The sequence below is a fragment of the Urocitellus parryii genome, chromosome 11 (assembly GCF_045843805.1).
Source record: "Urocitellus parryii isolate mUroPar1 chromosome 11, mUroPar1.hap1, whole genome shotgun sequence".
Lineage (NCBI taxonomy): Eukaryota > Metazoa > Chordata > Mammalia > Rodentia > Sciuridae > Urocitellus > Urocitellus parryii.
Genome location: NC_135541.1, coordinates 113,951,463 through 114,487,284, shown reverse-complemented (window position 1 = coordinate 114,487,284; position 535,822 = coordinate 113,951,463). Strand labels below are relative to the sequence as shown.

The 535,822-nt window shown below is 39.7% G+C and overlaps 6 protein-coding genes and 4 pseudogenes across 8 annotated transcripts; 6 read left to right on the top strand and 4 right to left on the bottom strand.

The window, feature by feature from the left end:
- The first annotated feature begins 51,554 nt into the window (after positions 1 to 51,554).
- Positions 51,555 to 343,431, top strand: Nos1ap (nitric oxide synthase 1 adaptor protein). Of its 2 annotated transcripts, none has more exons than XM_026412681.2 (10): positions 51,555 to 51,659; positions 130,227 to 130,298; positions 265,390 to 265,482; positions 276,959 to 277,017; positions 302,683 to 302,791; positions 315,015 to 315,156; positions 330,595 to 330,761; positions 333,817 to 333,996; positions 341,319 to 341,484; positions 343,016 to 343,431. In XM_026412681.2, the coding sequence occupies exons 1-10, from the start codon at positions 51,555 to 51,557 to the stop codon at positions 343,429 to 343,431; spliced, it is 1,509 nt and encodes a 502-aa protein (XP_026268466.1). The 2 variants fall into 2 exon arrangements, with proteins under 2 accessions (XP_026268466.1, XP_026268465.1); XM_026412680.2 differs by having other exon boundaries at positions 276,944 to 277,017.
- Positions 98,892 to 99,043, bottom strand: LOC144249414 (large ribosomal subunit protein eL39-like; annotated as a pseudogene).
- On the bottom strand, positions 223,023 to 223,274 carry LOC113199632 (ATP synthase F(0) complex subunit f, mitochondrial pseudogene; annotated as a pseudogene).
- On the top strand, positions 343,098 to 359,907 carry C11H1orf226 (chromosome 11 C1orf226 homolog). Its single transcript, XM_026412682.2, has 3 exons — positions 343,098 to 343,168; positions 357,814 to 358,141; positions 359,138 to 359,907. Exons 2-3 carry the CDS (start codon positions 357,825 to 357,827, stop codon positions 359,625 to 359,627), a joined length of 807 nt encoding a protein of 268 aa, XP_026268467.2. The 5' UTR covers positions 343,098 to 343,168; positions 357,814 to 357,824; the 3' UTR covers positions 359,628 to 359,907.
- On the bottom strand, positions 349,857 to 352,852 carry Spata46 (spermatogenesis associated 46). 2 transcript variants are annotated; one of them, XM_026412683.2, is made up of 3 exons: positions 352,750 to 352,852; positions 351,036 to 351,149; positions 349,857 to 350,383 (listed from the first exon to the last, which is right to left on the bottom strand). In XM_026412683.2, exons 1-3 carry the CDS (start codon positions 352,850 to 352,852, stop codon positions 349,857 to 349,859), a joined length of 744 nt encoding a protein of 247 aa, XP_026268468.2. The 2 variants fall into 2 exon arrangements, with proteins under 2 accessions (XP_026268468.2, XP_026268469.2); XM_026412684.2 differs by lacking the exon at positions 351,036 to 351,149.
- Positions 359,908 to 374,181: 14,274 nt separating the features above from the next.
- Sh2d1b (SH2 domain containing 1B) lies at positions 374,182 to 398,690 on the bottom strand. The gene is made up of 4 exons (XM_026412688.1): positions 398,557 to 398,690; positions 376,729 to 376,792; positions 375,665 to 375,821; positions 374,182 to 374,219 (listed from the first exon to the last, which is right to left on the bottom strand). The coding sequence occupies exons 1-4, from the start codon at positions 398,688 to 398,690 to the stop codon at positions 374,182 to 374,184; spliced, it is 393 nt and encodes a 130-aa protein (XP_026268473.1).
- A 39,057-nt stretch (positions 398,691 to 437,747) lies between these two features.
- On the top strand, positions 437,748 to 439,416 carry LOC113199622 (transcription factor E3 pseudogene; annotated as a pseudogene).
- Positions 439,417 to 444,600: 5,184 nt separating this feature from the next.
- On the top strand, positions 444,601 to 465,585 carry Uhmk1 (U2AF homology motif kinase 1). Its single transcript, XM_026412673.2, has 8 exons — positions 444,601 to 445,059; positions 446,306 to 446,598; positions 447,467 to 447,658; positions 449,685 to 449,779; positions 456,418 to 456,494; positions 456,583 to 456,681; positions 458,517 to 458,605; positions 459,159 to 465,585. The coding sequence occupies exons 1-8, from the start codon at positions 444,792 to 444,794 to the stop codon at positions 459,303 to 459,305; spliced, it is 1,260 nt and encodes a 419-aa protein (XP_026268458.1). The 5' UTR covers positions 444,601 to 444,791; the 3' UTR covers positions 459,306 to 465,585.
- LOC113199625 (large ribosomal subunit protein eL43 pseudogene) lies at positions 461,479 to 474,115 on the top strand (annotated as a pseudogene).
- Positions 474,116 to 498,542: 24,427 nt separating this feature from the next.
- Uap1 (UDP-N-acetylglucosamine pyrophosphorylase 1) lies at positions 498,543 to 535,577 on the top strand. The gene is made up of 11 exons (XM_026412685.2): positions 498,543 to 498,783; positions 504,772 to 505,108; positions 515,010 to 515,214; positions 517,855 to 518,030; positions 519,586 to 519,758; positions 525,991 to 526,184; positions 528,909 to 529,049; positions 529,874 to 530,062; positions 531,131 to 531,178; positions 533,757 to 533,823; positions 535,018 to 535,577. The coding sequence occupies exons 1-11, from the start codon at positions 498,691 to 498,693 to the stop codon at positions 535,108 to 535,110; spliced, it is 1,716 nt and encodes a 571-aa protein (XP_026268470.1). The 5' UTR covers positions 498,543 to 498,690; the 3' UTR covers positions 535,111 to 535,577.
- The last annotated feature ends 245 nt before the right edge of the window (positions 535,578 to 535,822 follow it).

Here is a 535,822-nt window from a genome sequence, read left to right as displayed (position 1 = left end):
GGCTCAGAGGTAAAATGCTTGCCTAGCATGTGTGAGGCACTGGTTTTGATCCTCAGTACCACATTAAAATAAGGATATTGTGTCTGCCTATAACTAAAAAATAAATATTTTTTAAAAAACCTTACAACCTCACCTTAAGCTTGTTCCAATTAATTTTGGAAGTCCCTTCATTTCTAAACTTCCTTCTCCTTGTTGATTTTACCTGGGTTTCTTTTATTCTCTCTTCTCTCCTCACTTCTTGCAAGAAAAAAAAAATATTTGGAACTCTATTTTCTGAAAATGGTAGGTGTGTTTCTAAACAGCTGTGTGCTGTTCGAATTCTCCATTCTTTCACAAGAGTTTTTAGTGTCTTACTCTCACTTCTTAGAGTTATATGCCTAGAACCACACTGCTTTTTTGTGCCTTCAGAGGGGACCCTTCAAGATGAATTGTGTCCCCTGGGGTTAATGAAGCTTTGCAGACCTCATATGGTCCCTTCTGAGCATTCTATTTCATTTCACAATCATCCTGCAGTGCAGATACTGTTAACCTCAGACTGCAGATGAGGAGACTGAGGCAGAAAGCTGCACTTGACAAAGGACAAGACTAAGCAACTGGAAAGTCGTAGGCAAAATTGAAAAAACAAACAAGAATGTTTATAACCACAGGGAGGTAGTGGTGCAACTAGCAACTCAGAAAGCTAAGGCAGGAGGATTATAAGTTGGAAGTCAGTTTGGGAAACCTAGTGAGATCCTCAGCAACTTAGCAAGACTCTGTCTCAAAAAAATAAAATAAAATAAAATAAAAACAAAAAGGGCTGAAGATGTAGCTCAGTGGTAGAGCATACCTGTGGTCAATCCTCAGTACCCCAACAAAAACAACAAATACATACATATATATGCTTTATTTGTAACAACTCCAAACTGGAAGCAATACGAATATATATGAATTGGAGAACAGATTTTTTAAAAAATTGATATATTCAAGTAACAGAATACACAGTAAAAAAGGTACTAATTAACTATGGATACATGCAATAACAGAAATAAAAGTAGAAAGTACTGCACTGAGCTAAAAAAAAATAGACAAATCACCATATACTCTTTGAGGCTGTAATATGTAAAAAACAAGAATATATAAAACTAATGTATGGTGCTAGAAATTGGAATAGGTGTCTCTTTGGAAATGTTGGTATTGACTGGGAAGGAACAGAAGAAAATTTTCTGGGTTTAGGAACATTGTGTATTGTGATATGGGTGGTGTTTACACAAAGTACATCTAGCTAGAAATTAACAGGCTTAAGACTTTTGCATCTTGCTGTGTGTAATTTATCCCTTATAATGTTTGAAAGAGTTTAATTTTGCTGTCAAGTGCCCCTCTAAAAATCTTATAGTAACCTAAGGCTTTTATTGATGTATTTTCCCCACTTTGGTACCAGGGATGGAACTCAGGGGCACCTGACCACTGAGCCACATCCCCAGCCCTATGTTGTATTTTATTTAGATACAGGATCTCACTGAGTTGCTTAGTGCCTAGCTTTTGCTGAGGCTGGCTTTGAATTCTCGATCCTCCTGCCTCAGCCTCCCGAGCCACTAGGATTACAGGCGTGTGCCACCGCACCCAGCTTATTGATGTATTTTGCTGTTGACATTCTGCAAGTCTGTGGGCTCAAAGACCCTCAGAAACTCACTATTCAGGCAGGTGCACCCAACACCAGATTCCTGATTTAAGTTCTGCTCAGATTTGCTGTTATAGTTTGGATGTAGAATGTTCCTCAAAGGCCTATATGTTGAAGCTTGTGACCAGGCACCATGGGGAGGTGGTGGAACCTTTAAGAGCTGAGGCCTAGTGGGAGGTCTTCAGGTCATTGGGAGCATGCCCTTGAAAGGGATAATAAAAACCTGTCCTTTCCTCTTCCCTTCTTCTGAGTTCTGGCCATGAGGTAAATGGTTTTGCTCTACTGTATGTTCCTGCCGAGATGTGCTGTGCTCCCTGCAACCAGAGGCCTAAAACCAATGGGTCCCCATAATCATGGACTGGAATCTTCAAAACTGTGAAGTTTTGAATAATTAAATAAAAGAAACATTTCTCTCTATAAGTTGATTTTCTAAGGCATTTGTCACAGTGGGACAAGACTGAGTGATACAGACACTGTGATTCCACAGACTACTTCTCTTTCTAAACTAAGCTGCACCCATGAGGTGTGTATGGATCTGCTAAACAGTAAGAATTGTAGCACTTGGTACTTAGTCCCTGCCCCCACCCCTGTCCGGTACTGGTGATTGAGCCCAGGGTGCTCTGACACTGGGCTACATCCCCAGCCGTTTTAAATTTTCATTTTGAGACAAGGCCTTACTAAGATTTGAGGCTGGCCTTGAATCATCCTTCTGCCCCAGCCTCCTGAGCTGCTGGGATTATAGGCATGTGCCAGCACACGTGGCTCTAGTATTGTGTTTTAATTCGTGGCTTATTATTTTTGGTTTGTCTATTATTTTTATTTTGGGGTTGTCATGAGGTTTACAAGAAAAGTGCCTTTTTGATTATGCCTAAATGATAACAAGCTATTTTGAAATGATAGCAACATTAGATGATCATAAAAACAAGGAACACAGAAAGAGATAAATAATAAAAAACTGTATGTGCACTCTATTTATCCTCATGTTTTGAATTTTTGGTGGGTTTTTTTTTTTTTTTTTTTGTATTTTTCTATCTTACCCATCTCTCAAGCTAACTTTGATTCCAGGTCTATCTTATCCTAAGTTTATGCTGTTTATCACATCCTATCCTGGAACATTTAGACTTTTAAAACCTAACTTTAGCCTGGCATAGGAGCACACACCTGTAATCCCAGAGACTTGGGAGGTGCAGGAGGATCACAAGTTCAAGGCCAGCCTCAGCAACTTAGTGAGATTCTGTCTCAAAATAAAAAATAAAAAGGGCTGAGATGTAGCTCAGTAGAACACTCTGGGAGAGAGAGAGAGAGAGAGAGAGAGAGAGAGAGAGAGAGAGAGAGAGAGAGAGAGAGAGAGAGAGAGAGAGAGAGAATGAGAGAAAGAGAGAAAGAGAAAGAAAGACCCTGAATTTAGCTCCTTACCCACATACCTTCTCTCTAAAATTCTGGACTTAAGGTTCTTTAACCACTACATGCAAGGGGCAAAATTATGCAAAAAATAACAAACTGCAAAAGCAGTGGGTAGTGAGCTGTCCCAGTCTAGGAGACCTGGCACCTGGCCTCACCACTGCCACTACAGCTGTGTGTACTTGGGAAGCTACTGGCCTCTTTGGGAAGACAGAGGCCTCAATTTTGTCTATTTGCCAAGAAAATTGGTTATACCCAGTGCTTTCCAGGGTGGTCCCCTTCAACCCTAAGATTTTGAATTCTTGGGTAAAACCAAGTAATTTGATTTATTGGTCCTTCTGTTGTATGAGCTGGAATACAGCTGGCTTGAATGCAGCTTTCCACAAAAATCACTTGTTTTGTACATTTCTGTAAGGCCAACAGTCCCTATAGGAAATGTTGAATATTTGAGATATGAGAAAAGTAGGCATTTTGTGGTTTTCATGACACATTCCCCCACACCTGTGCATCCTGTGTTTCCTTAAATTATAACATAGTGACTACATAGCCAACTTGTGCCACCTACAGCTTGAAGGCAGGTGGGAGAGAAGAGAGGAGCAGGAGGGCTGCCCCAAGGTCTGCTGCCAGAATTTACTGGTCTCGTCAAAATCAAGCTGGTTGTGGTGGTACATTACTGTAATCCCAGAGATTTGGGAGGCTGAGGCAGGAGGATTGCAAGTTCAAGGCCAGTTTGGGCAATTTAGCAAGACCCTGTCTCAAAATAAAAAATAAAGAGGGCTGGGATATTGCAGAGTGGTAAAGTACCTCTAGGTTAAATCCTCAGTACCATGAGTTTAGCGTCCCCCAAATCAAAAATCTTTAAAAGCCCCAAGGACTGGTTTTTCAATCATGGAACTTCAGAGCACAGAGCTCAGAGCTCCTAGCGAGCCACAGACAATATGGAATAGCTAACACATCTCAAGTCTCTAGTGCTTGTGGAGCTTCTGTGCCAGCCCTGCAGGATAAGGGAAGTCAAGACAGGATCCTGACAAGAGATGGCAGTGGACACAGCTTAGTGCGATCCTTTGGTAGCTGTGGCTGCTTTGCGATTTTCATAGTAGGAGTATAGTGACACCTGGTGTCTGGTGCCATTTTTTAAACTCAACAAGTTCCAATTTGAGTTTATCATTTCCATCCCCAAACCAGCTTCTCCTCTTCCCCATCATGCCTCTGTTTGGGTGTTTGGGTGCAAACAACCACCAGGTAGGAAAACTGACACACATCATGAATAACTTATTCTCGCTGCTCTCCTTTGCCAAGGTCTATCAGTACGATCGGCATCAGTTTCATATATCTTGTCTCTACTTGCTGCTGCCTCTTTTGGACTCATGAGCTCATCTTTCCTGGTATAAAAACTTTAAGTTTCGCTGTAGTTTGAATGTCCCCACCAGAACTTGTATTGAAATTTAATCTCCCTTGTGAGGTATTAGAAGTGGGAGCAGGTGGGACATTAAAGAGGGTTCTGCCCTCCTGAGTGGATTAATCCATTAGTGGTTTGTTATAAAAGATGCTGCTCTTGCCATGTGATACCATGTGCCCTCATGGGGTTCTGCAGAGAGTCCCTACAGCAAGAAGTTCTTTACCATATGTTGCTGCTTGACCTTGGACCTCCCATTCTCCAGAACTGTGAGCTGAATAAACTTTTATTCTTTGTACATTCCCTGGTCTGTGGTATTCAGGTATAGCAAGAAAAAAATGGACCAAGTCTGTTCTCATCGGCACACTGCTATCTGATTAATAAACTGCATTCCAATGGATCACTTCCCTGCCAGAGGTCAGTAGCTCCCCATGACTTTCAGGTCAAAGTTCAACACCCCAGCTTGCCCATGATTTGCCCCACACCACCTTCAGTCACTCTCTTCCATCCCTGTCTGTATTCTTCAGTCATGCTCCAGGCTTTCTTGAAACTCAGCAGCTTCTACCTGTATGGATCATTCTTTCAGGAGTTTGGGTTATGAAGAGATATGGGATAAAGAGCAAATGGTGCTAGGCATGATGGGGCATGCCTGTAATCCCAGCTACTCAGGAGGCTGAGCAGGAGGATGACAAGTTCGAGGCCAGCCTGGGCAACTTACTGAGACAGTGTCTCAGAATGAAATTTTAAAAGGCTTTGTGGTATAACTCCATGGTAGGGTGCTTGTCTAGCATGGTGAGGTCTTGTGTTCAAGTCCCAGCATGGCAAAAAGAAAAAAAAAAAAAAGCAAATGGTAAAGGAGGTGAGAATTTGTTTCTAAAGACAGAAGTGACTTCAGCATGATCTGAGACAGAAATTAAAGAGCCCACTGGTGGGGAGGTTAAAGATACATACAGACACTCATTGAACAACTTCTCAAGGTCAGTGACTAGATTTTTTTTTTTTTACAAGGAATAGCTCATGTATTCCCCTAGACCCTACAAAGTAAGTCCTTTTGTTGTTCCCATTTTACACATAGGTAACTATTTTTTTTTTTTGTACCAAGTATTGAACCCGGGGTGCTTAACCACTGAGTCACATCCCCAGTTTATTTTTAATTTTGAGACAGGGTCTCACTAAGTTTCTTAGGACCTCATTAAATTGCTGAGGCTGGCTTTGAACTTGCAATTCTCCTGCCTCAGCCTCCCAAGCCCCTGGGATTACAGGTATGCAACATTGCACCTGGCCACTTAGGTAAATTAAAACAAACTCCAGAAAGGGGTAATATTCATGTCACAGCTAGGAGGAAGCAGAGTGGAGATTTGAGTCCAACTGTCCACGTCAAGACTGCTCTCTTAACCACTTCACGTAAGAGAAAGGAAATACCAAGCAGAGCAAAGTCCAGCAAGAGGTCAAATGAGGCATGATTCCAAGCACAAGGTGGGGTGGTTATCCATCCCTTCCACCTCTTCTGTGAGCTGGAGAGAAGCAGGGTGGATGAGGGCTATGCAGTTAGGCTCACATGTTCTTTGGACAACCTAAGAGTTCTCAATAAGAATTAGGGGAAGAATGGGAGTAGGGAAGGTGCAGAGGGTCTAAAATAGTTGCCATGTGGGAAGGATAGACTTGTAAGGACCTAGAGAAAATCTGCCTCATATTGAAGCTTTGCTCAGCTGAGGTTATAGACAATGGATTTGTAAAATACTCTGCCCCAAAGCTGTGTGACCTCTTTTGTCTCTTATGTACTAATTCTAGTATCACACATACTTTGTATCCTTCATGGAAACTTCCCTGATCCCTTTTGCTAGGTGTAGATTTTTCTTTAAGTCCCACATATTTTTTTCTTCCATTTTTCAGCACTGGGTATTGAACCCAAGGGTGATCTACCACTGAGCTACATCCCTAGCCCTTCTTATTTTTAAACAGTCTCCCTAAGTTGCTGAGGGCCTTGCTAAATTGCCCAGGCTGATTTTGAACTTGCTATCCTCCTGCCTCAGCCTCCTAAGTCACTGGGATTACAGGAATGTGCCATTGTACCTGAAATTCCCATATCATTTGGACCCTTTTATTTGGCCCTTACATCAATAAACCCTAAATTTTCGTTAGGCTTGTACATTCCTCTCTTCCTACATTGAAGGCTCGCTATGGAAGGACAAGGTTCTACCTGTTTTCTTTCCTTCACCAGGATCTAGTATATTACATTGTATTACAATTGTTCATTAATTGATTGATATTTATTGGTTGACATTTCCCTTCCAGATAGAGCTGTTTCTTTCTATTTATTCCCTCTTTTTTTTTTAAAGAATGGAGATGAATTTACTTTTTAAATTTAACCAAACGCCTATCTCAATTATTTTTTTTAAAGAGAGAGAGAGAGATTTTAATATTTATTTATTTAGTTAGTTTTCAGTGGACACAACATCTTTGTTTGTATGTGGTGCTGAGGATCGAACCCAGGCCGCACGCATGCCAGGCGAGCGCGCTACAGCTTGAGCCACATCCCCAGCCCCTATTCCCTCTTTTATCTCTTACTGCCTGTCTGTGTCTCAGAATCTTCTTTTTTGCTTTATGTACCTTTTCTGTGTTCTTAAGCTCTTAGGTCATTACTTGTGGCTCTGGGCATTGCCTTGCCAATATGGGTTCTCTTGAGGCTAAGAGGCTATCCAGCACAGTTCTACAATAAATGAAGCTTACATAATGAGTAGAGAAAGTAGTGTCATCTGTACACCCTCGGATATATGTCAATGTACTTGCAGAAATAGGGAAACCTTGACTAGTGTGAGCCTCAAGCAGACAAAAATAAAAAAAGCTTTACTTACTAGAGAGAATAAGTATTCAATTTAATACTGGTACAGGGGGCCCTTAAAAATACATTTTCCTACTTAGTCCATTTTTTATGGGCTTTAGTTGTTATCCTCAAAATGCTACAATATGCCCAGAAAACTTGTTGTACAAAATTCAGCAGTAATTGCGGAAATGTGCATAGATATGATGTAATATGTGGTAGGCTGAAAAATGCCCCCCATATCTAAATACTAATCTCTGGAACCCATAAATGTTATCTTATTTGGAAAAAGAGTCTTTGCAGCCATGATTCAAGATCTTGAGATTTTTCCTGAATTATCCAGATGGACCTTCAATTTTATCACAAATGTCTTTATAGGAAAGAGAGAAAGATTTGCTACAGAGAAGAAAGCAATGTGAAGAAGGAATCTAGAGATTTAGCCAGGCATGGTGGCACAGGCCTGAAATCCCAGCAACTCAGGAGGTTGAGGCAGGAGAATTGCAAATTAAGGGCAGCCTCAGCAAGTTAATGAGATTCTATCTCGAAATAAAAATTTAACAGGATTAGGATGTAGCTCGGCGGCACAGCTCCCTTGGGTTCAACTCCTCTTCCCGCTCCCCCCATCAAAAAACAAGCAGAGAGAAAGATTTGAAGATGCTAGTGAGAATTAGAGAAAACCAAGTGAGACAGCGCCTGCCTGTAATCCCAGTGGCTCAGGAGGCTGAGGTAAGAGGATCACAGTTCAAAGCCAGCGTCAGCAACTTAGTGAGACCCTTTCTCAAAAATATAGAAAGGACTGGAGATGTGGCTCAGTGTTTAAGTGCCCCTGGGTTCAATCCCTGGTTAAAGAAAGAAAGAAGGGGAGAGAGGAAGAGGGAGGGAGAAAGGGAGGAAAGGAGGGAGGGAGGGAGGAGTGAGAGAGAGTGAAATAACATTCATTTTAGTTCAGTGAAACTGATTTTGGACTTTTTGCCTCCAAAATCAGGGGAGAAGAAATTTTCATTGTTTAAAGTTACCAGGTAGATGGGTGCAGACATGCACACCTGTAATCCCAGCATCTCAGGAGGCTGAAGCAGAAAGATTGCAAGTTTGAGACCAACCTCAGCAACTTAGTGAGGCCCTAAGAACTTAGCAAGACCTGTCTCAAAATAAAACATAAAAATAAGGGCTATGAATGGGGCTCAGTGGTTAAGCAACCCCGGGTTTAATCCCCAGTACAAAGAAAAAGAAGGAAGGAAGGAAGGAAGGAAGGAAGGAAGGAAGGAAGGAAGGAAGGAAGGAAGGAAGGAAGTTAGTTACCAGGTACGGTACGTGGTACTTTGTTATTGTAGCCACAGGAAACTAATATGCCACATCACACAAAAAAAGACAAGCCATTTCCTGATGGCAGGCAACCGCCGGGAGGTATTTTATGGAACATGTTGGAAGAAAGAGAAATCTCATTTTTATTTTAGTTGTTAAAAACCCCATAGTAGGCTTCTTCAGAGAAACAAAATCCCAAAGACATATAGTCATGCATTACTTAACAAAGAGAAATATGTTACACAATTTCATCATTGTGCAAACTTTATCAGATGTGCTGGCACAAACCTAATCACTGGTTGCAGCCTCTTGATAAAATCAAGACAGCAACATGAGATATCTGAGGTCGCTGCTGGTGTAACATGGCAAACTGTTTCATAGTAATTTCTTTTATAGGTGAGCGGGTACACTCTAAAACAATAAGTGTAATATGTCCTGGCATGATGGTGCACACCTTCAGTCACGGCTACATGGGAGGGTGAGGCAGGAGGATTTCAAATTCAAGGCCAGCCTGGGCAACTTAGTGAAATCCTGTCAAAAAATAAAAAAATAAAAAGGGCTGCAGATCTGGCTCAGTGATAAAGCACTTCTGGGTTCAATCTCCAGAACAGTGAGAGGAGTGCAGTACATATATAAACTTGTACTTCATTTATTATAATTCTCAAATATGTGCTGTATATGTTATATGTGCTATGCTTTTATATGTCTGACAATAGGACGTTTATTTATATCAACATCATTATGAGCATGTCAGTAATGCATTGCACAATGACATTACGATGACTTAAGATGTCACTAAGCAATGGGACTTTTTTTTTTTCAATGTTGAGAATCAAACCCAGGGCCTTGTACATGCTATGCAAGACTCTACCACTGAGCTGCATCTCAGCCCTGAGATAGGAATTTTTTAGGTCTATTATAATTTTATGGTACCACCATTGTATATTTTCTTTATCATTGATTAAAATATTAGTTGCACATGATTTAGAGAAATCTGAGAGGGGATTTATTATGGAATTGGCTCACACATTATGGAAACTGAGAAGTCCCATGCTATCACATCTCTAAGCTGGAGAACAAGGGGAGCTGGTATTAACAGCTCTGTCCTAGGTCAAAGGCCTGAAAACCTGGGGTGCAACTTTTGGAGTCCAAGGGTCCTAGGACACTTTTGCAATCAGGACACCCAGATCACAAAGATTTCTATTCTGGACCCAACTCAGAATTGGCAGTTTTTCAAAGTTACTCAATAAAGGGCCAGAATAACACACTCAGATAGGAGTGTGCTACTCCAAAATCCAAATAAGCCCACTAGACATTGTGCCTCATTCTTTGTTGTAGGAGAAACAGATGCAAGGACTTATCCTTCACCTCAGAAGTGGTATCTCAATATGCCCCACACTGCTGCACCTCCTAGATATTTCACTGTGTTAGAGGTACCTGAATTTTAATCTGATATATTTCTAACACTCTGCCACACAAATGTTTTTCCAGTAATTCAAGAGAATTTGCTTACCAGGTTCAATCAGCATAATGTCATAAACCATTATGATACATTGTGGGGAGGAAAGGCAATTAAGATCCCTTAAGATTTCAATTATGACACAGGGCTAGAGAGTTATATCCTGAGATAGGACAGTGACGGTGTATTACTGGTCATGACAGCTACAAACAAATGCTTCTGGTGAGTCCTGTGGACAGATATGGAGGAAAAGCCATTTGCTAGACCAATAGCTGGTTACCAGGTGCCAGGAAATGTGTTAAATTGCTTAAGCAATGAAGTCACATCTGATATACCAGCTGCAGTTAGATTCAGCACTTGGTTAAGCTTATGATAATCCATTGTTATTCTCCAAGATTTGTCTTCCACATAGGCCAATGGGAGAGTTGGAGGAGGATATGGTGGGAATTACCACCCCTGAATTTTTCAAGTTGTTGTTGTTGTTTGGTGGTGTTGGGGATTGAACCCAGGGCCTTGTGCATGTTAACTGAGCTATATCCCCAGCCCCTCAAGTTCTTGAGAGTGGCTCTGTAATCTCTCCAAGGATGTGACACTGCTTTTTATTTACTATTTTGCTAGATAGAGGCAGCTCTAATGGCTTCCATATAGCTTTTCCTATATGTCTCTCATTCCACAGGTTAGGGAACAAATATGAATGTTCTGCCAGCTGCTAAGTATGTCTATTCCAGTTAAACACTTCAGAACTGGAGGAATTACCATAGGATGGTTTTAGGGGCCTCCTGGACTCACTGTAAATTGAACCTTAGCTACTACTCCATTGATCCCCTGACTTCCATAGGCCTCTATACTGACTGGATGATTGGGGTTTTCTGGATTCAATGTCAGCTCAAAGCCAGTGTCCAGGAGTACTTGAAAGGTCTCATTATTTCCTTTCACCCAACACTGTCACACCTGGTAACCCCTAAGTTCCTTTGGGGAAGACTGAAAGGAAGATTAACAGAATAGATTTTTTTTTTTTGGTAGTATACTTGGGTCCTTCCTTAAGGGGACCTGGCATTCCTGTCATTCAAAGTGTTCTGTATCTGTAAATTGATTCAAGTCTGGAGATTGGTCAAGGGACCATGACTTACTGTTTCTATGATTTAAATTATTTTTTTTTTCTCAAGTGAGAATTAAATTTCAGCTCAAGTAGCTAAAAACTTTCTGTTGATACAGATCAAATAAGAATTTAGTAGGCTCATTGGGTGAAGTGGTACATGCCTCTCATCTCAGTTACTAGGAAGGCTGAGGCAGGAAGATGGCAGGTTCAAGGCCAGCCTGGGAAACTTTGTGAGAGCCTGTCTCAAAATAATGAATACAAAGGTTCCTGGGTTCAATTTCCAGTACCACAGAAGGTTGGTTTGTTTGTTTGTTGCAACCTCTTGGCAATGTGCCTTCTTTGTTAGCCTGCATAAAAACAGGCCAAACAAAGGAAAATGGCGGGGGGTGCAGTTCTGAAGCTGGGGGCTGGTTGGGCAATGCTGCTGCCTCCATTCAAAATGTCCATTCCCACACCATTTGTTTAGTAGGCTTTCTATCTATTTCACCCCTAAAAATACCAAGGTCAACTAGCCAACGCCATCATCTGACAGATTATTCTGATTATTGCTTTGCCTCTGCTGTCCATTATGATAACAATGCCCACCTAAGCTTGAAAGGCTTAATACCATGCCACCCCATGGTCCAATTACTCTTGTTGCCTTTAAGTTTTCCAATCCAGTGATCATAGTTCCCAATAAAGGTCTAGCCTACACAGAAGATCATCACAGGAAAGCTGGGTTCCCCTCACAAATCGATTTCTCAAAGTGTTGATGAAAGGTATGTCTTCTGGACCCTCCCAGGGTAGGTGAGTGAGTTGGTCTTAAGTGACAAATCCTCTCTCCTATTCCAGTATCCCTGAGGTTTTGAATCCCTTGCTCTACATTAAGCCAGGGGAGATCAGGAATCTCCAGTTTGTTCTTCATGATCATCTTCTGATCACACTTCAATCAACCAAACAAACCGTGGGAGGATTTTCTTTCTTTCTTTTCTCTTTTCTCCCCAAGTTTTGGGGATTGAACTCAAGGATGCTTTACCACTGAACTATATCCCCAGCCCATTGTGTTTTTTATTTTGAGACTATGTCTTGCTAAATTTCGGATACTGGACTTAAACTAGTGATCAGCTGCCTCAACCTCCTGAGTTGCTGGATTTACAGGCATGCACCACCATGTCCAGCCCTGTGGGAGACCTTTCTAACTTCCTGAGATGCAGCACTAAATGTAGAATCTCTCTGCTCAGCGGGCCCATCTCAATAACCTTGCTCTGATTAACTTTGTTCCTTCTGTTATTGTTCAGAATATCCATTTAAAATATCCATCCCCACACATTTCCCAGATTTCTGCTTTCTTTTGTTGTTGTTTGTTTTATTTTATTTTATTTTTTGTTTTAAAAAAACTGGGGATTGAATTCAGGGACAATCTACCACTGAGCTACATCCCTGTCCATTTTATTCTTTATTTTGAGATAAGGGGGTGGGGTGGGCAGTACAGAGGGCAGCTGGGGATGTGGCTCAGTAGTAGAGTACTTGCCTGGCATACATAAGCCATGTTGGGCAGGTCCAAGATGACTGTAATTAGGCTCCAGCCAGCTGTGTTTTAATATGTAGTCAAGGTCATAAACACCCTGATTCAGTGTTTTATACTCAAGGTCATAAACATTTGTTTGTGAGCATGTATTCACTTATGCAACCTCTTGGCAATGTGCCTTCTTTGTTTGGTCTGCAATAAACAGGGTCTATGAAAATGGCTGGGGGTGCAGGGCTGAAGCTGGGGGCTGGTTGAGCAATGCTGCTGCCTCCAAATAAAACCTGTCTACTCTCCCGACTGTGCCTTGCATCTTCTTATAACGGCAGGAGCCTCAAACCTTACTGCCTGGGTCCGAGCCCCCCACAACACCCCAGCACCACAAACAATTTTTAAAAATTTAAAAACAAAAGAGACAGGCTCTTGATGAATTTGAGATCCTTCTGCCTCAGCCCTCAGTCCTAGGTTTCTGCTCTATCAGTGTTTTCTCTCATTTAATTATTTGATTCTTAACTCAAATTACAAGATTCAATTCTTTCCCAGTCCATGCCTTCACTGAAAGGCTGAGAGTTCAACTTTCATTCTAATTCATGCAATCACATGATGAAGTCTTGTGCTTGATTTTCAACAGTTTCAACCCTGTGGCTATGGGACATAAGATTATCCCTCAGGGCTTATCTAGAAATTTTTAGCTCATAAATGTATTGCCTGAGCCCAGGAATACAAATCCTTGGGCTCATCTTTTTCTTTCATCACTTTGTTCAATACCATTAGAAGCAACCAACCCACATCATTATATTCCTTAGTCTCTCACAAATGTTCAAAAGTATCACATGTAGTCTCTAAACTCTTTGACTCTTTTTTTTTTTTTTTTTTGGTACTGGGGATTGAACCCAGAGGGGCTTAACCACTGAGCAACATCCCCAGCCCTTTTTTAAAAAAAAAATATTTTATTTAGCGATAGGGTCTTGCTCAGTTGCTTAGGACCTCACTAAGTTGATGAGGCTGGCTTTGAACTCACAATCTTCCTGCCTCAGCCTCCCAGGATGCTGGGATTACAGGTGTGTACCACTGCATGCAGCTAGCTCCTTGACTTTTATAAGTGGTCAATTAGGAGTATCTGCTAGGGTTTGAATGTGTCTTCCAAAGATCATGTATCGGGAACTTAATCCCTAATGCAGCAATGTTGAGAGGTGGGAACTATAACAGATTATTAGGTCATAAGAGCTCTGCCTTCATGAATGGAGGAATGTCATTACTGGGAACGAGTTGGTTACTGTAAGAGAGGATTTATTACAAAGAAATATTTTGCCCTCTCTTGCTCTTTCATCATGTGATATCTTTCACCATGTGATAATGCAGCAAAAAAAGGCCCTCACCAAGTTCAACCCTTTATCTGGGACTTCCCAGACAGCAGAACTATGAGACAAAAAATGTTTTACTGTTTGTAAATTGCCCAGTCTATGGTATTATGTTATAGGGACACAAAGCTGACTTAAGGTTTAGCGACTCAGCGAGACCCTGTCTCTAATAAAATACAAAATAGGGCTGAGGATATGGCTCAGTGGTCAAGTGCTCCTGAGTTCAATCCCCTGTACCCCACCAGAAAAACTGACTTAAGATAGGATTCAATGCAGATATTTTGTGGATCTCTATAAGTAGTTCATGCAATGGACTATCATTGCTCTCTGTATTATTGGAAATAAAGTTCTAGAAATTTTAAATCTAATCAGATTAGGGAACCAGTTCCAGAAAACTTAACACCAATTTAAGAAACTCATTTTTGCTCGGCGTGGTGATGCACGTCTGTAATCCCAGCAGCTCCGGAGGCTGAGACAAGAGAATCGCAAGTTCAAAGCCAGCCTCAGCAAAAGTGAGGTGCTAGGCAACTCATTGAGACCCTGTTGCTAAATAAAAAAAGAAAAAAATAGGCCTGAGGGTGTGGTTCAGTGATTGAGTGCCCCTGAGTTCAATCCCTGGTACCAAACAACAACAACAACAACAACAACAAATACAAAACAACCCCCTCTCATTTTTATAATTCTATTTTTTTTCATTTTATTAGTGCATTATAATTGTTCATATTGATGGGATTTTTGCTACATATTTGTATATGCACAGAATATAATTTGGCCTATATCACTCCCCAGCATTTTCCCCTTCCTCCTTATCTCCTACCCCTTGGTCCCTTTCCTCTAATGATCTACCTTTGATATTTAGGAGATCCATCTCCATCTCTGTTTTTGTTTTTCCTTGCTAGCTTCTGTATAAGAGAGGAAACATATGACCTTTAACCTTCTGAGTTTGACTTATTTAATGTGATAGTATCTAGCTCCATCCATTTTCCTGCAAATGACATAATTTCATTTTTCTTTATGGCTGAATAAAATTCCTTTGTATACCACATTTTCTTTATTCATTCGTTTGTTGATGGACACCTATGCTGGTTCCCTAGTTTGGTTATAATGATGCTGTTATAATGTGCTGTTATAAACATGGGTATGCATGTATCACTGTGATAAGATGACTTTAATTCTTCAGGGTAATTACTGAGAAGTGGAATAGCTGGGTCATAGGATGGTTCCATGCCTAGTCTTTTGAAATGCCTTCATATTGATATCCCTAGCAGTTGTATGAATTTAAAGTCCCACCAACAGAGTGAAAGTATTCCTTTTTCTGCACATCCTTTCCAGCATTTTTTATTATTTGCATTCTTGATAACTGCCATTCTGACCGGTGTGAGACGACAAATCTCAGTGTAGTTTTGATTTGCATTCCCTAATTGCTAATAATGTTGAACATTTTTCCATGTATTTGTTAGCCATTTTGTATTTCGTCTTTTGAGAAGTGTCTGGTTATTTCATTTGCCCATTTATTAATTGTGCTATTCAATTTTTTGGTGTAAAGTTTTTTGAGTTCTTTATATATTCCAGATATGAACCTCTGTCAGCTAAATAGCTAGCAAAGGTTTTCTCTTATTCTGTAGGTTCTCTCTTCATATTCCTAATTATTTCCTTTGCTGAGCAGAAGCTTTTTAATTTGTTGCTGTTCCATTAACTTTTTAAAAAATATCTTTGTTTATTAATTTATTTTTATGTGGGGCTGAGGATCAAACCCAGTGCCTCACACATGCAAGGCAAGCACTCTACCACTGAACTATAGCCCCAGCCCTGTTCCATTAACTTTTGGCATTATTTCCTGAGCTTAGGGGTCCTACTGAGAAAGTCAATGTCTGTGCCTAAAAGCTGGAGGGTTGACCCTACTTTTTCTTCTAGGAGTTGCATTGTTTCTGGTCTAATTCTGAGGGCTTTGATCCATTTTGAGTTGATTTTTTTGTGCAGGGTGAGAGATAAGGGTCTAATTTCATTCTTTTACATATGGATAGCCAGTTGTCCCAAGCACCATTTATTAAAGAGGCTGTATTTTCTCCAATGTGTGTTTTTGGCACCTTTGTCAAGGGTCAGATGACTGTAGATGTGAGGGTTGTTTCTGGGTCTTCTATTATGTACCATTGGTCTATTTGTCTGTTTTTATGCCAGTACCATGCAGTTTTTGTTACTCTAGCTTTGTAGTATAATTTGAAGTCAGGTATTGTGATGCTTTTTTGGTTCAAAATTGCTTTGGGTATTCTGAGTCTTGTATTTTTTCAAATGAATCTTATGACTATTCTTTCTAGTTCTATGAAGAATGTCATTGATGTTTTGCTTATAATTCTAATCTTCAGAACGATTCCTGGTACCAAAATCAGGGTTTTCTAGCAAAACAAATAGATAGATAGATAGATGGGTAGATAGATAGATAGATGAATAGATAGATGAGACGGGATTCATTGGGGGAATTTGCTTATATGATTATAGTGGCTAAGAAGTCCCACGATATGTCATCTACAATTTATGGAACAGGGGAAGTCCAAAAACTTGAGAACCAAAGGATTGATGGTGTCACTTTTTTTTTTTTTTAAATTGAGGATTGAACCCAGGGACACTCTACTGTTGAGCTACATCCCCAGCCCTTTTTATTTTGAGACAGGGTCTCACTGAGTTTCTCAAGCTGGCATTGAACTTGAGATTCACCTGCCTCAGACTCTTGGATCATTGGGATTACAGATGTGCAATACCACACCTGGCATGATGGTATAACTTTCGGTCTGAGGCCAAAGGTCTGAGAACCTGGGGTTCTAATAATGTATGCCAGCTCTAAATGTGAGAGAAAATTCTCCTTTCTTCTGCTTTTTGCTCTATCCCTGCCCTAGTATGATTAGATAGTGTCACATTGCATGAGAGAAGGTCTTCCTTACTCATTCACTGATTCAAATGCTAGCATCTTAGAGGATAGGAAAGGCAGCAGAATACAACAGACACTAGTATGGCAATATGTAAAACAGTGGATGTGTAACCGATGTAATTCTGCAATCTGTATACGGGGTAAAAATGGAGTTCATAACCCACTTGAATCAAAGTGTGAAATAAGATATTTCAAGAACTATGTAATGTTTTGAACAACCAACAATAAAAATTAAAAAAAAAATGCTAGCATCTTTGGGAAACACGCTTACAAACACACTCACAAGTCGTGCTTTACAGCTATGTTGGTATCCCTTAACCCAGTCAAGTTGACACTTAAAATTAACCACACAAGACTGGACATGTAGCTCAGTTGTGAAGCACTTGCCAATATGTGCAAAGCTCTGGATTAGATTCTCAGGTAGAGAAGGGAAAACACTTTAACCATTACAGACCCTGATTTTCCAAGCAATTTCCGTTTAGGATGAAAAAAAAAAAAGATAGTCATGCATTGGGTAAGAAAGGCACTGGTAAGCAGGGCATGGTGGCAAACTTCTGCAATCCCAGCAGCTCAAGAGGCTGAGGCAGGAGAATCACAAGCTCAAACCCAGCCTCAGCAATTTAGTGAGGCCTTAAGCAACTTAGAAAGACCCTGTCTCTAAATAAAAATGATAATTAAGGCGGGGTGGGGGGGGCTGGGGACATGGCTTAGTGATGCTGGGTTCAATCTCTGATATAAAAAAAAAAAGTAACTGATAAATAGATAACTTTCTCCCAGTACAGGCTTATGAATCAATAATGACTTGAGAAAAAAAATGTCATGGGACATTCAGAAAATCTGCCAACCCCAGAAAATGAAAAAAAAAAAAAAAAAGGAAAAATCTTAATTGTTCTAGAATAAACTTGGGCTTTTAGGCATACTTGGCTAAATATTTTCCCCATTTCTTTATAAGGAAGAATTTGAAGTCAATATTTTTAAAAATCTACTGACCCAATGCATAGCTCAGTGGTGGAGCACTTGCTACCGCATGGCAAGGTGTCAAATTCCATCCTCAGCACTGCAAAAGCAAAACCAAAAAAACCATTTGTCATTTTATGTTTAACGTGTCACAAATTGTAGCTTATTCTTATTTGTTGATAATGAGTTCAGTTACTATCAATTAACCCTTACATTGTTTCTTAATTCCCTGAGGTAGAGAATATTGTTATCCAGATATTGTTATGGATAATTCTGGATCCAATGAACCCTATATGGATATATCAGTCAAGGTTCTGTTATCAGAGAGAGTAATCTGATATGAATGGCTCCTCTTTCAGATTACTCCCCCACCCCCAATGGTAACAGGGGTTGAACCCAGCGGTACTCTACCACTGAGTCACACCTCAGTCCTGTTTGTTTTATTTTGAGATGAGTCTCCCTAAATTGCCCAGACTGGTATCAAACTTGAGATCCTCCTTTATGGAAAGCTTAGTCTTTATCCCCAGTGCCAAGCCAATAATGAGGACATGGTTTTGAGAAAAAGGAAAAGAAGTTTTATTGCTTTCTTAGCAAAGGAGAAGCAGAGGGGACTCCTGTCCCAGAGGCTGTGATTCTCCCAATCAGGGAAGAATAGGGAGAGTTTAAAGAGAATTGGCAGCAGGAACAAGAACTGAGCTTTTGGTAACACTCTCATGAGAAAACTGGCCAAAGTATATGAGACAATTATTTCAGACACTGCACAACAGGGAGAGCCGAACTATGATCCCCCAAAGACAGGAAATAAACAAGGTGAGACCTACAAGGATCTCCAGGAGGACGTTGTAGGAATGTGATGCAGGGAAAATCCAAGACCATAGCAGTCTCGCTGAATTGGGGAGACAGACATCAGAATTCAGGAAGGCCAAAGGAGCTTGAAAGGACAAGGTAGCAAGGAAGCATGACAGAAAGAAGGGAGGCACCTAAGGTTTCCTTTTTGTTTTTTCTTCAGTCCTGGGAAACTGAACCCAGGACCCTGCACATGCTAAGCAAGTGCTGTACCACTGAGCTACATCCCAGCCCATAAGCTTTTCTCCCGAATCCTTAACTGAACACTAAGCTGTACATATGTAAACTGAAACTCCATGAAAGCTGTAAAGCATCTAATAAAAAATTAAACATATGAAAAATCAAGAAATGCAGCTGATCATCCAAAGGAAAAAAAAATCTGTCAATAGAGAAACTGACCTAGGTGGAATTAGAAGAGAAAAATTTAAAACACATAAATATGGTCAAGATTTAATTGAAAACTATTGTCACATTAAATAAACAGACAAATGAAGTGAATCTTTAAAAGGTTCAATGTATCTAATGTTTCAAAGAGGTCATTGTTTTCTTCTAAACTCCTACACTAGGCCCCAGGAGACTAGGCTAAAAGTAAAAATGCAGTCCTTCCTGCTAAACTAAGTTGTTTATCTAAACTTTCTAGAAACCAGGATTAGAGGTTTATAGTCAAATTTCCTAAATAGGCCAGTTTTAATTTATTTTATGATGAAATTCCTTCTGCCTTCTTACATAACAAACTTAATCTGATGTTATAACTAATTAATTATTTTGGTATTGTTCTGTCTCTCTGTCCCTACCTTACTAGGAAAAATAACTTAGAAATAACTAATCTGCTGAGCCATGCCCCAACCCTTTTTCTCTTTTATTTTGAGACAGGATCTCACTAAATCTCCCAGGCTGTGCTCAAATTTGCAACCCTCTTGCCTTAGCCTTCAGAGTCACTGGGATTATAGGCATGTGCCATCATCAAACCTGGCCAATCTGCTTTTTAAAAATAAATTAATTTATGTATAATATGTCAAAAATACACTCTACTGTCATGTATATCTAAAAAGACAAAAATATTATTTATTTAGGTGCCAGGGTTGAACACAGGGCCACAGGCTACCACTGAACTACACTGCAGCTCTTCAATCTGCATTTTTGTTTTTGCTTTCTTCAGCTCTTTTCTATCTGTAAATCCAAGTTATTTCCCTTGTCAAAACACTAATTCTATTTTTTAAAAAATATTTTTTAGCTGTAGTTGTACACAATACCTTTATTTTATTTATTTATATGTGGTGCTGAGGATCAAACCCAGGGCCTCGAAAGTGCTAGGTGAGTGCTCAATCCCTGAGCCACAACCCCAGCCCCTAATTCTATTTTAAAGAATAAAATTGAAAATAAAGCCAATGGAGGTGTTTAAATTAGGCTGGTACAGTGGCTCACACCTGTAATCCCAGTGACTCAGGAGGCTGAGGCAGGAGGACCTTGAGTTTGAGGCCAACCTGGGCAACTTAGTGACCCTGTCTCAAAATAACATTTAAAAAAGGGCTGGCGAATGTCTTCTCTGATATAATGAGGGTGACTCAAAATGGGGTAGGGAGGAAGACCATGAGAAGAAGATTACCTCTAGATAGGGAAGAGAGGTGGGAGGGAAAGGAAGGAAGAAAGGGAATTGCATGGAAGATGGAAGGAGACCCTCATCGTTATACAGAATACACGTATGAAGATGTGAGGGGAAAAAAAAAAAGAACTGCGTCACCTTAGATTGAATAGAAAGAAGTGATGGGAGGGGAGGGGAGGGGAGGGGGGGAAAGGAAGGACTGTAGAATGAAATAGACATTATTATTGCTGTGGGTATATACGTGACTGCATGACCAATGTGATTCTGCAACCTGTACACTCAGAATAATGAGAAATTATATCCCATCTGATTCAAATGCATGATGTGTCAAGGTCTTTGTACTGTCATGTATAACTAATTAAAAAAAAACAAACAAACTGAATTTTGTCCTCTGACAGATGGAAATATGAATATGAGAAAAGAAAAGAAACAAAAAATAAATAAAATGAATTTCTAGCACTTAAAAATACAGTGACTGAAGCCAAGTGCAGTTGTGCACCCATGTAATCCCTGCAACTCAAGAGGCAGGAGGATTGCAAGTTCAAGGCCAGCCGGGACAACTTAGTGAGACTTGTTTCAAAATACAAAATACAAAGAACTGGGGATGTAACTCAGTGGTAGAGCACTCCGTAGTTTAATCCCCAGTAATGTAGTAAATAAATAAATAAACAAATAAACAGTATCTGAAGTGAACAATGTGTTGAGTGGTTTTAGCAATTAGAAACTATAGAAAAAATTAGTCAATTTGAAGACAACAATAGAAACTATTTAAAATGAGCATCAGACAGAGAAAAAACATGGAAAAACCTAATATACTGTGCCACACACAGTGACTTGTGGGACATCAAGAGGCTGAATTGGAGTCAAGGCTGGGGGAAGAAAATACCTCAAACTATAATAACTGAAATTTTTCCATTTCAATGAAAATTATAAATTCAATCATCTAAGGACCTAAATGAGCTCCTATTGGAATGAACACACACACACACACACACACACACACACACACACACGTAAAATAATTAAATTGATGACAATCAGTACCAAAGAGAAAATCTTAAAAGCAAAAACAACAAAAAAGATTTTATATACAGTCATTCAAAGATAAGAATTCTTAACTTCTTATCAGAAATGATGCAAACCAGGAGATAATGGCATAACTATTTTAAAGTGCTGAAAGAAAAAAAAGAAGCCTATCAATGTATGATTCTATATTGGCAAAACTATTTTTCAGAGATAAGGCAAAATCAAGACATTTTTAGATAAGCAGAAGCTGAGAAAAATTTGTCATCAGCAGACCTGCTCTAAAATAAATGTTAAAGGAAGTTCTTCAGACTGAAGAAAAATAAAGACAGATGGACAGTAAAGATAGACAAAAAAGGAATTAAGAGACCAAGACATGGTAAACATTTGGAAATATATGACACTTTCCCCTTCATTTAAAAATCTCTCTAAATAGAATTGTTTATGGCAAAAACTTGAAAAAATACAATGTATGCCAGTGTTTATGATGTGTTATGGTTTGGATATGGTTTGTTCCCTGAGAATTCATGAGTTGAATGCTTGGTTTCAGTGTGGCAATATAAGAGGTGGTGAGACCTTTAAGAAGTGGGGCCCGTGGGAGGCGGTTAGGTCACTGGGGACTGCCCTTGGAAGTATGAAAGTAGTTTCTGTGGGACACCTGAGTTATCATGAGATTTTATTTAATAAAAAAAAAAAGGAGGCTGGGCGCCACCCAAATCTGTGCCTTCCTGTCTTACTGTGTGATCATTCCCTCTTGCATGCATTCCTGCCAATATAGTGCTGTCCGCCATGAAGTGATGCAGCCTAGTGGTGTCCTCACCAGAGCTGACACTATGCTGTTCGGACTGTCAGTCTCTAAAACTGTGAGCTACATAAATCTCTTCCCTTTATGGGTACCCAGTCTCAGGTATTTCAGTATACTAATGAAAAAACACATATTTATATGTACACATACACACACACACACACACACACACACGCATGCATGTCAGTAGAAATTACAAGAATACAAAGAATTGGAGTGGGGATTTTAAGTATACTGTTACATCTTTTTTTAGATTATTTCTGAAGTTGCATATTTTGAAAGTAGACTATGATATGGCTATATTCCTGTAGTATGCTGATTTTAAGTCTTTGGGTATAGACTGAGGAGAGGGATAGCTGGGTCAAATGGTGGTTCCATTCCCAGATTTCCAAGTAATCCCCATACTGCTTTCCATATTTGCAGTCCCACCAGCAATGTATGACTGTACCTTTTTCCCCACATCCTCGCCGACACTTATTGTTGTTTGCCTTCATAATAGCTGCCATTCTGACTGGAATGAGATGATATCTAAGAGTAGTTTTGATTTGCATTTCTCTGATTGCTAGAGATGATGAACATTTTTTCATGTTTGTTGATTAATTGTATATCCTCTTTTGAGAATTATCTATTCAGGTCCCTGGCCTATTTATTGATTGGGTTATTTGTGGTTTTTTTTGGTGCTTAGCTTTTTTAGTTCTTTATATACCCTAGAGATTAGTGCTCTATCTGATGTGTGAGGGGTAAAACTTTGCTTCCAGGATGTAGGCTCTCTGTTCACCTCACATATTGTTTATTTTGCTGAGAAGAAACTTTTTAGTTTAGCAGCACAATTCACAATAGCTAAACTGTGGAGCCAACCTAGATGCCCTTCATTAGATGAATGGATAAAAAAAATGTGGCATATATGCACAACGGAATTTTACTCAGCAATTAAAGAGAATAAAATCATGGCATTTGCAGGTAAATGGATGGCATTGGAGAAGATAATGCTAAGTGAAGTTAGCCAATCCCAAAGAAACAAATGCTGAATATTTTCTCTGATATAAAGAGGCTGATTCATAGTGGGATAGGGAGGAGGAGCATGGGAGGAACAGATGAACTCTAGATAGTCCAGAGGGGTGGGAAGGTAAGGGAGAGGGCAGGGGGTTAGCAAGGATGCTGAAATCTGATAGACATCATTATCCAAAGTACATGCATGAAGACACGAATTGGTGTCCCCATACTTTATATACAACCAGAGATATGAAAAATTGTGCTGTATATGTGTAATAAGAATTGTAATGCATTCCACTGTCATTTATTTTAAAAAAAGAAAGTAGACCATGATGAATTTAAAATGTTATGAACCCTAAAAAGTAAGACCAAGAGATAAAACTAATATCTTAGCTTCCTAGAGCTGCCCTACAAGTTATCACAACTGGGTGGCTCAGACAGCAGAAATTTATCCTTTTAGAGTTTTAAAAGCTAGAAACCTGCAGTCAAAGTGTTAGCAGAGTCAAGCAAATCCAAAGGTCTAGGAAAGAATCCTCCTTTCTAGCTTCTGGTTTTTGCCAGCAATCTTTGGCATTCCCTGGTTTATGGATGCATCACTCCAATCTCTGCCTCCCTCTCGTGGCATTCTATGTCTGTTTTCTCTTCTGACAAGTACACTAGTCAGTGGATTAGGCCCCATTCAAATCCAGTATGACCTCATTTTAACTAATTATATCTACAAAGACCTTATTTTAGAATAAAATCACGTTCTGAGTTTCTGCAATTATGAATTTTGGGAAATGCGATTTTCTTTTTTCTTGATTACAGTGATTCATCTTTGCCCAAGTGGCTCATCAGATAGTAACCCCGTCCACTGCTCAGAGTGATCTATTTAAATCACTTGCAGTGCTCCTGTTTCCTTGCGTGTCATTTGTGTAGGTGTGAGCATGTAATAATGCTATCCTCACTAATGAAATATGGTAGATGCTACTGAGATTTCTCTAGGGTAAGGTTTTCTTACTCCAAGAAATATACACTAGGAGGAACCATTCCTTTTCTGTGTCAGAAAATCATGTTTGAGGGTCATGCTTAAAATTCTTGCAGGTGTCTTGCTAGCAGCAGAACCACAGAGAAGTGTTGAATCTGGTGCACCACACATGGAACTTCTGGACATCTTATTACAGGAAAAAACACAGTTCTTTTTGTTAAAGACAAAACAAGTGAGGATTTTCTGTTACCTGCTGTTAAAAGTATTCTAATCAATGAAATGAATCTGCACAAGGTCTAGGTGAATGAGCCCAGATTTTTATTAATCACAACTGTATAAATGAGTCATGCATCCCAATCTAGGACTATTTAATCTTTTTTTTAAGAGAGAGAGAGAGAGAGAGAGAGAGATTTTATATATATATATTTATTTTTTAGTTTTTGGCAGACACAACATCTTTGTATGTGGTGCTTAGGATCGAACCTGGGCCGCACGCATGCCGCGCGCTACCGCTTGAGCCACATTCCCAGCCCCCAATCTAGGACGATAATTGTGTATTTTTCAAGGACCAAGAATGGCGCCTGCTTATAATCCCAGGTATTCGGGAGTCTGAGGCAGGAGGATCACAAGTTCAAGACCATCCTGGGCAACTCGGTGGAATCCTATCTCAAAATAAAAAGTAAAAAGGGCTGGGGATATAGCTCAGTGGTAGAGTGCTTGCCACACTTGCCTCCTATATGTGGCCCCCACACCTTAAGAAGAAAAATGAAATGATCCAGAAAATTTCTACTGACATAAATTGCAGATTGTCTACATTTAATTAATATTATCTAGCAGAACTGATCTCTAGCTGTGATTTTCTATATTAATTTTCTTTTTCTTGGTTACATACTGAGCCTATACCTTATCTATAATGCTGGTGAATGTATTAATCATACATATTAGTGTATAAATGTCTTACCAAAACATCCTACAAATGATCATCCTATACATAAATACATGTATATGTGAAAGAGTAAGATGAGTGTAACTCTGACAGTGTAATAATATTGATGTGATGTTAAGGAAAAATTCAATCACATTTAAATCTCTCCATCAGAATTTTTCATCTTGGAAATATTCTACATCAAAAATAAGGTATTTAATTTGAAAATTGAATTTGAAAAAAAGTGTTTTAATTTGAAAACATTATAAGTCAGATAAAAAGTCTTTAACTTGAAAATATTCTTACGTCAGATATAAGGTATTCTAGGACATATGGAAGGAATACTATTGTGAGATTTCAGGACTCACATTTACACGTGAGCTTATGATTGTGTTGGTACCTAGTGATATCCCAAGTGATAGTACTTGCTTTTTAACATATTGGTAGTAAAGTCTGACATGTCCTAATGATAAAATGACAATTGACCCATGGCTATTATTATAATCATATTGAATTATTTTAATTGTTTAAGGATAACATTTTTCTTTTGCATTAATAATTCATGCCGAAATATCATTTAGCTTTACTTAAGCCTGGATTCATTACACACACACACACACACACACACACACTTTTTTTGTACGTTTTTTGAGTATTGGCAAGTGCTTTACCACCGAGCTACATCTCTAGTTCTTTTTATTTTATTTTTGAGGTAGGGTCTTGGTAAATTCCCAGGTTGGAAGCATACTTTCAATCCTCCTGCCTCAGCTTCTCGAGTAGCTGAGATTGCAAGCCTGGCTCCTTATTGATATTTTTAAAGAAATGAAGCTTCTGAATATAATATTGATGCTAAAGTACAGATTATTTTGAGTTCAATATGCCTGTGCTACTGCAGGTCCCATTTTTCTCTATTTGAACTACTAAGAAAAGGACTGAAACCATGTTGGATTCCACTTGGTTCATATGTAGATGCAAATGCAGAGATAAAGCTTGAAATATCTGACAGTATTTGGTTATGGTTGTTGCTCCAGATAATTACAAGTACTTTTTTTTTTATTATCACATATCTTTCTTGTAAAGTGAAAAAAAAAAAAAAGCTCAGAAATGTTAAACAATTTTCCAAAGTCACATATATACTAGGCAGCAAACCATACTTGGAATGTATTTTGGTTCCCACTGTACCAGTATTTCCCAAGCTAGTTTGCATACCACTGATGATATATCTAATCATATTAGATGACAAACAGACAAACACTTTAATTTTAGCAGGAGTCTAGTTAAAAATGTATGTTAGAAAATCTAATTAATTATACATCAAAACTTTGGTTTCTCAGATTTTTGCACAGGGCAGAGCTAAAGTAGATAGTGCCTTAAAAATTCATCTTAGGACATATAAAACAGGATATAGTCAGATAAGTATATGAATTGTTCCAAATTCCAATAGCTGAACCTTCTGTTATATAAAATCATTGATGTAAAGGATGGATCAGTTATATGACTTCTCGTACTCTGAATGCCTTTATTCTTTTCACTAACATATTGAAGATTTTCTTTCATAAGTTCCCAGTTATTTTCAAGATCAATAACAAGACTCATTGCTGGCCCACCAGCCCTTGTGCGCATGCTCTTCTGCCCAGGGAGGGAGAGCAGCCGTCAAGGAGAACGCTGTGCCTTCTGGGCCAGAAAAGAAAGGCCCTGAAAGTCCAGGAGCGCAGCAGGCGGCTGCAGGATCCCTGGTGGAGCTCACCCCAACCCCCAGCGGCCTGGCTTTGATGAGCCCCTATCACACCCACTGGGTCAGGGACCCCTTAGACCTCATGGCGCTCGCAGAGCAGGTGCAGAAGGAACGCAGGATGCTGGAGTTAGGGGGTCATGGAGACTTCCATCAAGATTTCAAAGGAAGGCCTGGGAGACCAGGCAAAATGCAGCAGGCTCAAGTCTCTGTGGGTGACCCCTGAGAGGGCGATGCATGGAGATGTGAGGAGGAAGCCAATGCTGCAGTGGAGACACCCCAAATTTAAGAAATGTCAGTACCATGAAATGTCCCGAGGAAGGCTACAGGAATTGTACAGGCAAGTCAACAGAAAGGCCTCTTGGGCTGCAACCAACAAGGTCATGAGGCCGAGCTACACAAGCCCTTTGACCAGAACATCACCATGCCATGTGCCCCAGATGCCGGACTTGTTTGCCCAGCTGGATTTCAGTCTTATTTTGGTTCCATCCCTTCTTTCTATGCTCCTGTTTTTCAGAACAGAAATTTTTACTCTGTGCCTTTCTATATTGGATACTTGTAAATTGCTTTTGACATTATTATATATATTAGTTATAGGTGGACAGAGTATCTTTATTGTAATGTGATTCTGAGGATTGAACCCAGTGCCTCATGCATGCTAGGCAAGCACTCTACCTCAGAGCCACAACCCCAGCCCTGCTCTTGATTTTGACAAGAGCTTACAATGTGAGGTTGCCCTGAGTCTCACAGGAGACTATGGACTTGAACTTTTGAGTGATCTTGGAACTGTTGAGACAATGGGAACTCTGGGAAACGGATAAAATGTATTTTGCATTGGAGATGGTCATAAGCTTTAGGGGGCCAGCGACAGAATATTATGGTTTGGATATGAAGCGGCCCCCTAAAGCTCACGTATGGGACGATGCAAGAAGGTTTAGAAGAGACATGATTGTATTATGAGAGCCTTCCCCCAATCAGTGAATTATTCCCCTGACAGGATTAACTGAGCAGTAACTAAAGGCAAGTAGAGTGTGGCTGGAGGAGGCAGGCACTGGTGATGTGTCTTTAGGGTATATATTTTGTATCTGGTAAGTGGAGTCTCTCTGCTTGCCAATCATCATGTGAACTGCTTCCCTCTGCCACACTCTTCCACCATGATGTTGTACTTCACATTGAGCCTTGAGGAATGGAGCCTGCTCTTTGTGGATTGAGACCCCGGGAACTATGAGCCCCCAAATAAACTTTTCCTTGACTACAAAAAAAAAAAAAAAGACTCATTGCTCATATAAAGTCTATTGCAGTGATAAGTAAAATTTACTTGCTAATATGAATACAGGGAAGTCCTTTCCACCCAAGTATTATGTGAATATTTAACAAATCTATTAAAATTGTCAATCACATTATTAGAAGTAGGCCAAGAAATTCTTGACCTTATTTCCTCAGATGATGACCAGAAGCAATATTTGTTCCATACTTAGTTCAGTGGCTTTCATTAAAAGAATAAAAAGAAGCCCCCCCTCTTTTATACTGAGGAATGTAACTTTGATGAAATACAAATCCTGAACTAAAACAAATGGATAGATTTGCAATTATGAGCAATGAACAACTTTGTTTGGGTATTTGCTGGTGTTAAGTAATTAAGAGGAGATCAAACTGAATTACAATTGACCTTAAATACATAGTTGGTGTCCTTGTAAGAAAAGGAGATGACACACAGAGAGACATGGAGAAAAGACAAGAGAAAGCAAAGACAGAGATTCGGGTGGTACATCAACAAACCGAGGAACACCAATAACTGCTGGTGGTCACCAGAAGCTAGGAGACAGGCATGAGACAGATTTTCCCTTAGGGTGCCCAAAAGAAATCACTGCAGCTGGACACCTTTGTTTTGTACTTCTGGCCACTTGAACTGTGAGAAAATAAACCTCTGTTTTTCACTACCTGCTTTGTGTTCATTTGTTAGATCAGTTCTAGGAAACCAATACAATACTTGCTGATATGATTAAATTTATAATGTGGTGTTTAATTTTATGAATCAACTTGACTAGGTGATGGAATGCCCAAATAGCTGGCAAAGCATTATTTTTGGGATTGTCTGTAAAGGTTTCTAGAAGAGATTAGCATTTGAATCAGTAGACTGAGCAAAAGAAGTTTTCCTGACATCATCCAAGAAAGGCTGTCTCTTTTCTATTCAATTTGCAAGAACTTCAGGACTCCCAGAAGGAACTCTGCAAAATCGTGGACATGACTGAGATTGATTGTGCAAACGAACTTATTTCACAAGTATATTTATTTATCAAAAATATTTATTTATTTTCTCTTCAAGAGAGTTTTATGAAAATATACCATGTGTTAGAGACAGGTGTGATGGCACATGCCTATGATCCCAGCAACTTGGGAGAATGATGATCACAAGTTCTGAAGAGGGAAATATTATTTTATAGCTATGGTCTTACTTTTCTTGTTTATATACTTGTTCAAATTGTAACATTTCTATGGTAGGTTTGAATAACAGCTCTTAGGAGTGTAAGTTTGCAGTTATCTTTAGAAACTCCTGCCTGTGATAAAGGCCACTTCCCCATATCACTTGCAGACTTTTCTTTGCCTTTGTTCAGCTTCAATAAACTGCTTATGGCAAGAATTCCCACTCATGGCCCTTGATCACATGGGTTTGCTACCGAAAAATAAAAAATAAATACTTTTTGAAAAATCCAAAAAAAAAAAGAATTCAGACCCACCAATGCTGTAATGGTTAAGAAATGATGTCAAATTTCCTACAAAAGTCCTGTGTAATATCAGCTTGGGGCCCAAAACTTTAGAAAACTAGTTCATCTGGGCCCACCAGTGTAAATAAACCTGAATTCTCCAACTCTCAGTGGTGCTTGGTCTCTTGCTGAACGTGATTTCCACAACAACTGAAGGTCAGCTTTAGCAACTTAGTGTGACCTTGTCTCAAAATAAAAAATAAAAAGAGATGGGGAAGTAGCTTAATGGTAAAGTACCTATGGGTTGAATCCCTAGTACAGAAACACACACACACACACACACACACACACACATATACACACACACACCATATGCAAATCTAAGAGAACACAATTCTTATGGTATATGTGGCCTCAGATTTGTCTTGTTATCTAAGTTGCCTGGCTATTCTTTGGATTTCTTTTCTTTCTTTCTTTTCCTTTATTTTTTTGTTCTTTTTAGTTACACATGACAGTAGAATTAATTTTGATATAATTTCATTTTGATACAAGCATGGGATATATCCTATTCTAATTAAGACCCTATTCTTACGAATGTGCACGATGGTGGGTTTACTATGGTGCATTCATATATATGTACGTAGGGAAATATTCTTTGTATTTCTGAGGTTACCCATACCATTGTTTCTTCTTGTGCTTTCTGCATGTGTATTTACCTTGTATCCTGTGGCTTGGGGTGCCCATTTATTGTAATAGTTAAGAAATGATGTCAAATTTCCTATAAAAACCCCACGTAATATCAGCTTGGGGACCAAAAATTATTAAAATTATTAATCACAATTTTAATTGTCAATCACAATAAACTCATTTATTTCTCCAGGACTTTTAATGTAAGTGATCGCATTGTCTGCAAATGAAGACAGTTTTACTTCTTCCTTTCTAATCTCTCTTTTTCCGGTCTCATTGCATTCCTGTGTGGAAAGGAAGTGAGAGTGGACTTGTTCCCAATCTTAGGGAGAAAAGCACTCAGATTTTCACCATATAAATAAGGTAAGCTGAAGTTTTTCATAGATTTCTGTGTGTGTGTGTGTGTGTGTGTGTGTGTGTGTGTGCACGCGCTCGCGGGCGCTATTTCAACTCTCCCATTAAGTCTCATGTTTAGGTAGAATTAGCCCCATTTACAGATAAGGATATTGAGGCTTAAAGACATCATGTAAATTGCCCACAATCGTGTAGCTAGCAAGAGGCAGTCAAGACCTGGGTGCCTCTGAGTTTGTCAGGATGAACCAAACTACTGTATGTCATCATAAAGATCTCAAAAAAGGACCCCAGTGCCAGTGTTCTTTAAACCCTATCAATGATCCAGTTAGGTACCTTTTATTTTATTTAAATAATTTATTTAGCAAACAATTATTAAGCTCATATTGTGTGCTATGCTTTGCAAGTGCAAAGCACTGAACCAAAATTATTTGTATTAATAATAGTTTAAAAATTGAGGGCTGAGCCCTCAATGGCAGAGTTCATGGTCTCACATCTGTGAGACCCTGGATTAAATCCCAGCACTGAGGAAAGGGAGGGAGGGAGGGGGAGAGAGAGAGAACCCATGTAAACTTTCAAGAAGAGTTTGCAAGAGGTTCTGTATAAATTACTTTGAAAGATAAGAGGAAGTTCCTTTACTGATGATAGTAATATTCAATGGCACATCCCATTACGCATCAAAGAGATGCTGCATTTTAGTTCTTAAAGCATAAGTTTTTGTCTCCAAAGACAATTTGTGACAACTGTGTATTTGATACCTCTATTTATCTGTATCAAAGAGCACATTAATTATGCCTTAAATATACGTTATTCTTATGGAATAGCATCATTGGTTTGGTAATTGATATTATCTTCTTTAAGAATTATATCAGAGAATATTCTTTCTTTCTGAATTTTTGGGAGCTAATTTATTCATTATTTTAAGCATTTTAGATAAGGGCATTTTAATTTTAGGTTTAGTTTTTTTTTTATCTTTGAACATTTACATGTTCTAATCCATTCATTCCAAATTAAGGGATAATTTACAATGTGAAAATCAGCTCATTTTTTTTTCTGTGGGTTATGACTAATATGAAGGTTTGCTGGGCACTGTGATGCATGCCTGTAATCCCAGCTACTTGGGAGGCTGAGAAAAGAGGGTTGCAAGTTCGAGGCCATTAGCCAGACTCTGTCTTCAAGTAAAAGGTAAAAAGAGTTGGTAATGTGGCTCAGTGGTAGAACACCTGTGGGTTCAATTCCTAGTACTGAAAAAAATTTTTTTTCAAGATTAATACTGAAAAAGACTGTGGTTGAGGGGTGACATTGATTAAATTATGTTATGTGTATATAAAAATATGGCATAATAAATCCCACTATTATGTATACTATTATGTATAATTATCATTATCATATACCAATAAAAAGTTAACAATAAATACAGAAAGAAAGAGAAAAAGAGAAGGAGGGAGGTAGAGGGGAGAGAGGGAGAGAGAGAGAGAGAGAGAGAGAGAGAGAGAGAGAGAGAGAGAGAGAGAGAGGGAGAGAGATGCACCACGGCAACAACCTTTATCTTTTTTTTTTTTTTTTTTTGGTACTGAGAATTGAACCCAAGGGCACTTTATCACCAGACTACATCACCAGCCTTTTATATTTTGAGACAGGGCCTCAGGAAGTTGCTTAGGGTCTCTCTAAGGTCTTAAGTTGCTGTGGGTGGTCTTGAACTTTGGATCCTCTGGCTCTGCCTCCCAATTCACAGGCAACCTTAACCATTTTACAGGTGAGGAAATTGAAGCCAAGAAAATTTAAACCACATGTCTAAGATTATACAGCTGCTGTCCAAGTGGCAAAACTGGAACTAAACACAGGTCTTATGTCTTCAAGTTCTACAGATTTTTTTCCTCCCTCAGGCTGACACATATCAGAGAATGACTCAAATAGTTTGCTAAAACTATCAACTCAGAGAATCTTTTGTTATTTTATTCTGTTATATGTAGAATTTTCTCATTCATGGGTAGGCTAATATTTGGATTATTTCATGCTAATCTTCATAAATAAATATTTCAAATTGAAAACAGCAGTAAAAAAATGACCAACTTAATTAGAATCATCACTGCCTTGGAATCAAAAATATTCAGAATTCATACATTTCCTGTAGTTGCACAGAACAATTTGGTATAACACTTTGTATTTTACAGGATTAGTGGTTGTCCTTCCTCCACCAAAAAGGAGCCATAATTTTCCTGCCTTGTTAGAGACATTCCCCTGCAATGACTCCATTTATCTGTGCCTAAATTAACAACTCAACATTCAGCATTCACAAGACACAAAGTCAGTCTGAAAAAATACAAAAGCTCACTTCTTTAAAACACAATATTTGCATTGCCAAAATTGAAATATACATATTCAATTTTTGAAAGCTCCATGGTAAGAGTGTGAGAAGTAACAAGAATATTTTCCTTTTAGGAAAAAAAAAAGAAATTTTAATTTTTCTTGGATGGTACTAGAAATTATTTTATTTCTATCAAACCCACAAGATTGTAGATTCTCAACCCACAATTGTTTTCAACTATATTCCCAGCACATACTTTAGAATTACCTGGTCATGGGCCAGATGTGGTGGCCCACACTTGTAATCTCAGCAACTTAGAGGCTGAGGCAGGAGAATTGCAAATCTGAAGCCAGCCTCCGCAACTTAGAAAGACTCTAAGTAACTTAGACCCTGTCTCACAATTAAATAAAAAAATAACAAGGGCTGGGAATGTAGCTCAGTGGTAAATTGCCCCTGGGTCAAATCTCCAGTAGAAAAACAAAACAAAACAAAATAAAACAGAATTACCTGGTCATGATTTTTTTTTTAATTTTGTTTGATCTTACTTAAAAAAAAAATGCAGGTCTCATCTTGTCTCAGACTACTTTTCCAGTTGGGACCCTGGAAATTAGCATCTTTTTTTTAATATTTATTTTTTTAGTTTTTGGTGGACACAACATCTTTGTTTGTATGTGGTGCTGAGGATCGAACCTGGGCCGCACGCATGCCAGGTGAGCATACTACCGTTTGAGCCACATCCCCAGCCCCGAAATTATCATCTTAAATATGCTTTCCTCCCCACTCCTAGGATGATTCTTATGTGCACTGCTTGAATCATTGGCTCAGAAGACAGGAAAAGTGTCATCTTGTTGTTCAGAGCAGTTTTAAGTGTAAATAACTGCTGAGAGCCATAGCTAAGTAAGAATGACGCATGGCAATTTCCTTGTCAGCCTACCCCATGTTGCTTAGAGGGAGGACTCTCCATTGTGGAAATAGGCTTGCCTTGGACCCAGGTCATTTGCAGTGACATTGCATGTATGTTTGAGTAAGGTGACTCTGCTCAAGGACCAGGGCGGAACCGGGTTTAGGGAGGATCCTGCTGGATTAGGGTGGGTCCAGGTTTAGGGTGTATCCTGCTGGGAATAGGGAGTATCCTGCTCCTTGGGTTTAGGGTGGTTCCAGGTTTAAGGTGGACCCTGCTGGGAATAGGGCGTATCCTGCTGCTTCAGGCCCCCTCCCGCTCCTTGAGTTGCCTTGAGTTCTCGCGGGATTCAGAGAGTATTTTTGGGATGCAGAGCCCAGTGGAAGTGTGGATTTTCCCCAGAACGTGCATGTAGAGTGCCGGTGAGAGTTCGGGAATAAAGAATTGCTGTTTGAATCTACAAGGCTCGTGATTTTGTGCCCAGCCAGACTGCGGCAAATAACAAAACCTGGAAATAAATACAGTGTTCTTCAATATGTTCTTCAATGGCTCAACAACCTGTGGTACATCCACACAATGGAGTACTATATAGCAATAAAGGAAAAGAGCTATATGTAACAACTTGGATGATATTAAAATTGTTGAACAGAACATTCATTCTCAAAGTATCACTAAGCCAGGTGCAGTGGTGCATGCCTGTAATCCCAGCTACGTGTGAGGCTGAGGCAGGAGGATCATAAATTTAAAGACAGCCTGGGCAATTGGGTGAGAGCCTCTCTGAAAATTTAAAAAAGTGCTAGGGGTGTAACTTGGTGGCAAAGTGCCTCCGGATTCAATCCCTAGTGTACCATAAAAAGTCACATATTAAATGATTTCTTACGTGTGTGTGTGTGTGTGTTTCAGTGTTGGGGACCAAACCCAGGGCCTTCTGCATGCTAGGAAAATAATCTACCAGTGAGCCACAATACAGCCCTATGGAATATTCTTGAAATGTCAAAATTACAGAGAAGAAGAATAGAATAGTGGCTTCCAGGATTTAGAGATGAAACTGGGGATGGGATGTGGCTCAAGCTAGTAGCGTGCTTGCCTGGCATGTGTGCGGCCCGGGTTCGATCCTCAGCACCACATACAGACAAAGATGTTGTGTCTGCCAAAAACTAACAAATAAATATTAAAAATTCTCTCTCTCTCTCTCTCTCTCTCTTAAAAAATAAAAGAGAGAGAGAGCTCTGTGGTGATGCATGATTTTTGTTTTGTCTTTCTTTTTTTATAGTACTAGGGATTGAACCTAGGAGCACTTTACCACTGAGTACATCCCTAGTCCTATTTATTGACTGATTGATTGATAGGTAGAATCCTGACAAATTGCCCAGGCTGGCCTCAAACTTGCAATCTTGCCTTAGCCTTTCAAGTCACTGGGATTATTGGTGTGCACCATCATGCTTAGTGAGAACTATGTCCTTTTTATTCTTAGTTTGAACACCGTTAATCACATGAGTCACTTTATACTGCATACTTTGATGACAATGTAGTGCTTACCAATTCCTTTGTGGCTAGACTACTTGTCCCTACTTATAGGCTCTCCTCCACCTAGGTTCCTGGATTAGTCTTGTACTTATTCACAGAGTATATATATACTGGTCAGTGTTCAACATTTTGCATCAGGAGAGATGACACTGTGACAGTGATATCTGTTCTGGGGGCTGGGGATATAGTTTAGTGGTAGAGTACTTGCCTGGCATGCACGAAACCCTGGGTTCAATTCTCATCACAAGGGGGAAATCTGTCTTGTTCTTCTCTCTATCCCTCACCCTCTTTGATTTCGGTAGCTCTGGGAAAGGAAACATGCTGGATGATCCCCCTTACCTCGAGGGGGTCCCAACTTCTCACATGCTTGGTTGGTTCATTTCCTAAAGCTTATCTGAAATCCTGCAAACTGAGCCTTCCCTTTTATTCTTATTCCAAGCTCCACAGTAAAGGGCTGGTAGGGCAGGATTTTAGGCTTGGGAAATATTTATAACGATGATTTGGTGCAATAGTGAAGTATTATTCATTTTACCCAAAACAGACTGTTTGGAGTCTTGTATCCAGAGATATCTCTAAATTTTAATTTTGCTGAATGCAGTGGTGCACAACTATAATTCCATCTACTTGGGAGACTGAGGCAGGAGGACCACAAGTTCAAAACCAGCCTGGGCGACTTAGTGAGACCCCCATCTCAAAATTAAAAACAAAAAGTGCTGGGTTGTAGCTCAGTGGTAGAGCGCCCCTAGGCTCAATCCCCAGTACCACAAAAGAAAAGAAAGGAGACAGTCTTCTTCCCAGGGGACAACACAAAAGGGTTCTTTGCCTTTCCCATCAAGCAAGACTTCCTTTCAGTTTGCAGTCCGTCTTGAAGGGCAATTGGATCCACCCTCTCTCTCCTTATGTGTAACATCTGTTATAGCTCCAACTTGATGTTATAGCAGTTCTGTGGAGATTCTGGGAGGGGTATAGAGACTCCTTGGGGCTCTTTCTTCCTTCTTTCCTTCCTTCCTTTCTTTCTTTATTTTCCTTTGGAATATTGGGGATTGAACCCAGGGCCACTCTATCACTGAACTATATCCCTACTATATCACTAAGGTGCTGAGGCTGGCCTCAAGCTTCTCATTCTCCTGCCTCAGCCTCCCAAGTTGCTGGGATTACAAGTGTGTGCCTCTGCACCCAGGTGCACTGACAATTCTTGTAATTTCTTTACAAAGTATATCCAGATGTTTCCCATACTAGGAAAAGATTGCTTTCCGCATTTTGCAGAATATAGTATTTACCTGACAACCTTTTGATTTCTTTATCACAGCAGAACTTTAGTATCTAATTATCCTAAAAGACTCTTTTGGCATAGATTACTACACCAAAAACTTGTGCTTCTCTCTAAGATGAAGAATCACTGCTGGCAAGCTGTTACCCAGCAAGGGAACTCCAGTCTCAGGTTCTGATACATGTGGGAAGGATCATGTAACTAGTCCTTGTCAAAAAATCTTAAACAGAGGTGAGGTGTGTCATCTCTGGGCTGAGGTGGGTAAGTTCCAGGTACCTGGCCTTCCATCTCTGTCATCTGGATGAATTCAGAGGATCCAGTGGAGATGACAAGGAGGACTTGGGAAGAGTGAAGCTAAAACATAAGAAGGACTTGGATCCTGAGTTGTCATCTCTTTGGCTTCTTTACTAGGAGCATCCCCTGCAAATTTGTGTGAGTGAGAAACTTTTATTGTGTTAAATTACTGGGACATGGGATTATTTGTTATAGCAGCTAGAATTAATTATTCTGACTAATACAACTATCTTCCTACAACATTCTAATGAGGATAAGACTTTTGAAAAAAGACCAAAGAGTGTAAAGAGAGGCCTGTCTCCATGGGTCACGTATATAAGAACACCACATAGAACTAGGAACCCAAGTGCCTAGAATTCCATACTTCACAAATGGAATCAGGATCTCTGATATGTCCTACCCCCAAATACCATACTTTAATCTAATAGTAATCAAGTTTCACTATGCTGCAGTACAGGGAATTTAAAGACAAATGAGACAGGCTCCCTTAAGTCTCTTGTGACAGCATAGTGCCTGCTAAAGAGAAGCACTTGATCCATGTTTGTCAGATTGTATAGTTTGAGTGTCAGATATAAAACAAAATACCAATGTCCAAACAGGGCTACAGTAATCTACAACTGAACAATTAATTTTGCTCGCAGATAGAATATGTCAGTTGTTAGTAGAAAGAGGGCCATAGTTTCTGGATGTCTCTCCTGCCCAAGGTGCAGGCAGCCCACAAATCCCACTGCTTGGACCTCACCTCCTGTCACTGCTGCTCTGGGAAATTCCAGGGCTTCTTGACTCCTCTCCAGTGGTCTTTCCCATTCAGATTCCTCTTTACTGATTCCCGTTTCCCCTTCCTATCCATAGCCTTGCAGCATCTTCCCACTTGCCTCCTCTGTTCTAGGGAAGCCCTGATTTCTGATCACCACCAGGAAAACGTTCTTGCCTGTTTCCCCCAGTAGATTATCAGTCCCCACTGTGCACCCAGGGCCTCGTGTTCCCAGTACTAATCTTCTCCATTCTATGATGAGAAGTCAGCATAGTGGCTTTTAAATGGCCAAGAGAGAGGACACCAGTGCCTTGTTATCCAGGTGAGGGTCACCCCCACTCTCCCCTCATGCTTACACACTTAGTTCAGGTTCTGGAGAGGCCCTTTGGGGAAGAGGCACTTGGTCTGGCCTTGTGGGCTCCCTGGTTCTCACAGTGTTCCAGGGTCTGGTCTGGTTTACATTTTTGAGAGCATTAGAAGCCGTGTGTGTCCCCAATATATTCTGATAAACTTAAATATGTTTCAGGATCTTTAAAGTAAAAAGGTGAGTGCAAAGCATTCTGTGAGATTGTGCTGGGAGAGTGGGTCAGAGGAAGCTTCATTTTACAGGCTGCTTCTGGAGCTTAACTTTGTCACTATTCAATTCTGCCCCTTGAGGGCACCAGAGACTGCTTTGCCATCCAAAGAACATGCTGAAAGGGAAACCAGATCACAGTCAGCTGCGGGAAGGAAGAACAGAGTGTTGGGCCAGCCCAGGAAGCCCTACCATGGGCATAACTCTGCAGAGTTCTGCATGGCTTGTAAATAGTAGCCAGTAGTTAGTGAGGTGATGACAGGTCCCAAAAGCCTGAGTTGTAGCTTCGGTTCTGCTATCAGCTAGCTGCGTTGCCTTTCAAGTGACTTAACTTCTCTCAGCTTCAGCTTCTTCCTATTTAAAAGGATGCAGGAGGGCTGGGGATGTGGCTCAAACGGTAGCGCGCTTGTCTAGCATGCGTGCGGCCCGGGTTCGATCCTCAGCACCACATACAAACAAAGATGTTATGTCCGTCGAGAACTGAAAAATAAACATTAAAAAAATTCTCTCTCTCTCTCTCTCTCTCTCTCTCTCTCTCTCTCTTTAAAAAAAAAAATAAAATAAAATAAAATAAAAGGATGCAGGAAGCCAGGCATGGTGGCACAAGCCTGGAATTTCAGGGAATTGGGAGGCTAAGGCAGGAGGTCACAAATCTGAGGCCAGCCTTAGCAATCTAGTGAGACTCAGTCTCAAAATAAAAAAGGCTCGAGATGTAGCTCAGTGGTAGAGTGCCCCTGACTTAACCCCCAATACTTCAATAAATAAATAAATATATAAAATTAAAAAAATAAAAATAAAGACAGGTATGTTGGCTCAAGTCTGTAATCTCAGAGACTCAGGAAGCTGAGGCAGGGGGACTTTAAGGCCAGCCTGGGCAACTTGGTGAGACTCTATCTCAAATAAAAATAAAAAGGATGTGGCTCAGTGGTAGAGTACCCTTGGGTTCAATCCCCAATATTGGAAAAAAAAAAGTGTGTGGGCTATTGTTTCAATAGTGAGGCACAGGTGAGCTTTCCTTGTTAATTCATTTCCATACCTGAGCATGTATATATTTTAGCTAATGCCAACTCCTTGAGGTGGGAAGAGAAATTGCAGGTATGTAGCACTATTCTTAAATAAGTGAATAAATAAGTCAACAAATGAAAAAGCGAGTAAGTACAGAGTGGAGGTCTTGGCTGTTAAGACAGTAAAGGGAATTCTGGTGTAGACACCGCATGTAGAAAAAGGGGAAGTCTCTAATTCCTGAGTAGAGAGAACCTGGTAGCACAGCAGTGGGGTCTGGTTCACCATCCCAAATGGATTCAGACACCAGGATGTCACAAAGAACTCTAAAGGAATGTAGGGAATGGGAGTAAAGGTGGTCTTGTATGTTGTAAATGCCAGGGGACAGGTAGAGGCAGCAGGAGATGTTTTGAATGCTGGAGAAAGGTGGGAGGATGTAACTCCGTGGTAGAGTGCTTGCCTAGCATGCAGGAGGCCCCGGGTTCGATCCCCAGTACTGTAAAAACAAAAACAACAACAAAAGCTGAATGCTGAAGAAACCACTGTTTCCGTATGTTGAGGAAACATCAAATTTGGCTCTTTGTCTTGTTGGGATGACACATGGGATACGGATCAGTAAATCATGGTAGAAGTCTGGGGCAGAAGATTGCTCAGAGATGGATATCTAGGCAGTGGGATCCCTGGGAGCCCTTCTGAGAGGATATTGCTGTCCCAATTATACAGCTCACCACACTCTCCCAAGGAGCCATAATGAAGGCAAATTACCTTTGGTCTTGGCTTTATATACATGCCTCTTTGCAGAAAGCCCCTCCCTCAATGGTTTACATATTGCAGAAGTCAAGGACTAGAGAGCAGGAATGTCCCGAGTGGGTGGGGTAGGCATTTAGGGCTTGCCTTCCAGACTTTATGCCTGTGAGATCTTGGGGAAACCCCATAACTTCTCTAAGCCTCAGTTTCCTTGTTGACACAATGGGAATTAAGCTCACATCTCTCTCAGAAGGCTCTTAAAAGTATTAGATGAGATGATATGGTGTTTTGGGTCATCCCCGAGGTTTTGCTAGAACTATTTTTTTGGTACTAGGGATGGAACACAGGGTCTTATGACTACTAAGCAAGTGCTCTGCCACCGAGCTACATCCCTAGCTCTAAAAATATCAAGAGAGAGCTTACAAGGTGCCAGAAACTGGACTAAGCATTTATGCATCATGTATGATCTCAATTTTTGTTTGTTTTGTTTTCTTGGGGATTGAACCCAGGGATGTTTTACCACTGAACTAAATACTCAGTCCTTTTTATTTTTACTTTGAATAGGCTAAGTTAAGGCTAGCCTCAAACTTGGGATCCTCCTGCCTTAGCCTCCTGCATCACTGGGATTACAGGCATGTACCACCATGCCCCACAGAGCTTATTGTTTTAAAACTTTTATTTTTTAAATTAAATTAAGAATTTTTTGAACCCACAGGTACTTTACCACTAAGCTTTAGCCACAGTCCTTTAATTCATTCATTTATTTATTTTTTAAATTGCAAAGAGGGTCTTCCTAAGTTGCTGAGGGTCTTGATAAATTAATTACCCAGGCTGTCCTCCAACTTATGATCCTCCTGCCTAGGCCTCCCAAGTCACTGTGATTATAAACATGAGCTGTTGTGCCCAGCTTAGAACTGTTAATTTTTTCTATTATGATAAAATATTTATAACAAAATTTATCATAACCATTTTAAAGTATATAATTAAATGACATAAGTACATTTGCTATGTTGCACGACCATTACTACTATACATGTCCAGAACCTTTTCGTCATCCCAAAGCAGAAACTCTGTACCCAGTAAACTATAACTCTCCATTCCTTCTTCCTCTCAGTCCTTGGTAACTACTACTTAACTTTATTTTTTATTCTTTGCAATACTGGGGATTGGACACAGGGGTACTCTCTCACTTAGCTACTTCTGCCCTTTTTATTTTTTATTTTGAGACAGGGTTTCTCTAAGTTGCCTAGTCCGTTCTCCAACTTGTGATCCTCCTGTCTCAGCCTTCCAAGCAGTTGGGATTACAGGGATGCAAATCAGCACCTGATTTATGATAATATAATTCTTTTTTTTTTTTTTAGAGAGAGTGAGAGAGGAGAGAGAGAGAGAGAGAGAGAGAGAGAGAGAGAGAGAGAGAGAGAGAGAATTTTTTTATTTCTTTTTTTTTTTTTAAAGAACCCATATACTCTTTTTTTTTTTTAAGAGAGAGGGGGGAGAGAGAGAGAGAGAGAGAGAGAGAGAGAGAGAGAGAGAGAGAGAGAATTTTTAATATTTATTTTTTAGTATTTGGCGGACACAACATCTTTGTTTGTACGTGGTGCTGAGGATCGAACCCGGGCCGCACGCATGCCAGGCGAGCGCTCTATCGCTTGAGCCACATCCCCAGCCCGATAATATAATTCTTATCCCCTCCAGCAAACACTATATCCACGGTAGAGTTCCACTAACCAGAATATTTGACCAATTGGTCTACTCCATTCCACCATTAGACTTGGTAGTAATTTTTCCTAGAATACTGTATATGGTGGATGCACAATATTGTGTGTGTGATGGAGTGTTTTGTGTCCATCTCACAAATAGACACAGGTCCCCAGGAGACTGGATCACAATAGCTCAGAACACTAGTATGGACAATTAAATTTGCATTCTAGAAATCCTGCCCCATCTCCATCCTCACCTTGACCTCCTTGCTGTTCTAGTTGTTAGACTAGGCTGCTTTTCCAAAAAGGTACGAACATGAGGAACATTTGTTCTGAATTAAAGTTGGCTGCAGTTAAAGTGTTATCATACACTTGGAGCTCAAATTACAGAGGCTGCCTCTGGCCAGTGAATGGCACAGCACGGCTGCTCAGGGAGGTGGAAAATTCTGAGGCCCCTCTAGCACTATTGCAAGAAAAATGCTCCGAGTGGTGTGGAGAGGGGCCAGCTGGTGATGTCAAGGGATTTATAAAAGAGATTACAAGACCTTTTAAGGGAACGAGGCAGTTGCTAATGATGGAAAACTGCTAAAGCTGGATCTGGATAAGGCTTGAACACTTCATTTGCTAGTTATCCTGAAATGTCTGTAACTTTTTAAAAACATATTGTGCCGGTCCCTTTGTGTGGAGTTCAAAAGACAACATTAGAATATCTTGAGCAGAACCTGTTATTCTAGTCAAAGTCTGGGGAAACTGAGCTGAGCTCTCAGAACACAAAGCCCAAAGTTCAGAACTCTGAACTTGGCAGGGAGAATTCATGCCCAAACACACATGGGTGCACTGTGAGCATGGGTATTTTTCTTTCTTGCTTTATCATCATTATTATTATTTTGTAAAGAACCATGGCTTCAAGTATGCTAGGCAAGTTCTGTCACTAAGCTTTTATTTTGAGACAAGGCCTCACTAAATTGCCCAAGCTGGCCTTGAACTTGTGATCCTTCTACCTTAGCCTATTAGCTGGGATTACAGATGTGGGTCTCAGCTCTTGGCGTCTACCTTGTTTTTTTTTTTTTTTTTAAAGCCCCCAAGTGAAGAATCTGGAGGAACCCTTTTAATTTATATATATATATATATATATATATATATATATATATATATATATATATATCTCCCCCCATACCACTGGCCTTTTTTTTAGTACTGGAAATTGAACCCAGGGGCACTTTATCACTGAGCAATGTCAATGTCCCCAGAACCACTCCCCTCCCCACCCCCGCTTTAATTATTTTTTATTTTGAGAGCGAGTCTCACTAAATTGCTTAGATCCTCAATAAATTGTTGAGGTTGGCCTTCAATTTATGAAACTCCTGCCTCAGTCTCCCTTTTTTAAAGCATTGACAAATTGCCTAAAAGCTTTTTACCTCCAAAGAGAGATCTGAAAATCAAATGTTATATGCAATATTTATGTTGCATTTTCAATGGTTTCCATAGTATTTTTACAATCCTTGTGTCATCTTATCTTAAGAATGTGAGTTTTATAAAGAGGAACCAAGATCAATTACAATGACACAGGATAGATTTAGTTGAGCAGATAAGCACCAACATTCTAAATTTGACAGCTAGGCTTTCTTTGTGTTTTAAATAGATAACTGATGAAAATAGTCCCAGATTTATGAACAGAGATCTAAGTTTGGATGGGAAAGAGAGAAGGCCTTAAAATCAATTTTCAGTAGAGTAAACTAAAGGAAGTTATCCATCAAGTTTTTTCTTGTTATTGTGTGTTTGTGTGTGTTTTCCTATTATGAAGCACTAAAACACACCAAAGAACCAAATAAATAATACTCATGAGCTAGGGGTGTGGCTCAGTGGTAGAGTTCTTGCCTAGCATGTGCAAGGTCCTGAGTTTGATCCTTGGCACCCTTCCCCCAAAAACACCTTCAAATTGTCACCCAGTGAAAAGGGCCAAAGCTAAAATGGATTAGAAGCAAGTATTAAAAAGCATCTGGAAATGAGCAATGTAGAGGTAGGTTGTAGTTTTGTTTTCAATATCCTTTATTGTTGGACAGGACATCAGTACAAGGACTATCTGGTAAACTCACTATATAACCTTCTAATATGGAAAATCCAAGCATCCACTTTAATGCCAGACTTTTAAATTTTATTTTATTATGGCACTGGAGATGGTACCCAGGGACTCATTCATATTAGGCAAGTGCTCTATTTCTAAGCTACATCCCCAGCCCAGCATTTTTCAATTATAGCTTAAATAAAAAGGTCAGAGAACAGTCCAGTTCAAAAACTTCCCATGGAGCACAGTCATCTCAGCCAGGTGTTGAATGCCTCCCTGGCTGTCTCCAGGCTTTGTTGCCAGCTTTATCACCAAATGCTTCTGCCTGTGAGCTTATCTTCTCACTGTCCCCTAAGGAGATTTTGCAGATTACTGTCTCTAAAGACCCTGTCTCCATGTCTGCCCTCCTCTGTGGAGTTTTCTATCAAAATCCTTTCCTTTTTCAACTGCAAGTCAGGTCCGACCTTCATGAAACCTTTACTCACCATGCCAACCCAAAGATTTTCTCCTTTCCTTCCCTCCATGCTACTTAGGAATGAATGCCTCTCATTTTTATGTTTAGATCACATGTTACCTTCTCCATGTCAAAGTGCCTGTCTCATTAAAGGTGTAAACCTCTCATGTCCCCTGCTACCCTTGAGAAACCATTAAAACAGAAATACTTTTTAGATGTGCTTTTATTGTCTTCAACCAAAAGCAGTTCAATCAATAAATATTTCTTACCTGAAATATTAAGCAAGGCCATGAAACATAAACTTTACCTTAAAGAACAATCTTTTGAGTTAGAAAAAGCAAGGAATGATTATACCATCTAGGAGAGATTACTAGACAAACCTACATGAAAAAGGAAATTCAAACCCTGCCAGAATCCTAACTTTTTTCTTCAATTCAGAATTCTTATTTATTTATTTAGCAGAACTGGGGATTGAACCCAATGATGCTCTGCCACTGAAATACATCTCCAGCCTTTTAAATTTTTTATTTTGAGGCAGGGTCTCACTAAGTTGCTTAGGGCCTTTGCTACATTGTTGAGGCTGGCCTTGAACTTGAGATATTCCTGCATCAGCATCCAGAGTTGCTGGGATTATAGGTGGGTGCCAATGGACCCAGATTCAACTCAGAATTCTCTGCCCTTTTTCTTAAATCCTCACCACTATTCCAAGAGAAAAAAAAGTTGTTAGGTAGTTGGAAGACCCTCTGATAATGGCTTTGTGTGTGTGTGTGTGTGTGTGTGTGTGTGTGTGTGTGTGATACTAGGGATATAACCCAGGGGCAATATACTTCTGAGCTATATCCCCAGCCCTGTTTTTTAAATTTTTATGTGGAGACAGTGTCTCACTGAGTTGCAGAGGCTGACCTGGAATTTTAGATCCTCTGGCTTCAGAGGATCTAAAATAGAATAAAATAAATAGAATAGAATAGATCCTCATATTCCCACCATGGTGGGAATATGAGCCTGGGCCACCATGTCCAGCTACCATGGTACCATTTTTTATCTGACCATGTTTGGGCATAGAGTTGGGTATAATTAACCCACTATAAAGCATGGGAAAAGAATATTAAGTGATTTCTCTTTAACAAGAAAAAAATAGCACTATCACTAATGCTTTCTTTTTTTTTAATATTTATTTTTTAGTTCTCGGCGGACACAACATCTTTGTTGGTATGTGGTGCTGAGGATCGAACCCGGGCTGCACGCATGCCAGGCGAGCGCTCTACCTCTTGAGCCACATCCCCAGCCCTCACTAATGCTTTCTAATCCAGGTTTGATTTATTATAATCTCTTACTATGAAGCAATAAAGCAATAATTTGTGATGTTTTCCCCATAAGAAAGATTATTCTAAAAGGTGTCATATGCTATAAAGCTAGCCTGCATATTTTTCTCCTTAATTGAAGTTGACTCCACCCACTAATCCAAGAGCAAAGCATATTTCCCATTGAGTCATTTATTTTTGTTTTAAAAGTAAGTCTCTCTTTCTATAAATGTATACATATATATATTAAGCCAGTTGGCAACACATGTCTGTAATCCCAGCTTGGGAGGCTGAAGCAGGAGAATTGCAAATTCAAAGCCAGCCTCATCAATTTATGGAAGCCCTAAGCAATTTAGTGAGATTCTGTTTCAAAATAAAAATATAAAAACAACCGAGGATGTGGCTCAGTGGTTAAGCACCCTGGGTGTTCCCAGTACCAAAAAAAAAAAAAGTATGCATATTAAATTTTATAAATCTCTGCATGCCTATAATCCCAGTGATTCTAGAGGCTGAGACAGGAGGATCCTAAATTCAAATCTTGTCTCAAAAAAAAAAAAAAAAAGAAAAAGAAAAAAGAAAAGGGCTGGGGATGTAGCTCAGTGGTAAAATGACCCTGGTTTCAATTCCCAATACTAGAAAAAACAAGTAACAACAAAAAAACCCAAAACTCCAAATATTCTTTCAAATCTGTTTCCAGAAGAGAATGATTTTGGGTTCTAAGGTTCCTCAACAGCTAACCAATGGAGACATAATTAGAGGAGTGAAAGCAAGTTGAGTGGGAAGCAGTGCCTGGCTAGAGCTACTTCCTCCTGTAGCACTTTGTCCACATATCTCTGGACTTGAAAGCCAAGAAACCAATGTTTTGTATCAGAGATTTTGGCTGCTGGGTGTGATTCCTATAGTCCAGCTACTCAGGAGGCTGAGGCAGGAGGATTGCTTATTGCTTGAGTCTAGGAATTCAAGGTCAGCCTGGGCAACATAGTGAGTAGCACCACCGAGCTACATCCCTAGCCCTTTTTATTTTGAGACAAGGTCCAAATTGCTTAGGGCCTTGCTAAATTTCTGAGCTGGTTTTGAATTTGTGATCCTCCTGCCTCAGTCCCATGAGCCCCTGGGATTATAGGCATGTGTCACAGTGCACTGCTAATTTGAGATTTTTGAAGCTAAATGTTATCCAATAGTAGGAAATTATAGTGTGTTGTTCATGTTTAATATTTTATTGATACAAAGATTTTTGTGAGTTCTCTGCATATCTGAGCAAGCTGACATAATTTTCAATCTGTGCAAGCTGTATTCAGGCAAGGATTCCTAGACTTATTGCTTTATAACCTAAAAAATTCCTTCTCTCTCTCATCCTGTTTTCTCATGTAAAATGGAGATATGGATAGTAACTATGTCATATGGAAAAGTGAGACAATGCATATGCAGTGCTTTGTATGGCAAAGTAGGAATTAATGAGCAAAAGCAAATTAATTTTCTCAGTGCCAAATATGTACTAAAAGTAAAGTTTGCTGTCAATGCTCAACTCATTTATAATCTATCATTGTGTGATGAAAAGATTACTGAGGTAGGAGCTCTAGTCCATAGTTTTAACTAGACAAATTAATCTCTCTGAGATTCTGGCTCTTTTTCTTTATAATAAAGGAGGTAGGCGAAAACATCTCTGAACCTAGGGCATTGAGCATGCTAGGCAGCTACTCTACCACAGATCTACATCCCCAGATCTACAATTAAAATGTAAACAAAGTTAACATAGGAAGTATTATAGTATTATGTGACTGAAATCTATTTATATATGTATATTTTATTCATATATGTGTATGTATATATAATACACACATACACACACTTTTTTTTTATGGTACTGGGCATTGAACCCAGGGCCTTGCATATGCTAGGCAAGCGCTTTACCTTTGAGCTGTACCCTCAGCCCTTTTTATTTTATTTTGAGACAGAGTCTTACTAAATTGCCCAGGCTGACCTCCAATTTGTGATCTTTCTGCCTAAGCCTCCCCAGTACTTGGGATTACAGGCATATGCCACCATGCCTGGCAACAACTTATATTTTAATTAAATGCACTTTAAATTAAATTTTTATTATGCAATGTCTATACTACAAATAGATACAGAAAGTGTTATAGGTACCTGTCATTCACTATAAGAATACTCAATTCATTTTTTATGAATATGGAAGTTCTGAGGGTGAAGTTCAGCTATATTTAATGATGAAAGGCAAGATTGAAATCATAGCTAGGAAAAAAAAAGGAAAAGGAAATTACTTTGGATGTCCATTGTTTCTGGAAGATACACACATACCTTGTGCATTGACATTATATTAGCTGAAATCAAAGCAGAGAAAAGGCTTCTCCTTTTTGGAACATTTCATCTAACTGAAATATAATAAATATAATAGCTTAGCTTACAAAACACACCTAAATAAAATAGACCTTGAATTTGACTTCATTTTCAATATGAAGCTTGCCACAGCCATCCAGTTTCCACCTGTGGATATAGAATTGACTTGGATTAAAATCCTGACTCCTTTCCTTTGTAAGGGTGACCTTGGGCAAGTTATGCAAATTCCTCTGTGCTTTAGTTTCTTTGTAAAATGGAAGTTACTTTATGGTTGTTTTGAATATTAAATGAGATAATACCTATAGGATGCTAAGAACAATGCCTGATACAGAGAAAGTTAATGAGAATTAGTCATTATTATTATTTAGTTCTATAAATAATTTATTAGATGTCTATTATGTGGTAGTTTCTGTACCAAACCCTGAAATAGCTCTGGGACTCTACGTTTTTGTTTGTTTCTTGTCTATAAACAATGTGTTAAAGCTGGGCAGGTCAGAGCATACATATAATCCTAGCTACTCAGGAGACTGAGGTAGGAGGTTGACAAGTTCAGGACCAGCTTCAACAACTTGGTGACAGCCTGTCTCAAAATAAAAAACATAAAAAGGCTGGGCATGTAGTTCAGTGGTAGAGTGTGCTTGGATTTCATCCCCAGAAATGCAAACAAAACAAAACAAGTTAATCTAGAAAAAAATGTCACTTGGAGTCAGAGGACATTTTAATTTGGGAGGGGATATGAGATGTAAATGAAATTGTTACTTAAGGCTTTGCCTTTAAGTTGTTGAATTACTGTGCCAGGTTTTATAGAGTGCATTTCTGCATATTAAAACCACAGTGACATTCAAAGAGTCAAACATGGCTGATTAGACTTTTCTGTCCTGTATTTATAAAAAGGTTAGTGGTATACTTCCTCTCTATAAATTATTTTTGGTTCTTACTAATATTTACGGTTATAATAAAATCTACAGCACAATGCATATGATTAATTTGTAATTAGTTTGCTTTTGTTTAGGGAACTATTCCAGCAGTTACTACAACTTGACCACTGATTTCAGCAGATAGGGAATAGCAATAGACAGGAAAGGGCAGTTGTACTTTAGCTTTATGGGGCAAGATGAGAAATATAATTACCGTAATAATGTATTCTCTTATGTAAGTTTATCATGAAATGGTTCAGGAAGTTTCATCAGGATACTTCCTGGTGATTTTCCAGGCTGGCCTCGACAAAAAGTGATCAGTGATGTCTGGTCTATGAGTGGCCTTCAATGGATGTGCCCACAGGCATTAAAAGCAGGTTAACAGTTGCACATGGCAGTGGCACTCTCCTGTAATCCCAGCAATTTGGGAAGCTGAGATCGGAGAATCACAAGTTTTTGTTTTGTTTTGTTTTGTTTTTAAATTGTGATATTGAGGATTGAACCCAAGGACACTCTACCACTGGTTATATTCCAAGTTCTTTTTATTTTTTTACTTTGAGACAGGGTCTCACCAAGTTTCCCATCCTGGTCCCAACCTGGATGTGAATTTAAGATCCTCCTGTCTCAGCCTCTGGAGTCACTGGGATTACAGGAATGCAGAGATTTATAAAATTTAATATGCATACTTTATTTTTTTTTGGTATTGGGGACCCAGGGGTGCTTAACCACTGAGCCACATCCTCGGTTGTTTTTATATTTTTATTTTGAAACAGAATCTCCCTAAATTGCTTAGTCCTGTTTTAGTCTCCTGAGTGGTTGGGATTAGAGGTGTGTGCCATGGGCCCTGGCATGGAGAATCATAAATTTGAGGCCAGTCTGGGCTATTAAGTGAGACCCTGTCTCAGAATAAAATAAAAAGGATTAGGGATATAGCTTATTATTTGCCTAGTATATACAAGAACTTGGGTTCAACCCCTAGTAGCCAGTAGGGCTGGTGGGGGAAAGCAAGTTTATGGCAATTAATTCCATGAAAGAGTTGACTGAAGTTTCGTCTAAGTAATTCAGCTTTGGCTGGCTTGGGTACTGGTTTGATTGGTTATTTCTGGATTTATGGATTAATATTAAGCCACATATATTGTACCTGTTATATGTATCTACCTATGCTCTTTTGTCAGATACTTAATATTTGGTCATTAATGCCTCCTATGGGTCCATCATTTGCATAATTTACAGTTAGGAAACTGGACATTCATCTTATAATCCTTCCATTATCCAATCTCTTCTGAGATGGAAACAACTAGGCAAGTTTTCTGAAAAACTTTTGGTGTAAAGGAGAAAAATGAATAGCCCCTTCTTTACAATAGGCAAATCTAACAACTCAAGCATTGTTCAAGAAAGGAACAATAATATGCCAATCAGAGATAACCTGGAAGCTCATTTGGTCCAACCTAGTTATAGAAGGTTGTTTAAGGACATAAAAACATTCTGGATCCTTTGGTCCTTTGTACTCCTTTTCCGCCTACCCCATTTCCTCAAGGATGGTGATGACTTTTAAATATTTAAATTCTCTCTTTTTTTTTATTGTTGGTCGTTCAAAACGTTACATAGTTCTTAATACATCATATTTCACAGTTTGATTCAAGTGGGTTATGAACTCCCAATTTTACCCCGTATACAGATTGCTGTATCACATCAGTTACCCTTCCATTGATTGACAAATTGCCTTTCTAGTGTCTGATGTATTCTGCTGTCTGTCCTATTCTCTACTATCTCCCCTCCCCTCCCCTCCCCTTTTCTCTCTCTACCCATTCTACTGTAAATCATTTCTTCCATAAATTCTCCCCACAGGCACCCTACCTAAACTCCAAACACAAGTGACATATCGCTGCCCCGAGGGACAAAAAGTGCCTAAGACAACTGCTCCCCTTACCCCTACTCCTCCACTAGGAGCAGAACTGAGAATGAGTGGGACCCAGATTGGGATAGATGGGACAGGACATGGGCCTTCCTGGTCAAACAAAACCACACCACACTCGACACTCTCTAAAAACGAAGCAAAAGCAAAAACAAAAACAAACAAACAAACAAACAAAAACTTAGGCTACGTGGCTGATAACTACGCCCGGCTCAGAAATTGCCCGTAAAACGCGAAAACAGGGCTGAGCTGGCTTCCCGGCGGTCTGGGCCGGGCGAAGTTCCCGGGATCCCGGGGCCAGGCTCAACTGGCAGGACCCGGCGCTGCGCTCCGGGGACTTTCACCTGCTCCGCAGGCGGCGCGGGGCGCGCGGGGGCGGACCCGGCGGCGGGCGGGGCCTCGGCGCCCGGCGGGAGGAGTCGGCCCGGGCCCGCCCCGCAGGAGGAGCCGCTCGCTGGCGGCTGATCCGGCGTCTCCGTGACAGGCACCCCGCTCCGCCGCCGCCGCCACCGCCGCCGCCGCCACCACCGCCTTTTCTTCCTCGTCCCGGGCTGTCCGCGCCACTGATCTGGGGCCGGCGTCGCGCCCATTCCCGCTCTGGGCCGCGGGCCCACCGCTCCCTTTTCCGGGCCGGGGCGCCGCACCGCCCGCTCCCGCCACCGCCTCCCCCGCCGCCCTCCTCGCCAGCAGGAATAGCGCGGCCACAGCGCCGCTCGCGTCGCCCGCATCCGCGCCGCCCGCTGCCGCTTGGCCCTAGGCACAGCTCCGGGTCCCGGTTCCCGCTGCCGCCCAGCAGCCGCGCGGCCAGGGCGCTGCCCACCCCGCGCCCCGCGGTCCCCGCCAACGCCGCTTCATTCGGTCCCAATCTCTCCTCCTCGGGGTCTAGACAGCCCCTTCCTGCTGCCGTTGCAGCCAGCGTCGCCTCTGGAGGAGCGTGTCCATCGTGGGTCACCATGCCCAGCAAAACCAAGTACAACCTTGTGGACGATGGGCACGACCTGAGGATCCCTTTGCACAATGAGGACGCCTTCCAGCACGGCATCTGCTTTGAGGCCAAGGTGAGGGGGTTATGGGGAGGGTAGTGCCCAGGAGGGGTTATGTCTGAGTGGATGGGATGCACAACCATCCTGGACGCAGAGCAAGTGGGTTAGGCCAATTTGCGGACCTTTCTGTTAGGGAAGGTGACTCCCCCTTTTCAATATAAAATTCCACGGGCTCCCTCCCAGAACTGCCAAAGAGCAACTGCAAAGTTTGAGCGGCATGGCTTCACCCCCCACCCCTTCCACCTGCAGTCTCCCCCATCCTTGCCTGCCTAGGATTGGATTGAGTTACTTCGCAGAACCCTCCTTTGGAGGAGAGGCAGGTGAATGAGCGCAGCGTGGACACCTGGTTCTTTAGAATCGGTTTAAGGAAGCCCTGGTGTTATTTACCTGCTGGGCTCCCTTGGGAGGTGCTTTCAGGAATGTCTTTTAAAAGAGGAATGCTTGCTTCCCGATTGAGGAAGAGAATACAGTTTGTTTGTTTGTTTGTTTATGATTCCAGGTAAGCGTGTCGGGGTGGGTGTTGAGTGAGTTTCTAAATCATGACCAGTCATTGAATTGAGGGTGGCCTGGGGAGTGGGTGGGTGAAAGCTGTTTACTACCCTTGTTTGTAATGTTAAGTTTTAGCATCTACTGCCTAGGAATTTAGCTGGGATGATTAGAATTTTCAGCATCAGGGGAAAGTCCTAGGTCCATTTTTGGGGAGGGGTGGGGCCAAAGCCAATAATGGACCATCAGGTGTATATAAGGCTGGTCCCTGTGATGTACCTCCCTCAGTGCGGAGTTCTGATTTGTGAAATTGCAGTGGAGGATTCCACTGCTCATCACTGAGAAAGAGTGCTTTTCTGTTGAAAAAGGACTCTCTCCTCCTGCTTCATACCACTTGACTTCTCTGGTGACTTAAAGACTCAGAGACTTTCAGCGTCTACAATGTGCTGGTCACTAAATGAAATAAAGTATTGCCCCTCTAGGTAGGTTGAGTATTGATGGTTTTGAAAACAGTACTTTTTATGTGAAGACAGTTTTACTGTTCCCTTTTTCTCTTTCATGACTGTGCATACAGGAGGATAGCATCTCATGCAAGGATCATTTCAATCACAAAGCATTTTTTTAAGCATCTGATATGTGTTTAGTGTAGTCAATTATCTTAAGTTTTTTTTTTTTCATTTGTTAAGGAGATGAATTGGGGAATCTTAGTTTTCATTTTTTTCTGCCCTTAAAAATTCCCTCCAAACCATATTGGCTAGAGCTTAGGGGAGACATCCCACTTCTTAGTCACCAAACCCTGCCATGGAATGCAGAGCTGCATTACTGGGTATGGCTAAGACCTGAGTGGGGCTGCAAGCAGCAGCTTATCTCACTTCTCTCATCTCTTGAGTACATCTGATTCTAAGATAGGATATTTGGGTTAGTTTTTATTGTGGCTTGCTGGTTTGGTGAGCATTTTTATTTTGTTTTACTGGGGATTGAACCCAGAGCTTCATACATGCTAAGAAATCTCTTCACTTCTGAGCCACATCACCAGCTCTTTTATTTTTTATTTTGAGACAGGATCTCACCAAGTTGTCCAGAATCACCTCAGACTTTCTTTTTCTTTTTCTTTTTTCTTTTGGTACTGGTGATTAAACCCAGGGGCACTTAATAACTGAGTCACATCCCTAGCCCCCACCCCTTTACTTTTTAAAAAATATTTTATTTAGAGACAGAGTCTAGCTGAGTTACTTTGGGCCTCACCAAGTTGCTAAGGCTGGCTTTTGAACTCGTGATCTTCCTGCCTCAGCCTTTTGAGCCACTGGGATTACAGGCATGCGCCACCAAGCCCAGCTGGTGAACAGGTTTTTGATGTTAAAGTTTTCATCATAGTGATGATTTAATTTTTTTAGATATCCAGAAGTACATCAATCAGGAAGTTGGCTTTTATCTTGTTGGATTCACCAGTGCTCTCTTTTGTAAGAATTAGTATAAGAATGGAGGTCACACTTAAAGCGTCTTTAAGTCTTTTTATTCTTTTCTTACTGTCCTCTGTATTTGGTCTCAAATAGGTGTTAAAACTTGGTGTGCATAGGGCATTAAAAGGTCCAGTTCTTGCCATGTCCCAATTTTAATTTGATACATCTATGGGGAGCTAAGGAATGTGAGCCTTTAACAAGCATTCCAGGTGATTTCATGTGATTGCAACCAGACTTTGAGAAATACTGAACTTGGGGCTTGCCTCCAACTTGCTGGATCTTTTTCTTCCTTTCCCAGCACCAAACATACAGTTTCTTTTCTAAGCAAATGTCTGGGGGCTGTGTGATGTAGTTCCTATAGTAACTTCCCTGCATTGACAGACGGTGGTGGTCATTAAGAGGAGGCACAGCCGTAGTTGATCTTAGCTGTGTTCCTAACGCAGAGGCACGGGGACCAGTGATTCTGCTTTGAGAGGGGCAAGAGAGAGAAGAAAGGACAAGGGCACACAGTACAGGCAATGGTGGAGCTTCCTTGGGCAAAGGCTGATTGTGAGGACTTTGGGTCTTAACTCCCAGCTCTTTATAATTGATGTTGGACACTGGCACATTCATTGTGTCAGTCAAGACCCAAGTAGAGGTGGAAGAAGAAGCTTTTCTGTCCCACATGTACCTGGTAAGTGCTTCTTCTGGCTGGTTTTCATATCTCCTACAGAGCAGTGTCCATGAAACTTCCCAATCACTGGGATTTCAGAGTTGAATCCACACCACACTCTCCCCTTGCTGTGGGAAAACACAGGCTGTAAAATACAAATGTATCATCGCCTTGTCAGGTACCCTTGGAAAATGAGCCCAAGACTTCCTCTTTCAAGGGCTGGCAATTTTTCAGAATCAACATTGGATGGAGCGATTGTTTGGATGTATGCCTCTCATTTTCTGGGTCTGCAGAGACTGAAAGGTTCTTTTTTTGATTAAAAACAATTTTTTTTTGTACTGTGATTGGACCCAGGGGCACTTTACCACTAAGCTGTGTCCCCAGCCCTTTTCCTTTTTAATTTTGAGACAGAGGCTAAGTTGCTTCGAATTTGTGATCCTCCCATCTCAACCTCCTGAGTTGCTGGTATTACAGATGTGCACCACTGCACCCAGCTGAGGCTGAAAGGGTTGGGTTCTGTGCAGAGGTTCTGTGCATATATATATATATATATGTAATAATTAAGCAGAATCCTAGATGTTTTTCACCTTCAATACTTCATTTAATTCTCATTCACTTTTCTACGAGATGAGTCTCCATGTCTGTTATAAACTGGGAGATTGTTGCCTGTCTCATTGCTCACAGCTGTGTGCGCCAAAGCTAGTGTTTAAACTTAAGAGATTTGACTTCAGACTCCTAAATCCAGTGCTTGCTTATTCAATGATTTTTGTGGAGTATTCACTCTATGCCAGGCAGGGTTTGATTCATAGCTCTCTGGAGCAGTATCCTCAGGTTGCTGATCTCTAGGATTCTGATGTAGGAAATTATTCATAATTATTTGCATTTTTTTTTTTTTTGGTACTGGGGATTGAACCCAGAGACACTTTTTCACTGAGCTACACTCCTAGTCCTTTTTATTTTGAGACAGGATCTTGCTAAGTTGCTTAGGGCCCCACTAAGTTGCTGAGGTGGGCTTTGAACCTATGATCCTCCTGCCTCAGCCTCCTGGATTACTGGAATTATAGGTGTGTACCACCACACCTGGCAATTATTCACACTTTTAAGATGCTGGGCTGTTTCCAGATTTCCCCTTGGGCTAAGAGCTTCTTGTAAGGGATACCTGGGCTCTGTGTTCAGTATGGATACCTGGCTCACTGACCAATGCTGGGAGGTGGTCAGATCTCACATGGCTGAAATTTTGTGGCCCCTTAGAACCTGCCTCTTGATCTTTTTCTTTTTTAAATTTTTTATAGTTGTAGATGGACAGAATGTCTTTATTTATTAATTTTTGCTGAGGATCGAACCCAGTGCCTCACACATGCTAGGCAAGTGCTCTGCCACTGAGTTACAGCCCCAGCCCCCCTCTCCATCTTTTGATACAATTTCTTGGTGGCCAGTGCCATCAACTGGCTCTCTCTGTTTGCTTGGTGAAAAGGAGGCTTCTAAAGACAATGATGTAAAGAATAATAAAAGTATTAATAATATAGTTATATTTTGGATTTCTAGATGATTTTTGATTTTTATGAAGCTTTCACATACAAAGATGTTTTCATTTATAGAAGCAGATGAAAAAAACTGGGGATTAGAGAGATTAACTTGTCCAGAACCAAGGAACTGATTCGATTCATCAGATAATGATGATTTTTTATTGAGTGCTATGTGCCTGCATTGTTATAGTTGCTGCCTCTTTTGAGCCTCGCATTCCAGGTCTATAGCTCTCTTTCCGCTCCTGAAGTAGTGACTTGGATACTGAAGCAGTTTCTCCCTCTGAATTCCTAGCACTCGGGTTGCCTGGACTGTTCGCTGATATCCACATGAATGGTTCAGATTGTCAGAACTGCGAGGCACCTTAGCTCATCTGGTACAACCTCCTCATTTTACAGATGAGGAAATTGAGGTCCAGAGGGGAAATCGTTGACCTAAGATCACATAGCTACATAACAACATTGCCAGGATTCTCCCCTTGTTTTGGGACTTCAATTTCGTTTCAGGTATCTATTGCTGTAGAACAAACTACGTCAATACTCCGTAGCTTAAATTGACAGCTCTTTAGTTTGCTCATGATTTGTGCGTCAGAAACAGGTGAGGCTGTTGCATGTAGTGATCTTTCCCTTAGCTGCATTTACCTGTGTCTAGGCTGGAAAGTTCTAGAAGGCTTTGCTTATATGGTGAGTGACTTAGTGGTCCTCTGCATGTCTGTCTCCACTGGCTCCCTTGGGTTTCCTCATGGCCTCTTGGTGGTTTGTTTGGACATTGGCTCTCTTGAGCCAAGCAGGAAGGAGGAAGTTCTTAGGGTCTGGTCTTTTGAGTTATAGGGAAGCACTTCTGATACATTCTATTGATCAAAGCAGGCTATAAGGGAAAGAGGAACAATCCACTTCTTGATGAGGGAATGTCAAGGTCACATTGCAAAATTGTACCTGGGATGAGCTATTGCTGAAGCCATTTTCGGATCACTCTACCACAAAACTTTATGTTCTTTCCTCTCTGCCTATATCTTCTCTAATGATATAGAATGTATTTTAAGTATTTTGTCTCAGGTTTTTTTCTCTCTCTCTCCCCTTACTCAGGTCCCAATGATAGATACATACATAGTTGGCAGTAAAAAGTATTTGACAGGTAGAAGAAGTTACTTATTTGAAAGAGTCTGAAAGCAATAAATATATTGTCATGTAACGGAGTGATTTTGAGGTTTGTGAGTACTTGGTCTGATCAGAACTGAATTCTCTGGCCATATTTCCCTCCTTGCTAAATGACTTCATTGGTTAATGGTCTCCATGATGTGCATTTAGAGTTTCCAATAATCCACATGGCAGGCTACCCGTGGATGAATACCTCTTGACACACTGGCATGAGGGCGTACAGTTAAAGATGCTGTATGTGTTCATGCACCATAAATGGGATGTCCCTGAGACACCTGAGCTTCAGGGCATGGTAAAGAGTTCTCAGAGCCATTCTACTATCCCCTGGGTATTTATGCTTCATCCCTTCCCTTCACCCAGATTAAGGGTTCTATCTAGATTAGCAGCAATTAATAACCATCCAAATAAAAAGTATTGTGTCCATCTACAACTAAAAAAAAAAAGTTAAAAAAAGTGGAGGTTCATTTCACTTTCTTATTTGTCCAGATACTTTGAAAACATGTTTTTATCTTCTGCTCATAGCACTTCTGTTTATTTTTAAATGTTTAGTGGTACTGGGGATTGAACCCCAGGGTCTCCTGCTTGCTACGGAAGTGCTGTACCACTCAGGGACATCCCTATTCCTCAATAAAAATGACAATGAGTCTCAGAGATGGCACCTGTTATTATCATTATTTTTTTGATACTGGGGACTGAACCCAGAAGCACTTAACCACTCAGTCTCATCTCCAGTCCTTTTTGATTTTGAGACAGAGTCTTGTTAAATCCTTAAGTTGCTGAGGCTGGCCTTAAACTTGCAATCCTCCTGCTTCAGCCTCCCCTCTTGCTGGGATTACAGGTGTGTACGCTACTCAGTCCAGCATTTTTTACTGTGGAGCTACAGGGGAATCACAGCCAGGGCCTCATGCTTGGTAGACAATTGCTCCACCACTGAGCTACTTTCCCAGCCCCTTTAATGTGGGATTTTGGGGACACTTATTTTTATTTATCCTTACATTGCTCTCAGGTGTCTCAGCGTATTCCTCTATAGCTGATTTATTGGGATTTGATGAACAGATCTATTTCTCCCTTAGTCAATACATTTCATGATTTTATGGCATTCAGTCATGGCTCGTTTGCCTACAATATCCCGATACTTTTTAGTGATCAGAATCATGCAGCCACCTGTAATGATGCCCTCTGCCAGTCATCTATATCCAGGAACCTAATTGGACTTGACTCAGTGTGTATTATTGCTCACTCATAACGCTGCTACTTCCAAGAACTTGAAGAACTCCAGTGCTTTCTTTGTCTATAATTACCTGCCTCCTCTTGAGTTTTATTGCCTTCGGGCAGTCTGTAACTCCTCGGTGATCTTTAAACTGTCCTTATCCTGCTGGCCTGAGCAGCCGGTGACCCTGTCTGGACCTTTTACTTCCTTTCTGTTTTCCTGCCCTACACTGCAAACTAGAGCCCTACTACTTTGCTTCTTCCTACCTGATTTGGAAAAAGAGCTTCCTCGCTCCTGCCCTTTCTTCTTTCTAATAGCCTTATTGAGTTAGAATTCAGATATCACATAATTTACCCATTTAAAATGTATAATTCATTGGCTTTTAGTTTATTCACAGACATGTGTGATCACCACTCCCCTGTCAATTTTAGGACAGTTTCATCATCTCAAGAAGAAATCCTGGCTGGGTGCAGAGGTGCACACCTATAATCCCAGGGACTCGGGTGGCTGAAATAGGAGGATCTCAAGTTCTAGACCAATCTGGGCAAAATATAAAAAGGGCTGGAGAAGTAGCTCAATGGTAAAGCATCCCTGAATCCTGTGTACTCCAACAAACAAACAAAACAACCTCCTCTCCTGTACACTTTAGCTATCACTCCTTTGTATTCCTCTTTACTCCGGCCCTAGGCAACCACTAATTTAATTTCTGTTTCTAGATTTGCCTATTTTGGACATTTCATATAAATGTAATCATATAGTATGTGGTCTTTTGTATCTGACTTCTTTCACTTAGTGTAATGTTTATGTAATGTTATATATGTCAGTACTTTGTACCTTTTTATGGCTGTATAATATTCCATTGTACAGATATAAAACATTTTGGTCATCAGTTTGTGATATTTTGATTGCTTCCATTTTTTGGACTGTTATCAACAATGCTATAAATATTCCTGTACCAGTGTTTGTGCAGATATATGTTTTCATTTCTCCTGGGTGGGTAAGGAGTGAAATTGCTGGGTGATAACCAATGGTAAGTAACTATGTTTAACTATTTGTGAAACTGCTAACTTCTTTTCCAGTGTGGTACATAATTTTAGTTTTTCATTAGCTGCATGATTTCTCCAAATCCTCACCAACACTTATTATCTGAGATTTTTATTCTAGCTGGACTCATGGGTATGAAGTGGTATCTCATTGTGGTTCTGATTTGCATTTTTATGTTGAATAATGACATAAAACATCTTTTTCATGTTTTGGTGACCATTTGAGTCTCTTTGGAGAAATGTCTATTCAGATCCCCTGGACATTTAAAAATTGGATTGTCTATTATTATTATTATTATTATTATTATTATTAGTACAAGGGATTGAACCCAGGGGCCACATCCCCAGCCTTTTTATATTTTATTTTGTGGCAGGGTCTCACTAGTTTCCTTAAGGCCCTGCCAAGTTGCTGAGGCTGGCTTTGAACTTGTGATCCTCCTGTCTCAGCCTCTTGAGCTGCTTGGATTATAGGCATGCACCCCTAGTCCAGGCTCCTTTAATTGTTGAGTTCTGCGAGTTCCTTATATGTTCTGGCTTATATGGATTTACAAATATTTTTCACCCATTCTCTGAATAGTCTTTTCACTTTCTTGATATTGTTCTTTGAAATACAAAGGTGTGCAGTGGCACAGACCTGTAATCCTGGCTATTCCAGAGGCTGATGCGGGAGGATCACAAATCAACTCAAGAAAGAAAGAATGAAAGAAAAACCAAAAATGGCTGGGAATGGAGCACAGTGTTAGAGCACTTGCTTAGCATGTGCAAGGTCCTGAGTTCAATCCCCGGGTACTACAAAAATATTTTTAAAAAGATTACAGAGTTTTATAATTTTGACAAATTCTTTTTCTTTTTGCATTACTGGGTATTGAACCCACAAGTGCTCTCTCACTTAGCTACACCTGCAGGCCCTTGTATTTTTTTTTATTTTGAGATAAGTTCTCCCTAAGCCTAGACCTTGGCATCCTCCGGGCTCAGCCTTCTCAGTGGCTGGGAGTAAAGGCCTTCGCCATCAGGTTGGGGACTCTTCCTTCATTTGCCCTCCTTGCCAGGCTAGTCTGTCTTTGTTTTGTTAATTGGCTTAGTCCACGCCCCCACCCGCCCTCCTTGGCAGGTTTATATCTGCCTCCTACTGATTCACTGCTTTTTGCCCAAGAATATGCTGTGGCCTTCCCTCTCTGAAAAGTCTCTTTTCTCTGCCTCCTTCTATGTTGAAAGTATTGGCTCTCTTCCTTTCACAGTGGAGCCTCTTGAGACCATGGTCCACCTTCTGCAGTTTCTTGATTTATTCCCTTGGCTGTGCCCTGCTGACCTCTGTCCTGAGTACCATGTGGAAATTGTTCTGTTCTCACCTTCTCTGTCCTCAGTCTTTTTGCCTTTCCTTCCTGAGCATCCTGTCCTGTGATTCAGCTCTCCGCACCTGCTTGTGGGTGGTGAGGCTTTGCTGCTCTGACAGTACCTGCTCTACTTCCGTGTCTGCCTCTCTTTCTCCCGCTTTGGACCTCCTTCTCCTTTGGGTCACACCCATCCTCACCTCTTGTGGTGTCTGTTAGCTGGCTACCCTGACCTGTTGCCGATCCCATCACGCAACCAGCTGGAAATCAAATCTTTCTTCTGACTTTATCCTTCTTCTAACCACCCCACCATCTTGTTGGGTTTGCAGGGCTGACACTTTGGAGGATTGCTCAGATCCGGTTCAGTTAACTCTTCAGCGAGACTCTTGTCACCTTCTGAAGGCCTCCAGTTTTCCTCTTATCCCTTCCATCATAGAAACTTTTGCTCTAATCATGTTCCTCAAAATGAGTTGTCATCTTTCCACTCAAAACTGTAAAAGTTCCTAAACCTGCTGGATTAGTTTCAAGATTCTTAGCATGAAACTGAAGGCTTTCTGTTGTTGAACAGTTATTTAACCCTTCCAGAATGCTCACCATTCCTTAACCCTCTGTGAGATTTCCCCACCCAGTTCATGTCGCTCAGGAAGTGAATATCACTGTTCCCTCCTCTGAATTGGAGAGACTAACCAAACTCTACTTGTATTAGAGCTGCTTGGCTCTGTCCAGTTTCCATCCCTATGTGGTCATGATCCGGGTCCTTGTCTCTCCACCCCCTATGTCTTCTGTGGTGCTAAGTGGAGTGCCTTGCATATAGAAAATGCATTGTGCTTGCTTTTTTCCCTAGAGCCCAGAATTGAACCCAGGGCCTTGTGCACGCTGAGCAAATGTCTGCCGTGGAGCTCTGCCCCCATGCCAGGAAATTTATTTTTAAATTAGTGAATATAATTTCTAAAGTGTTGCCTGTAAGGATGGTCAGGGCCTTCCTGAGTCACCCATAGTGGAAGATACCTCAGTTGGCTCCAGTCTTCTCCTGACCATTTTTCTTGCTTTTATCCTGCAACTCTTAGCCTCTGGTGACCCAGTGCACTCAGCTGCCTTGTGCCTTTCTGATCTCTCTCCACCCCCACCTCACAGAGTGTGACTTCCTTCCCATAGAAGTGCCGAGTAAGCGTTTTTTCCCTAAATTAAATTCCAGTGATGAATGTCCAGTGAAATTAGAATCTGAGTTTAGAGCATATGCCCAATTTCAAGAGTAGGTAATTGTCATTTACTAATTGTCACTTATATGAAATACCTCTTTTCAACCTGTTGCATTCTCATTAATGAATTGATGCTATTTTTAAAGCTCAGGGCACTTTACCTCTCAGCTACATTCTCAGCCCCCATCCCCCTCCCTGTCTTCCCATCCCCCCTTTTCTTTTTGGTGCTAGGGATTGAACCCAGAGGCATTTAACCACTGAACCACATCCCCAGCCCTTTTTATTTTATTTTTATGTTTTTTAGTTGTTGATGAACCTTTATTTTATTCATTTATTTATTTGCAGTGCTGAGAATCAACCCCGGTGCCTCACACATGTCAGGCAAGTGCCCTACCACGGAGCCACAATCCCAGCCTCCCTTTTTATTTTTCATTTTGAGACAGGGTCTAGCTAAGTTTGCTTAGGACCTCACTAAATTGCTGATTTTGAACTTGTGACTTACTGCTCAGCCTCCTGAGCTGTTGGGATTACAGGCATGTGCCACCATGCCTGGCTGACCCTTTTTAAAAAACATGGTACAGGGGATTGAACTCAGAGCCTCATTTATGCTAGTAAGTGCTTTATCACTGAGCTATATCCCCAGCCCTTTTTAAGATTTTAGTTTTGACACAAGGCCTGGCTAAGTTGACCAGGATGGCCTTAGCTTCCCTTGTTGCTGAGATTACAGGCATGAGCCACGGCGCCGGACTGTTTTATAATTTTTATGACATGAATTTGGTTGGCAGCATAGGATAGCATAAATTCAGGGGCTACCATAATTGGGTTCACATCCTGGCTCTATCCCTTACATGTTATGTAACCTTGTTTGAATTACTTTAAATTTCTCCTATAGCAATCTCATTTAAAAAATAGGTTACAAACTTCACATACTTCCTAGGGTTAATGAGAGGATTCAATGAGTTATCCCTTAAGTGATGTAGCACAGTGCCTGGCACAGAGTGGGCTGCTATTTTTATTGTTGTATTTAATTGTACTTTGTTTCATCTGGGTATGGTTTTAATCTACAGAAGAGTCCTACACAGTGTTCTTTTATATGTCAGAGGTTTGGTAGTACATTATCTTCATTACACATGCCTGCTTAAAAAAATCTAGCTACAGCATTACTCTGATTCCTAAAGTTGCAAATCAGACAGCATGAATATTTTGTGATCTTAAAATAGTTGTCAGCCTCTTTGGAATGGAGTAAAAAGGGGTTAACTATGTTCTGGTGCATGCCCCAATTACATTTGTTCCAGCCTTTTAATCCTTGTTAGGATTAAAAATCACAGAATCTTAAGTACAGTGTGTCGTCTGTCTTCACATGTCTTGTCTGAATTTCTTGGATAAATATTTCTTTAAGCAGGGTAAGCTAAGCAGAAGGAATCTTGCATCATGGGATTAATTAATACCTTGTGATGCTTACATTTCCCTTTTCAATTTTTATGTTCAGCATCATGTTTATGTTTAAGTATTGGTGCAGCTGGCTTTCAAGTTATTTTAAAAGTCACTTCCAGCAAATTCAGTGTTCATAGAGTGCTGGGACATTTTAGAATCCTCTACCTGCCCCCACTGCATTTGTTTTTTTGCAGTGAGACTTGTGTGTCTTATATTCGTAACATCTGTCCATGAGAACTAAGGACAATAGCTACCTTCCACTTATTTATTTTGCAATAGTAGGGATAAGCAAATGCTCTACCACTGAAGTATACCCCTGGCCCTTTAAAACAAAAAAAATTTTTTTTTGAGATAGGGTCTTGCTAAGCTATTCAGGCTGACCTTGAACTTGCAATCATTTTGTCTCAGCCTCCTGAGTAGCTGGCATTACAGATGTGCACCAGTGTGCTTGGGAAATTAACAGCCTTGAATGTTGGATGAGATTGTGAATCCCTACCAAGGGGCCCTTAGGGGTAAGGTGGTGGTCAAGAAGGAGATACTCGCTACCCATTGTATTAGAACATTCTGCACTCTGTACCTTGTGTGTTTGTGTGTATGTGTGTGTTTGGGGGAGACAACTCAGAAAAGCTGTTCACATGCTTATGGAATTATGTGTGGCCTGTTGTGTGCTGTTCTTCCATGATTGTTCTATGTATGCATTTCTTGTCTTTCTATCCAGGCTACGAGCCCCTGAAAGGCTGAAAGACTCCCCGTGTACCTGCCCTGGCCACATCCTAGAAAACTAACATCATAATCATGCCATTTTGCCAGGCGCAGTGGTGCACGCCTGTAATCCCAGGGGCTTGGGAAGCTGAGGCAGGAGGATCATGAGTTCAAAGGCAGCCATAGCAATTTAGCGAGACTTGTCTCAAAGTAAAATATTAAAAGGGCTGGGGATGTGAGTCAGTGGTTAAGCACCCCTGGGTTCAATTCCTGGTACCAAAACCAAACAAACACAAACAAACCAAAACACAAGCCAATTAACAAACAAAACCACAAAATAATCATGCCATTTAAAAAGTACTTAATATGTTCCAGGCACTGTGGCAAGCCCTTTCCATGAAAGGATTAATTGAATTCTGCCAATAACCATTTAAGTTAAGGTACTTCATTGTCTGAGTTTTATAGGTGGGAAGCCAAGGCAGGATAGCTTGCTCAGCGCCCATATCTATTAACAGCTATGTCCCAGAGTCAACCCAGGCAGACTAGCTCAGGGTGTCCATTCTCCACTCCTGTGCTGTATATCTTTCAAAATACCAAGAGCTAACATTTGCCAGTCCACTCTGTGCCTTGTTTTTAGTATTCTAAAAGCAGCTAATCTCCATTGGCCCCATGAGGGTGTGTGTTAGTATTTTAGTTTTGCAGATGAGGATCCTGAGGCATATCTTCCAAGTTTGGATTGAAGGGTGAATGGTCTGTTAAAGGTAGTGGTTTTTAGTTCTTCCCACTGAGGTTTGTGACCCAGGGACTGGCCTGCTCTGCTAAGTAGCAATGGGTCACCTGAAAAGACACTTCCAGTGGAAATATTGGTGACATCTAGGTATAGGAATGGATATTCTTGAGTGATGGGACAGCTAGAGAGTGAGCAGTTTTGGAAGCCCTTCCTTCCCGGGGAGTGTTATGCTTTGCTGGGCTCCTTCCTGTGCACTTCCTGTCTAATGGTGGCATTCAGTCCCCCTCAACTTCCACATCCTCTTCCTTAACTTTCCCAGCTCCATTTCTGAGGCCTCAGGGGCCTTCCAGGAGAGTATAAATGCTGAAAAACTTTCATCCCAGGAAATACTGCCTTTTGAACTATGGAGATAGCCCACCATGCTATCTTGCCTATACTTTTCCTTTTCTGATTCGGCCTGTTTGAATAGAAGGCACTCATGGGGAAGTGTTTTTTTCTTTCTTTTCTTTTTTTTTTGCAGAGAGGAAGATTAATGTCTCCCACAGATCAAGTGACAGATAACATGATCTCGCTCCTATGCTATTTCCCATAGCCAGGCAAACCTATACCACAACTACGTTTTCAAACTGGCTCTTTGATGTGTATAATTTTCTTTTTCTTATTTTGGCAGCCCAGGTCAAACACACATTCTCGGCACCCATATCCAAAGTTTAGGGGGAACTGCCTCCTCCTTCAAGTTCACTTAAATGTAACTCTTTCCTTCTGGTTGAAAGTTTTTACTGTTTGTACAAATGAAGAGAATCACCTGCAGATGCCTTTGATTAAATAAGTAGTTGTTTTCAATTTTTGGCATAAATCAGAATCACCTGAAAACCAATAAAAAAATAAAGCTATCAGCCCAGGTTTGTTGAAGTAACATAGGGCCTGGATCACTGAGTCTTTTTTGAGTTTTTCAGATGCTACTGATAGACACATGGGTTTGAGACCCATGACCTTATAGCCCTGGTTCTCAGATACTCATTGAAATCTCTGGAAAGTTTAAAAAACTAAAACAAAGCAAGCTGGGCATGGTGGCACATGCCTGTAATTTCAGCAACTGGGGAGGCTGAGATAGGAGGATCAGAATTAACTTAGTGAAGCCCTAACCACCCTGTCTCAATATAAAAACTAAAAAGGGCTGGGGGTATAACTCAGTGGTTAAGCACCCCTAGGTTTAATTCCCAGCATCAAAACAAACAAACACCCCCCCCCCCCAAACAAAACAAAACGAAACACCACTGATGGCTGATGCCATATTTGGATCTTGACTGTTTGCCCCAAAGACCCACATGATGAAGGATTGGTCCCTAGCCTGTAGCACTGTTAGGAGGTGGGGGACCGTTTAGGAGATGGGGCCTGGTGGAATGAAGTTAATTCACTGGGGCTATGCCTTTAAGGGTATCTGGCCCCAGGAACCCCTTCCATCTGTGTTTGCTTCCTGGCTACCTGTTCCTGTTATGATGTGCTGAGCTGCCACAGACCAACAGCAACAGAACCAAGTGACCAGGGACTGAAATCTCTGAAAACATGAACCCAGTGAACCTTTCTTCCTTTTAAATTTATTATCTCAGGTATTTTGCCACAGTGGCACAAAGCTGACTAATATAGCTGAGTACTCGTAGTGATTTTGGTTCAACTAATATAGGCTGTAGCCTGGGCATTGTGACCTTTATAGCTCCTATTTCTTTGCTGAGACTTTATGTTTTCTCATTTGTTTCAAGAATATTCATAATAGCTCATGAAGCATTCTTATGAGGACTGTTTTAAAGTCTTTTTCAAGTAATTCTAATATATTTGCCATTTTGACATTGAATTGACATCTCTGTTGGTTGTCTTTTCTCATTAGTGATGAGATTTTGCTGGTTCTTGGGATGATGAATTCCATTTATTTATTTATTTATTTTTATTGAATCCCGGACATTTTGGGATTCAATAAAAATAAATAAATAAATGAAATTTATTTTTATTTATTTTTTATTTTTTTTGGTAGTGGGGATTGAACCCAGGAGCATTGTACCCACTGAATTAAACCCCCAGTTTTTTTTTTTTTTTTAATTTTGAAACATGGTCTTGCTGAGTTGCCCAGGCTGGCCTTGAACTTGAGATCCTTCTGCCTCAGCCTCTGGAGCTACTGAGATTGCAGGTGTGCTCCACTGTACCTGTCTGATACCAAATTGTAGTTCACCCCTCCCTTCTAGCAAGGTTCCTTTGCCAAGGCACTGGTGGGGGAGAAGAGGGGATTCCTGCCTAATTGCTTTCAGGTTGGGGTAGAAATCTAGGTTGCCCTCTGGGTTTCAGCTAATACCAACCACCCTGGTTGTCGGGAGCAGGGGTGTCTCATATCTGTTCCCCACATGGCTGCTACTGACACTGTGGCTTTGTTACCACTGGGTGGTGGTGAAAGTTCTGGACTCTGCACTAGGCCTCCTCTGGCACCCCAGCAAGGAGGTGTAGAGGCCTCTTTATTGCCACATGGTGTGGATATCCTGGCTTCCTGGTTGGCCTTCTCTCAAGCCACCAAGAAGGAGGTGAGGTTGGAGCATCTCACTGTGGCCTGCTGAGGGCAGAAACCTAGTTTCCCTACATGGTCAGCAGAGCTGAGGCCACAGGTTTTTTTATGGTTCTTGGCTGACAACAGTAGAGCTGTTGTCTAAAGGTTTCCTGCCGGGCAGGGCTGCCCCTGTGCTACAGGGGAAGGCCTTTTTCGGGCTTGTTTTGGTCTGTGTCTGTTGGCTTTCTGGGGCTCTGGCTTCTCTGCCAGCCAGTAGGATGATGAGGCCAAAAGAAAGCCCAGGGACTCACTTCCACATGTTGTCCCTCGGGTGCGGAGGTCCCCAGCTGGGCTTCCTTCTTCCGTCTTTCAGCTGTCCTTATACTTGTCATATGTATAAAATGTCTGGGGTTCGGGGTGGTGTTTAGCAGTAGGAAAAGGCAAAAATATGTTTATTCTGTATTCATGGAAGTGGGCGTTCCCCACACAGAGTTCCCTGGGGGAGTCTGATAAATCAGATCAAGCAGGGACATTTGAGATTCAGGGTGACAACACTGGGGCAGGCAGAAAGTGTTGGTGGGAAGACCAAGAGGACCTGGGTCCTCCCCAGGTGATGGTCTTCGTGAGTCAGAGCTTACTCCCTCACAGAGCCTTTTTCTCACTTATGTTCACTTTCCTCTTGCTTTTTTTAAAAGATTTTTTCCCCTCTCTTTTGCCCCTTTTGGACTTCTCAATATGTGTTCCTAAATGCAAGTGCAGAAATGGATTCCATCCCATAGGAAGCATTTATTGTGCTTCTACTGTGTCTAGGGCACAATGATTGATATTGAAGGCTACAGAGTAATGAGATAAAAGGGTGACTTGAAGAGACTCAGCTATCTGGGAAGATATTGGCACATGGAAAGACAGACACGTGATTTTTTTTTGGTGTGTGTGTATTTTTGTGTGTTCATGATGCACAGTTGTGCTGGGGTAGAGCTTATCCACCGAATATTCCTAAATTCTGCCCCAGACCCAGAGCAGATTTTTGAAGCAGCCATTGTTAGTGGTTTAGTCTGTGGCTTTGGAAGGGGTCATGAAGGGTTTGTTTGGTTTTTTTTTGGTGTTTTTGTGGTATTGGGAATTGAATCCAGGGCCTCATGCCCACTGATAGGGCTTTAAATGATTCTTGAGGTTTAAAAATACCTGTAGCAACCCTGTGGCAAGAGGATTGGAGGGGCAATAATAGACTCAGACTCTTGGAGTTCAGGATAGCAGTGGCTAGAATTAGGGTCTTCTTCCCATTGGAGTTTCCAAGAGGGAGAAAGAATTGAGAAGACCATATTTGTAAGTAAAGAAGGGAATGGATAGTTTTGTAAGAAAGCCAAAGGAGAAGAAGACTGGTCATGTGGCGTGGGTAGTATGAGAGGAGGTTTATATATAGGGCTTTTCTTATTTGTAAAGGGGAAAACATATAATAGGAAAGCCATACATAAATACTGTGGTTTGGATATGGGGTGTCCCTCCAAAGTTCCTGTGTTAATTAAATAATGTTGGGAGGTGAAGTGAGCTGTAAACTAATCAGTCCATCCCAGTTTGAGTGGACTGACTGGGTGTAGCTCTAAGCAGGTGGGGCATGGCTGGAGAAGGTAGGTCACTGAGGGTATGCCCTGGAAAAGTTCATCTTCCTTCCGCCATGATGGTCTGCCTCACCTAGGGCCCGGGTCAGTGGAGTTGGCCTACCATGGACTAAATCTTTGAAATCTGGAATCAAAAAAGCCTTTCCCTCCTCTTAAGTTGTTCTTGTCAGGTATTTGGTCATAGCAATGCAAAGCTGACTAACATAATCAAGGAGAAATAATGAAGAAGTAGGAAGACCTTATCCTAGGAGATTTTAAATATCAAGCTTGAGAGATGTGACTTAATCTTGTCAATAGTGGGGAACAAAAATGTGTGCTCATAGGAGATGATATATATTCACAGTAATGTGTTAGAGGAAATGGGTAAGAGCTGATGCAGAATTAGAGAAGAGCACTGAGAGAACTGGGTGCCATGGTGCATGCCTGTAATTCCAGTGACTTGGGAGGCTGAGGCAGGAGGATCACAGGTTTGAAGCCAGCCTCAGCAACTTAGGGAAAACCTGCCTCTAAATAAAAGTAAATAAATAAATAAATAAGAAGGGTTAGGGATGTAACTCAGTGGTACAGTGCCCCTGGGTTCAAGCCAATCCCTTGTACCACCTGGGGTTGGGGGAGGGGGAAGGAAAATAGCACTGAGGCCTAAGTTAAAATCCCAATGTGAGGACCTGAACCAGAATGATAATGGAGGTTTGGAAATGAAGGATGGATATAAGAGACACGGCAAAGAAAGGCTTGGCTACAGCTGCATATATTATATTCTTATGACCAGGCCATAGTTGGGAAGAAGAATCAGAAGTAGAAAAGGTATGGACTTAGTCTTTATCTGCAAGGAACTTGCATCTAAGTGAGTTGTTACAACTCATGTGACAGAGCTTTAAGTACCTTTCATTTGCAGGACACTCTAATATCTGAATGATATGAGCCCTGAAAGGCAGTTTAACTTATTTTATATCTGTCCTAAGTGGCTCATCATGTTACGTACTGGGTTCTTTTGAGAATTTTTTTCTTTTCAGTGGTTCTGGAGATGAAAACCGGGGTGCTCTACCATTGCACTACATCCCCAGCCCTCCACCCCCTTTTTGAGACAGGGTATCACTAAGTTGCTGAGGCTGACCTTGAATTTATAATCTTCCTCTTTATAAATTTATAATCTTCCTCTTACCTCAGTCTCCTGAGTTGCTGGGATGATAGTTGGGGCCACTATGTCCAGCTGTGAGAGCAGTCTTGATAGTTGAGCAAGCATATTATTGGACGGTTGAGATTGGACAGTTAAGGTCTGTGTAGCTGAAATGGTGAGATGGAGTACGTTTCTATGAACCCCTCTAGGATAAAAGGGCTGAGAGATACCAGAATAGACTTTAGGTGGATCATAGTCGTAACTAGCTAGGACTGGGAAGTCCCTTGCTCTGTCCCACTCTCTTGTTGTAAGAGGAAATTACTGAAATATGAAAACTTTAGGCAGGGATTCTCTAAGTCACTGGTGGCAAATCCATAATAGGTTTCTGAGGCTGATGAGATTGTTTGGGATATTAGATAGCAACTTCTTTTGTGTTCCTGGGCAGGCTGGCTAGCTTTCTTTTCCTTTCTTTCTTTCCAGAGGATCTTGCACATGCTGTGCAAGTGCTCTACCACTGAACTACATCATCAGCCCTGTTTTAAACTTTTAAAATTTTGAGACAGGGTGTCAAGTTGCCCAGGTTGGTTTTAAACTTGTGATCCTCCTGCTTCAGCCACCCAAGTAGCTGGGATTACAGGTGTGTGCTACTAAATCTGGCATCCCTAGACTTTTTAATACTTCCCTGCAAAATGATAGTTATTGGCTTCTACACCCTACCTCACCCTCAGTGGTTCCTTGTGGCCTGCAAGGTCCTGAAACAAACCATATCTAATGCACTTTTGAATATCTAGTGCATAGTACGCTGCCTAACATACTATAGGTGTGCTGTTGGTGATAAATGAGCAAAAGAATGAATGAAGTTGGTATCATTGACTGTACATATCTTCACTTCTCACCACATTACCTGGGTGCCTTTCCTGCAGTGGGATGCCCAGCATGTTTTTTTTTTTTGGGGGTGGGTGGGTGGGTAGTGGGGTTGAACTCGGGGGCACTCAACCACTGAGCCACATTAGAGACAGGGTCTCACTGAGTTTCTTAGCACCTTGCTTTTGTTGTGACTGGCTTTGAACTCACAATCCTCCTGCCTCAGACTTCTGAGCTGTCCCAGCCTGGTTTTTATGTAGTGTAATAATTCTGTTTCCTCTGTCTGGCTCAATTATAATCCAAAGCATGTTGGTTACATTTTTAAAAAGAGGTTTGTGGAGAGAATATGTTTAATGACTCTTCCCTCCCAGGCATTCCCTTGGCAAGATGATAAAGATTTTAGTGATGTGGGTCTCATTTTATTTTACTGAAGGTAAACTAGTTTGTATTCTGAATCTGGCTTTGAATTTGTAGGCCTGGGATGATGGGTACACTACCTCCATACTTATGAGGCTTAGCTCATCAAATTCTAGTTTCTCCCCTTCTCCCAACTAGTATACATTCTTTCTTGAGTTGGGAATGCAGCATTAGGTTTATAGTCTTAGAGTTACTTCTGTATGATAGGCCCATGAAAGGTGGTTGGAGGGCTGAAGATGTAGCTCAGTGGTAGAGCACTTACCTAGCATGTTCAAGGGCCTGGGTTTAATCCTCTATACTGAAAAAAATGTGGTTGAACTTTTGTATTTTCTCTAGTGTTGGTGCATAGTAGCTGCTCAGCAAAGACATGTAGGCATGGCTGGAATTCAGCAAGTGTTTGGTGACTGTTAGAGTGTGGCCCTACTTAAACCCCTGTGTATGTCAAGCCTCTTATGAAGTGATGCCTTTTAGTGATTATTTCCTCTTTCCAGCAGTAACTTAAAGTTATTTTTTATTAAAAATATGTCTGAAGCACCCACTTGTGGCTGCTGACTCACTTTCTCTAAGGGAGAAGTCTTGGTGGGCTGGATATGCCATGTGAGAGGGATGCAGTCACACTCCCAGCCCCTATTTCAATTTACTCTCTTTTCATTTCATAATGATTTAGTTGGTCTTTATTATCAGGGAGGTGGGGTGGGCTGGGCTGGGCTGAGGGACTGGAATGGGACGTGGAAGGTTCTAGACTGGCTGTAGTCCCCATCTTACCCTTTGTTGCACCAGCAGCCTTGAGCAAGTCCCTTTTATCTCTGTACTTCAATCCCTTCTTCTGAAAAAGGATGGAGCTGACTCAGAAATTAATTTTTTCCCCCAGGCCTGGGGATTAAACCCAGGGCCTTGCACATGTTAGGTGAGCACTTTACCACTGGACAACACCCCCAGCCTTTTTTACTTTATTTTGAGACAGGCTCTTGCTACATTGCTGAGGCTGTCCTCAAACTTGTGATTCCTGCCTCAGCCTTCCGACTTGCTGGATTACAGATGTGCACCACAGTGTCCGGCTCAGAGGCTCAATCTTGGAGATGTTCTCTAAGCTCCCTCCCAACTCCAATTTTGATTCTTCCCTGCAGGCCAGCTCCCTTGCCCAGAGAAGTCACCTCCCATTTACTTCATGCCCACATACTGGTTGACAGATCAATTAGAGCAAACAGCCAGAACCCAGCAAGGTTGCCCTGAGCTCCATGTGTTCCTGGGCTGTGGAAAGTGCCCTCTGCCTTTGAGGTGTGGGAGGAGGGAACTTGTGATCTTCCTTCCCGTTAGTGTTCATCAACATGTGGCTCAAATGTAAGTCCATGTAAGCAAAATTTATCCATTACTTGTTTTGTTCTTAAGTATTTATACCTTTTGCTGCTCCATGAAAAAAAAATTTTTAGTCCTTAGTCATTGATTTTGTCCTATTGCAGCCAAAAAAGAAGAGCATTGAAAAGCAGCAGAACTCTGTAGGGTCAAATTTTGTAGAAAAGCAAAGGAGAAAAAAGACTGAGCTATGATCTTGGATTTTGAGAAATAAAAGGAAGAAGAGGCGTATGTCTGTCTACTTGACAGCCCCAGGAGCAAGGGTCTTGGGTGGTGTTTGTTGCCTACTGTTCAAGGGCTTGACCTTAATCTTGTTGTTTCAGAAACCAAATCTTGTATAATAGTATTTGTAACCTAGCTGCAGCAGAGGGTCATCTGGGGAACTTTAAAAAATATGGATACCCACTGCCCCTTAGGGATTCTTATTTCATGTATCTGGCCTGAGGTCTTACCAACATTGTAATTTCAGAAGTTTCTGGGTGATTGCAGTGTGCAGCTAGTGTGCAGCTAGATAACTGGTGTACACACTGAGTAGGGACAATTATGGACAGACCCAGGTTATTCAGGTGGTCATATCTGACTTTTCAGACCAAAGAGCCTTTTTATGGACTTACAATGAGGTATGTAATTGAATGAAATACTGGATATATTTGTGGATGTAAAACCATCACTTGTCTCCCTGCAGGCAAGAGGATAATGGTTGGGAGGGGGACAGATCATTATTAGAAGGTCGCCTGTGGGCTGGGCATGGTGGTGCATACCTGTAATTTCAGCAACTCAGAAGGCTGAGGCAGGAGGATTACAAGTTCAAGGCCAGGCTGGGCAACTTAGTAAGACACTGTCTTAGAATGGAATTTTAAAAGGCCTGGGGATGTAGTTCAGTGGTATTGTGCTCCTGGGTTTAGTCCCTAGTACTGAAAAAGATAAAGGAAAAGAGGGTTGTTTGGGAATGTTTAATGGCAGAAGGCTGGAGGGGCTTGAAGATCCACCCAGGCAATGGTGATGGTTTCCCCATTGGAATCAGAATATTCAAAGTCTGTAGGTCAAAACTCTTCCCTTTGACAAAATTTTGATGGGATACTTGCCAGTGGTTGCCTCTATGTGTCGTGTGTGTGTGTGTGTGTGTGTGTGTGTGTGTCTGTAATCATGTTGCGATGGCACATTGAAATGTCTCCCTTTTAACCCCCACTTAGGCTTTTCTCTTCAACACTTGTATATTTAATAGTTACAACCAGAACTTAGATTCATGTCTGTACTCATTTTACCCATCCAGAGTTCTTCCCTACTATGTGTAGGAAGGGCTCATAGGCACAGTATTCGTGCCTCTCAAAAAAATTATTTGTGTCTGTGTGTTGGTTTTATCTCTGTTCTTCGTATGTGAAAGTTCAAGTCTGTTGGATATAAAATTCTTGGTTAACATTTTCGTTAATGTTGCTCCCTCTTCTTCTGGCATAAAGCTTGCTGTAAATTTCATGATCTAATTTTTCTTATAATCCATGTACTTTCAAAAACTCCAGTACCCATATTCTACCGGAGTATATCTTGATGTTTTTTGAGTCTGTATTTGGAGATATACAATATACTCTTTTAAGATAAGTGTTCAAATCTTTTTTTTTTTTTTTATTGTACCAGGGATTGAACCCAGAGATGCTTTACCACTGAGCTATATCCCCAGCTCTTTTGATCTGGCTTTGACCTTGTGATCTTTCTGCTTCAACCTCTGAATTGCTGGGATTATTGGCACGCATCACCATTGCTGGCTTCAAATAGTTTTCTTTTCAGACAGAGCTTTTACAAATTATTATCTTAAAAAGTCGGTTCCTTCAGTTTTGTTCTTCAGGAATCCCTCTTGTCCTTATGTTGGCTCTTCTTTGCCTGTCTTCAAATCTATCACTTTCAAATCCCTTTCTTCATTTTCTAGATTTCTTTTTTATTTTAAAAGATTACCTTAGTTTCAGGCATTAGGTTTGTTTTTTTCTTATATTCCTTCTGGTTAAATCTTCATTTCCTTTTTATTTTTTTGCAGCGCTGGGGATCGAACCTAGAACCTTGCAAGTTCTCTACCACTGAGCTTTGCTCCCAGCCCTTAATTTTCATATTTAAAATAACTTCCTTTTCTTACTTCTAGTTTTTTCTTGAGTTCTGTCACTTCATTTCTGAGATTTTCAGATTCTAATTTATGGTTTTCTTTTGTGCTTTGCATATGTAAAATACTTTTTTCAAAGTATGCTCTATTTTATGTGCTTTTAAAATGTATCTTTTTTGGCATGCTTTCATTGTTATATAATTAGGGTGTTATCTTGCCCCTTATTCTCTCTTTTTCTTATAGAAATGCCTATGAATTTGTTACTTGTTAGTTTATTACTGTTATTTTCTTTTTTTCTTTTGCAGTACTGAGGATTGAACCCGAGCTTTGCATATGCTAGGCAAGTGCTCTATCACTAAGTTATTGCCCCAGCCTGTTTATTTTGAGACAGGGGCTCCCTAAATTGTTCAGGCTGGCCTCTAATTTGTGATTTTCCTGCCTCAGCCTCCCGAGTTACTGGGCATACAGACCTGTACCTCTGTGCCTGGCTTATCTCTTCATTTTGATGATGTAAATTTAGTTTTTCTGAAGTTTAAAAAGGAGTATTGGTTTGGTAGCTTTTCTAAAACTTCACAGAGCCCCTTTCCAGTGTGACCCTGTTTCTTTCTCCCATTTTTTCCTGAACCTTTTCTCTCTCTTTTTTTTGTCTTTGTTGCCTGACTGGCTCAATTTTGATTCTGTTTCCTGCTGTCCCTCAGCAAGGGGTCCTGTCCTGGTGAGTCAATTCTAGAGCTTCTGTGGGCTAGCACTGTAGCCCCTCAGGACTTACAATTTCAGTTGCAGCTTAGTTCTCCCACCTAGCTCCTTTGGGGTTTTCCTCTTTTAGGTCTGTCATGTGCCCCATTATTTGTTTGTTGTTTATTTATTTATTTATTTTTGTGGCAATGGGGATTGAACCCAGGACTCAGTGCATGCTACCCAAGTGTTCTGCCACTGAGCTATACCCTCAGCCTCCTTTCTTTTCTTTTATCCCACATTGACACTAACATCATGCTGGTGATTTGTCCTCATCTTTTTGTAATTTGGGACATGTGGGAATACTTTGTCACCAAATTTTGTTATTGTCTATGACTTTTTAATTTTGCTATTTGGTTGCTTCATTTATTATTATTTGTAGGGACTACAGAAAATACACTGCCACCATTGCCACTGTTTTCCCACAGTTGGCATAGTGTTTATTTTCCCCACAATATGCAAATTGTTGACTTAGATTTTAAAAAATTTCTTTTCTCTTGAAGCAGCAGAAGGTGTAAATATTTGAGAACATAAGAGACAAGTAATGGATAAATTTTGCTTACATGGACTTACATTTGAGCCACATGTTGATGAACACTGAGGGGAAGGAAGATCACAAGTTCCCTCCTCCCCCACCTCAAAGGCAGAGGGCACTTTCCACAGCCCAGGAACACATGGAGCCCAGTGCAGTCTTGCTGGGTTCTGGCTGTTTTCCCTAATTGATCTGTCAACCAGTATGTGGGCATGAAGTAAATGGGAGGTGACTTCTCTGGGGAAAAGGGCTGGCCTGCAGCTTCCGTGGGAAGAATCAACTAGAGAAACACAGAGAATTGGAGTCGGAGGGAATCTCAGAAATCACCTTTAAGGTTTAGGTGGAGTCAACTCTGTTCCTTTTACAGAAGAGGGAATTGAAATCCATAGAAATGAAAGGAACATCCAGACTGTTGATGTAATAAGGGGTAGGATGGAGGCTGCCTGTGGCCTAGCACTCTTCCATGCCCCCTTCCAGGCTCTCAACTGCCAGCCTCCCTGTTGAGTCATGAGTAAACAGAACATTAAAAAGTGAAGAAGGCTTTTGCGGAGTAAATTAAAGGGTATCCACTCTTTTGTTTTAAGAAGTTCAGTTTCAGCTAGTGGATTTTCTTAAAATAGAGGCACGTGTAATATGGTGTTTGTGTGGAATAATTAAGGGGCAGAAAAGAGGATTTTATGAGTAGTGTTGCAACTCTCCTGTGGCAGAATCAAGAGTCTGGCTTTGTCAGTTCCACTGAACTTTCACTTCACCAAGTGATTAGTCTGGTGAAGACTGATCAACATTTCCAAGAAAGGGAAGTATTTCTCATTGAATAATAATTCATACAGATGACTTAATGAATTGATATTTTCGCATCTCAGCGTCTAATCTCTCCTAATGGTCTTCTTGTTTCTTTGGCCAGAGGTATATTAATTCATATTTGTGTACTCAATGCCTGCTACATGATTTTTGCTCAGTGTATACGCATTGAGTGAGCTTGTGTGGGGTCCTGGGTTCAATCCCCAGTACCACACACACACACACACACACACACACACACACACTATGTGTGTGTGTGTGTGTGTGTGTGTATGAGGTGTCTCCCAAAAGCTCTTATGCTAATGCAGGAAGTGAAATGATTAGATTATGAGAGCTGTAACCTAATTGGATTGTTTTGGTTTGAATAGACTAACTGGGTGGTAACTGTAGGCAGGTGGGGTATGGCTGAGAAGGTAAGTGACCAGAGCCTGCCCTAGAAGGGTTTCTCTTCTCTGTGGCTCCTTCCCTTTCCCCTTCCTCTCCCTGAGGTAAGCAGTGTTCTTTTGCCACACCCTTCAGCCATGATGTTCTGCCTCACCTTGGACCTGGTGGACTATGGTCTGAACCTGTGAAACTATGAGCCTAAAATAAACTGTTCCTCCTCTAAGTTGTTCTTGTTGGATATTTTGTTCACAGCAAAGAAAAGCTAACTAACACAATATGCATAAATAAATAAATTAAAAACACACCCACACATTGAGTGAATCTGTTTGGAGGAGTGGGATTAATACATGAAAAGGTGAACAAAGTCATCAGCCATGCATCACTGAGTACTAAATCATATGCCATAAATCCTAAGAAGATGATGCCATATGGGAAGCCTTTCTGGATGAAATGGTAAGGAGGATTTGAGTACTAATCCCTCTTCTCTTACACTTCCCAGCATAAGCCTTTATTCAGCTTCAGCTCTGTGATAGTGATATGAAGAAAGACTGTAGGAGAAGTGCATTTGCCATCAGAGAAAAATGGCTCTTTGGAGAGACAAGTGTTCAGCTGCTGTTTTCTCAACTTTTGCTTTCCTTACTCTCTTCCAGTCTATTTTCTTTTGTGATTTCTCAAATATTTTGATAACTATGTTTGATCTTTAGTTCCTTCATTTGAGAGAATTTTTACTATTTCCACTTACAGATTGGACTTAATTCTAGCTGCTAAATTTTATTTTGTTTTTGGTACTAGGGATTGAACCCAGGGGCACTGAGCCACATCCCCAGCACTTTTTCTTTCCTTCCCCCCACCCCATTTTTTTTTTGGAGACAGGGTGTTGCTAAGTGGCTTAGGGCTTTGCTAAATTGCTGAGACTGGCTTTGAACTTGCAATCTTCCTGCCTCAGGCTCAGCCTCCTGAGCTGCGGGATTACAGGCATGCGCCACCTCCTAGTTGCTAAATTTTATATTATCCCTAAGCTAGTGGAACAGGGACTCCAGAGCCCCTGGTATGTTACATGCTGCCTTTCACAGCTGGTTTTGATAAAAAATATGTCCCCCTTTTGAACAGAGGGTAAATGGAGATGTGTTAAAATAAGATGATGATTGTGGATGAGAATTTCATTCACATAATCAGTAATCAGTCAGTATTTACTTAGTATTGTGATAAGCCAGGTAGTGTGCTGGGTGTTGCAGACAGTGTTGTCTGCAAAGGTCATGTGATGTAGATGTGGCCTCATGCAAGGTTGGCATATCCTATGGACTTTTCAGAATCACCCCTGCAATATCCATGAGAATAGAGTACTTTTTCATGTGCAGATAGTCATTTTGGTGGAGAGGGTGTTAGGTAGTTACAAGTTAGTCATTTTGTCTCTCCCTCACACTATCAGATTGGTGAAAAGATACTGTAAGCTTTTTTTTTTTTTTTTTTGGTACTGGAGATTGAACTCAGAGTCAATTTACCACTGAACTACATTCAAGACCCTATTTATTTATTTTTGAGACAGAGTCTTGTTTAGTTGCTGTGGTTGACCTCAAACTTGTGATCCTCCTGCCTCAGCACATTCTGAGTCCCTGGGATTACAATCGTTCTCCACCACGCCTAGCCCATTGACATTCTTAAAAAAAATAAGCCACAGTCCAAAAAATTAGTCTACACAAATGGGATCGCAACATAACCTTCTGTCCAACAGGACTTCTGTTTCTGATGATTGCAGTCAAGAAGATGGATCCTGCCAGGTGTCTTAGCACATGCCTGTAATCCTAGAAGCTCTGGGGCTGAAGCAGGAGGATTGCAAGGTCGAGGCCAGCCTTAGCAATTTAGCAAGGCCCTAAGCAAGTTAGTGAGACTCTATCTTAGAATAAAAATAAAAAGAGCTGGGGATGTTGGTCAGTGCTTAAGAACCCCTGCGTTGAATTCCTGGTTAAAAAGACAAAACAAAATAAAACAAACAAACAAAAAACTGGGAAAATGTATTTGTCTGATGGAGTTGTCTTTATGGCATTGTAAACAGGGATGGTTCTCTCATCCTTCTTTCCCATATATATCATTCCATTGGTTCTAATCTCCCACCAGGGCAGCAGATGGCTTGGTGGGGAGTGTGATATTGACTTGTTTTGCAGACTGGTCTCATTTAAATGTTGATGGTGTGTGCAGAGTCAGACTTGGTAAACTCTTGCTTGATTTATTCTTCCCCTGAAGCCCACAAAATCCATGAAAGAGAATTAGATAACCAGCCCCTAATCATGCTTGTTAGGGTTAACCATAAACACAGTCTGGTTGATGGATGGATGGTTTAATAAACATCTGCTGAGTGTCTGAGCTGAGTCTGCAGGCATGTCCCAGGCCTGTCCTGAACCCGGCCAGGATGTGAACACATGGCAGATTCTTGGATATTTAAAGGCCATCTTTTTTTCTTTTTGACTTTACACTAACTGAAGCTCAGGCTTAAATAAGTTTGGTGATTTGTCCAAGATCACAATGGCTAGTTTAGGGTTGAGCATAGAGAGTGCAAGCCTTGACCTCTGTATGTCTCCTTCCACACTGTGGTCCAGCTGTCAAGGTGTGGGTGTGGGTGTAGGTGGCCAGGTATCTCATCCATTCCAGCTCTGAATCCAGCATCAGGAAGCCATGTGCCATCTGGACCAGGAACATGGATGGTCCAGTTGCTGGAGAGGGGTCTATGGGGTCATGTGTGGAGCAACTCTCTTTAACTCCATTTGTGCTCCACTGCAGGGGTTCTGCAGGGATTTTGCGTCATGAATGTGAATCTCACCTACATTCCCCCCCCCCCAGAGTCCAGTGCATGGAATTGCTAATAATTCCAGAGCTGGGTTATTATGTTTTCTTCAAATTCTTAGTGGAGAATTGATAAGGGACTTAGGGACAGGGTGTTATGGACTGAATGTTTATGACCTGGAAAATTTGTATGTTGAAGCCATAATCCCCAGTATTGCCATTAGGAGGTGGGACAATAATTAGGTCATGAGGGTGGGGCCTTCATGAATGGGATTAGTGTCCTTATGAAAAAAGAGAAAGAGGATCTCTGAGGATAGAGCAAGGTGTCCGTCAACAAGCCGAGAGGAGAGCCTTCACTGGGAATGGAATTGCTGACATCTTAGGTAGAACTGTGAGAAATAAATTTTGTTGCTTAAGACACTAAGTCTATAGTATTTTACCTTTAAAAACCCACGATGACAAAGATGTGGTCGTATGGATACTATATGGTATCAGAAGAGAGAGTTGAAGGAGGGGGCAAGAATGCAGTCATTGATGGCTAATTTAGAATGGTAAATTGTCTTCTGTCTTCAAGTTTTGTAGAGACTATTTTAGATTATTAACACACATATAAATGGGGTTCCCTTATCCTGTGAATGGAGTTACTTATGCCACATAGAAAGAGGGTGAAGTTTAGTGTCTGAAGATATATGTTTTAGAGCCAGCCTTGACCTTGATCATAAGATTTTGGGTGAGTCATTTAATCTTTTTCAACTTCAATTCCCTCCCTTCCTTCCTTCTCCCTGCTCCACTCCCTCTTTGGATGGAACCCTGGGTCTCATACATTGCTAGGCAAGGGCTCTACCATGAGCTACACCCTCAACCTCAGCTTCAGTTTCTTTATTGATGGAATTGAGTAAATCTATTCATCCCAGGATTACTGTGAATATTAAATGATACAAGTAAACTGCATAGTACTCTTCAAAGAAATTCGTGGGGGTTTATTGGAATAGTCTTTGGATTCAATATGGACGGTTTCTTGGCTAGCATTGCTTTTTTTCTTTTGTGGTCTCCTATCTTTGTATTCATCCTGTTTAATCCTTGCTGGTAATAAATTGTTACGAGGTGTTTGGGTTATCTTCTGTTCAATTTTCTACTGCTAGCATTTAAAGAGACCATTAGTTAATGTGCTTATAATTTCATTAGTCAAGTGTCTTCTAAGCGTAGACTATGCAGTAGAGATTTAATTGTAAATGGAACATTAATGGTCCTTTCCTCTGTAGCATCTTTTCTAGGAGGGCATCTGCTTCTGCCAAAATAGCTCCGGTGTCAGCAGCAAAACAGAATCCTCTTTCCATGTCATTTGTGTGTGTGCGTGCATGCGTGCGTGTTATAAGTACTGATGATTGAACCCAGGCGTGCTCAACTTCTGAACTTCAGGATCTCACTAAGTTGCTGAGGTTGACCTCCAATTTGCAGTCTTCCTGCCTCAGCCTCCTGAGTCGCTGGGATTTCAGATGTGCCCAGCTGAAATTGTGTACTTTCTTAGTTAAATTGTATGCACATTTTGTTGGATTGATTTGTAGGTGCCTTATAATTTTGGTTGCTACACTGGTGTCTTAAAAGATTATATTTTCCTTACTATTCAGGGTAAGTATTCTTTGCCTGTAATCTTCTCCCCATTCGGCCACCAGGAATACTTCCCATCTTCTCTATTTCACAGGTCTGTGTTCTCTCTTTCTTAGACTGTTCAATAATAGGCTCTTGAACTTAAAACTAGAAAATGAATTATTATCACAGGTGGCTCATAATCATATGAGAAGATGCTCAATTCAGTAATGCAGATTATATACAAAGATAGCGTTTCTCACTTACCAGATTGGCAATATTCCAAAAGTTTTACCACCTACTCTGTTGGCAAATTGCTCTGGGGTGAATGCAGAATAGCATAGTGCATGTCTGTGAGGGGGAATGGGTAACACCTAGTGCTATTACATATACAATTAATGCTTTGATCTCACAGTCCCACATGTTAGAATCCATTCCAAAGATTCACTGGCAAAAATATTTTTAAAAGTATGTATTTTGCTATTCATTGTCGCATTGTTTCTGTAACAAAAGACTGAACATGCCTGGGAGTGGTCGCTCAGTGCCTGTAATCCCTGCTACCTGCGAGGTTGAGACAGGAGGATTGTAAGCTTGAGGCTGCCTGGGCAATTTAGCAAGAAACTGTGTCAAAACAAAAAGAAGGGCTGATGATGGACCTCATGTGTGACATCCTGGGTTCAATCCCCAGTACCACCAGAAAAGTGAAGAAGGAAGTAGAAAGGGGGGAGGAAAAGAGGGAGTAAAGGAAAGAAAGAGGGAATATGCTTGTAGTATGTGATCTCTAGGAGATAGTAAGTGAAAAGGCAGGATATAATGAATCTAAGAAAGAAGAAATGTATGTATATGCTCACATTTTGCTTGTTTTTGAAAAAAAGAATAAACCATTAAATAGTAATAAAGTTTTTTCTTTAGGATTAAAGAGATTTTAGGCTGGAGTGAAAAGGAATAAGAAAGCCTTCTCTGAATATACCTTGTTTTGTTGGTTTAGGTGTGGAAACATCCAAAATTTTGACATAATTTGAAAATATAAACATCCCTGAGAAATCTAAATATAGCTGTATTGAGCTCGTTGGCATGACCCACAGAGAGGAAGAGAAAAGAACTCAGCTAACTGGCTTCAAAACACAGTGATTTGATTGTGCATTCCCAGTGGACATAGCATAAGGACACTGAAAGTGCAGAGAACATTCTAAACTGTGTTTCAATTATCATTGTCGGTGTTGGTGTTGGTTTTGTTTTTCTGAGATTCCCGTGTATTGTGGGATAGAGTAAACAACTAATTATATTGATGTGAGGAAGGAAATACTGACAATGAGTCCTTAAATTGCTGGCAGCCCTGAATTTGACTGGATGTACAATAGGAACTCATGAAGCATTTTATTATTTTTAAAAAGTATTCTAGCTCTGTCCACTGGCAAGGCCCAGAAACAATTCCAGAGCCAACAGTGGTGAGTGTTCCTTGGGCCTGGTTTGTGATTAAGGATAATTCCCCCCAGAAGAGAAATCACAGTTGTTTGGGGAAGTGGTTGCTTTCAAGGGTAGGACAGGAGATAACACAGGATGTTCCTGCAGCTTCTTGTCACACCAGAAAACAGGGAAGCCATTCAGGATTTCCAGGGTCATGTTGCTGAACGACTCAGGAGAAAACCTGGAGAGGCTTCGGCTGGTCAAATGGAGACGGTTTGGATATCATTAAGGATAATATAGCTGTGGATTAAAATATATCACACAATATTTATTTATTTATCTATCTATCTATCTATCTATCTATCTATTTATTTATTTATTTTCCAATACTAGGAATTGAACCCAGGGCCTTGTACATGATAGACAAGTACTCTACCACTGAGTTACACCCCCAGTCCTTTTTGTTTTTCATTTTGAGACAGAGTCTAACTAAGATGCTCAGGCTGACCTGGAACTTGCAATCTTCCTACCTAACCCTCCCAAGTCACTAGGATTATAGGCATGAGCCTATGCTTGGCTACACAGGTTTAAATACATGAGTTTAGAATGATATTCAAGAAAAAAAAAATTCACTTTTGTAGGATGCAAGGAAATTAACTCATTATTTTGAAAATTAGTAGATAAAGTAAAAGAAATAAGCATTTTACAAACAGTGCCTTTGGGATGACTAAAGAGCTGATGAAGGGAAGTTTCTTTTTATAGAAGTATTTTGGCTAAGAGATGAAAGGGGAAATGATAAAATCATTATCATTTTGTAATCCGTAACTAAATCTATGGATCTAGGCAATAATCAACAATGGATGCTAACTAACATCACAAGAGAGGAGACAATCAGACTTTATGAACTTCCTGATGTATCCTGGCCAAAAACATTGTCTAATTGGTGAGGATACATTAGGATTACAAATGTGCATCACTAGGCCCAGAAGATTTTACTATTTTAAAATAATGGACAGGACTCAACTTTCCAAACATGCCTGATTCACAGTGAGTTCTAAGTTGACATTAGTAGTAATTGTTACTCATTTGACAATGATGATGCTGAGCATGGTGACAACCTGGGCCATAAAATGAGGTGCTGCTGCCATCACCTAAGGATTTCATTTTAATATTTTCAACTTCTGCCAGAAGAAGGAGGCAGTGTTGCAAAGTAGAGATGGAAGTGTGGAGTCAGAAGACCCCGATTAGTTTCTCAGATAACAAGCCACTCAATCACTGATAATGGCAGGTGTGGTGAAGAGGAATGAATGAGATGGTACATTTTCGTGAAACACTTTCTAAGTTCTAAAGTATTTAATGCGTGAAATTATCAATATGAAAACTTTCTACCTAATGTGGCACATACCTGTGACCCCAGTGATTCAGGAGGCTGAAGCAGAAAGATTAGAAATTTGAGATCAGCCTTGGCAACTGAAAGCCTGACTCAAAATGAAAAATAAAAAAGGTTAAGGATGTAGTTTAGTGGTAGAGTGCCCCTGGGTTCAATCCCTAGTACCACAAAAAATAAAAATGAACTCTCATAAAAATCCTGTGGTATGCATATTAAAATTGCATTAACTGTATGACCTTGGGGAAGATGAAATATTTTTCCAGGGTCACAGCACTAATAAACAGCAGAGCCAGGATTTGAATCCAGGAATGTCTGATGCCAGAGTCAGAGTTACAGGCATGAACTCAACTGACATTCATTCAATTAACAGATATGTATCAAATATCTATTACTTCATGATAGGAATGTATGTGGTCTCAGGCACTGGGGTTACAGTTGTCAATGAGACAAACTTCCTTGTCCTTAAAAAATTTACAGTGAGGCAGACAGAAAACAAGATATTTTTAGGCAATGATGAGTGGTTTGAAGGAAATAATACTGGGTAATGTGACACAGTGTCTGGGATGTGTGACTGGGGTGCTCTTTCTGAACAGTTGGAACTTCTTTGAGGTTAGGCAGGACTCTAGTATGCTAGACAGAAGGAACAGGTAGAAATTAAAGGTCCTGTAGTGGGACAACAGGAAGACTGTAGGAGAGGATGTGGAAGCCATTGGAAAGGCAGGGGTTGCCCACCTGTAGTGAGGATAGATGTACAGTGAGCTTCCTGCATTCTCTGTCCCAGTCCCCTGTGGTACAGGCATGACTGAGGTGTGGAGGGCCACCTTTCACTTTGGAAAAGAGCTTGTGATGGTAGAAACACGCAAACAAACAAACAAACAAATGATCTATTTCTTTAAGACTGGTGACTCTCTAGTCTCAAAATCAGTAGAATGGGGGCTGAGATTGTGGCTCAGAAGTAGAGCGCTCGCCTAGCATGAGAGGGGCCCTGGGTTCAATCCTCAGCACCACATAAAAATAAATGAATGAAATAAAGGTATTGTGTCCAACTACAACTAAAAAAAAAAAAATCACTAGGATGGGTATAAGTAGTGGAGACCTGTCTCACTGGCATGTGTGGAAATAATTTTTAGTGTCTTAATGACAGCAAGCGGCAGCAATGTCAACAATGTGACTTGGTTGCCAAAAAAGTTACTGCAGTCAAAGGTTTTCCTGATTGATGATGTGCAGAGAGGTCAATGGCTGCCAAATGTAAGAAGAATGTTCCTGGCCAACAATGGAATGGGGATCTTTGGATGCTGTTTGTGTAGCTTTGTGGTTGTGGAGAAGCTGCGCTGCCCCTTGTTAGGAATGATGAGTCAAGCCTGACAGAAGTTGGGGCAGGAATTGCACAAGCTGATCTCTGTGGGTCTTCCTTCCTGTGGTCCTCAGCCTCATTGCCAAGACAGCAGTCCATGGATAATGGTGATTTTTGACAATTTACAAGAATTGAAGGATCGGATCCAAATCCAAGCTAGGTTCCCATCTGCCTTGCAGTTCAGGCTGGTGCTCTCTCACTCTGTGACTCTTCTCATTGTCCTGCAGCATAAGGTGACTGAGTTACCCTGGGAACCCTATTATTTTTAGTGGAACCTTATTTAATGCAGCTCTGGATTTTCTAGCTAAATGGCACCATCTGTCTGTAATCACACTTCTTAGAGTTCCCTCCTTATCATCAGCCTGCCTGCCTCTCTGATCGTTGGAAAGTAGTTGTATTCTCTGAAAACTTGCTGTTCTTTAAAACTTTTACTTAGTATGGCCTATAAAGGTACTGCATGTGACTATGGAAGCCAGCAAAACTTGGAAAGGAAGGTTTGAGCCAGGCATGGTGGTGCATATCTATAATCCCAGTGACTCTGGAGGCCAAAGCAGGAGAATCTCTAGTTCAAGGTCAGCGTGGGCAAGTTAGTGAGACCCTGTCTCAAAATAAATAAATAAATAAATAAATAAATAAAATAAAATAAAAAGGTCTGGGGACACTGGGTTTTTATTTTATTTTATTTTTTTGTGGTGCAGGGGATTGAACCCAAGGCCTTGTGCATGCAAGGCAAGCACTCTACCAACTGAACTATATCCCCAGCCCACACTGGGTTTTTGATTGAGAATCCCTGGCCACTTCTTTCTATCTCTTTGGGCTCTACCTTGTTTATCTCTAATCAAGTTGAAGGCATTAGATTAGAGGTTCTGGATGGCTTGTCCCAATCTCCGATCACTCAGGAGTGTTCTTTGTCTATGCTTTTTGCCATCAGGAACACATTTGGACTCTTAGGCTCTGATTTCTTAGATCTGCAATCTCAGACATTCTGACATGGATGAACATTTAGAAGATGGATGCCCTATACACTATTGAACAATTTTATCAGTGGTGTGATAAGGTTGTCAATTCTGGAAAAGGGATGTATGTGTGTGCTTGTGTTTTTTTTTTTTCTCCTCTCACTTTTACTACATAGGTTAAATCACTTTCTCTAAGAATTCCTTCAGATAAACTGGGTACAGTGATGCACACCTATAATCCCAGCTTCTTGGGAGGCTGAGGCAGGAAAATTGCAAGTTCAAGTCCAACTGGAACAACTTAGTGAGAGTCTGTCTCAAAAAATAAGGGTTGGGATTGTTAGAGTGTTTACCTAGCACATGTGAAGCACTGGGTTCACATAAACATAAGTAAACAAATAAGGGTATTGTGTCCCTCTACAACTAAAACAACAACAACAACAACAAAACAAAAGGCTAGGGCTGTAGCTCAGTGGTAGAGCACCCCTGGGTTCAATCCCCAGTTCTGGGGAAAAAAATCTCTTAATTGTAGGTATGTATGTATGTATATATGTATCACAGTATGTTGGCATCATTGTGTGTTAACATTATAAACACGTCAAAGACATAATAATATACCTTTTACATATATAACTCTATGGGATGAGTTTCGGTATAATCTCTAGTAAAAAGATGAGGGGATTCAGAGAGATAAAGTATCCTCCAGAAGATTCTGTGGCTCCTGCTTTGTGTTGACCTCAGTATCTGGTCTTTGTCAGTAGTTCTGGGCTGTACCTCTAAATGGGTGTAGCAGGTAGAAGATGGTGGGAGTAGAGACCAAGAAGAGGCAAGTTGACAGGATCAGAGATAAGGGTGAGGCTGTGCCTATACCGCCCATTTGGATAGTCCTGGGCAGGCAGAACTTAAGACTGGCAGTAGGCCTGTGGTGGGTGATCTTGGTTCCTGTAATGAGTACAGTTGCTTCTGTAGGAGCAGGACTGGCAGCAGTCCAGGTGTGACTTGGTTGGCAGGACATTCATGCATCAAGCCTGCAGAAGTGGGTCTGGTTGCTCAGTGGAGTCCTGCCAGCCCCACAGTGGGACATGGTGTGGGCCCTAGGCTGCCAAGGAGGATACCTCCTCATGTCTGTCCTCCTTTCACCTTCTAGGAGGGAGGACAGCAACAGTAGAACAGCTGCCTTTAGTTGTTCTTGTGCACCCTTTGTAGGTGAGACTATTCTAAATTTTTTTACGATTTTTAAAAAAGTTTTTATTTTTTGATTTTTAGCTACTGAGAATTGAACCCAGGGGTGTTTTGCCACTGAGCTACATCCCCCAGTATCTTTTGATTTGAGACAGGGTCTCACTAAGCTACTGTGGGTTTTGCTAAATTGTGCAGGTTGGCCTCCAACTTGTAATCCCCTTGACTCAGTCTCCCAAGGTTTAGAGGTATGTGCCACCATGCCTAGTTTACTTATTTGTATTTTCATTTAAGGTGGCACAGTGTTTGCATGTAAACTCTTAATTCATCTAGAAAGAACTGTGGTAGATTTCATCATAAATCCCTGGTGATGGAAGAGGTCATGCCATTCTGTAGCAGGACGTGAGCATCCTGCTTAGCTTGTATATTGGTTAGGGTTCAATCAGAGAAACAGACCATAGGAGACATCTATGAAGAGATTATTGCAAGGAGCTGGCTTATATGATTGTGGGAGCTATTAGACAAGTCCCAAAGGTTGGATTTGAACTCATGGACAGTACCTGAAGGTGCTGTCCATAAGTAGAGTTTCTTTTTCAGGGGATTCTCAGCTCTGCTTTTGAGGTCTTCTGATTGCCTGAATCAGCCATCCTGATTACCTTGGATAAGCTCCCTTACTTAAAGTCAACTCATTAGGGATTTTAATCACATCTACAAAATACCTTCTTAATAACACCAAGATAAGCATCTGATAGAATAACAGGGAATTGTATCTTCAGAAGTTGACTTAAAAATATCACATTTCAGGGCTGGGGTTGTGGCTCAGAGGTAGAGTGCTTGCCTTGCACCTGTGAGGCACTGGGTTCAATTCTCAGCACCATATAAAAAATAAATAAACAAAATAAAGTTAAAAAATAGGCCATATTTATTTTAAAAATTACATTTCATAATCTATCCAGTATGAAAATTAATTTTGGGAATCAGATTTATCATCTGCCTCAGTTACCTAACTCCCTGCTAGGACATATTTACAAGATCTAAAGTCATCTCACTGATCTCTCCTTGACCCTCCCACTCAAAGCATCATGTTCTGTCTTGACTTCACCCTATTCACTGTACTTCTGTGTCCTAAATAAGTTTAAGTCATCTTTTGTGTGTCCATGACTTCTACCCCTGACTGGGTTGGAAGTTTTTGTTGGGGTGAGATGTTTTTTTCTTCTTTTCTTTTTATGCTACTAGGGATTGAACGCAAAGGTGCTTTACCACTAAGTTACATCCCTAATCTTTTAATTTTTAAAAATTTTTTTAAAAATTTAAGACCAGTTGATCCTCCTGCTTCAGGTACTGTGATTAGAGGTGTGCACCACTGTACCCAGCTGTGGGATGGTTACATTCTGTTGCTTTTGTCCCCTGTTGGCCTGAGTCTGCTGCAGTGCTCTGTCGCTAGCCATCCATGGGCTGTGTGTGTGAGCTGTGTGCATTTGAGCACATGAGGGGACTGGCCTGATGATATTGCCTGATTGGGCTGGGTGACATTTGTGTGCCTTTCCTCTCTTTCTGTCTGCAATCCCACATAGCACCTGAGATGGGTGTGGCTTTCCAAGATGTCAGTCAATCTGCTGACCACAAGACATCAACAAGCAACACTCCACCCTTCAAAACCCAATCTCTTGCTTTATTTGGGTAGAAATTTCTTGAGTGTCTTTCCCCTAAATAAAAACAGGAGTTCGGGAGCTCTCTTGCTCCTTCCAGCACTGGAGCTGACCCTTGGGTCACGGAGCCGTCCTTACGTTTGTGTGCTGAATGGTTTCTTCGCTGTGTTCTTAGTTATTGATAACAGCCAGCTCCTTTGAACCTAGGTCAAATCACCAGTCTGGCCAGTTGGTGATAGTGCTCTAAATGGCTTCTCAGTAAACTGTGACTAATAATACTCATGACTTAACCCTAGCTCCTAGAATGCTCAAGTTCTTTTTTTTTAATGTTTATCAGAACAGAAGTATCTTATTTTTATTTTTTAGTTGATACATTAAAACATAAAAGTCACATATCCTAAATGTGGTACCTTGCAATGTTTGATACATGTATATATTATGTAATGTTTAAATCAAGTTAAACATATTTATCTCCTGAGTCATTTATCATTTCTTTATGGTGAAAACTTTAAAAAATTCTTTCTTCTAGCTTTCTGAACTGTACAGTACATTATTGTTATCTATAGTCACCATATTATGCAGTGGTACCCTGGTACTCGTTGATTTCTCCATCTCTCCCTACCTCGATACTCTCCCTTGTCTCTGGTAACCACCATTCTAGTCTCACCTTCTGTGAAATAATAAAAAATTTTTAGTTTCTGCATATAAGTGAGATCATGTAGTACTTGTCTTTCTGAGCCTGGCTTATTTCACTTAACATAATGATCTCTAGTTCCATCATCTTGTTGAAAGTAACATGATATCACAGGCTTTTAAAAATAGTTCCTTTCTTTTCTTTTTTCTTTCTTTCTTTCTTTTTTTTTTTTTGCATTACTGAGATGGGATTTTACTTTTTATTTTTTTGGCTGAGTCGTATTTCATTGTGTATAGGTACCATATTTTCTTTATCAGAATGGCCAAAAATTGTTGTTATATCTCCTTATGGAATAGGAAACAAATGATCCCTGTACTTTTGGAGCTCTATGAACTAGCATGGGTATCGGAAGTGAGGTAGAGGAAAAGGAGACTGATGATAAACAATTGTACAAATAAGATGAGCAAGTAATTAATTTCAGTTAGTGTTAAATGTGTTGAGGAAAATTAGGTAGTATACTGTGCCTCTAAATTTGGGTGCTACCTTCTAGCGTGTGGTGATGGGTAAATTAATTCACCTTTCTGAGCCTCAGTTGCTCTCTTAATAAAACAGAATAAGAGTTTCAGATGTTTGAGTTTGGGCCACCTGTGGTGGGAGCCATTGTAAGTTTTTGTGGAGGGGTCCCAGAAGGATGAACTGTCCAGAAATGTAGTTTTGAATGGCTAGTGCTTTACTTCTCAGAGTGTGGCTTGCAGAATAGTAGCAAGTATTACTGGAGAACTTATCAGAAATGCAGATTCTCTCTCTTTCTCACCATTTTTTTTTTTTTTTTTTGGTGTACATGTGTACATGTGTTGCTAGGGATGGAACCCAGTTTCTCATGCATGCTAGGCAAGTTCTGCCACTGAGCCACATGCCCTGTCTACAAATGCAGATTCTCAGACTCCATCCCAGACCCACTGAATCAAGTGTGAGTTTTGATTAGCTTAGTGGTAGAGGATCCTTGGGTATATCATTCTCCTTTACCTCCTGTACCATTCTTAAAAGTAATGTTTTCTTTAAGTCCGAATTTAGCCTTCTGGAGGTTGAGCCTCTGGCCTGTAAGTTATGGGCTCAGCTGTCACATCCATGTCATCGTCTCCAGAAGGTGGGAAACATTTGTGTGCAGGCCACCATCTTCCTTGGTAATTCCTTATGTTTTAGGTTGACTGCTTCTTTTTTTGGGGGTGGAGGAATACCTGGGATTGAACTCAAGACACTCGACCCCAGCCCTATTTTGTATTTTATTTAGAAACAGGGTCTCACTGAGTTGCTTAGCCCCTTGCTTTTGCTGAGGCTGGCTTTGAACTCAAGATCCTCCTGCCTCAGGGATTACAGGCATGAGCCATCATGCCCGGATGGTTGACTACTTCTCGATACCCTGTGGGAGAGCTTCCAGAACAGATTGCTTCCAGTAAATTTGCACAGACAGCTAATTCCACCCATGGGATGGAGTTTCTTGTGTGCTTCTGCCCTCAGAGGGTGACCCTTTTCCTCCTTGGATTTCTTCTTTTGTCTTTCTTGGGACCCATTACACCCCGAGATAATTATTTCATTCAATGGTTCCTTTGTGCCTTGTTTGTTCAGGTCCATTGTATTTATTCCCAACTACAGCTCAGAAAGATCTTGGATAATCTGGTAGCTTAATATGATAGGTTCATAATATATTACCTAGTTAGGGACTACTGTGGATGCCATGTTTCTTTCTTTCTTTTTCTTTTTTTTTTTTTTTAATGTATTTTTTATGCTCTGGAGAAGCCATTTAGGGAAAGGACAATGTGGAATGCAGAGGGTGGGCAGTTTCTGATTCATTGACTTTGGTGCAGAGTCAGGGTCAGAGATTGTCTTAGAGATTACTGTGGATGTGCCCATCCCCCACAGTAGTTTCCTTTCTAATTGGTACCATTTTCTCTGAGATCTTTCCCTTAAATTTTGTTTGCTGTTCCCGCATAAATCTGTGATCTGTTTGGGAGAGTAAGCATATATATCACCAACTTTGGAACAGGAGGAAGGCTTTTTTCCATTGTCTGAATCAAAATTAAACCCATTTCATTTCTTAAGTTACTTGAACTCTCATGAAGCTTCTTGCAGACAGAATATATACCATTGCACCAGGGAGTAAGAATGGAGTTAAAAGTGCCCCTGTGGACAGTATTAATCCATTTTCTGGGGCATAATCTAATAATCAGAAAATGCTGGCTTCAGATTCCTGGGGACAGGAGCTCATTTTATGCATTTTGTTCTGTTTGCATTGACTGTCTCTCCAGATAGTGCAGGATTCCATACATCGGTTTCATCTTTATCAGATTAATGTCGAGTAGTAGCAGCTAGATTTGTGTGTAGATTTACTTGCTGCTACTTAATGGATTGCAGCTTGTGTCTGACAGTTTAATGCTGGCTTCTTTGTAAGCACCAACCCCCACCCAATGGTGAATTCTTGCCAGATAATTTGCTATTAGTTTTTCTTTCTCTAGACAAGAGGCATGAATTCAGGTAGTCTAGCTATCATGCTCTTTGTTTGAGAGGAAGGGAGAAGGACATAGGGAAGGCAAAGGACAAATTATGGGCTCTGTCAATCAGACCCCAAGGGTTCCTAGGGATCCCTGCTACACCTCACTGGGATTGCTGGCTGCCCTTCCCTTTGCCATTCAGTCATGCTGTTGAGCCCACTGGTGAATGAATGTGTCGTCGTCGTGCTCCTTGAAATAAAAAGGGGCACTGGTGCTTTGTACCCTGTCAGGCTATAGCTGGAGTGTTAACTGTCTTTTCAGAAGAGTCCAACTGGAAGCAGTTATTGGGACTGTGTCCTGGCAGGAGCTCTTTTTGGAGGATCTGTGGAGGAAAATTGTGTGTGTGTGTGTGTGTGTTCACAAGCATGTGCATATGTGTGTATGACATAAGGGCCTTCCACTGTAGATCCTTCCTGGCTGCCAGCCATCTGATGATGAGAAAGTCCACCTATCCATCCTTTGTCTCCAGTTTCTTGCTGCACATCAGTTAGTGAGCACTTATTATATCTTCTAGGCATTCGGCACATCTCATTGTCTTCCTTTACAATGTTGTTATGGGAAGATCCCGATAAAAAGACTGTGAAATGTTCAGTCAATGTGAATTGCTTAACAAGTGCTTTGTCTGTTGGTATTTCCATCAACTCTTTTTTTAAAATATTTTTTTTAAAGAGAGAGAGATAATTTTTAAATATTTATTTTTCAGTTTTCGGTGGACATAACATCTTTATTTTATGTGGTGCTGAGGAACGAACCCAGCACCCCGCGCATGCGAGGCAAGCGCGTTACCGCTTGAGCCACATCCCCAGCCCTCCATCAGCTCTTAATGAAAAAAGAAAAAAAAATCCACACACTCTGTCCCTAGTTTTTCTTCATGATTAATCGTATTGGAAGATCCCGTATATATTCCATCATTTTTGAATAGATACTAGTCAATTTATATTTTATACTTGCTCCATATTTGCTGAATACCTAGTATGTGGCCAGGGCTGTGCAAGAGATTAAGGTTAGAGGTAGGGGTGAGTCAGACGTCTCCTCCAGGAGGATGCTGAATTCTTTTGACTCATGGACTCTGTGAAGATCTAATAAAAGCCTTTCTTTACAGAAAACTGCTTTTAAGCAGAGAACTTAGTATATCATTTCAGAGACCCAGGGACTCTATGAGAAAGTTCTTGGGGATTTCTAGAACACTATAATTTTCCATCATCTGCTGCATTTGGGGAAGTAGAGATAACTAGTTTCTGGGTCCCAGTAGGATATTTTGCTTTTAAAGAGGATCTAAAAACTGAAATGCTTTACTGTCAACTTGAATAGGGGCTACTCAGGGACCACGGATGAGAACTGTTCTAATAGTCCATAAGGTAGTGCAGTGAGATAGAAGTTGGGAGCGAGTGTGTGCAAGCATTTCAGAGAGGTCTTTGCCTTTCTAGCTTGCAAATGTGGTCTGGGGCCTCTGTGTCTCACACAGCCAGTATCTAACCTGATTAATGGGAAAGGATTTACTACTGACGTAACTATGCAGGCTTTGTTCCCTGAGAACTGTGTACAGGTGTCTCTGCCTTCAGCTTCTGTTTTGATAAAGCTGAAATCTCTTTTGGGTTTACTCCACATTCTACAAAAGACCCCAAACATCACAAACCAAAAATATAACAGTAAGCCAAGGCCTTGTATTGTCAATGTTTTTTTTTTTTACTTAAAAATTGTCCACATGGAAAATGTTTATTCAGTTTTAAAAATGAGTAAGAATCTCCTTGTGTGGCCATTTCTTAATTACAAATTACATGATCATTTCCATAATTCTTTACATAGCTTTAGCTTTCTCTTGAATCCTAGAGCACTTAATTATCAGGGCTGAGTCTCTGTCTTGTCTTTGTAAGATATTAAAGGATAGGCAAAGGTACTCTTTTTAGATAAGGGGAGTTAAGAGGCACTAGGAATTGCCTGGAATCATCCTCTGAAGGTTTGAAGGGTGAAACATATCTGGAATCCTTGGCTTGCGGTACAGGAAACGGGTGTGTGGAGGAGGCAGCAGCGATGGTGGCAGTCAGTATATGGCCAAAGTGACAAATGTGAACTGTTCCTGGGAATAGTAGGATGTCCTAGTACTTCTGATGGCAGTACAAATTGGAACAGCCTCTTAAAGGGATTTGATTTTGTGTGTGTGTGTGTGTGTATATATAAATATAAATATGTATAGGACGCATACATGTGTGCATATGTGTACAAATCAAGATACTTCCATGTTTCATCCTTTAACCAAATAGTTCTTTCATTTCAGGATCTATCCTAAAAAATGGGTAAAATATTTGGTAAAATAAAGTAAAATATTTGTGTCTTTCTATTCATCACTGTTTTTTATTGATGATAACGAAAAGTGGAAGGATGTGATGATATATTCAAAAGATGGAAATTTGTGCAGTCATCACACTTGTTGACAAATAGGAAAATGAGAAAAGCACTGGGAATCTGGTATAGAAAAGGGAAAGAGAATGCCTTCAGATTCCCCTTACACCTTTGGGCATGTACTTCTCCATATTATCCATATATAATTCTTTCTAGAATCATTCCTTTATCTCCCAACTCTCAACATCTTCCTCAGCAATCTGTTGCTACCCAGATACTTGCAAAGTGTTGATGCCTTTCTGCCTCTTTATCCTGAAGTCCTCTCTTTTGGATACAACTTCTTTTTTTTGGGGGGGGGTCTCCCTAAGTTGTCGAGGCTGACCTCAAACTTGTGGTCCTCCTGCCTCAATCTCCTGAATCACTGGGCTTGGATACAAGCTCTAAAAAGAGCACTATGCATTGTTATTTGTGTTTACCTATATATCTGCAGAAGTAGAGTTTCATATTTGGGTGTGTGTGTGTGTGTGTGTGTGTATATGGAAGATACCTTTCTTCTTAATAACTCAGTATGTTAGGACTTTTTTCATCTGAAGCACTGCTTTTGAGAGGGGTAGACTGACCAGTTCACAGAGTTTGAAAGCTAATTTACTCCAACCTCCTCATTTTGCAGGTGAGGAAATGAGGCCAACTGATGTGCCCCAAATCTCACAGTTGGTGGTGAGCAGTGTATCCTCTCCATTTTTCGGAGGAGCAAAGTGAAAAATGCTGGCCTTACCCTTTATGAGTTTTGTGACTTTGGGCAGATCATCTCCTAAAGTCTCAGTAGCTGAATTTGTTAACTGAGAAGACTATATGAGTTGCTTAGTTCCATGTCTGACACATTAACTGTTCAGTGAATGTGAACTATTGTAATCAATAGAAATAAAAATAATGAGATTACCAATAATTACTTTTTATTGCTTTTTCTTACTTTTTCTTACTCTTACTTCTGTAATTATTAGGATTGTCTCAGAAAGTAGAACCTTACCTCTTTAGATATGTGGTATAATTATTTAGATAATGTCCCTTCCTGGGGGATATAAAGCAATAATTGAATATTTGCACTTATGGCAGAATAACCTATTTCTACATAGTTAAGGTCCTTTGAAGCAAGCACATCAATCTAGTATTTAAAAGCTGGAATTTATCAACAGATAAATTAAGTGGTTAATTTAATTATAAAATGACCCCTCAATTTACAAAAGAATTAGCTTCAAGGTATATTTAATAGAGAAGCTTCTATTGAATGTTATAAGAGCATTCACTAATATACTCCCCATATAGTAATTAATGATGTGAAAATGGTACACCAAATGTGGTTGTACTGGTAGAATACTTGCCTGGCATGTATGAGGTGTTGTGTTCAATCCCTAGCATGCACCCCCATCATTGATGCAAAACAAGACCTGTGTAATCTGTTGTTGAGGTAAATTTATCTTCTAATGATGTAAATGTCCAGAAATAGAACTTTCAAATGTCATCAATGTTAGTCAGGAACTGTGGTATGTGTGTCCCATAGGCCCAGGTTCATGTTTATAATCTCAGTGGCTCAGGAGGCTGAGGAAGAAGGATCCCAAGTTCAGAGGCAGCCTCAGTGAGGCCTTAAGCATCTTGGTGATAGCCTATCTCAAAATAAATAAATAAATAGGGCTGGGGAATGTGGCTTAGTAGTCAAACACCTCTGGGTTCATTTCCTAGTATTTTAAGAAGGAGGAGGAGGAGAAGGGGAAGAGAAACAGGAAGAGGAAGAATAAGGGGGAGGGGGAGGGGGAGGGGGACAAGGAGCAGGGGAGGAGGGGGAATGAGAGGGAAGAAGGGGAAGAAGAGAAATTCCCAAAGCCAAAAAGTGCAGCAATATAGTGCTGGAGTTATAGCTCAGTACTTAGACATTGCCTAACATGTGAGAGGTTCTGGTTCAATCTCTAGAACTAGAAAGAAGAAAAAAAGTGCAGTACACTATCTGGTGCACATATGACAGAGTAAATAATATCATTTAAATTTTTATTCCACAAAAGGTTATCAATAAATAATTATTTTCAAGGTCATATTGTACAATGCAGAGTAGCAGGTACTTGGTGATATATTTTAAGGACTTTTTATTGTGAAAAACTATGAAGTATATATAAGCAGAGAGAATAGTAAACTCCCATATACTTATAAACAAAATTCAGTGTTTTTTAAGATTTTGCCATATTTACTTTATCTATTTATACTCTTCTTTTGTTGAAATTAATGTAGATCATGAGATCATGTTGTTTCACCATTGTTTGCTTGACAATACCTAAGAAAATTAACAGAAAATTTTATGCCCAGTCATTAGTTAAGTTTCCCTAGCTGTCTTCATATTGCCTTCTGTTACTTGGTTTGTTGGAATCAAGATTCAAATGCAGTCCATGTGTAGCACTGGGTGGTCCTGATGCAGGATTCTTATCTATAGGTGTGCTCCTAATACTCTGAACAAACTGGCTCAATTGTCTGCTAGGATATCCAACATTGTGGATTTGCCTTACCTTTTTTTTTCCCCCCCCCCGAGAATTATTATGTAATTAATATTGATGTAATCAACGTGTTTCTATAACTTTACAATTGTTTGTTATTAAAATGTTATGTTTAAAATTTTATTTTCACAGTACTGGGGATTGAACCCAGGGGTACTCGTACCACTGAGCTACAGCCCCAGGCCTTTTTATTTTTTATTTTGAAATAGGGTTTTTCTAATTTTCCCAGGCTGTCTTTGAACTTGACATCCTCCTGCCTTAGCCTCCCAATTTAATGGGATTATATGCATGGACCACCAAGCCTGGAAAACTTTTAAAATTTTATTTGCATGTATTTTTCCTTTATTGAAAATCTTTGTTCTTATCAATAGTATAATTAGTTATTTGTCTTATATGAAATAGCAAAATATCATCATTATTGCTTCCAAAGAAACCTAATAAATTTTAACTTATTGCCATTGTCTTTTTAGCATATGAAAAGACACTTTATTGTTATTATTTTACTATATATTGGTGAATATAGCAGATTGCATTTTCTTAAATGGCAAATGAGACACAAGGTAACATTTCACTTTGGTTCTCCCCAGGACCTCAGTAACATGTCTTTCAGAAGATTCAGTTTCTTACAATGTTTGTGATAGTGTATGTGAGGATTACCAATGATATTTGGTAGTAAAGGAGAATTTTGCCAAGCATTTTGCCAAGTTTTTCTATCATGGATCCTTGTTCAATGTGTTCACCCTTTTCTTCTAATCTGGTTTTTAGCACTTGACCCTGTTTTTCTTCATTTCTGTACAGAGGATCTGGTTGAGGGATAGGTTTTATGTGTTCATATGTAAGGTTCATAGAAGGGTGGTAGCATTCTATCATCCTGCCATCAATGTCAAAGTGAGCTCTACTTTGCAATTATAGTAATGTGGATGAGAAGAATATGTAGACTTATGACAAACATAAGATAAAACTCTGTTTTAGACTAGAAATAAATTCGTCAAGATAGTTCTCTTGATAAACACCCATTTTAATGCTGCTGCTGCCATGGTGTCATAAGATGATTATCAGGTGGTATAATAAAAAATGTTTTGAAGAGAAACTGCCTTTACAATCTGCTTCTGGGCATACCAATTTCATTCCATGAAACCTCCATGTTATCTTTGTCCATAGAATGTATTCCACAAAGTATTCCATAAAGTATTTACTGTCAAAATGCTGGGTTCTAAAGACACTGAAGTATTGATTTTCTATATATTCTCGTGTCATCAATTTGAGATATTTGTAGGCTCATTTGTTTTCACTTGTTTCCATTTTTTTTAGTGATTTTTGTTATTTTCTTTATTCAAATGTTTTACATATTTATTACTGAACTAGCCAAAACCAGTACTACAGCACCTTTGTAACTAAAGAGAGCTCACATTCCCAGTTAAATATTCTCAGTTGTTCAGATAGTGGTGACATTTTCAGCTTGAGGAGACAAGGTGGTTACATCCTTGATACAGCATAAATATGTGTGCCAGTTCATGTAATTCCTTATAGATCCACCTTGGTTCTCCTTCAGTGTCTCCTGAATTGTACCTGATTTTATTACCAGGTTTCATTCAAATCCTCTAGGGAATGGGATGCTTATGCTTTTGTTTCTTGGCCAGGAATCGCTTGATCCTGAAAGTCTTGTGAGAAGACATGGTGAGGAACAATCAAGCGCACATACCAAAATGGCTGGAAAAAGGCGAAGAGCTTTTTTTGAAATAGGGTCTTGGGGGCTCACTGTATTGCCCAGGCAGGCCTTGAATTCAAGATTATAAGCCTATCCCATTGTGCCTTGCTTCAATTTTTAGTGAGTTTTTAAACTGTAGTTTATTTTTTGAATATCTAAAATATATGGTTCCACCAACCCAGGTGTCCATGGATGGATGAATGGACAAAGGAAATGTGGTATATATACACGCTGGAGTTTTATTTATCCATAAAGAAGAATGAAATTATGTAACTTACAGGAAAATGGATGGAACTTGAGAACACTAAGTAAGCCAGATTCAGAAAGTGAAGGATCATATGTTTTCTCCAATACATAGTAGCTAGAGAGGAAAAAGGAAAAGAAAGGTAGAGGTAAGATTTCATGAAAATTGAAGGGAGAGCAGTAGAGGAAGGGGACCAGGGGGACGGAGGAGGGGTGGAAAAAAGAATGGGAATGATATTGGCCAAATTATATTGTTATATTGTGTGCCTGTATGAATTGTAACAACACACCCCACCATTATGCACAAGTATACACCAATAAAACCATGGAAAAATAAATGGCTTCAAATTGAAAGCTCTTAACATGGTATATTCAGCCATATACTCTCTACTTTGTGTCCTCTCTTGCCCTTGAGCTTTTCATTGTTTACATTTTACAAATGTATTTTCATTTTCTTCCTAGAGCTCTACATAGAGAACATACTATGTTCTCTATTCTGCATTTTTTTCCATATTTTGAATTCATTTCAAACATATAGAATAGTTGCAAAATAGGAAATATTCATGTTGTTTCCTACCGCAACCATGTACACTATTTATGTATGAAAATTTTTTTAAAATTAAAAGCATAGTGCAGTGAACATCTGTCTATAATAGTCACTATCTTGGCTCACCAGTTTTCTTTTCTTTCTTTCTTTTTTTTAGTTTTATTAATTTTATTCTTTTAAATACATGACAGCACAGTGCATTACAATTCTTATTATACATATGGAGTACAGTTTTTCATATCTTTGTATATACAGTATGTTCACACCAATTCATGCCTTTATTTATTTATTTTTTAAAAAGAGAGTGAGAGAGGAGAGAGAGAGAGAGAATTTTTAATATTTATTTTTTAGTTCTCGGCGGACACAATATCTTTGTTGGTATGTGGTGCTGAGGATCGAACCCGGGCCACACGCATGCCAGGCGAGCGCGCTACCGCTTGAGCCACATCCCCAGCCCCAATTCATGCCTTTATACATGTACTTTTTTGCATTACAATTCTTATTACACATGTATACTACAATTTTTCATATCTCTGTTTGTATATAAAGTATATTGACAGTCAATTCAAGTCTTCATACATGTTCTTTGGATAATGATGTCCATCATATTCCACTGTGTGGCATATATACCCAATGGAATTTTACTCAGCATTAAAAGAGAATAAAATCATGGCATATGCAGGTAAATGGATGGTGTTGGAGAAGATAATGCTAAGTGAAGTTAGCCAATCCCCAAAAAACAAATGCGGAATGTTTTCTCTGATATAAGGAGGCTGACTCATCAGTTTTCAATAAACTTGCCACATATGTGTTATCTCTTTACCCACATATACAATTTTGTTTTATATATAAATGCTGGAAATTATGGTACTTTATCAATCTTTTATGTCTAGATTTTGAAGCACAGCAAGATGTTTCTTACATGTAGGACGTAAAGGAAATTGACCATGTTTTCTATTAGTGCATAGGTGATTTTATTTGTTTTAAAAACTTTGCTTCAGATTTTTCATGTATCTGATATTTATCCTAACATATAATGTGAGGTACAAATTTTATAATTTTCTAAATGGCAATTCAGTTTTCCAAACACTATTTATTACGTTAATTTCCCTTCCACTTATTGGAAATACTGCCTTTATTATACACTACATTTCCGTATGCACTTGGATTTTTTTATACTTTCCATTATGTTGCATTATCTGTCCCTGGGGACATATTCATTCTTTTGAATTGTTATTTCAATTCACTCAAGAATCTCTGTTCTCCTGTGGCTTAATTCTGATCACTAAGTATTCATTCTTTGTACATATTTACAAAAAGTTCATCATGGCAGAATGAAATATTCAACATTATATTAAATATTAATAATTTTCTCCATCATTATTCAACACTTCTAATAAAAGAACTCCAAAATATTTGTATTCCAAAACTTATGTTTCTTTCTTAATCTTCTTTATTTAAATGAACTAGATTTTTCTACTTTTCCATTATCTTTTTTACTCTTCCTCTTCTTAGTCACAATATAGATATTTACATGTGTATTATTTTCAAGGTAATTTGTTCGCATATAACAGCATGTGAATTATATAAATGGGGATTTTTTTCCCCACAATTGACTCCTGTTTCCTTATTATTTTAGAATTTTCTGAACTGCCAGCAATCAGTTGCTGGCCTGTGAGGCCGACCTTGGACTTCACTGTCAGCTGATTAGTTTGATGGCTGTTGAGTCACTCAAGGGTGGGTCCTGATGAATCCCTTGTTTTTTTTTTTTTTTTTTTTTTTTTTAATAGCCTTAGGAGATTCTCATATGGCTGTGATAACCCTGGGTTAATTTCCCCTCTTCTCTGCACACACAGATTCACAAGGATTTGAAGGAATACATTTTCATATACTAAGTATACTGATTTTTTTGGGGGGGGCAGGGTGGGGAGATGGTTAACCAGGGATTGAACTCATGAGCACTTGACCACTGAGCCACATTCCCCAACCCTGTTTTGTATTTTATTTAGAGATAGATTCTCACCGAGTTGCTTAGTGCCTCGCTTTTGCTAAGGCTGGCTTTCAACTAGGGATTCTCCTGCCTCAGCCTCCCAGGCTGCTGGGATTACAGGTGTGCACACAGTACCTGGTTAGTATATCGATTTTTGTGAATGTTCTTGTTATCTCATGTCAAGGTGCTTTGAGTCCCCAGTGAAACTTGTTTCTCTTGTGTTGTCTACATTTTCTGTGTGTTCATGTCTCCCCTAAGACTGACTTTATAGCTTTGATCTGCCCATTCTAACTCCCTATGATCTCTCTCAGAATTTTCCTCTACTCATTTGACCCATGGTCACATATGCCTTGTGTTATTGTGTACCCATTTTCTATAGATCACCTTCCTTTAATTAAATAAGGCTGGTCTCTTTGCTACCCAACTTCATTTAAAAAAAAAATCCGAGGGCTGGGGATGTGGCTCAAGTGGTAGCGCGCTCACCTGGCATGCGTGCGGCCCGGGTTCGATCCTCAGCACCACATACCAACAAAGATGTTGTGTCCGCCGAGAACTAAAAAATAAAAAAAATTAAAAAAAAATCCTATATGACCCACTAGACTTTGGTATATTTCCTATTCTGCTCAGACCAGTGCAGTTATCACTGCTAGAAGTACACAGTATGGTTTCCCACATCTTTGCTTGTCATGTTTTCCCTCCCTTAATATCCTAATTGGCTCAGATCAAACACTGCATCTTCTGAAATCATCCCTGATCTCTGCTCCAAATTGTGCCATCCTTTTGGAGCCCTTAATATATTGATGCAGTTCTTCTTGAGTCTGTAAGCTCCTTTGAGGTTGGTGATTCTATTTTATTAAACAGCTCTGTTTCTTGGTGATCCTGGTGTTGGGTGCATGGCAGGCACTTACCATATGCTGAAAAAAAGAGTGAATCCAAATCTTTCCCAGCCACCAGAGCACTGCTGAATCTTGTTCCAACCCCATAAGGACTCTGCCTCCCTCCTTGTGACCTAGGCGGTGTATAGAAGTCTTATGTACAGCTGAACACAGTATCATGTTTACAGTGTCTGTGATTTTATTTATGCATATTGTCCTATCCAAATTGTATGTCCCTTGAGGACAGGGACCTAACTCACACATTAATGGTTAATGAATTGCTTGGGATTAACATACTAGTAGCTGAGTTGAAAATATAAACTTTTCATAGGGGATATGCTATGCAGACGTTATATCTCTCTTAGTATCAGATTTAATGCTGCATTGTAAAAATAATAACTGCTACCATCAATTGAGCTGCTTTTCTGGGGGTTTTACAGCTATTTCTGGTAATGGTTATAATAGCAATTGTCCTATGAGGAAGGTGGCATTTCTTCCATTTTGCAGATGAGAAAATAAAGGCACAGAGAAGGTTAAGAAACTTTAAGCCTATAAGTGGCAGAATGGTGATTTGAATTCAGGTTTTTCTTACTTTAGACACCACAGTGCTTAATAACAAATAGCAAGGGGAGTGAGTTTTTATTTCTCTTACAGAATTGCTTGTGGTACTTTGCACCTATTATATTTGTGTGTGTTTGTTGAGAGGGGTGTTCTGGGAATTGACCCCTGATAGACAAGTGCTCTGCTGAGATACATCCTTTGAGCCCTTTTTATTTTATTTTTGAGGCATGATATTTCTAAATTGCCCAGATTGACCTTGAACTTGTGATCCTCTTGCCTCAGCCTTCCAAGTACCTGGGATTTCTGGCATACACCACTGCACCTGGCTTACATCTAGAAGGTTCTTGTTGCTTACTCTTCAAGAGCTGCTTATCAGCTTTCGTACTGTAGGTATCGAGTGTTCAGCCACTCTGTGCCATTTCTCAGGCAGTATCTATGTCACTATTCTGACATTTGCTGAAATCTCTGTCACCTTGTCTTTGCCACCTCCAAAGACTGAGAGGAGCAGACAAATATGGTAGGCTGTCTCTGCTGTGGTTTATATTATAGTAAGACATTGAGCAAGGCAGGGAAGAGCTTTTCCAGAAGCTCCCTTTTTATAGAGCAGAATGAGACCCTTGAGAGATCAACTAGTCTAGTATCTCCAAATCTGACTCTGGGGTCAGCTTCATCAAGACAGGTGCCACATTGGTTGTATTAGAATAAAAACCATGCCCAGTATATGCCATACATTGTTTTGGTAATTGCTAATCATCAGAATCACCTAAGGGATTAACAAAAATAATACCAATTCTCAGGCTTCACTCTAGACCTAACAGATTAAGATTTTCTGAATTGGGATCAAATAGGTCCTGGGAGTCCAAATTTGTTATCTAAAATTTAATTCCCCTCCATCTTTTAATAAGAGAAAGTTTAGCTGGGCGTGATGGTGCACACCTGTAATCCCAGCAATTTGGGAAGCTGAGGCAGGAAGATTGCAAGTTGAAAGTCAGTCTGGGCAACTTAGTGAGACCCTGTCTCAACATACCAAATAAAAAGGTCTGGGGATGTAGCTCAGTGGTAAAACACCCCTGAGTTCAGTCCCCTGTACTGAGAGAGAGAGAGAGAGAGAGAGAGAGAGAGCGAGCGCAAGCAACACATACACAGACAGACAGACAGACTGACTAACAGGGAAACATTTGGATAAAACAGTTTTGAGTAAAGCAAAAATGCTTTCCTTTTTTTCTTACCATTTTCTGCAACTGGAGGAGTTTCTTCTTCGAACTTCTTGGGTGAGGGTTAGTGAATGAGTGGAAAGTGTGTGCTTTCAGGACTTGTGTGTATTTTGTATTTGAATGTTGAGTGCCTGCTGGTGTTCTATGCTAGGTGCTCAGTGTGGGGATTCAAGGCATCTCTTTTGTCTGCATTACTCCTTAATGCAGTAGGAAGCAAATACATAAGAAAATAATTTCATTAAAATGCACCTGATTCTGCAGCAAGTGACAGTGCACAGCGACATGAAGGGAGCATGGAAGAGATAGTAGGGTCTTCTACTTACTGTTGAGATAGGTGGGTCAGAAACAGGTCTGTGATCTCCCCTGGAAAGAGACTTCTTATTTCACTTGGTAAACAGAGTGATCCAGCAGTGTCCTTGCAGGGACACTTCCTTAGGAGATTGGAAAGTATTCAAAGGTGATTGGATTTATCTACAGTCTATGCTCAGCAGAACCAACCCTTATGTGGATTTCTTGGATCATTCTGCGGGCACCAGTGGTATCTGGTGGCATTTTTTTTTTTTTTATGTGATTAAAGTAAAAAGAAGAGGAAGAACGTTTTAGTTTTTGGATCACTTGAAACTGGGCGGACATCTACATTTCTCTAATCCTTAAACTTCTCAACCTGTGAAACAGGGGTGGCAGTGTTGTTCGCTTGTATCGTGGAATTGTCACCAGGATCAAATGAGATAATGCATGAGTATACTTGTGCTTTTTTTGTTGTTGTTTATTTATTTTTTTTGTGGTGCCGGGATTGAACCCAGGGCCTTGTGCATGCCAGGCAAGAACTCTACTAACTGGGCTATATCCCAAGCCCAATATACTTTAAAAAAATTCATTTATTTTTATGTGGTTCTGGGAATTGAACCCAGTGCCCCACATATGTTAGGCAAGCTCTCTACCACTGAGAACAGCCCCAACCCCTGCATGAATATACTTTGAAACTATAAACTGCACAAGAAAGTGTTCCCTAAGTGATTGCCAGTATTTCTAATTAGGTGGTAATGGCATATAGATCTCAGACACATGGTCCCCAGTTCTGTGTGGGAAGGCAGACTGAAACATGCTGATCCTGGAGGGGGATTATAGAAGTTTCAAAGTATACTTCCTAGAGGGTGAAGGTCATGGGGCACCTACTTCTGCCAAATACTAGCTGTACTACAACAAATGCAGTATTCCTTCTATTCAAAAGTGATGGTATCCTCAGACTTTTTGGGAAGGTGAAGCATATTGGAGAAAGAATAAGTCATTTATGCCTTCCTAGGTAAGAGAATCCAAGGGAGGCTTATGATGGGAGATTTATATCTGGGGAGATTAGGGTGGGTAGATGCAAAAGGATGCTAGTAGGTAATATATTTTATTTCCACCTCCGTGACATCAAGGGAAATATCTTGGTAGAAAGATGTGAAGAGAAAAAACATAGGTTCTTCCCTGAGCTCCAGGTGTGGTGGAACTCAGAAGAATTGCCTTTAGATACAATTACCAGATGAGGTGAGATCACACGAATGTGACAATTATTATTTAATGATAGCACTTAATAACTGTTCAACTTAATCTCAGTTCATTAAAGCAAAAGTGGTGGTAAACTTGTTCTGAAACTGTCACTGGTAGAAAATATTCTACTGATGACTTAATGGGAATCTAGAGCAGAGCTTCCCAGCCTACCTGTGTCCATATTGATTCCTTCAGTTCCATGAGGCTAATAGTGGCCTCACCTGGCCTCTGGATGCCTTCCGTTTATCTTGGTTAGCAGTGCTCTGAGCGCCATGACAGGAAAAGATGTGTTTCTAGAACCAAAATGAGTTTCCTCATTTCCCCTAATGTGCTCTGGTTTCTTGGTTTTTCTCCAACTCTTCTGTCTGAGCTATACACTTTTTTGTCTTTTCCTTTGTGATCTCTTTTGATTTTGCATCTAATTGGAACTTCGGTATTAACAAGGCCCAGTGTGATAGTAATCAATAGAATATTGCAATATCACATGTTGGCAGAGCTGTTTGGGTCCGTGGCTTCAGGTTCTTCTGAGTTCATTCTGCAGCAGACATTTACCTAAAATATTTTTCAGGTATGTGCTTATTGTATTAGTCCACTTAATTTGTATGTTTGTTCTTTGCCATTTGGAACTAAACTGTAATAGAAAAGGCAAGCCTTTGTCTTATAGATTCCCTATAATGATACACCTTCCTAACTTGCCCCAGAAGTCTTTTCAGTCTCACTGAACATTTTGTCATATTTAGTCCTCAGTTACCTCTTATCTACTTATCTATTGTGCACCCTGCCCCCTAGTACTGAGGATCAAACCCAGGGGTTGCTACCCCTGAATTATATACCAAACCCTTTTAAAAAAATTAATTTTGAGACAGGGTCTCCCTAATTTGCTGTGGCTGGCCTTGAACTTGTGTTCCTCTGCCTCAGCCTCCTGAATTGCTGGATTACAGGCATGTGCCACAGCGCCCAGTTTATCTATTCTTGACAAGAACCAATTCCAATATGTTTTACATCCCTCTTGTTTCCTATGGTATCCAAACCCAGAGACCATTTTCTATTAAAGTCTGTATATAGAGTCATACTATCTTGCTGTTTTATTGTTCTAAAAAGTGTGATATTTTATATGAACTAGGTCTTAGAACCATCTCTTCTTTTTATAATTTGTCAGTTGCATAAAATGTTGATGCTTATTACTCTTCTTTTATGTGATAGATTAATCTGTTCAATTTTTGTTTTTGGTTGAGTCATAGGTTGTTAGCATTCTGTTGTGGCATTGGGTGGTCTTTAGCATTTTATTGGACTATTTTATAAAATACCACCCAAGAAATATGTTGGAACTGGTATTTATTGTCTTAATCTTGTTGTCTGCATTGAGAAGTTTCTAACTAAATGTTTTCTCCAGCTTTTCCTTAATTGCAGTGTGGTTAATTCCTCTCAACTGCAGGAAGCCAAGGTATTTATAGATTGTTGTTATTATTTTTGTGGTCGGTAGAAGTAATCGGCATTCACTGAGTTCCAAGAACATGTTTGGCATGAAGGAGAACATAGAATTAAATCCAGTTCCCATCCTGTGAACTTGATGTGAGATGAGCTCAGTAGGGAGGAGGGAAGGAAGAGAATCAATTTTCACAAAATTATCTTTTCTAAAAAGGAGAGAAAATGAATTTTAGTTCAAAAGGACACTTTAGGAATTCAATTAAGTAGGATAAAACACAGGTGACAGTCATCAAGACAGCATTTATGCTAAATTACACAAATCTGAGGACTGAGTCATAACAAGCCCAGGTTTAATGGATCACTTACCTCAAAGCAAAACTGTAGAGGCTTAAGTGGGGGAGGAAAGCAAAGGGAGGAAAAAGTGGAAGGTTAAAGGAATCCTGAAACTCACCCTGGATTCATCTCTCTCCCTAATGACCACATCCAATCTGTTTTCCAGACTGTCCTGTGGCTTCCCAGCTCCCCCTGGTCCTGTCCCTGATTCTTTTGCTCTGGCTTGGGTCCTCCTTATCTCTTACTGGCCTCTCATCTTGCCTCCTCTGATCCATCTGCTGTGAAGCAGTTATATGCATCTGACCAAAGTTTGTTGCTCAGAATCCTTAAATGGCTGCCGGTCGCTTAGAGAGTGATACAAGACCCTCCTGGCTTGACCTCACCTGTTCACCTTCATCTCACCAGTTAGAGGCCTTGTAGCATCTGGACACACCAACAGGCTTTGCTGGATTACTCTCGTCTCTGTGCACACTTTGTTCCTGCCTAGAAGGATCACTTTCCTCTGTTTTCATCCAACAGCAACTACTCATTCTCCAAGTTCAAAAATCATCTCTACTGTGAACACTTCCAACCTGCACTCGAGTGAATTAGGTGTTTGTCCTTCTGTGCTTGTGCTGGACTTTGTAGGTATCACCTCATTACAGCAGTGACCATAGTGCATGGTCACTGTAGAATTGCACATCTGTCTTTCCTGTGTACTGTTAGTAATTAGGGGGCAGGTGATGTGTCTTTGTTCTATGTCCTCAGTGGTAATGATTGCTGGCTGAACTAAGGACTGGGTCATGACAGGCTGCCAGTTTCTCAAGGGCAGTGTGTATATATTGAGAATTTGTAAAGATTTTTGACTTTTATCTACTGCAAGGGGAAAGGACAGCTCTTGGAATTGTGGGAAGATGAATTTATTTCTCATTCTGGAAGGCTTCCAGTACTGGAGGACAGGAACAGTTGGTACAAATGTCCTGGATTTGTGGATATTATCTCAATGGGGAGACACCTGTTTCATCTTCAGAACTGGCATTTTCTTTGGACCCTGAGAAGTGGAAGCCTTCTGCATCTCCCAAGGGGGTGGCCAGGTCTATGCAGGGAGGTGGCAGACCCAGGTTTACTTTGTAATTCAATTACTGTCACCATCTGGGGATCTGCCTTAAAGCATAAAAATGTCTTGGACACTTCTGATCTCTGGAAACTCAGGGAGGATAACTGATTTCAAGACCAACAGTGGCAAACAAGCAGACCTACTTTTGAGAACACCAAAGACCTCACCCTAAATAAACTTCCTGCATGTAGTATACCACATTTCATTTGATTTGTTCATGTCACTTAAATATGTTTAGGAAATTATATGAATGGACTCTTTTTGAAATGGCAATTTTAAATACTTTTTAAAAAGTATTTCAAATTGGTATATACGATTTTTTTGTTTGTTTGTGTGTGTGTGTGTGTGTGTGTGTGTATGTGAAATACTGGAAATTGAACCCAGGGCCATTCTCCCACTGAACTACATCCAGAATCCTTTTTATTTTTTATTTTGAGACAAGGTCTCACTACATTGTTGAGGCTGGCCTCCAAGTTGTGATCTTTCTGCCTCAGCCTCCCGAGTTGCTAGGATTACAGACATTTGCCACTGTGCCTGGATACAACTGTTGTTAATTGCTATGGGGGATATGATGTAGTTATATAGTCTAATCTAAGATCCTAAGATTTTAGGAATCTATATAAGTTATATTACATGAACAAGTGACAACATGAAAACAAATCCAGGTTAGTACTATAAAGATAGTATCAATAAATGCTTTTGCTCTTTCTTTGGTGGAAGATACTTCTATGGGCTGGAGTGGTTAGGGTGTATTTATAGAGAAGAAAGTGAAAGTTGAGCTGGATCTTGAAGGTAGGTAGAATTTGAAGAGGTGAAATGAATATTAGAGGTAGGAAAGCAGCCAGTGAAATGGGGATCCTCCCCTTAATATATATATTTTTTCCCTAATTTATGACATAGATTTGACCAAATAAACCAAATAGGTTTATTTTTGCATAAACCTGGGCTCTTGATTTTTCCTACCCCTTTACCCTTCTCTAACTCTTCTATTCCTTGAATACTCACTGTATATCCAGTCCTATACTGGATACTAAAGAAATGTAATATGTCACCCTTTTCCTTATGGGGTTTCAACCTTGTAGATTGCCATATTCCATGGAAAAGCAGAGAGCAGGCAGCAGTTTTTGGAAATGAGAATGTAAATCAGAACTTCACATTCTGACCCGTAGTCTGATCCTCTGGGCTCTCTCATTTTCCCCACTGCTTTCCCAATGTGTTCTTTTTCTTTTCTTCTAGTTACAGAGATTGGTAAATGGCTCTTCTTTTACCTTTTACAGACAGGAAACTTGATATCAAGGTATTGACCAAAGTTCAAGGAGAAAAGTTGAGGCAGGGAATCATAGTAAGATAGATTTGTGAGAAATTGATAGTGGCTTCAAAGATCTGGGGATTGAACCTAGTGACCATACATGCATTCACTGGGGCCCTCTACCACTGAGCTACACACCAGATTTTTTAAAATTTTGAGACAGGGTCTTGTTGTATTTGCTAGACTGGTCCCAAAGTCATGATTCTCCTGCCTTAGCCTCCTAAGTCATAGAGCACCACCATGTCTGGCAAGGGGTGTGTGTGTATGTGTGTGTCTTTTTCTTTTCAATTGCTTCTTAGCTGGCCATAGCATTTAGGGAGCTTCCTTTGAGCAGACAGGAGAAGTACCTTTTGGCCTTTCCAGGATGAGTACTGCCCTTTCAAGCATGCCATGGAATTTTTGGCAGAGGTGGATGACATCAGGCCAACCAGGGTTCCGGTGGAGTACAGTAGCTGTGGGTCTGCTGCTGAGGAACTAATGACTCATATGTAAAGCACGTTGGATTTGCTCATGAAGTTTCTGAGATTCTGGTCAATCTGGTACTCGTTCTTGAATTTCCATTCTACCTTCAGAACTGAAGTGGACCTTGGTGTTATTGATGAGATTTGGAATCTGTTTTCCTTTGCCTCTTTGGCTTTGTCATTGATAGACACAGCCACTTGAGTAAATTAGTAGGCAAAGCATGATTCATACTTGCGCATAGCCTCTTGCAGCAAGGTCACTCACTTCCCGACATTTTTGATCCATTTATCTCCTCGTGATCAATTTCAGCCCTCAGTCACATTGATAAAACATTCAAATTCTGGACCATTCCTGCCACCCCCAGAGCTGTTTGTCTGTCCTCTGCACCTCTGCAACATTATTGATTTGCCATTTGCTTGCAGTTTAACTGGATTTGGGTTGGTGTGTGATTCTGGAAGCTTTTCTATCTATTGATCTGAGTTAATGGCACCCATCACTGTGGTTTCTAGGAGTGCTATAGGATTGGCACAGTGTGTCTTTTCTAACCTTTTTTTTTTGTATTGTTTTTATTGTTGTCATTTTGTTTTAAAGCTGAGGTGGTCCAGGAACTCAGAGGCATTTAGAAGTAAGCTTTAGAGCTGTGTTTCCCTTTTTCAAACATCTGTGTAAGAGGGCCTTTTCCTGCCCTTTTTTTGATTTCTAAACCCATTCTTCCCCAGATTCACACGCCTGATCCTCATTCTGCTGTCCCACAAATGAAAAACTCATGCCTCCTTCCTACTGTGGAAGGTCTTTCTTGTGCCTTCATGTACACATGTGTTTATACGTGCACATGTAATTGAGTGTTACTGTGTTATCACATACATAGACTGGTGCATTTCTCTTATGGTTGCTTATATGTATCTCCTTCCTATACCATTTATGAATCCATAGACAACACCCTCCTTAACTGAAAGCAAGAAAGATAGCTCAGTGGTAGAGTACCTGCCTAGCATGTGCAAGGTGTTAGGTTCATTTCCAGCACCAAAAGGGGGCTGGGACACGGACAGACACACTATATATTAGTGGCCAATTGCCTCAAAATTTAGCAGTTTAAAACAACCATGATCCACTTATAGCTTCTGTGGGTCAGTTTTTCAGGAGGAACTTAGCTGGGTGGTTTTTGCTTGAGGTCTCAGAAGATTGTAGTTCATCTGTCCTTTATTTGTGCTATGGGGAGGTGGTGATGATGGGGTATGTGGTTTTCCTTTGGTTTAGTTTTATAGATGTGTACACAGAAGATAAGGCTTTGTGGAAATGGGTGAGGGATTTACACTTCTTGGAATTTGTGCAAAAATAGATACATTGGTATTACTTTGTGGTTATTAATAAATTTTGTGTTACATTTTGAGTAGCATTTTGCTTTGTTCATTTGCCCCCCACCCCACTGCTATCCTGGGCAGAGGGTAGAGAGGGAAGAGCTGGCATGGTTGAGTGCCAGTTTCCAGAAGGCATCCTCCTGTCCCTGGTAAAATGGGGTCTGAGGCCTTGTGTTTGTTGTTATAACAAAATACCTAAGGTTGGGTAATTTATAAAGGAACGGTGGCTTATTCAACTCATGGTGCCAGCATCTCTTCAACATCTAGTAAGAGCCTTCTTGTTGGGTGATAACATGGCAGAGGCATCACATGAGACAGAGCAAACAAATCAGAGAGCTCATTCTTTAAACAAAGCCACTCTCATGATAATCCATTAATCCATTCATGTGGGCAGAGCCCTCGAAACCCAATCAACACCCTGAGAACCCAACTCCAACTCCCATCGACATATGATTTTGTTAACGCCCATAAATTCCCAACACATGATTTCAGGGAAATAAACACTCAAACCCAAGCACCTGAGATCCTGCCTGCCCAGGTCATCCCAAGGGGCTGATCCTACTCTCTCTATACTTGTTTCTTCCTTCCTTTTCCAGTGTAGAGGCTTTGAGAAGACCTGGGCCTAAGGGAGGGTGTATACTTAGCCGGCAAGGCTACCAGCAGCACCTATGGGAACTCCTGTTAGATCAGGGGTGTTTTACCATCTTGCTAGTGAAATTATTCAGGCTAGAGAGGAGAGGACCTGGATCAACTAACCAGAATCTGGGCTGCCTAGTACTGGCATGTAGGGCTTTTGGGTGCTAAAGTCAGGATGGTGTCAGGAAAGCTGAGATAGTTAGTCAACCTAACTGTACCTGAAGATACTCCTGACCCTAACTTCTGCCCCCACTTCTTGGGATTGAACCCAGGGATGCTTTATCACTGAGCCATATCCCTAACCCTTTTCATTTTTTATTTTGAGACAGGATCTCACTAAGTTGCCCAGGCTGGCCTAGGAACTTTTAGTCCTCCTACCTTAGTCTCCCAGTAGTGAGTAACTTGGATCATAGGGGTGTGCCCCCATGTCTGGCCCCTTGCTGTGGCTTGTTGACATCTCTCAGAATGGGAGTCAGGCAGTGTGGTTTGAGGCTCAGTCTTTAAGCTAGATTTGGCACAGTCTTTCTTTTATTTTCTAAACATTTCTTTGTGTCCTAGAAAAGACCTTTGCCTGCAACCTCTTCTGTCCTATCTGGGACTAATTCCTTTTCCCTTACCTGGCTCCTCTAGACATTCATTTCCAAATCTAGTTCTTTGCTAGGACAAAGCAGGGCATTCCTTATTATTTATATACACACACACACTTTTCTTTTAATAGTCTCTTCTTGATTCCTTGTCTTTGGCAAATAGAAAGTGCTCTGTAATTTTTTTTAATAAAGAAAGATGGATTTCAAATGTGATTCTACATGCTTTTCCGATCTGATCTCATTTAATTCCTATGGCATCCCTGCAGAGTTGCATTTCATGGACAACAAGCTGGAGTGCAGGATGTTGACCAGCTGGCTCACTTTCATAGAGCAGCTAAAAAGTGGAAGAGCTGGAATTGGAACCACAGGGCTTTTTCATTTGATTCTGTCATACTCTTATTTTTAGAGCCTTGGCTTTGAAGCCAGGACACCTGAGTTATAGTCTCACTTTGACTCTTATGAGCTGAGTGACCTTGAGCAAAACACTTGATCATTAGACATTAGTGTTGTGCCTTGCAAACCAAGAGAGGGACAGAGAGATGTCAGTTCTAATGTCTCTTGACTCTTTCTTTCCTTCTGGGGAAATTCATTGTTTTCTTTTTTGCCATACTGGTGATTAAACCCAGGGATGCTCTAAGCTACATCTCTAGCCCCTCCTTTATTTATTTATTTATTTTTTAAACCACTAAGCTACATCTCTAAACCCTCCTTTAAATTTTTTTTTTTTTAATTTTGAGACAGGGTCTTGCTAAATTGCTGAGGCTGGCCTTGAAGTTGCAATCCTCTTGCCTCAGCCTCCAGAGTAGCTAGGATCACAGGCATGTACCACTGCTCCAGGGGAAATCTATAATCACAGTGCATGTGTGCCCCTCATCTCTGCTTCCTTCCACTGGATACCCTGGTGTGCTCTTTTCTCTTTGACTGGACTTTCTTGATTATCCTCTTAGCTTGTCTTACCCTCTTTCTTTCCACTTTTAGTGATAAGAATTGTTGCCATGATGATTTTTCCCACTTCCTACCTCCTCTAACCTACTTAGCTTTATCTGAGAAATCGTTGCAAAAGTATTTGCTGCTTTGTGATGATGGTGATGTTAATGAGAAATGATTAATTCCTTGGCTATGAGGACTGTTGGGTGGGTCACCTGGGAAGTTGGGTAATAAGATGGAGTCTACTGTGTGGGAGGTGTGGAACTGCCTGAAGGCAAGAAAAAGAACCAGATAGCATCTTAGAGGTTCTGGCTTAAAAACAGGGAAAGCTACTGTTTGTCCTTTCATTTATATGGTGGGCCAGGCTTTGTACCAGGTGCTTATAATATAGTGGTGACAAGAGTGACACCTTGGAGTCATTGGTTAGGAGAGACACAGTTAATGTGAGAATCAATCAGATACCAACTCAACTCTGAGAAGCAGAACCAAGTACACAGGAGGGAGAACTAACCTAGACAGGGAGCTGATTGATGTAAATACCAAGCACTTTTATGTACATTATCTCATTTAATGTTTACAGTGACTCTTTAAAGAATATTCTTAAATTCTTGCCAGGTTGTAGAAGAAACTGAGCCTCAGATTTCAGTCCAGACCAGATTCCCAAACCCAGGTTTTTCCAGCTACACATCACAACCTCCCTCAAAAGAGTCTTTAATTCTAGTCCCTATAATTCTGTGTGCAGGGGCATCACTTAGCCAAGATAGATAGATGCTTCCATGCTGTAATTTGCAGGCTAAAGTTAATAGGCATCTCTGTCTTCAAATATCCACTAGACTGATCTGCTACTCAGTGCAGGAGACTCTGATGACCAATGAATAACCTCTGAGGATATTTGGTTTCTGTGACATGCAGTTAAGGAACAAAAGGCCTCAGATATTAGCTCTCTGTGTTGTCCTAGAGTGAAGTAGTCTGTCAAATTAGCTTCTCTCTGGAATGGAGGGAGGCTGTGGATTTAAACACAGGTCAGGGAACCATTAGTGGGGATAAGGAAGGGAAAAGGAAATTGTGCAGAGGATTAGCACTACATGGTGGGGATGGTTGAATCCAGGGTACCTGGAAAGGTGAGGGGTGGGACTAAAGCAAGAGGCCGACCACCAAAACAAACTTGGCCGTAGCTGGTCTTTTTTTTTTTTTTTTTTTTTTTTTTTTTTTTGGTTGTTTGGTTCTTTTTTTTTTTTTTTTTTTTTCGTAGCTGGTCTTGTTAACCACTTCTCTGCCTCTGCAGAGACAAGAAGTGTGTCTGTACTCAACTTTGAGAAAAAGGAACCAGTATCTGCTGTACCTATCCCATACAGTTTAAAAACCATGGCAAGCCAGGCATGGTGGCACACACCTGTAGTTCCAGCCCGTAAGGAGATTGAAGCAGGAGGATTCTAAGTTTGAGGCCTTCTTCAGCAATTTAGAGAGACCCTGTGTCAAAATAAAAAGGGCCAGGGATGTAGCTCAGTGGTAGAGTGCCCCTGGACTCAATCCCAGTATTGCAAACAAAAACAAAACAAAAACTCAGCCAGATGATACATTTGTCCCTTAACTGCGTATCACAGAAACCAAATATCCTCAGAGGCTAATTATTGGTCATCAGAGTTTCCTGCACTGAGTAGCAGGTCAGTCTAGTGGATATTTGAAGACGGAGATGCCTATTAACTTTAGCCTTCAAACTAACCAACCAACCAAAGATACCCCAAACCTAGAAAAGCCAGGCAGGCATGGTGGTGCATATTTCTAACTTCAGCCAACTCAGGAGGCAGAGGCAGGAGGACGGTAAGTTCAAAGCCAGCCTAGGCAATTTAGGTAGATCCTGTCTCAAGAGTAAAATTTTAAAAAGTGGCAGAGAGCACTTGCCTAATATGCACAATGCCCTGGGTTCCATCCCCAGAATTTAGAATCAGACAAACCAACAAACAAATAGATCACTTAGCAGAGTGGCTGAGCCAGAGTGGACTGACTCCTGTCTGCCCCTGAGTCCTTAAAAGGGTTGCCTTTCAGGGTTTGGTTGGCATCCAGGTGGAAGCTCAGCCTCTTGGGCTGTCTCTTGGCAGCTGGCCTTCTTGGGCATCTATAGTTCCTCCCTCTACTTTCTTTCTTCTGCTCATTTACTTTGTTTCTCTTCACTTTACCACAGCCCTGCTTGGCAGAGCTGGTTGCCCTGGAGACATGTTTTGGAAGAGAATAATGAAACCTTGTCCATAGTGTCTTTGAGTGTTAAAGATGAGAAGAGATATTACATGTAAAAGAGAAGGCTCATGGTGCCAGGGTGATGAGAAATAGCTTTATGCTTTATGTATTTGAGAAGAGAGTAGACTGAATCTTTCTTTCTTTTTTTTTTGTTATAGGGGATTGATCCCAGGGGTGCTCTACTGCTGAGCTACATATAAAATTTAAAAATTTTGAGTCAGGGTCTTGCTAAGTGACAGAGGCAGCTTGAACTAGCAAACCTCCTGCTTCAGGCTTCCAAGTCACTGGGATTACAGGTGTGTTCCTGGCTAGACTGAAACTTTACGGAGACAAAGGGAGGACTTTCTGACAGTCCTGTTGTCTGAGACAGTGATCTCTTCTTCAGTGGCAGTTCTTAAGTCTAGGTTAGTTAATGCCTTGGTATGGATTTATAAAGAGATTAACATTTCAGTTATGCAAGTGGAAGGGGAAGGGCCATAGACAACTGTTTAAGGTTCCTTCCAACCCTGAAATTCTACTTCCTTTTTAAAATCTTATCATGACATGACTCTTTTCCCTCCCTTTTAGTCACATTCTTTGAATACTTGGAATTTTTAAGTTGTAAGATGTGTAATGTATTTTTAAAATCTTTTTCTTGGTGTGTCTTTAAAAATGTGCTCCTGCCTAGAAGATTGGTGCTATTTGTATTTTGGGGTCACTCAGTAAAACTGGTTATCTATGAAGTTCCAGAAAAGGCATGGTAGTTGGACTGTTTGTTCTGGAAGCTTCAGCATGATGCAGAAATAGTCTCATTTGTGAGTTTCTGTCCTATTTTGCTGCATTGGAAGTAGGATTATGAAATGGAATTGCAATACTCTTATAATATGGAAGAAATCATGTTCTTAGGAAGAGGAAAAAAATATCTTCTAGAAGAGCTAAAATTTAGTATAATTATAGTTCATTTTTTTTCCCTGCCAGGAACTATGTACCTGGCAAACTCAAAACATCCAAGTGACAGTCAGCAGTGCAGAAAGGCAGATAAGAGATACTTGAGCAGCCAAAATGAATGGAGGCTTGTAGCCTTGCTTTGAAAGAGAGCCCTTCAGAGTCTCATGCAAAACCTAATTTGGTTATAGTTGTATTTTATAGTCTGCAGCAAACTGAAAGAGGGGACATTCTTATGTGAACATTTAATTTGCCCTCCTCCCCCTTTTGGCATTGGGGATTGAATCCAGGGGCACTGAGCTACACCACCAGCCATTTTTTATTTTTTATTTTGAGACAGAGTCTTGCTAAATTGCGAATGCTGTCCTGCCTCAGCCTCTGGAGTTGCTGGGATTACAGGTGTGTGCCACAACACCCAGCACATTTACCCTTTTAAGTGATCTCGTCCAGTGGTTTTTAGTACAGTCACATAACTGTGTGACCATAATTATATGACATAATTGTGTGGCATTGACTGTATAATTTTAGGACATTTTCATCATCCTCAAAAGAAAACCTGTACCATTAGTAGTCACTCCCCCAAACTCCTGGCAACTAGTAATCTACTTTCTGTTTTATGGATTTGCCTATTCTGGACATTTCCAATAAAGGGATCATCTAATATGAGATCTTTTGTGACTAGCTTCTTTCACTTAGCATGGTGTGGAGGTTTGTCTATATTTACTGTGGCTTGAATATGTCTGGCAAATGTTCAAAGGTTGAAATCTTAATTCAGTGCAGTGATATTGAGAGGTGATAGTGCTGTTAAGAGGGATTAATACAGTTCTTGTGGGATTGGATTAATCACCTTGAGAGCTGGTTATTAAAAAAGAGGCTGCTCCTCACGTTTTGCCTCTTTTGCACATGTTCAATTGTCCATCTTTTTCTGTCTTGAGTTAAAGCAGTGTAGACACTTGCTGGTAGTATGCTCTTAGACTTCCATGCTTCCAGAACTTTGAGCCAAAACAAACCTCTTTTCTTTATAAATTTCCTAGTTTCAATCAATCATTCTGTCATAGCAGCAGAAAAGACTTAGACCATGTTGTAGCATGTATCAATCAGTACTTTGTTCCTGACTTTTTTTTTTTTTTGCCAAATAACATTGTACTATATTGATTGCAACATTTTCTTTACTAATTTGTCCATTGATGGACAGTTGGATTTTGGCCATTATGAATAATGATGCTATGAACATTTGTTTGCAAGTTTTTGTGTAGCTGTCTGTCTTTATTTCTCCTGAGTATTTACCTAGGAGTAGAATTGCTGGTTCATATGTCAATTCTGTGTTTTTAACCTTTTGAGGATTTGCTAAACTGTTTTCCAAAGTAGCTGTACTATTTTCTACAGCAATGTATGAGTATTCTAATTTCTTCACATTCTTATCAACACTTGTGATTTTTTAATCTTTAAAAATCATCCTAGTGGAGCTGTGGCTGTGGCTTAGTGGTAGAGTACTTGTCTGGCATGTTGAGACACTGGGTTTGATTCTCAGCACCACAAAAATAAAGGTACTATGTCCACCTATAATTAAAAAATACATTAAAAAATCATCCTAGCGGATCCTAATGGATACGAAATGATATTTCATTATGTTTTTGATTTGCATTTACCAGAGACCAGTGCTGTTAAGCATCTTTTTATTTGTGTACCTTGCACAAATCTTGCCATTTGTGTATCTGTTTCGAGAAGTGTCTATTCAACCTTTGCCCACATTTTTTGAGTTGCTTATAATTTTATTGTTGCATTGTAAGAGTTACATGCTAGATGCAGGTCCCTCTCCCCCTCCCCCTCCTCCTCCGTTTTACTGGAGTTGGAACTGAGGGATGCTGCTGTATCATTGAGTTACACCCCCAGCCCCTGTTTTTTGAGACAGGGTCTTACTAAGTTGCTTAGGTGGGCCTTGAATTTGCAGTCCTCCTGCCTCAGCTTCCCAAGGATTGCAGGCATGTGCCATGGTGCCCAAGGTCTTTCTGCTTTCTTAAAGAACGCCTTTGAAGCACAAGTGTTTTTAATTTTGGTGAAGTTTAATTTGTCTGTTTTCTTCTTCTGTCATTTGTTCTTTTAGTATCATATGTAGGAAACCATTTCTTAAGCTAAGGTACTGTGTTTTCTTCTAAGAGTTTTATATTTAGGCGTATGATACATTTTGAGTTAGTTTTGGTATATGGTATGAGGTAGAAGTCCAGTTTCATTCTTTTACATGTAGCTATTCAGTTGTCCCAAGTACCAATGTTGGAAAGGCCATTCTTTCCCTGCTGAATAGTCTTGGTGCTCTTGTTAAAAATCAATTGATAATAAATGTAAGGGCTTATTTCTAGACTCTCAATATTATTCTATTAATCTATATGTCTAGCTTTGTTCAAGTACCACACTATTTTGATTAAATTATGCAGTAAGTTTTGGAAGTTAGCAAGTCTGAATTGTCCACCCTTGTTATTTTTCAAGATTGTTTTTGCTGTTCTAGGCCCCTTATATTTTCCACATAAAATTTTGAATTGGCTTGCCAATTTCTGCAAGAAAGGCAGGAGAGATTTTAATAGGGATTATGACGAATCTGTAGATCTGTGTGGAAAGTATTGCATTTTACAGTTTAAATTTCCTACTTTATGAACATGGGATGTCTTTCTACTGATTTATATCTTCTTGAATTTTTTTCAATTATGTTTTATAATTTTTCAGTGAAAAGTCTTCTGTTAAACTTCTTCCTAAGTATTTTATTCTTTAATAAATAGAATTATATCCTTAATTTTAATTCTGAATTACCACTGATTTTAGTTCAAATATTAAAGGATGTAATATATAATGATTTTTCTGAATCCTGAGCAAATACATTAAATTCTGGCTTATGGAGTCCCAATTTTCAGGGCAGTGTTTATTTATTTTAGGAAGACTTTTATTTGGGGTGGTACTGGGGATTGAACCCAGGGGTGCTCTACTACTGAGCTACACCCCAACTTTTCCTAAAATTTTTTCAGACACGGCCTCACTAAGTTGCCCAGGCTGTCCTGGAACTTGTGATCCTCCTGCCTCAGCCTCCTGAGTTGCTGAGATTACAGGTGTGAACCTCTGTACTCGGCAACTCCTTTATTCTTTATGTGAAGGATAAGAGATCCCCCTCCACTGGAGGCTTGCTCTAGTTCCTTTTTTCCTCTCCAATAGTGGGGTTATTTTTCCCTCTTTCACTGTCATTGCTCCATTTTCATTAATGAACACAATTGATTTCTTTTCCAAAGACTTTTGAATGAACCAAAGTAGGATTGCTTGTCTTCTCCTGCAAATCCCAGGACCCTGCATCTTTTCATTGGTTTGTTTTTGAATTTGCTACTATTTGGACATCTGTGCACAGGCATCCTCATGCAACTCAAGTTGAGTTCAGTGCAGTGAACCTGGCCTTCATGGGTGTGGCCCGTGTTCATCCTGACTGCTTGTTTCCTGTTGGGGTATGACTTTGACAGTGTTGGGGAGAGAGACCCACCCTGGTTCCGATTCTGCCACTCTCAAGTTATGTCTCCATTCTTTCTGAGCCTCAGTTCTCAATGAAAGGTTAGATGACTTGACATTTTAGGTCACTTAAGCCATGCCATTCGTCTGACCACCCTATTGATTTCATAGTGTTCTTTGTTCACGTCTCTGGTCCTGGTTTACCTGGCCGTTTTACAGGTGATTTCATTGTTCTTCAGCTTTTGTGAGTGTTCCTCTTCAGCACGCCTTGGACTTTCTCCCTTTCTTTTTTTCCCCATAGGATGAATAACTTCCTTGCCGAGGAAGCATCCCAGGTGGGCCAGCAAAAAGTGCTGCCTGTCCAGGATGCTGTCCTGGCTTCGCTCCACACCTGCCTCTGTGACACCAGCCAGAGATTTTTATCATGGAGCCCAAGCTTTCAGTCAGCAGCTGAGAGTTGGAAGGCCAGAACAGTTTCTCTGTCTTACTGTTCCCTCCCCCTTCACTGTATCCCTCAGATCCCCATAATAAAGAATAATAATCAGACCAACCCATCTAAGCCTTTGCTAATGGAGACCAAAAGAACCAAAAGACAGTCTCCCCATGGGCACCTTGGATGGTTCCATCCTACCCTCTGTCCCTTTTAGAGAATCACATGACATTAGCATAAAGACAAGTCTCCACAATTGTTTCGCACCCAGCCCCTTAATGTTGAGGAGCAGGAAGGATTCTGCGTGATCTCTGGCACATTCATCGGCCCTGCTGAGCTGCTGATCAGCAGTGACACAGTCGCATCAGATGGCCTTCAAATAGTACTTCCTTTTTTCAGAGGGGCTGGGAGAGAGAGGAAGAAACATAAGTGCTTCATTCCTCTTAGGCTACAAATAAATAAAGATGTGGTGTGCAGCTGCATTTCAAGCATTTTGGAAGCTTTTCTGGGTGTGTGTATGTGTGAGCAAGGGAGAGTGGGGCAAGGAATCCATACTGGGGCTTCTTTCTGGATTACATTGGATAAAGACGCTGTCAAATGACCATAAGGGTGTTTCCTGTCCCTACCCTATTTCCTTGAACCTTAGCACCTGGAGAGCACAAATCAGGCCTCAGAAGTGGGGGTGGGACATCCCAAGGCAACTTTTCTCTTTCTCCTCCCCTCCCCCCAGCATTCAGTAGAAGGTCATTTGCTGAGTATGTGCCCTGGAATCTGGGGCTGCTCCTGCCACTGCGGTTAATGCTGCTTTGTTTCATGCTAAATGAGGCGAGAACTTTCACCCAGGTCACATTCATAATCCTGCTTAGCAGGACACTCGGCTGTGCACAGAGCATTTCTATCGAAGAGAACAACTTTCCCTTTGGAGCAAGATCACTGGCCTAGAGTCCAAGTAGGTCTCTCAGTCCAGGTTCTGCCATGTCCTTGGGCAGGGCACTTAACTCCTATGGGCTGTGGTTCCTCTTCACTGATTCAGCAGATACTCGAGTCCTTCTCTCCCAGGCCCTGTTCTAATAGTGGGGAATACTGAATAAGAGAGCAAGGTCTCAGCTCTTTAGGGGCTCCCATTCTATAGGGGAAGACTGTCAGACCTCACTCTGGCAGAGCATGTTAAGTGCTAGGAAGAAAACAACAGAGTCAGGTCAAAAAGAGTGGCTGTGGATGGAATCATAGTAGTGAATGCTCATTAGTCCTGTCGGGATACCCACCTGTGCTAAATACTCTCCACAGATTGTTCTTTAACCCTTCTTCTGTAAATAACTTTGGACATGATTCCTATTTTGCATTTGAAGTCCTGTATGCCTGTGATTCTAAGGATCTGGAAGGTCTCATGACCTAGGTTAAGGGACTCACTGAGATGGGCATATCACAACTGGTAATTTCTAGACACAAGCAGGCTGTCAGATTTCTTTATGCTTGTGTGTGTTTTGGGGAGAGAACGTGGTATGGCCAGGAGACCACAGGAATATGAGGAGGTAGAGGAGACCAAAGGAACATGAGGAGGTGGGCAGAGTACAGAGAAGAAAGCAGATCCAGTTTGGGATTCCTAAGGAAGACAGGAGAATGCAGGGGATTGGGGGATAGTCCTGCTTCAGAAACTGGGAGCTTGGAAGGGATCTGGAGGCTTCTTTGCCTTTGGCTAACTGCTTTAAACTTCTGTCCTCTGTAAGGGGAGGAGGTTACACTTGTATCTTCTGTGGCAGATGCTGTGGACTGAAGCTATAGAACTAAGCAGTTTTCAGAGAGGAGATGAGAGCTGGGAATGCAGCAGCCCTGTGGACCTTCACATTATGCCCATTTATGGGGCTCTGGCTTCTCTGTGGTCCTGCCAGCGTTGGCCAGTCAGTTTTAACAAACCCACAGCAGAACATTCGGCTGTCCCCTTCTGAAGAGTATTTGCTTGTTATCAAAGGCAGTTGACTTGGCTGCACTTAAATCCTAGACCTGTCTTCCCTGAGGTGGGTAGCAGTTGAGATCCTCACTCAGTCTCCTTGTTCTTCTAGATGTGCTCTTCTGTTGGGCCCCTTGGAAATTTCTGTGAACAGGTGTAATTCAGAGTCTCCAAGAAACTGGCTGGGGTTTTCACAGATATTGGGGCTCCTCACTCTATAGATCCTTCCTGTCTAGGAGTTATCTGCCTCACTTTCAAGCTCCTCTGATTGTTCCAGTCTCTGATGTCCAAGGCCCCAGGCTGCCACACTGAGCTCTTCTGCCAGAACTCTAGCTAAGCTACTGTCCTTGTGGGACTGTGTTGTCTTTTGCCTAGGGCACTTCCCTTCATTCTAGTTGATTACCTGACAAACTCTGCCTATTTGGGGTCTCTAAGAGCATTCAGAATTATTACTCTACCACTGAGCGACATCCCCAATTCTTTTTACTTTATAAATTTTGAGTCAGCGTCTCACTAAGTTGCTGAGGCTGCCCTTGATTTTGAGATTGTCCTGACTCAGTCTTCAGAGTCACTGGGATTATAGATGTGCCCTACCACAGCTGGTTTGTATTGTACATTCTTGTTCATAGTTTATATTTGTTATTTGTGAGAGGTTTAATCTGATACCAGCTACTCTAGTCTTATCAGAAGCAGGATCATTTGATGTGTTTATCTTTGGTTGCTATCCAGATTTTTACCTTGTCTCTGGAAACACCTGATAGAAACATTGTAAATAAAGGAGTTCCCATAGAAATATGATGGCAGAAAGTCATAGAATCTGGGTGGTTATGGTATATTGGTGACTGCATCAAGCTGTTTTGTCTTTCTGCTTTTTGTGTTGTGATTCACATACCAGAAGGCCCTACAGTTCAGTTTATCATTGTCTTCAAAAGTTCATCTCCAGAAAATGATAAGGAAACAAGAAATGAACTCACTTCATGAGATTAGTTCTGAGACTGAGGTTGTCTACAAACTTTTAAAAATATTTGAGGCCCTTTGGTTAATTTTCTATGCAGTTAATTCATGCTTATCTAGAAAATGAAGCCACAAATAAAGCAGATACACATAATATCACATCTTGACTCCCCATACAATTTGTATCTTATATTTTGTTTCTTTCTGGGTACTAGGGAAAAAGTAGTAGTAAACTCTGATATTTTGAAAATTCCTTTTTTTTTTTTTTTTTTTAAAGAGAGAGTGAGAGAGGAGAGAGAGAGAGAGAGAATTTTTAATATTTATTTTTTAGTTCTCGGCGGACACAACATCTTTGTTGGTATGTGGTGCTGAGGATCGAACCCGGGTCGCACGCATGCCAGGCGAGCGCGCTACCGCTTGAGCCACATCCCCAGCCCCGAAAATTCCTTTATTCTGCCCCCACCCCCTTCAACTCTGTGGTAGATATTCTGAATAGAGGCCCTGTCTGATTTCTCACAGCAGAGATTCTTGGAATGCAGACACAGAAATGCTACAGATGTCTTACAGAATGCCAGGTGATTAAGCAGCCCACCAACAGAAAGGTTTCATTTACTACTATCTCTTGGTAAACCAGGAATTGCCTATGTATGCAGCTATAAGAATGCCTGGCTTAGATCCAGTTCAAGTACCTGAATAAAAGTCAGGCACATTTATAAAATCAAAACAGGATTATGGGGGGCGGGTCTGACTGGAAGAAGCAGGCAGAGTCCAAGGCTCAGCCCTCTCCTTTTGCCCCTTCTCAGAGTAGAGATTCTCCCAAGAGCATTTCTTGGAGGATTCCTATTAGTCAAACATGTTTTGAGCATCTCCTTTGTGCCTGGGTCTGTGTCAAACCAGTGATGAAAGCATGTATTTACCAAATGTTGGTGCTATAGAGGAGAATCATAGCAAGTTATGAAGCCCTCAGTATGGGCGTCACATTCCCTGGAAGTCCGGGAGGGAAGGTGGAGATTAAGAAGAACTGAAGAAGAGAGAGGGTAGAAGAGGAGTGTTATGGCACAGGCACAGGTAAGAGCATGTATGTAAGTCCTGTAATGTGAGGATATAAAGTCTGTTTTGAGCAGTTTGTGTCCTCCTACCTCCTATACTGGGGATTGAATCTGGGGTTCACATATCCTAGACAAGAGATCTACCACTGAGCTACCTCACCAGCAAGGAACTTTAAACTAATTGGAGAGCCACTGATGTGAGAGCATGCACACTGTGTAGGCGGTGCTGAGGATTTTGACTGTCATCCTTAGAGCAGATGGAAGCAAGCATGGGAGATTCTTAAGCAAGGCAGTAAAAGGATCTAATCTGCATTTTAAAGAGATCCTTCTGGAAGCCTTGTGGGGAGGGTCTTAGAGGCAGAGGAGAAGCCGGAGAGGAGGCCGTTGTGCAGATGAAGTGAGAGAGTAAGGTTTTCTGGGATCTGGTGGTGGCAATGTAGACAGAGAGGTGAAGTCACTGATAAACAGGTGGTTAAGGGAACAACCTTTCAAAGATGATACCCAGCTTTTAGGCTTGATACACAGGTGGGATTCCTGGGGGCTGATAATCAGGGCAAGGAAGCTAGGAGAGGAGCACGATGTGGGAGATGATTGGTCCAACTCACCTTATCCTAGGAGCACTTGATTCCCGTATTCTGAAGAAGGGGGAGATAAAGGAAGGGCCCTGTTTGAGTGAAACTTGCCATGGAGCTTCAGCTTTTGGCTGAAGGCAGGGAGTTGATTTTGCCTGATCCCTGGAGGCAGTGACAGAAATCTCCATTTCTGAAGGTTGTTAGCTCAGCTGGGGGATGAGCTTTAGTCCCAGGAACAACTTTCCAATCTAGAGAGTGAGGCTACTCTCATAGGTTTAGTTTACCACAGAAATGGTGGTGATATTGATCACCAAAGTTGAGTGATCTTAAGGATTTCCCTCCAGCAAGTGGGTCTAATTTCAGAGTGTCACTCAAATTTTGCTCAAGACAGAGGCTTAGGACTGAGTTTGATGGGCATCCCTGTAATCCTAGCTACTTAGGAGGCTGAGGTAGGAGGATTGCAAGTTGGAGGGCAGCTTCAGCAGTTTAGCAAGACCTGTATCAAAATAAAAAAATAAAAAAAGGGTAAGGATGTAGGTCATTGGTAGAGTGCCCATTGGTTTAAAGACAGAGGATTGGGGACAGACTAACATTAGTTGTGGATGTAATGGCTAGTTACTAGATAATTTTGGTTATAGTGTCATACACATAAAGAAAGGTATACTCACTTATCATACCCTCTGGGTTTTGCCCGGAGAAGTTGGCTTTCTAACCCTTTCTTGCTAAACTTGCATGTGGTTCTCTTTTTGATTCATGTTATTATTATTATTTTAGTAATAGGGATTGAATCCAGGGCTGCTTTACCACTGAGCTACATTCCCAGCCCCCCTTGTTTTTTATCTTGAGACAGACTCACTAAATTGTGGAGGATCTCACTAAGTTGCTGATGCTGGCCTTGAACTTGTGATCTTCCTGCCTCAGCTTCCTGAGTCACTGGGATTCCGGGCGTCTGTGCACCACTGCACCTGGCTTGATTAATGGATTTTTAGCTTTTGTCTAGGAGGTGTAAACATGATTCCTAGGTTGTATGTTCTTTTAGTCTCCTTGGATGATCTTAATGTGCACTTGAGTGGAGGTAGGTTATCTGCTTCATACACATTCTTAGAAGGGAAGATTCGTGATTGTCTACACAATTGGAAAGGAAGGAAGAAGAGTGAGTGTGATGTATTAGTGGGTGTGCAGTGTGAGGTGGGTGGGTGGCTTGGGAGATGTGTGAGCACATTACAGCAAGTGTGTGTGGAGGCGTGTGGTGTGTGTGCACATGTACCAGCTTGGGTGGGGGCTGATGGAGTGAGAGAGGCACTTGTCTAGCGAAGATGTTAGGCATCTTTAGTGTAAGTCCTTCACACACAGAGTTCTGTCCCCTTGTGAGGAAACCCAGAAGTCTCTTTCCCCTGTATCCTGACTGCTTCAGCTTTCCCTGTCTAGCAGCACCCTCCCTGAGGAGGGAGAGATGGGTTTGGGTGGGGCAGAGGGAGGGAATGGGTCCCCTGTGGGTGTTTGTGTTCAGGCTCAGTGGTGGATCTCACTGGGCAGCAACTTCTTTCCTGGGCTAGCAGGGATCAGTGTGGGAGGATGGTACCGTCTTCCGTGCTCCTCCATAACAGATGACCTTGCTCAGTCCTGAGGTCCTGACCCTCATGTGATGGCGGAGGGGAACACAAGCCCCTAAAGGCCCACGTTCCTGATTATACAGAGTTCAGGGCAGGAGAGATCAGCCATGTGGCATTCCAGAGAAGGAGTGTGGAAACTGCCCTCTGGACCTTTGAAGTTGGGCAATCACAAACCAGGGCCTCACGTCATTCCTGGCTGTGTGGGTCAGTGACATATTGACAGACCGCGTGGCCCCAGCAGAGCTCAGCGGGGAGAATGCCAGTCGTAGTTAAATCAGACCACACCACTGGATCTAGGGGCTGTCTTAACCCTGGTGAATTGTAAGGTCCTTTATCAATAAATGTGTCGCTCTCTGTGTGCCATGGTGGTGCTGTCCCCGGGGGCATGCTGCTTACCGGCCAGCTCACTGGCTGCTCAGAATCATGTTCTTTCCCGTATCAGCACAAACCACTGATCAATACTAGGGGAAATCCATTTGCAGTATTTAGTTTTTGAAACTCTCCTTACTGGCACCAGGTCTTAGCTCCAAATGTGGGGAGAAAACTTTATTTTTCCAAAATTACAGGAAATAACTTTCCTGCACACATGGCCCTCCTATTTTTTCTTGGCAGTACTAGGGATTGAATCCAGGGCAGCTCTATCCCTGAACTACATTCCCAGCCTTTTATTTTATTTTGAGATAAGCGTCTCACTAAGTTGTTCAGGCTGGCCTAGAACTTGTGATCCTCCTGCCTCAATCTCTCTAGTCACTGGGATTGCAATTGCAATGGTCCCCTGCGATGGTCCTATTCTTGCCTTTCCTATTAATGCAGTCTTTGCTTGGTAGACTTAAAGTTATTCTGAGGATGTTAATTTCTTGGATATCTCTTATACTATTTTTATGTGATTTGTATATAAACAAGAAAAGCAAATCTCACTGAATCTATATGCTTCATATGTGTCTATGTGTTGGAATGTCCCCTTTTTTGTTTCATCCTTATAAGGAATGATACCTAGAGATTATCTATACTTTTGATCCAGCAATCTCACTTCTAGGAATTCAGCCTAAAGAGCTACTTGGATGAGCTCAAAGAGGTATAGAAAAGGTGACATCATGGAAGCATAGTAGCATTGCCTTAAGGGCTTATCAGTAGGGAAACTATTACATGCATGAGATTGACCTGTATGCAGTGGTGTAGACAGATGCCCAGGTTATACTAAAAGTAAAAACAGAAACAAAAAACATGTTGGAGAACAGTATAATGTGAACCTTTTACATAGAATAAATCTCCCTTGTTTCTATGAATCTATGTTCTTCATATACAAAGAGAGAGGTACATCAATAACTATTGGGAGGGGGAACTTTAATGATTTGCTCTGCATATTTCTGTTACTTATTTGAATTGTTTATGGCAAGAAATATGTAATTTGATTTTGGTGGGGGTTCTTTTTTGTTTTTGTTTTTGTTTTTTTTTTGGTTTTTTTTGGAACTGGGGGTCTAACTCAGGGCTTTGCGAATGCAAGGCAGATGCTTTGCCACTGAGCTATATCCCAGCCCTGTAATTTGGTTTTAAAAATAAAAGTATAATCAGGTTAAATATTTTAATAAAAACTATTAAAGTCAGGTGTGGTGATGCATGGCTGAAAACCCAACTACTTGGGAGACTGAGCCAGGAGGATTGCAAGTTCTAAGCCATCCTGGACAACCCTGTCTTTAAATAAATAAGTAGGACCAAATGTAGTGGCACATGTGTATAATCCCAGCAACTCAGGAGGCTGAAGCAGGAGGACCATAAGTTCAAGGCACAGCAATTTAGCAATAAGATTCTATATCAAAAAAGAAAAAATGTGGTAGGGACAGGGATGTGGTTCAATGGTTGAATGTCCCTGGGTTCCATTCCCAGTATTGCAAAAATAAGTAAATGATAAACAAAAATTAAAAATGAAATAAAAAAGGGCTGGAAATATAGCTCAGTGGTTGAGTGCTTGCTAGCATGTAGGAGGCCCCTGTATTCAATCCCTAGTGCCACTAAAAAAGCAAACATTCTTTCCCTATGGTCAGGAACTTATTCAAATGTTATTAGGTCTCTAATATATCTAGGGCTCTGGGGCTCGCTTATAAAGTTCCATTAAGTAGCTTCTGTCTTATTTTCTTTGGCCGGGGGTGGGGGGGGAGTGCAGTGCTGGGGATTGAACCCAGGGCCTTTATAAGTGCAAAGCACATGCTCTACCACAGAGCTATAACCACAACCCATGTCCCTCTCCCTCATTAATATTTGTCAAGCATTTTTTTTTTTATAAGAGATTTTTAAAGCAGTTGAACTTTCAGGTGAAAAAATTGAGACAAAAGAGGTGAAATGCCTTGCCATAAGAATAGTGGTGAGAATCTTCACACTGGAGTCTTTCTGATTTGGAAGCCTGCTTGGCTAAACACAGTGCTCTACTGCATCTCTGATAAAAAAGGAAATAGAAATATCTGATTAGGTTGCTTTTTATAAAGTTAGAAAGAACCTGAAAATGAGTTGGGTGTGGTGGTACACCTGTAATCCTAGTGACTCAGGAGGCTGAGGCAGGAGGATTGCAAGTTTGAGGCCAGTCTGGGCAACTTAGCGAGACCTGGTCTCAAAAGTAAAAATTAAAAATGGCTGAGGATGTAGCTCAGAGGTAGAGCACCCCTGGGTTCAATCCCCAGTATTGGGGAAAAAAAAGTTCCCCCCAACAAAACACCCCTTTGGCTTTTAATTTTCTCATCTGTAAACTGGAGAGATGAGCTGGGTGACTTCCAAAGGGCTGTCCATCACGAACATTCTGTTGTTAGGGACACTTGCTCTTCCTCTTCTCACTGTGTGTTTGCTTCTTCCCGACAGTACGTAGGAAGCCTAGATGTGCCGAGACCCAACAGCAGGGTGGAGATCGTGGCTGCCATGAGACGAATACGGGTGAGTGGTTGGTGGTGGTGATGTGTGGAGCTAGAATTCAAGCACCTTAGCTTCTGTTCATTTCAGATGGTGCTGGAGGTGCCAGATTGGATGACTACACACTTGCAGGCCCCAGACCCCTTTCCCTATATCATCCAGGAAGTGATTCTGAATTAGGTCCTGATAAAAGGCTAAGGTTAAAATGGATGGATGTGCTGGCTGAGAGGTACCATCTTCCCTGGTGTGGCCTGCACGCTGTGATACACAGTGGTGGTTGGTCAGACAGCGAAGGAGAATGGTCAAGTGTTGCTCATATTGAAAGATTTTAGGGAAAGTAATTGGCTGGTAATCGACTCAAAATGTTTTTTGAAAAAAGGTAGTTTATGTGGCGTAGAATATGAGATTTGCTTGACTTTTTAAGAATAACTGAGATTTCAATCAAATTTCCTTGGTGCCTGCTCTGTGTGCATCTCTCCTGCCATTTTGTGTACTCTATTTGAAGAATTTGGTGTAAATTCCAACTAATAGCTTTCTGCCTCTGGTATACAGAGCAGAGATTGAATGAGAAGCAAATTGTCTTCTGTCCACCATGAAGGAAAGTTATCCATGTGCTCTGCACTGAAACAGGAGAAATTACCTTAGACCTGTGCAGTTTAAAGGTAGGTTTGGGATTAATCAAATGGATTAAGTTTTTTTTTTTTTTTTTTAAAGAAAATTAGTTTCAGAGGTGACTGACTGAGTCATCTCTGGATAGAGCCTGGTTTGAACTCATTGCTTGTTGTCCTTTAGAAAAATCTCCTCAACTAAAGAGGGTTGGACCTTTGTTTTGCTACCTTAGTTTTGTTTTCAGTCAGTTCTTCATCTGATCAACAGAAACTTCAACTCAATCACAGCAATGTTGGGAGTAAAAATAAGCCGTTCACCGCTATTTTTCTGAGCAGTTCGTGAGTCTAACAAAATAATTTTTTAGTGACTAAATCTTCCCATTTTTTTAAATTATGAAGTTAAATTCATTGAGACTAGTATTAACTATAACAATCCTGTTTTTCATGGACTTATGAGCAAGTAGCTTCAAAGCACTTCCACATGAGGAATTTCCTTTAATGCTCACAGCAAGCTGTGAAGTGGGGGGGATCGTGTCACCCTGATTTTCTAGGTTAACTAAGCTCAGAAAGGTATAGTGAGGTGTCACAGAGGTCCAGGAAGGGGCAGACACAGGGCCTGAATGCATTTCTTCACTTGGCCTCATCGGAACATGCTAATTTCCATCCTTTAGGTTGCAGGCTTGCTGCTCAGTATTTCCAGACCACTTCTTCTGTTCCTTTGCCTTCTGAGATAGAAATCATAGAGGCTTGCCAGGCTCAGTGGCACACACCTGTCTTCCAAGAGACTCTGGAGGTTGAGGCAGGAGGATTACAGGGCTGAGGCCAGTCTGAGCAACTTAGTGAGACCCTGTCTCAAAATGAAAATAAAAAGGATTGAGGATGTGGCTCAGTGGTAGAGTGCCCCAGAGTTTAATCCCCAGTATAAAATAAAATTTAAAATAATAATAATAATAAAATTGAAAAATTTTTAAATCTCAAAAGCCTTGTCTAGGGAATATTTGGGAGTGTTTCTACTGTTAGGATTGTTGCTGTTGTGATCAGAAGGGCTTGACCTGTAGCTGGCATGTCAATCAAATAAAGTCCTTCTTTTATTTGTGTTTGAGGATGGAATATGTTGCTAATATCACTCTCTTCATGAAAGTAATATGTCTACAAATAGTAGCTACTAGTAGTAATAGCTACTTATTATCAAGTGCTTTGCTAGGTGTTTTGATATTAAAACAATGTTTTATTATTTACTATTTGACTATATGGGGTGAGGCTATTATTATTACTTTTTAAATATTCTTGGTATTGGAGCTTTAACCTTGGGGCACTTTACCACTGAGCTACACCCCAGTGCTTTTTACTTTTTATGTTGAGACAAGGTCTCACTAAATTGCTTAAGGCCTTTGCTCAGTTGTTAAGGCTGACCTCAAACTTGTGATCCTCCTGCCTCAGCCTCCTGAATTGCTGGGATTTCAGGTGTGCACCACTGTACCCAGCTTATTTTTCGTTTTACAGATGAGGAAATGAAACCTTGGGAACGTTAAATAATCCATGCTGCTGTGAACAGGTATAGATGGGATTCACACCTAAGACTCCATGTCCCCTTTGAACTCCTGCTTGAGGCTCTTTGTGATACTGAATGAATCATGATACCAGCTGGAGAACCAAGAATTACGACATGGCAACTCTCCAAAAAGGGAGTCAGTGGCAGAAACACAACTTTGACTTTTTTGTTTGTTTGTTTGGTGGTGTTGGTGGGGATTGAACCCAGAGGTTCTCTACCACTGAGCCACTCCCCTACCCCCACCTTTTTCATTATCTATCTATCTATTTATTTTTGCAGTACTGGGAGTTAAACCCAGAGGGTCTTTACTATTGAGCCACACCCTGGCCCTTTTTGTTTTTATTTTGAGACTGGGTCTTGCTAAATTGCCCAGGCAGTCCTTGAACTTGTGATCCTCCTGATTCAGTGTCCTCATCAGCTGGGATTACAGGCATGTACTACTGTGCCCAGCTAGAAACACAACTTTTCAGAATAAACGGAAGCACAGGAAAACATCACCTGGAAGCAAGAGAAGACTGGACATGGGGTCTGGAGACATTTGGGACTGGACTGTGGCCTCTGTCTCCTCTTTGTTTATCACCTGCCAGTTCTTGCAGCCCATGTGCCTCTTCTTGTAGGCCCCTTCCCTAGAGCTGCTTCCAGCACTTAATGAGCAGCTCATTAAGTTAGAGGGAGAGATTAATTGGCCAGAAAGCTGTTTGGTCTGGCTGTCCGCTGTCCAGTCTTTTGTTTATACTGACCACCATTAACAGCAAGTGCTCTGATTGCATGTCTTAACCAAACCCTGCAATTCACTGCGAAGTCCAGGCTGTTAGTTTTTTTTCCCCTCTCTCTCTGTGTCTTTTTTCTTTCCCTTTCAAAAGCTGTTTGGGCTGTAATTACAGCTGTCAAGAACTAGGGCATGGAATTTCTGTGTAAAGGACTATTTCTGACGTGATCCTTTCATATCAAAGGGTGCCAGGGTAACATTGGGCAGGACACCGCTGGCTTTGGTTGCTGGGTGCATTTGTGGGCTCTGAAGCCACAGGCCTCAGAGCTTGGCCAGAGCCGTGGGTAGTCCTCCGAGATCAGCAGTTGTGATAGTCACAGAGAGTTATGTGTGAGCTGCGTGTGTCTTGTCATATTGTGTAGATGCTGGTCTCTCTGATCCTGACTGGAGCACGGTGCTGTGATGCAGCGTGAAGACCACCCCTGTTTTCCAGAGGTAGAAGCACTGAGAGGGCGAGGGCTTCTGCCTGAGGGTGTGCATATTCCTCCCTGGAGCCAGGGCTCTTGCAGCTTGATATATTTCTGCTCCTTCCTCTTCCTAGCACCCAGTGTGGACTCTGAGCTAAATACACGGACTGTGTTATTGACTGGTTCTTCTCCTTTCCCTTCTTCTTATTTTTCATTTGTTCTTTACCTTCTGGATATTCTGAAAGAATATTATCTGTCTTGGGAATAATTTCTTATATATATATATATTCATTCTTATATATGTATTTACACTGTTGTACTTTTTTCATCTTGTATAGCTGAAACTCTATACCCATTAAATATAATTCCCTCTCCCTTCCCCCAGCCCTTGAGAACCACCTTTCTACTTTCTATGATCTATTTTTTATTTTATGTTTTTGGTACTGGGGGTTGAAGCCCAAGGGTTCTGAGCTATATCCCCAGCCATTTTTATTATTATTTTGAAACGGTCTTGCTATGTTGCTGAGGCTGGCCTAGAACTTGCAATCCTCCTGCCCCAGCCTTCCAAATCACTGGGATTATAGCCATGTGCCAATGCTCATCTGGATTATTTATTTCTAGGATTTTCCATTTAATAGTTTTGGTTCATGGTGAGGGTAATAAAAAACACAGATAAGGAGGGACTACTGTATTCATATATATTTGTAATTCCCACATTCATGATGTTAAAAGTGTGTTTGCATATATTATTTCATTTTATCAGTCCAATGTGTTCCTATTTGTTAACTTACTTTATGAGAGATAGGCAGAGAGGGAAGAAAGGGCCTGGCTTACCCTCCATATAAATATATGTGTGTGTATGTGTGTGTGTGTGTGTGTGTGTGTTTTCAATCATGTGTCAGGTATCTTTGAGTTCTTGTTCCACGCTGTGCCCTGTTGGGAGCAGTACTCAGCATTCGAGACAGGCACATGAAGAGCTATGAATATTATTAGGACAAGGGCAAGCAGTAAAGAAAGTGTGCAACTGAGCTGCGTCCTTGTGCCTGTAACCCCTGCGTTCAATCAGTATCCCCCCCAAAAAACAAAGAAGAAAGAAGTATGTAACTGGAAGATCTAACTGAATTTTTGGGAGACTTGGAAGGCCTTGTGGGGGTACTAAGGAATGAAGTTGGTGATTAGTAGCTGCTCCAGCCAGGTAGCTCCTGAATGGGACTGTCACAGCTCAGGGAGGACCTGCTGCTTCTGGAAGGAGGAAATTGTTAGAGAAGCAGAAGTTAAAAAGGTCTAATTTGGGAAAAAAACAAAAAGCAGGGATAGAGTCTAGTTTGGGGTGGGGAAGGTACATTTTAAGAAGCTCTGATAAATTCATCCACTTAGTTTCTTCCTGGTACCACATAGCCATCTTGAATCTCTGGTGCCTAACAGAGTCCCTGACCTGTGTATGTCTTTGTTCCTAAATTTTGGATTGGGATTGGTAGCAGTACTGTGAATTGAACCCAGAGGTGCTCTACCACTGACCCACATTCTCAGACCTTTTTATTTCTTATTTTGGGGGATGGTTTCACTAAGTTGCCCAGGCTGGCTTTGATCTTGCGATCCTCCTGCCTCAGCCTTCTGAGTCATCGGGATTATAGAAGTGTGCCACCACACATGGCCTGTTCCCAGGTTTTAATACCAGCTGCTGTCATTTCACTTCTCAGCTTCCTTGGGAAGGCTGTGCTGTGTCATCAGAAGAGCTGGCAGTGAGGAGTAATGAGAGTGGGGTGGAGTCTTCTCCTTGACTTACTGAGTGACCTTGGTGAGGCATCCAGCTGCTGTTCATCTCAGTTCTCTCATTTATAAGAGAGAGCATGACACTTCTTGTTCGTCTCTTCTTGTTCGTGCTATTGTTGAATCTGGGATAATGGGTGAAAAAATGCTTTAGAAACCATGAAGGGCTATTTGTATTCATTGGTATCATTTTTATACCTTCCTTTGGGTTTCAACGCATTTCATAAATGCAGATAAATATTCAGAGAAATATTGAGCTGCCTCATCTAGAGACTCTTTCCAGCCAGTATCTTTTTTCAGGTTTTAGTGCAAACACCCCTTCCTTGGGGAGGCTTCCCTGAATAGGTCATCGTGTCCTCTCTTTTGCTGAGGTACCACAGTCCTCCCTTGGTGGCACTAGGGACAACTATATTCCCAGTGTCTGGCACATGGCCTGTCTGTGTTCAGTAGACATTGATTGAGTGACTGAGCAAATTATGATTATTATTTTTTGTGGTGCTGGGGATTGAACCCAGGGGTATTCTGCCATTGAGCTATATACCCTGAGCCCTTTATATTTTTTATTTTGAGACAGGGTCTCACTAAGTTGCTGAGGCTGGCCTTAAATTCGTGATCCTCCTGCCTTAGCCTCCCAAAATGCTAGGGTTATAGGTGTGTGCCACAACACCTGGCAAGTTACAACTGAGTAAATTAATGTTATTGATATCCATGTGACTATAAGGCAGTGAAACCAAGGGAAGTGTCACTGAGTTGTTTTGAAGTCAGTCTGGACCAGTTCTGTAGCTTGGCCTAGGGCTCTGGTTGGTGGAGCCGGACTGTGAGCAGGTACTTCCTCTTTTACCTTGCAATGTGTTAAAAGGTACACTGTCCTGGGTGGTTAATGCCCATATTTCTGGCCTTGGAAAAACCAGGGGACAAATCCCTGCAGTAGAATGTGATACAGCCTTCCTGGAGACCTGTACAGGTGTGACACTGGAGGGCTTTGTGCTAGTGGCCAGGTGACACTCAGAGCTTTAGTCTCCTGTGTGGATCTTTTGGATGTGGGCTGGGCACGCTCTTGTCTATACTGCAAATGGCTTCCAAAATGGTGCAGTTGGGTACCAGAGTTTCCTATTTAACATGACTTGATTATACCAATGTGGCTCTTAGGAGTGGCATTGGTCCATGGCCTTGAACAGAATGGTCTGGTGACCAGGAATTGGCCAAGTCCTTCCTTTCCTGCAGCTCTCTTCCAGTATTGTACAGTGTTCCAGAAATTTCTCTTAAGGAAAACAAAAATATGGGGAAAAAAAGACTCTGGTTACTCCCCGCCCTTCAGCAGTACCAGGGGTTGACAGGGCTTCCAGCATGCCGGGCAAGTGTTCTACCACGGAGCTACATCCCCGGCCCTGATTCCGGGCATTCTCTTGGAAACCATGGATGAAATGCTCCTGGGAGCAACCCAGGGATGGCTGGCTGGGTGGACACAAGGACTAGAGTTGTAGCTGCCTTCTGTCTTCGTGCCTCTGTCCTTCCCCCGGAAGTGGGCCTCGGCCTCTCTCCACACATTCAGCTGAGAAAGTTTGACCACTTCTTGGAGGCTTTGTCCCAAAGTCACTCTGTACCTTTTTAGAACTTTCTCCAAGGTGGCTGTCGTTCCTCAGCACCCTTTACTCCTCTGTCCTTAACCCATTAAATCTCAAGTTTTCTTTCTTTTTCTTTTTTATAAGTTTTGGGTGCATTTTTATTATACAGAGCAGTGGCTTTGTTGTTACACATTCACACATGCATATAACGTAATTTGGTCCCTTCCATTCCCCAGTAGCCCATTCCCTCTCCCCCTCCCTTCCCTGATTCCCCTTTTCTGCTTCACTCATCTGAGTTTTCAGTCTTGGGAATATTTCAATGAAATTGACACAGGTGCCTTCAAATGGGTTGGAAATCATAATCTGGAACTAAGATATCCTTTCTTATCATTAAGGATGAAAATAGATTGTCCTATAAATAGGACACGGGACAATATAGTATCTTTCACATATATAAGCCATCCTATAAATAGAACATTTGGCAAATATAGTACATGGGATACTGGGGTAAAATGTGTTAATTGTTTTGTCTGAAGTTCAGAGTTGACAAATGCACCTCTGAAGAGTTGTGACCAATTTCTTGCTCGTGGTGTTGGCAAGGCCTCATTACTTTACTATGCTGCTGTAATAAATTACTACCAAGGTTGTGGCTTTAAACAGCACCAACTCTTTTATCTTGTGGTTCTAGAGGTCAAAAGTCTGAGACGGGCTAATCTGCAGGGGTTGGCAGGGCTGCTTTCCTTCTGAAAGCTCAAAGGGAGAAGCTGCTCCTTGGGTGTTTGAGCTTCTAGAGTCTGTCACATCCCTTGGTTCTTGGCTCCCTTCGTCTTCATATCCCTCTGATCCCTGCTTCCTGTCTTATCCCCTAACTCTCCTGCCTGTACTTTTCACTTGTATGGACCCTTGTGACTGCCTCCTCCCCAAATTCAGAGAAGCCTCCCTCCCACCTTCGTTTTTTAACTTAAGTGTCCTTAATTTAATCACACCTGCAAAATCATTTTGTCATATAAAGTAACATTCATGGGTTTTGGGGATTAGGTCATGAACAGCTTTGGGGGGGGGATTATTTTACCTTCCACAATGGGGCTAGAGCATTAGGCTTCTAGCAGGAATTGGAAAGACGCTCTAGTATTAGAGCATATTAGTATTAGTCTTTAATAAGGTGCTCTAGTATTAGAATCAAAAAGAACCAAGTTCAAACCCCAATCCTCTGTTTACTAGCTGAATGGCTTTGGACAAAATTCTTAACCCATCCATCTTCGTTTAATCATCAATAAAATTGAGATAATATCTTTTTGGCAAATGGATTTTATGGTTAAATGTGGGTGAAGTACCTGGCACGTGGATTCCGCACCATAAATAACGGTTCCTTTGCTTCCTAATTACTGTGTATTGGGCAAGGACAGGGGGATCAAGAAACCATACAAGTTGGCTGCCAGGCACACGTAAGCACCTGATAAAAGTTAGCTATTACTAAAGACATTTATTCACTTTGAGGCCACGTACTTATTTTCTTTAACCAGTCTGTAGATTAGTGTTTCTCAAAATGGGTTCTGTGGCTCTCTTGGAATTTACGGATTTTAAGATTTGAGAGTTGTTTATAAGAATTTTAAAACATTGCGTTTTCTTTTGATCCTAATACAAGGAAAGCAAAGTAAGCCTATTCTGGACCGTTGGAAGCGCCATCTTATAACTGAGCAGTGTCATTTGATTTTATCCTCCGAAATTGTGTTTGCTTGTATCTGCTTCTGTGGGCACCAAATAGTTCTTTTGTAATTGTTATGCCCTTTCAGGGAAGAAAGGAAGAACAGGAAGGGTTTTTTTGTTTGTTTTTTTACTAGTGATTGAACCCAAAGGCACTTAACCTCTGAGCCACATCCCAAGTCTTTTTAAATATTTTATTTAGAGACAGGGTCTTGCTGAGTTGCTTAGGGCCTCACTAAGTTGCTGAGGCTGGCTTTGCATTTGCAATCCTCCTTTCTCAGCATCCTGAGCTGCTGGGATTACAGGCATGTGCCACTGCACCTAGTTTAGGAAGGTTCTTACGATGTATGTAATGAATACATGGCCTGAGGGATATGCCTAGCTTTTGCACAGTTGTGAGTTATGGGTTAAGACCTTATTGTACTTGGAATAGAGGAAAGCGGCAGAAAAGTGGATTTGGCACATGGTGCGTATACTGTAGGCAGAGCTGATACAAGCCACATGGTGCAACTGCTTGAGTTGTTTATGGATGGTGTTTGTTCTGATTACTTTCATTTTTTTTGTTGTTGTTGTTGTTATTTGAAATTCTGAGCACTAAACCTTAGTATTTGGTAAAGGCCAGAGGTGGTTATAGGCCTATTATTCCAAAAACTCGGGAGGCAGAGGCAGGAGGATTGCAAATTTAATGCCAGTCTGGGCAACTTAATATAATGTTGCCTCAATTTAAAAAGTTAAAAAAAAAAAAAAAAGACCAGGGATGTAACTCAGTGATAGAGTCCCTGGGTTCAATTCTTATTATGCAGGTGGGAGTGGGGCAGAGAGTTAGGTAAAGTTACTGCCATATTCCTGTTGAGAGTGGTGATATTTTGTTTTATAAAAAATGTCTTCTCTGACATTGGAACTTTATTTAAATTTATTGGTTACTTAATTTGTGTTTAACTTATAAATTTGTATAAAGCCTATATGTATAAGTAGTTTATGTCTAGTTTTATGTTTTCTATATTTAAATGATTTGCCAGCCCTTTGTCGGGCAATGGCTTTATTGAGATACAGTTCATATATTGTACAATTTAACCATTTAATGAATACAGTTCATTTGGGCTTTAGTATATATTCGTAGTTTAAGCAACAATCACCACAATCAATTTTAGAACATATTCATGACCCCAAAATGAAACTCTGCACCTCTATTTTTATACTTTTGCATTGCTGGGGATTGACTGCTAGGCAAGCACTCTACCACTGAGCTACACTTCAACCAAATCTGCACGTCTAATCTGTCATCTCCCGATGTCCCTGGGCTCTCAGCCCTAGGCCAACACTAATCGACATCTTGTCTATATGGATCTGCCTCTTTCAGACATTTAATATAAATGGCCTCATATAATATGTGGCCTTTTGTGTCTGATATCTTTCACGTGGCTTTGTGTTTTCAAGTTCATCCATGCTGTGGTATGAGTCAGTACTTCATTTCCTTTTTTCTGAATAATAATCTGTAGTATTGGCATACTATGCAGTGTTTATTCATTCAAACACTTTTTTAAAAAGGGGATTCAACTTTACCAAACTTTAGAAAACACTTGATGTGGATTGAGCATTGTGTGAGAGGATGATTATGGCTGTTTTCTCATCTGAAGGAAATAAATCAGTATTTTCTCAGAGATAGTGGGGCAAAGCATCCTTATCAATATAAAGACTGATAAACTGATAGCAGATGCTGTGTGTGTTTGTGTGTGTGTGTGTGTGTGTGTGTGTGTGTGTTACGAGGCATTGAATCCAGGGGTACTGTACTACTAAGCAACATCCCTAGCCCTTTTTTTAAAAAATTTTAAGACAGGGTCTCACTAAGTTGTCCAGGTTGGGCCTCGAATGTGCAATCCTCCTGCTTCAGTTTCCTGAGTTATTGGGATTATAGCCATGCACCACTTGGCCCCTAATTAATTTTTTACCCACTTATTTAAAAAAAATGTATTGACTTTTTTTCATTTTCTTCTGGTACTAGGAAGTGAACACAGGGCCCCATGTCTGCTAGCCAAGTGCTTCACTACTGAACTACAACCCAGCTCTTTTAAAATTTTTTATTTTGAGCTGGTTACCATGGTTCATGCTGGTAATCCGAGTGACGCAGGAGGTTGTGATAGGAGGATTACAAATTCTAGGCCAGTTTCATCAACTAGCAAGACCCCCAGCATCTTAGTGAGACCCTATCTCAAGATAAAAAATAAAAAGGACTGGGAATGTAGCTCAGTGATAAAGCACACCTGGGTTCAATCCCCAGCATCTCTCTCTCTCTCTCTCTCTCTCACACACACACACACACACACACACACACACACACACACAGAGTTTTGAGAAAGGGTCTCACTGAATTGTCCAGGCTGGAACTTGTGATCCTTCTGTGTCAGCTTTCTGAGTATCAGGGGTTACCAGGGTGTACCACCACATCCAACCTCATTCTTTTTTTGAGTTAATATCGTTTTAGGCTCTGGGGAAGCAGCATCCCTGTCCACATGAAGCTTATTTTATTTTGGTGGTTGGAAGAGGCTTAAACATATTATGGTGACTTCCTGCAGAACAGTAAAGCAGGGCATGAGACTAGATGCCACAAGTTAGGGGGGTGGGTTATTTTTTTTATATGAGCTGTTGGGAAAGGCCTCTGTGTCATGGTGACACTAAAGGTCTGTTAGAGATATGAATGAGAAGAGGAGTGAGCTATAGGAATCTTGAGTAAGAGTATTCCAGACAGAGGACCTGGCAAGTGCTAAGGCCCTGGGGTGGGAATAAACTTTGCAGGTTCAAGGAATAGCCAGAAGCTTAGAGTGAGTGGAGACACATGTGCCTGAAGGAGAATGGAAGATTATTTTTAGGAATTAAATCCCAGGAATTACACTTCAAGAGACTCTAAGAACCTATTAAATACCTGAACACACTTGAGCAAGTATGTTGATCTTTCCCTGAATTTGCACCAGACTGAAAAGTCACTCAGTATAATAAATTTAGTTCTGTTGCTGAGGTGAGTGATTGAGGAATGATTTGTAAATTGGGGCAAAGCTGTTAATAACCCAGAGTTGTTATCAAAGCCAAACACATGCCTATTTTATTACAACCCTTTATGATCAAGAGTAAGAAATAATGTCCTTGAGTTTCTATAGGAACATTTGAGTATTCCCTACCCACTCCAGTTTCCTGCACGGACCCACTTAAAGCTTGGTGGTGGTGGTGGGGCTTTTGAAACCAACAGTGTTTATCCATTGCAGGAGGAGGAGATGCAGAGCGCTAGTTCATTGCTGCTACACTAACCAGCCTCTAGGTATTCTTTGTTCATATTCCAGGCATCTGCAACAGGTAGTGCTGAACATTTATTCCTTATTTTGATGAATTTCTTGGCTTTACATAAATAAATTATTTTATCCATTTTGTCAGTAGGGATTAAACACATCACAATGCTTTGTACCCATCATCACTGTCTATTCCCAAACCTTTTGGTCACCCCTGCTATAAACTCTATAATGGTACCTTCCTCCTCCCCTAGCCCTGGAAACCTCTGTTGTGCTTTTTGTGTCCTTTGAATTTACCTAATCTAGAGATTTGCAAACGTGAAGTCTTCTTTAATATTTCTCCTGTATCTGCTTGTTCAACTAGGCATGTTTTCAGGGTTCATTCATGACTTTGTATGGCTGAAAAGGATTTCTTCTGTGATATTATGTACTTAGCACATTACATAGGTTTTGATGTGCAGTTTACTGGTTTCCTCTTGGGACCCAAAACAACATACTTAGGACAGGATGTACTGCCATGATGGAAGCATCTTTAGCATGGTACATTGAAAACTCAGCTTCCAAGAGGACAAACTTCTTTGCTCCTTGCTGAGAGGGCCTCGTTTGTTACTTATGTAGCACTTGATGATTGTTTAAGTGAATTTGTATATCTTGTTATCTTTTAGTCTCTAGTAATCCATAAAGGCAAATATTATGGCTGTTTTATAGTAAGGCTCACAGAAGTGAAATGTCGTGCTCAAACTAATTGTGTAGTCATTGTCTTTCCTGGTACCAAGCAGAGTTGGATCAGGATCGTGCTGTGCTGTGTTACTGTGGCAAGCTCCATGCAGAGCACTTTAGAGGTATAATGTTAGTTGATCCCCACAACAACTCTGTGTGGCATAGATATTATCACCCCATTTTATAGATGAGGAAACTGGGTCCAGAGAGGTTAAATAGCTTGTTTTAGCTCACAGAGCTGGTAAGTGGGGAATGTAGGATTTACTCCAGAGTGTGAACATGTTGTGGTTGTGGTATGAGGACTGAGGTTGGAGTCCAGGCTGCTGACTCCTGGTCCAGCATCCCACGAGAGCATCCTGACTACTCTTGCTTTATCACAAGCAGCAGCATTCCTGTCCCTGATTGTACCTCTCTTCAGTCTGGGAATACTGCCAGGCAGTGCAGAGCACGAGATGTAAATAAGGCCGTTACTTGATTTTTATAAACTTCTTTTTAGAGCTTGAGACTCATATATCCTGTGTGACACCCCCATTTGGATGTCCCAAAAGACACCCTAAATTCAGTATGTCAAAAACAGAATTCATCATTTCTGCAGTGCCTCCTCTTTGCTTTGAACCTTCTCCCCTATGTTTTTTCTCATGTCTCTTTATTTCATTGGAAGACATCTTACCCACCCAAGAATATAAGCTTGAAACCTCAGGGTTACTTTAGACTGTTCTCTGTCACTAAACCCCACATGATTTGCCTTCAAAATATTTCTCAAATGTGTATCTCCCTCTCCGCCCTCCAAGTGGAGGCCCCTGCTATTTTATCACATGGACATCTGCCATAGCCCTCTAGAGGTAATTCTAAGGCACTGTCCTGCTTAAAACCATTTGGGGATGTTCATCACCTCCATCCTGGATTCTGAACTCTGAGCAAGGCCTATGGGGTTCTGTCTGGCACAGTTCCTTGTGACTGTATGTGCCCTCTTGGGACCCACCTTTATTTTTGTTCTTCCTGCTGTCTGAGAAGCACCCCCTTCTCAGGGTGTCTCAAGTGTGTCTCCTCGGGACTCAGCTCCACCTCTTGTCCTTCATGAGCTGTTCAGGCTTTCATGTCTTCTAGAAGCATTCTCTGCTGCCTGCAAAGTAGCTTGCCTTCTTTTATGTTACCATCTATAGAGAATTATGTCTCTGCATTTGCCACAATGCATTTGTCTCCTTGAGGACAAAGACTGTGACAATCATCTTGAAAGCCAAGGAGCGAATTGCTGAACTGCTTATTCTTTTTTTTTTTTTTGTAATGTAGAGAAGATATCACTCCTGTTGGAATTAAAATGTAATAATGGTGTCAGGTCCTTAGCACCATGCATGGCTGGCCCTAATAAATACCCAGTGGATGTTCACACCTTCCCTCTGCATCCCTAATGTGTATGGCTAGAGAAAAACCTTTCTCAGTTATCCCAGGACACTGTCATTTGTTGCATATTTCCTTATGAATGATTTTGGGGGCGGGGTACTGGGGCTTAAACCCAGGGACGCTGTACCACTGGGCTATATCCCCAGCCCTTTTTATTTTGAGACAGGGTCTAGCTAAGTTCCTGAAGGTCTTACTAAGTTTCTGAGGCTGGCCTGGAACTTGTGATGCCCTGACTCTCAGCCTCTTGAGTTGCTGGGCTTGCAGCCATGCCCCACTGCATCTGTCCTGAATGATTCTTGATGTGGAAATGGAAGTCCTTTTATTTTCCTTCTCCAACACTGTGTCTTTGGGCATATTAATTTCTCTGAATGTCAGTCTTCCCACCTATAAAGTGAGGGTCCCCCTCTGCCCTATTACCCTAGTGGCTGTTTTACGAGAGTTAAATGAGATACTTCGTAGAAGGCTTTGCAAATTATCAAGTACCTGTGCTGATAGGTAGCAGCTGGATGCAGCAGTGAGAACTGGCAGCACAAACCTCCTCGGTGAGGATACTTACTGGGTGGAAAGTCCCTCACTTGGAGGTGTTTCTCTGGGAATGAGTTGGGTACGCTCAGAAGGTAGATGGAAAACCTATAGAGAAGAGAGCTGCTGTCCCTGCTATTCCCTATAGCACCCAGCCCTTTGGCATTTAATCAGTGCACAAAATAGTATGGCAGCTGCTGCTCCTCAGGCTCCCTGGCTGCACTGTCTCCCCACTCCCTGGGGAGGTATTTAGCTGCACCATGGCTGGCTGTGGGAATGACAGATCACTTCTCTACAGTGTGCTGAACCCTGCTGTCTAACCAGTGGAAATCACCCTCGTTAGTGTGATATTAGCAATTCACACCGTCTCCTTAGCCACTAACCATCCTGGGAAGAGTTGGCACTCTGTTTTGCCACTGTTCTTCTTCTCGTTGCCCTAGGGCTGGTTAAATAGGTGGTGCCTATTTAAATCCTGGATTTGTCCCATGAAAACAGTCATGCCAAGATCTTTTTCTCCTTTCTCCTCTAGTTACCTGAGACTCAGGCCTGCATAGTGGGAAAACCTGGCCCTGGGCTGGAGAGTCCTGGTTTTGCTCCTTGCTTGCCCAGGACATTCGTCCTGAGTGACTTCATCACCTGCTCCTGGCTCCAAGGTTCACATGTGACTCATTTCCCTGTGGGAGCCCATTTCCCCTTCTTGCCCTGAGGCAGGCTGATCCCTCCCCAAAGCCCCCAGACTTTTCTCCCTCCTGCCCCTGCGTTTGCTGTGAGCTGCTGCTTCCATCTGGACCCCTGGGACCGCCCTCTACCTGTCCACTGACAGCCTCTCTGGGGAAGAGGCACTTCCCGAGCAGCTCAACCCAGGCCTGGTATCGCGGCCTTGCTGACAGCATCCTATCCTCTTGTTGCTTACTTTTGTCACTTGTTAACCCAAGTGGATCTTTTCTTTATCCTGGCTCAGGAGGAGCTAGAAGATAAAGCATTTTTAATACTTCTGGATGTGTACTAGTTGCTATTTTTTTTTTCTTTTGGTGGTTTTGGATATTAAATTCAGGGTGCTCTACCACTGAATTTAATATCATCCCTTTTCTAAATGGTTTATTTTGAGCTGGACATGGTGGTGCACACCTGTAATCACAGTTACTTGGGAAGCTGAGACAGAAGGAGCACAAATTTGAGGCCATTGTAGGCTACTTAGTGAGATCATTTCAAAATAAAAAATGTAGAGTATTAGTCTTTCTTTCTTCCTTCCTTCTTCTCTCTCTTTCTTTCTTTCTTATTAATCCTAGGGGTGCCTTACCACTGAGCTATATCCCCAGTTCATTTTTTTATTTCTTACTTTTATATAGGGTTAATCTAAGTTGCCCAGGCTGAGATTACAAGGTTTTACCACCACTCCTGTCAGTTGTGTGCAGTTGTGTGTGTGTGTGTGTGTGTGTGTGTGTGTGTATAAGCTTGATTACTCCTCAGATTTTTTTTCTTTTTTAAAGAGATATGAGCCTAAAAGTTGCTTCATGAAAAAAACAAGGAAAGTACAGGAAGGAAACAGTTTTATTTCTTGGGTGACACTGATGAACCACATCAGAATTCAGGTTATTAGTTCAGAAGTACTAGTGATATAGCATGTCTGTGTCAATGTCAGTTGTTAGATCACTAGTGCTTCTCTAATCTCGAATTCAAGTTGTTCAAGAAATGCTTGAACAACTTGCCTAAGCTCACCTCTTCTCCAGAACCTGGGCTCCTGCCTGCTAGGTTGTCTCCCTAAAGCAGATAGAGATTGTTACTCCCCTACTAGGTAAGCTGAGGAAGTTGAGGTTTGAGGCCAGCTTGGGCAATTTAGGGAGAGCCTGTCTCAAAATTAAAATAATAATAAAAAAAAGGCTGAAGATGAAGCTGTATTGTAGAGTGTCCTTGGATTCGATCCTCAGTAACATACTTAAAATAAAAGAAAAAACCACCACTTTATCATCCTGTTTGGGATTCTCTGCTTCTGAGACACTGCATAGTATAGCCTCACCTCTCTCCCTGGGCCTCTTCCTGCATGGAACCAGCAGTAGTTTTTGCTCCATCCTGTTGAAACCAGTCCCGGGCCTTCCACCCTTCTCTGAGCTGCTGATTAAGCCAGACTGCTCAGGTATGGACTTCCAAACCAACCTGTTTGTCTTGGGTCCTCAGCCAAGCTTTGTGACATCAGTTGGTACAGGTACAGAAACAGCTGATGAATAGAGTCAGGCTGCATGGAGAGAAGGGTCTTAGGCAGCGGTTGCTTATCACTTGGAAAAGTAAAGGCCTGAAAATCATGTGCAAGCGACGTAGGAGCTGTCGCTGTACTGAGGCTCTTGGGCAGGAGGGAGGGTTGTTCTTGAACACTTTTTCTCTGTCCGTCCCCATTCTGCCTTTCCCTCTCCTTACCATTTCTCTTCCCTCCCTCCCTTCCTCCATTGAAAAACTTAGATGCAAAGAATGGTGTCACAAGCCTGTAATCTCAGCAACTCAGGAGGATGAGGCAAGAGGGGTGCAAGTTTGAAGCCAGCCTGGGCAATTTAGTGAGACCCTATCTCTCACTAAATAATAAAAAGGGCTAGGGATGTAACTCAGTGGTAGAGCACTCCTGGGTTCAATCCCCACTATGGGGATTGGTGGTCGGGTAGAAAGAGTTAGATGATACATAAAAGAGAGGCTTCAAAATTTCTGTATTCTTTCTATGATGTAATAAATTTCTGTTCCCTGTTGAATAGGAAGCTTACTGGGCAGAGGCAATAAGGGTTGCGTTGCAGTCTTGGTTCAGGTTTGAGTGCCCAAACCACCTGCTTTGGATTGGGTTGGCCCTGTTTGGTGTGAGTCTTAAAAAGATTCTCTCCCACTTCAGGAACTGGGCAGGAACTTGAAGATTAAAATAAAAGTCTGATTCCCTTGGCTGGGATTTTTGAGTGATGGAATTCTAACCGCCTCACAAGATATCAGAGGCTGCTTCCAGATGAAGATCCTCTGTGGAAAGAATTTGGGGCTGCTTTCAGCCTTTCCTCGCCAAGTGACCTGACTTGATTTGGGGCCCCAGTTGGATTGTTCTCCTTAGAACCTACTACCCCCTGACCCAGGTTCCCCCTCACCCCCACAGGTTTCTCATTTACAGAAATCCTTTCTCCAAACCTGATTAGACTTCTTTGCTGGTTTGCACATCTGGTCTTCATTTAGCAGGGATGACACTTAATTTAAGTAAGAATTTGACTGTCTTTAAACTGAACAACTGCACGCTACTGGGGGGTTTATGAGGAGCTGGTAATTGGATTGTTTATTGAAAGAGATCATATTGATTTATGATTTTCACTGAAGAAACCCATTCCCAGAAACCTGCATTTAATTGCATGGTGGACACTCAAATACTCAGATAACTTCATATTTTTATTATTATTTTTAAAAATTTTTAGTTGTAGATGGACATAATACCTTTGTCTTATTTATTTATTTTTGTGAGGTGTTGAGGATCAGGCCTATTGCCTCACACATGCCAGGCAAGTACTCTACATCTGAGCCACAACTCCAGCCCTTCAGACAGCTTCTTTAAGAATCTAGTGTCCTCAGGCTGGGGATGTAGCTCATTGGTGGAGTGCTTATCTAGCATGCAAGAGATCTCCAGTACTGAAAAAAAGTAAAACAAACAAACAAAGAAGGAAAATAATCCATTGTGTTTGCTCCTGGAGAGGAGGCTGTCCTCAATGCACATGCAGGACCACTGTATGCATGTGGCATGCATGCATCTGTCCTTGCAGAGGACAACTGTGCATAAGCAGGGCTGGAGGGAGGACTCCTCCTGTCCACACAGCATACCACTTTGAATCTACTAAAATCTCTCTTGTTTTTGCTGGAAAACCTTCAGTGGCTCCCCATTGCCCATGAATGAATACAGAGTCCTCAGCTGGTGGTTAGGGGGCTCCCTGGTCTAGCTTCACTGTGCCTCTTCAAAGTCATTTTGAAGATACCCAGTTCTCTGGCCAATGAGTTACATACTGTCTTTCAATGTGTAGTGTCCTGTTTGCCTTGCCCTTCTGCCTTTATACATTTTTTTTTCTTTCTGGAATTTCTACTGTGTCTTTCCTGCCTGCCTGGTCTGTATTCTTTAAGCTCGTTCATTTTTCTCTTTTCTTTCCTCTTTTTCTCTTTCTTTCGTTCCTTCCTTCTTTTTAATACTGGGGATTGAATCCAGGGGTGCTGTACCACTGAGCCACATCTACCCTCCTTTTTGTTTTTTGTTTTGAAACAGGGTCTTGCATAGTTTCTGAGTCTGGCCTGGAAATTGTGATCTAAATGCTTCAGCCTTCTGAGTTGCTGGAATTATAGGCATTCACCACTGTGCCCAGCTTCAAAATTCATTTCAACAATGGCGCATGCCTATAATCCTAGTGATAGGATGTTGAGACAGGAGGATCAGGTGTTTGAGGCCAACTGTGTGACCCAGTCTTAAAAAATAAGAAGGGCTAGGGATATAGCTCAGTGGTAGAGTGTTTACCTGGCAGTGTGAGGCCCTGGGTTCAATCCTGGGTACTGCAAACAAAAATAAGTAAGAAATAAAGTGTACTATACTTTCACTGTCTTAAAATCCTCTGCTCTGCCTAGTTATCCTCTCTCTTATACCACCCCTGCCCCTGCCAGCCCCTGGCAACCACTGATCTTTTTACAGTCTCTATAATTTTGCCTTTTCCAGAATGTCATATAGTTGGCATCATGAAGCAGGTAGTCTTTTCATATTTTTTTTTTCATTTAGTAATGAGCATTTAAGTTTCCTTTATGTCTTTTTCTGGCTTGATAGCTCATGTCTTTTTAGCACTGATTAATATTCCATTGTTTGATGTGCCACAGTTTATTTATTTATTCACCTCCTGAAGGACATGTTTGTTGCTTCTGGGGCTTGGCAATTATGAATAAAGCTGCCATAAACATGTGTGCAAGTTTTTGTGTGGACATAAATTTCCATTTCATTTGGGAAAATACCAAGAAGTATGATTGCTGTATTGATACGGTAATAATACGTCTAGTTTTGCTTCTTTTTGTTTCACTATTATTCTTACTTTAGAGACAATGAAACCAAAACAGAGAGAAGTTGAATAACCTTCTCTGAGCCATAATGTATTCATCTGTTTTCTGTTGCCAGTGACACATCCTATAGTCTGAGTTATAAAGAAAATATTGATCAGTGTGGTGGTGGACAGCTGTAATTCCAGCTACTTGAGAGACTGAGGCAGGAGGATCACAATTTCAAAGTCAGCCTCAGCAACTTAGTGAGACCCTGTCTCAAAATAAAAAATATAAGGATGGGCTGAGGATGTGGCTTAATGGTTAAGCTACTGGGTTCAATCCCTGATACCAAAAAAAATAAAATAAAAATAAAAAAAAACATCAGGGATATGGCTCAGTGATAGAGTATCCCTGGGTTCAATTCCCAGTACTTAAAAAATAAATGATGAAGACACTGATTTGCCTGCTAAAAAGCTTTGACTCAAACTGCTAGTGGTAGGAAGCTACTTACAAATTATTAGGAGAGGAGAAATAGAGTGAGCTTTACAGATTGCTCTCTGTAGGGGCAGAGGGTAGATTAGGAGGAGAGCAAGACTGGATTCCATTTCATTAGTTCTGTCTAGAATGTTGGCAGTGGAGCCATGGCAGTGGAGAGGATGGATCTGGGAGATAAAGATCAGGGTTATACAGGTATTTAGGATCTGGATTTCTGAATTATGAGGTGCTAGAAAAGCAACAATGGTCATCCTGACAACATATTCACTCATGAGCCAATCACTTATAAAAATAGACCAGATGGTGAATTCACACTAAGTTGACCCCCAGTGCATCATGCCCAAATATAATCCTCTCCATGATTATATTATATTATTTAAGACTCTGTTTTAGTAGACAGAGTAAGAGCAGCTCCTGCAGGCATCAAAGAAGTATGGTCCCATGTTGTGAGAAGGCCATGTGGAAAGGGGCTAGAGGGGCTTCTAGGAGCCAAGAATGGTCCCCTGCTGACTGCCAGCAAAGCAAAGAAATGGGACCTCCCTCCTATAGCCACAGGGAACTGAATTCTCCCAACAACTGTGTGAACTTGGAACAAGACTCCAGGCTCTGGAAGGGAACAGAGCCTAGTGGATACTGTGATTATAACCTTAAAAGATCCTGGGCAGCTGGGCGTGGTGGTACAAGACTGTAATCCCAGTGGCTGGGGAGGCTGAGGCAGCAGGATCACAAAAAAAGCCAGCCTAAGCAAAGACAAAGCACCAACCAACTCGGGGAGACCTTGTCTCTAAATAAAATACAAAATAGGGCTGGGGACGTGGCTCAGTGGTTGAGTTCAATCCTCAGCACGGCCCCCCACACCCACACTCAAAAAGATCCTGGACAGAGGACCCCAGTAAACGATGCCTGGACCCCTGACTCCGGGAGATAATAAATGTGTGTCTTTTAAGCCGTGAAGTTTATGGTCATTTATTATGCACCATTTGAAAACTAAAACAGTACCCATTCGGTCATTCCCCTCTTAAAAGCAGCATCTATTTTTGTCCATTCTCAAGGCCTGTCAGCCAATCTTATGCTTTCAGATCTGGAAATATGATGCAAATTTCATGCAAATATATGTCAGAGTAAAATGCAAATATTGCAAAAGATGTAGGATTATAGGTAGTCAATAAAAGGAATACCGGGGAACTGTTCACACCTCTCTACAGACAAATGAGAACTGGGCAGGATAAGACCCGCTCATAATTGATGAGAAAAAACAACCACACGCTGACAAGAAACCCACTTCAAAAGAGTAGGATTTGAATATCTTTGAATATTAAGACACACATTTGAGCAAAGGGAAGTCCTTAAAGAATTTTTGCAAAGATTCTCCTCTGAGTAGTATTATTGTCAAAGTCAGAGGTGAAATAAAGGATGTCATATTATTGTGTAGTTATGTTGCAAAAATTACAACAAATCATAGTGAATTAACTTAGTGTGGGCCAAGAATTACTGCAATTTCAATATAATCTAAATGGTTCACATTTTAAATAATATTTTACATTTTAAGTAACCTCATTTTGCATAATTTCCCCCTCATTTAAAAAGATTAAGTCTCTGTCAGCTCTCACTTGTTCACTGTTTGCTCCAGGTTGTTGCCAGTATCAGGAGCCTTTTAAGCACCTGCTGTCCCCAGATAACAGTTACCAAGGACCTTCTGAATTAGGTGGTAGCATTGATAATGAACTAAGTGTACTGGAATGGTTGTTTCCTGGCAGCCATGATCAGGGGGTGGGTTTGGTCTCTTTTTGGGAAGAGAGCCTAGAATGTCCAGTTGATTGCCTCATGGCTTCACTGGCCATCAGATTCTCAGATGTTATAAGATTTCTGTTCAGCACTTTCCTCATATTTGACAGGTAGAATGGTGGGCTACTACCCACTAGGATCTGAGTTGAAATAAGTGCATACAACATCTTTTCTCATAGCAATCTGAGGAGGAGAGCACTTTTGGGGGACTCTAGAGAATTCCTGATAGAAATGAAGACGTCCTGCTTTACACTTGTGTTGCGCTTGTATTTTCCACAGTACCCCCCAACCATTGCTGTTTTAATCCTCAGAGCTGTGCAGTGATATGGCTAGAGAGCTGTCTGCTTTCTTCATTTGGTATAAGAGGAAGCCAGGCCCTGGGATATTGGAACCCAGGGTCATAGTGCTTCTTACTCAGAGGCCCAGAATGAGATAGATTATTAGTAATTGTCATTATTATAGCTGCCGCCATTTAAAGTGTCCAATCTCTGACAGGCACTCTGCAGGGTGCTGTCATACACATGGCATATAATCTTTATATTTGGTCACAATGCTGTCAAGTTGGTATTTTTACATTGTTACTAATGAGAAAACTGTGACTCTGTGGGTTACTTGTGTCTAGTGGGCTGAGATTTTCACCCACCCAATTTTACCTGACTCCCAAAATGGTACTCCTTCTACTACATCTTGGGATATTCTAACATAGTCCTTTGTGTCCCACCCATACCGTGTCCAGCACAGGTGGAAAGGTCTCCATAGGATGTTGTAAGGAACTGGTCAGCCCTGTTTTCCAGTAGTTCCTGCGACTGAGTGAAAGGTTGGGTTCAATCAAGGCAGAAGACTTTTTTTTTTATGCTGTTGTGGGAACAATGGTTCCAACTGTTGAATAATCAAGACTATATAATTCCTCCCTCCCTCCCTCCCTCCCTCCCTTCCTCCCTTCCTTCCTTCCTTCCTTCCTTCCTTCCTTCCTTCCTTCCCTCCTTTCTTCCTTCCTGTTTTTTTTTTCCCTTACCTTTTTGCAGTATTAGGAAATCAAACCCAGGGCCTGGTGCATGCTAGGCAATTGCTCAACCACTGAGCTACATTGTCACCCCTCTACATTGTCTTGGATTACTGTAATAACCAATTGCTACAAAGGGACTTCACATGAACTTCTTATGCAGTTGTGTGTGTCTGATGTCTGACCCAGTCTTATGGACCTAAAATCAAGGTGTAGGCAGAGTTGCATCCCTTTTTGGAATTCCTAGAGAATCTATTTCCTTGCCTTTTCAAGCTTCAAGAGGTTGTGGCTTTCCCGGGCTCATAGTCCCTTCCTGCAATCTTCAAAGCCAGTGTATTAACTGGGCATGCTGCATGTATGCCTATAACCCCTGTGACTTGGGAGGCAGAGGTAGAAGGATCCCAAGTTTAAGATCAGCCTCAAAAACTTAACTTAGGCCAATCTTATTATGTTGCTCAGACTGGTTTTGACCTCTGGGCTCAAAGGAATCCTCCTGTCTCATTCTACCAAGTAGCTGGGACTACAGGTACATGCCACTATGCCCAGCGTTCCAGGGCCTTAGTTTATTTATTTATTTTTGGTACCCAGGAGAGCTTTTTACTACTGAGCTACATCCTCAGCCCTTTTTATTTCTTTTTTGGAGACAGGGTCTTCCTAAGTTGTCCATGCTGGCCTTGAACTTAGGATCCTTCTGCCGCAGCCTCCCAAGTCACTAGGATTATAGGCAAATGCCACTGCACCTGCTGAGGTACTTAGTCTAATCACACTTGCCAAATACCTTTTGCTATTTGAAGTAACATGTTCACTCCCCTGGGGATTAACATGTGGACATCTTTGGGAAGTGGAGCTAAATCTAACTATCTCAATCTCTCTCTGTTGATACCAGTTGGCATTCCATGTTCATTTTATAGTAAACTGATTTCACCCTACTTTTTAGAACTTGTTATCATAAAAGAGTACTTTGACCTTTTGGTCAATAATCTGGTGTGTGAAGAACTCTAGACTCGTGTGTGTGGAGGCCCAGGGAATACTAGAGATTGAACACTGGGGTGCTCTACCACTGAATTATATCCCTGGTCCTTCCTATTTTTCATTTTGGGGCAGGGTCTTAATAAGTTTTCCAGGTTGGGCTTGAACTTCAGATCCTCCTGCCTCAGCCTTCTGAGTGGAGTTTCTGGAATCATTAGTGTGCACCACTATGTCTTGTCCTGGTCCAGGTTCTCTGAATAGCTAGTCAGGCAGAGGGCCAGAAAGTAAGAAGCATGCTGAGCCATCAGCTAAGTCCTCAAACCTGGCAATCATATTAACTCGCTGAGAGGTTTGAGTCAGCCTACATTGGCTTCTACCTCTGCAGCTGCTAGAATCACTAGGAAGAGGATTATAATGCAGTTTCTAAAGTAGCATTTTTACATTTATGTACATGTAGTTTAAAAGCCAAATATAATAATGAGGAATGTCATGGGATTTGTGGTGGAGGAAATATAAAACCTTATACACACAAATTCTGGAGAGAATGCTTGTGAACACCTTCCCTTCTCTGGAATCAAATTTTAATTGTGACGCCTTCTTTCCCTCTTCTAGGAGACTTTGAGGCTCTGATGCTACTCTCAGGTTACATAAGGACCAGGTCCTAATAACCTAGACTAGACTAAGAGCCAGAAAAGCCAATATTTTCACCTCTTCCTTTTCTTAAGTTTTGTTTACTTATGTATTTTTGTAAATGTTTAAAATAACACTTATAATTATGATATCCAAATGGAGTTCTCTTGGTGTGATGGGTCTGAATCCAGCACCGTTTGTTTAAGATCTTAGGAAGCAATCAGCAAAGTAGTGTTCTGGTTGGCACCATGCATTAATGCATGTCATGGGGCAGAAATCCTAATGTCTCTGCCCTTTGTTGTTGTGCTCATCCACCCCAGGTGAATGTCTAAAACCTGTGAGGTACTTTCACAGTGCATTTATTTTTCATAACAGTTTCTATTTACTTTGATGGAAGTTCTTATTACATTTATTGTATATATATATTTTTAAAAAGACAATAGAAAAAAAAATAAAAATATGCCTCCCCAGTAATTCCCCTTGCCTAAACTAGCCACTGTCAAGCATTTTGGTATGTATTTTCCTGTTATGGATTGCATGTTTATGTTCCTTGCAAAAGTCATGTGTTGAAACACAAACCCAAGGTGGACAGTATCAGGAGGTGGTAATTAGGATTAGGTGAAGTCATGAAGGGGGGCCTTTGTGATTGTATTAGTGCCCTTATAAGAAGGGGAACAGGCTAGAACTTGCTGTCTTGGCTATATGAGGAGACAGTGAGAAGACGCCATCTGCAATCCAGGAAGAGGGCTGTCATCAGACACTGGATTTGTTGCCACATTGATCTTGAATTCTCTAGCCCCTAGAATTTGAGAAATTACAAAATTTGTTATATAAGCCACCAATCTATGATATTTTGATCATTGCAACCTGAGCAGATTGACTGATACTTTTCAGGTTATAATTTTTTAATTGATTTTTTTTAAAAAATGACAGTGGAATGCATTACAATTCTTATTACACATATACAACACAAATTTTCATATCTTTGGTTGTATATAAAGTATGTTGACACCAGTTCATGTCTTCACACACGTACTTTAGATAATGATGTCTATCACATTCCACCATTCTTGCTAACCCCCTGCCCTCTCTCTTACCCTCCCACCCCTCTGCCCTATCTTGAGTCGTCTATTCCTCCATGCTCCCCCTCCCTACCCCACTATAAATCAGCTTCTTTATATGAGAGAAAACATTCAGCATTTGTTTTTTGGGGGATTGGCTAACTTCACTTAGCATTATCTTCTCCAATGCCATTCATTTATCTGCACATGTCATGATTTTATTCTCTTTTATTGCTGAGTAAAATTCCATTGTGTATGCATGCCAATTTTTTTATCCATTCATCTACTGAAGGGCATCTAGGTTGGCTCCACAGTTTAGCTATTGTGAATTGTGCTGATATAAACATTGATGTGGCTGTGTCCTTGTACTATGCTGATTTTAAGTCCTTTGGGTATAGACTGAGGAAGGGGATAGCTGGGTCAAATGGTGGTTCCATTCCCAGATTTCCAAGGAATCTCCATACTGCTTTCCATAATGGCTGCACCAATTTGCAGTCCCACCAGCAACGTATGAGTGTACCTTTTTCCCCATATCCTTGCCAACACTTATTGTTTATCTTCATAATAGCTGCCACTCTGCCTGGAGTGAGACGGTATCTTAGAGTAGTTTTGATTTGCATTTCCAATCAAAATCCAATGGCATTCCTCATAGAAACAGAAAAAAAAGCAATCATGAAATTCATCTGGAAAAATAAGAGACCCAGAATAGCTAAAGCAATCCTTAGCAGGAAGAGTGAAGCAGGTGGCATCGCTATACCAGATCTTAAACTATATTACAGAGCAATAGTAATAAAAACAGCATGGTATTGACACCAAAACAGACTGGTAGAGACCAGTGGTACAGAATAGAGGACACAGAGACTAACCCACAAAATTACAATTATCTTATATTAGACAAAAATGCTAAAAACTTGCATTGGAGAAAAGATAGCCTCTTCAACAAATGGTGCTGGGAAAACTGGAAATCCATATGCAACAAAATGAAGTTAAATCTCTATCTCTCACCATGAACAAAACTCAAGTCAAAGTGGACCAAGGACCTAGGAATTGAACCAGAGACTCTGCATCTAATAGAACAAAAAGTAGGCCCTAATCTTTATCATATGGGATTATGCCCCAACTTCCTTACTAAGACTCCTATAGCGCAAGAATTAAAACCAAGAATCAATAAATGGGATGGATTCAAACTAAAAAGTTTCTTCTCAGCAAAAGAAACAATCTGTGAGGTGAAGAGAGAGCTTACATCCTGGGAGCAAATTTTTACTCCTCACACATCAGATAGAGCACTAATCTCTAGGGTGTATAAGGAACTCAAAAAACTAAGCACCCCAAAAAACAAATAACCCAATAAATAAATGGGCCAAGGACCTGAACAGACACTTCTCAGAAGAGGATATACAGTCAATCAACAAATATATGAAAAAGTGTCCATCATCTCAGGTTATAAGTTTTGCAAAAATGGAATATTTTTAACAAAAATGAGATGTTACCTTGCAGAAGTGTAGAAGTGGTTCCTTCCTTCCTTCCTTCTTTTCTTTTCTTTTTTCTTTTCTTTTTTTTTTTCTCCTTACTGGGGATTGAATCCAGGGGTGCTGTACCACTGAGCCACATCCCCAGCCTTTTATTTTTTTTTTATTTTGAGACAGAGTCTCACTAAATTGCTAAGTCTGGCCTTGAATTTGTGATCCTCCTGCCTCAACTTCCCAAATTCCTGGGATTACAGGTGTATGCCACTGTGCCTAATTCAGAAGGTTTTGGAATCTAATTTACTCACTTAGTATTTTATAAGGTTACTTTGTGTCTTTAATCCTTTATAGCATTTTTTTTTTCAGTGATGAGGATTGAACCTCCTCACATATACTAAGCAAACAGAAAACTCTCTGCCATTGAGCTTCATCCCCATCCCACAGTATGATTTTTTTTCCTTTTTTAAAAATTTGTTCTAATTAGTTATACATGACAGTAGAATACACTTATGTACTTTAATAAATCATACATAAATTGAGTATAATTTCTCATTTTTCTGATTGTACATGGTCATGCACTCATATATGTACATAAGGTAATAATGTCTGTTTCATTTTACTTTCCTTTCTACCAACATGCCCCCTCTCTTCCCTTCCTATTCTTCTCTAGGCGCCCCCACCCTTACTGTGAATTAGTATCCACATATCAGAAAACATTCAGCCTTTGGTTTCTTGGGATTGGCTTATTTCACTTAGAATGACATTCTCCAGCTCCATCCATTTACTGGCAAATGGCATGATTTCATTCTTCCTTAAAGCTGAGTAATATTTCATGGTGTATATATACCACATTTTTCTTTAGGGCACCTAGGTTGAAACACAGCATCATTTTTAATGGCCAAAATACAGTTCAATTCTATTAAATGGATATGGTATAATTTATTTAACTGTGTTCCTTTAACATTTAGTTCATTTCTAGTTTCTCACGGGTCTCTGTGAACATCTTTTCAGTTGTATGACATACCACATTCAAAATTATTCCTTTAAAATAAATTTCTAAATGGAATTGTATTCAAGGGTATGCAAAATTTTAAGACTTTTGAGACATGTTATCAACTCTCCACCTCATATCATCCCCTCCGGGTGTGAGAGTGTGCTGGGTTTTCTACCGTCCTCTCCATTATAGATGTGTGTGTTGTAGACCCGTGAAGCTGGTGGAGTAGAAGCTGGTTGAAGATAGATCACCCATGGTGAGGAAGTGAGGTACTTAGGCAAATTTCTTGGTGAGCTGAAATCTGAATCAGAGTGATCTTGTGGTTACAGTCACATCCAGAGCCAAGACTGCTTGTCTGTTGCGCTGACCGAAACTTTCCCAGGTTTTAGGCACCATGTGATGTGCTGAGTAGAAGCCAGGCTCCTTTCTGTGTGACTAAGGTACACTCATGCAGCCATGGAGGGTCAGAAGCCAGAAAGCATTTTGAGGAGTTTGAGGCACCCCATAAACGTGGTGGTGTGATATCTTCTTGTCCCTGGCTTGTCATCCTTACTGCAAGGAGGCCCTTTCCTGGCAAAGAGAACCATCAGTGGCCCAAAGTCACAATCAATTAAAGCTCCCATTGACTGTTTTCCCTTCTGCCCAGTAGAAGAGGGGACTCTTGAAAATTGGCATCAAGTTTTACTCATTTTTAGGAACACGACAGAAACAGCCTCTGGTCAAATGGCATGTTGGAGTTATCAGATCAAAGATGCTATTTTGTATAAGCAAATGAGCCCTTTGCAGTCCTTTTGTGAATTATCTATGGCCTGAATGCTGTACTGCTCAGCATTCTGTTCCATAAACATCTATTTAACGAGTTAATTCTTTCCTATATTTCTGTTGTTGGAGTGAGCTCACAGACTCTCCATACAGGCCATTTTCATAATGCTTGATTAATGTTCTGTTGTTAATGTGCTTCATAAGACCTGGATCACTGGCTTTATTGAAATGGGATTTTTCGAGTTTCAGGGGCAACACTATCTTAGGATAGAGTCCAGTGTGTGGACTCTATCCTAAGATGTAACTCCAGCACTAAGTATTCAGAATGACTAAATTAAAAAAAGAAAAATGAATGGCTAAATTTTGTAAACATCTGCACAGGAGAACAACTTGGCTGACTGCTGAATCTTTGGAAAAAGTTACAGATGTAGTTTGAAAATAGGCTGCATGTATGGTGGTATATCCTATTCTAGAAGTGCAGTAAGTTTTTTTGGTTGATATGGAGTATGACAAATATGTCCATTTTTGATTTTCAAGTATTAGATCAGTTGGTTGATGTTAAGATTAGTATTTCCCAAAGAGATATAGAGTTTGGATTTTTATCATTGTGTATATTATGATATTTATATCACACCATATTACTTTATAATAGAAAGTCAAAGAGTGTTCTTTTAGGGACTGGGAATATAGCTCAATGGCTAAGTGCTTGCCTATCATGTGCAAGGTCCTGGGTTTGATCCCCAGCACTACCAAAAAACAAACTCAAAACAAACAAGCAAACCAGAAAATATCCCTCCAAATAATGGCTTTTTTAATATGTTGAACATTTCAGCTATTAATAACTACCCAGTAATTATCATTTGAAACTGTCATTATAAAAAAACAAAATAACTTTCCTATCTAGCAGACTTCATCTATTTGAAACATGGAAAATGTGGAGGGTGATCATTTAGTTCTACTAATGATTTACTCCTTTTGTTGTTGTTGTTGTTTTTGGTACTAGGGATTGAACCCAGGGGTACTATACCAGTGAACTACATTCCCAGCCCTTTTTATTTTGTATTTTTAGACAGGAGCTTGCTAATTTGCTGAGGCTGACCTGGACTTGTGATCCTTTTTCCTTAGTCTCTCGAGTAGCTGCAATTACAGGTGTGTGCCACCATACCTGGCTAGATGATTTATTATGAACAAATATGCCATTTTTTTGTTAGTGCTCTGTTAATTTTTATCTTAAGCAAACTAGTTTTCATAATTTAGGTACAAAATAAACATGTCTTTATATACAGAGCCAGATTTCTCATAAAGAATTGGACTGTGTCCTTTGTTTCAATAAATATTCATTTGACTGGCATATTTGAATATCATGATCTGACAGTGTGTTTTAGGAAACAGAGGTGAATAAGATGAGTGAGTTCTGTTATCTTGTGGGATTTATGTTCAAATGAGTAAGGCCAGTTATAATATCAGACACAACAGACACGTTTCTAAATTGCTTAGGATAAGAATTAATGTACCTCTGACAAAAAATATCTCATTTTTTTCTATAATAAATCATTAGTAGAACTATCTGGGTGTGGTACAAGGTTCTGGGTTTGATCCCCAGCACTACATGTGGTGGTGCATGCTTTAATCCCAGAGAATCAGGAGGCTGAAGCAGGAAGATCACAAGTTGGAGGCCAGCCTCAGCAATTTTGTGAGAACCTCTCTTAAACTATAAAAAGGGCTAGGGATATAGTTCAGTGGTAGAGCACCCCTGAGTCCAATCCCCAGTATTGCATCCCCCTCCCCAAACAAAACAAAACAAAAACAACTTTTACAGTGTCTGTCTGAACTTCCTCACCCTTTTTCAGCTAGTTCCTCATAAAACATGTGCCATCTCACTTCCTCATGAAAACTCTTCAGATAGTTGGCTCCCATCGTCCCAGCTGAACATCTCTAGTATTACTAACCATCCTTACCTACTCCTCTTGAGCTCTTTAAGTCCAGGATTTCTTGCTTCTCCAACGACATTTTAATATGTCGGAGAACCTTTGGAGTTGGCAAAATTCTGGATATCTGAGGAGGGCAGAGGAGGAGAGATGAAATACTAGGGTAAGCATAGTCAAGGTTTTTGAAGGTAAGGTTTGTTTCTAGAGGCAAAGGATCTCTGCTGTGTTACTTTTCTGGAGTCCTGGAGGAGGACCTACTGCTAGGACTTTTATTCCTTGCAGTGCTGTGGATCTAACCCAGGGCCCTGACATGCGAGGCAAGCACTCTATCACTGAGGTAGACCCCCAACCCCTATGTAATATGTGGGATTACAGGTACACGCCACCATGCTCAGTCCCACTGGAACTCTGTGACTAGAATTTGACAGTTGTTGCCCGTATTTGGACTGTCTACCAAATAGTAGCTGAACTGGCCCATATCAGTATTATTTATTTATTTATTTTTAACATTTAGTTTTTAGTTGTAGGTTGACACAATTACTTTATTTTTTTTTTTTTTAAACTATGGTGCTGAGTATTGAATCCAGCACCTCACACATGCTAGGCAAGTGCTCTACCTGTGAGCCACACCCCAGCCCCATATCAGTGTTATTTAAAGTAGCTCTTTGGCTGGATATGGTGGCACTTGCCTGTAATCCCAGCTACTCCAAAGGACGAGGCAGGATTGTAGATTTACCGCCAGCCCTAATAATTTAGAAAGATCTTGTCTCAAAAAATTCAAAATAAAAAGAGTATTTTTCTAGAATACATAAAGCCCTTGGTTCAGTCCCCAAGTACTGGGTAGGGGGTGGGGAGCGCGAAGGCAGAAGATCTTTTGGCTTGCATTAGGTCTGTCTTTTAGCAATTCAGTGTACCCCATACCACTGAGAGTCTCTGTACAGCAACACCAGGTTGGGAATTATCCCTGCACTTCTGTGAGGATTTTCTACCCTGCCTCTCTATGTCAGCAGGCGAACTTGTTTCTTCCTTGGTTAGTATCTCTTTTCAACTCTACTGAGTCTCCTTTTCCTGGGGTCTTTTCCTGCTTGAAGGTGCTGCATACTCATGCAGAGATGTGGGGAGGACAGCTACCCTGCCTGTTTCTTCTGTTTTCTCTCCACATCATTGGTCTCAGATTACAAGGTTTTGCCCACTGGCTGCCAGCTCCAGGCATCAGCTAGGAGGGGTAGTGGGAGAAGATTCCTCACTTCCCACCCCTCTCTCAATGTGTATTCTTTGATTTACTGAGTAGCTTAAGGAAACTGTGTTTGGGCTGGCAGAGAAGATAAGGGATTCCAGAAATTCTTGTTGCTTTCTTCAGATAACTGGCTAAATTCCTCTCCTCTACATTCTGCTTCAAAGAGTGAGGATAGGAGAGAGTTGAGCCCAGATCTATCCTGTAATTGACCTTTTTGTGTTTGTCATTTACTCTTGATCCTTCTGATCAAAATTTATTGGCCCATTAATTTTAATAATGATGATAATTATAATGATTGTCATTATAGTGACACCATTCATTTAGCCTAGGCATTACCCTATTCATTTAGAATTAGATAATGTAAGCTCAAGTGCTTGCCTAGATTCTGGCATGTTGTTGGTGCTGAACTAATGGGTTTTGCTTTCATTGCTACTCAAATTGGGAGGGGTGGTTATCCTCTTGAAGGATTTTGTTTGGGGTTTTCAATGATAGTATCTTAGTATCTTTGGTCTGAGCATATACCTTGGTGCTTGTTTTCTTTTTCTTTTATTCATTTTCTTGTTCTTTTAACTTTCATTCATTTTTTTTTTCTTTTCTGCACTGGGGATTGAATTTAGGGGCACTTTATCACTGAACTACAACCCTAGTCCTTTGAAAATTTTTGTTTGTTTTGAGACAGGGTCTTAATAAGTTGCTGAGGCTGGCCTTAAATTTGCAATCCTCCTACCTCAGTCTCCTGTGTTGCTGGAATTCCAGGTGTACACCACTGGGCCTGGCTAGCTCGGTCCTTAGAAGGCATAAGGCCCTGGGTTCAATTTTCAGCACAGGGAACAGCAACAACAACAAAACGTGTCTTTGGCCTCCCAACTCTGTATCCTGGATTATTTGAATGGTCTAGTCCAGTGATTCTCAATGTGTGATTCCCAGATCAGGCTCATCTGGGAACTCACTAGAAGTGTATGATCTCAGGCCCACCCAAAACCTGCTGAATCATAAACTCATGGTTTGCATGCAGCCAGAAACGTGTGTGTGTGTGTGTGTGTGTGTGTGTGTGTGTGTTGCTGGGGATCAACGCAGGAACTCACATGTGGGAAGAAAGTACTCTATTACTGAGCCACATCTCCAGTTCTGGGGCCAGCAATCCTGCAATGTGATTTGTGACAGTCCTTCAGAGGAATTCTGATATTTGATTCAGCTGCTTCACTGCTGGTCTAAGCCATCATCCTGACTCTTTCCCCCAGGTATTTTCAGGGTCCTTTCAGCCTAAACTGTGAAAGTTGCTACTCTTAAGATGATTCTGTTGATCAGGGAAAGGTCTCAGAAGGGTTCTCAAAGAACAGAATTTTTAAAAATTGCGCTGGGGAACTGAACCCAGGTCCTCCCGCATGCTAGGCAAGCATTCTACCATTAAGTTACATCTCCAGCTCTTAAATATGTGTTTGTTTTTTTTTTTAATTTTGAGACAGGTCTCCCTATGTTTCCCACCCAAATTTACAACCTTCCTGCCCCAGTTTCCTAAGTGACTGGGATTCTAGGAAGGATGCCATTTGGGGCACAGCATAAGACTTGTGGTGGAGCAGGCTGGGGCCACTGGGGCTTGTAATTTGAAAACGAGGGATATACCTGACACTCGGGTTAGAGCAATCAGAGGAAGACAGAGCCTGACCCTGACTTCACCTCCACAGGAAGGAAGTATCCTGCCATGGGGCTCTGGCAGTGCATCTCTGGGTCAGAGCTGCCCTTCCTTGGTCTGTGCCTCCATGGGCCATACCTGCTTACTCACAGGTCTCAGCTTTTCTGGATTTCCACTGGCCTGTCCCTTTCCTGATTTGAATGTGTGTAAGCATAGATGGAGGTCTTTAAATAATTTAATCTAGTAATAGGTTCGTAGGCCTGAGCACTTGTCCCCCCACACCCCCCCACTCCGCCCAGGTGATTTTGTATCTTTGTGTGTAGATCTATTATATGTTTGATTTTTTTCCCCCAGTACTGGGCATTGAACCCAACCAGCCCTTTTTAAATTTATTTATTTACTTTTTGTAGTTTTTGTTTTATTAGTTATACATGATGGTAGAATGTATTTTGACATGTTATACATGTCTGGAGTATAACTTCTCATTCTGGTTGTACATGATGTAGATTATTATTTATTTTTTAAAAATTTGAGACAGGTCTTACTAAGTTTCCCAGGCCAGCTTTGAACATGTGATCTTTTTGTTTCAGCCTCTAGAGTCTTATAGGCCTTTGCTACTATCCCTGGCTATTTTTATGATAACTTTTTAAAGCAATATTTTTTTATGGAAAAGACTCTTGTAATATTTTCTAAGTTAATTTTTTAAAGTTTTTTTCTTTCTTTTTTTTTTTTTAGTTGTAGATGGACACACAGTATCTTTACTTATTTTTATGTGGTGCTGAGGATTGAACCCAGTGCCTCACACATGCAAGGCAAGCACTTTACCTACCACTGAGCTACAGCCCCAGCCCCAGCCCTTTTAGATTAATTTGATTAAGAATAGGAGGGGGACAAAAGGTCTGGTTCACACATTTCAAGTGTCAGGGAGTAGGAAAAGACTTTCAGTAACAGATTATGAATTAAGGCTTGAGAGTTTATGTGATTTTGTCTGCTATTTTGATCCCTGACTGTCTCTGGAGGAACTGGCAGCCTTTGCCAATGAGATTCCTGTGATGAGAAAAGTCACCTTGACCTTTATTATTTTTTAAAATATTTATTTTTAGTTGTAGTTGGACACAGTATCTTCATTCTATTTATTTTTATGTGGTGCTGAGGATGGAACCCAGGGCTTCACACAGGCTAGTCGAGTGGTCTAATGATGAGCTAAAACACCAACCCCTCACCTTGACTTTTTGAGAACATTCTAGAAGTAAGATTATTTAAAGGTTGTAGGTTTTTTCTTAATTGTTACTGAAAAGATGACCATTGGGCTATAAGGAAATGAAGGGGTGATTTTGAGGTAGCTGGAAGTGAACTAATTTGGTTGTTCTATAGCAATAGGAACCCTAGATCTTCTTTTTAAGATTCATTTATCTATCTATCTATCTATCTTTTAAATTTATTTTAATAACAGGTTGTCTATATTCCATTGGCTTCATGCTGTCTTGAGGGCACACCCAGACTGAAGTGGAGGTAAACTGAGGTGAAGGAAGATAAGATTCTGGGATTTTTGTATTGGAGCTCATCCAAGTGCCCTGGCTTAAAGGGAGGAACTGAGGGCAGTCATAGTTGTTGGGTATGGAGCTGTTGAAAAGATTCTACAAGAAAGAAAGCTGGGATGGCCTGAGGGCTGGAAGTGTGTTTATGAATTGTGCTGAAGTCAGCAGTGCTGGGGCTGGCTATAATCCCAAAGACTCTGGAGCCTGAGGCAGGAGAATCATAAGTTCAAGGTCAGCCTCACAACTAGCAAGACCTGTCTGCAAAAAAAAAAAAAAAAAGGGCTTGGTATAGGGCTCAGTGGTTTAGTGCCCCTGGGTCCAATCTGTGGTAATTCTCTGCCCCCAAATTGTGCTGCTGGGTAGTAATTTGTGCTTCCTTTTTCCGCCCTGTATCATTTATGAAATATTTGTCTGTCTTGCTGAATAGAAGCCAAAAGACTACAAATTCTCATGAGTTCCATCTTTATTTAGTCAGGTTGCTCTCACCCTTGCCATGACAATTTCCTAAGGAATCTCCTGATTTCAGAGAGAGCCAGCAAAAAGGGCTGTTTCTTAGAGATGAAGCCAGATCTTTCCTATTTCTTCCTGACCCTTCTCTCAAAGCCTGGGGCCATTCCTTCCTCACCACCGCCACCCCAACTACCAATTATTATTTTGGTTCTGCTGCTCTGTTTTCCATTTCTAGGTGGTTTTTTTTTTTAACCTTTTTCTCTTTCTTTTCAACTAAGTGGTTACTTTTCCATCTGAGCTATTGGCAAGGATTTACCCAGAGAGCCAAGGCAAAGCGGCCACTTTGCTGGAGTGTGGCACAACTGCTGAGCCTCTCATTGCACAGGCTCTGCAGACGCAGGGCTGTCACTTCAGCAAGTATCAGATGTACACACACTGCTCACAGAACTCCCCATACATAGTCTTAAATAAATACCACAGATGTATTTTCCTATTTCACATCTCAGACCCCTCTACTCATCTCCACATCTCCATCTATTTTTTGATTTTTTTTTTTTTGTACTAGGAACTTAATCCAGGGTCACTCTACCTCTGAACTACATCCTCAGCCCTGTTTTGTATTTTATTTTTATATCTCTCTAAGTTGCCAATGTTGGCCTTGAACTTGGAATCTTTTTGCCTCAGTGTTTCTAGTTGTTGGGATTACAGGTGTCTATCACTGAGCCCAGTTTCCATCTGTTTTTTTTTTTGTTGTTGTTGTTGTTGGTTTTTTAATTGTCCTCCTCTTCTCAGTATTTGGGATTGAGCCCAGGAGCACCGTGACACTGAACTATACATCTCAGCAATTTTTATTTTTTGCTTTTGAGATAGGATCTCACTAAATTGCCAAGGCTGGCCTTGAACTTGTGCTCTTCCTGCCTCTTTGTGGAAATTCTGGTTGTGAGCTCCCTTGCCAGGCTCCATCTTCTTTTTTTTTTCTACTCCCACCCCCATGCCCTTAGTACTGGGGATTGAACCCATGGGTGCTCTCCCACTGAGCTACACCCACAGCCTCTTTTTATTTTATTTTGAGACAAGGTTCCACTAAGTTGTTGTACAAGCTTGCCTCTAACTTAACCTCTGGAATCACTGGGATCATAGGCATGCACCAGGGGACCTGGTTTCATCAGTTTTTCTAATGTGATTTTCCAATTTCTCAATTACCATTTCCCTTCATCTCTCTCTCTCATATATCTTCCCTCCCCTCTCTGATAAAACAAGAATTCAATACAGTCTTTACTACTTTGTTAGAGAAAATAGTCTGTTCCCTTGGCCAAGACAGGTTTGCTGCCCAGCCTGGGTAGTGGGGAGTCTAGTTGGACCCTACCAATAGGTGGTGAATTTAGGTTGGTTTGGGAGCCCTTCTTTCTCCCTGAGGAGAGCCTTCCCATGTTGAACTAATCTTCATTGCTGGCTATATCCTTTTTTTTGTTTTGAGTTGTTTTCTCAAAGGGCACTGTGGTTTCTGCTTCCCTGTTGGAAGTCCTGTGCGTGTGGAAAAGTTCTCTGTAACCTTCCAAGGTTGGTACTCTGTTCCAAAGGGCCTCTCAGAAATGAAAATGGTCCTTTTTTTCTTAAATGATCTCACAGATGATCAAAAGGAGCACATAAAAACTGTTCTGGGGGCTTGGCAAGGTTGCCAGTGTTCTCTTTACCTCTGGTCTGGGATTGTAGGTTTGAGACAGTTGTCTCGCCAACAGCCCTTGGCTGTCCTTGGGGATCAGGATAGAGAGATGCAGAAGGGGAGGTAGGAGGGGGATAGTAATGCTTTGAGGAAGTAGAACTGCTTTTAAATCGTAGGAAAGGCACTTGAAGTTGGGTTGTCATACTTAGTATTGACAAAATGAACCTCCAGGAGCTGGTTTGCTGTAGTTTCTTGGAGGATTGCTTGGCTGCCTGTCAGCCCTACCCCATTGCTCCTGGGAGACCTGTCTGGATTGGGGTGGCTGTGCCAACAATGGAGGAGGAAATTCCAGAGATGGTGTTCCCTGAGCACAGGGGCTGCCTCATAGTAGTTCTGTGATTTTTCTATACATTTCTTCCTCTCTAGTGAAATGGGGTGGGGTAGTAAGTAGAGAGTTCTGTGGGGATTCAGTGAAGTAATATAGTAAGTATCAAGTATGCTAGGCTTGGGGGCATATACCTGTAGTCCCAGCTGCGGCAGGAGGATTACAACTTCAAGTCCAGCCTCAGCAATTTAGTAAGACTTGTCTAAAAAAGAGGTATTCAGTGATAGAGCACCCATAGGTTCAATCCCTGAGTATAGTGCCCATCATGTAGCAGATGTTCAGTAAAGGGAAGCTATCACTTTATGAATAATGGTATTAGCAATTATTAATATTAACATAACTTACTTTCCTTCTTTCTATGTTTCTCTGTCTTTTCTTTCTTCCTTCCTTTCTCCCCCCCCCTTTCTTTCCCTTTGCACCCATCAGCAAGTATGAACTCTTCATTGAAAAACAAATTAGGAGGAAAAGATAGAGAACCCAGTACTCAAGGGAGATGAAGGGGTGGGCTCATAAGCCCAGAGGTGATGAGAGTCCTTTCCACATTTCAATTCTGTGATTCCTTGAACAAGAACACTGTCCAAAGAGACCCACGTTCTTTCCAACACAGTTGGCCTAATTATCACCAGTGCATGAGAACTCTTGGAGGAGACACCTAAGTCCCACTCAGGAAAGAACCACTGGGGGAAATATGAGAACAGGAATTGGAGGAGAAAGAGAGAAAGAGGTGGAGGGGACATAAGTTAAAAAAAAAAAAAAAAAAAAAAGGAAATGCCAGACCTGGTGTTCTCTGAGCACAAGGACTGTCTCATAGTAGTTTTTTTTTTTCTTTTTTTTTGCCAGTATTGGGGATTGAATCCCCAGGGGTACACTGAGCTATGTCCTCATCCCCCCCCCTTTTTTTTAAAGAGAGAGTGAGAGAGGAGAGAGAGAGAAAGAGAGAGAGAGAATTTTAATATTTATTTTTTAGTTCTCGGCGGACACAACATCTTTGTTGGTATGTGGTGCTGAGGATCGAACCCGGGCCGCACGCATGCCAGGTGAGCGCGCTACCGCCTGAGCCACATCCCCAGCCCCATCCCTTTTTATTTTTATTTTGAGATAGGGTCAAACTTGTGATCCTCCTGCCTCAGTCTCTGGAATCACTGGGATTCACAGGTGTGGCGACAGTGGCTTATTTCTTACTTTAGAACCTGGCTCTGATCCATGACTATGGTGAATAGAGACAATACATGGCATGCGCCTACTCTCACGAATCTGGCAGTCTACTTGGAAGGATAAAACTATCCATCAGAAATTCAACCCAATAACAAGAAGACCTATGAGCTCTACATGAAACAGGACATCATGAACGGGCCTGGTGTGGGCAGGAGTGGCTACGGAATATACCATGGCAGAGAAGGAATGCAGGAAGGGAAAAAAATCATATAGAATGCTGTCAGGAAAGAAAAAAGGCATTTCAAGTCAAGAGGGCAGGCATAAATAAGGGAGAGGACATGGCAAATAAAATGGTAACTGGGGAGGCAGGAAGAGAGTTCAAATAAACAATAGATAAATAGGTGGTAAACATTTATTATGGGAACAAATCCAGGGAAGAGTGGAATGGAGGCTCTGCTAAGCTTTGTCCCTTTTCCTCCTTCTTCATACTCAAACCTGTTAATTCTAGGCTGCACGAAGTACAGGGTGAGCACTGTAGAACAGAGGAGCGTGTTGTCTTGAAACACATTTTAAAAAGGAAAGCAAACTAGAGGTGTTTCCATCTAGCTATTTAATACATGTACCTATTGAGTCTGTTCTTTGTGCCAGGCACTGTGCCAGGTGTTGGAGAGGCTGGGATGCCATGGGTGGCATGACGTTACCAAGGCTTTCAAGAGCCTAGGAGAATAGCCTCACAGAGACAACAAGTACAGTGGCAATGAAAGGACAGAGCGAGCGGGGCGTGGTGGTGTACACCTGTAATCCCAGTGACTTTGGGAGAGTTGAGCAGGAAGATCTCAAATTCAAGGCCAGGCTGGGCAACTTAGTGAGATTTTGTCTCAAAATTAAAAAGTAAAAAAGAATGAGGATATAGATCAGCGGCAGAACACCCCTGGGTATGATCTCTAGTACAAAAAAGAAAGAGAAAAGAAGAGTTCATGCTTGTATAAAGCTGTATAAGATGAAAATCTGTCATCTGGGGAGGAAGGTAATGTATTTGGTGCCAATAAAGGAAATGGGAATGATTAATAGTGACACTGGGGTTATCCTTCATTTAATGGGTTTTATTTACCCATGTTGTCTTCATACCAACCTATTTCTGAATTAAACTATAAGTTATAGATTGGTTCATTTGATATTTTTTGAGGCCAAATATAAAAAGCATTTAAATGATCATAAACTTTACAGATGACAAAAGGGCTGTTTTGGTGGAAGGAACTGCCTGACACAGATAGATAGCTGGTAAATATTTATGGAGTGAACAAATCCAGGGAAGAGTTGGAATGAGGCTCTATTAAGGTTTTCCCCTTTTCTTTCTTCTTCATACTCAAACCTGTTAATTCAGATAGCAGCTTTTCATATTTCAGTAATAATCAAAGGAGAATTTTTGAGGAATGACTAGAATAGAGTTTATTAGTGGCTCTCCTTTCCTTCTCCCTTTTCATTGTGGGGAAGATCCAAGAAGGCCACTATTGCATGGATGTCCACTGGAAAGTGCATAAAATTCATGTTTTGGGGGCAGAGTCCATGTCATTGAGTAATAATTAACTGCTAACGGCATTGTCTTGGGTGCTCAATTGTATATAATCAAGAATACTTAGTTTCTCTTCAATGAGAGTTTTCAGGCAAAGACCACCTACAGGTCTCAGAGGCTGCTTTTGCTAAAAACATTGACTCTTAGATTTGCAAATGTGGGAGAAAATTGGTATTTCTGCATCTATTTTGCATCTGTCTCCTTTGCTCTGAGTCATCTTGGATTCCAGGAACATGGTCTGATTGATAAACATCTTATGATGAGTCCAAAGGATCCCCCAAGCCAACAGCAACTTTCTTATCACCTTTGACAAGACCCCACCTTGTTGTTTTGGTGCTGCAGATTGAACCCAATTCTGAGATAATGATCAACCAGACCACAGTTTCACCAAGACTGCTTGACTGTGCATATTTCTGGTCCCCTGGTTTGTATAGTTCAGAAGCTTATGTCAGTGTACCTGAAGAAAGGACTGGAAACACTGGTCCCCTTAGTTTTCCCACTGTGACGGTGCTGATTAAAGTTTCCTTTCTGCTTTTCACCATTACTTTTTCCATTTGTTTTTTTGGGGGCAGTGGCTGAACCTCTGGCCTAGGAGTCTCATAAGTTTTTTTTTTTTTTTGTATAGAAGATTGAACTCAGGGGCATTCAACCACTGAGCTACATCCCCAGCCCTATTTTGTATTTTTTATTTAGAGACAGGGTCTCACTGAGTTGCTTAGCACCTTGCTGTTGCTAAGGCTGCCTTGGAACTTGCGATCCTCCTGCCTCAGCCTTCCGAGCCACTGTGATTACAGGCATGTGCCACTGGGCCTGGCCTCATAAGCTTTTGAATAAGCAAGGGGAAATAAAGGGGAAAGCTACTGCTGGTTTTGTGTGGCCATGTTCAACCATGTGACATGTCTGTTTTCCTTGCCTATCCTCATGTGCAGTGGAGGGCACATTTATGAGGGTACTCTGCCCAAAGAGGATTATGGCTATTTTTCTTGTTGTTTTGGGGCTGGGGATTGAACCCAGGGGTGCTATTATTTTTCTTAAAAATTTGAGACAAGCCAAGACTGACCTCAAATTTTCAATCTTCCTGCCTCAGCTTTCTGGGTAGCCGGGAATACAGGTGTGTACCACCAGCAAGGATTCTGCAGTAGAGTTTCTTGGCAGCTGGATGCACTGGCTGCTGTGTTTTCTAGTTGCAGCTGAATCTTACCTGGGAGATTTCAGATCTGAGTTTCTGTAAAATGGAACTAGTTCATTGAGCCTGAACTGTTCATAAAAATAAGTCACCAAGAACCAAGTAAAGTGCTTTGCAATTGGCAACTAGTGGAGAAAGTGTCTGAGACAGATACTAACAGTAAGGCCAGTTAGGGTTCCTCTTACTCAGCTCTTTGCAGGCTCAGAAGATAGGAAACTCACATAGTGGCTGGGCCTGCAGCCTGGTTCTGCCGAATTTCTCTCCCAGGGCTTTGTTCTACCATGAGGTGGGTAATATCTTGGAATTTCAGTTTTCTGAGTGAGGAAGCAGCGATACCTGGTTTAAGGGGATAGAAGGCTGAGGGCACTCACCCTTCAGGCCCCCGCCCTGCACCTCACCACAAGGTGCTCAGGTGAACTTGGGTTCACAGACAGCCTGTTCCTCAAGCTGTTACACGAGAGCTCCTCAGTACGTGCAGTATGAAGAGGGTGGATTGGTCCATCAGAGCTGGGTATGGTGGTGCCCACCCATAATCTCAACTAGGGAGGCTGAGGTAGGAGGATCACAAGTTCTAGGCCAGCCTGGGAAATCTACTGAGACTGTCTCAAAAGAAAAAATAAAAGGGCTGGGGATATAACTAACTCAGTGCTAAACCACTCCTGGGTTCAATCCCCAGTAGAGAGGAATGTGGTGGGGGACAGGGGAGAGGAAGATTGGTCCATCAGTCCCACCAGGAGTGTGCCACAGCCCCCAGCTGCTGTCAGGCAGTGTGCGAAGGATCAAGGGCCGGGTGGCTGGAGTCCAGTGCCAGCCTCCTCCAGGTCAAACCTGGAAAGCATTTTATGAGGATGGTGAGGGAGGGATGAGCAAAGGGTGTGGGAGAGAGCGACTCTCATTTAGGGGCTTTGGGCGGCAGCTAAGGGAGCCTGGGAGGGAATGACATTTTAATTACACAGTGAGTTGTCAGACCTATAATCTTCCCTGATAGCCCTTCTTATTTTCTAGTCATCAGAGGCATCTGCATATGAATCGGAGGTGCTGAGGCTTAAGCTTTCTGATGACTGTAAGGCTGCTGTCAGTCTAACCTTTTGTGATCTTGTCCTGGGTAGAGAGAGGCTGAGAGGAACCTAGGTTATAATAACTGACTTGCCAGAGAGTCTGATTCAGGCATTTCGAGGGCTATTCATATTTCTTTGCAATGTTGGGGATTGAACCCAGGGGTGCTCTACCATTGAACTATACCCCCATCCCTTTTCATTTATTTGTTTTTTAAAGTGTGACACAGGGTCTCACTGAGTTGTCCAAGCCTGCCTCAAACCTGTGATCCTTCCCCCTCAGCCTCTTGGGTAGCTGGGGTTATAAGTGTGCATCTCTATGCCAGGCTCAGGGCTATTTTTTAAAAATCTGAAGCAAAAGTCAACCCAATTCTAAAAGATAGCTGAAGATAATGCAGGATCCTGATTTATTCTTGCAGCCCTGACTTCTGAGGTGGGTCTCAGGAGGACCTGAGGACACTCAGATTTCTCCTTATAGGCCTTGAAAATGAGTATGTCACATGGTATTTGGTATCAATATGCAGCAGATATCCTAATGATTGTTTAACTCAAATTTAATTCATTCTTTCATTTATTTCATGGATTCATTTGTTGATTGAGTGTTTATTGAGTGCCTTCCCTATGTTACTTTTTGCTGACCCTTTTGTCAGACCAGACAAGTTGCCTACTTTCAGAGTTTATGTGCGAGGGCTGCAGGATATTGTCTGGACAGCACCCCAGTACTTATTAATTTTTTCATTGCTGAGAAGGGAACCCAGAGCCTCATGCCTGCTAGGCAATCACTCTACCACTGAGCTATATTGCTAACTATTTTCATTTTTTTTTTTTTTTTTTATTTTAAGACAAGGTCTTGCTAAATTGCCCAAGCTGGCCCTGAATTTGTAATCCTCTTGCCTTGGCCTCCCAAGTAGCTGGGATTACAAGTATGTGCCACCAAGCTATGTAGATGAGGTTAGAGAGGGTGGTGTCTTTACCAAGGTCTCAGATTTGAGGGCCTTGTTTTCCCAGTTAGATAGTAAGTAAGCAGCTAGAGGCTGTGCAGGATTAGGGTTTGTCCTACATAAAGCCCCACAAACAATAAGTCACTCACGTAATATAGACTGAATAAATATGGCCAAGATATTCCTTACAACTTTTCCTAGTTGTCCTGCCGTTATCACCAAATGATTCTAGACTTGCCATCAAAAGGTTTTGCCTCAAAGGGGCTAAGCCCTGCCAGGTTCCCTCTGGCTCACCTCACCACAAATGCAGTTTTAACCTGCATTTGACCATCAAATCTCCTTCTATTTCTAGAATTATGTGGGATGAAGTTGGAGGAAACTGGATAGAGGGCTTTGCTCTCAGCAGAATCTTGCAAAAGTGCCTTTTAACTGATGAGAAAAGGGATAGTACCGTGTGTGGACTGTCTGCTATGCTGCCATACACTGGTTACTTCCTCAGGCTTGTTTAATCTTTGAAACTTTATATGGCTCCATAGAGAGTGTGATTCCAATTTTGCTGAGGCTAAACAGCAGGTAATAGGCAGAGCTGACTGCAGTCTGGGTCTCTGTCCTTCCCACCATGTTTGCCAGACCTTCTGAGAAATATGCAGTAGGTGAAGTCATGAGCTTTGAGTGGTTTCTATAGTTTACATAGGACATGTCCAGGAGACAGGATTCCCTTGACAATCCTGAACAGCAGAGCATAGATCACACATGGACATGTGCCTGTGTAAATTCATGTGAATTCTTCTGTCCCCAGAGTGAGTACTGAAAAACTGCCAACCTTCACAGCGATTCCCCAGATACTCCTGCCCTGGGATACAATTGAATGAACTGGTTATAACAATTATTATTCTGTGGCTAAAACACATAATTCTGGGTTTGAGAACAACTGTAGTAGTCTGGGCTAATTGTTTGATTTGCCCACTTGAAATTAAGAACTATGAATTCTGTATGCAAATGCAAATTAAGCAAGATGCAAATTAATGCTTTGGTCCTGGAATCCAGAGGGCAGTGGATGCCCATTTGCTTTGTCAGGAAGCAGTGAGTAGTGGCAGAAATGAGCTCCTAGAGATGGAAGCTGTTGGGCACTGGGGGTGGCTTACCATGTGAGATCTTAGTGAACCCGTTTTTTTTCCTCAGTTTTGGTTCTTCCATCTATTCCTTAGGAGAAAAAATGACAGGGCGTTTGGCATTTCTTTCCTAGGTCAGTTTTATCCAAAGTTGTGATGTTTTCCAGGGAGAGAACTACTGGCCATCTAAAGAAGAGGAAAAGGCCACGTGTGACATGTGACAGGTGACATGTGAATCCCATGTGAATATTTGGTGTGATTTACTCTTATGGCCTTTGTAGGGTTCCTCTTCCATCAGTCCAATATCTGGCTTTTTTTTTGGATACTGGGATTGAACCCAGGAGTGCTTTACCACTGGGCTCTATCCCCAGAACTTATAATTTTTATTTTGAGCAGGGCCTCAATAAGTTGCCCAGGCTGACCCTGAATTTGACAATCTTCCTGCCTCAGCCTCCTGAGTCACTGGGATTACAGGTGTGGGTTACTATGCCAGCCTTAGAACTTGGCTTTTGAAACCTAACCCTGAATTTCCCTCAGGACCTATATGGATGACAGAAAAATAATCATGAAGCATCCCTCTTCACTTTCTAGAAGGCAGGTTCTGAGACATGGAGAGGCGCTCTCTGTGGCTGCCAGGCTGCAGGCTGCCCACCTTCCCTGATCCGACGAAAGCAGGTTAAAGGAAATCTTGCCCAAGTGCTGGGATGTTTTGTGAGGCATGGTGCCTGGCATCAGGGAGCAGAGAGGATTGTCTCCAGAGAGCTTTTAAACTTGGGACTTCTGCTGCAGCCTCCATGGTACCCTCCCCATGGGATTTAGAAAGTGCTGGACTTGGTTCAGAGGGACATCACCCCTGAGGAATTCCTTGGAAGATGTGAGGATGATCTGCGGAGAATCAAGGGTTCTCGAAAGAGAGGGGAAATGTGTATTGCTATGGGTGAATTCTACCTCTGTCTCAGGACCCTGATTAGATCTATTCATTTCTATCCTGAGGTAGAAGAAATGTATTTTTTAGGCTAGACTTTTATACAGATGCATATCTAGAACAGGGAGGTAAAAAAATCCCATTCCCTGGACACGAGGTACCTGAGCATTGTGATGAGACAGAACTGCATTTTTCTTTGGAGACCATCTTACTATTTTGCCTATTCTGGTTGTGAAGAACAGCACAGTTTTAAAGGGACCAGGATGTATTATTGGAACATGTTCAGAGGAGAGTTGGAGAGCCTGTCTTAGTTTGTGGGTTGGAAGATTAGACAAGGATTTGAAACTGGGGAGGGCAAAACTCAGATGTGATAGAATTTCTAATATCTGAAAGGCTATTGGGGGATCCATGCATGCTTCCAAAGATCTATCATTGGAATTATAGAACTCTCAGATTCAGGCTTTAGAGAGAGAGATTATTTAATAAAAGAAGTAGTGAATTTCATTTGGGGGAGTATGTTGTTCATTTTTTCCATGAACATCAAAGTGATATGTGCTCATTGTACAGCATTTGAAGAATAAAGAATACAAAAATCAGTGAAATACTTGTAATATACAGAAGCAGCCACTATTAATGTTTGACATAATAGCTTCTAGTATTTGTGTATTTTTAATTTTTCTTTTTAAAGTTAAAATCAGCTGGGCATGGTGGCACATACCTGTAATTCCAGCGACTTGTGAAGCTGAGGCAGGAAGATCTCAAGTTTGAGGTCAGCTTGGGCAACTTAATAAGACCCTATCTTAAGAAGGGCTGGGATGTATGTAGCTTAGTGTAGAATGCCCCTAGGTTTAATCCCCAGTATCACCAACACACACACACACACACACACACACACACACACACGAAGTTGAAATCATAATACTTGTATAGTTTTGATTTTTACTTTTTAATGTAAGATTATAGGCAAAATATTTAACTTTACACTTAATAATTTGTGATAAACATCCATTTTAATGATTTTATGATATTCTGTGCTAAAGATAAGTAGGATTTAGTCTAATCATTTCCTCTAATGTGAACCATTAAGTTTATGTGCTTATTTGTAATATACAGAAGCATTTAATAATAGTAAACATTATTATATCTAAATTTCTATATGTGTTTCAGATTATTTTTAAGTCCCTAGAAATGAATTTGTTGGGTCCAAGTATAGGACCAATTGAAAACTTTCTATCTATATTGTTGTATTTTTTTTACAGAGATGTTATGCCAGATTATCTTCCATATTAATTAAGATGTTTTTGCTCTAAAGGATTAGAAAACTTAACCTGACCTGGTTTGAATAAAAAGGAAATGTGTTTCTTTCTTTCTTTCTGTACTGGGAATTGAACCTACGGCTTCTCACATTCTAAGCAAATGCTCTAACACTAAGACACATCCTCAAGCTCCCCAAAGGAAATGTATTGGCTTATATAACTGTAAAAAAATTGGGGGCTAAAAATTAGGTATGCCTGGACACAGGGTCTCAACTAATATCCATAGGATTCAGTTCTCCCCTCTTGCCCATTAGTGAGGGTTTGTTGTCGGTGGTGGCATTTTTTAGGGGTATGTGTGGGTGGCTGTAGTTGAGCCTTGAGTCAGGGTTGGTGTCTACAGGATTGGACAGGCAGCCTGAATCATCTCTCCTGACTTTGTCAGAAGAACTGCTCATTTCTTTGGTCCCATTATATCCGGTTTCGCTGACATGAAAAAGATTGTGTTTTTCCTGTGACATTCTTTATTAGACAAAGGAGGTTGGTTATAGAGCCTTAAGGGGTTGTTTATTAGCCCATTTCTCCACCTCATGCTTGTAAACCTATCTGTTCCTTCATCCATCCAGGTGATTATTCAGCCACAGAGATGCAGATGCCCTAAGCATGCTATTTACTGACCTCAAAGAAAGAACTTGAGGGATTCAATGGAGGGGTTTTGGACATTTCATTACTTAAGTGCTACTCTGAGGTGACAGGCCAAGACACAATGCTGCCCTGTTGCCTCTGAGCAGGAGAAATACGTAAGATAGGTTGCGTTTGCACACCACAGATTAACTTCTTTAAATTTTTAGAAGTATATTCCTTTAGTTTAAACCAGGGTCTCTCTGCTTTGATCCTCACCTAAAGATTGGCGTCAAGGGAAGTGGCCAGTTTCCCCTCTCCATTTCTTTCATTATCACCTTCATTAGAGTCCTTCTTATCTCACTGCCTGGAACAAGAAGCTTTCCCAGCACTGACCAGTGTTTATCCCAGCCGTGACGTAGTGGACTCCTGGACTAGGAGTTAAAGGATGTGTATTCTTATCCAGGTTCCCCCACTGGTCAGTGCCTTAATTGCAATGACCCAGGCATATCTGGGAGAGGGAGCAGGGAGCAGGGGCACAGATGATCCCTGGGGCACATCCTCTAAAATGTCTGTCTTTGTGACTTTGTGTGTGTGTGTGTGTGCGCGCGTGCGTGCGTGCTCATGTGCTTCTTAGGCTTGAATTCAGGGGCACTCTACTGTTGAGCTAAATCCTCAGTCCTTTTATTTTATTTTGAGACAGGGTCTTGCTAAATTGCTGAGACTGGCCTTGAACTTGTGATCCTTCTGCCTCAGTTGCTGGGATTACGGGTGTGTTCTACCACCCCTGGCTGTTAGGCTTTTTCTTTTTCAGTAAAACCATGCTCTCACTGGCTTTCAGACCTACCCAGGTGTCATCCACTTCTCCTTAACTGAGCCCCACCCCCAACTCCAAAGCTTTAGGTCGTCTTAAAGGTTTATGTTTATGTATCACTTCCTTCAAGTTTTGTTCATCCTTTGATTGGGAGGCTGAATAGCCCATTGCTGATGGTGAAGAGTGAAATGGTTCATGTTTTTGTTGCCTCGGTCTAGGCAGGTGGTGAGTGGGCATAGACCACAAATCTTGCAGCTGACCAGTGGGTACAGAGTGGTGGTGTCACTCTGAACATTGTTCACAGTAGGATCTGGGAGGAAGGTATTCTTTTTTGTTTTGGAACTGGAGATTGAACTCAGGGGTGCTCTACCATTGAGCTCTATCCCCAACCCTTTTTAATTTTTTTTTTTTTTAATTTTGTGACAGGGCCTTGCTAAGTTGCTGAGGCTGGCTTTGAACATACAGTCCTCCTGCCTTAGCCTCCTGAGTTGCTGGGATTTCAGGTGTGCACCACCACCCCTGGTAGGGAGGAAGGGGGTCTGTGTCCTCTGCTTCTTGGGCATCATTCTGTGTACATCTTCCCTGGACACACACTGTATTAGTGCCTCTTGCCCCCATAGTGTGAGTCCCAGCTTTTAATAGTGCAGCTGCTCCCATTTATTTAGATGGCTTTTAAAAGGGGGAGGGACGGAGGAATGTATATGTCAAGCTTAGGCTTTCTGAATTCCTAGAAATCGTTTGTGAATCTGAATCACTGGGTTGGTGTTGCAGCAATTATCTGTGAGGGAAGTGAATGGATGGTGATTTGTTTACAGGGTATGACTGGGGGGGCTTCAAGAAAAAGCTGCTAAAATTCATTCCAGATTTTTGTTGAATTGGATAAGATATCTAGGTTTTCTGTAAAACCAAACATTTATGAGGCTGAATAACACAAGGCATTGGAGCTGTATTGTAATACTTCAATTAGCGCAAAAACCACATTGCTAATGCATAGCTTTTTTTCTTTTTTTTTTTTTTTTTGGTACTGGGAAGAATGAACCCAGGGGTGCTCTATAACTAAAATACATTGATAGTCCTTTTTATTTCTTAATTTGAATCAAGATCTTACTAAGTTGCTGAGGCTGGCTTCAAATTTGTAATCTTCCTACCTCAGCCTTCTGAGTTTTGGGGATTATAGGTATGCCCCAATGCATCTGGCAATGTTTAGCCTTTTAATAAAAAAATGACATGAAAAGAAAATCTTTGAGCCTCAGACAAGATGTTGGTTCCTGGTGATTATTCATATATGTATTGAACAAGCATTTATTGGTTGCTGTGTGTCAGGCATACTTGAGCCTGAATACACATCACTCTGTTTCTCCCAGGTACAGTAACAGTTTGAGCTTTATTTTTGGAATGTTTGAGAAGTAATCTTGAATTTATTTTAGAAGGTCTGGATGTTTAGTTAACGGGGCATGGAGCTTACTTTTGCCACTTGATTATAGGAGAAAGCATTAATAATGAGCTTGGCTCTTCTTATCTGCCATACCACAATTTTCCCCCCTTAGTAGAGAGCAACTATTAAATGAATGGGGGCCAGAGAAAGTGCAATTTGTAAAGTAAGCTGGGCGTGGTGGTACATGCTTTTAATTCCAGTAACTTAGGAGGCCGAGACAGAAGGATTGCAAGTTTGAGGCCAGCCTCAGCAAGTTAGTGAGACCCTGACTCAAAATAAAATAAAAGAAGGGCTGGAGAGGTAACACATTGGTAGAGTGACTCCGGGTTCAACCAACCCAACTCCTCCCAAAAACAGAAACAAAAAGCCGAGAATTTAAAAAGTGGGATTCAAGTTAAAAGGTTTTCCTTACCTCTCTATAATCATTCTAATACACCCATACTTACGCTTCTGTTGGCATTTTTCATTCACAATAACAGACAGCTTTCCAGGGAGTATTCTAGTGTTCTCACTTTTGGCTCTCTCTCTATTAAGGGAGACTTTACAGGGTGACTGGCACAGAATTATTCATTTGAGAATCATAGCTGTCTTGCTTTAGGTCAGCCCTATTGTAATTGCTAGCTTGTGCGTTAGCCACCCTGCAAAATTCTGCACTCCATAGACCTTACTCCATGAACCAAATAGGGCTTTGGGGCCTTTAGTGGCTCTTTGGTGGTGTCAAGAGTCAGAAGGCTTTCATGTACCTGCATTATCTCAGTAGAGCAATTGTTTATGCTGTTCAAGTGAAGACCACTTTGCGAGGGACTTAGGAGTCTTCTGTTTACATTTTGAAAGGCAAAGCAGCAGGAGAAAGCAGTTTAGAAAATGTTATACCAGCAACTGGAAAACACAAAAGAGCAAGGAAAGAGCCAGGCATGGTGGTGCACACCCGCAATCCCAGCTACTCCAGCTACTTGTGCGGCTGAGGTAGGAGAATTGCAAGTTCAAGGCCAACTTGGGCAACTTAGTGAGACCTTGTCTCAAATTAAAAATAAAATATGAAAAGGACTGGGGATATAGCTTAGTAATAGAGCACTTGTCTAGCATGTTCAAGGCCCTGGGCTCAATACCCAGTACCAAACACACGTGCACCAAAAAAAAAAAAAAAAAAAAAAAAAAAGAAGAAGAAGAAGAGAAAAGAAAAAGAGCAAGGTCAGGATGGGTGGGGGTGTAACTCATCGGTAGAGAGCTTACCCTATGGACTCTGGGTTCAATTCCTGAACTGCCACACAGAAAAGGGGTGTGTGAATAATTTATTTCAAGGAACTCTGGAAAGGGAAATGGACTAGGGCATATTAGATCAAATTCCATCACTTTCCACCCCAAAAAAGGAAAAAAAAACCCTAATATTTTCTGTTTTCTTGTCTCCTAATTTGTAGATTTGGTTCCTTTGGGTTAGTGAGATTTGTAAGAAGATGGGGGTGACCCTATCATCTTGTTTAGAATTGGGTGAACTAGATCTGCAGGCAAAACTCTGTCTCCCCTCCCACCTCCTGTGCTTATAAAGTTTTATTTGCAACATAAACTATGCTCATTTGTTCATGGTTGCTTCTGTACAAGGCCCAGAGTGGTGGAGTTATGAATGAGACAGTCTTTCCTGCAAAGCCTAAATATTTGTTCTTTGGCCTTGTATAGAAAACCTTTGCCAACAGCTGAAGTTGGCTAAGTCTTGTTATAATACTAGAAGGGGATTGTTAAGGTTTGTATCGTGGTGATCTTTTTATTAATGTACCAGCATGCATTATTTGTTATTGCTTACACATTAAGTAGGGCAAGGAAAGGGGAGTGGAAAATTACCCATTGCAAAGTGGCCATACAAGACTGGTATGAAGCATTGTTGTTACCAGACAAATTTGATGTGGTTAGAAGATCTTGCTGTGCGGCCACGGGTAATTCATTTTATCTCTATGACCCTCAGTTTTTTTAACTGTAAAATGAAGATAAGATGACCTGTCTCATAACATGATTGCTTGGACCCAGTGAAATAAAGCCATGAGGACATCCTATAAATGGTAGGAGGGCTATAAAAATAGAAGGAATTAACCAGCATCCATTTGTGCTGTTGCAGCTGCTGCAGATACGTGCCTTGTTAAACTACCCTATTATTTAAGAGACTGAGAAATATTTGGATGGTCATAATGTGCCGCTCTAGAAAAAGCAGTCGCCAGTGGGATTTTTATCACATAATTAGAGAGTACGTGAAGCGCACTAGTGAAAAGAAGCTGCCTGTGTTTCAACATAGACCAGGGATCCTGAACCTCTTGAGGATGTCCTAGAACAGTGTCCTTGCTCTGGTCCTTTTTGTGGTCCTGGCTTCTGGCCACATGAATTCTGGGAAGTCCTGGACATAGTGCCAGGGTCACAAGAGCCTTAGAGGTCCTTGCAAATTCACCATGTGCCCACTGGACACCTCTGCTTTGGACAGCGAGGTGCGAGACAGACACTTCATGAGTGAGTGTGCTGAAGGATGGGGCAGGCTGGAAGTAGGAGGATGACAGGTTAGTCTGGGTGACAAGCAGAGCTGTTCAAGCCAGTCCTTTGTTTACTCTTGGCACATGTGTTGATTCAGTCAGTTTCTTTTTTAAAAAGTGGTAATACCAGATATTTTACAGGGTTGTCATCAAAGATTGAACAAGATACTGTGGATAAAGTGTTAAGCAAGTATCTGGCATGGAGGAAATCCTCACTAAGAGGTAGTTATTATGTTATTTTTATTGTCCTTATCTAATTATTTTATATTCACTAAGTTCATTCCTGATCCAGGCTGGGGAACAGAGGCAGGAGGTAAAGTGTATAGGTTCTGGTCAGCCTTGGCCTCTACCAGCTGGCTGTGATGTGGGAGGACCAGAGGTGAGCGTGCTGCATGTATTTCCCTCAGCAAGGCCAGGGATGCTACCAGTGCCCTGAAGCTCATTCTGCTCACCTGCCAGGGTCCTCCCAGCCTAAGTATCCAAATGTCCCCTATCCTCCAAGTTCCAGTTTGGGACCCAGCCTCTTCCTGACTTACATTGGCCTACAGTTATCACACTTTTCTCAGAACCCTGAGCACTTACATAACACATTTAACGTTGGATCATATCCCACCTTGTTATTTTATAATTGTTTAATGCAGCTTTCAGACAAGAGATATGTCTTATTTTTCTTTAATTCCCAAATGCTTATAAAAGTTCCTGGCATATCCATATACTCAATAAATATTGAAGTGAATGGATTCTAATTCAGTTATCTAGCATCTAATTTAGGGCTTCTAAACTTTATTACAATTGACATTTTGGACCAAATAATTTTTTTGCAGGAGGGAGCTGTCTTGTGTACTGTAGGGTCTTTAGCATCATCTCTGACCTGTACCCAGTGCACATCAGTATCAGTCTTTAGTTGTGAAAATAAAAAATGTCTCCAGACAACCTGGAGCATGCCTGTAATTCCAGATACTTGGGGAGGCTGAGGCAGGAGGATCACAAATTTGAGGCCAGACTCAACAACTTAGTGAGACCCTGTCTCAAAAAATAGAAGGCTGCAGATGTAGCTTAGTGGTAGAGCATCCCTGGATCCGATCCCCAGTACTGTAAAAACAACAACAAAAATCCCAGCAGCTTTGGAGTGGGGAGTGGACTTGAAGGTACAGGGACTTGAAGATGCATTAAGTAAACCCTCAGGGGAGGCTGTGGGACTCTGGCTTGACCATCACACACTGTCACAGGTATAGTGACCTACCTCAAGCTCTGCCTGCCTTGCTTCCTGTTAGCTGCCCTACCTTACTACACAGCAAGAAAAAGCCACGTTTTCCCTGACACATTCTGTCTATCTTCTCATGGCTCTGAGTCAGCTGTCATGGGAATTGGCTGTGACTGAGAACCAAAATTAATCCACTTTCTCTGGAAATTATTTTTTTCATGATTGTCACGTTACTGAGCTCTCAAAGGCCAGCACTTTTTTCTGTGGTGTCCTGCTTTCCATGAGCAGGTTTGTATAGGGCTTCATGCAGTGCCTGTTCCGCTCGGTAATCAACTGGACACATTTATGCCACTTGTAATTACCTTTAGGTAATCACCTGCTTTGAGGCCACAGCAGTGGCTCCTCATGGGTGCTGTGTTTAGGCACTTATAACCCAGCTTCCCTGACCATTGAAGAGGAGGGCAGCTTGAATTGGATGGTAGGATGAGGGTGACATGCCCAGATGGTCCTAAGACACTGACTCTCCTCTTTCTACCACCTGCCTTTAGTTTTTCATCTCTACTGCTGCAGACTCAGTGTCTGGCTCAGTATCGGACCTAGCTGGTCCTCAGCATCTGTGATGCTGCAGGGTCTGCAGTGCTGCCCACAAGCCTGATCAATCTGCTGTGAACCTGGTCTTACCCCCAAAGCCCCCATTGTGTTCTTGCTATTTTTATTCCTCTTATCTACCCAAGCATTTTTTTCCTGTTGTTTTTTTGGTATTGGGGATTAAACCCAGGGGTGCTTTAGTACAGAGCTATATCCCCAGCCCTTTTCATTTTTATATTTTGAGACAGAGTCTTGCTGAACTTGTGATTCTCCTGCCTCAGCCTCCCAAGTAGCTGGAATGACAGTGTTGTGCTACTACCGTGTCCAACTGTGTCTTTGTATGGAGAGAATGAATCCAAAATGGATCCCATCTGGTTTTGGAAATGAGGGTGAATGACAGGACTAGGGAAAACCAGGAGGCCATTTGGGGCTTTTATTGTTTTAACTTGGGTGCCATAACAAAATACCATAGACTGAGGGACTTGAACAACAGGAATTTTTTTTTCTCATAGTTATGGAGCCTGGAAAGATAGAGATGATAGCAGGGTTGGCATCTGGTGGGGGCTCTGTCCTTGGGTTGCAGATGGCTGCCTTCTTGCTGCATGTTCATATGGCCTTTCCTAGGTTCATGCACACTATTCTTTTTAATTTTTTTAATACTGTGGATTGAACCCAGGGATGCTCTACCATGTGTTACACCCTCATCCTTATATATATTTTTAGACAGAGTCTTGCTATATTACCCTAGAAGTTGCAATCTTCCTGCTTTAGTCTCTGAAAATTATTGGGATTAAATAAAGGTGTGAGCCACAGCACCCAGCTTCTTTCCTTCTACTATTTTTTTGTACCAGGGGATTTAACCCAGGTGTGCTTAACCACTGAGCCACATCCCCTACCCTGTTTATTTTATTTTTTTTTTGTTTTTGTTTTGAGATAGGGTCTTGCTAAGTTGCTTAGGGCCTTGTTAAGTTGCTGAGTCTGGCCTTGAACTTGCTATCCTCCTGCCTCAGCCTCCCGAGTTGCTAGGATGATAGGCATGTGCCACCGTGTCTGGCCCTCCTATTCTTATAAGTCTACCAGTCCTATTGCATTAAGAATGCCTTCACCCCCATCCTGTGACCTCATTTAACTTTAATTAAATCTCCAGAAAACCTATCTCCAAATATAATCAAAATGGGTGATAGGGCTTCAATATATGAATTTGGGAGGATATACATTAGTCCTTAGCATATAGTTCTTGGTGATTCTTTTTCACTTATAAAAGGAGTAATTTAGTCAGACATGGTGGTGCATGCCTGTAATCTCAGTTACTTGGGAGGCTGAGGCAGGAGGATTCCAAGTTCAAGGCAGCCTCAGCAACTTAGGCCCTAAGCAGCTTAGCCAGACCCTGTCTCAAAATGAAAACTAATACCCAGTATTGGGGGGGTGGGGGGGTGGGTAACTTTGCTTTGAGGGCTTTAAAAACCCAGTGAGATGGTGGGTTTTGTGGTTATCTTCTTCCTGTCAGAATTCTTGCTTTATTCCCTGCATTTTTCTTGACTGAGACCCTCTGGGAGCCACTTTCCTTCCTTTCTATGTGGCTCCATTGTCTACAACTAGCTGACCATTTCCTGGTTAAATAACACTGACAAGGGTCTAGGGTCTTTAGGTGTCCTGTCACCAGGAGGACCTACTAAATTAAGAATGCCTGGCTTTGGTGTCAGCCTGGGGTCAGAGGAATAACTTATATTTAAATTCAGCACTTTATAGCCTCCCTTCCCCAAAAGATAATTTTACATAAAACAGTACGAAGACTCCATAAAATCAGATGGTTGGTGAGAGGACTGAAGCCTATTTCACAGCTGAATCAGGAATAGGAGCCTGGCTTGTCATACCTAGTTGATGTCATAACTGGTAAACTTCCATGCAGCTTGTGGAAGGAGGTGCTTTGTGTTATTGAGTGACCCTTGCCTGTATTGCTCCATTTTACACTTGAAGGGACAGGGAAAGGTGAGACAGCTCATCATGTGGCCTTTGCTCTGAGACTGAGAACATATTTTATGGCATATAAAACTCAGGGGCTGTGTAATCAGCGGCCTGAGCAGATGATCTCCTGTATATTCTGCTTCTTCTTTTTCTTTTGGGGGGTGGGGTGGGGCTGGGGGATTTGGTATGAGGGACTGAACACGGAGATGTTCTAACTCTTAGTGACATCCCCAGCCTTTTTAATTTTTCCTTTTGAGATAATTTCCCTAAGTTGTCCAGAATGGCCTCAAACTTTCATTCTTCCTCCAGGGTTGTATGCCACCATGCCCAGCTAGATTCCATTTCTTATATTTAGTGACCAGGTAACTTACTTTTAAGTTGATTGTTAGTAAATTTTCAGCATCTGTGCCAGATGCTGGGATATAGTGGTGGGCGAAGGGGGCTGGCCCTGCCCTCATGGAGAGTCTAGTTTCTGTGTATTAGTACTATCTACTTTCCTTACCCCAAATCCTCAATGACACATAAAGATTGGAAAACTCTTAGTGACTGGGGTTGGGGTGGACAATGTGTAAGCTGTGACTTCTCCCCGCAAATCTGGTAATAGGTATATGTTTGATGGTACCAGTGGAATGGAGAATAGGATGAGACCTGGGGTAATTTATTTTGTATTTTTTAGTGCTGGGTTTAAAGTGCCGGGGCACTTTACCACTGAGTCAACATCTTCAGCCCTTTTTATTTTTTTCTTTTCTTGCTAAGTTGCCCAGGCTGGCCTCAAACTTGCCATCTACCTGCCTTGGCCTCCCAAGTGGCTAGTATTATAGGTATGCTCCACTGTGCCCAGCCCCAGACCTAGGGTAATTTTAAAAGCTTGGAGGTTTCTGTAAAGCTAGACTCTTATTTAAAGCAGGACATTTTCAGGGCCCTAACTGTGGGTGGGGACCTGGGAAAGGAGCGGTGTATGTGGTGGTGGACAATTTCTTGTGAAATGGGTGTAGAGACGCTCCTACATCTTCTCCGTCCTGCCCTGATGATTCTTGTGCCCTGACTGCTCCCTGAACTTTGGCTGCTGCTACCTTAGGAACTCTCTGGGGAGTGAGTGCCCTGGCATGCAGTAGATGGTATCAGGTTCAGTGGCATATGGCAGTACCAGTTTCTGGATGACCCTAAAGACTGTCCCTCGAAGGCCTGACAGTCCCCTGGGTACTTTGAGCTCAAAAGTCACAAGCTGCAAATTCTTGCCTGGTGTGATCATTTTAGACTCTCCTGAATAGTATGGGTTGGGGTGGGACACTCTGTCTAGGCAAAGTGGGTGTGGCAAAGCAGGTAGAGAGCATTTCAGGGGGATCGAGGCAGGGCTGGCTGCCCATCTCCCCAACCTCCAGGAATGTAAGTATGGGGTTAAGGACTCAAGGGTAACTTGAAGCCCTGGACTATTTCCTTAGAAAGGAATGAACTAGCTGAGTATGGTGGTTCATACTTATAATCCCAGTAGTTCAGGAGGCTGAGGCAGGAGGATCGCAAGTTTGAGGCTGACGTTGGCAGTATAGACAGACTCTACCTCAAAATGAAAAGGAATGCATCTCAGTGGTAGAGCATCCCCGAGTTCAATGCCCAGTATTAAAGAAAAAAGAAAAAAAGAAATGAAATGAACTCATGCCCGTGACCTCTTGCTTTATTCCATATGTGCTTTAATACCTGGAAACCTCATACGCAGTTCCAGCTATAATAACCAACTGTATTTCCTGTCTCTCAGCCTTTCCTTTCCTTCTCTAGTAATTAGCTCCTTTGTCTTGCCCCTTTAATTCCAGGGTGGTTATATGGGGAGCTGCCTGTTCAGGAATGTTTGCATTAAGGGAGGAGACGCTCCCACTGATCCTGTGCAGGCATATTTGCTGACAGGTTGCAATGGCTGGAGTTGCCAAATGCAAGAAGCAGAGACCTTTCACCTTCTCCTGGGTTGTGTCCTTTGAAAAAAAAAAAAAAAAGAGGGATGCTCACAGCCCCTTCTTTTCCCTCCCTACTTCCTGGCCTCACTGTTGAATTCTGACTGACGTTCAGTTGCCCAATCTGCAGTCCTATCCAACGAATCGGATTGTTTTTCAGTTTTCCTCTGGATGAATTATGAGCTTTCTTGACTTTAGTCAGGCTGCCTGGAGTCCGTCCTAGCTCGCGCAGGTGCTTTGCCAACTTCCCTGGCATGTGCCTGTGCCAGCGGATTTTACTAGTGACCCCTAGCTCTCCCTTGGAAATACTGAGCCTAGAACTCTGGAGAAGGGGCTGCCACTCGTGTAGTTCTGAAAGCCGCCTTTGTCCCGAGGAATGTGGATCTCAATGAAGCCTGATAAATAGCCAGCTCATTTCTCCTGTAAATTAAAATGAAAGAACCTCGCCTGCTAGAAGTAACTTGACTTGTCTCTTCTCGTCTTCCTTATTCAAGCCTATTTAATGAATATTTATTTAAGACCTAAAATCTTGTGCTGTGCCAGGCACCATAATGGGAGCTATAGATGTAGATGTTTACAAACCTCAAGGACTTAGGGGTTTTTGGTGGAGACAGGACCTATGTACATGAAACCATCGCAGAATGTATAAATTGGAATTTAGTTAAATTTCACATGAGTGCTTTGTCTTCTAGGCTGTGCCTTATGGAACCCGAGTTTCCTTTCCCATGGATTTCAGAGCTATTCTTTTATTTCAGTCCCTTGAGCATTTGTTCAGTTGTTACTTTGTTCATTCATTCATTCATTAACTTAGTTAATGTCAGTGTAATATTTACTCTGCCAGGCACTATGCTAGGCAGCAGAGACAGAGAGGCAGATATACAGGTGCCTTCCCCAAGCTCAGAGTCTAGTTAGAGAGAAAAGGAGAGAGGAAATAATAATGCTTGCACTAATTGTAGGAATGAAATGCTGTGCGAATTGGAGGATAAGAAAGCTACTTAGCTTTTGGATTTTGATTTTACTTTGATAATTTATTTTCCAGTCAAAAATGATTCTCCATGTTTCCCTTCTCTGTTCATTATTCAAGAGGCTAATTGACCTGTGCCCCCATTTTTTTTCCTGTCAACTTGCTTGTTTTTTCTATTTTCTTTCTTTCTTTTTTTTCTTTCCATACTGGGGTCCAAACCCAGGGCCTCACACATGCTAGGCAAGCACTGTACATTCTATTTTGAGACAGGGTCTTGCTAAGTTGCAGAATCTGACCTTGAACTTACGATCCTCCTGCCCCAGCCTCTGAGCACCTGGGATTACAGGTGTGTATCATGCACATATTCTTTATTTAACTGCAGTTTGCTATTCTTGGGCCCTTCTCTGGTCTCCATGTCCTGCTTTTGCTGTTTACCTGTTTGTGGGATGGTATGTAGAGCTGGGGCAGAGCCTTTCCTGTGCACCTTTGTGACCTGCTCCAACTCCCTCTCTCTCCTGTCATTACTCTTGAGTCCCTTGACATTTGTTTACATTCCTTTCTCTTCTGCCTGGTGCTCACCCATGCTCCTGCCTTCTCAGGTTGCTCTCTCACTAGTGGCTCACTACCAGAGCCACTTGTGTCCCCTTGCTACTGTCCTGTCTGCTGGTGACCTCCTGTGGCTGTTGTGTGCTAGACCTACCTACCACAACAAAAACCCTCTGTTACACAAAAATGCCACAAGGGGTGCTGGGCATGGCGGTGCATGCCAGGGCAGAAGGATCATGAGTTCAAGAACAGTCTGGACAGCTTAGCAAGACCTTGGCTCAAAAATAAAATAAGGGCCGGGATTATAGCTCAGAGGTAGAGCACCCCTGGGTTCTATCCCCAGTGTCAAGAAAATAAAAATAAAAAAAATTTAAAAAGAGCCATGAGGGCAGAGAACCTAGATTGGGACTGGAGATTGTCTGAGGATCAGTGCACATTTAGCTCTGCCCTGGCTGAAGCAATGTGGGGAATTGATGCTGCTGACAGGGGAACATTAATGACACCTTTGAAGCTGATTTTATCAACTAGATAATCATTAGACCATTACCTTATAGAGTGGGTTTTATATCTTACAGTTGGACTGTAATTTACTCTTGGTGACTTGACTTGCATTTAAGTCTCAGCCCTGCCACTCAGTCCTCCTGTAGGCAAGTAATATAGGCAAGTTGCTTAACATCTCTACTTTGGTATATTTGTCTGCCAAATGGGAGTATAAACTGACATGTATATTTGCAAATAACATGAAAATCCCATTGTAACTCTAGTGGTATCACAAAATGCAAGAGAAAATAATTACATTAAAAATTATTGTTATATTATGAATATTGACTAGGGATCCAGGGAAACTTGATTTAATTCTTGGTGCTATTATTACCAGCTGTGTGATATTGGGCAAGTTTCTTAACTTCTCTATGCTTTGGTTTTCTCCTTCAAGTGGATAAGGAAAGAAACTGGAAATGGTGGCATAACCTGTTATCCCAGTTACTCTAGAGGCTAAGGCAAGTTTGAGGCTAGCCTGGGAAATTTGGAAAGACCCTGTCTTAAATTTTTTAAAAAAGAGCTGGGAATGTAGTTCAGTGGGAGAGTGGCCCTGGATTCAGACCCCAGAATTCGCTGCCCACACTCACACACAAAAAAAACAGAAGGTGAAGAAGGGTATGAGTGTTGGCTTTATAAGCTTGTGACTTGTGGTTATGGTGGGGTGAAATGAATTAGCATGTGTAGCATACTGGGGCTGGTACAAGTAGTATTACTGTGGGGCTGTTTTCATTTACAGAGGCCCTCTGTCATAACCTCCCTGCTGTCTAGGGAAGAGGCCCCAAGTGACTGACTTGGAAGGCAGGAAAGAGTTGGTGTATATTTGGTGCCAGTTGTGGGGTAGCTCACCTAGATAGGGCTATGTTTTGTCTCCTTTAGATAAAGAAGATGAGGCTCAGAAGAAAAGCCCAGCAAGACTCAGACTTGACTGACTCTGAATTGGGGCTCTTTGCTGGACCAGGCTACTTCCCCTTTGGGTTCTGAAATGTGTGCGTTGGCTTCTGGATCAACCACCCTTGTGTTCTAATGAGTATGGATGTCCCAATTGTAGTTGGTGCCAGTGAGGCAAAGTGAGCATGTAGGACTGACTCACTGGTTCCAGAACAAGGACACAACCTCCACTCTTCCCCGTGAATATAATTAAACCCATACGTACACCTTTCTCTTTATGCTTGGCACCCTTTCTTTTTCTCCTTCCTACTGGGGCACTTTGAACCCTGGGACCCTCTAACACTGAGCAACATCCCCAGACCTTAAATTTTCTTTTCTTTTTTTTTTAATTTTGAGTTAGGGTCTTGCTAAATTGTCCAGGCTGGCCTCAAATGTCTGGGGATCTCCTGCCCTGGCCAAAGCAATGTGGGGAATTCCTTAGCTTCCTGAGTTGCTGTGATTACAGGTGTGTGTGCCACTCTACCTGGTTTCCTTGCCCCTATTATGTACATTTCTCTGTGGTCTGGTCAGCATCAGCTTCTAGATTAACTATTGGCTGCTCTACCTGTCTGGTTCACTGAGCTATATCACCTTTCTTCCCATCCATAGATATAGTAGTAAGAGTGATGATGATGATGATGATAATAATAATAATATGCCAGGTCTTAAGCATCTGGGAACTTTTCATTATCTTGTTTCTCTCTCTGTCTCTCTCCCATTTATTTATTTATTTATTTATTTATTTATTTTTGCTGTACTGGGAATTGAACTCAGGGCATTATGCACGCCAGACAAAAAGCTCTTTTATGGGCTGGGGTTGTAGCCTAGTGGTAGAGAACTTGCCTGGCATGTGTGAGGCACTGGGTTCGATTCTCAGCACCATATATAAATAAATAAAAATAAAAAGGTCCATTGATAACTAAAAACCATTAAAAAAAAAAAGCTTTTTTATTTTATGTTAGACAGGGTCTCGCTAAGTTGCCTGGGCTGGCCCGGAACTTGCAATCCTCCTGTTCCAGCCTCCAGTAGCTGTGGTTACAGGCATGTGCTACCATGCCCAGCTGATCTTGTTTATTTCCTACAAACAGCTGTGAGGTAGGCAGTATTATCCTCCTTGTTGGAGAGGAAGAAACAATCTTGGAGAGATTGACTAACATCCGCAAGGTGTCACAGCTAGTAAGTGGCCCAGCTGGGATTTGAACTTGGCCTTCTCTGTTGCTAGCAGCCCTAGCACGTCTGAGTCCATAAGAGCAGTTTTACTTTTTGTTGACTTAAAATTTGAGCTTACATGGAAGATTCTATTTGAAGCAGTTGCAGGACTTTAAAAAATTTGAAAAATAATGCTGTAGAAGAAAGAATTTTTGACTGATGACCTAAGACCTTGCTCTGTGTTGATTACAGAATCACTTGTCTTTACAGAGCCTCAGTTTCCTCATCTGTGAAACTGGGACAACACCACTGGCCTCAAAAAATGTCAGGTTAATTATACTGCTATAATGGCAGTGCTTTGAGCTTTCTTCCCTATTGGAAACCAAGCCTCTTTGGTTATACCCTGAGCAAACACTATAAGAGGTTTTTTTTTTTTAAATTTTTTAGTTGTAGTTGGACACAATACCTTTATTTTATTTATTTTTATGTGGTGCTGAGGCTCGAACTCAGTGCCTCTCATGTGCTAGGCGAGTGCTCTACCGCTAAGCCACAACCCCAGCCCACTATAAGAGTTTTGTAGTAACAATAATAGGTATGATTTCTGTTGTTACCACTCCTGCCACCCGCTGTGGCCAGGTCCTGCAGTTGTCATTTGCTAGCAGATCGAATGAGAGTGTCTTCAGGACTGACTAGAGGCTTCCTGGTCCTTGGGGGAGGTGATTACATTTGAAATTTGCAGGCGAGCAGTAGAATCCATCCAAGACCAATTTCTCTTGCTGAGTGGCCTCCAGCCCTAGCCTGCTGCTGTTCCTGGAATCCAGCCTTTTAGGGAGTGGAGTAGGTTGTCAGGTTGGTTCAGGGTACTCTGTTTCTTCCAGCTCCTTCCACTGTGGTTGCTCCAGATACTTCCTCTACCAGAGGACGGATGCAGCTCTGGGTGCCACAGCTTCCCTCTTGCCTCTGCAGCCACTTTGATTTCTCCTCTCTGCCTCACAGACTTGGATCAGTAGAGCATCTGCTGATGGCTTGACCTAAAACAGTGTTTTAACTATAGGGTTTGAACTGTCAGGATACCCACCACCCAGCCCAGGTGAAGGCCTCCTGTGTGTATCGCTGTAATGGGAGGTAGATGTGAGGCAGCTTCATGCAGTGGTTAACTGCTGGGCATTATGTGACATCTGGAATCTTGGCTTCATTATTTACCAGCTGTTCATCCTTGAGCAAGGTCCTTAACCTTTGCAACCCTACCTCTTGTAAAATGGGGATGAGAGCACCCATTGGGTCATTGTGATTGGCGACATTAAGTATGTTGAGAGCTTTGAACAGTGCCTGGTACTCCATAAGTGCTTAGCAACATTAGCTATTAGTAGCTGTTGCTTCTGAGGACATGGGAGTCAGAATTAATGTTTTTTTAGGGCTTGGATAAGCTCCTGTTTCTTTCTGTCTTTCATTGTGTTGGTCCCCGGAGTCTGGTCCTTCTTCCTTTTTCTTTTTTTCTTATGGGAGATTGAACCCAGAGTGCTCTATGTCCCCAACCCTTTTTAATTTGATTTGTTTGAAATAGAGTCTCACTAAGTTGCCAGGCTGGCCTCAAATTGTCCTGCCTCAGCCTCCAGCTACGCATTGCCTCTTCCTCCACCCCAGTGTTGTCAGACAGGGCTCTGACTCTGCTAATCCTTTAGGTCCTGTCTCCCTTTTCCTTCCTTGGTGCTCCTTCTTCCTCCAAAAAAAAATCCTTTTTATTTTTACAGGATTATTATTGTTGGCACAGTCCAGGAAACAGGTGGGGAGCAATAATTATTCTTTCACATAACTGCTGGAGACAGTGTTAATCTTCAAAGTGACTTTTGGCCTTTGTGGGAAGCACTGGGTTCTAGACAGAGCAGCCCTGCAAATCTCCAGTTTTCTAGGAAACTTCCTCTTGTAGGAGACTCACTGAGGCTCTCAGTTTTAGGCTTTATTCTGTGAGCTTTTTTTTCTTTTTGTGTGTATGGAACTGGGGATTGAACCCAGGGGTGCTCTATCACTGAAAAACAGTCCTTAGCCTCTCTTAAAATTTTTATTTTGAGACGGGGGACTTGCTAAGTTGCTAATGCTGGCCTTGAACTTGAGATACTCCTGCCTCAGACTCCAGAGTCACTGGGATTATAGGTGTGTAAGTCTCTTGTCTTAGACTGAAATCACTGCTGTTTAAGGGAAAGATTGGTGGTTTAGACAAACGTTTTCTGTAACTTTACCTTTCAGGAAGAAGCTTTTATCTGCCTGTGTCCCAGGGAAAGAATAAATGTTGACAGATCAAGTGAAATAACTTGATATTTATCTGTAGATGGGAGTGAAAGATGCTGTAGGACTAGAAGTTTCTTCCTTCTGCATAGCCTCCTCCTTTCCTTCTATTTGCTAGAATTTGAGGTAACTTCTAAGTGCCATGCAGATCTAGGTTTTTGCCAAAGGAAGCAAACGTTTTAGTGTGAGGGTGGGAGGTGGAAGGATAATGTTCAAGGAACACAGTTGTTCAGAGTGGGTGTTAGACCCATGACTCAATGTGGCCTGCCAGACTGATGCTTCCCATGTCCTCTGTGTTGCCCTGGCTGTCACTTTCCATCTGGATCTCAGCTCTAAACCTTTGTTGCCCTCATCAGGCAAACCTGTCCTTTTCCTGGGGCCTCATCCCGAGGGTTACGTGTTACTTTAGACACACACACACACACACACAATTATTATTATAAATACATATATATTACATATATATATATATATAGTATTCTTACCATGTTTGGGCCAATGGGGGCAAAAGCTGGTGTGATCCTCTATTTAAATATGTTTAGCAGACAATGAGTCTTTTATCTAGAATATGGTGAGTACTTATCAGTGCTTTATTCCCAGAAAACAACAAAACCCCTTAAACACTATTCTTACATTTTGGAGGTGGTGGTTAAGCTAATTGCATGGTGTTAACCTATTCAGGAATTCACAGTGAAGGCCTGCTGATTCTTTCTTTTTTTTCCTTTCTTTCCCCTTCCTTCCTTCCTTCCTTCCTTCCTTCCTTCCTTCCTTCCTTCCTTCCTTCCTTCCTTCCTTCCTCACTATTTTTTCTCCTTTTCTTTTTTTCAATTATAATTTAGAAAAATATCCATTTTTTTTAAATGCTGGAGTTTGAATCCAGGGATGCTTTGCCACTGAGCCACATCCCCAGCCCTTTTATTTCCCCTCAATTTTATTTTGTTTCCCAGGTTAATCTTGAACTTGTGATCCCCAGCCTCAGTCTCCTAGATATCTGATCTTATAGGCCTGGTTATCATGCTGAGCCATGTTTTAGCAAATTTTAACAGATGCCAACATTATGGTGAAAAGACAATAGAGGAATGAGTGTGGGAACTACCCAGGGAAGATGCTCAAAGAGCATAGTGTCTTTGTGTTTTCAATGGATTTCTAGACTCTATACCCAAGATCAATCATGATGACTTTCTCTTCGTTATTTAAAAGGAGATAAATGCCAGTACTGCCACATTTTTTCTTTCTTTCTTTCTTTTTTTTTTTTTTTTGTACTGGGGATTGACTTCTGGGGCACTTTGCTACCGAGCTATATCCTTGGCCCTTTTTATTTTGAGTCACAGTCTTGCTAAGATGCTGAGGGTGGTCTTAAACTTGTGATCTTCCTAACTCAGTCTCTCAAATTGCTGGGATTATAGGTGTGCACTATTGCCCGGTTCCAGATGTTTAGAAGAAGATAAAGTTACTATCTCTTTCTGGAGAGCTTAACATTATTAGCAGTTTGGGTGATTTTTCAATTCCTTTTCTTCTTCTTCTTGGTACATGTAACTCATATGCACACACACACACACACACACACACACACACACACACACACACACAGAGGTTAAGACAATGGTTTCTTGTTTCAATGCCTGACTCCACAGCTCACTGACTTTTTGACATAGGGCAAGTTACTAAACTTCTTCAAGCCTCACTTTTCCTGATTTTCAAATGGAGATCATTAAACAACCAATGCTCTGTTAGCAATTATTAAATTTAAAATCTATGTCAGTACTAGAACATGGATATTCAATAAATGTCAGCTACTAATTTTTAAGACAAAAAAAATGGGATCATACTATGTACATTTCTACAGCTTTTATTTATTTTTACTTAATAGTAAATAATATACATCCTCCAGTGTTAATGTATACAGATATTTCATTTATTTCAAATGACTTCATAGTGCTTTGGCATATAGATTAAGTTATTATTTATTTCATTACTTTCCCATTGAATATTTGTGTTTTCACACATTTTTTTGCCATTTATAAGAAATGTGGCAATGAATATACTCTCATCTTTCTTTGTGCTTTTTGTGTTTTTAATAGGCCTTATTCTTAGATGGGAAATAGTAGAACTGGAAGATGTGCCAATTTTGTTAGGTATTGTCAAATTGCTTTTCAAAAGTTCTATCAAGTTTTAGTTCCTCCATCAACATTTGAGTTGGAATGTGCATGGTTAGTATTCAACTTAAGCAGTAAGTATTAAGCATGGTAATAGACAATGTCTAATGGTGACTTGCATTATTGATTTCTTCCTTGAGTGTGGGCAGACATTTGAGAGGTATTTTACTTGACTGATGTTAAATAAAGAGCTTGGGTGTCCCTATTTTATCAGGATACTCTGCAGTAGGAGGACTAAGTGGTATTGACACTTTTGAGGTTATCTGTCATCCATTTACATACCAGAGATACAGATTGGTGCATCTTTTATCAAGCAGACAGGCTTTTTGTGTTTAAGTTTGATCAATTTAGTGCAAATTATTTGATGCTAAATCTGCCTCAGCTATGCTTTTAACTTTATCTAATTAATTAAGCCAAACTGGTCCATGGCCTCACACAGGTGGCCCATTGCATTTGCAATGGTTGCTTATGAGGTTGCACTATATTTTGACTCCCTTGAGGACTCCTTTTATGTTTTATGTTAATCACAATGAGAGCACATTTTGCCTAGTTCTGAGAAGGCATGAAGCTGCCTGGAGAATAATGAAAAAAGAAACCTAACATTCACTTTTTACTGCGACTCTTTTCATTCCTCCTGGGGCAGGGTTAAGGTCATGAGTGATGATTAGGTCTTGAGAAAATGGAAGAAAATGGACTGTGGTGCTGTTAGGAGAATTTGTACATAGATCACACGACTGCTTCAACATTTTGTCATTGGAGAGCCATGATAGACTCATCAGTTGCCACTTCAGCTCATTTATTGATCATAATGCCACCTTAGCTTTCTGTTCAAAGACTTTTTAACACTTTTATTTAGGATATTCAGTATATGCTATATAGAATCTTTAAGAAAATGGTTCTGAATTTATATCCAAGATAGTTTGGATTATTTCTATTACATGTGAGACTTACATGAAAAAAATACCTTTTTTATTTTTTGAGACAGGGTCTCACTAAGTTGCTTAGGGTCTTGCTAAATTGCTGAGGCTGACGTTGAACTTGGGATCCTCCTGCCTCAGTCTCCTGAGTCACTGGGATTACCATTGTACACCACCATACCTGGCTAAAAATACCTTTTTTTGAAGAGAGAGAATTTACTATTGAATTTTTTTCTATCAGCGTAGAGGTCCAATTTCTTCCCCTCAATTATATTGAAAAGCAGAGAAACTCAGTTGAGGCCTGGAGGAAAACTAAGAACCTTGCTGTGATTATTTGGAAGCAGCCAAGGTGCAGATTTCACATGCCAAAATATGGGCACTGTGGGCTGCAATGGTTAAATAAAGGCAGCCAGAAAGTTGTCTGAGGTCAAGTTAAGCTGAATGTTTACAGCAATGTCTGGAAGGGAGTGTCAAAGAAGGTACAGAAAAAACTTTAGTAAAATCTGGTGGTGTACACCTGTAATTCAAAAGACTCTGTGAGGCAGGAGGATCATAAGTTTGAGGTCAGCTTTGCAGCTTAGCAGGATCCTCTCTCAAAATAAAAAATAAAAAGAACTGGGGATGTGGCTTAATGGTAGAGCACCCCTGGGTTCAATCCCCAGTACCTCAAAACCCAAAAGCAAAAAAAAGCTGAATTCAAGATCAGGATTCAATTAAATTGTGATTAAGACATTTGTGAGATAACTTCCCAATTTTATTTGTGGTTGTTTACAAAAAATATTTTTTCTCTTTGATTCATCTGTTAGTTTCACCTATTTTAATAGTGTTAGTTTATAGATGGAGTATAGGAAGTTATTAAAATTTCAAAGCACATGTCCTACAATTCAGAGCACATCGCTACCCCTGATAACAGTATAGCTGATAGAAAAGGACCAAAATTAACATAAAATGACAAAGTCAAGGTAAGCATTTCAGTACTATATGTGATAACATAATACATGTAAGGTTTTTTCTTTATGTACACACTGGGGATTGAGTGCAGGTATCCAGGAGCACTCTACCACTGAGTTATATAAGTTTTATTTTGAGAGAGTCTTGCTAATTTGCTGAGGCTGGCCTTGAATTTGTGATGCTCTGCTTTAGCCTCCTGAGTTGCTGGGTTTGCAGGTGTGTGCACTATAGCTGTCGAAGGTTTGTTCTGTATCAAAGGAGCACCCCCTCACTTGTGACTGGGCACCCTGGATCACTGAGTCACTGCTCTGCTCAGGGAAATCTCAGATCTTAGGAAGTTTATGTAAATGACAGTTTTAATTTGTACTAGATGGCACTTTGCCATCACAGGTTTTAAAGACTGAAGAGTCATTAACTTGTAATTTACAAACTTTGCAGTCCTAACACTTTCATTAAAGAGCTCAGAGTGTTTTTGGGAGAAAAAAAAATAAAAGAAGAAAAAAAGGAAGAACCTTTTCAGTACTGAGATACAGGTGGGGACCCTCGGAATGCGTGCAGGTAAGAATCCTGGAAGCAAGGTGGGCATTGATTTGGTGAGACCACTCACTCATTCAACACATTTGTTTCTTGCTTCTATATTCAAGGCATTGTTTTTATTTTTTCAGGGTTGAAATGTATTCTGGCAGATTTTTTTCTACTTCTGATATTCACAAATTCTTCATTGCTTTGGCAACAGCCATGTATTACTTTGTTACTTTGGTAAGAATAGTAAACTTTTATGATAGAGGACAGCAAAAGTTAGCAGTGGAAACTTAGAACATTATTTGATTTCAAGGCGGTTGAGCTTCATAGGTACAGGGTCTTAGAACTGGAACCTGGGACGCAGGAAGAAGGTCAAATGGAAAACTAAGTTCTGCACATATATACCACAATATTGCATATGAATTGCAATGCATTCCTCTGTCATTTATTTTTTTAAATCAATAAAAATAAATTAAAAAAAAAAAAGAAAACAAGTTCTGTGTTGGATAACCCTTCAGATAGAAGGCTGGGTTAGTGCAGTGGCACAGACCTGTAATTACAGTTCAAGGTCAGCCATGCAAACTTATTGAGGCCCTGTCTCAAAATAAAAAATAGAAAGTAGTGCAATGGTAGAGTGCCCTTGAGTTCAATCCCTAGTACTACGAAAAAAATAAAGAAAGACAACAATAACAAAAAAAAAGAAAAACCGACTTTAACAAATGAAAAAATTAAATAAAGTTAAAAATTGTCCTAATCAAAAAGACAGGGGAGAGGCTATGGACCCATCCCCTGGACTGGACTTTGTCCAGAGTTACTTTGCCAGAGGGTGAGCTAGAGAAATTAGGGAGGACAAGTGTTGTCTGTCTGTCTTTGTTGCCAAGGGGATTGACTAGGATCCTACCCAGTGTTTTGGCTAAGACTCATGTTGTTTCTACAGTGAAACCCCAAGTCCAGAATGGCACTGTCTTAGCAGAGAGCAACTCAGGCAGTAAAAGCAGAGCTGTGAGAGGGAAGAAGTGAGCCTCCCACAAGAAGTATCTCAGTAGAAATGAATTATCTAGTTAGTTTTCCTCTTGGAAATTATTCTCTGTCCAGTGATATGCCTAGATCTCAGAGGCCTGGAAGCGGGTACTGTCACCCTTTACACCCCACATACTTCTCTTGTCCTGAGCCTGCAGTGATAAATGTCAGCGCAAACCTTAGTCTTCTCTGATTAGGCACTGCCAATATGATCACCTCTTTATTTCTTTTCCTTTTTCTTTCTTTTCTTTTTGGTACTAGGGATTGAACCCAGGGGCTCTCTACCACTGAGCTATATCTCAAGCCCTTTTTATTTTTTATTTTGAGACAGGATTTCATTAAGGTTGTTCAGATTGGCCTTGAGCTTGTGATCCTTCTACCCCAGTCTCCCAAGTCAATGAAATTATCCCTTAATTTATTATCCATGAGTTTTGGGTAGCCTTCTCTTTTCCTGAAGGCCTGGAACATTCTCACACTCAAAACACAATCATGAGAAAAGTGTATCTTGCCGCACTGTCCCCCTCCTCTCCTCAGCATTCCTGCTCCCTAGACCAGGGCATTCTCCACCAGAGAAGGTGTGCCTGCCACTGTGCCTCTAAGGACCTGGCTTACTTTCCCTACCTCAGTTAAGAAACTGAACTGGTAAAGGAGCACTTGCTATACCTTTCTCTTAAGGAAAGTTGTATAAGGGTAGTGTTTATGGCAGGGCTTTTTATACATTATAAGTTCGTGAATATAGTCCTTCCTTTTACAAAGAGGATCAAAGTGCCTGCAGGTCCCTCATCAACAGCCAGAGTTGTGTTCAGACTCTCTCCTGCTGCCTTCATCCCTGGCACAGTGCTTGGATCGTGCTCTTTAGCATAGGACAGACCCCGTTGTCACCTCTGCTTTAGCTGCAGAACACTAATAGCTCAGACTATTTTTATTCATAAATTTATTTAAACAATTGGTTACACTTATTTTCTATTCAGAAATAAAGAGTATTGTGGTGGAAATGGAGGAACTAAAACAAAAATGTTTGCTTGTATTGAACATTTATTTTTTTAAAAACTGTGCATTGAACCCAGGGATACTGTGCCACTGAGCCACATCCCCAGCTGTTTTTATATTTATCTTGCTAAGTTGCTTAGAGCCTCACTAAGTTACTTAAGCTTGTGGTCCTGCTGCCTCAGCCTCCCATATTGCTGGGATTACAGGTGTGTGCCTCTGTGCCCAGGTGTATTGAACATTCTAAATGAATGTTTACTGAGCACCTGCTCTGGTACCAGGCCTTGGAGATCTAAATACTAAATTAAGTAGCACATGCAGATTTTGATAATTACACTGAAGGTATAGTAAAGTGGATGATAGGACTCAGAGTAACTTGAGCTGAAGATATAGGGAAGTGGACAAAGGGAACTTCACAGTAGCCTGATTCAGTTTGGGGGAGTGTGTGTGTGTGTGTGTGTGTGTGTGTGTGTGTGTGCGTGCGTGTAGGGGGTTCATCTCAGGGAAGCTTTTCTGTAAAAGTTCTCTTGAAGTCATTACTAACTTTAAATTACCATTTTTTAAAAATGCAGATTGAGTATCACTAATCTAAAATGTTCTGAGGTGCTTTGAAATCTGAAACTATGACATGAACTCAAAAAATTGCAGATTTCAAAGCAGTTTTTGGATTTTAGATTTTTGGATTAGGGATGTTCAGCCAGTAAAGTCTATGCAAATATTCCTAAATCCATAAAACTTCAAAATCTGAAAGACCCCTGGTTGTAAGCATTTGGGTGAGGGACATTTAACCTGTGATTACTTTCACCTCTAGGCCCATTCAGCTCACTTTTCCTCCTTTGTGCTATATTTCCTCCTCTCTCTGCTGCTAGTTAGAGAACAAGTGATAAATACCCCTATTATCACTTGTGTCTTTCTAAGCTAGTGTTGCCCTCAGGGAGCTCTTAAATTCTCCCCTCTTTAATAGCCCTTTGATGACAGGCCTTGCATTCTGTTCTTAACTCTTCTTTCTCCATTAAGCCAGTAGTTTTTTTTTTTTTAAATCCCCAAAGGGCCAATATGTCTGGGGTGGGGGGGGGTGGAGCAGGAAAGAATATAGGAGCCTTCAAGCTATTTGCAGTTACACCATTCATTCCCCTTTGGGCTACAAACCTAAAGAGAGAAAAGCATCTTGGACAATAATAAATATGTAATTGTATAAGATGTGTTTAAAATATTGAAGCAAAAAAAAAATGCCCTTAGTTTCAACATTCAGACTTATCATTGTTTACCTTCATGGAGTATGTTCTTCTAGTCCTTTTTACTCCTGTGCCTGTTACTTAATATAGCTATCCTCTCTTTATAAAAATATAATTGTAACTTTTTAAGCATGCAAGCTCTGTAGTATTTAAATAGACCATTACCTTTTTTTCTGGATATAGTAGAGTCAGCACATTCAAAATCATCTTTCCTCTGTTCCAAACACATAGGTGAACACACACACACACACACACACACACACACACACACACACACATTCGTACTGGGAATCGAACCCAGGAGCACTCTACCAATGAGTTACCTCCCCAGACTTTTTTATTTTAAGACAGGGTCTCACTAAGTTGCCCACTTTGGCTTCAAACCTGTGGTGCTCCTGCCTCGGCCTCTTGAGTCATTGGAATTACAGGTATATGCCAGAATAATTTAAAAAGAATTATAACTGAATTAAAAATTCAAGAGGGAAGCTTAGGGGCCAGGAGTGGAGAGGAATTAGGATTGATGGCCCAGTCTTTGAAATCTGCCTTAGAAAAGGGATTTTAGTGCACCTTGCATGTGTCAGGAGATTAGTACCAGCCTCCTGCATGGACCTGGGGGGGGGGGGACCATGCTCCTTGCCAGTGGACTGGAGCCTCATTTCCCACAGTTGTACTCAGTGATGGGTGGGTCTCCTGTATGAGAGTAGAATCCAGAACTGTGCAGCATAAGGCACAGAATCTAGTGTTTTACTGTCTATACTTGGGAAAATCCTAAAAACCTACTTTAGAACATTTTTCAGGGTTGTGTATCCTATAGGTCAAGGCTCAACTATGGTATCATCTGCTGCAGAGGGTCAAATATGAGTTTGGATACAAAATTTTTGGAGCATTTAAGGAAAACCAGCACCATGAGCTAGTGGAAGAGAGAACCTCAAACAAGAGACTCCAGATCCAAGAACAAGTGATAAATACCCCTATTATCACTTGTATCAGAAAAGTCTGAAAAATGTGTGTATTTAGAATCTCAGAGAAAGACAGGAGGAGGAGGATTTCTTAAGGAAGAATAGGAGGTTATTATACAAGAGTCGGCCAGTATAAAAAAAGATCTAAGTGTAGATCTCTGAAATGAAAAGCATAGGGTTGCTGGGTATGGAATCTCAAGTCATACACGAGAAGAGACCCTGAGCTGCAAAACAGCAGCACAGAGAGATAAAGGGCTGGAAAGTTTGAAAGGGAAAGGCATAGAGGTTAGGTTGAAAAGCTCTGAAATATAATTAGAAACTTTCTTCTGGTTTTGTCAAACTAGTTTATACCTAGTGATCCTTCCTCATGGAGCATTAGAAAAGCACATATATGCATACTGTATGTGTAAACCGAAATAAAATTTGCTTGTTTGGAGGATGCTGCGGCAGTGAGCCCAGGAAGACCAGGATCCTGGAGAGTAGGGAAGTGCAGAGAAGTCACCCTGACACTAGTGGCACTTTACCCCTCCAGATAGTTCCCTGTTTGTAAGTGGCAGCAAAGAGGCTGAATAGAAGCATAGTGTGCTCAGCAGTTTCTCAGAACTGGGGAGACAGAAATTGGAGTTCAAGGCTTGCCAAGGAGGAGGGGCCCTGTAAACAAGGCTTTTAGTTTGGACCCCCAAAGGCTTCTATCTTGGGAGCAATGGCAAGCTGGAAATAGACCAGCACTCCACAAGGCTGACACAGCTTCTAATCAGCTCAAATAGATCGAGGCTGTTTTTCTCTAGCCCACCTGCCTTCCAAAAGCAAACCTAAGTCCTTTCTGCAGAAAGATAATATCACGCAGAGGCTCAAATTAATGCTACCATATTTCATATGCAACATCTGGCAGTCAGTCAAACGTTACCAGATGTTTAAGTGGGTAAAACCAAGTGATGGAAAAACAAGAGACGAAACAAACAAAAGAAATAGAACTGTGCGGGAGCTTCAATAATTGCAGTGATTAGGCATGGACTTTAATTGCAATTAGTAAGTTCAAAGAAATAAATGATAAGATGGAGAATTTGGGAAGAGAACTGGAATCTTTTCAAAGGAATCAGGTGGAAATTCTAGGCTAAAATTTTCCTGGGGACAGATAATATCTTTATTAACGTAGGATTTGGATGAAGCTGGAGTCTGAGGCTGACTGATGGAGTTCTGCTGTCTGTTGATTCAGGCTTGTCCCCAGGAATGTGCAGCTTGTCTGTGGCTCAGGAAGGAAGCAGAAACAAGTATGAGAATAGGAACTAGGCCTGTGGCATACTCACACTCCATACTCACACTCCATCTAGAATTGCTGATTGATAGTAGAACCCTACGTGAATAAGACATGGGATAGGTACTTAAAGGGGACAGAGGGAATCCCAGCATGAGAAGGGCTCCAAGGAAGGGAGAAATTCTTTTTGTTTTCTTCAGATATTTTTCCAATGAATGGTATATTTGCCTCATTTATTTTTAATTAATTATTTACTTATTTTTTTGCATTTTAATTTTACATGATACTGTGACTTGAAGCATCCTTTATTTTTCCATATTTTTATTAGTGTATTATAATTATACAGAATAGCAGGATTTGTTGCTACATATTCGTACATGCATATGATATAATAATAAACATTCTTTATTTGCTATGTTGTTAGGCACTTAGAACCAGAGTTTCTGTTTTACCTGTTCATTTCTTTTTTTCTCTGTGATCTTTCTTTTCATTCCCTCAACCACTCTCTGCCCACACCCAGGCCATTTCTCTTCCATAATAGGAACTAAAGTAAATGTTTGTGGAATACACGATAGAAGACATGTTTCTTCTTCTTCTTCCTCCTCCTCTTCTTCCTCTTCCTCTTCTTCCACTTCCTCCTCCTCTTCTTCCACTCCTTCTCCTGCTTCTTCAATTCAGGAGTGCTTAACCACTGAGCCACATCCCCAGCCCTTCAATTTTTTATATTTTATTTTGAGACAGGGTCTAACTGTCTGACTGATTTGCTTAGGACCTCACTAAGTTGCTAAGGCTGGCTTTGAAATTGTGATCCTCCTATGTGGGGAAAAAGGTACACTCATACACTGCTGGTGGGGCTGCAAATTGATGCAGCCAATATGGAAAGCAGTATGGAGATTTCTTGGAAAATTGGGAATGGAACCACCATTTGACCCAGCTATCCAACTCCTTGGTATATACCCAAAGAACTTAAAAACAGCATACTATACAAAGAACTCAAAAAATTAAACAATAAGAAAACAAATAACCCAATTAACAAATGGGCCAAGGACCTGAACAGACACTTCTCAGAGGAGGACATACAATCAATCAACAAGTACATGAAAAAATGCTCACCATCTCTAGCAGTCAGAGAAATGCAAATCAAAACCACCCTACGATACCTTCTCATTCCAGTAAGATTGGCAGTCATTATGAAGTCAAACAACAACAAGTGCTGACAAGGATGTGGGGAAAAGGGTACACTTGTACACTGCTGGTGGGACTGCAAATTGGTGCGGCCAATTTGGAAAGCAGTATGGAGATTCCTGGGAAAGCTGGGAATGGAACCACCATTTGACTCAGCTATTGCCCTTCTCGGACTATAGGGATACTGCTACATCGATGTTCATAGCAGCACAATTCACAATAGCTAGACTGTGGAACCAACCTAGATGCCCTTCAATAGATGCATGGATAAAAAAATGTGGCATTTATACACAATGGAGTATTACTCGGCACTAAAGAATGAAAAAATCATGGCATTTGCAGGGAAATGGATGGCATTAGAGCAGATTATGCTAAGTGAAGCTAGCCAATCCCTAAAAAGCAAATGCCAAATGTCTTCTTTGATATAAGGAGAGCAACTAAGAACAGAGGAGGGAGGAAGAACATGAGAAAAAGATTAACATTAAACAGGGACGAGAGGTGGGAGGGAAAGGGAGAGAAAAGGGAAATTGCATGGAAATGGAAGGAGACCCTCGTTGTTATACAAAATTACATATAAGAGGATGTGAGGGGAAAGGGAAATAAAAACAAGGGAGAGAAATGAATTACAGTAGATGGGGTAGATAGAGAAGATGGGAGGGGAGGGGAGGGGAGGGGGGATAGTAGAGGATAGGAAAGGTAGCAGAATACAACAGTCACTAGTATGGCAATATGTAAAAACGTGGATGTGTAACCGATGTGATTCTGCAATCTGTATATGGGTTAAAAATGGGAGTTCATAACCCACTTGAATCAAATGTATGAAATATGATATGTCAAGAGCTTTGTAATGTTTTGAACAACCAATAAAAATAAATAAATAAATAAATAAATAAAAACAGCATGCTACAGGAACACAGCCACATCAATGTTTACTTCAGCACAATTCACAATAGCTAAACTGTGGAAAAAACCTAGATGCCCTTCAATAGATGAATGGATAAAAAAATGTAGCATATATACACAATGGAATATTACTCAGCAATAAAAGAGAATAAAATCATGGCATTTGCAGGTGAAAGGATGGAGTTACAGAAGATAATGCTAAGTGAAGTTAGCCAATCCCAAAAAACCAAATGCCGAATGTTTTCTCTGATATAAGGAAGCTGATTCATAGTGGGGTAGGGAGGGGAGTGTGAAAGGAATAGACGAACTCTAGATAGGGCAGAGGGATAGGAGGGGAAGGGAGGCATCATGGGGTTAGAAATGATGGTGGAATGTGACGGTCATTATTATCCAAACAAAGTACATGTATGAAGACACGAATTGGTGTGAATATACTTTGTATACAACCAAAGATATGAAAAAATATGTTCTATATGTGTAATAAGAATTGTAATGCATTCCACAGTCATATAAAAGTAAAAAAATTAATAAAAAATAAAAGGAAATTGTGATCCTCTTGCCTCAGCCTCCTGAGCCACTGGGATTACAGGCATGCACCACCAGACCCAGCTTAGAAGACATATTTCTTGATTGACTCCTCAATTTGACTTCACGAAGTGCTCCCTGAATGATACTCCAAGGGTGGTGGTATAGTGGAAAATACATTCCTGCTTTTGGGAAAGTGGAAACAGGACGAGGGGCAGGACCGAAGAACAGTAGAAAATGAAGGGTACATGACAGCTGCTCAAGGTCTCTTTCACACTCCTTCAGCAATTTATTTTTCTCACTACTCTCTGTATCCAATAGGGTAAAGTCAGGGGACAGAAACCATACTCATACTTTTCAGGAAAATTTAATATAAAAAATTATTAACTAGGGGCTGGGGATGTGGCTCAAGCGGTAGCGCGCTCGCCTGGCATGCGTGCGGCCGGGGTTCGATCCTCAGCACCACGTACAAAGGAAGATGTTGTGTCCGCGGAGAACTAGAAAATAAATATTAAAATTCTCTCTCTCTCTCTCTCTCTCTCCATCTCTCCCTCTCTCTTAAAAAAACTTATTAACTAGTAAACGAGAATGAACTATTAAGTGGGGTAAAGAGAACTGTAAAGCATGCAAGATGCTGTAATTTGGAAGTGCTCCCCAAAGGCCCGTGTGTGAATGGCTTGGTCACCAGCCTGCGGTGTTGTGGGGGGTGGAGGAACCGTTTTTGTTTTAGACCTAGTGGAAGGAAGTTAGATCGTGGGAGTGTAACTCTGAAGGAGATATTGGGACCCTGGCCCCTTCTGGTGTCTCTCTTTTTGATTCTGTCCACCAGGAGGTGAACAGTCCTTCTCAACCACCGGATTCCTCCCTGACATACTGTGCCACTAGAGACCCAAAGCAACAGAGCCAATGACTGTAGAAACCATGAGTCAGATGAAACCTTTTCCCTTATTGAGTTGATTATCTTAGGTGTTTTGTCACAGCAATGAAAAGCTGACTAACCCATAAGAGCAGCATCTATCTGTAGGGTTGAGGGAGAATATTCAAATAAAGAAAAAGGATCCCCCAAAATTGTGATTCAGGGCTCCTTCCAGAGCCAGTGCTTGCACCCTCAGATGGCAGAAAAGTCACTGGGGTGCCCCAGGACAGGGCTCGTAAGCAGGAAGCTGTCCACTAGGGTGCCAGCAAAACTGGATGGAGGGGTGTGTGCCATTGGGTCTCCCATGTGCCATCTGCCAGGAAGTTGCCTGCTGTGCCATAGAAGCAAAACAAGAGCACTGGAACCAGGAACAGAAACCCTTCCTCTCCTCAGTGTCCTCTCACCACCCTCTGCTGACAAGACTGGCACTGTGTCAGCTGGCAATGGAGGAATGTCTAGAGCAGCTAGCTCATCCACTAGAAATGTCATGCAAGCACATATGTGATTTCAGAATTTTGAGTAGCCACCTTCAAAAGCTCAAGAGAACCAGGAGATCCTAATTTTCTAATTGTGGTGGAATAGACACAGCATAAAATTTGCCAACTTAACCATTTTAAGTGTATAGTTCTGTAGTTGGTGAGTACCCCATCTCCAGAACTTTTTCATCTTTCAAATCTAAAACTGTATGTCCAGAGAAAAAGCCTCTCCTTTCTTTTCTCCCAGCCCCTGGCAATCACTGTTTTATTGTTTCCATGAATTTGAATGTTTTAGGTTCCTCATTTAAGTGGAATCTTACAGTATTTCTTTTTGTGACTGGCTTATTTAGCTTAGCATAGTGTCCCCAGGGTTTGTCCTTGTTGTAGCATGTGTCCGGATTTCCTCCTTTAAAGGCTGAATAATATCCTATTGTACATCTAGGACACATTTTGGGTACACATTCATCTGTCAATGGATGGGCAGTTGCTCCACCTTTTGTCAATTGTGAATAATGCCATTTGCGTGGGTATACAAATTTCTCCTTTTCTTCCTTTCTTTTTCTCTCTCTTGCCCCTCTGCCCGTTTTTTTTTTTTTTTTTTTTTTTTTTTTTTTTTTTTCTTTTTGGTTTTGGGGATGGAACTCAGGGCCTCACATGATAGCAAATGCTAATCCTCAGTCCTTTTGATTTTTGTATTTGGAGACATGTGGCATGCCCAGCTTCATTCACAGTTCTGTATGCTGCTATTTAACATAATATCAGGCTTTACCAAAATTTCTACAACTTTTTAGAACATCATCTTCAATTATTTGTGATATTCCATTACTCTAATTCTGTGACAGTTATCAGTTTATTGCCTCTCAGCTTCAATCCTCTGCTTTGCCTTGCTTTTTGATAACGGAGCTGGGTAGCTGGGTACTATACACGGCACTATCCAATACAGTGGCCACTAAGTATACACAATTATTGGGCAGTTCAAATGTGCTAGTATGAATTAAGATGTGCTGTCATGCCAGACACAGTGGCTCATGCCTGTAATCGGGAGGCTTACATAGGAGGATCACAAGTTCAAAGCCAGCTTTAGCAACTTAGTGAGCTCCTAAGCAATTAACAAGACCCTATCTCAAAACGAAAAATAATTAAAAAAAAAAAAAGGCTGGGGATGCGGCTCAGTGGTTAAGTGCCCCTGAGTTCAATCCCAGGTACCAAAAAAAAAGAAAAAGAAAAAAAAAATTGCTGTCATAAAATGCACACCAGATTTAGATATACACAGTATAAAAATTTTAGATATCTCATTAATAATTTTATGTTGATTACATAGTGAAATAATATTTCAATATGTTGGGTTAGATTTATTATTGAAATTAAAGCAACAAAAATAAAAACATAAATGGGACTATATCAAAATTAAAGTTTTCCATGCATCAAAGGACAGAGTAAAGTGAAATGCATCATACAGAATGAGAGAAAATGTTTGCAAAATCATACTCTCTGAGAAAATGTTAATATCCAGAATATTTTTACAGAATTACAGCTTAATAAAATAAATAAATACAATAAAATAAATAAGCCAATTTAAAAATGGGAAAGGGTTGGGTGTCGTGGCTCACACCTGTAATCCCAGAGACTTTAGGGGCTGAAACAGGAGGATCCCAGGTTTGAGACTAGCCTCAGCAACTTAGGGAAACCCTGTCTCAAAATAAAAAATGAAAGAGGAACAAGTATGTAATTCAGTGGTAAACTGCCCCTGGGTTCTGTCCTCAATACTGGCTAAAAGAAAAAAAAAATTGTGAATGAATAGAATATGAATCTGTGACAATACAAAACTCCAAACAGAAACTCGGGTATTGAAAAAGTTTGAAAAAACATTAACAGCAGTTAACTGTGGGAAGTGGTAGAGAGCTGTTCTGATTTCTTCTTCCTACACTTATGCATTTTCCAGTTGTCTTCAGTGAGCACACAGTTCATTCTCACGCTGTCCATTCTCTCATAGCCAAGAAGTCTCCTCTGTAACTTCAGGCAGTGGAGCTTGTTGGAGGTTCAGGCCCCGAGGACTCACGTTGGTCAAAGTTTGGGAGGAAAGTGGATGCAGGGGAAACGGAATTAACTCCACTATGATCAAGAGCCTAGGTGCAAAGCTCTTGTCATTATGAGCTTGAAAAGTCAAGACTAGGAGTCCTCAAGATAGCAGCAAACGTCATCTTTCCAGGTTTATGGGGTAAAAGATGATGGTTTATTCAGTTTCTGTTCAGAGCTGCTTGGTAATGGCTATGATTGGAATGCTAGGCATTGTTCATTTCCTTTCTTCCTCTCAGGGATCAGGGGATTAAAAGGCTGTTATTGGAATTGATTTAGTTTTCCTCTTTTATTCAGAGCATTTTATTCTCTCTGCTCTTTCATAAAAAGTAGAAGTTCTTTTCTGTTTTCTTTAGGGAAGCTGAAGATAGGAATGCTGTGAGTGATCTTCTTTGGTGGTGGTGTGTGTGTGTGTGTGTGTGTGTTTGTTGGGGAAAGGTCTGTACATAGCTGTAAGACAGCTCATTTTGTGCACTTCTCTCTCCTTCCCCTCTCTCTCTCTCTCTCTCTCTCTCTCTCTCTCTCTCTCTCTCTCTCACTGAGGATTGAACCCAGGGGTGCTCTACCATTGAGCTATGTCCCCAGTCCTTTTTATTTTTTGAGACAGGATCTTGCTGAGTTGCCCAGGCTGGTCTGGAACCTGTGATTCTCCTACATCAGCCTCCCAAGTTGTAAGGATTACAGGTCTGCACCACTGGCCTGGCTGTGGGCCTTTCTTTTGTATTTTAGTTCTGTTTACCTGCCTGTTGTCCTAGAAAGGCTGAAAGTCCTTGAGCCCAACTTTGAATCTGACATAAAAATTCTTTTAAAGCAAAAATTTATTGACTTTTATATGCACTAAACACTGTTGTACATGCTTGTCATGAATTAACTCTTGTAACTCTCATAATAACCCTATCATATAGAGGTAGGGCTGCATATGTGAGAAACTAATACATGTAACTTGGTACCTTGCTGAAGTTCACACAGAGGATGATACAAAATTCAAATTTATATAGCCTTGCCCGACAGTTTGTGCCCTTAAGAATGAAGTTGCTCATCAGAATCTGTTAGCAGATTGCTAGGCCCTGCTCCAGATATCCTGATTCAGTAGGTCTGGGACAGGACCCAGCACTAGTTTTTCAAGGTTCCCAGATATTGCTGGTCCAGGGATTATGATAACCACTAGGCTATGGATGAAAACCTCTTTTGGGATTCAGTCTTATGGCTAAACAGTACTGCTTAGTAGATCCTCCCATCCCAATGTCCACTGCTTTTATATATGTAGGTATGTATTTGTCTTTATACTGAAGATTGAACCCAGGGGTGCTTTACTGCTAAGCGACATCTCCAGTCCTTTTTATTGTTTTGAGATGGGGTCTGACTATGTTGCTCAGGCTGAACTTGAACCTTTGATCCTCTTGCCTCAGCCTCCCGAGTTGTTGGGATTACCATACCTAGCTTGTTGGCTGCTTTTACATGGCTGTGGTTGGAGGGGCTTTTAGGTGACAGTGACCCTGAGTCTCATTGCACATTGAGATCACCTCAGTCATGGGCACCTGACCATTTTTCTGGTACCCTGCAAGTATGGCACCTTTCTTTTACTTGATGGACTTCTTTTAAAGTGGCATCTTTATTGAGACATAATTTAAATACTACACAAAACTTACCCATTTGAAGTATATAATTTAGTGGTTTTTAGTATATTTTTAGTATATAGCATGTACAACAGTGTTTAGTACATAATAAAGTCAATAAATTTTTGCTTTAAAATTATTTTTATGTCAGATATTTTAGTATTTTCAAAGTTGTTCCACCATGACCACAATCAATATACCATTTCACCGTCCCAAGAAGACTCACTGTGTCCACCAGCAGCCATTTTCATTTCCCCTAACAATTCTTAGCCCTAGGCACACTTGATGAATTTATTATTATTTTTTTAATAGACATGGGCAGGTTGATTGAGGAAAGCAGATACACATTCAAGGGAAATTGTGGGATATCTCAGGGAAGAGACATTTTTGGTTGTAGTTAAGTAGGGAGGCAGGAGGATTGCAAGTTGGAGGCCAGCCTGGGCAACTTAGTGAAACTCAGTCTCAAAATAAAAAATAAAGAGGGCTGGGGATGTGGCTTAGTGGTAGCATGCCTCTGACTTTAATCCCTGGGACTTCCATGAACTGAAGATACCATCCCTGGTGCTGAGACTGGCGCTTTGCAACCTGAGCTTTCTGTGCCTTCTGGACCCTTTCCTTGGCCTCTGAACCTCTGTGGGCCAGCACTGCTGCGCATACCTGTAAAGGGGCCAAGGGAGTTGGTCAAGGCTGAACTGTCAAAGGCTCTTGCTGGTTTGTATTTCAGGCTCTTGGAGCATGGTCAACAGTGCAGAAACATGCCCCATGGGGAGATCAAAGCTTTGGTGGCTAGAGTGATGCAGTTAGTGCTCTGCTTAATTAAAACCAGGCTTAAAAAACTAAAAAATAAATAAATAAAACCAGGCTTGTGTGCCTGCCAGTGTAATTAGAGACAAAGGGGTAGGTACAAAAAAAGGTGATGGTGATTAATTCCTGGCATTTTGTCTCTGCGTCCACATAGAGCTGGTTTGCAAAGGAACACATGCCTGTCTCATCCACTCGTGACATAAGTGTATTTGTAGTCACATCCTTTTACACACATATGCATCCGTATATGTGGTCAGATCATATGTGACACCCGTCTCATTAGTTGTATGAATCAGAGAAGTATGGAATCTGAGAACTGGAAAGGACACGGAGCTCAGCAGGTCTCATCCCTTTGAGAAGAAAAATAGGACAGAGATATTCTCTGAGAATTGGTTAGGAGCACAATTGTTTTTCACGCCACTTTTCCAGTCCCAGCTTAGAGTTATGTTGTAAATGACAAGGATAGGCCAGTTATGTAAATTCTCATTCACTCATTCCACAGATGTTTATTGATCTGCCATTATCAAAGTCTTTGACTTCATTATTGAATTCCCTTTACCTGGCTTCTTTTCACATCATAGTCCAACTCCACATCCCTATGCAGGTAGCTCTCCAGCTTTTTAATGCCAACTAACAATTGTGACTACCTATCATGTTCCAGGCACTTAGTACTAACATTTTCCTCCATTATTAATTTAAAATGCTACCATAATATTATCATCTGGTAAGTGCCTGGGCCTATGTTCGGTACATTATAAATGCTATCTTATTTAAACCCAGAAAAATTTTTAGTTGACGTAATCTCTCATAACATGTCATTCATATTTTCATAGCTGAAGGACTTCCAGCTTGAACAGGTGCCCCGGGAGTTACTAGGGGACCTGACTTTCTACTCCTTTGTGTCTGTCATTAAACTACATGCTTTTCCTGAATGTTGCCCTGTTAAGCAACAAGGAGTATATTATTAGCTTTTCACTGCGGTGACTAAAACACCTAATGAGAACAATTGAGAGGAGGAAAAGTTTCTTTTGGGCTCACAGTTTCACAGGTCTCAGTCCATGGTCAGCTTACTCTAGAGTCTGCTTTGGGTCTGTGAGGTAGAGCATCATGGCAGAAGAGTGGGGCAGAGGAAAGTATAATCTGCAAGGGCATGCTACCAGTGCTGCAGCCACTTCTCACCTGCCTACAATTACCACCTAGTAATCCATTCAGATTATTAATCTAGCAGATGGGTTAATTCACTGATGAGGTTACAGCTCTCATAATCTAATCACTTCACCTCTGAACATTCCTTCATTGTGTAACATGACAGTGAACTCCAAACCTAAATAGCAAGGAGGCAGAGCAAGTCATTCTTCTAGTCCTCCGTCTCCCCTTTTCACCCTTTGCATTCTTGAAAGAAATTTCCAGCCCATTTTTTTGGATATGTATGTAGGAATGGAGTTATCTTTCTCCTCTCTTCTCCTTCCTGTCTTCATCAGGGGAATAGTCTTTATAAACTGAAACCCATAGCTCACAGGCTGCTTCACTGATTGCAGAAGAGGCTGGTGGGTTTGAGGCTTCCTTTTATCAGCCTGTTCTGCATTCAGGTGTTGCTGCCTTACTGACCTGCGTTCACCTTCCTCCTCAGGCATTGGAGGAGCCTTGTCTAGCTAAATTGCTAATTGCTTGAGAGTGAAGCCAGTGTCATCTTGATGGTAGCCTGTCCATCAGTGCCTTGGATAACCCCAGCCCTCGTGGAAGCACCATCCATGTGTTAAATTGAATGCGTCTTGGTGTCTGGTGGGGTGCCCATTTAAACCAGCACAGTTCCTACTTAGTGCTGAGGCCGGCCCATCTCTGCTGGAGCAGACTCTCAACTCTTTATAGCAGGAACTCCTGAGTTAATCAAGTGTTTTCAAGAGCTTCAGGCTGAAAGCCAAGGTCCCTCAGGTTAGACTGATGTTGAAATTTTAATTGGGTTAATTCTCATTAGAGACAAAGGCCAAAGGTTGTGCTGGTGGAATCTGATGTTTTTTAATGTTGACTTTGAACCTGTCAAGCCCTTGTTAAGCCATTTGATTATAAAATTGGAGCTAGGGAAGAAGTAAGCTTCTGGAGTTGGAGGTCAGGAGATTTAGATTTGATTTCTAGCCCTTTGCTGGCCAGTTATTCACTTTTGGGCTCTAGTCACATTCTATCTCTATGCCCATTTTGCAAAGAATTTACATGGGCACTGAGACCACCAGGAAACCATCCCTTTTTATGGTCAATGTCTGTTTTGTGATAGATGTGATGCTGGTAATATAAATTTGTTTTTCCATTACTACTACAGATTACCTGAGTCAGTCTATAAAGTAAGGTTTGTTTTGCTCACAGTTATGAGATCAGTTCTGGTGAGGGCCCTCTCTCAGCTGTATTATATCATGGCAGATGGCAATGATGGGAGCTCATGCAGGAGTCAGCAATCACATTGCAGATGGGAAGCTGGAGAAGCTGGAGGTAGGGTAGAGCAGGCTCAGACTTTTATAATGATCCTCTTCTGAGAACTACCATGGGATGGTTCTAGAACTATTTGAGTCCCCTCCAAGGGCCCAAGGACTTAACAGTAGGCCTCACCTCTTAGAAGCTGCATTGCCTTCCACTGTCACCATCCTGGGAACCAAGCCTCCAACATGTGGACTGTTGGGGTTCAAACCAAGTCCAAACCATACTCTTCAATAAGATTTAAACACTGATATGATTTTGGATTAGCTTTGATACTTCTATTGAAAATTAACACAGACTATTGAAAGTTGATTGAAAAAAGTGAGATATAAAGACGTAAACCTAACTGACTCCTTTAGAACTAAAATAATATGCAACTCAAGTGGACACAGACCATCCATTCTAATACTTTGTCAGATAGCACCTAAAGAGAGATTTTATAGGGAAAGTGTTTTGGGTACTAGGGATTGAAACCAGGGGCACTATACCACTGAGTTATATCCCCACCCCTTTTTATTTATTTTTTTTTTTATTTTGACACAGGGTGTCAGTTGCCCAAGCTGGCCTCAAACTTGTGATCCTCCTGCCTCAGCCTCCTGAGTTGCTAGAATTATAGGCATGCACACTGAGCCAGCTGCAGGGAAAGTTTTGACTGTGTATTTTGAAAATGTTAAGTGCACCTCCCACAAAATGCCAAGTGTTTTATCTGATAAAAGGAGTCTGATTCATAGAGGGGTAGGGAGCAGGAGCATGTGAGGAATAGACGAACTCCAGACAGGGTGGAGGGGCAGGAGGGGAAGGGAGGGGGCAAGGGGTTAGAAATGATGGTGGGATGTGATGAACATATCCAAAGTACATGTATGAAGACATGAATTGGTGTGAATATATACAACCAGAGATTTGAAAAAAATTGTGCTCTTTGTGTGTAATATTAATTGTAATGTATTTTGCTGTCATATATACAAAAATCAATAAAAAAGAAAGTAAATATGTTAAGTGGTTTTTAGGAAAGTGATAAGGAAAACAAACATTATGAGCCCAAATAAATAAATGCATGTTTTGTCAGCTTCCTTTTAAAGTGACAAAATATCTGAGAAAAACAGCTCAGTCTCCTAAGGTTTCAGAATTCAGCCTGTTGTCAGCTGACTCCACTGTTTTGGGATCTGGGCAAGAAAGAGAGAGAGCAAGGAAAGGAGAGGAAAGGTCTGGGGATAAGATGAACACTTCCAGGGCTATTCCCTACCTTTTATAGCTTTTACCCCCTCACAGTAGTCCATTCCGTTCAATCATGAACCCATTTTCCAAAAGCCCCACCTTTGAGCAAAGCTGTATTGGAGACCAAGCCTTCAACATGAGCCTTTGGGGAACATGGCAGATCCAAACTATAGCACAGTATTTCATTTTCAAAGTTTCCTCTTCTTTCAAGTAGAAATAATAACAATGTACTGTGTTGTTAAAAAAAAATTAAGTGCACTCTACAAATAAAAACTTTTGTTACTTTTCAATAGAAATGTGAGTCCTTTTCAGAAAGCGTGAGAAATAGGTTAAGTCCTTTGCTGCCTCTGAGGATGAAGTGAGAGGAAATGTGAGGACACTTCACATTGTCAGGCACTTCTAGGTTCAGTGCAGTGTTGCTATATCCATATTTATGGTTGGGCCTGGTCTGAAAGAAGTATATTGCATTGCATATGCAGGCATACTTTAAATTTGACTTTGTTGCCCTGCCCCCAGGACTGGAGAGGGAACTTAGGGAACTTGGGCATTCTAAGCAAGTGCTCTACCATTGAGCTACACCCCCAGGCCTATGCTGTGGTTTTTAATGAAGGTGTCATTTACAGTATGCTACAGTGCACTAATCTGACGGTTCTGCTTTAGTTGTGCTCTCTGTAATGTGTGCTTGAGTAAGAATAGATGCTGGGGGAGAGTGAGGAGGATGGATATGGGAGTTAGGGAAAGGTGCCTTTTTTTTGGATGGATGGAGCCCTGTGCCAGGATGCATGGCTTGGAGAGGGGTTCAGCCTCTACTTATCCCTCTACTGTGTGCCTTTGTGTGGGTCCCTGTGCCATGTTCCACACTGTCCCCAGTTGTAGATGGCATTCACAGTGAAGGGTAAAAGGCTTGAAGGACTTAATCAGGGAAGAAGCTCTTTCAAGTGACCTTCATTTAACTTTCTAATTTGTCTTCATTCCTTTTTCAAACATATTAATGCTTATGAATGCTACATGTTCATGTTCCTGTTGTCTTACATGTCCCTAGAATGCTACTCCTTTCATTTAGGTTGAGTGTATACCAAGAGTTAATTGTCTGAGTTCCTAAGTCTGCTTGCATTAGTTAAATTTCTTACTGTAATTGAGTAATTATTATATATGAGTGAAATATGTGTGCAAAACATAGCTAACTTTCATTGAGCACTTAGTATGTGTGAGGCTTTCTTCACATTTAATCCCCTGTAATTGATGTGTTTAAAAAACTAAATAAACATTTGGAATAAAATTGATAAAAGTGAGTTGCTCATCCCAGTGATGCAAGGTTGGTTCAACATATGGAAATCAATAAATGTAATTCATCACATCAGTAGACTTAAAGAATCATATGATCATCTCAATAGATGCAGAAAAATCATTTAATAAAATACAGCACACCTTTATGTTCAAAACATTAGGAAAAACTAGGGATAACAGGAACATATCTCAACATTGTAAAAGCTATCTATGCTAAACCCCAGGCCAACATCATTCTAAATGGAGAAAAATTGAAAGCATTTCCTCTAAAAACTGGAACAAGACAGGGATGCCCTCTTTTACCACTTCTATTTCACATAGTTCTTGAAACACTGGCCAGGGCAATTAGACAGATGAAAGAAATTAAAGGGATACCGATAGGAAACGAGGAACTGAATTTAGCACTATTTGCCAACAATATGATTGTATACCTAGAAGACCTAAAAAATTCCACCAGAAAATTTCTAGAACAGTATTTCAATGAATTCAGCAAAATAGCAGGATATAAAATCAGTACCCATAAAGCAAAGGCATTTCTGTATGTCAGTGACAAATCCTCTGAAAGGGAAATGAGGAAAACTACTCCATTTACAATAGCCTCAAAAAAAAAAAAATCTTGGGAATCAACTTAATGAAAGAGGTGAAAGACCTCTAAAATGATAACCACAGAATTCTAAAGAAGGAAATTAAAGAAGACCTTAGAAGATGGAAGGATCTACCTTGTTCTTGGATAGGCAGAATTAATATTGTCAAAATGATTGTACTACCAAAAGCATTACACAGATTTAATGCGATTCCAATCAAAATCCCAATGATATTCCACATAGAAATAGAAAAAGCAGTCATGATATTCATCAGGAAAAATAAGAGACCCAGAATAGCTAAAGCAATCCTGAGCAAGAAGAGTGAAGCAGGTGGCATCACTATACCAGACCTTTAACTATACTACAGAATAATAGTAACAAAAACAGCATGGTATTGGCACCAAAATAGGCTTGTAGACCAGTGGTACAAAATAGGGGACAAAGAGACAAACCCACATGATTACAGTTATATTAGACAAAGGCACCAAAAATATACATTGGAGAAGAGTTAGCCTCTTCAACAAATGGTGCTAGGAAAACTGGAAATCCATATGCAACAAAATGAAATTACACCCCTATCTCTCACCATGCACAAAACTCAACTCAAAGTGGATCAAGGACCTAGGAATTAAACCGGAGACCCAGCACCTGATAGAAGAAAAAGTAGGCCCAAATCTCTATTATGTTGGATTAGGCCCTGACTTCCTTAATAAGACTCCTATAGCATAAGATTTAAAATCAAGAATTAATAAATGGGATGGATTCAAAGTAAAAAGCTTCTTCTCAGCAAAAGAAACAATCAGTGAGGTGAACAGAGAGCCTACAGAATGGGAGCAGATTTTTACCACACACACATCAGATAGAGCACTAATCTCTAAGATGTATAAAGAACTCAAAAATCTTAACATCAAAAAGACAAATAACCCAATCAATCAATCAATCAGCCAAGGAACTGAACAGACATTTCTCAGATATATAATCAATCAACAAATATATGAAAAAAAGTTCAACATCTCTAGCAATTAGAGAAATGCAAATCAAAACTACCATAAGATTTCATCTCACTCCAAACAGAAGAATACAAACAACAATAAGTGTTGGCGGAGGATGTGGGGAAAAAGACACACTCATACATTGCTAGTGGGACTGCAGATTGGTGCAGCCAATCTGGAAAGCAGTGTGGAGATTCCTTGGAAAACTGGGAATGGAACCACCATTTGACCCAGCTATTCCTCTCCTCGGTCTATCTCCAAAGGACTTAAAAACAGCCTCCTACAGGGACACAGCCACATCAGTGTTTATAGCAGCACAATTCACAATAGCTAAACTATGGAACTAACGTAGATGCCCTTCAATAGATGAGTGTATAAAGAAAATGTAGTATATATACAAAATGGAATATTACTCAGCAATAAAAGAGAATAAAATCATGGCATTTGCAGGTAAAAAGGATGGAGTTGGAGGATATAATGCTAAGTGAAGTAAGCCATTCCCAAGAAACCAAATGCTGAATGTTTTCTCTGATATAATGATGCTGATTTATAATAGGGTTAGGAGGGGGAACATGGGAAGATTAGACAAACTCTAGCTGGGGCAAAGGGGAGGGAAAGGGAGGGAGTATGGAGATAGGAAAGACAGTGGAATGAGATTATCCTAACATGTATGAAGGGGCTGGGGATGTGGCTCAAGCCGTAGCGCACTCGCCTGGCATGTGCAGGGCACTGGGTTCAATACTCAGCACCACATAAAAATAAAATAAAGATGTTGTGTCCACCGAAAACTAAAAAATAAATATTAAAAAATTCTCTCTCTAAAAAAAAAGTACACGTATGAAGACACAAATGGTGTGACTCTACATTGTGTACAACCAGAGATATAAAAAATTGTGCTTTATATGTGTAATGTGAATTGTAATGCTTTTTCCTGTCATATATAACAAATTAGAATAAATTAAAAAATAAAAATAAATCAAAAAAATTTTTTAAAGTGAGTTGCTACAAAAAAGTCACCAGTGAATTAGGCATGAAGAAGAAGATAACAATAAAAATGTTAGAGGAAAACTGAAAACTATAGAAGTGTCCTGCATCCGTGTTACTTAGCCAGATGTCTTTTAGTCTTAATCTACTTGGACGAAAGCAAAACTAGAAATTAGAGATAATATGTTATTTATGCAAGAAAGACTTTAGGAAGTTCATCTTCGGACCTCTACCTAGAGGAAAGGCCTTCAATCTGTGAGTAAACATATATGTTTATATGTTTTATCTTAAAATGTTTAGGGTATGCACATATCATTTTCTATGAGTCTTTGCATTCAGATATTTTGACTAAAATGGCCAACTTTTACTGGTTATGATTACAAAGTTTTTTACTGTAAGAATATTACTGAAGCCAAATTAGATGTGAGCCCCCAGATGGCATCTGCTGATACAGGCAGGTGCTCGTGGGTGAGCTGATGAGGCTTATCTGAAACAAGTGTTTGTAAGGTAACTGTTGTTTCGTTTCGCTTTTGGTACTGGGGGTTGAACCCAGGAGCACTTTACCACTGATACCACTGAGCTACATCCCCAGTAATTTTTTAAACTTATTTTTAATTTTGAGACAATCTCTCACTAAGTTTCCCAGACTGGTCTCAAATTTTTGATTCTCCTGTCTTAGTCTCCCAAATCACTGGAATTACAAGCGTGAGCCACCACACCCAGCTTAAAGTAACTCTCATAATCTCAGATCATATTATCTTATTGCAAGTTTCTTTTTCCAGTTATTTGATTGGATTGAACTCTGTGTGTGTGTGTGTGTGTGTGTGTGTGTGTGTGTGTGTATGTTACTGGGGATTAAATCCAGGGTGCCTTACCACTTAGTTATATCCCCAACTCTTTTTTTTGAGAAAGGTTCTCCTATATTTCCCAGATTGTCCTCAAATTTGTTATCTTCCTGCCTCAGTCTCCCGAGTCACTGGAATTATAAAATTATAAAATCCAGTGTACCAGGCTGGACTGGATTTTAACATCATATATTCCTAAAATTCAACTTTGTAGCTCAATTTTGAGTAAAGTAAAATTTGATATAATAATTCCACTCTTTGGTTCCTTTCCCTGAAGGGATTTCTTTATTGTTCCTATGGCCTGAATCTCTGAAAATGGTAAGTTTGTACATATAGGTGTGTGCACACTCAACCACATAGGTAAACCACATGTTTATATTCAGTAAGCCAATTTTCAGTGAGGCTGCTATCTGAAAATTGTGTTGAGTCATAAGGACCCAAGAAAATACATGATGAGATCATTGTCCCCAAGAAACTTGGGATGTACCCAGAGGAGTCATATCACTACCTAAGACAAATGGGCTAACTGATGCCGTGATGAAGGACCAAGGCAACAGGAGAGCATCCCAACAGGAAAAGCAGCCCAGAAGTAGGGAGGTGATGTAGAGGAATTATACAACTCAATAGTAATAGCATTATTTACTTTTAAATTGCTTTTATTTGTGTTTGTCTGATTTGATTCTCAAAGTCATTCCAAAAAGCTAGGTACGGTGGTGCACATCTGTAACCCCAGGTTCGTGGGTGGTTTGAGGCAGGAAGATTGCAAGTTTGAGCTAGCTTTGGCCATTTACTGAGTTCCTGTCTCAAAATAAAAAAATAAAAATGGCTGGGGATGTGGCTCAGTGGTAGAGCACCCTTTGGGTTCTACACCCAGGGTTCAATCCCAGTACCAAATAGAAAAAAATTCTTGGAAGTAGAAAGGGCTCTATATTATTACCAGCTAACACTGAGGACACAAATGTAGAGAGAGGTGATTTGTCCAGTAATATGGAGCCAAAGCTCCGACCAGCCTGCCTGGTATTCAGATTGGTGCCGCTCCCACCACCATACAGCTTTGCATCTTCCTTGCGCATACACCCACCTAACACCCTAGACACACTAATTGAAACCCATGCCTTAACTGCCCAGGTGAGGCTGCCATATTGTTTTATTGTCCCTCCTTTTTAGTAAGCCAGAGCTATTGCCAGTTTCCTTAAATACAGAGATCACACTAACTTCCTGATTGGCCCAAGTTCTGCAGTGGGTTTGTGTTGAGGCATGGGGCTCAGGGTTCCTGTCTCTGGCCATATGGGCAGTGCCTAGGTGCAGTCCTCGCATCCAGCACTTTCTGAATTGTTCCAGGAAATATTTTAGGCTTGTACATTCTGGCCAGGCCTGGGCAAGCTCACCTGGGCCCTAGAATAGCCATTCACTAGGTTGAGTTGCAATTGCAGAGGTACCATTAGCCACCTGGATGAGGGACCTTATAGCACTGCATGCTTCCCAGTGGAGTCCAAATTACACTGTTACTGTGAATGAAGGGTCTGGAAACCACCATCTGTGTTCCCTCCACTGAAGACAAAATCCATAAATGTGTGGGTAATAATAAAAGGTCAACATGTTGTTTAGTGCCTTTGTGTCTCAACTAGAATACTGTGGAAGATACAAGCAATCTTAAAGAAAGAATATAAGAATATAATATTATATGGTCCTCCTCCATGGTCCATTCATGTATTCAACAATTATTATTATTTTACCCTTTTATTGGGTGTTAATACTCAGGATGTGAAAGAGTTCTGTGATGAGGTCATGATTTCAGTTCTTCATAGGGGAGGCAGTCCCAATCAGGAGTGCATAGTATGTTCTCCACATGGCCCCTCTTCAATGGTACTTGTGTCACTGCGTGTGCTTGAAGTTCTTGTAAGAAAGGCAGTGGCTGAAAAGCATGTATGCTCCCAGCACCATGTTGAATCCCGCAATGCTCCCCTTCTCCCCGTTGATGTAATTGTTGTAGTACCGGTAGTAACCTCTCTGAAATGCTTCCACAGTGTCCTTAGGGGTGAAATCCCACATCAGTATCCAGCTTGGAAGCTCCCCTAATTTGACATCCATGAGTTTCTTCTCTTTCATTAGTATGACTGATGCCATCTTGGAGTCCTGGTGTCCGCTGAGCCAGGCTGTGCCTCAGCGATTATTATTTATTGAGCACTTATTAAGTTCTGGGTAGTATACAAAGTACTGGAGATTTGGTTTATAGCATTGTGGCCTTGCCCTGGCAGAGTTTAGAGTCGACTGAAATGGTATAGATAAGAAAAGGAAGTATCACAGAGAAATATGATAAATGTGATGGATGCACACTAGAAGCAGAGCAGGGTGCACAGCAATGCAGTGTGGCTGCAAAAGGGCTCTTGGCTAAAGGGACAAGTACAGGCTCGTACTCTTTTCTTCAAGACATGTACTACCTGGAGGAAGGGGAACCTTTTTGAAACCCACAGCAAGGCCCACAGGGACCAGCAGTGACCCCAATTCAAAAGATACTCTATGTAGATTTAGGGTGGAAGGGAAGGCTTCTTGGGAAGAAAATCTGAACTGAGACTTGAGGAATGACTTGAACTAGCCACACAAGGGAGTTGAGGAGAGGTGGGAAAGAACGTTCCAAGAAGAATCATAATCGCCAGCACTGGAGATAGTCTTTAGCATATGCCAGGCACTGAGTGGGCTGCTCTAAAAGATTGACCCTTTCCAGAGGAAGTTGCATTTGGAAAAGCATGGGAGCACAAGGCACTTTGGGGGAGAGAGTGGAGTTCAGAGGGCAGAAAGGTCTATGAAGGCTGCAGTGATGATAACAGCTAATTATACTAGCTTCCTACTTGTGTGTGCTGGGCTTGGCAACTCTGGCCATTTGGTACATATTGAGTCAGTTTATCCTCATGACTCTGTGAGGTGTACTATTGCCCTCCCACACACACCTGTTCATGGTACTGGGGATTGAACCCAGGGGCACTCTACCACTGAGCTACATAACCCAGCCATTTTTACTTTTTTTACTTTATTTTGAGGCAGGGTCTCACTAAGTTATGGAGGCTGCCTTAAATTTGTGATCTTCCTGCCTCCTCTCAAAAAATTGATCTAGAAGTTTCCTTACTCTAGAAATTCATTTATTCTTTTATTCCTTTATTCATCCTGCATCTGTTTATTAAGCACCCACTATGTACCAGACACTCAGCTAGGATTGAGAGAGTAGTGAACACAGTTCCTGATTTCAACTGGATGGAAATTTTAAGACAATCAAACAGGTCAGCTGAGGGTTTTAGAATATGTCTGCAAATTATTTGACAGCCCAGTCTCATTGAGAAGTGGAGTCTGTGACTATTCTCCTTGAATTCTGGGCTGCCCTTCATGATTCACTTAAACAACAGAATGTAATAGATGTATCTGACTTCTGAGACTGGGTCCAAGAAATGGCCAGGCCAACTACCGCTCACTCTGAGGGATACTAGCTGCCAAGTCAGAAGCAGACTAGTTTGATAGAGCCGTGCTGGAGAGGCCACGTGTGGGCACTCTGGCGACACCTCCAGCTGGGCTCCCAGTTGACAGCCAGCATATCTGCCAGCGTGTGAGTGAGCCATCTTGGCTGTCCAGCCTAGTGAAGCCCTCAGATGACTGCAGTCCTGGCCAACATCCTTCTGTGACTGTCTGCATGACAAACCTCGACATGAACTAACTGCCCAGCCAACCCTCTCTGCATTCCTCACCCACAAAAGCATGAGCAAAAGAAAATGGTGGTTAGACTGCAGATGTAATTTGTTATATAGAAATAGTATCTATAATCATCAACTTCCAAGAATTGATGGGAGCAGTGGCTCAGATGACCCAGTGGAGAAAGGGCTCAAATCAGGACAAAAGAAATTACCTACATCTTCCAGTTCAGTCGTGAGCATAAAACCTCCAGCTGCCTCCCAGCTTTTATTGCTAATTAGTCTTTGGGAAGTAGGGGGCAGGCAAAAACAGAAGAGAGGAAGTTAAATGAGCATTCTTTAATAAAGAGGAATTTATTTTGCATGTTGCTTTGGGTTTGGCATCCCCCCTAGTACACCGACATACAACCCCCTCCACCACAGCAGGCAAAGCAGGAGCCTGATTAAATAAGGATCGTCACTGTGGAAGCCTACTGTTCTCAGTCTTTAATCTGGTAATAAACAGTACTCTCTGCTTTGAGCCTGACATCTTGATTAGTTCAACTGTTTGCAAGAGTCTGCAGTGGTTTTGCTTCAGAGGGTCAGGTAAGGGTTACTGTGGCAGACAGGCCCCATGGAGGTAAGAGGGGTAAGGCTGTAACTGGAAAATACAGGCAAGCTCCTCAGGGTCCTGCCTTATATACACTGGTTAGTGGAGAGGGAGGAGAAGCGAATGAGGCAGGCGAAGGTGAGGAGCAGTGGGATCCAGCATAGGAACATATATCCTTTCAGAGACCAAGATATTCACTTTTTTTTTTTTTTTTGGTGGTACTGGGGATTGAACCCATAGGTGCTCTGACACTGAGCTACACCCCCCGCCATTTTTCTTATTTATTTTGGGACAGGATCTCCCTAAGCTGCCAAGGCTGACTGACCTTGAACTTTCTGTCCTCCTGCCTCAGCCTTGCTCCCTAGGAGCTGGCCTTAGCCCCTGCTCTTAACCCACCTACTAAAGCAGAAAGTCATGTGCTTTCATCAGGACTATGTAGAAGCAGCTCTTGGGATTGCTTCTGAGAGGCAAGTAAGTATTCTTTCTTAATTAATGTTTCTAATTTTTAGTCAGTTTGAAATTAAAGAACTTTACCCATGAGCTATCCAAAATTTAGCTGTCCGTTCTTGCAGAGACCCAGAGGAACAATTTTCAACCTCATTTAACCTGCAGAATAGCTGTTATAAGAATTGGTGAAGGATCCCCTTACCACCCCAGGGTGCATGAGTGACAGAAACTTGATTAGGATTCAGGGCTTGTTTTGCCTGGGTCTGCAGCAAGATCTGTTGTTTGATTGAGGTGAGTCCCAGGGCCCTGCTATGAGGCGACTTTCCTCCTATCACAGCTCTATCTAATTTTCAGACACTTTATCATTGGCAGGGTCTTGCTTTTAAGTTGGAGACTGGCTCTGCCAGGTGAATTGGCCATGAAGGTGTTTTTACCAGCCCTGCTGTGAAATTCAGATTTGTTCTTTATGTCGTATTTGTATCACTGAAGTTGAGCTAGTGTGGGTGGAATGGTGGACAGAGGGGGAGTCTGATTGGTGGGACAGGGTCTATTTAGGGAATACCTGGATCCCAAGACTGCTGGGCAGGTTCTAGAAGCTTGTCTTTACTCTCTGGAGGCAAGGTCACTACTGAGATCAGCATTTGGTTTCCACTCTTCCCTGTGGGACATTCTCATAGTCTACTCCTTTGGCACATCCTTTGTCACCATCTTGTTAAACTCCTTAAGCATGGAATGCAGGGATATTTTCATGACTGCTGTAAGCTCTATGTGGTTTTGAATAAATAATCATAGGATTACATTTTCTTACTACTGGAGGAGAATTTAGAGATAATTTAGGTTAGCCCCTTGTATTATACAGATGAGGAATGTGGTATTTTAAGAGATTAAGTGCTTTGTCTGAGGTTACACAACATGTTGGTTGACAGAGGTGGGGAGAGAACTCAGAGTTCCTGGCTCTCTATTCAGTATGATTTCTATTGCACCTTATTTCTGTTGCCATATAAAAAAAAATCTATTAATAAATGTAAAACAGAATTTCCAGATAATTCTTTTTGTAGGTGGCTTATTTGTGCATTTGTTTAGCAGTATTTCTGGCTTCTCACTAGATGCTGATAGCAACTATTTTCTTGCCCAGTTGTAATAAAGAAAAATGTCTTTGATATGGCCAGATATTGGAGGGCGAAACTGCTCCCCGTTGAGAACTACTCATTTGAAGATTTGAAGTTAGTGCATCTTTCAGGTGTATGCCTGTAATTCCAGTGACTCAAGAGGCTGAGGCAGGAGGATTGAAAATTCCAGGTCAGCCTTAGTAACTCAGTGAGACCCTGTTTCAAAATAAAATAAAATACAAAAAAATTGAAGGGCTGGGGATGTATAGTGGTAAAGTGCCCCTGGGTTCAATCTCTTGACTGCAAATAATAATAATAATAATAATAATAATAATGTTCCAGGGCTAATGCATAATAGGCCTGGTCCTAAAACTGATCAGAACACCCATGAAAAGAGAAATGGGAGAACCCCCTTGGCTACCTGGCCTAAGACTCTAGGCCTTGCTCTGAGCAACAGCATAGGTAACCAGGAGTAGGATTTGACTGCCCAAGTCCTGGGTTCACTTCTCACAACTGTCATTTTAGATTTAGTGTTAGTATGACTATGGGGAGATCTTTTCACCCTTCAAAGTCTTTGCTTCCTTGTCCATAAAGGCCCTATTGGTTACTATTCCTCCAATACTTCGTAAGGGAACATGTCCCCAATAGGTCAAATCCTCCTGTCATTACTCTGATACCATGTACCTGCTCTATTAGAGCAGATCCATGTTGAATGTTGTTATGGTTTGAATTTGAGGTGTCCACCAAAACCTCATGTGAGACAATGGAGGAATGTACAGAGGTGAAAGGCTTAGATTATGAGAGCTGTAACCTAATCCATGGATAGATTAATAATTGGAAAGGACTGCTGTCCTGGGTGATAACTCTAGGCGGGTACCCTGTAGACAGAGGAAGTAGGCCACGGAGGGGTGTGTCTTTGGGTTTACATTTTGTTCCTGGCACCACATGCTGTGTGTGCTGTCTCTCTCTCTTTTCTACTTCTGGCTGCCATGAGCTTATAAGCTTCCGTCCACCTTGCCTTTCTGCCATTATGTTCTGCCTACCTTGGGCCCAGAGCACTAGAGTTGGCTGATTATGGACTGAATCTCTGAAATTATGAGCTCAAAATAAACTTTTCCTCCTGTAGCTTCTCAGGTATTTTGTTCACAAAAATGAAAAGATAACACAAATGCTTACACTCACCTGTAATTATCTGATTATCATTCATTTTCATATCTATAAACTTCATTAGGGCAGGGACTAGATCTATTTTTCTTTCACTATTATGTCCCGAATTCCTACCACATGGTACATAGTAGGATTTAAGTCCACATGTGTTGACCAATTGAATAAATGATTAATTGACCTCATGTATGTGAAAATGATCTGGAAAATATGAAGCACAATAGGAGTGTTTGTGATTCTTACTTGGTGTGGATGATGACAAGAGAATTAATCCTCTTAGCTGTTGGAAACCATTCTGCTTTCAGTAAACTAACAAAACTGCTGACTTTGAAGGACACCATAAGGAAAGGAACTCTTACAAGTTGCCCCATGGTGCCCTATTTCAGGATTCTCTTCGTGACCATGCCAAAATATCCAGCTCATGTGTGTTCAGATGCAATATTGCTTTATTCTTTCCATAGATGGTCACTGTGGGAGCCTGGTTGAGTCATATGGACATCTAAAATAGTGAGATATCTATTGGCTAAGTCTGCAGGGAATCTGGTGTTGGATCAGGGAAAACACATTCTGACTTTGGGCTAGGCTGAGAAAAGCACTCTCCACCCCACCATCCCCCATATTTGGTTGAATCCAACTCTATATCCAAAGTGCCCTGAGCATTGGGAGCCAAAGGAAACTGCAGTGGCCAAAGCCCAGGAGAGCTTGCTCCCCCATGCTGATCCATTCAAGGGAACAAAGCCCTTGAAAGTTGCACTGAGCTGGTCTGGAGATGGAAGGCCTTTATGCAGGTTTCCAAGGAGATGACTCAGATGCTGTTACCATAGAAACTGTTGCTACCATCTATTGTCCATCACCCCTTGACAGTAAGGAAGGGGGGGGTGGTGGTGGTGGTTGTGGTTTGATGGAGAAGGAAACAAGAAGAGTTGGATTTAAGTCAAGATGAAAAAGACATTGAGGTGGAACCCTGATGACTTTAATGGTGTGTATATAACAAAATGTCTAATCTCCAGAAGAAATGAATTAAGGACATGAATGCTCATGTTTCTTGTTAATTGTGTTGGAGTGAATAAGAATGACCTCCACTCATCTACTGGGCCCTTCATCCAGGATCTCTAGAGCAAACACTCAAGTGTGATGCTCATCAGCATGGTCCAGACCCAAATACTTGAGCTGCAGGGTTGAAAGAAAACTATCCACCCAATCTCTTCTAAAACTTTTTCCAGGTGAAAGAGAAGCACAGTAAAAGTCACTTTGATTTTTGCTACAACCTCACAATACCCACTGCTATTAAAGTGTTCAGTTTTTAAAATCTAATGAAAGAATATTATGAATAAATTAGGAAAGTTCCATAAATAACAAACACATAAAAAAGCATATGGATAACATCTTAGCATCGAGTCAGATCAGAATTTGAAGATCAGTCTCATCACTTATTTGCATGACGTTGGCTGTTTCCTCTGCCTGAGCTTCAGTTGTCTCTTTTATGTCATGGATAGTTACTGCCAGTCCATTTCCTATGATAAAAAACCTTATCAAAGAATTATCATTTGTCAAACCCCATGGTAATGGGTTACTTCAACTGCCACACCTGTGTCTACAGAAGACTTTTGACTTTTATTATTCCAGGCAGAACCATAATAATTTTTTTGTGTCATTTGGTTTTCCATTTAAAATGTAGATACCAATTACTGTAATATTAAAATTGTGGAAGAGACGACAGAATATGTGCTCACCACTGCCTTTTTGTCGAGGCCATCAGATCATGTATACCCATCAAGTCTGACAATTAGACCTTTTCACCAAGTAATCCTGGGAGGATAATTTCAATAGGGACTAAGATGCTGCAATTTCAGGAAAGTTTCTCTGTAATAATAGGGATAGAAAGAGGATACCTTGGGAGGAAACAAAAACTGAATCTGACAGGTTTTTTGTCAAACCTGCTCCACACAGAGAATAGGAGTTGGGGAAGCTCTGGAGTCTAGAAAGAGAAACAAGAACGGAAATCATACCGCTGCTACCCAAGTCTAACAGCTTTTCCATATCTTTCACATCCTTGAAGTTCATCTTATGAAATAAGTGTTTACAAAGCTGCCAGGAGGGACTGTAACACCATACATCTATTCCAGAAAGGTCACTCAACCCTGGGCACTCCAGAAGTCAGATAATGGAACATTCAGGTGCTATTGGATGGGACAGAGACTAGAAAACACAGTTCAGTTCCTCTCATTCTGCAAAAGTTCCTTATAATGTTCTTATTTCAAATAACACTGTTATGCACTATGGGGATATTCTCAGATCAGAATCATCTGTTTTAAGGGATCAGAAAGGAAGGATTATGAAAGAAAGAGGCAAGGAGAGAAAATGCCTTTCAATCACAAGATTGGTGGCACTGGTCGGCCCTACAAGCAGGAAGGGCAAAACCAGGATGATTCAAGACATGGTAGGAGTTCTAATCCTTGTGTATATGTCTTTGTTGATAACCAACAAGAATCTAGCACTAATATAAAACCAGACTATCAAAAAGGGATTTTTGAAGGGTGGCAGCTGACAGGACTATGGCCTTGCTCCATAGTAAGTGAGATTCATTCTATGATTTAGCTTTAAATATAATTTCTACAGAATTATTTCCAGAGATTTAAAAATCTCTGACTCCCACAATTTTTCTCAACCTTATAATGGATGGCATTTCTTCTCAACAACATCTTCTCTGCTTCATGGAGGCAAATTTCTCCAAGAGGATAAACTGGCCGTGCTCCTTCCTGTTTAGATCTTTCCTCAACACAGTACAAACAGGAGAGCTAGAATGGACCTGACCCATCATATACTAGGCTCTTCATATTAGAATTTTTTAAAATGGAAGCCGACAGACCTAGGAAATGGTGTGTCCATAGTTTAAAAGCCAAGTAGGGGGCTGGATTGTAGTCAGTGGTAGAGTGCTTACCTAGCACATGTGAGGGACTGGATTCAATCCTTAGCACTACATAAAAAATGTCAAAAATGAAAGTATTGTGTTCATCTACAATTAAAGTATTTTTTAAAAACTTAGTAGAAGCAGATTCAAGGCCAGTTAAAGCTACTATGAGCATTCACATATAATCTTTGCATTGAAATAGGCTTTCATTTCCCTTTGAGAGATACCATAAAGTGAAATAGTTGGATCATATGTCAGGTGTATTGGTCAGCTTTTTATCACTGTGACCAAAATACCTGACAAGAATAACTTAGAGGAGGGAAAGTTTATTTGGGTTCAAGTTCCAGAGGTTTGGTTCGTGGTTGGCCAAGTCCATTGCTCTGGGCCCAAGATGAGGCAGAACATCATAGCAAAAGGGCATGGTGGAGAAGTGCGCTCAACTCATGACAACAAAGAGGCAGGTTGAGGTGCATTTATGGGGGGAAATGGGATTGCAGGGAAGATGCACCCTTCCAGGACATGCCCCCAGTGACCTACCTTCTCCAGCCATGCCCCACCTGCCTACAGTCCACCCAGGTAGTCCGTACAGACTAGGATGTACCACTCAGGTTATCATCCTCATAATCTAATCATTTTACCTCTGAATATTCCTGCATTAAAACACAGGAGCTTTTGGAGGACACCTCACATCTATGACAATAGATATACGTTTAACTTTTTAAGAGACTACCAAGTTTTTCCAAAGTGACTATTCTAGTTTGCATTTCTACTAGCAGCATGCAAGCATGCCAGGTTCTCTGTGTCCTCATTGACTCTCACAACTGTATTATTTCTACCATATTATACTACTGTTAACTCAGTCATCATATTCCAATGTGTATGAAGCTCATTCTCATCACTATACTATATAATACCTTAGATAGAAAGACCATTTTCTCCTACTAATGCTTGGAATTCATGCCATAACACCCAGCACCAAGGTAAGATATCTAAGAGGAATTCTGAAGTGCTTCCTGATCAATCACCACCGCATCCTTTATTAAGGACTCTTGTGCTCTTTTAGCAGCATCCAATGGCCATCTCCACCACAGCATTAATCATTGTTTATTGTCCTGTGCATTTGCCTTTCTCTTCACTGGACTATAAGATTTTTTAAAGACAAGACTGAGCCAAATCTTATTTCCTGTATCTCCATGCTCAGCATATATCAGGAGCTAAAAATTATGAAATAAAAAAAATGGATTTTAAAGGGAATCTCAACAGATGCATATGTATCACAGAAATCTCAGGTCTCTCATGGGCAGGTGGTTGTTACTCCATCTTCCTTTGAAACATTTTTTTTTTCTTGGCTGCTACTCTTGTCTCTTTGGGAAGAATTCTAGCCACAAAAGCATCTGGCCTGCCATCTTTGGGAGAGTGACCTTTCCCCCAATGTTTTAATGCTAGTATAAATAAAATGCTTTAAAAGAGCAAGTGGATAGAGCTAAGTATGTTCTTTTAAACAATTTGGTTTGATGAAAAAGATTAACTTTCATCTGTCATCATCTATCGTTAAAACAATCCACCTGAGTCTTAGAGGAAAGGATCAGCAACTCATTGCCAAAAAAAATATTTTACTTTGGATATACTCAACAATCAGTCCAGTATTTTGGTCTAAACAGACGTTTAGACCAAAACATACATTTCTCTACCAAACCTGATTAGTTGACAGGATTTTAAAATGTTTCATTCAAAAAGCAATGTCAAAAAGGCAGCTGCTGATGGACATCTCAGTTGCTTCCAGTTTTGCCTATTATAGTTAAAACTGCTATGAACATTCACAAATCTCTGCACACATATATGCTTTCATTTTTGTTGAGCAAATACCTAGAAGTGGAATGGCTGTGTCATATGGCAGGTGTACGTTTAGCATCTGAAGACACTGCAAACCTTTCTCCAGTGGGCCAGCTCCATTCTGTGTTGCCAACAGCAATGTTTGAGAATTCCAGTTCCCTTGCACCTTCATCAACATTTGATATGGCCAATCTTTAAAATTTTTAGCCCTTCTTAGAGTTATAGAGTGGCCTCTCATTATGATTTTAATTTGCATTTTCATTATGACTAATGATGCTGAACATCTGTTCATAAGCTTGTTTGCCATCTACATACCTTTTTTTAAAATATTTTTTTAAATTGTTGATGGACCTTTATTTTATGTGGTGCTGAGAATCGAACCCAGTGCCTCACACATGCTAGGTTAAGTGTCTGTTCAAATCTTTCACCTACTTTTTAAAAATTGGATTGTTTTCTTATGAGTTTTGAAAACTTTTTTTTCTTTGTGGTCCTGGGGATTGAATCCAGAGGTACTCTACTTCTGACCTTTTATTTTTTATTTTGAGACAGGATCTCAGTAAGTTGCCCAGGTTGTGATCCTCCTGCTTCAGCATCTCAAGTCAGGGTTACAGGTGGGCACCACTGCATCTGGCAAGTTTTGATAATCGTTTATATATTCTAAATATAAGTCTATTAGACAGGAATGTCAACAGCAATTGTCTCCCTTATATTTAAAAAAAAAATCCTACTGGTTTCCTCTAACCACACCACCCTTCTCTAACCACACCTTTCCTCAACCAGCCTTCTCTCTGCATTGCCACGGTAGCACTATGGTCTAACCATTTAAACAGAGCAACAGACAGTTGTGGTCCTGAGCCCCCATCGGCCTGTCTGGTCACAGTTCATAAGAAGCAGGAAAGAGTTAACATAAGCTGGTTTCTCTAAAATGCACTAACTTCATTTTTCCCCCCTGGAACTGGGAATTGAATCCAGGGGCACTTTACCATCGAGCTATATCCCTAGATCTTTTTTTTTTTTTTTTTTTACACCTTTGGGTTAAATCCCCAGTACCACAAATAAAATAAAATGTACATAAAGTACCCTTTTCATTATTCTAGTATTACCTTCTGATGAAGGATGAAATGTTTGTGTCATTTTCTCTAAATTTTTTAGTCCGTGCCTCATTTTCATCTCATAGTAGGTTTTGGCCACAGTAAGTTCTTGGTAAATGTTTATGGATTAAGTCCTCATTAAGTGAGCATTTAGTTATTGGGAGGCCTGGTTCTCATTATTGTATTGGGGGCTCAAGTTTGTTTGTAGAACACATGCCATCTAGCTGAGATTTCTGGTGACCAGGAGCAGCTTGGGAGGATCATCATGTGTGTGAATGGGTGAACATTAATATTGCCCCTGCCACATGTGCCCATGGCTAATTTCCCCACAGAGGCCAAAGGCTTTGATGGAAAGGAGATTAGCACATAGGAGCAGGAAATAGCAGAGCCGAGGTTGCCGTTGGACACAGGTGAGAATGTCTCAAGAGCAAACAGAGGGGCTGTTAGATGAAAACAGCATAAGAAACTTGGACTGCTAAAGAGGTAGAGCTGGCAAGAGAGCTCCACTACCACCTTTCTGGGCATAGCAGGTGATGGGCACAGTAAGGAATATTAGGCCTTCAGTATGTATGTAGATGTGTTTACAGTGGTGAGCATGAGAGGATGGGACTAGTGAGTGGGTACAAAGAAGGGATATGCAGATAGGTTGCTCTAAGTTATAAGCTACTGTAGTACTTTAGAGTATATCATAGTCTATCAAATATTACAAATTATGTTGTAACTCTAGACCACAATGAGCCAGGAATAGAGCCAGGCATTTTACCAATACAGTTTGCGTTGTATGTTGTATCCTTTGCAGATAGAGAGGCTGAGGCTTAGATGGTTTGAATAACTTCCTGGGGCTCACATAGATGGTAGATGTCTGATCTGCCTTTGGTTCCAATTCTTTCTCCAAGTCCATATTCTTTCCACAATTCCTGTTTCCTCCCTAAGGAGATTCTTTGTGGTCCATTTCAGTTCCGGCATTCTATGATACCAGGCATTCTATGATACCATCAAATGCTTTTCTTCCAAAGGCCCTCTAAAAAGCTTTTAGAATTCCAGGAATAGTACCTATTGAATGTGCTCATGTTAACACGTTTACATCTCCCCTGGGGCTGTGGAATCAGGAGGGTTAATTAGCATCTGTTGGGCTGTTCTAAAGTACAAGGGCTCAGAGATGACCTTGACAGCATCTTATTTTGAAGTGGCTCCCAGAGTTTGTATTATAGATCCATCACTCCCACCCCCACCTCATCTTTGGGATTTGTGAATGAGGTGGCTCTTCCTCAGGAAGCTAGGGTCAGCATTTTTCCTGCACTTGCCTTTCCAGCTGTCCCTGGGCAAACAGGAGTCAGTGTTTCAGACCCTTTCCCAGGAGGCTGTTCCTTCTTCTATTTCTTGCCAAGAGATCTGGGTGGCTGGCTTGGGGGTGAGATTTTAGATGCAGGGCATTTACTGATGAAGATTATTTGTTTTACAGGCAGGTAATGAATTGTTTTGTAGTATCCATATTCTCTGATTTCCTTGTCTCAGTGTTTCACTGCTGTGTAATAAGGTGCTGATCAGGACAGGAGTCCCAGCCGGGGTAAGAGTTTTATTCAGTGGCCTGAAACAAGCAAGGTCAAGTGGATCCTTTGGAGAATGACTTCTGTAACATTGTGAACTTATTGCATGCACAACAGAAAGGCTGAAAAACAAAAGTAGGCCAGTTTTTCTTTTATTTCTATTCTGGTACTGGGGATTAAACCCAGGGGCTCTTTACCAGTGTGCTACATTCCCAGTTCTTTTTATTTTTTATTTTGAGGCAAGGTCTCACTAAGTTGTTGAAGGTCTTGCTAGGTTGCTGAGACTGGTATTGAACTTTTGATTCTTCTGCCTCAGCCTCCTGAGTCACTGGGATTACCAGAGTGCTCCAGGGCACCCAGCTTCAGTGATTATTTTCTACAGGAGCAAGCAGGCCCAGATGTTATGTAAAGAAATACGATTAATAAGAATTGGGTAAAGTGCAATAAAGGTGTGGAGGTAGGAAATCAAGTATCAACTGTATACAGAGTCCAGCTCATGAGAATATATCTGGCATATGGCAGAGCATCTGAAAGATGATTTTGACCGTCTGTCATCTGATGTGTTGGTAAATGTTCCTGTAGCTGTTTTCCTTACTTTGAGCCAAACTTAATCTTCTAATGGATTTTATTCCCCTTCTGAAAGGTCTCTATGACATTCTGACTTCTATCTGGATGCAATGTTGCTTCCTTCTTATATGTGAGTTCTCAGAGAGGGTAGTGTGCCCACAAACCAGTCTACCAGTGATTGCAAGTTTGAGGTCAGCCTGAGTAACTTAGGGAGACCCTCTCTCAAAATGAAAAATAAAAAGGGTTAGGGATGCTGCTTAGTGGTATAGCATCCCTGGGTTCAATCCCAAGTACCACAACATAAACAAAAAACAAGAGATTCTCTTTGTGAATCCTTGGGGTTTTCAGTTGTTAACTAAAGACTACACTGGTCGTAGACACTATTTAACTTGCTGTGTCCTTTTTGACCTGCTTGTATAAATTGAGCATCCTTGAATGCCAGCATCACTCACCCTCCTTGTCCACTTTGCCTCCCTAGATGTGGAAGCACACTTAGTCTTTCCCTCTTCCTCTCTCAGACTCATACACATTGTTATTCCTCTTCCATAGACACCTCCCAGAATATGCACATGCACACATAAATGTGTGGCTTCTTATGTGGAGTAACGGGGTCTCCTGTCTCTTGAGAATGAGTGCTTGATGGTGCCAAAGTAATTTCTCATAGTCTTAGGGTCCCTTATACATTTGGTCTGAGTCTTGGGATGCCTGGGACTTTAATTTTTTATTTTATTGGTATTGCGGATTGAACCCTGGGGTGCTCTACAATGGTAGAACTTCATCCACAATCCTTTTTATTTTTATCTTGTGACAGGATCTTGCTAAGTTGCTCAGACTGATCTTGAACTTGTTATCCTCCTGCCTCAGCCTCCCAGTGGTTGGGATTATAGCTGTGCACTGGTATACCCAGCTAGGGCCTTTGATTTTTTGACCCTGTGCTCTCCAACCACATATCAACAACTGCCTGTGAATGTGTCCCTCATTAAGAAATCAGTTATTCTGCATGAACTCTACAGTCATTTAATACTTCTAGTGCCTACCACTTACAGGGCATCCTCTTCTTGCTTCAAGTTGTTCCTAGGTCAGGCTCACTTTGTTATAGGTGAAAGAATCATATTGGAGAGAAAATAAGATGGGCAGGTAGGGGTCTAAGATAATAAAAATTTAGCTTATTACACAGCCACCCATATGCAGGCCTATACTTATGACAGATGCAGCAGAAACTTTTGGTTGGAGGAGTATTTAGAAAAGGAGCTCTGGAAAGAAGTTGACCAAGACCAGGGAGTTGGCATATCTGGAGGACGGAGGAAACCAGCGAAGTTCACATATGTATATGTCATTTTAAGTGCCTTTAAGTATCTTTGTGAAGAGTAAGAAAGCCAGGCATGTGTGTAGACACTGTCAGAGGCAACCTCATCTGCAGTGCTAGTAGCTGCCATTTTATGGGTGGTGTCTTCAGGCCTAGAGGACCAACTTGGTGCCATGGCTCACGATGAGCACAGCCTAGGTTGCTGGATCTGATTAAACTTCCATCTCTTTAGATTTTTCTTCTGGCCATAAAAGCTTCTCTTCTTTAGCTAAATTTTGGTGAGAACGTTTCTTCCTTTAAGCAACTCCATTAATCAAGTATTTCAGATTTATTGCTTTGTTTTGGATATTTAAAAAATTGGCCAGAATCTGTTCCCTGGCTAGATTTTGAGCCTTGTTTCAAACCACTCCTTCCTCATTTCCTCCAGCACAGGACTGTTTGCATTTGCTTAACACTGTCTAGAGCTTTCTGCACTTGTTCTTACCCAGTCTCCCCCAGCCCTTATGTTCCCCTCTTTCCTTCTCTGCCTGGAAAACCTTTAGTCATCCTTCTTTGTCACACAGTATTTATGACAATGGAATGCCTGTGAGCCCCATAAGAACAGGAACCATACCTTAGTAATTTTTTGTATGCCCTGCAGTGTCCCCTTACCCCTGTGTGCCACACCGGGAATTTGAGTGGGATGTAGAAGGTGGTGATGGTGGTTAGGGGAATATTGCCATATGAACAGCCCGACTAGATGGGAGGCATACAATGCAGCTCCAATCACTCATTTTATCTGTAATCTTCTTCTTCCGTGTAATCTGGCACTATGTCCCACAATTCTTCTTTCTCACCTCTGTTTACTCCCCGTGTTGATACATAAATGATCTTTTGTGGTTCCACATGTCTTCTCTTCCCTGGCCCAACTCCCAGCTCCCGATATTCACGTCTCCCCATAATAACACCCTTGAAATGTGCAGTGGAAATCATCTGACAATAGTGCCCGGCTGACGTGTTGTGGGACTGGGTGATATTCTGACAGCTGTTGATGTTCAGTTCATGTCATTTTCAATTCTCTATGTTGCTTCCCTCTTACATGTGAGTTCTCAGACAGGGTAGGGTGCCCACAAACCAGTTTACCTCTGAGATAAGTAAGTGGGTCTCTTTAGGATTTATCATCATTAAATGCTGCATTTAAGTGCTTATAAACCTAGTGGGTTTGATATAAAGTCAACAATGGGGATAATTTGGGGGTTGGCAAAGGATGTAATGAGGGTTTTCAGTGGTGAGGGGACAATGTTTGGTGTGTTCTATTAGGACCTCTGATGGCTGATTTTATGTGTAAACTTAAGAACCCTGCCTAATACAGGCCCTTTCCCTCCGTCTGTGGCCACCATGGTAAGGTTTAGCATCTGCTGTTTACCATTGCTGATACTGGCTAGAAAAGGAGATTTCTCATAGGGTTGTCTGGTTGTGATTCTCATTATCTGGGACAGAGAGCCCATGTGTTTGTATACACATGTTCTCTCCATGACCACACCCCAGTTGTTCTCTCATCTTTTCTGAATTAAATTGCTTTTGGGTGACTGATTTGAGCAACATTTCCAGACTTTTGAAAGACTATCCCACGTTCATAAAGGCATTCCTAAGATGTTTCTGGAGCTGTAAATCAGACTATTAATTATAAACACTTGAAAGAAAGTACTGGTTTCCCTCTATAAGCACAGCAGTCTATTTCTAACAATACAAACAGTCTCTTATGTTTGAATAGACAGTCTTAGGATGCTGCTAGTGTCTGATTTTCTTTTCCATGAATTTTTCATTTTTGTGATTACTTTTGAAAATGTTTTGTTCAAGTTTTACATAATAGTTTAACTCTGCCTTTCTATGTTTGGGATTTCATAAACATAGTTCCATTACTCAATATTTATATGGTTTTGATTTGGTTTTTACATTTTCTTGTGGAATTTAACTATATGTGAGATTTTTTGAACTGCTAAAAATCATTAAATGTACTTTCAATTATTTTAAATTCATATGATGTAAATACACAGTCAAAAAGTGTCAAGGATTTTAAATGTTTTGAAAATCATTAAAACATAGCCATGTGTATTTTGAAGTTGCAGGTCTTATTTTAAGATTAGTTAAGTTTCTGAAATTTGGCTTATGTTAGGGAAAGAATTTGGCTGTTAGATTTTCTAGTTGCTTTTATTCCCTATTTATTTGTAATTTAAAAAATCTATACTTTTTTTTTCTCCCAAGAAACTAAGATACTCTCAAAAACCACATTAGCAACTGCTTACTTATTCCACTTCATTTGTTTGTGTTTTGTTTTCTCTCAGAATCCCTTCTAACTTCTCCCCCTTTGAAAATGTAGTGATTTTGTTTCTAAGGGAAGAATGAAGAACGATGTCATGGTTACGAATGGGGCTTTAGTGACCACCAAGAGTGCCGTATATCAAGGCCAAGTGACAGAGCTCAGCTTTACCTATGAAGTTGCTAATGGGGGTTTGTTGTCAGAAGCTTAAAATATATACAGCTGTAGCAATTCCGGATAGCCCATGTGGAATGAGTGTATGTTTGTGAAGCCATGTGTATATGATTGTGAAATATATCCCTGCATTAGAGATCATCTGGGTTCTCAGATCTTAGGGTGGAGGCTTGAAACCTGTGAAATCAAGCCCCCAGCATCTAACATAGGAAATGGAGAAATATACATTTTCAAATATCAGTTTTATAATGTCAGCATTAATGCAGATGAGAGCTTTGTAATTGATGCATGTAATCTACAGGCATTCATATAATTAGACATGTTCTCTAATTTAACTTGCCTGCATTTACATTTCTCTAAATATAAATGTTTGTTGAATAGTAGAGGCAAGTTGTGACCAATGGATCAGAGCCTGAGTCATATTAAGCAGCACCTGATAATGTATACTCTTTGGCATTTTTCTTTTAAAAACCGCATCTAGCCAGGTACAATGGTACACACCTGTAATCCCAGGAGTTTGGGAGGCTGAGGCAGGAGGACTGAAAGTTCAATGCCAGCCTTGAAACTTAGCAAGCCCTTGTCTCAAAAAAGGCTGGGGATGTAGCTCAGTGGTAGGGTGTCCCTAGGTTCACCCAGTACTGAAAACAATACAATACAAAAGGAAACAGCATCTAGATCTTGGAACTCACTCTTGATTATCAACAGGGTAGATATTTGTATTTCTTTGTTAATATCTTAGGGTCATTTGAAACCAAGTATGATTACCTATTGTAGTAAACTCACTACAATGCTATTCTAGCTAAAAATGGAGATGTGGTTGCAAAATAATGAGACTGATATTGATGTGTTTATATATTGGTTTTGAAATATCTTCTTTAAGGAAATAAGCAATAATTATTTCATTGAAATTTATTGTATTCCCAAAGTATCTGCTTTGATATTTATTTAACTATATAAGTTCAGGTATACTTGGCAGAAATAAATCTCTCTGATAAATAGAGTAATACCTTTCAAAATTAATAATCACTTAATTAGAATACGTTGTCATCTGTCATGTCCTCCTTGAATCAAATATGCCCTGATGTCACCTTATATGGCAACAGATGTGATTAAGATAATTTATATGGGGAGATTTTCCTGGGTTATATTGGTAGATCCGATTTAATCACAGAGGTCCTTATAAGACAAGGTATTAGGGTCAGAAAGACTGAAATAGTCTATGCTATTCTCCTGCCCTGATATGAAGGAAGGAACCAGAGGCCACGGATGGAAGGCAGCCTTTAGAAGCTAGAAAAATAAATATATATATATTTATATTCCCTTAGAGATTTTATAAAAAGTACATCCCTTTATTTGAGACTTCTAACCTCTAGAACCTAAAGAGAATAAATTTGGAGGGGAAGTATTACTGGTGATTGAATCCAGGAGTGCTTTACCACTGAGGTACTATCCCTAGCCAGCCAGCTATCTATCTATCTATCTATCTATCTATCTATCTATCTATCTATCTATCTATCTATCCATCCATCCATCCATACCGGGGATTGAACTCAGGGGCACTCAACCACTGAGCCACATCCCCAGCCCTATTTTGTATTTTATTTAGAGATAGGGTTTCACTGAGTTGCTTAGCACCTCACTTTTGATGAGGCTGGCTTTGAACTCGTGATCCTCCTGTCTCAGCCTCCTGAGTCACTAGGATTATAGGCATGTGCCACCATGCCTGTCTAAAAATATATTTTTTTAATTTTTTTGAGATGGTCTTAGTAAGTTGCTGAGGCTGGTCTTGAACTTGTTATCCTCCTGCCTCAGTCTCCTGAGATGCAGAGAATATAGGCCTGCATCACTGTACCTAGCAAATTTGTATTATTTTAAACCATTAAAAATGTGGTAATATTTTATAGTAGCGAAAGGAAAGTAATACATTGTCCTCCTAAAATCAGGTGACTAAATTTGTTATCAATATAATACCATCTGTTCAATAAAATTTTGGTATCAATTGTATGTCAGGTGTTCTGAATGAAAGTCAGTGTTGTGCATCTCCAGATCTAGATTTGCTGTGGATATATTCCAGTTGTAAGATTGAGCTGGGAAAAGGGAGGTAAACAGATCATTGCAATAGAGTGTTTCAGGTTGCTGGAACTGAATTATGAGTCAAGAGTGGTATGAATTCAGGTGAAGGGCAGCTGTCTTATTTTGAGAGACTCAGTGCAGCTCATGTTCACATGGGCCTTACAGGAAGTGTGTGTGTGTGTGTGTGTGTGTGTGTGTGTGTGTCTGTCTGTCTGTCTTCAGGGTGGCCATAGGGGATTAAAGGGAGGCTTGCCTGATAGAGAAAATGGTAGATGGGCAAAGGGTATTTCAGGTGAAGCAAAAAGTGGAAATTTCTCTAGGTTGATTTTTGTTTGAAGAGAGTAGATGAAGTCCCTTCCAGAGACTATGACACCTGGTTTGATTTTCTAAGGTCCTCTTTCCTTTCCATCCAGCATTTTGGATACATATTTGGTCTGTCAAATTAAAATTTCACCTGTGGATAAAAGAAGCAGTACTCATGATAAATATAAACTGGAGGAACACCAAACCCGTGGTCCGTGAAATTTCTGTGTTTTTCCAGAAGACTTAATTGTTTCATTGACCACAGCAAAGGTGGGATCCTGATCAAGAGATCCTCTCTGTTTTCAGATGCTGCAGGCTCTCAAAGTTTTCTTCATAAAATCTCACAAGAATGAATTGTGTCACATCTTCTCTTTTAGTTTAAATTTGTGGGTATTCATTATTGTTTGGAGGAGAGAAACTTCATCATAGTGAAAAATCTAATGACATTCTAATGAGAAAGTTTCGTTAATTCACAGCATGAGAGAATGAAGAATACAGGGTCATATTTAGGTTAACTAATATTTTTATGAAGTGAAAATAGTGTATCTGGTTCACCAAGAATTTATAGCTACTTTTAATTGCAAATTATGTAGACTGACTTAGCATGCTTTTGTTCCTACTTAACAGTTATCACATCTAAAAAGTTTATTGAATAGCAGCTAAGTGCAAAACATTATTAATTACTGTGGGGGGGGATGGTGGTTAAAGCTACCAGTAATCTAAATAAGAACAGTATAAAAAACTACATTTAACTAAGGCTTCATCTTACTCCAACTAGACTGGTAATCATCATGAAGACAAATAATAATAAATGCTGCCGAGGATGTGGGGCGAAAGGTACACTTATACATTGTTGGGGACAACAAATTAGTACAAATACTTTATTTATTTATTTTTAGTACAACCACTTTAGAAGCAGTATGGAGATTCCTCAAAAGACTAGTAATAGAACCACCATATGACTCAGCTATCCCAGTCTTTAGTGTTTATCCAAAAGAACTGAAATTAGCATGCTACAGTGATACACATGCACATCAATGTTTATAGAGCACAATTCACAATAGCCAAATTATGAAAAAAGCCTAAGTAACAGTCAACAGATGAATAGACAAAGAAAATGTGGTATATATACACAATGGAGTTTTAATCAGCCATTAAGTAGAAAGAAATTATGGCATTTGATGGTAAAGGGATGGAAATGGAGAATGTCATGGTAAGTAAAATAAGCCAGACTCAGAAAGTCAAGGGCCAAGTGTGTTCTCTCATATGTGGAAGGTAAAGCAAAATAAGGAATAAAAATGTGGAAGGGAGGGATCCCATGAAAATAGAAGGGAGATCAGTGGAGTAGAAGAAGGGGATTGATGGGGAGGGAGGAGTGGGAAAAAGGGAAGCACATGGTGGATTGAAGTTGACCAAATTATGCTATGTACATATATGAGTATACCTCAGTGAATTTCACCTTTCTGTATGTCTGTAAAGCACCAATTTAAAAAAAAATAGAATGTTTTGTATTGCTATAACAGAATATCACAGACGAGGTGATTGATAGAGCATTTATTTCTCATGGTTCTGGAGGTTGGGAAGTCTGAGATCAAAGTGCTGGCTTTTGTTTGGCAAGGCCCTTCTTGCTGTTTGTTTGCAGGATGGAAGGGAAAGAGGACTAGAGATAAGAAACTCAATCCAAAGAACCCTTTTTATAATGGCATTAATCTATTAACTAAGAGAACCTCTGCACCTTTCACTGGGCTCCACCTCCCCAAACTGTTTCATTGGGGATTAAGTTTTCAACACACAAATTTCTAGGAGACCTGTTCAAGCCATAGTCAGCCACAGAGGTCTAAAAATGTCATTTCCTTTGGTTTCATATCGAGGTGTGTCTATAAATACATTATTGGCATTTCTTTTTTTCTCCTGACTCTCCTCCTTGCCAATCTCTTATACATTTGCAAATCTCCACAGATAATCCAGAATTTGTATTTCTGGCTTAGATCTCTTTTCTGACTCCAAATTCTATTTACATAACCACTGCTATGTAACATCTCTTCTTGGATTTCTCAAAGACACCTCAAAAAATTTGTGTCCAAAGTCAAACTCTTGGTCTTTTTTCATAAATCTGGTATTATTTCCTTATCCTGATCCAGTGATGACTGGCACCACTGGTGTGCATAGCACAAACCTTAAAAACCGCCCTCTTGGTTCCCTGCTCTTCCTCCTGGCCCATATCCAATCCAGCCCCAGGTGCTGTTGCTTTTACTTCTAGATCAGCCCTTGAATCCAGCTGCTCCTCTCCTTTTCCACCACTGGCCTCATCCTTCCAGTCTAATTGAACTGTTACCATCAGAATCTTCTCTCTGCATCTGGACCAGCCCTTCCCTCTTAATGTTTGAAATAAGAAGAGGCTGCTTCTATCAGAGTTTTAGCATCACTAAGGTTGATACAGAGAATTATGTTAGCATATTCCTGAAGGCCTCACCAATGTGTGAGAAAAAGGTGGTGGAACTTGGCTGATTGGCTACGTGTATTTATCACCTTTCCATTCTGAAGCCCCAGTGAAATAATCAGTAAGCCAAAGAAAATAGGAGAGAAAGTAGTCAATAAAGCAATTTCACACAACTTTTTTTTTTCCCTAGACCTAGATCTTGAACCCAGAGACACTCCACCGAGCGATATCCCCAGCCTTTTAAAAATTTTTTGAGATGGGGTGTTGCTAAGTTACTGAGGCTGGACTTGAACTTGTGATCCTCCTGCCTCAGCTTCCTGTATCTCTCGAATTACAAGCATGTGTCACTATATCTGGCTTCAACAATTTTATTTTTTCTGAGAAAACTTTTTTAAAACAATAAAATAAGACATTTTAGTAATATTTTAACAAAATATACTTTTACGACTTTTTTTCAAAACTAGTTTTTGTAATGATTTTTAAAAATTCTTTTTAGTTAAATGCAACACCTGGATACACCTTGACACAATCACAAAAGTGTGGAAATGCAATATCTGGTTATACCTTGACACAATCACAAAAGTGTGGAACACAACCTGCTCCATCCAATTCATTCCCCAACACTTTCTCGAACCCCACAGAAGTCATAATAGCTTTCTAAAAAATTGAACGTAGGAGTTGGTATTAATGGTTTCAACAGAGCATAAGCAACAAGCAACGTCTTTAGTCCAAAGTCTACAGGAAGGGATATTGATGGCAAAAAAGGTGAATGGTGCTGGAAAACTTGGACATGAAGGTCCTAATTGTTGCATAAGGCAGGATTGTGAAGTTCCAAATCAAAAGACCTTAAGTAAGAGTGTTCACATCGAAGTGGGAGGACTCTGATGCTCCCTTCCATTTCTAAAATATTGATTGTGAGATTTTTCTCTGGAAAAATAGTGTCCCAGAGAAAATATATGTAGGCTTGGATCTGTTGAAGGTTTTTGCAAGTAGAAAGCCAGTTTTCTACCTGGTTACTTTTTGAAAGAGCTCACTAGTCAATGGAACCTTCTAGACAATTTTCCTCACCCCCCTGCCAGCATTTCTAGTCACTTTTTAATTTTTTCCTTCCTTGAATATGAGTGGGGATCCTAAAATCACTAATATATATATATATATTTTTTTTTTTTTTTTAAGAGAGGTCTTAAGCCCCTCTTTTGCTGGGCCCACTCCTCTCTACTTTATGGATTGTTACTTTCACTTTCAAAAAAATCTATGCCCTGCCTGCTAAAATAAAACAAAATAAATACAGTGAGATCAAATTGAGCCACATATGGTTGCATATGTCTGTAATCGAAGTGACTTCAGAGGCTGAGGCAGGAGGATCCTAAGTTTGAGGACAGCCTCAGCAACTTAGGGAGACCCTGTCTTAAAATTTAAAAAAAAAAAAAGGCCTGGGGATGTATGTGTACACACACAAAAAATAAAATTTTTGAAAAAAGAGAGACCAAAATAGGTAAATGGAGGGAGGAAGTTGCAGAAAACAGAGATAGCGCAGACCAGAAAGGAAACCTGGGAAAACAAAACACAACGTTAAAAGATATGGCATCTAAAAATAAAAATAGGATACTATCATAAAGAAATAATCGAAGAATGCTTGGAAATAAAAAACATGAGAGCCCAACTAAAAATAAACAAGTCAGTAGAATGATTGAAAAAAAAATTTTAATGACAAGATCAACTGAAAAGTAAAGTAGAAATACAAATGATGAGAGAAAAGATAATTAGCAAATTATGGAATCAACCTGGGAAGTTTCATACGTGATAGTGTTCCAAATTGAGACCTAAGGGAAAAAACATAGGACAAAATTGTTCAAAGAAGCAACAGATGAAAAATTTTTAAGTTGATGATTATTTTCCAGATTGAAAGAACCCAGTAAGGACTCCAGGCACATTGAGGCAAACCAAGGCCCATCAAGGATCCATTCCTTTCCCACATGTGGCTGGGCTGTAGCATTTCTTACTAGGCACCCCACTCCCCTCTTAGAAGGATCCACAATGTATCAAGAGGAAGAGGCCTGCTCTGTCTTTTAAGCTCATTGAGTTTGGGGACCATCAGCCATTTTACAGTCAGTTTCTGAAGGTAAAATATCCCTTACTGTTCCTTGCCTATATTAATTATTCATTATCAAATATAAGATTCCCATGTTTAAATTAGATTTCTTTTATTCTCTGTAGTGAACAGAGGAGGAGTTGAGAGAGAGATGTGAAATGAGGGACCTTCTTGAGAAGTAATTTTAAACATTTTAAAGAGTTAATGGCTGATATTTTTGGAATTGGAATGGATAAACACATTCAGGTTTTTATTTTTGAGCAGTGATCTAAATGTAATTAGTTGCAACTGAGTATCTTCCTGATTAAAAAACGGCTGGGAAAAAAAATAAAATAAAAGGAACTCAGTTCATTTTAGCCTGGAGAAAAATAGTTTTCTTTTCTGGCATAGTTATTCCATGCCAATAAATTGTTAAAATGCCATATTATTATGGAACTTAGTCATAGAAGATCCTTTGATTTAGGCCCAGAATGTGATCATTGCTACAAAACAAGGTGACCAGTAGAGATAATTTTCAAAGGGTTACCTCTATGTTAGTTTTTCAATTTTCTTTTGAAAAAGTAAGAGAACTATTTACCTGTGGTCCACTCAGTAGTCTGATTTTCTAAAAGTTGTTAAGCTGTTAGGAAAAGAGAAATAGGTACAACAGGCTGAAGCAGTGGTCTTTACACTAAAATCACTTGTCAAAAGTGCTGGCCTGGGAGTCTGAGGGGCATCAAACACCCTACCATTGACTGTATCAATGCTGAGATGTTACACTGTGAATGTTCTTTGTAATAGCTTTTAAACTAGTGAAATAGATTAAAAGTAAATGAAGGAAAACATTGGCTGTATCTGGAGGACAGTTCTCCAAAATTAAATGGCAGCTAGCCAAGGAGCCTGCCCATGGGAGGGATGCCTCTTGCCTGGGCTGTTTCTGGGTGTAAAGAGTGCTGACAAGCCTGCTATTATAGCTTTTTTTTGTACACTTTTTCCACCTACTGGGGACAGTTGGCTTCCTTAATGGTTTCCTTGATTTCTCCCTTGCCTGCTGATATTTCTAACATAGCAGTCAGAGCAGTGGTTTTACATTGTCAGATCAAATCCTCATAACTGGATGAAAATTCTATTAATAGATATTAACAAGGACATAAAGCTGAACCCGAGTAACTCTACCTTCAAAGAACTTATATTCTGGTTGAGAAGTAAGAAAATACTATGTTCTAAGCAAAGAACATTAGATAACAGTAGGGAATAGAATAGAATAGAAATATATATATAAATCTGTCCCCCGAATTGCCAATTGCTATCCTGCAGGCTGTGGTAACCAGGAAAGAGTTTCTCCTATGTTTTTTTATAATAATGCATAGTGGTGGATTTTTTTGTTTCATGTTTGTACTGCATATGATATCACAATGCTCTTTGGCCAATATTATTCCCTGGCATTTCCCCGTTCCCTCCCTACCTCCCTCTCCTCTACTCTGCTGATCTCCCTTTTTCATGAGACACCCCCTTCACTTTCTTTTCCTTTTTCTTCCCTGATTTCTGCATATAGTTTCCACATAAGAGAGAAAATTTATGACTCCAGAGGAGATTTTTATGAAGTGATATTTAAAGTAAAACTATGGAAATGTTTTGGATGGATTTGGGACTGAGTGAGGAATGTGAAGGAAGTAATTGCATAAGAACAAGTATAAATGTGAGAAAATCAAAGTATTTTCAGGATAGTGACTAACCCACAGTGCAACTGAGCCATTGTAACAGTATTTCATGGAGACCAGTGGTGTTCAAACTTTTCTTTTTAAACTGAAAAAAGAAAAAAACTGTCAACAAAAATTTGCATGAAAACCCAACATATTTAACATGAGAAGTGGAGCAGGTGGTTGTGGTCTCTCAGCCCTAGAGGTCCTTGAGGGTCTTTCACCAAACACAGATCTCTGAAGAGTATAGTGGGAAAAGAAAACCTGCTTTGGGTCAGGTGGTATAAAGTATTGAATGTTAGTTTTGATCATAGGAAGGTTTTGAGCAGAACCTAGGGTATAGTGTCTTAAGAAGATTAAGATGGGGCTGGGGATATAGCTCAAGAGGTAGAGTGCTTGCCTTATATGCACAAAGCCCTGGGTTCACTCCCCAGACCCCCCCACACACACACATACACAAATAAATAAATAAATAAATGCATAAATAAGTAAAAAGATTAAGATGGTGGGGGGCATGCAGTTTCATGCCCTCTTCCTCCCTTAGCCCTTAGCATGATCCTTAGAATACCTACCTCACCAGAGGATCCAGTTAGGATATTACTTTTTTAGGCTGAAGAGCAAGGTATCGGTGGCCTCAATAACTTAGGGGAAGAAAAATAATGAAGGCCAAATGAGTGAGCACTGGCTGAGGTTAAGTAGGATAATCGATATGAAAGTGCTCTGATATTTATAAAAGGTCATTGTGTCAAATGCTAAAATATGTGAGTTAGGATTGACATTTTAGCACTGATAATATTATGACAGAGTGAGAGAGAGAGCAGGCGGCCTTTGAATGGAAGAGATCAGTTCAGCCTTGTGTGTGTGCTGATCTCAGGGCACGAGCTCAAACTCCACCTCAGATCAGCAATCATGACCAGCCAGCTTGCAGTTTTCCTCCCACACCGGTGACCTCTTGATTTCCTGTAGATTCCTATCTCAGTCAGCTTGGGTTCATATAAAAAAATGCCACAGTCAGGTGTGGTGTTGCACACCTGTAATCCCAGTGACTCCAGAAGCTACGGCGGAGAGAATCGTAAGTTTGAGGCCAGCCTCAGCAACTTAGCGAGACTGTCTCAAGATAAAATAAAAAGAGCTGGGGGTAGGGTAGGGTGTCCTTGGGTTCAATCCCTAGGACTGTCCCCTCCCCCCCCAAATCCAAAAATATCCCCCCCCCAAAGCACAGGTTGGGTGGCTTAAATAACAGTTCAGTGTGTACAACGTCTCAGATCAGGGTGCATGATTGGTCCAGGTGAGAGGCCTCTTCCTGGCTTACAGATGGCCACCTTGTTGCTGTGTCCTCACATGATCTTTCCTCAGTCTTGTTCCTGTAAGGGCACAATAGGGGCCCACTTTCACAACCTAATCTAAACTCAGTCATCTCCCAAAGTCTCTGCCTCCTTGAAGCTAAGTCTTCAACTTGAAATTTGTCAGGACTCAGACATTCAGCCCGTAACAGACTCCTTTCCCACTTCTCTCGTGGGTGGAGAACAGGAAGGGAATTCTTCAGTTCCAGAATAAAGATGGACTGACACTAGAGACCGTTTCCAACCACATAGATTTCCTGTGTCCACTGAGGGTCAGGGAAGAAGCAGACATCTAATTGTTCAAGGAGGAAAGGAGAGGAAACAGATGAAGGGAGGCAGCAAACCAGATAGAGACCTTTGGTAGAGATGATGTGAGAAAGAACTGAACACATCAGATGCATTTTCCCTTTCCTCTCAAACTTGGCCTTACTAGATGACTTCATCAGCTGCAACCTTGAGGGCCTTTCCTCTCTGACTGTTAGGATGCACATTTATTATTTAGCTTGTCCTTTTGTCTGTGTTGCATGCATGTGAGCCTTTGCTTGGTGTAGATTCAGTGAACAGACAGACAAAAACTTACAAGGTAGTTGGTTTGGTGTTGCTGCCAACAGGAGATGTGAGACTAGGTGAGACACCTGTCCTGGGAAGCTAGGATAGGCAGTTAGTTTGACCCATGGAATGTTATAGCTTCAGGGTCTCCAGAGACATTTCCAGGCCTGATGATTGCTCTCTAAGATGATAGGGTATTCCCATATAATGGAATAATGGCCTTCTGTAGGAACCAGACGGAACTAAGCATGGCTTGGCAGGATGGTCCTTGGGTGTCCTTAAAGGTATTAGTCCCCTTGCTCAGTGACTCTGTTAGATTGTGTGTAGGCTGGAGGGGACCTAGGGTCTGCAAAGACTTGCTCAAATTCTTATGTCATCATGAGATTCTCCTGGCTTATATGGTAGGGTCGCTCTAGAAGCCCCTACCCTTGACCTGAGAGGCAGAAAGTCCAGAATTGTCCATTTAGTTTGCACACAGTGGGGAGGGTGCTCTTCAGTCTATACTGACCTTGGGGGTCTGGGTGCCTCCTGAAAGGAGGGGAAGTTAGAAAGCATCACCTATCCTTATGTTTCATCCAGTCCAAAGAAGTTTAATTTTCATTTTATTTTAAAAATTAACATAGAATCAATTTTTTATTTTTTTAAATGTACTTTTATGAATTTTTATCTCTGTAGTTACATAGTTGTCATCACAATCAGGATACAGAGAACATTTCCATCACCCCTAAAACATCCCCTGTGCTGTCACTTGTAGTCATATCCTTTCTTGACTCCTTATCCTTAGTAACTACCAATTTGTTCTGTCACTTTGTCCTTTGGAGAATGTCTTATAACTAGAATCATCACATGTATGATTCTAGATATAAGATATTCTCCAAAGGACAAAACTATAGTGACAGAACAGATTTGTATACAGGTTTTTGTGGGAACACAGTTTGTATCATCACATGTATGATTCTAGTTATAAGACCTTCTCCAAAGGACAAAACTATAGTGACAGAACAGATTGGTAGTTAATAAGTATGTGATTTCTTGAGACTGACTTCTATCACTCAGCATATTGCTGTTGAGATATTATGTTTTCCAAGTTTTGTCAGTATCAACAGTTAATTCCTTTTTAGTTTTGAAAAATTTTAAAAGATTTTAACCAGTTCACTTGTAACTTTCTATAGCTACACTATATCATGTATGAACTATGTATTTTCCATTTTTTAAGTAGTGTATGTACCACAGATTACCTGTTCACTTTGTGGAAGAATGTTTGAGTTGTTTCTAATTTTAGTGATGATAGATAGTAATGCGAGGCATTTGTATACAGGTTTTTGTGGGAGCACAGTTTGTATTTCTCTAGGGTAAATACTGCATTAGTCAGCTTTTTGGTCACTGTGACCAAAATACTCAACAAGAACAACTTAGGGGAGGAAAAGTTTATTTGGGGCTTACAGTTTCAGAGGTTCAGTCCATGGTCCACCGGCTCCATCTTTGGGACTGAGGTGAGGCAGAACATCATGACAGAAGGGCATGGCCGAGGAGCAGTGGGAGAGAGAAGGAAGAGAGGCTGTAGGGAAGATGAGCCCTTCCTGAGCATGCCCCCAGTGACCCCCCTTCTCTAGGCATGCCCCCCCAGCCCACAGTTACCACCCAGTTAAGTTAGTCCATTTAAACTAGGATGGACTGATTAGGGTGCAGCTCTCACAATCCAATCATTTCACTCTGAACGTTCCTGTGCTAACACTGGAGCTTTTGGGGAACACCTCATATCCAAACTATAGCAAATATCTAGCTGAGGTATTGCGGGGTCATTTAGTAAGTAAATATTTATAAGGAACTATCAAACAGTTTTCTAAATTAATGGTGCTATTTTTGCATTCCTTCAGTAATATATGAAAGGTCCACTTGCCCTGTAACCTCACCAGTGCTTGGTATTAGTATTTTAAAAATTGTTTAGCAATTCTAATATGTGTAGTAGGATTTCATTGTAATTTTAATCGCCTTTCCCCAGAAGGCAGTGATATTGAACATCTTTTCATGGGAAGCCACTATTTCAAACTAGGGGGAAGAGCCTGTTGTCTTAGGGAACCATAATCAGGTCTGAACAAGTTCCAGTTGCCCCTGAGTCTCAAAGAGGCAGACTTCAAAAGTTCCACTGGGTAGAACTTAGCCTTGTTTCCCAGGGAGGACTCTCACCAAAGTCTCAGTTGCTCCTGTCACACAGCAACACTGAACCAGCAACCAAATCTTGCTGATTTCTCATGTACTTATCTGCCTTCTACATCTAGTATCTAGTATCTGTTCCAGGATTTTGCCCATTGTTATTTAGATTGTCTTACTGTTGATTTTTGAGAGTTCTTGATATATTGTGAGTATAAATCTTTTGTCATATAAACAGTTTGCTAATGTTTCTCCAAGGCTGTAAGGCTGTCTTTTCATTGAGTTACAACGGGCTCCCACAGAGCAAAAGTTTTTAATTTTAATGAAGTCCAATTTATTACTTTTTAAATTTTATGGATCATGCCTTTGGTTTCATGCCTAAGAATTCTATATAACCCCAAGTCATGAACATTTTCTCTAATGTTTTCTTCTAAAAGTTTTATATTTAAGTCTATTAAGCATCTTGAACTCTATTTTGCATAAGATGTGAGGTTTATATCAACCAACATTAATTGCCTAGACTGGTCACATCTCACTTTCAGGAGTTCATTCTCATTCTCTGAAAATTTTGACTTTAGATTTCCATCATAGTTGAGGAAAACCTGCCTCACATCACAGATTATTGTCTCATGGGAAAAGAATCTAAGGATCAGACACCATGTCAGAAATCTAGGGATTTTACAGTTCTCGGTAGTGCTTTCATCTCCTATCTTCATTCTCATTTGTGAATGGTCCACATTCAAATCTCATCTGCTTTTCATGGCCCTTTCCCATGTATTTCAGTCTCTATGCAGCGGTCTCATTTCTGCACTGTGAATGTTACAATTGTTGTGCTTGGTCAATGCACATGATGTCATGGAGAAGTAGATAATATTCAGAAGAAACTCAAGAGAGGTAAAGCAGTGTTTGGGAAACCATGGCTCATGGGTTAAATCTGGCCCATCGCCTGTTTTTATAAATAAAGCTTTACTGGAACATAGCCACATTCATTTATCTACTATTGCTTATGGCCATTTTTATATTATAGTGACAGAGTTGTAAGAGAGACCACTTGGCCCTTAAAACAAAATATTCACCATCTTATCTTTTACAGAAAAATTTTACTCACCATTGGAGCTGAGGCTGGTACTGGGGATGAGTTAAGGTGGGGCACTTTGCTGGGGTCAAAACTGAGTCTTTAATGCATATGTAGGAATAAATCAAGTGAATCTTATTAAGTATAATCATGTATCAATAAAAAATTTTAAATCAAAACAAAGCCTAATCCTAAGGAACACAAAGGATACCATGCCTTCCCTATGTAAATCTTCCTGGTTTGTTTTCACCCAGGTTCATTTGTTTTCATAGGAATTTGGAGACAATAAAATCTTATACAGACTTGGGGTAACCTAGTGGCGATGGGAAGGGAAGATGGTGAAGGGAAGGTGAAATGGAATGGAGATTATATGTGGTGCACTGGACTCCACTCTGGTGAGGGTCAGGGAGAGGCAGGCATAAGGAGTGGTGTGAACAGCAATGACCTCTTACCTCTTGGTTTCCATAGACTGTTCTCTTTTACTCCCCTGTATTGAACCTCAGTTCTAGCTGCATATTAGTATCACCTGAAGAATTCAAAAACAAACAACAACAACAAAACAGAACCCTCGGCATCCAGGGCTCACTCCAGACCAATTTAATTAACAATTCTCAGAGTGGAATCTGTGTGCAAGTTGTACGTTCGTTTGCTTTTAAGTTTCTTTTTTTCCAGAACTGGGGATTGAATCCGGGGCCTGACTCAGTCCATACTAGGCAAGTGCTACCCTAATGAGCTACTTTCTCAGCTCTATTTATTTATTTATTATTTTGAGACAGAATCTCTCCAAATGGTCCAGGCTGGTCTTGAACTTATGATTCTTCTGCCTCAGCTTCCTGAGTAACTGGAGTTACAGGTGGGTGCAGTGGTGCCCAGCACAAATATTTGTATTTCTAATGTTTCTCAGGTGATTCCAACGTAAAGTCCAGGTTGAGAACCATTGTCTCACTTTACAATCCTTTAGACCTCAAGGAAATATTGCCACCTACTGACAGTAGATAATTATTATGCCTTGAAATACTTGTATGTCTGTTTTTTTATAACTCAGAATATTGATGTGTTCTGACAATTGGTAGTAATCATAGAATGTTAGCACTGAAGAAAACCTTAGAGATCTTTAATTCAAATAACTAATATATCCAAATGCCTTTCGGGCTAATGTATTATAGATCTAGAGCCTTGCTACTCAAAATATGGCCTGTGGACAAATAGTGTCAGCATCATCTGAGACCTTGTTGGCAATCAAGAATCATCATTTCTCTCCAGATGTGCAGAATCTATAATTTTAACAAGGTCCCCTGGAAATTCACAAAGACTTTAAAGTTTGAGAAGTACAGCTTTACAGAATCATACAACTGGAAGTTCTGGGAAATAGATTTCAGCTTTGTTGTAAGGAACTTCCTTTGAAACAGAGTGCCCATATTCTGTTAGAGGCAGAATGACCGCTTGACAGAAAATCCTGTGAGTTCTAAGAGTCCTCCTAATTCTGATATTATTTTCCTCCTCCTTTTCAAAGACACTTTCTTCCGTGTCTCCTTCCAATCACCTTGCTTATTAGATCTTCCATTGTTCCACTGAACATTCACTGAGGTCATTAGTTCTGACTGTTGGGGTGTCTGAATCCCCCTGTGCACCCTGCCTTCATCCTGGAGCTCTTCTGACCCTCAGAGATGAATGCAAGCACACATTTGCCAAATCTTCTCTCTTTCTAAGCTCAAGGGTAGGGCAGAGGATTTAATGGTTCAATGACTTGGGAGAGGCCAGGAAAAAGGAGTCTTATATGAATAATTACAAGGCCTACTATAAATTTCATTCCAAGTTTGTTTCCTCATTCTCTGATGCAAGGTGGACTTTTTTCCGTGTAATGCATTCTTTGCTCACCTGTGCTGTCATCCTTGAAAGCATTGCTGCTTTTTCCAGGCATGGGATGTAGAGACCCATTTCCTTATCCTGCTTCTCACTCTATACAGTAATTTCTTTCTGATATGTATTTTGTTTTTATAACCAAATGTTTGATACATACATTTTCCTGTTTTTTTCCTAGATTTGTTTTCCATCTTTCTTTTGTGAATTTTCAATGCTCTTAAAAACCTTTAAGCCTGTAACTCCTTCCTACTTTCTATCAAAACAGTAATTTCTTTCCCATTTCAGGTTTTTCCTACATATCCATCTGCATCCTTTCTCCCTTTCATCCTTGTCACATGCTTTTGAAATACAACTGGCTTCACCAAAACTCTTCATTTTCCTCTTCTTCCTCCTCCTTTTTCTTTTTCTTCTCCTCTTCCCTCCTCACCCCTGGTACTAGAATTGAATCCAGGGATGCTCTACCACTGAGCTATACCCTAAGCCCTTCATTTTTTATTTTGAGACAGAATCTCCTGGGTGTCCGTGGCTGGCCTTGAACTTGTGACCCTCCTGCCTATGCCTCCTGAGTAGCTAGTGTTATAGTCATGTGCCTCTGCACCTGGCTTCCCCTTCCTTCTTCAATTGTGTCTACCCAACTAACTCTTCTGACATGGGCTCTGAAAGTTTGTATTATGCTGGGAAGTTTCTCAAATAAAATCTAACCCCTGACTTCACAGAAGGGAAGAATCTTATCCAGAGAGGTTAGGAGGCTTGCTCAAGGGTATACAGGTGAGAGGATAAATGCTTGTTATGAAATAGCATTAGTGTTCAATGTGACTTCCTCAGAGAGCTTCACAATACTTCACAATGCAAAATTTTTCATTTAACTTCACAAGGTAAGTGTAGAATGTGTGTGGTGAATACTGAGAGGTGCAGAGAGGCTATAAAACACAATTGATTCGTTTTATAAAGAGGTAAATCAAGCCTTAGAAAGGCAGAAGGATCCATCATTTGTCTCATAACCATTTTTGATCCGAGGGAAAAAACTCTAACTCCTTGATTTATGACTCTGCTAAATACTGGGAAACTTTTATTCCGTGTGTGTGTGTGTGTGTGTGTGTGTGTGTGTGTGTATGTGTGTAGCTATGAATCATACTGTGTGAACAGTGTTGGGTCTCTTTCCTGATGCTGGAAGACAAGTTTAATGTCTGTCTTCCTACGGCATGATATATCACACTAACCATTTATTTAGAGCAGAGTCTGGATTAATTATTAGAGTGATATAATTGGGTAGATTATGTTTAGTAGGTTTATTTTGTTATATTTGTAGCTTGTCATCCACCTGTGCCTCTTTTGTACTTAAAGAAAAGAAAGACTCATGCAGTAAGCTTCCCTGTCTGAAGGTTCTGCATCCCCCAAGTCAGCCTCAAGTGCAGGCAATTTTGGGCTGTGTACTCAAGGGAGTCCCTGAGTGGTGACTGCTCCCTGAAGAGAGGAGACGAGACAGGCTTCTCAGGTCAAAAATATTTGAAAAGAAAAACGCATCTGTACTGAACCTGTCTAGTCTTTCCTCATCCTTATTCCCTGAACAATGAGTTTAGCAACCATTTTTATAGCATTTTTATTGTATAAGATATTGTAAGTAATCTCGAGATGATTTAAAGTATATGAGAGAGCTGAACATGGTGTCACTCACCTGTAATCCCAGCAACTTGGAAGGCTAAGGCAGGAGAATTGCAAATTTGAGGTTAGCCTCACCAACTTAGAAAAATGCTGTCTCAAAAAATAAAAAGGGTTGGGAATGTAGCTCAGTGGTATCCTGGGTTCAATCCCCAATACCAATAGATAGATAAATAGATGAAATAAATAAAATGAAAAGGCCAGAGCTCAGTAGTAGAGCACCCCTAGTTTCAATCTCTAGTACTGCAATAAATAAATAAATAAGATAAAGTAAATGAAATATATGAATTACATAGGTCATATGCAAATACTTTGCAATTTTATATAAAGAACTTGAGCATCTCTGGGTTTGGTAATTTGTGGCAGGTCATGGCACCAACTCCCACAGGTACTGAAAGATGACAGCATTTCTTTTTAAAGTGCTGGGAGAGATGGTAAAGGGAGAGACAACCTGAAATCAGTGGATTATTATTAGTAAAGGTACTTATCTCTCTTCATAAATCACCCTTTCAGGGCCCGTAATCATTTGGGTTGTTGTTCAGTGCCCTCTGACCTGTCAACATGCTCCCAGTCAGAGAAACGTGATGGCTATATTCCAGAGCCTGTCTCGTCTCCTCTCTACAGGGAGCAGCCACCACTCAGGGACTCCCTTGAGTACACAGCCCAAAATTGCCTGCACTTGAGGCTGCCACTGTCTTCCATTTGAGGGCCTGTTTAATTTGCTCTCTCCCATCATGTTGGTCTCTTGACACTGTGAAAATTCACCCACAGAACATCTGTGTTTGGATGAGCCTCTCCCTGGCCTTCCCAATGTTCCAAACACCAGTGAACTTGGCTGTTTCCTGCCAGGTAGTCCTCTTTCTCTCTCCCCCCTTATTGTTTTTTTTTTTTTTTTTCCTGCTACTGGGATTGAACCCAGGTCTTTGCACATACTAAGCAGGTGCTTTTCCACTAAACTACACCTCCTACCCCTCTTTACATTCAGAAGTCCCCTTTACCAATTTTCTGACCTTATTAGCATTTTGTACTCTTCCCTGGTTTTTGACATGTGTCCTTGGGCATGGATCAGGATAGGAAATGAGGGCAGGTAGTAAACTTAGTGAGGGAAAAATTGTGTGTGTTTGGCGGGCTGGCGGGGGTGGGGGTTTGGTTTTCTACTGAGAAACCTAGAAATGTTACTGATCTTATGAAGCTAATTTCCAATGAACTATTCTTATTTCCTGTTATAAGATGGAAGTCAGATACACATGAAAGCTCATGAAACATGTACTGAATGAAAGGAGAAGTAAATGAATGATTTTATTTCATGGAATCAGATTCTAGATTGGTAAAAAGAAAAAAGAGAGATATTGAGAAACATAAAAAACAGAGAACAGAGAATCAGGAGATGTGGATTTCAGGGTTGGGTTTTCTGCTAACAGACCTGGGGAAATCTTTTGCTCTCCCTGAGCACTGGCTTCTTCCCTATACAGTGAAAAGCTTGGTCAACATTTGTGATCCTAAATGTTTCAAACACAAGAATTTCTCTAGAACCAAAAAAATTTAAATATCATTTACTCTTTTTTTGAAAATTTTTAGTGATACATTATAATTATACATACTATATAATTCATTAACCTCCAAAATATTTTATTTAATTTTTTTTAGTTATAGATGGACACAATGCCTGTATTTTGTTTATTTTTGTGTGGTGTTAAAAGTTAAACCCAGTGCCTCACACAAGCTAGGCAAGCACCCTACCACTGAGCCATAATCCCAGCCCTCTAAAATATTTTTGATGAAGTATTTTGGACATACTAAATGTATGAGTTATAATGCATGAACATGTGATATTTACCATCCAACAGAATTCCCTTATAGCATAATAGTGGTGATTTTAACAATCCTTGATTTAGAAAATGGATGATAACAAATAGCAGTTGTACTTTCATTGGAATTTGTATTTTAATTGTTAAAATAATAGCTACCCTTACACATATACATATAGGATCAAGAACATTGATTTAGTTTAAGGCAATTCTTAATGTAAATGAAGATATGTAATCATTCTTACAGTATGCTTCTATGGCTCACATAGTGTTTCTGGAAAGTGTGAGATATATTACCTATTGCAATAAAAATGCCAGCCTTTGGCCCTGTTCCAGATCCACTGAATGAATGTCTCTGAGGGCTGGGTCTGAGATTCTGCCTTTGTTGTTGTTGTTTAAATCAGATATCCAAAATGGGATTAGAACTAGAGTTTTCCATTTCCTTAGTCTCCAGAGCTGGGCAGTACTACACTTCTATATGATCTAAGGATAATGAGTTTTCCCTTGAACAGTACCTTCCCTGGTTCCTTTTAAGTATTTTGTAGGTCATAGAGATTTTACTTATGCCCAATTTTTCAGTAATATGTCTGTTGTTGAAATAAGTGATACTGAGGTTGAGGTTGACAGGTGGGAAATAAATTTTACTATCCAGACTTTCCAAGAATCCTCATGGATATTCTGAAATTTGGGTTCAGTGCTAGTGTTGGTCTAGGTCTTGCTAGTATTAATGAATACTACAAGTCACTAAGCTGCATATCAGGGTCAGGCCTGCCATAGTTCTTGGGCCCCTGTCCTCCAGGTTCTGGTTCCTATGGAACAGGGACTAGATCTTCTGGGCGTTAGTCAGCTTTTTGTCATCACAACTAAAGTACCTGACAAGACCAACTTAGAGGAGGAAAGGTTTATTTTGGCCCATTGTTTCAGAGATTCAGTGCATGGAAGCAGTCTCCAAGACAGAAAATTCATGGTGAAGGAAAGTTTCTCAGTGCATGATTGTCAGGAAGCAGAGAAAAATAGGGAAAGGGGCTAGGGACAGATGTAGTCCAAGGCCACACCCCCCTGTGATCTACTTCCTCTTGCTATACCCCTCCTGCCTATAGTTATCACCCAATAGTCCATTCAACAAATGGATTAATCCACTAATAGATTAGTCATTGCCTAAAAGTCTCACCTCTGAAACTTGTTGCATTGGGGATCATGCTTTCAACACATGAGCTTTTCTGGGGACATCCCAGATTCAAACCATAGGATTCAGGAGGCTTGGTAGCCTAGAAAATGGAAGTTCATCTGCATGACCATTTCCCTATTCATTGCTCCGAATAGTACTATAAAAGAATTATATGGGGTTGGTAAAAAGAAAAAGAGAGACATTGAGAAACATTGCCTTGATCAATAATGGCAGCCATAAATAATTTTATTTAAAGAAGTATGTACCAAACATAGTTAAGGTGCTCAGCAATGTGCTGTGGGTATGGACCATTTAAAGAAGATCAGATCTTCTTAAAGTCTTTGTAGTATGGTTGTAATCCATGTTTTAGTAACTTAAATTGTCAGTTAATTTCTGGAAAGATTAGATTACCCTTGTATACAGTGTTAGCTTTTCTTGGGCTCTGTGAGTAACCTCTGTCAACCGTATTCATGAATTTAATCTTTGTTTATTACTTTTGTATGGTTCTAGTGGTATTTTCTTGGGCATAAATATATGTAAGATTTTTTTTTTCTCTCAAGGAGGGCATGGCCTTCCAGGAAAATAGGTAAGCAACCAATCCACAGTGAGTGATAATTGAGGCCCACAAACTTGGTACTAACCAAGTGGATAGAGCAACTCCATGGGAGGAAGTGGGAAAGGTCATTGACCCTGAAGGCCTCTCTGTGGAGAAGCCTGAGCTGATACTTCTAGAATAAGCAGGAGTTCCCTAGCAGATGATGTGGGCAGGGCATTCTAGCCATGGGGATTAGCAAATGCAATTAAAGGGTAGTAGAAAAAAGTATGGCATGTTTAACTTAGATGTTGGGAAGCTGCAGAAATATTCTTTTGCAAGAATTAAAGTGGAGTTACTGGGAGCAGAAATGTGTTAATCGTACAGTGTTTTAGGTTTTGTATCTTTATTGTGGTAAAGTATACATAACATAAAATTTACTGTCTTACCTATTTTTAAATGGACAATTTTGTGCCATGAAGTATATATTCACATTTTGTATTACTGTTACTACCACCCATCTCCAGAATTTTTTCAAAACTGAAATCGTACCTATTAGATATTAGCTGCAGATTACTTCCTTCTGTCAGTCTCTGGAAGCTATCACACTACTATCTGTCTTCACAAATTTGATAGTACTAGGTACCTCATAGAAGCAGAATCATAAAATATTTATCTTTAATGACTGGTTTATTTCACTTAGCATGATATCTTCAGGTTTCATCCATGTTGTAGCGTGTGTCAGGATTTCCTTTATTTTTAGGGTTGAATAACATTCTGTGGTATGTATGGATCACATTTTGTGTGTCCATTCTTCCATTAATGGGCACTTTTTGGCTATCTTGAACATGGCAGTTCTCAGATTTTGTAACTTAATATGTAAGTTATTAAACTCTATTTAACTTTTGGGGGGTACTGGGGATTGAACCTGGGGATGCTCTATCACTGAAATATATCCCCGGTCTTTTTATATTTTTCTTGAGACAGGGTATCACTAAATGGTCTGGGTTGACCTTGAATTTGTGTTCCTCCTGCCTCAACCTGACAAGTAGCTGGTATTACAGGCATGTGCTGCTGTTCCCAGCTGTTATTAAGCTCATAATTAAAATACAAAAGGACTTCTTACAAACCATTTATAAGATGGTCCCAGGTTGATGTACTTGGTTGAAGAAAGGGGTAAGGGAAAAGCGAATTTCATAATGAAGAATGAGAGGACCTGCTTCCTGTGAAGCAGATGAGAAAGTATTTCACTAGCCAAATTATTTGTAGTCCAGGTGATTGAGGATCCAAGGTTCCTGTGGGGGGAAAAATATATTTTTGTTTAAAAATCAGCTCTTGTCAAACATCCAGGGATTTTTTTTTTTTTTTGCCTCAACTTCTACTTCTCTAAGAAATCAACTTTTCTGCTTCTATTTTTGCGTACAGCTTGAGGTCCAGGACTGGACTGGTCCCTTCATTAGACCTCCATCTTAACTGTTTCACCAACTTTGCTGCTGTAGACTTCCTGCTGCCCCTCCTTAGATACCCAGTGACGGGCTGGGACATGTTGGGTTAGGAGAGAGTTGTGGGAATCAGGAGATGCTCAGAAGCCAGGCTGTTGGTCTGGAAGCAGCTCTTCCAGCATCCAGCCAATATTTCTGCTCATGTTACTTGTTGAGTGTTTAATCTTGGCTCTTGTTGGATCTTCTACCCAGTCTCCCCTTCCTGGGCTTACTGATTGGCACAGGACACTAAGTTCCATGGCTGCTATTTCAATACAAGACCCCAAGGCTCTGTTTATGAATCCCAAACACTTGTAGGCTTTCCAATCTCTAGTTGGTCTTCCTGGACTTGTATTGTTTTGTTCCCTCAAAGGTCAGGTCTGTAGGGTTTATTCTGCCCTTGCTGGTAGAGCTCTGGCCAGTAAAGCAAATGTATCAGAACAGCCTGGCCAGTGGGTGGAGGGCCAGGCCTGTTGGCACATACTCTGGGCTGGCATGGGCCACAGACAGTGGCACCAGAAGTCCTGTTTGTTCTTCAGCTCCTGGCAAAGCCTAAGCAGATTGGATTCGTGTCCCAAGAAACACAGATGCTTCCTCCCCAGCTTGCCTGCCCAGACAGTGCTCCACCTCAGACAGAGCAGCAGTCTGGGAAAAAGGAGGACTTGTCCCTAAGAGCTCTTCTCTTCTATGTTCTCCTGGATACTGCATTGCTACCCTTCTTTTCAAACCCATTTCCCCCCTAAAGAGTATGATAACATGCTATCATGTCATCTAAGTGAAGTGTAATTGCCATAGAATTAAAAGGCTTCATGATAAATATTTAAACCTTTTCAGATACTTGATGTACCTTTGTGTCCAGTGTTTCTAACAAAAGTGCAATTTAATTCTAATTCTGCAGTTGGAAGGGGTTGGGGGCATCAGGAAGCAGATAGAATAGATGCAGAGTGTGACCAACCTAAGAGTCCTTGTAGATAGCACTCGTTAGTAATGGCAGCTGTGATAGGACCTGTAGACCTGCTTTCTGCCTTTCTGGACCCTCTTCATCTTGAAACATTCCATCAGTTGTTGTAAGGAGCACCTGCATTATCACTGTTATTGAGATTCTGGGAAAAAATTGGGTCATGCTTTTCTATGTAGTCACTGTGCCCTTTACAGGGAGCTATCTGGGGGTATGTACATGGTGATTGAATTAGAGACTGTTTTCCAGTTTCCAACAAAATGTTTAGCTGCATTTTGAATTCTTAACATGAAGGTATTAAATGCATGGCCAAACTTGGCAAAACATTAACTGTAGAAATACTTAAGTTTCCAGATACACAAACAATGAGTTGGCTGGGTGCCTCTTGGCAGGCTTAGGTGATGGGTCTTGATTATAGAAAGGTCCTGGAGACAGTGAACCCACCAGGGAAGTGGACCAAACAAGAAAGAAAGGTCTAGTCAACTGCAAGCTTCTTCTGGAAATACCAGGCATTTAAGGGTCTGCTTAGCAGGCAATTTGCTCACTAAAACCCAGGCTAGGGAGAACGACATAGTCCCTTGCAGAGGCAGAGAGTTGACATTTCTGCTTTGATTTTTGTTGCTGTACAAGGGAAAGAGGGAAGTGTATGGAGCATGTGAAAGTGACTTACTGGAAGAGTCCAAAATTGTTAATAGTTGGCAACTGATCTATCTAAGGCAGGTTTTGTCCTCTTCTTGGGCATATCCAGACTTTTACATTCTTAACTTCAATGGAGTTCAATGGAGCACCCCCTCTGCACTCTATTGGTTACAGGAGCAACCTTGATTTAGTGACTTGTTCTGAAGGAGGTGTAGCTGGAAATTTGTGTTGATGAAAGCCCAAAAGAGCAGAGGTAAATGTGGGTGTGGTCAGGAAAAGTGGCTAGTTCACCTCTCCAGTAAGCACATGGTCAAGGTCAGCGGATTCATAGATTACCATTCCAGTTCTTCCACCTAGAGGGCATTTCAGTTCATCCAGCACTAGAGTTGAACAGAATGGTACAGCCAAAGCCATACAGTGTGAGTTGGAGCGGTATCCTCAAGTGCATGCTAATCTGACCAACTGTAGCCTTCAATAATCCCACTATTGACCTAAAGGGGACTGTTTTATGTGGGATGGGTCATGTCCAGAGCCAAACACCAGGACATAGAACTCTCCCTCCCATCCTTCTGGGATTGAACCCTAAGGTGTTTTACTACTGAGCTGCATCCCAAGCCCTTTTTATTTAACTTTGAGACAAGGTCTCACTAAGTTGCTGAGGGCCTTGCTAAATTACTGAGGTTGGCCTTGAACTTGTAATCCTCTTGTCTCATCCTTCTGAATTGCTGAGATTACTGGTGTATGCCACTGCACCTGGAAAAAATGGTTTTAATAAACTGACGAATTTCTCAGAATGAAGTTCACTGTGGGAGAAGTCAGAATTCGACCACCAGTGATAAAAAGCTGTGCAAGTATGAGAAATGGCTATGAATGCCAAAATGTAACAGAAAGATATGGGATTGTGGATGGGCTACATTCCTCAGGAGTTCAGAGCTGCAGTTGGATTAGCCTGTCCAGAACTGCAAAGGTGAATTTAAAATAGAGGGGTGGGCTGGGCAACATGATACATACTTGTAATCCTAGCACTTGGGAAGATGAGGAAGGAAGATTTCAAGTTTATAACCCAGGCAATATAGTGAGACTCTGTCTTAAAATAAATTTTAAAAAAGGAGTGAGGCTGGGAATGTAGCTCATGGTAAAGTGCCCCTGGGTTCAATCCCCAGTTCCTGCCCCCACCCTCCAAAAAAATTCATAATTGATTTTTTATATGTGAAAAGCCCTGATATGAAGACTGGTATCAGTTCTTCTTAATCTTCACCAGGGATAGAATGGAGTTCCAGCAGCATTTGGTTAGACGCAAGGAATTCTTTCCTGACAAAGTCATTAAATAATAGAATAAGTTATGGAGGGAAGGTTCTGATATGTTGATGAGATTTTCAAAACAGGTTGTATTTTCATTTCAGTAGGATGTATTAAGTCAATCTCATTGTGATGAGTCATTCCTTTGGTCTGAGCTGTTGGCTGGGTGGTGGGATTGATGACCATTTAAGGTCCCTGTTCTAACCTAGGGACTACCTGAGAGCCCCTGCCTGCAGACATCTACCTTAAAAAAAAAAAAAAAGACATCTACCTAGAAAGATCCCCTGAGGTTCTCCCTGTGCCCAGGAAGTGCACCAGTCCCCTAGGACTGCCTTGGCACTCTGTGGGCTAGCTGGGGTCCCGAAGATGCACTGGTCTAATCAGTTTCTGTTCCTTTGTTCTCTTCTCCTTTGCAGTATGAGTTTAAAGCCAAGAATATCAAGAAGAAGAAAGTGAGCATTATGGTTTCAGTGGATGGAGTGAAAGTGATTTTGAAGAAGAAGAAAAAGGTAAGTGGCTCTGAACTAGAAACTGTGGTGAAGAGGAGACTGGGGAAGGTGATGTGGGATACTTTTTCCTTTTAGAATATTCTCTGGACATATCACCCCTTTATCTGATGAGGTCTTCTCTTTCTTTCTTGATTGAACTCAGGGCATTCTTCCACTGAGCTATATCCCCAGCCCTTTTATTTTAAAATTTTGAGGCAGAGTCATGCTAGGTTGCCCAGGCTGTCCTCAAACTTGTGATCATCCTGCCTCAGTCTCCCAAGGCATTGGAATTACAGGCATGCACCATCATGTCGGCCTGGTCCCAAGCATTTTGGATAAGGGATATTCAACCTGTGTCAGGTTTAGTGGGGAATGGACAAGAGGAGGCTCCCTCAGCAGTTTTCCCCTTCTGTCATTTGTACAACCCTCGGCCTCACCCCAGGTTCCCTGAAGCCCCCCCTCCCTCATGCATCCTTGTGTCCCTTTACACTTGCTGCTGCCCTGGGGATTATTACTGTCCCCTTTACCTATGTGCACACAGTGGGTAGCCATGGAACAATCTTGAGAATACTGTCCTCTCAGGAGTTCCTGAAGCAAACTGATGTCTATTAAGACCCTGAGCTTAAAACTATGAATGTCAGCCTTTCAAACCAAGAAACTCAGACTCATCAGCTTGAAGTTTTAGGCTGTAGGATGTTAACTCACGTTGACAAAGCTCAAAAGAGGCTGATGTATAAACTGGATCAACAGTGTCTTAATTCACTTTGAGACATAGAACAGTCTCTTAGATCAGATACTCTTATTATCCTGACAAGCACATTTCCTCTCAAATGGAGGCAAATGATGTGAAAAGGTGAGTTATTAGAGTATTGCTCAGTGGGCCCAGCAGTGGGGAAAGTTGGCTAAGTACATGAGAGGAATGTTTGCTGACCTCCGTTGGACCCACTGGATATTTGTAGTGGCCTTGATGGGTGGATACTATTCCTAGGGTCTGTCCAACAGACCTTTCTAGCATTTTCCTCCAAGTCTCTCTGGCTTCTGTACTTCCATGACTGCTAGTACTAAAATCTCCCCACCACCCAAAGCACATACACTTTTGTCGGACATGATCTTTGTTTACTTTCAGTTATGTTACATTTCAAGTTCTGCTGTCCTGGTACCTATATGTCCCTTTCAGATAACTTTATACACCTCTGATGTTGTCCATTATAGAGTAACTTCATAGTTTTGCCTTAGGACATGGTCTTATCTCTCTCATCACTGTCTCCCTATATATCACATATCATATGCAGTGCTATCTTCCATTCTGCATGCAAGAAAACTGAGGTTAGGTCACACAGCACTTAAGGACAGCAGAATGCTGAGCATCATCTGGGAGACAAACCAGCTCTTCCTTCCATTAAGTACAGGAATGCTCTTCTGAAGTAGCATCTCCCTGAGGGAATAGGGGAATTTGTGACTCACTTTGAAACCCTGAGATTGTTAGTCTTCAGTGTTCACCCTGCTGCTGGCCCAGGAAAGAGGTGATCTAGCAGGTCTTTCCTAAGTCCGATTCTTCTGATGCCAGGCTTGGGAAAGAGGAGCTTCCTGTCCTACCTTGCTTCCTCCACCCACGCTCAGTGTCCATTTCAGGGCCACGGCTATGATCTGGATAAGGCCTTTAATCATAGTGTACATTTTCAGCTGCCTGTGCCAGATGAACGCACATTAACAGCAATCAGCCTTTTTGTCATCTTGTTCCCATGCAACAGTCCTCTGATGTCTGCATGTACTACCACCACACTCACACACACTTTCAGTCTCTCTTCCTACCTGTTTATAGGGTTGGCAACAGACTAGAGATGCTATAGTGTAAGTGCATGATTTTCTCCAAGGAAATGAAGCAGTTGGCAAATATCACTGATGGCCACCATGATTAGGTTAAAAATTGAAACCCTAGCTAGGTAGCTATGGATGTAGCAATAACCATTTCTTATATTCATCCATAGGACAGCACTGCCATGTACGATTGCCATTCCATAGTGGTTACTCAGTGTCTGTACTAGACCAGCTGGCAAAGATTTTGAATGGTCCTCTGTTCCTGCAGACAGCATGCTGATATTTACTGGGTCAGCATGACATGTTGGAAGGAGCCCTAAGCAGAGGCAAGAAGACCTGGGTTCTGGTCCTGGCTCCACCTTTCCTGGCTCTGTCCTCTGAGCGAATTATTTTGCCTTTCTGATCTTCAAGTAAAAAGAATGTGGAGCTGGGTTGGTTAATCACTTTCACTTTTCCAGCTCAAATACTCTGCAATTTAAACGTATATAAATTTAGATCACCAGTATGTATTTAAATCTTTGAAAAACTACTGGGCAACAAAGAAAGCAGACACTACAGGCTGGGTGGTTCACTAGATGGTTTTGTCTTCCAATCCTCTGGGCCAGGAGGAGACCCTGTAAGGTCATATGCCTCTCGAAGCAGCCACTGGGCCTCCTTTCTTAGCCTATTTGTAACTGGTCAATGGTGGTGTGCCTCCTGTCTGAGGAGGGAGGTGTGTTTACAGGGGACTCTTGACCTTTAGAGAACTTTCTAAGAGAAGGAGCAATCTTTGTGAGCTCAGCACTTACCAGGTACACGGAGAGTGTGTTCAGTATTTGTGGCTCTTGGCTGGCTGGATGAATGAAAATTATTTGTATGTGATAGTGTCATTATGTCAGAAAGAAATAAGTACTTAGCAACAGGATATAATGAAGTCTAGTTTGTTCCTTTTGATTATGACATTCTTCTCCCTCTCTCTTCACCCATCAGTCTGTCATTTAAAAAAAAAAAAGGAAAAAACAAGAATCAGAGCCTTTCCCAGATACAGAAGGCTTCAGTAGGAATTGTTAATTTAGTCTGTGGTAGTAGGACTTGTTCAGGTGACTCTGATTCTCAGGTGTGTTGTATTAGTGCAGGCAATAGCCAAATATATTGTAATCATCTCACTGAGATACAAAAACTGTCTTTTTTTGTTATATTAATAAGTATCTAAAAATGCTCTCTTCTTGAACTAATGCCAGCACATAATGAATCATAAATTCCTTTCAAATCTTATGTCAAATTTGTGGTGTGAACTCAGTTACCAAGATAATCAGCTTTGCTTTGATGTCTCTCAATCTGAACACTTTCTTTAACTCCCAACTAGGCCCAAGTAATTATCTTTTCTGTGTATATAATAATGATTATTTATTATAATTCCAGAATTACACTGTACCACCATTTGCTAGGGAGTGGAATCCTGAATAAGAAAGATTAATCTTGAACTTCATCCAAAGGATTGTTCCAAAAGAACCTAAAGGGACTCAGTTTCATGTGCTTTGTCTTATAAACCAATAATTTGTTGGGATTCCTTAAGGCAACATTCTAGAAATAATCCATCATTCACATTTACAAATATTTGTATAAGATACATAGGGGTACAAGATATGGACCCTTTCTAGCAAAGTTTACTATATTTCATGGCAATTTGTGTAAAATAGATCTATGATAGTTCTCCATTTCATTGGAGGTGTTTTTCGTTTGGGGGAATTTTTTTTCCTTTGGTACAAGACTTAGAACCCAGGGCCTCATGCATGCTAAGCACATGCTATACCCCTGAAGCTACATCCCAGCCCCACATTAGATTTATTTATCTCTTCCCCCTATAAGCTGTGAGCTTTTAGGGGCAGGTTACATGTCTTCTCTCAGATCTTATCTGTTTGGGAAGGTGGAAGGAGAGAGGGAGCAAACTGATTGAAGTAATTACACACTAAGATGATAATTGGAATAGCTACTAATAATCTAATAATAGCTGGCACTGATAGTACCTACTGTTTTTTAGTCTTGTTTGATGTACTGTAACACTAAATCATCACATATTCCATGAAGTAGATGCCATTATTATGCTCATTTGCAAAAGAAGATTGAGCAACTTGCTCAAAATCTCAGGTCCCATCAGTGGTGAAATCTAGATCCAAAACAGGTATATCTTGCTCAAATCTCCAAACAGGTTCTTTCTACTACCATGTTGCTGTGTGTGTGGGTGTGGGTGTGTGTGTGCGTGCGCGCGTGCCCACGCGGGCATGTGTGCATGCATGGTGCTTGTGTTTATTGTCTTTAACTTCTAACTTACATTCTGTCACAGGGACATTCACATCATAAGGCAACTATTTTCATGCCCAAGCAATAGTATTAGGTTACTATGGTAACATAGAACTCAGATCTAACTGGGTAAATAAAGGGGGCACTCAAAATTATAGAACCAGAATTTAGGAGAAGGGACTTAAAGAATGATCTGGACTAATTCCTGGATTGATTAGATCTGGCAACAGAGAGTGAGATAGGTTCAGGGATACCCCCACCTAGTATCTAGGTCACCGAGGTAGACATAGTCACTGACAGGACCAGAGTGTGCCCCCTAAACCTAGTACAGTTTTCTTTTCACCATGTTGTCTTCTGTGGCCTGCTATTTCTTGATAGTTTTAAATGGATGTATTAGGAACCCATGTGCATTGTGTGAGGATTTGTTAGAAAATTGTGTGAGTATTTTCAGTTTTGAAATGCATTTTCCTATATCTGTAGGTTATACCTGAAGGTAGGAGATAGCTTTATTTTCAGCCTAATCCTATTCTACCTAGAAGCATGGAGACTAGGTTTATATGTCAAGCTAGGTTTATATAGTCTTTGCAAGGTTTTTTTAATTTAAGAAAAAGTTTTAAAAGAAGTTGCCATTGCTGTCAGATGCATGAATAATGTGCATGAATAATGACAAAATTTGCTGACTTTTAGACACGCTTACTGATTCCAGTAGGGATAGTAAATAAATGTCAGTAGGAATCCCTCTTCCACCTTTGGGCTCCCGGGACAGGGCTTCAAACATGCCATATCCGTTTTATGCTTCCAAAAATAGGGAGGATGCCTGTGATAATTATTCCTGACTCTGTTTTCTCTTGTTGGCAATGTTTCAGGCAGACCTACCTCTAAACCAGTTCTCACATAATATGCCTTGCCAGAAGCTTTTAGGATGACAAAATGGCTGTGAATGAATTTCCATGGAGGACTTGACATTCGTACTCAATAGATAAAGGAAAAAGAAGGTCCTGTATCAAGAATGTGCTTACTCCATTCCGTGATCTTTCAACACAACACAGTCAGCCCTTTATCTCTCTCCTCTGTTCAGAGTAAAGGGGAGTGAAAGACTTGCTTGGAGTAGCAAGGAGAACATGGAGTCTAGAGGTAGAAGAGATAGATTTTATTTACCACTGGACCAGGTGAATTTAGAGGGATATAAGGTCCCCCTGAGCCTCAGTGTTCATCTTTCAGGTGGGGGTCAATTTTAATAATGTAAAAGAAAGCATTATGTAGAAGTTCCTTCTTTAAATAGAGCAACAGGCTTTTCCTCCATGTCAACTAAGATAGTTTTGAAAAATCAAAAATGAAACATGTAAAGATGAATTTCCTGTATCTTTCCTTTCTCACTTTCCTTGTTAGTCTGACACGAACAAGCGAGTGCAAAGATGGGATTAAATGCCTGTGGGAGAAAGTGAGGGAAGTACCTGGGAAAGAGTGGGATGGCTGTCAGACTGCAGGCCTGCCACCAAGAACCAGAGACAGGGAAGGAAGAAGAAAGGTTGGGTGAAAGTCTCTTAAACAGCTGGGCTGTCTTAGAATGTCTTCGTGTTCAGTGCTTGGCTGGGAGCAGCCCAGGAAAGCATGGTGCCTAACCAAGTTCAATAATGGACTTCAGGTAGCAGCATCTGGGGCCCTTGGTTAAACTCTCTGTAACTGGACCTTTGAGGGTACATTCTTGTGACCACAATTTCCTGTAAATGTCCTCCAAGTTAAGCTATGTATCTCACTGACTTTGGGCAGAGGGACAAAGTACTGGGGATTGAACCCGGGGTACTCAGCCAACCAAGCTCCATCCCCATCCCTTATTATTTCATTTTGAGACAGATTCTCACTAAATGCCTAGGCCGGCCTTGAACTGTCTCCTGAGTACCTGGGATTACAGGTATGTGCCCCTGTGCCCAGCCGCAAGCATTTTAAAGAGAAAAAGAACAATACAGAAACCACTTCCTCCCCACTTTTCATATGGAAATATTTTTTTAAGGAAAAAATTTTAGGAAAAAAATTTAATGAGAGAAGGAAAATAGGAAGGAAGGCTAATGACGGGCTTTCCAGGGTTATAAATCAAAGTTGACTTCCACCATAGGACAGAGATATACCATTGAAAAGTCAAAGTAACTATAGCTAAACTCAGTTTAACTATCTTTAGAAAGCTCACATAGTTCTAAATTATGCCTTCTTCTTTCTTTCCTTCCTTCCCTCTCTCCCACCCCACCCGCTAGGGATTGAATGCAGAGTCCCCTACTACTGAGCTACATTTCCAGACTTTCTTTTTACTGATACCCTGTCTGAAAATTAAAAATGTAAAAGGAGAGGAAAAGAGAGGGGTCTGGGGAAGAAACTTTCAAAATAAAGGAGATAAAGAGAGAGCACTTCAGACCAACAGAGAAGAACGTGTTCATTTAAGACAGTGGTATGAGAAGACGAGCCTTCCTCTAAGTTAAGCCATTCAGAGTACTGCAATTGACTGAATCCTACTGAGTCCTAGAGCCAGAACTAGTCTAAAATTCAGGAGAACTTGGTTCTAGTCTAGACCCAGCTGATAGCCAGGGGTGACACCTGGCTCAAACATGAGCACACACCTCAGAGCGTTATTTGAAAGAGATGGGTAAGAGAGGTGGGGGTCCTTCAGTTCTAAAGTTCTTAGATTATCATTTGGTTATTGAAGGGATTGCATTAAAAAGTTCCAACACATTTGCCTTAGGTTATTGAATAACCAAAACATTGGTAAGCCAGACGTGGTGGTGCATACCTGTAATCCCAGTGAAGTCAGGAGGCTAAGGCAGGAGGATTGCAAATTCAAGGCCAACCTGGCCTTTAGTGAGGCCCTATCTCAAGATTAAAATTAAAGTTCAATGGTAAAGCACTTCTGGGTTCAATCCCCAATATCCTACCCCCTCAGAAAAAGGAAAGGAAAAAAAAAAAAGGTGAGTCTTTATCTATTGTATCCTTTGTATTGCCTTGATGATTTCCTAATCTCTTTATAGATTTAATAGACTTACCCAAGGATTACTATAAGGCCTTTAAAGGGAGAGGACTAGATTTTAATGGCATTTTCAGAAAAGGAAAATAAGTAGGCAAAAAGATCTTTGTGTCCTCCAACCCTACCCACCCCCTTCAGTATGTTCTATATGGATACTGGGACTTCTCCCTAAAGTAAGGTATTTTCTGGCTTCTATACACCCTGACAATGTTCACTCTTATTAAATTAATACAAAGTGCCTGGAAGCCTGGCCTCTCCATCCTCCTAGTCAGGAATGCCAAAGAAGGAAAATAGTTGTTCTGTATTATGTTGACTCATTATTTGTTCTTCTTAATGAACATATTAGTTACATTCTTTGGGTATGCAAAGAAGAGTCTTGCCCAGGGTACTTTTGATAATGGAGGCATGCTAGTAGGCTAGGAGGAAAGAGGCTGGCATTCAATGGCTTTTCTTTCTTAGCATTGCAGCCAGATTGAGTGGAAATATCTGCAGCAGGTCACAAAAACCATCTGCTGTTTTGGGGGCTCAGCTTAGTTTAGTGGAGGATTTGATTGAGCAAAACTGGGTCTTTGTATCCTGGAGCTCAGGGATCAGGCAGTTTCGCGCTAGCCCCTCTGTGGTGTTTTCAGGCACTGACTACTGATCCTGAGCTCCACTGGTCGTGGCCATGTTAGCATGGTGGTTCTCATCAGCTGCACACAGCAAAAACCACATTGTCCACCCTCAGAACCCTCTTCAGGGCTGCTCATATCAGAAAGGGGCCCGTGGATGTGGCAGCATCATGAAATGGTCTCTTTGGTACATGGAATCATTCTTCTAATAACTCTGAAAACCACAGCAGAGCAACAAGGAATACTACGAGGAGCAAACTTTTCTGAAAGTTAAGTGTATGAAAAAAGCAAGGATTCACTCCCTCAGAGCAGCCTCTGCTGCAGGCCTCCCTTGAGTGTTTAACTCACAGCGAATGTTTTATTGAGTAGCACAGTGGGTGGGCTCTGGCCAAGCACAACATTGATGGGATCTTGGTCAGTTGGCTGTCTTTGAAGACAGGGGCCTTCCCTCTGCCAAGCCTGACTAAGACTTCCACAGGAGCACACAGTATGTGGAAAAGGACCTCTGGCCGGGTGTTTCACTTTAACTTTTCTTTGATACTCAGTCCTACATCAGAATCACCTGATTCTGGCTCTGAATACTACATCAGAATCACCTGAAATGCTTGTTGATACTACAGATTACAGAAAGGCCTCACCTCCTATATTCCTGAGCCTGAAGAGGTAGAACCCAGGAAGCAACAGTTCTTTTAGAAAAATTTTACCTGTGTATCTACACACACATCCACCCAAGATTTTTGTTCCTTGGAAGAAGGAATAGCTGCATTTCCCCCTATTTCTCCTTCTAAATACAGATGAGGGTGTAAAGGGCAGCAAAGCAAGGCAGAAAAACTTAGACAATAGCCACTCCTTCAGCCAAACAACACAGAAAAATCTGTCCCCCTTCCCTGCCAGGCTGCATGGCTGAGTGGAAACCTAGATACCCACCACTGCTGGGCTATCACAAGGGGCACCACCCCATTGGGTAGTGTCAAAGAAAGCTAAGAAGGATGCCAGGACTTTCATCCCTAGCAGCTGGTAATGAGTGTCTCACTCCCCCACCTCACCCCTATTCCTCATGTGCTGTGTCATTGGAGACAATATGGAGAACCTAGACTTCCACCACTTCTTAATTGGAATGAAGCTGAATGATAGTGCAGTAATGCATATAATCAGTGCAGGATAGTTGAAGGTGAATAACAAAGTACTCCTTTGAACCAGAGTAGCAGCGGTGGGAGCCTGGTGGGGAGTTAGAACTGCAACCCACACCCAGCAGTATCAAGGAACCCTTTTTTCCCTCAGGTGTCAATAGAGGTCAAGTGGGAAACCTGAACTTAATTCTCTCCTGGCAGTGATAATGTGGCATTCTCCTCTTTCCCCTGTTTGAGCAGTGTCCTAGTATGATAGTTAAACTAGAAAGTTTAAATGATACCTAGAGCTGAGTGTAGCAGCTCACACCTATAATCCCAGTGACTCTGGAGGCTGAGGCCAGAGGTTGACAAGTTCAAAACGAGCCTCAGCAACTTAGCAAGACCCTCTCTCAAAATCAAAACATGAAAAAGAGCTGGGGAAATAGTTCAGTGATAGAGCACCCCAAGTTCAGTCTCCAGTATCCCTCCATACACACACACTTATTTAGAGTCATAACACTCAGAAGGTTCAGGTTTCAGCTGAAGTCACTTGCCATACCATCAATGACAAAAACTTGAACTTTAATGGGGAGAAAAAAGGTAATAGATGCCAGCACCAGATGACAGAGATGTTAGAATAATCTGACAAAGATTTTAAGTAGCAATCATAAAAATGCTTTCATGAATAATTGCAAATACTCTTGAAACAAGTGAAAAATTATGATAAATCTGCCCTAAAATCCAATCATATTTTAAACATATCTTGCCATTTAAGTAACCCCTTTGATGAATAATTGTTTTGTTTAAAGTATGCATCTAAGCCAGAAATAGCTGCTACTTCAGGAGGGTCGGGCAGTTTGAGGTCAGCCTGGGAAACTTCGCAAGACCCTGTCACAAAATGAAAAATAAAAGGAACTGGGATATAGCTCAGTGGTAGAGCACCCCTGGGTTCAATCCCAGTAACACTAGATAAGTAAATAAACAAGCACATATGCCAGTATCTGCTTTAACTCTGAAAAATTTTAGTCCATCAGTTGGAAACCAGCCTCCCTTGGGTGCCATTCAGGTCGTGAGGGAGCTAAAGAGGCTGTAAATCAATCTGTCTGGGTCAAGAGTGGTGTCATGACTGGAATAGAGATCAGAATATGTCTCTGTTAAATGCCAGTCAGACCATATGTGAATCAGTGAGAGATGTTTTAGAGCATCAGATTTTGAGGGGAATACTGGCCAGTACATAGTGTATACAAGTCTGGGAAACATGTCATGGGAGGGGTAATCACAAAAAAGTTTATAAATTGATTGATTGGGGGTACTGGGGCGGTAACCCAGAAGTGCTCTGCCACTAATCCATGTCCCCAGCTCTTTTTATTCTTATTTTGAGACAAGGTCTCACTAAGTTGCCAAGACTGGCCTTGAAACAGGCCTATGATCCTCCTGCCTCAGCCTTCTGAGTAGCTGGGATTACAGGTGTGCATCACTCTCTGCTGGCAGAATTGGTTGATAGTGAATGTAAACCAGTCTAAATTCACCTCATTTGATGGATTGATGTTGAATGAAAATTAAGATTAAATGGTGTGTGTGTGTGTGTGTGTGTGTGAATATGTATGTATGTGTGTGACATATGCCAGGTGTGTGTAATGTTGTGTTTGGGAAAAGTTCCTGAGATAATGCTTTTTCCTAATGTCACTCTAAGGGCCTGGACATAGTCTCCCCTGGTCTTCTGGACAATCTCTAAACTTTAATATGTTTAGAGAAGTCGCTCTGTGCATTCTATCTGAGAAATTCACTTACCAAAGGTACCTAGCTAAAGTATCCAATATATACTTCCTTACTCTCCCTCTTCTCTTGACTGTCTTCAATAGATTGATGATGATGATGATGATGATGATGATGATGATGATGATTTGTTGGTACTAGGGTTTCAATCCAAGGACACCAAGCACTCTACCATTGAGCTACATCTTTTTAATTTTTTTTATTTTGAGATAGGGTCTCACTAAGTTGCCAAAGATGGCCTGGAACTTGCAGTTAGCCTCCCAGTTAGCTTGTGTGTGTGTGTGGGGGGGGGGGGGTTGGGCGGGTTGGGGGGAAGGAGAGGGAGCTTGGGGGGAGGGGAGACAGTTGGGGGGGGTGGTCTCCATGTGTTCACAGTAAATTAGGACCACAGCTGAATGACTGTTAAATGTACTAGTTAACTCACTTGGAGGCTTTTTTTTTTCCCCTTTCCCTTTTAATTAAAGAGAGAGGGTGGATTACATTTCATTTGCATATGATTGCCTCCTCCACACATTTTATTTTACTCTCTTCTTCTTTTCATTCCTCTTCTCCCACCTCCTTGGAGTGATATGTAGTCTTTTTTTTTTTCCTTGCAATTTCTCTAAGAAATTTTTATTTAGAGTCTGCCTGTGGTCCCCTGAGGCCTCCTTGGCTCCTGCTTGTGCTCTCTGCCAGGGAGAGACACTCTCCTGAAGTGCTTGTGAGGGAAACTGATCACATGACATTTTCCCCTTGCCCTTTTGGAGCAATCAGCTCTGGGCCTCTTAGGGGGAAAAAGTCAGGCCAGAAGCAAGATGCATGTGTTTGCATAAGCATTAGTAGTTCAACGTATGCCCTGGTTCTATAGCTGAGGACAAGCCTAACTTATTCATTTACAGCTTCTTTTATTGCAGAAAAAGGAGTGGACGTGGGATGAGAGCAAGATGCTGGTGATGCAGGACCCCATCTACAGGTAAGAGCCCAGTCCAAAGCTCAGGAGGATGCAGAGCCCCAGGGTCTCCCTGCCATCTCCTGGAGCCATCTGTTAGGCTGGTGGGTCTAGACAGATTGAAATAAACTTATATTACTTTTCCCTTATGAGATCTGCTGTCTCTGTAAATGTAAGTATAAGAAATAAATCTGCCTTATCTTTAGGATGGAAAGTTTTTCTGATTGTATTAAATTGTATTAAGGGAGCTGTGAAGGATTTCTTCTTGTTTTTTAATCTAGATCTCTCTGTTATAATCAGAGACCCTTTAAATTTGTGCTGGTTTTATCCTAACTGAAATTTTGTAATTGCTTACATGTTGATTATGATAAAATGAGGTTACTGGGTTATCCCATCCCCCTGTGCTCTCAGTTTCCCACCGTGTTCTCTTCTTTCTGTCCCTTCAGAAACTGAGCCTAGATAAAGGACTTGAGATCACTTAGGAAAGCAGAAAATTAAAAATATAATTTCTGGGTATTTATCTTATTCTCCAAATTCATGTGTTGAAATCTTTACTCACAAGGTGAGGCTTCAGGCGGTTGGACACTTCAGAGGTGATTAGGTCATGAAGGTGGAGCCCTCGTATTTAAGATTAGTGCCCTCATAAAAGAAGCCCCAGACAGCTGACTTGCCCTTTTCACCATGTGAGGACACATCTGTGAACCAGAAAGTAGGCCTTCAGCAGACACTGGATCTACCAGTACCTTAATCTTGGACTCTCCAGTCCCCAGAACAATAAGAAAGACATTTTTATTGTTTTGAGCCACCTGGTTTGTGATATTTCATTATAGTAGATTGAATGGATACATACCCAGAAATTGCTTTCACAATGAGATTTGTATGAATTCTTTTTTTTTTTTTTTTGAGGATTGAACTGCAAAGCATTTTACTACTGACCTATATGCCAGCCCATCAAAAAAAAAAAAAAAAACAAAAAAACACTTTTTTTTAAAAAAATTTTGAGACAGAGTCTTGCTAAGTTGCTTATAGCCTAGCTATATTGCTATATTGCTGAGGCTGGCTTTGAACTTGTTATCCTTATGCCTCAGCCTCCCACATCACTGGGGTTACAGAAATGTGCCACCATGCCTGGCTGTGACTATTATAATTCCTATAGAGATTAGATGGCTACCATTCATATGTATTCTATGTCAGAAGAATACCAGACAGCAGTAACATACAGAAAGTCAGGGCTGTTCTTGGATTCAGGGCAGGACCTCGGAACCTGGGTGTTATTCTTCTGCACTGGATCTCTGCAGACCAACACCCCCCCCCCTTAAACGCTTGCCTCCTTCCTGTTTTTTTATGGTGCTAGGGATTGAACCTAGGGCCTTGCACATGCTAGGCAAGCATTCTACCATCCTTCTTCCTGTTTGAGGGGAGAGTGGCCATTTCTTTGGAAATTGACAAACCTAGACTTAGCTTCTCCTTTTGTCTCCTCTCAGATTACTGCCATGACTTTGTTGACAAAATAGGTAAGGTTTGGAGCTCAACTGTGAAGATAGCAACATGGGTGACCTTGCCTTCTAGTTGAAGAGTAGGTGAAAGAATTTCTATTCATTTGAAAAATATATTTGTGTGAAAGACTTACACCAGGTACTATGCTGGGTAATTAAGTCACGGGCCCTTGTTCTCAGGAAGTTTTATTCCAGTAGGGAAATGGACTCTGAATAGATCACTGTGGTATAAGATGTTGCATCTGACAAAGTAAATTTCCTCCTCTATGTTCCTGTTGTACTTTTTTTTTCTCTCTCTCTCAGTTCTGAACTACACTCTACCACTGAACTACATCCCCAGTCCTTTTTATTATTTATTTTAAGACAGGATCTCACTAAGCTGCTTCGGGTCTCACTAAGTTCCCCAGGTTGGCCTTGAATTTGTGCTCCTCCTGCCTCAGCCTCCTGCATTTCTTGGATTACAGTCTTACATCACTGCACCTGGTTCCTATTGTACTTTTCAATGTTTCTTAAAATAACTTCATTGTATGTTATGGTTTAGATGTGAGATATCACCCAAAAGTTCATGTGTGAAACAATGTAAGAAGGTTCAAAGGTGAGATGATTAGAATAAAGCAGCTTTAACCTAATCAGTGGAGTAATCCACTGATGCATTAACTGGGTGTTATCTGTAGGTAGGTAGTGTGGCTGAAGGAAGTTGATCACTGATGATGTGCCTTTGGGGTTTATATTTTGTCCCAGGTCAATGGAGCTCTGCTTTGCTTCCTGATTACCATGTCCTGAGCTGCTTACCTCTGCCATGCCCTACCATCACAATTTTCTGCCTCAACTTGGGCCCAGAGGAATGGGGTTAGTTGACCATAGACTGAACCTCTGAAATTGAGTCAAAATAAACTTGTTCTCCTTTAAATTGTTCTTGCCAGGTCTTTTGGTCACAGTGGTGCAGGAGCTGAATAAAACAGTATATTACTGTTACTTACTTATTTAAAATGTCACTCTTGCCACTAGACTATGAGGCTTTTGAAGGGAAGAACTATGTACTTTTCACTTTTGCATATCCAGTATTAAGCTCATACTGGATCATATGAGATACTTAATAAATGTGTAATGGGTGGGTGGATAGATGCCTTGAATTAATGTCTGAAAATTACCGTGAGTGGTATAGTGATTCACAAAAGAGAACAATTACTTTCTACTTGAGTGATGAGAAAAGGCTTTAAGAAACAGATTGTATGAAAACTGGGCTTGAAGAATGGAAGTAGACAAATCTCTATCTTTTGAATTTTATAAAAAACTTTCTTGGGTTTTTGTTTTTATTTTTCATCGTGCCACCATATATATAAATAAATGACCTCTTTGTAGATGCTGGTCATAAGTTGAATTTTTCTTGTCTCTGATTGAGAGAAAAGACTTTCCCAGTTTTTACCAATCCCAAACAAGTTGCTTACTTTATTTTTTAGCAGCTTTATTGAGGTATACTTGGCATACAAAATGAAATATCTTTAAATGAATAATTTCTTAAGCTTTGAAGTATGCACACCTATGAGACTGTCACCTCAATCGAAACGGTGAGCATTTCTGTTACCTCCAAAAGTTTCCTTGTGTCCTTTTGCAATCCTTCTTTCCCATCCTTCCACAATCTACCCCTTGCTAAACCCCATATCCTATTATTGAATTTTCAGTCTTTTGTAAGCTCTGGATATAACCTTTGTCATATTTATGACTTACAAACCTTTTCTCCAAGTCTTGCTTGTCTTTTCTTTTAATAATGTCTTTTGAAGAGCAAGTGTTTTACATTTTGATTAAGTCCATTTTATCAGTTTTTTTAAAAAAATGGATTGTGCTTTTGTCATATCTAAGAAGTCTTTACCTGGCTCAAGGTCACAAGTATTTTTTGTTTTCATCTAGAAATGTGATAGTTCTAGCTTTTATGTTTAGGTGTATGCTACAATTTGATTATTTTTTTTTTTACATGATGTGAGAGTAGATCAAAATTGCCCTTCCTCCTCTCCCACATCCCTACCTCAGCCACCACCAGTGAAGGTCCACTTCCAGCCTCATTTGTTGAAAAAGTGTTCTTTCTCCACTGAAATGCTTTCACATCTCTTAAAAATCCATTAGTTATACTTGTATGGTCAAATTGTATTGCCTAGCATATGCTACACAAGTGCTGTACCGCTAAGCTACATCCCCAGCCCTATCTATCCACTTACAAAAAGAAATATGTATTTTTAAGGAGGAATACTTCAAAGACAATTTTAAATATATTTTTCTTTGGTCCTCAGACTCACACAGCAGGTGCTCTGGTTACAGATGTCTTGTGAATGTCTTTTTATAATAAATCAAAATTTACCAACTTATGTTTGTGAATAAAGAAATGAACTTTAACCAGTATATTTTCAGTCTTCAGGTGTTTTTTTTCCCTCCAGGTATTAAATTGTAGTGTTTTTGTGTATATACATGTGAACTTGTATATTTATATGTATGGGTAGACAAAAAGGAACTTTTTTCTTAAACTGTATATGTTCCATTTTATTAATGAGAACATTTATCATCATGATAATATGGTAACATTTATAAATGAACTTTTCCTCAGTATGGTTATTTTTCTGCCCTTAAGGAACATCTCTGGTTTGATTTAGCAGTGGTTCTGAGGGACACGAAATTGCTTATGTTTTTTAATAACACATTGGATTTCTGAAGTGTTCACTTTAGTCAAATTCCTTTATGGTAAATCCATTCTTCCTATTCAAAGAAATGCTTTTTTTCCACGTCACTAATGAAGATTTGGGTTTTATTAAGTCAAATTTTAAATTTAAATCTTCCTCATTCCCCACCTGGAATAATAGAATTGTGGATTTTTTTTAGAGGGGGTGGGAGTACTGGGGGTTGAACTATTTACCACTGAGTTACATCCCTAACCCTTTTTATTTTTTTGTTTTGAGATAGGGTCTTGCTAAGTTGCCTATGTTGGTCTTGAACTTATGTTCCTCCTGCCTCAACCTCTTGATTTTCTAGGCATGCACCACTACACCCAGCAATCATGGATTTTTCATTGTGTTCACACACAAACACACAAAACATACAATTTTCCATTTTAACAATTTTTAGGTGTACAAATCAGTGGTGTTCATTTCATTCATCAACTAATACAACCATCAGTATTATCTGTTTTCAATACTTCTTCACTCCAAACAGAAATTCTGGACCAATTAAGAAATAACTCCCCAACATCCCCCTTCTCCCAGCCTCTGATAACTTCTAAAATCATGAAATTTTAAGAGGATAATAGCACTATGGTGCTCATGTGGGCCATTTTCCCCTCCATTACAGGATACTCTATTTCTCTGAAATTATTTGCTATTGCAGTGTTCTTCATTAAGTGAAATCATATTTTCTTAATTATATAATTGTTTTCCATTTATTCTAGTTTTTACCTCTGGGACTACAAATATGTACATCTTATTTTTTTATTTCCTTTCAGTCAACCTAAGATCCTGAAGCCTTTCTTCATTATAGTTTTCCAAACCTCTTAATTTCAGAACACACAGTTACTCAGAGCTGTTTGGAGAAGGGAGGAAAGAGGTTCATGGACAGCTAATACAATCATTGTTCATTGTGCTAGACACTGGAGGAAATGTTGGTACATCAGTCTGGGCCCTATCAGGAGGCAGAAACCACAAGGTGATTTAAACAGAAGTAGTTTCTCCTGAAAGAATTATTAATCTATAATAAAAGAGTGCCTGTAAGATGTAAAGAGAAGGCAAGTATCCAGGAAGGACAAACTTAGAAAAAGAACCCATTCCCAAGAGGCCCTGCAGATTTCATTGTGTGACTGCAGTTATTATATGGCAAAGAAGTTTACCTGGTTCTTAGACCAGAGTTGGTCCCAGATGCTGGAAAAATAGAAAGCAACCCTCTAGGGACCAAGTACAGGTGATCTGCAGCTGGTGGGTGGGCACACAAATGGAGTTGGTGTATAGTGTAGGTGAGAAGCATGGACCATATAATGTCTACATTTGGAGAGCCAAGAGAGATGAACCAGATGGGGAGAGGGCAGGCTAGCAGAGAGAGTTGAGATGACTCTGAATGGGAGACCTGGAACATCAGTGTCTTATTTTGGGAGTGATTACCAGATTGGGCATGTATTCTGAGGTTTCTAGGGACTGTGTGTTCTGGGCACATGGCTGGGACAGAATGCTACGAGATGTTCTGTTACTGTGCTGCTGACCATCTGTGTAGCAGCTGGACCAAGGGAAACCTTTCCTTCTATAGCATCCCTCCATTCTACAGAGAAAATTTAACATCACCCTTACTATACAGGAGATAGACTTAAAGGAATGCTATACATTATCATAACACATATTGAATGGCAAATTGGAGCTGAGTAGCAATAAATTGATAATTGTTATTAGAACATAGTTCTAATAAAGAATGTAGTTAGATAGAACTTGATCATTCCATCACTTAATCCTGATAGCAAACCCTGAGTGTTATCATTATCATTCTTAAGATGAAGAAATTGAACTTCAGTTACATTAGGTAACTTTCCCATAGTCACAAAGCTAGTAAATGGTTGAAAAATGACTACCAAGATTTTGCCCTTTCTGATTGGCCATTCTGCTCAGTATTGTCCACATTCTGAGACAAGTCCATTCACTCATATTCCTGTAGTTAATTTTTATTATAAAATTGATATCTCAAAATATAGGATAAACTACATTTTAAGGTAAGTGAGGGTTTGGTAGACTTAAATGACCAGCCCAGGCAAAACTCAGGAAAGATGAATATCATCAGAAGCACGTCACATTATGAGCAAAATAAATCAAAAGAAATTGATTTTTCAACGCTTGATTCATAGTAATGAAACTGCAGAACGGTAAGAACAAAATATTTTGAACAATCTGGAGAGAGAAAATACATTGTCTGCAAAGAAACATAATTTTTTAACAGCAGAAATAAGAGAAGACTGAATAATCTTTAGGAATATGGTAAATTGGGCACCGAGATGCATGCCTGTAATCCAAGCAATTTGGGAGGCAGAGGCAAGAGGATGGCAAGTTCAAGGCCTGCCTGGGCAATTTAGTGAGACCCTGTCTCAAAATAAAAAATAAAAATAGTTGAAGATATAGCTCGGTGGTACAGCACCCCACCTGTGGGTTCAATCCCCAATACAGAAAAATATATATATATTGTAAGCTAAATGCCATCAAGTGCCTATATTGTAAGTGCCATCAAGTACTGAAGCTGAGAAAGAACTCCTTAAATACCTTATGAAATTATGAAAGTCCAATAAAGAAATTCTGTGAAGCATTTGTAGAGAGAGACCTGGAAATAAAAGAGCAGCCATCCTTAAAGACGAATGAATAGTTCAGACCAAGAAGGGTAAAGACAGGGAAAAAGAAGATGGAGTTTCAGATATGAAATGCTTGGTGACTTCCACCGGTGCAGTCTCAGTGAGAGGTGGGGACAGAATCTTTCTGTCCCTTGGCAGTAGAAGAAAGGAGAAGCATGGTGTGATGAATTATGGCTTAACGGTGAGATCAAATAGATACCTATTTTAAGAAAAGGAGATAGTACTACCCTTATAAAGAGAGAAAGAAAGGGTACTATGGGCATAAAGACTGAAGGTTTGTACAGTACGTATAATTTGAAGCATTCTTATTTTTTTTTGGACATGTAATTATATACAATCCTGATGTTATAGAATGAATCTAAAAAATGTCCCCCCAAAGCACATGTGTAGGTAGTGTAGCAAGGTTTGTAGGTGAAAGATTAGATTATGAGAGCCTCATCAGGGGATTAATCCATTTGATGGAAATGGTTTAAGTGAGCTACGGGGTGGTAACTGTAGGAAGGTCCAGCATGACTGGAGGAAGTAGGTCACTGGGGGCATGACCTTGGACTATATTTATCCCTGTTCTCCCTCCCTCCCTCTTGACTGCCATGAGCTGAGCAGCTTTCCTCTGTCACAACCTTCTGCCATGTTATTTCTGTGATGTAGGTAACCAACCATGGACTGAGATCAGTGAAACCACGAGCCTAGAATAAACTTTTCTCCTTCCAAATTGTTCTTGTCAGGTATTTTGGTCACAGCTATGAAAAGCTGACTGCCCCAGCTGACCTGGGATACATAGGTAGACTCACATAGATATGAAAGATGATAGATGCTACCCTTAGTCATTTGATTCTTTTGTGAAGCCAAAGGAAAACAGTCTCAGGATTTTTAAAGGAAATCTTGAGAATCCCTGCTGTCCCTTTGGAGTTAGATAAGAGACCTCCCAAGGTAGAGTTGATTCTACTTCATAACTTCCCTTCTGTGTTGGTCAACATAGTGAAATATCAGACACAGGCTATTTATGAAATAAAGAGAGGTTGACTTTGGTTTATTTTTCTGGAGAGTCAAGTCCACAATCAGGTGGCTTCATGGGTTCGGCCCTTTGGTGAGGGTAGCATATCACGGCGGGAGCATGTGTTTGAAGTGAAAGGTCACATGTTGAGCCAGGATTTATAAGTGAACATCTGCACTTTCCTGTGCTGTTTCTGGTAGAATGAGCATCTCTTCTTCCTTCCTCCTCCGACTTCCCACTGCTGGGATTCTTCAGGGATCTGGGACAACTATGAGATGGAATGTAGAGATGCTTAGGAAAAAAGTAAGGATGGGTCCAGAACAGAAAGAAAGTTTCCAGTGATTCAAAAATATTCTGAGGGATGAGAGGAAAGCCAAGAATCTCACAGAGCAAAGAGTCACCTTTGGAGAATCAGAGTACACTGTCAAAATTTACCGGGAGAAGAGGGTGAAAATGGTTTTGGGACATGAGTGAAAATTTGTACTAGAATGCATGAGATTTTCAGCAGCCCTGGGAAGTAATAGAAGCTCGAAAGCATGAATATACTTCCTTCCCCTTCTTAGTTCATAAGCTTCTCCATGTGGAAAATTGGGTAATTCCTACTCATGCATATGTATTAAGAGGCACTGTCAATGAAAGGTTTTTAAAGCTGGAGGAAATAAAAACATCAACTCTTCATGAAATATTACTTGAGACTAGAGTGATGGACACTCTATATGTCAGATGTGCGGCCCAGAAGTGATATGAGAAGTTAGGGAGAGATCTCTAGGCTGGGTGGCCTCCAGAAGCCTAGTTATCAGTTGTCCCACAGTTAAGCAGAGGTCCCTGGAGGATCCTTAGTACATAGTAGGTGCTCAATAAATACTGCATGACAAAGCTAAGACAGGCTAGATCTGCTTGTTTGCTGCACTAAAATGTTCAATTTAAAAGTCCATTAAGCCTATTTTATCCTCTTGTTGGCCTTGTCCTGTACCTTCTTGGTGGCCTAAAAATAGCCCCAGAGAGGCCAAAGCCCATTCAAGTGAATAGACACAGAAGAAAACTGAAACTAACTGTCAGAGTGATAAAAATTAAACCTCTGGATCTGTCTCTCTGGGCCTGGCCTTAGAGGGCATCTTTTGCACTAATAATGATGGAAAATCCAATTAGACCAACTTTAGGAAACTTCAAATAATTAAATACTCCCTACCAGGGAGAGAATTACCCTGTGGAGGAAGTAACAGGGGAATAGGGAAGACAGGCTGGTCCCAGTTCTATTATGAAACGACTGACTATTTTTAAATTTCATCACTCCGTGCTTCGTTTTACCATTCTTGAATGCAGGAAAGAGAATTGATTCATGCATCTTAAGTGGGAAATTATGTGCAAATAAAACAATCATTTTTTCCCTTGACATCCCTCCCTGATACGAAGTGGGCGCTGGCCTGGGTGTCCATCAGGTTATCTTGACATTTCTTAGGACATAAATCTCTTTGAGAATTTGATAAAAATTGGATTTTTTTTTCTAGGAAAAAAAATAACTCTCATACCTGCTTGCAAAATTTTAAATTTTAGGAGAATTCCTGGACCCCATAGTCCTGCATGTTCATGAACTCCAAGGTGAGACTCCTTGGAATCAATAGGCATTATACACCATCTATGTGCATCTAAAACTTAGATGGTTTATCATCAGGCAGTCATTCTACTACTTGAGTTTGGAGTAGGAGGAGGGATAAAAAAAAAAACAAACCAATCTACTTTTCTTAGCGATTCAGTGTTTGAATGATTAATGGATTTTACTTTACCAGCTCAGGAGACATTTGCATCTTATTAGAGGAGTCTTATAAGTCAAAACAAAGCAATCTTATGTTGATGATCATTATGGGAGAGGGATTTGCATAGGGAGAGCCTTTATGATGTCCTTGGAATCATGGGAATGGAGAGGAAGTTGGCAGAGGATGTTTTAGTCCGGTTTTCAGTACAGTGACTAAACAATTTTAGACCACGGCAATTTTAAAGGAGGAAACATTTATTTAAGGGCTCACAGTTTCGGGGGTCTTAGTCCAGAGAAGGAGCCCTATTCCTCCGGGCTCAAGGTGAGGCAGAAGAATGTGGCGAAGGGAAGCATCTCACATGGTGACTAGAAGTAGAGAGTCTCCACTAGCAAGATACCAAAATGTAGCCCAAAGTCATTCCACAATTCCCACCTCCTCCAGCCACACCCTACCACTTCAGTTACTTCCCCTGTCAGGGGATGAATTCACTGATTAGGTTAAGGATATAACCCAATCATTTCTCCTCTACACCTTCTTGCATTGTCTCACATGTGAGCTTTTGGGGGACACCTCACATCCAAACCCCATCCCCATAGGGTCTGGGTTCCTCACTGATGGAAAGACCAGGTAATGATGCTGGGAAAGGGCCATGGTGTTCCCAATATTAACCCCAAAGGGAAATAAACATTACTCTTGATTTGGAGCTCTTGTCCCTGTCTGACAACCTTTAATGTTAATGGGTAATCTCTAGAGTTGTGGCAGGACATCTCACAGTGGCTGCTTGGACACTTAGCACAAAACCTTAGTCTAGATGCAGTGTTGTAGTGCCCTGTCCTCTAGCCTGACAGGGTAAGCCCTCTGTGGAGTCATCTCTGCCCCACCCTCTACCCAATAGTGGGGATTGAACCCATAGGCATTCTACCATGCACCTGCATCCCCAAATCTTTTTATTTTTAATTTGGAGATAGGATTTCACTAAGTTTCCTAGGATGACCTCAAGCTTGTGATCCTCCTCCCTCAGTCAGCCTCTGGAATGGCTGGGATTATAGGTATATACCAGCATGTGAACTTTTTTTGTGTCTTGGAATAGTTGAGAAGTATGATGCTGTCACCGCCCTGAGATCATAGCCAGATTGTGCGCTAAGGCTTTCTCTCTGGTAGCCAGACCTCAGACTGGAGCTGAAGATGGCTAGGCAGTTCAGAAGGTTATACATAGAATTCAGGAGTGATGGGATAAGAAGAACTGGATTGTCTTAATCAAGAGACCCTGAAAAGCTGGCTCTTGGGGAATTGCAGCTTTTCTCAGTTTCTGACAGCAATTATGATCAAACCATAATTAATTAAGGTGTCTCCTATGTTCGGCTTACATTGCTGCCTACCAAATTCTTATTAATCTTTCCAGTTGTATTTTAAATGCTACAGCCATCAGGAATTCTTTCCTCATTTCATTATCACCCACAGAATGGACACTTTATTTTATTTTTTATGTGGTGCTAAGGATTGAACCCAGGGTGTCCCACATGCTAGGCAAGTGCTCTACCACTGAGCTACAACCCCAGGCCTGGACACTTTATTTTTATTACTCTTTTGACCCCTGTGGCTTTATAACCCTTAAGTCTCTCCTTTTATTATAGTTATTTATTATCTACCTTATACATTTAATAGTGCTATGGTTTGGATCTGAAATGTCCCCCAGAGGTTCATATTTTGAAGGCAGAAATATTATGAAGTCAGAATTTGAGGAAGTGATTGGATCATGAGGCTATGACCTCATTGGTGGTTTAATCCATTGAGGGTTCGTAGTTGATGGTAATTTGGAGATGGTGGAAACTTTAGGTAGTGGGGTGTCGTTGAAGGAAGAGTATGTCTAGTCCCTGACCCCTTCCTTGCTCGTTTTTCCACGAGATGAGCAACTTTCCTCCAACATGCCCTTCCACAGTGATATTTCTGCCTTGGAATCAGCTGAGTATGGACCGAAACCTCTGAAAATGTGAGACAAAATAAATCTTTCCTACTTAAGCAGCTTTTCTCAGGTATTTTGTCCTAGTGGCAGAAAACTAACCAAGTAGAATCTACATTTTATTCATCTTTGGGGCTCCTTGACCCCAGCTGTTTTACAAATAATTGTGTTCAATGTATCAGTTTAGTCCACTTCCCTTTAAACTTTTGCAAACATTTTCAGAGAGCAGGCATTCTCATTCTGTAGATTTTTATCTAGTACTGAATGGATGAATGAAATGACCAATCAACCTACAAACATTTGTTGGACATTGAGCATAGCCATATGTGAAGTATGGGGGGCGTGGTAAAATGTTAGCATTAGACAATTTGAATTTATGTTCTAACAGAAGATATTAAGCAGCCCATCAATTACTATTTAAAAGGCATTATCGCGATTAGGAACACTGAGAAACAAGAGGGTATTTGACCTTGTTTGGCTTTGCTCAGAGAGAGAGCACAGCCCTTCTTGGTGCTGTGGGATTAACCACTCAGCCGGCTGCCTTTGAAAATGTGCATCCTTTCTCCTTCAGTTGAACAGGGATTCCAGCCCTGCCCGCCATCGCCATCATTGCTATGCAGTTAGCACTTTGCCTGAGGGGACTTTGTCTTTTTTTGTGTATTGTCTTGGCCTCTGACTTCATTTCTTGTCTCATTTGTTGCAGTTTTTACTAATAATTCATAACTTTCACAAGATAGATGGGAGTAATGAAACCATAAAACTCAGTAAATGTGTTCACCTTCTTTTTATTAATAGCCCCAATAAAAGAATTTTTGGAGGGTTTGAGCAAGAAGAACCCTTGATAGATAGGGGCTGATGGATAGGATTTGCACATGGGCTCATTGTCTCCATTGGCATGTGAATTAATCATTGAAAATGGTCTTGACTGCTGGGGGAACTGGAGTATTGCATGCACGTTTCCTTTTAGACTTGAGGCAGCTGTCCATATAGTGGGCCAATGGTCTGATCTGCCTATCCCCAAACCCAAACATTGTTTGGTGTGTGCATATGCACAGGTATGTATGTGTATGCATGTCTGTGTACTCACGTGTATATACTTCGACTCACATACACACATCTATTTATGAGTATGGATGTAAGAATGTATGTGAAAAGAATTTTATTAGTAAAAGAGCTAAACCCAAATCCTTCCTAACTGCCTTTGTTCACTGATGGGAAAGACAAAGCCCTAAGGGAACAATTAAGCCTGTCAGATGCCTCAACTGATATAGAGGAATTTGACAAGCTAAATGTAGAAGAGAAACTGCAAGTGCTCATAAACCAGGTCTCAAGAGAGCCTTTGGTGTCCCTGGCCTGGTATCCCACCCTCTAGCACCCATGTATTTACATGAGCCCCATCCCTCAGGAGGTCAGAGCCACGATAAATTAATACGTATCTCCTCTCTAAGGAGATAGCAGCAAAATGTTTTGGATTGCACTTGCTTCCCTTTAGATCCATGTCATGTTTCTTGCAGTTGTTCCCACACTCAGGAAAGGGGAAGTAAGTAAGGGACGGGTAAAATGGAAACTGGGAAGTTGTATCAGGCTTAGCTTTCATCAGGGCAGCTGATTAACCATTATGTTGACCTCTTATTTCACCCCATCCCTACTTCCAAATCACATACACGGCCTCAGCTCTCTAACAGGGAAAGTCTTGGCATCTTCAAAAGGCCATCAAAGTGCTGAGAAAGAGAGCAGGAGATCATCCAAGGATAGGAGAACCTCCCTCCCACCTTAGTGGCAGGTTCATGGTCAGCACCATCTTGAAATGAAGATGACTCTTCCACTTGGACTGTGTCTTCTGCTGTCTACATCTTGGGCCATCATTTTCCTATTTTCTGTGGATCTTGAAACTATTTCTGCTTTGTTCTCTCTTTTTTAGCCTATAAACTGGCTCAGATTTCTCCATTTGAAAAAGAAAAGGTGCTCACTAACCTTCTTGCCCTTTTGCTCCTGAGATTTTTGGTATAATTGCATTGGCTGGCTGTGTTCCAAACCTACCACATGCTTTTCAACAACTGGGCTTCCAGAGCCGCTCTACTGAGACTGTCCTTGCCAAGGCTACCGTGATGTCTTTGTTGCTAAGTCCCTGCTGCCTCTTTGTCCACATTCCATTCAGTCTCTGGGAAGCACTTGATGCTATGAACCTTTCAGTCCTTGTGGAAACTCCCTCCACCCCCCAACTCCCATGATAGTCTTCTCTTATTCCTTCTCTGATCTAATTTTTTTCTACTCAGTAGTGTTTTTTGCTGGCTATTCCAGTTCTGCCCTTCATATAGATAGATACTGTTAGTGGAATTCTCTCAATGAGTCCTTCTCTTCTTGTCCTTTGTGCTCTACATGGAATCTCATACTTACCATGGTCCTCAACCTCCGCCCCCTCAAGTCCTAATGACATCCAGATCTGTGCCTCTCATCCCTTATTTCCCATTGCCTCTTAGGGGAATCAGTCTGAGTGCTTTTAGCCTCTCAAAGTTGAAATGTCTAGGACCAACCACACTTTTTCTTCTCTTTACCTGACTTCTCACCCTTCTCTTCCTTCTTTCTCCCTTGACCCATTTAATGTTCAATCCATCCACCAAGTCACTCAGAGTCTTTTCCTTCCCCTTCCTTATTCTCAGATCCAGAGAAATGACCTGGGTCTACCTCCACATATTCCTGATTGCTACCCCTGTCTTTGTTAGGATTTCAGCATTTCTCGCTGGACTTAGCGGCTCAGTCTGGCTCACAGACTCTGTTCTGTATAACAGAGTACATGTGTGTCCTTCATCCACCTGTGCCCAGCACTCGACTTGCCAAACTCAAGTTCTCACTGAGGCTCCCATGTGTGTGGATGAGAAGACCAAAAACTTGAGGATGAGAAGATTCACCCAATATCACAGCTGTAAGCAGCCCGACAGGGATCCAAGTCCAGCCTTTCTTACTGGCAAATCCCAGGTCTAGATTCTTTCTTTTTTTTTTTTTTTTTTTTTTTTTTTTTTTTTTTAGAGAGAAGTTTTTAATATTTGTTTTTTAGTTTTCGGCAGACACAACATCTTTGTTGGTATGTGGTGCTGAGGATGGAACCCGGGCTGCACGCATGCCAGGCGAGTGCGCTACCACTTGAGCCACATCCCCAGCCCCCTAGATTCTTTCTGTTCCCCAAACTTTCCATATTGCAGTAGCCTCCTGCTCCTGGCCTCTTCCAGTCCATCCTTCACACCACCATGACTTCTTGCGATAGGACTTCTCTGCTCAGACTCCCAGTGGTATTCTGAGCCCACAAAGTAAAGTCAGAGGGCACAGCTGGGCTCCCCAAAGATGAGCTTGACCTTTTAGTCCCACCTTCTACCAGTCTCTTGGCATGTCCTGCGTTCCCCGTGCCCAAGCAGACTGTACCTCACCACTCCATCCATTTCTTTCCTTGTACGGTACCTGTTACAAAGAGTGTTCCTCCTTCCCATCTCTATGATGGATAGCTTTCTTTAGCCCCCAGACCTTCTATCCATCCCTCCCCACTGTGTTCCCTGCCCAAGGAGGCTGACCTGTTGGACCTCTTGCAGAGTTCCTGTCAGGGGGCACATGATTCTCTCATCTGGATTCTGGAAATGCTCACTGCACTGCCTCCTCTGGCCTTGGGATTTCAAGTGTCCCCCACCCCTGGTGCTGCATTACCCTTTTGATGTTTTCCTTCACCTTTGTAGATAGTCCCCTATTAACTTGCCTTGGAATCCTCAATTGATGTGCTTCCTGCCAGGACAGTGATTGATATATTCCTCATTCCGTAATTCTCACCACACCTTCTCCAAGGTGCAGTGCAGGTGGCAGCTGCCCTGTGTGCCTCTTCTGACTCGCACAGGCAGACACTGCCTCCTTCTCCCAATCTCATAACCCTCTGTTTCCACTCTGCACTTTCAGACCCCACCATCAGTACATTCAGCTCTTCAAGGGCAGACTCTGTATCCTTAGAGAACTGAAATGAGGCAGAGGAGGACTAGGTATAGAGTAAGATGCACATTTCTTTTTCTTTCTTGTTTCTTTTCTTATTTGGGGGGCAGTACAGGGGATTAAATCCAGGGGCTGTCTATCTCAAAATAAAATAAAGGGGATGTAGCCCACTGTGTGAGGTCTTGGGTTTAATCCCTAGTACCACCAAAAAAGAAAAAGAAAGAAAGAAAAGAAAAAAGAAATCTTATATGCTTCTTCCATTTTGCAGGTGAGAAAAACTGAGGCTCAGAGTGGTCAAGTAATTTTGAGAAACTGAAGGAGCCACAGCCTTACCTGTATCTTTGTGCCAGTTGTTATTTCTCCACATCACAGGACTCTAGTGTACCCAAGGGTTAGGGTTAGAAAAGTGTGAACCTTTGCGTATGATTTATTTTGCCCTGGAAAGATTATGCATCATGCCACTCTCCACATAGTGCTTGAAGGAAAATATCCACCATCTTGAAAGTCAGAGGATAAATTATTCACAGAGAAAGAAGAAGAGAAAGCTAAATTTTCTAAGCAATCTCCCCCTTCTCCCCACTGCATACCACCAAAGTTGTGTCTCTGCTATATGTGGTCTGTCGATTTTTCTCTTGGCCTTGTGGCTCTGGGGCAGAAGTTATGTTTCTGAGCAAGAGCCTTCAGGAAGCCTGAGGGTCCTGAGAAGTATAGAAAGGATGGGCTAGCCGCCCCCGCAAATGTGGACACACTTGAGTATATGAACTCAGTTAACAGAGAGGAGAGAATTGACAGCTTGTGTAAATGGATTTGTTTTTGTTGTTATTGTTGTTGTTTTGTTTTTTACAACTAACAGCAGGTGAAGTTATTTCGGAGAAATTATGAGTATTTGAGAGAAGTTAAAACCTTGAAGTGTATGAAAAGATTTTTGTATGGCGATTCTATGAAGAATGCTGGCCTGTATTTTGCCTGCCTGTCAAATACTGAACAAGAAGGAATTAAATTATCACGTGCTTGACATTTAGAAAATGCTATGGTGATGGTTTGTGGTTGATTCAAGTACAGCAGGGAAGATTTTAGTGGGACACAAGAAAGAACTTGTTAGTAACAGTGAAATCAAAACACCAATTAGCCACTGAGATAGGCCACAAGGGTGCTTTAACTAGACTTTCAAAAGATGAATATGTATTTGTTCTGGCTCTCACCAGATTTTAGAATTCAATTGAATGCTTATTCCTTACTCTAGGTACACAGTAGATTTTTGCAACAATAATTTAGACATTTGTGTAATTCCTTAGAAATTAGCTCCTATATTTGCATTTCTATGCCTGCCGTTAAATAAATGAGTTTCACTATCTCTTGAGGTTTCTCCCAGCCCTGGAATCCCAGGCTTCCTTCCAGAACATACCATCATGAGCTAGGTCTTTGACATATGACCTAGGCATGGTGACAAGCAGACGACAAGCATACACTGGATGATGCATCCCCAAACCTCAGTGTCTTTGGAAGTAAGGAGACCAGTTCCACGAGGGACTGTGGGCATCATTACTGGAGGTCATTACCCTTACTTCATGCCAAATAGCAGCCCTGGGAAAGTGAAATCTGAGGAAGGCAGTCTCCAAATGGACAATGAGGAGTGAAAAAGATGGAAATTGAACTAACTTATAATAAAAGAAAAACAGATGAAATGATAAAGAGCCCTATAAATACAGAGGGAGGAAAGAAATAATCAGATAAAAGCAGTAATGACAGAAAATTTATCAACATGAAGGAAAATGTTATCTAAAGATAGTTAAAAGTAAATTAAGAGGCATGGTAAAAAGAAACCACGTAGACACACAGAGATCCCCATGCATTCCTGCCATGATACAATACAACCAGTGGGGAACTTTTGTCATGATGTGTGGACTTACTGCCTCCATAATTGTGAGCTCAGTAAATCTCTTTTCTTTGTAAAATAGTCTGCCTCAGGTTTGTCATTATGGTAGTGAAAAACAGGTCTAATACAGTGCCACATTCAAACTGGAGAACCACCTTTCTCTACTTTCAGAGACAGTGATATTGGGAGAACAGTGACTATTTCTGTTTGTTCTTCCATTTGACATGTCTAGATTTGCTTCCACAGTTCTAAAGTATTTGTACAAAATTTCTTGTATTACAGAATATTTGCCCATCTATTATCTCATGTGAACCTTATGACCACCCTGTAAGACATTTTTATTATTCTCACTTCAAGGATGAGAGATGGGAAAGAATTTACTAGAGGCCCCTTGGCCAGGTGTAAATCCTTTGGCCTCAGGTTCTGTGCTTTGTGCTGTAGCAGGAGAGAGTTCTGGAGTAAGACTGGGATGACTGGATAAGCCCCAGCAGCATTTGATTGACAGGAGAAGGCATGGAAGTTCCTCTGTGGCTCTGGAATGGGGAGATACATGGCTGCAGACATGTTGTCAGCTGTGCAAGTGGCTCAAGACCTTTCCCGTTCTCTTCAGCCAAAAGGTTCTACATCAGCAGGTGGTTCCCCATGAATGAGGCTTTAGGAAGGATGCTAATATCTGGGAGAATATGGCTGTATTAGGGTTCTCCAGATAAAGAGAACCAATATATGAGAAAGAGAAGGTATATATGTGTGTGTATTATACACATGTATATGTACAAACATCTACATACATAAAAAATATTATAAAGAATTGGCTCACATGATTCTAGAGGCTAAGAAGTCCCAAGATCTGTATTTGGTGCTTTTTTTTTTTTTTTTTTTTTTGCGAAAATGCTGGGAATCAAACCCACGGGCTCATGCATGCTAGGTGAGCACTCTTCAACTGAGCAATACCCCCAACCCCCAAGATCTGTATTTGGGAAGCTAGAGACCCAGGGGAGCTGACGTATGGTTCTTTTCTTAGTGGAAAGACCTGAAAACCAGGAGAACTGTTGGTTTAAGTTCCATTTTGAAGGCTGGCAGGCATGAGACCCAAGAAGAGGATTCACACAGGAGGAGATCTCTCTTACTCAGCTTTTTTGTACTATTCAGTTCTTTAATTGTTTCAGGGCATGCAATCTGCTTTGTCCAGTGTTAATCTAATCTAGAAACACCCTCACAGATACACTGAGAGTAGTATTTGGCCAGATGCCTGGACACCCGTGGTCCAGAATAGTTCCCATATAAAATTAACCATCAAACTGGCTGTATCATTTTAGAGCTCTTTATTTCAGAGAGAAAGAATGACAGTGCAAAAACTGGTCTCATGGCCAGAGGCTGAGCCACATCTCCTGCCCTTTTCATATTTTTATTTTGAGATGGGGTCTTGCTAAGTTACTGAGTGCCTCACTAAGTTGCTGACACTGGCATTGAACTTGTTATCCTCCTGCCTCAGTTTCCTGAGCCCCTGAAATTATAGGCACGTGTCACTGCACTGGCTAGGGATGAGGATTTTAAGACAACAGTACAATATAAATGACTCCAGTTAGTCCCCAAGGACTATCAAGAAAAATCATGTTGCTACCCAGGTTTCCTTAAACTGTTCTTTAAAAGTACATACTATAGAAGGTGAGGCTTAAAAACAGGTATGAGTACAAAGGAACAACCTTTACAGAGAGCTGAAACCCTGACGGAGGATGAGAGAAAAAGAATGGAAAGAGAGAGTTGGCACATATGGAGAAACTCTCAAGTCCCATTTTTATAACCATCTTTCTTATTTTTTCCCCTGTCAAATAGAGAACTGATCTTCAAATTAGAAACAGCAAAACATATGTGATTTAAAAAGAAGATGTTCAAAAACCATGAGGAAAAATAAAGGCATCCAGTACTCCTCTCAATGTGTTACTTGGGTCCTAAGAAAATGTGACTGTAAAATAGTGATCCGTCATCTTTGCAAAATCATGAGGAATGGATATTAGAAGACTGCAAGATGAAGACATCTCACTTTTTAGGAAACAGTAAAATCTGGGTCCAGGAATTAAAAACTAGTGAATTTGTCATTGCTCCTGGAAAAAATTCTAGAAGAGATCATTGGGCAGATGATCTAACATAGTCTGGAAAAGAAAAAGGTGATTGCTAGGAGCCAGTCCTGGAAACCAGGAAATATGCCTTAGAGCAGGTATGCAAACTAACTTTAAACATCTGAGTTGACCACAGGGTGAGCTAGAAGTGAGGTGTTGTAACTAAAGAAAAAACATGATTAGAGATGGTCTGCTAAAAATTTCATTCTTAGGCAGAAAAGATTTATGCAAATATACTCTGTGCTCTTCAGATTGCTTTATGAAAGTACAGTTATGTAAACTTTATTTTAAGAGATTCATTGGCAAATTGGTATATGTACAAAAAAAGGTTAACAAGGAAATGAAACTTGTATTTACTAAGCAAGCAACTTGCTATGTGTTAGGCATTGTGTTAAATGCAGCATGTATGTGTTTGTATACCCCAAACAAGGCCTTTAAGAGATCATAATATGTCTTTTTCGGATGAGGAAACAAAGGATTATGTCAGCTAAGTAACTTGCCCAAGGCCAGTAGCTAGGACTTAGTACAGCTAAGCCTTGAACCTGGATTTTTATCACCCCAAAGCTCAAGTTCTTCCCATAATACAAACCTGCCAGAGGGAGAAGGGATGTGATGGGCTTGTTGAGGAACTATTAAAGAGAAGAGGAAGTGTTTGTCTTTAAAAATGAAAGGAATAGGGGCTGGGGATGTGGCTCAAGGGGTAGCGCGCTCGCCTGGCATGCGTGTGGCCCGGGTTCGATCCTCAGCACCACATACAAACAAAGATGTTGTGTCACCAAAAACTAAAAAATAAATATTTAAAAAAATTCTCTCTCTCTCTCTCTCTCTCTCTCTCTCTCTCTCTGTCTTTAAGAAACAAAAATGAAAGGAATATAAACATGGTGGTTGTTTCCAAATGTTCAGATCACTGCCACTTGGAAGAAGGCTTAGATTTGTGCTCTAAGGCCTCAGAGGTTAGCACTAGGGCAGTAGTGTAGAAGTAATAGGAGCAGTTACCATTTGTGATAAGTTAATCCTTCTTAATACATTCATTCATTAAACCTGATGAGGGAAAAACAAATTTACCTGTAGATTAATAGCCTGGAAGGAGGGTATTGATGATGGGTTTGGTGACTCTTTATCTCTTTGTCAACTTGAATTCCAATATTATACTAAACTCAAAATCCAATTTCTCCAAGAAATTATTTATCTTTTGCTCATTTTGGGAAGTTTATGGACCTAAGAATCTGCAGAATTTTATTGCTATGGCTTTAAGCACAACAGTTTTAATAGTAAGTAAAATTATAATTCTTTGCATATTTTAAAATAAAAGCAAGAAATCTTAGAAAATTTAAAGTGGGAACAAAGCCTTGTGAAACCTTAGGAATTATTATTAACTCATGCAAACTGCTTAGGTACCCTGCCTTTGAATTTGTAAAAATTAAGAAGATTGACTTGGACAGTTTATAGAAGCAGGATCAGAAGGACTGTAATCTTAATCATACAGATGAAGAGGGAAGGTGGAAAGTAAATCTTCCCTGTTCCCTGAAGTGCTCACATTTCTTCCCCAATTTCAAATACCCACTCATTTACAGCCCTTAAGAAAATTTGAGTTGTGAACACTGAGTGTGATGCCTGTAATCCCAGTAATTTGGGAGATTGAGGTAGGAGGATCATAAGTTTGAGGGCCACCTGGGCAATTTAGCAAGACTCTGTCTTAAAATAAAAAATTAAAAAGGACTGGGGGTGTAGTGCAGAGGTAAAGTGCCTTGGGTTCAATCCCCAGTATGGATGGATGGATGGATGGATGGAAGGAAGGAAGGAAGGAAGGAAGGAAGGAAGGAAGGAAGGAAGGGAGTGAGGGAGGGAAACAAAAAGAAAAACCAAGTCGTGGAGAGTAAGTGTTCTTGAAATATATTTCTAGATCTGGGAGTTTGGACTTAAGCCTTTAATTCATTGATTTATTAATTCGTTGATGAATGAGGTCATATGGAAAAACTCTGCTGCTTGGTTGTGTTGGTGGAAACTTTTCTAAGCAGGAACTAAATGACTGTTTGCTTAGCTAGAGGTTATTTGCTTCTCAGAACAACACATTACATTTCTGAACTCGGACCCAGCAAGCAGAGCAGTTTCCAGAGAGCTCCAATCCAGAGGGAGTGGCTGTACTCAAGTACAGGTTGTCATCAGACTTTCTGAAGTGCTTTGTCTGTTAAGGTTACTTTAACCTTAGCTCACCACTGTCCCTGAGTGCCTTCCACATCTGTGTCATGTTGGCATGCCAGTTCACATTCATCTCTGCAGCATCAGTTTTAAATCCAGTTCTTGGTCCTTAGGGTGTTACATAATAAATTAAAAACCCAAAATCAAAGGAGTTTTATGTGCAATGCATATGAACTAACTGGACCTGACTTCCTGTGGGGAAAATGAACAGCTGAGCTGACTACATTATAGGTGCTCATTAATGACTGTAGGAATGCCTTGCCTCTTTCCTGAAAAGGCATCAGGAGTCTCCCATGTGCCAATCACTGTGGTGGTCCTGGGGATGCCACGATGTGGTCCTTGTTCCTTCAAGGAGCTCTTGTTTAAAACATCATAGTGTGAGATGCATGCTTTGGCACAGGTGAGCCACAGGGGTTCAGCAGTTCAGATTGCTAAAGGAAAGAAAAGTCTTCCCTGAGCCAAGTCCAGAATGATGCCAAGGGTGCTCACAGTGGTTGCAAAGGCAGGAAGAGGTATGAAGCTAGTCCTGCAGGCCTGCATAGGTTGGGACTATGGAGGTGTACAAGAGCAGAAGGCAAATACCCCCTGCTAAGGAGTTTAAGATTCTGTCCTGGAGGCAGTAGGAAGCCTTTGCAATGATGCAATGGAATTCGTGTTTTTAAAACACCACTTTGCTTCATCTCACTCCAATTAGATGATGGCCAAGCCATCAATAATACAAAAAATAAGAAATGTAAGAGAGGATGTGGGGAAAAGGAACCCTTACACACTGTTGGTGGGGTTGTAAATTAGTACAACCACTGTGCAAAATCAGTATGGAGGTTACTTAAAAGACTACGAATGGAACTCATACAGACCCTGTTCTACCACTCCTCGGTATTTAGCCTGAAGAATTAAAGTCATTATAGTACAGTGATACATGCATACCCAAGTTTATAACTACACAGCTCACACAGTCACATTATGGAATCAGCCCAGGTGTCTGTTAGTGGATGAGTGGATAAATGTGGGGATACATACACAGCAGAATTTCATTCAGTCATAAAGAAGAACAAAATTGTCAGTTTCAGGAAAGTGGATGGAACTCGAGAGCATTATGTTAAGTAAAATTAAGTGAAATTCAGAAAGTCAAGGGTCATGTTTTCTTTCCTATGTGGAAGCTAGAGAGAAAAAATGGATAAAAGGTAGAGGCAGATCTCATGAAAACAGAAAGGGAACCAGGGGAGGAAGGAGAGGAGGAAAGGGAAGGTAGTAGGGAGTGAAATTGACCCGATTATATTATTCTCTTGTGTGCATGTACAAATATGTAACAATGAACACCACTATTTTAATGCACCAATAAAAATGTCTAATTAGAAAAACATAAAAATAGCTGGGAGCAGTGGTGCAAGCCTGTAATCTCAGTGGCTCAGGAGGCCGAGACAGGAGGATTGCAAGTTCAAAGCCAACCTCAGCAATTTAGCAAGGCACCAAGCAACTCAGTAAGACTCTGACTCTAAATAAGATACAAAATAGGGTTGAGGATGTGTCTCAGTGGTTGAGTGCCCCTGAGTTCAATTCCCAGTACCAAAAAAAGAAAAACTATCACTTTGCTAGCAATATAGGGGATGCATTGGCAATTGGTGAGCTAAGAAGCAGAGACACACCCTATAGAGGCTATTGCAAATATCCTGGTGAAAAAAAAAAAGAGAGACCTAAGGCAGTCTTGTGGAGCTTAAGAGAAACAGAGACATCAGGGAGGTGCAGGAACTTAGTCATCAGTGATGGATATTGAGGAAGAGTAGAGGAACAAGTCAAGGATGTCCCTGAGATTTCTCACTTGATATGATGCTCCTCATCAAAATGAGACTCAGGAGGAGGAAGGCCATGTTGACTTCCAGAATTAGGGGGATGATGGTGAGATCAGGTTGGGAGTCTAATGAATTTGAGAAGCTTGAGAGACATTCATGAGGGGACGTCTGAGAGGGATGGCCAGATGGGCCTAGAGTTCAAGCGGGAGGAGCTGTAGTACCGTTGTTGGCTGGTCCCTTTATGGGAAGACAGTTAGATATTATTAGAAGATTCAGGGACTCTATGGTCTTGATAACTTTAGACAGCTCTCTTGGAAGCCATGTTATCAATTTGGGGATCATTTAGAGGTGGTAGAAATGTGAGATGTATTGAAATGACTCCTAAAGAGTTCAGCAGGGAAACTGTGGTCCCCAAGGTGAACCTGGGATTCTTCCCAGTGTTGTTGTTCTCTCTCGCCCGTTCTTCTTTTGAATGTCCCCCTAAGGCTCCTGCAAGAAAATCTCAGTTATTGGACTGTGGAGAAAGTGCATTGGTAAAGAGATGTAAAAAGACATTTTACTAAATATGTCATCTTCTTAATAACCCTGCAAGATTATTAACAGTCCCATTTTACAGTTAACATAACTGAACCTCTGAGGGGTTACATAGCTTACCTCATAATAAGTAGTAAAGTTATAGGTCAAGTTTTAGACTGGTAAAGTTTCATTCTTTTTCTCCTAAACAATACTAACATATTTTTTAAATAACAGGCCTAGTAACCCCTTGATAAAGTTCCTAGTGTTGTTATTGAGGAAAAAAAAAAAGTTTTGTGGAAAGGATTTGGCACCAGTCCCATTTATCAAGAGCAATACTCTCTCTGGATTACCCAAAACTGATTCCTCTGATGCATCCCCTACACCTCACTTCCCCACTTCTTCCTACAGTGGTCAGGTCTGGTGGTTCTTATGGTGCCCTATTCTAGGTCCAGTTAATCCACTTAAGACCCTACCACCAGCGCCATGCTTATCATGTTTTCCCCTTTCTTTCCACCTCCACTTTTCTCTCTATCTCCTTACACCCTAAGCAGTCATAGGGATCCTTTAGTTCTAAGGAAACATACAAAGTCAGTGCTCTGCTTGGAAGCCTCTGATGATTTCTCAACTCACTGAGAACACAAGGCCTCCTTTTTATAAATTTAAAATCTTTAATGATTTTTAGTTGTAGATGGACACATACCTTTAGTTCATTTATTTATTTTTATGCAGTGCTGAGGATCGAACCCAGTGCCTCATATGTGCTAGGCAAGTCTCTACCACTGAGCTACAACCCCAGCCCCAAGGCTTTCTTTTCAAGGCCTTCTGCATTCTGTCCTCTGGTTGCTACTATGATCCTGTTACTGACCATACTTGCTCCACCTGAACCACACTATCTGTTTCTCAAGCACCTCTAACACGTTCTGCACCCAGCAGGGCTTGTAGCCTTCCTGTACTTACTTCCTGTAGTGGTTTTGCCTAGCTATCTGTGTGACCACTCTTTTGAAAATAGCAGTCCCCACCATGCTCCATCTCTGTTCTGCCTGAGTTTTCTTCATCTCACTTGTGTATTAACATCCCCATGTAAGCCCAGTGAGTTCAAAGGCTTTGTCCGATTCTCACTACATCCCCAGCTGCTAGGGTAGCACGTAGCACTTACAGCACTCCTTGAATTATGGAATTAATACGTGGAAGCCATGATCCTGGCAGAGAAGTAGAGTCACTATGACCAAGGACCTGCAGTAATGAAAAGGAGTATCTTGGTTTTCCCAACATGGTTAGCATTATTAGTTCCCCAAGGTTCCTCATTTGTGGATAATTGTGACCAGTTTTCAGAAAACTTGTATACATTTCCCTGGGTTAGATTTGTTATCTGATAAAGGATTGATTTTTCTTCAAACACAGAAGTCACTAGGACAGATTTGCTGCCTCAGGAGATGACTGACAATAGTGCGGTTTCTCATGTCTACAATCCCAAATCTGGAAGTCACTCGTGGGAGTATCTGTGTTTGTGGGGTCCGTTGCATATACTTCCTATATGATAGCTTTCTGATGCTCTAGGAAAAAGACTTCCTTTGATAACTTGACTTCAGTGTCCTTAGTCAAAAGTTTTCCATTGGAGCCCTGGATGCCTTTTTCAGTACATTTTTTCTGTTGTTCTTCTTTTAGGATCTTCTATGTCTCTCATGACTCCCAAGACTTGAAGATCTTCAGCTATATCGCTCGAGATGGTGCCAGCAATATCTTCAGGTGTAACGTCTTTAAGTCCAAGAAGAAGGTAAAGGATCAGTCACTGGTTATCTATAATGTTCCTCTGATGGTCCCAGCACATCCCCAACATAGACCAGTCTCCCTGTTAAAGATCTGGAGGTGGCTGTTTCGATTCCCGACATGGAGGAACTGTCAGTTCTCCTATGTAATGAAATTCTCTTTTAGTTTCATCTGAACTTTGACTTGGTTACATATAAACAGTTGGAGAGGGACTGGCCATTGGATAAGTATTTTGGAACAGGAGCAGGTAGTTGACACCAGGAATGAGGTTGACCTCAGTGTGCATTAGAAAAGAAGCATTGCCATGGACTAAGGTGATCCTTCTGATCAGTGGATCAGTGGGCTTCAAGTCATGACCCTTGGAATCTGGTTTAGACTTAGGGTATGATATTGGTTTTCCTGGGTAATTATTTTGTTAAGGTGGCCTTGATACTTGAGTAAATGCAACCTTTTCAGTTCTATAGAGGCATTCTTCTTCTCTGCCATTCCTCCAGGACCTAACACAAAGAACTGGGGTTTTGGATACCTCCATGGGGGTTAGGAAACCTAGGATTTAGCCACACCTGAATGATTTTATGCAGGCTGCTTCTCCACTATAAATCCTGCTTCCTTAGATATAATGTGCTAATAGCCTGGGAACTATTATTCTTCTGAAGAGATTTTGGAAAGCCCTGTACTGGGGCCTTTAAGAACCCTTATTGATCTACTATTTCTAGAGACGAATAGGGCTGGGAATGTGGCTCAAGCGGTAGCGCGCTCGCCTGGCATGCGTGCGGCCCGGGTTCGATCCTCAGCACCACATACCAACAAAGATGTTGTGTCCGCCAAAAACTAAAAAATAAATATTAAAAAAAATTCTCTAGAGACAAACCACTAAGTCTGACTTCCTGAGAGGCCTTCTCACCTTCTTCCTGCATACTTCCTTTGATTCTATGTAACATCTTATGCTTTAAGGTATTTTTAATAGACTCATGGTTATCTCACCTTTGTCAAGTGGGGATAATAATATGTGACAGGGTCAAGATCAACTAATACAGATGTTCCTTGAGTAATGATGGGGTTATGTCCCAATAAACCCTTCCTCAGCTGAAAATGCCCTTAATATACCCACCCTACTGAACATCCTAACTTAGTAGCAGATCTTACAGTACCAGTGGTTTCCTCTTATGATAACATGATTGACCAGCACTAAGGCTCCTGTCAATGCCCAGCATTGCAGGAGTATCTTACTATATATCATTAGCTTAGGAAAAAATTAAAATTCAAAATTTGACGTACAACCTCTAATGAGTACATATAGCTTTTGCCCCACTATAAAAATCAAAAAGTTGTTATGTCTGACCATCCTAAGTTTGGTTGTATATATGTCCTGTTTCCTATCCTAACTCCATAAAGGAAATCACAACTTGCTAACTTGCCTCTCCTCTAAGGAGATGTGCACCCTTATGCACCCAGCTCTCAGACTTAATTTTAATCATTCATTTATTTATTTTTGTGGTACTAGAGATCGAACCAAGGGCCTCATGCTTGCTAAGCAAGTGCTTTACCACTGAGCTGCGCTCCAGCCCTCGGGCTTTTTAAATGAAAATCATGACATTGTATGGAAAGTGCTAAAACTAGAGAGATGAGAGGGAAAGGGGGTAAGTTCTCAGACTTCGCTTCTAGATAATAATACAGTTGAGATAAAGAGAATGTGAGGAGGCCAGGTTGAACTGCAGTATCAAAACACTGATAGAAGCACAAGTAGGAAGAGGGAGGAAAGAAGGCTAGAGGTGGGAGACACGAGGGCCTGGGAGAAATGGTCTTACCCTCCTTAGAGCTGTAGAGGATCTGGGGAAGAGAGAAAGGAAACTCAGGTTGGACCATCTCTAATGTTCTCTGACAAGTGTCTAAAGATTGAAATTCCCTTAATTCATTTTGAGTCCTTGACCATGCCTCTGACTTCAGTTTTGTACATAGGCTGGACCATGTAAACTTTTTAATTTAATAGAGTTACAAATAGAGTTACCAAGTGCTTTGATAGTTGATCTTATTTTAATATCTTTCCAATGTGTATATAGGAAAGGTAAGATAGTTAATTTTCACCCAGTTTTAGAGATGAGTAAACCGAGGCTCAGAGAGACTAAATGACTTGCCCACCTTCCCACTGTAAAGCATTGGCTATAATCTGGGAGATATATAGAACAAAAGAATTTTTTAGCAAAAAAACTAGGTAAACAGACTATTATATTTGTGGGCTATTTTCTTTTCTCCTCCTCTTCCTCCTCCTTCTTCTCCTTCCTCTGCCTCTTCTTCCTCTTTTTTCTCTCCTCCTCCTCCTTTCTCTTCCTTTTCCACTTCCCCTTTCTCCTTCTCTTTCTCCTCCTCTTCTTCTTTTCCATCCTCTTCCTCCTCATTCTCCTCCTCCTCATCATCATCAGGAGTTGAACCCAGGGATGCACTGTCACTGAGCTATATCCCTAGTCCTTTTTATTCATTTTTTATTGTTTCTTTTTATAGTTATACATGACAGTAGAATCCGTTTTGATGTAATGGTAACCTTTCCCCATCCCCTGCTCCCTTCCCTCTATTGATCTTTCCACCATTTATTTTTAGGTTTTTTAAATTAATGTCTCGTGGAGGTACTCAATGGGGAGATTCACAGTGGTATATTTGTGTATGTACATAGGAAAGTTAGATCATTCCACTATCTTTCCTTTTCTCATTTCCCTTCCTTCAATCCCCTACTCCACTGAACTTTCATTCTCCCTTCTCCCCTTATTGTGGGTTAGCTTCCACATTCCATTGAAAACATTCAACCTCTGGTTTTTGGGGATTGGCTTATTTGACTTAGCATGATAGTATCCAGATTCATCCATTTACCAGCAAATGTCAAAAAGTCATTTTTCTTTTTTTTTTTTGAAGATAGGAAATAATTTATTTTTTTTATTGGTTGTTCAAAACATTACAAAGCTCTTGACATATGTTTCATACATTAGATTCAAGTTGGTTATGAACTCCCATTTTTACCCCAAATACAGATTGCAGAATCTCATCTGTTACACATCCACATTTTAAAAAGTCATTTTTCTTTATGGCTGAATAATACTCCATAGTGTATACGTAGCTCATTTTCTTTATCCATTCATCTATTGAAGGGCACCTAGATTGGGTCTATAGCATAACTATTGTGAACTATGACACCTTAAACATTGATGTGCTGCATAACTATAGTATGCTTATTTTAAGTCCTTTGGATATATGCCAAGGAGTGGGATAACTGTGTCAAATGGTGGTTCCATTTGTAGTCTTCTGAGGAATCTCCATATTGCTTTCCAGAGAAGTTTTACCAATTTGCAGCATCACCAACAGTGTATGACTGTACCCTTTTCCCCACATCCTCACCAACATTTATTGTTACCAGTCCTTTTTGTTGTTGTTTTGAGACAGAGTCTTGCTAAGTTGCTGGGACTGGCCTTGAAACTTGCAATTTTCCTGCCTCAGCCTCCTGGGTCATTGGGACTATAGGTGTGTGCCTCTATACCTGGCCTATATCTTGTATTTGCCTGGCCATCAAACTTAGTATAGCAATACAGACAGAGTGGGGGTGTCCTTCTGCCAAAACCCGAGTCTAAGAAAAATGCCCACTTGGATCTTTGATCTTGAAGTGAAGCCCAGATTCCATTGCTGTTGCTAGATGAAAAGGAGCAGTCATCTAGTTTTCTGTCACATCATTTTTTTCCCATGTCTTGTAGCTCCCAGAGCTAATTCTGATGTCTGGCTCTTCTATTTTCTTTTTTATTTCTTTTGGATTGAGGAGAGGGTACTGGGGATTGAACTTAGGTGTGCATTGCCGTTTAACTACATCTGTAGCCCTTTTTATTTTCTCATTTTGAAACAGGGTCTCATAAGTTACTGAAGCTGTCCTTGAACTTGTGATCCTCTTGCCTCAGCCTCCTGAGTCACAGGGATTACAGACATGTGTCGCCATGCCCAGCTAGCTCTTCCGTTTTGTTTTTTAAATCCTTTCACCCTCCCCTACTGAGACTGTAGCTCTTCCTAGAGTTGGTTCTCAGGTCTGGTGCTGGTTTGTCTACCATGTAGCTAGGGAATTGCTTCTGCATAGCCTGATGTGAGTTCTTTTGCTGAACTCTTGGTGGAAGGGCCAGTTTCTAAGCCATAAAAAGAGAAATAAATTGCTAATCAAAGGGAACAGAATTGGGAAGAAGTGGCAATATATCTCTAGGGTTTTACATGCCATCTTGATTAGCCCCCAAATCCAGTGATTTACTATTTTATAAAACTCTTCAGGTTTAGGGAGGCAATAGTCAGCTTGGTCAGGAGTTTTAAGAGGAAAATCATAGGAATATTGAAGAGGTGATGGGGAAAGTACTACACATCCCAAGGAAATGTGTTTTGCAGGAATGTTCTTGGTCATTAGATGTCAATAGGGAGACCTCTTGCTGGAAGCCAGCAGACTTGGGTGTCCTCCAGAGTCCTTATACTGATCACAATGTGGGAAAACCTTGTATAAACTTGTTGCTGTGCCAGGGTTTTGGTTCCTGCTGTTTGACCTTGCATTATGTCCCCTGTGTGCACACCCATGGCACGTTTCTCATGACAAACCTGTAATGAGGGTGTCATTCATATCCTATAGTTCACCATGGAGAAAGAGTTGAGCATATGGGTTGGGTATCTCAACTTTCACATTAGAAGGCATCCCTATAACCTTTGCTCCTGGCACAGATATTTTTCTGTACCTAGGGATCATCCTCAGTTACTCACAAGTATAGCCAATGTGGTTCCATCTTGGGAATTTTAACCTTAAGCTGTTTTTTTTTTTTTTCTCCAGAAGCTAGATAGCAGATTGCTGCAGGAATATAAGATGGTTCCTTTTAGTCTTATACTACTATGGATTATCTAAGTCATAGTTTAATATTAAGTTAAAAATATCTAGCCTGTTTTGATTTACTGCCATGTGCCTGAGACTGCCCTAAGCTCTATGAATGAATTATCTCAAAAGCCTAGAGAGAGAGGAACTATTATGCTTTTCATTACATAAATGGGAGCCTTAAAGTACATAACTTGCATAAAGACTTATGATAGCATAGTCGAAACTGAACCCAGAAGTCTGACTTGAGCTCACACTCTTAACCACTCCATATACCATTGTCCTTGGCTCATTAGGAAGTTACATAGCTAAGGAGTAGCCTTGTTCCCCAAGATTGATTTATAACTGCATTCTGTTGTAATGAGTCCAAAGAGCTCTTTAACTCTCAATGGCTCACATCACTTTGACACACATTTTCCTTTTTGCCTCGTAGTATCCTTGTGTGATCAATGTTGACTCCATTTTGTAGTTGATGAAAGAAAAGGCCTAGGCTAGTGAGTTAACCATGGGCACACAGTGAATCAAAGATGCCACTGAGATTAGAACCAGGCTTTCTGCTCCCAGTCCAGGGATTTGGCCACTAAAACCTAAAGACACAGGAGCCTCTCTGGAATTGAGTTCCTCCAGTAAGGTGATAGGCTTCTCAGGAAGTGTTTGAAGTGATACAATCTTTAAACAGTGAAATTTATATGGTTTTGATTGGGCAGTATCACCAGTAATGGGATGGAGGGATCCCAGCACCTTTGGACTAGTGCTAGGAAGGAGGACCAACAGCAGGTCTGTTTCTCACTGGGTACGGTCAGTGCAGACTCTTATTGACATTGGCATTTCTTGTTGACCTCCTTGGGAGATATAGTGATAGTGTTCATTTACAAGGTCTTTTGCCTCAAGAGGAGCCTCTTGCCTAATCTCTTGACCTCTCCTGTGGAGTGGACATAATCTTCCTGTCATTTTCTCCCAGTCCTAGGAGGATATGGCTATCTGGCCTGATTGAGAGTGACGGTACTTATTAGCGCATCAGTGCGTGAAGTGTTGGTGATTAACAGGAGCAGCAGGAATCTCTCCATTATCCTCAGGACAACTCCTTGAAATCATTTTGCCTGCAATCACAGCTCAATTGCTTTGGATTAGGAGAAATCATTTTCCCCTGTAATGCTCTCACCATCAAATTGGGGGCCACAGCTGTGAAGTTTGACTCTTTAGAGTTGCAGTAGGTTTTTAATTATGACAGTCATGTGCAAAAGAATTAGTCATTTGCCTGGTGAAATTTAAGAGATGAAAGATAGGTCCTCAATTTAGGGCAAGAGACTGTTTTTCATGTCTTAAGTGGAATTGGGTTGGGAAGTCAAAATATAGAAATCATAGCTGGACATGGTGGCATATGCCTATAATCCCAGCTACTCAGAAGACGGAGGCAGGAGGATTCAAGGTCAGCCTGGGCAACTTAGTGAGACCCTGTCTTAAAAGAGAAGATAAAAAGGGCTGCAGATATAGCTCAGTGGTAGAGTACCCATGTGTTCAATCCCAGAGGGGTGGGGGAATAAAAGGGAATCATAGCCAAATCTCTCTCTTTATAGATGTTGAAATTGGTACCTGGGAAAGTGAGCTGACTTGTCCACTATCACCCAGTGGGTTACTGACAGTACTGAGATTATAACATCCTTTTATCTCTAGTCACTGTGTATTCATGGACTAGCATAGTAGGAAGGAAAAATTCAACTACCTATTGGAAATTTTATGATGTGCTATTCCTTGTCAATGATGAAAGTCATATCTGCTTTGAAACTAAACTTTCCTTGTACTGAGAAATGTTTTGTTATCCATGAAATAACCTGAGGACAAAAACCCAGCCCATCTATCATTTCAAAGCTTTAGTACATTAAATGCTACTATATGTAGAAATCCAAACATACATTGCAAATTCAGCATTGCAAATTCTATGGATCTCAATCATTTGGTAAATCTAAGCTAAAATCATTTACTAAATGTTCAATTCAAAGCACATTAAGAAACATGAAATTCAGTTCTATTTTTGTTGAGATTCCGTGGTGGTTAAGTTTACAAGAAGGGCACTATATTTTATTGCTGTGACAGATGAGAAGAATTATAAATCTGTGAGCCAATCCTGATACTGACTTCATGTAAGTCAGTTCTCTGGAACTCAGAAGGACTTGGCAGACAAATCTTGAATACCCAGAATACATGGGGGTAGAGGTGGGCTGTAAGCTAGAGCAGAGAGCTGGTAGAGAACTCAGAAGTGAGGTTTGCCAGAAGTGAGCCCCTACTCTTCTTTTTCCTTGCCTTATTTTCATCGCAATGATGATCTTCATCTTCATTTACACCTTGTATTTTGTGCTTTTATTTTCTAATTTCCTTGCTTATCTGATGACTTCTTTAATCATCTCCAAAAAATTGTGAAATAGAGAGCTTTTTTCAGGATACTGAAATTCAGAAAAATGCCCAAGATGATTTATTACATCAGCCAAAGATAAAGACTAGTAATAACCAGTGTGTGTGTGTGTGTGTGTGTGTGTGTGTGTGTGTGTGTGTGTGTGAGAGAGAGAGAGAGAGAGAGAGAGAGAGGCTGAGGTTCAAGCTTGGGATCTCATGCATGCTGAGGATATAACCTGAGGATATATCAGCAAGTGCTCTACCACTGAGCTACAGCCCTAGAAACAACTATTCTATAACATGTATATAGCACTTACAAGATTCCAAAGTTTATAGGACCAACAGGGTTACTTAGAATGCGAACAAAAAATACTATGATTTTTTTTAAGCAGGTTCCTACTGTGTTGCCCAGGCTGATCTCAAACTTCTGGGTTTAAGATCATCTTAGCCTCCCAAGTAGCTGGGACTACAGATGCACACTACTGTGCCCAACTACGATAATTTTTCTATGGACTGGTGAAGTACAGGAAGCAACCTTTTGATTTTTATGTAGTTAAAGCTACTACTGTAAGCTTTTGACTATTTTTGACTAGACAACTCACTCTCACTGCAAATATGGTATTGTTTTTGTGTTCATTGCAGCAATTCATCAAATTTTGATGTCGGCTATGTATCCATTTGGTGTCCATAGTAGGCTTGGTATCCAATTAATAGCCATTGCATCTTGACTTGGTTTCTGTCCTGGGTTGTGGGATATCCTGGGTATGGGAGAGAAGGGGATCTTGTCAACATGAACAGGAAGATGATTTAAAGAAACACTCTGAGAAACATGGAGAGAGTTAGTTGAATAAAGTTCTAAGACAGCTTCCTTTCCATCCCTCTTTTTACCAAATTGCCTGTAATTGGTGCTCCCATGAGCTTCAGTGCTCTCCATCTGCAGCTAAGAGTCACTCTGAGGTTAGATATTCCTTTCCAGCTTTGGAAACATCAAAGCAACCGTCTCCAGGCTAATCTCGGTAACTAAAAGCCCACTCATGCTTTGGGGCTACTAATAGAAAATGGCTTTTGAACAGAAAGATTTGATCCATGTGGCAAAGTACTTTCGAGGGCTTATATAAAACTAATCTGGATTTGTACAAAAATTACATGCAGTATACTACAGTATAATGATGCTTTAATAAAAAAAAATAATAATCTGTTAAATTCCAGAGTGGCCAGATCTTGAAACTGGCAAAGGCTGCCTTCCTAACAATCCACTTGTGGTTCAGCTTTTTCCCTGGTTATCTTCAATTTCAATCTTTAAACCTCTACTTTGATTTCCAAAGGCCTGCATATGGTCAGGAGATGTGAGCAACTGCTTCCATGAGAACAAGGTAACCCCCCAAAACAAGTATTCACAGAAATCTCTGAAAGTTGTTTTTAAAGCTTCTCTTTATCAGAGTTCTCCCTCAAGTCCAAACATGGCTTATTAACTATTAATTCCCAGCACGTGTGACTCCTGCCTTCCAGGGTATAAGGCAGAGTCAGTTTTCTAGCCTAGAAAATCAGAAAGCAGTATCACCAAGAGCGGAAGACCTAACATCAGGAGCCCACAGGGCTGTGCAGAGAGCAAATGGAAGAGGGCCAGCCCCTGCCAGGGGCAGATCACCAAACCCACCACCTTCAAGTAATTGCTTCCATAACAAGATTCTCGTGTCAAACCTCTAAAAGTAGACTTTTCACTGGTGAAGGAAGGAGAGCCTAGAAAGTCAAGGGGCATTTAAACTCATGTAGCCATTTAAGGATCAAGTTAGGAGTCATCCAGCCCCTTCTGCTCCTAGAGTGATAAATGAGGAGGATGGTTCTTTTATGTGTGTTCGTCATTCTGTAAAGCAGATAGTTTGATTATTCACCCAGTAACCTCTTCAAGTGCAGAGATATCTCACAGAACATGCTACTGTGTCCTTTTACTGTGAATGACAACAGCCTTCGCATCAAAGAAAAGTAGAAGATAAGTTGAAATGAAACCATTTGGCACTGAATGTGCAAGCCTAGAAGTCACGTCCAACAATACCCTCCTACATGGAATCCATTGTACCAGTTCAGACCCAAAATACAGTGGACCCAGGAGTTCTCCTCAGATGCTGTTGAGAAGGAGGGAGATGGTGTCACTCACCCATTTGATGCCAGCATATGTATGGAAGAAGTGATTCCCTTAGGATCTTTACGCTTCTGTTATTAGTAAAATAATCCTGGCCTTTCCTCAACTACCTTTTATTTTGTGTTTTAATTGCTTTTTATTGCAGAGAATTACATATTCAGAATAAAGCATTTCTTGAACACTTACTATATGCCTTTCCCTGTGGGAGGTGCCATCATATATCTACTTATTGATTCCTCTGTATGGCAGAGGAGACATTACTTAATACTAGTAATAAGCTTTCCTGTAAAAGATTAGAATTTACTATCTTCTGATAAAAGGAGTAAGGGACCAAAGATCTGGTTAGATGTGTGTGAATAACACTTTTGGGTGGACCAGCGTCGTCTTTTCCACCAGAGAGTTGAGCTTCCTGGCCCAGCCTCCTAACTAGGGCTCAGCTTGGTGTCCAAAGGAGATGTAGAAGCTGGGGTGTGCTGGCCTAGCTGGTTAGGCATCATGTCCTTCAAATCACACCTGTTCCCATGTTGGGGAAGTGGAAGAGCAGGGACACCTTGCTTAGTACTGGTGCCTACTAATTCTCAACTTCCTGCGTAGAAAGAATAGTTGTGTCTCAGATACTGCAAGCCTGTGGTGTGAGAAGGGGCCTAGGCCTACCCTTTGGACCCAGGAGGGAATTAAGGGTGAACACAGAGAGCAGAGGTTCTTATCCACCACCAGGTGATGGGGGACCTCAGGACACTTACCTGTCTCCTGTTTTACTTAAGTTTCCCATCACCCATGTCTCTTAACTGAGTGATCAGTTAAGAATATCTGTCTAGGGCTGGGAATGTGGCTCAGTGGTAGAATGTTTGCCTGGCATGCATAAAGCTCTGGGTTTGATTCCTATCACCACAAACAAACAACAAAAACCATTTTTGAGGTAGGAGGGTTTGTCCCCCTCTCCTGGTACTAGGGATTGAACTCAGATGGGCTTTACCAACAAGGCACACCATCTCCAGCTTTTTAAGTTTTGAGATAGTCTCGCAAAGTTCCTGAAGCCTGGCCTCAAATTTGGGATCCTCCTGCCTCAGCATTCCACATTGCTGGGATTATAGTTGTGTAACACCATGCCCAAGCAAGCTAAGAGGTTTAAATTGTAAGGTTGTTCGAGTTGGGGAATATATAAAGAGGACTAGAAGAAGACGGAGATCTTAAAATGACATGTGGACAATGATTGACCTAATGCCTTTCCATATTAACGGGAATGTTTTGGCCTGAAGTAAAGGGAAGGAATGTTACCCCAGGCCTGAGGAAACAAGCAAGGATAACAAGTTTAGCAGAGACTGGATTCAAGCAGCAGTCCATATGTGGTGTTCCAAGGCCTGAGGAATTCATGAAGATAACAATGAGAAACAGGAACAAATCTCATTATTATGACAAGCATAAATGAATCATTTATTTACCCTTAAACAGGTTCTATAAATTTACCAAAACACTGGGTAGCAGGTTATACTGCAATACCAATTACCTCATGCTTTTAAGAGGCTCCTCTTGCCGGACACAGTGGTGTACGCCTGTAATCCCAGTGGCTTGGGATTATAAGTGGCTCAGCCGAGGCAGCAGAATTGTGTTTAAAGCAACTTAGCAAGGCCCTAAGAAATTCTGCAAGATCCTGTCTCTAAAATACAAAAAAGGGCTGGGGATGGGCTCAGTGGTTAAGCACTCTATTCAATCCCCAGTACCCCCACCCCTGCACAAAAAAAGTTCTTTTTGACTTCTGATGTTACCTTGGGGGTTTCAAATGTGATCAGTGGACTGTATGATATCATCAGGTAGTCCCAACGAATCTAAAGTCAGATCACCCCAGACATGATTGATGTTAGGCTGGGTTATTGGGTGACAATCACAGTGATATATCTGAAGTCTGTGGTGGAATATTTGAGAGCCACTGGGGTAAGAGCATGTGGAGCATTCCCAGCCTGAGCTCTGAAACTCCGTATCTCATAGTTGTCTCATTTTTACTCCTTGAAAGGAGGTTGAAAGGTGACAAGTCATCAGATTAGAGTAAGTGATCCACCTTTGAGACCCTGTCCTGAGAACCCTGCCTGTGCCTCTTCCTCACTGCCTGCAGGTGTTGCCGAAGACTCTGGGAACAGGTTTCTTTGTCCTCCCCTCCTCTCCTAGTTAAGCAGTGGGACACTGGGAGTCAGGGGCTAGTTCTCTTCTTTGGCTCCTAAAAGAAGAGGTTAAACAGTAAAACAGGAGAAAATAGCCATCCAAGTGAGCAATATCTTATTAGAGTAAGCCTCGGAAAGCTCACCTTGGCCTTAGTTAGCAAAGTGTCAGTTGACTCTGATGTTAGGCCAAGGCTTCCAAGCCCCAGAGCATCACAGCCCTAGGTCTATAGGAGCTCCTAGGAAATCTGACATCTGGAGAAAGAAACAGCTGAGTTCCTCTTGGTTTGATGGGCCTATTAAACACTTGATAATGGTTGGCAAAATGATGTTGAAGCATATTGATTAATATGGTTATACTTAGAAGGAAAGAGTTGGGGCTAAGTCTAGAATTGGTATATTTCTCAGCATATGTCCTTTCGGTTGATTGATTGTTTCAAAACTATGGTGACAGTTTCTATTTTCTGGAGTATTTCAAGAAGGGAAAGTATTTTTGTACTCTTCTTTCTGAATATGTACACATCTGAACAACCTTAGGATTTCCATCTCTTTCCTTTGCTGGTTTCCTGGGCTTTTGATCACATGCCCCTTGCACTTCCCACCCACCCACACCCCTTCTTGTGTCCTTGTAGCGTCACCGTAGCCTTCACTCGTCCTTCTCCTTCCTCTTCCCCAGAGTCAAGCTATGCGAATCGTCCGGACGGTGGGGCAAGCCTTTGAGGTCTGCCACAAACTGAGCCTACAGCACACACAGCAGAATGCAGACGGCCAGGAAGATGGGGAGAGTGAGAGGAACAGCAATGGCTCAGGGGAACCAGGTAGGCACCGCGGATGCATTGGGTGTGCAGAAGGAGGCAGGAAGACTACCGCAGTGGATCACTGCCCCAATGCCAGGTTATTAATTTACTTAAATTAAAAAAAAAAAATTCCATGTTTCTCTCTAGGTTCCAGATTTTTTCTTTAAGGTATATGTACTATTGTGTGTGTGGGGTGTGTGTGTGGGGTGTGTGTGTGGGGTGTGTGTGTGTGTGTGTGTGTGTGTGTGTGTGTGTGTGTGTGTTTTGCTGGGAATTGAGCCCAGGAGCACTCTGAGCTACATCCCCAGCCCTTTTTATTTTTCAATTTTAAGATAGAATCTTGATAAAGTTGCCCAAACTGGCCTTGAACTTGCAATCTTCCTACCTCAGCCTCCCAAGTTACTGGGATTACAGGTGTGTGCCCCTGAGCCCAGCATTTTTTACTTTTTATAACCAAAATGTTTAAATTATTAAGCCAGAAAGCATTTAAGTTAGATATTAGGAAATATTTTGTAAAGATAGAGCTTTTTCTGCTACCATATCACTATATTTCCCACCCAAAGAAAATTTCAGTTAAAAAGCACCCCTGTAAAACAAATTAGAAAGAATATAAATTCACAGTTACTTGATTTTTTGGTACATGTTATATATGTTCATATATGTTATGTGAAAACATATTAATTTATATAATATGGTATGAATATCTTTATATAATTATAGATATTAGCAAGAAAAAGAACTGGTGGAGAATTCAAGAAAACAAACTGAAAACTATTAGAACTGAGAGAATACATTTAAAGCACAGTCCAGAATTACATAAATATCTATGGTTTTCATAGATTCTAACAACAATGGTTAGAAATCATAATAGAAGTAAATCTATTAAAATAAAAGCTTTTAAATATAAAATGCAGATAAATAAATGTATTATTTTACATTTTAAAAATGGCATGTTCCTGGATGGAAAATCTCAACATTGTAAATTGTTAATTCTCCTTGTGTTCATCTATATTAAAATATGAATATTTAATATTAAAATATTTAAAAAACATTTAACATAATATAAATTTCTAACAGTGAAAGAAGAATCATAGTGAGCTATAGAATTCAAAACTTATGGGATGTAGCTAAAACAAGGCTCAAAAAAAAAATCCAAAGTTTAAATCATTTAAATTAATAGATGACATGTCTTGAAAGTCAAATGAATTAAGAATCCAACTCAAAAAGTTAGAAAACAACAAATAAATCTTATATTGGAAATGACAGGTTTACAATAGACTCTTGATTTGCATGCCAGCTGTACCATCATGAGCTATGTGATCTTGGACAAATTCTATAACCTCTTTGGTTCTTAATTTTTAATCTGAGAAATAGGAATCATAGTAATGCCTACCTTATAGATTACTATAATATTAGATGAACTGATACATTTAAAAGGCCGAATTGCCTGGCACAATGGTGCATGCCTGTAATTTCACTATTTGGGAGGCTGAGGCAAGACGATTGTAAGTTCAAGGCCAGCTTGGGAAACTTAGTAACACCTTGTCTCAAAATAAAATTAAAAAGGGCTGGGGTGTAGCTCAGTAGTAAAGTGTTCCTGGGTTCAATCCCCAGTAGCAGAAAAAAAAAAAGAATTTATCCTAAATGTAGACCCATACACATTTGAAATGATGGATTGTAGAATAAAGTTGCCTAAGAAAAGAATCAGTTTAAAACCAAAGCATTGGAAATGGCAATGGATAACTTTTAAAAGACATAATCTGCTTATTGCATTTCTTTTTTAATAGTGCATTATAGTTATACATAATGTTGGGGTTCAAAAAATAAGAGAAAGAAAAAAACCAAGGTTAGAACTGTGGTATGGTATGCTACCAATTATACTGTATTATAAATCCATATATATATAAATGTATGTATATGTATATACACACTCATGTCTCTTATGCATAGTCTGTTTCCTACATGATACACAAGAAACTGACAACTGTAGATGGCTAGGGTGGCAGCAATATTTGCTTTCCACCACACTTTAATAGTTTTTCTTTTTTAATTTTGGACATTTATTAGTCATAAATTCAGAAAGCCTAACATTTTCTTCTAGTGCTCAGTTTCTATGTGATGAAAGGACTCACCTTACTTAGCTCTTGGTTCATCATTTTTATTAGACAGTGGTACTTTTTTCCTAATGCAATCATCTCAGTGATCTTGATTAACAACAACAACAACAACAATTACCATATAGATAGAGCTTTACATTTTGCTATGTTCCCCTGACCTGCTTATAGCAGGTCATAGTATTAATGTAAACTTTTAAAACTTTCCATTTTTGTGTTCTGAGGCTTAGAGATAAAACAGAACTACAGGTAGGTTTTGGCAACTATTTCACATATCTTTGCTGGTCAGTGAGTAGGGTGTAATGGTGACAGTTGCTTGTAATACTCATCTAGAGACACCAGGAGACTCATGACTGTCCACTTTCCCTAGAGAGCAGAGACCAGGGTGTTTGCTTCTGTGCTGGAGAATGCTGTCAAAGCATTCAACTGGAGAAGCAGTATTTCTTGACACATTGAGGCCATTTAAATTTTTCTTTAAAAAATTTTGGTACCAGGGATTGAGCCCAGGGGCTTTACCAGTGAGCCACATCCCCACCCTTGTTATTTTTTTATTTTGAGACAAGGTCTCACTAAGATGCTGAGGCTGGCTTTGAATCTGCAATTCTCCTGCCTCATCCTCCCAAGCTGCTGGGACTACAGGCATGTGCCACTTGTTAACACCTCTTTAGGGATGCCCTGCTCCTCTGCCGTTGGAGACCTGCAGCTCTCAAGAGCTTTCAAACCAGAGTCTCACCAACAGCTGGTATATGCATATACAAAGAAATTCTAACCAGAAAGTAAAGTGCATTGTTTCCAATGAAACCACTTTGTTCTATAGTGAAAGGGGCTGGACACAGGTACTTGCCCATAGGCTAAGCATTCGAACACCTTTGTTTTCACAGAAGTCCTGTCTAAAGAGCCTGCTCTGATATACTTAATCAGAATAATCAGAATTCACTGCTCAGCTGCTGGCTAGAGAGGTCAGGATGGTCTGGGTTAGCCTTTTTTTCCCCCCAGTGCTGGGGATCAAATCCAGGGCTTATGCATGTTAGTCAAGTGCTCTACAACTGAGCTACCCCCTCAACCTCTGGATTGGCCTTTTGAAGAGAATTGCCTGTGCAGCTTTTCTTATAGACAGTGCCAAGGGTAGTTTTATTTCTTCCTACAGTAGGAGCTTCTATTTCCTCCCACCTCCAGCCCTTGTCACCATCTGCTGGGTGGCTGGGTTGATGTAATTTCCTGGGGTGCAATGGAGGATTCACTCTGGGGAGTCAGTGGAGGCTCCAATGAGGAATCTCATCCTGTCCTTTTTTTCAGTTCTATTTTCCCCACTCCTCCCTGTGTGCCACTAGCTTCTTCCTGCCCTGAATGTGTCATGTGCCCTCTGGCCATGGTTAACCTCTCTCCCAAGGATCCCTGCATGCACCTTGAGCAGGCAACCTACTCACACTGCAGTCCTAGCATTCTATCTTCTGGAAGCCCTGCCTTCCAACCCCATTCTCCCATTCTCTTCTCTTCCCCTTCCAGAAAATTCAAAGACTTTTTCTTATCCTGACTTCCTGTGTTCTTTACCCCAGGTTGATGTTATTGACGTTCAATCCCCTGTGTACCAGACACATAGCGTCCTCTATCTTTAGTGAAGTGTGAACCCTGGGAAAATGGGGACTTCCTAGCACAATAAATACTTGTTAAATAAACTGGCAAGCACTATCAGTGAGTGGGGCTAAGGTGTCCATATTTATTAGTCATTGTCAACAAGTACTAATTAATTGCTTACTCTATGCTAACATGAGCATGGATATTGAGGAGATATTTCAACAGGGAGTGATTTTTGAACAGCCTCTTGATGAAAAATAATGACACATAATATGCAGGAGTTCTGTGGAATTGAGGTGATAAAGCACAGAGGGTGATGCAGAAGACTGGACCAGTATTGCTAGGGCAGTGATGGTTATGGTGGGGATGGGTAGAGGCTAATGCCATTTTGCTCTTTTAGCTGTAATAGATGATCAGCATAGAAGTAATAGATCCACTGGCTTAGTTTACCTTTATTTTTAATTACATTTTGGGAGATAGTTTTCTTGAGTCACATTAACATACATGTGTGTATTAGTTAGAGTTCTCTAGAATCAACAGGAAATATGATTATAAAAAGATGATGTATTAGATTGTCTTATGCAACCAGAAGCTGGATAATCCATAATGGCCATCTGCAGAGTGGAGAGCTGGAAGAGCCAGTAGCTGCACAGTCCGAGAGACTGAAGCCCCAGAACAAGAGGAATCAATTGTGCTACCCTAGTCCAAAGACTTCTGGAAACACTCCCTGGAGAATCACTGGCAGAGTCCGCTTTGGAAGAGCGAAGAAATGAGAGTCCAATATCCTTAGGTGATCACATCAGCAATCAAGAACCTGTTCAAGAATTGAGCTTGCATCTGCTACTGCTCCTTGTTCTTCCAACTTTTATTTCATCCAAGCCACTATCCAATTATTGGATGGTGCTGCCCATGCTTAGGGAGGTCTCTACTTCAGTTCACTATCCCACATGCCAATCATTCCTAGACACACCCTCATTGACACACAGAAGCCTCTTAATCATCAGAACCTCTTAATCCAATCAAGTTGACAATTCAAATTGAGCATTACATTTACATGTTAGTCAATTTTGTGTCACTATGACCAAGATACCTGACAAAAACAATTTAGAGGATGAAAATTTTGTTTTGGACTCAATGGTTTCAGAGTTCAGTTCATAGTTGGCCAGCTCCATTGCTCTGGGCCTGAGATAAGGCAGAATATCATGGTAAAAGACAGTGATGGTTGAACACTGCTCTGTTCATGACATCCAGGAAGCAGAGAGAGTGCCATGAGCCAGGGACAAGATACAATGCAAGAATATGTCCCCAGTGGCCTGCTTCCTCCATCCACAACTCACTGCCGACAGTTACCACCCAGTAGTACATTCAAATTATTAAACTGTCAGATGTATTAATCCATTGATGAGGTCACATCTCTCATAATCTAATCATTTCACCTCTGAACATTCCTGTGTTGGGGATCATGCTTTCAAAAACGAACTTTTCAGAGGAACTTTCTAAATCTAAACCATAACAACACGATATCTTTATTGTTTTGTATCTTTTATATACCACTCTCCCTAAGAATATAATTAATATTTTATACGTAGAGACATCTAGGTCCATTATAGGAAGATCTGTTAGGTCTAGTGTAGTTTCTTCAAAATTTAGAATACAAATAGGCACTGAGTTTGTTCAAGGAGGTCAAGCATGCATTGGTGAGCTCTAAATCCCATTGGCCTCCTTCAGGGAAAGTGAACCATGTGGGATTGTCCATTGTCCTTAGCTAGGGTGCCAGTGCTGAGAATGTGGCCTGAGGAGTGATGATACCTGTGTTAGGGAGGTGTGTGTATGTGTGTATACTCAGATATAGAGTGAGAGATTATTTTTATGTTTCTGTGGTATGGGGATTGAAGCCAGGGGTGCTTTACCACTGAGCTATATCCCCAGTCCTTTTTATTTTTTATTTTGAGACAGAATCTCATCAAGTTACCCAGACTAGCCTCAAATTTGTGATTCTCCTGCCTTGGCCTTTCAGGTAGCTGGGATTATAGGCATGTGGCACTGTGCTCACACATGATTGTGTGATCTGGGTATAGTAGAAATTTGCAGGATCTATAGGCTGAAGACCCAGGGAAGAGGTAGTTTAAGTCTGAAGGCTGACTGCTAAAAGAATTCCCTTTTCCTACTGGGAGATCAATCTTTGTTCTGTTCAGCCCTTCATCTGATCGGATGACCCCCTCTATGACATGGAGGGTGGTCTGCTTGACCCAGAGTCTACTAATTGAAGTGTCAATCTCATCTAAAAAAAAAAGCTCACAGCAACCTCTAGAATACTATTTGGCCAAATATCTGGGTCCCTCAGTAGCCTTGCCCAGTTGGCACATACAGTTAGTTAACTGTCACCAAAGTAAGGCAGTTGTGTGGTCCCATGAGAAAACACTGGGGCAGTGGGCTAGAGATGCAGAACAATTGGCTTAGAATTGAATTCACCTGAGTGATGCTCAGCAGTCTTCACATTCTCTCTGGACTATGTTTCTCCTCCATCAGGTGTTGTGAGTGAATGCAGCACAGTGCCTAACAGTGTGTGCTGTTATTTTTGGTTCTGGGGGACTGAACCCAGCAGTGCTTTACCACTGAGCTACATCCCCAGTCCTTTTAATTTTTTCATCTTGAGAAGGGATTTCACTAGTTGCTGAAGTTGGTCTTGAAACTTGTGATCCTCCTGCCTCAGCCTCTTGAGAAGCTATAGGTGTGTGCCAACACAAGAGTTAGCTATTTAGCTAGGGTTCCAGTGCTAACTTTAGAATATCTGATCTCATCTGTACTCTTGAGGTGAGTAGACAAGGAGATCTCTGAAGTACTGTGATCTCTGAAGTCCAAGGTCTGTGGTGGATCAGTGCCTTCTGATTTCCATGTAGTACTACATTCATGAAGTTGAACATGCTGAGTATTAGCACTTGCAATTATTATTTGGATCTGGGGTTGGAAGTATTTTCTTATCCAGGAAGGTTTTGTTCTGCCTTAAACCCTAGTCACTTCCTGTTTACCACCCCACTCATGTTTACTATCTATAAACTGCTAGGAGCATGTTTCTTCTTTTTGTAAATGCTTTCCCCAGAAGCATTTATTGACTCCACTAGGATTTTCCCTTGTAATGGGGCACCTTGAGGGTCCAGAGGAGAGCTGTTAGTTGATAGTTTTTTACAAGGATCTGGCTTCTGTTGGGAGCTTTTCATTTCATACAGTGTTTATCTTTCCAGTCGAGCCTCCCTGTGATATGATGTCAGGCCCTTTATTGAACAGAAGAAACTTGTTTACTCTTGGTAACTGAAAGTATAAGTCCTGCAGAGGCTTCGCTGTCTTCTTTGATGTCTTGTCAGTGCTTTCCTTCCTGGGTTTTAGCTGTGCTTTTAATGAGTTTATTCATTTTTCTCGTGTCCATCTCCTCTCTCTTTCCCTCTCTGTGCCTTTCTTCCCTCCTTGTTCTCTCCACTGTTCCCTACCCTGGGGGAAGATTTATCTTTTGTGTCTTTTGGCAGCAGCTGCCCTTGGCTGTTCCTGGGGCTCAGAGCCAGGTGGGGTCACTGCCCCTGTCCCACTTGTCTTGTTTTGCCCTGTGTTGTTTCGGATTCCTGGAAAGGGCTTCCTGGGAGAGATCCTGCTCCCCTGGAGGCATGCCTCTGCCCTTGGCACAGACAGTCCCACACAGGGAAGGGCTTGGAGCCCTTTGGAAAAATAAGCTTCTTAAAAATGAAACTGGGGGTTGGGTGGCAAGAGCACTTAAAATCTACTCTCAGCAAAAATCACATAAATAATATTAGTAACTAGAGCCCTCATGTTGTACATGTTCATACCCTACATATCTGATACTTTGTATTAATTCATCTAAATCTCCCTGTTTTCATTCTCAACTATATCCATTGGAACCACTGTCTCATTCTCTACTTCTGTATATTCAATTATTTTTTAGCGAGACATTTGAAATTTGCCCAACTGTAGTCACCATTGCACTACCTATAAACATACCAAAATGTTATGTTATGTCTTAACTATTTAACATATCCAACAAAAAAAAATCAAAGTAAAATAAAACTTTTGCTATCTAGACAATGAACACTGGATGGATAATTATTGATTGATTGGTTGATTGTGTTACTGGGGATTGAATGCAGGAACATTCTACCACTGAGCTGCATCCTTAGCCTTATTTATTTTTGAGACAGGGTCTTGCTAAATTGCTCAGGCTGGTCTGCAACTTCTAATCCTCCTCCCTCAGTCTTGAGTAGCTAGAATTACAGCTGTGTGCCACTTTATCCAGCAATGGAACTATTTATGAGGCACCTATTACATCTACTAGGTATGGCTATCCTGCTTGCTCAGAACAGCAAGCCTCCTTTGAACTCTGCATTTCTGCTCTCCCACATCTGCTCTTGCCTTTCCTTGGGCCACTACTTCCTGAGCCTTTGCTTCTCCTCATCTTCTAACTCCTTTGTTTTTAACTCTTCTTTCATTCAACAAGTGTTTATCAAGTCTATAATGTGTGTCAGACTCAACTCAGGAACTGGGGACATTGTAAATAAGGCAATAAACTTCCTGCTAGGGAGGAGCTCACATTCTAAGTTGGTGTAGGGGATGCAAACAAGTTACAAAATAAGTCAGCTTAAGTTACAGAGTGTAAAAGTAGAGAAGAAATTAAGGCAGGGTAGATGGGGACTAAGCGTGGAAGGCAGCTGGGCCTGGTGGTACATGTTTGTAATCCTAGCGACGAGGGAGGCTGAGGCAGGAGAATTATAAATTCAAGGCCTACGTGGTCAATTTAGCAAGACCTTGTCTCAAAAAATCAAAAAGCTGGAGATGTAGCTCAGTGGTAGAGTGGGGTTTAATTCTTAGTACTATAAAAATAAGATACATACATACGTACATACATAGACAGATAGGAAGGCAAAAAGCTATGACGGTTAAAGACACCAACACCAGAATGTAGGCTCTCTGTTCACCTCACAGATTGTTTCTTTTGCTGAGAAAAAACTTTTTAGTTTGAGTCCATCCCATTTATTGATTCTTAGTTTTAATTCTTGCACTATAGGAGTCTTATTAAGGAAGTTGGGGCCTAATCCCACAAAATGAAGATTAGAGCCTACTTTTTCTTCTATTAGATGCAGAGTCTCTGGTTTAATTCCTAGGTCCTTGATCCACTTTGAGTTGAGTTTTGTGCATGGTGAGAGATAGAGGTTTAATTTCATTTTGTTGCATATGGATTTCCAGTTTTCCAAGTACCATTTGTTGAAGAGGCTGTCTTTTCTCCAGTGTATGTTTTTGGCACCTTTGTCTAGTATAAGATAATTGTAATTTTGTGGGTTACTTTCTGTGTCTACATCTTGGGAGCAAATTTTTACCCCTCACATATCAGATAGAGAACTAATCTCTAGGGTATATAAAGAACTTAAAAAGCTACGCACAAAAGCAAAATAAATAACCCAGTCAATAAATGGGCCAAGGACCCAAACAGACACTTCTCAGAAGAGGATACACAATCAATCAACAAATATATGAAAAAATGTTCATCATCTCTAGCAATTAGATAAATGCAAACCAAAACTACTCTAAGATATCATCTCACTCCAGTCAGAATGGCAGCTATTATGAAGACAAACAACAATAAGTGTTGGCGAGGATGTGGGGAAAAGATATACTCATACATTGCTGGTGGGACTGCAAATTGGTACAGCCAATATGGAAAGCAGTATGGAGATTCTTTGGAAAACTAGGAATGGAACCACCATTTGACCCAGCTATCCCTGTCCTCAGACTATACCCAAAGGACTTAAAACAGCATATTACAGGGACACAGCCACATCAATGTTTATAGCAGCACAATTTACAATAGCTAAACTGTGGAGCCAACCCAGATGCCCTTCAGTGGATGAATGGATAAAAAAAAAAAATAAAACATAAAAGCATATATACACAATGGAATATTACTCCAAAAGAGAATAAAATCATGACATTTGCAGGTAAAAGGATGGAGTTGGAGAAGATAATGCTAAGTGAAGTTAGCTAATCCCCCAAAATACAAATGCTGAATGTTTTCTCTGATATAAAGAGGCTGATTCATAGTGGGGTAGGGAGGGGGAGCATGGGAGGAATAGATGAACTCTAGATAGCACACAAGGGTGGGAAGGGAAGAAAGGGGGCAGGAGGTTAGCAATGATGTTGGAATGTGATGGACAACATCATTATCCAAAGTACATGTATGAAGACATGAATTGGTGTGAATATACTTTATACACAGAGATATGAAAATTTGTGTTCTATATGTATAATAAGAATTGTAATGCATTCCATTGTCATGTATTTAAAAAGTAAAATCAATTAAAAAAAGACACCAACCAGACTGCCAGCTTTAAGCCCTAACTCTGTCCTTACCAACTATGTGCTTTGATTTCTTTATCTGTCAAATGGGGATAATAATAATATCCACTTCTTACAGTGGTTATTATGATAAATGAGTTAATATATGTAAAACCCTTAAATTACTATGTGGAACATTGTACATTTCAGTTAAGATTAAGCTATTACTATTACAGTTTCAAGGTAAAAGGTGACCTTACCAAGTACTTTTGGACCGAGCTGGTAACTCCTTTTTTTTTTTTGTATTGCTTTGTTTTGTTTTTGTCTATACCAGTGCTTGGCAGTGCCCCAATTCTGCATTCTTACAGCAGTACTTAGTCATTGTAACCCTGTGGCACCAAACAGCCCTGTGGAAAACCCCATCTGTGGATTTGTCCAATTTCTCACTGGTGATTCCTAAACTTGGCCTGGGTGACTATACTCTTCAGCAGTTCTGCTTGTCCCCAGCTCCCTTCTCCTGTCCAAGATTAGCCCTTTCACCTGTCTTTGCATTGTACCCCAGTGTCACTCCTTCACAAACCTTGAGCTATCAGTTATCTTACTCCTGTATCTTTATCTGAATCTTCTGTGCTCGATTTTTCTTCCCACTGCAGATTGATAAGGTCAAGCCTTCTCTGTCCTAAAAACAACAAAGAAAAATTTTCTTTTTCCTATATGTCTCCCTAGCCTGTGGCATTATTTCTTGTCTTTCCTTCATAGCCAAGCTTCTTATAAACTTACCTATACTCACTGTTAGCCTCCTTATTTTTTTTCCAGATTCCTTTGCAAGTGCCCCTTTAAGTTTTGGAGTTGCTCCTGAACTTGGTCCCTTATTTCTTTCCCGACTTCTTGTGATTTCAGCAAACATCTGTCTCTAGGCTGGACCTCTCCAGAACTCTCCATTCATACACTATTTTTTTTTTTTTTGGTGGTCCAGGGGATTGAATCCAGAGGTACTCTATCACTGAGCTACATCTCCAGCTTTTCTTTCCTTCCTTCCTTTTTCTTTCTTTCGTTTGAGACAGAGTTTTGCTAAATTGCCTAGGCTGGTCTCAAACTGGAGATCTTCCTGCCTTAGCCTCCCGAGCTACTGGGATTATAGGCATTCACCTTAGCACCTAGCTCATATGCTGTCTCAGTGGATGCACTGCATGTATCCTTTCAGTTATCACTATTTCAGAGGCTGAAAGAGCCAAGGTCAAGGTGCTGCCAATTCTCACTGTGTCCTCACTAATCTCTTTATATGGGCTCTACACTCATTACCTTCTAAAGGTCTCTTCTTCAAATACTACATTGGACTTTAATTCGTAAATTTGGTGGGGAGAAGAAGAGGATACAAATATGTGGCCCATAACATGTACATGACAGCCTGATGGGATCTCCATTCAGCTCTTATACACCCTCTTATCATTTCAACACGTGTAAAATTGAACTCATCCCCTTACCCACAATCCAGTTCCTCCCGAAATTTCCTTATAGGTGCCAGATTCCACCCAGGCACCTAAATCAGGTGTTTAAAAATTCATCATATACATTTCCCTGCCACTGCATATCATGGACAAGTGTCCAGCTAAGCCTTGTGATTTCCACCCCTAGAAGACCTTGCAGATAGACTCCACTTCTCTGTTTCATTGTCACCCCTACAGCTTAAGCCCTCATGTTTCTCATCTTAAAATATTGGTTTTTCTTGTTCCTTTTGCATCTATCCTCCCCTTTCACCCTATCTCTAGGGTGAAATTTTTAAAAATTAATGGTATTACTCATTTTTAATGCTTCAAAATAAGATTCTGACTCTTCTTGGTCAGGTTCCTCCAGGCAGAACTATTTGTGGTGCCCGACCTGCTGTGGATTTCCGTGCCTCTTTGTCTTTGCACCTGCCTTGCCCTCTGTCTAGAATGTCACCCACAGCCTTCCCTCCCCTATGCCTTCACTGGTATTTTCCTACAGGAGTTGCTTTCTTCCCTGCACAGGCTTTAAACTCCACCTGTTAGGTGCTCCTTTCTGTTGTCCTGCACCTTGGATAGCTCTCCCATAGGCAACACAGCCTCAGTCTACAGCTATGGTTTCTGTATTTTTCCTCCATCAGACTGGACAAGCATAAAAAACAGATTTGTCTTACTCATCTTTATGCACCATGTGCAGTAGATATCTATCATATACAAGGTTCTTAATAAATGCTTATGAAATAAATGAATGAAATAAGCATGTCTAATGCCCTCTAGTTCCTGTTTAGTGTATCAAGTTGAGATAGTTTAAACAGTTCAAAGCATCCATGCATCCATGTGCCCACCCCCAATCTTGGTACTACTTCCTTATGTTACATTTAAGAACCCGTAGTGCCCCCATTCCATTAGTTTTCTGGATTTTCCAGAAAGGTTTTTATGCCTTTTCTTTTGCCTACGTTTCTCTATGCTGGACAGTTGGAGATTCCATATTTCCTCCTTTATTTACTAGGATCTAAAGATGGTCAAGAGCTAATGACCATTAGTTCTTTTAGATCTCCTCTTATCTAGTATGCTATTAGGCACCCATAATATTTATAGCTGTTCCCAGTTCTAACAGATCTATTATTGTCCTATTTCATTAAGTCAACAAGACTGTGTGATCATTGAAGCCCCTGCTGGGCAGCAGAAAGTCTTTCAGAAAGCAGTCCCCTGGTTTTGCTTTAGTTTGGGAATTGATTAGCACAGACAGAATGGCTGAGCAGTTTGGTTTCTTAGGACCTGCTCAGATCATAGGAGATTTTCTGATCCCAGACAAAGTCATCTCTAAACCTTCTGTGTCTGGAGCTTCTCAGTCTTCACTGTGAGGATCCCTAAGGGTAGAGAGAGGAGAGGAGAGGGAGCCTCCTCTTGTAGTTTGCTCTACTGATTTGCTACCCTGTCACAATACTATGTCTTTTGTTGGTATTTATGCGACACTTTCTCTGAGTCAGATCCTTAGGCAACAGATGAATGGGACACAGCCCTGGTCTTGAGTCTAGAAGGGAAAAGTGGGTATGTTCAATTCTGTGTGCTCAGTGCCCTGAAACACAGGTGCATAGAGTGCTCCTGGAGCCTAACTCCTCCTGACAGCTGATGATAATCCCCTGCCCAGACCAATGTCCATTTCACCCTGATTATTCCTAGACAAGTGTGGAGAAAAAGATGCTTAGTATCCAGCAGCAGCCACCACCTAAACAACAGCTACGAGTTTCCATAAGCCCAGTCTCTTGCTAACCCCAAAATGTCAAGGTCACTTCTGGGTGGTTGTATGGTAGAAAACAGGTGGCTTCTATGCTCCCTGCCTGCTGGCTCATGAAAGAGTAAAAGAGCTGCTCCAGCAGGCCATGGTCAGGGCCATCCTTTCTGTTAAATACCTTTGCAACCCCTCACCTTCCCAAATCCTGTAGCAGCCTGGAGAAAAAACAAGTATACTGTTGACTTCTGAAACACCATGCTTCTTTTCCCAGATGTCTGGTTGGGTTGGCAAAGGAAGAATTCCTAGAACTATTTGTTCTTTAAGACAGCCACTCAAATGACTGAGGCCTGGTGTTCTGCACCAGCACCAGCGTTAGGGTAGCAGTTCTCTATATCTACGGCTTGTGTCAACCTGCTCTGTTTTTCCAATTAGTGCTTGGTCTCTGAAAACTTCCAAGAAATTTTATTTGAAGACAATAGTGATGAACCTAATCCCAAATACAGAGCAAGAAAATAGTTCCTGTGAAATGCCAAGAAATTATTTGATGTTTTTAGAGAGCCCAAGAAATAGAAAGGAACAAGAGATGAAGAAAAATAAGAAACAGTGGATTTTGATACATTAATATTAAGCAGTATGCTGTGTGTATGTGTCTGGTGTGTGTGTGTGTGTGTGTGTGTGTGTGTGTGTGTGTGTGTGAGAGAGAGAGAGAGAGAGAGAGAGAGAGAGAGAGAGATATTAAAGACCTGGTCTCTGTCATCAGAGGAAGGTAAGAAAAGTGGTAAGTGGAAAAATTAACTCAAAAAGCTGCCATCTCTATCTCCTAATTCCACTGCTTCCTGGAGGCCACCTGCTCTGCATCTGCTCCTAGAGAGAGAATTAGGGTCAGTCCTGGAGTTTGATACTCTGCTAGGAGAGAGCTTAGATCTCCCTGCCCATACTCCTCAGTTATGGAAACCTACCTGTCCATCTGACTGGGCCTCTCTTACCACTGAAAAAGTTGGGCCCAAGGAGTAAGGCGATTTGTTCTTATCCATCAGCTCAGGAAGACCTGACTAGGGCAGATTGCCAGTCTCTGGACTCCCCTACAGGGTACTTTCCTTCAGCCTGATTTCATTCCTGCTCTGGGTTGTAGAGGACATGACTGTACTGCCTTTTTCCAGAGTTCCCACACCCAGTCTACACAAACATAAAAACCTGGCAAAGCTGTCATATCCAGGCTTAAGGAAATGTCCCTTTCATTTTTGTTTGTTTGTTTTTGGGGGATGCTGGAGATTGAACCTAGTGGTATTTTACCACTGAGCCACATCCCAGCCCTTTTTGTTTTTTGTTTGTTTGTTTGTTTTTTGAGATAGGGTCTACCTAAGTTGCTGGAGCTGGCCTCCTCCCAAGCAGCTGGGATTATGCCTGGTTTCCCTTTGTTTCTGAACTTTGAAAAGCTATTAAAATGGAAGCATCTAATTGGGTTGGAAAGTTACTTAATGTACTTGAGTGGAAAGATGTGTGAAAATGTAATAAAGCCCATGATATCCCTTGGTTTGGCATAACCGAAAGCTGAAGTATTACGTAGACACGACATTGGTTTTTTTTTTCAATTTTATAAGAAACAATACATTTTATTTTTCTGACACCACAGCTCTGGCAAGTGGTTTCATACCAAATTTAATGGAGGTCACACAGAACGTTTTAAATATGGGAGATGGAGGAGAGGAAAGAACCACAAAATTTAAAACAAAAACAAAATCCTAGATAGCTTTTAGCATCTGTTCTACTCCCACATTAATAAAATTCACTTTTAATTTTTATTAGGAATTCCTAGTAAGAAGAGAACAGAAAACAAGGTGGGCAGGGGAGAGTGTGGTGGGGGAGAGAAAGGCTAAGGGAAAAGAGGCCAGAGGGCACTCCTAGGACAGAGCTCTCCCTGATAGGGCCAGGAGGACACTCGGCATGAGAAGCTTTGTTAGAGTTATTTCTCCCAGTAGAGCACTAGATATTGCAGCTTCCAAAGGGAAGAGGAGGGGAGGGAAGCAGAGGGTCACCAGTGGGGGAATGAGGGAAGAGAACACCCTTAACTAAGACGGGAAGGGTGGGGAGAAAACTAGAGAAGATGAGATGGTGGGTTTATATGTCAGCAAAGACAGTGCTGAAGAGCACTTGAGCTGAAGCAAGTGAGAGGACATTGCTCTTGATGTCACCATTCCCTTCCCTATTGTTTCTGCAGGCCGCCAGCTCACGGGAGCTGAAAGAGCCTCCACTGTCACCGCAGAGGAGACTGACATCGACGCAGTAGAGGTCCCACTCCCAGGGAATGATGTCCTGGAATTCAGCCGAGGTGTGACCGACCTGGATGCTGTAGGAAAGGAAGGAGGTTCCCACATGGACTCCAAGGTAGGCAGGAGATGGCCCATCCAGGTGATCTGTACACGTTCCTGCTGCCTCCAGAATGACCTGTGTCACAGCCTTAGCCTCAAGTCATTGCTGCCTCCTTGCTCCACAGCATGGTAGCAGTGATGGAGCGTTTCCTTGCTTTCAGAGAGGCCACACTTTTGTAGAGTCAACCCATTGTGCCAACATAACACCGCTGTGTGTCACAATGCCGCGTGGGAGCTCCTCCTTTTTTTCTTTTTGTACTAGGGATTGAAACCAGGGTCACTTTACCACTGAGTCACATTCCTAGCCTTTTTAAAATTTTTAAAGAAAGGATCTTGCTAAGTTGCTTAGGTCTCAGTGAATTGCTGGCCTGGTCTTGAACTTGTGATCCTCTTGCCTCAGCCTCTGGAACCACAGGGAATACAGGCATATACCACCATGTCTGGCTTGTGGAACTCCTTTCTTTCTGATGTGTGTTGTCCTTACAGGATCCTGTTGGTTTGTATATTTGTTCATTTTTTATTTTGAAACAGAGTCTTGCTAAGTTGCCCGGGTTGGCCTTGAACTTGTGATGCTCCTGCCTCAGCCTCCTGAGTCTCTGGGATTACAGATGTACACCACCGAAGCTGGCCCCACTGATTTTTTGTTTCCTCCTTTTCCCTAAACAATCATTTCTGCACAATATTCATGCAAGGCTCATCCTGGCATACCCATATAATACCCATAATGCCCTGTGGTTCAGCCAATGGAACCAAGTATACTTGGATCCCCTCTTCCTGCTTCAGTAATTATGTGTCTTTACTACTACTCTCAGGGTGGACATTATTACCTACTCTAACATCCTGCAGATGAGATGACTGAGGCCTTGAAGAGCAACTAATATGATCCAGTTTAAAAAACTAAGAATGTGAGACTAAATTTAAAACTGAATACAACTAAAGTAAAAACAACAACAACAAAAAAAACAAAACCCAGAAGGAAAATTATTATTTTTTTTCATATAAGTATACATCAAGGTATTTATTATAATTATATAATGTATAAACTATACACAGTTTCATTTAGGATAATAACCTCTAGAGGCAATCAAAAATATTCTTTATAATTATTGATTTCAACTTTAACTTTCTACGATATATTTCACAATGTTAAATATTGTCAAGAGAAAAAGTAAATAGACAATGCAGAAGTTCAGCAGTATGGCTCTTCTACTTACCATTTATTATTAGATATGTATTATTTTCCAAATATATTACCCTTAGAAGGAAACCCATCATTATTAGTGGCCTATAAGTAGTCAATATTTTTCAGGGCCAGGATTATGGCTCAGTGGCAGAGCTGTTGCATGAGGCACTGGGTTTGATCCACAGCACCACATAAAAAAGTAAACAAATAAAATAAAAGTATCATATCTATCTACAACTAAAAAAATTTTTCATTCTGCATATAGGTTTTACTTGTGTATCTTGAAATCATAGAGGAACCCCATCCTTCCAAAAATTATTCTCTGTATTTCTTTTTCTTTTTTCTTTCTTTTAAAAAAATTTTTTAGTTGTAGTTGGACACAATACATTTATTTACTTATTTTTATGTGGTGCTGAGGATTGAACCCAGGGCCTCGCACGTGCTTGGCGAGTGCTCTACCGCTGAGCCACCCCCCCCCGCCCCCGTATTTCTTTTATTACTACACTTTTACGTCTCTGATTGGAAACTCAATTCTTGTCATATATCAGTTAGGCAACTTAGACCATTTGGAAGTAAAGTAATGGTCTATGTCAAAAAAAAAAAAATACTAGGATTTGTTGACCATAAATACAAGATCACCCAAAAAGTAAATTTAAAGTCCCAGACCTCCTTCCCTACTCCTTGATGCCTATTCCAGGGATGGCGAGATGGTAATTTTATAGTCTCGATTAGACTATATCTTCAGAAGGAAAATTATTGACCAATAGCCCCTTAGATTTCCGGCCAGCTTACTGAATCATGGATACCACTTTCCTTATCCTTCATTTACCTTATCTCAAGTCAAGATTTTTAGGCCAGGGGCTGTGGATGTGGCTCAAGCGGTAGCGCCCTCGCCTAGCATGCGTGCGGCCCGGGTTCGATCCTCAGCACCACATACCAACAAAGATGTTGTGTCCAACTAAGAAAAAATGAATAAATGTTAAAATCCCCTCTCTCTCTCTCTCTCTCCCTCTCCCTCTCTCTCTCTCTCTCCCTCTCCCTCTCCCTCTCCCTCTCACTCTCTCTTTAAAAAAAAAAAAAAAAAGATTTTTAGGCCAATTCATTAAAAAGAGAATCCCTTATAGTGTGGAAGGCAGTAGCTGATGATCTCTTTGGTGTCCGTTTAGTCCTCTACAAGGGGCAATAGCCCTCTGTCCCTGGGTGCCTTCCTCTTTCATGTCTGAAGAGGGACCAGCTGCAGGAGTGCCAGAAACAAAATGTGGCTTCCTGTTGTTGAACTCTTGAGTCATAGGAAGGAGTCCAACAGGAGGAGGAGCCAGAAACTAGTGTAATCTGACAGAGGATCTCTCCAGATCATTGGTTTTCAAGTCCAAACTTTCTTCCCTGGTGTTCTCACTGCAAGGGGAGGCCGTGGGGAACTGAAGGCAGCTGCCCCTCACCTGGCTTCTTTCTCCAGTTTCTAACTCATGAGAAACATCTCAGACCCCTGAGGAAGGAAAGAATAGAAGCTTCCTTCTTCCTAGTCTTATGGTAATGTGGTAGGTAGCTATGTTTTATAGAAATAAATTCTCCTAAGTCTGGAATTTCAGGTAACTCAACAACAGGGTATAATTTGAAGTAGCAGATTAAAGATGGGACTTTATCACTTGCCTGTCTCCCATCTTGTGGGATCAGTTATTGAGATGTCCAGATACAATTCTGGGTGGTCTACCCTCAGGCAGTGACTCCATTGCTTCCCTAGAGCCCCATTTACATGCCATTCAATACACAGCATCTTCTGGACTGTAAATTAGCCCTTTCACCCTGCCTGTGTACATGTCGTCAATATGATAGGGAAAGTGAGGCCCTTGATTGTGGCTCTTGTCCATGTGTCATGTCTTCTTTTCAGGTCTCACCCCATCCTCAGGAGCCCACACTGACAGCTTCGCCCCGCATGCTGCTTCCTTCTTCTTCCTCGAAGCCACCAGGCTTGGGCACAGGGACGCCGCTGTCCACCCACCACCAGATGCAGCTCCTCCAGCAGCTCCTCCAGCAACAGCAGCAGCAGACGCAAGTGGCTGTGGCCCAGGTTCTCCTCAGCCTCCTCCCTACTTCACAGGCTCCACTCTCATGGGCTTGATGCGCCTTCCCTAGCAAGGGGCTCAGGGCAGGTTTAAAACCTAGGGAGCCATAAGGAATTGCTCATGCTATTGGATCATTGCTTGTTAGGGAGTCAGGGAGGTGGAGGAGAAAAGGGGAGAGACGGGGGTGCTGTTGAAATGGAAGGGCATATTCTGATTTCCCATGTATCCCCCGCTCTGAGTTGGGCTTGGCTGGCTTGGCTGAATGTTGTTGAATAATGACTTCAACTTACCAAGGGAAAAGATGCGCACAATTCCACCCTTCCTTTCCTACCTTGTTTTCCTGGTATTTAGGTTAGGAAGGGATACCTCTGAAGTCAGGACAGGTATGACTTTGTGATATCACTCTTAAAACAGCTTCAAGTATAAATCTGTGCCAAACATTCTTCCAAAGAGTACTGTTATGGCATCCCAATCTACTTGTTTATAGCAGGTTTCCAAGCCTCCATTAGTGATCTACTTACTCAAAGCAGTATTTGATACAGAGTTGACCTTGGAATTCATCATATGGGATTGAATTTACAGGAATTTAGGTAGATTATTTGAGCCTTAATAAGAAGAACTATCTTACCCCTTAGGATTGAGATAGTGTTTATGCCCTGAAAGGCTTGCTGGGCTACTGCTACTTGTTAGGAGAAACTTGAGCTAATTTCTTTTGCTGTTTGCTTTCCATGAAAGGCACATTCTCTTAGGAACCTATGAGTCTAAGCCTTATCTCTACCATGGGTAATTAGGAACTGGTGAAGATGCATCTGTTTATTCCATTTAAAGGCCAAATCCTGAGATCAGTTTCAGACAGGGTCAGGACCGGAATGAGTGGCTAAAGATAGGTGGAAGATGTGGTGGTCAGGGTTTGGCAGAGATGGTGAGAGATCTGGAAAGGCAGAGATATGCATCAGCATTCTAAATCAGCTACTTATTGCTCAGGTTTTCTGCAGTCTAAAATGAAGGGAACAGACTACTTCTGGGTATACTTACTGATCCTCATTGTATCTTCTGCTTACTCTTCTCCTGAATTCTGGGTGAAGCAAGTTCTCCAAGCAGAGCTGTCCTTTCCAATGGTAAACTCTGAGGGAGCATTGGCAGTCTAGCCATATTGGATTTGCTATGACTTGGTCTTGAAAAGAACAGTCTCCACTGACCTGAGCCTGTAGCACCAGTCTCATTAGTGATTTTGCAGTAGGTTTCAGAAGAGTAGGCCCACTGCCAATGTACTAGATTCTCCTTAAAAATACTTACCATGAAAAATTCTGATCAAAGGATGTGTGGTGGTTGTAGGAAGATTTACAGGTGTTTCCAAAACAGTGACAGAGAGGAAGGAATGTCATTTGTGGCTTCTTATGTTTGGGGGGAAAAATCATTCCTCTTTGTCAGATAAAATAATTTATCTCCTATGGTAAATGATGGTGTGGCAGTCTGAGGATCCCCTCCTCCTCAGCATGGGGGATGACAGGAGCACAAAGCCAGAGTGCTCCAGCACTGGGTCCATTCCGAAACACATCATTTCCAAAAGTTTCCCATTGAATATAAATTCATTCTCCAACCATAATTCTTTTATCTTTCAGCATATCAATTTCCAAGTAATTATTATTTATCTAAGGGTAGGCTTGATGCATATTCATGATATTATTAGAAAGGCATTTGAATATGAAGTCACTGCTATGTACTAAAGACAAATTATTTGCAAATGCATGATCTCCGCACAATAAGAGTGTTGTGGGGGTAAAAGGAATCACTCATCTGCAAAGCAATAAGACCTATAACTTATCATAGGTCTATCTCAGCCAGAATGAAATCAGAAGAGTGATTTTCTGGTATAAAATCAAGCATCTGTCTCAATGGGACATCCCTGCCCTGCCCTGTTCTAATTGCCTCTCTTCTGAGAAGACAGTGAATCTGGAGGAAGAGAACAGTGTGGTGTTTGGGATTCATTTCATTAGCCTCTCTCAGTTCCAACCACTTCTGCAGACTGGGCAGCCTTAGCTTCTCATTCATTTGGAATCTGTCGGACATAACTGGCAGAGCCCTGCTTTACTCTCAGCTCAAGCAGTGACATGAGGAAAAGCCTCAAAGCATCCACATCTCATATTGGTACAGTGACTTTGAGTACAGTGATAGACTTCCAAAGACTTCAAATGAGACAGGACTTTGAGATCATATGCTAGCTGCTTGAGCATTTCTTCTACCCCTCTCTGCCATCCCCATCAGTCAGTCTCTGACCACCTTCCTTCTGTCTGCATCTTGCTTTTACTGCCTAGGAACGTAGCAAGGATATTGTTCTATCACTCAAAAGCTGGCTTTCCACTCCTGGTCCTGTGACAGATTCAGTTCTAAAGTGGCATTCAGGCTTCTGAATTCCAGGCTTCTCTGCACTCTTTCTTCATCTCACTTTGTAGGATTTGGTCTAAGCACTTTTTGTTAATATCCAAATCCTTGTTATCCAAGCAATTATGTCAGATACGTAGTGAGTTACTAGGTAGGTCATCTTAGTGTCTTTAACACTATGAAATAAACCAACTACAGTTTGCTTGGTTTCTCCACATAAGTAGGAGTGATTTTCATTTCTAGCATGAGGTTGGTTTTACTCATTCTGCCAGACTCTATTGCCAGCAAACTGTGAGGTTTCTATCTTTCATCATTAAAATACCAGCAGTACCCAGAATTTCAATGATCAAAACTGTGACCTCAGAATTTCAGGTGGGAATATATATTCCTTTTCTCTGTGAGCATCTGAGCTCTCCTCTGTTGATCCTGAATAAAAAGTTAAGGATCAGGCTCCAGTTTCTTACAGACAGGTATACTCTTGTGGTCACTTGTTATGTTATTTATGTTCCCTGCCCCATTGTTCCCAGCCAATCTGGTTCTGCTCTTATCATTGGGACCAGGCTCAGGTCTCTTTTGTGGTGTTTTGATTTGGTGTACGACCTCAACCTCTCCTGGTTTTATCCTAAATTCATTCAGAGCTGGTCTTAAGGGGCCTGCCCTAGCCTTAGAGGTACAGGGGTAAAGGGTAGTGTTCAGTCAATTCTTAAGTACTTCCAAGTCAGTCATCAGTGTGTAAATAGTGAATTACCCAAGTCCCTCTGACCACTCTCCCCAATCCAGCATGAGCCTCGCCTGGCTGCACTGGCTCCCTGCTTTTAGATGGACCCGAAGTTCAAGAGTGTGAATGTGATTATAATCACACCTTAGATCAAACTTGGAATGTAACTAGTACCTGCATGGCTGTGGACTGGGCCTGCATGGCTCCAAAATTGATCTGGGCTTTGTGGCTAACTGTTAACAGCTAAGTAGGCCAGATCTGTTCACAGTTTGCCAATTCCTGGCCCAGCTCATGGGAGAATGTTAGTGCAGCTTAGTATTGTTATTTAAAGATTTCTCCTCTACCTGCTGCCAGTTCTGCTTGTTTAGGAATCAAGTAATTAATTATTTATGCTTTGCAATCGTGTGTGCTGTAGTTAGACAAATAGTGCTAAGAATGCTCCGCATCCCCACCCCAGGCCCTAAATTTAGCATCTTTCCTGTGCTTCTCCCAGTCCCCAGCACCCTGGTATGTATTGCCCAAGTTCCTGCCTCATGCATGCTGAGACAGCGCTGCCTGCCTCTGCTTGTGTGTGTAGTGTGTGTGAGGGCAAATTGCTCTGGTTCTTTCCACTGCCATTTCCATGTGCCTACTGCTCCCTAACTTCAGCCTGGCCCTGCCCCCACTTCTGATGGAGGAGCTGGAGTCCAGGCAAGTAGGCTAGAAAGTGAGTGGGGCCATGGTCTGATGTGGCTGGGTGGGTTGAGGGTGGGTGTCAGAGTTTGGGGAAGCAGCACAGAGCTGGAGAGTGAAAGGTTGAATGTACATGTTATGCTGTGGCTAGGATGCAGACCTGGACACTAGCATGAGTGTGCCTTGGTGCCACATCACCCTGTTGCCTTTGTCACTGACTTAGTCTGTGAGTGAATAATCATTGCCAAAGATGGCACAGCTCTGGAAAGAATACACTAACATGTTCCTTTTCAGAAATTGATACAGTCTACCTTTCTGAAAGGCATTTAATTCTTTGCAAGGAAAGTAAGCTAAATACAAATAAACATCCCATTTGGGAAGAAGGGGTGATGCTTTCTGCTCCTGTCCTATGAATAGGGAAGTAAAGCACAGTGAGCCATAGCACACTGTCCAGACCAAGGCCAGAAGTAATGCTGCTTCATTCCAGCATTTCCAGGTCAAGTCCATATATACTTTGCCTCAAAGTTAAAAGAAGTCCCGGCCATTTTGTCCCCACTTGACCTGATTTGGGTTCTCCTGCAGCACAGACTGCCTCAGCTGAGGTTTGAGCCTCATGCTTTTTGTCACTTGTGATGGCTGTAGAAGGAGAAGGGCTCATTAGTGCTAGTTTGGGGCAGTGACAACAGCATTTACTTTTCACATTCTCAAGGTTTAAAACACCTGAAATGGTATAACTCTGTCTGCACATGTAAAATTCTTATTTAGTCTAGGACAAGGTGCACTCAAGTTCAGGAGTGTGTTCTCATGGCACTTGGTGCCAGTGGATTTGCGATGGCAGCATTTGTTTCCAGGGTCTTCTTTTGAAAGAGTGTTGATGGCACTCCACCATTGGAACTTGGATACCTGCAAAGGAAGATTCCCACTTCTTTCCCCCGTCTTCTGCAAGAAGAAACCACTCTTTTGTCCTGAATCCTAATTCTCAGAAGTCACAATGGGTAACTGGGGACTCATTTTCTGTGAACCTATAGCAAGTGGCCCCTAGTACTGGCCACTGTGTCTCCCTGGATGTGGAATCAACTGTACAAGCCCACAGCTAGCCCTCTCAGTTAACAGATGGAGAAGCTGAAGTTCAGAGAGAAGCGAGTTACCTGTAGTTGGCCAGGAAGTAACTGACAGACTCCAGCATTCCATCTCCTGGCCCAGCACTTTTAAATGGCCTGTTCTGTTGGGGTGTTCATATTGGGATGTAAGGACCTGAGCCTAGTAGATGTATGCAGGGAGCCCTAAGAGATATCAGTTAGTAGGATATGGGATTCTCTGCTTTTTCATTTATATCCACCGAAAAATTTGTTCCGTATTTCTGCCTGACATTTCCATTTGGTTCTAAAGAAAGTAGAAAATGAATAATGAACAATCCTATTTGTTCGGTAGATTCCTTTCAATTATACTCTTAGTTTAAATAAGTAACAGAACTCACAGGTGGAAGGTTGAACTGGACTTTCCTCCAGGAAATGTTTGAGGGCTTCTCACAGCAACTGCCCTCTTCCTTATAACCAGTAGGATTTGGGGGACTCCCAGGAGACACTATTCCGTACCTCATTTACCTAGGAACATAAAGGTTTAATAACCTCCTACCATTTGGTATCTAGATAAAATGTTATTGACACTTCTTTTCCTATTCAGACCTTCCCTCAGTTTATATGAAATAGCAAATAAAGCGGACATCTTGACCAAAAAATCAGTTCTGTCCTTAGCAATTCCTTGTGAAGGACAGATTTACTTTAGATTCCATAGGCACTATCTTCCTTGGGGAAGGATGAGCCCAACCTCATGGAGCACAAATGAAAAGTGGCAGCTAATCTCATTAGGGACTCAGCTTGGCTAGAAGCAGAGCCAACTACAAGGTCAGGTCCTCAAATCTTGGCAAAGAGAGAGACAGCCACGATACCAAACAGTGTAATTTTCTTGGTATTGGCTCTTGGAAGGGATAGATACTGGGGGCTGGTCTCTTAGTTGCAGTGTGAGATAACGATGGTCTTTTACTCCCTGACAAAATGTGAGTCTCTGGAGCAGGTTGCTTTTCAGAAATCTAGAATCTTTGTTATCTGAACAAGAAACCAGCTGCCTCCCTTCCATCTTTGTCCCCACTCCACACCCCACCTACCCTGACTCTGAGTGTTTGTTTACACTATGTTTTGGTCCAAGAAAACCTTCTTCACCATAGTTGCCTTGGTCCAGGTCGCCAAACTCACTAGTTTCCTTTCCTCGGAGGCCTTCTGAAACCCTCTCAGAGACTCCCTGGATACCTTTTAGCACAAGATTGTGGACATTTTATTGGCCTTGTGACTCAGTTCTTCAAGCCAGAAGCCTGATATAATTGCCCCATATCCTCCCACTGAGTTTTATCTCCACTTGGAGATTACACACTAAGAATAGGCAGTAGGAGTAGGTAACACTGCCCACTGAGGGTGCATTTGCTGGCTGCTCTATCATAGAATGTTGTGAATTGTTAGAGCTTGCCATAAACATCCATTTCAGCCTTTCAAGGGTTGTCAAAAGAGGCCTTGTTATCAGTCACCCAGCAAACATTTGACTCCTTCCGGGAAGAAATAACTATCCCAGGTGTCAATATGGGAAGTAACAAGGAAACAGATAATTGGGCAGAGAAGTTGGCATCCACAGACATGAGAAGGAAGGCTTTATTACAACCAGCTCACTAATTTAGTGCTTCCTAGCTCTTGTTATTTTTGTGCAAAAGGGGGGGAAAGGAAAAGATTATGTGGGGGTTGTTGTGCCACTGTTTCTTAGTGAGCAGGTTAATGTATGAGTTTTTGTTTTTTAAAAGACAAGATGTTACAAATGGAAGAAATGATTTACAGTAGAAGGGGTAGAGAGAGAAAAGGGGAGGGGAGGGGAGGGGAGGGGAGGGGGGATAGTAGACAATAGGACAGACAGCAGAATACATCAGACACTAGAAAGGCAATATGTCAATAAATGGAAGGGTAACTGATGTGATACAGCAATTTGTATACGGGGTAAAAGCGGGAGTTCATAATCCACTTGAATCAAACCGTGTAATATGATGTATTAAGAACTATGTAATGTTATGAACGACCAATAAAAAAAAAAAAAGAAAAAAAAAAAAAAAGACAAGATGAGAAAAGGGTACCTCCCTCAACATGGCAGTGCTATGTTGAGTGCAGGAGGAGTTTTCACAGCAGGGCTGGATGGAGGGAAGTGTTTGTGGTGGAGTGTGGCCCTTTCCTGCCTCTTGTCCTTGTGGTGGGGCTCACAGTAGTACCTGAGTGATGCATTATGGCCCTCCCTCCAGACAATCAGAGAGACCCACAGGGGCCATGACCAAGCTGCTTTTGGCTCCTCCTCCTAAATTACAAGCTGAGGAGCCTACTTCATTGTGAAGGGCTTTGTCTTGAGTTGAATATAGAGGGCATCTCTGGTCCTAGCCACCCACTGGCAACTCTCATTTGCATTCATGTCCCTCTCTTCTCTTTGTCCTGTCTTCTCTCTGTCTTCCGTTCCTCCTCCTTTCTGCAGGTTCACTTGCTGAAGGATCAGTTGGCTGCCGAGGCTGCAGCTCGGCTGGAGGCCCAGGCCCGCGTGCACCAGCTTCTGCTGCAGAACAAGGACATGCTCCAGCACATCTCCCTGCTGGTCAAGCAGGTGCAGGAGCTGGAGCTGAAGCTGTCAGGACAGAATGCCAGTAAGCCAGTGCCCTGCCCAGCCACACCTCCTTGTATGCAAGCTCTGGAAAACACATGCTATTTTCCTAAAGCTTTGGGGGATGCTTTATTAGACCTCTGACTTTGCCTTTATATTCCAGCAGAAAATAGGCAGCTTTGTTTATTTTGTCTGTATATTCATGAATTACAAAATTGCAGGGCCAGAGCAAACTTTGGGTGCCTTCAAACCCAGCAGCCTGACTTGGCCTTGACTAGGAGTCACTTCCACATGCTCTCTATTTGGTGGGGGCCTAGGCATCCTAAGGCATCCCATTTCTTTCTGAGAGGGCTTTTTCAATCAAAATATATTGAGCACCTAATAGGTGTCATGTTCTCTGTGAATTCTGTGAGAGTCCTCAAACTGTCTAGTAGTTGACTCTCTCTGTATGTATTATATATTTCACAACTCTCCTGCATAGAAAAATCTAACAGTATGTCCACTTAATAGATAAGGAAGCAGAGTAAATAGAGAGACAGCTTTGCTGCTCAGTGGTGGAAGTTGCCCAGCACCTAGCCTGCAATGCTACTCCCACCCAGGCACCTCCAATCTGGGCTGGGAAGCAGTGAAGGTGGTGCATCACTGTGTCTTCACCTTGGTTGTACTCATGGGTTACATGCATTCTCAGAGTCCATGTTGGCTGCAGAAATATCGACTGATCACCTCTTGTGCCATAAACTGTGATAGCATGTTTTATGTGAGCTCATTTAATCCCTGTGGTGGTAGATGTTATTATACTCATTTTATAGAAAAGAGACTGCTAGAGGTGAAGTAACTAGTTCAAGTTACAGGACTAGCAAGGGGTGGAGCCCAGATTCATTCCCAGGTCTAATTACAAAATTAATGTTTTTCAAACTATATCAGTAATTCCCCCAAACTATCCTATGAGCTTTTTAAAAAATGCATATTATAGGATCCCCATCAGTAGGTCTAGGGCAGGGCCACAAGTCTGTATTTATTTATTTTTGTGAAGCTAGGGATTATACCCAGAACCTTATAAGTGGTGGGTAAGTACTGTGCCAAGACTGACATCCTCAACGCTTGAGTCTTTATTTTTAAAGGGGCCCAAAGGTATGAGCTATGAGCCCCTGTGCTTCAATATTGTGTAAGCCTCTCTAGATGGTTCAGATTTTTGTTTGTTGAGACCCTGCTCTGTCCTAACTAATGCTGATTTACACGGTTATACTAAAAAAAGTTACTGCATGCTTTTAGTATGGTTCTCTGAACCGGTACTTTTTTCCTTGCCATAAACCCCATTCAAGGCACTCAGTAGCCTTCCCCAAATCCTCACATGGTTCTCATTGCTCTGCGTTTACTGCTCTCAGGAAGCCCCTGCAGCCAAATATCTGATGCTTTGAGGGTGGGAAGAGGAGGTTCCAAATGCTTAGCCCAGCCAGGTGCTGCGTTGTTGGTCAGGGAAGGACCCCTGCATGGGCTCGGACTGTAGGGAAGGACAGCTTCCCAACCAGAACCTTGCCTGACATTGCATCCCCTCTCCTCTTGTTTCACTACAGTGGGCTCCCAGGACAGCTTGCTGGAGATCACCTTCCGCTCCGGAGCCCTGCCTGTGCTCTGTGATCCTATGACCCCCAAGCCAGAGGACCTGCATTCTCCGCCATTGGGCGCAGGCTTGGCTGACTTTGCCCATCCCGCGGGCAGCCCCTTAGGTAGGCGCGATTGCTTGGTGAAGCTGGAGTGCTTCCGCTTTCTCCCGCCCGAGGACACCCCACACCCTGCGCAGGGCGAGCCGCTCCTGGGTGGCCTGGAGCTCATCAAGTTCCGAGAGTCCGGCATCGCCTCAGAATATGAGTCCAACACGGACGAGAGCGAGGAACGGGATTCGTGGTCCCAGGAAGAGCTGCCACGCCTGATGAATGTCCTGCAGAGGCAGGAGCTGGGCGACAGCCTGGATGACGAGATAGCCGTGTAGATGCGGGGCGAGGAGACTGCCAAGGTGGCAGCTGTGGTGTGTGGTCGGGCCATGTCTGTCTGCTGCTGGTAGGGAGATGCCCTGTGAAGGCACACTGCTGTGGGTGACACCCAGGGGCCTGGAGAGTGTAAGGCTTCAGAGGAGGATTAGGATTTCACTTTGGAAGGTAATCGGGGGAAGAAATTGGATTCCCAGAGGCAGATCAGCTGTGTCTTTACCTGTGACTAAAGGGTGGTGGGAACAGGGCTTTCCAGAGCCCATAGTTTGGGGAAAGGGTCCCTCTTCAGGACCACCTGGCTGCTGGAAGACCCCCCACCCCTACCCATTGCACTATCAGGCTCCTCTGCTTCGTTGTGTGATGCCCCAGTGGTCCTTCCATTCTCCCCACCTCCTTGAACCTGACCATAAAAGGAAGCCACTGGTACCTTCTCAGGTACTTTGGATATCAGGATGCTAAGAGTTGCCTAACCCTTCCCTGACCTTAATGGGAGAGTTCCTTCTCCAAGCCCTTGATGACATTACAGAGGTTGAATGCTCTGAGCTGCAAGTCAGACTGTCCCTTTCAGTGTGAGCATGGAATTTGGATGTGTCATAAGTCACAGTGAATAAGCTATTAGAGAAAATTGAATCCAAACATTTTCTCTAGCTGAATGTTAGATGTTGCTTCAGAGGGAGCCTGGGACCATTAACATCATTCAGACCCTTGATATGAGAGAGCCCAGGGGGAGGACAGCCTGTTTGCTACCACAGATCCCTTAGGTCTTACTCTTCAGTTTGGAAGCCCTGCCCTGCCTGCCTCCTGCCTGCAGCCCAGCTTGTACAAACAGACGATTGGAAGTGCCCAGTGTTCAGCCTCAGGCTGTGCCAGACAAAGCTTTTGCAGCCACTTTGCCTCTGTGAAAGTCTCAGAGACCCAGAGCCCCTGCCTTACCTCTCACCTCTTCCCTCCACTGGGCAATAGTGGTCAGTTTTTATTGTAAACAAACAAAATGGATGTAAACTGATAGCTGAGAATCACTGCCACTTGGATCAGGGACCATAGCCATGACACCCTGGCCCATCTATCTGTGGGTGCGTGCCTTGAGCACACTTATAAAAAGTGCCATGTGCAACACTTATCTTTTACCATCTAGGCCTTGCCTAGGGATCTCCACTTGTAACAGACTGACTAGGCATGCAAGGAAAAGCTCCTTTTGCTCCTGTAAGGCCTTAAGTGGTTGTTAACAGATATTCAGATGCCAGAAAATAGGGCTCAGATATGCTTGAGTCATATTTTTTTGGGAAGAAGTCTTCATCCTGGGCCACAAACTACAGATCAAACTGAAGTATTATTATGGGGCTAATTGATAAGGATATAATTGCCCCAAATGGAGTTCTTCAACCTCAGCTTTACTTTGGAATTTATATAAATGCAAATTCAGCCCTTTCATAAAAGCCGCTGTTGGATTTCTTCTAGATTGGAAAATCCAAATTAAAGGAAATAAACACAGCTTTAAATAGCCCTCCCTGGTGCATGAGGGTGTCAGTGAAAGTAGGATGGGATGCTGTGTGTGTATGTATGTTTGTGTGTGTGTGTGTGTGTGTGTGTGTGTGTGTGTACTGACTGCAGCCTTGTAAGAAGTAATGGGAGAAAAGCGAAAAGAGATCTCCAGGGATCAACAATAGATTTTTTTTTTTCATTTTCCTAACATGCATCTAGTTGGAGAGTCATGGTTTTATATGTTATATTCTCTAATTAACCATTGAAAGTAGGTCCAGTTATACAGGGAAGGAAGAAACAGGAACATGAGATTTATAAAACTAAAGGAGCAACTTCAGGAATCCAGTTTGGTTCAGCCTAGCTGGCTTATGAAATCCTAACCCAGGATTCCTTGAGTCTTGGAACTTTGATACCATCAGGATTTTGACCATAAGAGTAGTAGAAGGTCTTTTTCTCAAGGCCCACTGCCAGTAGCAGGAGCTAAGGATAAAGCCAGAAGCCAATGGAATAGGTGTGTGGACTGTAGATGGAGAATGCTTATATAGAATGGGGTGAGGAAGAAAGTGTCTATAAAACCATCTCAAAAATCTTATGAAGGGAAGGGAGAAATGGAGATGAAATTAAATAATTAGAGTAAGTTATCTGTGATGCTGACTTAGGACCCATTCAAGACTTTTACCCTTGGTTGTTTTTTTGTTTTGTTTTTGTTTTTGTTGGGTTTTTGCTTCTATCTCTCCCTATCCCTGCTTCAGGCCCTTCCTGGGGCATTCATTCATTTGTTGGCACCTTCCCTAGTGTGACTTAAATCTGTGCACACTTGGTTTCTGGAGCTGGAGATGAAGGACAGACCTAGAAGCCTTGAAGTGTCACCACCCACCCACCTTCCCTGGGGCCAACTGGGCAGGAAAGGAAATGTTGCAGACCTGATGGCCCAGCGATGTCTCTCTGTCCTCCTCCCTCCTTGCTTCTTGCTTTGCTAACTCAACTCGGCCTTCCTCTTTTTCGTCTCTGCCCTATATGGAGGACATGTGGACACCAGGGTCCCCTACATTACTGGTGCCCAGCCCACCCCAGGTGCCAGCAGACTCTTGGGCACACAAGGCTCTCAGAGCTGCAGAGCTAGAAAAGAATTTCTCTGCACAGGATGGACTGTATATGGGGACTAAAAATTATATTCCTTATATTCCTGCTTATATGCTATCTGTAAAACCTCTTTCTAGTCTCACTCCTCTCAACTGATCTTGTTTAGGAGTTGTATGCCTTTATTTACTCTTTGCTTGACTGCTTCCTCCTACTTACCTATCCTGCCTCCCTCAGCCCTCTATTTCCCAAAACTGTTGTCATTAACTCTGTTGGATCAACTCTCTGGGAAAAGATTCTGTTAATGTAAGTGCACTTACTCCCTGGATGTTGTCACTAGTCTAGTGGCTTTTGCTAAATAAACCTTTCATATTTCTAAAAACTTGTCTTTTCTTGCTGCTTCTATTTCACTTGCTCCTTCTGTCCTTCTCTCCTCCACTCAGTTTCCAAGCCAGGCGGCATCAGCTCTGTGACATGGTTCCCAAAGGTATGGGGTTTAGGAAAAATTCAGTCTCCTGAAGGAGTGGGGGGTGGTGGTGTCCTCTGTTGCAGTTTATATAGAACACCACTCGTCTTAACTGGGAATAATTTGCTCACCAGGGGACATTTGACAAATGTCTGGAAACATTGTTAGCCACGCTACGGGAAGGATGTTCCTGGCAGGTAGTGGGTGGAAATCAAGGGTACTGCTGAATATCCTGTGGTACATAGGAGAGAGAGCCCCCTGCAATGAAGAGTTACTCTGTGTGGGTGGAAGTGGAGTTGAGTCTCATTTTTGCAGTTCTAGGGGTTAAGCCCAGGCCTCATGTATGCTAGGCAAGTGCTATACCACTTATCCTCAGCCCTTTTTAAATTTTGAGACAGGGTGTCTCTTAAGTTGCCCAGGCTGGCTTTGAGCTTATGATCCTCCTGCCACAGCCTCCCCAGTAGCTGGGGTTACAAATGTGTGCCACCATGTCTGGCAAAGGCAGAGCTTTGAATGCATGAAGAATTACTATATCAGATAGTTCCCAGTATAGCTAAGATCAAGATTATACAATTTCACTGACCCACTCACTAAATGTCTGAGGTATGTAGTTGGTAGGAGTCTGAATGGGCCCATACAAGGAGGAAAACAGGTTCCTCTCCATAGCTACCTGGAAGTATTATGGCTTCATTGCCACACAGTTCTGTAGAGCAGTCCTGACTCCTGGGAAAGTGAGCTCTCCTGCATGCAGCAGAAATGAAAAGGAGGCACAAAACTGGGGAAGGAAGGAGCATATCAGAAGTAAGCCCCAGAGACTGGGGTTGTGGCTCAGCAGTAGAGCTCTTGCCTAGCATGTGCAAGGCCCTCGCTTCCATCCTCAGCACCACATAAAAATAGATAAACACAATAAAGGTATTGTGTACAACTAAAAAATAAATATTAAAAACAAAAGAAGTGAGCCCCAGAATCTCACATAACAGCCTTCACCTTTCTCATTTCTAAGCTCTTTGGCTGGAAAATTTAACCATTTTGAAGGCAGAGTGTTTGTTAGGTCTGATGTTCTGGCAGGTCCAGGCCAGGGAGAAAATGGGGAGGGGGTCAGAAAAACCAGGTTCACACGCCCTCTGTTCTTTTTTGGCCGAGCAAAATGAACTAAGCTTTATTTTCTCATCTGTCAAATGGGATAGTACATAAAGCAATTATCAGAGTAAATTATATTGCATTTTTAAAGCACCCAGCCAAGGATGTAGCTCAGTGGCAGAGCACTTGTCTGGCATGGGCAAGGCCCTGGGTTCAATTCTCAATATTGCTAAGTGATTGAATGAATAAATAAATAAAAGCTAAAGCACCCACCAGGGAGTGCCTGGCAGTCACCCGGGGTACAGTACAGTTTATCTTTTAGTTTCCTAGATCTGAACCTGTGCTGGTCATAGACCACTTTTCCTTTCTTGACTATTTGGTGCTGTGATGCAGAAGCCCTGGAGAAGGGAGCATGGGGTTGGCAGAGGGCAGAAGGTTAGGGACCAGTTCCTTTCCTGGTCCAGATAATGGTGAGACTGTGAATGGCCTCCTGGTCCCCAGAATGTGCTTCTCTCTGTACTTGCTAAGGAGTCCCATCAAGGGGTGACACGCATGCACAGCTACTTATGTACAGAAATCTTCTAGGGCTCAAGTGGCTTTTCCAGTTAGAAACACAAGCTCAGAGTGAGGACTAAAACAATTTTCGTAGTCTGGTCCCTAAGGGGCCAGTGTCTTGGGAATGATGTCAAGATTGCCTAGAGACCACTCCGCCCCACTGTGGACAGGTCATGACCCCACAGGTAGACTCCAGACTCTGACTGGGTAGGGTGGGGATAGAACAGGTGAGAAGTAGGAGTGACAGGTGTGGGCCCTGGGGTGGTCTCACAGCATATGAAGCAATAGGAATTTGAGCCCAGCTTCTCTCACTCTGTGGGGAATGAAAAAAACATAGTTGATACTTCAGCAGCACAGTGATAAGCAGGAGCAGCTTTGTTAAAACGTAAAGTAAGGCCCCAAGAAGAGTTACTGGGTATTCTCTGCAAGGACAAGGGAGGACTCTTCACACCACCCCCTGGCCCATTTGTTGGGGAGACAAAGACTAAGGAAGATTGGTGCCAGATCCCTGACCAGAAATGTCCCATTATAGTTAGAAGCCCACAGAGTCATCAAGGAACTGAAATAAGAGGAAAATAAGACCTGGGGGGATGTGGGGGGACCAGCAAGCATTTAGCCTTTTTTTTTTCCTTTGAGTCACATAATGAGCAAAATAAATGTTCTTGCTTGCATCCCTGATGCTCTTCCATCTTTCTGGGTCAGATTAGCAGTAAGGTCATGCAGAAATGGAGTGAAGAGTCAGGACTGTCATTGGACACATTCATTGGTATTGGGGGAACAGTATGTTCACCTTTACCTGCCGTTTTTGGTTGCTGGTTTGGTTTGTTTTGCCTTACTAGAAATTAAACCAAAGTACACTCTACCACTGAGCTTTAGCCCCAATCCTTTTTATATTTTTATTTTTTATCTTTTGACACAGGATCTGGTCTCTCTAAATTGCCCAGGCTGGCCTCTAACTTGGCAATCCTCCTGCCTCAGTTCCCCCAGTTGCTGGGATTAATGACTCCCAGTTTTCCTGCCCCTTTTGATATGATTCAAAATAGCAATGAAAAGATGTACCCAGGGTCAAGTTGCCTCTATTCTTCAGCAAGAGGTGCCCATTCTAAGTGAATGATTGTGGTGAATATTCTGAGTACGGGCCTGGCTCTCTTCATCTCTTTCTGCATTAATTAAGCTCAGGAGTGTTTTATCCCACCCCCTCAGAAGATCTAACATCTAGGAAGCCTGTCAAACTGCAGGGATTCTTCCCCTGCAGACAGGGGAGGATGCCCAAATTCTCCTCCCCAGTATAGAGCAAGGACTGATCTTATAGGACCAGAAGTCTAGGATCCTAGAACAGAGGTTCTCATGTCTGACCTGCCTTAGTGTCACCTAGAAGACTGGTTAAGGGTGGCTAAGCTCCCACCCTAAAGTTTCTAACACAGTAGGTCTGAGTGGAGCCTGAGAATTTTGTTTCTAACAAATTCCCAGGGGATGCTAATACTGTTGTCTTGGAGCCTTTCACTTAGAGAACCACTATCTTGGAGGATAGACCCAAACTTCAGGAATTGTCTTTATTTAAAAGGAGCGGGAAGGGCAGGCTGAGAAATGGGCCTCGTGCTGTTAGGCAACCATTAGAAGAAGGGGTGAGGACTGACTGTACTGGGATGGACTACAGGGTGACCTCAGACTTGACAGAAGACTGTGGCTAACTTTGATTTATTGGCATCTCACTAGAGACATAAATAGGCTTTGTCCCCTATGAACCTGAGGTGTCTAGACAGGCTACTTGAAAGCCTGACAGCTCCCTGAGGAGAGCCTGTCCCCCTGCCGGGCCTTCTGCTCCTTGCCCCAGAGGGTTTTGAGCTTACGGTAGTACACCTTGCAGCTGAAGCCCTCTTTGAAGCCCCCCTTTATGTGGCTCTTGAGGGAGTGGAGGGTAGGATACATGCGGCAACAGGCTGCACACTTGTAGCCATTTTGCTGGGCCGGCTGCCACCTGGAGACCATTAGGATGTCCTGGGATGTGATGTAGTCCGCGGAGTCCAAGCCATGCCTGGATTTCTTGGTGGACTCTCGGGGGCATGTATTTTCTGGGGAGGAAGATGATGAGCAGATGCTCTCAGCCATGTCCTCAGGAAGGCAGTTGTCCCCCCTGCCCTCATCCCTCTCCACCTCTGGGAAGCCATAGGCCTCCAGGTGGCTCTCTTTATCCGTGCACACAAAGTAACTGTAAGGGGAGAACCAGGGCCGGTAGATGGTGCAGTTCCGCCTTAGCTGCTCCCCATTCTGGGTGTCCCCCAAGGTGCAGTCTGCAAAGGAAAGGGCTGAGTCTGAGCCTTGGGCTGCAGGCAGGGGGACAGTCAAGTTGAGGAAGCTGGAAGCCCTCAGGAGAAGCAGCAAGGCAAGATGACAGGCCATCAGACATGACCTTGGGTGACTTCCATTCTACCCTGATGGCAGCTTGAGACCAGGTGGGAAACAGGGTGGGAAGAGCAGTGTAAGGGGATTTTTTCCTGCTGCTTTTTTTTTCCTGTTGTTACAAATGGCTATTGGATGTCCAGGCACTAAACTAAGCCTTGCTCTCAGATCCTTCTCTCCCGGGAGATACTTTGTCCTCTGAGGACTGACCTCGACGGGCAGCCCAGCAGATAGTTAAGCTGGATTTTAACCTCCTGTAGTCCCTTCTTTTGCCACCTCTTCTTGTGAGCATTTTAACAGACTCACTGCCTGTCTTGATCCCTCAACAACTCACTCAGACAGAAACTGATCCACACCAACTTGAGAGTTGGAGAGAAGAAGCAAGAGGCCTCCATAGGCCTATGGGTATCTATTAAAGAGGAAGGAACAGATAGAAGGTAGCACATGGTGATCCAGCTTGCAGACATCCTTCCCTTAGGGGAGCAGCCCCTGTCCGTCTTCAGTTTCCCACATGCCCCCACCCAGAGTTGGAGAAGACCTCACCTGGTGCAGGCACTGTGTTATGTACCCCATGCCGGAGAGCACTGCTTTGATACTGGGATGGCAAGGCCTGAGCTGAGCTGGAAACCTCAGTGGGTACCGCTGCCTTTGTAATATCTGGGTTACAGAAGAAACACTCTGGTGAGCTGAGCAAGGTTGGGAGCCTCCTTCTTGAGTCTCCCCAAGACATACCTATGGTACATCATGGGATCTCAAAGCTGAAGTCAAACAGTGATCTCTCACACCCCAAAAGGCATAGCTATTCTGGATGACATCTTGGGAAATTCCAAATGGGGAAGTTTTATTCAAACCTAAGAAAGATCCTCTGGAAAGAGTACATGAAGAGCTGGACACAGTGGTGTACACCTGTAATCCCAGCAACTCGGGAGGCTGAGGCAGGGGAATGGTGAGCTTAAGGCCAGCCTGGGCAACTTAGTGAAACCATGTCTCAAAATAAAAACTAAAAAGGGGTGAGGGATGTGGCTCAGTAGTAGAGTGTCCCTGGGTTCAATTTTTTTACTTCAAGAAAAAAATGTTTTTAAAAAGATGTGGCTCAGATGACACTTCTCTCTCTGGCTCGTCCTGCCCTGTACCTGACCCCCCTGTAGTTTATCATGTGTGACTTCATTCTACATTGCAGGCCTCTGGGTGCCCTGGATCCAGAGAGTGAGCTCTGGTCACAGGCTCCATAGCTGTGTTGCATAGTCCCGTTGAGGATGGGAAGCCAGGTTCTTTAGTTGAGACATCTCATGCCCACAGCCAGGGTGGGGTCACATGGGCCTCTGCTGCATGGCATGCATTGGAATGGCTACTAACACTTGGAGAAAAAGTGGATCTGCCCCAAATCCTAGGGCAGTAACTGTGCTCAGTTTGGGTGAAAGATTTATAAATGTCATGTATATTAATGGATATTTAGGGGAACTAATCAAGTTTGTCTCAAATTTTTATGTGCTTGGGAACCACCTGGATATCTTGTAAAAAATGCAGATTCTGATGTAGTCGGTCAGGGGTGGGGGCCTGAGCTCTACCTTTCTTCCTTTGCAGTACTGAGATTGAACCCAGGGATTCTCTAACACTGCCATCCCCAGTCCTTTCTTTTATTTTCTCCCCTACCCCTATTTTTTTTTCTTTCTTTTTTGAAACAGGGTCTTATTAAATGGCTCAGGATGATCTCAAATTTGTGATCCTCTGGTCTCAGCCTCCCCAGTTACTGAGATAACAGGCATGCACCATCATGCCTGGCCAGGTCTGCATTTGCAATGGGCTCCTGTGTGATGTTGCTAATGTAGGACTGGGACCTACACTTTGAATAGCAAGTCCTCACAGTGTCCAACTTTATTCCATGATGGGCTTATCAGTTCCCAGCTGCTTAGCCTCCACCTGATGATAGATATGTCTCAATCTTCTCCAGCTTCTTAAATCAGTCAAAACAAATACCTGTTCTTTATGTAGACAGCTCACCACCTTGAAATTCACTCAGGTTCTAGGGGGAAAATTAGATAACAAGTGTTTCCCCTATTCTTTCCTGATGAAAAAATTATTAAACAGCAGGAATTACTTTTACCTGGAATGTAGCATTTTGAAAAATGATTTTCTCCCCAGTGTAATTTGGCTTTCTTGCTAAATTTTGGTCCTGTGACATGACCTGGTAGGGTACTTAAGTAAAAGCTTCCTAAAAACCCTACATCTTTGCGGCCCTAGTGACACTAAAGTTTACCTGGTAAACTGGTGGCATGTGAGGATGTAATATCAGGAAAAGTGCTCAAGGCAGAGGAAGAGATTCGAAGTCCAGAGATGCTGAGGAGTGAGAAGTTTTCCATATTTTGACCACTGCGGGGTATGACGATCACACGCCTGCTCCCAAGAGGCTGGCCAGGTTGTCCAGACGATAAACATTCTGAGCACAGTTGACATCACAAGGTCACATGATTCCATTCACCAGCTAGGTTATACTTCTGAAAGGTGGATGCAGTCTGTTGTAAGCGAGATTCGTTTTTCTTTTTCCTTTTAATTGCTAAATATTTTTTGACTTGTCATTTCTCTGTGCCTTGCCCTGGCTGAGAATACCCAGAGAGAAGGAAGAATACAGTGGAGATATCATAATGATGTCCTCTGTCTGTCCCCTTTGTTCTTTTTTTTTTTTAAAGAGTGGGGGGGAGAGAGAGAGAGAGAGAGAGAGAGAGAGAATTTTTAATATTTATTTTTTAGTTATTGGCGGACACAACATCTTTGTTTGTATGTGGTGCTGAGGATCGAACCTGGGCCGCACGCATGCCAGGCGAGCGTGCTACCGCTGAGCCACATCCCCAGCCCCCCCTTTGTTCTTTACTATTGTCCCTTTTCTCTGTTGATTTTGCTATACTCCCCAGCTCTGGGAACCTTTGTTCTCTCTGAATAACTGTCTTGCTTTTCTTCTCCTTTATTTGCCACTGAATATTTTTGTTTCTTCTTTTATCTTTTTGTTTTAGTTTCTAGTTTTTTGGTCTCCATTTTATTTATTGGTTTGTTCATTTGTTTTGGTTTGAGGTATATATTTAATTTTTTTTAAAATAACTTCAAATTTATATAATTTTTAAAGTCAAAATTGATATAAAGAGCATCTATAGATCCTCTCTATAGATTTTTCTCTTGCTAACATTTGGCCCTATTTGGTTTATCTTTTCCCTCCCTCTTCTTCCCCTCCCTACATATGTATGTGTACACATAATTTTTTTTTTCTGGAGTATTTGAAGGTAAGTTGTGAACATTATGTCCTTTTACCCCTAAATACTTTAATGTATTTTTTTTCCAAAGAATAGCTATTAGACATTGTTTGAATGGTTGGTGCTCTTTTCTGAATGTGACTAAAACACAAATGGACACCATTTTGTTCATTGTTTTAAGCCAATTTGCTGGTGAGACTATAGTTTCCAAGGAGGCAGGGCTGTCTCTTCTCTCTGCTTTGATTTATCATTTAATAACTTTGTGTACTGGTGGGATGTGGAGTAAGTTTGAAAGATGACTGTGAGACCTTGAAGATAAGCTGAAGTTACCCCATTCCATATTGTCACAACCTGTCCACTAGCTACTTAGCTGTGCTTTAAATCAGCTCCTGTCACAGTGGTGTGGCCTATGAAGGAACATAGCACCTTCAACTTCTGCATGGAGCCCAGAGTGGTCTTTTCATCTCTAAATGTTTGAAGGGCAGTGGGAGAACCTGGTTTTCTTTAATGTTTTTTACCTCCTGGCCTGATTTGGAATTTTAGAACACATTGGGATACAAATTGAAGTTGAGTATTTTGGCATTTTTGAGACTCTAGTAATTTCACTTGGGCCATCATGGTGTAAAGCAAGATCATGAGTTTATAAATTGGTATACATAACTCATAATCCCCTCCTCCATCAGCTACCTGGGTGATAGTGTACAAATGCACTGCTGCTTGACTTTTCCATTTTATTAATTTAGACTCTGAGTTGAAGTGGATGAATATCTTTCTGGCTAAAGTCTAGCAATTTACATACGTGTAAATAAATGTAAATAGCATCATGTGAATGATGTGTTTCACACCCAGGGGACTTAGAATTTCTTTCTGCCTTAACCAATCACATTTCTCTCACTATCAATTAGGAACTGGAGATATACTTAATGTAAAGGGTGCTCAAAATATTGGAGGGGGAAACTTGGGAAGTTAAATACCTCAGTGCTGTTGGTAGAGTTTTTAAAATATGGCTCTGTTTTGGCTTAGTTATTAAAGTGTCTGTGGGAATGTGGTCATTTTAGGGTTTATCACACTGCTAGTAGCAGGTCCTCTGTCTTGCATGTGCTGTTGATGGTGACCCATACAGCAGGTGACACTCTCAAAGTAGCTGGTCACTACGTAAAATGTGTCTTTCTCTCATTTGTTTCCCACCTGCTTTCCGAGCCCCTTTCTCGGACAGGTAAGATACTCTCTTTCTTGTGGATGACTTATGTCCCCAGATGCCCTCCTCAGCTGGGGTATATGCATGTTGGGGGTTGCTATTGGGAGGGCCACCAGCTGGGATTCTATTGTCTCTTCCTTCCATCACCATTATTTTCAGAATCACCAAACCTCTTGTCCCGAGGCAGGAGGGACAGAGTTGCAGGGGTCATTAGAGTCATCAGCAGAAAAGAGGCTGATGACACGTCCCTCAGTTGTGGAGATGGAGGCCCCAGGCAAGCTCACTTGGAAAGAAGAACAGTTTCTCCTGGTCTGACTTCAAGAACCCTCACAGTGACTTTATAGAGGAGTTTCTGGGTGGTTTTTATAAGTGGAAACAGACTTATGAGCAGTTTCCATGTACTGTCAGCTCATCATGCACTTGGTTTTTAAGAATTAATTTAAAAGTCAACATCAATTAAACTGCCATTAAATGCCTGCTATCACACAAGGCCCTAAGCCAGGCATTGCAGAAAATGAAAAGTGCTAAAGATACCATAGCCCCACGAAGAACTTACCATTTTATTTTAAAGACAGGTATATTTACCAGAAAGATTTAGACAATTGTAAAGAGAGTCTATGGCAGGTTATTTTTAAATCACTTAGGAATTCAGTTTTTTTTTTTGTAGACTAGATTTTGAAGGGTAGAGAACAAGAAAGACAGGGGATCCAAATGGTGCCTAATTAAAAAGTTATTTGCTTGTTATAAAGAAATATGTTTTTAAAATAATAATAGTAATTTATACATACTTTACTCATAATTCATAGTTTACAAATCACTCTGACAGGAGGTTTTCATACTTAAAAAAAAAAATGAATGTGTCTTCTCTGGAATTTATTTTAAACCAAAAGGAAACCACCACAGAAAGTTCTGATCGTGGAAATGGTGCAGGGCCTGGAAATGGTGGAGGGCTTACTTTTCCCAGTATGTTCCACCGAAGCATTTTGTTGTGATTCCATAGTGACCCATATACTTTCTGGTTTGGAGGACAATAAATTGTTTAGTTTCCAAATAATCCTTGCTACATGGCAGAGTACAGGAGTAAGGGAAATGAGAGGGATTTGAGGCATGATAGGTGAATTGTGGTTATTCTCTGTAACCAGGAGTCAAGGGCCCAGCTTGTTGTGGGGTGAGTGGGTATTCCTGCTGCTGTGGCAGGTACACACAGACAGCTTGGGCCCTCCATCCCAGGGATGCCATAATCCAAGTTCCCTGGCATGCCCCCTACCCACAACGGTGCTTTCACTTGCACGTACACCAAGGGCAGTTACAGAGGTGAAGACCATGGGGCTCACATCCTCAGGGAAAGGTCTTCACCCCTCTTCCCATGGCTTTCTCCCTGCCACCCAAAGTCCCTTGGAATATGGCTTATCCAGATAGTTAGCCCTGCTGAAACCTCAAGAAAGAGAAATGTTCCCCCTGACCCAGGACTCTGTAGTACACAGGCAGAGAGAGAACTGCTTCAAGCCAATCTCCAACAGAAGCAAAACTACACTCAAACCTCAGTTATTATCAGAAAAGGCCTCATGGAGGTGTTAACAAGGAGAGTAGCTCTTGGACCAAATGGAACCTGTTCTTCTCCCAGACTGACAAAATATCTGGGGCAATTGATATGGACAACTCAGGTCCCAATTTCAGGGCTCCAGAGAGGGTCTGGCTGCCTTGACTACTGAGGTGGTTTTTTTGAGGTATGGAGAGGATGCCTAAGTGCCAGTGTATGGATAGCCTGGCCTAGAGCCTGAAGGTCCAGCCCTTTCAACAACAAACCTTGGGGCTACCATTTGGCCTTCCAAATTCTCCATCCATAACATATATTTTAGAAATTCAATTCAAAAATATTTATTGAGTACAAACTATATACTAGACCCAGTCTAGGCATTGAAGACAAAGATGGACGCTGCGTGGCCTCTGCCCTGCAAAAGTTCACAATGCAGTGGGTCTATACCCAGTCCTTCTAGTTCATTGTTCAAGCCAAAGGGAGATCCCCAAGAGAAGGGCCATCTACTAGGTATATGTAGGCAGCTGTTCCATGTTCCAAGGCAGGAAAAAGAGCCCTGAGCTCTGAGTTACAAGTTCTAGTTTCAGACTAACCATCAGCCAGCATTGTAATCTTGGGCCCTGCAGTTCATTATGAACTGAGCCCCTCCCTCATTTATAAATAGATATCTTCCCAAGTTCCCCACATTACACTGTAAGAATTGAGGTGGGGTTTATAAGGATCCTTGAGCTTTACTGCCACTGAGTACCTGTCCCTTTGGTGTGAGCTGGTTCTGATCTACTACTTGACCTCTCTGCTCAGGTGCTGACCTAGTCTTCCAAGACCTAAGGAACTGCTGGCCCATTTTCCGTGGAGAAAATGTGCTAAACATATGGCTTTCAGAAGGGAACATCCAGCACCAAGCCTCGTACTTGCCATCCCTCCACCGGCTTCCGTCCCAGCACCTGAGTCAGAGAGCTCAGCATGTGTTTGTGGCAACGTAAACATGTCACATTTTGTTGCTTCATTCTCATTTTTTTGTTCACTTCAAAGGGCCTGGTGACCCCCAAGGTAGAGGGATCAAACCTTGAGTCAAAGAGGTTTATTTAAAGGAATGTTTGCCTTTTTATGGCTAATGAGTCACTGATTAACTTGGGTAGGACAGAACTGGAATTTCTGGTCCTAGGTCCCATCAAGAAAACTGTACTGGAAAGTCCAAGAGCATCTTTGCTGGCTATTTCTTGTATGTTTCTGAAGCCTTATGGAGTGACAAGTTTGGGGCCTGGTATAAAGCAAGTAAAAGCCCAGTGGTATGGTCCTGCTCGCGTCTACTCATCAATTTCTTTCTCCCCTCTTTGTTCCTAGTTGACCACAGCATGTTTGAGAATTTGAACACAGCCCTCACTCCGAAGCTCCAGTCGAGCCGTTCCTTCCCCCACCTGTCCAGACCTGTGGCCCCCAGCTCTGCCACCCTTGGCTCTTCAGAGCCTGGTGGGCCAGGAGTGAGGGTGGGGAGCAGCCAGCACCTCAAGAACCTAGGCAAAGCCGTGGGGGCCAAAGTCAACGACCTCCTGAGGAGAAAGGAGCCCTCGGGCCTCAGCAGCGTGGGTGTGACGGAGATCAACAAGACTGCGGGGGCTCAGCTGGCTGGTGGGGCTGATGGGACATCAGGGGCCTGGCTAGAGGATGAAAGGTGAGTCCCTCCACCTGCCCAGTAGTCCACTTGAATGGGTGGGGACAAGGACAGACTGCAGTGTGTCAGGGGAGAACCGCACTGAGGAAGGGATATGAAATTGTCAAAAGCTGGGCTGGGCCATGTTCATGGGGACTGGCCTCCACCTCCACACGTCTAGGAATGCTTATTGAGCAGCCATGGTGGCCTCAAGCACTGCATATGCAGACTTTACAGCATCGTTCTATCTAACCCTCGCAGAACTCAGGGAGGTAGGTTAGGTTTTCACTTTGCCAATGACTTGAGTTCAGAATGGTCAGGTGAGTAGCTGGTTAGTCAGCACCTGGCAGAGGTAGATTTGAACCCAAGTATTACCCAGCACCTTCCCAGACGGATTCTGATGCCTGAGAACCACAGGAAAGGAGAAGTCCCCTGTGGCACTCCCATTCTTCTACTCTAACCAAGAGGTCCTTTCGGGTCCCGTTTTACATGGATTCATTTGTTTGTTTATTTATTTATATTTCTTACTGGGTACTGCACCCAGAGGTACTCTCCTAATGAGCTACATCCCCAGAACTTTTTATGTTTTATTTTGAGACAGGGTCTCACTGCATTACTCAGGCTAGCCTCAAACTTGCCATCCTCTTGCCTCAGCTTCTCAAGTAGATAACATTACAGACGTGAACCACCACACCCGCCCAGGCCTTGTTTTAAACATGGCTGCTTCTGAAGCAGTGATACACCCCTTATGGGGCTTATTGTTTAGGTTTTTGTGCTGCTCTGAACACTGAATAAGGATAAAACAGGCCAAAAGCTCATTGTTGTGTTGAAATTGCTAAGACCTGCACCCTGAACCCAGAATTGGAGCCCAGGGGGTGAAGCACTTATTTGCTCAAGGGATGAACTCACCCATGTGGGTGAGTTGAAGGTGAAGTTGGAGTTAGAGACGTGAGGATGGGGTGGACTGCTATCTCACCATTTGTAAAGCATGTATATTTACTGTCATCAATCTTACAGATCAGTCCCTGAGGACTTCCCTCGCCTGGATCCTCCACCTCCCATAACCAGGAAGCGAACCCCTAGGGCCCTGAAGACCACCCAGGACATGCTGATATCATCACAGCCCGTCCTAAGTAGTCTGGAGTATGGGACAGAGCTGTCACCTGGGCAGCCCCAGGACTCCCCTCTCACTGTCCAACCTGTCCCAGCAGATGCTTCACAGCTGGAGGCCACCATGGAAGATAGGGACGAGGTTCTGCCCAATGGTGAAGTTTCCCTATCGGTTCCTGACCTAATTCACAAGGACAGCCAGGATGAATCTAAGTTAAAGGCAACTGAGCACAGAAGAGCCTCCTCCCCAGGCCTCGTTGAGAGGAATGGCCTCAAACTCAGCTTGAGCCCCATCAGCCTGGCCGAGTCCTGGGAGGACAGTAGCCCCCCTCCTCGGGCACGGACCTCCAGCCTTGACAATGAGGGCCCTCACCCAGACCTGCTGTCCTTTGAGTAGCCTGTGATCTTCCTCCAAGCACCCCTCTTCCCTCTGCTTTCTCTTCCACTGTGCCCAGGGGGCCCTGGCCCTAGCTCTACCATGCCCTTTGGTCTTCCTTGTACAAGGCACCTGCAAAAAGCTGATCTCCACACAAGTTGTTGCAGGGTTAAAAGTCCACAAGTAATTCTAGTCGAAGAGTCTATCTGCAGAATGGCAAAAGGACTCAGGTGCCATCCTTGATCCTAATTTCTGTAAGCTCCTCTGGGTGTTGATTGTAGCCCAGGGGTACTAGAGCTCTTTCACCCACAAGTTTGTTCCAGCTTCCTACCGAATTATAGGGCTACCAGCTCAGGATGATGGATCTTGCAGGACTTTTCTGTCTCCCATATGCTGCCTGCTCTTCTTCACCCAAGCCCTGGTTCCTCTCTCTCCTCCATCATGGCCCAGAGATCCCTATCTCAGGGGGCAACAAGGCTGGATGAGGAATGATGGGGTTGGCTTGATGATGGGGCCTGTCCTAGAAAGCCACACAACCTGACCGTAGCCCAGCCGTGGTTCCTCCTGGTTCCAAGAGAGTGCGGGGCCCCTGGTATCTTTCCTCTGTCCCAGGGGGCCAGAGGGGGTGCTTAACCTCTCAGGGTTCTCAAGGTTTTTCCCATCCTTTAGGCACCTGGGAAAATGCTGGGGCTTCCTGTACAGAAATAACAGCCAGGCTTCCTTTGCTATGTGTGTGAAGACAGGGCTAGGCAGGCCCCAGAAGAAGAAGCAGCAGAGCATGTTTTGATTTTGGTTAGAGAGGAGAACCCAGGAGAGTAAGGGTGGTCCTACTAGAAAGGAGAGCAGAGGTGGTAGATAAGGGAGTGAAGCCAAGATAGAGAAGAGTGTGGTTGGGGATCAGAACAATTTTTCAGGGTCACCCCACAGCCTAGAATGAAGCAGTCCCAGGGTCTCGGTAAGTGTGAGAGCCAGGGTGAAGCATGTGAGAGATTGGGATGCGATCCAAACTGTGGAGGCAAACCTCCTATTAAAACCAAGGTGCTTTGTGCTTTTGAAGTTGCCTGAGTCTCCTGTAGCACCAGGCCTCCCTGGAGGGGCCTCTGTCCTGCCCTTCCCTAGTTCTACCCTGATGCCAGGGATGGTCCTCTGCTCCCTCCTTCTGGATCCGTCTAAGGAACAGATAAGTATCCTCAAACCTTCACTTGTTCCTATCCTCCTGGGTTAACCCACTTTTGTATTCCTGTCTCCCACCAGGGGACCTATTGTACTGTCTTCCAAGGGCCAGGAGACCCTGCAGCGAGCTCAATCTTGGGGGTCTTTGCAGCAAGAAGATAACATCTCTCTCTTTCTCTCTCTTTTTTTGTTTTTTAACTAGGCAACCCAGTATCTAAAGAGAAGAATGGGAATGGTAGGTCCAGCCAGGGCAGTCTGCCTCAGGCCTCTTCCTATCATTCCTGTGCCCTTCCCTTTTCCTTTCATTGTTTGACTTCTCACCCATGAGCTCTGGGATACCTAGGCCTGGCTTCCCAGTTGATTATCACCAAGCCTCTGCTCCTCTTCCTATCACCATATAATACATCCATGTTAGCTCCTACAGAACTGGAAGCTTCAGTGGGATTGCCGGCATGTGGGCACATTCTTGTTTCTACAACTGTACGCCTTGTCTCCACCCTCTCACACCCTTCTCTTCTGCCTTCTTTTGCCCCAGAAAGCAAGGCTTTGCAACATACTCCCTGCAAAGTCCTTTTCCTTCCCTGCTTATGAGGGTCCGTGCAGCTGAGTGCCTGCAAGGACGTGGTAGAGTGAGCAGGGCTGTTAGCACACATGAAGGCCCTGCCTTACCCTAAGAACACCTTGGAAGTCAGAAATCCTCAGGACTAGCATTTGGTGTCCTGTGAGTTTTCCTAAAATGGTTCATAACATCAACCAAAACAGAACAGGGAACTTGGGGGCAGAGACTCTAAACACACACCAGGGAGTGAGCCCGGATTCATCTGAGCTCTCTGTGCAGGAAGCTTGGTTTGCCCCTCTGACAGGAAACTCAGCAAGTGCCTGCAGTCTGGAGCTGCTGCCCTCCAGGGATCGAGTAATGTGGTAACTGTAGTACAAACAGTTCCAGCCCCCACTTGCTTAAGTACTTGTCTCCATTCCAGCTGCTGCTGGAGTCCTGGCCCTCAGGCCCAGGATTAGCTACGGGATCCCACCAGGTTGTTCCAGGACCATCACAGGATGACTCCAGGCTTCTTCAGATTTGTGTCTGATACTGAGTAAGGTGCCATGGGACCCTGTGCCAATCCCTGGCTGCCTACAGCTCAGCCATTCCTCTGCTCTAGGGGTGACACTGCTACCTATGAGGCCCTCGAAGATTGAACCTTGTCTTAGACATGGTTGCTCCAGGCTAGGTGTTATCTAGAACCAGTAGGAACAACTTAACTACTAATCCTGCTGAGGGTTTTTTCTCTGGCCAACTCTTCCAGCCAAAGCCCCTCCTGGTTTCCTGTCCATCTCCAGTCTCACCTTCCTGGATTATAGCATGGCAGCCCCACTACCATAAATCTATCCTCGTGAGTCCAATGGAGCTTGGCTTAGGGCAGCCCAGTCCACCCTGTGAGGGCAAGGTACTGGGGAGGAATGAAGGGCTATCTTCTATATTTGCAAAAGGAAGTTTCTCCCCAGTTCTGTTTATAACTTCATCCTGATCACAAATGAGCTTCCCAAACCTGGCAGGATGGTGTTCCCCTCCTGCACAAAGAGAAACATCTCTGAATATTATGTATGTAGACGACATGAAGACATATGTTCATAGCCCATCGGCTTTCAAAAAAAGTTTGGCCCTAGTTTGGAAGAGGAAGAAGATTATAGATCTATTCTGAGTATTTTTAGAGAGTTCATATTTATATTTTTAGAGATTTTTCTGGTAGAAGGAAATTGCACAATAAAAGAATTCAGTTTGGTTTGCTGGCTTTGTTTTTTGCCTCTTGACTAATGGGGAGTAGTGGGTTCCAGGAGGCCGACTAGTCAGGTGGAGAACATTGGCACTTTGTTTCATGAGACTGAAAGAGTAAGGAATACAGAAATGTGGGGAAGATGGCGTCTACTGATGAACCTCCAACCTGAGTCCCTTGGGCGGGACAATTTCTTAGGATATGCCATCATCTGTGTCCATGACTGGCTGGCTACTGTGAATGTCCAGACACATGACTGCTTCCAGGGCATCTGCATGATGCATATGGGTAAGTCCCTCCTTGAGAGGAAGCTGGAAAGAAATGCAAATGACCATAAGATCATTCTCCAGGTCACTGGTTCTCAATCTAGGGTCCACACCCTACTTCCAACCAAGAATGGGCTGAAGTGTGTGTGTGTGTGTGTGTGTGTGTACATTCTCAAAAGGAGTCATCAGTAAATGACAGCAAAATACCCAGAGCTGTGAACTTAGGCACTTCAGGAAATTGCTCTGGAGGGTCCTCTGGACTGGGACTGCCTTGGTGTTGACCTATGGAGAGAATGTGGCTTGGACAAGAGCTGGTCTAAGCCCCTTCATTTCATCTCCACACCTCAGCCTGTGTCAGATCCAAGGACCCAGAGACTTCACCCTGGAGAACTGGCCAGGACTTGAGATTTCTTAAAAGGAAGAAAGTGGAAAAGAATCAGGAGTAGAAAGGGGTTTTAGTCTGTTCGCAGAAGCCACAGATATTTCCAAAGACAAAAAGATGGGCATTTCTGCCCTGCCATCTCATTTTCTGCCATGACATTGCTATGAGTTGAATCCTACAGTTCAGCCTAAAGTGGGGGGGGGGGTCCCCTAGCTCCTTGTCAGGAGTGTCTGTAGCATAAATACTGTACCTGGTCTTTCTGCATCCAATTCTACTCCTATGCCTTATTTCTTAGAGGAGGTACAAGAGAGAAAAAAAAAATGGGCTTTCCAAACTCAACTTCTTGACAGTAGGCTCCAGCATACAGTTCAGAGAAAACAGGAGTAACACAAAAACCAATCCAGCATATTCCATCCATGGAAAAGGCACTGAAAATCCTGACAATAGCAGCGTTTTTCCTGGAGCATGTGTTCCAGGGATGATTCTTTAGGTGACCTCTTCAATTCTACTCCTATACCTTGTGTCTTAGAGGTTTTTGGGATTTACTTCTGTGTTCACTCAGGTGTGGAATGTACTTTTAGCATGCCTTCCTTTCCCTCCATTATGGAAAGTTATTTTTGGCAAAGGTCACATATGCATAATTAGGAAAAAAAATAATATTTAAAGGAAAATTTTAAGTATAAAAATGAATGTGAATATGCCGGGTGCTGCCGTGCCTGCCTGTAATCCCAGAGGCTCAGGAGGCTGAGGTAGGAGGATAGTCAGTTCAAAGCCAGCCTCAGCAATAGTGAGGTGCTAAGCAACTCAGTGAGACCCTGTCTCTAAATAAAATATGAAATAAGACTGGGGATGTGGCTCAGTGGTTTTTGTTTTTTGCCCTAGTACCAACAACAACAACAAAATGTTGTCAGTGCTATGCTCTAAGCGGGTCTAGAAGCTGGGAAACAAAGATGCATTTATTCAAACAGTTTATCCAAGCCCCTGTCTACCATGAGGTAAATGTTGTCCAGGACCTTGCAGTGTCATTGGTGGGAACTAATAGTAAATGGACTTCTTACCTCTCCTGGAAAACTTCATAAGTGCACATGGCATTTAATGTCCTTCATCTCCCAAGGAAGTCTACTCTGGAAGCTTCAAGTTGTCCAGTGGAAGCATCATGGAGCACTTTACCCCTCTAGGATGCCCTTCTCCCTGTTGCCATTTTCTCTGGGGGCGTGTGATGAAAGCCCTGAGTGCCCACCACTAACTTCCTACTAATGAGAAAATTCCTCTGCTTTCTGTATCCAAGGACCGACCCTCCTGAGACACAAATCCTCTTTGTGTCCAGCTTATCTCCAGCTGCTGCCATGATAAATAGTCTGGCTCAAGGGAGCCTGGGTACATTCGACCCCCATGAAACTTGGTTATTAACACAGACGGGGAAACAAGCCTGAAGAAATATTTAAGGACCAACTCACACGCACCGGGCTCCATTCTCTCTCATGGGAGCTGCCTGAGGAATCTGTCAATTATATAAAGCAGGAAATTTTGCCAGTGTTTTTCCTTTGTAATAGATTAAAAAAAGAAAGAAAGAAAACGAAAACCCAAACAAAAAGCAAGCTTCTAACAAACTGTACCCTGTTTTTTTTTCTTGTTGTTTTTTTTTTAACTGTGTTTTTAACTGTGTCATCTGTTCCTAGTACCATCTGCTCAGCTACCTTCTTTAAAGGATCCTTTCATGTTTACCACCGTAGTGTTTCATAGTGTTGTGTTCCTCTTGCGTGTGGTCTGATGTTTAAGCACATTCCATGTTGAGTCCACTTTATGGAACAACTCGTGACAATTCCCTATAGTTTGGGGATTGGTTTGGATTGGTCCAGACTACCGTGAGAAAGGGGAAGGGAGAAGCCTGGCCCTTTGAGATGGCGGGAAGTGAACCCCACCAGCCCTGTGAAGGGCTTTCTACTTCCACAAAGTGAATAGGCTCCCTCTTTATCCTGAGCCCACAATGGATGTACCTGCCTGCTAGACAGAAAGCTCAGAACAAGTTGGGACTCCCTGTCTTACATACCTCCTGGTAGGGTCAACTCTGTTCCAGTTAGCTTTCCTTGCTCAATTTCAATCCTGGGTCCTCTGCATCAAGAATTATCAACAAACCTGGCAAATGCTCTTTGGACCTGGCCAAAGCACAGCTTTTGTAGGAGCTGGGTCTTCTGGGGAGGCTGTCTCAGTCACCTGGGAAGTGACTTCATGGTCATTTAACACAGCTCATGGGTAAGGCTGAGGGCACCTACCCTGCCCATGCCTCTCCCTCACCAATTGGTGCCTCTGTAGGTGGCATGCTTTGTGACCAAGAAGAGCGTGGGTGAGGCGTCAGATGGTTCTCTATGCTCCAGTGTCCCGGGACCCCAAACTGCTCAGAATTGTTTCAATGCCTTGGTTGAAAGCGGTCCATCTACCTGGGCCAGGCTTCCACCTTCCTTTCTCTTTCCTGTGACTGTGTCAGGCTGTGTTAATTTGTCCTTCAAATTTCAGCTTAGGCATGCCTTTCTCCAAGGTTCCTTCCTGACCACATGCCTCCAGCCCCTCTCCTCTACAATCCCATACAATTCCATGCATTTCTCCATTAAGGCACTTCCTATGTGTCATGGAAAGTAGGTTCCTCCTCACGTTTCTCCCACAGTCTCTGAGCATCCTGGAGGGCAGGAGCTATGCCATCTTCATCTCTTGACAGTGTCTGTCAAGTCACTGGAACTTGATAAAGATGTGCTTAAACTGAACTAACCACAACGAACTGGTAATTTGTGTAGAACAGGTAAGACTGTACTCACTAGCATTTGGGGTGGACCAACATGACCTCCTCAGCCTGCCTTCCTCAGGGTTTCTACCTACAGGCAGCCTCTGTACCTGATCATCAACTGCACAAGAAAGGCCAAAGGAGGTCATTCTCAAAATGGCAAATGATAACTGACCACTGTATAACTCATTTATCTTCAGCAAGAGCCTTAATTAATTCTGCACCTTGGACAGTTTCCACCTTGCTATGGAGATGACAGAAGAAGGCACTTATGTCCAATTTAAGAAGTGTTGAACCTCAGTGCCAGGCACCTGCCCATCTCTTTTTGTACTGGGGATTGAACTCAGGGACAGGATATCCCTAAGTTGCCCAGGCTGGCCTTGAACTTGCAATCATCCTGCATTAGGCTCCTGAGCTGCTAGGATTGCAGGCATGCACCATGGTGCCTGGCCAAATACAGATAATATTTTACTATTTAAAGATGTTCACCCATGATTTCATTAATTCTCGTGTCTTGTGAAGTAGGTAGTTCAGCCCCATTTTGTAGAGGAACTTTACAACTGGTAACAAATGACCTTAGAAGACCCAAGTTTGCAGACTGAGGAGCACTCACCTTCCCTACCATCACACAATTCTTCTCTGTTTCCATCACACCAGTCTCATTAAGAATTTCAGGAAATATTCATGGCCCAGAAAAAGTATTTTGAGTTTGAGGTTCTTCAAGGATAAATACAATTTCATTGAACACTGAATATTCATGTAGAATAAAAATTTAAAGACCCATTTCCCAACCCCCTTATTTTACAGAAGAGAAAACAAAGACTATACTTAAAAAAAAAAAAAAAGTTAACCGGTAAGCCTAGCACAGTGGCTCAGGCCAATAATCCCCCCTACTTGGGAGGCTGAGGCAGGAGGATTGCAAGTTTAAGTTCAGCCTAGACAACTTAGTGAGACAGTCTCAAAATAAAATTTTAAAAGAGGGCCGGGAATGTTGCTTCATGATAGAGCACCCTGTATTCGATCCCCGGTATGAGTTCACATGTGTTAGCCTCCTCTCATTGAATCCCCACTATATCCTATGCAGTAAGAGTCATTAGTCCCTTTTCTAGAGGGGAGGAATTTAAGCAATTTTCCCATGGTCACTCTGCCAATAAGTGACAGAGTTGAAAACAGTGCCTCCTGAAAACATTTATTCTTAAGGATTTTGGTAAAAAAATCTACTCTGAATTGCAAGAATTTCTGCCTGAAGTTAAAGTGACAGGAATACCTGTCTTGTAATTTCGGGGAAGGCTGGCTTATATATACACTAATCCTGTTGTCGAAACTGGAGATTAAGTATTCAATTGGGAGGTGAAATACTGTTTGGAGAAAACCTGCCAAAGAATCTTTCAGGTTTCATTTAATACCGTGGTTACTCAGCAGGGCTTTAAAAAATAAATAAATAACACAGCCCAACTGTTTTCTTGATGGCTGTCTGACCTCTTGTGGCTATATTTGGGAATTGCAATTCTGGAGCTTCCACAAAAGGAAGATTTTCAAAACCAAAAATAGATCAGAGAAATAGTACTTTCCTTTTAACAAGGCTTGTATTTTTCTTATGATCATTCAACAAATATCATGTGGAGGAAGAAATAAAAGAGAAAATACTTCTTTAATAACTTGACATTTTAGAAGGAGGAATAAAATAAGAGAAACAGTTTGTTTTTTTTTAAATAAAAAAAAAATGGCAATTCTCCTGAAAAAGGAGAATTGAAATCCTGAAAAAGGAATGGTGTAAAGAGTTTCCAAGAGAACAGAGAAGGAAAGACTTACAAACATTCCAGTGAAATTTAACATCATAAAGACAGACCATCTTTAATCCCAGTGACTGGGGAAGCTGAGGCAGGAGGATGGTAAGTTCAATGCCAGTCTCAGCAAAAGTGAGGTGCTAAGCAACTCAGTGAGTCCTTATCTCTAAATAAAATACAAAAATAGAGCTGGGGATGTGGCTCAGTGGCCAAATGCCCCTGAGTTCAATCCCAGGTACAAAAGAGAGAGAGAGAGAGAGAGAAAGTCAGAAGAATATTATGAATGCAATGTGCTTTGAAACATATAAGAATGGATTAATCAACTTAGTTTACTGTTATTTAAATGATAAAGAATCCAAAGAGGATAGATAATCATAATTAAAATATATTATAACAGAAAATCAGGTGGGATTGGTAGTGGAGACAGAAAATGAGAATATGCTAAATCATAGCAACTGATAGACTTAAAATATTGTAGAAAAATAAACAAAGATACAGTTCTTAATAAATTATGGGTAACCACCAAAATTGTCTTTTATTTTGAAGTAGAACTTTCAAATTAGCAGAGATAAATTTGATCTACTCAATGGATAGCAGAAAAAAATAAAGAAAAAAAGAAAGGAAAAAAATACAGTTAGAAAGAATGGAGTTATATAGTAGAAATAAATTCCAGTAGAATAAATTATAATATGCATATAAGTACATTGAGATCACTGATGGAAGGAATCTAATGTTGGTAAAAACACACACACAAACAAACAAACAAACAAACAAAACCTAGATACTGAATACTGAAGTATTCAGTCTACAGAAGATAGAGTTAACAGGGTTGAAAATAAGGGTTGGAAAATTATATACTGGAAAAGTACAAATAAAAAGAAAGGATAGCAATTTTAATATGATGTAAAATATAATTGAAGACAAAAATCATGAGAGAAAAATACTTCTTTATAAATACTTTTTCCTTTGTATATGGAAATAGATCGAAATGAGAAAATAATTGTAAAAATATCTGCAGTTAAAAATATAACCCCAAACCAGTTAAAATAAAAATGGCAGAATGATAAAGAAAAAGCAATATAATGATGATTATTATTAGAAAGTTAAATTCTATTACATGGTGAGTTAAAATGAAAATTTTTATTTCTGTTTGACTCTGATAGATCAAACATGAAAATTAAGCAAATTTATAAGAATATTCATTTTATATCACCTACAATATTTGATCCATCTAGGGGCAGAGGAGACTGAGTTTTAAAATGAATAGAAAAAAAACCAATTCCAATAAATGAAATATTCAGAAGTTGAAGTCGAACCTGTATCTAACCTTAATGCTATATAGTGTCACCAGCCGTCCATGGGCTGTGTGTGTGAGCTATTGTGCATCGTAGCCATATGTGGAGATAGGCCTGGCATTGCAGGCTCCCTGTCAGGGAGTGATCATATGATGCAGGTGAGCCTCCTCCTCAAGCTCTGCCTAAGATCCCACCCAGCATCTGAGATGGGTGTGACTTGCCAAGATGTCAATCAATCTGCTGACCGCAAGACATCATGAAGCAAGACTCCACCCTTGAAACCTTATCCGCTGCCTGATTTGAAGAACATTCTATTGAAACTCCTTTGTTAGTATAAAATAAAGAGATTCTGGGATGCACCTTTCTTTCCAGTGTGGAAACTGACCTTAAGGTCACAGAGCCATCCTACCTTCCGTTTGAAAACTACTCTCTATGTCACGTGATTTTCCCCTATTTTCTTAGTTTAAGGGTGCTGCCAGTTTGTCTCATCTACACTGGTCATTGGTGAGAATATAGTTTGAAATCTGTTCTAAAATGAAAACTAAAAAAAGATATATTTAGCCTGGTGCGGTGGTGCATGCCTATAATCCTAGGGGCTCCAGAGGTGGAGGGAAGAGAATCATAAGTTCAAAGCCAGCCTCAGCAACTTAGTGAAACCCTTTCTCAAAATAAAAAAGGCTAGGGATGTGGCTCAGTGGTTGAGCACCCCTAGGTTCAATCCTAGGAACCAATACTAAATACCAGTACCAATACCAATACTAGGTACACACACATATATACAATGTATTAATATATTAATTAAATATTAAATTATATATAAATTAATTAATGTGTGTTTAATGTATATGTGTAATTAATATGTAAATAATAAATAGAAAGTAAATAACTATATTTAATATATAAATATATGAGTCATATATATAATACCATATATAGTTATAGTTATTTGAAAACAATTACAAACTTCTAAGTAGTTCTTGGGTTGAAAAGGACACTGTTACAGGAGTGAAAATACTTCACTGAAACAGCAGGTTCATGTTAAAATTAGTGGGATACAGATAACATTGTACTTTGAGCTACACTCATTGCTTTAGATATATTTATTAGAAAACAATAAATATGGAAAACAATTCAGATAAGTAAAATGAAATGAGAAAAAATGAGATGAGAAATCAATGAAGTAGAGAGCAACAATCCAGAAGCAATAACAAAAAAGATCAGCAAAACCAAAAGCTGGCTTTTTATTAAAACTGGTTAATAAAAGCAAGGTAGAAATAAGATGCAGAGTAAGGAAGGAGATATGATTTTAGTCACATCAGAAGCATTAACAACAGAATATTGTGAGCTATATACTAATAATTGTGAAAATGTAGACAAAATCAACAAATTTCTGGAAAAAACAACAAAGTCCAAATGGGCAAAATAATTGAATAAACCAATTAATATAAAAGATATTAAATAGTAATAAAATATTTTCCTCTACTGCACCAGAGCCTAAAAATCAATTTTACAAGAAAATAGCAAAAAAAAAAAAATCCAAGAAACAGAATTCTCACCTTACAAGTTATTGCAGAAAATAGAAAAAGGAGAAAGATTTTAATTCATTTATATGAAAAAGTGAACCAGTAATTCAGCAAATTATAGTCTTTTTGTTTTATGAGTTGCAATGAAAAAGCCTTAAATATTTACTGAATCCAAGACCTTATTAAAAATAATACAATATGATTAAGGTAAACAATGTTAGGAAGGTATCATATTAACAATTGTATTAATTTTAGTAGCTTACTACTATAATGCAGTGAAGATAAAAGGAAGTGAACTATCTTAATAGATGCAGAAAAAAATAACAATAAATTTCAAAATATTCTAGATAAAAATTTTAAAATAAACTTGATAAAGACTATTTACTGAAAACCTACAGCAAACCTCATGCTTAAATGGAGATAATTTCTAAGCATTTTTCTATAGGACTGGGAGCAACACAAAGATGCCTACTATCATGACCACGTGTAATGTGTATTAGATGCTCTTGGCCAATGAAGTAAACATGAAAAATAAGTAAGAAGCATAAGTATTGAAAAGAAAAAAGAACAAAGTAATATTTATAGTTGACAAAAATCATTTACATAGAAAGCACAGTGGAATCAATAGGTAAACCAGTAGCTCTAATGAGAAAGTAAATATTTTGCTGCCACCACAGACTATTATAAAAGTAATAAAACATAAGATATAATTTATAACAACTGACAATAATTAGAAATTAATCTAACAGAATAGGGGCTGGGGATATAGCTCAGTTGGTAGAGTGCTTGCCTTGCATGCACAAGGCCTTGGGTTCAACCCCCAGCACTATAAAAAAAAAAATTAATCTAACAGAATATATATGGTAAAAATTTGCAGCTCCATTAAACAGCAAAACTTATGGCCCATGTAAGTGGTTATAGCATGTTTGTAATGGCCAGTGCACACTGAGGAGTATCATGTCTCAGTTAGAAGTACTGAATTAGATAGCTATAGTATGGAACAGGTCAGTGTTGCATTTAAAAAAAAAAAAGAGGAATAACAGATTTGGAGCAATAGCACCATACCATGTACATAAATGCTAATTGTATGTGTCCATAGCCAATACTTTATAGTCTGCAGTGGTAATCCATGTCCAAAGTCTTATATCAAAATTATGGAGTTGGTTCCAGAGGGGGAGATCTTGGAATGGGAATTAGGGATGAAGGAAAAAAAAAACTGCAATAAAACAAAAGAAAGTTGTCGTATGGGCTAATGGCAATTGTGAATTAACAATTAAAGTATGTGCTAAACTCAACTCTCCATACCAAAATAAAAAAACAGAAAGAAAGAAATAGATAGATAGATTTCCACTATAGTTATTAAAGAAGAGAATAGAATATAATTGTCCTTGATTTAGAAGTCTAATTTCTTAGCATTCCAGCAGTCTAATTTTCTTTTCAGGACAGGAATCAACTCTCCAACATCCTTGGAATATATCATTGTCTACTTGAACCACAACACTGGGCAGACAGTAAGGTTGTAGGATAGACCCAGTGGGTTCAATGTTTTTATATTTGGCTAAAACTGCCCTCCTATAAACACCCAACGGTTGGTCCAAGTTCTTTGGCCTGTCATTGTATCCAGTGAGTCTGGATCATCTTTCAGAGCAGCATTTCAAACACTTGAAATAAATATTAATACTTTGGCTTTCCTCTTCCAGTCCCACATACCCAGATTTTTGAGTTGTTCTTCCTGTGATCAGTTCAGGATCTTCTAAAAAATGTCAGGGATTCACAGTGTGATGTTAACATCAGCTATTAAATGTTGCTTGCTTATTTGAGAAATGTACTGGAAACTCACCAAGCATTGTGCAAGATGCTATGCATGGGTGCTTGACAAAAAGGAAATTGCTTCTAGGAGAGTTATAATTTAAAGATCTTGAAAGTTGTCTTGATATACTGGATTTTGAAATGTATAAAGCTCAAGAAAATACCTACTATCCAGAATGAGTAACCACATTTTATATACTGATTTATTCATTCATTTATTTGAGAACTATTCATTGAATATATTTTCTTTGCCAAGGATTACTGTAGTCGCTGGAAACTGGAACGTGCTTCTTAATACCATAAAGAATGAATCAAAGTTCTAGAACTGAATCACAGGAAGCAGGCTTGCTTCTGGTGGCTTTTATTGAACCAACCAGAAGAAATTGGCTCCTTCTGAACATGGCTGCATTTCACTTCTATACTTGGTCATAGCCTTGGATTGCTGTGACCCAGGAACTCATTACATAATGATTCACATTTGGGAACTCCAGCCACATGTCTGCTGCTCATGTCATCTGAAAATCTAGAATTCCTCTTTTTAATAATTTTGAAAGGATGGTCAAGGGTGAAATTAAATCACTGTGGTTTAAGGATGGGCATTGAACTTGGTACATTCCAAACTAACAAGGTTCTAACATTTTGAACTTGTAGAAAAATTCAAGAGACCTTAAAATCAATTCAGTCATCTCTTCAGAAATATGCTTCTAGTCAAAAATGTCTACGAATAAGGCACAACTCTTTCAGCAAATATTTTTACACACTGTGGAGGATAAAAGGGAGACCCAAGCATGCTTTGATAATGCTTAGAACCTAGGTGGGAAATGGGATCACACATAGGAGAATATCTTTAAAGTATTTTTTTAAATATTTATTTTTTAGTTTTAGGTGGACACAATATCTTTATTTTTATTTTTATGTGGTGCCTCATACATGCTAGGCGAGCGCGCTACCACTTGAGCCACATCCCCAGCCCAGGAGAATATCTTTAAAATACCCACATATATCACTATACAGAGCATGGAAAGGGGCTACGGTTGTGAGCAGATACCTGTTAGGGAATTTTAAAATGGCTCCATTCTGACCACAGGTTTTCCTAACTTAAGATGGCTCCATTATACATGTGGAATTTAGGTTACGGTAAGCATGTTTATATTGCATTACAGGTTTAACTTTGATACAAAAGAAAACATAAATCCCTAAGTAAGGCAACCACAGAGAATATGTTGGCTGTGTGAGGAGATTGAGACCCTGATCCCTTACCGTACACTTTTCCAGCACTTCTGCATTCTCTAACTCCACTGAACACAACCAAGTTCTACAGAGAGACTAGGCCAGTGTGTATAACCCCTGCCCCTAACCCCAACTACTTTTTATTAATGAAGAAATAGACTGTGATTTTTGCAAAACCACAGTCACTGGACTGAAACTCAGGGTTCAGAACTCATTGCCAAGTGCCCTTTCCTCTGTATGAAGCTGACAGAAAGAGGATGTCAACTGTGATATAGTCCCTTTAACGAGTCAGGAAGAATAGGGTCAGGTGTCCCTTTCCAAGAAGTGAAGAGGGGCTTTAAGCCTTCTTGTAGTGTTCGTCTTGAAGGCAGGGATATGAGGAGTGATTTCTCTGAGGCTAATAGACAGAAGATCTTCAGTTACCCTGACTGGGAGACTCTGAATTGGCCACGAGAATTTGTCATTCCAGACCTCCGCTTGCAGGTGAAGCAGTTACCAACTGTGAGAGTTGTTGCCCCATCTCTTCTTTAATTTGCTTTGTCCAGAGTTCTTATCTTCACCTTTAAGGTAAGACATTCACATAGTCGTCATCATTGTTCTCTGGGGGAAAAAGCAAAGGACCATCCATGAGACTTCATGCCCAGAAGCTATATTAACCAACCCCACTCAAGGGAAAGAAGACCAGCATTTTTCTTTTCTTTTTTTAAGAATGAACTTTTAAATAAATGATTCTAGGATCAATGGATATTTTCTTTTTATTTATTTTTTTAACTTTTTCCAAATTTTTATTGTTGTTTTATAGTGAAGCCACCTTGGGTTTTTTTTCTGTTTTGGGGAGAAGGGGGTATTATTGTTGTAGAGTTAAACATAACATACAATATAATTTGGCCATTATCATTCTCCTCCCATTCCCCCTCTCCTGGTCACTTTTCTCTATTCTGTTGATCTCCCTTCAATGTTCATGACACACAGCAATCTTGGTGCCATATCAAAGTGACATCTTCAAATTGTGGGGGTACCACAGAGCTTTTCTGGAAAAATAGGGGGTTCCTTTATAAACCAAGCTTTAAAGTTTCCAGCACTAGATATCTGCATTCACCATGGAAAATGAGTGCCTTCATCAGAAGCTTGCTCTAAAGAGGCAAAGGCAACCGGAGGAGGAAAATAAGGTCAATGGGAGATATTTCCCTTTCTGTAGAGGAGTATTTGGGAGCTCACTCTGCAAGTACTGACCAAACATGGAGAACTGGTGGGGAGATTCTTGCCCAGGTCTTGGGGAATATATTTAAGTGATTCTTTCTCTTCTTGGGTTTTGTGACCCAAGGCTCTATCCTCTGTCCTCCCTGGCTAGCATATCTGATCTCACCACCATCACCTGCCCACTGGCAACTACATCACTTTCCATTGATAATGTAGCCATACATTTAACTGGAAAAGATCAGGATTAAATGTCTCTGGAAGTCAAATTCAAACTACATTGCAACTGAGAGGTACTAGATTCTGTTGAGAGCAAATCTTAAGGGTGAGGGTAAGCAATAGTGGCTGCTAGTGATAAGATTTGAGACTTCTCAGATAGATTATTTGCTCTCAAATTTACCACTATGGTTTCATATCTTTAGGGATATATCTGAAATATTTGTCAGCTATCCCTTTATAAATGGATGCTTATTAAATTTTGGAAAAAAATGTAAGAGAATAAGTGTGAATGAGAGAGCTGAAGTGATTTTCTTATTGGAAAATCTGTCCACGTGTTCATTTATTCCCAAACTTGAGCAGATTGCATGAGGTCGCAGAATGAATTCAAAGCCAGCCCAGTACCCTCTCTTGCTATTTTGGCTGCCCAAACACAGCTGTCCACCACTTGTAGGGTCTGGAACACATTATTTTTCAATAAAATTGAAATTGCACTTAATAGGATGAAGCTTTTCAGAGGTAATGTCATGGGAAAGGGCATCTATTTGTATTGATTCTGCCAAGTAGGACATTGGTGGAAATAGGTTGAAGGCTCCTTTCTGATCCCACAGGAAAGCTTTTATCTTATATACCATCCAGTTTAACTTTCAATCTTCTCCTTCTTAAGCTGGGACTGCTTCTCTTTATTGGCTTTGAAAGGTGAACCGCCAGACCTTGGTTTGGCTTTTCAAACTTGGAGATCAATTCCTTTAGGCTTGGAAAGATCTGTTTTGGAGTACCTTCCAAAGTCTGCAAAAAAACAAGAAAGGAAGTCACTCATAATCTGCAATTGTGTGTGAATTGTGAAACTTCCTGAAATAGCGGTTCTCAGGGTTGCTTCTGAGAGTGGACAAACTGAAAACAAGAGGCCAACAGCTCATGTTTAAGAGCTCACACCAACTGTGATTCATAAAGACTGTGTTTCTGAGTCCAGCTCTGACTTGAGCTACTCTGAGTAAAGAGGATTTACAATCAAGAAACATGCAACTTGGACTGCAGTGTCAAGTCAGCCCTATCCTTGGCAAGTTTGTCTGGGGGCAATTCTTGTCGTAGATACACTGTAAAGGGGAGTGCTCTAAGAGCTTATTTCAGACTTGTGCCCTACTGGCAAGCTTTGCTAGGGAACTAACTGAGGTGGACTTCTGATGGGAAATGCAAAACATGCAATTTACATACAGGATGAATTCAGAATCCCCCCAAAAGGTTGCAATTTAAATTGAAAGGAGGAACATCAACTTGACTCAGTAAAATTGTGAATAGTTGTTTTCTGTTTGTCAGCCAAATACTATTTTCTGATACAATCTTATAGAAATAATTTTAAAATAAAAAGAATTTGCTTCCTCTACCCTTATGTGTTTAGTTATCTTGATCACCACTGTGGTTATCATAGGACCACCGTGTTGGGCTACAAAGAAGGGTGTTAATCAGGTTTTCTGACATGCAGTGTAAAGATACTGATGTAGGCTGACACTGAAGTTGTGTACAGGAGGTCTCCATAATACAGTCACTTCAACCCATCATCCACAGCAGGCCTCTGAAGACAGGGCTTTCCTCTTAGAATGCCTTCAGATGGTCACATCTTGGGTTCAAGAGATGACCTCAGGTTTTCCTCTCCCAGGTTTTGCCTTGATCTGCAGGAGTCCTTATGTATTCTCACCTGAATCTTGTAATACCCATGTCTCTCTCTGAAGATTCGGTATGTATAGACAAGATTTCTAAACCTGTGAAAAGATGACTGTATGAATCATAATGTTCTTATATACAAATCGAGGCAAGATGTCTCATTAGATTTTTTAAGTTCTTTTTTTTTAAAAAAATATTTATTTATTTGTACTAATCAGTAATACAAGACAGCAGAATGTTCTTTGATTGATTGTACTCAAATAAATTGACTTCTCTGGTTGTATTCTCACCCGATTTTATATGCAATGCTTTTATCAGTCTTGGATCCTGAAAGAAACTGGTCAATATCAGACCCTCTCATCTGAAGGAATTTGAAAGACACAGGAGCTTTGAAATGGGGAGCTCTATTGTTAGGATGGAAGTCTTGACTCTGGCAAAGAGAATAAGGAGAGAGAAAATTTACAGCTCCAGTGGTCTTGGTGCTTCACCCTAGCTCTTTCACCTAGCTCTAGGTTGACAGAACATATAAAACACCATTGAGCTACGCCCATGCTATTTATCAATGATTTCTCATTGACTGCATTAGAGAATGTTGGGAATTTTGTCCAAGCAAGTGATGTATTGTGCTCTTGTTTCTCATTGGAATAGGAGTCACTGGCTAATCATCTAATCATAATTTAGATAATGACCCATTTTAGCAATTTTCCAAGCAAGAAATAAAATTCCATATTGAATTCTTCAATTCTAAGATGTTATCAATGGTAAGATACATTATTAATTTCTAATAGCTTTCCTGGAGAAGAGTACAAACACTAAATGTACCCGTCAACTATTGGACATATTCTGATTTCACAGAACATTACAATGTAAAAAAAAAAAATAATAGAATCAAAAACATTGAATGAGGCTCAAACTTCCTGATGCCCCCGCCCTTCACCACCCATACACCTATGCCAAAGAATGAAATGACTCATTTTTTTTTTTAAAGAGAGAGTGAGAGAGGAGAGAGAGAGAATTTTTAATATTTATTTATTTTTTTAGTTCTCGGCGGACACAACATCTTTGTTGGTATGTGGTGCTGAGAATCGAACCCGGGCCACACACATGCCAGGCGAGCGCGCTACCTCTTGAGCCACATCCCCAGCCCCTGAAGTGACTCATTTTTTATATTCAGTTTTTAGTTATAGGTGGACACAATGTCTTTATTTTACTTTTTGTGGTGCTGAGGATCAAACTCAGTGCCTCACACATGTAACCTAGGGCCAGCACTCTACCTCTGAGCCACAACTCCAGCCCTGACTTTTTTTTTTATTTTATTGAATTGGTAAGTCAGGTATCTATTTCCAGCTTTAAGGTACAAGTATCACACTATAATTCATCACTAATTGTCTGGAGGTTTTGGTAATTGATTTTAAATCCTGAACCTTTCTGGGGGGGGGAGGTCTCATGAGGCCAAAATAAGCCAGTGAGTATCACATGACAAGTGTGATATAAAACCAAAAAGTTATATGACTGTCCACGTGCGACAAAGTATTCTAGACTGGGAAGAGGTCTCAAAAATGTTTTTCCAAAGAAATATTGTTTAAATTGGGATCTAAACAAAGTCTGTAATTGCATTTGGTTAATTCCACAGTTTTTTGTTTGCTTGTTGTTTTAGAACCTTGTTATGATATAACCTATACTAAATTCTTAATGTACTTATTTTAATTATATTATTAAATTATCTAAGGTAATCCTCACTAGAGGACTATGAAAAAAATAAAACACATGGAGGTGCTATGTTAATTTGATTAAAAGCCAAGACACAAGACAGACATTGCTCAAATATGGTCTTACTTTTTTTGCAAATTAGAAAATTCTGAAAGGAGTAACAAGCTACATTACATTAATGCTTTATAAGAAATTAACTTATTAAACTTGTGATACCTATTCTTGCTTATTTTGGAATGCTTTCCAAAAAACACTATGAGGCTCTGGGTGCTGTGGTGCACACCTGTAATCCCAGAAGCTAAGGAGTCTGAGACAGGAGAATTGTGAGTTCAAAGCCAGCCTCAGCAAAAGTGAGGCACTAAGCAATTCAGTGACCTTCTGTCTCTAAATAAAATACAAAATACAGCTGGGGATGTGGCTCAGTGGTCCAGTGCCCCTGAGTTCAATCCCTAGTACCAAAAAAACAAAAAATCAAACACTGTGAGATTACAAAGCAATGAGTTTAGTAGGTAAGTATGTATTTTGTATGATTATACATACATGATATATTTATGACAAGATTTATATGAATTTATGACGACATGATATGATTTGAATGTTTGTGTACCAAAATTCATGTAGGTTTCTTTCATTTATTTTTTGTGGTTCTGGGGATGGAACCTAGGGTTTCATACATGCTAGGCATGTACTCTGCCTCTGAACTATACCTCCAGCCCCCTAATTCAGTAGAAACCTAATCTCCACTGTGGTGGTATAAAGAGGTGGGACATTTTGGAAAATGATTAATTCTTGATGACAGCTATCATGGATGAGATTAATGTCCTTATAAAAAGGCTTCAGAGAAGAAGAAAAAAGAGGGAGAAAACTCAAATTACTAAAATATGTGATGAAAAAGAAAATATCACAATGGACATGACTGAAATACAGAAGACAATTGGAAATTATTTTGAAAATTTATATTCTAACAAAATAGAAAATATTGAAGACATCAAAAATATTTCTAGAGACATAAGACCTACTCATACTGAATCAGTAGGCCATACACACTTTAAACAGATCAATTTCAAGAAATGAAATAGAAAACACCATCAAAAGCCTAAAGCCTACAAATCAAGAAAAGCCCAAGACCAGATGAATTCTTGGTCAAATTCTACAAGACCTTCAAAGAAGAATTAACACCAATACTACTCAAAGAATTCCATGAAATAGAAAACTCATTCTATGAGACCAAAACCAGACCAAGACACATCAAGGAAAGAAAGCTTCAGACTAATATCCCTGATGAACATACATGCAAAAATTCTCAATAAAATTCTGACAAATAGCATAAAAAATATTAAAAAGACAGTGCACCACAATCAAGTGGGGTTCATCTCAGGGATACAGGATTGGTTCCACATATGGAAATCAATAAATGTAATTCATCATATCAATAGACTAAAAACAAGAATGAATGACCATCTTAATAGATGCAGAAAAAAGCATTTGACAAAATACAGCAACCCTTCATGTTCAAGACACTAGGAAAAACTAGGGATAGTAGGAACATACCTCAAAGTCATGTAACTTAAATATGCTACACCCAAGGCCAACATAATTTTGAACAGGAAAATTGAAAACATTCCCTCTAAAAACTGAAACAAGGCAAGGATGCCCTCTTTTACCATTTTTATTCATCATCATCTTTGAAACTCTAGCCAGAGCAATTAGACAGAAGAACTTAAAGGGATACAAATAGGTAAAGAAGAACTCAAACTATCACTATTTACTGATGACATGACTCTATATTTAGAAGATCCAAAAAATTCCACCATAAAATTTCTACAACTAATAAATGAATTCAGCAAAATAGCATGTTATAAAATCAACACCCATAAATCGAACACATTCCTATACATCAGCAATTAACCCACTGAAAGAGAAATTAGGAAAACTACCCCGTTCACAATAGCTTCAAAAAAATAATACTTGGGAATCAATCTAACAAAATAGGGGAAAGTCCTCTACAATGAAAACTACAGAACACTAAAGAAGGAAATTGAATAAGACGTTAGAAGATGGAAAGACCTACCATGCTCCTGGATAGGCAGAATTAATATTGTCAAAATGCCCATACTACCAAAAGTGTTATAAAGAGCTAATGCAATTCCCATTAAAATCCCAATGTCGGGCTGGGGATGTGGCTCAAGTGGTAGTGTGCTTGTCTGGCATGCGTGAGGCCCTGGTTCCATCCTCAGCACCACATACAAACAAAGAAGTTGTGTCCGCCGAAAACTAAAATAAATAAATATTAAAACACTCTCTCTCTCTCTCTCTCTCTTTCTCTCTCTCTCTTCCTCTCTCTCTCTCAAAATAAAATAAAATAAAATCCCAATGTCATTCTTCAAAGAAATAGAAAAAGCAATCATGAAATTCATTTGGAAATATAACAGATCCAGAATAGACAAAGAAATCCTTAGCAAGAAGAGATAAGCAGGAAGCATCACAATACCAGACTTTAAACATACTATAGAACTGTAGTAACAAAACAGTATGGTATTAGCACCAAAACAGACACATAGACCAATGGTACAGAATAGAAGTCAGAAACAAACCCACACAAATACATTTATCTCATACTAGGCAAGGGTGCCAAAAACATTCACTGGAGAAAAAATAGCTTATTCAACAAATGGTGCTGGAAAAACATGGAAAGCTACATTGTAACAAAATGAAATTAAACCTCTATCTCTCACCCTGCATAAAACTCAACTCAAAATGGATCAAAGGCTCAGGCACTAGAACAGAGACCCTGTGCCTACTAGAAGAAAAAATGGGCCCAAATTTTCACCATGTCAGCCTAGGATCCGGCTTCCTTAACAAGACCCCTACAGGGCAAGAAGTAAAATCGAGAATCAGAAAATGGGATGGATTCAAACCAAAAACTTCTTCTCAGCAAAGGAAACAATCAATGGGAGAAAATCAGAATGGGAGAAAATCTTTACCACGTGCACCTCAGATAAAGCATTAATCTCTAAGATATACAAAGAACTCAAAAAAAGTTAACACCAAAAAAAAAAAAAAACCAAATAACCCAATCAATAAGGGGACTAAGGAACTGAACAGACAAGTCACAGAAGAAGAAATACAATCGATCAACAAATACATTTCAAAATTTTCAACATCTCTAGCAATTAGAGAAATGCAAACCAAAACTACTCTAAGATTTCATCTCACTCCAGTCAGAATTTCAGCTATTATGAAGACAAACAACAATAAGTGTTGGCGAGGATCTGGGGAAAAGGTACACTCATACATTGCTGGTGGGACTGCAAATTGGTGCAGCCAATATGGAAAACAGTATGGAGATTCTTTGAAAATCTGGGAATAAAAACACCATTTGACCCAGCTATCCCTCTCCTCGGACTATACCCAAAGGACTTAATAATAGTATATTACAGGGACACAGCCACATCAATGTTTATAGCAGCACAATTCACAGTAGCTAAACTGTGGAGCCAACCTAGATGCCTTCAGTGGGTGAATGGATTAAAAAAATGTGGCATATATACATAATGGAATATTACTCAGCAATAAAATAGAATAAAATCATGGCGTTTGCAGGTAAATGGATGGAGTTAGAGAAGATAATGCTAAGTGAAGTTAGCCAATCCCAAAAAAACAAATGCTGAATGTTTTCTCTGATATAAGGAGGCTGATTCATAGTGGGGTAGGGAGGGGGAACATGGGAGAAATAGATGAATTCTAGATATGGATTTGGGGTGGAAGGGGAAGGGAGGGGGTGGAAGGGGAAGGGAGGGGGGTGGAAGGGGAAGGGAGGGGGCAGGGGATTAGCAAGAATAGTGGAATGTGATGGACATCATTATCCAAAGCACATGTATGAAGACACAAATTGGTGTCAACATACTTTATATACAACTAGAGATATGGAAAATTGTGCTGTATATGTGTAATAAAAATTGTAATGCAAAAAAAAGTACATGTATAAAGACATGAATTGGTGTGAACATACTTTATATACAAATATATGAAAAATTGTGCTCTATATGTTAATAAGAATTGTGATACATTCTGCTGTCATGTATTTAAAAAAATAAAATTAATTAAATTTTAAAAATATTATACCCCATTTATGTATCATATATTAAAGTGCATAAATGCATTCTATTGTCATGTATAACTAATTAAAACAAAAAAATCTATAAAGTTAAAAAAAAAGAATTTGGAGAGCTGCCTGTATCTTCTGTCCATTCTGCCATGGGAGGACATGGTGTTTGTCTCCTCCAGAGGACAAGATGCCATCTTGGAAGCAGAGAACAAGCCCTTATCAGACACCAAACTCCCTGGTGCCTGAGCCTGGACTTCTCAGCCTCCAGAAATGTGAAGAGTACATTTCTATTATTTATAAGTTATCCAGTCTAAGGTATTTTGTTACAGCAGCAGGGACAAACTAAAATATATGACTATGGTATGATGGCATAAACAAAAATTTATTTTTAATGCTCCCTGTTCTACTTATTTTTATAAGTGCCATTCATAAAACTTTTAAAAGAAACACTCCCCCCCCCCAGTGTGTATTTATATGAAAGATTTGTAAAAAGACTATGGTTCCCCTGGTCTTCTACCTGCACTAACCCCCTGCTGGCACTCCCCCACCCCCGCCACCATTAGTGACATGGAAGTCTCTCCCCCTGTCACCTTGCCACTCACCATGCCTCCACTCTCTCCCTGTTGAATTTATTAAGCTAATTTCATTATGCCCCTTTTCCTTGTGTGTCAGTCATTTCAAGAACCACTCAGTCTGGCAGGTTGGCCTTACCTTCTGCATTCTAATTCCACAAGACCGTCTATAGGCTTTGTCCGTTCCCTTCTTCCTCTCCTGAAATCCTTCCACTGGGTTCCCTGGAATTCAAGCTTCACCATCCTCAAAATCCTCTCTACCTTCAATCTCCTTTAATCACATCCCTCCCTTTCTCGTCACCTTCTTGCTCTCAAAGGAATCTGCTGTCCCTCTTACCCTGGGCACTGCTTCCCCTATTTCCCTAAAATGCTACTTCTTCCTCCCACCTCCTTCTCACTATGGGCCTCACTATGGGCTTCACCATGGGTCCTGGGATTGAGGCTAGTCTTCTTGCTCTCAGGGTTCTTCAGTTCAGTTTTCTTTTCTGAATCCACAGCTTTGAGTTTCATGTCTCTAAATTATTTCACCTAATACTAGGATCACCTTCATCTTTTGGTCTCTAGTTGTAGCTCAATGTCACTCTCTCCATTATTATTCTTGTCTAACTCTTGGCAATTTCAATTCATACATAGAGGGTTCAACAGCCCAGTTTCTTAGATCCTTGATCTTCACTCTTCCAATGATCTTGCTCTCTACCTACCTAAGCCACTCACTTCATAACCAACACTGGTTACATAATTTGCAGGCCAGGGCAAAATGAAATATAGGGCCCCTTGTTTAAAATAAAATTATTAGAAATTTTGAGATGGTGATGATGTTTGATGATATTTTCAACATATCATGGGTTTGTTGGGAGCATAACACCTTCATAATTCCAGGAGCATTTTACCTCAATCTTCTACTGAAATAGCAAAACAAGAATGTTGACTAAATTCCAACTTGTTATATGCAAATGAGGTGAGAACATGGATCCAGGTAGAATAGTTTTACTTTAAATTAATGAAGCCCTCACTTGGGCTCTTGATGCTTCCAGGGAATCATTTTTTTCCCCTTTTCTCCTTAAAAAATGATTCTATACCTTCTCTCGTCTCCACGAATCCCCACTATATGCTTTCCCATCCTCATTCTTTCCTGTTATATTATTATTAATGTTTTTGATGTTTTTATTAGTGCACTATAGTTCTACATAGCACTGGGGTTCATTTTAACATAATCATACAAGCATGGAATATAATTTGATTCATTTCACACCCCAGTACTTCCTCTTTCCCTCCCCTACTTCCTCTTCCTGTTCTCCTCCTCTACTCTACTGGTCTTCCTCTGTTTATTTGTTATTTTAAAAATCAGTTCCTTCTAGTTAAAGGCAGAATTCACTGTGGCATATTCATATTGTACATAGCATAATTTGGTCCATTTCATTTTGCAGTTTTTCCCTTTGCCCATCCCTCTTTCTTTCCCCTCAACCCCCCTTTTCTCAACTCCACTGATCTCCCTTCTATTTTCCGGGGATTCCCCCTCTCTTTTATCCCTTAATTTTCTCTAGCTACTGCATATGAAAGAAAACATTCAATCCTTGCTTTTCTGAGTCTGGCTTATTTCACTTAGCATGATATTTCCATCCATTTATCAGCAAAGGCCATAAATAAGTAGAGAATTCCCAGACTTGTTCCACCATACCTGTTAACATCTGCACTCACATACCCTGCCATTTTTACTATAGACGAACTTTACATATCTCTCTGAAAGCTAATCCCTCCTATTTCCAGTGGAGGCGTATCCTCTTTCATCTATTTAAGGGCATAGTTTTAGCAATTCTTTCCACTCTGTCTGACATCTTTAATTATTATTCTTTATATAACAGCCTGGGCAATTTTTTTTTTTTTTAATGTGAGTCAGATCATGTCGCTTCTCTGTACAAACATCTAGGCTTAGAATAGTCAGGTCAATTTGGGAAAAGAAAAAGACTGGAGAGTATCAAGGGCATGTCCTATCTTGATAAATCTTTTTCTTATCGTCTTTCTTTTTTTCTCTTTCTTTTTTTTTTATAAGCTATAATTAAAATAGTGAGAAACTAGTTTCAGGGCAGAAAAAGATATTAGTGGCATACAGTAGTCCAGAAACACATCCATGCACATATGAAAACTTGAATTGTGACCAATCCATCATAGCAGGTTGGTGGGCAGGGATGAACTATTTGTTAAATGGCAATATTTTCATATGGAAACAGATAAAACTGGATTAGACTATAATTGAAGACTCAGTTATGAAAAGGCAAACCATTAAACTTCAGATAAATAAATATAAGTGAACAACATAATGACACTGAATTAAGAAATTTTTAAATCAGAAAATGCACAAGCCATAGAAAATATTAATTCACTTTAAGAATAATTTTATCAGTGCATATTAATGAGCATGGTGAGATTCATTGTGACAATTTCATGACACATATAATACACTTTCACGGTATCCACCTTACCTGTTTCCCTCTAATGAATTTATTTTTTAAAAATTAAAATTTTTGTTTATCAAAATATACTATTAACAAAGTGAAAAAGTTCACAAATTGGGAGAAGATAATTGTATATATCTCATTATATATAAAACTAATTCTTCTTCTTATATATAACAATACATAATGAGAATAGAAATGCATAATTAAAAAAAGAATGCCAATAAACACTGCCAATCAAAGGAATGCAAATTAAAAAACAATTAGTTATTATTTTAAACCAGATTGGCAGAAATGTAAAATTTACTAATGTAAAATATTGGCTATGACATGGAGCTATAGAAAGTTTTAAATACTACTAATGTAATGTCTCTGAGAACAATGTGGCAAAACTTAGTAAAACTGAAATGTGTATAATTTGAGTCCAAATTTCTATTCTATGAGATGACAATATTGGAAGAAAACTGATGACGCCGTGCTTTATTATTTATTAATAAGCAAAGGTTGGTAGACCGAAATATTTTTTACATTTAAAATATAAAAGATCACAAATACTTAAAAAATCAAGTAATTGTATAAATTAATAAATGTATATATATTTTTCTAATAAGAATTACTGCGTTAATTAAAAGACAATATTTAAAACAAAACTCCTTAAAACTTAATAAATTTTTATTAATCTTGAAAAATTGAAAAAAAAACAATAGCTTTTTTCAAGTGCAATTGTGTGATAAAGAAAAAGGAGGGATAGCAGAAGGGATGAAGGGAGGAAGAAAAGAGGAAAAAAGAGAGCAGGGTAAGGGAACGGAGAAGGAAGGAAGGAAATGTATACGAGTGGTCTCATTTTGCATGGTGAGCATTTCTTTTTGTGCAGTTTTCCAGCTATTGGAAAAACTCTGTTTACCTTAGTTGTGAAATGGTAAGTACCCAAATACTTTCCTTTGACCTGCTCATCTTCAAATAATCCTATCTTTCTTTTGTAACCATTTTGAATTTTTATAGGAGTTGATACCTTTGTGTTGAAAGGAAGTTACAAATTTTATTACTTAAGTCTTTAGTAATCTTGATAATTAATTGTCTTGATTCCAGATGGTTTACCGTCTGTTCTGTTTTTATCCAAAAACAAGACAATTAAACAGATAAAAGGGCTCGAATACTAAGTATTTATTTGTTTTGTAATCAATGTCTTGAAGTTCAATATTTTGAGGGCAAAATTACGTTTTTGTTTCTTTTTAGTAATTGTCTTTTGTGACGTTTTTATTTTCTTGCATATTTGAAAAAATTTTAGATGCTTCAAGAAACTGACCTAATATGAATATAGTCTAAAAGTTTGTATCCCTTATATTTATCGCGTGTGTTGGGAAGTGTGGAGGGGGGGAAGAGGTGATTCTCATGGGGAAGTGAGAAGAGTTGGTAGGTAGATGGAATTTACTTGTAATATTCCTGTCTTAACGTCTCAAGTGTTCTCATAAAGCTATGATATCTGAGTCAGTGAGAATATTGACACTTTGCCAATCTGCATGCCACAGTGACTAGCCCATGTGCCATCTTTGCCATCCAAGTTTTGTCCAGAGAGTTGGAGGTACAAGATAGCTGAGTTTTGATTCTGAGCACTGAGTGCTTCAGCTGAAGTGGCTTGGGATGGGATGCTCCACTGGGGTAATAGAAAGGACTTCTGAAAAAGATCATCCAGTACTATCCAAACCTACCACTAATCATCCTGAATATTAATTATCCTTTTACTCATTTACAACTCACACTAGGCTGTGAGCTTCCCAAAGCCAGAATCAGGGTGCCTGCTTTGTTCATTCTAGCACATTGCCTGACTCATAACACATATTCAGTAAATAATTGTTGAGTTTCATTGAATGATCTTAAAAAGAAATGTGCCAAGCCTAAATGAAGAAATCTTACCAGGAAACCTAATATTTCACCAAATAGGGAGACACAGTGTTTTTGAGTGGAAAGAGTACTAGTAAAAATATGAATTCTTATCAAATTATGTTTTAATTGGCATTCCTAACCCCAACTAAAGCTAAGATACAGATTTGTTCCCTTGTTTATTCAAGTTTTTTTAAATTTCAGCTGATCAGAGATTTGTTAAACCACTAGCAACTCCCATCCTTTTCTCCTTTTACCTGTTCTGGTTTTTTGTTTTTGCTTTTATTTCATATGTACTTCTAGCAACATTCTATGCTTATACAAGCTTTTAAAAAGGCAATTTAAAAATGTGCATTAGGAATAAAAATGTCTTCATCACTTTGACCAAATATTGAACTATAATTTATTCTATGTAAGTTATCAGAAATATGGATTTTTATATAAGCACAAGGGCTAAAATATTATCAGCATCTATGATGATGAAAAAGTAGAAATAATTTACATATCCAAAATATTAGAAGATGGTTAAATAAGTCATGTGCTTTTACAAGATCAGTTCTTATGTAGACATTAAATAACATTCATAATAATTTTTTTTCAGTGCTAGCGATTAAATCCAGGGCCTTGCAAGTGCTATTCTACTAAGCTATACTCCCAGCCTCAAAAGAATGTTTATGGCAGTGGAAAATGCCATGATATGACAGTGTTAGGCAAAACAAAAAGACCAGCTGCCAAATTTTATATAGAGTTTGATATCAAGTATGAATAAAAAAGACATACAACAAAGACCACAAGAAAATATTGTAAGTATGAACAAAACTTATTTTAGAAGTAGGTCCATGAATGACTTTTTTCTGTCTTTTTGTACTTGTTTTTTCTTCTTCTTTAAAAATATACAGGGCATGTGTTTACTTTTCAAATTAAAATACTCAGAAAAAAGGAAGAATGTGAGTGAGTTAAACTTTACCTTTCAGGTTGAGAGCAAACAAAAAGCTGTATCCATATTTTTCAACCTTAGCATATTTTATTTTTATTCTTTTCCTATGAAGACAGGAAAAATATCAATGGTGTTTTTCTTACTTTCACATAGCTTTCAACATAACATTTCTGATGGCAGATGTATGAGTTGGATCCCCCAATACCAACCAATTCTGCAGTGGATATCAGCTGGGTGTTTTCTAATCTAGTCCTGACACTAACTGGAGATGGTGTCAGACCCCATAGATTGAGACCCCAAGACTTGCCCCTGCTTCAGATTCCACTACCAGGTTGTGACCTGTACTTCTGATCAACTAGCTATATACTCCCCTCTTTGGGTTTGATTTGTTAGGCAAAAGGGCTTGGCAGAACTCAGAACAGCACTTTACTCAGGTTTATAAATTTATTATAAAAGATATTACAAAAGATACAGGTGAACAGTGGATAAAAAAGATAGATAAGGAGAGGTATGGGATTGGAGGTGTGGAGCTTTCTTGCCATCTGGGCTTGCTACCTCCATGAATTCAGCTATTTGGAAGCTTCCTGAACCTAGTCTTATGGCTTCTTTATGGAGGCTTCATTACAAAGGTATGATTTACTAAATCATTTGTCCTTGGTGATAGATTCAACCTTTAACTCCTTTCCCCATTCACTTCCCAGGAGGTTGGGGGTGGGGTGGGACTATTCATGCCTTATTCTTTTGGCAACCAGCTCCCATCCATAGGTTACCTAGGGATTGCCAGTCAATAGTCACTGTTGTTGGCTCTTATCCTTCCAGAGATTCCAAACATTTTAGGAATCTGTGCTAGGAAACTGGATGAAGACTAAATATATGTATGCATGTATGTATCTATTATTACAAATCAAAATATCACATTTTCCCTCCCCAATCCTCTTTTTCTCTGATAAGTTTTATTGATTTTCAACCATGAGTGATTTTATTCCCTTATGAACATTTGATGTTCTCCAGGGACATTTTTATTTGTTGAAAATTGGAAGGGGAAGTGGCTACTGTTATCCAGATGCTACTAAATATTTTATGATGCCCAGGGCATTCCCTGAAACAAAGAATTATCTAGTCCAAAATTTCAATAATGTTAAGGTTAAGAAACTCCAAGATATACAAAGGAATGAAGAGCACCAGAAAGGACAAATATGTGAGTAAAAGAAAACAAATTTTCTTATATGTAAATTACTTTAAGAGATAATTATTTACTTAAATCCAAATAACAATGTGTTATAGGATTGATAAATATATATAAATAAGATGCATGACAATAATAGCACAAGGGCTTGGGTGAATGAAAATGAAAGGATGTTACCACAGGGAAAGTGGTATAAGATTACTTAAATATAAGTTATGATAAGTTCAATATATACAACATAAAGACATAAATAAGAAACTAAAAAATCAAAGATTATAACTAGCAAACTGCCCGAAGAGATAATTTGGAAATATAAAAAAAAAATCAATCCAAAAGTAGTCATAAAGAGGAAAGGGAGAAACAAAGAATAGAAGGGATAAATAGATTGTAAACTTAAACCTCATACTGTCAATCATCAATTAAGCATTCCAATTAAAATGAAGATATTGTCAGATTGGGATAAAAAAAAAAAACCAAGATCCAAGAATATGGACCTCAAGAGATCTGATAAAAAGCCGGGTTGGTGGTGCACGCCTACAATCCCAGTGGCTAGGGAGGCTGAGGCAGCAGGGTTGCAAGTTCGAAGCTAGCCTGAGAACAGCGAGGTGCCAACCGACTCAGTAAAACCCTGTCTCAAAATAAAGTACAAAATAGGGCTGTGGATGTAGTTCAGTGGTTGAGTACCCCTGAGTTCAATCGCCTGTGCCCAAAAGAAAAAAAAAATGAATAAAGATGTGAAATCACTGCCAATTCCAGTATTAAAATAATAATGAGATATCATGAGAAATCCTACTTCAATAAATTTGATGTCATCAATTAAATGTAAAAATTACTGAAAAATGCAAACTCCCAAAGCTCATTCAATAAAAACATAGCCTGAGCAGCCATACATTTATTAAAGAAATTGAATGTGTAGTTAAAAACTTCCCCACAAAGAAAACTCGAGGCCCAGATGCCTTTATTGTTGACTTCTACTAAACTTTTAAGGAAGAAATAACAATAATCACAAACTCTTCCAGAAAATTAAAAAGGAAATCCTCCCAATTTAGTTCATGAAGTCAGCATTTCTCTGATATAAAAAACACACATAGACATAAAAAAATAAGGACAAAGACTATGTTTCCTATTAAATAGATGTAATAATTCTTATCAAAATTTTAACAAATCAAATCAATCGATATATTCAAAAGACAACAAATGTTATAATTCAATAGGCATTAGCTCAAGTTAAATTGTAAAGTTGGTTTTTTTGGGAGGATGGGGGTCACCAGGAATTGAACTCAGAGGCACTTGACCACAGAATCACACCCACAGCCCTATTTTGTATTTAACTTAGAGACAAGATCTCACTGAGTTGTTTAGTGCCTTGCTTTTGTTGAAGCTGGCTTTGAACTTTCGACCCTCCTTTCTCAGCCTCCCGAGCTGCTAGGATTAAAGTTCATGATTTAAAATAGTATTGAACATAAGAAATCTTAGGGATATATTTCACAAAAGATGGACAGGACCTATTACAGAACATTTTTAGGAGGAATTAAAGAAGACCTAAATAAATGGAGAGATTAAACTGGGTTTATGGATCAGAACCAATATTGTTAAGATATTGGTTCTACCCAGATTGAGCTATAGATTCATGGACTCTCAATTTAAATTCTACAAGGCCCTTTTGGGCTTTATATTGTTTTGTGTGATGATTGACAAGCTGAATACAAAGTATGTATGGAAATGCTAATGGCCTAGGATAATCAAAATAACCTGAAAAAGTTGAAAGTCTTACGCTATCTGATTTCAAAAATTTTAAAGGGATAGTAATCAACATAATATGGAATTTACATAAAGATAGAATAAAGATCAATGGAGTAGAATGGAAAGCTTAGGAAACAGAGTTGAAGTTGACTGTGCCAGATGTGAAACTGAAGGCACAGAATAAAACATAAAGTCTTTGTAAATTAAGTGAAGCAAGGATTTATTAGATATAACCTCAAAAGCATGACCTATAAAAGAAAAAATTATAAACTGGGCTTCATAAAATTAAGAATCTCTACACTGTTAAGAAAATTTCAAAATAAAAATCACAAACCAGGAGAAGATATTTGTTAATCACCTACCTCGGAAAAGACTTGCATTTATAATATGTAAAGAATTATCAAAACACAATAATGATAAATAAATAATCTAAAAATGTGCAAGCTATTTCATCAGAGAAATTAGGTGAATGGCAAATAAACACAGGAAAAATACTCAGTATCATTGGTTATTAGTGAAATGCAAATTAAATCCATGAGATACCACTGCACTCTTAATACGATGACCACTCCATGTGCTAGTGAGAATGTGAAGCAATCAGATCTCTCATATAATGTCAGTGGGAATGGTGAAATAGTACAATCACTTTGAGACAATTTGGTAGTTTCTTAGAAGGACAAAATTACACAGAACAAATGACTTTTAGCTATTCCAGTCCTAACTTTTTTTTATCTATCAGAAATTTAAAAAATAGGCTTACCCAAAGACTTAATCATAGATATGTGTAGCAACTTTTGTTGTAATAACCATGAATGAGTAAAGCAATGGCGATATACTCCTAAAATGGAATACTATTCTACAATAAAAAGTGCAATATTCATACATGTAATTATAGATGAATCTCAAAATAATTATTCTGGTGAATTCAGAGATGGAAAAGATTACATATACTTTATGATTTAATTTATATCAAATTCTAGGGAAAAACATGTTAATTTTTAGTGCCAGAAATTAAATCAATGTGGCTTGGGATTTGGGGTGGATAGGAAGTGTAGTAAAGAGGGATTACCAAGAGGTATAATGGAAGTTTGGGAGGTAATGGATCTATCTGTTCATTATTTTGGTTTTGGTGATAGTTTCAAGTATTATGCATATGTCAAAACTCATCAAATTGTACATTCTAATTTTATGTCAATGATATCTCAATAAAAATGTAAAGATCTTTTTTTGGCATAGAAAATCAGATAAATGAATTTATTTTTGTGTAAGAATATAAACCAAATTTAAGTTAATTTTACTTTTATGCTTTTCTGTTTTCATGGTTGTTTTTTGACATTAGATAGGGAAATAAAGTGTTTTCTATATTTACTGTCATGTACTCAATAAATATGTGGTGACTTGACCCCCGGGATGGAAGTGACAAAGTGGAGCCTGAATTTTTGGGTAGCCTGTAGAAATCTCTAACCTCATATAAGACATGAGAAATACAGGATTTATAAAAATGACTTAAAGCTTTAGTATTAAATTCTCAGTGAAGTTCTGGAAAGGCTAGGTACTCTAAGTTTCCTTTACCTTTGAATTGTTTTACTCATTGTGATGTAGTTTTAGCCTTTGGTTATTACATGAGGTTCTGGGCTTGAATTTCTGAGCCCTTCATTAATTTATGAAAACAGTTTGTAGGCGAGCAGCTGGTTTCAGGCTGTGGCCAGTGTTGTGGGGAAATTTGTTCCGGTATGTGTGTTTGAGCTTTATTTAGTCAAATTTTGAAAGATCAGTTAAAGGAAGTGGAAATAAACATGCCCTATGATGTCAATTATATGGTCTACCTTTTTTTTAGGTCGTGACATTCTTTATTAACTTGGGTTAACTGTTTTAACATTGATATTTGTTAACTTTGGATTAATGTTTTAGGACTTTTGACTTCTAGCCTTTTGCTGCTCTTGATTGGAGTGTGTGTTGGTGTAATCTTTTATTGTACTACTTTGTTAGTGTGTGGGAAAAAATTAAATGTTTAGGATTTTATCCCAAGAACAAAGATGGACAAAATTTTAAAAATATAAGTACAAAAATTGTAATTATCCCAAATTACATTTGATCCATTGCAAAAATGCAAAATAAATGTTAAAAATAAGTGTATGATTATGTTTACATTATGGTATATACAAGAAATAAAATACTAAGCAATCATTAATAGATGATGTGTATCAACTTAATCTGAGCTGCAATGATAAGTACAATACGTTGAAAAAGATAGATTGCAAACTGTCGTGTATAATGAAGCATTTATGTGCATAGTTTTTTCGTTGTTGTTGTTGTTGTTTTTGTTTTTTGTTTTGGTACCAGAAATTGAGCCTAGAAGTGCTTAACCACTGAGCCAAATCCTCATCCCTTTTTATTTTTTTGTTTTGAGACAAGGTCTCACTAAGTGGCTTAGGGCCTAAGTTGTTGAGTCTGGCTTTGAACTTGTGATTTTCCTTCCTCAGCCTCCCAAACTGCTGGGATTACAGGTGTGTGCCACTGTGCTCAACTGTGCATAAATATTTGCTTATATATCATAAAGAGAAGTCTGGAAAGATATGTGTTGAATTTTTTTAAAATGGTGATTTCTAGGTGGTGAGAGTAAAATAATTTCTGTTTTCCTCTTAATACCTTCCTCAGAACAACAGAAACATAGTGCCATTATACTCCTGAGCAAGGACAGACAGGAGTTTGGGCACCAATCCTTCTTATCTGCAGTCTTACCTGGCGCAGGGGAAGTAGATAAAGGCAAAGTACATAAAAACATATTAACAGTTTGGCCTTGGGTAAGTTATTAAATCAGAAGCTCTAGTTTCTTTCCACACAAAATAGAAATAAGTGTTTGATTATGTTTAAATTATGGTATATACAAGCAATGAAATACTAAGCAATCATTAATAGATGATGTGTATCAACTTTATCTGAGCTACAAAGTATAATATGTTGAAAAAGATAGGTTGCATACTGTCATGTATAATGAAGCATTTTATAGAAAGTCCCTCCTTTCCCTTAACTCCACAGATGAATCCTCTCCATCTCCTAATACTCACCACATTTTGGCTTTACAAATTGCAAAGGCAAAACCACTTTCAATTTCCTGATACTCCCAAAGTCACACAATATAGATGGTGTTTGGCGTGTCAGGGGTTTCTAGACAATCTATCATGTTGTGAGATCAGATACCATTTCCTGTCCATGTTTACCACATAGCTTTCTGGCCAGTGCTATTTGCCACCAGGCAAATACTCTCTGAGACTTCTTTCCTTCGCTTTTAACTTCACTGTAGTATCTATCCTTGTTTAGGTCTCTGAAAACATGGAAGTTGACATATTGCCATTCTAATGCAGCAAAGCAGAAGGAGCTGCTCATCTCTAGCAAGCAGAAAGACAAGATTCTACACATTAGGGTAGACTGCTGAGCCCTCAAGTTCTCTGCTAGTTCCAAGGTGACTACCTTGAACATAGTTCAGTGGAGCAGGGGATATGGGTAAAGGCAAAGTACCTAAAAACATATGAACAGTTTGGCCTTGGGCAAATTATTAAATCAGAAGCTCTAGTTTCTTTCCACACAAAATAGAGATAATGTCACCTATCTCAAAGAGCTTTGCAAAAGACAAAGGAGACAATCCATGTAGCATGCTTAGCATAATGTTTGCTTCATAGGAAACACCTATGTGGTGGCTCTTTCTATATAGAAAAACTATGTAGACAAACAGGCTAATACTTATGTTATATGGTAATTTTAGATTTGCTTACACAAATTTTATTATGATTGGACATGGTTTGTATGCCAAAGGCCTTGAATTTGCAATACTCCTGTCTCAGTCTCCCAAGTCACTGGGATTACAGGAATGTGCTATAACTTTTTATAACTCCTGGCTATAAAGTTTTTTGTTTTCATCAAATTGTCTCCTCTTACTGGAATGTAGCTTCATAAGACCATAAACATTGCCTCTAGAATGTATCATTGTTTTACCAATATTGAGGACCATACTTGGAACCTAACAGGTGTTTAGTGTTTGCTTGTTGAATGAATAAATGAAGGTTCCATTCCTCCTCCTTCTTTTTGTGTTTTTCATTTCCACTTGTCTCACCATATCGAGTTCTTTACTGTCTCCCATCCAAAAGCAAGACAATCTCTGTTTTTATCATCTCCCACTTCAGTCCATTCTCCATGTCAGTTTGAAATTCCTAAAACTTGGCACTTCCCTGCTCAGAAACCATTCGTGCCTCCTATTTACTATAGAATTATTCCTTTTAAATTCCTTGATTTCATCCCAACCTACTCTTCAAAAGTCTGGTTTTCAAACTTCCTTTGAGGAACCTGTATAAGTTGTATGTGCTTAAAAATATCTGACTTGGATATTGCTACCACCTCCCCTCCCTAAAAATGCATTCCACCTCATTTCCTTGTAACCAAATTGCATCCACTCTAAGTCCCATCTCCAATCTACCTAGGAAGACTTTCCTGCTCATCTATTTTGTCCTTAAATTCAAATAAAAACTCTCTTTTCTGGGAGTTTTACTTTATCCTTATTTTATTTATTTAAGACATTTTGGACTGCCTAAAAAAAAAAAAAAAAAAAAAAAAAAAAAAAAAAGCGCCAGGCATGGCAGCACATGCATATAATCCCAGCATCTTGGAAGGCTAAGGCAGGAGGATCACAAGTTCAAAGCCAGCCTCAGCAACTTAATGAGGGCTTAAACTACTTAATGAGACCCTGTCTCAAAATAAAAAACTAAAAAGAGCTTAGTGGTTAAGTGCCTCTGTGTTCAATCCCCAGTAAAACAAATAAACAAACAAAAACAAGTACTATATTGAAATTCCTGTAGAATTTCCCCCCAGAAATACAATGTTTGGGTAGACAGTGAGAATTCACTACATTTTTTATAAACTATTAAAAACAATTTGTTGTTTTAAAATGAAAAAAGAAACAGATGCCTACGTACAACAGATGAACAGTGGAAATAAGGTTATCAATGAAAAGGTGAACCCGACACTCTTCTCCCAATCACTCCTAAATTCCCCAGCTGTTACCACATTATAGACATTTTTTTTTCTACTCTGGGGATTAAACCCAGGGGTTCTCTACCACTGAGCTACATCCCAGACCTTTCTGTTTTGAGAGAAGTTTTCACTAAATTTTGCTGAGTCTGACCTGGAACTTGTGATTCTCTTGCCTCAGCTTCCCAAGCTATTGAGACTATGAACATGCACCACCATGCCTGACTAACACAGTCTTTTTCTCTCTCTCTCTCTTTTATTTTTACTCACATGGGGTCATATTTTGCAGCTTGTTTTTTATTTTTTATTTATATATGACAGCAGAATGCATTATAATTCTTATTTCACATTTAAAGCACAATTTTTCATACTTCTGGTTGTATACAAAGTATATTCACACCAATTAATGTCTTCATACATGTACTTGGATGATAATGTCCATCACATTCCACCATCATTTATAACCCCATGCCCCCCCCTTCCCCTTGCCTTTTCAACAACAATAAATCTTGGAGTTTTTTTTTTTCATAACATATGTGGATTTACCCAATCTTGCCTGATAGAATTTTGCTGATGGTATAGATGCCCTCCTAGAGACACTGAGACCCTTCCCAATTTGTGCAATCACAACTCTGAAGAAAATTTTTATTAGTAAAATCTTGAGCTACATCACTGGTTAAGAAGCCTGCATCAGTATGAGCATAAATGTCCTCTGCTCAACACTAATTACCTCTGGGTAGTCTTATTTCTTACTCATCTCTTAAAGGTCCCACTACTTCTTAACATTGCCACACTGGGAACCAACCTTCCAACACACAAACTCTGAAGGGACAAACTGAAGCAGAAACTACCAATGGCTACAAATGTATATAAAAACTTTCTCATCATCACTTTTCACTTGAAAATGTAAACTGAGAACACCTTAGGGCTATCAGGCTCATGCCTGTATCTCCAACACCATTTAAAGAATCGAACATATCCTTACATATTCTCTTAGTATTTATAGTCACTTTTGTCTTTACAGTTCTCAAGTTCTAAGAAGCACACAAGCTTATCCAAAGAATGATGAAGATTCTTTGTCTGGCCAGACTTTAGTCAGGCTTCTGAACCTTCTCCTAAGCCCATCTGTGTATTTCCTTATAAAAGTCAGCTATCAAAGAACTCTGCTAAGTCCATTTAGCAAGAATGCTTATCTTCAATATTTGATCAGCCTTAATGTCTGATCAGGTTCTTCATCTGCCAGCACACCCCAGTTGATGTATGATAACTCTGGCCTGTCTTCCCCTAGAATCCTTTTAGGGTAGTTTAGCTGTAATTCTTCTTATCTTAGCAATTTTTCCATCTACTGACTCTACTCCTTTGTTATACATTTTCACTTGCCCAATGCTGCATTCAAAGTTGAGCTCCATCCCTCTTCCTGCTGCAAATCCAATTGCAGTGGTCAAGTGATCTAAATAAAGTTTTTCTCCCCATGCTCTAACAAGTGTCAATGAATAATTTCACTATAATAGAAAACAATTGATTTTTAATTTTTCATAGGTAGAATAAAGGGTTTAGTTTTATAAACAGGAAAATATACAAAGTCAGGGGATCTCCACTGATATCTGTTCAGGATGACTTTCTAAATTGAGTGTAAACAATTTCTTTCATCAAAATACCTCTGATATTCTGGCTTAGAATCTTACACTTAGCATAGACTCTGGAAATACCAGCTAAATTTTAATACTAAAAAGTCATTTGAGAAATCTGGGTTTCTGTTTCTTTACTGATAAAATGCTGACTGCTTCTGCTTCTCTTGATATACCACAAGAAAAATGAAAAGAAATGATTTATGGTGAAGCCCTTTACAATCTAACAAAATATGAAACATTTGTATTTTTAAGTTTGAAAAAGGCTGTAGCAGAAATACAATCTTTCAGATTGGAATTTTATAAGGGGCCCCTTCTCCATACCAAATAAACGCACCTGTGAAGGAGAGGATGTTTCTGACTTTTCTACCTTCTCTCTATCCTCACATGTTTTTCCTTCCCACCAGTGCCAATTCTGCTGCTACAGAGTCTGCTCATGTGGTATTTATACTAGGGAGAGGAGAGCAGGTAGAAGAGCAATGGGCACATCCCTTCTGTCCTGTCTTGGAAGCTTCTAGCTATTTGGGGCTGCAACACAGTGAAACACAATTCCTCGACTATGTGGCTGCCATTACTGCAACCAAAGCCAGATTTCTAATGTGCTGAAAATGAGGCTACTCACGAGACACAGAGGCACAGGGCTCCTGGCACAGACTCGCTGTCTCTTAGCAGAAAGTTGCCATCCTCTCCTTCCTTGAGCAATAAGATCTCACAGTCTCGCTTGGTCAGAGGGCCGTGGTAGTAAGGTAGATCCATGAAGACCCTTCTTGTGTTTTAGTGGCCTGTTAACCTGAAATCCAACTCCAAGCCACGGGATGGCTCTGAACAGGGAAGAGGAGGCAGCTGGCTTAAAGAGGCTAGTTGGGTGGGAAGGAGATGGGGTTGCTCAATGGAGCTCAGTGAGCTTCACAAGATTCAGGAAATGAGAATAGTGTGGGTGATAAAGTGACCAACCCATGTTAGCCCATAAGTGACTCACACACAAGCACGTGAGAACACATTCGAGTACAGTAGAATCTGATGCCATGACTGGGACTGCAACACTGAAGACAAACTCCCTGAAACTGTGTTGCAGTTTATACGTCACCACCTACCATCAGTTTTTACCTTCTCTGGCTCTTGGTTTTTCTTTCCAAGGAACACACCACTGATTTTGCTTTTAATGGGTACCCATCTTCTGCCAAAGCTGCCACTCATTAGGCTAGCTTAGCTCAGAGTGGATATTCAAAAAGCATTTGGATGCTAAAAGAGTTGGATGTATTCAGACATAATGGCCAGTTGAATGAGGAGCACTTCTACAAGTGAAATGGCATGAAAAATGTAAACATCAAAGGGAATAGAAAGCAATTGGACACCACAAGAAAAAACAGCACTTTCCATGCACAGAATTCTATCCACTAATGAACAAAGAAGCAGCTGAGAGAAATATCTGGTTATGCAAGACAGTGCAAGAATGCTTTTTTCCAGATGGAAAAAAAAAAAAAGAGAGAAAGAGAAACTAGAACTGGGTTTGGAGACCCTCAGGTCCTTTGAGTCCCCATTCTGAAGGCCAGCAGTGATGTGTCCCATAAAGAAAGACCAAGAAAAGACTATCTGATCTGACAAAAATGTTTAATCTGCTTAAAACTCCTACTTGATGTGAACATTCTTTTTTATTTTTCCTGTGGAATTTTTCCAACCTTGATCAGATGACAATCTTGAGAAGGTAGGTAATTGTGTGGTTTCTGTTATCTGAGAATCAGAGTTAGCCCTAAAGTAATTTCAAAGGCCTTTAAGAAAAAAAACTACACTGATCTATGTATTATCAATTGCTTTTAATCAATTTCAGGTAGAATAAGCTTATGCAAGCATATCTGTCATTTAGTGTTTCAAATTCAATTGCCTTTACCTCTCAATTACCAGCACACAAAGTCAATTTTAGAATTCCCCTCCTTACTCACTGCCTCCCTAAAATATCTATTGGAAATCACTATGTATTTTGAGTACATATCTAAAAACAGAGCTATGTTTATGACTATCCTTCTTTAAACTTCTTAACTCAGATGTGTACTTCATCTTGTTATTTTGCTTACAACACGCTTGTGATATTTTCTGCATGGAATTTCCTTGTAACAGATCCTTGTTCTTTGGAAGTCCCATTGACCCGTTATTGGTATAATGGAGTTAATTGATCAATTAATTTGTTAGAAGAGAGATATGCCTTCAAATATAACTTTTCTTGTGTGACCCTGGATAATATGCTGCTTAACCCACTGGGAATTATGGTAGTAGCCAAGAAAACAATCATTGATGAAAGAGAAAATTTAGTACCAAGTTGGGGTAAATATTTTTTCCCACTTCTAGCAAGAAATTTATTTATGTTTCATATATATCTTATACACATAACCGAAGGTCGTTTTGTATAATATTTTAGATGTTTCATACAGAGATATGAAAAATGGTATTCTATATGTGTAATAAGAATTGAAATGCATTCCATGGCTTTCATGTATTTAAAAAATAAAATCAATAAAATATTTTAAAAAATATAATATTTTAGATATGCCTGTTTTTAAAATTTTTTATTTATTATTTTTAGTTATACATGACAGTAGTGTCTACTTTGACATACAAGCATGGAGTATATCTAAAGATGTTTTTTTAACATAAAAGAGAAAATGACTGAATGTATCCTCAGGATCTTTGCTATCACAGGGGCTTTCTTGCCTTTTCTTCCTTACTGAAAACCTACTTCCCCATCTTCACTTATAACAAGAGAAATGCAAATTAAACCCATACAGAAGTAACATCTCTCATTTATACTGGTAAAAATAAGAAGCTTGAAAACATACTGGGTTGGTCATGATGGGAGTAAATAGAATGTCTCATGTATTATTGTAATGGCACCCTCTTTTTCCACAGAAAAGTCTTAACTGGGTTTCTCCAGAAATCTTCACCACAGCTGATTTTAGGACTGTCAGCAAAAGAGTCTATGCAAAAGAGATCAATGTAGATAAACTTCCTATTTTCATATTGCCCTATTTTACTTGGCCACTGGCCAGGAAGAAATCAGCACTCTAGGTGCTAGCCACTCCCTTACTAGTTTTTCATAATCATATCCAATATAGTAGTTTGTAGAAATGTGCAAACAAGGCCTCTGGCCTTGAGCTGGGCTTCAGAGAGAGATGTCTATATTTTTAAGATAAGTTACCAATTTGGCTCCATAGTAACAGCTGGCAGAGGAAGAAAGAAAGGGGAGAAGAAGCTCTCCCCTTCTCAGGTGCTGTCCCGGAAGGGTTAACTTGCCTAAAACAGTGAAAGAAAAAGCTGCTTTTATGTGAATTTCTGCAGACTCTGAACTTCTGAGGCCCCTCCCCTTAATGCTGGGTATAAAACTCTGAAACTACCTGAACTCGGGGTTCAGGGGATTGATTGATTACAGCAAAAGCTGTTCCCTCTGAACCTGGCTGCAGCCAAATCAAACTGTTTCCTTCTATCTTCAGTGCCTTGCCTCTTTGTATCTACAACATTATTGGTTGGAATACTAAATGGTTGCAACTCCAATTGAAGAGAGCTTGGCGATATCTAGTAAAGTTACTTATATTTATCTTCAAAATAGAATAATCTCCATTCTAGGAATCTAAAAAAAAAAAACTACACAGACAAAAATACAAAAAGATTCATGCAAATTGTAGGAAGAGATTACAAGCAACCCAAAGACTGGTGAATAGAAGATTAAGTGAATAAACTGAAATGCATCTAAATAATGCAATATTACTATACAGAGCTAAAATAGAGTGAGAAAGATCTTTATATACTCATTTGGACCAATCTTCAGAATACATAGTTTAGGTAGAATAGTAAAGCTCATAATAGCATGTAAAGTATGGGACATATAAACAAATATATCAATCTTTATATTTTTTTCAAATTTGCACAAAACCCACTGGAAGAACAGAATTAAAACCAAGTAAAAATAAGAAGTCTATGAGGACAGGGAGGAAACATGCATACAAGTGAGACTTCTCTAAGTGAAACTTATTATATAGTTTTGAACACGAAATCATGTAATTGTTTTATTAAAAATTTTAAAAATGTAAAAGGGCATGCCTTTCTTTTTTCTTTTTTTTTGGTACTAGGGATTAAAATCAGAGGTGCTTAACCACTGAGCCACATCCCCAGCCCTTTTTAAAATATTTTATTTAGAGATAGGGTCTTGTTAAATTGCTCAAAACCTTGATAAGTTGGTGAGGTTGGCATTGAACTTGTGATCCTCCTGCCTCAGGCTACCAAGTCACTGGGACTACATGTGTGTGCAACCCTACCCAGCAGCAATTGATGAAAACTTTAGGAAAACATTTAATAATTACCTTTCCAATAGACGGATAAAGCTTTTACTGCCTGAATCCATTGCATCCCTAATAGAAGGTTACCCAGACATTGAGCACCTTATTTTTTGATGCAGCAGGAAACATACAACACTACTATGAAGGATGTTTTCCAAAAAATTGATCCTGAAACTAATCATACCCTTCTAGTTTATGGGAACAAAGCAATAAATTAGAACGCATTATGAAGAAGCAGATGAGCCAATCCAATTCCTGAATAGAACAATGAATTTGTTTATTTATAAGTCATAAGAACTTAGTCAGATATGGGGTGAGTCCAGCTCTAATTTGAAAGAGATTTATGAGGATCTTGTTTGGATTCTGGTTTGAAAAATCAAATATAAAAAAGAAAATTTCTGTCATTGGGGAAACTTAAGCATTGGTTCCATAGTAGATGATATCAAGGAATTATGTTTAATTTTTTCAGGTGAAGTAGTGGCAATATATTTATGTGAATTAAGCCATAAATTTTGGAGACATATATTAAAGTGTTATGTCTGACCCTGGGGCTCATTATATGGATGTCTTCATTTCTTGTGCATGTTGAAAACAGTTTCACAATAAAAACCCTTCTGTTCCCATGTTTTTCTGATTTGATGTCACCTTGAGAATAGCTTCACAGCACACAGCAACATCTTTATAGTTTTTCACATGGGACCCTTTTCTCCCATCCATGGAATAAAAACTTGGTGCCAGAACATGACCCTACCCCTCTGGCCATACTTGACTGGACGAATGGTATATCCCTGATCCCCAAGATGAGTTAATTATCCAGAAATTTGGAGGACATGAAGGAAAGAAAAAGGTGGAGAGGGGATATAAAAATGGAAATAAGTTATCTAGGAATGACTTATAACAAGTATACTTTTGCACTGTATGCTGGAGGTTATACCAACAAGCAACCAGTCCACAAATGAGGCATGATATAGACACATGGACAGAAAAAGAGTCAAGAGACACCCCTGATTGGATTTCCCGTAGGTTTTTTCACTTCCTGGATCCAGTGATTTCTAAGGTCTGGGTATACTCTTGCCCTTAGATTCTTTGTCATTTTAATTAGATTCCCTTTTATAATAAATTGGTTGGCATTTTATTTTCTACTAAAGATGTCAATTAAAAGCAGCATTATAGACAAAATTCTATTACTGAGACCAGTAGAGCATGAGGCCAAATATGAGTCACATGGTTACATAAGTGAAAACAGAAACAGGACATTGTGTGTCAACACCAGAAGGTCTAAGAATATCCCTAATCATGGCAATGGAGTGAGTGCTTATATTGTGCTTGTTAAAAGATGCTTGATAGGGCTGGGGATGTGGCTCAAGCGGTAGCGCGCTCGCCTGACATGCGTGCCGCCCGGGTTCGATCCTCAGCACCACATACCAACAAAGATGTTGTGTCCGCCGAAAACTAAAAAATAAATATTAAAATTCTCTCTCTCTCACTCTCTCTTTAAAAAAAAAGATGCTTGATAGAGACAGACAGTATAATATCTCCCATTTAATTTTTATGATCTTATTTTAGGAAATAGCACTTTGTCTTTCTCCTCAAAGAACTAACTCATCACAACAGCATTATTTACTGATATACTCTAAGATGGGACCCCAATATTTCTGGACTTTTCACTACTCTAAGGGATGAACTGAGTGAGAGGAAATGTGGTAGAGTGGCTAAGTACAAGGCCTTGGCCAGACTGCCTGGAGCTAAATTCTGTTTTCATTATTTAACTTTTTGTGCTTGTGCTTTATAGAAAATGGAAAAGATAATAATAAATTTCACATAAAGTCGTTGATAGGATTAAATGAGGCTATTTACACAATGTACCTGGCACATAGTTAGACCTGAGTTAGCTATTATCGTTTGCATATGAGGATTCCTTTGTGTGGAAGGTGGTGTGTCTGTATGGGATGTCTGGACCTACAATAATCATCCTGGGATCACAAGAATGTTGGCCTGAGGTCTAGATGGTCTTCGGAGAAGGGCAAGGTAAAGAGGGAAAAAGAATCTAGATCCTTGACAAGGGTCTTGAGTCACTTTTCCAACTGACCTAGACTTCCATTTTTTTTCTGACTTCCAGTGGGTGAGAGAATAAATTTCTTCATTGTTTAAACTACTTTAGTTGGGGCTCATTTTTTTTGTTTGTTTTTCTTTTTTCTTTTTATTACTCTTTTCCTACATTTTTTTTTGTTTAGAAATTTATTTTTTATTTGTTTTAATTAGTTACACATGACAGTACAATGATCTTGACATATCATACATTTGAATCAGATGGGATATAATTTCTCATTTTTCTGAGTGTACAGGTTGCAGAATTACATTGGTCATGCAGTCACATATATACCCACAGCAATAATAATGTCAAGCAAAAACAATCCTAATGCATACATCAACATTGAACATTTTAATAGTTATGGTACTCTATTTATTGATTTTTTTGAATATAATTATATATCTATTAATATAATTGTGCAAATTTTCCCACAAAAATGGTGAGTTTTCACTACCTTTTTAATCTCTCCATATATTGAACTATCAGCTTTCTAAAAGTTCCTTGAAAGAGATGATCTCTCATTTTTTCTGTCATGATTCCTCAAATAAATTTGTAAAAGCTATGCACTAACTGTACTGATGATAAAAAAATGATGGTTGGTACTAAAGCATACAGGTAATGTGCATGTGAACTTCTGAATATTTAAGAGGCCAATACCTATAGTACAACCATCTAACATTGTTAAGTAAGCAAAATAAAAAAGAAACACCTGAGGAGTGAAGCAAAAACAAAAACAAATCAACTTTTAAAGGGGCTGAGATACTTCAATTAAATATTAAAGGGAGATTTGGTAAGTATACATTTACAAAAAGATGTGCTTAGGACATTATTCATTAGAGATACACACACGCATATATATTTATGTTTGTGTGTGTGTGTGTGTGTGTGTGTGTATATGCAACACTTTTTTCTTTTTCCTCTTTTCTCCATGCAGTTTGGTTTAGGTGAACAGGCTTGAATCTTCTTGGAGGGAGAAGCTGAGTTTAACCCCCAGAGTTTTTTCCTGCAATAAGACTTGGCTACTGGATTATCTGGACTAATTCCTAGTAAAGAAGATCACATTATTTCTTGTGAAAATGTAGATGAGCAGGGGCAGGAAAATCAATGTAATTTACCTTATTCTCTATAGAAGGACCCTGTTTTATTTCCTGAGGGAATCAGATTTGTTAGGTGTATGAGTTTCTTATTGCTGCATTAACAAGTTTCCACAAGCTTAGCTACTTAAAACAACACAAATTTATTATCTCATAGTATCTCTTCCCATATAATACCAAAAGAATTGAAGCCGGAAAACATCAAAGTGATACAGAAAGAAGGCCTAGTTCTAATTCCTGTAGCTCAGTATCCTGATCTTGTTAAAGGGCCCAGATCATTTTATTCCTTTTTTAAATTGGTGTATGCATTATCCAGAATAGTGGGTTTCATTACAGCATAACTGTACACACATATAACTCACTTTGATCAATTTCACTCCCTGAAACTTCCCTTTACCCTTTTTTCTTCCCTCTCCTGATCTCCTTCTTTTACTTTAATGTTCTCTTCTGTGTTTATAACATTCCTTTTTACCCACTGCCAACTTTTTTTCTCTCTCTAGCTTCCACAATACTTGTCTTCTGTGACTGGCTTATTTCCCTTTAATGATGTTCTCCTGTTCCATCCATTTTCCTACAAAACACATAAGATTTTTTTTCTTTATGGCTAAAAGAATGTGGTTCATATAAACCACATTCTTTTCTTTATTCATTCATGCAATGACAGACACTTGGAACTACAATAGTTAATTATCCTGTGATAAACCTGGGTATGCATGAATCTCTAAAGTACGGTGACTTCAGTTCTTTAGCATAAATACTGAGGAGTTGTATAGCTGGATTATATGTTGGTTCCATTCTTAGTCTTTTGAGGAGACTCCATACTAATTTCTGTAGTGGCTATCCCAACTTATATCCCCACTTCAGTGTAAAATAGTCCCCTTTTCCCTGCGCCCTTTCCAGCATTAATTGCTATTTGTATTCTCGTTGATGGCCGCTCTGACTGGGGTGAGATGGAATTTCAAGGTAGGTTTTTTTTTTAATATTCTTTGTTTTATTTGTTTATTTATTTGTCTATTTATTTATTTATTTGTGTGGTGCTGAGGATCGAACCTAAATGCAAGTACTCAACCACTGAGCTACAATCCCAGCCCCTCAAGGTAGTTTTGATTTGAATTTCCCTGATATCTAAAGATGTTGAATATTTTTTTTCATACAGTTGTTGACCATTTGTACTTTTTTTTGAGAAATGTCTGTTCAGTTCATATGCACATTTATTGACTAGGTTATTTGGCTTTTTGGTGTTGATTTTTCTTATTTCTTTATATATTCCAGATATCAGTCTCTTTTGGAAAAGTAACTGGTTTTTGTTCTTCCATTCTATAGGCTGTTTCTTCATGCTCCCTTATGTGCATGTCCAAATTTACCATCCCTCCAAGACATTTTTGGCTCAAAGGCTGGGAGCTTGGGGCTCCAACCAGCCTTGGAACTCATTCAGGGACAGTCCCTACCTCTTTAGGCAAGGCTTGGTACAGGATCTAACTGCTTGTGACTTGGGAAATAGCACTCTCTTACAGTTGAATAGAAGTCTTCCCTACCTCCAGGGAAAATGCTCCTCCATCCTCATTGAGCAGATCATTTCCAGGTTTGGACTTCCCACCTCCATCCCGTGGACAATGGTCCTGCCTTCACTTCTCAGGTTATTTAACTAGTCTCCAACATCACTTGGAGGCTGCAGATCCCCTACCGACCCCAATCATCGGGTAAGGTTGAGAGGGCTAATGGCATTCTCAAGGATCATCTTCCTAAACTTGCTATTGAACTCAGGCTGTCCTGGCCCAATCTCCTGACATTGCTCCTCATCCAAATTCAGGCCCCCTCAGGTCTTAGCTCCTTTGAGCTACTCTATGGGCACCCTTTTTTAATCAACCAAAGCTTTCCAGTCACTCCTCCTCCCCTTGTGTCCTACCTGCCCTATCTCATACTTCCACACAAATTCCTAAGGGAACATGCAGACCGGTATCTTCCTGCTCCATCAGTTACCTCAATCCCAGCACAACCACAAACTGAATCAGACCCTCTTCAACTGGGTGACGCAGTCTTACTTCAAGAGCTGCATCCTCAATCATTGGAACCTCTCTGGATGGGACCCCATACAGTCATACTTACTATCCCAACAGAGGCCAAGCGTGGGAGGCAGTTTCACTGAATGACTAGCATTTTCCTTCCCGTGATTGGTAGAGGCTCTGTCAGTTACTTTCAGAGTGATATGGTCATCTTTGTAGTGGCCTAAGATGCTGCCCTGATCCTTGAAGTAGCAGAATCTGTCTTCATGCATAGGTGTGCCTTCCTGCAGCCCCATGGATCAAGCTACGCTCACCTGTTCCTTTGTGATATTACCCCTTTGCCCTGGTTGGGATAGAATATTCCATGGAAAAGCCCTTTGTGATCCCCTTCTCTTGATCTGCTTTTGAGTGTGGCCTTCCTAGGTGTCAGTCAACCTGCTGACAGCAGACATCATGAAGCTAGACTCAGCCCCCTGAAACCTGACCCCTTGCCTCATTTGAATGGCTTCTCCTCAATAAAAGGGGTCAGCACTTGCTCGATCTCTCTTTCTTCGGACCCTTAAGGTCAGATGAGCCGTCACAAGACCCCCAAAGAAAAAAGTATCTCTGTACTTGTGTGGTTATTTCACGTGGCCCAGTTCCCCTGGAGTGACCCTGAGTGTTTTAGCCACGAGGAATGTGACAGCCAAGCTTTTGGGCCACTCCCCCTGGTACCATGTCTCCTGTCTTAAAAAATCACCTGTTCCAAATGTCCAGTCCTGGAATTCCACCACGCTGGGGCCCACCAAACTCAAGATTTCTCGCCACCCCTCTTCTTCTTTTACCAATCATTAATCTCTCTCAAGCTTCTATCCCAACCCACAGATGGACTTCTACATCCAAGCTACATGGCAGCAGGATGGCACTACCCACTCTCAGTTTATGGGTCAAGGTGATTGCCCTCCCACTGGATGCAACTGGATGGTCACCCTTAACATTACTGGGTTCAACTGAGCCACCTTGTCCCACATATGTGTAGCAATGCTACCCTTGGCCAGGCTGGCTAAACATGGCTGACTCCCATTCTCACTTGTATATTACTAATAGGATTTCTTTTAATGATTGCTCCCTGTCTCCTCAGGTTCCCATGAAAATGTGTGGGTGAAATTGCCAGAGTGACCTACAACCAGATGCTCCTACACCCCTACAGTCGCCTTGCCACCAAACCAACACCCGAGCCACCCCTTCCCTCCAGCACCCCTAGCCAGCAGGAAATAGCCAGATAAAATTCACCACCCTATATCATCAAAAAGGCCAGGATGTTAGGTCAGTTTGAGATGATTAAGCACTCTCGAAAGAACCACCAATCAGGTGCCAGGAGAAGAGCCTGTTAATCAGCGGGGTCTCCTAGCCAATCCTGGGTCTTAGCCAGCTCCCCTATCAAACCCAGTAGAACAAGGGACTCTAAAAATCCCTTTTCCTATCCCAAGCCCTTCCTTCCTGCCCTAAGCCCAATAAAAATTCCAGTCCCATCCAGTCCCAGCGCACTTCTTCTTAGACCCACTCTGTGGGTCTGAGAGTTCCACCCAGGAGCAAAATCTCAATAAAGTCTCACTCAGCAGCCTTTTAAAAACTGCCTCCTTTTGGTGGCCATTGCCTGACCTTGCACTGATTCCTAAGATGGGCCCCAAGTTAATCCCTACAGCGATTTATAGGCCACCACTGCCAGATTTGATAGGTTTAATATTGGGAAGAAGCAATTTAACTTAGAAAGGAATTCAAGTATTACCGAGTGTTACAGATACAAATTTTGATGGGAAGATTAATAATATTAGGGTTCAAGAAAATTGCATTATTTGGCTTTCTCCTAAGGATATAATTGCACAGAAAATTTTTCTGCCTCGCTGCTCTGCAGAGAGAGATCTAGTGGATGATCTATGCAGAATTCCAACTTCTGGGTCCCCAGACCAGGCCTATTGGGCTCAATTGATTAAGCACGAGCGCCCTCTACTGGATCTTAAAATCAACCATAAAAATTTCAGAGGCGGAGGAGATAAAGGAGCTGATAAATCAGTTATTTCCAGCAGGTTCTGGCTCCCAAAGTGGCCTTTGCATATTGCACCTGCCAGTTTAGAAGAGATTGGCCAAATCTCTCAGTCTGCTCAGAGTGCCCAACACCTCTAATGGGAAGATAAGGATGGCAATGTGGGACTTTTTAAACCTTATGTCCTCGATACCTTGCCAGTAAATTTGTGGGGAAGAGATGTTTTAAGTAGCCTAGGTATGTTATTAATAACTCCTAATTCCATGGTGTTACCTCAGATACTTAATCCAGGATTTATTTCCCCTAAGGGACTTAAAGGAAGTCAACAAGAAGGGTATTTACCTATGACTCAATCTTCTCAGTGAAGACAATTTAATTCATTTAATTCACCCAGTCAAAAATTTTAATGGGGGAACTGACTTCCCCTTTGGCCCACAAAACAGTAGAAAAAATTAGCTGGCTTACAGAAGAGCCAATTTGTGTTAGTCAGTGGCCCTTAACAGGGGAGAAACTTCAAATAGCCAATATTTCAGTCCAAGAACAACTCCAACCTGGTCATATAGAGCCTACTTTTAGTCCCTGGAATACTCCAGTTTTTTTGGTTAAGAAAAAATCTGGCAAATGGAGATTATTACAAGATCTTAGAGCAATTAATCACATTATGGATCCTATGGGAGCATTACAGCCTGGGCTTCCTTCTCCTACAGCTCTCCCTTTTGATTATCATTTAATGGTAATAGATTTAAAGGAATGTTTTTCCACTATACCCTTGCATCCAGATGATTGTAAGAGATTTGCTTTTAGCATCTCAGCTATAAATTTCAAAGAACCAGTTAATAGATATTGCTGGAAAGTTATGCCTCAAATTATATGTAATAGCCCAGTGCTTTGTCAGAACTTTGTCACTCAGGCTATTGCTCCTGTAAGAAAAGAATTCCTTGATGCATATATTATCCATTACATGTATGATATTGTTTTGGCTTGTGCTAGTCCAGATATACTTTAAATTTTTTTTGCTCAGTTAGAAACTTCACTTACTGCAATGGGTTTATGCATAGCACCTAAAAAGTGCAAAGGACCTCTTCTCTTCAATATTTAGGAAATGTAATTGAAGGACACATAATTTGTCCACAAAATCTACAAATAAGAGTTGATGGTTTACATACTCTTAATGACTTTCAAAAGTTACTAGGTGATATCAATTGGTTGTGATCAAGTTTAAAATGAACCACTGCAAATTTGAGTTCTTTGTTTCAGATTTTGCAGGGGGATCCTTCTCCAACTTCTCCTTATCAATTTACAACAGAAGCAAGGATTGACTTTTAAAAGGTTGAATCTGCTATTAAGACTGCACAGCTTAATTGAATTAACCCACAGGAGCCTATATATTTACTAACATTTCCCACTGTTCATACTCCTATAGAAGAAATATGGCAAACATTGGGAATTATTGAATGGCTCCACATAGCTCATTCTCCTCAAAAGTCGTTGACTCCATTCCATGACTTTATTGCTCAGTTAGTTACTAAAGGAAGAACATGAGTTTTACAGATGGTAGGGTCAGAACCTAATATTATTGTTATTCCCTTTTCTACTCAATAGCATGACTGGCTTTGCCAAACTTCTAATATTTGGCAAATAGCTTTTGCTAATTTACCTACTCAAATAGAAAGTCACTAACCTCACCTCATGATAAAATTATTTAATCTGCTTTAGTAACTACATTTATTTTACCAAAAATTGTACATGCTCAACCAATAGTTGGAGCACTAACACTATGTACTGATAGGTCAAGTTCAGGTAAAGCAGGTTTCTATAGCCATGTTCATACAGAGGTAATACAGACATTATATGCTTCTGCACAATGAGCAGAACATCAAGCTCTCATCTGTGCTTTAATTCATTTTGCAAATGAGCCAATCAGTATCTATTCTGATAGTTTATATGTAGTTGGAGTTATTAAAAATATTGAAACATTGACTATTGGGTACACATCACCACAAGAGTTATTTAATTTGTTTTACTTTATTTAATTTGTTTATACTTTACAAAATACAATTCAAATGTGTCACCATCTGTGTTTCATAGGCCATATATAAGCACATTCTAACCTTCCAGGACATTTAGCATCAGGTAATGATAAGATTGATAAACTTGTTACTGTTTGTCAACAAATGTCTTTATATGATTGTGCATAAGCCTCACATTCTTTGCATCATCAAAATGCTTCTAGTTTACATAAAAAATTAATATTACTAGGGAACAAGTTCATCGAATTGCATATCAATGCCCACAATGTGCTATACATATTCCATCTTCACCAATTGGGGTTAATCCCCATGGTTTACGGCCAAATCAGTTATGGCAAATGGATGTAACTCACATCCCCTAATTTGGCAAGCAATGTTATGTTTATGTTATTGTTGATACTTATTCTAGATTTATTTTTGCCACAACTCATGTAAACAAAAATACTCAACATGTTATTTCTCATTGCTTGGCTGCTTTTGCAGCATTAGGATGTCCTTTACAGATTAAAACTGATAATGCTCGAGCTTGTACTAGTTCTTCTTTTCAGCAGTTTTGCCATCTTTTTCATATTGACCATAAAACAGTATTCCTTATAATCCTCAAGGTCAAGCCATCGTAGAACAAGATCACTCATCTATTAGGCTACAATCACAAAAACAGAAAAGGGAAAATAAGAACCCCCAAAATAAACTTAATCATGCTTTGTTTGTTTTATATTTTCTAAATTTGTAGCTCTGAAGATGAGCAAAACATGTCTTCCACTGCAACAGGTCGGGTTTGGTGGAAAGATTTACAAACAGGTCAATGTAAAGGACCAGATCCAGTGATAATGTGGGATAGAGGTCATGCTTGTGTTTTCCCAGAAGGTGTATTTCATCCTACTTGGGTACCTGAATGTGCCATTAGACATGGAGGACTGAGAGCCAAGGTTCAAATGGCTAAAGATCAATCCAGAGATGTCAGCTCTGGCCCCCAGCAAGAAGAGGAAGCTACAAAGGAGGAGGGGAACAAAGAAGGCCCAGAGCAACCCAACATTGAAACTACCATCATGGAAACAGCTGAAGAACCTAATGCTACAGGCTGAACAGATGGTTCAGCAACAAGGAAGAACTAAGTCTCCAGCTACGATGTTTGTAGAAATGCTCACTCTGTTGAGCTGTCAGGTAAATGGGGTACAGGGAGAAACTATTGGACATATTTTCCAGATCCACCTTTAGTACACCCAGCGGTGTGGACTGAATAATCCATCCCAGTTCTTACAATTGATACTTTTATGATGGGAGGTTTTACAGATACCCATATTACTCCCATCCACATGACTGGATTTAAATATACTGGTTATAGTAGTCAGCTACCCATATGTTGGTCCCATGATAAGCATGCTGGCTGTCTAAGGGTATCATTCGAGGAAAAAAGCAGCATATGGGGGGCCTAGACCAACCAGTCATACTGGCCCCTGGGACTCAAAGCCATATGTTAGAACAGTTATTAAAAATGGAACTTTCTCATAACAAGCAGGTCATTTCCTCAGAACGTCCTCCAATACCTCACTGTCCTAATCATTCTGCAATAGAATTTGGCTCCTTTCCTAAATGAATCGATTGTGCAAATACCTTGCCAGTACAACATAAAATGTCTAAAATAGTGGCTATATTTTATACTGGTCCCCTAGAATTAACAAAAGACAATTATACAAGGATGCCATAATCCCTGGAAGTTTTGTTGGTAATATCTTGACCTTCAGTGAAGGTGGCATCCAGAAGGAAGTTTGGTGCTTAATTGCTGCCTCAGATTTTTTTTGCTTTATACTGATGGACCTATGCTTGATTTCATAGGTGGGAACTGTAAGGAGGGTTCCTGCTATGGCCTGGGGGCCTGTGTTCAATCTCCTTATGCTTTAACTATTGGAAACGTGAGAGTTAAAAGAAAGGATAATAAATATCTTGTAACCTGTAAAAAATTCAATTTAACTAATTGTATCACTAAATATATAATAGAGAGAAGGGAACATTGATATTTCAGCAGCCTTTTATTATCTTTTTACCAGCCAACATTTCAGAACCATGGTGTGCTGATGCTGGCATTCAGGTTTTGCAACAGATGTATGTTCAGTTGATCAGACCTAAGCGAGCTCTTAGTATCATAATCTTTGGAGTGGCTGCTTCGATTTCATTCATTGCTTCCATGGTCACAGCCTTGGTGGCTATATCTCAAAATACAACATAAGACTTTTGTTAATAATTTGGCTCAAAATACTTCCAAAGCCCTCCATAATCAGATAAATATTGATGAAAAGATTGAAACTAAGTTGAATGCTCTAGAAGCCTCTGTCATAAATATTGGTAATGAGCTTTCTGCTCTCAAGTTTAAGAAAAGGCTTAAGTGCCATGTTGACTATAAATATGCCTGTGTTAGTGCAGCCAAATACAATGCTTCCCGATGGATTGGAAAATGGCTGAAAACCTATTGGATATTTGGCAGAACAATAATAATAGCCTGAATCTTTTGGAGTTATACCACCACATCTAGGATATTCAAAAAGTAAAATTGATCTATTGGATCCTACTTCTCTAGCTGATGAAATACTTCAAGAGTTAAATGGCTTTAATTAACATGCTGAGACATTCTGCATGGTATATTATTGGGATGTTATCTATGCTATTAATTCTCTTTTGTATTGTGATGAATGTTGTGCCCTCAGAACAAGAATCCGGGAACTTGAGATAACAGCTCATCATGTATTCTTCCAAAGCAAAATGGGGGAATAAGTGGGAGGCCGCCCTGCTGATGAGCTAAGTATCCCTCTCAGCCTTGAGTAAAGGGGGTGTCAGTCTTGCATCGAAAGCTATGAACTGGGTAAAGCAAGTGGCCTTCACCTTAGCTAGACAAAGAAGTTTGCTTTAGCTCTGGTCTTGAGTGTTACCCAATGGGATTGGGCAATCCCCCCCTGAAACCTTATCCCCTGCTTTAATTAGTGTAGAATATTATATCGAAAATCCTTTATTGTTTTTCCCTATAAATAAAGAGATTCCAGGTGCACTCACTCTTTTGCCTTTCAGCTTTGAAGTGGATCCTTGAGGTTGTAGAGTCGTTCACCCCCAAATCTCACTTTGTAAAAAAATTACTTCAGTGTCTGTGTGGTCTTTTCACCACCCCAAACCATGCAGAGTGGTCCAGATTCCTTTGCCAGCAAGGGACATGGGCAATACCAGCAAAGGATGTGGGCGACAGTCTTATAGCATCCCTAATTAATTAAAGTGTGTTAAAGGTAGAAGTCTCTCTTCTAAGTAAAATATAGAATTTCTAAAACATAAAATATTTTCTCCCTTGAACCTCAAAGACAATTCAAGCACCTCATTGGCTAACCCAGGTGTAACTCCAGGTTGCAGCGAAGGCCTCCCTGCCATTTAAAATTTAGATAGAAATTTCTCCATCCCTCAGCTTATGACCTTGAGAAACATCTACAAAATTTCTAAAATTTCTAGGGACTAAACTTCTCATGGGCCTAAAACCCTTATATTTTCTTTCTGTAGTTTCCTTTGTTGATACTGAAAACAAAACCTCAACATGAATTTGAATGCTCTCTCCTACCCCAAATAAAACCAAAGTGTAAGGAAGCATTGGTGAGTGATATAAAATCTACTGAAGTTTTGCTTGATAAAAATAGGAAATGAGGCATATGCATTGCAAATTCTGTATCCAATAACTTGGTAATCCATTTACAGTTTGCTTCTGGATCATTTCCCAAAGTACCATGGGTAGGCTTGCTCACCAGACTATGGCACTGTGGGGAAGTGAAAAAAATATTTAGGAGGTGGGGCCTACTGGAAGGAAGTTAGATAACTGAAGGTGTGCCTTTGAAGGAGATGTTGGCCCTTTCTTTCTCTCTCTCTCTCCCCACATCCCAGGTACCATTAGGTGAGCAGATCTCCTCTGCCATGTTCTGCCATGATGTATTGAGCCATCACAGGCCCAAAGCCACAGACCAAGTGATCACAAACTGAAACTTCTGAAACTGTGAACCAAAATAAATCTTTACTACTTTATCTCAGTTATTTGTCAGAACCATGGAAAGCTAACTAACAAAACCACTTAAATATTGCCGTTTCCTAGAACACCTTTTGATCCACCCTATCAGGGAGGAACTCTGTTACCATCCCTTTCCTCTACACAGACTCATTGACTGTTTCTAGTCCTCCAGGATTTTCAACTTATTCATAGTCATTCCAATCTTTTCAGATTCTTTGACTTTCATATTTAGATCCACTCAACACTCTCTGGCATCTATTCTCAAATTTTTGTGAACAAATCCTAAAAATCTCCTCTTGCAAAAATTCTTTTGTAATTATAGAAGTCATGTCTTCCTGATGTTATTTCTTTTAAAATGGGCAAAAAGAAATAAGTTCTTGGGAAAATATACCTCTGGAAGTGTTCAAATAATTTTCTCTTAATGAATGTCTCCAAGGTCCAGAGGTGAATGCAAATTTTATTTTAGGACATTTTGGACTAAAAAAAAACCCTTAGGAAACAAACCACAGTCCTACTCTTATATACAGTGTTTGATATAAATAAATAAGGAAGGAAGGCAAGATTTTATGTACATATTTATGTAAAAATCAAATATAAACAAGAATCTAAGATAAAGTTAGCATAATCTAAAAAAAATTAATCATGAGTCAAATATAGTGTTATTTCATCCAATGAGAATTTGAATTATGAAAAATAAAAAATTATACAAAATATTTAATTATCTCTTTATGTGCATAATTTAAAGGCAACCCATTTTTTTAAAAAAATTTATAAAAACTGGAAAAATAGGGAAACACTGAGGAATAAGATGGAGCATATTATGTTTGTGAATATGTCACAATGAACTCCACTACTATGTATAACTATAATGCACTAATAAAAACATTTAAGGAAAAAATAAAAATTGGTAGATGGTAGTATTATAAGCTATATTCATGCTGTCACCATATGGTTGCACTTATAAATAAAAATATCAATCATCCTTTCTCAGTAAGCAGAATTTTTTATTGCGTAGAAACCATATTGTATATAAGGTTTAGTTACAATGCTATTATTAGTTGCATACTCAACAGTTATTAGCCTCTTTATCCTTTGATTTTATTCAGGTAAGCAATAGATCAATCCTAGGGTCCAAGTCATAATTTATGCAACCCAAGCATGGAATCCTAGTCCTTTCCTGGGGATTGTTTTATAAGTTAGGCATGTAACCCAATTCAGACTAATTAGATGCAATGGGAAGTCTGCTTCTGGAAAGACTATTTTTTGATAATAACAAAAGAGGTTTTGAAAGAATATTCCCTGGATGCTCAGGTAAAACCCCTGTTTACTACTTTTAAATGCTAGATCTCTAATTGCCACTTGCACATATGAAACACTAGGCCTACAGGGGAAACAAATCCATCTATGAAACTCAAAGGTTAAGAATGGAAAAATCTATGGTCCTTCATAAATGATTAATCAATTGAACCCAATGCTAGGGATCACCTCCAGAATTCTTGTAAAATTAAATAATGAACTATTTTTTAGCATTTAAGTCAGTGGTTTGCAGCTCCCCCTTTCCCCTCTTTTCCTTTCTTTTCTCTCCTCTTTCTTTCTTTCTGTACTGGGGATTGAGTTCAGGCCCTTATGCATGTTAGGTAAGTGCTCTACCACTGAGTTATAAACCCAGTCTCATTCACAGCTATTTTATTACTTATAGCTGTCTGCATCCTTGTTGATAATAATTCTGTTGTGCAGTTATTTTTACATTCACTCTTTTAAGAAAAAATACTTAAATATCTCATAACAACATCATTCTATTATTCTTTAAGATAGCCTGAAATTCTAGCTACTTGGGAAGCTGGTGCAGGATGATCACAATCTCAAGTTCAGTCTGACAACTTAGCAAGACCATGCTCAAAATAAAAATATAAATGAATAGATAAATAACAAAAGAATGATCTGAAATATATCTCAGTGGTAGAGTACCTGTCTAGTTTGTGTGAAGCTCCAAGGATTCCACAGAAACACCCCCCCCAAAAAATCACTAAAATAATTGTGAATTAATCCTTACCAAATATATATTATCAAATTTTATTTTCTTCCCATGGAATGAATGAACCTCAAATTGTATGCTATTTTTTTTTAATTTAAGGAATGAAAAGGATAGAGCAAGATGGTGGAGTACAACTCCCCAGTGCTTGTCCTCTCTTTCCATAGAAATATCAATTTGAACAACTATCTGCATATGAAAATACCTTCACAAGAGCTTGGGAAACCAGGAGAGAAGCCACAGTACCTGGTTCAAGTACAATAATAAGAAAAGACATTGACAATGGTAGAAAAGGCAGTTTTATATTACCTACATTACCCCTCCCCCAACAATGGCAGCACATGAGGAGAGAGATACCATTCACTTGGAGGAAAAAGATGGACTTTACCTGTGCCCCCAACACCGGGTCCACTACATTAATCTGCAGCATTTGAAAATCCTCCATGGCCTCATACTTCAATCTGCTAACCATGGACTGAGCCTCAAAACCAGTATAGTGCCAGGTAGGACCACACAGCCCTAGGCTTCAAGTTCATATGGTAGAATTGATATTCAGCTCACACCCCTGTCAAATTGACTTTAGAGGCCCCAGGTTCTCCTCAGCTGTAGACATTCTTCAGCAGCTACAGGCTTCTGACATGCCCTAGCACCTCAGCCTGCCATAGGACTTTCCTAGACAAAACCAGTTTTTGAAGACTGGAATATGCATATACTTCTTCAAATGCAGACATTAATGGACAACAACAAGAATCAAAAATAATTGCAGAAATATGATATCACCAAATGGACAAAATAAGGTGGTGACCCTAAAGACAGAAGTTGTATGAACTTCCTGACAAAGAAATAACAATATTAAACATCAATAAAATAACAACAATAAAAAATATTCATATATGAACACAGGAGATTAATGTCTGATTTATTCTACTTTCTTTCCTATTCCCATAATCCCTCCCTTCCTTTCATTCCCCTTTGTCTAATCCAAAGTACTTCTATTCTTTCCTAGCCCCACCCCTTTATTGTGAGTTACAAGGAAGTTTATAAAATTCTGGGAAATACAGAAAAACAATTCAGGAAAATAATAATTGACTGGAACAAGAAATTTAATAGAGTGATTGAAATTATCATCACCATCACCATCAAACAGAAATCCTGAATCTGAAAAACACAATGATATAATGAATAAAATTTAAAAAATGTAATAGAGCACATCAATAGCCGAATTGATCAAATAGAATAAAAAACTGAATGTAAAGACAACTTACCTGAAAATATAGTCAGAGAATGAAAAAGAATAAAAAGAAATAAATAAAGTTTATGGGATTCATGGGACAGAATGAAAAGAGCAAATGTTTAAGTCATAGGATTTAAAGAAGAAAGTGACAAAAGAGTAGAAGGCTTGCTTAAAAAAGGCTCAGTGGCTTACACATATAATCCCAGCACTTGTGTGAGTAGCAGGAAATTTTAAAGCCCAAAGAAAGATGTAAATATCCAGGTATAAGAAGTGTTTAATTAGATTTGATACAAAATAAGACTACCCCCAAAGTACATTATCAGCAAATTATCAAAAATCAAAGACAAAGATAAGATCCTCAAAGCAGCAAGAGATAAAAAGCAAATAAGAGAGTTCCAATGTGATTAGCAGCACACTTCTTAGTAGAAACCTTTCAGGCCAAAAGAAAGGTTGATGACATATTCAGTGATGAAGAAAAAAATCTGCCATCAAATCAGTCATTCAGAATGAATAAAAGATAAAGACTTGCCCAGATGAACAAAAACTCAGAATGTTCACCACACCAGACCTGTCTTACAAGAAATGCTAATGGGAATTCTTTAATCTGAAGGAGAAGGAAGCTAATGAGTAACAAAAACATCTTAAAGTATAAAACTCACTGGTAAAATAAATATATAGTCAAATTCAGAATACTCTAGTGTATAAAACATTTATATTTGTAGTAGGTTATCAGACAAAACAATTAAAATAGTAATAGCTACAATAATTTGTTAAGGGACATTTAATCTAAAAATATGCAATTTGTAACCTCAGAAGTTCAAAATGTAGAAATGGAAATGTATGAAAAGTATAGAGAATTCATTTATCAAATTCAAGTTGCTTTTAGTGTAAAGGTAATCAGTTGTAATTATAAAACATTTTGTTAGATTCATAATAACCGCAAAGCTAAAATCTATAGAAAAGACATAAAAATAAAAACAAGGAATTAAAACACACCACTAGAGAAACCACTTAGCCACAAGGGAAGATGGCAAAAAGGTAGTAAAAGAACAAAGAATCCACAAAAACAACTGGAAAAAAAATAACAAAATTGCAGCCATAAGTCCTTATTTATAAATAATTATCTTGAAGTACATTGATTAAATTCTCAAATAAAAAATGAGTAGCTTAATCAATTAAAAAAAGACAAATTATATATTGCCTACAAAATCCCACTTTATCTTTAAAGGACACACATAAACTGAAATGAAGAGATGAAAAAATATTCCATGCAAATGGAAACCAAAAGAGAGCAAAAGTAGCTCTATTTATATCAGACAAAATAGACTTTAAATCAAAACTGTAGAAAGAGACAAAGAAGGTCATTGTATTGTGATGAGGGGTCAATTCAGCCAAAGATTAAAACAATTATAAAAACCTATGCACCCAACATTGAAACACCTAAATACATAAAGCAAATATTAATAAATCTGAAGGGAGATATAAATAAAATACAATAATATTAAGGGACACGGACAACTCACTTTGTCAGTGGAAGGTCCTTTAGACAAAAAAAATTAATAAGGAAGCATCAGAATTAAATTTCCTTCTACATCAAATGGACCTAACAGATGTACACAAAACATTTCATCCAATGGCTGCAGAACACATTTCCCTCAACTGCACATGGAACATTCTCCAGAAGAGATCACAAAACAAGTCTTAACAAATTTAAGAAGATTGAGATCATATGTAGGGTCTTTTCTGACAACAAAGATATAAAACTAGAAATCAATAACAAGAAAAGCTTTGGAAAATTCTCCAAAACATGGAAATTAGACATTAGGTTCCTAAATAATCAATGGATCAGTGTGGGTCAGTGAGATATTACAGAGAGATTTAAAAATTGAGACAAATGAAAACAAAAGCACAGCACACTAAAACCTTTGGGACGCAACAATTCAGTTCTAAGAGGAAAGATTATAGTAATAAATGCCTATATCAAGAAGAAGGAGGGGGAGGAGAAGGAGAAGGGGGAGGAAGAGGAGGAGGAGGAGAGGAAGGAGAAGAGGAAGCACCAATAAATAATCTAATATTACACCTCAACAAATCAGAAAAACAAGAACAAACTTAGTCAAAAATCAACAGAAAGAAGGGAATAATAAAGATGAGAGCAGAAATAAAGTAGAAAATAATAGTCGAAACTATAAAAACAACAGGAAAAAATATTTGAAACCTAAGAATTGGATTTTTGAGAAGATAAGCAAAATTTTCAAGACTTTAGCTAGATTAAGAAAAAAAGAAAGAAGTCCAAGTAAAATAAAAGTGAAAAAGGAATATAGCCCTTGCTGCTCTGCCACTGTGACTTTTTTAAAAGATGGACATATTTCTCTTCTACTTTCACTGCTTCTCCCTAATCTCTCCCCCTTCCTAATTTCAGGAAAACAGAATTACCTTTCTTCCTCATCCTAGGCAGAGGTAGCTGTCCTTGAACACCCACCCATCACAGGAACAAAGTAATTCAAACTTTGGAGATGGCTCCAGAAGATCTCAGAAATTACTATCTCCCAAATTAACGAGTGAATTTCAACTCCAGACAGAATACATGGAATGTAGACTTTGAATCATCTCTTTAAAAGCCCCCTGCTCCCCTGGGATGGATAGAATCATATCTTCTGGAACAGGAGACTTCCCCGTGCTTCTCCTTTGCTAGTATAAGGTTCTTGCTTAGCATCTGGATGGCCATCTTAAGTGACAGCTGCCATTTTAAGGAAAAAGTTTTGCTTTCCCGCCCAAGGGCGTTTATGAGAAAGGCTCACCACTCTATCATACCAACCCAACCTCTAACCGCCAACATTAGGACCCACCCTGCTCTGATTCCTGAGCCTGCCCCATATAAGTCCTGGAACCCAAGCCTCTCTCTGGTATAGAGAGATGGCCTTTATTTGTCAGCTCTGATAAATAAACTCGTGTGTATCTCTGCCTGGTTTCCGTCTTTCATTTCTCACTTACCAGTCTCTCTTTCCTCACTTTCCCTTCACCTAGCAAAGCAACAAAATTTATTTTCTCAGAAAGAAAGAAAGAAAGAAAGAAAAAGAAAAGGGAGAAATTACAATTGATGCAACAGAAAGTAAAGGATCATAACAGACTATTATAAATAACATATACCCCAAAATTGGAAAACATTGAAGGAATGAATAATTTCTTAATGCATCTACATCAACCAACCAAGATTTAATTACAAAGAAATAGAAAACCTGAACAGAAAAATGATGAGTAATGAGATTAAATCAGGAATAAAAAATTTCCCATCAAAGAAAAATCCAGGACCAGATGGTTTTTTGAATCAAGCACTTAAAGAAGAACTAATACCAATTTTTCTGGAACTTTTCCAAAGAAATAGAAAAGGAGAAAATACTTTTAATCTCACTTTAAAACAAGGAAAGCATCACCTTGATATTGAAGACCAAGAGACTACAGAAAGAAAGAAAAAGAAAGAACCAACTATGAGCCAATATCCCTGATGAACATAGATGCAAAAATCCTCAACAAAATACTAACAAACTGAATTAACACACATTAAAAAGATAATTTACCGGACTGAGCTTTCTGAAACGAAAAAAAAATGATATCTATTTATTTACTATTATATGTTAGGTTGCTGTCTTTTACACACAACAGAAAACTTATCTCAAATTGGTCAGGAAGGAAACTCAGTGTGGAAGCCTCTTGGATCATGTATCGGGAAGTTCAGAGGGAAAGCAGACTTCAGTATTGGCTTAGTCTAGTGGCTTCATTTCCCTGTGATTCTCTCATGCCTGTCTTCTCCACTGTTAGTTTCATTCTTCAGTCTGGTTAAAGGAATCTACAGCAGTTTTGACACTCATATTTACAATATGATGCATGATGAGAGAAACTAACTCTTCTTGGGTTCATTTTTAGGAGTAAGGAAACTTATTCATAATCCACTACAAAACACCTTAAATCTCATTAGCTTTGTTTTGTTATGTATATAATTCCTGAGCCTATCCCTGGTTAAGAAAGTGACATCTGCTATGGTTTGGATATAAGATGTACCCTGAAAAGTTTATATGTTAGGCAATGCAGAAATATTCAGAGATGAAATGATTAGATTATGAGAAATGTAACTACATGAGTAGATTAATTCATCTAAAGGATTAATAATTTGATTGGACTACTGGTTGTTAACTGGAAGAAGGTAAGGTGTGTCTGAAGTAGGATACTAGGGCTATGCCCTTGGGGATTATATCTTGTCTCTGGCCTCTTCCCTACCACTCCCACCCAGTCCCCTTTCTGGTTCTAGGCTGCTATAAACTGAGATGCTTTCCTCAGCTGTGCCCTGCCATGATGATGTTCTGCCTTCCTCTTGGGCTGAGAGCAATGGAGTTAGCCAACTATGAACTGAACTTCTGAAGCCATAATAAAAAAAACAAAACAAAACAAAAAACAAACAACAACAAAAAAAATTCTTTTCTTCCTCTAAGTTGTTAAAAAAAAACACAAAAAAAACCTTTTCCTCCTCTAAGTTGTTCTTGTCATGTATTTTGATCACAATCATGAAAGGCTAACTAGCAAACTATCCATGGATTGGTTTAGCTCTGAGATTTGAGCCAATCTCTGAAGAGAGTGTGGGCTTATGAAAATAGCTTAGTTATGTAGGACCCACTCCCAGAACCAAGGGGTGAATTTTATAAACCACTTGAATGCTATGCAATGGAGGTGGGGTGAAACTAATATTGAATAGAAAATCATGAGGTCACTAAATGGATAATATCCAAACTTTTATCTAACTTACAAGGCCCTTTGAGTTTTAGCCTCTGCTTATTTGTGTCTCAGAGATAATTTCATGTCATTTTTCTTGTACACATAGAATTAAACCATATTGATTGCCTGAACTTGAAGAAAAGGCTTTTAAAAAAAGAGAACATGTTCTTTCACATGACTATATTTTTATATATTTGTCAATGTAGACAAATTGACATCTTTACCTAGATAGATAAACAGGTAGATAGATAGATACTTCCCACCTCCTGGAATTGCTGACCAACTTTTGATTAACTAAAAGTCACATTCTTTAAGATCAAACTGAAGTATTCTTTCCCACATTGAATTCTTCCTTGTTTTCAGTCACACTGGCCTCCCTAGACATTCTTGAACACACCAGGTTCTTCTGAATCAAAGTCTTGGCCCTGGCTCTTCTCTTGCTAGACTGCTCTCTTCTCAGATTCATGTAATTCTCTCACCTCTTTTAACTCTTGGTTCAAATGCCATTTTCTCAATGAGGCCAACCTTGACTGCTTTTTTTGTTAAAAAACAAAAAGTATCTTCCCCCTACTCCAATTTCAGGTGATATTGGATCCTCTTACTCTATTTTTACTTTAAAAGAAATTTTGTTTTGTTATTGGGAATTGAACTCTAGGATACTTTACTACTGACCTAAAAATTAAGTCCTCAGTCCTTTTTATTTTTATTTTGAGATAGAATTTCACTAAATTGCTAAGGATCTCACTAAATTGCTGAGGCTGGCCCCAAACTTTCAATCTTTCTGCCGCAGCCTCCCAAATTGCTAGGATTACAATTATGCACCACTGTGCCTGGCTAATTTAAAAAAAAATATATTAACTTTGCACTTATAAACTCTATGCATACTATATAATTTACTAATCAATTAAGTTTATTGCTATTGTCTGACTCCTCTGGGTAGAATATAAACTGAACAAAGTCAGAGAGCTTTATTTTATTCACTTATGTATCCCAAGTGCCTAGAACAGTGTCTGTCCTAAGAGCACACCATAAATATCTGTGGAGTACTGAATAAATAAACTATCCTGAGAGTTTTAAAGATGCAGATGGTCCTCATATCAAAGGGATATGAATTTCCAGGATGCAAATTAGGATACATTTCTGATATTTATTGTGGGAAATTATGGTTGCATAAATAGCCTTTGAGCAGTATTAGCAATAAACATATGGCAATCATAGTTATTAACTTGAGAATTCCCTGAAATAAGAAAGTACATTCTGCCAAACTGCCATACATCCTGTTAGCTCTATTAGCTGATTTGTAGGATACATTGGAATCTTTTTTCTTTAAAACTCTACAATCCAGTTTCTATTTTTGAAACTGTTTTTATTCTGTAGTTATTCATTCTGTAGTTATATTCAGTCTAGTTCTATGCATTTATTTATTTATTTGTGTATTTATTTTTCCCAAGGCATCTGACAACCTCCAGTGTAAGAACCACTTCTTTGGGGCTGAAGGTATATCTCAGTTGGAGAGTGCTTGCCTGGCATGCCCAAGGCCCTGGGTTTAATCCCGAGTGCCTCAAAATAAAACAAAACAAAAACTTCATCTTCCAGGCAGGAACTTCATCTTACTACATTTTTTTATCCCTAGTACCTAACATGAAATATTATATGGAGAAGTTATTCAATAAAAACTCATTGAAGGCATCAGTGAAATCTTACCTCCTTCCAGCATCTTTTGCAATACACTACAAATTATTCCACAACATTTTTGAGGAGCTTGGCTTCAGCATTATTTAATGATCACAATTTCAAATAATATATCTGTGGAATCCAAATCCCTATAAATATATAAAACATTATGGTCATCCCTAAAATTCACTTGTGTCCCATTGAAGTCAATCTCTATCCTCACTCCCACCAGAGATGATTTTTTTTCATATATGGATTAGTTTTGACTGCTTAAAATTTTCTATAAATGGAATCATAAGCTAAGTATTTTTTTTGTGTAAACTTCTTTCTCTCAATATAATCTTGGTTAGGATATTATGTTCATGAGTAAGACAAGCCTTTACATTTTCTTTCTTCACCTGACCTCTTGGTTCTAGTACCAAGATTCTTTTCTCCCCATATTAAGCTCTTCCTTTAGTCTAATATAATGACATGCACATGGTATGATTGAAAATATGATTAAATAAACAAATAAACAGAGATCCAGTGATTTCACAGTTGCTTTGACCTGGCAAGATCATATAGTCTTTGCCAAACTCCATAAATGTTCAAATTAAAATAACAAAACCATCAAAATTAACACTGTAAAGTTAATCTTGATCAAACTCCGATGGTGAGCTTGTTAATTATAGAAACATAACATTTTAATAATAAGTAAAAGAGCCATTTTTTACTTATTATGGTTTATGAGTTGCCACTCCATATTCATCATCAATAATCTTCCTTTCTTATATAACCTTGATTTTGTTTATGGCAGTGCTGTCGTGCAAGAAAGAAAGAAAAAATTACATATTTATCATACCTGATAGCCAGAAGCGCCATGTAGCACAATTCTGGTCAATGAAACATTTATGTACAACTGTAAGAAATTTGTTGGAAAGTTTGCTTAACTCATAGACATGTGTCTTCCTGTCACTTCCTCCTGTCACATAAAACTAAAGGTGAATTCGCCATCTTGTGCCCATGAAGCAACTGAGAGAATAAAAACCAGATGCTACAATTCATAATAGACAAATCATGGAACCAGCCTAGGTGTCCATCAATAGATGAATGGATAAAGAAAATGTAGTATACATACACAAAGGAATTTTATTCAGTAATAAATAAAAATGAAATTATGTCATTTGCAGGAAAATGGATGGACCCAGATATCATTATGTTAAACTAAATAAGCTAAACTTGGAAGGTCAAGGGTCATATGTTTTCTGTTATGTGCAGAAGCTAGAGAGGAAAAAGGAAAAGAAATATGGGGGGAATCTCATAAAACATCAAAGGGAAATCAGTAGAGGAAAGGGACCAAGGAGTAAAAGGTGAGGAGGAAGGAGAGAAGTGCCCAATTATATTGTTATATTGTATGCACATATGAATATACAACAAATCCCATCATCATGTACAACTATAATGCATCAAAAAACTGTGGGAATACGTATAATCAGATGCTAATATATTCATTTGGTATAGGCTAATTGACTGTGACAAAGACACTTAAAGTGTTATTTTAAAGTACAATGTCTTAAAAATAACAAAATTATTTCTCTCTTTCTCGAGATAGCAGTTCAGGGTGCTGCCAATTCTCATCATGGCTTCCATCTTTATAACCAAGGCATTTTTCCATTTTCTGCCATTTCATGGCCTTTGAAAGAGGGAAGAGACCAGGAAAGCACATACCTCGTTCTGATGAGGGTAAGACCCAGAATGGTACACACTGTTTCCATTCATAACCCCTTAGCCAGTCCTTAGTCATATGACCTTACCTCACCGAGAGAGGTGATGAAAAATATGTGTAAAATTCTATTACCAAAGGAAGAAGAGTAGAATGGATATTGGGGACAAAAACAAGTCTATCTCATTCATGTGGTCACAGAAGAAAGGCTTCTGGGTCTCTGACAGTATTATGGATGTCCATTTTGCTTTCTACTGCCCTCCAGACTTCTTGTTAAGTAAGAAAAATGACTATTTGATTAAGCCTTTGCTATTATTTTATATAATATTATTGTTTTCATTGTGCAAAACTGAAACTCTACATCCATTTATCAACTTTCCATTTCCTTTTCCCTCAAATCCCTAGCAAGCCACCATTTTATTTCCTGTCTCAATGAGTTTGCTTACTCTGGGTACCTCACATAAGTATACCACTTTTTTGCATGTATGACTGGCTTATTTCACTTAGAATAATGTCTTCAAGGTTGAAGCATATACACATTGTAGCATGTGTCAGAATTCCCTTCCATATAGAGACGAATAATATCCTATTATATGTATAGACCACATTTGTTTATCCATTCATCTATCATTGAGCATTTAGGTTGTTTCCATCTTTTGGTTATTGTGAAAAATGCAACCATGAATATGGATGTAATAACATTGTGTTGAGATCCTGCTTTAAATTCATTTGGGTGAAATTATATCATTATATTGTATGCAGGTACTAATATGTCACAACAAATCCCATCCATATATACAACTACAATGTATTAATAAAAAATGTGGAAAAAAATAAATACTTTGGTTTTATAACCAGAAATGAAATTGCTGAATCATACAGTAAATTCTATTTTCAACTTATTGAGGAGGCACACAATGTTTTCTGTAGAAGCTGTCTAATTTACATTCCAATCAAGAGGGCATAAGGGTTCTGACTGTTCACCAACACTTGTTATCCATTCCCCTCAGGGGTCATCCTAAAGGATATTAGGTATTTAAGCCTCTATTAATTCAATTCACTGTTGCATGCAGACAAATGCAGTTTCTGATTCATATGCTATACAGTACTGTATAAATATTATCAGATTTAATCTTCAAAATGCTAAGTCAGTACCTCTATTATCCCCATTTTAAAAACAAAGAAACAGGGGTTTCAGAGATTTGCTTAAGTCACACAGTTAATGGAAGAATTAGGATTTGAAACTAGGTTTGAATTATTTTTAGATGCCCTACTTTTAACCATCCTAATAACATCCCTGATATTTGTGTGGATTACTTTATGATTACTTAATACACAAACTAATGATAGTCAGAAACCCTTTTTACTCATGGGTTATATATCCATGGATTCACCCAACCATAGGCTGAATTTTTTTTGAAAAATATTGTATCTGTATGAATGTGTACAGACTTTTTTGTCATTATTCCCTACAAAATATAGTATGACAATTAGTTACACTGCATTTACATTGTACTAGGTGTTATTAATAATCTAGAAAAACATAAAGTATATGGGAAGGTGTGTTTAGATTATATGCGAAAACTATATAATATTATTTATATAAGGGATTTGGATATCTATGGATTTTGGTATACATGAGGATCCTGGAACCAATTCCCCATGGTACAGAAGGATGTATGTATTTAGCTCACCATTGTGCTTCTTGTTGTCATGGAAAGAGCTGGTAACTGAAGCCATCGGAGGATGTGGGAGAAATAAGTCGTAGTCTCAGTTCTACCTCTAACTGGACTGGACAAATCTTTTCTGAGTTTCTGTTTCTTCATCAGCAAAATGAGGTAAGTTGGATTAGATGATCTCCATGATTCAACTTAATGTCACTATTAGAAGTCAGGTGGCCTGGGAATATTAATGGGGCAAGAAATACAACACAAGAATTTGACAAAAGATAGTCATTATGGGGGGCTATGCGTACAGGTAGGATAATTCAGTGGATAAGCTGTGATATAGGTAAAAGAGATAGAACTAAGCCTGGGAAAATGATCTCATTCAGTAATAAGAAAATGTGTGGAATCAAATAAAATCTCAAAAACACACATTGATTGATTTCTTATATTCTAGAAGAAAAATCTGATATTTAAATCTGATAAAGCTTGACACTTCTAATTGTAAACTCAGCTCTATTAGACTAACATTTTAATTTTTTCATTCCATTTACTTAAAATAGAAAAAAATTAATTATTGTTCTATGTTAATGGGCTTCAAGTGATCACCTTTATCAATGTAGGGAATGTATCTGAAATATTCTATGTCCCTGGCTGTCCACATCTCTTGTAGTAAAAGATTCCTGTTGCTTATCTTCCTAGAACTTTTTTCTCTGGTGCTGCAGTGAGCATCTTCTTCTTCTTTTTAAATATTTTTAGTTGCAGATGGACACAATACCTTTATTTTGGTTTTTAGTTTTTTTAATACCTTTATTTTGTTTTTTAGTTTTTTTTTTTTTTTTTTTTTTTTATGTGGGGCTGGAGATCGAACCCAGTGCCTCATGCATGCTAGGCAAGTGCTCTACCACTGAGCCATGACCCCAGCCTCACAGTGAGCATCTTCTATCTAGTGCCAAAACAGGTCTTATTATTTAATTGAGGGTAATGAAATGCAACATTCAACAGAAAGATTGTAGATTTGGGTATATAATTTTATCAATTGTGTGACTTTATATATATTAATGAAGTATTTTCCTACCCTGTAAAATGAGGAAAATACAACATATTTATAAAGAAGAACTGAGGATGATTAAATGAAATGGAATCCAAAGAGTATAGTACAAATAAATAAGACCATCATTAAGATGTTCCCATGGAGGGAATGTTAGTTGGTGAGTGTGAAAATAATGATTCCTCATCAAAACAGTGTCACTATGAAGTGCTTTTTAACAGAACAGCACTTTCAGATACTTACTCTGGTTTTAAATAAGAAAAATCTTCCATACAGTTCCTTCCTTATTACTGACTTGCCCCTAAATAAGTTCTGAATTTTGGTAAATTAACAATATCCTGCCATTCATAGATAAACAATAAACACTTTGTTGCAGTTTTCCACTACTTACATGAGGGAGAATGTTTTCCTCATATAGTAAGCATCAAGAGTAAAGACAAAAATTGTCTCATTTGAAAAAGAAATCTATTCATTCTTAAGTTCAATTCAGAGTTAAATGTTTGTGCAACAAAAAGTAAGCACAGATTAGTTTCAAAACCTATACTTTTATGCTAGAAACCAATACCTGTGTATAATAATTTTGTTTCTACTACGATTGCATTTGAGCCTGTCATATCACTTAGTACAAAAATGTTTTAAGTCTTGTATAAAATTTATAAAATCTTATGCTAGATTTTATTTATATTATCTTTATCTATGATTTTAATAGCTTAACTACTCAATACATGTTAATACAATTTTGTTATGAATCACATTAATTAAAATAAATACACAGACAGTATTTAAACTAAATCAACCAAGTCTACCATTAGAAAAATTAAATCCCATTTTGTATTAAATTGTTTAATTAGCAGATTTTTATGTCTGCCCAATAAATTTTATGAAAAATGTGCAAAGAAAAGGAAACTTAACTACTCAGTAACTTTCAGTTTTAAATATGGGGAAAGGCTACTATTGCCCATGAAATAGTCAACATAATATACCTCATCAGCACCATACAGAGTAAGAATTTATTATAAGGTTTTTAGACCTTATAATAAATTTGGATAAGCTTTAAAAGTCAAGGGCATTTAAGCAAAGGAAAAACTGAAGATTTGTCTGTCTCCACTAATGACTTAACATTAGAGTTATTCTTGGCACGGAGTAGTGTACAATAAGTACACTACTAAGTCAGCCAAGAAATCAGGTCTGTAAATAAACATTTGCTACTAAACAGCATTGACCATCACCACCTACAAACTACTGATAACATAAGACATGGATTTAATACTTCCTATACTGGATTTCCCTGATAGGGCAGAGGGGTGGGAGGGAGGGGAGTGGGAAGGGGGTTAGCAAGGATGGTGGAATGTGATAGACATCATTATCCAAAGTACAGGAATGAAGACACGAATTGGTGTCAACATTCTTTATATACAACCAGAGATATGAAAAATTGTGCTGAATATGTGTAATAAGAATTGTAATACATTCTGCTGTCATTTATTTTTTTAAAAATCAATTACAAAAAAAACAAGGAGTAGCTAGCAAAGACATTCTAGCTATTCTCTCATTCTGTGGGTTTTTTCTTCACATTCTTAATTGTTTCCTTTGCTGTGCAGAAACTTTTGATGCTGTCTCATTTATTAACTCTTGGCATTATTTCTTGAGCTTTAGGGGTCCCATTGAGAAACTCGTTGCCTGTGTCTAAAAGCTTAAGTGACCCTATGTTTTCTTCTAGGAGTTGCACATTTTCTGGTCTAATTCCAAGATCTTTGATCCATTTTGAGTTGATTTTTGTGCAGGGTGAGAGACAGAGTCTAGTTTCATTCTTTTACATATGGATAACCAGTTGTGCCAGCACCTTTGTTAAAAAGGCTGTCTTTTCTTTGATGTGTGTTTTGGGCACCTTTGTCAAGGATCAGATGATTGTATCTGTGTAGATTTGTCTCTGTGTGTTCTATTGTGTACCACTGGTCTAGTGTCTGTTTTTATGCTAGTGCTATGAAGTTTTTATTGCTATAGCTCTGTAGTATAATTTTAAGTCAGGTATTGGATTTTTTATTAAAATTACTTTAGCTTCTCTGGGTCTTTTATTCTTTCAAATGAATTTTAGGGCTATTTTTTCTAGTTCTGTGAAAAATGTCATAGGTATTATGATGGGGATTTCATTTAATCTGAATATTGCTTTTGGAAATATGGCCATTTTAGCAATATTGATTATGCCTATTCATGAACATAGGGGATCTTTCCAACTTCTGAGGTCTTCTTCAATTTCTTTTTTCAATGTTCTATAGTTATCATTGTAGAGGTCTTTCATCTCCTTGGTTAGATTTATTCCTAGGCATATATTTTTTGAGACTATTATGAATGGGAGTTGTTTTCCTGATTTCTTTCTCAATTAATTTGTTATTGATATATAGGAAAGTGGTTTATTTTTGTATGTTGATTTTGTACACTGCTATTTTGCCACATTTGTTTATAAACTTTAGCAGGATTTTTTGGTAGAGGTCTTTTTTTTTTAATCTTCTAGGTATAGGATCATATCATCTGCAAATGGTGATAATTTGACTTCTTTCTTTCTTTCCTTCCTTCCTTCCTTTCTTCCTTCCTTCCTTCCTTTCTTTCTTTATTTATTTTATCCTTCTTATTTCCGCATCTTGCTTAAATGATGTAGCTTGTACTTTTTATAGACAACTTAAATTGTAGGATTTATAAAAGTTTTTACATTTTAAGCTTTTAAGGTTATATGATTTTGCAAATTATACAGCTACATAGCTTAAATTTTTGCCCTCATTTTTTCCTCTCAGTAAGATGATACTTATGATTTGATATTTTCTGTAAAATCAAACTAGAATTCTAAAAGAATCAAGTCTAGTCTGCATTGAACATTAATGCTTTATAGTATACTACTAATCTTACAGTTTCATAATAGTACTTCTTATAAAGACCTACCTGAATATATTAACTTGTAATTCTCTTGAATTTCCAATTTTTATATTTTATTTGCTCCTTATACCTGATTCATTAGAATATTTTTCTCACCTTTTTTTGAGAACTGTTACCTTTTGCCTATTTACAGATAGGTGCATTATACTCTTATTTTCCACTACGATCTTATATGCCATGTTAAGCTTACATACAGAAAGTATCTTCTCCTAGACTTGCCAAATTCTTTATATAGAAAACTATGAAGGAAATCTTTGTGATCTATAAAAAATTGAATACAATATATATTCAAAAATCAAACATCCAAAATTACAACTTGTTTTAAAATAAAAATGTGTAGATCATTGCTGCATTTAACAGTGTCTGTTTCCGAATCAGCAATTTTTTCTAATTTTTAAAAATTCACTGAAATCATGATGATGTATGTTCATACATCATCTAGAAAAAAATGCTATTACTTGGCTTTCAATTGCTTCGGTTTGCTGAATGCTTGCAGAGCAAACTTTACATTAATATTTTTAGAAAATATGATAAACACTGAATATATTAGAGATGGTTTCTTCTTGAGAAATTTTATTTGCTAATTTATGGATTTTTCACTTTAAGAACTTGCTAGCTCTACCCTCTCGCCAAACCCACATCCCTAAATAGGAGAGGTTAGTTCCTCTACCTCTATTACTTTCTGACTTCTTAATGTAGGTTCATTAACACACTGTGCTAAAAACCAAATGGCAGACCTTGAAATTGCCCTGACACCAAATATAGAAATTGTTGAAAACATTAGTAAAAGAGAAGTAAGATTTATTTGGGGAAGTAGAAAAGGTTCTTTTTGCCCTTTCCTCAGCCTTATTAAAGAATTTTTTTTAAATCTTGTTATTATTTCTCGTTAGGATTGGTATGTGAGAAGCTGAAATGCAAATCTATCTTTTTCCACTGGATATCAATTTTGCTTTCTTTGCCAAAATACCATCATTTCCTTCTATATTATAGCTTAGTCCCAGCACAACAACAACAACAAAACAGATTGGCAACTCTTTCTCTGTGTCCATCTCTCTCCAAAAGAATAAATATAATATAAAAATCTATTAAAAGATGCAGTACCCATATTGTATTAGGACATAGTAATTGCAAGTAACTTAGCTTAATATCATACATGAACCCATGAAACAAAAAGCATTAAAGGAAACTTACACAGGCTGAAAGAGGCAGAATAATAATTTCTAAGTAAAAAATAAAATTTTCAGAGAAAACACTGTTGACATTTGAAAGAATAATGTAGCTTTAAGTGCAAATTAATAATTAAGGCAATTAGTTTTGGGCATCAAATAAACAGTTACAGTGATGATTTAAAATTATCTTAGTTTCTAACTTTACATATCTTTTGGTGATATCCATTGCTGAGGGCCATTACCAAGTAGGTATTGACGCATCGTAATCCTTGCCAGTGTACCCCATGTTAAATGGACTTGCCTTGGAAATTTGCTGCGACCTTGCTTGTGTGTTTGAGAAAGATGACCCTGCTCAAGGTGATCGAGGGTGGATCCAGGTTTGAGGAAGTATCCTGCAGGTTTGAGGAAGTATCCCGGTCCTTGGGCTTAGGGTGTTCCCGGTTTAAGGCGTTTCCCGGTTTAAGAATATGGGTTTTAGGGAAGTTGAGGTTGAAGATTATTGCTGCTGGGATTAGGGTGTTCCTGTTGCTTGTTCCCGTTGAGTTCTCGTGAGATTCAAATGGGATTTTGGAAAAAGCCTCGTGGAGTAGGTGAAGTGTGCGGCAGAACGAGACTGCCCCTGAACGTGTGTGGAGGCTGGTGTGAGATCCGGAATAAAGAATTGCTGTTTGAACCTACAGAGCTGTGTGGTGGCTCGTGATTCTGTGCCAAGCCGAGTCATTGGCACTTGGCTTCGGCAATCCATTATTTCAGGATCAAGAATTAAACAACGCTTTTGAATCTAGAGACAATTCTCAATTATCTATAAGTAATCATGTAATTTCTAAATTATCAAGATCCTTGAATTTTCTTAGTTTTGCTGATCTTCTTATCACTGTTTATTAACACTCCCACCAGAAGGTGAAGAATAGAGCAGAAGTGTTGGAAAAAATCCATGTCACTCAAACATCACTGTCTGTGGAAGTGATTTTTCTTTCTTTTTTTCTTTTTCTTTTTTTTTTTTTTTTGAGAGAGAGAGAGAATTTTTTTAATATTTATTTTTTAGTTCTCGGTGGACACAACATCTTTGTTTGTATGTGGTGCTGAGGATCGAACCTGGGCCGCAAGCATGCCAGGCGAGCACACGCACTACCGCTTGAGCCACATCCCCAGCCCTGGAAGTGATTTTTCTAAGTATTAGTTAGTGCCAGGAGATACAGGGAAGAAAAAAACATTTTATTTATTTATTATGGCATTAAGGCTTAAACCCAGGGTCTCACAAATACTAGGCAAATGCTCTACCACTGAGCTACATTTCCAGCTCAAAGAAACACATTAACATAAATGCCCTGCTCTACCTAGTCTGTTTTTCTTCTACATCCTCTTCCCCCATCACCTTTGCCTCCCTCTCCTTTCCTTTCTTTTATTTGTTAGTGGCCTTTGATTCTACATAAAGCCATCTTGGTTCAGGACTTGGAGTTAGAAAAGACTTTGCTGCCTAGGTGACTGGGCTTGTACGGTCAATGGTTTGGGGCTTGGGTATTACAGGTATTTCTGCTTGGTCTGGAGAATAGCAGTATAGCTAACCAGTAATATGGAACTCTGAAGGGGTGGGGGGGATTGCAGAGGGGAAAGCAAATATTAAAAACAATCTATCATCCTGCTATACCAGGGAAGTCTTCACACTGCAACAATAGTCCTACAATTGAGACTTTCCCTAACTATAGGAAAGGACAGACTGGAATTCCAGAGGAGATCTAAGCACTTCTCTTGGAGTTAAGGTGCCAGATAAAGACTGCCCATCCACTGCCACCAACCTTCTAGCTCACTGTCTGTCATATGTGTGCAGGAAATGTCTTGCTTGTGCAGAAAATTCTCATCTCAATCAGGGGGTAGTGAAAAGAGATGAAATAAAGCCATATCCAAATAGGGCTGGGGATGTGGCTCAAGTGGTATCGCGCTTGCCTGGCATGGGTTCGATCCTCAGCACCACATACAAACAAAAGATGTTGTGTCCGCCAAAAACTAAAAAATAAACATTAAAAATTCTCTCTCTCTCTCTCTCTCTCTCTCTCTCTCTCTCTTTAAAAAAAAAATAAATAAAGAGAAAACATGATGAGAGAAATAAATAAATAAATAAAGTTCCAAATAGTGGCTCTGACCAATTAGCTAACTGAAATTTTCCCTGGAGTCTTTACTTGCTTTCATTTGGCCCCAGCAATGGAGCAATGGGTCAAACACAATTAACATTTTAAGACAGGTGGATTTTGTTCACTTCAGTTTCTCTGTTCTTCTCTATTCTCATTCTCTTTCTAATTACCTTTACTTCTTAAGAAAAAAAATCCATCTTCTGCTTGTCCACTTTCCCATCATGGTGGCTGTCCTTCTCCATTCCATTCACTGACCTTGATTGCTACCTTTGAAAGAAAAAGAAAAAGACAACATTTGAGTAGTACTTAATATGTTATAAGCACTAATTCAGACACTGAAAATATGATGATGAACAGATTTTTAAAAAATCAAAATTCTCTTCATTTAAGACAGGCAGATGTTAGATAAACATACTATGGAGATAAGCAAATGCAAAGCAATGGGTGAATGGCACACTGGGAAAGAGGGATTGCTAATTTATACAACTGTGGTCAGGAAGAACTTCACCATTCTATGACATTTGGGTACCAACTTAAAAGAAATGAAAAGAGAGGTATGTAAATATCCAAGAAAAGATTGTTCTACACAGAGGAAACAGCGAATATCCTTCTTGGGGTAGATGCTTGATGTATTTGGGGAACAACCAAGAGGTCAGTGTGCTGGAACCAGGGCTGATAGAAGGACATGATATTGGAGAGGTAAAGAGTTCTAATCCACGGACAGCAACATGATCCATTTTATGGGTTTTGACTTTTAACTCTGGTTCAGAGGGAGGCTTTGAACAGGGCATGACCTGGTCTGATTACTGCTCTAATTGGATCTCTCTGGCTGTAGAGTTCAGAGCAGCCTGTAGGAGAGCAAAGGTGAAAGCAAGAAGACAGTTATTTTAATCATGTAGGCAGGTGGGGGTGGAAGCTTAGAACAGGCTAGTGGCTGGGGAAATTGTTTAAAAAAAAAAAAAAGTGGTTGGAATCTGAGTATATTTAAAAATGCAGGAAAGAGGAGTCAAGGATAACTCCAGAGCTTTTGACTCGAGCATCTGGGAAGCAAATGAGGGAAGAAGATCGGGGTGTAATTTTGTGTATATATTATATTCAGGATACCGATGAAATGCTGATCTGATATTTCCCAGACAAAACTCCCAGGACAAATAATTTCTTGGACCACGTGACAAGAAGAGTGCTATGAAAATATAACCTTAGCTCCCAACCTCTTTCCCAAAAGCATAATAAAGGCTTGACATTACTTATGAGCCAATCCTAAATCAAGCTTCACTACAGACATATGTGTTCAATTTACACTTTCTCTCTAGCACACTTCTCACAAAAGTGACTTTTATCATTCACCCCGACCTTTTCTCTCTTCCCTTTTCCCATGATGATACATGCCACCTTGATGGAGAAGTTTAAGATCATCCAGAATTTTTTAGTTCGTCAGCTCACATTCCCACATCATCCTTTTCTCACTTTCTCCAATCTCACAAGATGAGTTTTCTCTTTTGCTCTAAGCAATGTGCTTCACCTGCCCCCCCCCCCCCCCCCCCCCGCCTTTAATCTTGTCTTTGTCCTCTATCAGACTATAAGTCTTTTTTTGCCCTGGGAATTTTAGTGGTTCCTTAAAAATATTTATTGAGAGGGAGGAGGGGGAAGAGGACGAGGGGGAGGAGGGCGGTCGTCAGGGGTTAGGTGTCCGTCGGTTCAGGGCGGGTGAAGACTCAAGGCCCATCCCATCTCTCGCCGCCGGCGCAGAGCTAGCTCAGTGGCTTAGCGGAGGAGGAGGCGGTGGCGAGGTGGGGGGACTCTTATTTTGTTAGGGGGACCGGGCCGAGGCCCGACCGGCCTGGCAGGGCTTGCCCGGGGCCGGGGGTCATGTCTCATGCTGCCGAGCCAGCTCGGGGAGGCATAGAGGCCAACAAGGAGGGCCCTCGAGCCGTGTTCGTGCTGTTGGAGGAGCGCAGGCCTGCTGATTGGGCCCAGCTGCTCAGCCTGAACTCTTTGCTTCCGGAATCCGGGATTGTTGCTGACGTTGAATTAGAAAAGATCCTTGATCCTGACAGCTTCTACAAGCTCAAAAGCCAACCCCTACCCCTACGCTCCAGGCCACACCAACCACTCCAGCTACATTCACTACATCGTCTTCTGCAGGGGGCTCCAGGACCCCTGCCATGATGTCATCTTCTTCATACCGGGCCTTGCTGCAGGAGAGGCCTGAGCGTGGCGAACAGAGTGCAGCTGCTTCCTTCCCCAGTCCTGCACCTGCCTCTCCTGCCATCTCTGTGGTTGGTGTCTCTGCTGGGGGCCACACGTTAGGCCGTCCACTCCCTGCTCAGGTGCCCAGGGAGGTGCTCAAGGTACAGATCTCCCTGGAGAACCCAACGCGCTACCACCTGCAGCAGGCACGTCGGCAGCAGGTGAAACAGTACCTGTCCTCTACACTTGGGCCCAAGCTGGCTTCCCAGGCTCTCACCCCACCACCAGGGCCCACCAGTGCCCAGCCGCTGCCTGCCCCTGAGGCTGCTCATGCCACTGGTCCCACAGGCCGCACTCCCAACAGCCCCACGGCACTGCTCACCACCGGGTCCAGCTCAGAGAAGATTGATGATGACATTGATGAGATCATCAGCCAGGAGTCCAGTTCCAGTGATGAGATGCTCAGCTACTTGCCCGTAGGCACCGCAGGGCAGCAGCTCCCCAGCTCGCTGCCTGCCTCAAGGAATCTGCTTGACTTGTACAGTAATCAGGGTGTGGCCACGCCAGCCATCACTGTCAGCAACTCCTGTCCAGCTGAGCTGCCTAACATCAAACGGGAGATCTCTGGAACCCAGGCAAAGGCCCTGTTGAAGGAACGCCAGAAGAAAGACAATCACAACCTGATTGAGCGACGCAGGCGATTCAACATTGACTATAGGATCAAGGAGTTGGGCACCCTCATTCCCAAGTCCAATGACCCAGAGATGTGCTGGAACAAGGGCACCATCCTGGAGGCCTCTGTGGATTATATCCGCAAGTTGCAGAAGGAGCAACAGCGCTCCAAAGATCTGGAAAGTCAACTTCGGTCCCTGGAGCAAGCCAATGGCATCCTGCAGCTTCGAATTCAGGAGCTAGAACTGCAGGCCCAGATCCATGGTTTGCCAGTGCCTCCCACCCCAGGGCTGCTCTCCCTAACCACAACTTCAGCCTCTGACAGCCTCAAGACAGAGCAGCTGGACATTGAGGAGGAGGGCAGGTCAGGCACAGCAGCAGGGGGACCTGCCCAGAATGCTCCCCGTCAGCAGCCCCCAGCACCACCTTCAGATGCTCTTCTGGACCTGCATTTTCCCAGTGACCACCTGGGGGACCTGGGAGACCCCTTCCACCTGAAGCTGGAGGACATTCTGATGGAGGAGGAGGAGGAGGAGGAGGTGGTGGGAGGACTGTGTGGGGGGGTGCCCTGTCCCCACTGCGGGCTGCCTCTGACCCCCTGCTTTCTTCAGTATCCCCGGCTGTCTCAAAGGCCAGCAGCCAGGGCAGCAGCTCCAGCATGGAGGAAGAGTGCTGATCGGCCTCACCCCTCCCCTGGGACCTTCCCCACCCAGGAAAGGAGGAGGAGTCAGGATGAGGCCCTGCCTTTCCCCACCCTCCCATGAGACTGTCCTGCCCAGGAATTTGGGGGGAAGTAGAGATGTGATCAGGCTCCACCCCTGTAATAGTCAAGGAGGAGGAGTATGGTGAGGGTCTGCCCCTTCCCCCAAAGGCATAGCCCAGTGCAGGTATTTCAGGGGGAGAAGGCTGTGAGATCAGGGTCTGTCTTCCGGGGATCACAGCCTTGTCGCTGCTCTATGGGCCCTACCCTTGACCAGGAGACCAAAGGAGGCAGGATGAGGTCCCACCTCTGCTCCCTAAAGACTGTTCTAACCAGGTCTCCTGGGAATAGGGGATGTCAGGATGCTGCTCCATCCCTTCCCTGGGATCTGCCAGTCTAGCCCATCTTGGCACTGAAAGAGGAGGTCCCACCCCTGGGGGGTTTAAGCCCATCTCTTTCCCCATGAACCCTGCCCTGTCCAAACAAGGAATAAAAGTGAGGACATGACCCAGCCCCTTCCCATGGGAACTTGAGTCCTGACCTTCTGGGAATGGAGGCCAGGCCCCATTCTATCCCTTCCCTATAGGAAGAGTCCAGCACAGGTGTCTCAGGTGTGAAGGAGTCAGTAGGAGCAGGCCATCCCAACTGAAGACCACAGCCCTACCCTTGGCCCTTAGCAACATCTCATGCAAGCATTCCACTCAGCAGGGAGTAGCAGTACTTAAGCTTCCCACCTTAACCTGGGACCAACCTGACCCGACCTAGGAGGGCTCTGAGCTAACTCTGCTCTTGGGGAAGAGGACCGATCTTGAAATTCTACAGTTTTATTCTTCCAACCTAGATCTGGAGTGAGAGTTAAGCCTCTACCCTTGGGTAGAGTCCTGTCTTCTTCCTTTAGGGAAAGTATGGGGAGATGATGGGGTTAGTGGGGATCCAGACCAGGTGTCCAGTACCCCAGTACTGTTGTTCAAAATGTAGAACAGGGTGAAGGAAGGGGCCCCTCCAGGGAGATCCCTGCCCAGGAAAAAGACAAAGTCTCCCTTACAAGGCAGAGGCTTGGAGGAAGGGTTGCAAAAGTGTATTGTACCCTCTCTCATTTGTTTAACTGATTTTTTTATTGTCCCCCCTACTCATAAGCTAGGTTATCCCCAACCTTTGGCCCCCACTCAGTTCTTCATTTGGAGGATTCCCCCCATTTCAGAGTTATCAAGAGACACTCCTTACCCATCCCCACCTCTCCTGCTGACTATACCCAAGGTCATCAGCTTTGGATTGCTGGGGCCAGGCCCCAAGGAGGGTGTACTGAGGGGTCTATAGGTTTGTGATTAAAATAATAAATTCGAGGCGTGTTTGATGCACTTTTAACTTTGAAATAATGAGCTAATAAATTAACAAATAAATGAATGATTTTAAATTACTGGTCTTTTTCACCTGTTTGGATTTGGGGCCAAGCAAAACCCTCCCTAGAATCATCTGTCTCTGGTCTAAGAAAAAGAGGACCAGACTGGTTTTTATTAGTAGTTTGTACAATTAGTATTTTGACTATATTATTAGGCACCTACTTTTCAGACAAAAGCTAATTGGAGACAAATAAGATCATCTCTTTGTGACTTCTCCACTTCTACTTCAATTGTCTTTATAGCAAAATAAAAACAGTAATACCATGTTTTATAGCTTTCAAATTCTTTTCACACCTATTAGCTTGTTTCATCATTACAGAGATAAGAATTACAAAAGATAAATTAACCACAGGCTTATTTGGGTTGTTTCAAATACAATGCCTTATACTGGCATGCACAAGGTAAGTCATGTACTTGTCAAGTACTTTTTGCTGATTACTGCATAAATGTATATAACTGGTCAGCAAAGTTTTTTTGTGGTAATGTTAAATTTTGCTTATATTCATCAACTATTTCTTTCTTTCTAGTGTGTAGTTTTTTATTCTATTACAGATTACTCCCAAACTTAGCAACTTAAAACAACAGTAGACATTTATTATTACCCATACTTTCTATAGGACAGGATTCAAAAGTGGTTTAGCTGAATGTTTCTAGCTTGGGGGTCTCTCGTGAATTTGCTATCAATACTTCAGCCAGAATTACTTGACTGGGACAAGAAGATCCATTTCCAAGGAGGCTCACTAATATGCTGTTGTCAGAACGCCACAGTTCCTCACTATGTAGTCTTCTCCAATTCAAGGGTCTTCATGACAAAAGAGCTAGCTTCTCCCAAGGTAAGTGATCAAAGAGATGACAAGGTAGAAAAACTGCAATATGACACAGGAAGTCATATCATTATTTCTACAATGTCCACTTGGTTACACAGGTAATCTCTATTCATTGTGAGAAGGGACCATAGGAAGGTGTGGTAAATACTAGGAGAAAGAACCATTAGTGGCCATTTTGAATATTGGCTACTATAGAGGATAATTACTTTCATGCTTGAAGGATTTTGGTCTTCAAGAGCTCAAAAATTAAAACACAGGCCCCCCCTTCCGTTAAGGGTATTCTAATGAATATCTGATTTGGATTATTCTTGGTATCATATTTGCTTACAGTTCAATTCCATCATTTAGTTTCCTTACCTTGTTTGTTAGCAAGTAGAGCAATGAGAAGACATCATAGTGTAAAAGAGGCTTGAAAAACAGAAAGAAATAAAGCTTTACTAGGGAATATTTTCAGACTGATAGCTTTTATTTCTAGTGTTCAAGAAAAGAATTTATTATTCTTTTTTTTTTGTTTGTTTGTTTGTTTTTGGTACTGGGGATTGAATACAGGGAAAATTTACTAGTACTCTACATCCCCAGTTCTCTTTAGCTTGTTTTTGTTTTGTTTTGTTTTTAATTTTGAGACAGGGTCTGCCCAATCTTCCAAGTTACTGGTGTTACAGGTGAACATCATTACACCCACCAAAAATATGGATTGTAAAAATGAATATTTTTCACAAGGAGGATCTAGTCAACTTCTAAAATACCAGCATTTACTCTGATTTACAATATACTCTATTTCAACAAGATGGGCAGGCATTAGATGCTTCTCTTTACTCAATATCTCTCTAATGTATGAATTCCTCGGAACTCTTCTTTTATGTGCACTTCTTTTAGAGTATTTAAACCTTTAAACCTTGGATCATAATATTATACATGTCTAATTAATTCTAACAACTCCAAGTTCCTTGAAATCAGAGTCTATTTCTATTTCCTCTCTTCCTTGTATTCAAGACTTAATGCAGCTATATTCTCCACTTCCTTACCCATTCCTTATTTCTCCATTTTGCCCTTCCTTCATATAAGCAGATTAATTATGTACTTCGAGGAGCCATGTGGTTGCAAAATCACAAAGTCCTAGGGGTCTCTACTTGATTTTTATATTCCCAAAGCTGAAGCCCTCAATAGTTTTGTGTGGACTTCAGACTTACAGAAAATGCTTCTTAGAAACAGTAAGAAAGTGCACACAGCTCTCTCGCTGTTCCAGAGTCTGAAGGGTCCATACAGACAGAAATCGGGCATATCTCATTGGCAACCAAAAATGATGACTGATTATATTGAAAAGCAGATGGCTCCTTAACCTCTCCACTTGGCAAGCCATCTTATCTAGTTAGGAACTTAGATAAAATCTGAGAAACTGAGATGGAGGCGGATTGTCTGAAACTGTTTCTGCCACCAGATCAGAAAAGGACTTAAAAAGGTGTGAGGATGGCCTTAGGTCTGAGCCTAAGCAACTCCATTTTAAAAACTCCAGTTTGAAACCTGTGTCTCACCAGGCACACCCACAGAGCCCTCCAGTGTGGCCTCAGACAAGTTACTTCCCCTCACCCTGATAAACAGAGAGATGCCCCCTGGAAGTCTGTCCTCACATGATAAGAGGGAAAGGCGAGAAGATCAGGGTGGAGATCACCACACCAGAGGTTTCTGACTCCAGGGTAAATGATGTCACTGAGAAGTCCTGTGATGGCTGATAAAGATTGAAACGAGGGGGGAGTCAAAAGTCCCCAAATTTAGTATATATAATAGAGCTGATGAACAGGGATTCAGCCAGCGGAAACAAGGATGCACTCAAGCTGGAGAGCCTGATGAGGACCTGACATCCCATCACTTGTCATCGTTTCCTGATCCTCTGCGTGATCCTCATCACTCTTCAAACCCTACGGCCTCCTCTGGACCCTGGTGAGAGCCACAACTTCTCCTTAGGACCCTCTCCTTAACCCCTTGTCCACTCCACACCAGGAAAAGCCTGCCTTGGTTCCGGACCTGGTCATCACGATCTAAGTGACTGTACATCTGCTTGCTGGACATAAAGCCTAAGGTTTAAGACCTTTAAACTTAGCATACAGAAGAAATATCTGTCATTAGCCTGTCATGATTAAATGTGTTTATAGTACTTACAATTAATCTAGAATTGTTTGCTGTGAATTGATTAATCTAGAATTGTTTGCAGTGAATTGATTATGTCTATTGCAGTGCCTAACATTAAGGATTGTTGTTTTCTGGATTAAGAACCTATAGAGTGGAATTATATTGAGTAATTTGAGTGAAAAAAGCATCGAAAGGGGCAAAAGCGCATGGACATTCCTTATTTCTCCCCTCAACTGCATATGTTGCAATTTTGCCCCCTGACAACAAAAGGAAAAAGTAATTACTGAAAAGAAGATTATATTTTAAACAAACTCTAGTTTGTGAAATGATTCATATTTGCCACATTCGTTAATTAATAAATTTTTGTTAAATATGTAAAACAGTAGAATAAAAAAAGATGGTTAAAGATCCACTTTTGCTCAGGTGGATGCTGTTTGAGGAAGCAGGTACAGGCAAGGTGAACAGAGAAGGACAAGCATCTGGTACCTAATTAGGGCTAGAGATCATGGGGCCTGGAGATGATGGTAAGCCCTCTCCTTTGGTAAATTGGGATATTTCTCTTGGGATTCCTTCTGTGAGAAATTAGGAAGAGTTTTATTTTCCTGGGTTCCTGTTAGTGAGACAGAGTGCCTCGATAAGAAAACTGACCAGATGTAGTTTCAGGTAATGCGTGGGACAGTGGTTAGCCCTGGACCTGGAATAGCAGGTACCCGGTAATTGGGTTTTACCTCTTTACGGTCCTTCTCTCCGGCCCCGCCCCTCCTGGGCCCGCCTCTTTCAGCCTGTGGGATGGGCTTTCCTTCATTTCCTGCTTCTGAGACCCGGGCGCGCTCTGGTTTCCGGTGTCATGGCGGCCTGAGGTCCCGGGAGCTGGTGAGGCGGCTGCAGGCCCCTCCCTGCGGAGCCGCTGGTCCGGCGGGCGGGGATGTGACCGCGGGTTCTGCTGGCCTGCCTCGGGCGTCCTCTTAGCTCCCGAGTCGGCCCTCAACCCGTAACCATGGCGGGATCCGGCTGTGCGTGGGGCGCCGAACCTCCGCGGTTTCTGGAGGCCTTCGGGCGGCTGTGGCAGGTACAGAGCCGCCTAGGCAGCGGCTCCTCGGCCTCGGTGTATCGGGTGCGCTGCTGCGGCACCCCCGGCTCTCCCCCCGGAGCGCTCAAGCAGTTCTTGCCTCCAGGAACTACCGGGGCTGCGGCCTCAGCAGCGGAGTATGGTTTCCGCAAAGAGAGGGCGGCGCTGGAGCAGTTGCAGGGTCACAGGAACATCGGTAATTGTCACTGTCTCCCTTCTCTCTTTGCTCGGGTCCCAGTCCAAGCATTTACTTCCTCAGCCTGGCTTCCCGTCTTTCGTCCTTTAGGCTGGAGAAGCGGGTCCGGCCTTCTCATTATCTTCTAATGCCGGCCCTTTTCCCATCGTTCTTTCACATTTTTTACTGTCTGCAGTCCAGTGGAGTGGTGGTCTGCTTTGTACAGTGTCACATAGTAGATGCTCAGTAAATCCCTTTGACCTCTGGTCTCATCGAAGATTGCTGCATTCATTGGCATAGAGAAGTATCTTCTTTAGTAAAAGGGAGTATGCCTTTGCCAGATTGTCACGTCTTGTGTGTAAATTTTTGAATCTTTGCATGCCAGTAGAAAATGGGAACTATTCTAGGGTATTGCCATCAATGCCAACAACACATAGAGATCAACATATATAGATAGGGTGGATTTGGAAGAAATGACTCAGTATTACATAGGAGTCTTTATGGAAGTGGGAAATTTAAGAACATCTTTCTTTAGTAAGACTGTTTCATGACTCAGATATTCAGAATGTAAGCTCTATAATGATCACTGATGATTGATCTGTGAAAACAGTCTTCATTGTCCTCACACCAACAGAGAACTTACAATTGAATATAGCTTTGGTTAATAAAGGAAAGCCTTACTAACTGGCAAATACTTAATTTAAATATTTAAAGTTTTAAATTTAAATAATTTAAAGTGACCTGTTTTATAATACCATATTAGGGATGAATTTCCTAATGTTAGTGCTGCATTTTTTTTAAGTTGTTTTTTTTTTTTTAGCTTGCAATTTAATGTATCACAATAACCTTGGTGTTGAAGGAAAATTTTTGCAGGCCTCAAGACTTGTTGAATCTCTGCAAGATTAGGTTTAAATGTCATCTAGAAAGAATTAATCTCTTTCAATATTTAGAGTATAGAGTGCTGTTTTGGGTCAAGAAGCAATCTTCAATTTGTTTTGAAGAGAGTTTCTACAATTGGAACTTTTACTTTCAATAATTTTTGGCACCCTAAGTATGTATTTACCCACCACTGAATATACAGTGAAATCAGCTGTTGAAGATTATTATGTCCAAAGTTCTTATTCATGGGAAAAATAATGGAAACTTGCTTGCTCATCAAAGTTGTCCTCATCTAGATTATCCTAGATTTGTATTGCAAAGTCATCTGCTTTTAGTAATTTACTCTGAGTTTGATTTTTAAATTATTATAATTCATTTCTTTTTCTAGTGACTTTATATGGAGTCTTTACAATCCACTTCTCTCCAAATGTGCCATCGCGCTGTCTGTTGCTTGAACTCCTGGATGTCAGTGTTTCGGAATTACTTTTATATTCCAGTCACCAGGGTTGTTCCATGTGGATGATACAGCATTGTGCCAGAGATGTTCTGGAGGCCCTTGCTTTTCTTCATCATGAGGGTTATGTCCATGCAGACCTCAAGCCACGTAACATATTGTGGAGTGGAGAGAATGAATGTTTTAAACTCATCGACTTTGGACTTAGCTTCAAAGAAGGCAATCAGGTAAGAAATATCTTTTTTTTTTTTCTTACAGTTTAAAAATCTAGTGGTCTAAACCAAATATTTTTAAATAACAAGGGTAGTTTAGTAAGGACTGAAGAGGCATTTCTGTCTAAAATACTGAAATGCCTAGAGTTGAAACAAAGCAAAAAAATTTCAGTGCCATGGGCTGGAGATGTGGCTCAAGTGGTAACGCGCTCACTTGGCATTTGTGGGGCGCTGGGTTCGGTCCTCAGCACCACATAAAAATAAAGATGTTGTGTCCACAGAAAACTAAAAAATAAATATAAAAAAAATTCTCTCTCTCTCTCTCTCTCTCAAAAAAAAAAAAAAGAATTTCAGTGCCACCATGCAAAAAAAAGAACATATGTTTGTGTCCGGTAGGAAGAACTAGTGAGGTACAAGAGACCTTGGGAATTAATATAAAGACTTAACCTACATAGAATACCTATTTTTTTTTTTTAATTTTGTGAGCATTTGGTTAATTGCTGACTTACTATTCCTGGTGTCTTCAGTGTTGGTGCTCTACTTCATGGCAGAATGCATGTGATAGGTTTGGCACAGCCTTCATTCTTAGTTTATCAGCTCTTTGCAGAGTATTCTTATTTATCAGCAGTACTTACTAGGTAAACTATTTAAAGACGACTTCTTTATGAGTAGCAGTGTGGAAAGTGTAGATCTTGCCTGTGAGAACTTCCCTGTTAATGAACCAAAGTATTGTAGTAACCAAAGACTAAAAATTTTGGCATTCAATTTGGCAGTGTTTTACTCCATGTTTAGAGAACTAAATACATTGTAAAGGTAGAGCTTTAATGTTGTAATGATGGTGAGCAGCTTTTTATTAGTTGTAATTTATATTCATTTTCTTTAGGATGTAAAGTATATTCAGACAGACGGGTATCGGGCTCCTGAAGCAGAACTGCAAAATTGCTTGGCCCAGGCTGGCCTGCAGAGTGATACAGAATGTACCTCAGCTGTTGATCTGTGGAGCTTAGGAATTATTTTACTGGAAATGTTCTCAGGAATGAAACTGAAACATACAGTTAGATCTCAGGAATGGAAGGTAAACTGTACTAGTGTTTTGCTTTGGAGTCCTTAATTAATTTAAGTGTATTGAATTTATGATAATTCTAATTGAGGAATCTATTTGCATCTTCTCATCCATACTCTTTTGTCATACTGATAGTACCTTCAATGCCACTTATCACTCCCATGGCTATCCACAGACTAATGAGCATTACATTTTCACTGTTACTAGCTGGATCCTGGCATGTAGTAGTGTTTGATAAAATGTTTGAATTAATGCATTTTCCCAAGGAAGCAAAAGTGATTTTTTTTTTTGTTATATTAGGTTCTGAAGTATTACTAATAGAACCATAAGCTGTAAGTTAAATGAATCTTTACATAATGCTTTAAACTTTGTAGTTTTAAAAAGTATTTTAATGCACAATCTCATTCAATTCTCCCAACAATTCTTTAAGGACAGAGTGAATACTGGTTATTTTTGTTTTGGAAATGAAAACTAGAGGCACAGATAGGAAAGCTTGCTCCAGATTATATAGCTAAGTGTTCTAGACTTGGCTCCCAAATTTTGTTCCTCCTACTCAAAAGTTAGAGTATTTTCCACAGTTCCACATTATGTTGTAATTTATTTATATACCATGGGTGAATATGGTGTAATGACCACTATTTATTTCATTGTTTCTGTGAGAACATGGGTTCTAAGTTCTAAACTTCTGATCTTTGAATGAACTTTTTGTATGTGTATAAGAAGAAATAACTACAGCATGTTTTCAAACATATTTTGGGACTTCAATGTTTTGATGACATTAGTATTCTTTCACTTAGATGTTTGATAAATAATATAATGCTTTCAAATTATTAGCTTTGATATTAAAGGACAGTATTGGATATTAAGTGTTTAAATATTAAGCAACAATTATTTTTTTGAGCATCTAATACATAGTTTATGGCTATTATAATATAGAGAGTTTTATTTTCATTAATTTCCTCCCTCCCAAGGAGTACTTAAGAGCCTAACAGACATACCTCAATGCTTATTTTTGGCCAAAAAATGCTGCCATGGGAGTAAAATCAGTATATATATATATTTTTTTATCCCAAACAGTTCAGGAGACTATTTAGTCCAGAGGTTGAGTATTATTCCTCTAGTGCTAATTCAACTGTAGATCTATTACTTGAATTAGCTTTGACTATCTTTGAACCCTTGGATTGTATCTGCTTGACCCAGAGCTCAACAGAACTGGATTATAGTAAAATTTGTGTGAAATTTGGAGGCATGATATGTACTAATGGAATCCCAAATATAAGCCTATCAAGGTAAAACATCATTATTTTGTTTTACCACTTTTACAGAGACAGAATTGCCAGATGGACTCTGAAGTCAAACTATTGGGGTTCATATCTTGCTTTCACCTCTTACTAAGTTATTTATTTGGATTTGTTAAACCATAGTTAACTTTTTGTAAATTTAGGATAGTAATAACATATCTCCTGTGAGTATCAAGGTTTAAAAAGAAATGCTAACTTAGTTTTTAGCATATTTAATGGCCTATGATAGGCATTCAATAATTTTTGGTGATAATGATGGTATTAGGTCTTTTTACTCATACAGTTTTACATGCTGAGTTAGCAGAGTACTCAAGAAAAAAATTTATATTCCATGAAGATTTAAGGTATGAATAATGTGACAAACAGTAACACTCTCATTTTCTGAGTGATAGTTTTTCTGTCTGAAAATCAGTTGAAGACTCAGTCACTAGACACACTGATTGACCCATTACACACTCATTTTCTCACTTAAAACTACATTTTATTTGGTTCTTCAGTTTTATTCATTCATCTAGAGGTTCATTAGTGCCACATATAGTTAGGTACTGAGAATGGGGGAAAAAAGTTCCTTGTCTCTAGAAAGTTATGATTATATATATAGTCTTCTCCATTAAGATTATAAGCTCTCAGAATGTTTTCTGTTGCATGTTATTCACTAAACAGTGTTATATGCCTAGTAGTCAATGAATACAAACTGAATTTAATAACCTAAGGAAGATGTTTCTTCTTTTTTTTAGGCAAATAGTTCTGCTATTATTGATCATATATTTGCCAGTAAAGCAGTGGTGAATGCCGCAATTCCAGCCTATCACCTAAGAGACCTTATCAAAAGGTACATTGTCTGTGCTGTAAATTTACTTTGTGTACATTTACAATGTGAAGCCTTTTTTTCCTGAATGGATTTATTATTTGTGATTTTCTTGATCTTGTAAAAGTTTTACTCCCTTAGAAATAAGAACTTAAGATATTCTATATAGGCTAGCTTCTTATGAGAACCAAAAGTATTTAAGTACTTTTACAAAATTTGGTTTCAAAGGAATGTTCTTTTGTTCATGGTGGGTCCCCTATGTTAAGTTCTTCCTTAGTTATTTATTCACCAGAAGGTAGATGCTGGGGCATGTACTTTTGACCTCTTGTGTACTTTTCATACTTGATGGAAAATATATTTTTTAAAAGAGGATCTTTAATAACTGAAGGCTGAGTGTGCTTTTGGACTTCAGGAAAAAAACTCTTGAATAAGGTAGGTTTAATTATATTTTGTAATTACTACCAGAACTCTCTGGGAACAGAGAGAGAAAGAGCATTTCCAATATTTGAATAGCTCCAAATACAGTAGGTGTTTTGAAAATAAGAAATATCAAATAATGGGCTTTTGGGTTTTGAGCCCCCTTGGTGGGCTTGAAATGAATAAACAAGTATGCCAGAAAAGGGTGAATCTCTTGGTTAAGTAAGAATCTTAGAGTTTCTTTGGAATTTGGCCCTATATACATTCAAATTAGGTGTTTTTTTAAAAAAAATTATTTTTAATTAATTAAGATTCAACAGACAGTTGGAAAAGTCTTAGAGTCCAAACTTTATCCAGTTCCTCCCAATAACATCCTATATTACTGTAACAGAATCAAAACCAGTAAATTGACATTGTTATAATTCACATAATTTATTTAGGTCTAATTTTATACATATTTATATGTATATTTTTTTAAATTAGTCTTAAATAGCTGTTTAGAAACTGATTGATAGATTTAAGTTCTAGTTTTGAATACTTTTTTAAGTAATAACTTACCTCCAGCCCTTTCAATAATACTAATAATATTGAATATGGAAATTACCAAAAATTTTGATGAGGAAAACAAAAATATAACCCAAACTTCTAATGGTAGCATTTTGGTGAATTTCCTTATGTTTTCTGCATATTGAATTTTGTGTCCATGCAGCTTGTTTGAACCTTTTTTTTAATGTAGTATAAAACAGATACTAAAATGCCAGTGTGACAACATGTATATGCGGGAACATTGTAATCACTATTCAGATCAATAAATAAAACTTTGCCAGTTACCCCTGCACTTCTCTATATATCTAGTCCCTATTTCAAGACTCTATTCCTCCCCTAATAGTAACCACTATGCTACACTTGTGGTAATCACTTCCTTGATTACATTATAGTTTTATTACCCAAGTGTACATCCGTAAGATGTTTAGTTTTGCTCTTCTAAAAAAAAATATATATATATATATATATATATATTTTAAGTCTCTTAATCCAAAGGGTACCTTTCCATCTCTTTCGCTTTTTCCCTCCCACATTTTTTATTGGTGCATTATAGTTGCACATGATGATCGGATTTGTTTGTTATATATTTGTACATGCACATAATATAATTTGGTCAATATCCTGTCCTGGCACTTCCTCACTCCCCTCCTTTCACCTTTTGGTCTGTCCTTTCCTCTACTGATTGATCTCCCTTTGATTTTTATGAGACTTGTCCCCACCTTTCTTTTCCTTTTTTTATCACTAGTTTCTGCATATGAAAGAAAACATATGGCTGGGGATGTGGCTCAAGCGGTAGCGCGCTTGCCTGGCATGCGTGCTGCCCGGGTTCGATCCCCAGCACCACATACCAACAAAGATGTTGTGTCCGCCGAGAATTAAAAAATAAATATTAAGAAATTCTCTCTCTCTCTCTCTCCCTCCTCTCTCACTCTCTCTAAAAAAAAAGAAAGAAAACATATGATCCTTGACGTCTGAGTATGATTTATTTTTTGCTCAACATAAAGGTCTCTAGTTCCATCCATTTTCCTGCATATTAGATAATTTCATCTTTTTTTTTAAATGGCTGAGTAAAACTCCATTGTGTATATGTATATATAGATCACATTTTTTAATCCATTCATCTATTGATGGTCAGCTAGGCTGGATCTCAGTAATTTGGCTCTTGTGAATTGTGCAGCTGTAAACATGGGTATACATGTGTGCTTCCCCCCAACCCTTTTAACTTATCTATTGTACAACCTGGATTGTTGGCTCTGTATAGTTTTTCATAACCCAAATCTTACTGATTTTTGTATGATTATAATTTCACATATTTCTTGGTTTTGTGTGTGTGTGTGTGTGTATGTATGTACGTGTACATCATACACATGTGCTGTTGAGGTTGGACCACCAGGGCATTGTGCGTGCTAGGCGAGTGCTCTACCACTGAGTTGTACCCCTTGCCCCATATATCTGTTTATTCTTATAAATTGATAGACATATCTAGAGGGTTTGATTAATTTTTTCAAGACTGTAGATAGTATTGTGTTCTATCATAAGTTGGCACATAATATGTTTATCTCAGTTTTATGAGTTAGCAATTGTTGGTTCTTGATGCTTACATCCATTAGAGATGTTGATGCTCTTAATCTGCCATTTGTTCTTCATTTGGTTAACCAAAAACAAAGTTAAAAACTTGATTCTCTCTACTAGTTTTCAATATAATGAATTGGTTCCTGTCAGCCTCCAAAAGAGATTATTCTTTTTTAAAAAATTCAAAGTATTAGGGAGGGAGCAGGGGATTAGCCAGGATGGTAGAATTTGATAGACATCATTATCCAAAGTACATGTATGAAGATACGAATTGGTGTCAACATACTTTATATACAACCAGAGAGATGAAAAATTGTGTTGTATATGTGTAATAAGAATTGTAATGCCTTCTGCTGTCATTTATTTTTTTAAAAAAAAAATTCAAAATTGCAGGGCATGGTGATATAGACCCTTAATCCCAATTGCTTGGTAGGCTGAGGCAGGAGGATTGCAAGTTTGAGGCCAGCCTGGGCAACTCAGACCCAAGGTCAAAATAAAATGGGCTGGCAATGTAGCTCAGTGGTAAAGAGCACCTGGGTTCAATCCTTAGCACTTGGGAAAAAAATTCTTTTTTTCTTAACTAGTTAATTTATTTTAATTAGGTAGGTATGACAGCAGAATGCATTTGGATTCATTGTACATAATTGCAGCACAACTTTTCATGTCTCTGATTGTATACAATGTAGCGTTGCACCATATGTGCAGTCATACCTGTACCTAGGGTGTCCATCTCATTCCACCACTTTTCCTGTCCCCCATACCCACTCCCATCCTTTCCATCCCCTTTGCCCAAAGTTCCTTCATTTTACCATACCTTGCTCCCCACCATTATGGATCAGCATTCATTTATCAGAGAGAACATTCCACCTTTGGTTTTTTGGGATTGGCTTACTTTGCTTAGGATGATAACCTCCAACTCCATCCATTTACCTGCAAATGCCATAATTTTATTATCTTTTAATGCTGAGTAATATTCCATTGTGTATATATACCACAATTTCTTTATTCATTCATCTATTGAAGGGCATCTAGGTTGCTTCCACAGTTTATCTATTGTGAATTGAGCTGCTGTAAACATTGATGTGGCTGCATTAATAGTATTCTGGGGCTGGGGATGTGGCTCAAGTGGTAGCGTGCTTGCCTGGCATGCGTGCGGCCCGGGTTCGATCCTCAGCACCACATACCAACAAAGATGTTGTGTCCGCCGAGAACTAGAAAATAAATATTAAAAAAAATTCTCTCTCTCTCCTCTCTCACTCTCTCTTTAAAAAAAAAAAAAAAAAAGTATTCTGATTAAGTCCTTTGTGTATAGACTGAAGAGTGGGATAGCTGGGTCAAATGGTAGTTCCATTCCAACTTTTCTAAGGAATATCCATACTGCTTTCCAGAGTGGTTGCACCAATTTGCAGTCCCACCAGCAGTATATGAGTGTGCCTTTTCCCCCACAACTTTGCCAACACTTATTGTTGTCTGTATTCCTGATAACTGCCATTCTGACTGGCATGAGATGAAATCTTAGAGTAGTTTTGATTTGTATTTCTCTAAATACTAGAGATGTTGAACATTTTTTCATATATTTGTTGATCAGTTGTATATCTTTATGAGAAGTGTCTGTTCAGCTCCTTAGCCCATTTATTGATTGAGTATTTTGGTTGTGTGTTTTTTTTTTTTTTTTTTTTTTTTGGTGTTAAGTTTTTTGAGTTCTTTATATATCCTGGAAATTAGTGCTCTGACGTGTGTGTGGCAAAAATTTGCTCCCAAAATGTAGGCTCTCTCTTTACCTCATTGATCGTTCTGTACTACAAAGCTATATAACAAAAACAACATGGTATTGGCACAAAAATAGACATGTAGATCAATGATACAGAAGAGAAGACACAGAATCAATCCCACATAAATACAGTTATCTCATACTAGACAAAAGAGCCAAAAACATACATGGGAGAAGAGATAGCCTCTTCAACAAACGGTGCTGGGAGAACTGGAAACCCATATGTAGCAAAATGAAACTAAACTATCTCTCCCCATGCACAAAACTCAAAGTGGATCAAGGACCTAGGAATTAGACCAGAGACCCTTTGCCTAATAGAAGAAAAGGTAGACCCAAATCTTCATAACGTCGGATTAGGCCCTGACTTCCTTAAAGGATTCCTAAAGCACAAGAAATAAAATCAAGAATTAATAAATGGGAGAAAAAAAATCTAAGATCATTATAAACTTAAATATATTTAATGGACTTAAATATATTTGTGCTACAATCCATTGCAGTTTTTATCCTGTTCAAAGCTGAAACTATCTCATCCTTTATGAATGGGAAATCTCCACATATTGGTTTTGGCAGACATTATTTTTGATAGCTTCTTTTTTGTGTAATATTAAAAGATGTTCTCATTATTTTATACATTTTTTGCCCCCGACCTGGACTTAGTCATTTTTCCAAGAAGCCTGGTTTCTTTTAGTATTTAAAACTACGCTCTGGGTATTAGGAATACCCCTTACTGCTGGGGTGGTCATTGCCTTTATACCTTTTAAGTTAATGGAGTTCATGCTGATATTTCTAATTCAAATTCATGAATAGAGGTTTTTACTTTCCTTCTATTTTATATTTGTATCTTCTTTCTTCTACATCAAGATTCTGGTTCTTAAGGACAAAAAGAATGCCAGAATTAGAATATAATAATGAAGTTAGGATCTTTCATACTTTCTCATTTCATCATTTTATCTTCCCCCCACCCCTTAAAAAGTCTATTAATTTTACCAGAATATATCTTAATTTGATTGTTTCAGTAGTTTCAGGAAACTGAGATGCAGTTCAGTGTGTAATTCATATCTTAGAAAACTGTTTTTAAATTATACAGTTTTTAGTGTTTTGTTCTATGTAATTTTTCTCTTCCCAGGCACTCATATGAATGTTGGATTTTCTTCCTCTATATTCAGTATTATGACCACTCTTTGAATCTTTTTTTCTCTCTCCCATTATTTCTTTTTTGATTTTTAAAAGTGTTCATACTTCTGCATTTTCTCTTTTTTGCAGTTTCTCTACAATAATCTTATTTTATTAAATCTTTTTAAAATTTCTAATTATTTCCTGAGTTTTCTTACCTAAGTTTTGAGACTAATTTTGATTTTTATTACTCTTTTAATCATATTATTTAAAATGCCAGCTTATTTTTAAATGGTAGATTATAGTATTCCTTCATATTATATTCATATCTTTCCAGCATATGAGCACTGAGAAGTATTATTTTGTAATTCTTTTATATATAATAAATTTGTTATAATTCTTTTATTGTTACACATTTTTATGTGAAGCTTATTTTCCTAAACTTGTAGAAGGTATAGTAGGGACAACTTTTCTAATTATACAAAGCTTACTTTTTTTTTTTTTTTTTTTTTTTTTTTTAAATAATGCAATGTTAAAGTCTTTTTCTGAGATCTCCTGCCCCTCCCCCACCCTTTGCTGTTTTCTGGTCTCTTGTCTTGCTCAGAATGGATTCTATTCTGATTTCTTCTCATTGTGGGATTTTGCTAGTTTGTTTTAAGAGGTATTAGTGTCTGGATTATTCCACTCCTTCAAATTTTACAGAGGCTCTCTTCACCTCGTATTAAAAAATATAGCCCCTGGTAGTTTTAGCTGTTTTTATCAAATTACTCTGCTGTGTTACCCAGTGAGTCTCTGTTGGCCATTTTGGGTTATTCTTTTTTCTGGTTTCTTCTTGCTGTTGATCTTTAATCCCTATATTTTGTTGGAGATGGGTTTTTGGTTTTGCTCAAGTTGTTTTATTATCAGGGGAATTTGACAAGATTCATAATTACCCTGCCACTGTCTTCTTTTTCTATTGTGTTACCTTGAATCTTTGTCTGACTTTTTGTCACTTAGTGTTATAGAATGTGGATCACTTTCTCATGTTTCATTTATTAATCAAAATCATTATTTAATCATAGTATGATATATTATAGATGTGTTATGATTTATTGTACCATTTACTCATAATAACATTTTATAGGTGAATGATTCAATAAACCATGCTAATATAATTAATGCTGTGATGAACTTTTTTTTAAAATTGTTACATTTTTCAGAAGATTTGACAGTTATTATAAAGACACTGATTTTTATGTCTTAGCATGCTTCATGATGATCCAAGCAGAAGGATTCCTGCTGAAATGGCATTGTGCAGTCCATTCTTCAGCATTCCTTTTGGTAAGCTGTATATGTCTTTATTTTTTTCCATCAATTTATTTGCAGGGAGAGGATTTACATTTAACCATATTTTAATGAACTTTAACAGCCCCTCATATTGAAGATTTGGTGATGCTTCCTACTCCAGTCCTAAGATTGCTCAATGTGCTTGATGATGATTATCTTGAGAATGAAGAAGAATATGAAGGTCAGTGCTTCCTAAGTTATATTTTAATGTGTCTCTCTTAATTAAGTCTGGAGTAGACATATATTCAAAAGATTCTCTTATTTTTCCTAACTTACAGGAAAGTTTAATGAGAATATTGAACTATATGATCTTTAAAATACACCTTTTGAATAAGGTCCTTTTGGCTGTTTTAGATCTTTGTAAAGTTAATTAAGGTTAGTTTCTCCAGCAACTCTCTCTCTCTGGTCTGTCTTTTCTGGCCCTTCTCCATGCTTCATTTCTTCTTTTTAGTTTTCTTTTTTGCTTTTAGCAATTCATTCACTCAAGACCTATTTACTATTTACTATGTGTCATTGTGGGATTACTGTTTTTAATATAGTAAGGGAGTAGTTGTGATAATCTGAGAGTAGGGTAATGCACAGGAGGAGAGGAGAAGTGTTTAACCCAGTCTGAGTGATTGGTGAGGGTTTGTCTGTAGATGTCAAATCTGAGCTCAGTTAGAGTTGCTTGGCTAAAAGTTGGGGGGTGTGAAGAAGAAGTAACATAAAGAGATAAACAGAAAGTGTGACATATTCAGAGAACAGCAAGTTGGCATGACTGTATCTTGAGATATTTGAGGGAAAAGCAATTAGTTAAAACTGAAATGGTAGCTGAAGTATAGATATCTAACAGACTTGGTTGCTGTGTTTGAGAATTTGGATTTTATCCAAGAGATTTTATCCACTGGAACGTAACCTACATGAAAGATCACATTGTAGGCCCTCAATATTTATCTTAGAAAGGAAAGAAATGCTAATTAAAACCAACTGTAGTGTCTTTGTTACCCAGGACATTATCAGTGATTAAAAACATTTGATTGATACTCTTGTTGGTAAGGGTGTAAGAAAATAAGATATTCTCATATATTGCTGGAGAAAGTTTATACTGGTAAATCTTTAAGAAAGGCAGGTTGATAATTCTAGCAATTACTAATTTATGTCAGTTTTTACCAGCAATTCCATTTCTGGAATTTCAACTGAGAAAGACTCAGATGAAGTGAGATATGTATAAATTTATCTGTTGCAGTATTGTTTATAGTGTCAAAAAGTTAAGAAACAGTTTAATTATTCATGAATAGGAAACATACCAGGTAATTGATTGAACATTCATAGAGTAAAGTACTACTCAATCAAAAAACAAATGAGAAGATTTTATGTAATGATATAGAAAACTCTGATAGATATATTGTTTAATAAAGAAAATACAAGATTTAAATTCTTACTTTAAGCATATAAAATCAAATTTACTTATATAAGCTGATGATATTTATGGCAGGATACAGAAGAAACTGATAATGTTTGTTGCCTTCAAGAGGGCCATGAAATAGCAATTGGGAATGTGGGAGGAAAATTAAATACTTATTTTTAAAAATTTTGATTTATTATTGAGTGTTTCAACTATTCAAAACTTTAAAGTTAAAATATGGAAGGAAGGGCTGGGGATGTGGCTCAAGCGGTAGCACGCTCGCCTGGCATGCGTGCGGCCCGGGTTCAATCCTCAGCACCACATACCAACAAAGATGTTGTGTCCGCCGAGAACTAAAAAATAAATATTAAAAAATTCTCTCTCTCTCTCTCTCTCTCTCTCTCTCTCTCTCTCTCTCTCTCTCTCTCTCTCCTCTCTCACTCTCTCTAAAAAAAAAAAAAAAAATATGGAAGGAAAAGTATTAAACTATGTACTTAAGCTGTATTTTTGAAGATAGGGAAAGTGGTTTCATTACTTAGATTTGTATTCCTGAATTCTTTGATTTTAAATTCTCAAATGATGAATGATTATTAATACATGAAAGTGGTTGCTGTTTTGTGTTTTAATACCAGATGTTGTAGAAGATGTAAAAGAGGAATGTCAAAAATATGGACCAGTAGTGTCTCTGCTTGTTCCAAAGGAAAATCCTGGCAGAGGGCAAGTAAGTGAATGTATTCATAATTTCAGAATTATTCAGAGCTTATTGAAAATTTTCATTAAGTGTGTTGTATAGAAAAACATACACAAAAATTAGTAGTTTTGCTTTATGAATAATTACTACTTTCTTGTCTTTTACTTTTTAAAAAAGTTCTATAGTGTGCTTGCTTTTATTTATCTTTTAATTTTTGTTAGGCTATTTTGTGGTTCTGTGAACTGATAGTATACTTACACAAACCTAGGTAATAATAGCCTTTGAAATACCTAGGCTATGTGGTATTGTCTGTTGCTGCTGTCCTTTAAACCTGTACAACATGTTACTATACTGAATACTATAGGCAGTTGTAACACAACAGTAAGCAGTGTTGTATCTCAGCATAGAAAAGGTACAGTAAAAAACTGAGCAATATGAATATTTCAGCTCTATTATAATCTCTTGGGACCTAAAAACATATTTATGTGGAGTGTGACTAGCATATTCATTAAAGTTGTTAAAGCACTGATCTAAAACAATTAGGGACATGAAGCTTCTTTGTTTTTTTTCTCTCCTCTTTCAGGTGTTTGTTGAGTATGCAAATGCTGGTGATTCCAAAGCTGCTCAGAAATTACTAACTGGAAGGATGTTTGATGGGAAATTCGTTGTGGCTACATTCTACCCGCTGAGTGCCTACAAGAGGGGATATCTTTATCAAACCTTGCTTTAATCAGTAACCTAAGGACTATTTCCTGTTTCTCCTCTTCCATTTCTTGGATTATTGTATTCCACATCTGAATGCAGGAGTACTCCTTTGCCATTTTAAGGGAATACTTCATATATTTATTTATCCTACTAATGTGCAGTCATTGCCCAAGCAATGTTGCATAAAAACATTTGGCACCGAGTAGGACAAGACCTCTCAGCTATACATTGAGGGGTTTTAGAGCATCCATGTGGGCAACCTTTTCTCGTGCAGTAGGGCAGGTGCTGCTCTTAAGTATGTAACCTAAACAGATATTAGTTATTTCACGTGACTATGAAGCAAAGGTGAATAATATGTTGTAGTGAGTATTATTAAATTTGTTAGGGTTGGTGACATCAATTACAGATTATTCCTTTATGTTATCAGGTGGTTCTTATTGTTGATATCCATATTTGGCACTGGATGCTATCGATAATGTTAAGTAATTGTCAAGCCGCAGTTACCTACTGTGTTCTTAACACTGAGTTGTGAATTTTTTTAAAGGAGTACTGTAGTACTTAATATTCCTTTAAAGAAACTGCAGTGAGCCTATCTACATTTTTTTAATATTATTAAGGCTTTTAAAATAGAAAGCTGATGCTTGATCTTGCACAATTTTTATGTCTAGTATGTTTGCTTGAGTGAATGTGCAGGTGTGAAAGACTAGAGAAAACTTGAGTCAGTGTACTTTATAGTGTGAGTCTTGTGAGCTAATACAGTCTATACCCATCTCTTCCCTATCTGTTTCACACTTGTAAGATTTAAGATGTATGTATTTTAAAATTGGTCTGTCTGATAGAATGTAAATGACAAAACAGTCATTCCTGAGAGGCTGAGAACAAACTGGAGTCTCTAGACCAGAGTTGTATTGAAACTATTAATTCTATTGGAACAAAGTAAGTTTAGGTACATGTTAATTATCTCATCCTTCAATCTTCTTTAAACATTTGATTGGCTCATCTTTTTATACTAAATCTCCTGTGATAACTGTTAGATTTCTCAAAATGTGATTCTACCAAGTAGGATGGAAAATTGAAGTGGATCACCAAAAAAAAGGGGGGGGGACAAAAAGGCAAAGAGGGCAGATAATCAAGGATCCTTTTTTTTACTTCCTTTTATCTCTTACTTACTTTCCCAGCATGCCCTTGTCTTCCCTTTCCTCTATGCTCTACCTCTGTGCTTAATTGAAGACAAGCTAGAGGAACATCATCGCAAGTGGTCTGGTTTTTGACTTTAGGAAGTAAAGAAAGGTGAAGATTTAAGACAAATGGAATTAGATGAAAGAAAATTCAAATCTTAGAAGGATTTATAGCAATCAAATGTTTTCATGAGTAAAAGTTGCCAGTATGCATGAGTTTATGGATACAGGTTGATTACATGGTTTTAAGAATTATAATTATGAATTCTTCTCATTTTATGATTGTCCTTAAAGGTATAAAAATTAGGAAACCTTTGTAAAGCACTGATTGTACAAAAAAAAAGGACAAGTTATGTACAGATTACGGATTTTTTTCTATTTTCTTACCTAAATGAAATTTTTATTTATTAATTTTTTTTTCCCTCAGGAAAAAGTCTTTTATATCTTTCCCTGTTGGAAGCCTCCTCATGTAGGCTTTTCTTGTTGTGCCATGCAAATTATTGAGAGCCCAATTAGAATCTGCATTATAGGGCATGAGTTATTTTGCCTCTTCACACAATCACTATTTGACATTTTAGTTGTTACCAAATTATTCAGGGCTCTCCCTTAATATTTATTATGAAGCCAAATTTGGTATAAGGAGGCTGACTTATGAATTACCAAAGGGTCTTATACTATCATCCCTGATACGTGCCCTTAGGAAGAATAATTATCCTTTTTTATTTTGGCTCTTTTAAGGATTGATTGGTTGGTTGGTTGGTTTTCAAGTCAGAATTGAAGGGTAGAACCAATATTGTGATGTCCTAAGCTTTCCAAAAGCATAATTCTTTATATGGCTAGCTGCTTCTTAGAAACAGTAGGTCCTTATGCATATTCCATTAAAGACATTCTACAGATGAATTCTTTCTATGGGCAAGTATTCTAGGCTAGCACATGTACCTCTTTCCCCTACCCCTAAAAAAAAAAAATAGAGAGAAAAATCCTTGCAAATAAACTGCAGATAGGCTTTTAAGCTTAGTCATGCAGTATGCTGCTAACATTGATGCTGTACTTCACAGCATTCTTTGATCATCTTATTGCAGATGTATTCATACATATATTAGTGTTTAACACTGTAGAATTTTATTTCAGAAGATGCTAACTAGATTTTTAAGGGAGCTGAAGAAATAATTGATGAGTCTAAGTAACCATGCATTGAATTAAATATTTTATATGAAAGCCACGAAATTTAAAAAAAGATACCTACCATAACTTAAATTATCATTTATAGCTCTTAGCCCATTCTACCAAAGATGATCTTTGCAGATTCTCCCTCCCTCTGATATTATCAGAAGTTTAATCTAAATATCTTCTTAAACTGGAAACAAAATATTATGAAAGATGCAATTTTCTTGATTCTTTAAGGATGAAATACACAGGAATTCTTCAAAGTTATTGAAAACCTAGAAATTTTCTTTCTGAGAAGCAGGGTAAAGAGGTGAGGTTTCATGTCACTTAACCCCTACCCTTGGGGACAAATTTTATCTCAGGTAGTTTTCCTTTCCCTAAAATAATACCTGTGCTTCTTTCCCACTCACCTTCCCAATTTCTTCTTTATTGTAACATGGTATAGCCATGGTACATTTCACCCTAGAAAAGGCATATGAATTGTTTATAGGAAATTTTGGGTTCTTTAGAAGCATATTTGGAAGAAGTGACTAACTAGCCACTATTCAAACTATAATGCTGTATTTAGAGAAGAACAAGAAGAGTAAGACACCTCAGTGAGATAGCACTAGCTAAAAGTATTGGCTGCATTTTAAAGGAATTGAAAAAATTTGTCCTTTTGCAATAAGAGATCTGCATTTATCACTACTGAATGTCTTCCTTGTTGTATGGCAATCAACATAGCAGCTCTCTTTAGAGAAATTCCTTTTCTGCTGTACCTTGAGCCAAAACTATGGCTGCTTTTAGAACAAAAACCTTAAGTATACTTTTATTCATCCTTCTTTTTGTTTTAATTGAGAGAAGTGTGGCCTTCTTTTTGGTACTCCAGCTGCTAAAGAGTGTTGAGATATGCTAACCTGCCAGCAGCAATGCTGCCACGTGGAGGAAGTTGAAGAAAAACTATAGGCCTGATACTTGATTCTGTCTTGTACACTGGACTATCCATCCCCCTGGTAAGGGCATCAAGTTACTCATATTGTTTCATGGCTCTTTTTGAGTTAATTCATCAAATATAGGTGACTAACATCATTTTCTTAGGCTTGTTTTCTGACTTTTTAAATTAGGCTTATCTTAACATAATTTTACTATCAGTTATGCTTGGCAGCATGGCATTTTTAAAAATAATTAATGAAAATCTCTGCAGTAACTGATAATAATTAAAATAATACAGTTACTGGGTGAGGGAGCCAGGGAGACTCTCAGTAACCACATTTTACCTAGACTCTTATGCAAGGGTACATGCTGGGTGGTTTTATTCAGATTAGGGTACAGATGGAATCACATCATGGCTTTTAGTCTGGAGGATGTGTAGATAGTTAAGGATTTGTGCAAGTGCCTTTTGTTTCCTGGGAAATATTAACACTCATCTGGGTGAAAGCTTACCAGATGATGATTAATTGCACCTCCAACTTTTTCTGGAAAGAACTTTTGGATTGAGTCATATAATGTTAAAAAGTCCAAAATTTCCTTGGTATCTTTTTTTTTCTGTTATATGTAAAACTATCATATTTAATTTTATTCCAGTATTATGTCTGATGGAAAAGCCAGGTATCTGGCAGAAAATTCTTCCCTGGATCTAGCTTCATTTTTTAATGGCAGGTTCCTTCCTCAAATTTTACTACTCTAGCTCTCTATTTCAAGTGTGATCACAATCAGACCAGTCTTTAGTCACAGTTAGCTCAAAAGAATTCCCATTTCTTAAGGTGCTCACTGAATCACCTTTATTTTGAGATGGTAGTCTGTCAAGTTAGAATTCATTAGTAGCCTTCTCAATGAATATACAAATGTTGAGTATTCATTATAGGGGAGCTCATCTGAGGCCTATGGTTATATTTAGATTTTATATTAATCATAGAGGAACATGGACATTTTGATTTTTAGAATACCCAGAGTTTTAAAGATTCAAGTTAGCTTCTTTTCTACCTGATACCACAGAATATATCATGTTATCATAGCCACTTTCCCCAAATGTTAATATTTTTGAATTATGTGATGACCAGTAAGTAGATTCACAACATATTCAGTTGACAAATATTATGGATATTTAAGAAGGTAAACAATTTTAAATATTTTTGCTGTGATTTTTATAGGAGAAATGGGCTGTAAAAGAAATATCTGTGAGCCGAGAGCATTTAGGAAATTTTATATTTTATAGGTGGTCATTAAGGTGATCTTCAGGATATAAGATATATAGTTTACGCAAACTTTGTTCTCCTAATATGAGGTTCTTATTATTTTCTTATAGCTAGCACTTTCATTATTCTTTGTACTGCTTATGAAGATTATTGTTTTAAATTTGCTTTATTTGCGCTTTTCAGATAGTTGTCATAATCATGGCAGTTGTGCTTGTGGCACCATAAATGCTGGAATTCATGGGAAACTTACCAAATGATTGCCCCTATTTTATTTCCCATTAAATTGGGTAACTGCCACAGTAACCTGAAGAAAACTTGATGACTTTTTGAAGACCATGTATATTTTATGAACTGAGTTCATAATATTTTAATTTAAAGGCAAAGAGAAACATTCTAATTTGCCTTACATGACTATTAATCTTTGTGATGCAGAAGAGAACTTATTTTGTTATACTACTTTGTATAATGAAAATAAGTCACATTCTGGCAAAAAAAAACAAAACCGGAATTGTTCTAGTTCTTTTTGTTTCTTTTTAGGAAGCCCTCACATAAAAATCAGAGCTACTTCCTATAGTAAGCTATTAGTGAGAATTATTTGTAGTCACCCTTTTTATCCCAGATTGCCTTCCTCTTTTAATTTATTTCCCCTTTAAATACATTCATGATATCAGGACAGTGAGTATATAAAAACAAATGTAGTGAGGTATTCTCAAATCATGCATATATGAATTCAGAATTTCTTCAGTTATTCAAATTATCTATAGTTATTTTGTTGGCATATATTTTCAGAAGATTGCCAAATTTAAGGGTTAAAAAAAATAGATGAGGGGAAGAAAATGACTCCCTGACTGGTGTTTATAATCTTATATATACTAATTAATCATTTATTTTTTAAAATCTAGACTGGGTACCTGTATTGCCTTTCCTATACATTCCTTTTTGTTACTTTCCCAGAAAATTATTTTAAGAGTTTATAAAATCAGATTAAATTCCATTTTCAGTTTATCCTGATTTTTAATAGTAAATATTGGAATTCCAGCTTTTTTGTATTTGGTGTTCACTAACCTTTCATGCACATCAGGGATCAGAAACTGGGGATCAGCCATCTCTCTGTTTCCCTTTGCATATTGGGTTCAGTGAGTGGCATTAGAATGCACTAGCTGCAAAGTTACAGCACCTTATGGAACTTAAATAGGGTTTATTTATTATAATTTTTAAAAGTTAATCTGCACTGCTGGAGATTACTTATTTTACAGAGAGTAAAGCTGTCACATTTTGTCCAGAAGGATTTACTCTTTTCATTCTTAATTTTTTTTCTGAAAAATTTCAAATAACTTAACATTCCTTAACAGTGTGGAATCTGGGGTACAAGGGATTCCCCTACCCACCCCCCAAAGGCTCCATCTTTGCTATATTTTAACCACTCTTAGAAATCCCATTGTAATCAATAAATTTTAAGTCTATGGCCTCCTGTGTCAGCACTGGAGTGGTTGGTTGTGAATAGTAAAATCTATTTCCCCTTATGCAATTGCTATGTTTTTGATGAGTAGGTGTCATTACAAAATATGTGAAAGATCACTTAAACTAAAGCCAGTTATGAGGAGTGTCCTCTTCTGGAGGTTCACCTTCACCTCAGAACTGCAAGAATATCACCTTGCACAGTGAATAGCTGTCTATAACATTTCTACCAGTTGTTTCAGTAGCAAATTGGTCTTGGCATTTCTTGGCACTATGGTCTCTGATCTTTGTGATGTCTTATAGTTTGTGAGTTGTTTTTTTTTTTGTTTTTGTTTTTAACAAATAAGTGGGACTATAAATGTAGATGTGTGTCAGTACCAAGAAGTTCTTTTAAAATATCCCTCAATTTCTGATTTCCAAAGTCTTTCAGACTTGCTGCTTCTTGCTGAGTAGCAAAGAATTTTATTTTCCACTTTCCTATGTACCTAAAAAGTATAAGCACTGCATTTTGATGGACTGTATTGCGTACTTTTTGCTGAAAACTTTTTCTGTAAACACAATTGCCTTGTTCAGTTTTGTTGTAAACTGACTTACCATAAGATGCACTGTTGATATGCTTTCTGATGTGTGTTTGATAAGAGTGATAAAATAAAGCTTAAAAATAAAATAATTGGTTTTTCATTTCCAGTATTTTGTACTTATGTAATATATAAATGTATACTATAATATTATAAATATATACATATAAGGTGTATATATATATATATACTTCATATTCAGATAAGAGCTTAATGTAGTTGTGATTTAATTTTTACTAAAAAGCTATCATTGAAAAAATTTTTATAATTTAAACTATCTCTGAAGAATGATTTTTTTCATTTTTGGAATGATACTGAAATGTAGGGATTTTTTTTTTTTTAATGTCCTTCGTATTGTAGAAATAGCCTGGCCTAATGAAATCACAATTGGGATTTGTGTTCTGATCTTGGCTCTATCAAGTTGGATAGCTTTAATCAAGTGACCTGATTTTGACAATTGTTGTATTTTTATGTTGTGAGAACCAATAGTAATAAACAGCCTTCAGTTGTGGAATATCAACTAGGTGAGGGATACTGTTTTTCATAGTTTATGTTATGTTTAATGTTCTGTTTTTACATATGGTAACTGAGGCTCAACATTTCATAAAACTTTGAGATAGTATTCATTTACTAGCCTGCTCCGGAGGGGGACTGATATGTTATTTCAGGAAGTTGATGACTGATCTGATGAGAAATTCAAGGGAAAAAGTAAAGAGGGACACCTTAAGAGACTGTTTTCAGAACTAAATCTATTAATTACAAATGTTTAAATCAGCAATTTTCACACTATAGTGTAATAGCTGGGAAGGCTTGTTAGAATACAAATTGTTTCCTTACTTCTTCCTGATTTAAAGTTTTTCATTTTATTTCCTATCTCTTCTGCCCATTACTTCACAATAATAACCTAATCCCCTTAAATTGACATCTAAGACACAAACTGGCCCCACCTGCTAATCCTGCCTCATCTTGTTTCTCCCCATTTATACTTCATATTTTAGTTGTTCTAAACTATCCCTATTTCTGCAAATTTCATTCATTTTCTGTGTCTGAGCCTCTTATCAAAATGCCATTAATTCCCTGCCCCCTCACTTTTTCTGTGATGAAATCCTGTTTACCTTTTAATTGTCACCGTCTCTAGTTATCTTCCCTGTGTTCCCCCAGTCCCAAATGGGCACCATATTTAGATCTGTATTCCTGTCATTATACCTGAACTAGTAATTGCTCCAGCTATATGTGGAGTTGAAAATGAATTTATAGAATCGGGCAGCCAGTTGGATGTGGGTGGCACCAGTATGTGAACATTAAACAGGGATGAGAGGTGGGAGGGAAAGGGAGTGAGAAGGGAAACCGCATGGAAATGGAAGGCGATCCTCAGGGTTATACAAAATGACATATAAGAGGAAAGGAGGGGTAAGACAAGATAATACAAATCGAAGAAATGATTTACAGTAGAAGGGGTAGAGAGAGAAAAGGGGAGGGGAGGGGTGGGGAGGGGGGATAGTAGAGAATAGGACAGACAGCAGAATACATCAGACACTAGAAAGGCAATTTGTCAATCAATGGAAGGGTAACTGAGGTGATACAGCAATCTGTATACGGGGTAAAATTGGGAGTTCATAACCCACTTGAATCAAACTGTGAAATATGATGTATTAAGAACTATGTAATGTTTTGAACGACCAACAATAAAAAAATAAATAAAAAATAAAAAAAAAATACAAAAACATTGTAAATCAACTACAAATTCTGCAATCTATTCTTTGATTATAATATCCTTCATAAAAATGTGGTTATGCATGTGTATCTTAAAACAAAGATTTTTCCCCTCTTATTATATAAAAGTTGCTTGATTCAAACTTTTTTTAAATGGTAATTTGTATAGATATTTTAACAAGTTGATAACAGACAAGTAAGTCTAAGATTCTGGCTTTTCAATTATTGTTACTTAGAAAACTCAGAAATTCACTGTAGTCCATTTGTCAACAATCTGATGTTAAAGTCTATTCCTTTAGTATTTTGCAGAATTAATTTAGCTAGAGTAACCATACTGCACATTGATTTAGAGACTCATCAGTTTATAAATTCACAATACCTTCACATAGATGTATGTAATAGCAATATTCTAAGTCGTCTTTTCCTTAGAGATATATTTCTGAAAAGTGAAATTCAATGTATTTAATGAAAATTTCTGTAATTAAAAAGTTGTTACTGAGTTCAAATATTAAAAAAAAAGAATGATAGTTCAGTAGTTTACTTCAATTAACTATTAAGCAAAAGGAAACAGTTATGAAATGTAAACTATTGATACATGAATAATATTGGTAATTGAGTATTTTACAAAGGAAGTTGGAAAAATAGGCTTTCTTTGGATTTTAAAAATATGGCAAATTATTCTTGTGAAGAGAATTTTCATGATCTTAAGAAATGAGAATTTTTCATTTCCGTATGTTAACATAGAATTAGCAGAACAACTAAGACCCTGAATTCCTTAACGTGAGTATGTTGAAATTGCTAAGCAAATTTTTAATTTAAGCCAGGTGTGGTGGCACATGCCTATAATCCCAGCAATATGGGAGGCTGGGATAATCACCAAGTTCACGTCCAGCCTAGGCAATTTAATGAGAGACTGTCTGGAAATAAAAAATAAATGAACTGGGGATTTAGCTTAATAGTAAAGCACCCCTGGGTTCAATCCCTACTACCAAAAACAAAAAAGTACGAGGTGTTCTGTTGTAACTTGTAGTTCTATCCACTATTCTGCAACTTTGAATAAAAATGGTTAAATTACAGCTGAACATGATAGTTATAACACATAATTGCTAAAATATTTCCAAAAGCCTATTTTTTGATGCAGTATACAGTGTCACCTACATATATATCTTATAAATTATCTATAATGTCTATATATGTGTTTCAGCCTGTTTACATAGAAATAAAAATGCTCAGACCAACTGAAAGGAAAGTGGATGATTGAAGGCTGTATATTTAAGTACCAGCTAAATTAAACATCTCCCAGCTTGTGAAGAGCTGGCACAGGCTCTATGACAAGGACCTCTGAACAAGACTTTTCAATTGATTTGTAAAGCAGTGAGAAAAACATCAGACCAGTAGCAAAATATCACTGTTATAAAATATTTACATTTTCAAGACCACAGAGCTTTAAAAGGACCAGTGGTATACTGAGAAAAATGAAGTTGAGATTTTGCAATGACCTTTTTGATGATGAAGCTCTCAAAAGGGACAATTGAATTTTAGCTGAAAATGAACTATTAAGGTAACAAACACATTTGTTAGTTATCTCTAACAACATCTGAAGGGCCTCATTTTTGTACATTTGGCAGAAGAGAGCCTCTCTGGAGGCTAATATGTCAGTATGCTTATTTTTGTTTAAGAAAGGAAAACTACATTTACTGTACATTAAAACATGTTTGAATAAAATTTTCTGAAGAAAAGAATTAAGCATGTAGAGTCTCATCTTTAAAGTTAGAATGAAGCACAAAGTTTATCTAGGTAGTAGTTGAGCAAGTTGAAATTAATGAAGTGCTTTAGTGTTTACTCAAGCGCTCCCTATACTGTATCCTTGAAACAATATCATGCTGTATGATATCAAGAGAAGCTTTGAGGCCAGGCACAGTGGTGCATGCCTGTAATTCCAGTGGCTTGAAAGGCTGAGGCAGGAAGATCACAAGTTCAAAGCCAGCTTTAGCAGTTTATCAAGGCCCTAAGCAACATAGTGAGACCCTGTCTCAAAAATTAAAAAAAAAAAAAAAAAATTAAAAGGGCTGGGAATGTGACTGAGTGGTTAAGTGCCCCTGGGTTCAATCCCTGATATTAAAAAAAAAAAAAAAAAACAAAAAAAAAGTTTTGAGGAGTGGGGTAGGTTGAAAATATTCCATGGATTAAAAAGAAGAAAACAGTCCATGGTTAAATAAGGTTCTGAATATGCATATTTTCCCAAAGAAGTCAGGTGTCTACTGCTGACCTCAAGAAGAGGATGATTGAAGGATGCTGCAAGTTGATGCTCATATGCCAATATATCCTTTACTCATTGTCAACATGTTAGTGCAGTTGTTTTCCCTCTTGTTCTTTCCCTCTTCATGTTAGTAAATTTAATTATTTTTTATGAACCATTTAAAAGTTCCAGATCTGAACCTGTCCCCTGAGTATTTCAGCACAATTCCTTATCACTCCCTCGGAATTTAACATTGAATCAGAAATATTTAATATATGGTCATTTTCCCCAATTATCTCGACTTCGTAACTTTTTTCTTCTTCTACCCAGGAGCCAGTCAAAAGATTCTGTATAATTAAACATACAGACCCAAGATAGGTGCATTTTAAAAACAATTCTATTTTTTCTCCTAAATTCTATGTTCAAGAAAATTTGGGGAAAAAAAAACAGTATATTTTCTTCCTATCTTTTTTCTGTCTCTTGATATGCACTTTTGGCTAGGGGCATTCATTTCAGGACCTAAACTTAAAAAATTATTTACAGGAATGTGTGACTTTAAGAGAAAAAAGAAGAAACAACTATGGTCCAAAGACCCATTATAATTGACCAATGTCCTAGTGATCATTTAATTTAAAACATTATTACAGAAAATTCCATGACAAATAATGCTTAACACATGTTTGGACAACATCCCAGACAAATTCCTAGGGCCACTGTGATTTAAGGAAGTGTCATAATATTTATGACTCTTGAGGCATTCCTTGTCCTTATTTGTAGCTAAAACATTGAGAAATCACTCCTGATTTCTTTAGCAAAGTCAATAGAGTCATCTAAGTTGTCCTCTGGTGGTTGGTTTTTCCTGAGAGAAAATGGAAAACACTGAGCATGAGTAATTTTACACATCTGGAATAAATATTAGGTATGACTTGCATTTGGAGGTTTTCTCTTTACTAATTGCTATCATTATAGTTTTATTAGGTAAATCATATTCATAGTCTTTAATCGTACCTAAGAATTCTAACTTAGGGAAAATTCTGTTTTTAGCAATAGCACCCAAAGAATCTTTTTTTTCCCCTCTTGGCAGTACTGTGAATTGAACCCAGGGCCTCGCCCATGCTGGGCAAGCACTTTACCACTGAACTACATTTTTAGCAACTAAAAGATCATTTCTACATCCAAGGAACTAATAAATCTTTAACTTTCCTCCAGAATAATTTTAGCATCTAGATAGCTTATATATTTTATCTCTTATCCTTAAGCTTATATTTTTTATCTGCTTGCTTTATGCCTTATGTAGGTGACCAGAGCCATTCTCATTTAACTTCCACCTATCTGCCAAACACAGGTAAATACCTGTTTCGTCTCAGGCATTCCCTTACTAGATGTTTTCTTTACCTGTTTTATCTTAGCGATTCCCCTCCTACTTTTCATAATAGAAAGGAGCACTGTCCTAAATTAGTAAACCAACAAACAAAAGAATTTATCAGTAGGACACAGTAGTTGAGTTTATGAGATATAATAATAATAAAGCAGCCAGGTCTCACACACAGCTAGGAACCAGGAACTGTGAAGCTGCCAGGACTCTCCTGATGGCTTTCTTAACTCTCCTGGTCTCTGCTACTTCTTTTAGTGTGTGTCTTCATCACCCCCTCTCTCTTCCCCACCCCCTTCTTCTTCCTCTGTCCTCTTGCTCTTAATACTGACATTTCTTTTCTCTCTGCTTCCCCAACTACTACCAGTGGTATCCCCAGTGGTGGGATACCACTGCCCACTGGAGACTGTTAAAATTCCAGCCACATTTAAAAACTGGCTTTCTTTACATCCAATAAATTCTCAGAAGAGAATATTTAGTTGACACAGTATGTTTATCTATCCTAAGCCAATAAACTGTGACAAGATATTGTTCCATATTGGACAAAGACTATTATAGAATCTTCCTTTTGAGAGGTGGCAATTATTATAGAAGGAAGAATTGTTCATTTGGCTCAGGAGTCATCACAAAACCTATCTTGACTGTGTTCTTTTTTCTGGTAATAAGCCATGTACTCAAGGAACCATTTAGTTTTCCTCCCTTACTTTCAAAATGTAATCATTCCCATTCTAAATCTCTCTTAAATTTAATCTCTGAAATTCATACCCATATGAAACTATGTCAGCAGCATATTGAACCATAATTGCTTATTAAACAATTACAGTAATTAAACAATTACAGTAATGTCCTTGCCTTTAGGTTTCACTCTGCCAACAAAGTTAGAAATTCTGTTGTGGTCCAATTTCTCCCCTTCTTAAAACTCTTCAATGGCTCCCAAGTTTAGGCAGTGTCCCCTAAACTTTCCTAATCAAAAAAAAAACTTGGGACACTGATCAAAAATATAGATTCCCAGGCTATTCTTCTAGACATTTCAAATCAGTAAATTTGGGGTAAAGCCTGATCATCTGTGTTTAAACAAGCATCCCAATCACTTCAATATTTACCAAACTCCGCTCCATATGTCTTGCCATCTCCTCTCCAACTCTATCCTGAATGTTGGGCCCATTTTTCCAATATTTGCCAAGAATACTACCTCCATTTCTGTGCATCATTTCTTGGCCTAAGAATCAGCCTATGAATCTTTGTCCCTGAGCTGAAACAAGTATTCTTTCCTTAATGTCCCTAATAAATCTAAATTTAAAATCTAAGAGCCCACTCTTAGCATTTCTTCACATAATATGTATGTGCTTCTTCCCATTGTATGTGAAATCTTCAAAAACTGTGATTGCAACTTATTTATTTCACAGCTAAAAGGATGTGTCTTATAGGAATGCTACATGATTTCTGTCAAAGAATGAGAGAATTAAAAGAAATAGCATCTCTTTTCTCTGAACCAAATTTTGAATTTATTGAAGTAATGCAGTAGTCAGGTGATGGAATCAAATGGATAGTGTTCACTGAGAGAACAGGTGAACAATGCAGTTCTGGTAGTCTACAAATTTCCCAACAATGCATCACAGAGTTAGACAATCTTCATACCCAGTCATGGCTTACGCTTGAAGTGCAGAGCATTTGCTACTAGCTTATCAAAAAGGCTGAGAATACATGCTTTCTGCAGAATCAAAGAAAAGAATGTCTGACAGTTAATTTTAAGTGCTGACCTGACTGGATTAAGAGCTATGCAGATATCTAGGAAAGCATTGTTTTGGGTATGCCTGTGTGTTTCTGGGAGAGATTGGCATTTGAATTAGTGGATTTAGTGGGGGAAGATCTGCCCTTAATGTGGGGAGAAACCATTTAGTCATGTATAGACGTAGGTAGAATAAAAAGGCAGAGGATAGATGAATTTTCTGTCTCTCCTTGAGCTGGGACACCCTTTTTCTCCTGCTCTTGGCCTCCAGGAATTGCACCAGCAGTCTTCTTGTCCCTGGTTTCTCAGGCTTTTGGATTTGAACTGAGCCATGCTATGGGCTTCCTGCATTCTCCATTGTGGAGAACAAAAAAACCTTTTAATTGGTGCATAATAATTATACAGAATAGTGAGTTTCATGGTATCATATTCTTATATTTATGTAACATAATTTGGTTAATTTCATTCTCTATTACTTCCCCTCCTCCTACCCCCACATCCCTTCCCTCTAGCCAACCAGTCTTCCTCCCATTTTCATGAGATCCCTTATTTTTCCCTTTTCTCCCTCTACTTTCTGAATCTGGCTTATTTTGCTTAACATAATTTAATACTCTCCAGTTCTCTCCATTTGCCTGCAAAAGACATAATTTTGTTCTTGAATGGCTGAATAAAAATCCATTGTGTAGATGTACCATATTTTCTTTACCCATTATCTGTCGACAATTAGGCTAGTTCTATGATTTGGCTATTGTAAATTGTGCTGCTATAAACATAGGTGTGTGGGTATCCTTAAGATATGCTGACTTAATTCTTTTGGATAAATTCCAAGGAGTGGATAGCTGGTCAAATGTTGGTTCCATTCCTAGTCCACTGATTCCCCAAGTGATTAACTTACATTCCCACCAACAGTGTATTAGAGTTCCTTCCCCCTGCCACATCCTTACCAGCATTTATTGTTGTTTGTATTATTGATAATTGTCATTCTAAATATGGGACCCGCTACGGTGCCTCCCTCCAGAAAATGGTGAAGAAAATTGAAATCAGTCAGCACGCCAAGTACACATGTTCCTTCTGTGGCAAAACCAAGTTGAAGAGACGGGCTGTGGGGATCTGGCACTGTGGTTCCTGCATGAAAACAGTGGCTAGTGGTGCCTGGACCTACAACACACTTCTGCCGTCACAGTCAAGTCTGCAATCAGAAGGCTGAAGGAATTGAAAGACCAGTAGAAAGTTCTACCATATAGCAAAATTGTGTTTTATTTTTTAATTGCATTAACTGGATGTTCTGATGTGAATTGCATTAATATTGCCCTTTCAAAAGATTTGTAAATTGAAGCCCTTCTAATTTGAATTGGAAAATTTTGCTGAGATGGGTTATTGTAATTCAGCTCTTTTTTCTTCAGTAGTCAGATGATAATGGCATGAAACTAAGTCTTATGGCTTAGGTATATACTCAGCTTTTTTTGTTTTTTTAAAACACTGTTCAACTACTCCGAGATACATTGACATTGTACAAAATTTGTTTTAAAGGTAAAATATGCTAAAATACACAAATGATATACATAAAAAAGAACTTTCTTCTTATCATTGCTGCACATTCATCAAGGACCTATGCATCTGACTTTTGAATTAGAGCCAAGAAAGATGATCTAGAGATTCTCTTTGATAATAAGTAACACATAAAGCTATAGCCCCTGGCCTTGGCTGCTTCAAAGTGGTGTTTTGAAAGTCACTTTTTTTGGGGGGGGGAGGGTTGGTAAATTAGAATTCTATCACTCAAAATGGTGTTCAATCCATTTATTCATGTATCAATTCACACATATGCAAAAATTGTTTTCTTCTTCTTTTCCAAAGAAACAAGTAGGGGAAATTAACTGACTGGCCAACTCTTAAGGAACAGGGAAGATCCAGCAAGGGCAGGGTGACATTACAACATTGGGTGCTCTTACAAGTGACATAGTAGTTAGGGTTTAAGTAATAGAAAGCTCCTTTTTTAATGCCATATCTCCCAATGTTTTTTTGACAGAGCATCAGGCCACTTGCCTGATGACAAAGGCCAATTTTTACTAGGCAAAGAAATGATCAGGTGCCAAACATGGCAGGGGGAGAGGAAGAGAGGAGTTGAAATTAGAGATTTGAGGACCAGGCAAAGATGTGGCTTGGACTAAAGATAGAAAGGTAAAGTTGAGTGGTAAGGGGCTTTGTATGACTGTCACAGTTTTGAAGCTGGAAAACTTCACACTTTAACTATATGAACTTAGCAAGCTGCTTAAACTCTACAAGGCTTGTTTTTCTGTTTTATACTATAGGGATAATAATTGTTTTTATATTACAAAATTATTGTGAACCTTAAACAAGCAAATTCACATGAAACTCCACAGAGATGCTTTGCTTCCCTCTCTCAATTTTTTTTTTTTAAAGAGAGAGAGGGAGAGAGAGAGGGAGAGAATTTCAATATTTATTTTTCAGTTTTCGGTGGACACAACATCTTTGTTTGAATGTGGTGCTGAGGATCGAACCCGGGCGGCACGCATGCCAGGCGAGCACGCTACCACATGAGCCACATCCCAGCCCCCCCCCTCAATTTTTTATATTGCTTTGTTCTAATCATTCTAATTATTCTTCTTGTGTCAGGTTATAACTTAAGTCATTCAAAACTTTTCCCTTCCTTCAGTATTATCTTCTTTTTCTGACCATATGTGTTTAAGTACACAATTCATCCTGACAATTTCTAATGGAAGGAACATCTCCAATGGCAGAATTTTTGGCAGGGGGGGACTTTCTTGCAAGTGTGGAAAATATGTCATCTACAATAAATCCAGAAACAAGTGTTAATGCTTTTTGCTCTTTGTGTCTCTATGATTATTATTATTATTTACATTAGGTTCTAAAACTGTCAAAGGATGATTAACTATAAATCATATTCTCTACTCTTTGGGGTTGTGGAGAAAATTAATACTTCTATCAGTAGTTTTATTTCATATAAAATTATTAAATATTAAATTTAACCTCATTAATACAACCTCACTGTCAGGTCTCAATGAAGATTTTGGTGGGGAATTTTGAATATTAGTAAACTTTTCTTTCCATAGAAAATGAGCACTTCATTTTACTTACAGTGTATAGCTGTGTGAGTAGGTATAAGGGGATTGTTACTTGGATTAAAAAACAAAACAAAAAAACCCCCAAAACTCAGTAAAAGCCAGGCATGGTGGTGCACACCTATAATCCCAGCAATATAGGAGGCTGAGGCAGGAGGATCATAAATTCAAGGGCAGCCTGGGCAACTTAGTAAGATCCTCAGCAACTTAGTGAGACCCTGTCTCAAAAAAATAAGAGAAGAGGATGTATCTCAGTGGTAAAGCACTCCTGGGTTCAAGCCTCAGTAAATTGGCTGATGATCAATTCACAAATTAGTTAATGTAGGTGTGGGCCTATATGGGCCAATTGTTTTTTAACCTGCTTGCTTACTATGTCAAGAATAAAATCTTGTGACTTAATTCAATCCCCTGCATAGCCAGAATTTCAAGATTTAAATCTCTCCTTAATTATGCTTTTAAAGACCAGTTTCAACAAAGTCAAATAATTTTGTACATGTGCTTCATGTAGGTAGACTATATTTATTGGATAAAATTCATAGTTAATTCATTGCTAATGATATTTGAGGTTCGAGACCATGACCAAAGATTAATTTCCTATTTCAAGGGAAAACAAAATCACACATTGACTGACCTTAGGAGATCTGAATTGCATCTGTCTTTGATATTTTCAACTTCCAGTCACCTGAGTTCACAGGCCTTCCTTATTCTTGCATCACTCACTACATCATAAAAGTTTTGTTTGTTTTAACCAACTTGAATCCCTCTTTATGCCAACTGTGATCACTGTTAAAAACAACCCAACACACCCTGAATTCCATCAACATAGTACAAGGCAGGTTTGCTGACGACATTGAATTAGCGATTGAATTGAAAGTCCAGCCTGAGTCAGCTAGATGATATAACCCTCCTTTTTTTTTTTTTTTTTCAAGTTTAGGGAATTCATTATCAGTGAATTAATAATATAATTTCTCATCCAAAGACATTGTTCATAAAAAGAGTACCAAATTTTAAAGAAAATAGCCCAGAGGGATCATGAAGATCCTGGAGATGTGCTCTGAACAAGAAACCAGGAAAACCTCAATCACTTTAAAACAGTTTTAAATAGCAATCACAAATTAGAAAAAATTACAGTTCTACTCACCACATTTTAAGTTCCAGAGAAAATTCATCTTTTGCTTGGGACAATTCAGTGGGCCTTTGAGCTGTTTAAAGGTAATACTCATAGACTAGTGGGTGGAAATAGTAAGAAACCAAAACGCTCTGTATATGAAAAGATTCTGGAGGCTGGAGGTGTATCGCAGTGGTAGAGTGCTTGCTTAGCATGCATGAGGCCCTCAATTTGATCTCTAGCATCATATTCTCCCTCTCTCTCATTTCTTGGATACATGAAGTGATTTCCTATTTGTGGGAAACCCAAATACATGAACCATGAAAAGAAATTGGGAATATTTTATTTAGATAATAAAAATATGGTGATCTAAGGAGGCCTTGGTATGGTTGTGAATTCACTTGAAAGAGTTTTCAACTTTGTGGTACCCACATACATCTGAAACTGATCGCTATCCTAGGATTAAGTCATATCCTCACCATGGCTACCAAATGGGTTTTCAGAGTCCAAACTGACTGATTAATCTTGTCATTCCCTCATTTCTTTTCCTTCACTTCTCTGTTCTCTTGTTCCTCTGCCTCCAAAACCTCCCAACTGAGTGACCTGAAGCCACTGTTCCAAATACAGGCAAAGGAAATACTATTTCTTTGTCTCTTCCTAGGCACTCAGAGCTTTGCTGATAGTGGCTCCTGCTGCTCAGTCTGTGTCAGCTCCTGGGGGAAGAGGAACCAGCTCTTCTTTCCTGGAGTAAAGTGGTGGGTGAGGGTGGGTATGCCATTTCCAATTCCATTTTCCCATCAGGGAGAGCAGCCAATGATTTCCTACTGACTTCAAGTAAAAAATGAGTACAACTCCAAATATCTACGATGAACATTTATTTGCATTTATGTACCTTGGAGACACTACATCTAAAGTTAAAAAACAAAATAGACATTGAATATTGTTATTGGTTTGGTAGACCCTTTCATAGGACAAATCCTGGTTATTGAAACATTTGCTCTTTCCTGGGTTTGGATTATATTATTTTATTATATTATATCCTGTCTATAAATTACTTCTTGATTCTTATTGAGAAGGGAAGCATAACCTCAGATTAAAATTAATTTTTTCTTTATTCTAAATTTGCTCTGATGGAAGTCTTTCCTATTGTCAACAATAATTTTTAAGAGAAAAGCAGTCACAAAGTATTTTTCTCAAGGAAGCATTCTTTTTCTATACTTTTAAATTTTTCAAAAACAAGCTATATTGGGGCTGGGGATGTGGCTCAAGCAGTAGCTCGCTCGTCTGGCATGCGTGTGGCCCGGGTTCGATCCTCAGCACCACATACCAACAAAAGATGTTGTGTCCGCTGATAACTAAACAATAAATATTAAAAAATTCTCTCTCTCTCTCTCTTTAAAAAAATATAAAAAACCAAGCTATATTATAGTTATAGTTATAAAAGCCTCAAATTATTATTTTATTTTTGGGGGGTACTGGGGATTGAACAGGGGCACTCGACCACTGAGCCACATCCCCAGCCCTATTTTGTATTTTTTTTTAGAGACAGGATGTCACTGAGTTGCTTAGCACCTCGCCACTGCTGAGGCTGGCTTTGAACTTGTGATTCTCTTGCCTCAGCCTCCTTAGCGGCTGGAATTATGGGCATTTGCCACTGTGCCCAGCTTCATATTATTATTTCTAACAGAAATAGTGCATGTGAACATACAACATGCCAGAAACCTGGCATATGCTCAGTAAATCTAAGTACTTTGTTACCTCTGATGAAAAGAGAATTTTTCTATATTCAGCAGGAAAAAAAAAAATCAGGCACTCCAGAGCAATAGATATCTATGGTAAGATAGGAAAATCATCTCATAAAGAATATATATATATATATATATATATATATACACACACATACACACACACACATACATATACACACACAATAGTTTTATTTAACCATAAAGAATGAAATTATGTCATTTTCAGAAAAATGGATGGAACTTGAGAATATTATGTTAAGTGAAAAATTCCAAACTCAGAAATTCAAAGATCAGATATTTTCTCTCAAATGTGGAAGCTAGAGAGGAAAAGAAAGTTGAGGGATATCTCATGAAAATTGATGGGAGATCATTAGAATAGAGGATAAGTACCAGGTGGAAGCAGAAGAGGAAGGGAAAGGGAAAATACTATGGAATTATATTGGCCAAATTATATTGTTACATCGTGTGCATGTATGAATATGTAACAACAGATCTCTCCATTATGTAAAATTATAGTAAACCACATAAAAAATATGGGAAAAAAACAAAAACAAAAAAAACCTCTTCTAATGATCCAGGCAAGAAAACCACAGAGGTCCTCAAGTCAATGGCTATTCTAAGAATTAAAATTTTTGAACATATTTATCTGTATAAATCAGTGCAACATTTATACCAGCAAACAAAAAATAATAATAATAATTTAAGAGTCCTGGCAAAAGACCAAAGGCAAGTAAATTAAGAAGTAGTTATTCATGAGAAATTAGAGAGTGTCTGTGCAAGCAGTGGGAGACTCTGATGTTATTGCCAGGATTGGTTTCACCTCCCCTGCTCACTAGCTTGGTAGTGCACTATCAAGGTGGGACTGGGAAGTTTCGTTACTGAAAGGGGCTGTCTTGAGTTGAGTGGAAAGTGAGAAACTGATGTTTCAACAAATATAGCAAAAGTTTATCAGAAATAAATGGATGGAAAACCATGATTTTAAAAAACAAAGGCAAACTAAATATAATCTCAGATTTAAAAAAAAAAAATCTCAGAGAATTCTTTGCCAGCCATCCTGCCTCCAAAAGACAAAAAAAAAAAAAAAAAAAAAAAAAAGGAAGTACTTCAGGCTGAAAGGAGGTGGCACAGATGGCAATGTGAATCCACAGGAAGAAATGCAGAGCACCAGAAAATATAAATACATATATCAGTAAGACTGAAAAATTTTCACCTTAACTTCTTTAGAATACTTAAGAGTGCATAAAGAAATAATTCTTTTACTTTCAGTTCATAAATATAAATATTTAAGGTTTGAGAAAAAAATGAAACTATTTTGGAGCAAAGCTGCTATACTTTATCAAAATTATATCATTATTAACCACAAGTACATTGTGATAATACAATATATATTGTATTCATTAAAGTTGCCACAATAAAATAATGACAAAAGATTACAGTTAAAAAAAGAATGATTAAGATGGTACATAAAATATGTGCTTAACATAAAAAAAGCAATCAAAAAGGAATAGAAAACCAAAGGACATGAAATATATAAAATACAATTATGAAAATAACAGGAGTAAATCCAAGCATATGAATAACTACAGTAAATGTAAATGAACTAAACACTGATAAAGTTGGCAGAGACTGTCAGACTGGATAAAAGATCATATGCTGTCTATAAGAGAAATACTTCAGAACCAAGAACACAAGTAGGTTTAAACTAAGAGCAAAAGGGACTTTCTACATCTGATTAAAGTTACAAATTTTAAGATAGGAAAGTTATTCTGAATTACCCTAAGGAGCAAGACATTCTAATTAGGAGAGTTCTTAAACAACAGAACTTCCTCCAGCCAGACCCAGAGAGATGTCAGAGAGACTCAAAGCACCAACAACATGAGGAGTGTGGGAGCAGATTTTTCTTAGCACTTCTAGTGGGAGTGCATCCTTGATGACTCCCCTTCATTTCAGCTTTTGAAACTCTAAATAAAAGAATCCAGGTGAGCCCACCCAGACTTCTGACCTAGAGAAACTCTGACATAATATATCTGTGTTTTTTGAAGCCACTAAGTTTGTAGTGTTTATTACAGCAGCCATGTGAAACAGAGGCCAAAAGCTCAGGTATAAAACAATAAAAAGTTCATGCTACTATACATGATGTGAGCTTTCATGAAGAAAAAAAAAATGTTTTTGAAAGGTAAAATATAACTTATTCTGTAGTATGTTATTAACTTAGCATGTATGCTTAGTTGGGTAATCAATATTTGTCATCATTATTGTCTTTTTGAGACATTACTATACAATATTGATCCAACTTGGTGCTGAGGCACTGTATTTACTATTATTAAAATTAAGTGGTTGGAGACAAGGACTCTGTAAAACTAATTAAGAGCATGCACTTGTGGTCAAATACATGTTCAAATTTGAAATGTGACACTGGATGAGACCTTGTAAAAGACATTAAACATTTCTCAGCTTTAGTTTATTGAACTACAAGATCAAAATAATATCAGTATTAACCTAACAGGTTATTATAAAGATAAAATGAGAAAAGAATTATGTGAAATTTAATAACAAACATTCAATACATTAGTTATTGAGAATATGCACTAATCCTCAAGAAAAAAGAAAAATGACCCAAAAGCAATTCAGACGGTATCAGGACTGCTATTGTCATTACAGTTCCAGTTGGACAGGGTTAGCTTCTCTTGGTTTCCCAAGGGTCGGGCCATCTTTTGAGATGTCCATCAGTGTGAGGGCTACTACAGAGAGTCTCACTGTGGATGAAACCTCCTCAAGCTGTATGTGTGTTGGGGGCGTTGTCATTCTCACCCTAATGAGTCTGGATGGCAGAACATTTAATCAGAGAATTATTTTTTGGAAGCATATATCTTGTGTGATATCACAAGACCCCATCTGGAGGAATTTTGCCTCAGGATGAAGTGTATCTGGAGTCTTGCCACACCTTATTTAGAAGATAGACTTGATGCTGGAATAAGTAAAGTTTTTGAAGTTGTTGGAACATATTTATTTTGTATACAGGAAGAACATGAGCCTGGGGGACGAGAGAAAGAATGCTACAGCCTGAGTTACATGTTCTTAAAATTCATGTTGAAACCCTAGCACCCAATATGCTGGCATTTGGAGATGGGGCCTTTGGAAGATAATTAGGTTTAGAAGAAGCCATGAGAATAGGGTACTCATAATAATATTTGTGTCCTTTTAAGAAATCAGAGAGTTGACTTGATCTTTTTCTCTCCCCTACTGAAGATACAGCAAGAAGGCTCCTGTTGGTGACCCAAAACCCAACCATGCTGGTACCTTTCCCAGCCTCAACTGTGAGAATACATATCTGTTGTTTAGGTCACCCAATATGTGGTTTTGTGTTACAACAGCCTAAACAGATTAAGACAGACATGTCCATACTTACTAAACCATAATTAACTCAATGTGAAATGTATTTTTTTTTGTTGACACCATTGCTTTCTAAAAGAAGTTATGATAACATAGAATTACTTACAGGGCATTTTAACTTTGTTTTTAAAAAGTTATAAATGACAAGTTATAAATGACAACATGCACCTAAGAGATAATGAATATTTTTCCTTAGTTATAAATAGTGAAGCATGCCAGGAGCCATCTGTGAACTGTGTGAGAACCAAATCAACATGGAAGCCATTGAGTAGGAAAGTCTGGTACTGGGAACTCCCAGCAGCAATCTGGCTGGTTTGAGACAGACATGTGACTTTCTACACAGCTCTGTCACAAGTTCAGAGACAGGGTAACCTGCTGGAGCCACACAACAACAAAGCCAGTCAGAGACGTGTGTGGCTTGCCAAGATGCTAGTCAACCTGTTGATTACAAGATTGTCACACCAAGAAGCAAGACTCCTTCCACTGGAACTTTATCCCTGCCTTTAAATTAAAAACCAGAGCCATTTTTTAGTTGTTCAATTCCAGCTCCCATGTGGCCTGGAGGACCGATCAGGTCCACTCTATCTCCTGATTTTCAAGCTCTGACTCTTATCCTTTACTAATTATTTCAGATTTTCTTTTTTTCAGGTGGCTTATACCTTATGAGCAGGAAACTACCTTGGAGGGGGGGTGCTTGACACCCCACGATAGATGCACAGTAGTGCATAGCTGTAATCTCAGTGACTTCAGAGGCTGAAGTAGGAGGCCCAAGTTTGAGGCCAGCCTTGGCAACTTAGTAAGACCAACTTAAGAAGAAGAAAGTAGCTGGGGAGATAGCTCAGTGGCAAAGCATACCTGTGTTCAATCCCTAATACTGCAAACAATAGCAACAAACCAACTAAATAAAAAAAAGATTTCCATACTTTTTCTTATACTGCTGGGGATCAAATCTAGGGCCTCTCACATCCTAAGCAATCAATGAACTACATCCCAAGCATAAGTTTTGTATGCATCACTTAATCCAATTTTTAAATAAATTTATCCAAAATGTGCTTTCCTGTGCTTAACAAATGACAAGTCAATATAATTAATAAAGAATATTTGAAAATCTTCCAATCTTACAATAGAAAATCATACTTAGGACAATGTTCAATGATAATTGACTAGATCAATAGATTGGAGAATGAAAATATGATTGGCTAATTATTAGAAAATGATCTTAACTTTGTAATCAGAAATTGTTTAAGCACATAATAGGAAATATTTCTCATTGTTAATATAATATATCAAATCCTAAAAATAATCCATACTGGACTGGGGTTGTGGCTCAGTGGTTGAATGCTCACCTAACATGCATGAGGCATTGGGTTCGATCCTCAGCACCACATAAAAATAAAACAAAGATATTGTGTCCACCTAAAACTGAAATAAATAAATAAATAAATAAATAAATAAAAACTATCTATAATTGAATGCTATACCAAAGAGTCATAAAAAGTCATTTGGAAAGCTCCATTTGCATTTCACAATTTTTTATTGGTTGTTCAAAACATTACAAAGCTCTTGATATATCATATTTCATACATTTGATTCAAGTGGGTTATGAACTCCCATTTTTACCCCGTGTACAGATTGCAGAATCACATCGGTTACACATCCACTGATTTACATATTGCCGTACTAGTGACTGTTGTATTCTGCTATCTTTCCTATCTTCTACTATCCCCCCTCCCCTCCCCTCCCATTGTCTCTATCTACCCCATCTACTGTAATTCATTTCTCTCCCTTGATTTTTTTCCCTTTCCCCTCACAACCTCTTATATGTAATTTTGCATAATAATGAGGGTCTCCTTCCATTTCCATGCAATTTCTCTTCTCTCTCCCTTTCCCTCCCACCTCTCATCCCTGTTTAATGTTAATCTTTTTCTCATGCTCTTCCTCCCTGTTCTGTTTTTAGTTGCTCTCCTTATATCAAAGAAGACATTTGGAATTTGTTTTTTAGGGATTGGCTAGCTTCACTTAGCATAATCTGCTCTAATGCCATCCATTTCCCTGCAAATTCCATGATTTTGTCATTTTCTAGTGCTGAGTAATACTCCATTGTGTATAAATGCCACATTTTTAATCCATTCATCTATTGAAGGGCATCTAAGTTGGTTCCACAGTCTAGCTATTGTGAATTGTGCTGCTATGAACATCGATGTAGTAGTATCCCTATAGTACTCTCTTTTAAGGTCTTCAGGGAATAGTCCGAGAAGGGCAATAGCTGGGTCAAATGGTGGTTCCATTCCCAGCTTTCCCAGGAATCTCCATACTGCTTTCCAAATTGGCTGCACCAATTTGCAGTCCCACCAGCAATGTACAAGTGTACCCTTTTCCCCACATCCTCGCCAGCACTTCTTGTTGTTTGACTTCCTAATGGCTGCCAATCTTACTGGAGTGAGATGGTATCTTAGGGTGGTTTTGATTTGCATTTCTCTGACTGCTAGCGATGGTGAGCATTTTTTCATGTACTTGTTGATTGATTGTATGTCCTCCTCTGAGAAGTGTCTGTTCAGGTCCTTGGCCCATTTGTTGATTGGGTTATTTGTTATCTTATTGCTTAATTTTTTGAGTTCTTTGTATACTCTGGATATTAGGGCTCTACCTGAAGTGTGAGGAGTAAAGATTTGTTCCCAGGATGTAGGCTCCCTATTTACCTCTCTTATTGTTTCTCTTGCAGAGAAAAAACTTTTTAGTTTGAGTAAGTCCCATTTGTTGATCCTTGTTTTTAACTCTTGTGCTATGGGTGTCTTATTAAGGAATTTGGAGCCCGACCCCACAATATGTAGATCGGAGCCAACTTTTTCTTCTATCAGATGCAGAGTCTCTGATTTGATATCAAGCTCCTTGATCCACTTTGAGTTAACTTTTGTGCATGGTGAGAGAAAGGGATTCAGTTTCATTTTGTTGCATATGGATTTCCAGTTTTCCCAGCACCATTTGTTGAAGATGCTATCCTTCCTCCATTGCATGCTTTTAGCCCCTTTATCGAATATAAGATAAATATAAGATAGTTGTAATTTTGTGGATTGGTTTCTGTGTCCTCTATTCTGTACCATTGGTCCACCTGCCTGTTTTGGTACCAGTACCGTGCTGTTTTTGTTACTATTGTTCTGTAAGTACAGTTTGAAATCTGGTATCGCTATACCTCCTGATTCACACTTCCTGCTTAGAATTGCTTTTGCTATTCTGGGTCTTTTATTTTTCCATATGAATTTCATGATTGCTTTATCTATTTCTACAAGAAATGCTGCTGGGATATTGACTGGCATTGCATTGAACCTATAGAGAACTTTTGGTAATATTGCCATTTTGATGATGTTAGTTCTGCCTATCCATGAACAGGGTATATTTTTCCATCTTCTAAGATCTTCTTCTATTTCTCTCCTTAGGGTTCTGTAGTTTTCATTGTATAAATCTTTCACCACTTTTGTTAGGTTGATTCCCAAGTATTTTTTTTTTTTGAGGATATTGTGAATGGGGTGGTTTTCCTCATTTCCAGTTCAGAAGACTTGTTGCTGATATACAGGAATGCCTTTGATTTATGCGTGTTGATTTTATATCCTGCCACTTTGCTGAATTCATTTATTAGCTCTAGTAGTTTCTTTGTAGACCCTTTTGTGTCTTCTAGGTATAAAATCATATCATCCGCAAATAGTGATAATTTAAGTTCTTATTTTCTTGTCTTAATGCGTTTAATTTCTTTTGTCTGTCTAATTGCTCTGGCCAGTATTTTGAGAACTATATTGAATAGAAGTGGTGAGAGAGGGCATCCCTGTCTTGTTCCAGATTTTAGAGGGAATGCCTTCAGTTTTTCTCCATTTAGAATGATGCTAGCCCGAGGCTTAGCATATATAGCTTTTACAATGTTGAGGTAAGTTCCTGTTATCCCTAGTTTTTCTAGTGTTTTGAACATAAAGGGATGCTATACTTTGTCTAATGCTTTTTCTGCGTCTATCGAGATGATCATACGGTTCTTATCTTTAAGTCTATTGATGTGGTGAATAACGTTTATTGATTTCCGTATATTGAACCAGCCTTGAATCCCAGGGATGAATCCTACTTGATCATGGTGCATGATCTTTTTGATATGATTTTGTATCCGATTTGCCAGAATTTTATTGAGGATTTTTGCATCTAAATTCATTAGGGATATTGGTCTGTAGTTTTGTTTCTTTGAGGTGTCTTTATCTGTTTTGGGAATCAGGGTGATATTGGCCTCATAGAATGAATTTGGAAGTTCTCCCTCTTTTTCTATCTCCTAAAATAGATTGTAGAGTATTGGTATTAGTTCTTCTTTAAAGTTCTTGTAAAACTATGCTGTATATCCATCCTGTCCTGGGCTTTTCTTGGTTGGTAGTCTTTTGATGGCTTCTTCTATTTCCTCACTTGATATTGGTCTGTTTAGGTTGTTTATATCTTCCTGACTCAATCTGGGTAGTTCATATGTCTTAAGGAATTTATTGATGCCTTCACTATCTTCTATTTTATTAGAGTATAGGGTTCAAAATAATTTCTAATTTCTTCTGTATTTCTGAATTGTCTGTTGTGATGTTGGCTTTTTCATCCTGTAAGCTAGTAATTTGGGTTTTCTCTGTTCTTCTCTTTGTTAGCGTGGCTAGTGGTCTATCAATCTTATTTATTTTTTCAAAGAACCAACTTTTAGTTTTGTCAATTTTTTCGATGTTTCTTTTGTTTCGATTTCATTGATTTCAGCTCTAATTTTAATTATTTCTTGCCTTCTACTGTATTTGCTGCTGATTTGTTCTTCTTTTTCTAAGGCTTCAAGGTGTAGTGTGAGATCATTTATTTGTTGGCTTTTCTTTCTTTTAAGTAATGAACTCCATGAAATGAATTTTCCTCTTAGTACTGCTTTCATAGTGTCCCAGAGATTTCGATATGTTGTGTCTGAGTTTTCATTTACCTCTAAGAATTTTTAAATTTCCTCTTTGATGTCTTCTGTAACCCTTTGTTCATTCAGTAGCATATTGTTTAATCTCCATGTGATATAGGATTTTTCCTTTCTCATTTTATTATTGATTTCCAATTTCATTCCATTATGATCGGATAAAATGCATGGTAGTATATCTACTCCTTTGTAATTGCTAAGATTTGCCCAGTGACATAATATATGGTCTATTTTTGAGAAGGATCCATGTGCTGCTGATAAGAAAGTGTATCCGCTTGATGTTGGTTGGTATATTCTGTATATATCAATTAAGTCAAAGTTATTAATTGTATTATTAAACTCTATGGTTTCTTTATTCAACTTTTGTTTGGAAGATCTGTCCAGTGGTGAGAGAGATGTGTTAAAATCTCCCATGATTATTGTGTTGTGGTCTATTTGACTCTTGAACTTGAGAAGAGTTTGTTTGATGAACGTAGCTGCACCATTGTTTGGGGCATATATATTAATGATCGTCAAGTCTTGTTGGTGTATGGTTCCCTTGAGCAGTATGTAGTGACCTTGTTCATCCCTTTTGATTAACTTTGGCTTGAAGTCTATTTTATTTGATACAAGTATGGACACCCCTGCTTGCTTCCGGGGTCCATATGAGTGATATGATTTTTCCCAACCTTTCACGTTCAGTCTGTGTATGTCTTTTCCTATCAGATGAGTCTCCTATAGGCAGCATATTGTTGGATCTTTTTTTTAAATCCATTCTACTAGTATATGTCTTTTGATTGGTGCATTTAAGCCATTAACATTTAGGGTTACTATTGAGATATGGTTTGTATTTCCAGCCATATTTGATTATGTATGTTACTTAACATGATTTGTTTTTCCTCTATGATTAGTTTTTCCTTTACTGTACTACCTCCCACTGTTGGTTTTCATTGTTATTTTTCATTTCCTCTTCCTGTAATGTTTTGCCAAGGATGTTTTGAAGAGCTGGTTTTCTAGCTGCAAATTCTTTTAACTTTTGTTTATCATGGAAGATTTTTATTTCATCTTCAATCCTAAAGCTTAATTTCGCTGGATAGATGATTCTTGGTTAGAACCCTTTTTCTTTCAGCATTTGAAATATGTTGTTCCAGGATATTCTAGCTTTCAGAGTCTGTGTTGAAAGATCAGCCATTATCCTGATTGGTTTACCCCTAAATGTAATCTGCTTTCTCTCTTGTGGCTTTTAAGATTCTCTCCTTATTCTGTATGTTGGGCATCTTCATTATTATGTGTCTTGGTGTGGATCTCTTATGATTTTGTACATTTCGTGTCCTGTAGGCTTCTAGTATTTGGATTTCTTTTTCACTCTTTAAGTCTGGGAAGTTTTCTAGTATTATTTCATTGAATAGATTGCTCATTCCCTTGGTTTGGACCTCTATACCCTCTTGTATCCCAATAACTCTTAGGTTTGGTTTCTTTATGTTATCCCATAATTCTTGGATGTTCTGCTCATGATTTCTTAACATTCTCGCTGAGCTGTCTATGTTCTTTTCAAGTTGAAAAAATTTTTGTTACTTTGTATCAAATCATAACTTCTAAATTGTGGTTTAAAGCTCTGTTTCTTTTTATGACCAATGATAAATAATAATTTTAAACAAACAATTTAAACAAAAATGACCACCTACAAATAAAATATCACAACTTTTTAGTAGTTACAATAGAGCCTAATAAAATATAGCACTAACAGAATAGCATTCAGTGATAAATAAAGTAAAGGACATATCAGTACTTACAAAAACATGAACAAATTATCAGTTGAATTCCATTATGCTGTAACTTAATGAGGGATTCTAGTGATAAGAAAATATTTCTGTATTGATAAGAAAATATTTCTGTATTAGGGTTCTCTCGAGGAACCGAATCAACAGGAAGCATGATTATAAAAAGGGGATTTATTAGGTTAGCTTTTGCGACTAGAAGCTGGATAGTCCACAATGGCCATTGGCAGGCCGGAGAGCTGTAAGAACCATAGCTGGGCAGTCCATGAGGCTGAAGCCCCAGAACAAAAGGAATCAATAGTGCTATCCTAGTCTGAGACTGAAGGCTTCTGGAAACTCCCTGCAGGATCATAGGCAGTGACCTCTTTAGAAGAGTGAAGAAGCGAGAGTTTGATATCCTCATATGATCACAGCAGCAATCAAGAACCTGTTCAAAAACAATCCAAGTTGCATCTGCTGCTGCTTCCTTGTTCTTCTTTTATTCCATCCAAGTCATCAGCCTATTGGATGGTGCTGCCCATGCTTAGGGAGGGTCTCCACTTCAGTTGGCTATCCCACATGCCAGTCATTCCTAGACACACTCTCATTGTCATACCCAGAATCCTCTTAATCATGGGCATATCTTAATCCAAAATTGAAAAATCAAATTAACCATTATAATTTTTATTTTATTTTTTTATTTTTAATTTTTGCACACTAATTATACAGCATAGGGGGTTTCGTGGTGTCATATTTGTACATCAATACAACACTGGGCAGGAAGATTGCAAGTTCAAAGCCAGCCTCAGCAATTTAGCAAAGCCCTAAGCAACTTAATGAGACTCTGTCTTTAAACAAAATATAAAAAAGGGCTGAGGATGTGGCTCAGTGGTTGAGCAACCCTGGGTTCAATTCTTAGTACAAAATATGGGTGTGTGTGTGTGTGTGTATCACAATTTGATTATATATATATATATATATAATATATCACAACATTGATTATATATATATATATATATAATATATATATCACAACATGTCTTAATCTTAATTGATCAAATATATCACAATTTGATGAATTTCATTCCCCAATGCCTCCATTTACCCTCTTTTCCTTTACCTCTCATCCTTTTCCTCTAAACTAATAGTCTACATTTCTTACCACTGTTGACTGGTGCTGAGTCCTTGCTTCCCCAATGTTGAAGTATAACACCAGAGAAGCATGCCGAGGCAAGGTCAGAGTGGAAAGTAGAAGTTTATTAAAGGACAGCAGAAAAGTCTTCTCTCCTGGTGGACGAAGGGGACCCAAGAGGTGGAATCCATGGAAGTGTGATTGTTTCCCCTTTTTATAGTTCTTTCAGTGATGGAATGTAGGTGGGAATGCCCAAAGGGTGAGGCACAGGTGGGCCAAAGAGTAATCATCATTAACATTTCTTTGGGATGGGCTCTGGGCCTTGGGGACATTAACATTCCAAGAGTTGTTCTGCTTCTCCCGGAATTCATTCTCAACATGGCCTCCATTTTGGATCTTACTCGATATTAGACCCGATTTACCTAACTACACTGACTACCTAATTTTAAGTCTGGCTTCACATTCATGACATAATTTCCCCCCCTTTACTAGTTTCCACCTGAGAGAAACCATGCAATATTTATCTTTCTTATTTCACAGAACATGTTGACCTCCAGTTTCATCCATTTTCCTTAACATAATTTCATTCTTATTTATGGCTGAATAAAACTCCAGTGTATATCCACCACATTTTCTTTATCCATGCATCTATGTGATGGACACCTAGGCTGGTTCCATAGTTTGGCTATTGTGAATTATGCTGCTACAAACATGGATATGCAGGTAACTTTTTCTTTTTTTAATTTTTTTTTTTTTTTTTAGAGAGAGAAAATTTTGATATTTATTTTTTTTCAGTTTTCGGCAGACACAACATCTTTGTTTGTATGTGGTGCTGAGGATTGAACCCAGGCTGCATGCATGCCAGGCGAGTGCGATACTGCTTGAGCCACATCCCCAGCCCATGCAGGTAACTTTAAGTATGTTGACTTTCTTTCAGAGAAATAATGAGGAGAGTAATAGCTGGATCATATGGTGGCTGTATTTTTTAGTTTTTTAAGGAAATTTTATATTGATTTCCACATTGTTTGTACTATAAATTAGTCTCATCAACAGTGTATAAGAGTTCCTTTTCCCATGCATCCTCATCAGCATTTATTGTTATTTGTATTAATGATGATAGTCATTCTGACTGAGGTGAGATGGAATTTCAATGTAGTTTTGGTTTGTATTTCCCCATGACTTTTTGCATATAATTATTGTCCATTCATACTTCTTCTTTTGAGAAGTGTCTGTTTAGCTCATTTAGCCATTTACTGATTTTTTTTTTTTTTGCAGGGGGTTGATATTTTTTGAGTTCTTTATATATTCTGGGTGTTAATCCTGTCATACACTAGCTGGCAAAGATTTTTCTCCTATTCTGTAAGCTGTCTCTTACTTCATTTCAGTCAAAAGGACTTATTTCATTCTTTGGTGGCCTATTTGTATTTTATCACCCATTCATTATATCTGCTGGAAATATAGTACAACAAAATTTATTATTTCACTGTCAAGAGCAGAATCTAGATAGCCTTAGAGCCAAGATAAACCTACTCAAAAATTACTTCAATGAAATTCCAGAAAGGTCACGGGCTAATAAACAAATCCCAAAGTGTCTATTCTAAAACTTATTGGTGAGAAATAAGTTTAGCTTGGACAGGGTGTATAGCATGTTACATGAAATCAGGATTTCAAAGAAGATACTGTTCCTCATTCCCCTTGGGAATGTAGAGGAGGGGAGGAATGCTGCAAATAATTAAAAAATACTCAAGAATTTCTAGTCTAAGGAGACTTACCAAAGCGTTGGTAGGAATTATTTTTACATAGCAGGCCCATGGAGTGACTTATTTGTTTTGGGTCTTCGATTTTTCTGTTTTCATTCTTTCATCACAGTTTATCCCAAGTACTTAAAAATAAGTTTTAAAAAATGTTCATCTCAGGGGATACCAAATTAGATTCAAAGGGATCCTTTGTGCCTTTTGCTGTGTCACCAAGGTCAATTACAATCGTAAAATGTAAGGAGCTGATACCACAGGGTGTACAGGTCTGTTAAATGTCTATCTTTCCCCCCATTTTATAGGCAGAGACGATGGAATAATGGCTTACAAAAACACATTAGGGTCTCCTCACTGCTCTCAGGACAAGTCCTAAATTCTAGGGTGGCTGGGTCTGAGGAGCCAGGGCAGGATATGGAGACCAGAAATGAGAATAAGGAGAAGAAGTAGGCAGGACAGTAGTAGGGGGATAGACCTTTAGGACTACATGGGTCATTTGATGATTTTTTATTTGTTTATTGTGGTGCTGGGGATTGAACCCAGGGCCTTGTGTATGGAAGCCAAGCACTCTACCAACTGAGCTATATTCCCAGCCCTCATTTGATGATTTTGAAAGTCACTGGAGGGTTTTGAGCAGAGAAATAATTCCAGAGTTCATTCTAGCTGTCATAATTGAGAATGATCTTAAGAAGTGTAAGGGTGAAAGCAAGAAGACTGGACAGGAGGCTATTACTATAATCCAAGTAAGAGATGATGATGGATTAGACTAGGTTGGGAGAAAATGATGTTCATATACCGGTATGATTATGGATATATGTTAAAGATAGAACCTGTGGAATTTAACTAAAGACTGATTCTGGAACAAGCAAAAAGAATGAAGGATGACTCTTAGAGTTTTGGCCTGAGAAGTGATAGAGATAGGAAAGACTGAGAGAAGCAGGTTTTTTGGAAGGGTACAGAAATAAATCAGGAGTTCAGTTAAAGATGTTCATCATGAGGTAACTATTAAGAATCACGTACTGGGGCTGGGGATGTGGCTCAAGCGGTAACGTGCTCGTCTGGCATGCGTGCGGCCCAGGTTTGATCCTCAGCACCACATACAAACAAAGATGTTATGTCTGCTGAAAACTAAATATTAAAAAAAAAAAGAATCAAGTACTGGAGTGAAGTCCTTGAGTAGGCATGAGGTGGAATCTAGCTCACAGATAGAGAATGGACCATGGACAGTTTATCCCTGATAGACCCAATCTGATCTTTTCTTAAAATTGGGAGCCATCTTGCCACAAAGCCATGAAAAGCTAATTTCGGCTTTACTATAAATTACTGCAAATTCTGAACCTGCTTGGAATGCCTGCCCGTGCCTTGAACTCACCCATGCCTGGCTCTCTGACCAGATAGCACCTCTCTCTGAAACTTTAGTGACACCTCATAAATATTGGCCTTCCCTGGCCAGATAATGGCTCTCTCTGAGGCTCTAATGGTCCTCATAAATTCTGATGTTGGGGCCAGCAAAAAATATAAACTACCATTAGTGTGATACTTGTCAGAGTTCTGTTATCTGTAACCCCCCCTTTGTGTAACTTTCTGGGCTATAAAGCTGGACTGCAGGAAAGCTGGGGTGGCTGTCTTATTCCCACGGTTTTGGGAGGGAGAGGCAGCCTGGCCGGTTGAAATAATAAGCTTGCTTTAATTTTATTTTAATTGGAGTCAGTGGTCTTTTCTTGCGTCCTGGTCTAACACCCAAGTACTTAAAAATAAGTTTTAAAAAATGTTCTTATTGAAGGCTGTTTAACTAGTAACTGCAGAACCAAGATTCAAACTCATGCTGTCTGGCATCAGACTTCATGTTCTCACCTACTATGTTAAGTTGTCTTGGAAACATTACATAAATAAATAAATGCTGCTAGGGATACAAGAAATAATTACCAGAAATTCTGAGAACCCAAGTAAGTTTTGAGACCACACTTTTGTAATTCAGTTTTGATGCCAAGCTACCTGGTACTGCCAGAGAGACATTAAAACACTGATTCTTTCTTCCATCAATATTAAGCAGTACAGACCAAGGGGAGATATGGGGCCTGAAACAGAATCTACTGAGGAATTTCTTGCTAATGTTAAGATTTCTTAGGTATAACATCTGATTTTTATCTTTTCATTATTTGAAGATATTATCTGGAAAATATAAAGTAAGTAATCTGTCATAGATTCATAAAGAGCAATAGGTGACCAGGAGATATTCTCCAACAAAAATATCTTGCTATATCCCTTTTAAATATCATTCATGTTGAGTTGAAAAATATAAGAGGTAAAATGCACAATAAATCCAAACATATTGTACTTACAGTAGAACTGAGAAAGCATATTATGGGAAATAGTCCACCTCTGAGAAATTCCATTATGGAAGGTCATCCAGCCAAGCAGAGATCAGTGGCTGAAGGAAGACCAGAAAGGTGGGGAGGCAGGTTTGGAACAGGGTATGTGGCCATTCTGGTTTCACTGTAGGTCAGAGGTCATTGTAGGCTAAGTTTCCATGGAATCTCCTCTAGAGATAGTATCACTGTAAGGCTCCCTCCATTAGAAAGATCCAGCCAAGTGGGTTCCCAAGAGGAGGTATTCAACATTTGACCTAGGACTCATAATGGTAATGAGCAATTTAGTTTTAAAAGAAGTAAATATATTGGAATGGTTATGGTGATTGAAGTTTTTAATTACTGGTTTATTTTTACACTCATTACCTCCAGAGAAACTTCGGTACATAGCGATAGATTTCTTTTATGTGTGTGTGATGCTAGGAACTGAGCACACAGCCTTGCCATATACCAGACAAGTGTTCTTCTGCTGAGCGAAATCCCCAGCTCTTAACTACTAATCTTGCTTTTGCATCTTCCTACCTATATTGTTCTTAAGTAAACCATTTACTTCTAGTTAATGTGTCTACTAATTAAGGGAAGTAAATCAGATAATAATGTCTAGCCAACAGCACTGAAAAGGAATTTAAAGTTCACTCTTCCACATGGTAAAAACCATTTCTCAATGTGGATTCTTGCAGCTGAGGAATTAACTTCTTTTAATTATAGGATATCAACACTCTCTTATCCACTCTCTCTAGTCTATTTCCTCATTATTTATGTACTTATTTGGTTACACTCAGTTTTGAGGGGTTGTACATTTATTCATCTTTCTATCACCCCAAGATCCCACACTCTATAGATTCACAAAGACCTCTCCGAACTTTCTAGCTCAAAAGCCTTTGAGAGATTGCAAAAATTTTAAAGGGTGTGGAAAATACTGAATAAAAAATTTGACATTTAACAGGGTGTATTCATCACTTCACAGTATTTCAAAACATATTCTGAGTTACAGAAAATTTAGAGTGTGGGAGGAGGAGTGAGCTAGGTCAATATGTCTCCTGAGAAAAAGAACTACTCATGTCCTAGGAAACTGTCAACAGAAAAGTCAAAATACTAACCTTTGCACCACCCATTTGCAGCTTCTTGGAAACAGTGATCTCATGAATGCTCAGGCCTTGCCTTGAACAGAGCCTTGAGCAGAGCCAGACTCTCTTGGTGCCTCCTATACTCTGCTGGGAAATAAGTGTCTTTAGAAGTTCATTGATCTAGCTAAGGCTGTTACATTCAAGACAATGCAGGGAAAACTCCTGGTGTGGCCTCGCCAGTTACTAGCCTACTGTTTGAAAAATGTACAAAGCAAGAAATTGTGGGCTGACTGGCACCTCTCTGACACAACTGTAGGGAAAACCATTCAAGCAAACAGCTGTTTTAGTTGTTAAGTAACACATTTGCTTTTCTAAAATTAAAGTAATTTCCACTTTAGCAGATTCAGAACTTATTTCCCAAAAGCATCCAAAAGAATATAAAAACCACCAAAATCCCATTGTGCCTAAAAGACAAAAAATAAAAACCTACTATTGTATGACTGACTGTCTACATTTTAAAATTTCTTCACAATAATGGTCCATTTAAAACATCTCTTCTTGTGTTCCAAATACTTCTATTCCATTTAGCTTTTTTTCTATCCCTCTCTTTTTTAACTCACCTAACATTTATTGAATAGCCGCTACTATGAGCTGAGCCTTTCTCATTTCTCTTTTCAAATTCTGCACATATTATCATCTCAATTATTGTGGGTAAGGAAACTGACATCAAAGAACTCATATGATTTTTCTTCCAGATCTCACGATGTCCATCTTCCTAATCTCTCTCCTTATTTCTGTCCATCCATTCATCTAACAAATGAAAGAATTATCTTTTTTAAAAAATCAAGATGAGATATGTTACTAAAAATACATACCTTTTGGTAAAGTCACTTCTGATGCTTAAAATTTCACAATGTCCTGAGTAGCACCATGTAGGTGGATACATCACTTCCTAAATTCTTCATGTATGAACAAATTTCTTGGTCTTTTTCACTAAGTAGTGAAAAATCAGGGGTTAGAGAAGATGATGGGCTGGGTGTGGTGGTGCACTCCTGTAATCCCAGAGACTCAAAAACTGAGGTAGGACACTTGCAAGTTTGAGGCCACCCTAAGCAATTTAGTGAAACACTGTCTCCAAATAAAAAATCAAAAAGAATTGGAGATGTAGCTCAGTGGTAAAACACTCCTGTTTCAATTCCCAATCCAAAAAAAAAAAAAAAAAAAAAAAAAAGAAAAGGTGATGGTGTTACCAGTGGGAAAACATAAAAGCCTCCAAGGCTAAGCATCAAAGGGCAGCCTCTTGTGAAGATGTCCTTTACACCTCCCACCTCTTCTCCTATTGGCCTGTCCTTTGGGGAAACTTCTTCATTCTTTTATTCTCTCACTCCTATTTGTGCATTTGCTGTGGCACTTATGGTCCTTTTATTTTTTAAAGAGAGAGAGAGAGAGAGAGAGAAAGAGAGAGAGAGAGAATTTTTAATATTTATTTTTTAGTTCTCGGCGGACACAACATCTTTTGTTGGTATGTGGTGCTGAGGATCGAACCCAGGCCGCACGCATGCCAGGCAAGCGCGCTACCACTTGAGCCACATCCCCAGCCCCACTTATGGTCCTTTATCTTTAAAAATGAACATATCTCCTTTAAATTCCTTGAGGACACAGAATCTTTTGATTCCCCATGGTGAGATTATATCACCTAGAAAGGAATAAGAATAATACATGCTGAAAGTGTGGCAGTTTGCTCTTAATAGTTTAACCTCAGGGGTATCCATATATGAATATCAAGAGATTCCAAGTAACCTCCAATGCATACAGGTTTCGTGCTCTTCATTTAATCCTTAAATCTTAGTGTTTCCTTCCCTCCTTCCAGTTTGGGATTGGACTCAGGGGTGCCCTACCACCGAGCTACTCTCCCAGCATCAATCACCCCCACACTTTTGAGGCAGGGTCTAAGTTGCTGAGGCTTGCCTGGAACTTATGATCCTCCTGTCTTAAACCCCAGAGTCTCTGGGATTACAGGTGTTTGCTTCCAAGTCCGGCTAAACCTGTTTTCAACTGGAAGTCTGAAAAACACTTCCCTATCATTATTCCTGTCCTAAGGCAGCACAGCTGCCACCATAAACAGAACTGCTGGTGACATTTACAGCTTCTTGGGTGACCTGGCATTCTGACTGGATACCAGAGGGTAAATGTACTCTTTGGCTATCACACCCTTCCTTGATCCGTTTCCTCCAGAGCTGTGTGCTCTGTTGGTTAAAGATTTACTTTTGTGTTTGGGCAATTGTTTTTACAATTTTTTGTGATTCCTGAAAATCACAAGAATAATTATCAAATGGAAAATTAATTTATAAATTACAACCCCTGGTTAAGTTACAAACTGGAAAAAATTGACACTAAAATTCTCATAGAAAACATGCAAGAAGAAAAAAGTTAAAACAGGAAAACTACTAATATGGAAGGCACCTAAATATGCCTGAATTTCCCTATGAGGAGCCCTATGTTAAATCTAGGTGCTTTTGATATTTCATATCGGACTTCTTACAAAAACTGAAAAATGAAACACAACTTTAAATGCAAACACAACTTTCAAGGACAGAGTGCTTAATATATAACCTGTATCTGCATACCCGTAAAAGGTTGTGTAACAGGACTGTTAAACATCCGCCCTTGAATGGCCCCGGAGGTCATTCAATCACCATCTTAGTGGCCATCGAGGTTAAATCCACCGGCAACTTAGGGTGAGCCCGGGCTCCCTCTCATTGGCAAGCTCACCGCTATTTTAGGTTACCTAATATCTTTTCTTGGCATTTCTTTCAAGTCTGGTTCTGCAAAAGGAAAGCGGCCTGGCTTCACCAGCTTGGGACTCAAAAACACCCCCGAGGAAGTTGGGGGCCCGCCCAGGTATCTAGCGAACCTGAGACGAAATAACTAGCCCAAGGTCAGAGGGCGCCCCAGGCCCGCCCTGGAAGTTTTTCCGGAGAAATCGGTGGTCCTTTCTCAACCATCTGCGTGGGTGTCCGGAAATCTGCCCTGCAGAGATACAACTCTCCGCCCAACTCTGATCCGCTTCTGGACAGGGTGTGCGCCCCGCGGCTCTGGGCCAAAGGGACGACTAAGAGATACTGGCTCACAGCCCCGGGTCGTCTGGCCGGGCCCCAGAGAGCGGACGCAATTGACCCCGCCCCCGGCTTGTCCTATTGACAGGACGCCCGGGGCCTCCCTATTGGGCCAGAGAGTGAATGACGCGAAGAGGCCCCGCCTCGCGCCGCGCCCCTCTGGGTGCCCGCCTCGAGGCTTGCGCTCACGCCGTTGACGTGTCAGGGCGGTCGGCTTCCGCTCCTCCCCGCACCGGCAGCCACTCAGAGCGGCGAGAGAGGCGGGGTGGCCCGGGCTGGCGCTCCCCTCGGCCCCAGCTCCCGGCCCGCCCCGCCGCCCTGGCCCCCCGGATGAGGGTATATATTCCGAGCGGGCGCGGAACGCCGATGAGTGGCGGAGCCGTAGGAGCCGGAGCCAGTGGAGCTGCGGTCGCGCGGAGGGAGGTAAGGGGCTCCCAGTAGGTGAGGAGACAGGTTCCAGGTCTCGCCCCCACCACCCAAACGCCCCTCCGCCACGCGCGCCTACGTGGGTACGCGTCGCACTACGGGCACAGCGCCGGCCACCTGGCCCGCGTCTCGGATCCCGCGGCGCTCGCACGCGCCACCTCGTGCTCCCCGCAGTTGCACCCCATTCTTGGAGACCCATCTGGAGGGTGTGTGGGATGGGCCTCCCGGTGGGTGGCGGGGCCGGGATGGGACGAGGACTTCCCAGATAAAGTGGGGACGTTGAGAGAGGAGGTTTGGGCCATCTCTGGACAGTATTATATTGTGTATACGTTTTCAAGGCGGTTGGGGGCGGGGAAATGAGCCCTCACCTGGGTGGGGGATAGGAACCTTGAGGTTCTCAGGTCAGATCCTGTGGACAGTTTTGTCAAGTTTGGGAGGCCTTCAGTCGGGGTAGGTGTGGTCGTTGGGACTGTCAGGTGGGAGCGAGTGGGGGTGTCCTGAATGAGGAAAAGAATTGAGGACTCTGACAAGGACAGGATATACCTGCTGCGGACATGACAATATGACCAAAGTTGCTTGCCACTATTTTTTTTTTTTTGTCTTAATATTGGTGGTGGGAGAAGGTTGAAATTTCTGGGTTTCCCCTCGCTTGGCCAGGCAGAATGGGATTGGAGAGCTAAGAGACCACATATTTGCTGAACAGATGGCTTCTTGAAGATTTTATCAAGTATGCCCGATCGCTGTACTATATTTATTTGTCCCTGGTTCATGAAATCTGAAATCAGGTGGTAGTGATTATAATATGTATATGTAATTATGTAGAGTTAAAGTTTAAAGACTTTGAGGTGAAAGCAACTGGGTGTGGACCCAAGGGTTTGCAGGAAATTGAAGGCAGTTATCTGTTCTTACATTATTAGTCAGTTGGCTCCCTTAACTGGGGCTACAAAAGACTTCATGGGCCGTGCTGCCAAGCAGTTACAGGGTTCAGTCAGTGGTTATGGTCAACCTCAACACTATTTTTCAAAAAGCTCTAAAGAGGTTTAGTTATCCATAATGAGTGTATACTTATAGCCCTCAAAGCAGAGATAGGGACAAAAAAGAGATAAGAAAAGGAAGAGGAAATACTGGATTTCTTTAATATACTGGTATTTACATTGCAATAAAGGTATATTTGATAATGGTGCTTTCTTACCTATTTGTCATTTGTTTTCATACAGATGCATTAGGCTGTGGGCATGTACCAAGCTTCATCACAATTTCTAGAGCAGATTTTCGACTTTTTCAGATTTTGGTTGTCAGAATAAAAATCTTGTCTTTTTTTTTTTTTTTTAATCTTGTTTTTTAAAAACTATCTTCCTCATTGCTGTTTATCATCATACACACATACATACTCCTCTAACTAGTACTGGTGGGAAGTGTACTATAGTGATATGAGGGAGGTGGTTATTTGCTTCAGGTAAACATCTTAGATGTATGGTGTGTCCAGAACTCAAGCATAGTTATGTGTAAATGTGCACATGTGACCTTGTTAACTTTTATAGATTGCCAGTGTTCTGGGCCCAGATATCAAAACTTAACTTGTGAATTGTTATATTTGTATGAATGAGTATCTAATGATTTTTTTAGGAAAATTTTGATTTATAATTTTCAGTGTTATAATTATAGGTTTGTATATACTTTTTAGCAGAGTAAGCCCACTCTACTCATGACTCTTGGGGTTGATGATCTTATCTTCCTAAGGAGATATATATATATATCACATACATACACAGGAAAGTGAAATGATAGGTAAAGAAAGAGAACTTCCTATTCTTCTGTTACTGTTTACTTGCTGATCTTCCCACTACAATGTACTACCTTGAGTCTGAGCAATAGTGATAGCATAAATGAGACCGTAGGAGCCATAGCTTGGAAAATAATTTGATATAAATTCATTCTTCTCAACTATTTTTTAATGATGTTTTTAAACATAAAAATAATAGCAGTATTATTAATCAGTAGAAATGTCTTTGAATACTGTAGTAAGTGTCCACGGCTCAGTCTCCTGAATTTGCTTTATAATTACCTGCACTTCCTTGGGGATCTCATTTAGTCCATAACTGAAGATCATGTATGCTGATGACCTTGAAAGTTTTAGCTTTAGCTCTAGTATTTCCTCTGAAGTCTAATATCAAACTTAACATGACCAAAAGTGAAGTATTGATTCTTCCCACTCGCTATACTTATCCCTGTCTCTGCTCCTATCTTAGGGTTTGTCTTCAGTAAATGGCACCATAAGGTGGAGTCATCTTTGCTTGATTTCTTACTACACGTTCAATCCATTACTTAATCCTGCTGGTCCACTTTCACCACCACTCTAAGACATCATCATCTCTCATGTCGTCTACAGGGTTAATATCCTAACTAGTCTCTCTCCTTCCATTTTTTTTCCTTTGTCACAATCCTTTTTTCCCCCTCTCTTCACACAACAACAAATGATCTTTTTAAAACCTGAGACAGACCGTGGTATTTCCTTCTTTGACATTCTCCAGTAGGCTTCCCAAAGTTCTTACTTTAACCACAAAACCTCATTCATTCTGCCCTTTAATTAGATCTCCAGCCTTATTTCCAATCATTTTTTGCTTCTGTCACTGTGCAGCAGCTACATGGACCTTTTTTACTTTTCTGTGAACATATTAAGTGGGCCACTTCACTTGAAGTTCTCTACTTAGAATGCTCCTTCCCAAGTTATTAAATTGTTCCCTCTTGGGCTGGGGATGTGGCTCAAGCAGTAGCGCACTCACCTGGCATGCGTGCGTCCCGGGTTCAATCCTCAGCACCACATACAAACAAAGATGTTGTGTCTGCCGAAAACTAAAAAATAAATATTAAAAAAAAAATTGTTCCCTCTTTATTTGAATGCTTTCTCAAATGTTAGCTCTATAGAGGCTCTACCTGACCATTGATATGAAATAACCGCCATCATCCTTATTGCTTTTTAGCTCCTTCTCTCACTTTATTTTTCTTCATTATTCTTTTGAGATAAGAATAATTTTATATGATAATTTTATGTTTGTCTCCTACATGGAAATGTGAGCATATTCATTGTTGCTTTCTTCTTTGTGTTTGCCAATCACCCAGATAATGTAGAAGTCAGTGCTTATCAAATATTTGGTGAGTGAGCTGGTCCTTGTGGCGCATGCCTATAATCTCAGTGACTCAGGAGGTTCAGGCAGGAGGATGGAAAATTCAAGGCCAGCTTGGGCAACCTAGTAAGACCCTGTCTCAAAATTTAAAAATAATAATAAAAAAAAAGATTAAAATGGATAGACATAGGGGCTGGGGTTGTGGCTCAGTGGTAGTGTGCTTGCCTCAAATATGTGAGGCACTGGGTTTGATTCTCAGTACCACATATAAATAAATAAATTAAAAAGTCCAACAACTAAAATTAATAAAATAAATAAAAATTTTAAAAAAGGGCTAGGCAAATAGTTCAGTGGTAAAACACCCCTGGATTCAGTCTTCAATACTAATAAATAAATAAATAAATATGGCATATGAACGTTAATTTTTCTTCTTAAATTATTTAATAATGTATTTTCATTAAAGGAAAACTTTGAGGAGTAACCTATTCACGTAAGAGAATGGGTTGTTGGACCCATAGCCACAAAATAGAAATACAGTTATGTGCCACATAACAATTCTCAGTCCATGGTGGACCACATCTACCATGGTAGTCTCACAGATCATGATGAAACTGAAAATTTCCTATCCTGCCTAATGACATCATTGTCCTCATAATGTAGCTCATCACATTACATATTTGTGGTGATGTTGGGTATAAACAAACCTAGTATTCCATTGTCTAGTAAAATTATAACACATTCAATTATGTACAATACATAAGTCTTGATAATAATAAATGACTGTTATTGGTTTATTTACTATGCTGTACTTTTTATATAGTGCACTTCTACTCATAAAATCTAAGATAGTATGTGTATTACACCACCAGAAGCCTCATACACCTTGTGTTTATTGTGTCTTGATTACATCAAGAGACCATGTTCAGTTATTGACCTATATCATTTAGGTTTGTTTAAATACAATGTATGAGGTTCACACAATGATGAACACCTACCATATGTCCTATGTTCTCAGGACATATCCAAGGTGTTAGACAACACATAACAAAAGTAGAATTATCAAATATTGGTACCCATATCCCAACTCTGTTCCTTGGATACATTTACTTCCTAGTGCTTCTGTTTTTTAATGAGGCTTTGTGTTGAGTGCTCAGTATTTCCTCTGATTTTGTGTATATATGTGATACTGGAGATTGAACCCATGTATGCTTAACCACTGAGCTATAGCTTCACTCTTTTTATTTTATTTTATTTTATTTTTATTTTGTTGGTGGAGCTGGGGATTGAACCTAGGGCCCTGTGCATGCAAGGCAAATACTCTACCAACTGAGCTACATTCCCCAGCCTATTCACCCTTTTTATTTTTGAGATAGGGTCTTGCTAAGTTGCTGAGGCTGGCTTTGAACTTGCACTTATCCTGCCTCAGCCTCCAGAGCTGTTGGGATTACAGGCTTGCACCACCACACCTGGCAGTATTTCCTCTACTTTTATGAAAGATCTATTGTGGAAAGAGCATAGATTTTTAGAGTAAGGTAGATCGGTGTTAAATTCCTGTTTTTCTACCCACTAGTTATAAAATCTTGGGCAAATTATTTAAGTTACCAAATTATTTAAGATACCAAAGTTGAAAACATTTTTTATTTGATTTAGACAGCAGAGCCTAGAATGCAAGTCACTTCTGTTTTATTCTAAAATCTGATACGTGATGGGCATCTGGAATTCCTCTAGGTACATGGGACAAGAGATAACCTCAGTGTTGGAGTATGGTCCATTTTCGTATCCTGAGACTTCTTATGGTTGCAGAAGGTGCAGATGAACTGGGTTTCCAGGGTGCCTGTGGTCTTCTGGGGCTACAGCTTCTGTTTTGACTTTTTATGTCCCTGTCTACAAGTGGGCGATACTGCACTCATTGATCTTCCCTTGTTGGAAAGGCTGTACGTGCTGTATTATTACACCTCAGAGGACATACTTGTAGGTTCTTTTGACCTGAATTTGGTCACAGAATACTCTAAAAATAAAAAATTGTCTCTTTCTCTAATTGTTATGTGTGTCTCTTGAATCTGGATTCAAGTTTTTAGTGAATAGAGATAATGGACATTTTCATTGCTTCTCTGCAGAAGTGACTATTGAATTGAAATGTATTTTTCATGATCATAAGTAGTTCTCTATTCTTGAATATTGCTGTATTCTGAATGCAACAACAGTTATTTTTATCATTAGAGTTAAAAGGAGAATAGCTCACGTGTTAACTGGTAGCTTAGTGGTCAGAGGAATAGTTCAAAGACTTAAATGTGGCAGAGTGTGAGCCCTTGGAATCAGACTGCTCAGGTTCACATCCCATTCCACCAACTCGCTAGGTTGCTTATCCTTTCTGTGCCTCAGTCTTTTCAGTCTCCTGTATTGTAAATAGTGATAACAATAGTATGTGGGCCACGGAGTTGTTGAAAATTAAGTGAGACCATGTAGGTTAAGTACTTTATGTCTGGTACATAATGCTAATTATTGTTCTTTTACATGTTTGTTCCCTTACAAATATTGAGCTATAGAAGGACAGAAATTAATTTTCATAATATCAGGTTTTTTTAAATTATAGATATGTGTAGTTTAATGATGTGAATTCATTTCTGAGAATTGTGTTGTTAGCCTATTTCATTATTGTGTGAACATCAAGGAGTGTACTTACATGAAGATGGCAGTGATGTCATTAGGTGATATAATCTTTGGCACCACTGTCATATCAGTCTGTCGTTGACCAAAACATCAGTGTACAGTGCATATCTGTACTTAATTTAGTAGGGAAAAAAACCCTTAGGTTTGAAGGTTGGACTTTGACCTGCTGTTCATCCCTTTTCTTTTTTAGGCTTGCAGTTGCAGAAATTATACCCCTGTTTTCACAGAGGTTGGCTACCAGAGCATTATGAATGTCAATGACCTTAAACTCAGGTTGTCCAGAGCTGGGCAAGAACACCTGCTACAGTTCTGGAATGAATTGGAAGAAACCCAACAGGTAGAACTTTATGCTGAACTCCAGGCCATGAACTTTGAGGAGTTGAACTTATTTTTCCGAAAGGCTATTGAAGGATTTAACCAGTCCTCTCACCAAGAGAAAGTGGATGCACGAATGGAGCCTGTTCCCCGAGAAGTGTTGGGCAGTGCTACCAGGGATCAAGATCAGCTCCACGCCTGGGAAAGTGAAGGTACTGAGCATATCTTACTTGTTATTAGAGACATACTAAAATTGTTAAAGTAGCTGGATCATGTAACTAACATTTTAACTCTCATACTACGTTAAACCAGGTGACTGACCAGAAAATGCCAAATAATCTTGCCAGGATATCAGCAACATCTCTCATTGCTGGTCCTTGTATTCCATTTTCATTTCTTATGTCCCATTCAAGGCTCTTCTCATTTAAGTCTTAATGTGCCTCAAAAGAATCTTAGGTTTCTCAATTTCTATACCTCCACTGTCTTTTTTCCTCTGGGGGGAAAAAAAATTTCAATTTAATTTGGTTTAATCTGAAAATCTTCCCTAACTTGTCCTTAGCCTGTATTTTCAATCCCATTTTCTTCCCTGTTTCTCCCCATTCCTACTCCCACACATTTAACTGAACCAAATAATTCCCTTTTTCCTGAACATTACATTATGCCCTGTCTTTTAATCCAACCTTGGTCTGGTCTTTGCCCTTTCTCTACCTAGGTGGGTCACCTGGGAAAGTCATCTCTTGGAGTTGTGGAGTGCAGTGGCTCTTCTGCTTGGGGATTTAACACACATTCTTTTGAGAATAGCAAAATACAAAAGGTAGAGTTAAGAGCTGTGGATATAATCTACTATTCTCTGAAAAGTAAAAGGTTGACTAAACTGTAGCCAAGGCCCTTGATTTTGTCCAATCTTGGCTTCATTTCCTCATTTGTGATTGAGCAGATTGGATTAATAATTTTCTTTTCTTTTAAAAATGCATTACTTTATTACAGAAGCTAGTATCAAAATAACAGAAATTGTCTATAATTTCATCAAATCCATTTTAAACTTTTAATTTTTTTCACATCACCACCTGGCACTTGGTTGTATACATGTTGGGTGTAAATTTTTTTTTTCTTTTTCATTGTTGGGGATTTTGGAGTGCATATGTTGCCTGAGCACTCTATCACTGAACTATATTCGTAGCCCAGTTGTATATGTTTCCTTTGATAGATGTGCAGTAATTTATAGAAATAATGATATCTTTATTTGCACCATACCATGTCTATTTTTCTTCCAGTCTTTGGTGTCCTACCTCTCATCCTGCCCACCCTCTGCCTGCAAAAGAAAGATAACTGATATTATCAACCTTTTGTATACTTAAGTGTATCTTTTTCTAGGCTCACAAATTTACTGACAGTAGAATTTATTTTGAAATAATTATAAAAGCATGGAATATAATTTGTTCTAACTCAGTCTCTAGTACTTCCCCTTCCACTGTTCTCCTCCCTCCATTGTTCTCTTCCCTCTATTCCACTGATTTTTCTTCTATTTACTTATGTATTTTTTAAAATTAGTGTCTTATGGATGTACATGAAGGTGAGATTCACTGTGGTATATTCATATTTGTACATAGGAATGTTATGTGAGATTCGTTCAACTGTCTTTCCCTTTCTCATCCCTCCTCACTTTCCTTTATTCCCCTTTGTCTACTCCACTGACCTTTCTTCTATTCTTTTTTTCACACCCTGCCTCCCACCTTATTTGGATTAGCTTTTGCATATCAGAGAAAACATTCACCTTTGGATTTGGGACTATCTTATTTCACTGAGTATGATAGTCTCCACTTCCATCAGTTACTAGCAAATGTCATAAAGTCATTCTGGTTTTTTTTATTTATTTATTTTAGTTCTCGGCGGACACAACATCTTTGTTTGTATGTGGTGCTGAGGATCGAACCCGGGCCGCACGCATGCCAGGCGAGCGCGCTACCGCTTGAGCCACATCCCCAGCCCCCATTCTGTTTTTTTTTTTTTTTTTTTAATATTTTTTTAGTTGGAGATGGACATTACTTTAATTATTTATTTTTATGTAGTGCTGAGAATTGAGTCTAGTGGCTTACACATGCTAGGCAAGTGCTCTACCACTGAGCCACAATCCCAGCCCAGGAAGTCCTTCTTAAAGGCTGAGAAATACTCCATTGTGTATGTAGAACACACTATTTTTATCCATTCATCTGTTGAACGACAATGATTTTTTCTTTTTTTGGGTGGGCTGTGCCAGCGATTAACTCAGGGGCACTCAATCACTGAGCCACACCCCTAGCTCTGTTTTGTATTTTATTAGAGACAGGGTCTCACTGAGGTGCTTAGCACCTTGCAAAATTGCTGAGGCTGGCTTTGAACTCTAGACCCTCTTGCCTCCGCCTCCTGAGATGCTGGGATTACAGGTGCTGGCCAGGACACTCATTTTTAAACTTCTTCCAAAGAGCCCCAGAGGTTTCATTGCTAGGGATCAGTCTCATTGGGAGGGGAAAGCAGGCTATTAACTAGAGAAGTCCCTAAATCCCTTTATCTCCCCACCATCACTGCAATAGTAGTTCTGCTTTTTCCTAGTTTGTGTATTTGATCTTTACAAGAGATTTTACTTAAAACAGTTAGTACGTTAAAAAGCAGTTTGAAAATAATTGGATGTTCTTCAAGGAGGTGCCTTTCATATCTAAAATGCTTGGTGGTGGCTAATCTAGTGCCTTACTTAAACAATGACTCTGTGACTAAGATGTGAGAGAATGTCTTTCAGATGAATTCTTGTGAATGGAAAGTTCTGGTGATATTATAATTTCCACTCTTGAGATCCACTTCCTTCTTTCCTTGGGTTACCTCTGTTATTCCAGCTGCCTATATTTCACCTTGTAATTTTAAAGGTAAATCTTAGTATTAACTTTTATGGAAAGTCAAAACTTTTGATTTTTGTGTAATGGCCATAAGGAACAATCAGGACCTCCTGTAATTTGAATCTTTTTTTATGATCTTTTGGTTGGAATCTGTAGAACTTGTCTACATTTATGACTTTCCATTTAAACTATAATCCAGAACTATTAGTACCAAGGTGTATCATAAGAAGGTACAAAGCAAACTTCCTTCTGGCTTGTTTTCAAGCTAAATATTTATGTGGCTTAACCACAGTAAAGAGTGGAGAAGGAGACTTTGTAGCTGACATTATATCCTTTTTACTTAGCCAGAAATTACTATGTGTCTATGAATTTGTAACAAAATAAAGATCCTACAGTAGATCCTCAAAGAGAAGAGATTGTCATTGTGAAGATTATTATATTTCAGATAGTAAGAAAATCCTGGTAATTGAATGAAGGACAATTATTTTTCTTCTGGATGGGGAAAAGGCCTTGTACAATCATTTAAAAACGTCTTCTGGTTATTGAGATGATAGTGGACATTTTAAACCTAGGGTGAAAAATTCTTTTTTTTTCTGATGGATGAATACCAAAGTAACCTTCTTATTGAACAGAGATCTTGCTTAAATGTAGTTTTTGAAGTTTTATGGCCAGGTGTAACTGGAAAATATTTATTTTATAAAGCTGAGATCTACACGAGAAGTAAATAGAAGCTTTGAAAAGAATATCATTTTGGTAAAGATACACTGGGAAAATGTATTTACTTAATAACCACCTCCCATTCTTTATTAAGATGAATGCATATTTATTTGAGTAAAAAGTTTCTAAAAAATAATTCTATTCAGTGTTAGTCTTTTTTTGCCTATAAAAATTTTCCTATTAATCATAATGATGCTTTTAATTTTTTTATTTAAATATTTATTTTTTAGTTGTAGATGGACACAATACCTTTATTTTATTTTTATGTGGTGCTGAGGATCGAACCCAGTGCCTCACGCCTGCTAGGCCAGCACTCTGCCACTGAGCCACAACCCCGACCCCATAATGATGCTTTAAAAAAAATATTAGCACATTATAATTCTACATAGTAGTTTGATTCATTTTGACAAAGTCATACATGGATGGAATTTGATTTACTACGTTAATCCCTGTTCTCCTGCTTTTCCCTCCCCTTCTCCCTCCTCCTTTCTTCCTCTACTCTACTGATCTTCCTTTTACTGACTTACCTATTTATTCATTTTTGATTGGTGCTTTTTCCATATACGTAAAGGTGGAATTCCCTGTGTTATATTAGAATATGCACATAGTGTGATTTTGTTAAATTCATTTCTCATTTCTTTCCCTTTCCTATCCATCCTCCCTCCTCAATCTTCTATTCCTCTGATCTTTCCTGTATCTTTATGATATTCATTTCCCTTGCTTTCCCCCTTCTTTTGCTCTAGCTTCTGCATATGAGAGAAAACATTTGACCCTTAATTTTCTGAGTCTGGTTTATTTCACTTAGCATGATATTCTCCATTTCCATCCATTTACTGGCAATGCCACAATTTCATTTGTCTTTGTGTCTGAGTAAAACTCCCTTGTGTAGATACACCACATTTTCTTAATATAATCGTGTTTCTTTACCATATAATATTATAGTAGAAAAGCAACTAGATTGTTTAGAAGAAATGCATTCATGACATTATTTCTTCTACATTTTCTGAATTATAGTGTAGTGATAGTCTTAATAGATTTGTAATAATACAAGTAATATATGCTTATTTTAGAAAAATTGGAAAACACTGAAAATTACAAAGGAAAAAAATACAAAATCTCTTCCATCCCACAAACCAGAGATAATACTTACTAGTAATATTTTATCATATTCTCTCTCTCGCTCACTCTCACTCTCTCTCTCAAACACACACTCACACACACATAAGCACATTTACATAATGGTTTGTATAGTTGACTGAAGAATTTATTATAAAAAATTTCAAGCATATTCAGATACAAATGTGGTATAATTAATCCCATATGCTGCCTAGTTTAAAAATTATTTTTTGCTACTTTTGCTTTATCTACCCCTCTTTTTCATCCCTTTTCTCTTTGCTGCACTATTTTAAGGCAAATCTTAAACATCTGTGATTTTTACCCTTGTATAGTTCCGTATATATCTCTATATACGTGGGTTTTTTTTTTTTTACTAATTACAGTGCTGTTATTAAGCCTAATAAAATTTATAATAATCTATAATAATCCTCTCATGTGTAAAATGGGTTGATTCAAATAGAGTTCCCTATTAGTTTGTGTTTGTGCTTAACATTTTGGGGAAACAGTTTCAGCCATACTGTGTAATTAAAATTTAAAGACTTTAAAGTATTTCCTCTGACTAACTTTTTTGGATAAGCTTTCCTTTATTTCCACTAGTTGAATAGCCTTTTGATACCATTCTAATGTCTTGGAGTGCTGATAATTTAAAGAAAGTTTTGGCAGCCTGTAAATAGCACCTGTGCTATTTACCTTCCTTGTTTCAGACACATGCCCAGGTTAAAGTGTACTGCAAAGTATATGGTAGGAACTTGTGCAAGCAGGAAATTATGTAGGAAACATCTGATCTCTTATAGTCTACTGTAAACTCTTGTAAGTATTGTCAGGAAAAGCACTCAAATGCTCGTGGACCCACAACACAAGGAGAGAGAGAGATTCCTGCTCAGAAAATGTCTCACTGTGGTTTAAATTTTCATTTCTTTTTTAAAACCTGTTATTTGATCTGTATTAAAGTCCCTCCCGTAGGAAAGTTATTAACTCTTACATTCTATAATGGAGAGATGAAAAAGATGATAACTTGAAACTTTTCAGGTTTTCTCATACTTCTACAGAAGTTGTTTTAGAATTGGAGACATTCATAATTTCCTAATTGTCATATTGGCCAAGTATATTAATTATTTTTTCCAAGACAAATAGAATAGCATAATCAGTTCATTTTTCACCATGCTCCCACACAAAATTTATGTTCCGACACATATAGTTTGAAATAATGTATTATTGCCATATAACAAAAAAGCTTATTGAATTTTATTGGTCCACTTAATTTTAATAGGTGTTTTATCTGTCACTATAAGACATACTAATTTGTTATATGCTTTTGATAAACATTGCAGCTTTATTTTATACTGAAGTAGATGACTACTTTAGCCAGTGTACACGCAATTTTATATTGTAGACAACAGATGTAGCTGTGTCTGTTTTTGAAAATGCCACTCTGATACTCCAGAGACTGCTTTCTTCCCTCTTGTTTTTCTCTGTCTACTCCTAAGTGAGGTGCATTGGCAGGAAGATATTAATGCAAAAGCTTTTTTGGCACAAATGTTTACAGATTGTGTTATAATTCTTTATAATATTTGTGGTTAGATGGAGCTAAGATGTAAATTTATGTTTATCTGGAGGTGTACACCTGGTGGGCATAATCTCAATGCCAGTTTTAAGTAGTGGTGACCAGATTAGTTATTAGGCCCACAGGTAGAAAGAAGAAAGTGTAGAAACTAACACGTGACTTGTTTGAATAAATGAGGCCAGTGTGCGTTGCTGATTAGCAAAACTTTAAAACTGAAAAGAATGGGAAATTGGAATGAAGCAATACTTGAGGGAACTGATCCAAAGAAGAGAAAAGTTTATGCAGGGATATTTTGATAACTGCTTAGAACCTATGGAAATCACTGAATTGGTGTTCAATGGCATTAGGTGAGCAGGTGCTGATCCATGGACTGTAGAAGAGTGGCTTTTACTTTTTTCAGGTAAAATAGCTAAGGGAAATAATTTTTAAAAGTAAAAAGTCCAGAAGATTGACAAGAGCCCCATTAATGGTAAAACAACTTACAACATGTGCTCATGAGGCAAATATGTAGTACAAAAAGAACCAAAGTCACGATATTCAAAATATTTACCTGTAGCTTTTTAAAACGATGTTCAGAAATATTTCTGATTCTAATACCTTTGGTGGTATCTGAGTGTTCAGACAGACTGCAGTTCTGTATGTTATTCTGAAATGGTACAAAATCTATTTTAGAGGAAAAATTGACCTGAAGAGACCTGAGGCTATTTATATTTATTTATCTCATTTAATTTGATCATGGGGTGTCATTCCAGAACTGCTGGGAATGTAATTATAATAAAATGTTATATATTTCCTAAATACATATTTTCTAAATTTTGAAGAGTTTTGCATTCAGAAATAATTCCAACCCAAGAGACTGTGAATTTGTACTTTAAAATAATGCTTTGTGGATCAATTATAGCAGAATTAATTTATTCCCTAGAAACATAGTTTCTGATAACTCAGGGAATAACCCAGTGTTAAACAGTTTTCATATTTGTCTTATATGGTTCCCTGTTCCCTTCATTTCATTCAGGTTTTGTTACATGGTGATTATGGAGCTTGCTTAAGGTAGACATAAATCTAGAATAAAGTTTTAGTGTTTACAACTGAGTTGTAACTCAGTGGTAAATTGCTTACCTAGCATGTGTGAGGTCCTGGTTCAATTCCAAAAAGCACACCAAGGGACAAAAAAAAAAAAAAATAGTGTTTGGGAAGTTTTAGAGAATGTAGGCTCTTTCTTATTCAACAGCTTTTCTGTATAGGATGGTGGGTAAGAAGAGATTTAAAAAAAATGTGGATAGTCTTTCATGAATTCAGTGGAAAAGAGAAGAAAGGGCAACAGAATTAGGAAGGAAGTTTACACATCTAAAAATTATAGTACTGTAATACACGTGTTAAATATTTGGACGTGATAAGAGACTGTGGGGGGCAGTATGGTGTTTAGTGAATAGGTCCTGTTGTGAGTTTCTAATCTTGATTCACATTTACTAGCTATGTGACCTTGGGCAAGACTCTTAACTTTTCTGAGAATTTTATCTCTAAAATTGAGAGTATTATATCTTATTTTGGGTTTTAAAGTTATTTTCTTATATTCAACTGTTACCGTACAAGTAAATGCTGTGAAGTTTATAATAAGGAAAATTCTGATTCTAGTTAAGGAAGAAAGAGAAAATTAAATCCCAATATCTAAGGTCAACTTCAGATTAAAGGTAAAAATTATGAAAATATATAATATTCTTTTAAACTTCTTTCATTAAAAAATAGCTGGAATAGCTGGGCACAGTAGTGCATGCCTATAATCCCAGCGGCTCAGGAGGCTGAAGTAGGAGGATCATGAATTCAAAGCCAGCCTCAGCAGAAGTTAGGCACTAAGCAACTCAATGATACCTGTTTCTAAATAAAATACAAAATAGGGCTGGGGATGTAGCTCAGTGGTCAAGTGCCCCTGAGTTCAAACTCTGGTAACCCCCACCTCCACCCGTCAATCAAATAGTTGGAATAGTTGCTATAGATATGTGCTAATGAAAAAATTGTAGGATCAAGACTAACACCTCAAATTTTATAGTGGATTTAGTGTTTAAGTTCTTATTGCTTTTATATTATCTTTAAGAAAACCTGTTATATAAAAAAATACATAAAACACAAAATACATAAAGCATAAATTTGATCAACCCACATTACCTGAGGATTTGGTATCTGTGGGAGATTCATTCCAAGATCCTCCTTGGATATCAAAATCTTTGGATGCTTGTGTTCCTTATATAAAGTGGTATAGTATTTGCATATATCTTACACACATCCCCTCATATAGTTTAAACCATCTCGAGATTACTTATAGTACCTAATACAGTGTATATGTTATGTAAATAGTTCTTATGCTATATTGTTTAGGGAATAATAACAAGAAAAAAAATAGTTTGTTCAAATTTAGTACAGACACAATTCTTTTTTCCTTAGAATATTTTTGATCCATAGTTGGTTGAATCCATGGATGCAGAGCCTGCAGATACAAAGGGCTGACTCTAATTAATGGTGGTTTATAGTTATGGCCAGTGGCCACATTTCTTCACAGAAATTTCTAAAAATTTTAATGAAAGCATGAAATTCAAAAACTTAGAACATAAACTAACCATTGATTTAATCTTATCTTACATTTTATAGTTTTTCTTGCTTGCCAGAGACCCAGTTTTCATTCAGCCTCTTCCCCCAACAAATTTCTCTGCCTTTTGATGCTGAGACTGTACACCTTTGAGTGAAAAAATGGGTCTTAGAAATGGAATATAGTAGATATTAGTGTTTCTTTTTTAATCCAAACTGACAGCCTCTGTCTTACAATAGCTTTTCTAGTTTCATTTGTTTGCATTTGGATTTTTAATCTATCTTGAATTCATTTTGGTTCAAAAAATAACATTTTTGTTCAAGCATTGTTTGAATATTACTTATTGCTGAATATTCAACTGGTGAAAAATGACAGATTCTAGACAGAAGAACTAAGTTAGTCATAAAAAGACTCTGAATCTCATTATTTTCTGAAATACTGAATATGGCCCACTTTTTAAAACATTTTTACAAGATTAGTTTATTGAGCTGCATAGGGGATTGCACTTAGGGCCTTGCATATCCTAAGCAAATGCTCTCCCACTGAGCTATACCTCCAGCCGAAATTTTATTAAAATATAATTGCATACAATACTATGGATAATTTTTTATTTTTACAAACATATTCACCTATTCAACTATCACCTCAATCAAGATTTAGATTATTTCCCACACCCTACGAAGTCTTCTAATGCCCTTTGTATGTAATTCCCCAAGCTTCATTCATTTTAGTGAGGTTTTAGCCCATGTATTCTAACTTCAGAGCCTGGGGTTCTAACCATTTCACTCTACTGCTTTCCCAACTGAAAGTTTCTTTTCTCTGACATATATAGGGTAGTAGCTTGCCTAGTGTATTTGCATGGTTATTGATTAATTATTTTTGATAGATTTATAGGCTGGAGGTAATTTTTTTTGGAGGAAGTTTAATAGCATCATCATATGTCCTGAAAACTTGGTATCTTCTTTTATCTTCTTGATTTGCCACATCTGATAAATTTTTACAAAACCTTTATAACATCTCTTACTCCTTGCCTCCTCATGTTATTAGAAGAAATTTTTATTAGTTCATAAAGTATATCATTCATTTTTTGGTATTTGATTTACATAAACTTAATTGTTTTAATAATAAAAATGTTTTTATTAACAAGATAGTCATTCATGATGCTTTGTAGATTCCTTGTTCTTCAACCTTAGATTGGGTATGTTTTTGCTAATACCTCTGTATGTTGAATTATAGAGGTTTTGTGATACAAGTGTTTTCTTTTCTAGGACTTTTCCAGATTTCTCAGAGCAAAGTAGCAGTTCTTCTTCTAGCCGGTGGGCAGGGGACAAGACTTGGAGTTGCATATCCCAAGGGGATGTATGATGTTGGGTTGCCATCCCATAAGACACTTTTTCAGATTCAAGCAGAACGTATCCTGAAGCTACAGCAGTTAGCTGAAAAATATCATGGCAACAAATGCATCATTCCATGGTAAGATATGTCTCATGGGAATGTCTGAACAAATATTGTTTTACAATATTCGAAATGCCTGCACACCTTATTCATATGCAGACACATTTTCTATTATTTCTATTATTATGTTAGAATGTGTCCATCTACAACTAAAAACATTTTTAAAAAGAATTAGTACTTCTTATAGCTAGATAGATGACCTCTAAGGCCTTAATTAACAATATCTACTCACTTCTAACTTTTATATTCCCAAGTACCTTTAGAGGTACCTTTAAGAAGGGACCTACTCTGTGGTCTCTTCTAGTGTAGAAACTTCATACTGATTGATAGTTTGTCTAGGTATAGAATTTTTTTTTTAAAGAAATGAGTTTCTTCAGAATTTGAAGGCATTGCTTTACTTACAGCATTGCTATAATATCTATGCCATTTTGCCATTTTGATTCCCAGTCTTTTTTTTTTTTAAATTTGAAAGCATTTAGGCACTCTTTATACATTTAATAGCTGATATTTCATGATGACATGGTATGGGTCTATTTTCAGTCACTGTTCTGGGTGGCTCTCTCAGTATAAAAACTAATATCCTTAAGTATCAGGTTATCTAGTTTTCCCCCACCCCGTTTTTTCCATATTCACACCAGATGGAAAGCTACATTGATTTCTCTGCTGTAGGTCAAACTGGTATTCTTGGCCTCCACTAGTGTATGACATATTCTCAGACCCTCTACTTTGGTCAGTGTTGGCATTCTAAGCACCAAGAGATTACAGGAAATTCTGCTCTTCTTTTTAGAAGTTCTTGAATTATTTTCCCAGGGTAGTTTTGGAAGTTAGTACATTTTGAGGGGGAAACCAGTTGTGCGTTTGATATCTCTCAAGTCTAATCTTATTATTTCAGTCTCATGTGACCAGTAAAAGCTCTGTTGGCTTCTCTTCTCTGCCCTTAGCAGTAGCTTTTGGTCCAAGTGCAGACACTCTACCACAAAATCAGCAAAACCCTGAGGACAAGGCAGCTGGATATCCTTAATTCCCCTTTGAAAGATTCTTCCTCTTTGGGATTTTAGATCCAATCTGTGTTGCTTCTGTAGCTCTCTGATGCCTTTGAAGATATTTTTTTTTTCCCCTTCAGATTTTTTAGCTCTTCTCAACACAAGTACTGGCCTGCTGTAATTTTTTTTTTCCCTCATCTTGATTCCTGTGGAAGCTTTTTGAAGGACATTTGTGTTCTAAGCAGTCAACATTCTACTTAATGCCCCTGGCCTCCTAACATCAGTCTTGCTGGATTTTCTTCCATCTTCTCACAACTCAGAATTTCTGTTTTCTTATGCCAAGCAGTTAGTTACCTCTTTGTCATCATCTAAATCATTCCCCAGTTTTTTGTGCCAAGGTTCAAAATACCCAGATTATTTACTGTGGGGAGAATCATTCATTTAAGAAATATTAATGGAATGCCTACTCCTAAGTGCTGGGGATTAATCAGTCATCACAACAAAAATCCCTACTTACATGTAGTTTATAGTAAAGGCCCCAAACTACTATAGTTACCTAATCATGGTTTTAGATGGAATTTTTTTCTCCTTTGCCATACTAGCATAAATTGAATTTTTGTGACAATATAATGTATAATTATACTTTTGTGATTCTAAATGGAAGGCAACAAAGCCTAAATTCCATTTTAAATTTTAATAAAATAAGGGCTGGGTTGAACTCTTGCCTCACATGCATGAGGCACTGGGTTTGATCCTCAGCACCACATAAATAAATAAAACAAAGACACAAAAAAATTTTTAATAAAATAAAGAAACACAAGAAAATATATATGTGGTATATATACACAATGGGATATTACACAGCATTAAAAGAGAACAAAATTATGGCATTTGCAAGTAAATGAGTAGAGTTGGAGAATATTATTTAAGTATTATTGAAGTAAGCCAACCCCAAAAAACCAAATCCCGAATGTTTGATATGAGGATGATGCCTCATAATGGGGATGGTGGGGGCAAAAGTTTGGGGGGGATCATGGGAGGAATGGAGGAACTTTAGATAGGGCAAAGGGGAGAGAGGGGAAGGGAGGGGGCATAGGGGTAGGAAAGATGGTGGAATGAGATGGTCATCATTACCCTAAGTACATGTATAAAGACACGAATGGTGTGAATCTACTTTGTGTACAACCAGAGACATGAAAAATTGTGCTCTATATGTGTAATATGAATTGAATTGCATTCTGCCATCATATATAACAAATGAAAATAAATAAATAATAAAAATGTATTTGTTCTTTGAAAAAAAAAGAAGCACAAGAGATCATTAAACTGCATGGCAGTTATCTCTTCTCCCTATGTATTTATAATAAAAGCTTTAAATTTAATATACTTTCACAGAGTTCTAAATATTTTATTAGCTATAGATTCTCTGTTAGAAAAAGTGTGTTTACTATTATATAGATTTATTTTATGCTTATGCATAAAATTGTTGGAGGAATTCCTCTTGAATAGCAGCTAATGAATTTGTCTTACTCAGGAAAAAGACAAAGGAAGATAAAATAAGAAACAAGTGCTCTCAAAATTTTTCTTTAGCTCAGTAAGTAGATAAAGCTTTACTTTGCCCTAATTCTCATGGTTCTACTATTACTTAGAGAATCTTATACTTTTCTCTTGTAAGGTATATAATGACCAGTGGCAGAACAATGGAATCTACAAAGGAATTTTTCACAAAGCACAAGTACTTTGGTTTAAAAAAAGAGAATGTAGTCTTTTTTCAGCAGGGAATGCTGCCTGCTATGAGTTTTGATGGGAAAATTATTTTAGAAGAGAAGAACAAAGTTTCTATGGCTCCAGGTTTGTAATCATCTTTATTTATTGATGACTAGAAATACTGATAGCATAAATCATGAAATTTTGATTTCCTTTTGATTTGGATGTTTAAAAAAAGAATTAATTTTTTTTGCAACTTGGCAATGATTTAAAAAGATGGAAATGCCCATTGGTAGAATGGATACATGCTTTGTGTAGACATCTGACTTGGAGTAAATTTGAACAGCATTCAGGATATTTATTCTCTTTACCCAGTGTTTTACATATATAGTAGTGTCATTGGCAACATTATGTTATTGTGGTGAAAAATTGGAAAACACCTGTTGTTTAATAAATAAGAGGCGAAATTATAGTTTTAAATGGCATTAATTCTTAAGTAGCATTAAAATTATTGTTTAGAGACAATAAGCAATAGAGAAAAGTCATTTAAATGGATTAAGAGAACAAAAATACAGACAGAACTGCATACAAAATGTGGTTAGGGCCATAGCTTTGTACAATTCAACTTAGTGTGTGCACGTTGTGGTTTGTTGGTGGTACCCACTACAATAGGCCAGGGTACCACTTATATAGCCACATACAGTGACCTTGAGTATGATCACAACTATAAAAATAAATCTAACATCATTTTCCTATGTACACATATGAAAATGTGTATGAACCCCACCATCATGCCCACCCACAAGAATGAAGTTCTCATTAGAATAAGATATAATCCTATGCTTGTATAATTTTATCAAAATGGATTCTGCTGTCATGTAAGACAGTAAGAAAAACAAATAAAATAAAATTAAAAATAAATAAAAAATAAGCCTGTTGATAAGTTCATATCTATGTGAAACCATAGTTGGAAGAAAAGAAATAATAGTACTAAAAATGGTGCTCTCCAGATGCAGGCTTTTATTTCATCTTAATTTTCTATGTAAAAATCATAATTCTTTTAATGAAAGAGTTTCCTGTTTATTCTTAGCTTTATTTTGGGAGGTTGTGAGATTTTTTTGTTATTATTTAAGCAATGGCCAAGGTTGTTGATGAAAAAAGAACATTAAAGCAGCACTAAAAGTAGATGGGTAAAGAAGAGCCTTTTACCTGTACTGAAATTACCATAGATCTTCACATCAGTCTGATTTGTTAACCAGTGGTTTGGTATAAACATTTTGGAGATGTATAACATAGATAGCCCATGTCAGAGACATATATAGAGACCTAATTTGAATCTCATAAATGTTAATAAAACCTGATATGTTATAAAGTTATCATTGCCTGAGAATTTTATGTTGCACAATATATTATAGGCTAAGTTATTAAAAGGAGCTGAGTTAAAAAGAAACATGGTCTTTGGGGTGGCCTGGTCCTATTAATAATGTTATTGTATGGATATTTTCGCTTAATAGCCTTCCAAATCATGTAATGACTTTTAAATGCCTAAATTCTTCTGTATGGTTATTCAGTTTTCTTGGCTCTGTAATGTGAAACTGTTGTTTAAAGATCTCCATCCCAGTTGGAAACATTAAACAATCTTTGGGTTACCCTCATAATGGGTTTTGGTGTACTACTAATGGACTATTTTATTTTTTAGATGGTAATGGTGGTCTTTATCGGGCTCTTGCAGCCCATAATATTGTGGAGGATATGGAGCAAAGAGGCATTTGGAGCATTCATGTCTATTGTGTGGACAACATATTAGTAAAAGTGGCAGACCCACGGTTCATTGGATTTTGCATTCAGAAAGGAGCAGACTGTGGGGCAAAGGTAATGACTTTTCAATTATCACAAGACTTTAAGTGGTCTTTCTCTATCAGTATAAACATTCTAGGAGTCGAACTAGGCTTCTTGGGGTGATTTGAATATTTTAGAATCATTCATCTTTCAAGTGACTAAACTATCTCCCACCCACTTTTTTTCTTTAATTTGTGATACTTTATTTGAGAAATAGTGTTGTGTAATTGTCAGATACAAGTAAGAATTTAAAATATGTGAGGATAATTTGTTAAGTACCTGGGAAAGTGAATGATTGATTTATCACTAGACCTGGGATGGATTCATTAGTATCAAGTTGTATTCAACCAGATTAACCCATTTCTATAGTAAGTAGGTAGGGAAATATGATTAAAAACAGCATATCTGAACTTCAGTAAGGTATTTGACATGGAATCTCATGATATTTTTGTGAATAAAATGGAAATAAGCAGGTTGGGGAGAAGGACAGTTTAAAGAGATTAATTACTGCTGGACTGACCACAATACTGATTAAGATGGTGGAAGATTTGTAATTTTATATAAGACTCTGTTGTTGGCTTTGTTTTTTCCAACCTTTTTAAAATTGCACAGCTGATGATATAGGAGGTATGCCTTTATGGTATCAGACAAAACATATAATATAGCTAGAATAAAATGGAAAACATCCAAGACCTTGAAAACATTGAAAAGTTTAAAAATATTGATATAAACAGTATATTTCTGGAATTCCATAAAGATATCCATTCTTATCAAATAAAGTGTATTAAAATCCCAATCAAAATCCAAGTGAAACTATTTTGGGGACATTTGACAAAATGATTACAAAGTTTAGAGTAAATATGTAAAGATGGCCAAGAAAATATTGAAAAAGATTGGTGATAAGGAGGGTATGGGAGACTGTAGACAATCTATCAAATATTAAAATGAATTGTAAATAAAAATATGTCTAGGAGTGTGGTACTAAAACCAGAATAGAATGACAGATTAATGGAAATAGAATAGACAAGTCATAAACAGAGCACATCAGTTATTCATGAAATATATTATAGACATTATAAAAGTCACCCCATTGCATTATAGAAAACTAGAATTTATTCCTTTAGTGTTTTGGTACTTGTTATTTAACCTGCCTTCATCTCCCCTCCCTTCACTCTTGTAATCACTCTTTTACATTCAGATTGACTTTTCAGAATGTACAGATGAGAGAGAACATGTGGTATTTGTTTTTCTCTGATTCATTTTAATGTCCTGCTGTTCTGACCATTTTGCTGCAAATGATATCTTTTACTTTTCTCTCTCAATATTTCATTATATCTATTTTTTATTTATATATACTTATGTATGTTGGTGCATATGTGTGTACATATATACCGTAGTTTAAAGAAAATCCATTCATCCATTGATGTCCTTCTGTTCTTTATCTTAGCTATTGTGAATACTATAGTCATGAACATGGGAGCACAGGTATCTCTTTGACACACTTGTTTTCCTTTGGATACACCCAATAACTGAATTGCTGGATCATATGGTAGATCTATTTTTAGGTTTGTTTTGTTTTGTTTTGTTTTGTTTAAGACAGAGTGATAGAGGGAGAGAGAGAGAGAGAGAGAGAGAGAGAGAGAGAGAGGGAGGGAGAGAGAATTTTTTTAATATTTATTTTTTAGTTATTGGCGGACACAACATCGTTGTTTGTATGTGGTGCTGAGGATCGAACCTGGGCTGCACACACGCCAGACGAGCCACATCCCCAGCCCCGAGATCTATTTTTAGTTTTTAGAGAAAACTTCATAATGTTCTTCATAATGACTATACTAATTTGATTCCTCCCAACAATGTTAATATAAGTATTTGCTTTTCTGCACAGCCTCTTCAGCATTTGTAACTTTTTTGTCTTTTTTTTGATAATGCCATTTTAACTGAGATGAATATGAGTAATGATAAGGAGATGGAAATATTAATTCCCTGGATTTGATCAATTCACATTGTACATATATATTGAAATATCACAGTGTATCTCATAAATACATATAATTATTATGTTACTCAAAATTTTTTAAAAATGTTAAGGAGATGGAAATGCTAACTACCCTGATTTGATCATTGCACATTGTACACATATATTAAATATCACACTGTACCCCATAATATGTATAAAATAACAGTGATTAATTTAATAAAATGAAAAGATAAATTGAAAACTTTGGCATTTCAAATCAGTGAAGTGAATGAAATAATTGCCAAAAAAATAAGTAAATCTCTCCCTCAAAGCTCATACCAAAATTATTTCAAATGGATTGCAAGTTTAAATATGAAAAAATGAAAAAAAAAGGATTAGGAGAAAATTTAGAATAATTTTGTTATTTTGATGTGAAAGAAAGAGCAGATACTATACATGCTCTGACAAAACAACAACAACAAAACAAACAAACAAAAAAAAACCAACTAAACTACATATAAGTTTGAAATATATGAGATTTGCCAGAAAAGACATACCATATTCTTGCTTGGAATTTTCTATTATAACGATGTCATTTCTTTCTAAATTATATATAAATTTAATATAAAGTCAAATCCAGAAGCTGAAATTTTAAATTTACCATTTAAATATAAAGAGATTAAAGTGGTAGGCCTAACACTCTTCCTGCCTCTGAAAACAAAAGAGTTAATTTAACATAGTTCATCTATTTAAGATATCTTTTCAATTCACTACTTTGAATATCTGCAATATATTTTAAATAGCTCCTAAACTATAATAAAAGCAGTATATTGGATCATAAGTAGCTACTGTGCTATAAAAAAAGTGTATTTCTTATTTTGTTCCACTTGGTGTCACTCTTTGTTCTAAAACAGAAACAATTTTATTGTTATAAGCTTCATAATCACTTTAAAGTCTATATGACCAAAGAGTTGAACCTTTGAGATGATCCAGTCAACCCTTTTAATCTCAGAAATAAGCACCCTGAGTTCCAACACTTTTTAAGTCCCAGTCTCAAGGTCCTTTAACACATTAGCAGAGCCAGAATTTGAATTCAGTTTCCCATCTCTTTGTCTAGTATGTCACATTATGCCATCACACTCTTTGTTTTTTAGTCCTTATTTTATTTATTTTTATGTGATGCTGAGGACCCAGTACTTCACATGTGCTAGGAAAGCACTCTACCACTGAGATACAACTCCAGCCCACCATCAGACTAGTTTTGCATTTGCTGGTAGCTCAAATAACTTTTTAAACTAGTGTGCTAACTTTTTTATTTTATTTTTTATTTTTTTGGTACTGGGGATTAAACCCAGGGGCACTTACTTGGTCTTTGAATTACATCCCTGACCCTTTTTATTTTTTCTTTTGAGACAGGGTCTTACTAAATTGCTTAGGGCCTCACTAAATTGCTGAGGCTGGCCTAGAACTTCGAATTATCTTGTCTCAGCCTCCCTAATGACTGGATTATAGACACACTTGGCTAGCATGCTAATGTTTGTGGAGATCCAACCTGTCACTCTTCTTCATTACCCATGGAATAAATTCTTCTCATTCTAATTTTTAAAATGCACACAAGGGGACCTGAAATGTAGCTCAGTGATAGAATACTTGCCTATAACCTCCTGCAGTGCTTTAGGTTCAATCCTCAACATCACACACACACACACACACACACACACACACACACACACACACATACACTGCATACAAGATTTGTTTTCTTTTTTTTTTTTAAAGAGAGAGAGAGAGAGAGAACTTTTTAATATTTATTTTTTTAGTTTTCAGCAGACACAACATCTTTGTTTGTATGTGGTACTGAGGATCGAACCCGGGCTGCCCGCATGCCAGGCGAGCGTGCTACCGCTTGAGCCACATCCCCAGCCCACAAGATTTGTTTTCTACTTGCCTCTGTTCACCCCTAATTCCAATCAGCCATGGGAAACAAGAATAACACTTTACATTTTACAAGTGTTATTGTATAAACAGGTATAAATTCAGAATCAGTCTTCCTTTCATACATACTGCTTAGTCCTGTGTCTGACATTTAATGTAGTAGTCAAACAATGAATTAATAAATAAATGTTCAGTTGGAACCAAAATATGTCAAACTTTTAGAAATGTTAGAAACCATTTAGCTCTCTTTCCCCCTTTTTAAATAAGAAAATGAAGATGTTAAAATGTATATTGAAAAACATCTTAATTAGGGAGGGATTCATAGTGTTGGAATAGAATTCTTTGCAGTACTTCTTTAATAGTCCCTTATCATATGGCATGAAGTATTTTCCTATGGAACAAGAGCCTTGGAAAGGACTTACAGTGTTTACAAAAGTACAAAGCTAAAAAATTAGGATAATTATATAAAGCAATTATAGTAACTGTTATGGATATTTTTGCTTTTAAATTTTAAATTTATGGGTTATTGAGCAAACCTTGATTTTACACTGTGTATTTTTTCTTATAATATAAATTAACTTCTAACTTTATATAGTATACAAATGCTTTCTTGTATAGTTTAGATAATAATATTTGGAGGTTAATAGTTACCATAGAAGTAAACCTTATGCCTGCAGATTAACACTTGTAAAATGTAAAGTGTGAATATGCTTATTTTTATTTCCATGGCTGATTGGAATTAGGGATGTATAGAGGCAAGTGGAAAATAAATCTGTGTGCATTGTGTGTGTGTGTGCGTGCGTGCATGTGTGTGTGTGTGTGTGTGTGTGTAATGTTGAGGATTAAACCTAAAGTATTGCACGTTGTAGGCAAGTATTCTATCACTGACCTACATTTCAGGTCCCCTTGTGTGCATTTTAAAAATTGGGATGAGAGGAATTTATTCCAAAATTCCCTGCTCTGTAAGAGACCCACTGTATAAGTACATGAAATGAGAGGTGGTGATGGGCTGATAGACAAATAATTGGCAGAAATAGATCAATAATTGGTTTAAATAATTTTGGTTTAAATAATTTGCTGTATGTTTCCTTCCAGTTTAATCCACTTCCTTGGTGAAAAGTTTCTTTTCATTGCTGTGCCCCTTTCAGGTTGGCAAACAGTGCAGCTACACAGGAGCTTATGTATCCAGTAGCCCTGACTCACTGAGCTAGATGCAGTGCATATATCTCTATTTGCTTTGTAAATGAAGTTTTCAATAGTGGCTTTAGTTGTCTGGAAATAACTGTGAGTCACTGTTTATTCAAGAAATCAATTGCTTAAGAGAATTTTTAAGTTTATTGATATAATTTCATGTGTATCTAGAATACAGTTTCCCAGTTGGATACAGATTTTTAAAAATACTCCAAAGCATGCTATATCATTAATTGGACAGGGCAAACAGAGCAATACCTTCAAATATTCTTTATTGTTTAACTCTTGTGTTGGCTGTTCGTTTCATCTCAACCTTGATTTTATATTAGTGCATTGCATACACTTCTTTCATAATTTTCTTCTAACTTGGGCCAGAAATGTTGGGACAATGGTATGACATATCAGAATCACCTGTGAATTTTTTTAAAAATTATATACTCTTACCTTTCTCTCTGATTTTGATAGACTCTTCTCCCAGTTGCTGTACTAGCCCAGGGCCATTGATAAATGATTTAAATCACTCATTTTCAGACTTTTTAAAAGCCTAGAATCTCTTACTTCAAATAAAACATAGTATGCAAAATGGATAGACATGAGTAGTTTTTTTTTTTTTCTGATTTAAAGTTAGAGTGGGAGCCCAATGACTTGTCTGCTCTAATCCAAGTCCATAAAAAAACAAACAAACAAAAAAATGCTGCATTCATGAATGAAAATTGAAAAAACACTGTTAAAATGAAATAATGGTGTAGACAAAACAGAATGAGAGACAAAATACCTTACTTAAGTCTTTTGTCTTGTGAATCCTAGAGAAATTTCATTTATTCTCAAAGTAGTTGAGGATGGATAAAAATAAATAATAAAACTATAAAATATCTTAGGGCCAAGTCCTATATGATTACCTCTGGGTCATATATGTATGATGGTATTTCTATCCCAGTTTGGTTAAGTGGTAAATAGGAAGGAGATAATGTATATACTTAATTTCCAGTTGGAAAATAGCTTGTCAAACTATGGGTGGTTGATTTTCTAAAATTAAAGATTCCTTTTGGGTTAATACCTTATAGATAATGTAAGCAAAATTGTAAATATGGCCTTTGACAATGGAAAATCTCCAAAGGAGCATTTAATTAAATTTCTTCCTCTAATGTTGTCTTTTTTTTTTTTTTTTCTGTTGTTGGGCAGGTGGTAGAGAAAACAAACCCTACAGAACCAGTTGGAGTGGTTTGCCGAGTGGATGGAGTATACCAGGTGGTAGAATATAGTGAGATTTCCCTGGCAACAGCTCAAAAGCGAAGTTCAGATGGACGACTGCTGTTCAATGCGGGGAACATTGCAAATCATTTCTTCACTGTACCATTTCTGAGAGACGTTGTCAAGTATGGGCAAAATTAGGGCCTTTTTACATTATAATTGTGACAAAGTAGTGGAATTCATTGTGATAGATTGGCGTATGCACAGAACATAAGTTGGTCAATTTCATTGCTCATTTCCTCCCGTTTCCCTTCTCTCTCCCTCTCTATGCTATTATCCCTTCCTTTTTTAAAAAATAAAAATCCCTTTTTTCTTCTTTATTATGTCTTCCAAATATGAGAGAAAACATATGACCCTTGACTGACTTCTTTCGCTTAACATGTTTTTCTTGAGTTTCATTGATTTTCCTACAAATGACATAATTTCATTCTTCTTTATGAGTGAGTAAAACTCCATGTTTATGTATACCATATTTTCTTTTTTCATTCATGCATGGAAGGTACTTGGACTGGTTCCATAACTTAACGATGTATAAATGTTACCTTTCCCCACATCTTTGCCAGTGTTTATTATTATTTGTATTCTTGATGATTGCTGTTCCAATTCATGTGAGATAAAATCTCAGTGTAGTTTTGATTTCCATTTTCATAATTGCTAAAAATGTTAAACATTTTTTCATTTATTCGTTGACCATTTGTATTTCTTCTATTTAGAAATATCTGTTTAGTTTGCCCATTTTAATTGGGTTGTTATTAATTCTTGCTATTATTTCCTGAGCTTTAGAAGTCAGTGATGCCTGAGGAAGTCTATATTGGCACTTTTTTGCTGGAGTATTGACCCTATGTTTTCTTCTACCAGTTACAGAGTTTCTGGTCTAATTTCTAGGTCTGATCCACTTTGCATAGACTTTTGTGCTGGGTGAAAAATGAGGATCCAGTTTCCTTCTGTGTATGGGATATACAGTTTTCCCAGCACTGTTTTTTTTTTTTTTTTTTTTTAAAGTTGTCTTTTTTCCATTGTACATTTCTGGTGCCTTTGTTAAGGAACAGAGACTGTATCTATGTGGGTTTGTCTCTGTCCTCTCTTTTATTGTTCCACGTGTCTATTTTTATGTTTTACCATGTTGTTTTTGTTATTATAGCTCCATAGTATAATTTGAAGTCAGGTATTGTGATGTCTCTAGCGTTGGTCTTTTTGCTCTTTATAGTTTTGGCTTCTCTGGGCCTTTTGCTCTTCCATGTGAAATTTAGGACAATTTTTTCTAGTTCTGTAAAGATGTCTTTGATATTTTGGATCTTCTAAATATAGGACCATATCATCTGCAAATAGTAATAATTTGATTTCTTCCTTTCCTATTATATTCCTTAAGATAGAGCCTCTTATTATTATTTTTTCTTTTTTTCATTTTTTGCTATTTATTCAAACCAAACGATTTTCCTAAAGTTATAAAATACAGAGGAGACCTCTTATTATTTTTGTTATTAATTAGAAACTAAACCACCTGGGAAGTGGATAGATCCTCCTTTGCTATAGGCCCTTCTCTAACCAGGATAGGATTGTATGGTATATAAAATTTTATTTTCATTTAGTTCCGTAAGCCCATGTCCCATAGAATTCATCTTTCCTGAGGATTACTTTTATCAAATGGAAATTTATCTCAACGGTGATTGTTTGTAGTGACATTATCATAAGGTAGAAATTAATAGGAGCTTTTCTCCAACGCATTAGGTGAAGTCCAAAGCATTTCTTCATTTTCTTCTCACCCTCTCAATCCCCTGTGTCCTAGATTCTGCTGAAGCAAAGAATTAAGAAATGAAACTCCTCTTTACCACAACTGAGAGCTTTTTAAAAATAGATGTCTTGGCTGAGATTGTAGCTCAGTGGTAGAGCGCTTGCTTAGCATGTGTTGCGAGGCACTGGGTTTCATCCTCAGCACCACATAAAAATAAATAAATGAAATAAAGGTATTGTGTCCATCTACAACTAAAAATATTAAAAAAAAAAAAAAGGTGTCTACCCTTCACCAACTGAATCAATTTCTGGAGACAGAGCCAGAGGATCTATATTTTTTTAAAAGCTGCTCACACATTCTAATTCAGCTATTACCAGACTAGCATTTAGAATCTTGTGTATAAGGACTTGAGACTTGAATGGAAGTCAGCCTGGCAATGCCATAAGGTATTAAATAAGAGCTTAGTATATATCACCAGATATTTAAATGAAGGGTGTTTTCACTGTTAGATTCACTTGATAGCATTCATATATTCAAAATGACCATCTGCTCCTTAAAAAATTAATACTTTATTTTTATTTTTTAATTGATAAATGATAATCATATGTGTTTGTGGGGTACAAGGTGATATTTTCCTCTTGGTATACATTGTGGCATGATCAAATCAGGTCAGCTAAGCTTTACTTCAGACAATTCCAGTTGTAAAATAGTTCCCATTTTACTGTGTTTTTTGTAGCTGTGTTATGTATTCACCTATGGTAACTTTAATATTTACCTTTCCATCCTGTACTTGAAGGAATCTCAGCTGAAAAAGCTAGAGCAAGAGAACATTTTATAAAAGTCATAAAAATAATAAGAGAGACATTGATGTAACCTCTGTCTATATGTGCATGGGTGTGTATGTTTTTTAATGTGGAAATCATTTTTTTTTAAATATAAGGAAATGAGTGGGAGAAGTCTATTCATTCAGTATTTTAATATAAACCAAAGCTTAACAAATGTTCTTCACTTTGAAAATCTTAGTACTTTGTTCTAACATTTGTGCCTGATTATTATCAAATTTTCTGGCATTTTAAATCTGGAAAGTGATTGTCTGTTTTTCCCCCTTAATTCTTAGTGTTTACGAACCCCAGTTGCAGCATCATGTGGCTCAAAAGAAGATTCCATATGTGGATTCCCAGGGGCAATTAATTAAGCCAGACAAACCAAATGGAATAAAGATGGAGAAATTTGTTTTTGACATCTTCCAGTTTGCAAAGTATGCTTTGAATAACACCAGTAAGATTAAATTTGTCTCGAAATGCTGCTTTTTAGTCTCTTAGGCAGGAAACTGTTCTCAGGAAACACTAGATAGCATGTATTTCAGGCATTTTGATTATGAGTATACCATCTAGATCGATTGTCATTCCCTACAATAAACCACCAGTCCAAGGAGTGTGGTTTGAGTACCTAGAGCCTAGAGTGCAGTGTTCTTTTTATCAGTTGGATTGTTATCTGGCTCTCCTGCAAAGTTGTTAAAGTCATTTATCTTGCTTGGCTGAAAGACTAAAAAGGTTAAGATAAACAATTGACCCATTTGTGTTTGGGATCTGTTACTGACCTGTGAGCAAATGTTTTAGTGAACATGTTTTTGGATTATATACCTCTCTATAATAAAGATCACATCTGATATTGAGATACTTTTTCAGAATTTGACAAATGTGAAAATGCAGAATGTGAATTAGCTGTATACAGTCAGTCTCTCCATATACATTTCTAAAGCATCTTTTATATATATATATTTTTTTCTTAGCTCCAGTGCTAATATGATCTTTGTGCATTAGGATTTCTGATCTTTCTGATCTAAGATGAAATGTTTTATTATAGTTGGGGTTAGAAATTAGTTTTCATTTTTGTACTGGAGAAGAAAATTACAATTTTCTTTGTTCAAGGGATGAGCATTATTTTTTTGTAATACACCTAAAATTATGTTAAGAAAACTTGTCATTGAATACTAAAGGCTTAGCTATATAGAGAGGAATGAGAAGCTCTGTATGCAGTTTTATTTCACGAGAAAGAAGTCTTTGTATGATTTCACTCTAGGAAGTTTGTGGTGTATGAGGTATTACGGGAAGATGAGTTTTCTCCACTAAAGAATGCGGACAGCCAGAATGGGAAGGACAACCCTACTACTGCAAGGCATGCTTTGATGTCCCTTCACCATTGCTGGGTCCTTAATGCAGGTGGCCACTTTATAGATGAAAATGGCTCCCGCCTTCCAGCAATTCCCCGGTAAGTCAATATCTTTTCTCTTCAGTGGGAATGTTTTCTTGGACTTCTTTTTGACTTCTCTCTTGATATATCCTGAAATCTTTTTATTAAAAAGTAAATTTAAAATCTTTTAAGATAGTAAATTATTGCTGTGTGGGAAGTTCATGATAAGAAGTAACATCAAGTTTTGCCCATTACAGAGAAGGACAGCTTTACTTTCTCTTAAAGAGAAAGTTGTTTCTTTTTTTTTTTTTTTTTTCAAATAGCCCCACCATGTCAATGAAATCACTTCTATTAAATAATGGTCAGAAGATAATTTAAAATCCCATTAGCAACATACTATACACAGGGCAAGTTTCTCAGCCACAGAAGATGGGTTGTTGCTGCTTATTTATCTGTGGCCTCACAGCAAGTGTTATATGTGAGACCCATCTAAAGCCCTGCCACCTTCAGGCTACCCAGGAGATGTTGCCTCATGGTTCTTCTCCCAGGCACTAAGAAAGGTGCCAGTTATGTTCTGATACTCAAACTTTAGAAATATTTTGTATTTTCAGAAGCTTAAGAAGAAGGTACTTGTAGTTATTCAAATTTGAGATAAAGCACTTTTAAGCTGAATCTTTTATGATAAAACCTTCATTGGCACCTAGATTTCCCTTTTTAAGCTTTTTGGTGTTTTTGTACTTAGGTGAGAAGCATTCTGCCATTTAATTTATGTTCTTTAGGGAAAAAAGGCTGCATATACTAAAGCACTAGAATACTTCAATAAGTATTAAAACATTGGGCATTGGAACTTACTGTTTGATAACTGTTTTTACAAAAAGGAACAGTGTTAGCTTCTATCTCCAAGTCCAAGGCCACTTACAGGCTCTGCCTTGTCAATCAGCTTGCTTTGTGACATGTCATATTGTTCTCATGCTTCATCTTTGACCATTGAATTTTTTTTTTTTAACCCCATCAGGCTTCTCGTGCTAGATTCACGATTTACCATAGTATATGCCATTTGGTCAAGTGTACTTTACAACTCCACTTCATTGTTATTGTTTGATTTCTTTCCATTCCCATTAATACTTATTTATTCCTACATAACAGTGCTACAAATGGAAAGTCAGAGACCATCACAGCTGATGTCAATTACAAGTAAATATACCAGCCTGCCTGCAGTGCATGGTGATGGGGCTGTGCTTCCCTCCATACTAACTGGCATTGTAGTTTAGTGCTCTGCCTTTTGGGGGTCTGGAGGGAGGATGATTGAAGCTTTGGTGGGGGTGCACTGCTTACTTGGTGGCAGGTATCTGTCTGGATGACACTAACTCAGAATCTCAGTGCATGCTGGAAATGGGGAGCATGCTTTACTAAAGAATCTGACCATGGGTATTTGAGCCCATAGTAACAGTTTTACAGGTGTTAGGCAAAACCCAGAGCAGGTTACAGTCAGAGGGAACAAATTTGAATTCCAGCTTTTAGCATAAGCATAAGTTAGAAAGTATTCTGAAAATGTGTCTTACTGAATTAGATAATATGATGTCAGTATAAAGGTTGTAATTATTCATATATATTCGATGGCTCTTAATATGGAGAAAGCTGTTCTGTTGATTTATTCTTACATAAACAGCTCTCTTTTTTGTGTAATTGTGTTGTAATTTTGGTCAATTAGTATCTTTTTTTGTCTTTAACAGATCATTTTTAGCTAGAAGTGCCATATGTCCTCTTATTTGGGTACTGTCAAAGTTTTTAAATGCCATTATCTTTTTAGTTTAAAAGACAGCATGATATTCTTGCTATACTTTCAAAGTTGTTAGGTTTAGTGTACACACACACACACACACACACACATATATATCAATTGCCCATCAGTGGGATGGGCCCTCATTTTTTCCATTTGGTTAGTGTGACTTGAAGCCATCCAGAGAGTCTGGTGTATAACTCTTGTGATAGAATCTGGCACATATCTGGAGAGATGTGTGAAGTGTGTGCCTCCTCTTTTCTCTGCATTAGGCTGTTGTCCATCTACTTTCATGGTTCATTTATTCATTCAATCAGCAAGCATTGACAGACCTACTTACAGATGTTCTTAGTATCTTCGGTGCTGAAGTGTCTACACAAAAGAGAGCCTACTCGGAGTTCAGGATGCATATTCATAAAAATTAAGATGCACATTCATAAAAACTAAGGGGCATTATTATGTGATTATGTGCTAACAAGGGTATAAACAGTACTTTAGGAGGCAGGGAGACTTAACAGGTGCTTAATAAATTTTTTTTTTTTAAATAAATGAATGGAAGCAATCACTATGAAATGCAGTGGTCTAGGAGACGTGGGGACAAGAGCTAAATCTTGGAGGAACATTATAATTTTTATAGTCAAATGGATCAATGACTGAAAATGACTTGGAAGGATCCAAAGAGAATATGAGACTCTCCTGGTTCAAGTAGAAAGTAGTCAGATTAAGTAAATTGGAGTAAGATATAGAGTTCTGTTTGGAGAAAAATTGGCCTGTGGCTGACCTCAGAAAACCTCTAATTTTATTGACTCCACCAAAGTTGAAGACTTCTTACTAGAAAGAGAACATGGTTTGAGGCTACACAGGACTGGATTTTTTTGTGTGTCCTGTCCTATTTCTAACATTCTTGAAATGACAAATAATGCCACAGTCTAGTGACTGTAAATGTATTGAAAATACTGTTTATTGATTTTTATGTTAGATGATTTGGAAGTTCAGAATTGCAAATAACTATAAATATTATATTGTGACTAAGAATTATACAGATGGGGACTTTGGCCTTGATTTTGCTTGAGTGTGTTCTGCCTTAGCACTTTAAAAAGGACTTTTGATAACAGAAGTATTTTAAAGTGTAATGGATAGGCTTCTCACTCTTCTCCCTTGAATGCATGTCTACCTTCCTAAATAAACTTTGTCCTATGCCTTAAAAATAAAATGTAATTAATAAATTAACTCAGCTAATCTAGGATATTTGGATTGTAAAAAAAAAAAAAAAAGCAAGTATTGGGAAATAATTTAAATGATCTTTAGAATTGTACTGTCTAAATGGAATGTTGTGCAGTGAGGGAAGTTTTCTACATCTCTGCTCTCCAGTTTGTTTGTCATTAGTCACTCATGGCTGCTGAGCACTTAAAATATGATTATTATGACTGAGAAAGTGAATTTAAAATTTTCAATTTTTTAAAATTTTAATTATTTTAAACTTAAGTAGCCACATATGGCCATTGGGTACTGAATTGGACAGCCTGGCTCTAGAATATTAGTCAATATTAGTACCTGACTTAAAGATTATGATGAGGATTAAAAGGCAATGCAAAGGTTTGAAGGCACCTACCTAGCAATGGGGGCCTGGCACATAGTATGTACTCAATTAATAGGCTCTTCTCTATCAACTTTATGAAACTTGAGATTAGTAAAAAATGAGATGTGTAGAAAGGAATAGTGCATAAATATTGATGAAATGCTTTAAAGAGTTAGCAGTAATTATTGTCTCTTTCCCTAAATAGTGTCTTTCTGATCATGAGAATTTCATGTTAACTTAATACTCAGGGAATTTAATGATCATCAGGGTAGGATATATTTCATTTGTTCAACTACAATAATTTTGTTATCTGCAAGCTTTTCAGAGGGAAGTTATGGTCTTCATTTTAACTCTGGCAAGTAATATGGGAAGTAAAATTTTTAACACTTTTTTGGGATTTTTCTTTTCCTTAGCTTGAAGGATGCCAATGATGTACCAATCCAGTGTGAAATCTCTCCTCTTATCTCCTATGCTGGAGAAGTAAGTTTGCTTTCCTTTTTCCCCCTCCTGTTCTTTTAAAGAGTATTGTATATTTCCAAACAGCTTTAAGAGTGGACTTTAAATGTTCACAAAAAGCAGTAAGTATTTGAGGTGAGAATTATGTTAATTAGCCTGATTTGATCATTCTGCAATGTATATGTGCATTGAAACAGCATGTTGTACCCCATAAATACATATAATTATTTGTCAGTTAAGAATAAAACTTAAAAACAAAGAAAAACAGGATTCTTGTATTATGTTTAAGTAGAGTTACCCTTTGAGAAAATGGAGCATTTTCTTGTCATCCTGTCCTGAAGACCTTTTTCTAGGAGTGAGTTGCGAAGCTGCTTTGATTCTTAATTGTTAGAGAATTCCTGTTATATCTTTGCATCTATCCCATAATCGAGTGACTCGTCAGTAACAGAAGTCTATAATGTTAATTTGTTTCACCTATCCATTAAAATTCATTATTGACCTTTTTTGATAAATCATTTAGCTCTTTTTAATGCAATATACATTTTCTACTGTAACTTTTAACACCTGAAGAGTTGAAGGTCCCTGCTATTCAAATTATTAATATTTTTTTTTCTGGAGATCCTTTTTAGTATTGCTTAGTTGTAGCATCAGGAGATATCCATCTTACTAAGAAAGTTAACTTTACTGAGTGATGATGAAAATCATCTTATTAACTTTAGAAATTATATGATAATCATTTGTGTAGCATATTCAAGGTCCTGGGTTCAGTTTTAGAACTGCAAAAAAAGAAAAAAGAAATTATTATAATCAGAGTAACTTACTTTCTTTTGTTTGTTGTTTGTTTTATGCTTCCATAAATAATCATTAAGTCTTGGGCTGGGGATGTGGCTCAAGCGATATCGCGCTCACCTGGCATGCGTGCGGTCCGGGTTCGATCCTCAGCACCACATACCAACAAAGATGTTGTGTCCGCCGAAAACTAAAAAATAAATATTAAAAAAAAAATTCTCTCTCTCTCTCTCTCTCTCTCTCTCTCTCTCTCTCTCTCTTTAAAAAAAAACAATAATCATTAAGTCTAGCTTTAAAGTACATGAAATAGATTTTTTACGTTAAAATTCTTTATCTCAGCCTGGTTTTTGGCATCACAACCACTAAGTCCAGCAGTGCTTGACAGGCATCCACCAATTTTCTAACTGTGTTTAATTTCAATCCTTTTAGGGAATAGAAAGTTATGTGGCAGATAAAGAGTTCCATGCACCTTTAATCATTGATGAGAACGGAGTCCATGAGCTGGTGAAAAATGGTATATGAACCATCTACCAATTTCTACCACAATAGGAAATAGCTTTTATTTTTGATAGATCAACTGTGAAACTGCAGGACCTCTCCTGGAAGACTGAAGTTTGAAGACTTTCACAGGATTTCATTTTGCTTGCTGAACTGTTGAAACTACTACAAACTTTTCAAGATCCAGATGACTGAATTTCAGATAGTGTTTTTATTATTCTCAACTCATTGAAGGTCTTATTTATATTTTTCAATTGTATGATTTTTCTTCCAGCCAAGGAAAATATTGACCATCCATAAAGTTTTCTATAGCTTAACTATAGTCAGGATGTTCAACATTACTTTACTTTGTTTTCGAAGTTGTACATAGTAATAATATGTCATGTACATGTCAGAAGGTTTTTATGATACTAAAAGTTTGTTTTATTTTATCAAGCATTAAACTTTTTAAAGGAAATAATTGGACAGCAAAATAAACTTATCTTCTTGTTTCTGGAGTGTTATTATTATTTGTACCTTGAGGAAATTATTTTTTCAGGAAAACATGAAACTGGGGAGAAACTTTGAGATAATGCATTAAAGCAAATTGATTCTTCTCTGATATTGTGGGGTCATAGAGCTTTTTCAGTGAACATCTAACTGGATTTTTTTGTCTTCTATCACTTTATAATAGCTCTCAACCAGAGGTAATCCCCTCCATCCCAAGGGGGCTTAGCAATGTCTGGGGACATTTATG

What these genes read in the sequence shown, in the direction of transcription:
- Nos1ap (XM_026412680.2), top strand. Translation starts at nt 51,555, where the DNA reads ATGCCCAGCAAAACCAAGTACAACCTTGTGGACGATGGGCACGACCTG. An exon ending in GTTCCCACATGGACTCCAAG is followed by an intron (nt 330,762 to 333,816) that starts GTAGGCAGGAGA and finishes TCTTCTTTTCAG; the next exon opens with GTCTCACCCCATCCTCAGGA. An exon ending in CGCAAGTGGCTGTGGCCCAG is followed by an intron (nt 333,997 to 341,318) that starts GTTCTCCTCAGC and finishes TCCTTTCTGCAG; the next exon opens with GTTCACTTGCTGAAGGATCA.
- Spata46 (XM_026412683.2), bottom strand. Translation starts at nt 352,852, where the DNA reads ATGGAAAACTTCTCACTCCTCAGCATCTCTGGACTTCGAATCTCTTCC. An exon ending in ACATGCCACCAGTTTACCAG is followed by an intron (nt 351,150 to 352,749) that starts GTAAACTTTAGT and finishes TCTGTAACCCAG; the next exon opens with ATATTACAAAGGCAGCGGTA. An exon ending in TAACACAGTGCCTGCACCAG is followed by an intron (nt 350,384 to 351,035) that starts GTGAGGTCTTCT and finishes TTTCCTTTGCAG; the next exon opens with ACTGCACCTTGGGGGACACC.
- C11H1orf226 (XM_026412682.2), top strand. Translation starts at nt 357,825, where the DNA reads ATGTTTGAGAATTTGAACACAGCCCTCACTCCGAAGCTCCAGTCGAGC. An exon ending in GCCTGGCTAGAGGATGAAAG is followed by an intron (nt 358,142 to 359,137) that starts GTGAGTCCCTCC and finishes TCAATCTTACAG; the next exon opens with ATCAGTCCCTGAGGACTTCC.
- Sh2d1b (XM_026412688.1), bottom strand. Translation starts at nt 398,690, where the DNA reads ATGGATCTACCTTACTACCACGGCCCTCTGACCAAGCGAGACTGTGAG. An exon ending in GCCCTGTGCCTCTGTGTCTC is followed by an intron (nt 376,793 to 398,556) that starts GTGAGTAGCCTC and finishes ATCTTTTCACAG; the next exon opens with GTTTAGAAATCTTGTCTATA. An exon ending in ATTGAAAGTTAAACTGGATG is followed by an intron (nt 374,220 to 375,664) that starts GTATATAAGATA and finishes TTTTTCCCCCAG; the next exon opens with AGAACAATGATGACGACTAT.
- Uhmk1 (XM_026412673.2), top strand. Translation starts at nt 444,792, where the DNA reads ATGGCGGGATCCGGCTGTGCGTGGGGCGCCGAACCTCCGCGGTTTCTG. An exon ending in GCTTCAAAGAAGGCAATCAG is followed by an intron (nt 446,599 to 447,466) that starts GTAAGAAATATC and finishes CATTTTCTTTAG; the next exon opens with GATGTAAAGTATATTCAGAC. An exon ending in AAAATCCTGGCAGAGGGCAA is followed by an intron (nt 458,606 to 459,158) that starts GTAAGTGAATGT and finishes CTCCTCTTTCAG; the next exon opens with GTGTTTGTTGAGTATGCAAA.
- Uap1 (XM_026412685.2), top strand. Translation starts at nt 498,691, where the DNA reads ATGAGGGTATATATTCCGAGCGGGCGCGGAACGCCGATGAGTGGCGGA. An exon ending in AACAAATGCATCATTCCATG is followed by an intron (nt 515,215 to 517,854) that starts GTAAGATATGTC and finishes TTCTCTTGTAAG; the next exon opens with GTATATAATGACCAGTGGCA. An exon ending in CAAAGTTTCTATGGCTCCAG is followed by an intron (nt 518,031 to 519,585) that starts GTTTGTAATCAT and finishes TTTATTTTTTAG; the next exon opens with ATGGTAATGGTGGTCTTTAT.